We start from the raw sequence: 534,974 nt of genomic DNA, 5'->3' as shown, positions 1-534,974 counted from the left end.
CTATTTGTGTGCAAGCATTAGCCGAGTGCACATGAAAAGCCTTGTGTGTTTGTGTGTTTGTGTACTCACTGCCATCGCTCCCTCTCTGCATAGGGGTGGTCCCCCTGCTCTCTTGTGCTCATGAAATCACTTCTAAGTGCCTGTAATTTCTCACGCTTCATCAGTACTGTAATTTCAAAAGGCTGCCTCTGAAGACCCTCCTTTAGTGGCAACCCGGGGTTGTCAAATGAAAACATCATTTATCCAGTGACCTCGGAGCTTCAGGAAATGGTTTGCTGGCTATTCAGCGACAGCCTTGAAATAGGGAGCTGTGGTGAGGGACTGCGGGGGTTTGTGAAACATGAAACAAAAGGTGGTCTGGCCCCTCAATCTACAGTATCAGGTTTGAGAGATTTGAGAAAAATGCACACATCCATTTGGAAAATCTTGTATGGAACCATTTGTATGTTTGCCAAACTGAGGTTTTCCTCCAGTGAAAATATTTACTTAGAAAAAAAGAAACTCAAAGTATTTATTTCAATGCAATCCTTTCCTTCACCATGTCCTAAATGTGGTTTCTGTAGTTTTTGGCCCTCGGAGATTCAACTGGCAGTCCAGCCACTGAGTGGCTCAGTTCCTTGGCTGGGTACTTTCAGGTCTAAAGTCTTGGTCCTGTGGGATTGATGATTCAAATTTCTTTGTCTAGTTAGAAAAAAACAAATCTTTATCAGGGTAGATCTTCAGGTTCTCAATGCATCTTTGTCTGCGAGGGCTGCTTTGCTCATGCGTAGGCTTTGTCATCACATCATGAGGCCATTCATGGGAAGCTTCTTTCACTCAGACATGTCTGCATTAGTCAGAACTGATGAAAGACATTTGGGAAGAAAGACTTCATGATCTGTGCTCCCACTGCATTGAATAGTCAGACTTTAGAATAATAGAGCTGGTGATGATTTTAAAGATTTTAAGATCTTCATATAGTGTGCTCAAATGCCAAAGGAGATGCTGTCGATTAGTGTTGGTGGATCGGACACAGACCTTTAGCTGTGATGACGTTACTCTCTGAATGGCATGTTAGTCTGTGAGTTGGTCGTCTTTGGTTGAGACTGAAATATCTCAACGAATATCGGATAGATTGCCATGATGTTCGGTAAAGACAGTCGCGATCTGCCTCAGGCTGAATTGTAACATCTTTATCAATTCCTTAACATTTCATTGAGTTGATTTGTCAAATGCTTTGGTTTATGATGCCTGAAAACTGATGACATTCCCAGTAGCTTTAGCTATATTTTGTTTTTAGTGCTAATTAGAAAATATTAGCATGCCATCGTGCTAAACTAATAAGCTAAACATTTTCAATATTATATTATGGAATTATATTAGAACTATATTCTGAATCCATGATGGTGCCTATCCTGGCCAATAAGATAGCACTAGCATAGTTTTAGTGAACATTTTGGAGTGCTAACTTTAGCATTTTGCTCAAAACACCACCAAAACCTCACAGAACTGCTAACATTGGCTGTTGACTCTTAGTCGTAGTTGAATCCCATCCAACTGCAAACTTCTTTGCATCACACAGACTCTCTAAGATTAAAATCACAATAAAGCCTTCATTGATAACAAGCTCAAACTACAAGACTGTGTTGAGATTGTCCCAGATGAAAAATGTGATGCCCCAGTTCGTCTCAATAATGAGTGAAAAGTCTTAATCCCCCACAGCCAACAAAAGGTAGTGAGTCATCTGTGCAGACCAGCACAGACTGTCCATGATCTTAAAATGGCCGTATAGGGATTATCATCTTACTCGCTATCATCTTATTATGGGTCCCCAGCATACGCAGAAGAGCTCCGTGTGTGCGTTTCTTTGTGTCTTTTGTGCAGGTGTTGGAGATCAGAGCTGGTGGGGATAACCCTGGGATCTTAGTGAAAGCTGAGTGAAAGTTAATGGGATGGAGGGTCCTCAGAGGGCAGGCAGGAAAAAAAAAGGGGTCATGACATTTAATCGTCCTGCCCCGACAGGCCAAGGCCCTGACAGAGAGGTCAGGGGCGACAGAAATGGACCAGGGAGGACATGGGTGGGGCGGACGCACACAAAGGCCCTCTCAGTGCAGTGATCAGGCCTGTCACCCAATAAGTCTCTCCTATGGCTTAACTCTCTGAAAGACACCTGGAACATGACCCCAGGCCTCTGTTGACACCATCACAACTACAATACAGATCTAGGGGGGAAAAAATCCCCATTGAACGACATGTTTACCTCAACTGTAAACCCTTTAAAACAGTAAAGTCTGAGAAAACAGTCGAGCACCAGCTCATTGAGTCTGAGGTAAACATGTGCATCATGTATCAGTCACTGCTGTAATTCTCAAACCAACGCCGGTCGCCTGCGCCAATCACGAAGCACACTGACTCAGAGCCGCAACACAACAGGAAGGCATCGGCATAAACACGAGCTATACACACAGTAAACAAAACCAACATAACACTGCGGACTGCTGATTAAAGGGGGAAGACGTTTGCTGAAGAGGTGTTCAAAAACAGAACACACACAAACAGTCAGTGATTAGAGATGATGCTAATCGCCGCGCAGGGTGAAAGTCAACAAATCAAGGTGAGATATAAAAAGAACATAATGTAGGTAATGTGAGGTCTGGTTGCACTTTCACACAAGTGTATCCGACAGTACTGTTTTTTCAGCGCAGTTGAAACCACATCCACTGCTCAGCGAAGAGTAAGTTGTTAGTCAGCGAGGAAAAGAAAGAAGTCATCTGGCTTTACTTTGGGAGCTTTTATTTTGAAATTTCAAGTTTTTTTTTTAGCTTGAATCTATTTTCTCAGCCTTAACAACCAACTCCATGAGTCCATTTGAATAAATAATGTATAAAAATAAGTTATCCAGTTCAGGTACATATCTAAACGTGAGCTCGGAGTACTTTTTCCAACTTGGAGAAAAAGTAGTTGTTAGGGATAACAATATAGGACTAAAGTGGCAATAATCATTATTGTGTAATACCACATAATGTCACTTACATAACAATCGCATTACACACAAGATACGTAATCCTTCAAAGGTCTAAAAAGAAAATTGAAAAACATGAAAATGTATTTTTAAAATGATGTGACCATTTTAAAGCAACATTATGTAGGATTTGGTGCCACCACTTTTCCTAACACAACTGTTGTAAATGCAAATCCTAGCTTTCTGCAACAATCTGTCAGATGAAATGTAACATTACGTGCTATAATATACAAAACTCGGTACGTCATAACAATGTTATGTCTTGAAAACACGTGCCTGGAAGAAAATATGCATGCTCGTGCGTTTTTGCAATACGACAGTGAATATTTGCACAAGCCTTGCACACAACTCAGAACAGTAACGAGCTGACAACACAGCCAATCATCAATCAAGTACAACAACAGACAAGCTTGAACTTGCCAGGTAATGTTACATACTATCAAACAGTCTAGCTCTGCGTCTGTCATGCAGCCTTTTATTTAGTGAAGCTGTAGCAGTGGCTAGAAGCCAGTGGTGTCCATTCCCGCCCTGGACCTCCATCTCCCAGCAGTCCAGTCCGGTGCTTCTCTGAACAGGGTCAGCTAGCAGAGCTAACTTGCAGCTTCAGTAGGCAGCAGTTAGGTTGCTTTCAGGAAACTCCGTAAATCACAGAGAGTTGAGGCACAGCGGAGGGAAAACCACATTTTCTCCATTAAATTTTATTCAGTTTCAAGAGAAGTTCTTCCGAGTTACTAAACAAAAGTTTGGTAACAGACTTGTATAAGTTTAAATACCATAAATGTGAAAGTAGTAATCATATAATCAATATGGTACCAGTCATCATTACCAGAGTTGGTATGATCATACTTGGGATTTTTGTTTCAGCCCGGAGGTTTTGATTGTTTGCGCAGTCGGCTTCGGGCCAGAGGAACCATCCGTCCCAGCAGCCTTTCACTGTTGGTAAATTGTGGTTGCTGGCGCGCTACGCTGACTGTTTTAAGCTGAAAGGGTCAGTCATACCTCTGGTCTGCTGCTCGTTGGTGCAGTGCGGTTTCTGAATTAGAGACAACACAAGTTCAAGCCAAAACACACATCCATCACAATAATTTGTGGTTTGTTAGAGGTTAATGGTGAATGAAGAAAAGAAACGTTAGTGTGTTTTCAGAGCCATGGGAAAAGCATGTGTATCGGCATCGTGTGGATAATGTCGCTCATGCAACCATTTACTGTGTAACAACCTTTAAAGGTGCAAAATGTAAGAGTTTTAGTTGGAAATACAAAAGTGGAGTAAAATGATCAACAGACTGTGAAGAAATTGTGATTTTGATGTTACGTAGATGTATTATGTTAAGGAGATATCGACGTAAGTTAGCATGGTGAAAGCACCTACACTTCCCCCTTCCCCTAGCTCATCGCACGGACAGCTAACTGTACTGCTAACCGAGCTAACTAGCTAACGGCAGCTACAGTTTTGAGTTACTCTGGTAACATGCTGCCCCCTATTTGTTCGTCCCTTTTTTGTCAACTATTTAATCAACAGTATCAAAGTATTTCATAATTAATAATCGGTTTGATGTATTTTTAAGAAGAGAAAGTTAAAATTATTTGATTTCCAGCTTCTTAAATTTGAATATTTTCTGGTTTCTCTTCTTTTCTATGACAGTTCACTGAATAATTTATATAACTTAAAAATTCAAATCAAGGACAAGAAGGTAAAACGTGTCACCAAACAGGAGAAATGCCATATTATCATTATTTTACAAGTATTTCCAATGATAATGGAAACTGTGATGTTAAATCTAATCATCCATAATAATCATGAATTATATCGCAACATCTGTCAAAAATAATCGCAATATCACTTTTTACCATATCATGCAGCCCTATATTATAAGTTTACATAGAAAGTAGAGGCTCACAGATTATATATAAATATTTTACTGCACCATATCAGACATAAAACTATTTCCAGCAGCTCTCAGGTGAAGGCTTTTTTTCTTTATTAGTCACAAAGTCACAATGATGCATTATTAGTTCATGCAGTGGTGAAAAGCAGCAGTTGTCCATGCATCTGCAGTGTGTGCACGGTGTGGGCAGCCTGACTGAAACAGGCTGCAGGACTGAAACAGGCTGCAGTGCTCACACACCACACACAGAAAAGGTAGCTTCTGGTTACAAACTTTGGACCAATCAGAGCGCCGCTTTGCTTTCCTGCAGCAGGAGCGACAGAAGTTCAACCTGGAGCTCTCCACGAAGAAACTATCTGCTCTGAATTCAAACTGACAATGATTATCCACTTCCGCTGACATATCTGGTAGCCAACAAGTTGTCACTGAAGGAAACGTTTCCGAGAAATGACAATGTTGGGCATGTACGTGCCAGACAGATTTTCCCTGAAATCGTCAAAGGTCCAGGATGGAATCGGTCTGTACACGGCGAGGCGAGTGAAAAAGGTTTGTTGTTTTCTGACTGCGCAGCTTTGTCGCCGACTTTACATGGCGGGAAGCGTCTTCTGTTACTTTGTAAACTGTTCAAACGCTTGTGGGGAAGTTTTTCCCGTTCGCCTTTTCTTTCCTTCTAGCCTCTTGTCAAGAGTCTCAGCCTCAACCCAAGGCTGCTCTGACGTGAAGTGCCACGTAGCTGCAGTGACTCTCCACTCGTCTCTCTACACAACAATGTATTCATGTCGGCGAGGAGAGACTCGCGTAACTGTAACTGTACGCGCGCGTGTTGTTCAGCTTTAGTGCACACGTGTCCAACGAGAGTTTATGTTGGATGTTTTCACATTCAGGAGGGATGTAGCTCTCTGTAAATCTGTGCTACTGTAGTGGAGCTGCTGGCTGAGGATGAACATGAATGCATCATGAGGAGCACTTGGGCCACGCCCCCTGGGTTTATTTCTTGGCACTTGTGTGAAGGTCAGAAGGAAAGAAATGTCCAGGATGCGTTCACATGTCACATTAAACACTGTAGCTATCCAACATTTACTCCACAATGCAAGATGTCACAGGTTTTGGACGCTCCACTGTGGTGCATATGTGATTCATCTCGGCTGCCAGTGTGTTGTACGATGACGGTTTGACAAATGATCCTTGTGTTTTTGCTTTTCTAAAGGGAGAAAAGTTTGGCCCCTTCGCAGGTGAGAAGAAGCTGCCCAACGAGCTGGATGAAAGCTCGGACACCAGGCTCATGTGGGAGGTGAATGCACGCACATCCTCATGTTTTTTTCCCACCGCTCTTACACAAGGGCTGCAACTGATGATTACTGTCAGTGTTATACATTATTTTTTATGATTAACTGAGGGAGAAATATGTTAAATGCTCATCGTAATTTCCCCTGACCCATTCAGATTGATTTGTCTGTCCAACCAAATGTTGAAAAACCCAAAGACTCTTTATTTACAATCATTTATGACAAAGAAAAGCAGCAGATTCTTACATTTAAGAAGCTGGAACTAACAAATGTTTAACATTTTTGCTTGAAAAATGGCTTAAACGATCAATTGACTGAAGGTTTCCTCTTAAAGGTGCAATATGTAGGAATTTTAGTTGAAAAAAAATAAACTAAAAACAGTTTTGACGTCTGTGTGTTGTGTTGCAGACATATCTGATGAAGTTAGCATGCTAACAAGCTAGCCCCAGCGTGTGCTGGTCCAAAGCTCCTGTGCCAGCGATGTAAACACTAACCCTCCCTGTTGGTCCCTGAGCTCCCAGTCCCAACCACTAGCTGCACGGCTAACTGAGCTAACTAGCCAAGGGTAGCTACAATTAGCAGCAGTTAGCGGTTACTCTGGTGATTTGCTGACCACTATTTGTTTTGAGCATGAATCTGACCCGTGTCCAACTTTTACATATTTCACCTTTAAAATGTTTCAAGACTTGATGCTGTTTTGAGTAAAGAGGTGCGCGCAGCACGATGACACTAGCCTCACATCTGTAACAGCTGCATTAAATATGTAATGCAGTAATTAACAGAGTGCAGTAAATAATCTCCTTGCAGCCTGCAGTTAAACAAAAAAACACAAGCTTTTATCTCGGGACAGCTGTGAAAGAAAGACATCAGCTGCCTGCAGTTCTGTCTAAATACGCTCTCAGTGTTTCTGTGATAAAGAGAACATTTAATTACACCGCAGATCCATTAACCATACTGGCTGATTTAAACCGTCTCACATCTCACATCGTGAGGAAGCCATTGATGGTAACCATTGAAATAAACGCTGTGATGTAGTTATCTGGAGCCGCCACATTGCGAGGTACGAGCCCGCACGTGATTCTGCGTGTATATGAAAGGCCAACGCGCTTTGATGCGCAGAAGACAAACCGTGAAGAAGAATCAGTCTTTCTCTTCTGTCAACTCATGCGGTTACTGTTTTCTTTCCAGGTCCGTGGCAGTAAAGGAGATGTGCTGTATATTCTGGATGCTAGTAACCCGCGCTATGCCAACTGGCTGCGGTTTGTCCATCAGGCGCCTTCACAGGAGCAGAAGAACTTGGCAGCCATACAGGTACATTTCCTCTCAGTGGACACGAATCCCTCAGACATACCTAAAAAGACAGACTAGAAAGACAATGATACATTTTACAGGCAGTACAGATGCGATGGGACGGGGATAATGATTTAAGAGAGGGATTTTTCGACGAAGACAAGTCGGAGATGTTTGAATTTAGTAACAATCCTTTAAATTTAAAGTCTGAGGAGCGGACAGACTGTTTTCAGCCTGGAAAGTCTTCAAAGAAGGATCTGATCTTTTTTAAGTGCAGGTCAAATATGCCAGCGTTTTATTGTGTTTGTTCCAAGGTTACCACATGAGATATTAGTTTTACAGATGACATAAGTAATAGATATGTTACAATACGATGATCAGTGGAAGGAGTGAACATGATGAATAAAGCATGGAAAAGAAGGCTTCGAACTGAAGCTTAGAAGGAAGCTTTGTTGAGAATCTGGATTTCTTTTGAACAGATTAAAGATGTGAAGTGAAAAATCAACTTGATCAAATTTAGGGCTCAAGCCTAGACTTCAAAGATTATAAGCTTTTACCATCACCATAATATTTGATGCCCAAATCCTTAATCGAAAGTTTCTGGGTTTTTTATTTCTTTTGAGAGGAAGGGGACGTTGCGTAGGCTGCACCGTAAAAAAGACTGATGAAGAAGAAACGGAGCTCCTTTTGTCATAAAAACACACAAAACACAGAACAGTATTCTCTGATTGGAAAACCATCCAACCTGGGAGAAAGCGCAGTCTCTCATTAGGCTCTTAATTTAGCAGAGGTGTTCAGGACAGCCCGAAGTACATGCATGTTTAATATTTACGTTATAAAAACAAATGTCTTTGGCTTAAACGCTCTAAAAAGTAGTGTAACTTGCATGTAAAACTGGACAAGAAGAGATGCATTCTTATTCAGTTTTCTCCGTACATTAAGATCCAACGAGTTTATGCTGGTAAATCCAGATGTAAGACTACATGCGGGTGAAATGTGCTGAGCTGGAAAAGGGTTTAACAATAGCAGCCTCTCTCGTGATTCTGCTGAGGGAATATTTCTCTGATTGCTGTTGAGTTATTGCAGCCGCAGGGAACGATTCTTCGTCAATTTGTTATTTCCAAAAGACTCCAAGAACATTTTTTAAAGTTATTATATTGAAAAATCATGCATCAACAACAGTGGTGCGGCCTACGAACACAAAAACATCTGAAGAATTTGGAAAACACGACCATAGAAGCGCACATTCACACACACGCGCACACTTGTGAACTTAGCGCAGTGCATCTGGGAAACGTCACCTCTCGCACTCCTGTGTAAAAAGATAAAAACGATTGGTCTCTTCTGATGGAAGAAAAATAGAAGTTGAATGAAGAGGAGACTAACATTTCAGGTCTAAGGGCCAAGTTCCTGCCATTAATACACAAATGTCCACAGTGGTTTGGTCGTTTAAAGGTCATCCATGTGTGTTAAAGCTCTGTGTTCCATCAGCGGTGACATTTATTGTGTAGCTTTCCTCTTCTTAATCGTTATTTATGTATATTTAGAATCCCATGGTTAAAACAGAATGACGCTTTGATTTTATTAGCGTGACCTCTGAGGACAAGAAAGTTAATGACGTTTTTAAGGGGTTTGAGGTTCTGACCTGTGGCCTCAATCAGGCCTAACAGACTGTTGTCTTGGTGTAATGAGTGCAGCCGTCAGCCAGGCTCAACAGTTACTCACTGTTCATGACCATAAATGGTTATAAGTTTCGTTCAGCAGGAATGCTTTTCTCATTAGCGTCGTTCTTCTCAAATTCAGGTACGATTCTGTAAGCGCTCCGTGCCGTCGTTACTATCGTGTGAGGTTATAACCGTCTTATTGTCTCCTAGGATGGCGAGAACATCTTCTACCTGGCCGTGGACGACATAGAGACGGACACAGAGCTCCTGATCGGCTACCTGGACAGCGATATGGAGGAGGAGGAGGAAGAAGAGGAGGAGGAGGACGTCAAAGATGAAGACGAAAACAGCAAAGACGCCAAACGTATAGTTGAAATGGGTACAGTGTTACAGAGTTATGTTTGTCATCCCAAACATACATATACATTTCAAAGAAAATCGCACAGAATTGGCCGAACATGTGCCTCTTAGATCATCCTCTCATTGTGTGTGTGCCACATCTTCACAGAACTGGTAATAAAGAAGGAGGACCACCCCTGCTTGCTGTGTGAGAGCAGTTTTCCCAGTGAGGAGATCCTGGCCGCCCACCTCCAGAGTCTGCACCAGAGGCCCTGCACGGAGGAGAAGGACTTCAAATGCAGAAACTGTGGCAAGAAGTTCCCCATCAAACAGGCTCTGCAGCGCCAGTGGGTTTTCTGTTCCATCACTTAACTGGTTATAGTGTAGTTTCATTTAACATTTTACTGTTTTAACAATGACTCTGCAGGTAATTAAAACGTATTAAAGGGCATTAAATCATTTTGAGAGAAATCTTGGTTTTAGATTAAACGTTATGGGAAAGAAACGTTTCGTAACTTCCGATGTGAAAAAGCGTCGATTAATTCAGAATGAGGATGTTGCTGGTTCCACAAGAAAGAATACAGTTTTTTAAAAAAGTTCTGGGAAATCTGCTTAATTGCTTTCTTGCTGAGAGTTAGATGAGAAGATTGGTACCACTCCCATGTCTGCCTGTTCAATGTGAAGCTGGAGCCAGCTGTCATTTAGCTTAGCTTAGCTTAAAGACTGAGAACAAGGGGAAACAGCTGACCCCGAACCCTGACCACAAATTGTTGCTTTTACACTACGAATTAAAAATAGATACGATTTTAATGAGTGAGCTTTAGAGGTGATGCTGGGGTAAAGAGCAAGGCTAGTTGTTTCCCTTTGCTTCCAGTGTTTATGCTGAGCTAAGCTAACTCTCTGCTGCTTGTGGCTTTATACTTAAATAACTTATAACGCACAGACATGCGAGTGTTTTGAAATCTCCTCATCTATCATCCTGTATAGCTGCTCTTGACGATTTAGCCATCTAAGTTTGTTCAGCCATCACCCTGACATGTTTCATTTCTTATTTGGTGCCTAATTAGTTTTTTTTTTCAACTCCTCCGCAGCGTTTTGCATTGTTCGGAGTCACTGGATCCTTCAGGTGACTCTAAAGTGCACCAGTGCTCCCTCTGCCACAACACATTCATCTCAGAGTCCAGGTAACATAAGGGAGAGTATAACCTGTATACAGTACAATGTACACAAGGTCACATGCCATTTATTTCCTAAGATGCACAGTCAGATAGAGCCCTTTCTTCCTCTTCCTCTATATCCTTTTTTTCACAGCTTCGAACAGCATAAGGAAGCCTGCAAAGGAGACGCCAGGTTCATCTGTAAAGCAGAGAGCTGCGGCAAAAGATTCAAAAGCAAGGACGCTCTGAAGAAGCATAAAGGAAATGTTCACACAGGTTGGCATCTCCGTCTCTCCCTGTACTGTGTGTCTCTTTCTCTCTTCAGCACACAAATTCACACGCGTGGCACTTTTCTTTTTTTTTTTTCAAAACGTCATGTAATGAAGTTAATTGTCCATTAGCAGCCTCAGCACTAGAGGAACTGCAGTTACAGTACTTGACCTCGATCAGTAAAAAATCCCTGCAATGTTGAGACACATCTCTAATTACTTGCGCTACATAATTGCTGACCTGTGTGTTCTGGGGCGGCTCACTCCTTCGGATAATTGGACTTCCATAGCTATTTATGATGGGATGTAGGGCAGCGGGGATCTGCGCAGCCCTACACGTGAATCAAGTATCAACCCGAGATTAAGACTTTCATCTTCTCAGGCTGATGGAGTCGAGATCCGGGGTCTTTATGTTTTACCAACGTGGTCAGGACAAGTGGTGTGTGTGTGTGTGTGTGTGTGTGTGTGTGGGCGAGGGGGGAAGTGGATCAGACTCGTCAGATGTGGGGCATGATGTGATTCAGACGGGGATAAGGGGCTGGGTCCCAAAATGGTGGGATCGTCGGGGCCTCTGATGATGTGACTGTGTGATGATTGTCTTGAAATTGTTGTCATGATTGCCCACTTTCGTCGGTTATTTTTCATCCACTTTTTCTTTTTTCTTTACAGGAAGTGCACGTCGGAAACTCACGTGCACCATATGCAACAGAAAATGCTCCTCCTCTCTGAATCTACAAGAACACAGAAAGGTGAGGCTCTACACCATCGACTGCACGGCTCAAAATATCCCAACCAGATACTTTCGCATCGGATCTGAAAGGATTAATTCAGCTTACTCAGTTTTGCATGATCCACTTCTACAGTGATGTCTCTTTTTAGCTGTTCCTCGCTGTACAGTGGGATCCATCACACTCTCCCCGTAACCCAGTCTAACCTCTTAATCGTGCAGTCGTCTCCGCTTCCCCCGAGCTTCTTGAGTTCACTTTGTGCGGTTCCTCCCTCTCCACGTGACGGTGTCTTTATGATCAAGTTGTTACAAATTTATCCTGGTGACAAAGAGCTGAGGGGTGGTTTCTTTTTCACTAGCTCATCCCACAGCTCCTTGTGAAACTTAAGAGGCTCTGTTGGCAGACAACAAGGCTTTAACCTTGGCGTCAGGATTCTCCCTCAAACTGATGGATTACAGATCTGAACTGGCCTGTTTAAATACTAATCTGAAATGTTTTCATACAAAATGGGTGTTTGTTTTGGTTCTGTGTATCGTCAGGACCGGCTTATGTTCAGACGTTTATGAGGTTACGCTAGTCTGTTGCACACAAAGTAGGTTAACATGTCTTCCAGTTAGAGATGTAATGTCAATGTAATTACATACATTGGTTTTAATTAAATACAGATGTATGTATTGGTATCAGCATATATGACAACTATTTTTTTTAAAGAGCATAAAGCAGAAGAAGATGGCTTCGGTAATTTATAGCTTTGTCACATAGTAACCATATTTGAGGGATAATTACAAAAAATGTGTGTTCATGCACATAGTTTGTGTATCTATGTACTGTATATGTAATGTAAATAGGCCAATATATCTATATCAGAATTTTTGTATGGGTATCAGCCTCAAAAATACAGTATTGGTTGTTCTGTAATTAACTAATCAGACATGAGACTGGTGAAGGAAAGTTCACAGATGCTCTTTGCCAGCAAACTGAAGCTGTTTTTGTATTTTCACATGAACAAGTAGCACATGTGTGATAGATATAGATTATTTGCATTGAAATGAGACTACCCATAAATTATCTATAAGTAATAATTAAAAAAAACCAAACAGTTGCTACTGAATGAATTTCCACAAGACTTGGATGGATTATGGGTCTCAGAATCCCAGAATATACCCCATGAAGTTTTGGTGTGAATCCAGATCCAGGAGTTTTTTTCTCACTTTGTTTAACATTGCGAGAACATCATTGTTAAAATCTCAGGGAATAATGCATGGATCTTGATGAAAGAAATAAGGCATATGTAGTCGGCCGGTAGTACGAGAGTTGACTGTTTGGCCTAAGCGGAGGTATACGCTCTACTGAGTGTCATTCTAAGTCCTCATGGCTGAGTCACTTTGCTGAAAGGGTTGTTCCAGGTCAGGACAGCCTTTTTCGATGTTGTTGGGTGCTGGAGTATTAATCAAGTTGCCTCAAACAAATCGTCTTATTGGTTGTCATTCATTAACTAACACTCCTCATTAATTATCCCAGCTGGTAACTGTGACATTTCATTTTCTCTCGTCAACATCTATCATGCAGATTAATCAGCGGGCATTAATACACCGCCGCTGCCTTATTCATCACGGAGCCACTTCCCAACTGTCCAACATCTAAAGTCACCTGGAAGTTGTGACATAGTTCTGCTGCAGTGCATCATTTAACCTACTTCACCTGTCTATGAGTCAGTACTCTCCAGTTTCAGATCTCCGGGGGATTTTAAAATAGGCGTATGTAACGTGTGTGTAATGTGGCCTCCTTATGTGTGTATGTGCCAGTTCTGCCATTAAGTGGCTCATGTTAGCAGAAAGGATTTCCAATCATGCAGCGCCGTCTAAACCCTTTGTCTGTTGCAAAATCAGAGAATGTTTCTATAAATGTAGGTCAGGATTACATTAGTTTTTGACTTTTTCTCACATTTAATAAAGATGTCCTACTTAAACACAAACAATTCTGGCATAACAATATGCATTGTATTCTTATAGCTTCAATCGAATACTTGGGAGGCATTATTCTTGCAGAGGAGCAATCAAACTTTCCATAATGACACGTTAGCTCCAAAGCAGCTTAAAACTACCATTATCATCATTTAGCTGAACAAGCTTTTGCAGTAGCAGCTGTGACAAGAGGAGCCGCCTCGCATTAGCATATGCTATTGTAGCTGTACGCCGGGGAACTATTGAGTGTGCAATTATTGGAGCGATGCTCTGAAGCAGAAAAAGGATTGAAACTTTTCATCACTTTAATTGCTTTTCTGTCGGTAGACATCAGTCTAATGAAAACGGACAAGATTTAGCTTCAGTTGACCATCGCGGGCCGTGATCCTTCAACTTTAAGTTTTTAAGAGTTATCAGCAGGACCGAAAACTTAAACGCTCCCTTTTTAACTCTTCTGTCGCAGGTTCATGAAATATTCGACTGCCACGCGTGTGACAAGAAGTTCATCTCCACGAATCAGCTCAAGCGCCACATGATCACACACTCGGGTAAGAGAACGGTGCATTAAACACACCGCTCCTCAACTTTCTGCATCATCTCTGTTTACCAAAATGCGTCTGTGTCAATATCTCAACGATCAGAGAAGCGACCGTATACCTGCGAGATCTGCAGTCGCTCGTTCAAGCGTCTGGACCAGGTGACGGCTCATAAGATCATCCACAGCGAGGACAAACCGTACAAATGTAAGCTGTGTGGGAAAGAGTTCGCTCACCGCAACGTCTACAAGAATCACAAGAAGGTGAGCAGATGTGGTGTTGCACATGATTATCAATTGTAATCAGGCTTTCACAGGAATGATTATTGTCTTTATACCGTTATATGTAGCTGATTGGTGTTTGCTGAGAGGCGATATTAATTGAAAGGCAGAGTCACTTCAAAGCCGGTGTTATTAGCGAGGCTGTAATCAATCAGGCCCTCGTTGGTGGCTGTTATCTGTGGGGTCTCTGGCCTGCTCCACCCCTGAGCTCCCCCGTGTTTACTTTTGGGATTGAGGTGTCACTCAGACAGATCGGTCGGGCACGGAGAGGAGAGGTGGGGTGGGGGGGGCCAGAAAAACAGAAGCACTTTGAACTTAAAGCCCCTCAAGCTGCTTGTCTTCATCAAGTCAACAAACCGGAGCCTTTTTTGCATGATCCTCTCGCATCGGTTTAGGAAGCTTCATCAACATCCTGACTGAGGCAGCCCTCTGCCCACACATGATAAACATGCTGACGCTGCTCTGCTCTCTCTGCAGACCCACTCGGAGGAAAGACCCTTCCAGTGTGAGGAGTGCAAAGCTCTGTTCCGCACCCCCTTCTCTCTACAGCGCCACTTACTCATACACAACAGTAAGTATGAGTGTTTGACTGTGTGCTCGTGTGACCCTGCCCACAACAGATACATACACCCATGAGAAGAGCTGTAACGATCAGTCGATGTACCCATAAGATAAAGCTGCTACAAGGAACTTTCTTTTGTGTATGTTCAGGCAGCCCATGTGGCCTTCTGTCGCTAACATGTGCATTTCTCTCCGAAGCAAGTGAAAGAAAGACGCAACATATTTTAAACTCAGCTAGGTTACGTTTAATCCTACAGCTGGCAGATTCGGTTACTTGGTAATAGTAGTTTTGCTGTGAAAGCTTTGAAGAAGTTATCAGCATTCCCTAAATGTCATGTCTTCATAATAATAACCCAACAGTGAGAAATAGCTCGATAGGTAAGGATGCATTTAAATGCTTCTGAATTCAACTTTTCACTGTTAGAGGAAGAATCAGAATCCACTTTATTGGCCAAACGTGTGAACACACACAAGAGATTACACTCAGGTACAAACAAATCAAATAGGAAGGAATTCAAATAGACAGAACTTAAAACAAGAACACCAAAGCTGAACAAAGATAAGTCAAATAAACAGAAAACCCTTATGTTCATACAAGTACGTGAAAACATAAAAAGAAACAATGACAAACAGCAGACAATGTCTAAATACAATTGTTCATTCATGTCTATGTTCTGTATATAGTGTGCAGGATTGTGTCTTACAGTTGCAGCCCTAACATGCATTTAAAGAGAGAGACAGTCAAGAAAGCTAATCTTATTTTTTCTCCTCATTGTTTTGTATTGAATTTAGGGTTTTCACTAATTAGATTTCATGTTAGAATTATGAGAACAAATCAAGTTATTGTTATACTTTATAGATTAAGTGCATTTACCAAATGAGCCCTGCGAAATGTGAGGTCGCTTTTTAGGAGAAATGACCTTGGAATAGATTATTTCATCTAGAATTGTAGCCATCTTATTATCTCCTGGAAGAAAAGTTTTTAAGCAAAAACCACTATATTTTCCAATATTTTCTTGGCCTTCAGTTCATCCTTACCCCTGTGGATATTACCATTACGAATGGTAATCATAACACTTTCTATATTTCTCTATAACATCACTAAGGAGATATTAGATTGTGTGTTCTGGGCACACGGTGGTCCCCGGGTGCTGCGGCCCAGCAGACAGTCAGCGCCGCTCCGCCAATTGAGCCAGATAACAAAGAGATTGTAAAGCTCAAGGCATTTCCTGCCGCTGTCTCAGGAGGCAGGCCATATAATACCAGGGCTCGTATTATGTATCAAGTTCTAGACAGTATGTGGGGCGGGAGGATCGAGTGTGTGATTTCACTGCAGGTGAGAGAATAGACGTGCCAGCGAATAAACGTGTCTGTCGTTGTGAGTTAACGTTCGGGCACCACGTCAGCTTCGAAGCGATTGTCTCACAGGGAGAAAATGAAGCACAGCTGTCGTAGCGTTTTCAGGTGAAATCACATTTTTATTCAAACTCGATGGGCTTCGTGCAGGAACATTTTCAGGTTCTTATCCTTAATCTCTTCTGCTTTTTTCTGGGCACAAGTGTTCCAGGTTCACCAAACTCTCTCGATTGGACGAGTCGTAAATCGCTTGTTTCAATTTGATGAATGCCACCTGGTCTTGAGAAGGTGCAGGATTATTAGCTCCGAGTCCTGCTGTCACAAATAAGCAGAAGACAACAAGACACAACGTAACAGTGTCACTAATTGAATCAGAGGACCTTAAACCATTAGCAGCAAAATATGAAGACAGCTGCCGTCATACAGTAGATAATGTTACACTGTCAGGTGTTGTAACTGAGGATGATCCTGGAAAGAGATTCAGACTTACATATAGACCCTCAGGCAGCTGTCAGAGTGAGAGAACAGCTGCTGAACTTAAAAAAAAAACAATGTAATGCCTGTCAGTGAATTTGCAAGCCAAGATGAATTTTGGATTATGTTTATATGAGGTATTTATTTTTATTTTAGTTGATTTCTGGAACATTTTATGCTCCAAATTAATTCAATTTAAGGCTTTTATGATTCTTACATCCAACAATATTTTTTTCCCCATGCAGGCAATTAAAAGAGACATTTGATGCTCTTTTTCAGGTTCATTATTTTAGTTTGGGTTACTACTAGAACAGGTTAACACACTTTAATGCTCAGTGCCCATCCGTCTGAAACGCTCTGTTTTAGCGCCCCTGAATAGTCTGCTCTGATTGGTCAGCTCACACATGCCTGAGCTAGGAACAACAAAGCAGCTGTGCTAAATCTATTCTTATGTGCCAAACTAGCTGCCAACCATAAATTATGCAAATGTCTTACATGATGCTGTCACAAAGTCACAGAATTAAAGGCAGGACAACTGAGGAGGCGTTTCAGGAGCAGTGTTTTCTGTTGGAGAGAGGAGCTTCTTTCGGTGTGGACTTTGACCTTTTTAACTTTTAAGACTTTTAACATGCACAAGAAGATGTGAAACACTGTAAGAAAGGGAAAAAAAGTATAAAAGGTTTTCTTTAAGAACAAATCTGTTAATCTTGAGTTATGCTTTCCACATGGATGGTCACACGGAGCTGAGGTGACATACTCCATGTGGGTTTCTCCTTGCGGCAAACCAATACTTTGGTAAACGACCAGCAGCTCTTCTAAGTTCTCCATTTTCTCCGTCCAATACGCGTCCACGTCCAAATATCAGTTAACTACTATCTGTCCACGTCTGTGTTGGTTCACGCATGGTTTCATACCAGACTGAAGCCGTGCTCCAAGTAGTAATGAAATCTTCATGCGAGGGCGTCGCTGACATTAATTATCATCAAGTGAACGGTTCGATTTGATTAAAAACACAATGGACCTCGGCTTTCACTGGTGTTCCGTTTTATTGAGCTGACCATCATCGGCCTTGGTAATCGGAGAATGAGCACAAGCTTGTAAGTGTTTGCTCGCCAAACACACACACACATACACACACTCACACTCTCTCTCCAAACTGCTCTGTGGAAATTGAATGATCTCCATATAATGGAAACAACTACACTTCAACAATAGAGGCTGTTGTATGGAGGCAGAGAGCAGAAGCGTGAAGGAAAACATCAGGCTGCACTCGGTGAACAGCTGAGATTGTGTCTGAGTACTGTCTGTCTGGAGTGGAGTGATTATTAAAATAAGGCATGTTTTTTTCACAGAGCCATTTGACGTTCAGATGAAACATATGGTGGAGTAGTTTGATTTACTGTTTCCCCTGAGATGACAGCTACGGATGCACAATAAAAGCCGACTTCTGTTAAGAAAAAAACAGAACCAGACCTTTCTAAAGACCATTGTTTGGGTTTGCCTGGTGCAATGAAATGCCGCTCTTTTATTTTTCTGCCCACACAATCGCCCCGGTGAAATTGGTTCCCCTCTTGCTGTGCGTAAAGACCGTGTGTTTACAGGCACAACAATAGATAACTGGAAATGGCTCTCACAAATGTTCCTCTGTCCTTGCTGCAGGTGAGAGGACATTCAAGTGCGACCAGTGCGACAGCACCTTCAAGAGAAAGGACACGCTCAACGTCCATATCCAGGTGGTGCACGACGGCCACAAGAAGTACAAGTGTGACCTGTGTGAGAAGGCCTTTGTCACTCCGTCAGTCCTCAAGAGCCACAAGAAGGTGAATGAAAAGAGCTTGAGCCAGACGAACCCCAATCATAGATGCGGCTTGTCCGTCTGCAAGAGCTGTCACTTTGTCCCTGAATTGAGTTCAAGCTGCATTTTTGTTGTATTTATTTGAACATAACTCATGAAATCATCTGCATTTTGACTTAAAGGTAAAAGTAGTGGGAAAATATGCAGTTTTTAAATCAGATTTTCCATCATCAGTCTTCTGCGCTCACACTGAATTTGAAAGGGAAGCAATGACAGCCGGGGCCGTCTACTTCAACGAAATGTTTCCATTGTTTCAAATCCAGTCCCTCTCCTCGTCTCATGAATGTTACGCAGCTAACTCCACTAATATCTAAGACTGTCAAACCTGGCGGAGACATCCATGTTGACCGTTGCTGCCCATGAAGGCTTGCAAATCAATTCCTATGTTGATTAGAAATGGCAGTTAGTCCATTAGCTCCGCAGGGTTTCAAAGCCCCAAACAGATCTCGCTGCAGATTATGAGCCCTAAATCTGACAACGTCCGGTGTGGTTATGGATCAAGATTGAAACCAAACAGATTCTTGGCACGCGGCAAAAGAAAATGTCTTGGAGATTGTCTCTGAACAGTAGGGCCGAACACTGGCATGTTGAACTGTCTCGCTGCTTTCGGGGTCTGCAGGCTGCACAGCGATCTGGCCTTGATCAAAGCCAGGTTGCCGAGGAGACGACAACTTGCTGGCTGTGTTTACATGCGCAGAGTAACCCTGCTTCTGGCCATGCTATTGTTGAGGTCTTATTTTATGTACACCTTGATACTTTGGCCCCTAAAATAATCACAAATAGTTCTCGCAGCCATGTTTTGTTAGTATCAAACTCTAACTGTAGCTCTGTGCACCGTGTCTGATTCTACACAGATGATGAAAATCAGAAGTAAATTGAGCAAGATAAGAAACTTTTTGAACATCATGAAGGCCAAAAATGCGATACAGGTTTCCATTATTCGAACAAAATGTTGATGCTTACTAACAGTTGCTTTTAATTATAGATCAATCTGCTGTTTACTTTTTGATCAATTAATCGTTAAGTCTTTCAGTTCAATGGCAAAGCAAGGAAATTTATTTATATCGCACAAGAAAGAAACCATAAAAACAGTAAAAGCAAGCTAACAAAATAGTTACAGATGTACTACAGATGATCTACTTTTGAACGACCAGGTTGCTCCTCTGTCAGCACATATACAGTTGCAGATGTAGCCACTGAGCCTGAATGGCTTTACTCCTGACAATGTTAGCGGAGGCTTTGTTGTCAAAACAAAAAGCAAAAGAACCTATTTGACAATATTTTGGATTTAAACCCGATGCTAATAAGGAACCTGATAACGCTAACGAGAGAAAAGGAGTTGGTTACCTTACTGAGAAGTTGAAGGTGTGCAGCGCGTCGCCTACAACTCTTCATCTAAACAGCTCCGTCTTGTTCCTGAATACAGCTACTCATTGACTTATTTAAAACTGATCCGCTGTCAACTAATGTAGAAAATGACATTTCTTTGGTCACTAGATGAATCTTTGATGAACGATAGCGGTGCTAAAGTCAATGAACACATTGCATTTCCTGTGACAAGCCTACTTCAAAGTAAAAGTCATCTTGCGTTGCCTTAATGTGAAGCTGCAGCTGTAGGAAATGTTCAGTTTTCATTAGCATTAAATTAACACAGCGCTCTAAAGATAGTGAGCAGCTTTTCTTGTAAAAAAATGGTGTACTGGGTATTACTGATGTTGTCACAAGCTTATTAGCAGCAACATTTTGTCACCGCAGCAACCTTGAACAACACTGAAGGACTTCCTTCTGGAAGTGATAAAGAGTCAACTTTCTTTCTTCTTCGACAGAATGGATGGACGGCACATGTTCGTGTCTGTCTTTGTTTCCCTGAGCTTCAGTCATATGTGCTGTCGCAGCAGTTGCTTATGTAAATGAACAGTAATGCTCTCCATATCTGGCAGGACAGGCCTGTGTTATTGTGTTACAGTCGATGCCTTTCTCCTCAGTGAGCCTGGATTTGTGTTACATGATAGGGCGTGTGTGTCAGCATGTATGTGCATGTATTGTATGTTTTTGCGCATTGTACAAGATAGTCTCACCTCTGTCGGTGCCATTCGGGAAGAATTCACTCTTGAATGAAAATTACAGGGTTGGCTTTGAGTGGTTATACAGACATGCCGATCATTTATATGTGAAAATGTTGGATAATTACCTACCAATAAATTCCACACTTATGATTCGAAACGTTCCCAAGAGAAATTGCTCACGTTCCCCTGTGGCTGTCTGCTCACGGGGGTAGAAAACAAGCGATGTTTTCTCTGCTATGCAAACAACAATCTAAATAATGCAGCATGTGTCCATCTGGGACACATGTGTTCATATATGTGGATTTGTTTGTGCACAGTTGTGTGTGAGTGAGCGTGTGCATGTGTTTTGTAATGTGCATGTGCGCGCATGTGTGTGTGTGAGTGTGTGTGTGTGTGTGTGTGAGTGTTGATGGAGCCTTTGTAACGAAACACCCGAGGTGTCAGAGGGACACAGTGGGGTGATGGAGGAAAGGATGGGGGCCCAGAGAGGAGGTGTTCCTGTATTGTTGTACTGCTGTTGAAACTGTCGCTCTGAGTTTGAGCCTTTCATACTCACGATTATTCTCGGGGAATTTACAGCAGGCCGGGAGCAGGAACTCAGAGCGATACTTTTCAACAAGGAGAGAGTGAAGGAGAGAGGAGCGAGGGGAGGAGGGGCGGAGAGAAAGGTAGAGGAGGTGGTACGCTCTTCCCACATGCTCCTCTTCCCCCATCTGCATGTGCAGCCCTTATGAGCCCGCAGAGCTCAACGCTGTGGACTGCTGGGAGGTGAAGGGAGAGGAAGAGGAGGGAGGAGAAGGAGATGAATGCATACGTGCACCCTGGCCTTTAGTCCCCCAGGCTTTGGACCCTGGCAAATCTGCATCGTCTGTGTTCTTTGATCCGGCCTTCGGGGCAGCTCAGTGGATCCACTGTCAAGTGAACATGTGCATCTCCATTCTCTGAGTCTACTGCATGTTAGTGGTGCACTTCAGGAGGAAAATGCATTTGGTAACGCTTTATGTTATGGTCCTTGTGCTGTACTTGTACAACTAATAAGCATTATAGGTCCTTCTGAGATGCTTATTATCATTAATAAAACAATGTAAGTGTTAATAATAGCATCATAACCATGTTATATTAGATAATAAGACATCAACACAAGAAGAAAACACATTCTTTAACCTGAGGGGGATTTTAAGTAAACTTTAGTTAATAGTTATTTCACTGTTACAAACAATAGACTGCTTTACAAACCATTAATTAAGAGATTGTTTATTGTAAAGTTACAACTGACGTGAACTGTATAAACCATTACGATTGCTTAATAAATGATTTCCAGAGCATTGCTTTTTTGTTAACAGTGAAATAACTATTAACTAAGTCCAGCTTTCACCGTCGATCACATTTCACTTTGAAATGTAGGACGGATGTGAGGATGAATGCTACAAATGTTTTTCATAACATCAACCACATGTCTGTTTTGTCATGTCTCTGCCAGACACACACGGGGGAGAAAGAGAAGATCTGCCCGTACTGCGGACAGAAGTTCGCCAGCAACGGCACGCTGAGGGTCCACATCCGCAGCCACACAGGTCAGTGGCCCTCCACGCTTCAACACATCAGCCGCCATTAATGTCACAAACTACAGTAAAAGATGTATCGACTGTCAACTGTATGATGTTGCACCAGAAGCAGAAATATGCAGATTTAAGAGTTGTTATTGATGTAAGTCACTTTGTTTTCAGGTAGCTAACTTAAGTGATGTATAAAGATTTTAATCGTACGTGAAAAAGCTCTGATTGGTCGCCTGTTTCTCCAACTGGAGGAGCGAGCTGTCAATCGGATCAACAACCACCCTTTTTGAATTTAAAATCAAAAATGCGTGTGGTGATTAGAGGTTTGGAAGCAGCGCACCAAACACCAGCATATTTTAATAAGAGAAAATTCCAACATGATGGCGCTCTGCTCGCTCCAGCCTTTGCACTGCCACAGAAATAGAGCCCTGGATGTTCATTAAACTGCCTTAAACTGGAAAGCTACACATTCCTGTGCGTCTCCTTACCAACAGACTGGTGCAGAGACCTGGCACGGCCACACACACACTTCTTGGCCTCCAAACTCCTTCACTCACTCTCCCTTTTTCTCTGTCTCTCTGCCCGCTCCTGGCTGTCTCCGCCTGAACTTCATCTCCTCCTCTCTCTCATGTTGTCTTCTCGTTGTCCTCTCGTTTTTTTGAATACGTCACTTTACTCTGCTTGCTTTAGCGCTTCAGACCGGCCTGCTGAAAGCCACTTAAAATCAGTAGATTTCACAAAAATGGCAGTTACAGTCTTCCCCATGTATCTCGCTTCTGATCTTCCTGAATCCAGGTAGAGCCGTGTAGTCATCACCATCAGAGCTCGTGAAACCTAGAGAACTGGAGGCCTGAGTTTTTCTATCTTGACGATTGCTTCTTGAGGTTTAATTGGTATTATGCTAGCTGGTTCGCACGCTTACTTAATTATCTCTGCATCACACTATCTAGAATAATTTCAAGATAGTTTTTGAATGTTTTGAATCAACATTCTTACATATTGCACCTTTATTAAGCAAAATAAATAAGTTAAAGGTGCACTATGTAGTTTAGAGGAAGAGATTTTAATCAGAAGAGAAATATTTTCATTGACTGAATTGAACTGAATAAACAAACTGACCTTAAAGGACAACACAAGTTTATATGTGGCGGACCCTGCCGCCTTTCTAGCTTCAGACAGTGTTCTGGGGACCTTATTTTCCTCTGAGAGAAGCTTTTATTTTATTCATTTTTGGAAGAAATGAATATTTCTTTGTAGAGTTTGTATTATTACCTCATTAATATGTAAATATACATTTTTGGGGGGAATTTCATCTCCAAAACTACACAGTGCCCTTTAATTTAATCAGTGTTTAAATCATGCTTTAGTCTGCTTACTCTCCAGGTTTTCTTTGCTGTTGGATCCCTACCACACGTTAAATCAAAATGTGTTCTGCATAAATCATACGTCTAACTTTTCAAACAATCCCCGCAGATTCTGACAAGATTATAGTGTGTCAAAATGTGTGTGTGTGTGTTTCAATGGTGGCAGGACGACGGTCGTTTGACAGGCCTACCACACTTTGTCAACAGCTCCCTTTGTATCCGTGTGTGCGCGAGCTGTGTATGTGTGTGTTTTCGTACATGTGTATGTGCGAAGGACAAACCAACAGAGAGAAAGAGAATGTATATGTGTGTGTGCGGCGGCCTGGTCTGATTGTATTTATATAGAATAAACAAAAGAGAGGAATGCTGGGGGAGGGGTGGGAGCCGAGGGGACACCTCAAAGAAAGAAAGGAGGGGAGAAAGAAAAGACCACTCCAAGAAAGCATCCAGCCGGATGACCCTTGACCCTGACTGGCTGTAAATCTGTCCCCTCATTCTATAGACTGGGTGTTTTTGGTTTTTTTTGTTTGTTGTGTTTTTGTGTGAGGGGGAAAAAATAAGCTTTGGTGAGAAGTGAGAGTCGTTCCCCGAGCGACAATCCCGACAAGACTCATCTTGTTCTCAGACAGTGAGGAGTAATTTCGTGGGCACACACGGCTCATGTAAACCATCTGTGGATGATGTGTGATGAATGAGGAATGTGTAAATCATAAAACGGCACCGTTAATTTAAGTAAAACTTTAAAGGCGGCTAGTTCTTCTGTCAGTAATGTCTTAAAGAAGAGCTCCAGCTGGGGGTAAAGACCTTTAAATCGACGGTTTCTCTGGATGGCAGACAGGAAAGCCTCATCTTGTTTGTCTTCCTGCTTCACAGGAACAAGTCAGCATTGATTATTTACCTGCTAAACACAGAGGACTTTGTAAGGATTCCTTGGAGATTTCCTTCCCCTATCACTTTACCAACAAACACTGGGGAGCATTATGGGAGAAAGGGCTAAAGTGAGAAGCAGATAAAAGAGAGATTCAAAAAGAGAGTGTTAAGTAGCTGGCAGGACATGTACTGTATATTTGGCTTGGATTTTGTTTCAGTTTGATTTGGTTAAAACATCGTGTCGAGCTCAAAGGAATTAGTTGTAGCACCACAGAGGCAGGCGTCTTCTCCGAGAGCAGACTTTATGAGATCACAGACGACCAATAAAAATGTGAGCTGTCAAAAAAACTTGGACGGGGACGTTGAAGACGTCGTGGAACTCGGTAGTCATGATGGATGTTTCTATCATTTTCAAAAATTATTCTCTTTGGCCCCGTTCTGGTACAAATGTGTCCTTCTCCACATCACAGCTCAGTGAGAGTACATTTTCCCACCATGCGCGCCATGATGTGGTAAATAACCAGAGTGGGGTCATGAAAATTATTCGTGCCAGGGGAAACGTTGACAGAACGCAGTGCCTCGCTGTCACACTGACATCATAGGACGTGTCATGTTGGGCACAGGGATCAGTGTAAGCCCATGAGCTGTGTATCGACTAATTGCTGTGGCATTTTAACCCATTTTAAAAATGCTGATTTAGTGTTTATGTTGGATTATGAATCATGCCTCAATATTTGGTCTTTTTCTCTCATACTCAGTCAGGCTAACTGTGTTTGCACATGATCATTCCTAACAAATTAAAGCCTTTTCTGCTCTAAATTTAAACAAATAATAACACGAGACGGCATGAAAACAAAAAGGCAGCTACCACTACAATGTGACAACTCTATACAGCTGTCTGAGATGGACTATATTAAAGCCAGGGATTCAGCTGAATGGTTTGAAAGGAACACAGAGACCACGCCAGTTTTCAGATACATCTTGATTCTCTCTTGAAAGATTGTGCCTCGATGCAGAAAATTCAATAGTGGGACATTTAAAACCCAGTTCTCAACATTATAATCACCTGTAACAGTTTTGTAAGACTGGGCGGGATGTTGCTTTTGCCTGAAACTATCGGACTGGGAAACATAATGGACGTAAACGTGTGTCGTGTTTACTTTCTAAGCGAGGCTCCTTTGTGAGTTTTGTTGAGGACGGCTGAGATTGAGCAGAGGTAAAGAGAAGTAAATTCATCTGTTTCGTTTCATTTTGGATCATTCATCATAAACACACTGTTTTAAAGTAGCAAGGAGTCACACAGTGAGAAAAAAATCAAACATGTCCAGAAACAGGGCTCCAGGGTCCGACTGTTTTGGTTTGGATGTACCCAAAGATCTGTCAAGTACGACTAAACACACTGCTGCTCCTGAGGTTTAGTTTAACAATTGAGGTTATTGCAGTTCTTTGTTGTTTAATGGGGTGCAACTATATTATGAGCTGGTGCATTTAAATGAAAAAGTTAGGTGCACCAGTGCAACTACTGTGAAACATTAGTCTGGAGGCCTGTTTTTTAATTTAATGTGTCAACATGCATCAGAAATCATTTTCTAATCATATTGTAGTTTCAGACCTCAACGGTCCAAACTCTACATGGTCTCATTCGTCTACCTTCAAAAACAGTTGCGATCAGAATCATTTAAAGATGCTATAACTATGAAAAATATCGTCATAGTGGCATTAAAGGGCCACTTAGCAATTTAGTTTTGCACTGCCATAAAGACTGGGCAAATCTCTATGGCAGTGCAAACAGGTACGGAGAGATATCCTCACTTTTAGGCTTTGTTCAGCTTGAATGGCTGCAGCAAACACACACAAGCTCACATTCCAGATAGCTTACTTTTTAACGAGAACGCTGTATTTGCCGCTGTGCAGCATTTTGGCATCTGATAAGCTTTTAAACTCATGGATCTGCCAGTTAAACTGGGATTCCTGGATCAACATTGATTCATGTCTCATCAGTACAGCCCCCAGTGCATTGTTTTGGTTTGACTGGTCTGAATGCCCACCAACTCAAAAATCCCCCAAAACAAAGGGGGATACAAAACGGTGTCTTTTTGTTCGACTCTCCCTGTTTAAATGCTCACGTCTTTTTAAGTTTATAGTCTCCAGACTGAGATAAGTGTGACGAATCAACAAGCACAAGTTCTCACTAGTCCAAACCACTGGGTATTCATTATTGTCAAACCCTATATTCTGTTATTATCAGGCTATATGCATACATACATACATACAGGCCAAAACCCAGTGTCTGGTTTTCCTCAGAGACTTGGAGTGAGGAGTGGTCGCTCTCACTGTTGGACTACAGATGACAAGTAAAGTAGAGCGGCCTCACTGAACTGTGAGCTTGTGTTACAGTCGTGTAACACGTGAACATATTCTCACAAATGATTTTTTATTTAATTGTTTTATGTTGAATGGCGGTAATATGTGTTTCTCAATCAAAACTTTTGTAGTGAAGTAAAAGAGAGCGAAAAACATGTGAAGCGACTTGTTCTCGTTGAAACGCTCACTGGATACGAACGCTGGCACTGGACAGAGGTTACTAATTGTGTCGATCATTTGTTATGGTAATTATACACAGCTATATTTTGATGTTTTAAAGAGCTGCACATTGCAGCTTTAAGTGATCTCACGACAGAACAACCGGCCTCAGACGGACATCTGGCAGAACTCTGGAATCACTGAGCCTATTTACGTACAGATGATTTTGTTTGTCTTGACGGCGGCCATGGTTACAATCTTGTAAAGTCAAATCACCCCGTACTGAATTATTATCTGTCGCTCTGATTAACAGAGCCTCGCTATCACGGCTTATTGGTTGCCGTGCAGATGCTTGACTTGGATTGAGGATCGTGTTTTGGAGACCCGGCGAGTCGTGTCTGTCTGATACACCTTCACGTTTGGCAAGTTCAAGAGAATTGTTTGAGGAAGTGGAGAAATCTGCGGAGACCTCGGTTATAATGGAAAGGTCAAGTGTAAAAGTTGTCGGGGCGTTCCAGCTGCTCATCAAAGGCAATTTCTTATCATCTCCAACACACTGATATCACATTACCTCCGTGGCCCCTGTCGGCATGTGACACGGGGCAGGGAGAAGGACAGTGCAGGGCCACTGTCTGGCTGAACCGGAGGAAGCCAGGAATTAATTTCTGACGGACAGGGCTAATGTCTTTCAGACCGGAGCCCCGAAGCTACAAAGCGTTCTCCATAACACGAAGGCTGCGCGGCAGGCAAGACGACAAAGCCGACCATCTGCTAACCAGACACGCGGCCGTACGCACACAACACACGAGGGGTGCCAAACGGATCGATTAGCAGACAAGGAGTGTGAGGGCCACAGCAGGGGCCGGGAGAGACACCCAGGGTCAAAGAGATGGTGTACTGTTTCAGCACATGCTAAATCAGTTACCATCTCCACACACGTAAAGCCCCGGCTCAGTGCTGCAGCCACCCCTCATAATCCCCAAACAATCTGGCTCAATCCGGAGAATAAGTGGAGGGTTTCTAGTTACAGTAACACTCAGTAGAACAGACACCGAGCCTCTCGCACGGATAACACGGAGCAGTGTCGCAAGAATGTTACTACTTATGTTTCCAAGTAGCGTTTGTTTATTTCCTGTTTCGCTACGGGATTGAGTTACTCTTGTTTCGCTCTGAGCAGGTCCAACATGTGGAGAAGCTGTGACTGTTGGATGTAACTATGTGATCTATAAGTGACCGTATTTAAAAACGACCTCTTTTAAAATATCGAATACCATCAATTTTCTCCGTGTGCATTTTCCAGATGAGGCCCACATGTCCAGAACCGGAGAGAGTATAGGTTAAGTAGGTGAATTGGTGGCTTATTGCCTCCGTGTTCGCAGGGTGTGGTTGTCTGTGCCATGTATTAACTGACAATAGCCAGCTCCTGGGAGGGATGTGATCCAAGCCGCAGAAGTACACTGGCACACTGTGCTCCAGTGCTATTAGCACACTAATGCCTTCCCCAGGACTCCCCAAGGCTAGCGCCGGGCCTTAACCCGATACCACACATGCTACATAAGCCATAGGATCTGCTCTCCTCTTTCTCAAAACACATCTGGGATTCAGATTTTCCTGTTTGTCAACAAAAGGCCTCCTACAGGCTGACACTGAACCAGAGGGGGAGTTTGGGACCGAGTGGCGTGCTGCCCTGTCGCACATGTTTCAGTATGTATTCACATATGTCACATTAACCCTCTCCACGCCAACGCGAGGTCACATATTTTATTACCGGGTGTCGCGCCGCTCCTCCTTGTGCACCTCTGAAGCCCTCTTGTGGGGGGTTTATGGTTGGTTCGGAGCCCGACTCGTACATCTGCCACATGACAGCTGTCGCAGCTTCTCTGTTGACAGACGCAGGATTTGTGGGATGTGAACGATTTACGTTGAACCATTGTAGTCTTCTGACAACCGACAGTTGGAATAATAAAAACGTGCAAAGACAAAGTACCAGTCGGACCCCACAAACTGATACAAAGGAGTTAAAGGACAAGTTCACCCTAAAGTGACAATTCAGTCATAACTTCTCTCTCCTGTCAGTCCACAAAACATTTCTGGAGCATCGCAGCAAAACAGAGTTGCAGCATTTTCTTAAACAACTGGAGAAGATCGGGACTTTGTTGTTGCTTCTACGGCAGCCCTGAGGTACCAAATTGGTTTGTCAAGACAGTATTTACACCCTGAATGTGCAGTCGAACTCGTACATCCACCTCAAACAGGGTACGCTGATGATTTAAGCTCAGCAGCTACAGTGAAGACTTCAGCTTTAAAAAGGGTAGATATGGTAAATAATGTCTTTTCAAATCAATTTGGGATCATGGGGGCTTCCAGAGACTTTGATTACGCTGGACGAGCTGAATGGAGCCATTGAATTCAGTTGTTCCGGAGAATGCTGCAACTCTGTTTTGCTGTGAAGCTCCAGAAATGTTTTGTGGACTACAACACTGAGTTTCCATCAGCATCTTGTAATCTTTCCAGTCTCTTGAGTCAGGAAAAAAAAGGCATTAAAATCAAATGAAATCATATAGATATACATTTCCTCAAAAAGCATTTGTCTCTTGAAGGCCCTTTAAATATTTCCTGCGCTCCTCAATCAAGCCGTCTTCACTCACTGTAAGGACCAGAGGAGAAACGTTCCTTCAGCACAGTCGTGTTTATAGCGGTGGGATAATATTACTCTTCTGATATATTCCCTAGATGGATTTTCTGATTTAATAAGCATCTTTGCATTTTGAATCCCAAGGAAACACAGCTAATTAACCTTATTACTTAAAGGGGCAAACCATCTCCCCCATCAATAAAATTACTTGCTTGCCTGTCCAACACATAGTCACTAAAGGGAGATTACTACGAAGCCGATAAGAAATGAGATCGTACTGAAGGAGCCGACACACACGTGTAGCTGTAGGTATCTATTTTTAGCCGTGTTTCATTAAGATGTGCTGTGTACACTCGCAGGCATTTGTATTAATTCGGAAAAGAAAATATAGACCTGTTTAAGATTTATTCCTTGCTCTATTTTCAGTTTTCTGAACAGGAGATGTCGTTTTCACTAGCCTCCAGATTAAGGGCACATCTATGAATTAAATTAAGCTAATACTGAACCCAGAGTTCCTTCCCATCAGTTTTATACTGTATTTTCCTGTCGGAGACTTTAATTTCAGTGCGGCTCTATAGGTTACCTCATATCCCTTCTATAGATTAGTAATCAGCTCTGGTGCTCCTATCTGGCCTGTGGATCAGTAGCGGTAAACAGATCCATGTGTCAGCGGACCGTTTGACTGACAGCCTGTCACTTTCTCTTTGTCATCATCGCTGCGTGCCCAGATAGGATCTGCACGAGTTTGGCTGGACTGCTTTTGATCCAACTAGGATAAGCCACACTGCCTCTGATGTGCTCCTAAACTGTTGGCCAGTCGCGGCTCAGATAGCGAGCCGTGAAGTATAGCCAATATAAGCTTTGCAGTGGAAAGTCAACGTGCATCAGGAGTGAATGCGTCTGACTGGAAGATATCTATCTAGTGATAGAGCAGATCATCATCAACCCAAAACTGGACATCATTTCTAAATTGTTGTCCGTCGGGTTGGGTAACCATGCTCTCAATACATACATGTGTTTACATTTAGACTACTTGTTCTTGAAAGGTGTTAGGACCAGGGCCTGTGGGAAACCCCGACTCCCCTCTTCCCATCGCCCAAGCACCACAAGCAGCAGAGTATTTTTAAGGTTTTATTTCAAAACAGATCCAGCACACAAACAGACCTGCTGGCATTCTGGCTGAGAGTGGAGACCAGAGAGAGCGGGAGGAGCCGGCCTGTAAACTTCTGGCTTTGAGGCAGGAGCCAATCAGCTCCCTCGGACAACCTACACCCACACGTCATTCACTCAATTAACCAAACACACCTGCTACCAATCACACACACACTCAGGTAACACAGCAGAGGGGCATTACAGCACATACAATAGAAAGGTTTATACGACCTCTGGTGTCGTAACAAAAGGCTCAACGTCAACTGAAGAATACATTATTCGATAATAACATGTTGTGAATTTTGGAAATCGATTCAGAAAATGAGTTTTTTAAATAGGTTTGACTTTTGAACGTTCTGGAAATGTTTGCATCACACAAGTCGAAATCAGTCCTCTGCAGCCAACACTGGAATTTAATTCTACAAATAGTCGTGTCATGGGTCGTGTTCAAGAATATATCAGCAAATGTGAAATATGTATATGACTGTGCATGTCTTCCTGTTTGGCAGAGTTTGGGATTTAACCTGTATGGTTCAGTATCAGCTTCATATGTGAATGACGTTGTCTGATGCACACTCATGCTTTTTTTTGTTCTCTAGGTGAGCGTCCATACCAGTGTCCCTACTGTGACAAGGCATTCAGCAAGAACGACGGCCTGAAGATGCACATCCGCACACACACACGAGTAAGTGTCCCCTCCTTTGAAAGGACTTGTCAAACTCGTCTGTGTATAAACTGGTTTTTGTTGTCCACTGCTACAATCATAAATGTGTTAGTTGAACTTGATTGGATACATATTGATGGTTCGGATGGCTCTAGTGCCAAACAACGAGTGTGAGAAGAAACAGAAAGAGAGAAAGGGATGCTCACCCAGTGTCAGGTGTCCTGTCCCACCGACTTTATCATCCAATCTGTAGCACGACGCTTCAGGTTCTCTGTTTAACCTTTGTCTGAACCGCAGAGTGCTCATAAAGAACTTCTCCCACATCTCGCCTGGTGAGAAAAGTCCCGTCTCCTCTGTGTCTAACATACGTGACACTCCCTACCCATTTAATCGTGAGGTAATTTGCAGGTTGTTTCATAAATCATGCAGTAATGTCCACAGACAAAAAAAGGTGTGGCTTGGTACTGCAGCAAACTGAAGACGCAGACATGGGAAACATTGTTTTGATGGTCTGAACATGTAAATGTTAAGTGAGCCAAAGGTGGGTTTCTCACTGCACGTCATGAGGTCATTTCCTGGGTTGGGACAGCGCTCGTGTCCTTGCGTCACGTCTCGACACGTTGAAGTTCTTTCCATGAGCTCTTTGTGAGCATCTGGCTGCTGTGCTGGTGCCACTTTTGATAAATGAGACTTAATATGTGTTTCATCATAGATCGCCATCGTCAGTTTACACAGCTATGACTGTGACAGTTGTAGCCTGTCAGCACAGTTAATTTCAAAGATTTGTCCTCGTGTAATGCAGTCCAGAGCACAGCGCTCTGCCGGTACAGCGTGTTGATAATGGAGGTATCCTGCCCAGGTCGACGTCTCTCAGTAGAAACAGGCAGGTATAATTTTCTAGTGATGTGAGCGACTGATTAAACTGACTGATGTTTGGTTACTAACGTTCCCAGATCTGCCTTTGCTCACAGTGCTCTGAAATATGGGCTGAACAGTTACAAATAGCAGAGCCGGATGAAGTCACTGTCGAGCAAAACAAATGTCATTTGGCAGAGAGAGCTGCAGCTCACTGTTAATGTACAGACGAGCTGAGATGGATGTTTGTGTGTTTGTACCACAAACCACATCAGCGGCACGCTAAAAAGAAACACATTTGATGGCGATATGAACTGCTGACATTCTGGATATTAAGAGATTTTTTTATAATATTGTTTTGATGTCTGATGTAAATGGATGTGGCTGCGTGTTGTGCGATTGCAAACACACTTTTTATGTGAAAGGTTCCATGTTGTGTTCGCTGGCATGAAGGAAGGCTGTTTCATTTTTTAATTGGGGCAATTAAAAAACCCAGAAAGGGTATCAAGGTTAAACTTTTCTTTCCATGAGGAAATTAAAGTGGAATATAAGTGGTAGTGCTGTAACTTAAAAAAAAAAACAAAAGCAATAAAAACCCCATCGAAGGAACTAACATGCACTCTGATTTTTTTTAATAAAGGGACGTACTGAATCAACTTTTCCTCTCCTGATGCTGGGCCTGCAACTGACGATTATTTTCCTCATCGATTATTCTGCAGATTATTTTCACACTTTATTGATAAATTGTTTTGTCTATAAAATATCAAAAATTGCAGCAGTTCTCTCACACACACACACACACACACACACACACACACACACACACACACACACACACACACACACACACACCTTTCAAAATAATCTCTTGACCAAAAGAAATGCCGAAACCTTCTGTGTTAGCTTGTTAGCAAACAAAAATGCATTTTTATTGTGAAGGGAGGCAGCTTACTATTAGCTGTGATTTATGTTTCCGCATTAACTCTGCAAAGCAAATGAACAGACACAGAAAACTGTGTTTAATGCGGATCCGTCACGTCTTTTTGACCTCAGTTAATGAGGTCGCAATCAATGCTGATACGATCCAGTGGATCAAATCTGTGCACGATTAATTTGTTGGAATATTTCAAATGCAACCCATTTGTCTCTGTGGCCTCCGTCTGCTGGCGAGCTGACAGGTGACTCAGATTTGTGGCAGTCGTAACCAGCCTTAGTTTTATGCACCATTTTTCCAGCGATGGTTTTGCGTCGCCAGTGTTTCCATTTATTTATTCTCGGATGATCTGGTGTCGTGATTTTTCAGCCACCATAGCTTTCTGGTTCTATTATGAGCCCAAGTGGATTGTAGGAACGTTACCACATTCTGACATTAGCTAAGATTTCCAAACAGAAGGTCCCAGCCGTCGTTAGCGGTGAGTTGGTAGCTCTTTGCATGATTCACACTGTATGTTTCAGACCGTGTTGACATGAGTCGTTTGTTGATTCCTAGCTGCACCCTGACTTCCTGTCGGCGTGCTGCTTTACAAAATACCAACATATTGAACATGACACATGAGACGAGAGGCTCTTTTGGAGTAAATAAACCGAGCTTCATCTCTGCACTCGAGAGTGGTCAGACTCAGAGGAAAGATCGGGGTCAAAGGTCAGTGGGTGAACAGCTGCTGGAGAATGAAGGTCACCAGGTACAGATGTTCGATGTTACCGGGGTCACAGCGATGCATTCTGGGTACACCGCATCACCTAAGTCCATCCATGTGTTTCCTGACCTCTGAGCCTTGACCTCTCATAGATTTTTTTTTTCCTTTGTCATACAAGAATATGCCTTACGGAAAAAGACGTGATCCTCGTTAAAGCCAAAGATTTAAGTGGAAATTTGCATTACACACATCGTCACAGTCACAGAGGGTTTCTCACACACACACACACACACACACACACACACACACACACACACACGCTGCTTTATTTCCATTCTCATTGAGCCACATGCACACAAACAGTTGCATACTTAAACACGCGCACAACATGCAGTGAACCTGATCTTTACCTCCTTTTGTATCCTGTGTCAGTGGGCACTCCTTGCCCCGCCCACATGATAGCGCCTTTCCCAGGACCCTTACTTCCTGCATTCACCCTGTTCCCATGACAACTAAGCTTTAAATGGGTAGAGCCTTTTGCTATCAGGCCGTCTTGTCAAAAGCAGCTTCCCAAAGAGTGACACTGGGAACGGGGCTGCCACTATCTCCACCCTTCTCACTTCTCCTTGAGTCTTTTAGGTGTCACCGCTGTTTCCCCTCAGACTGTACGACACGCCTTCTCTTCAAGGCTGTCCACCCTGCTGTACATGCACACACACACACTTGGAGTTTTTTTTTTTGCACAAACACACCCACAGTGAGATAGCTGCTTTGACTGACACTGAGACAGGCCTCCAAAAGGCACAGAGGAAATGTTCTTTGGTAAACTGATGAGGTGTGGAGACGGAGGAGTGATACTCTACAGCCCCACAGTGCCAGGGCACTGATACATGTTCAAAGGGATTTTCTGTGCCATGTTTTCCTTTCTCTTTTGAGGGATCCATGTGTTTTTGATGGCCCCTACGCCGGTCATTTCCTCCCTTACTGCAGGGGCTGTACAATCTTTCATTTCATATCTTCATAAACTCACAGGGAGAACGCACAGGGGTGTGAGGAGAGAGGGTATCAGGGTGTGAACGTGTGTGTGTGTGTGTGTGTGTGTTACTGGGATATTTCCACATCTTCTTGTGTTTTCCACTCTGCTGTGTCTGTTTGTCTTTCTGTGTGTGTGTGTGTGCGTGCGTGCCCATGTGTGTGTCATTACGCTCGTGTACACCATAATGGACACGAATCCCTCTCCAGGTTTTGGCCATATGTGTCCAAACTGGGGAAGATTTGTTTTATGTATTGTTCTGCCCTCTTTAATTTCAGTGTGTGTGTGTGTGTGTGTGTGTGTGTTGTTGCAGGAGAAGCCGTATAAGTGCAGCGAGTGCAACAAGGCCTTCAGCCAGAAAAGAGGACTGGACGAGCACATGAGGACCCACACAGGAGAGAAACCTTTCCAATGTGACGTGAGTGTCCCCTCTACCTTCTGAACCAGCCGCTGCCGTCTGCTGATGTGTTTGTCTGCGTGTGATGGAACAAGGCCAGATGTGGGGAAGAGTTGGGGGGATGGCGGGGGCCTCAGTAAGAGGCAGATAGCGATCTTGCTTCTCTGGAGGGGCCGAGTGGGCTGATCTCACGTAAACACATTGAGAGGATCAGAGGGAGAAATTACCCTCTGCTTATAATACCGTAGGAATAATAATTATCCTCAGAGATTGGGGAGGGAACACGCTACAGAAGATGTTGTCCGTGTTAGGAAGAAAACTTTTTGGATGCTCTGTTTTATTTCTGAAAGTTGGAAACATATAATGATTTACTCTTTACAGAAAGTATAGCCCTCTCAAGCTGCTTCTTCCTCAAACTATAACTCTGTCAAATCTGATCAAACAAACATGATACACATATTTTTATATCATGAATCAAAGTCCATAAATCAGCTTTGAGATCATAGAAAAAAGACAAATGTTATAAAACAGAATTGGCCTGAAAATTATCACATTTTTAAGTTTTCTTCAGTCTGAAAGCATCTTTTAATCAAAACAATGAAAACATACGACAGCTTGATGACTTTGTAAAGTAGCAAGGGATCATGGGAGTTGTGGTCTTCATTGTCAAACAGCCACCATTGCCGATGAAGATCTATCTATGTGACCCACGCAGAAAAGTTATAAATCACTGTGGACTATCACTTAGTCGCGTTTGCCAGCTCCCTTCCTCACTCTCTATCGTATCATCTGATGTTTTTCCACAAGTTTCAGTGACTTGTGACTAAATGAAAAGCACCGTTACCTTGGGCAAAATTACAGAACATTTAAGATAACATAAGTACACAACTTAGCAAACTATATAACAAAGGTCTCTACATTTTAATGCAGAAATGTTACATATTATATCTTTAACTTCTTTTATGATGCCCTGTGTTGAAAACTCGTGGACAATTTCAAAATGGGGGATGTGCAGTTGATGTTGTCATAGGGGGGTCCACAGCCTCAGACAAAACTCGTAAGATCCAAATATCTCTTAATTCTTTGATGAACATCCAAAATCAATCTTGCCTCTAATCCATCACCCAACTCTGGATTCTCAGATTCTCTTTTGAGCTTTAACACCCTAATAAGCCTCGATCCGTGGCATCGCCTTCACTTCTAAACCCAGAAAATTTACCGCGGCGTAGACGCTATAGCTGTTGTTGAAGAACCGCAGACTCGGTATCCTATTCATCGTCAGCGGAGCATCACCAGAAAGTGTCTCCCACCGACATCCAACATTCATCTGGATTTCTTTTTCCCAGCTGTGGAAGAGCGATTCTCATGTAAATAATTCTATACATAACTATTAAGGATAATAGAAATAACATGTGGATTTTATTTCGGGGTGGATTTTCGAGGCAGACAAAAGGATCGCTCGGTTCCAGGAACATTTTCCAGACAAGCTGGAGGGGCTCTGTAAGCAGCGTCTGTCATAACAGCATTAAAAATGTTGTAGAAGCATCCAGTAACATCTGGGTTACGATGAGACGAGGAGGCCCCTCTCTCATCAACTCCCGTCACCGCTTCACTTTATAAAATTCCTAATGTTATACTGACACTGGATCAGATTGGATATTTAACTCCACTTGGACAGTAAAGCTAGAACATGATCAATACGCTGCCTGACGAACTAATGATAGACTGTGTGATTATGAACATGTAATCACACAATAGCTGGAAAACAGAAATGCTTTGACTGAATACATATTAAAATGACAGGAATCTCCTGACCCAAAATGAATTTTATCATATCTCTCCGCTTTTTTTTTTTTTGCCATTTAGCCACAGATGTAAACTGTCTGTGAGATTTTCTGAATGTAATTCATCGCTCTGAAGTTCTTCACAGATGGATTGAGGAGGACACATGCTGTGATTCTCGAAGCAGTATGTTAAACTGCAGCTGAACGCCAGCCAGTGGCGGATTATCATGATTGATAGAGGACGATGGAGTCATTTGTACAGTGTAAAATGGCTCATTTATGATGGATGTTAAGTTGCATGCATTCCCTCTCGCTACTGGTGGGAAAAAAAAGGATTTCTGTCGCCAATGTCCGCCGCGTGTGATTTGCAAATCACTCTCTGTGTCTCCGGCTGCGTCTGTGTAGAGACTGAACTCTACAGAGAAGAGACAATAATTTAAAGGAGACCTATCGTGCTTCTTGTGCATGTGAAATATCTTGAAAGTTAAAAAGGTCAAAGTCCGCACCGACAGGAGCTCCTCTTTCCCACAGAAAACACTGCTCCTGAAACGCCTCGCCAGTAGTCCCGCCTTAATTTTGTGACTTTGTGACATCACGCCACGTCACAGAGTCACATATTTGTATAGTGTATGCCTAGCGGCTATTTTGGCATGTAAGAATTAATTTAGCACAGCTGCTCTGCTGTTGTTAGCTCAGGCGTGTGTGAGCTGACCAATCAGAGGAGACGGGGTGTTCAGGAGGGGGGGCCTTAAAGAGACGGGAGCTAAAACAGAGCGTCTTCGATTTCATGACAGAATAAACCGAATAAACAAACTGACCTTAAAGGACGACCTTAAGTTTCTTTTCTCTGTGTGTGTCCTAGGTGTGTGACCTGTCATTCAGCTTGAAGAAGATGCTCAGCAGGCACAAGCTCACGCACAACCCGAACCGGCCCATGGCAGAGTGCCAGCTGTGCCATAAGAAGTTCACCAGGAACGACTACCTCAAAGTACATATGGAGAATGTCCACGGGGAGACGGAGAGCTAGAGCCAATTATGGAACCACTGGCTACATGAAAACGATATCTGATTCCTCAGATAAAGTTCGGCCTCATGCTTCATGCAAGCAGCATGGCCTTTACATACTGTACTGTATACACAGATGGATAGATAGCAGGAATGTTGTTATTAAAGATACATACGTGTAGGATATGGGGAACATTTGGCCGAGTGTTTTGAACACAGGATGTACATTTGTATCTTTTCTGTCATACTGTTTAGATATTGTTCTGGATATCTGAACATACAAAATCCTTCCAGAGCCGCCATGTTTGATATTTCAGTTCTAGTTTCTTGGACTTCTAACCAGTGTTACTGTTCATACTGTTACAGCCTGACCTCTGACCAACTGTCTGAACACCTTACTGTACATCTCTGACCAGTCGCCATGACTAAGAGAACACTTGTGACCAAATACCTGTTGGTGCACTTTTTTAAAGGGTAACTCCACCATTTTTCCACGTTATAGTCTTGGGAAGCAATACTGCATATGTGAAAAAAGTAGTATCAAGCCTTTTGTGGCTGCAGAGGAAACTGCATGTAATCTAATAATTTCCTCCAGTGATGTCACTTTGTGGCTAAGTTGCATTGTGGGTAATGTAGGCAAAGAGTTTTGAAAATCAGTCCACTGGTCTGGCATTGCACTGCTACAACACTGTTGGACTCATAGAGAATTTAAAAACATATGACTGAAATCGATACAGCAGAACCAGATATCACCTTTTTTCACACATTCTCGTGGTGCCTACGTTACCCACAATGCAGCTTAGCCACTGAGTGACATCCCTGGAAGAAATTAAATGTAGTTTCCTCTGGAGCCACAAAGACTTTATAGGACTTTTTCCACATGTACAGTCGTACCTGTAAACACACTTTGATGTGTAAAATTGGCGGAGTCACCCTTTAAGTCTTACCTGCACGTTTTTCTACTTGTTTACACCTTTCTCTTACACTTTGCACCTGCTCTTTGATGTCTTAATATTTAGACTCTGTCCGGCCTCAGAGCTGACGTCAAAAACCATGTTGCTTTATTTATTTTTTTCAAAATAAAACGTATTGAAACAGGATGGGTCGGACAGGAGACGGAGAAGCGGAGCTCTGAAAAACAGAAATCCGACCAGCAACAAAATGTGAAACAGCTCGCAAGTGGAGGTTTTTATTTACATGATAGCCAGAGAGTATAAACAAACTGTCGTCGGTCTTTCATGCACCTTCTTCTGATGTACTCGGGCCCGCATTTTTAAGAAAAAAGTTATAAACGGCCCCGAGAGAACTGGCTGGTTGGATCGACGTCGTACAAGACCTCCACTTCATATTTTCTCCTAATTTGAAGATCCTGTTAAACCAGTTTTCTGTTTCTAGGTATAAACTTTAAAACTGTTGGATTGTCATTATTAACTGAAGATGAATGAGCTCCTTCCTTTCCCACGGCCTCTTGGTGCTTCAAGTGTTACTGTTTCTGCGTCCCAAACTGTATTGGGGACAACCAGAAAATCCAAAGTACTGTGTGTGCCTTCACTCCTCGTAATGAATGATTTTCATATGAACGGCCCAGGGTTATTGTGCCTTACAGTATGTTTACGTTGTTCTTTATTAATCATTGTTCAATACAGTATTTGTAGAAGTGCGCTTCTGTCCTGTTTCATTTTCACACTCATTCGCTTCCTCGTTCACCTCGATGAACGCACGTTTCCCTGCTGTTCGCTCTGCATCTGTAGACTGTGAATTGTCACTTCACACGTTTGTATTTTGAAATGTATAAAACCTCATCACCTACTAAACATCCATTTCCTCCGCTCCATCTAATTATGTGTTTGTGAACTGTTGACGTTAGGAGGGGGGGTAGACGGTGGTACGAGGAAACACTTTGAGAGTTGATTAAAAGTGTTCGGTTCTCGTTGTTAATCTAACCCCTATTCTTGGGTTGGCAGTCTGCTGGGAGCGAAGGCTAATTAAGGCTCTTTTTCTTCCCCCCCATGCTTTCTGAGGCCACAGTCACCGCTCGCCTGATCTGTAAAGCCACACACCAAAGAGCGCCTCTGATGGTTTCTCTTTGTGGATGCGGGGACTCTTTCTCACGTCCGTCCCCTGCAGAGGCTCTCTGGTATCTCAGGATTGAGCTGCGAGTCCTTCTCATCATCCTCCGGGTGGCTGTTCAAACTCAATAAATCTTGCCGTGTGTGGTTTTGGCTTAAAAACACATAACTGTTACAGTATGTCTATCTTCACGTCTTTGAGTGTGCGCTGTTTATTTAACAATTAACTAATTACTGGTGTTCACGTTGGACTGCAGCTTGGCCCACAGGAGGGAAATCAGAATGTGTAGGATGTGTCAGGGCACCTATCTGCCTCTGTCAGGCTTCCTGAGGAGCGTGGTTAACCTGCCCTCCCCCTGGAGTTCGGTTCACCGCCTGGCCATGCAGGGCGTAGCTCGAGGTAGCCCGGGCCACGTCGAGGACCACGCTGCCCGCCGAGCTCGCGCTGCCCTCCGCCTGCTTGTTAGTGGTGAGGCCTCCAGGGCCATACTGACGCACTCTCAGATACGCTGGCATTTATGCTGCATCTTGTAAACAGTCGTAGTAGAAGGTGGAGGATTATTGTCTGCCGAGTGTTTTGTCTGGCTGACGGGTCAGGCTGGGTGTTGAGATCTCCCTGCTTCTGATTATCTCGATGCCTCCCGTCTGTCAACGTCCGTGTTTCTGCTTTTCCATTTTCGTCCTACAACCTTTGATTTTTCTCGTGGGATTTTCCCAGTGACCCACTGATCTTGTCCTCCACTTCACTCAAAACTTTTCTTTTTTTTTTCCTCCCGTGCATCCCTGCCTGCATGTGTCTCTCCCTTCCTGCTGGGTGTATCATGCAAGAGCTCCCAGTCAATGTGTTTCTAATTACATGTTTTTACTGGAAGCCCCAGTTTCCTGTGTTGCCTCCCCATTTGTGAGTGCGGCCAGACTGGGCCCCGACCAGCGTCCACAGAGCCGAACGCCAGCCCCGCCCACTGCGCAGGAGTATCATTACCACGCCGGCCCGGGTTTATGGCCAACCGCTGTCACGTTAGGAATGACACGGACACGCTTGTCTGACCTCTGTGTTTTGGCCAGCGTTGCCACAGCAACAGGTAGCCGTCCCCTCCACCTCCCCTGACCGGAGTAAAGTGTGTGTGCCCGGCGGAGAGTGCCATGCCGAGGAATTTTAATACGAGTGGGCAGGGTGTGTTTGGGTATTCTGGGTCGGCCTTTCAGCAGTGATGGATGTTCCTTTACAGCCACATTTCCATGGAAACAGACTGCGGCACTTGGGCACCTAAAGAGCCTTGACACTGAAAACCAGCCAGAGGTCAAATGCTTGACACAAGGCCACAGGGCTCGAGTCAGAAAACTGGCCTGTCTGAGGAAAACACACACACACACACACACACATGCCATTCTCACGATATTTCTGTCCTGCTCGCTGATTCACAAGGTGGTTCTAATTTAATCTTCGGACTCGACCGTGGGCAGGAGAGCGGTGCATCAGGTCGGGTCGACAGGGATTATTTCATTAGGAGGAAATTGGGAGAGGATACCACCGCAAAGGCCCAACAGTCATCTTTATTCGCATCAAATCTCACACAGAGATGCCAAACAACCTGATCCGCCGGCGTGTTTTCATCAGGATCCGTGCATTATTCCCTGAGAAAGGTCCCTATCTCCAAAAAGGAAATGTTAAACTCACGTCTTTTGGACTGTCGTAGAAAATCCGACCCGACTCCTTCACAAAGAAATCCACAGTCCAGCAGCATTAAACAACTTAAACAATCATCATCGTCCACAGGCTTGTATAGACAACCGAGAGAGACGGGGAAGGTCTCACTTATCACGTCACGTTACAATCCGCTCACATACGGCCAATATAAAAAATGATTAGTATGTTAATTGCTACAAATTGTTACACAGAGCCTCTTTAAAGAAAGTGGGAAACAATTCCTGGATCCGTCTCCGGCACCAGAAGTTAACGGAGTATTATTCTGGCCATCCTCCGTCCAGGTTTCGTGGAAATCTGTTCTGTAGTTTTTGTGTAATACTCCTGTGACTTGACATTAGTCATGCATGAAAACATAAAGCTGGTATAATCGCTAAAATGAGAGAGTGGTGGACTTATTTTCACAAGGTGATCAGAAACAGGACTCCAAATTTAATGCTAATGTCGCCACATGTCTGGTAGATGTCTACACAGCCGACTGTTTGCTAACAAATTTTCAAAAATCAACTTCAGAAGTTGTCAATATATGTCAACGTCGTGTTGACAGCTTCTTTCCGCTGCCTGCAATCTGGTTTGAATAACAATAGCATGCCTCAAACCAAAAGTTGTTTCGCTTCTAGCCAAAAAAAAAAAAAAAAAAAAAAATTGGAAGTACATCTTGCCATTTTACATCAAATTTCGTTTCCCTTGTGGAAAGACCCTTCAGAATCAAAATAGACGTATATTGATGGGGAAACAGCGTGCCCCGATTGTTTATGTTTAAAGTGCTTGCAGGAAATGGAGCCACATTTGAAGCACTGGAGCACAATGGTCCCTTGGACACGGACTCGTGAGAAAGACGAGAACACGACGCTATACAGAGGCTAGAAAAGCTGGGCCAGGAAGCGCTCCAGAAGAATGATGGAGGATTGTCTCCTTTTCCCAGTTTTGTCCTCTTTGGGGAGGTTAAACCCTGTAAGAATGGCTCAGCTGATGCCAAGTATAGCTGCTAATTCCAATAAACAAGACTTTTTTTTTTTTTTTTTAACGGTGAAGAAATACAGGAGATGAAAGGCCCCTGGAGTGGAGGGTATTTCTGAGAGGCTGGAGGGTTAAAGACGTCAGTCAGTGTGCCGGTCCGCCTCTGGAGCGTTGGTGTTGGTCAGTTCTGTCAGCACGTTGTTGCTGTGTGCCGTCACTCCTCAGCCTCATTAGGAACTACAGCGCTGTCCTCACTTCACTCGACGTCTCGTGTCTCTTTTTGCGAGCAGATACGAGTCAGACAATGTGGGATCCTAGAAAAATGCGCCACAACAGCAGCTTGTAAAAGAAACAATGCGATGTTGTGCTCAAGTTCATCCCTCGAAACGGAAATTCAACTCGGCAGAAAACATCAACAACACTTTTAACCTTTGCAATGAGACCCACAACAGGGGAAATATCTATGATGAGCTGCCAGGAAACCAAATTCAACCCATCCTTTTTTATTAGTCCGAATATGTTTGCAGATGCTGCGTTCGAGGCTGCCTCTCCTGCAACCAGACTTTCTGGTTCGTTCCTCCTTCTGCTGCTCAGGGATTTATTGTTAGGTGATTAGTGATGACAGAGAAGACTCAACCGGTCTAGCCAAAACATTTGTGCGAGTGTGATGACAGACACGCCATAATTCCTCCTCTTTTCTCTCTTTGGGTGAGTGTTGCTCATCCTCCCCCCTCCCTGTGCTGTTATTGTGTCAGCCCCCATAATCTTGGTGTTGTGGGAGAGCTGCGTTAACGCACACGGCCCAACACAAATAACACCAAAACTCCTGCTGGGGCTGCCGGTGGAGCCAGGGGTAACGACTGCAAACGTTTCCCGGCGAGGACGTACACAGAGACGACACCAAGAGGAGGATTTATTCTGCATCGAGCAAAATTAAATAATTAAAACCGTCCTTAGAAGTAAATACGAAACATCGCTGCGTTTGGATGAAGGCTGATTTCAATATGTGCATAATATCTCAATTTTTTCACTAAATTGATATATTTGGAACAGCAGTGAGCAATCTGTGGAATTAAATTTAACTAGTGACATAACATTGGCCTTATTGTCCCCACTCATGCTACATTTCTGTTTCGAATTTTGTCCCATGTTTGAAATCGAGTCCTGTGTGAGTTTGGAGAAACCAAATACCACAGCCAGGGTCTGTTTCCTGTCAGAGAAGCAGGAGAAGCAACGCTGAGATACACACCTTTCATGTGCTGATTTAGGTTTCGGTCCAACGAACAGTCCAACACACACACACACACACAAACACACAGTGAGACACACACGTATGTGCGCAGCTGAACATGCACAGGGGCGCTAACTTCATGGAGAAAGGCCTCCAGTGTCTGTGGCCCTTCTGAAAAGTGTGAGGTGCGACCGGGTTTTCTGTCTGGGCCCTGTGAATTAGCCACGCTGAACCTGTTAACCCAGACCACACACACGCACAGGCAGACACACACACATATGTACGTGCACTGAATGATAATTCCTCTGCCATACAGGGACATCATGCGAGGGGAGTGACTGTTGTCAGAGCGAACAGCTGCTCGGGCCAAAACACATCTATCTTCCACAGGAAGTTATTGGTCAAACAAATGTAATGAATCTGTTGTTCTTGTCTTGTTGACCGTGACCATATCTGTCTCCTCCTCTCACACACACACACACAGACACACACGATGTACATACACTGGGAAACAAGCGCACATGTTTGCGTGTTCACTTTCCCCACACAGACACAGTAGAGTTGAAAGAGAATCGAGGTCATGGACCTTTTGAATAAAAGGAGGCTGGTTCACTCCCCACCCACCACTGTGGTTTAGTGGTTAAATTAAATGAAAATCCAAGAGCGTCACACAAATGAAATGTTCATGTGTTACTTGAAAAATGTAACTCTTTGTGTATCTGACATTAGAAAAGTGTAGAGAAGAGAGAAAAGGATCCGACTTAACTCTGACTTCAAATGTTTTTTTTCAAGATTAGCTTGATGAGTTTGTTAATGTTGTGATGTTTCTGTTTTATCCTGAGCAGAGTTAAAAATACTGAAATATGTTTTATTTTCTATGTTATTATATGAGCCTAGCAACCTGTCTCACATTAGGGCTAACTCAAATGTTAGCTTCTCCAGCAGGAGGTTTGTTTTTGTTGGGTTTTTTTTCTGGTGATTTAGCAGGTTTACCATAGCATTTCCTTCAAACCTAACAAGACACGCTAAGATACAGAACATTTAGCTAGCTAGCTATAATACGGACACTGAAAAGACACTGTATGAGCCTCACAACGTGTCAAATGGTTTAGCACTAACATAAATGTTAGCTTCTCCTTCTACACAGATAGTAGCCAAATGTCAACCATGTTGTTGTTTATTCTGGTGATTTAGCATAGTAGCTCATTTCTTTCACACCTAGAAAGACACACAAGACAGAATATTAAGCAAAATAACATTTTCATTTCTATATTTTATGTTTGTTTTATTCCAGAGGATATATATTACAATTGTTATGCATAGTTTAGGGGCTAGCATAAATGTTAGTTAAAGTTTCTCAAGCAGGCTAATATCACATGTACTTGTCATTTTTTCCAGTTATGTAGCGTAATATTTCTTGCACACCTTACAAGATAAACTACACGACAGAATACTCACCTAGCGAGAGCTGAAGCTAAAAAAGCCGCTAATCGTAGCACAGCTAATGCTCAGTCGTTTGGTCCTCACACTCTGCAGGTGTAGGCTGCTACACCCACACAGGAGGCACGAGGAGAGCCCGGTCTGTCATGCTACACTTCTTCCAAGAGGAGAAGAAAGATGGCACACATGTACGACATCAGACGATGCTCTGCCTTGCTGCCTCTGGGCTGTCATCAGAAGCAAATGATTTATAGGGGCCCTTGTTCATGTTCACTTGTTGGAGAGCTGATAAAATAAGGAAGTGCAGATACCTGTTCCCCAGAGCGGTGTTCTGTAAGACATCAGCCTTGATCCCATAACTCCAGGAGCCCGGCCCTGTCAGGCTGAAGAATGAGTGAGTCTGACCTGGGTTATGGAGCAGTCAGGGCCTTCAGATTCTCATAAATTACACCCTTGTTATAAATAAAATCCTGTCCGCAGAGGGAATCAGGGGGAAGAAGTGGTGAGATCCAGCTGCTATTCACTACGATGAAAATCAAGGCAGGGTACGCTCCAGAAAATAATGCTTTTGTTTCAGATACAGTACGGTCGTGTTGACTTTTCAAAACAAAAAGAGGGGGGGAAAAAAAGCAGCTTTTCTTTGTTTAAAATGAAAATAACCACATTGTGAATGCAGAAAGACCTCATTCTCAAGTTTCAGCCTGTGTCGGGTCTGAGACAGTTTACCTCCATGTCCTTCAATGAGTCTTTGATGCACTATCCCTCAGTCTTTGTGCCTCAGTAGCAGACAATGATGTTTGTGTAGGACTTTCCGCTTGTTTCTCCTGGCGAATGTGGGCAACCCGTATATTTAACCTCTGCTCCAAACCTTTACAGTCGTCGCTCTCACATCTCCCTTTTTCTTCATGGTTTAAACTGATAGCATCTCAAGGTTATCCATGCACACCAGAGCTGCAGACCGCTCACGCTACGACGCGCTATTGTGCTATAAGTAATTTCAAACCTTCTGTTCATCGCAGTAAATGAGCGAGGCCACTCTTAAGCTCCATTAAGCAGAGAGGCAGTTATGTACCGCACTTATTTTTCCTTTCCTCAGCTGTGGACGTACTGTAGCCGGCCACAGGTGCAGGCTGAGCTCAGAGACCTCAGGGCAGTGGACCACCAAACACCGCGGTCTCTGTGGGGAAAAGTAATGAACCTTCCCCCTGGTCTGACTTCAGATCACCTCTGGGACGTTGATATGGACCATTTGAATGAGATTTGTGTGCTCGGTGTAGTCCTGTGTGCAGAGTTGTTGTCCAAAGGATGAAGCAATTTTCAGAAACGGTTTTAATTCCACAAATAGCAGCATTACACTGTTGGATGGAAGCGTTTTTAGGTTGACGTCAACAGGTTTTGCTCTTTCGGGATGAGCATGTCATTAAATATCTGTAGAAAGAAATCTACAGCCAGTATTCAGCTAGCTTAGCTTAGCACAAAGAGTGGAAACAGCCACGTTATTGTTTATTTCCTACAAAAAACAGAAATGTAACGGTAAACACAACTAATTGCTGTTTTATTGGGCTTCGTGTGTGAGAGTATTTTTCTAGACCTGATTTCAACTTCCCATGAAATGGCTCATGGAGAGCTGTGTAGTTAGGTGTTTCCTGTAAAAACAGGCAGCTCAGGAGGGACGTGTCGAGAATATTAATTGCCGTTTACTGTAGGCTATAGCCAACAGCGCTAAATGTGTGTTACGCCCCTCCACCATGGGGCTAATGGTCCACCGACTCTGGTGAATGGCCAGATAATCTCTGGCTAAGTTAGTCGGACCTTGACGGAACAACGCAACCTCCAAGTCTACCGATCCCAGTTTGATGACGGGATACAGCAACGAGGTGGTTTTCTTGGAGTCAGCAAATAGGACCGCTAGCCTAGCTGCATGGCTAACAGAGCTGGGCGTTAGCTAATGACAGCTACATTTAGCAGCAGTTAGCGGTTACTTTAGAAATAATGCTACCAGTATCTGTCACCAGGAAACTCATTACTGAAGTGCTCATTATTGGGCTGTTAGCAGTAGTTAGCAGTACTTTAGCAACACGTAGCTAAAGCTAACTGTTCATTGTTAAGTCAGAGCAGAGGGAAAGTCAGAAAATATTTTCTCTTGAAGTATGATACAGTTTCACTGAAGTCCGTGATGTTAGCTATTAGCATTTTTTTCCAGTCTTTATGCTAAGCTAAGCTAACTTAGCTAATGTAGCTTGTGTGCAGACTGACGTTAGTTTCCAGGCTTGCTGTAGATGTATATTGACCACACAGACATGAGAGTCGCGTCAATGTTTTTATTTAAATTTTGGCAAGAAAACAAATGTGTATTTCCCAAAATGTCAAACTATTTAGAAATCTTTCACTTCATATCTTACATGTATACAACTGGTTTAACCTTATTTAAAATCTGCTTGAAGAATTTCTTACGAGCAAAGAAAACAATCTTTTATTCGTGATGTGTACTTTTCACGAATGTGCTGCGTGCGGCGACATGTGTTTGAGATTGCTGTTCATTCGACTGATTTCTGAAATGTTTCTCGTCTTCAAAGCTTCCCGAGGTTTCAGTAGCCTCAGCTTTTGGCCTTTACATCTCTGGAAGTCATAAGCAACCTAAATTGTAGTTTATCCATGTGTCACAGAGTTTTCAAAACAAACTGTAATTCTAGATAGCAGCGGTATCGAGCCTGGCTCCGTTTGTCAGGCGGCTTCGCCTTGTTACAGGAACAGGATGCTCAGGAGGGGCCTTGTTTGGAGTTGGCGTTTTTTGCGAGGAGCTGGTGTTTAGAGCTGTGAGCACGCTTTAGCCCAGGTCACCTCTGCAACAGCTTTTGATTCTCGCCCTTTGTTCTCCAATCAGAAACGTGTTTCAGTTTGAGTTTCATTAAAAGCATGTCCTGAAATTGGATCCATCTCTTTGTACGCTCGCCGAACAGGAACAGTGTGCGACCTAACTGGAAGCAGATCATCCTACCCTTCATCAATGGACTGGGCTACATGTGTGTGTGTTTGAGTGCGTGTGTTGTGTGGGTACACCTACGTTGTTGTGTGCAGTGTATGTTACAGTGTGTAACATATCTGTGCTTGTGAAACAATATAGCCCAAAGTGTCACTCTCTCTGCAGACGTCTCATATCACCCGACAGCTACATTTATTCACTGTGTATGACATCATTTACCCTTCAGACGTATTAATGATTATTTCATTTTCTCCTCCTGCCAAGAGAACACCCTCGCCTGTAACAGAGCACAGCAGCACACTTAGCATATATTTTCCACAGGAAACAGTGGCCTGAAGTGGCTCCGTTGCCTCCTGCTGAGCCAACAAGTGTCGAGTGTCCAACAAACACATGTAAAGGAGACCTGCTATGCGTCCTTCTTTTACTTAAGTGTTTTATAAAGGGTCTTCTGCGTGTGAAAGATCTTGAAAGTCAAAAGGGCTGAGGTCCAAACCAACAGGAGCTCCTCTCTCCAACAGAAAAAACTGCTCCTGAAACGTCTTGTCAGTAGTCCCGCCTTTAATTCCGTGACTTTGTGACATCGAACTACGTCACCATGTCACACATTTGTGTAATTTATGCCTCGCAGCTAGTTTGCCACGTAAGAATCGATGTAGCACGGCTGCTCTTGTATTGTAAACGGGGCTGGCTCAGGCATGTTTGAGCTGACCAATCAGTGGAGACTCTTAAAGAGACAGGAGCTAAAACAGAGCGCTTCAGACAGAGGGGGAATACAGAGCTGCAGTGTTGTTTTTAACATTAAAGCATGTAAACCTGTTCTAGTAGGAACCCAAAATAAAATTATAAACCTGAAAATGAGCATAATGTCTCCTTTAACATTTCATGTTTTGTTTACAGATGCTAGTATGCTATCACACAAACCACAAAGCGTCTCATCCCAATTTTAAAATAGGTTTCACTTCTCTGACCTGACGCCACGAGCCCCTCAGAGCAAACAAGGTGTTAAAGACTCCGAAGCAGCAAATTGCTCCCATTTTGATCTCCTTTTATTCTCCACCTATTGAGGAAACCGATCCGGTAACACCGCAGGAAGGAATGTGTCCAGAATGCATTCATTAGCCCAGAGCTGTTGTTGAGGAATCTCAGTCTCCTTTTTCACATCGTTACAGGAGCTTCACAATCAGGCCTCCTGGGAAAGGGAAAGTGAGTAGAGAAATGTCTATGCAGCACATGTAGGGAAGAGCTTCCAGATGTGACATGTCAGCATCAACGACACTCAGCGACGAGGTGGGGATGTATGCAGGGGGAGGGTTTGACTGACTGACAGGCTCTCAGCGTGAATGAGAATATCACTCAAGGAGAGTAGGAGAAAAATAATCATCTCTTCAATGGCGACCTGTGTTTGTATCTCCAGATGCTGCTGGGGAAGGTTATGTTTACACGGCAGTGACTGCACTCAGGTTTGTGTGCGTGTTTCGGTGACAACAAACGCCTTGTAGTCGGTGTGGGAGTGTGAAGAAGACAGACAGAGAAACACACACACGCACAGCGATGCATCCTTAAGACACAGAGGAGCTGCTGTACATGATTTTCAATGTGTATGTAAAATATGGTTTCAACAAAGGAAACGTAGGTAATAATGGTGCAAATCACATGCTTACTGTAAGTAATGCCGAACTAAGACAAAGACGTATGTGATGTATTGTGTTGCAGATATATGTACGAAGGTTAGCATGCTAACCAGCTAGCCCTGGGCCTGAAAACCTCTTTTTTTCCCAGCAGACCAAATCTCCTGTGCTAGCAGTGTGATCCAGCTAGCTGCATGGCTAACAGGCTAACAGTAGCTACATGCATGGATGTTACTCAGGTGAAACGCTGCCCTTTATTTGTTGGAGTATAAATTCATGAGCCGGCCAATTCTTACATATTGCATCTTTAAAGCAACATTATGTAGAAATTGGCCCCCACAGTTTGTGTTAATACAGTTTTTCTAAGTACAAATCCATGTCTGTAACAGTTTGTAGGATGTAATGTAGGTGCTAACTACAAACAAAACCCATGACATCATAACAACGTTAAGTGTCTAAAACTTGTATGTTGCAGTAAACGTGTGTGTAACGCTGTGATCCGACTCACTGAAGTTACATGGTGCAACACAAACAAGTGATAGGAGGGCGGAGTGGTTGAGACAGACACTGTACCATCAACATGCTTTTGAAGCTGTTATTTTAATATGAAAAAAGTTACATAACGTCGCTTTGACTGATGATCTATGAAGTGTGAATTAATTACGTCATGGTTACTTCACAGCATCAGGGATTCATGATACATCCCACATTGATTCATGTGTGTAATCATCATGAGTCATGCACGAGTTAAAGATTACCATTAACCCTAGCGGATCATTGCTGTGTTTGTGCAAAGGAGTAATGTAATAAGACGGAGCAGCCACAGTGAGCTTCGCTCCACACCTTCAGCTTTCATGTTGTTGCATAAAGGGCGCACTTCTTCCTGCACTGGCACTGAACGTCTGGCAGCAGATGTAAGCAGAGAGGTGCAGAATCATCCATAATGAAGGTAATTCTGTGGATTCTGGCCCGTGAGAGCCCGTGTGTATCTTTGTGCGTTCATTACCGCACGGCTAAAGTAAAGTGCAGTATGTGTGTTTGTGCATACCTTCACAGGCCTGTGGGCCATATGGACTGTACAGTGCAACCAGAAGGGGGAAGCCCAGCTGGACAAGAAGAGGCTGCTGAGCTCCTAAAGAGAAGAACATTTGCCAAAGCCGGCGACGGCACACCTTGAGAGCGGTTCAAACATGCACTTAGACACCTCGTCCGGCTCAGTCACGGGGTCGGCTTCATTTACCTCAGAAGCACGGGCTTGGACTCAGGCTCGTTCGGGCTAAATGGACGATAGAGAGCCGATAGCGCCCACGCTTTCCTGCTGGGCACGAAGTCGCTCTCTCAAGCATCGAGCCATATGTCAGCCAGATGCTGCCGGCCTCGGTCCCCTTCAAAGAAACAATTAGGCACAATTATCGCAACATATAAATGAATTTCATCCATGATTAAAATGTTTAGGGTAGGGGGCGAGCAGGACGCACAGCCAGGTGGTTGCAATCTCGACGGCGGTCGCAGTGGGGCTTCGCTCAAAGAGGGCGAAAGAAAGAAAAACCTGCCGAGCTGTTTATTCAGGCACTTGTACGTCTGGTCAAGTGCTCCCACCCCCCTCTCGCTGCATGTTCAACCCCACCAGCGAAAGCATCTGTCCCTTAATACCGCTTTAATGAAGGTCATTCATTTTAATGGAGCCTCATTTCAAACTCCAGTAATTAAAGCTTGCGGTGCACTTGACTGGGAGGTTGTTGAGACAGTGCGAGTGCCAGTTCTGCAAATAAACAGTCCCGCTTGCAAACCGACGGGCATCTGAGCACCATAATCCACTTCACAGTGGGCCGGCTCGCAGTCATGGAGCGGAGTAGAAATCTAAACCATGTTAGAGAGATGAAAACCACATTTAGTTAAGTGGAGAGGAGGATGACAGGTGGCTCGAGCCCGTTCAGAGGATAACAGAACAATCACAGATAATCGGGTTTGAGAGGTTGAGAACACAAGGAGGCAACTGAGGAGTGATACAGCCACATTCTGATGTCAAGTGTTTGTCAGACCGCGACTGAAAACTGCTCTGGATCAAACTCGGTGCAACTGTGAGCTATAATGTGTGTGTTTACGGCGTTCAGGGGGGAGAAATGAAGACACAGAATCTACCGAGGAAGAGAAAAATGGCGTCCTGAGCCGCGGTGAAAGATGAAGACCTTTACTGCAATTCTTCTGCGTCTCCTCCGCGCAGGTCATCAAGGTTTCTTGATAAATCACCGCACAGTCGATCTTGCAGAGATTTTCCCCCCCCGGCAGGGCCGTGCAGAATCCAGGAGAGACACGAGGATGATGTGTTTCCACTCCCAGATGAAGAGTGTGACGATGTAAGCTGCTATAGATGGTACGTGTCAGGCTCTACAGCCCCAGAGGGAGAGTGAGGCAGTGCCATGTCACTGTCAAACACACCAGCATGAATTTCAACAAGGTTAAAAGATGAGCTGACATTTACTTTTTGAAGTTCGGCATAGAATAAAATCAAAATACACTTTTCAAACATGGGATAAAAATCTCTCTCAACTTCCCAGGCACATGCTTAAATATACCCCAGGATAATTTATGTGTTTACTCCACAGATTAGAGAGATCCATCTTTCTAGGTGTGTCATCTACCCGGCATGCTTTGCTGCATCCTGGCGTCAGATGGTATAATGTTGATGTATGATCTGTGAAGAGGAGCCTTGTTTTATCTCTTGCGCGGTGACATGGGACGGTTGTTTTATCTCCCGCGCCGAGGCACGGGATGCTCGCCCCGCTCCTCCGGCCTATCTGCCTGCCTGCCTGCTGAGGGCCTGATGAAAGCGCAGGGACACCTTGTCCAGATGGCAAACATCCATCAGAGGAGCAACATGTCAAACGGCGAGGGCAGAGGAGAGTCATCCGCAGGGCGGAGGAAGGGTATCGGCTCGGTCAGTCTGGGTTCGAGCCTGACAAACACATCAGCGTGGGTCCTGTCGGTAAAGACGTTTGGTTGGCAGCGGTCACTTTTTATGCATTAGTAGGCAGATGTATAATGATGCAAACACAACAGCGATTCAGGGTTTGAGCCAAATGGCGCCACTGACCTCTTTGAAAAAGAAAATGTCCTATCACAACAACTGCCCAGCACCAAGTGTAGGATCAATGTTAGCAGGCTTATCATGTTTAAATGTTATAAGCTTTATCAACATTTATTTTGTGAGTTAGTAAAGTCCAACTTAACACATACTACTTTATCCTGCAGAGGTTTTCTCCCCTTTTCCAGAGAAAAGCTGATCATTCTGTCCTTTTGACCCCCAAAAAACTAACATGACCTTCACCTGCCCGTCCGCAAACCTGATATCTAAGTACAGCAGTCACCTGTCAGCCATGTGGACAGCATGGATTATGAAAGACTGTGAGAATGAAACTGAGAGTAGGCTAGTATAAGCTAGTGTTTCACTGTCAGCCTCCGCTTCCTCTGCTAACATTCATTCCTGCATCGTCATTAGGTGGTCGAAACTGGATGCAAGGCCCCATTCGTCCGTAAAGTAAAGTACAGTTGCCGGCCGAGCTGGCAAACGTCCAGTTTAGCCGTCTGCTAACTCAAATGGGGACAAAATGATTTAACTGTGCAGCCCTTTTAGATTGCGACAAGTTTTAGGAATGAAAGGATCAAATCATGAGAGAATTTGCGACGATTTCACAGCAGCTTCTTTCACAACATTACCTAATGGCTTTTTACGCCTGTGTCCATGTTGGTTGGTTTATAGGCAGGATTACACAAAAACCGGTGAACAGATTTCCTGAAACTTTGACGGAGGATGGGTCTCGGCCCAGAAGAGTTCAAGGAATATTTTCTCACTCTCATCTAATGCCAACAAAAGACACATTTTTTGACATTTTTGTCATATTTAGGTGGATAAGTAAGCAGGAAAGAGGACCATTGGGCCTTGGCGGAGGTATGCGCTCTACTGAGTGCCATTCTAGCTCTAATATTATTTTGTAGCACCGAGCCTGTGCACTACTTTCACAGTACTGTGTATTGTCTTCTCCGATGGAGCACCAACCTGTTAGAGAAGCACAGGCCTATCTGACCCTCCAACCAGGCAATGCTGGCTCAAACACTGGTGATCATGACACAGCACGGAAAGCCTGGCTCCTCTTTCTGTCCCTTGATTCCCAACACAGCTAAAGACACACGACAGTACAACGAAAACATGACTGAACGAGCAACAACACTATTAAAATGTATAAATGCCTGCAGCAAGGCGGGATAATTTCAGGCACATGGTAGTGAGACAACACTTGATAAATGAAACCAAACGGATACAAAGACACGAGAACGATCTGAGCTTTTTCTTGTATTTCTGCGCTCGGCAGCTGACAGGCCGGTCCTTTGAAGTGGCTTTTGAGGGCTAATGATCGGCATGTTGCCTGGTCTCGACCCGAACATGTCTATTTTTACAGTTCGACCCCCTCTTTAGCAAATAAAAACAAAATGCGACATCCATTTGGAGGCAATTGCCCGAGCAGTCCGATCAGAACTCGTCTCAATGGGGTCTTTATACATTTCTGCACTTTATCCTCGAGGCTTAGTGACATTTGAATCTGTGAACATAATTTCTCCCTCTCTCTCTCTCTCGCTCTCGCTCTGTGTGTTTCCTGATTGCTTCCACACACTCGAAGCACGTCCAGCTGGAGACTGTAAAAATAAACTTCATGTTTAAAAATGGGTAGATTAGCCCTTTTAAATTGGTTTCTTTTCATGTTTTTCGCGTCCCTGTGTGTCCAACCTGGCAGGAGCCGGCAGGTTGAGAACAGAGACTGAGAATGTGTGTGTGTGTGTGTGTGTGTGTGTGTGTGCGCTGCATGGGAACCTAGAGGAGTGCAGAGAAACTCTAATTGGCAGGAGAGTGGAGAATAAGACCTGTCGCCCGCCAGATGTTTCTGTAAAAGCCGTTAGCGCGTTGCAGGTCCACAGCGAGGTGTCGGAGGCCTACACATGCATCAGAGGGAGCCGTCAGGATCCTGGACCGCTCCCCTGCTGGACACCTGGCTTCCTGCCTCGGCGCGCAGCTGTGCGCCTCCACATGCTATTTCATGTTCGGCTCGCTCCATCCCGCTCTTCAGGTTTGCATGTTGTCAGATTCTGTTTACTGTTAAACAAAAATACCGTGCAGGATCTCTCTCGTGGTCGAGTCAAACAAAAGAGCAATAAGTCAGAGCGAAACCTTTATCTTGTTCCCAGTTCTGTTACATAACGATTGTGCCTTTGGAGATCCTGTTTGCACGTCGACTTTGTGTGGATAAAGAGATAAACACTCTGGAAGACGGTATTTTCAGTCTTTATGTGCAGACAGAGCTGTAATTAGATTGTGTAACCCGCTGGTTACGTTATATTGTGTTTGGAACTGGATTTTCGACTCGCGGCACTCGAAGGGGGGTAAGTTGAGGACAGCGACTTCTGGTGCTAACCGAGGACTAAACAAGAAGGTTTACTTGGGGTTTTTCGGGCACACGCTCTCACGGCCGCCTCTCGTTTTTCAACAGTCTGTCATTTTTCTACGGCACTACGACTCTTCACTCATCAGTTTTTCGGGGGACAGACGGAGAGAGAGAGAGGCTGGAAGTGAACCTCAAGCAAAACCCATCTGGGAGGCTTAATTACAAGTAAGCTCTGTTTAATAAGCACTGGATCATATATCCCAGCTCAGCGTGTGGAGGAGAGAGGAACCTCCAGAGGCTCAGGAATGTCAGTGTTTGTGTATGAACGTACACGGTCGCATGCCAGCACTGCTGCACCGAGGAGCTGTTTCAGGCTGGCACTGTAATCGACTCTGGCGGGGGAAATTTGGCTGCGGAAAGTGAATGAGTAACTCTCTCCCTGCCCTCGGTGGCTGCTGATGAGGTGCTCATGGGCAAGGCACTTAACCTTTGACTCGCCGACACAGCACACAGGAATGTGTGGAACTGAGAGAATGAGAAGTCTCGCCGCAAAGAAATGCGTTAATACGTTAATGTGACTTGACTGCAGCCATCTTTCCAGCTAATGTTCCTGGGAGATTTCTTTGTGACGGAGGCCTAAATGGCTTTCTTCTACATTTTACCATGACAGCATCACTGCAAAAGATGATATAATTCCCGATATTAAATCCTGTGTCAGAGTATGTGAACTGTTATGAGGAGTTTTGGTGTCTGACTAACCTTTAAAGTCGGGTAGGCACGCTCATATTTTGCTTATTATCACCGAACATGGAGTGCAGCTGAGGCATTCGACCTAATGGCACAAGATGAAAAGTTCAGTTAATCACCAAAGTTATTACAATTCATCACGAGGGGAGACGACTGGGATGAATGTCTGGAACAATTTTCATAGTAATCCATCTGACACGGGAGACGTTACAGTCTGGAGCAGAGCGTTGGTCCGACCCGCACACCAACAGACACTGCCACGACCCTAACCCAAAAGTGGGCAGTGCTTGGGCCAGATGTGGGGCTAACAGGTAATTCCTAATATAAAGGAGAAATACGGTATTTTCTCAACCTGGGCCCTATATTTACATGTTTTGGTTAAACTACAGACATTATTGGAATCCGTCTGATAGATCACCTCAGCTCGCAGCCACGACACGGCTGCAATGTAATCCTTTGGGGCAACTCCGTCTGACAATGTTGCGTCCATTAAAAGTGCTTGTTATTACAACTAACTGGCCGAAGTCGTTATTTTAAGTGTTTCTAGTAACAAAGCGGATCTTATTATCCAACAAACAGGTCTATCTCCACAGGAATTGTTTTGCTAATGTTGTCAGACACTTAGAATAACAACCGTAGCCTGTCGATGGCAAAAACACTTCGACTTTCAGTGGACGTAGCTTTGACGGTTGCAGTTGCCCCAAAGGATTGCATTGCAGCCACTGCAGCCGTGTCGTCGTTGCCAGCTGAGGCGATCTAATGGACCGATTCCAAAACTTTTGGAAAGTATGAATCATTTACACACCCAAACATGGAAATATAGGTCCCAGAATTTTCCTTTCAACCTGAAATTGATATGAGTTAATGAGAAGTTGCTGCATTTCTTGTTTACTGGAAAACTATTTAGACGGCAGAACAACCTCAGATTTGAGCTTCAGTTCAAAGATTTTGATCACAAGAGTAAGAGAACTGTTTACAGAACAAGTTTTTATAATCTTGAATGAATAAACTTCAGTCCGCTTCCCAATGAGGATTTTCCTTCAGTACAGATATTGACACACTTTAGTCCGATCATACTTTGAGCCGTGTACTCGCACAAACACCTGATAGATGTTAAGTACAACAAATATGAGACAACTGTTTTCCTGTTTCCACCTCAGACTCTGTTCCTTAAATCTACTTGGCCACCTTCACACTGTGTTTCCGTCTCAGATGAAGCTGTTAAAAGAGATTTCCAAACCGGTATTGGCTCCTCCAGCAAATCATCAAGTTACACAATAAAATCCTCCTCAGAGAGAAGCTGCATTTACAAGTGTCACCGGAGTGCAACCTATAAATACATAACATAGGTGATGTCACTTTCTTCAAAATTCCCTCCAAGCGTCAGCCAAAGGATCTGCAAAAACTGAGCTCTGCAATCTGACGATGGGAATCACATGTGCACGTTCAGCCTGATCGACACCCCACCTCGCTGTCTTACATAGAGGTTGTTAGTTTATGCTCCAAACCACCTTTGTTTTCAAAGACAATCAAAATAATCCAGTGAAATCTGACTTCCCTTGATTATTTAGTTTGTGTGGACACAGATATGGTTCCTGTGGTCGTGGCTGCTGCGATGACATCATCCACACGGTGGTTTAGCGGCGCACCCAGCGAAACGCGAATGTTTTGAGTCCCTCTTCCTCGCAATCATACCTCCGCTGACAATTACAGAGGCCGCGAGCGTCACATCACTCTGACACGAGCGAGATAAAGCCTTTCTACAACCACCAGCATGAAGTCAGAGCAAAACATTGGAACCATCTAATCTGGCGGTCAGATTAAAATACTGAGGGCTGAAATGCAGCGTAGCAATCACAGAGGGGGAATTACCCAGAAAAACAAAAGCATGGAGGTTTTATAAACTTTAGAGGATGTGATGTGTGACAAGATGAGAGAATCACCTCTTCTGTCAGATGACATCACCCCCGTCCTCCCTTTCTCTGTGTATCTTTCTCACTCGTCTGATTCAGTAGTAAGACAGAGCACCAGTTCGAGGCTGCAGACTTCACCTTCTTTCAGGGCCGGAGACAACCATGACTGCCCTACAAAAGTGCTGAATGGTAATTCATTCATTCAGTCTCTACTCCATGGCTGTCAGTCTCTTAAGAGAGGCAAGTCTTGGCACTTGTATAAAAACACCTGGTGTATGGCAGCGTGGATCCCAGAGAGTCTCAGGAGAATCACCGAAGACAGTCAGACATCAAGAGCCGCACACAGACCAGATGTTTATCACAGCAACCAAACCATCTCATTGTCCTGATTTTAGCCCAGACGAAACACAAAGGGACCCAAATGTCATTGTTTACACATGCAAACCAAATAAAAGATTCAAGTAACTGATTTTTTTTACCGTTGACAATCCTTCCTGCCAAAGCTAGAGCCTGTGTTTAGTGCTAATCAGTAAATGTTTGCAAACGAACACTAAACTGAGATGGTTGACATGACAAACATTTTAGAGCTTGGCGACCAGAATCACTGCGCAGTGCATAATGGGGGTATTATGGGAAAGAACCGCCACATTGTGAGGCCACGGACTTCAACAAACCAACAGGCAATGCTGGCATTACTTTGTGCTCTGCTCGCACTAATTATGCTCCGAAGTGGTTTGAAAGAAAGTTGGTCGTAAAGAGACAAAGTCCTCCCAGACGCAAACAAACACTTTATGGAAAAACTGTGGAAACATCATGATTCAAACAAAGGTATGCCTCCAACTCGTCCTTTTGAGTCGGACATTTTGGGAATTTCTGACAATTTTACTCTATTGGTGAAAATAACTACATGTTTACATCAAAATGAACATGTATATTGTTTGTTTGTTTTTTAAACATGGCTAAACCTGCTAAAAATAAGTCATCGGCCTCTCTCCCAGCTAGTTAGCCTAGTTTTCTAATGTTAGTAGTGTTACTAATGTCTGGTGTGTCACTTTCAAAGTCAATGCACGGGGAAACAAAATAGTAGAAAGCAGCATGGAGGCGATTTACAGTGGTTACTTATTTATCTTATACTTCAGTCTTTCTTTCAATCTCAACACCGACTACAGGACATTTGAGTTCTGCTTGAACGTAGACCGATGGAAAAGTATTTACGCACCAATGTCCATAATTTCAATGCACTGGAAAAGGGGCTAAAATTAGCGCGTCCACCCGGGACTCCCATTTTAATCACAGCCGATTGCGGAGTCATTTGACCTGGGACTGAATGCCGACTGTACTGCACCCTGTCCCAGTCGAGACAAATGCCAGATGTTAGTGGGGTTTTTTTGTCCAGTGAAAAAGCGGTATTAGTGTCAACAATCCTGGGCCGAAATGGCGACCTACACCGACTGTTACATCTTGATAAAATCCAATATTATCACAAATATAATCTTCAGCTAATTTTAAAGGAGCTATTTGCTGCATGTATCCGATTTGACCAAACTGTGACTACCCCTGCATAAATATTCTGTCATCATCCCCTCCGTGCAGCGATGGCTGTGAAAGTAGAGGCTATCTGCTCGGCCTTGGCCTGCTCTCTGCCGAGCGCTTTCTTGTTAAAACTTTTATCTCAAAGTTGTTTCAGCTCGACATCACCAGTGTCTCTGATAATCTGTCATAATTCAGGAGTTATCACTTTGTCGTCCGCGGGTCAATTCAGTCCGCCGACGCTTCAATTAGCGCGCCGAAGTTCTGTTGAAGGAGAGATGAAGGATTTCTGACTTGACTAATAGCCCGAGCTCTAATCTGGGGTGTTGATTGACACTGTCTTCAATGGGCGTGTTTACACAAGGTCCCGCCGTGAGCGTCTGTCATCCAGTCACCTCTCATACATGTCATGAGGTGCCCCGTGTCCCTCGCTTGTCTCGCCCTGAGTCAGAGTCAGTAACACAAACACAGCTTCTGTCGTCGCTAACTAAATTTCCACGTGCTCCTAAAAGTCAAAGGCAATAACATCGTGTACGTACTTCAGATTCCTTCTCCAGTTTGTGTCAGTTGTACCGGTCGCCCCCCTCTGCTTTACATTAGGCTCTTCTAACAGTGTCTGCGCTTTGTCCACATTGTTAAAGACAGGTGGGCTTGTTTTTCCTCTGTAACCTTTCATTCTTGTCAGTATGAAAACTTAAAGAGGCTTAGACGTTGTATTTATGAGCCAAATAAACCTTCACATTTAACACAAAGCCTTGATTTTGTTTCCCCAAAGTTTCTGTTTTATCTTTATTGTGCCCTTTTTGAGTCTCATTATGTCACTCAGCTCTTTTTACACAAACATGCAGACGTAATATTTAAGAATGTAACCAGAAGTTAAAGTGTAACTGTCTTTTATGCCTCATAATTTCCCCCCCTATTTTTTTCCTATGACCTCATTTGTTTTCTCTCAGACTCCTTTGGTCTCGCTCATCTCTGCACAAATCAACACAGACTGACAAAGTGAAACACACACACACTCGTCCAGGCCAACATGTGTAAGTCAACTCATTTCCTAATATCTACCTTAAGCCTTACGTAACGATTGAATAAAGTTGTCACTGCATTCAAGATTTAACTCGTCTTGCACGACAATAGGAGGAGCTGCGTGACTGACAGTGGTCCACCTTTGCATCTCATGAATGTTGATACAATACGTAGTTTTTTACTTCATTTTTAAACAAGCACACATACTGTTAGCCAACAACCATTAGCAATTTAATCAGTTTACAACAGTCAACATCTGGTAGGACCCACTGTGCTGCAAAGATTGTTTTTCACAAGAGAAACAACAACAACAAACAACAATATTTTAACACTTGCCGAGTCTTGCTAGGTCCTGGACACTCAGTGTTGTATTTGTTTTGCATAATCAAAAGGAGGAGGTGTAGCTAGTGCGTGGTACCTGGCCCTAATGGGTCCCGCTGTCAAGACTCACATCAGTGAGTAGTCGTGTAACCTCAACACGCCCCACGTTACCCAAGTTAGACTAAGCAGCAGGTACTCATGACAATGTTGACCCCTCAGCTGGTTCAATGAAAGCTGTTAGTCTGTTGGAAGTGAAGTTTTATAATGAACAATTTTTTCATAAATAAATTAAACTACTGACATTGTCAGTTGGCACCAAAAATGTCTCCTCCTGGAAAAAATCAGTATAAGGAGTATCATCACGACATAAAAATGAATAAAATTCTAGTTTAATTTCTTTTTTGTAGTTACAACCTTTACTGAATAAGTACACAAGTCAAAACAAACACCAATGATATATTCTGTGTACTGATTTCTAGTCAAAACTGGATTTTATTTCCAGTTCAGGTTAATAACTATTTCTCTTGTCCTTCAGCGTAAATGAACTAAAAATGACACTGCTGTACATTTCAAGCCTGATTTACCTCCATGTGTATTTTAGCATGAACGTTGAAAATCAAATGAGTGTACACATGGTTTGTATTACAAACTGACTAAGGAACATGTTCTCTAGAAATCCTGTAACTGCGAATGACACCTGTGTTGCTGTCCAGTAACAAACGTCAAACACACTCATGAATATAACGCACAGTCAGATCCATTCACCTTCACAGTCTGCAGCTATTTTACAAATACTTCCTCCATTTGTCATTCACGATAAACGTCTCACGTTCTCATGTCTGTGGTGACTCTGATACAGTGTGTGGGGTCTGAGCCGTATAATGAACTCTGTATTTCAGTCCAGTAATTACACACCAGGAGGTGCTCCCTGCAACCCTCAGGATACATCGCCAGGCCTTTCTGACGAGATGGGAATTTCCCATTCCTTTACTCTGACTGCTATTTCAGGTGTTCAGACAAGCTTTAATATGGAATATCTCCCAGAAGCCTTTGCCTCAACTTTGCTTGTGTATTGTTCAGGATAGGTTACAGTTCTGCTCGAGGTCTTTGATGAATTATCGGAGCCCCCGAGAGACAATCACTGGCGCGGCTTGCTTCTGGCATCAAAGATGTTGCGCTGCAGAACCAGGAGGTGTACTTTATTACGGCTGTTTATGTGCGATACAGGAAAGCTTTCAAAGAGAAGGACTTTAAACCGAGTTGGCAGGATCAAATAAGAGCGAACCGGAGTGACGATGGGGGAATAGATTGAGTTTCGTGCAGGAATAATTTAACACTTCTGGAACATTTCACGTCGAGCACACGGCCCGGGCGGCGCTCCTCCAGGGGAGAGTTTCATTTCACTGCCCTGTACCTGCGCTCAGGGCTCTGCCATCACTGTTTCCCTACTTCGACACCACGCACGCCACAGGTTCAGTTCACCTTTGGGCACCACAAAATGCCTTTGTGCACTGTATATATTTTAGTCATAAAGTTGGCAGGAGCTTTTTCCATGCTGGGGACCACGGCCGTGTCAAAGCTCACAGACGTGACATCATGCGGCAGGCGGATGCGTGTAACCGGCAACACTTGGTGACAGCATTTCATCTCAGCCATCACGTTAAGTGTCTTTCACATTACCCGAGTTTTGGATTACTTCGACTCGATTTCTCGAATTCAAGCTCTCAGCACGACCGACCGAGCACAGGAGGGCTGTGTTCGAAGCATTTTTCAGGAGCAGAGTGACGAGAAGTGCCGTGCCACTGCGAGGCAGTCGCAGGGAGAGTCAAAGGCTAAACGTTTGCCAAGTTACAGCGAGGCTTTTGGCGAGGGAATGTTGCTTTCAGACGATTATGCCATTGCCATCAGCATTTTCCATGCCGGCGCTCTTATCAGAGCCTGATCAGTGTGATGATTCACAACGTCGAATTGTTTTTACAAGTACATGAAAGACAAATGCCTCCAACCATTCTGAGGGAAAGAGAGAGAAAAAATGTGATGATAGGAAGGAAGAAGTGTGGGTTTTGTTCTCCCGACTGGTGGATGGAAAACTTATTTTGCTGTTGAAGGCCTAATTGATGAGCGTTGCGAGTGCAAGTGACACGGAAATTGTTTTTTATAGACTGATTTGGATGTGAGGAGTTTGATCTCTTCAACAAAGTATACTCAGCTCTTTAATGTGAATTCAGTCGAGCAATGTCGAAAGTGATATACAAGCGTTACCTGGGCTGATCCAATAAGACTGCCATCAAGACATTAGGACATGAGACATACGTACTGGATGAATTAATTTTTTTTCTGCTGGCGGCCCCAGAAGAAAGTCCAGACGATCAACGAAGTCTGTAGGTTTTATTCTTTGTATAATATGAATATTTGTGCAAATTAATACAGTATCTGTTGGGATATTTCAGTCTGGACCAAAGTGGCAGACTGACAACAAACTCACATCACCATCTGGGATCTGAATATAGGTCTAAAAAATGAGATGTTTTTGAAAAGAAAACCTGCAAAGTTGAGATTAAGTGCTACTTTTGAAAAATGGTTGATGGTTAGCTTTGATTCATGCAGATTCTGGAAGATGACGAGATGGAGTACAGTTGGCAGCAGTCCCGCTTGAAAACATTTCAAAGTCACTGCAAAGAGAAAAACAGACGGAAACAGACGGAAACACAGACAGACAGAAGAGATGTACTTTTAATGTACCTTGATGAGTATAATTAATATCCAGAGCTTTATTTAAAAGGAAATTGCATGTTTTTTAACTATACTTGGGAAATAAATAAACTCTTTGTGTGCGTCTTTTCTAACACAACTTTATTTAATACATTTGCTTCAGTTTTAAAGTTTGACACCTGATGACACTGTAAACTTTCTATCTTTTCTAACATCCTCTCTGCTCACTGTGAGCGATAGTTAAACTTCTTCTCCTCTTCCTCCGCCAAAGCTCCTTTGGAGAGTCGCCCTCTCAGCCGTGAAAATCATTCCTATGTTTAGACGCAGCCCCTGTGACATGGGCTTTTAGCACTGTGAGGCCAATGACGCGTTATCGACCGTCCAGCGTGGTCTTGGAGTTCACAGCTATTCAACGCACAGACACCGACGAAGACCACGTTCGAAAGGAAGGAAATCAACAGAGAATCGGTGAAATGAAGCGGTGATTAAACACAAAGCCTTCCTGGCAAAATTCTGGAGAGCACATTACGTCTCCACGAGTCCCTAGAGGACATGGGATGAAGGACGTGCTGTGTAGCAGAGGCCGATCTCTCACGGAGCAGGTCATGATCCAAAATACTTCTTCTTTTGAACACTGATCTCTCGTATAAAACTCCAGAAAGCCTCCAGACGAGAAGTAAAAGTGACTAAGTGTTTCTCTTTGAGTGCATGTGTCTCTGTGTGAGTCAGCAAGCGTCCCCAGGCTTTACAGTAGATAAGAAAAGGGCAGCGAGAGCCACGAGGGTATCCATTACTCACTGGATGCCTATGGAGAGCACAAGAGGCAGCACCTGAATCCGGTTTAATGGTGGAAATGGATGCACAGTCTCCCCGCGGAGTAATCCACTTTATGGCCAGCGCTCACCTGTGATATATGGAAAGAAGACAGATGCCAGCGATGGAGGCAGTGGGACACAAAGGCGATTGGACAGATTCTTCTGGGTGATGCGGAGGCTGTGCACGGCTTTGAACTCGTGCCATAGTCCAGGGTCACGCTGGAGGTGATTGAGTGCTGCGCTGCTCCCACAGGAGAGAAAAAGAACGAGGACTTATTTTCAGAGAGCCGACTGGAAGAAGACGATCTTAATGGCCGTACCTCCAGTTTGTTACAGTGTATTCAGACGCCGACTCGAGCTTATAAAAAACTCCAATGAGTCACACAGAGCCATACAACTTTTGTAAAGTTTAATCAGTCAGTACTGGAATTGGAAAAAATGTACCTTCTTGATATTAGTGTGTGTACCGACAGGAATCAATCAATATTTATTACATTAAGAAATAAAATAAAGAGACCAAAGATGAGACATTTTCAAACATAAGTGTTTGTAGCCACGCTAGCAGCTCTCTGAGGCCGTATAGTGGTGCTTTGAGCTAAATGCTAATGTAAGCAAGCTAACTGCTCATATGAACGTATTGATTTTTAGTCATGTTTACCCTACACACCATGTCAGTTAGTTGTGTTAGCATGCTAATCACCACCTACAACAAAATACTTAGCCTGATGAGAATGACATTAGTTTGACAGTGACAGGTAATCAAAAGTATTACAAATTAAAGGTGCAGTATGTAAGAATTTTAGTTGAAACATTAACAAAAATTACTAAAATTATCAAATGAATGCCAAGAAATAACTTTTTTCTAAGTTATGACGATGTAGTGACGATGGTTGGAAACATCACAGCCTGGTACGGCAGCTGCACTGCCCTCGAATGAAAAGTCCTGCAGACGGTGGTCAAATCAGCTCAGGGCATCACCAGGTCTGAGCTGCCAACCATCCAACACCTCTGCAGTAAACGCTGCAGGAGGAAGGCACAGCGGATCCTCCCTGACCCCCGTCACCCCCTGCCGACCAGCAGGTTCAGAGACAACTTCTAATCACAAGCCATCAGGCTACTGAACTGCTAACCCCCCCGAGAAGAAATAAACCAGAAGCAGAAAAAGCAGTCCAGTCCAGGTAATAAACACATAAACAATGACAGGAGGATAATGAATGTTTTGTTTGTTGAATAAATCCTCAGTGTTTGGCCTCGGTGTCACACCTCTCCGTTACCTTAATAAACGCAGGAATGAATAAAACAGAGCCGCCTCCAGTTGTTTATATCAGTGTGTTTGCCAGCGTTTAAGCATTTCTGATCATATTATCTCATAAAGAATTTATAACAAAGCGATTAGATATCACAAGGCCAAGTGCCTGTAAAGATATTCGCCTCCACACTTATTACACAATGAAAGACAGCAATAAAGACACAAAGGTAATATCGAAAGTGAGCGGCAGAGGTCCTACAGGCCGATTCCAATACTGTGTATAATGAAGGCTGATGTCCACAGTCGGGCATTCACGCCTGTGCTGGCTCGTGTGTGTGTGTGTGTGTGTGCTGATGACACACGAGCCTGTTTAATAATTGATATGTTTATGCCATACCTGCTTTGCATTTGCGTCATGAAAAGCCTAAAAGACTTCAATATTGAAGTTTTCGCTCTGGGGATGTGATAATGTGTGAATTCTCAGCAGCACGGACGTGAATGAAACGCTCCTGCACACACAAACACACACACAGGCCCAGTTGTTGTTTGCGGTTATGATCTGTCACAGGGCCCCTTCTTTCAGGCTGGAGCGTAGGGGGAGTCAGAGCACAGAGGACTCAACTACCAAGGCTTTTTTTTTATTGCTTTATTGCTTCCTCCCAAAGAAAAGGGAGCACAAAGGACTGTAGAGCCCCCTCCCCGACCTCCCCGCAGCCCCCCCACGGACCCCCTCCTGCTGGGAAGAACAGGCCCGCGGTGGGCAGGAGGCCTCCCCCCTTTTGAAGGCCGGCCTCTGAATAGTTGGCTGCGGTCATCGTTATCCTCCCAATTAACACTCGTTTGTCTCCAGTGAATTCAATTAGAGCCATATTCATGAGTGACCAGCAGGGGAGGCGTGCGCGTGGGAGGGAGGGTCACTTCCCGACACCACATCAGAGCGTCGTAGGTCAGCTCTTGTTCAGCCGAGGCGGCCATACATATGCGAGGTAGCTCCTTTTCTCTGGAGAACAGAGCAGAGCAGTGAGGAGCGAAGGATCATGCAGAGTTTATGACCAATATGGATTAAAGAACATGAAAATACGCCTTTTTTACTGCCTTCTTCTTTCTTTTACTAATGGCAATTGTTGTTTTTATAAATGGCAGTGGACGAAAGGGGGATGGGAGGTGTTTTCACCCAGAATCAGACTGACGTTACCATCTCCGTGGAGTCGTGCTGTTAGTGTGACCAAACACTTCACTTTTCAACCAGATTTGGTGAAAACCTAGAGATTTTTTTTGAGTGGAAAATGAGGCCTTGGTCAGTAAACACACTTTTTCAGAGAGGAAACACTCCTGAGGTGTTTTGCCTCTTCACGCTGAGTGATGTTTCTGACTGTGGTGCAGGATGTCAGCGCAGAGGAAAATGTTCCTGGTTGTAGTTCGGGTTTCAGTCTGGTGTCTCGGCTTCTGCCTTTCGGTGCTGCTGTGTAATGCTGTCCTCGCATGCAACGCAGACAGGATGTGTCAACAGATAAAGCCAAATGAAACACATCTGTCCGGTAGTCTGGAGCGACTTCGCTGCGGTCAGCGCCATGTCAGCACGGGGGCACGCCGATCGCGCTAGCAGCTCCGACTCTAGACCTCCGTCTCCACAGGGAGAAGATGAGGACGTCTCGGCAGAATGAGTGAGGGGCTTCTCCCTCTGACACAGAAATCAGATAAGATGTCACTGATGTTGAGCCACTCTGACGGTTTAATTGGGAGGCCTGGGCTGCTGCTGCTGCTCTACATGAACTGTGAGACGGGATTGAGTTATGAGTTTTCACTTTCTGCTAAAATCTGCACTGCAGATGAGATTAAAACATGCAGGCAGTCGTGTTTTTGTGGGTTTGACCACTTCCTCAACTTCAACACCTCTTCTGCAGCACCGTATTTCTTTGCGTATGTGCCTTCTGTAAGATTATGTGTGGATGAACCAACACTTCTTTAATTTAAAGCGGCAACTCCTGATTGTTTGTCCACAAAAAGAGTAATTTCAAAGCTTTACTTCACATTCCCTTCACAGTTAGATGGAAACGAGGCTCCTGACATCGCACACTTCTGCCTATTTACACACCGAGCACACACAGGGGTTCACCTGGAGTCGTGTTTCCGACCACCTGGTGAATTCAACACTAATGTTTACTCTCCTTTTAGCTTGTTTTTGGTCTCCACCAGTTCCTGAGGGAAATATCTGTCTCTGTAGCAGCCGAATGCTTTGCTATGTTCACCAACTTGCTGACCTTCTCTGACTGCTTGGTGCTCAGCAGGGTTTCTAAAGCTTTTTTTGCTGGAAAACAGCTTCCTGCGGCTTAAAGCTACGGGAGGCGATTCTTGAGAAAGATAGTTGATCGTTGAATCTCACCCGTAGATCGTCAAGTACCGATATTTTGGATCAGTATTCGGGCAGAAACTCTAACCCTAAACGTCAGTATTTGACGACCTGGGAATGAGACTCAGCAATCAACTATCTTTCTCAAGAAACACCATAAAAAACACACTGATGAGAGGGTAAAAGTGACCCCGAATAGTAAAACTGCGAGCCAGAAAGTTAAAAAGTGCTAAAAAATCAAATGTGTTTTAAATCTCCATGGAGCCGTGATGAACTGCAGAGTCGGATGGTAATTCTCTGTGGGATATTGATTGTAGCAGCTTCAAACTGGATCCATTCGTCAGAAATCAGGCTGCAGAACAAGGGTGTGGTCACACTGTAAGGGCTGCTGGCTGAAGTGCTCCTCTCTCTCCAGCACCTAACAGCACTTTCCTGTGTAGTGCATGTGTGTGTGTCGAGGAGCAGGACCACGGGAATGATGTGTGGTGGTGTGGTGACTGGATCGAGCCTGGTGGCATTCCCTTTCCCAGCCCTCTCTGGGAGCTGTTATAGTGATCATCATGAATTTTACTCTATATTTCAGTCGCATAATTTTAACCTTGTGACTGATCCGTCGCCAAGTCATATTTTCTCCAGTAACATGGGAAAGATACAAAAAATATTTTTAACTTTTTCGAGGTTGGGTCTTGTTGTGCGTCTGTCACTTTTTCTTTGCGCGATCGCTCTCGAACTCGAACTCGAAGCTGCATCTTCTAATGTAATCTGTAACTTTTAAGTTGCAGGAGTATTAAAATGCAGAGCTGTGTGCATGGTGTGTTTGGGCTACCGCCTAATGCCCTCATTCAGAGTGAAGGATAAGCGAGTTCACTTAATGTGACACTGAACCAAATCATCATGCTTCGCAAATCCTGAAGAGACGATGCACTAGTCTGCGATGTGTGTGCGTGCGGTCATGTCGTGTGTGTATTTAACCGCCTGTACATGTATCCATGCTCGAATGTTAAGCAGCCTTGGTGCACATTCATGTCATTAGCCCTCAGAGTTTCAGTGTGTGTGTGTGTGTGTGTGTGTGTGTGTGTGTGTGTGTGAGGTCCGCCCGCTCGGAGACCCCATCGGCCTGCAGCCAGGGCACACAGGCCCTTGCGTCTCCTGAAATCACCTTCATGTGGAGTGACTTTTTTGCTCCAACAGCGACAGGGCAATCCCACTCTTCATTTAATGGCTCATAATTACTTCAGAATAGTTTAACGGTTGCACTAAATTCAAGCTGAAGTGTTTAGGCCTCTTGTCTCCAGGATACAGGGCAAGCCTGGCGCTGAAGTGTCCCCACCGCGTCCAACACAACAGGCTGACGATCAAGAACGCGTCCTCGCCGGTGGAAATTATCTCAGCGAGGAGAAAAATCTGAAGAAATTATATTGATTTCAATGCTTATTTTGTTTTCCAGCAAAGGCCAAAATAAAGAAGATTGTTTTCCAGAAATGGGATCAGTTTGGCTTCGTTGCACTTGTGGCATTGAAAATCAGGACTTGCATCCAAAAAATGAAATAATTTTGCCCAGTGGAATATAACTGCCCACAGTCAGACAGTTTTAAGAGGCTGGAAAGTTTTATATTACGGCTCTTTTTATGAAAACAAATGTATTTCACTCTCTGAGACGGGCCTCCTGTGATGTGTTTTTTTATCCTATAACCCCTGTATTCTTCTGCTCCTCAGATGTAACAAGGCCAGGAGGTTTTGTAAAAAAAGAAATAAGGAGAGAAACAGAGCAAAAGAATATTCTTGCGATGTTATGCAACCCCTCTTGATGCTGAACATGCTGTTTCAAACTACCAGATGTGATTCTGCGGCAGAGAAAAGCCAGTCACGGTGTAAGGACGAAAGCCTGTCCTCTCGAACAATAGAGTTACACTGAGCTTTAATAAGCTCCGCTGATGAGTTCATTTATGTAAAAGAATGAGCTCACTCCATAGCTGGCGCACATGCAGCCCAGTCAAAACACGAGGAAACGGGGTCCGAAAAACAAAAACAAGCTTGTGCTCTGACTTTTGGGGGTGTTCGTGGGATCACACACCGTTGCCGCTTTCTAAAGGTCACAAGGTTTTGGGAAAAAAAGTCCATCTGGAGGAACCTATGACACCGGGGTGCAGAATATCAGGTAACACTTAGGCTGTATTTTTTCCACAAGTGTCAACTTTGGAAATGTTAAGCTCTTGTACGTGCGTATGTGTCCGACAGGGTTTCATTTCTTTAAAGTTCCCAACAGGGACGTCTTTGACTCTAACAACTCACTTTGTGGCTCCGCCAGCGTCACACTAAAGAAAGTATTAGTATAATCTGCAGCTGACGTTGTTTTTAAAAATGTCTTAAAAGGCGCACTATGTAGTTTTGGAGAAGAAATTCCAACTCAGAATTTTAATATTTACAATATTAATGAGGTAATTACACAAACTCGGAAGTATTTCCATATTTTCCATCACTGAATAAACAAGCTGTTCTCAGAGGAAAATAACACCGTCAGAACACTGTTTGAAGCTAGAAAGGTGGCAGGGTCCGCCACATATAAACAAAGTAAAACAGTATGAATTGTGTTGTCCTTTAAGATCAGTTTGTTTATTCAGTTTATTCAGTCATGAAAACAAAGAGAGTTTGTTTATTTAGTTTGTTTAGGCATAAAAAAAAAGGATCTTCCTTTTCTACAATTTCTTCCCCAAAACTACAGAGTGCACCTTTAACTTGGTGAAACAACACCAGCAGTATCCTCACTGCTCATAAATGTTCCTTTTTATCTCTGTTGTGACAAATAGCTTTGGTAGCTGTGACAGCGAGCAGGGGAACGGGACACTTTGATTGTATGGAATTAAACGCAAGCAGCTGCGGGGCTAATCGAGGGGATATGCCATTTGGCTTTAATTACGGAAATGTCATGAAAGAAACCGTACCAACACGGCGGAGTTGAAAGAAAAGGGGAAAATAAAAGAGAACCTCGCAGAGGTCGTCTTATGGAGATTTGTAGGATGTAGGAAAAGAACAGAAATATATGACTGGAAATGAAAGAAACCATTCCTCTTATCTTTGACCCCAAACACACATGTTTTCCGAGGTTACTGCATTCATTGTTCTCAGATATAAACCCTGCAATGTTTCACTTACAGCTTAGAAACATATAAGTATATTTTCATGAATCACTTCGCTGAGCGATGGCCCTCGCAGGAGAGACAGATCAGTTTTTGAAAAGTGCCGTGGGAAGGAACGCTTGAGGCTGGCCACAAATGAAAAAGCTCGGATATGAAACATTATGAATGTAGCGGCGTTCCTGTTCTGTGTTCCTGCGTTACCCCGAGATCCCCTCTCCATCAGAAGCCGATCAAACCCCTCAATTTCCTCCAATCTCTGCCAAAACACAGGATAGAATGATAGAAAAATTGTATGGGAAAGACAAAAAAAAACAAAAAACGTTTGGCGTGTGAAGTCAAACAAGCGAGGTTGTGGAATTACCCTCAAAAAGATGCAGTGGATCAGGGGTGGAGCGGGCCGCACCCAGCCAGGCACAGACTCATTACACTTGATTGATTAGTGTGTAATTAAATTGGTCGCCGAGCGCCGGTCGACAAAAATACGCATCGCATCCAGAGCGCAGTGCACCAGAGGGGCCACAACAACAAATCCACACAGTAGCCTGCCGAACAGTTCAAGTCATGGCTCTAAACTTTCCCTTTTCCAGACGTGACATTTAAGCATGGGGGGAATTCCATGCGGTTTTCTGTTGACAGCCTTTAAGTGGGCATGGATCACATAATGCCCAACAAAGCTGCTCACTGTTTCACGATGGTGACGCCAAAGGTGAAAAGGGGTGTCAGATAGTAGATAGGGACTTCCACCGAGCCGGTCCGCAGATGGAAAGTCTACGGAGGCTTGAATGTCCAGGTCAGGACGCCACGCCGAAAGTGATGCTGGAGTGTCAAGTGTAGGCAGCTGCGTCACAGCTGGTCACGGTTTCCTCTATAAGAGCTGCGGCTTTGGCAGCCACTTCTCCAGAATGGTTATTGCGAGGGGGGGAAGCAGGAGGAAAGGTTGACCACCCTTCCCAGGCTGAAGCACAGAGCTCTTTTCTTACCAAATCAGCTTCTTTTTTCTTCTGCCGGTACTTACACGCCCAAGTCATCCCTCCTCTCTCGGCATTCACACGAAACCGAGCTGTCGTCACCAGCGCGAGTGTTCTTTCCTTTTTCCGTCCGTAACACATGGCCAGAGGTTAGCCGGTCTGGTCTGAGGGTTCCTGCTGAACCCAGACGGCAGGTGAGGTCCTGGTGGGCGCTGAAACCCAGGAATCCAACGTCATAAATAACAGTGTTTAAATGTGTTGGACTAACAAGACCACGTGACCGACTGGAGTTTTCCACATTCCTCCGCATAAACTGAATCCATATTTGCCATGAACAGGTCTCCTGCTTTTTACTGCTCAACATAAACCACAGTAATGGCAAACCGTTTTACTGTACATTATATCCCCGATTTAAACATCTTCAAAATAAAGCTGTGTGTATGTCTTTCATTGGATCCACCGGGCTAAAGTTACAAAAATGTTTCCACGAGTAGATTAAACTGTCAGCATCCACTCTCAGACTCTGGTGTGTTCGGCGTAGATGTTAGCCTGATGTTCAGAGGAAGACGTTCTTTACCTACTGTGAGCACAGATGTTGAAAAATATCGATTTAAAATATTTTGTCTTCATTTTATATATTAAAGGGGCAACGTGTAAGAAATCCAGTTGAAGACGTTCTCAAAATAATGAGAATAAATAGCAGTTTTGATCTTATGAGGTCTGTGTGTTGTGTTGCTGAGAAGTTAGCATGCTTACCAGCTAGTAGCGGGTCCGAAGCTCCCATGCAACGCTCCACAGGTCCCCAAGCACCCAGTCCAAACCGCTAGCTGCATGGCTAACTGAGCTAACTAGCTACAGTTAGTAGCATGTTGCAGTTTGAGCATGTATTCGACAGGTGGCCAATTCCTACATATTGCACCTTTAAAAAAAAATCTGTTATTAATACTGGTCTTGTAAATGTAATGCACATCCCAGGACTCCCGGGGTACAGAAACCACTTCAAACTGTAGGTGTTCGGCAGCCAATCTGGAAGCTCTTAAGAAGCTCTATTACTGTGAATTTATAAGAATAGTCGCAGATTATTACTTCAACAGAAGTAACGCAAAGAACCAAAAGGTGCAGAGAGGCTCATACATCTTTAATGTGCAGCTCTAGGTGGAGGAGCTTTGCGGCTTAAGTGTAAGAAGATAAAAGGAAAGGGGGCATAAGCCAAGCTCACAGTTCATCACGGGAAACCTCCGTTAATAGTTTCCTCCTTTACGGGCCTCATCGCCCTCCTGCACAACAGCAGCATCCCGTAGTTAACATTATTTTTCTCGTGCATCGTGTGGCCAAAAAGTCCCATCTCAAATACCTTCATTCTCCCCAGCCTGAAGTTTGTAAATCTATCAGTGAACTATTTCGAGTGCATGCTTTTGTTTTATGGCAGACGTATTCGGGAAGGCTCCCCGAGCTAACCTCACGCTCACTTCCTGTCAACCTCTAAAGCCCCCGTCTTTAGGTTTACAGACATTCCTCGTAACCCAAGGGGGTCCTGCTGCTGACACCGGCAGCACCTAACACACACAGGTCTGCACACAATGAGATCGCATCAGTTGTGATGGGCATGTTGCTTAAAGACATAACATGTGGGAATTCTGCATTATGATGTCTAAAACGACGAGTTTTTTTACTTTGTGTACCCGAAATCCACAAGTTTACTCAACGCGTTTTATGTGGTGGCCCGGCGCTGCTTCCGGGGATGGGGAAGTTCGAACGAGACTAAACTTAACGCGGATAAAATATTACTTCATCCGTGACCATGTGCCCGAGTCACATCAGATATATTTTCATCAGCAGCGGTGGTCGTTTAATTATGTATACATCAACAGTGAAGCGAGTTTGATGGCAGGAACTTTTGTGTTTATTTGTGTTACTCGTGCGGTGTTTGTCTGCCCTAAACAGCCATCTGACGTTACTGTACACTAGCCAGAAGCTAATGTTAGCGAGCAACGGCAACAAGGGTGTGTGTGTGTGTGTGTGTGTGTGGTTAAACTCAGGACAACTCTCAGTAAATCCAGTACTCACTAGCTACTCTGGTTCTCTCTCGTCTCTGTAACGTTATTTTCATGAAGTTAAGTGCTTAACTTACGTGTTACTCATTAAAGACATATATACATTACTTTGCTAATTACTCAAAAGCAAAAGTAACTAGGTAAATTACTTGTAACCTTACTTTGGTTACTCTATCCATCTTGTCAAAGCCTTTAAACTCAGAAGACCCTCCAAATTTGAACAAAATAAGGTGATTTCTAAGTGTAGGCTTACCGGTAGCAAGTGTTAGCAAGCCAGCTAAAACCATATACAGTATGTACATATAGAGCATCTCTGGAGCTGCTGGGGGTCGTGTTTCTCCTCCTTTGGTATGCTAGCTGGCTCAAAACCAAACACCAAACAGAAGACGGCGAACAAGCCGACACCAAATTGCTGAAGTGTTACTGGGATTAGGATCCTTCAGACATTGCTGATACAACATATCTCACAGTTGCTTTACATGTGGTCAGGGCAGATACAAAAGCATTATAATACACCCAGTGGACAGTCAGCACATACTGAGTCAGTCAAACACGCAGATACACACATTCTCATGTACACACACACAAACACAACTGTCTGGAGGCTTTTTTTTGGCAGTAATTCAACAAATATGTTCCCTAATTCCAGCCTTAAATTGTTTCTAAGCCGGGAGTCAACGTCTATAATGTCGAACCTCTTTGGTCATGCAGCCTATGGATGTAGATGAAAAAAACAGGGGGGGGGGATAAATCCACTGCATGTACTTCACCCTGCACATGTCCCGCGAGAAATACGATACTCACAAATCTCAGAGAGAAACAATGTGACACACGACTTTAATATCCACTCAGTGACAGCGCATGCGAGCGTGAGCCTCAGCGAGCCCCTCGCAACCCTGCACACTTTGCCACTGAAACCTTTGGCGGCTATTCTTGTCTCCGGCACCATGTAATTAAGTTCCTGTCGTTCTCCACTCTCAAACATTGCTTAACATAAACGGAGGCCTAGCTCGTTAATTAGTTCCAGTGTGCGCTCACGAGCCGCTCGCTCTCAGACGCCGAGATGAACCCACTCCCTCTCCATGTACAGCGCGGCGGTGGAGAAGGGGAGGGCCGTAAATGAAAGTGGAACATCAATCCTGACGATGCGACGGGAGGGAGTCGGTGTCACGTTAATGAAGAGAGCGAGGCGAGATAGTTGTAACGCTGGACTTGACCGTGGACGTGGTTAGTCCCTCCCTTCGGTCTTTTATCTCTTCTTCTAAAGTTTAGTACAGATTTCATTTATTTATTAGTTTTCCAGTGCAAAGGATTTCTATGATCGCTCCTTTGAATTTCTTAAGGAATGCAACATAATGTAATTTATCCAAAAGGGCTCCAAGCTTTAATATATTGTTGTGCTAACTAGTGCTAACGTTATCCCACGTGCTACTGCATGATACCACTAATGAGTAAGTAAGGCTGTAAAGTGTTATCTGTTCTCTCTCTCCATATATGGATGTCAGGAGGAGGATAGACGCCGTGTTGTTTCCGTATTTGACATGAATCATATGTGACAAATCTGCGCCGCGATGTACGGTACAGGTGGAAAGATGAAGTTCCTCGCCTTTCATCTTCAGATGCAATTACGGCGCTATGGATGGGCAGCGCTGATTAATGCAGCCCGGTGATGTACGGCGCCGCAAAATGGAAGGGCATATTTATGAAGTCCTTTAATCTCCCTTGACAACAGCCTCACATGAGCCAACAGGCTCATCTCCGATGGCCACATTAGGCCAACTGTTCTCCTCTCTGCCATGAATTACTGCTGTCACCTGTCGGAGATTTCACAGGACAGCGCCTCATTTGAGGTCAATTTCTGTCTTTTCCCAGCAGATCAGCGGGTCCAGCGGAGAGGCAAGCCGATAAAGTTTTGGATTTTGAGGAGTGCGGATTATAGGATCAAAAGGCAATGGTGCTAATCCCTCCCCGTTATTAAAGATGATAGCGCTATAAATGACAACACATGCAAAACTTCTCCCAACTCCAAAATCTTGCTAGCGTATGTAAGTACTTAACGGAACCAGGCTCAAGGGATGGGGCCGCCTCCGAGCTGGATTAACCAGGAGGGATGGGATGTTGATCCTATAGTTGCTCTCCCAGTTCCCTAAGTTTCTCTGTGAGGAAGTGCATGACTGTGTGTGGAATGGAGACAGGAATGCAGAAGCGGCAGCGGCAGCGAGGTTTTTCGGAAGCTCCTGTCTCTGCACTGTACACTGCAATTATCTCCAGAAGCTCAGGAAGCTAATTGGAAGAGATGTGGGATAAATCCCAGCCTGGGGGAATTGTGCTAATTTTCCACTTTCAGCTGACCTAATAAGAGGGCCATCCACTGCCACTGGAATGATGGTGTAGTGGAGGAGAGGGGAGGAGAAGAGAGAAAGCAATGCCACTCTCATTCTCTGTTAACATGCATACTTAATGACCCTCACGCTGGGATCCGACTACACGGCACAGATTAAATTACATCTTCTTTCCCTTATACATGCATTCTGGTAATATCCATGTGCACGAGTGTGTTATTTCTGGGAATTGAGCCCAGTACCTCTCCAGCTGACACTGCCCTCATATTACTTTGTCCGATTGAACATCCCAAACAGCACGGACACTCGCTTCACGGATTCCTCCCGAGCAGTGAAGTGTGCACAACCACAGCCAGGGCTCCTCTGTGCATATGACAAACCTAATCCTCCTCCTTCCAACTTCTAACAGGGAAGTCTCTATTCAGACACGACCTTAATCACATTAACCCCCTTCTTTCCACTGTGTGCCAGACCTGCAGCTTGAACCGAGTTACAGGGTTCCTGATAGTTTGGATGGCGGTTCGGGCGAAGCCCACGCAGCGCTCGTCCAAGAATTTTCGAGTCCTGCTATACCCGCCAAGTTTATAAACCGCAGTGTGTCACAGGCGACCTTTGTTTGACGGACAGATAAAAGAGAAATAACAGTAAAGAGAAAGACTCGCCTTGTAAACTGACAATCATGCAGTAAATATAGAAAAACGTTTATATTTTGTGGTAACGCACACACAGTCCAAAGCCATATGTATTTGAAATCAATGTACTGCTGTTATTTTACACGCACCAGTTGGTTTGTGGTTGTGTGGCAGACTAATGTTGTCCCTGGTAATGTGACCGGGGCGGAGCAACGGACCCGTTCGAACGCACATGCACAAGAACGACTCTGTCGTGTCACAGCGCTGGTTGCAGTCCTGCATCCACTTCAGGCTTATTAATCTTTTCCATGATTCGATTCCAGCCAGATGTTGGTCGTTGAAACTAAGCCTCGTTAGGACACAAGTAAAGAGTAAGTTCAGGATTACGTTTCATTAGACCGGACAGCACAGCATGTAGAAGTTTTTTCGTCAGCAGCTACCACGCGGCTCGCTCCATCAGCGTTACGAGCGGTGTTGACTCAGGTGTGAGGGGATGTGTGATTATGAATTTAGAAAGTTGAGGACAGATTAATAGTTAATAACGAAGTTTTGAGACTGAAGTTGGTTTTGAATCCCAAATACATTCATTACACTGTCTGATTTTTACATGACGTCATTTTTTTCCTACGAGTAGTTAGGAAAATGAGGTTTGCTAGCAGCAGTAAAGTTATAAAGTATTACCAGCCATCCATCTATATGTCAACTCCATCCACCTGTTTTAATGTACGTGGAGCAGCACTTAGTAGAAATATTGCTTTTGGCTAAACTAGGAAAGTTTATGTATGTAAGTTGCCATACCTGCTTCTGCACTGCACTGATACAGGCCTCTGCTACACCAGGAAGATTTTGGGGCAGGGGTTTCATTTAGCATAATCATCATTGCTGAGAATAAGGCGAGCTAGGCCAGGGCTCGCCAACACGGTGCAGGGAGCATATGAACATTCTCCAGCATAATGCCTGTTCAAAACTAACTAGTTATCTCTGAAAACATTCACTCGTATCTACAAACACATTAAGCTGGAGAAACTCTGTCCGGAGTGCTTGACCCATAAAGGAACAGCACTGTGAGGCCACCAGTCCCCTCCTCACCACTTGAACCTTAATCCCACCAGTGTAACCTGGAAAACATGTGATTATAGTCGGAGGTCTGACATGGCTTTGGATAGCTCAGATCATGGGATGTGGTGCATGTATGCAGACGGGAGCTTCGAAGTTTTTTCTCGTGTGTCACTTTTGATCATTTCTTTCCGGCCTTTGTTGAGTTGACACAGTTATGTTTTTATGAAGAGGCTTAAAACCTACAGATTACTCCTTGTAGCGCCGCTGTGTACCATCGGAGTCCAACAGGAAACTTTTGACGTGTGAAAATACAACTTGAAAGCTTCGCTAATGCCGAGGACGCTTCATGTAGGTTGGACTGACTGATACGTGTCGTCCCCTCTTCACCGTTATCCTCAGCATCTCACACTTTGGAGCAGAATTATTATATTTTGGAATAATCAAAAGCAACAAGAGAGCCCAGAAACACCCTCGAACAGATGCAAGCAATGACACGCAAAAGCCTTTCCAGAGGCCAGCTCATAATGCCTTTTAATGGTCTTGTTTAACAAGCAAGGGAAGTGGTTTCCCTCCATTACCCACAAAACCCAGAAATCTTGCCCAGCCAAAGACAGGGATATCCCAGAGTTCAGTGGGAGCAGCATCAATCTTCTTGTCTCCAAAGACATGTGCTTATTCAATAGAGAAGGATCAACCGAGATCTGGACCGTGTCAGAACGCACTAAACACGCATCACACTGCCTTTGCTTTGCTGGTTTAGCCAAACCACTCGCACTAAACTGAAATGCCAACAGAACAATCTACTGTAATTGATGTTTTCTCGAGAGCAGTCTGAATAAATTCAACGAATCGTCTGCGTGCTGTCTGGATTACCACAAAGAAACTTCAAAACACTCGGATGGCATTGTTCCCATGATGTCGTCTGAATTTTCTCCACAGTCTGACAGCAAAATTTCACACTGTCATAGACCCAAAGCAACAAAAATGTCCGATGGAGTTATAAAAACATTTAGAAGAGCGGCAATCGTATAGTTTTTTACGGGGTAGTGTTTTGAGTAAATCCAAGCTACGACTGTAAAAGCCTCCACAGACAAACTGAATCGCACAAGATGCTGGGAAGGAACGTGAGGTGATGTGATTTATAGTCATCCTGCATTGATACACTGGGTTCGATAGCGTTTCCACAGGTCAAAATACAGGCTGATTCACATATTCTCTCCAGCTACGTTTCAATCCAAGGGCTGGATTTCTACCCAGTACCATAGTGCAATAATTAGGAGGTGGTTCGTCGAGATAAACAGTTGGCGGCACTAATTTTCCAGCCAGGTGCCACTGGACCATCGCAGAAGAGGATGATGTAGATGAGCACCAATCAAACCTAATAAGATTTGTCCAACTCCTTGACCAGCCTCATTTCTTGTTATTATCTCCAGCTTTGTGATAAGTGACCTTTAAATGCATTGTGGCCATATCTGCTGCCAGGGATCCACGTCCTCCATTTCTATGGGGTCCAATGTGTCCAAATTTCAGTACAAGCTTCATAATACTTGTTTGATAAAATAATCCCAACTCACCGGCTACGAAGGCTCTGCAAAAAACATTTTCGTTTCATTTGGTCACACTTCATCAAGGTTTTACAAAACTTTTATTTTTACTGTACATTTTGCCACCTACCCACCCTCACACACATACACACTCACACAGACACACACACAGTGTCAGACCTCGGCACATCAGATAAGGTCTGCCTGTAAGCAGACAGCTTCAGTTTGATCTCAGAGGTTCAGGTAGGGATGGTATTTTACTGTATCTGCACTTCAAAGATGGTTTTATAAAATTCCTCTGCTTCATGCTAATCCTCCCTCAGCAGTGTTCTGACCAGACTGAGAGTTTAAGAAAAGAAGTTGAATAAAAAAACTCAACTGTCTAACCCCAGACTACCTTCACAGACAGGACACAGCAGCTCGGGTTTGAACTGTAACACTAACATTATGATAATACCTTGTTTTTTTCAGGCCAAGCGTGTACTTCACTCTGCAAATACTACAAATACTTGAGCCTACATGTAGTGAGATAATTCAGTGTCACAGGCAGGTGGGGCTGGCACCACACCACAGATACGCTTTGATGCTGACTGGCATTTATGAGTTCATACATTAAATGCTTGTGAGTGCAAATCCCCCTGCTCATGTCCTGCCTGGCCCATCAGCTCCTTGCTCCGGGTCATGGTGCTGAAGTACATAAAGAAAATCCACCTGGAGAATCAGGGTGAAAAGGTCAACTCTGTTTCTTTACAGGTTTGTATTCTCACTCTTAAAGCAACAGTGCACCAAAACGCTTCATGTAAGTTCCCCTCAGCTCTACATTTTAGCATCTTTCAGCTCATTGTTTTGCTTTTGTTTTGATTCACTCTCACCCCCCTCACAGTGTCGTCTATCACCAGCAGGAAGCTGTTTTCCTGGCAACAACCTGTCGAACACTGGAGCGTTATTACAAACAACGGCGTGATCAACTTTGTAGGGTTTTGTCAATGTTGTATCACGGCTCGTTTCTACTGCCCCCAAGTGGTCAAAAATCAATTGTTGCAGATTTAAAGGAATAGTGCGACATTGTGGGAAAAAACACTTACAGTAAATATTTTCTACAGTCATTAGCTAATTAGCTTAGCTTAGCATTAAGACCTACCAGCACCTCAAATCTCACCAATTAAATAATGTTTTGTCTGTTTTTGTTATCTTCGGACAGTGCTAGGCTAACTGTTTCCCCGTTTCCAATCGTAATGCTAAGCTAACTGGCTACTGACTGTAGCTTCAATCTTCTCCTTTAACTCTCAAATCCACCCAGTCGCCAGGATCTAATGTTAGTGGTTAACGTTTCTGTAAACCACAGATATGTCCGAGGTTGACGTCACCTGGTTGTACGTTTTTCTCACAAGAAGTCGGACCGTCTCCGTGCATGATTGTCGCATCCAAAGCAAGTATTTAAAACCAAAACATGATTTTTTTCCTAACCCCAACACGAGTACAAGCACGACATTGTGACGAGAGAGAAATATAAAGTTTAACCTCAAATAATCTTATTTCATTAAAAATGCTACACTATTGCTTTAAAGGCTTTGAGGCCTAATGAGCGACTGGAGATGGGAAAGTTGTTTTTGTATGAATCAGCACCAGAGGCTGCTGCTCTGTTGTTTTGGAGCCGGTGGCAGCAGCAAAGCAGTGAAGCCAAACCCAGCGTTCAATGCTTTGTCCCAAACTTAAACGTCCTGGATCAGCCTCACTGAACAAAATAATTTGAAAGCCAAGGGCTCACACTGCTCATAATCAGTGTGAGATTATATAAACTCGCTATATGCTTCCAATCCGTAATATCCGCTCTGCTCCAAGAACGCAGAGGGAAGGAAACATTAAAGCAACCCCCTGAGGTTTCCTATAGGGCGCAGAGACACTCTGGACATTATTGCACTGTGTAACGTTTTTCTAGAGAAACTACTTAAATATGATCTAAGAGAAGCCGCACACACCCTGTCTTTGAAATTCCCATTTGAATATAAATTAAAAATGTTTTTTTTTTACTATTTGTGTACCGCTGTTTTATTTATGCGTGTCATTTTTATCAGGGTATTTGGTAATTACAGCACCAGTGTGTTATTATTGCCACTATGCATGCTAATGCTAACACATTTTGTGGTTTTGAGTCATTTCCCGCTCGCTTTACTTCCCTCACTTTTTAACGAGTTGTACTCCGACGTTGGAAAAATGGATCCAGAGGATAAAATTCTGCTGAGCACCGAGAATGTTTTCAAGAAAACACTATTCTTCCATTACACCTGTGCGTTTCACATTTCACACGGGTAACAGCTCTCTCCTCTCTCCCCCTCCCGTCCCTCCTCTCCCCCTCTATCTGTCATGTTAACGATCCTCCCATTTGGGGTTCCTGATATCCCAGCTCCTCTCAGAGGATCCTGCTTGGCAGAAATAGAGTTTAGAGCAGCAGAGCTGTTTCCTCATTGATTTTGGATCTGACCTTCCTGTAACCTCGCGTAAAACAATCGCCTGTGTGCCCCCGAGTCCCCCCGCGGCAGGAGGAGACCGACGGGGCCGACTGCAGAGACAGTCAAACATAGAAGCAAGGGGGAAAGAAAAGGCCGACTTTATCACACTTCCCCTCCTGACAGCAGTGAAAACACAAGGGAGACAATAGGGTCACACAACCTGAGAATACTGAGGGCTGCTGCGTCCCAGGGCGGATGGATCACTGTGAGGCATCACTGAAAAACAGTCAGGGACAAGTTGAGTAGTTTTCTTCATTACACGGAGTCAAGATGTCCTGTATCCTCAAAGGAAATAGATAAATTAAGCAGCGGGTAAAGAGGTGAGCCAGGAATACCCAGCTGTGAATTGGCCTGAAAAGCGTGACTGTGCCACAGCAAAGATGACAGACAACCTGAGGGTCATTACTCTGTGATTAAATACTGTAGTGCTAGAAGTCAAATCTGGAGGGGACGAGGGCGGGGTGAATATGACTGTAGTTTAGTTGGAGTGTAGCTCTGCAGTGTGACCAGTGATTGCCCTTCCTCCTAAACTTCAAAAGTCCTCGTCTTCATGAAAACCCCGCGTGATAAATAAAGGTGTTTGTTCACCTTTTCCCATGTGCGGCGTGCACTCGGCTCACCTTTACACACATCTGTTTCTGCGCTGTCTTGTTATCACGGTCCTTGACCACGGTAGGGAGCTCGCTCCGTAATAGAGATCACGGTGATGGATGGGCTGGAGTTTGGAGAGACCTCTGGAAAGAACTCCCGCTCGTGAAGCCTGACAGGACTCCAAAAAGTCCTGGAGAGAGGCGGGAAAGGTGAAAACCTCAGACACAAAGGTTATAATCACAACACTGCTAACTGCTCATTTTCCAAAACTTTTTAGGCATTAAGTGCCGTCTCCTGCTATCCATGACCTATACTGTGATCGTCACTGAGCTTAGAGGAAAAACTACAACTACACGGGCGTGTCTTCATAGAAAGTGCTTCAATTATACGTGATCACAAGGACAAAGCTTCCCTTTAAAAAAAACAACACTCCTAAACTTAACTTTACTATCCTGTTGCTGAGGTGAGACATTTTTTCCTCCTAAACTTCTCCTCTGTGTGTTCACTTTAACCTGGAGTGTGTGAGTGTGTGTGACATTCCTCCGGTTCAGCGCCGCTATTGTTGCAGTTTGTGGTTGTATGAACAGCAGTGAGACAATGAGTGAGGCAGCTGTTCAGACGAGGCCCGCTACTTACTCGTTACCCACAGAGATGCTTTATTACAGTTATTATCGCTGAGTGTCACGTGTTGCCAGATACTGTCTTATTGAAAATGCATTAAGATGCATTAAGGATGCTGATGTACAATCTCTCAGATAAGGTCCAGTGGGGCTCACAGTAAACGGCGGTGCTTCACTTCTCTATAGGTGCAAATTAAAATTAAAGTACTGACGGACAGTTTTGCACAGTCGCTATGTGTTTCTGTCAGGGTCTTTGGTCTGGTGATCAGTTTGACGAGACATTAAAGTTTCAGTGTGACTGACAGAGGTGCAGACTGACGGCTTTGGATAGAAGATCCATCATGTTTTTATGCTTCATGAAGATTGGAGAAATAAATCAAACAGGTCTTTTTTCACAACCTTGTTTGGCTGATTATACAAGTTCACACAGTATGCTAACGTTTCTTTATTAAATGCATGCAAGTGTAAGTTTTGCTAATGCTAATGCTACTTTTTTTAGGCTAACATTCATTTTTTAATGCGTTTTAAGATACTAACATTTCTTTCTAAAATGCTAACGTTAATTTAAAAGTGCTAATGTATGACAGGCTGGACTTCTTGTAACCCGTGCTGGTTGATGTTTTGGGACCCTCACAGTTAATTTCTCACTAAACCTACCTGTCAAGCTAACTATACGACTGAAATGCTAAGGCAGGTGTGCAGTAAAAACTTGACCTATAACAGTATAGTAACAGTATTTTTGACTTGCTTCCAGCAAGTTGTTTTATTTCTAAATACTGAAAATGTCCATAATTATGCGATCATGAATTTGTGGCTTTGTGTTTTCTACCTTTGTGCTGCGTTTAAATGGTAAAGCTTCCTAATGCAAACTAGTGCAGCAAAATCACAACTCACAGCCTCAAAACGACCAGAAATGAACACCTCACTGTCACAGGCTCGACAAAAAAGCCCGCAGTCGTAGTATTTATTGCATGTATATTGTGTTAGACTGCATTATATTTTACAGGTGTGCTTTTTATTGTGTTCGCGCTCCACAGAAAAGTTCATTTACATTGTAGTCGGTCCACAGACGGATCTGAAATAGCTACATCCTATAGCTGAGGTTCACATTTATTGCCTCTCTTCATCCACCCCAGTATAATTTCTCCTTTTGTACGGTGCTAAGGCTGTCAAAGGTCTGTAATGAGAAGTATTAGCCTCCTCACTGCTTGTTAATTGCTTTCCTTTGTCAAAAATAAAGAGACGGGAAATCGCTCACTCTGCACATTTTAGATAGCATCACCTCCTTCTGGTATGCTGTGCGTGCACTATATTGTCACTCTTTCTCTAAAAAGGACAGAAATGTAAAGATCTGCCCGGCCTGTAACCAGCAGACAGTGAACAACAACAACAACAACAACGAGCATTAATAAGGTGGTAAACCAATAACAGCTACACATAACCATGACCTGTCAAGGAGCTGGACAGCTGAGACGTGACGGCTGGGAGTGGATCTAAACAAGACATTCCTGCGCTTTATCAAGGGCGGCTGCTCGGCCGTAATGAGTGTGGAGGGAGGGGTTGGACCTCGACACTGAGATGCCCTTACCCGTGGCATGTCGAATGTGAAAGTATGTCTCCGGCCTTATATAATGACAGCTCCGGGGTTAATGGTGTCATGGGTGTTCATATCTGTCATAACTGAGTCTTGTCTCACACGGGCTGTATCATTAGTGACGGTGGATCCGTCAGCAGTGTGTTGGTAGATGGTAATAAGTAGGTAGATACGTGTTATTAAAGAGAAAAACATACAGTCTGAGTTCAGTGTCTTTACAGTTTGTTTTCCAGCCTCTGCTTCTTTAGAGGTATTAGCATGCTATCCTTGCTACTCGTTTTAAACCAAACTATTGGACAAATTAGTCCTTATAGTGGTGCTGAATGACAAGTTGAGGGATCGGCAATGTTGTTACAATTCCTGAGGCGAACGTGGACGTCTGTACTAAATTTCAACAGAAGTTATGTCACGACAATATTAACAGGTCTAGACCATTCTTTAATTAATTTACAGGGACCCAACGTTCTCCATGAGCAAGCACTTGGCGACAGAAAAAACTGCCTCGTCAATAATCTTATCAATTTATCGATATATGGGCATGACCTTGGACATGACCTAATAAAAAAGGGCAATAACTGGATGGGCAGTACATTTTCTGTGATGGAATTAATAACTAACCCCTTTGCCAAATGTTTAATATTTATCGAAGTGCAATTTTTGTTGACAAAAAATGTTGCAGAAGACATTAAATGGACAAAGTGACTCAGGCCAAGCAACAGGGAGTCAGAGACTGTTGTGCCTGCATATTTGCAGAGACCTCAACCTCAACATCTTGGATCAAGCTGTTGCTTGACTACAACATATATTATCATTGTATCAGTGGCATAAAATGGTCTTAAAATGACAATAATATTCTTTATTGCAACAGACATTGACTAAAGTAAAGTGGATCAACGCTGAGATTCTTCGAGCCACGTCGCTAACACGCCTGAAAAAATATACATTAAAACAAATTGCCCTTCAAAATAAGAGCGATCACAGTCACCTAACATTTTTAAATATACAAAAATCCAAAAATAAAAGAAGATATCAAGGTAATTTTAAGGTAAGTGACATCAGTCAAATATTAAAGTCAATCATTCTTGGAAGCATTTTATTGGGTTTCAAGTCTTTGAGGTTCATTGTTGGCTTCATTTTCCTTTTTATCTTATCTCTCCTGGGACCACGTCGAGCACTCAGGTGTCTCTGGCAAGAAGAAGATAAATACACTATCGGAGCCAACGATAACAGGTGCTGGCTGAAGCCGAGCTCCTGCTCATGCAGCCAAGCCGTGTCATTGGCTGGGAGTCGTTTGCTGTAGATCACTGATTAAAGGAATAAAGTGTAGTTGTATTTATTGCTGTGCTGTAACATCTGCTGTTACGGAGGCCACACACACACACACACACAAGGCATAACCGCAGAAGGCAAAGTTAACCAGGCTTTATTTAGAAAAGGGTGTTCTGTAGGTTTTTAGTCATCGGGCAAACAAACCTCACTTTGCTCATCTGAACTGGACCTCCCTGTCTGATGGATGAATGAATAAAAGCTGCTTTTAAATAGGAGCTCTGTGAGGAGCAGTTGCGCTCATAATCAGGGGCCAGAGGAGAGGATTGTTCAACAGATTAGAGATGATTCAGTAATAGGACTCATATCCGCAAGTCAAGACCCCCGTGTTCTGCTCCAAATCACAACCAACTCTGGAATTACAAACACATCTTTTCTAATACTCGAATTGCAATAATACACCGAACCAAACCCCACTGCAGAAATCCTAACTTTTGTAAGTAAAACCCTCCGATCTTTCTCATCCTCTGCCATCAACATTACATTTTCTAATCCTTCTAATTCATCCATCTTCTCTTTCCCTTCGCTGCTCCACCACACCGACCTCCCCACCCTCCTGCTTCCTGCCACCCATCCTTTTTCCAGCCCTCCCTCCCTCCCTCACCCCAATCTGTTTTTCCCTCTCTTCTTACTCGCCTCCCCCCTCTCTCTCTCTCTCTCTCTCTCTTTCTGTCTCTTACCCAGCCTGCTCCCTGTCTTCTTTTCCATCTTCTCCCTCTCTTTTCAAGACCTTTTCCACTGCAGCCGTATCACCTAACGCTAATGAGGGTTTTAATCATTTATACGGAGGAGGAGAGGGCTCGCGCCCGGCGGCAAGAGATACTGTGTCTGCAGGAGCAGGAAGAGCGAGAGGCGGAGGGAGGGAAACATGCAACATACTCATTTACACTCTAGAAAAATCAGAAATGTACAATCATCTAGCCGCACCCTGTTTATGACTAAATACGCCTTGACACTTCACCTACAAAGAGAGAAAATACAGCCAACCAAATAGCTGACTTTCAAACAGAACCCTTGCATTACGTAAATTCCCTCTGTCTACTTAGCTTAACAGCTTGCCAAATGAGACGACCTGAGGGCGCGATGGCAGATATCAGTTAAACGAACAGATGTCTGAGTGCAAGCGCAGCACCATGCTGCCGCACAATTTGGCTCCAGCTCGACCTGGCCTGCACTATTTACACTGGATCGTGTGTGTGTGTGTGTGTGTGTGTGTGTGTGTGTGTGTGTGTGTGTGTGTGTGTGTGTGAGGCTCGGGTCCATGGAGTGCATCCAGGCTCAGACGCCATAGATCCAGAGCCAGAGCGGCTCTAGTGGCCCCTGGGCTCTTGTAAAATTAAAAGTAGTTGGAATGTCGATGCTTTGCCGAGCGAAAGCGCTGCGTCTATGAGGCGGCTCAGCTGGGACCGAGCTGTCGGGGAACACCTGTCTCTACACTGGACGGGCCCGCAATATCTGAGCCGACATCGTAAACAAGATTTTCCGCGTGCTATTGTGTGTGTGCATGCTCACTCGAACAGAAATAGATAATAAGCAGGAAAAATAACATCTGTTCAGGGTCATAAACTCTTGACTTGTTCCTGATATCTGGCTCGTTTTGGAGCGGAGGATTAAGATAGTCGAATATTTTTCTGTCTCAATGATGATTCATTTTCAGCGCACGGAGCATCTGAGAACTTTACTTGACAAAGATTTGGAAGGACTATTTCTCCACTTGTTTACACCCGTTTCAATATACTTTATATTTCTACTTACTTACTAATACTTGCAAATTAAGATTTTACACACAAAACATGATCGTTTTAAAATCTTTGTTCAAACTAACGAAAATCTTGATCAGCTGCGATTTATTTATTATAACAATGTTCATGTTCACGTGTTACATATGTAATTGACCTTTCTGCTTGAGTACTTTTATTTATATTTTACTTAAAGCTGCACCAGTCAATTAATCTGATGTGCCAGATGGTTTGTCACACAGAAACATCTGCAGAAGCACCGCTAGCAACTGTCAAAAAAATACTGGCAGGAGATTGGAAGATGGTTCCTCATATCACCGTCTATCACGTACTGTCTTCAACCAATCAGATTGACAGTAGGAGAGCGCTACTTAAGTCTCGGCACTTGGCAGCCATCTTAGTAACACACCTGGGCAGTTTTTCGGGCTAACAAGACTCAGCTCCTATATAAATAAATGGGAAGCGACCCAGAAGTTCACTTTGGAAGGTCACCAGGACATAAAAATGGCTTTAAAAGTTCAGTGACTTTGCCCCAAAAATGAAGTGTTTCAAATCAAGTTTTTGAAAAAATGCTATATCAACATCTTCGCTAACCTTTAGAGGAGCTGCCATTGTTGTTGTAGTCTCACCTGCTCAGTGCTAAACGGCAGACATGGTCAGCAACAAGCTGGTGAGCGCAACGGAGCATTTACAGTAGCAGCTAACCAGCCATTTGTATTTATCTCAGGAGTTGGTGGAGACCAAAACAGAGCTAAAAGGAGTGTGAATATTGGACTCGACTTGAATCATGACTCCAAACAACTGCTTATTTAATTGCTAAAGTGATCATATGCCAATCTTTTGTTAAGCACTCTTTTACACTGCCCCCAGGAGGCCGAACAAATCAATTAATACATTCATAAGTACATTTTTTAATGCGAGCCTTTCACATTGTGGTAAAAAAAATGTTTCTTCCATCCCTCTCTGTCACGATGAATGATAGAGTTATAGTCATGGATGAGCAGACTCAGTATATTGATGATCCCGGAAGCTGTGTAGACACAACTTTATGGGCCACAACAGAATTGACACATTTTCCACAGCTGCTGGGAGCTCTCCTGCCCCTCAGCAATTAATATTGATTCCTGCATCACTGTTTTTACTACTAGAGGGCACAACATTACTTATTAATGTCCCACAAATAATGACATGTGCACTCTGCCAAACGTCCCACACGGCAATCCCCCAATAATGATTTAAAGCTGTAACCAGGGCAGCAAATATTTAAACCTGGGTTTACGTCTGTTTTTCATGGAGGGGGGGTGCGGGTTGTGTTTATTATGTCACATTCTTTCACACGAAGTGAAAAGGCGGGAGTTTGGGAGTCCGTGCGTCCATTCAGTGGGGCATTACCATGTTCTTTGATGGACTTCATTGGGCCCAAAGGAGAAGGACGTAACCCTGTTTATTTAAATGCACAGCTTTGTGGGCCCTTAAATGCTGCTCTGTCTTCATTCCTCAGTCACTGTGCCTCCATTCAGTGCAAAAAACAAAAACCTTTGACCCCTTTTGTCTGCTCCATTTGTTGCTCCATTCGATTGCAATCTTTGTCCCTCATAGATTTCTCAATTTAACAATTTTCCAGCAAAACGAGGTTGTCTCTCTTTAGACCTGCCTTTGGCTTTCCTGGCTGGGTCTCTGTGCCTTTCTGTGGGAATCTGCACCTAAAGACCTCTTTCCGCCTTGATGTTTCCGATGGGAATGCTCGCCCAAGTGACATTGGCATAATAGATTTCAGTCTTTTTGCAGCTTGTTACAATTAAAACCGTAAGCAAAGACACAAAACAGATTCCCAGCCAAGCAGTCGCTGGGTCTGGCCAGTTGTTCTTATTTCAGATAATAGCAGGATTAGCTAATTCAGAGCAGGCCATTATTGGAGCTAATATTGAGCCTTTGCTCAATACAGTGTGAGCTTGACAGGTCAATCTCAGCGTAGTCTGGAAGATTATAATATTTCATCTCACAAAAGAGGTTTTAAATGTCTTAATTCAGCCGTCCACTTGCTCCCTTTTTTGCCAATTTGGAGCTCACTCTCGGGTGATTCACGGGTCGCCTCTTAAAGCAGTTACATTGTAAAAAGCAAAACTTTCTTTAAAAAGGCAGTTTAATATAAAGTTTTAACGCAGTCAAGTTCAAACGTTTATCAGCGTAAAGCCTCGTTAATCGCGTGCACTCTGATGGCCCACGTTCAGGTGAGGAGTTGTTGCCGTTAATGTGTTGCTCTGGACGGTCTATGTATCCGGGCAGAGCCGGCTCTGTTAGTGTCGGTTTATGAGCAGCTTTACGAGCTGGTCGCAGCTCTGCTCACACAGAATGATGGAGAGGCCTTGAACAGTGCCATTGACCGGGCTAACTGCAGTCCGTCTACAGCCGGCTAAAATCAACACCAGTATTATACGCTTTAGTGAAAGAGCTGCCAGTAAAACACTTTTCTGAGAAACAGTTGTGGGCAGTCCCCGTGTGACTTCTAACTTCCTTCTTTCTGCATCAGCAAAACACGCATCTAGTCTGAAACAACAATACGCGACGTGCTGAAAAAACGCCTGAAGAATATACGAACAATAACAGCCAACTCCCCGTTTTAATGAGCAATACATCCGACGACTGTGCGTCTCATGCCAGTTTGGAGTTTTGGAAGAAAATATTTCCTCCCGCACGAAAGTGCCTTAAATTCTGACCCACCGCAGAGAGGGTGTAAAAAAAGGCGGCTGCAGGGACAGACAGGGAAGTGTGGTAATATGAGGTGTTTTATGATGCCGCCAGGGATAGCCTGATAATCGTGAAATATTGTAGCAGCGCTGGGGCCAGAAATTCAGCCTTCAAGATCCTGGGCAGTGTTTCTTTTAACTGGATCATAAATTAGTTTGGCAGGTGGGTTCTAAACCGCCGGGCCACACAAGACAAAGACCCGAACTAAAGTTGTGGTTACTTAAAGGAGACATATTATGCTCATTTTCTGGTTCATAATTTCATTTTGGGTTACTGCTAGAACAGGTTTACATGCTTTAATGCTGAAAAAAAACCCACATCAGTTTCTCATACTGTCCAGTGCTGCAGCTCTGTGTTCCCCCTCTGTCTGAAACGCTCTGTTTTTAGCTCCTGTCTCTTTAAGAACACCCAGTCTGCTCTGATTGGTCAGCTCACACACGCCTGACCCAGCACCGCGAACAACTACAGTGTAGCTGTGCTGAATCGATTCTTACGTGCTAATCTAGCCTCTAGGCATAAATTATGCAGATGTGTGACATGGTGACGTAGTGTGATGTCACAGAATTAGAGGCGGGACTACGGACGAGGCGTTTCAGGAGCAGTGTTTTCTGTGGGAGAGAGGAGCTTCTGTTGGTGCAGACGTTGACATTTTAAACTTAAAATCTTAAGACCTTTTACATTCACAAGAACATATAAAACACTGAAGGAAAGGAAAAATAACTAAAAATGGGTCAATTCTTAAATCATGCTGCAGCATTTACTCACCATGTTGGTACCAAAGTCTGCTGGTACGCTTTTCATCCTGAGGATCAACCAGTGTGGTGTGAGTCTCAAGGTCCACTTGAAGAGAAAAATGTGTCCGTGCAGTGAGTCACTTTTGTGTTTTTTTGCACTAAAAGACACATCTGAAGTCTTAAAATAAGGACGAGGTGTGTGACCTTCCCAGTATGGACCTGACTGGGCTGTGTGTGTGTGTATATGTGTGTGTGTTGCGTGAGTGTGAGTGTGAGTGTGAGTGTGAAGGGGACAGCTTTAGTAAACCAGGGGCTCATAAAACGAGCAGGATTTATATGGAGTGAACAGTATGTCCAAGAACCACTTCTGAGTTATGTGTCCAACAGAGACTTGTCCTCAGACACAGAGCAGGGAGGGGCACCGCCGAAATCCAATAATCCAGTCTGTGTTCACGGTTCCCAGTTAGAGCCTCCTAGTGGCAGTCTGCATCCACTCACAGAACGTTTAACACTTAAAAAATGATGAATAGATCGATGCTCATGGGTTTAGGTCAAGTTTTAGATTCACACACACCTTCACACACATTATTCTGCACAAATATGTGTTGTTGTCAGACCAGACGGATTCATTTGAACTAATTCAGGCTTGAGAAAGATCAAGTTGCTTATTTTCTCCAGTACTGATTGAAATTGCATGAAACATATTGAACTTACACCTGAATAGTTTCAGTCAAAAAGCATAAGAATGCCACTAGAATTGTACTCAGTAGAGAGCATACCTCCGCCCAGGCCCAACAGTCCCCTTTAATTCAATTCAATTCAAGCCCACCAAATTTAAACCACCCATAAGTACTTAACCATAATTAAGCATAACGCATAGAAATTAAAATGAAAACTAACAAAAACGGTTTTAGTTAAAATCCTGAATGAATGAATAAATAAATAGATAGGCTACTTAAATTTAAGCTCCAGACATGATGTTTGTAAAACATCCAGATTCATTATAAAGGTCTTATTGTGTATCTTGGACTAAAAGAAAAACATGTTTGTCCGTGTCAGACCTGTCACTTGTCTGCCTGCTGTCTACCCAACATAAGCTGGGATTCATCTTTAATACCAGTAAACAGTTAAAGAAAATGATTTAACTTTAACAATCAATAATTGTGATATTTAACCTGTTGTGTGTTTTTAGTTTCATCAATCTTAAAGTTTCCTTTGCGTTAATGCATCATATTTCTAAAGCATGTAAGTTTTACATGGTCTTCATGTCCGTAAGTGTGTGAGCTGGTTCACATTTACTTTCTAATTATTTTTGTGCATCGATCCATTAATGGATAACATGTTACTGCAGTGATGGCACATGATGTCACATATCTTGACACTTGAGGCAGCGGCTCACCAGTCGGGTTATTTGGGAGAGAGTCATGTTATGCTACAGGACCACTGTGCAGCTGTCAGCTGAAGTCCAGGTGAACTTTGACTTGAGGTCTGAGGCAGTGATGTTGATGCAGATCATGTGTGTGACCATGAATGGAAACACTTCTTACACTACATTATATTATGGAAATTGAGATCTGCTTTTGCATTTCAGTTGGTAAGAAATCAGGGTTCAGAAAGTACAGTTAACAAAAAATCAGGTTTATACCTCTGAACAAATACCATAAGTACAATTAAATCCAAAAAGACATTTAAAAATATATATCAACCACCAAAAACTATTGACATTAAGCAGACTACACTGGTTTCACCAAGTCACACAGTTAAATGGCTTTAAAAGTTTTAGATATACATGTTTTTGAAAGTGATATTTGTATTTATTTTTTGCAGTTGGAGGTTGTGAAACTTTTAAAACATCAATAACAACGTACTAACATGGACAGAACATTAAACTCACGGTACACGGGCCTGCGTTGGACAGATAGGTGGGTGTGTGGTGAGCAGAGTTCATGACAGTGAGGTGGAGCGGGTCACAGGGAGGTCAGGGGGACTAGCTTGGTGGTCTGCAGATGCCGAGAGTGACAGTTAAGGGCCGGCGATCTCTGAGGCCGAGGTTATCGCAGTCACCATCGCACACTTCTCAGGTTCTGGTGACATGTTATGGCTATCACTGACAGCAGCTTAGAAGCCAGTTACATCAAATAAAGAGCTGCAGCCATGCATGTAAGAGCCCTTTGCTGCAACATATGAGCCAAATTAAATCGCTGCCTGAGAGGCGCTGTGATGTTTTTGCACGCATTAGCGAAGGTTAGCAAAAATTATATGGTTTGCATGAGGTAAGTGATATCTGATCAGGAGTTATGGGATGTTTGGAGGTGAGTGGGCTAAATGAAGAGTTTGGTTTTTGGGGTCTATTCTCATTCAAAATCAGTGTACACACATGCAAATGCACACATACACATCAGCTGAAGCAAATCCAAGAGGTTTGTCCCCACTTTGTGAAATCCCTGGGACTTTTTTAAAGGTTGCTCCACGAGTAAGAATGAGTCATTGGCCTCACAATGGAGCCACAGTGACAGCCCGTCCTCCGCTGAGCTCTGATAGCAGGAGAATGCCACTCTGGGAGGGTTTAAGTCGCTTTATATTCTCTCCACGCCGAGGTCCTAACCCCCTGTGTCGGCCCCCTCACCCCTCACCTCCTGTCTCCTCTAATGTGGCTTTATTGACTGTGACACACTGAGCATGGAGACGATGACCAAACAATTAAAAGCGCCCCCAAAGGAAGGGCCATTAGAGTCACAAACCATTCCACCAGGCTTTGTGTCGCTTGAGTGTGTGTGTGTGTCTGTGTGTGCACGGGTGTGTGCGTGTCACCCAAAATGCGACAATACATAAGCAGTAGTGGACAAGTCGGGCGGGTGAAATTCCTCTCGCCGCACCATCCCCTCCCCACGAGCCCATGAATATGAAGCAGAGTTTCTCCCGGCTTCCTAACACCAACCGGAGACCACGCGCACCACAAACGCGTCTCTCATTATGGTTAAATTATCAGCAGAGCGGAAGAGATCAAGCGGATCACATGATCGCACGGCGCTATTGTTAGCTGATAACTGTAACTCAACCCTGAACTCTTTAAACCAGCCATTTCAAAGTGTTCTTTCCTAAGATTACTCCCCGACACATTCTGCTGCACATCTAAGCCTCCGCAAACTGGGTTATCGGCGACATCAAGCTCGCTAAAGCTCGAGCAAACATCTCGGAGATCAACTGGATTATGATGAATTGTATGTATTCAGCTGCCACGTAAAGCTCGCTCTCTGCAGAGATAGATCTCTAATGAAGTGGGGGGGGAAATGATGCCAAGTGGCTAATGCTCTTAAAGAAACACACGCACATGCACACGTATAAATACTGGTGTGTTGCCCCCGACAGCTTCGAGGGCCCTAATCTCGCCTTTGTTTCAGTTCTGGCTCTGTCTGCAGCATGTAAATGTGAAGCGAAACCCCATAACGACGCCGCTAATGGCCTGCGTGACCTCTGACCTCGTGTCTCCGTGAGGGTCTTCACAGGGCCACAGGCCAGCCTAATAATCGCTTCCATGAACTACTCAAAGCCCTTTCAAATCTGACTTTTAGCCCCCGTCGGAGAGTTTAAACGTTAATTTTGTTGAAACGCAGCTCATGCCCCGCCTGTCACTTGTCGTCAGGTTTGATTATGTTCGTGAGCCGTTGTTTGTCCTCCTTTATTAGTTTACGCCGCGATGAAATGAGCTGCGTTTCATTACGACCTCCTGGAAACGATCCTGTCGACAATTTAGACACAGGTTGTACACCCACGGACAGACGCACACACACATACAGACACAGGCAGCGGAGACAGTATTGAAAAGGCTGAAAGTTAAAGAGGAAATGGAATAATGTCAAAATAGTTTTCTTTTTCTGATTCATCCTGAATCCTGCTGTTAAAGGATCATCTGGCAGGAGTATGTTTAATATCTTACCTATTAAAAGGGCTGTTTTTTCATCAGAGGCCATCTGCTCCATAAATTTTTAAACCAGCATCTTTTGTATTCAGTCGGTAAATTTCATCTGTGTTAAACTTTTACCAGATCCCCCCCACTGACACAGTTTCATTAGCTAGAGATGACATCAGGCCCAAACAACTGGCCCTTTTATCTTAGTTAGGAACAGCATCAATTAGATCTGCTGCCTTTAAAGAAAATTGGAAGAACATGAGCCTGAACGGGGTTAAGCTCGGAGAGGCATGTGTGCGCGGTAACAGGTATGAAGAATTCAGTTTTCCTGTGCGCGTGTTTTCGTTCACAGAGGAAATCATTAACTTATGAAAACACGCCGCTCTTTAGGTTCTCCATAGGAACGTTCACAGGTGAGCCGCAGATATAAAGTCTGAGCTTTTGTCTGGCGAACCAAACAATGATTTCTAGTTGTTTTATGTACTTTACGCCAAAATGTTCACATGAAATATAAAGATATTATAAATGCAAGGTCACCCAGTGTGCCCGGATACATCTGTGACCCGAAACAATTGAAAACAGTGCGCCTGTGGTTCTGTCTGTAACTTCAGTGACATGTTTACTTCAAGATATAAGTTTAACACATAACGTTATGATCATATAATGAGTTTTTTTAGTCGTTAGCGCCTACATTACATCTGACAAACTGTTACAGACCCTGGATTTGTATTTTGCAACAGTGGTGTTGCACTCAGAAACCTTGGAGGGCGCCAAATCACACAAAATGCCATTAACTTTATACGGCAGTATAATGTCGGTGTTGTGTTTACAGCTTGTCTGCTGCCCCCTACTGGCCAAAAAATCAGTCGATGCAGGTTTGAAACACTAATAAAAGTTAAATCGTCATCAGATTATAGCAGATGGGTTCTGAGATTGCATTTCTGCCTCCACACGGACTGTTTACCTGCACGCAACCAAAATCTTGTTGTCTTGTCAATGATTGCTCTAATGTAGCACGCTAACTGATGACCCTAACCTCGTGTGACTCATGCCAACTCGCTGTAAGTCAAAATGTTAAGTACCCCACTACAGTTGGTTCACAGTTTGTTTTTACAGACTGTTTCTCCACACAGTCATCCTGTGCAACAATGTTTTGTAATAAGTAAAACAAACACATTGTCGTTTTTTAGATTTGGTGTCTCACACGTTTGAGGAACAAGTTTCACCAGATATGATCATTAACGTGTCACAGTGTGTCCTTCAAAACTGAAGTATTTGAATCACCTTGTTTAATGAATAAACTGACATCCTCTGCAGTGCTGAGACATCACTCAGACTTACCCACTACTACCATCTACTGGAGACAGCTGTAGCATTTCACCAGTCACAGTCAGTCACAACCACCTGCAATGATGATCGAATAAAAGCAGGGTGACCTTCTTGGGTTTCAAGCGTTGGAACCACAATCTTCTCTAAACAAGAAATAGAAACCCTAAAAACGCAGCGCAGACTGCTGAAATTCGGCTGACGTGAAAGAAAACTCCCAATTACATCCTCGACACGCCGCTCAGGAGGATTGTTACTCCGACGTCCAAATATGATCTCAGAACACTTGTGTGAGCGCAGGCGGGTTTAGCCAGAAACCGAGCACAGACGGCCTATTAAACAGCAAATGTGAGCCACACGAACACAGGAGCTGCTAACCGTGATGAGGTCAGGCCTCTTTGGACCTTCGCCTATTGCCAATGTCATTAAAACGAAAAACCAAATACAAAAAAAGTCTTTCCTCAAGAGTCATAAATTAGGAATATGTGATTCAGATCAGATTTCTTCTCAGGCGGCAAAAATTAGGAGCTGCAAGGTCAGTGTTGAGACAGATGTGTTATAAACCAGTTTCTCAATATGGCAAATTTGAGGCCCTCACATGTTGGAGATATACTTCGGTTTTATAAATTAGCTTCAAAATCTTGCAGGAGCACAATCTGTTTGCACCTGCGGTACATTTCAGTTGCTAATTAATTGTAGTCAAGGCTGCCTGTCTTCTCTAAAGTGGGCTTTTATTCTTTAACATGCATTATTTAAGCGATATATTTATTTACACAAAGCCACATTACACAGTATAAGTTGGTGGTGCTGCAAATCCTGATGCCCTTTGAGACAGTGCCCCCCTCTGGATCAACTTAGAGAAAACATCCAAAGACCTTCAAGTCCTCACAGGTCACACAAACACACGACACGCAGTCATGTACATGTGCACATGTATGTGGATGGTGTGTGATGTCATCCGGTTAAACATTAGTGCGTTATGACAGGTGCACGTCTGTGGCTGGTAAATGTCAGTGCTCTGAATATGAGCAGCTATTAGAGAATGAATAGCTCGAGCTATCATAATAAATCCAGTGTTTTAGTGCAAGTTTCTGTTCGCACCTTCTCCCTCTGTGCTTACACAGAAGATTAATACCGCTCAGTCTGATGTGGAACATCTGCTTAGTGCTAAAGAGGATATGGAGCCTGTCATAACATTCCCCAGACCGACAGCGTGTCATTCACTAATCAGATGACTCCGTGCGCATCCACCGGGATTTGAGGAAATTTCCAGGCTCCTCTCTTCACACCCAAAGACTTACATAAGCTCAGAGGAATCCGACTGAAATTCGGATCTGTGTGCAGACAAATGGGCCACAACAGGTCTTCTGTGAATTCTGTCTGGATGAGCCAGACAAACAGCAGAGACGCCTCGAGACAGACGGCAACATCCTGGACTCCAGAGGGCCAAGAGGGAGTCTGCACCTGCTTTCTGTAGCTGTTTAGGAAAACTGACTCATCTGATTGCATGATGATACTTGAATTATACAGACTGAAATACACTGCAGGATAAAGGGGGGGTTAAAAGTATTAAATCTTTAAAGGGGGACTATGTAGTTTTGGAGAAGAGGAGCTCAGGCTCCTGCACCCACTTCTGATGGGCTGTACGCTTTTAGCTCAGCAGCTAAGTTGTTTTTGCTGTGAAGCTCCAGAAAAGATTTTTGGACTAAGAAACGTGGGGGCGTTGATATTTTGGGAAATACTTGGGAAATACTTTTCCCAATAAATATAAAGCTACAGCCAGCAGCTGTGTAGCTTAGCTTAGCATAAAGACTGGGAGTCTCTGGCATAAACCTCAACTGGCTCCGATCGAAGGCCTTAAAATCAACCTACCAGCACACCTATAGCTCACTTATTAACACATTACATGGTGTTTGTGAGTCTGATTGGCTTACACTGATATTCTTACCCCATCCCTGACCAGTCTCACTTCTCATACCTAAACCTAATAAACCCAACCAATGAATGCAACCAATCAGAGGCAAAGTAGGGCGGGTCTTAACAAGAACAGCAATAGGATCAACAATAATGTGTCTTCACTGGTTGAACCTCTTGGTGGTAGCATGAGTTTAGCTTTAGTTAGCTTTAGAGGTACCATTTGACAGAACCAGGCTCCTGTTTCCAGTTTGTAAGCTAAGCTAAGCTAACCAGCTGCTGGTTATGGCCTACATATGACGAACAAACATAAGAGTGTTCTGGATGTTCTTGCTCACAAAGACTTGACAGAGTTGTCCTCAGCGTAACCTTTTCTGAGTCCGGGGAGAGCATGACTCGCTGTTCAATGTATCACCTCTGCAAGGACGGCAGCCAATCAGGAACCAGCACACCTTCTCTTTTTTCCAACTGTTTGGGGTCCCTGTTGACAGTGGTGGTGCCGGCACCGGGCCGCCCGGACCTCAGCTCCTGTCAGCCCGGCGTACACAGAGGAGAGTGGTGAAATCACTTGCACATGGGCCCTAACACTCGCACTCTCAGCTCGTGTTTGGAAAAATGGCATGCTCGGCGTAACACCGCTGACCCCTGACGCACCCACACGATCCTTTAAAAATAATAAAAATAAATCCACCTGGGAAACACGAGATGAACCTGGAGACATTTAAATATTTAGAGGAGAAATCGAAAGTCTGCTATTCAGATTATTGAAACAGCCATATCAGCATATACCAAATGTTAATGGCGGCGAGACTCCAACACAATGTGCATGTGTTTGTGTGTGTTTGAGTGCGAGAGCATGTGCGAATGCTTACGCGCTCCACAGAGGGCTCTTTGTGCATCACCCTAAACTTGCGGAGGCTCCAGGAGTCGGCAGGCTCCAACTTTATGTCAACGACTTTGTGACAATATTTATATAATCTTTGCATAAGATTATAAACATACAGGTGTATTTACCTGTAGGAACGGGGCCTGACTGCTCTTTCCCATGTCGACTGTGAGACCAGGTACTGTGGAGGCGGCGTCGGACACATCGGGGCAGTGATTTGTATGTATTTGTTTAAGCCTCAGGTTTCAGGTTGAGCTGAGTACGTGTCACTTTCATTAACACGTCGGTGCTGCCGGCCATGTGCCTGCAAGGTCATCTAGAGTTACAGTCTTTTACTTTGTGGTCACCAACAGGCTTTAATTTTACGGACAAGAAAATATATAGGTGTATACAGGATGTCTCTGTGCGGAAAAGACATTTTCTAAATCGCGTCGTATATCATGTCACTTCTTAGATTTATTTGCTGTTTTTAATTTGTCGTTCGCCAAACTGTTTGGCTGCACCTTTTTTTAATTAAAAAGTATTTCTGGTATTCTTTCCCTCACTCATCTTGTGTATAAGTCTTATATATTTTCCTCATTAAACTCAGGATACGCGATAAATAAAAATATTATTTTTTTGTGAGTAAAAAAACAACTGTGTGTCTGGAGAGGACTTGTCTCTTCAGTGGCCTCAAAGCTGCTATTAGCCAGTCTGCACGAGATTTATGAAGTCTTCACAGCTCAGTTTATTAAACCACCGACGCCTGCCAATTTGCAGGGGTGTTGCAGGTGTCAGTGGGAGTGTGAGGTGAGCTCAAGCTGGTCAATGGCCCCATTATGAACCCAACACGTCCAGAAAAAAAATATCCTGAACATTAACCTCTTGCCATGATTCAACTATGTGTATTCGAGTGTACAAATATACGGGATAACCACCAGAGATACTGCAGAATGCTTGATCTGAAAACCTGAATCTGAAAAAGCTGTTACTATAATCATTTTGACAGTTCAGACATAAAATTATATTAAAAAAATTGCCATAAACCTGCATGCTTTCTAATGGCCTGCAGGGGGCGACTCCAGTGGTTTCAAAAGAAGTAGGATTGTATGTAAGCTTATGAAAATAATGTTTTAGCCGTCTATAATGCTAACATGTGTTAATTGGCACCAAAAACAAAGCACAGCTGAAGCTCATGGGAATGTCATCAGTTTTAAAGGTGTAATATGTCAGAAAAATAGCTTAAAACATTAAAAAGTATGTTGTGTCAATTGTGTTTGTAGACCTATTGAGCTGCAGAGCTATCTACTAGCTATAGTTAGCATGCTAACCCGCAAACCTCTGCCAAAGCTCTTCAGCTAGTGGTCGAAACAAGACCAGCATTCCCCCACATGAGCTCCAAGCTCCCTGTCCGTACTGCTAGCTGCACTTCTAACTGAGCTAACTAGCAACGACAGCTACAGTTAGCGGCTTCTCTGGTGATATGCTGAGCCCCTATTAGTTTGGAGTGTGAATTAACAAGGCTCTTACATGTTGCACCTTCATAGTGCCGCTGGATGAAAAGTTAAGGAATCACTGAAGTTACTGCAATTCATCCTGAGAGGACCTTAAATGTGTGTACCACATTTTAAGGTGAATAATTCAACATTATGGTGGTGCTTTAGGAAAGGTCAGAGGTCATAAGAGTCGTTAGGGTTCATCATCTTGGAAACATGAATGTCTGTATCGCATTTCAGTAGTTATTGAGATATTTCAGTCTGAACTAAAGTGGTGACATTACCAATCCTGGAGCTCCTCTGTTAGCATGGCTCAAAATAAAACTATTCTTAAAAGAAATCTAGTCATGATGAGGTCTGATATCAGCATCTGAGACTTTACGAGAAGAAAAAGAGCACAATGATGACAACACATAACTATGAAATATGGCGGGTGGTGCGTAGGGAGGGCTTCCTCGTTACTGTCCATCAGTCACAGCCAAGAAACCTTAGCCTCTGTGGGAGACGAGACTAAAGAGGAGGACTGTCTCTCAGCTTTCCTAGTCTGGTGTTTCTCTGTCGCTAGCATCTCCAAATTCCTCCCCGACATCCCTTTGAAAGTAAAAAAATTCAGTAGCATATTCATTTCAGCTCTGGTAGGTTAGTGTTAAGCACCGAGCGGTCTAATCTAACCCGACAGTCAATTTCGGGGTCATTAGCCATCAGAAAGTTAGCGATTACGCCTTATTATGTCGATTTGCTTTTGATGTCGCAGACCCTGAATTATGGATCTGCTCGCTTCAATATAATCTCACAATAACCAGGTGGCACTTTGAGAAACCGCCGAACAGTTAGTGCCAGAAAGTGTTACTCCTAAATCTCACACATGAACGCAACTCATTTCCATCTGTCGCCTCAGTTTTTACTGTTGCATCGTCAAATTATGTTTCGTTGTCTCGCAGCGTCCCCCACGGCGACACTGATCTGTTCGAGATGCTCCTTCAATGTGATCAAATTAAGCTGGTTTCCACAATAAAACACTTGTTTTCACTCTCTTTAATACAACACTGCTATCATATCAAGGCCTGCAGCTGAACCCGCGTTTGATTTGCGAGTTAAAGGAGCAGAGATAATCACAGGGCCCTCCGTCTTACACGACCGAAGCACTCTGTGTTTATGGGCTCGTGATGCAAACCAGTGCAGCGGGCTAAACTGTTTTTAATTTGACCGACAAGGTTTTAGTTAGGCGGCGGTGGGGGGGGGGGGGGGGGGGGAAGAGGAGGTAGTGAGGAAGGGGTCGGCAATGAATCAAACTGAAAAGTATCGCCACAGGAGCCTCGAGGTGCCCAAATGGAGTCGATTACCAGTAAAAAAGTCACAGTTTCTGAACCGGCCGGTGGGGGTCCGAGGTGTTAAAGTAGCCGGATCGTCAGACGAGAGTGTGAAATAAAAAAGATGCTGATGGTTAAAGACGCACGCAGAGAAGGTAGATTCTCCTTGTAGAGGTCCAGCTGCAGCAACGTTTATTTTAGGTCTCCTTCATCTATCAATGCCAATTATGAAAATGGGATGTAATTGTCGTGTTATGGTTCTCCTCTTTCCTTCTGCTTTCTTGTTTGGCTGGCTCGAGGGTCAGACAACAAAGAGTTTAACTTTGTCCTTTCTTCTGACAATGACTTCATCGTTATTCTACAATCAGAACAAGACACTTGAGGGGCAAAACAAGATTCAGCTTTGACTTCAGCCCTGACTTAAACCTTACAACATCAGGCTTGGATATCACTTTCCGTTTGTTAACAGCCCCGGGTGACCCCAACCTGAGAACTGTGGCCGAGTCGGTCCAAATGCAAAGTGACGTCTCAATCTATAACAGACAGATAACAGCGGTAATGTTTAACATTCTTCTAATTCTTCACGTATAACCTAAGAAATGAATTTGAAATTGGACACTCTGCCTCGTAAAGTCCCGTTGAGCAAAGCGCTTAAGCACCGTCGAAGGGAGAAAGACTGTGCAGCAAAGTGTGAAATAGGCCATTGCTGAAAAAAAAGATTCCTCACTCAACTTTTCATGGCTGAGTAAATGTTTTAAAAAGTACTCAGAAGCAACATCTGCCGCAATAATTAGATTAAACCCATCCCATCTATCTTGACTGAGAAGTGGAGCAGCTATAAGCAGAGAGCAGACAGTCTCAGTCGTCAGAGAAACGGCTTTGCATGTTAAAAACCCACCTGAAGGCATCAGTTTGTGCAGAGCAACCAGCAGACATGATCGTCTCTGACTGGAGCCTGAAGGCAGACTTCACTCCGCTTCTCTATCACCAGCAACCATCCTCTGCAAACACAGGGAGAGGGGATGGTATCCAAAATAGCCAAAGGGTGCCAAAGAAAGGCATGGGTTTGATTGATCAGATTGAATCAAGACGTTAAGCATCACTGTAGAATATCTCGAAACATGTACTTCATTTACATTAAAGGATTAAAAGGAGTTGGGGAAACACACATATTGACTCTCTCGACAAGAGTAAGATGAGGAGATTGACACCACTCTCATGTTTGTCTGATAAATATGAGGCCTACTTGCGTAGCTTCACTTAAAATGTGTCATTTATACCTCGTGGTGACTGTTTCCAGGCCTTATGCTAAGCTAACTGGCTGCTGCTATCTGGGCACACACACACATTAAGAAAAAAACAGCATTTGACTGTAAAATTGAATTAAATCACTCAGCATTACTACGACTGATAGGTGTTTATGTGTACTATCTTTGCTTTAAAGGGATAATTCAACATTTTGGGACAGAATTAGATGTTTATTTGCTTGTTGCTGACACACAAAGTTATCTTAGGACAGTTTTCATAAAGAGAAAGTCTAGACTGTACTCTTTAATTTACTGAGACCCAACAATCCTCCATGAGTAAGCACTTGACGACAGCAGAGAGGAAAAACTGCCTTCACAGGCAAAAAACCTTCTCGTCTTACCATCAGCAAGAAAGTGAACGAGCCTCCCCGAAATGTCAAACTATCCAGTTAATACAGTCAAAATCTGCCCTTTTCCCCAAAAAATTATTAAATCACCGGGAGACATATGGTATATTGCGTGCCTTCGACCAAATAATATCATGTTCACGCATCACGTTTTCCCTCTCATGTGGTGAGAGGTGATATCATGCACCAACTCATGAGAAGCTGCATGTGCTATGCATTTATTCAGCCTACTTTCTTTTTTTTTTTTGCCTTCTATTAATGACTGATATTCTTCTTCTCGGTGACTGGAAACAGAATATTGGCCACTTGATGTGACAGAGCAGTAAAGTGTGATTTATGTTTCAAAGGTCTAATTGGCAGCATTTCCTCCGTCTCCAGGCTGCACTAGTCAGATTTTTGACATATCTGAAAACCTTGGGAGATATATACTTGGCCTTAAACGGCGCTGGCTGGTCTCGGATAATTTATCTCTGTCTAGAGCTACCACTGAATAAAGAGCAGACCTGCTTCTGTGGCGAACTGTATTTCTCTCTGGAAATATCAATTTACGTAGTTCAGCAGAACAATGTCTTGATGGAAAACTTTTTTTTGCAGAGTAAAAAAAAAACACAATAAAAAGGTTATAGATGCAGGCAGTTTAGGAAGAGCTCATATAACTTTACACCATACTATATTTTTTCCAGCCGTTTTATCATAAAATCCAAATATATTGTCCCTTAACATTTTATGTACTGTCATGCGATACAGCATTCATTTTCCCAGGACAATTTTGATAAAGTAGACGTTAACTATGGATGGCGTTGCCTTTTTGGTGTCAAGTGTCTCAACAACTGAAATTTGGTCAGGATGAATCGTCACACATGCAAAAACAGGACGCAAATGCAGACACAGGAGCAGATTGAACACAAAAAGTGAGCTTTATCGAAAGCTGATCACCAATCGCCCCCCAGAAAAAGGAAGCCATGGAACGGGCTCAGGTGAACGAAACAGGATGAACTGGACGGACGGACCAACAAAGAGTGAGGGAACAACACAGGCTTAAATACAAGCAAACCTAATGAGGGGATGAGGTGCAGGTGGAGTGAGGGAAATGAACGGAAACACACTAGAAACAGGGAGAAGGGGCTGGAAAAGACACTGGAAGGAGGGGAAGGCTAATGAGGGAGATGCAGTGCAGGTGATGAGGGAAATCAGACTGGGGAAGAACTGGGCTGGGCTAATTAATCAGATTGAGCACAGGTGTGGAGGGAAAATCAGGCCACACGAAAACAGGAGGGAAGACACTGGGAAAGGGCAAAAGTCAACACAAAACCAGAAAACACACATAAAACAAACCCACAATGAATTAAAATGACAGGACTGTGACAAAGAGGAAACCATGTCAGTGTCCCGTCATGTTTTACTTCACTTAGAGGTGAAAAGTTATCATTGCCAGCATGAGTGCAGAATGAGAACGTGTACGCTTCACGTCTTGGTTTCAAGGTTTGGCGTGAGACCACGTTGGATTACTTACTACAAATGTTAGCATACTAACACTTGCTAGCATGGCAAACATTATACCCACTCAATATCAGCATGATAGCCTCACATGGCTATAAAGTCTTGAAAGTAAAAATATAAATACAAATATAAATTACGTTTATGATATAATCAGTATATTTCTATCTTATTCATTTGATTTGATTCATTTAGATTTCACTGTAAAATGAGAAGAGTTGTACAATGTTTGTTGCAAAATGTTAAAAACTAAACGTGTCTCTGTTCCTTCTCCTCCGTGATGACCTTAAACGTCTCTTTGTGATTGACGCTTCTGTAATAAAGTTGCACTGCTGTAAAATCCAATATTTACATTTTAAATAACATTAAAATGATTTAAACTTGATATTGATTCTTTTTCACGCTGTTTAACGTTGCAGGATTTACGATGAATGACGACTCCCAGCTGAGTGACCGCCTGTAAACAGCATCGGTGCTTAATTCATTGTGAGCTGTAGCTTTTGCAGATTATTCACAGTTCTGTCACTGCTATGTTATGCAAACACACAGTCCACGCCTGCTTCATAAATCCTCATATAATGTCTGGTGCAGGGAATTATCTTAACACGGCGAGAGAAACAAGCAAAGCCTTTTAGCTGTTGAGGCAATATTGATTTGATTTGCTCCCTAAAAAGGGGAAATTTATAGATGCACACACTGTCATCTCCAGAGAGCGATATTAGTTTCCCTCCGGAGGAAAGGATGCTGTCTGAGCGAGGCGTGAAGAACTGGGTCCAGACTCAGCGGGAGCGCGGGCCCCTTCGTGAATGTATAACATGTTATTAAAGGAGAGAAAGTTGTTACAGGACTGTTTCTCTTGAAGGTAACCCAAAGCCGTGGTCGCAGGAAGAGAATTTATTTCTCGCAGTACGCCGAGACAGCTGACGACACTAAACCCTCGTCTCAGTTTCCCCGCCGTCCTCTCCTTCCTCCCTGCTTTTTCCTCTTCGCTCGCTCAGAGTTGCTGCCTCAGCTACTCTCACTTTCACGAACCTCACAGCTTCACTTCAGGAACAGTTTGTTCGGTGTGCTCGCGCTCGAGGCTTTCGTCACGGTCAGCTGCATTGTTTGTTTGCTAAAAATTGATTAAGCACCAACTGGGGGAAAAGCCAGCCGGAAGAGAAAACTAAACTGAAACATAAAATGAACACAGACAAGTCCTTCGAATCAGTAGCTGTCGAGTCAAAGTCGAGTCTCAAGTCATTTATTTTCTGTTAAGTCAATCAAAACGGTGACTCGAGTCGACTTAAGTCCAGGTCACAGTGACGAGAGTCCACATCTCTGGTCAAAGACGATTTTGCGTCATTAGTTTTAAACATCTAACTTCCTGAATCTTGATCTAAGATTTAAAGGTGCACTCTGTAGTTTTAGGGAAGACATTTTAATCAGGAGACAAAAAGCTTCATTGGTTCATTTTTTTATGCCGACACAAAGTAAATAAACAAACTGACCTTAAAAGGCCGACCCGTCCTATATCCCAAATTTGTGAAATGAGACTCAGAAATCAACTTTTCTTACAAGTACAGTAGCACCTTTAAAGGACGACGCAATTTCATACTGTTTTACTTTGTTTATATGTGGCGGACCCTGCCACCTCTCTAGCTTCGAACAGTGTTCTGGGGACCTTGTTTTCCTCTGAGAACAGCTTGTTTATTCACTTATGTAAAAAATAAACATTTCTGAGTTTATTACCTCAATAATATTGTAAATATTAAAATTCATAGTGCCCCTTTAAGTTATTTTATTCTTTTCTATTTTATTCTGTTCTGTTCAGGTGTCCTGGGAAATTTTACAGACACATCACATGTATGTGAGCTCATGTACGTTGGCAGTCTTGCAGAAGTTAAGTTTGTCTCGCTCAAGTTTGATCAGTCTCACGTTGTTTTCCATTCGCGGACCGTTGTGTGTCCTGGCAGACCAGCTGATGCATCTGTGGGACAGGAAGATCTTCCCAGCTACAATCTGCAGTAGACGCTGATAGCAAAGTTTCACATGTTCGACATACTCTGTGCTGGCGGTGACAGACAGACAGACCGAGGAGGTATAAGAGTCGTGAAGTGAGCTGAGACAGTGTGTGTGTGTATCTACAGTCTGATCATGATGCAGACACTGGCCCTCCTCCTGCTGCTTCAGGCAGCATATGGTGAGTAATATGCTGAAGACTGAGTGAGGAAAAATGTATTTATGTTCAAAAATACAGATGTTTGGCATTAATATTAAGGAATTTAAAGATATCAGATTCATTATTACGTGTTTGTAGTTTTTGGATGTGGTGCACCTGCTGTCCAGCCTAACACCAACAACAGGGTGGTGAATGGAGAGGATGCTCGTGCCCACAGCTGGCCATGGCAGGTACTGTGACCTTACTGTCTTATATCCACTTCTCATAGAGTAACTCTTCTCTTATTTAAAGTGATATTCTTTCTATGATTGTGTTTTTCTCCTCAGATCTCCCTGCAGGTGAAGCACGGCAGCCGTTGGCATCACACTTGTGGAGGGACTCTGGTTGGACCTCGCTGGGTGCTGACTGCCGGACACTGCATATGGTGACTAAGAGCGAGACATGTTTTGCCACCGTGTGATTGAAGGGTTAACGAGCGGGACCTCAAGGAAAACGTTGTGTCTTCCAGGCCAGGAGATGTGTACCGTGTGGTCCTGGGAGAATATGACATGACCCTGCAGGAGGGCACTGAGCAGATCAGAGATGTTCTGCGCATCATTGTCCACCCCAACTGGGACATTGACTTTGTGGCTGATGGGTGAGTTTATTTTGACTTGACAAAATGATGTGCACATACTAACTCAGTAAATCACATTATTGATAATTCTCTAACAGTAATGATCTTACCCTGCTGAAACTGGACAAGAGCCCCATTATGAATGACAACGTTGGCGTGGCTTGTCTCCCAGCGGCTGGAGAGATCCTCGCCCATGGGACATCCTGTTACATCTCCGGCTGGGGCAACCTCTACAGTAATGTCACCCCGTCCTCGTCTGTCATCCTGCGTTTGCACTGATCGCTGCAGATCACTGCAGGGTTTCACATGTGTACAAAAGGAATGAGTGATTTGTATTAGCATTAGCATTTGGGTCACACAGCTAATGACTTTAAGAATCTCCAAAGACTCTTCTAACCAGATTTTTTAAACCTATTTTTTAAAGTTTCTGTTTCCCATCCAGGTAGCGTTAGCCGGCTAGCTCATCGTTTTCATTCAGAAACAGAGTTCGTATCATCAGTAGACAGAATATTTTTCACCCAGATGGATAGAAACATCTCTTAATGACCCACTGGGTTTTTCAAACGTCACCGGTGAATTAGATTTCAGAGAAACTGATGGTGTCTTGATGCTAATGCATGGGAGGCACAAAGTTAGACAGTGTCGGTCAGTCACTTTTCATTTCTGGCAGCTTTTCCAAAGTTTAAAAAAAGAGCCATAGCCACCTAACGTTAGCATGTGGCTAGTGTTGGATGGTAAATTATTAACATTATATACAAATTGAACTGTGAAAAGTGAAGTATTTTAAGTAAGTTACAGATGAAAAAGCACTGAGATATCTACAGGTGTACACTGTAGGATCTGCACTACATTGTGCAAGTGGAGGATTTAGTTAGTTGAACAGATGCAGATGATTGTGTGGAGTATTTTAAGTGACTATAGTTTTGGAGTAAGTTTCCCCACATTGCTCTCTGCCTTGTATAATTAATGCGCACGTGTGTCACTAAGCAGCTGTGTCCTCTCTGTATGTAGCTCACGGTCCTATGCCTGACAAGCTGCAGCAGGCCTTGCTGCCCGTGGTGGAGCACAATGTGTGCAGTCGCAGCGACTGGTGGGGCACCACCGTCAAGAGCACCATGATCTGTGCAGGAGGAGACGTCGTATCTGGATGCAATGTGCGTGAGGCAACAACAAATTGAAAACTTGTTCCTGTCAGAAATGAAGAAAGGTCAGCTACTTCATACGATGTTCCTGTCTCTCACTCAGGGAGACTCTGGAGGTCCTCTGAACTGTCTGGGTGAGGATGGTAGGTGGTACATCCAGGGTGTAACCAGCTTTGTTTCCTCCCGCGTGTGCAATGAGGTGAAGAAGCCCACGGTCTTCACCCGCTTGTCTGCCTTCACCGACTGGCTCAGTGACGTGAGTTCATCTATAGACTCTATTTGATCACACAGGAATGTGACCCCACCACATGTTACTGGTGAATAAAACATGTCATGTGTCAATAAGTCATGTTGTCTCCTCAGGTCATGCTGCACTACTGAGGATCTGCTGGACACCGGCTGATCAGCTCCTAAAAAATAATGAGGTCCCAAGTCCCAGAACGTTCTCTGGTCATTTCAGATCAGACGCAGAGCAACACGTCTGTCATCACTGGAAAACTCTGACAATAAAAAGATACAAAATATTTAAATCATTTTCATACACTAAAGCTTCGGCGTGTCTTTTATCAATGTGTCTAGTTATACTCTGTTGGATGTTAATGTCTTTTAAAGATCAGAGAAATGTATGAAGTGCAAAGACTCACCGGCTCTGTAAAAATGCAGAGCAGCACTTCATATTTCACCCCCCACCCCTGTTGTGTGATAAGAAGAATGAGGAATGGCTGCCCATCAGTGTACGGGAGGACTTATGAATCAGTATTTCCTATCAATCATCACCAAGGTCGGCCAAGTGTCAGCGCCGCTGAAAGTACTGTCTGATACACCAGGTGGGAGCCGAGCTGCAGAGCAGCACTTCACATGAGATAAACTGCAGCAGTAGGTTACCTTGATGCACGACCTCAGCTCTCTGCTGCAGCAGATAGCACCAGCGTCTTGAGCCACTTTGACAAATATACATCCGGTTTGTGACAACAGACTTTGTTTTTTCTGGCATAATAAAGTATGATGAGCAAAAAGGGAAGATGAAACAACAAGCTCACAACTTTGTTTGAGTCCATCATGTTGAAAGTGTTTAACAGCAAGAGTGATCAACGCAACAAAAGCTTAGAAGTATCACAGTGAACTCATCAGTATTCACTAAAGCAAAACTACAGTGTAGAAATATCCTCTATGGAGGACTGAAACTGCCAAAATCAGAAATATTTTTTCTTTATTAGATAGATTATTTTATACATTTAAACATTTAAAAAATAATAAATAAAAAGTAAAAGTAAATAGGAAAGTCAAAAAATGTGGAATGCAAAGGTAAATAAATACAAAGGCAGAAATATCAACTCATGTCACATTTTATAAATTAAGTTATGCCAACATGTATTTTCAATATTATTTCTGGTGCACTTAAGGCCATTTAATTGTTTGTTTGTTTGTTTGTTTGTTTATGATTTTAGTAGTTTCAGCCCTCCATATACTAAGAGTAAAAGCGCAGAAGTATCAGCATCAAACATACTTAAACAACCTGAAGTAAAACTTCTCATTTTGCAGAAGAGCCCATGTCAGAGTTACAAACATGTTATTGGCTTAAAGTTATTAGTGCGTTAATTTGATTAATGCATCAATTTCTCACACCAATGAATCCTGATGGATTTGGTGATTATATTTTGTATTAAGAAGCTGAATCTGAGCTAATTTCCACTGGAGGGTTTATATTTCTTCTTCTTTTTCTTATTTCTATCCCTGAACAGCTTTCAGTTGAATACTGTTGTCCAGTGAGACGAGCTGCCTCACACACACACACACACACACACACACACACACAGAAGAAGTGCAGCTTAATCACCCGTCTACCTCATACAGACTCATTAATGCTTGATTTATTACCTTAACTACATTTGACACTTGCATTCATTAACAGCGCAGCAGCTCCAAGACATCAGTGTTCACACAAATAAACATTTGAGAGCTTCCGTTCCTCTTCGGCTCTTTATCACCTAAAGGAGCACCGAGGATGGGATTTTAATCAGAAGAGACTGAGTGATTATTTTGTATTATTGCTAAACAAACTAAATAAACAAACTCTCTTTGTGTTGTGTGTTAATATGTGGCGGACCCTGACACCTTTCTGGCATCAAACCTTACTTTCCTCTGAGAACAGCTTGTTTATTCACTTAGAGTTTTTATTATTACCTCATTAATATTGTAAATATTAAAATTCAGAGTCTGAATTTCTTTCACAGCGCTCCTTTAAACACTGTGTGACACCAAACAACAGGCCCACACTGATGTGTGTAGTTCTGCTTCAGGCCGTCACATGAACACAAACCTTTTGACATTTATCTGTCCCCATCTGCTGGTCCGGGTGGGAACCTGCTCGGTGCTGACAGCATCACAGCAGCTCCATCCAGTGGACGGAAAAAAGACGAGAGAAAGACCAAAGTGCAACAGTGGCTGCTTGTGATCTGTAACACAAACATAAGGCTTCACAACTCTTGTGTTACATGTACAGTATAACATTTAACTTAATGAAAAGAAGCTGTTTAATCTTTGATTAGTGTGAAACAGGGCGGTAATTCCCACTGGGGACTTAACTTCCCCTCGGGGACTGAAATCGTATTTTGTCCAGATGAGAGAAGAGGAGCTTTAAAGAAGACTTGAATTGCCTTCAGTTATTACAGCTTGTTCAAAGCAATCAGCTGCACAAGCAGAGCCGTGAGCTGACTCTTCCTCATGCCCAGGATTTGCCTCTCAGGCTACATCCAGTGCCTTCTTGCTAGAGGTTGTTGGAGACTAAAGCAAAGACCTGTAGACTCGACTCCTGGCTTAAAACGTTCTGCATCCCTGAACAGCCACGGCTACAGGTGTTATGTTTTCTGGATGTGTTGTATCTCAGGAACGCTTGAGGAATTTCTTCAAATTTGGCATAAACATCGACTTGAACTCAACATTGAACTGATCCGATTTTGGTGTTCAAAGGTCAAAGGTCAAGAATTCATAAGCTGATTATGACAAAAAAAAATTCAGACAAAAGTCTGACAGGATAAAATGATGACGTGACGACTTTTATATCCAACAGGGTCAAAGGTCAACTTCACTGTGACATTAACTATCTATCTGTCTATCTATCTATCTATCTGTCTATCTTCTCTTCTCTCTGCTCTGCAGTTATTCTGTTATATTGTCTTCCTCCTGCTTTTTGCTTCGTCTGTCAAAGCACTTTGTAAACTCTGTTTTTGAAGGTGCTCTGTAAATGAAGTTATTTTTATTATCCTGTCCCGCACAAGAAAGAAACAGAGCAGAAAACAAACCAAAAAACCTACAAAGGTCATGTTTTATGATAATCTCAAACGAAATGAAATACTGTAAACTTTATTTATTTATAAATAAAATATTTTTTAATTTAAATGTTCAACTTAAAATAAATTAAAAGGATAAATCAAAAATATAGGCAAGAAAACAAAACAATTGCACTCATCTCTCCATGATACCCATCTCAATAAATCAAACAACGACATCAGATTTGGCCAAAAACAACAAAATAATTGCAAATTTGCTCGTTGATTGATTGAATATTCACAATTATTTTGTTTGCTCAGTCAGACTTGAACAAACAAAATCGTCCATCTCATCTCCTTTGCAGTGATATTTTGCAGTAGTCCTCTGTAAGCTAACCAGCTCTTCTGTATATTATCTGCATTCTGCTTCCCATGATTTCAACATAAACAAAAGGGGCTTTCTGTGCTGCTTAGTGTCAAGGTGGATGATGTGATATGACAGTTTGAAACATATCTGAGGAGCAGGAAAAGTAAAAATGCAGTCTTGGTGTTTCTTCTTCTGAAAACAAAGACCAAACCTGCAGAGAGACACGCTCTCCATCACACAGTCCTGCAGTGTTTGTAACCTTGACACTGTTGCTCCTCCGTCTCACCGCCCGCGGAGGATCAACCAGTTTGGGCGAGTTCTAACAGCTGAGTTTTTTATGGTTTTATGGATCACAGCATGGCCTACTCACAGCGTAATACTGCAGGGTGGCCCCCGGCTGTAACAAGGGGCCAAACAGTTTGACCCTGCGTGGACTGTGCCAGCATGGCAGGTAGGTGGCATCAACTCAGTGTCCTTCTAGGCAATCATTGACTCCGTTACCACAACAGATCGCTTCAGGACAAGACAACGTTAAAGATGATTTATAGGAGGCATGGGGAAGATACAGTATACAGTGGGGGTAAGATTGTGAAGGGGGTCTTGTATATAGGTCAAATAAGAAAAACATGTCACAATGTGTTTTCTTAAACATAATAAAGGTCACTCTCTAAAGGGAAGACGAAGAATCGCTGCATAATTACAGGCATACGGTTTGATTAGTGTGTGTGTGGGTGGAGGGACAATGAGAGCAGCGTTCCAAAGGTTAAAGGTAAGTCTCAGCTGATCTGTCCATCGTATGTGGGTCTCCCGGGTTTATTCCCACTGCTTCAAACCTAATGAGCTAGTCAATAAATAACCAGGAGAATTGTTAAAATAAAGCCACTTTCAGATGCATCTCCACACTTCGCCGTGTGCCGCACCCGAGTTTCCCCGTGCCGTGGAGGAGTCAAGGTCAGAGCAAGACACACCGATGAAATACCTTTCACATGTAATTTCACTGGTCATGACTGCACAGGAGCTGCTGCGAGTCTGAGGGCGTGAGCACACAGAGTTATTTATCAGGACTCACGATAAACAGTTATTTAATCAATAATCAATCATGTGCTGCGCCTGCCATTAATCACTTTCATCTGCAATTAATCAGCGGCTTATAATTACTCCTGCTGAAGTGCACTTATGTAATGTTTGAAGAAATGATAACATAGATTAGATTTAGATTATTATTATTATTATTATTATATTTTGGTTATAAACATTTAACACAACAAGTATATCGATACATTTTGATACGAAACTGATATAAAAAAACTCTTTTGATACCACAGCAAAATAAAAAAAGTTGTAGATAATTTTTAACTTATTTTATTTAGATTTTTGTGACTGAAGTGACTTTTTTAATTATAAATAGATCATATCATTTTAAACACATGATAGCATAAAATATTTAAGTATTTATACCTTTGACAACCTTTTTTGTTTTAAAAAGACATTTAAGCTTTCAGATACAGAGTAGAAGAAATATGATGAAATACACTGAGAACAGGTACTTAACATACATTTACATTACATATTTCTGTAAATGATTTATATACACATACACATCTACACTTTGTTCAGGCACTTTGCTTGAACAAAGTGTGGAGAGAAAGAAAGAAAGAAAGAAAGAAAGAAAGAAAGAAAGAATAATTAATAAATCAAAATCTATGAGTTATAAAAGTTAGTAAAATATGAGTTGAATTTGGAATTAATTTAAATTCTGATCCACATTCAGATTTTTGCAGGTTAATATACAGAAATGTTTCACAGAAACAACTTTAAATTTCATTTGTTCTGATGTTGTATTTACACCCTAAACTGTAAAAGTTGAATTTACTTTTAAAAATATCAAGGAATAAAACCTATTACCTCAAAATTACCAAGTAAAATGGACTATTAGTTTTATGTTAGCTAAAACAATTGAACAACTTTTTGCTTTTACTTTTATTATTTGTCTTCTTTATCTGGTAATTTTGAGGTTTTCTCGAATATTTTAAGTAAAGTCAGATTTTCTGGTGTAAAAAGTAAAATTTCTCTAAAAAAATGTGTGAGATTTTCTGAATATTTGACTCTTTTGAGATTCTCAAGTGTTCAAATAATTACATTTTTAAATGTATTTATAAATGTGTTAGTAATTATCACTTACAGTATACATTCACAGATAGATTGTTTCACTATATTATGTTTGCAAATTTTCACACAGTGTTTTTGTGAGTGGGTTTGTTAAATGTGTTTTTGTCGGTGCAGTTGTTTTTGCTGATCGCTGTGTACGTGATCCTGCCTGAGCCGCCTGTGTAGTAAAGTGGTGCAGTGTAATGATTATTGGTTATGACCTGTTGTTTAGAAGCTGGATCAAATACAGCACAGGTACAGAAAATCAGGCAGCTCATCCCTCGGGGAAAATATCTGACTTTAATCGAGATGACTGGGATGAGTTAAAGTGATAAAAGCTGGTCGAAGCAGAGTGTGACGGGCTTTTCAGACGTGAGGCTAAAGTCCTTAAAAATGATTTGAGAACATCCAGAGGGATCAAAATCTGAGGAGCAGATCACACAAAAAACTGACTTTGGTGAGGAAAGTAGATTAAATGCGTGACGAGGGACGCTTTAGAGTTGATTTTCAGAGACAGAAGTCATTGGACTTCAATTTCAGACGACAGATCATCACCGTGTGTGAATGTGTCTTCTGCTGAGACGCCCACACTTACCATAAAAATCAACCAGCCCTCTCAGGCCTCACGTGGCCAATTATATCAAGTATTACATATCAAAGCATCACCATCATCATCACATCAATCACCATACTGTAAATCACTTACTGATCATTTATGTCACAAACAGGTTTAATTTGTCTTTTCTTTAACTTGATCCTCCTCAACGAACCCACCGAACTCCTTTTTATGAGTACAAGATTAAACCTGCAGTGATTCTTTTATTGCAGTTTGGGAGTAACTGAAAGATCATCACCGGCTTAATCATTTACTTATGATTTAATCTATTCACACCATTTATTTTAGATGTAATAAGCTGTGTTGTTACGGTCATATCACAGCCATATATCGCGCTATAAACCTCCACTATTAAGCCATAAAAAAGTGTGCGTGTATGTGTGTGTGTGATATCTGAGGAGCTGTAAATGTGTGTGTGTGTGTGTGTGTGTGTGTGTGTGTGTGTGTGTGTGTGTGATATCTGAGGAGCTGTAAATGTGTGTGTGTGTGCGTGTGTGTGTGTGTGTGTGTGTGATATCTAAGGAGCTGTAAACATGTGTGTGCATGTGTGACATGGCGAGAGGGAATGAGTGTTTGCTTGTGTGCAGAAAGAATATGGAATAAGTGTCTTTTCCATATTTCATATAACAATATGAGCACACAGCACAAAGACCAACAGAGGATCAGTACTGTGTAGACCACTACTACTACTAATAATAATAATAATAATAATAATCAGAAGAAGATGAAAAAGTAGTAGCAGAAGAAAGAAGAAGAGAAAGAAGGAGAAGAAGATGAAGAAGGAGGAGGATGAGGAAGAGAAGAAGAAAAGGAAAAAGAAGAAAAAGTAGTAGAAGAAGAAAAAAGACAAATAATAATAAGAAGAAAACGAAAAAGAAGAAAAAAGTAGTGGAAGAAGAAAAAAGACAAAAAATAAGAAGGAGGAGGAGTACGAGGAGAAGAAAGAAAGAAAGAAAGAAAGAAAGAAAGAAAGAAAGAAAGAAAGAAAGAAAAGGCTTTTTCTCAGTATCTGATAAGAAAATAAATTAAATACAGCAGAATGAGAAAACTTGTGATTTCTAACATTGTGTCACCCCAAAGTGTTCCTCTTGTCTCCACTGGGGGGCAGCTCCATGTTCCCATTACTGTATTAAACACCGGTCCTCCACCTGTGGCTCCGACTAAAGCCTGGACACACAATATGAACTTTATACATACTGAAGGACACTTTTATTTTCCAACCAACACGTCACTGTTCAAAACATAATAATAATAATAATAAGAAGAAGAAGAAGAAGAAGAAGAAGTTGCTTTAAGGTGTGAGTCAGTCAGTATATGATCTGTAGCAGCTGCAGTCAGTCAGTGTATTAAACACTGTGCCACACACACAGGTGAACCTTACGGACACTTGTACTCTGCACATGTGCGACCTTTGAACTGAGAGCAGCAGAGATGTGTGTGGTGTGAGTGTGTGTGTGTGTGTGTGTGTGAGGGTGGTGGTGGTGGTGGAGGAGGAGGAGGAGGAGGAGGAGGGGTGGGGGTGGAGGGGTTGCTGCCGGTGCTGCGCTATAAAAGCCGCTCTCAGCCGGGAAGTGAGCAACAGGTGACCCAGGTGAAGCCTCCTACTCACCGCTGCTGCAGGTGCGTACACCGCCATCACCGCTCTGTCACAGAGAGGCCACATGGACAGATCACTGTAGCTGAGGATAATTAACTCGGATAATCTCGGACAGCCCTTATTTCTTCTTCATCTTCCGCTTTTTACGCCGTTTTTACTTTTCATGACTTTAATTTGGAGATTTACTTTTACTTGATCAACCGTGAAGGTGGTCTGAAAGAGGTTTCTGTCGATGTAGAATTTCTTTGTGTTATAATTAAGTTGTTTACAAAATAAAATCTTTGCATTGAAAGAGTCATTTTATTTTGAAAAGGTAACACAAGGAGATAACTTCCAGCTTGCTCCTTCTAATTGTACACATATTATAATTGCATATATGTACCGTGTAATGATCTCTGCTGTCACCGTTCCTCCCTCAGATCATCATGGCTCCAAGACCACAGGTGGGGACCGATTCCTCCCCAGCTCTCGGTACGTCTCCTCTCCCTCAAACCTCCTCATGCTGTGTGTGTGTCGTTGTCACCTTTCCTAACCGTTCCTTCCTTACCTGCCCTCCGTCAGATGACAAAAACTTGAATAAAGATGTGGAAATCCCGCCGGCCTACTCCACCATGGACCTGGTGAATGAGGAGAACGAGGAGAAAGAGCAGGAGGAGGACCCGTGGGCGCTCCCGGAGCTCGCAGACACTGGGGTCAAGTGGTCAGGTGAGGCAGCAGGCCCTCTTCGCCCTCGCACTGCACAGAGTGGATACCTTTTTCAGAAAACCTGACTCTGATTCAGCGCTTTGTTTCTCTTTGCAGAGCTGGACACAAAAGGAAAGATTATAAGAGTCCTGACTGGTATCGTGAAGTTCTTCCTGCTGCTCGGACTCCTCTATCTGTTCATCTGCTCGCTGGATGTTCTCAGCTCTGCTTTCCAGCTGGTCGGAGGTAAAAGAAAAATCAATCACTGCACATTTACTTTACTGACTTTACAATGCCAGGCCTTATGTAACGTGTGTGGAGTGCTGTGTTTTTGACCTGAGGCTGTTTTTGTGTGTCTGTGTGTGTGTGTCCAGGCAAAGCTGCCGGTGACATCTTCCAGGACAATGCTGTGTTGGGTAACCCTGTGGCTGGGCTGGTGATCGGGGTGTTAGTCACAGTGCTGGTGCAGAGCTCCAGCACCTCCTCCTCTATTGTGGTCAGCATGGTGTCCTCTGGATGTAAGTAGACACACACACGGCAGCAGCGGATGCATTCATTCATTCATACGCTTTATTACACATTCAATTTCACTGCTTTTATTCTTCAGTGCTGGATGTTCAGTCTGCGGTGCCGATCATCATGGGCGCCAACATCGGGACGTCTGTCACCAACACTATCGTGGCTATGATGCAGGCAGGAGACCGAAATGAGTTCCGCAGGTGAGCTTTAAGGTTCATTTATCAGTCATTCTGGTATTAATGGACTTTCTGTCCCGGGCCGTACACGAACCATGCCAGTTTCTGTTGTTTCCAGTCAGAAAACTTTCTACTGCTCCTCGTAAAAACTGAGGAGAACTTACTTAACAGGAATTTAACGTTCTTAAAGGTGCATTATGTAAGAATTGGCCCTCTGTGGACTTCATCAGAGTAACCGCTAACTGCTGCTAACTGTAGTTGCCATTAGCTAGTGAGCTAATTAATCGTGGACCTAGTTATATTGGCTAAATCTGCCCGAACTAGGAGCTTGATGCACTGGGGGGAGTGTTGGTGTCGTTTACTATCAGACTGTCACCTCTTGATGTACAATGTGGCTAGCTTGTTAGCATGCTCGCTTTAATAGATATATCCCTGCAACACAATACATCTTTTAGATAATGTCACAACTATTATTCCTTCACATCATTCACACAAAATAATGCTGCAGTCAAATAATAACTCTGAAAATGTCTGGTACACGTTCAAGACTGTGTTCCTTCCTTTCACAGGGCATTTGCCGGCGCCACGGTCCACGACTTCTTCAACTGGCTGTCTGTGCTGGTTCTTCTGCCCCTGGAAGTCGCCACAGGTGCTCTGTACAAACTCACCCAAATTCTGATCGACTCGTTCAACATCCAGACTGGCGAGGACGCCCCCGACCTGCTCAACGTCATCACGGACCCTCTCACCAACTCCATCGTCGAGGTAGAGTCGGCGACATCGAAAAAATCGAATGCTTGATTAAACATCAAGTCTTTTGTAATTTGCTAAATGTGTTTAAATGTGTGTTTTGTTGTAGTTGGACAAATCTGTCATCACTGGCATCGCCACTGGTGACCCAGCCGCCAGAAACATGAGCCTGATCAAAAGATGGTGCAAGAAAGAGGAAAACACGGTAAGAAATCAACAAGAGCTGCATCACGTGCATAAATTATTAGTTTGCCGCACAGTGAACAGTGAAAACAGATGATAAAGCTATGGTTACCTCTGCTTATTCCTCTTAATGACTGATATTGTCCTTCTATTGTGACCACAGTCATTCTGTTGTTAGCTCATACTTTGAAGGTGTGTTATTTCATAAAAGGTGGAATCTAACATGTGATTATTAAAAGATTATCATGGCTGCATTGAATTCTTAATTATCACACTCGCATTTAAAGTTGTTTTTGCCTTTGGTCTTTTTTTCCTCTCAGACCTTGTGGAACAACACGCTGGCGAACTGCCCTGCTGGTGCCGTCTGCTTTGTGGAAGGAAACCAGACCTGGATAACTTTGACCGATTACCAACAGAAATGTAAGCGTGCCTCCGTCAGTGAATGTCTGTGGTCGAAAAAAAAAAAAAAGAGTACATTTACAAAGCAATTAGGATTACCCGATCCACTGAAGCTCAGTGAAACATGAGACACAACAACCTCCTTCATCCAGACCCTCTGATGTCCGGACAATGACTACCTTTGAGCATTAACGGTGACTCAGCTCATACCCTCCCCTGACCCGTCTACCTGCTCAATAAGTCCATTCACGCTGTCTCGTTGAAGCACCTGAGGGCCATAAAATGGATCACTTCTTCAAAGTATTATGCCCCTAGCTTAACTAAATGCTTTTGTGCTTGGTTTTGAAAGTTAAAAACATTCATTTTTTTACTTTAATCGGATCAGAAACTGGTCTTGAGGGACAGACCTCAGTTTGTTTCCAAATTACAGGGAAAGACACCACAAAATGCTGCTTTATCAGCTCCATTTATCAAAGACAGTTTGCTCTAAAGTGAGTCATCAGCACGAGGCTATTTTTAGCTGTCATATAATGCAAGCGTAGAGCCGACACTTAAATGCCAATCATCTCTTTGACCGTCCGTTGCAGGCAAACACATCTTCGCCAACACTTCTTTGTCGGACCTGGCAGTGGGCCTCATTCTGCTGGCTATGTCTCTGCTCGTCCTCTGCACCTGCCTCATCCTCATCGTCAAGCTGCTCAACTCCATGCTGAAGGGGCAGGTGGCCGTGGTCATCAAGAAGGTGCTCAACACAGGTGAGAGAGTTTTCCTATTAAAACGCTCTCTGCAGCCTGTTTGATAGTCAGCACATCTGCCTCCGTGGTGATGCTTGATGAGCAACACAGGTACAGCCTCCCTGTTGCTTCCGGCTCGCCTCCAGGTCCACAAGTCCTGTTGCGTGACAGCGAAAGCTCAGGAACAATCAAAGCTTTGATAAAACTCCTCGGTGGTCCGGGTATTATGTGTGCAGTCACACTGAGCTCCCTTCGTCAGGTTTATTGCTCACCCCCTGTCTTTCTGTTTGACTACAGACTTTCCCTTCCCCTTCGGTTGGGTGACTGGCTACATTGCGATCTTGGTGGGAGCAGGGATGACCTTCATCGTTCAGAGCAGCTCCGTCTTCACCTCAGCTATAACTCCTCTTGTTGGTAAGTCGTCATTGACATTATAATTTGGCCGTGTTTTCTTTTTTCAATTTGACTTTTGAGTTTCCTTCCAAACTTGTCAAAAGTTGCTGCTTTGAGGTTTTACGTCGGGTCATCCCAAAGCGTCAAAGAGACTCAAAGGTCAACTTTCTGACAAATTGGACCTTTAATCAAACCATGATTTTCATCCTATGAATTGTGTTTCACCAGGTATCGGTGTCATTAGCCTCGAGAGAGCCTATCCTCTGACACTGGGCTCAAATATTGGTACGACAACCACTGCTATACTTGCTGCTATGGCTAGCCCTGGAGAAACACTGGCCAACTCGCTGCAGGTAAGGTTGCATAAAAAGTTTCTCTAGCGCGTTTTATCAGCTACGTTAGTGACGTGTCTCAAATGGATGGCAATGTTGGTCTCGATGTACCACTTTGAGCCAAACTGAAACACCTCAGTAACTATTGGATCGATTGCAATAAAAACATTTAAGCATGGATGGATTGACATGAAACACAATGCAGATATTCGTGGTCCCCAGAGGATCAATCCTGTTGACTTTGATGATCACCATTCGGTTAAAGTTTGGGGTTTTTAGTGAAATATTTCAACCACGAATTGATGCATTGCCATGACATTCATTCATGGTCCCCTTTAGGATAAAGTTTGATCCTCTTTTAGGGCACATGCACAGTCTTCACTGATGTTTAAGCAGTGGTACCAGGTGCCGCAACTTTTTTATATTTAAGGTGTCACATGCCATCAGAGGGGGGATGAAAACTTTAAATACGTGTAAAAAAAAATGTTGGACTGTCGTGCACAAATCAGCATTATCAATGTAACGTTATCTAGCTAGCTACATTATTGCTGATTGATAATGTCTTTGGGATCAAACAGTGATAACCTTGTCTGAATGTCATCTGTGTTTTTTTCTAGATTGCACTCTGCCATTTCTTCTTCAACATCATGGGTATCTTACTGTGGTATCCAATCCCCTTCACGCGAGTGCCCATCAGGTTGGCCAGAGGGCTTGGGAACCATACGGCCAAATACCGTTGGTTCGCCGCCCTCTACCTCTTCCTGTGCTTCTTAGTCTTGCCTCTGTCTGTGTTTGGCCTGTCGCTGGCCGGCTGGAAGGTCCTGGTCGGCGTCGGCGTGCCCATCGTAGTGTTGGTTGTCTTTGTGATCATTGTCAACGTGATGCAGGCTCGCTGTCCCCGCTTCCTGCCCAAGATCCTGCGCACCTGGAACTTTTTGCCCCGGCCCCTGCACTCCATGGCGCCCTGGGACGCCGTGGTGACTTCGGGCATGGGCTTCTGTCGCAAACGCTGCTGCTGCAAGTGCTGCAAGTGCTGCAGAAAGCATGGCGAGGACGAAAAGATCAGGAGGAGCAGCGTGAAGAGTCTGGAGATGTACGATAATCCGGCCATGGCAAAAGATGAGGACACAAAGGGGTCTGATAGGGCTACACACTTTTAAATTATTAAGTTAAATTTGTATCCGTGGGCGATTCTCAATGCAATAATGTATTTGAAACACACTCGTAATTGTTCATCACTTCTCAGGTTGTGGTGTGTTGATCATTTCCCTTTGCAGGATGATGTACTGAGCACTGTCGTAAACACTGTATCACCATAATGCTGAAGAATATGAACAGAAGTGTTGGACATGTTATTATAAACCTGCTGTTTCTGGGCATGTGATGTTTATTTTTATGATGGTTATTGCTCAGACTCACTATCTGCGTGAGTTAACAATGGGTGGTTCCCAATTTATTTTTGTATTTTTTATGTTATATGTAAGAGGCCTTCGGTTCTTCTTTCGACTTTGAACACTTTAAATTTCAAATGTTTAATGTAGCATTTAAACTATATGTTATCCTTCAGTATTTAAGACTCTTGATTATTTGTAAATAAAAACAATTTACTATTTTTAAAGTGCAGTGTTGTCACTTTTTTTTCACAGATTTCCATCTGTATTATGCACTCAGCACAGCCTTGCTATGTAGGGTCATTCGTCAGAGTTATTTATAATTACTGACAAGTCTTTTTAATCAATTCATTTGATATTCAGCTCAGATATTGCTGCTCATGGATATGTTTTGCATGATCGATCAGATGACTCACTGGTTCCATGTGGGTGAACTTCCTGCAGCAAATAGATCCTCGCTTTCATATCTGATCCGCCTTTAAACACTTTCAGATTGATGCGCCAGGCAAAGTCCAGTTCATTGTTAGAGCAATAATATCTGGATTGCTCTTCATTCCATTTGTTGAACACTTTTTGAGAAGTTTGTGTGAAGAAAATGTTTGAATAAAATGTTTTGAAGTGGAAACGAACGACTAGATTCTGAAATACTTTATGCAGTTGGGGGTTGAGGGTCAAAATTACACTAGTGAGGGCATTAATACAGCCTGTAATGGTTCAACTTGTGCTTCTCTGATCTTGTGAGTCCCATCAAAGTATCCTCCCACACACACCACCCACACTGCTGTCCGTGACCACTGCCCTTCCTGCGTTTATGAGGCTCGGGGGCACCGGTGGATTTCATGTACTGAACATTCAGATCAAAGGGAGACATTAAGTTTTACTGTTATATTACTTAATTAATAATCACCATCATCATGGTGGACATGGTGGCTCAGTGGTCAATGCTGATACAGTAATGGAACTGAGTTCAGGGCCATACTTTCAGCCATAGTTGCTAAATAAGAGTTTTTCCTTTTCCATGTCAAATGTCATCTTTTTGATTTGTCACAGTAGTAAAACATAATCCCAGCATTCGAGCTTCCCAGCCTGAGAATGATGTCAGAGGAAAGTGGCCGCTGTGTGCATACGGTCTATTGATCAGCAACTGAAGAGATGATGGATTGTGAAAACCTAGATGCCTGTTCACCCATATTTCAAGGTAAAACAACATATTTGATGACACGTAAGCAGATGTTAGCATTCAACCACTTTCAAGCTAACATTACATTTGCTTGCATCCCGTGCGTTTCACTTCCAACTTTAAACAAATGTCTCCAAGATGTGTGTTGATATTCCTGAATTAATTTACGCCATTTCCTAATTGTATCGCATCAAACAGAAAGAGAAGCTAGAATCTAGCTCAATGCTAACGTTAGCTGTTGTCTAATGGAAGCTAAGTTGTCAAACCTGTTGTTTTTACTTCTTACATTTTCTTTTCAGTTACTAATCAATCAAGAAGCAGTGAAATGATGACAATTCGTCAGATTGCCTAGGTTTAACTATATGACTTGCACCCTGGAGCAGTACGACATTTAAGCTTCCCACCCTGCGTGAGGTCAGAAGAAAATGGCCACCGTGTAAATATCACATCCCATCACAATTAAAGGTGCAATATGTAAGAATTGGCCACCTGTCAAATTCAAACTAACTGCTGCTAAATGTAGCTGCCCTTAGCTAGTTAGCTCCATTAGCCGTGCAGCTAGCGGCTCAGACTTGGACCTCGGGACTAGGGGGGTTCTTGGTGTTTACACCACCAGCACAGGAGGTTTGGACCAGGACCGACCACAGCTAGCTGATTAGCATGCCAACTTAAGTATCTCAGCAACACAATACACGGACACCATGATGTCAAAACTGTTATTTATTCACATTATGTTGAAAATTTCAATTAGATTTTGACTGTTTTAAAGCCCCGTTTAACAGTGTGATAATTTAGTGAGTGCAGTGGATAATAAAACATTAAATTGCAGAGATATTTTATCTACCTGAGTCATCAGCTATGAGCGACATTTGAAAACTGAAACCTGACAAATGAACAGAGACAGTTCTGATCCATGCACCGTACCGACAATGAAAAGAAAATAGTTTTACTCTGTTATCAGACTGTTAGATTCAGGAGTTCATGTAAAGTGTAATCTAGTTTTATCTTCAGTCCTGCTGAGATTTGTCATATTTTACATCAGCCACAGACACGTAGCAGGAAGTTTCACAACTCTAAAGGCAAAAATGGAGAATAGCGGAGCGCTGGAAAGGTAGATTCTGCTGATGATAAAATGCAATTCTGCAAGACTGGGAATATAAATATTGAACCACGCCGTAGAGCAACACCAGTCTTTGGTTTAAGACCTGTGTAGGCATGTTTAATTTCAGTTGTTCATTATGTATATGGAAGAAACTACGCCTCCAGTTTCACCATCAGTCATAATCCTTCACCTACGAACCTTCACCCACAAAAGCGACAAAATGGCTCAGGATAGTTCACAAAGATATCGACAGTGTAAGAAAAGCTGACTGGGCTTCGGCTTCCACTGGCTCACCACGGAGAAACTATTCTGGAGAAACTTTTATACACACAAGCCGAATAAAATGAAAACTAATATCTGTATGGGGAGCACGTCTTAGCTGTTTCAAGACCACTGAGCGTGCATGAGTTATTATTCTATTCCAGCATTTCTGAACAGAGTTCTATGTGAAGATTATTTCCCTCCACAGCAAAGTCCATTATCTGGCAATAACATTAAATTATTTTCACCTGCTCTACTTCAACTCTTTAGGCAAGTGTGCAAGTGCGATTATGGATTTGGTCGTGGTTGAGTAAGAGAGTAAGAAAACTTCACTCCCCATAGAAATAAAGAAAAAAAGAAGAAGAAATAAACTCTCACATTCAAAATGTAAATCTTATTATCTGGAAAACAACAAATATTCATGAGTTTAAAACCTTTTTCTCAGGGCCTGCAAGCAATCTGTTGCTACACTCAACCTGCAATAAAGTGAATTACCCCACATTCAAGGTTTTATCAGTTATTATGCTATCAACTCATCTAAATCCTCACATGGCGACCCGAGGGATTAGCCAAGGATAATAAAAACATTCCAGCTCTAACTGTTGATTGCCGATCACAGTGATTTTACTGTGAAATAAAAGCTTTGGAACAGATCCAAGTTCAGATGCCGAACTGTCTTCTGTGTGTTTGGTGTGTATTATCTATGTGGTGAGTGACATGACATGATAAAACTCAAACTTATCAGATTTCCATGACACAAGATGAAAGTTGCATGGTTGGTCCAAGAAGCAACTCATGACGACAGTAACTACTGTTGATGATCTACTAGATCTAAGATTGGAGTGTCCATGCCAAACAAATGTTTATTTAGTTTCACCACCAAGTCGGCAAGGGGTGCACCTTTAATTTAAACCTGCTGTAGCTGATATTTTGGCCACTTGGGTGAAGGAACAAGGTGTAAACTTAAAGGGTAACATCGCCAATTTCACATATTAATGTGTGTTTACAGGTGTTGGGGAGTGCTTCTGCATATGTGGAAAAAGCAGTACTGCATAAAGCCTTTTGTGGCTCCAGAAGAAGCTGCATGTAATCTGAAATAAATTGCCTCTGGTGATGTCACTCAGTGACCAAGTTGCATTGTGGGTGCAAGGTTTTGGAAAGCAGTCAATTTTTCCAATAACAGTGTTGTACAGTTTAAAAACAAGTGATCTAATTGTTACATCAGAACCACAGATCAGCTTTTTTATTCCACGCATTCTTCTTCTTATTCAAAACATGGAGCCTACATTACCCACAATGCAACTTAGCAACTGAGTGACATCATTGGAGGCAGTTTATCAGATTACATGCAGCTTCCGAAGAAGCCTCAAAAGACTTTATACTACTTTTTTCACATATGCAGTTGTACTCCCCAAGACCTGTAGGCACACTTTAATGTGTAAAATTGGTGGCGTTACCCTTTAACACGGACATATTTCACCTTCTAGCTCAGTGACATTCACTTGATTCATTTGACATGAAAGGGTGTGTTTCTTTTGCCTTGTCTCCAGCTCTGGCAGTTACAAGGTTGCCATGAAAATGGCGCAGTAATATTTTAAGCGATGACTCAGGTGTGCTGTCGTGCTGATTTCAGCGCCTTCTAATTGTCTCGTTAACTAATCAGATTGCTCCGGCAAACTACCTGTTGTATAATTGAGTTTTAAGCACGAGGGAGCTCAGGGGAACAAACAAAAACTGCACAGAGCTGAAGAGCTGGTTTGTCCTCAGCGTGATCTGCAGCATCGAACATTTTGCATCACACAGGGAGTCAATATCAAAAGGGAGCTTTAAAGTGACGGGGCCGCTGCTGGTTTGAATATGTGTGACAGCGGGACACTCAAACTGTCTGTTTAGATGTATTTTCATAAAAATATGGCTCCATATACAACATAGTGGGCTTTTTTTTTTTTGTTTAGTGGTCTGTCACACAAACAAATATAGTTGAAACACGACCCTATTATACTATCTGCAAATGGAAAATATATATAACCGTTTTCTGGCATATTTTGAGAAAAATATGGGTGTTTGTCACATATGCAGCACGTCGACGGAGGGAGGGGAAGTGGATTATTCTGCAGCAGTGGTTCCTATGGACATTCTGATGACTCCAGTCACTGTTCTCTATGAAGAATGAGACTGGACACTTCTTAAGCATACAGGAAGTGAGCATTTTCATACTAAAAACATTAATTTCGGGGTTTTTTTTATACTAAATGTGTTCCTAAAAGTTTATATTACTATGACTATAAATAATCTAATAAATAGCTCATTCAGCAAGGAACAATGAAGAACAATGTACAGTGTCAGCATTGTCCACTGCACTGATAAATATCATCTGGTGACTGTTTAATAATTAAGTACTAAATAAAACAATAAAAGTCAAGGTTGAAGTTTCCCTTTGTACTTTGTTAGTGTGCAGAATGGACCTACCAACTTTTATTGACCACTTTTTCAAGCCGACAGACGCATTTTCACACGTAAAACATTTCCTTATCAGCTTTTCTTGGTCAAGAGTGTCATTTGAGCTTTGTTGCATAATAAATTAAAGTCATTAAGAGTCTTTATCAGACTTTTTTTAACATCAGTGATGGCTCTTTTTCATTAAAGTGTCCCTGTACGTCATATCAATGACCCAACTTGCACAACACCAATACAGTGGAACTGGAAAACGTAAATGGAATGCTATCATTATTAATTCAACATGGAGAAGCACTAAAAACACCAGCGTGTGCTGCAAACTGAGCCACTGCTCAAGCTTAAATACAGACTTCACTCTGGATTCCAGCTGAAAAAATGGGAGAGAGATTGAAGATCTGATTGCGTCCAGCCACACTCGCTCTGCGTCCTCACTTGTCGGTTGGCCGCTGTGGACCTTCACCCGTCAGCAGCCGGTAATTACAGACTACCTGAATCCTGCTGTAAAACCAATAATCAGATAATAATAGACAATGATAATCAGATTAACTGGGCCTTCAAACATGCTGGTGGTGATGTGGCCGTTAGTGTTATACACTGTGTCAGCTGAGAGACACTTGTAGCTGCGCATTCACGTGAAACCAACGCAGAAACGTAACAAATCCATTTATCTTTGAGACATGTCTGCTGAGGTTCCCTCTGACCTGCCTGTCTCAAAAACATTGAAACTGAAAAATAGCCTCAACTGCAAATACTCAGTATGTGTGAAGACGGCAAGAGAATAACAAACAAGGCTGCATCAGCTGACCACCAGTATTTATTAAACTTCTAGGCTCTCGCATATTTTTGTATTGTCTCTGCTATTTCTATCTAATACTTTGTTTTGTATGAATATGAGAAGTTTCCCCTTAATTCTTATATTATTGGTTCTTGAAGTTTGGTGGCCAGATAATTACATCAGAGCTCCACCTGAGCGGCGGTCTAATCAGACCTCTAGGTGGAAAGTTCTGCGTGGGTGTGCAGGACCTTTAATATGTGGTCATATATCTGGTTTATTGTACATCAGTATGCATCGGGTAGCACTGTTAATTATTGGTACAGTAGTTATAAAACAGAGGAGGCTATTTTAACACGCAGGGTAACTGCTAAGGTGCAGCAACACAGAGCTGCTACAAATGGGAGAAGCTACAATGCATAGTGACCATACAGTGAACCTAAACATTTTATATTAAGAGTAACTTAGATAAATAGGTTTAATGTGAAACGGAATAGAGATAATTATCACCTGCAAAGCTCTGTGAAGCTCCACGATGGTCTTTGCATTGTTTTAGTGTCTTTCAGCACATTGTTTTGATTTCAAGCCCCTCTGTTTTTCAGTGTTTTGGATGGTTCACCGGCTAGTTAGCGACCAGCTGGTGAACATAGTGGATCACCATGTGTTAAGTTGCTCCTGGAAGCATTTTTTATTTCTTGAGCACATTTTTTAACAAATCTTTTACGCCCAATCATAAAGTTGACCTGAGTACACTGAATCATCACCGATTCACACCGAATCAGTACTTACTGTGCTTCGTTTAGGGAACAAACTTTTTAAAAAATACAAATCTTTGAACTGAACTGAAACAACTTGAGTCAGTAATTTAATATAATATAATAGTCAATTTCACCACAGTGCCCCAGAGCTTGTTGGTATTGTGGGAACGTTAGATACAATATGTTAATGGTTAAAGTGGCAGTAAGCAACATCAACAGTCTATTGTAAATCCTTTTGCCTCTGTGATTGGCTGGATAGATGCTGGCTAACTAGCTGATTGGTTGGTTGAGGCAGACATGACCTGCAGGCACTTGCAGACGACAGAAAAGCAAACATTTTTTCAAAGGAAGCCTCCAGTTAAATATGTCTGTGACATGCAGGGGGGTCATTTTATTTATAATGAATTACTGCACCTTAAACGAGCTTTATGTAACTTCTGTGTTGTGCTGGAAGCCGGTTGTTTATTTATACGACTCCATAACCATCCACAGCTTAGCAGCATTAAACAAGTTAAAGAAATTGTCCACGGGGAAGGTCTCATTTTTCACATCATGTCACAATCTGCTCACATATGGCCAATAAATAAAAAGTTATTAATACATGTACATTGTTACAAGTTATAACATAACGCCCCTTTAATATGTGATCATGGGTCTGGTTATATCATTATAATGTTTTATTGTGAAATACAACCTTCAGTTGGTGCTTTCTAATGACTCCACTGACAGAAACGACATGAATATCCACACTTTTAATTTTGTGAAATGACAGAAGAGTGAAAATGAATGCAGGCTACAGTATTGTCAACACATTACCCAAAATAAGCAACCTCCTGTATCTACCAACAAAGCTACATAATCCTTTGCTCACCAAAACCTGCAGGTACCATAAATGCAGGCTGTCATGACAAAATTACCAAGAATACTGAATCACAAAACAAAAAGAACAACACCTGAAGACGTACCGGCCCTGCGCTGGCACGTACTGGTTCTAGTTATCAAACACAGCCTCCCACTGTGTCCAGGAATAACCCTCCCTGACTGGTTGCCCAATACTCGTTGGTTTTTATATTTCCATGTAAGCTAATTACTGTGCGCAGTGCAGTGGAGGCATTACAACTTCAGTGTGGACAAAGTCACTCTCAGTGGGTGAGTTACTGTGACAAAGTGTAGCTTACTTTTAGGAATGTGGGTGGTGACACGTTTCCCCCTCGAGGTTTTCCCGGACATACTCAGATGCTCAGATGCACTCAGTCTCAGCACAGTGCATCCTGACTGCGAGCGCTGCGAGAACATTCAGTACTTTTATTAGCTGATGACATTTTTAGGCTAAGTGGTATTCTGACCTTGAGTCAGTCATGGCTCAAGGTTTTTATCTTTTAAACTGTTGATATTGCGTAAAAGCAGCTTGTTCCGCAGGACAACAGAAACCGTGATAACATTCCTGCTTCTTTTTTCGTACACATTTGAGATTCATGATATTCAGCAGCCTCTGACCAGACCTCTGGCTTCGTACCAAGGCAGAGGGCCCTTGGGCGTCTACCCCGTGGGCTGGCAGTGGACAATAATGCAATGTTGTTTATTAACATTGTCAGTGTGTGTGTGTGTGTATGAGTGTTAAGCCCAGTACTGTGATTCCAATTATAAACACAGGAATAATAAAACAGCAGCATATTGGTGCATTACTGCTGACTGCGCCTGTAGCTGGTGTCACGTGAAGTGATCTTCACATTCATCACATTCATTTAAAGAAAAAAACAAATGTTTATGAATATCTGAAACAAAAAAATAATAATAATAACTAAAAATGCCCCTCAGCTATTAGGGTCACTTAGCTCCATGGCTAACTCGCTAATGGCAGTTAATCTCTACAGCCGAAGAGAACCACAGCAAAGAGAAGCTCGTCCAGTAAAGTGAGCAGCAGTTAGCGGTTATGCTGACCCTATAGTTTTGGAGCTACTGTCGAATTCAGTCGATTTCTTACAAATTGCACTCTAGCAGAATCAAATATGGATTATTTCATCAAAGACGGCTGTTTCATCACCTATCTTCTGTGCAACTTTTCCAAAAAACAAAAAAAAGAAGTGATGAATTGTGAAGCAGATAAACCTGAGCTCAAGGGAAAGTTTTTTTACAATGTTACATCAGTAGCTGCTTGTTATATTTATGATTTGTTTTTTATTTTCCTCTTATCACCTTGGCAAGGTACTGTATCATTCCCCAGGTCATTACATACAGATGCTGCCAAAGTCCAGCTGAGATACAAGTAAGGCGTTACTGAATACATGTCGTCCCTTTATCTTGTCTCTTTAATTCTTCAGAGAGTGGACAGCAGGTGGACACTGATCCCATTTATTAACCGAATCACAAAAAAAAATGATATAGCCGTTGTTGTCTCTAGTTTCACTCATCAAGATGCTGCGTGGCGCTAGACGGTCATGTCCCTACAGGACCCCAAAAGCCTTATTGGGATATGTGTGTGTGCATGTGTTTAAAGGTATCTGAAGTTTAAAACAACAAAACTTCAAGTTCAAGTATCAGGCTTCGTGCAGCTATGTGCGCACACTTCGCTCAACTCACATGAAAAAGCCCTAATTAGGTTGCTGCAGTGTTCATTGTGAACAGTGCAGAGTTTTTGAGTGAATTGTCAGCGTGGAGCTGAATTTAATTGCATGTTACAGCAGCCATTAGAAAAGAAGTGAAATTAAATTAGCTGACTGCAGCAGTATCATCAAACCCTTTGATTTACAGTGACTGCAGGGCAACTCAAATCGCACTCTACAGTTGTGGAAAATTAAAAGTGCTAAGTCCGTGATGATTGTGTGTTTTTGTGACATTTGTGCACATGCCATGATCATGTGAGGCAAGACTTTGACACATCCACAGATCAAATATTAGCTGTTTTAATCAGCTGTTCAGTGAGAGTTATTCAACCTGAACAGAAGGAACAGTGTAACACTTGAAAGTCAATTTGGAGCGTGTAGTAACGCTGGTCAAAGTCTGTTCATCATGACCTTAAGTATAGTAGGCTGTAATACAACATTTCAAGGTTGCATAAATCAAAGTGTTATCAACCCATTAAACAGTCCAATTAAAGTCAAGGCTGTTAACAACATAATTTAAAACCACTTGAATAATTTCTACCGACTTCAGACATGTCCAAGCTTGTTGTACAGTTAGAGTGAGAATACTGAAGTCTGTCCTGTAGCAGACTAGTGAGTAGATGAGTCTCTGCAGGATGACGTTCAATGTCCCTGACAACTTGTAGTCTCATTTAGCAACCACCTTTTTTGAGACACATAAATATTTATAATTCAGACGCGTGGTATTTACTGGCATATTTCATGTTGTCGAACAAAAAATCTCTTAAGCTTGTGTTAACCACAGATCTTATTTCAGGCATTTATCTGAAAACCCATTGACTTACAAGATGTGGGAACTGGAAGTGCAAAAATGTACTTATTTCTGGGTTTTATAACTCATTCCTGTGGCACAAAAAACTTGTGTCCAGTCTTTATCCTTTTTTAAGCTAACCAGCTGATGGCTGCAGCTTTGCCGTTAGCATACAAGCAACTCCCAGCAATAAACTATTCCTTTCAAACGAAGCGTACCACATTGGTAATTGTTTTAATACACTTTTAACATATCAGTGATGGAAATGTATCAACTTCTATGTTGGGTAACAATATGGGTAATTCTCAAAGAGGTTCGACGTCAGCCTGGACAAACAACTTTATCAAGTATTGACACAGATTATGGTATCTAAAATGTTCATTCCATTTTCACAATCAGGATTCAGTGTTGAGCAATTTAAAACGGCAATAACAATAAAATGCTGCCGCATAAACTGCAGAAAACATCCAAAAAATGTGCGTAGGAGTAGGCAATGTGTTTTTTGTTCTGGTGAGCTGTCCCTTTAAAGAAAGAGCCAGACGCAGACGACATAAGAGACAGAGATAGAAGAAGGAAGAGGGAGATCATTATTCCATCCCCAAATTATACACCGACATCACTTTAAACTGAAGGAGCTCCACATGGGGCTGTTTACACTGTGAAACTCCTTATTTAACTAATGACAGCTCCATGAATACCAGGCAACAACACTCGCTGCTATAAACTGCACATCATTATAAGTCACCCTGAGCTGTAAATAACTGTTAAGAACTGAGTGACACCACCTATTCCTCATATTTGTTGGCGGCCATAGAAACAAAATCCCTCAAAGTTATTGCCCATTATGTTATCTTGAACACGGTGACAAAAGCAACACAAGAAGCAATATTTTCTAACTAATAGCCCGGCAAAGACTCTAAAGATGTGTTTGAGGTGTCTTCTATTTCTATGGCAACTTATCCCTCCGAGCCAAACTTCTCTTGTTGTCGTTTCCAAAAAAGCGATGGCTAAAGCTGATATGGTCTTATCTGATGTATCGACCGGGAGCAGAGACTGAGTCAATAATTTGTGAGCTTGCATTGCTCTGGCCTTGGACAAAATGTTTAAGTGCCCCTGCATGCTGCCGTTGCATGTCCAGTCTCCTGTGTGACACTTATCATCGACATGTCACTGATAGGGCATGGAACAAGTCTTAATAGTTGACCTATTAGCTTCTGGTATGGCATCTTCCAATACATCCATCACTGAGGCTTTATGGCCTTTAATGGGCAGCCATCGGAGTATGTCTTTTTCAGTTTTACAAGATTTTTTTTGAATGAATGACTGAATTATCAGGAAAACACTCATTGTTGAAATATGCTTTACTGGACTTACGCGTTGCGTAAGAGAAGCTTCACTCCCCCGACTTGGCACCACATCCCCCAGACAATATAAACTGTGGCTCGGACTCAGCATTAATTAAATGAACCATGAATGAACCGCGTGATAATTTTTTTTTATCTCCCACAAACAAAACTATTGAATAATGGTTGCTGAGGAAACATTATCACCTCTCTGATAAAGCAGAACACTCACATTCTCATCAGCACTTCACTTAAAAAATGACTCACATGCCTCGGAAACACAACTGTGTCACATGAATAGCTCCAACTCATCCGCTAAATGTATGCTCTCACAATGTGTAGTGTCTGGGGCTTTTGCTGTGGCTATTGGATCACTGTGCTGGGTATTTTATGTCATAAGAGGTGATAGAGGAGTGTGGTCCAGAAAGCACACAGGCACACGCCCGACAGAGTCACAGCAAAATCTCCCGTCTGCCGGAGCCACTGCTTGCCATTCAGGATGGTAAGCCATTGATTCCCCGCTGCTCTGTAGGTCTCTCCCATGATGCCATCTTGCGCTCTATTCAAGTTGACACCATCTTGGCTGACAGATGATGCCCTCGCCCTCAGTGCAACCGCACGCTGACGGGGAGGCCTTTGTTCTGTGTTAATTTGCAGGTGAAGAGGATGAAAAGGAGTAACTTGTCATGGCAAACAAACATGATTACATAGATTATCTCTTAATGTGCAAGTCAGGGCGCTAGGGATATGTAAGAGAGCTAATATGTGGGGAAATTGCACCATCTTCTGGCAAAAACATGCAAGTAGGTGCAGATGAAAAGAGCACAATTACTCACCGAGACAGCTCTGCAAAGCCACAATGACGGTAACGACAGTGACAGAGAGAAGAGATGCATATGCCTACGGAGAATTAAAAAGAATGGTTTGAATTAATCATCACATTTTCTTTTAAAAATAGCAGCTTATAGTGCCTTTAATGTCTTATTGATGATCAAAACCCAATTATCATTTTCACATATTTCAATTATTAAAGGGCTGGTAGATCAACTAATCAAAGGGGGATAATAAACTGGAAGAGTGCAGCTTGCGTGTTGAAATTTTCTCAGACTACATACAGTAGTATTGTCTTATGCCTACCAAGAGGAGCTGTGCACAGTTCTGAGTCATTCTCCTCAAGGCTTTTCCCATCTGAACTCCGAGCAGAGCCAAAGAGCAAGGCATCGCTGCTCCTTCATCCTTAGTCTCCAGACATCTAAGGATATAATAAAACAACTGTGTTATACAGTCATAGTGTATACTTATATATATATATATATATATATATATATATATATATATATATACTAATACTTAAATAACGGTAGAGGCACATTATTGAAATGATGTGAACATGAGGGTCGAACATATTGTAGATGTTTTTAGCAACAACAACAGCTGACATCAGTTGACTGACTTTGCCATTCCCTTTCTTGCCGAGGGTTAGAAGAGAGGATTGATATATGGAGCAGGCAGCGAGACTGGAAACGGGGGAAAACAGCTGGTCTGGCTCTGTCCAAAATGGGGTTGCAAAGGTCTGAGATTTTCACGTTTGGAAAACCGTGTCAGAAAATGTTGGTGGAACGGTATCATGGTCTACGGATTGCCACAAAACTTGAATGGAGGATGGGTCTGAGCCTAAAGTAGATCACATTAAAGGTGTAATATGTAAGAATTCTACAAATTAACTCAAATTATCAACAGAATGTGTAGAAAGAAAACTGCTTTGACAATCTGAGGTCTGTGTATCGTGTTGCAGAGATATCGACTGAAGATAGCATGCAAACCAACTAGCCCCGACCCATCCTGATCTAAAGCTCCTGTGCTCGTGTAAACACCAACACTGCCCCAGTTTTCCAAACTCCCAGTCCCAACCGCTAGCTGCATGGCTAACTGAGCTAACTTGCTAGTCAGCAGGAGGTATGCGCTCTACCGAGTGCCATTCTAGCTGTTCTGATAGACATGAAACTTGATATACACTTGAGTTTTTTTTAAATAATGCTAGAATACAACCATCAATTTTCAAACACGGTAAACCAGTATAGCCCACTGCTGCAACGGTAACAATTCCACCTTCCAAAAGATTTACCGTGTCAATGAGTGAACTTCAGAGGGAAGTTCACTCATTGACACGATAAATCTTTAAAAAAAACACACACACACAAAGGAACAACCTGTTTCCACCTGTTCCTAGTCTTTTTGCTCAGGTAAGCTAACAGGCTGCTGGAAAAACTTTCGTATTCACACAAAGATCAGTGTTACAAATCTTCTCTTCTACGTCTTGGCAAAAAAGCTAATAGAAAAGAAAACAGCACATTATTTTGAATCACCCAAATAACATTCAGTCATTATTCATGTCATAGGAGTACCTTTTTAAGATCTTCTCCACCACAGCGTCCTGCTCTTCATGATGTGACACATTAAACAAGTCGTAGATGCTCAATGGAAGAACGTGCCCTTGTTGTGCCAAAACGACCAGGTTGTACATTCCCTGCGAGTCCGTGTAAAAATAAAATCATAACAGGGGCTGATGGGTTATTCACTGAGAAAGTCTCCATATAATATCACTGCATAATGCTGTTTGTTGTTTTTATTGCAGTGGGCCTGAGCCCGTGGAAGTTTAATTAAGTTTATCAAAGGATGATGAGATTACAGCCCAAGTAAATCTGTCACCTGAGGGCTGCCTGCTACAGCTGCTCTGCCATACATCGATATGGCCCGAACGACCAAGGATAATGAGTCTTCTCGGGTGCTGGAGGAAAGGTAGTAGTAGTCTCCCATTTTCAGCAGAGCTATAAAAGAAGATAAATACTTCTGTTTATCGACCAGATTGACAGGGAGAGGGAGAGGTTAAAGCAAAATGAAATGAGAGGAACTCACCGGACGGATGGGGATCGTAGTTTAATATAGAGTAGTTGTGATACCTCCACTGACAATCATGACTGAGATTCAGTTCCTTCATTTAGGAGACAGAGTGCAGGGTGAGGAAGAGCAGAACAGTGATGAAGGTTATGTTATCACCTGCTTACAATTTCCCTCCGGCTTGGTTTTCTTATTTTAGAGTGTGACTGGAATTACGCTCAGTTTGTTCATCAGAACTCCAATTATGACACATTGATTTTAGACTGGTGCTGAAAATCAGATTAAAACAATGGTTATTGTCTCGTTGTAAGGGTTAAAACTAGATACACAACATCATTTACCTCACACAGGTGTGCAACGTTGCTCTGGGCAAAACCCAGACCGCTTTCAGCTGCCAAAACATACTTCACAAATGCCTCCTGCCTGTTTGCAACACAATGAAACAAATGTGGAGAAGCAGAGACAAATAGTAAAGAGCAGAGAAAATGATTAAATGAGGACAATTGAAAAGTAATTGAAATTAATGTCCCCACCAAGAGCCCTGGAGGTAGGCCTGGAGCGCCTCTCTGATCATAAATCCAAGGTGTCCGTTCTGTTCACAGACCTTTTTTAGCATTCTGCACAGACAGTAAAGAATGGCTGATGAATTATGGAAGATAATTTTCTCCACATAAACGGAAAATATTTTAACATGATCTAAAAATAGTTACTGATTTGTTGAGGTCATTCTAAAAAAAAAGCCTCTTTGGCTGCAGCAGGAGCTTCTTTAAATTCATAAGATACCAGAGGAACAATGGTAAGCAGAATCTCTGTGTGCCAGACAATAATGCGGTGACAGGGACCCTTATTTTTAGATATGCAAATACTAGGTTCTGACCTTGAATTAGCCACTGTCATTGAAATTAGATGCCACTGAGCTGCAGGCTACAGTGCAACAGCCCATAACAAAGCTTTCTTCACCAAGCTAATGAAAGCCTCTTACATCACAGCCCTTTCCACATCCTGAGACACCCCTTCCAGGCTTCCTGTTGAAAGGTACCAAGCTGCCTCCACGGATGCAGCTATATGACCGAGCCGGGATGCATTCAGAAACTGCTGGAATGCGGCCGTCTGTGGATCATACAGAAAAATATCTCAGCTCATCGATCCTGCCAGATCAGTGAGAAAATTAAATGTTGACAATGTGTGGGACTCAAACCTGATTCCTCCGAGGGCTGCCAGGGATATGCCCATAGAGATGATAAATTCCCAGGTTAAACATGCCATCATAACTCCCATTCAGTGCGGCTTGTTGAAAATATTTCACTGCGTTTTCATGGTCGTTCAGTTTAATCCCATGGTACCATCCCAAACCATTCAAGGCGTTAATTGAGCCCTAAAGCAAGAAATGCACACGGGTATAGTGAAGGCACACACTGTAAACACACGGGCTGATTACTACACATACCATTGCTGCAGCCTTCTTCAGCAGCCGAAAACCTCGAGTGTAGTTTCTCTTCACTCCTTGGCCCTGGAGGAATCAACATCAATCAGTGAATCGATAACTGTCAAAACACAGACACACACGCACACACAACATATCCAGCATTCAATCTGATCATGAAATAGGCTGAGTATATAGAATCTCACAGAACCTTCATCAATAGGATGGAGTAGTCGTACATCGCTGAGGGATCCTTCATCTGCAGAGCACTTCTTTCAAGCCACTTCACCGCGCTCACTGTGTCTTTCACAAGTCCCCGTTGTCCCCAGTAAAGCATTGTTCCCAGAGTTTTCTTAAGATGAGAGAGTTTTTAATTGCCCTGCTCTGAGCACTGAGTACATCTATTGATCATAACGGAGGAATAAAAGTAGGATTTAACTCAAACGTACCTGAGACTCTACGTCTCCTCGCTCTGCAGTGTATTTCAGGTACTGGATGACGTCACTTGTGTCGTGTATGAGGCTATTTAAATCCTCTGGATTGCTTAGATGGACCTCTTCAGGTTGGTATTGCTTTAAGAAAGACAAATAGAAACATTATTATGGTAAACTCTTAGTTCTTCTACTATAGAGAGCCGAAGTCCTGCCCCTTCCAGTTTCCCTCATGGGACATTATTTTGGAAAAAAAATATGTATGGTAGTGAATGGAGAAGGACAAATAGATTTTAGATACCATTTGAATTGAAACACACATTTGATGTTTGTCAATTTAAAAGATAATTTTCAACTTGTGAAAGTTGCAGTTTGTCTTATAACTAATGAAATATAAGACTGTGATATGAAGACTACACCCCAACAGTCAGGTTAGTGACGTCTCACTTAACGGTCACCAAAACCCATAACTTAAACTTTGTAGAACTGGTCCTGTATATTAGCTGGCTCGCAGAAGTGACAAACTCTCCCTTCACATAACTGTAGTTGTCTAATTCTGGATGTCAGTGGATGTCTAGATTATGGCCTGACTGGACGTCTTTTCTCAACGTCATTTATCAACTAATTCTGGCTGTCAATGGACGTCCAGATCATGGCCTGGCCATGTCAATAGTCAGGCCATAATCTAGACATCCACTGACATCCAGAATTAGTTGAGAATAGACGTTCATACTGGCTATGGTCTGGACGTCCACTGACAGCCAGAATTAGTCGATAAACAATATATAAACGTCTATACAACGTCCAGAAAAGACGTATAAAAAACTTTCATTCTGGCTCCCCAGAGGACGTCTTTTAGACGTCTTGGATGTCCATAAATGATGTCTAAAAGACGTGATCTACACCACTCTTTGCTCACTGGGTATGGCCAGTGTAATTGTGATTTCCCTTAGAAACGTTAACTGAACTCCTGTTTCATATGTAACTGTCTGCAAACCATTGCTTCTTTGTGGAACATTTCTGACTCCAACTGAGAAGTTAAAGGGTAATGTTGCAAACACAGCTAGTAAGCTTCAATAATGTCCTTTATTTTGGACTCTGGCTATCAGTAAGCATCACTAATTTGCATTTTAAAGTTCACCAAAGTTGAACTCTACATGCAACATTTGCATGGAGTCATTTCTGAAAATATGAATAAATAAATTCCCTTGGACTCGATCAATTTACAGAACATTTCTGTACAGTCATGTAGGACCCTATCGCTTATAATAATAAGCTGACTGAGGAAATAGGTTTTCAGGGCCTTTAATTAAGATTGGATCCAGATGGATTACTGTGCTGTCATCTACTCAGAAAGTGTCCAAGATGGTAAAAATGCAGCACTGTAGCCAGACTTTTCTCTAATATACTTTCCCACAATTGTTTTGTCACTGCACTGGCTGCCTATTCAGACTGGAACGGACAGTACAGTCTCTCTGTTGTCTTTTTGAACCTCTATTCATTTGATGCAGCTTATTTAAATGTTCAAAGAATAAACAGGAAATCAGTCTGAAGTAGAATTTGGTCAGCGCGTGCTCCTTATCTTTGGATGCTCTTCATCTATTCATCATGACAGCTAACTCATTCACATTTTTAAATTAGGATTTAAGACCCACCTTTTTCTCCATGGGTGGACCAACAAACACACTATTAATCATGTTTTGCCAACAGACTCTTTTGTATCACTGCTGTCATTTGCTGTGTATGAATTTCTGTGTCTATGAGCATGTGGATGTCCGGGTTTAAACTACTTTTGGGTTTACTCATTTTCCTTACATCTGTTTTACTGTACATACTGTACATTTGTATATTTATATGTGATATTGACTGATATACAGTTCCTATTAATTTCATCATGTTATTATGCATCGATTGTTATTGTTTACTTATGGTCCTCATTTTCTGAACTTTTTAAAAAGTTATAGTTTGACAATCATGGAAACTCACTTTCTTGCTGAGAATTAAAGAACAATACCCTTCTTGCATCTGTCTGGTAAAACATTAGCCTGTTTGTGTCTCTAGCAAGTAACAAAATGTGCCTGAACCAACATCTTGTTTCTTTAATCCATATAAAATAAAAACGACAATTTGTTGTTTTCCGTGCCAGACTCATTCTTGGCCAGATGCAGTGGGTAGCAGACAGGGTCAAGCTAACAATTTCCACACAATTCCAGTGTTTTTTGCTAACGAGCTTACCAGCTGTCAGCTCTAGCTTTTTTTTTTCTCTAATAAGCAAGGCAATATGCATATTTTCTTAAATGTAAATGTCAACTATTCCTTTCAATGCAAAGGCATAAACATATATATATATAATGTATGATTGTTATAATGTAGCTTAAATAATACTTGTACCTCACGACCAATGTTACCAGTTCCTCTGTTTTTGTTGTAGCACCAGAACTATTTCTACCACTTCCCCCATTAATACTACCACTAATTCTAGTTTAGTAAAACTAATATTAACAAACAAGTCGGACCATGCTAGTGACACTGTGATGTCCTTTAGATTTAGGTACACTTCAGTCTGCACTGAAAGACTGACTGACACACCGATATTGCCATTCCTAAAAATAATAACATTTTCAAGTGATTTTTAGTTATTTAAACTTACATTATGTTCATTTATCCTTAAACTGTCCACGCTAGTCTGTGCCCCAGCATTGGAGTAGTAGCTGTAAGCCATGTCCAAGTCTTTTGGAAACCCATCAATTCCTTGTGAGTGCTTGTACCCTGCATGCATCAGGGCGAAACGGTTATCACCCGCTGCGCCAATCAAACTATAGACATGACCCTGAAACACAGTAGGAGTCAGTATTATCAGTCATCATTACACAGGTGGTGTTACATGTGATAAAGCAAGAATTAAGAGACAAGGAATGCATTGACTCTACCTGTTGTTTATCCACTGTGTGTCCAAGGCCAGAGAGGTGGATAGTGGCCAACAAGAGAGACGCTTTGTGATTTCCAAAGCAGGAGGATACTTGTAGTAGAGCTGTTGACTCAGAAGTGATATTATTTTCTGCCTGAATCACGGCGAACATTAAACTAACTGCCTGCTCAAACAAAGCACTCCTGAGGTCCTTCAAGCCTAAAGATCCTACAGAAAATGATACAAAAAAATGGTCAAAAACTGTAAATAATGATGCAACCTAAATATCATTTGTACATATGTAGTCGAACAGTGCAACAATCTTTGACACCTGTTCTGATTTCCTCCTCATGTTTTTGCAAGAAATGAAAAAGTGTGCTGTATTTCAGTTGCTTTTCCCAGGTCCATGTCTGTGTGCTGATTTTCTCTCCAAACTGACAACACAGCCTTATGAAATGAGGGGTCGAGACACCTGAAATAAAACAGAACCTGTCAACAGTAATCTTCCCATACTTAGTAGGCATGCAGTTTTTGTACTGACATCCTGTATAAGAGACCATGGACAAGGTCCATGGATGCAACATTTAAAATCTGGATACAGCTTCGGAGGCGGAGCCCCATTCATTCTATGAAAGCTGCTCAGTGGTGCATGAAGACAAAAATGCTCGATATAAAGTCCAGTATAAAATTACCAGGTTTCTGCGCTGTGGTCCCCATAGAGCGTGCGCACTAGAGACTTTAACCGACCAAGCTTGGATGGGAATAAAAGGATTTAATTGTGCGACTCTAACGATTGCAAAACAAGTAATTTCACAGGAGGTGTGGCCCCTAAAAAAATTGATTCACTGTTTCACAGCTGTTTCTTTAACAATCAGGTTACATCAGTGTCTCCGTCTCAGGAGCTACAGGTCTGTGTTTCGGTTTGACCGGGGACGGGGCTACACATGAACACACGGGGCAGAGCGTGCACTTTAGCTGAATTCACTCAAAATCTAAAGGGCTGTGCTTAGGTGTGAGCTGCTGAGAAACAATAGGAAAATAACGCCTTACTTCTCTGATTCACTGCTTTGTTATTGCCAATGCCGCACCCTCTCTAGCTTGCTCTACCAGCTGCTCTCTCTCTCTGTCTAAACAGTTCGGCCAGGGAGGTGGGGCCAGCTTTGAATGGTATGTTTACAAACAGCAACCCAAAAATCCTGCATAGCTTGGCTCTAAGGTGGATCCCAGTAGAATGGTTGCGCTGCTTTAAAGGACTTGTCAAAGTAACATTTCACCTTTGATCGTTGACGGGGGGTGACTCTCAGTTGCTTGTTTGAGGAACGCTCTTGCAAATGCTTTTATTTCCTGACACTCCTGATGAGTCTCATCCAGCTCATGTAATGTTGTCTTGGGGTTTTCTACCTGTGACACGGATAACATCGTATTTCAATACACAGTAGTTAAACAACATGCAACACAATGAAATGAAACGTATGAGTTGAAGTCACTTTACCTTTTCAGTCCCTAAACGATAGTATCTGATTGGCCCAAAATACCCATGGATGCCTGGCATGTACCTGCTTCCTCCGATCTCAAAGTATCCATCAGCATCATCGTAATGGACACTGTTGTGAAATCTATAAAATATTCAATACAACTCAAACCAGCTCTCATGATCATTGTGCATGTATCAGTTATTCCTTTTTTTTTGGTTGGCAGTAACTGGACTGACAGGTGTTTTTTAATGGCAACAGTTGTGTTTTTCTCATTTTACAACATATAACAGAGAAACATTAAGCGTACTCATATACATATCTGCTGGTTTCATCATCCCACGTTGTATCCAGCAGCACCTGAAAGTCACACATAATGATGCATGAGATCATGACACAGAAAAAAAACCCACTCAGCTGTGAACGACTCCAAATTGCAGTACACTGCAAACGCCTGGAGTTTCCCAGCTGGAAAGGAACCATCTTTCAGGATCTTACAGCTGTTCCGAAAGGAAATCAAACAATGCAAAGCAAGGGCACCAAATGAAACTCAGAAGAGAAAGGAGGACTACAAGAGTTTGCCCCAAGCTGTATTTTAATTTCAATTCCTTATCCCACCATCCCAGTGGCACACACTGTGGTTTTTTACCTTTGAGTCCTGTATGTAACAGTCTAATCTAATCCATTTCCGCAGGGGCAACGCGACAGTTGCTTGGAAAGCTTCATCTTCTCCTGTCTTCACACGTGCCTGAATTATGACGCCCCCTACACAGGAGATATGACACTCATATATTTCACCACAAGAGATCCAACGCTCTTTATTAATACATAACACAGTCTGTTCCACAGTCTCACAAACACACATCATCACTCACAATCATCTCATGATACCTCAATCAAATCCCCTAAACTGGTATCAGGTGTATCCACAAGCTGCTGTGACCCACCTGTGTCTGTTAGCTGTATCAGAATGGAGTCGTATGAATTGTTCCGGTTGATGTGATGGATGATCCCACAGTGCTCCTGCTGACACCATTTCAGTAGGTAGATCCACACAGATAAGGTGACGCTGAAAACCAAGCCACGAAAACATGATTTGACAAATCATTTCCTCGGCCGCTGAAGCGTGTAGCTGACTTTAAAATGCAGCGCAATCTGCTAAAAATGACTGACCTCGCTGTCTGTCACTGACCGTAAATGAAAAGCTTATACATGCTCGGGTGAAGAGGCTTCGTGAAGCTTCTAAAGTCATTTGTAATGACAGTGAAGTAAAACTAAAAGTGGAGTGTGCTGTAACCGCTGCCAGCACTGAAAGGGAAACAATCACTGACCTGTGGCCTGTTAATCTGCTGATATCAACACAAGCCACTGGTGTTATATCGCCTCATTTGAGGCAATATGTTGAAGCTTGTCAGGATTATTTGTTTTTATTGTACACCTTTATAGAATGTAACATCTGAAAATGCTGCTATTCTTATGTATTCGATACAACATTTGGAGTCCCTGCTGGAAATACTTTTCATGCTGTGTCGTTGAACTTCACACAGAATGAGCTTCAGCTAAAATGAACTTAATGAGAAGTCAGTGAGTGAAGTTTATGTCCAACCTGGGCTGTGTCACAGCATGAAGACGGGCTCTCTCCAGGGTTCTGTCGATAAAAGGCTGGAACCTGCGGACAGTTCCAAAGTGCTCACCAGTACTTGCCAGTGGGAACTTTAGCATATCGATTCTGTCTATGTACGAGGAAAACAGCAAAAGATCAGACACACAAACCACTAAAAGTTTTGTTCATAGAGCTGAAACATGGACAGTGCGAATAAATGTGATTAAGGTTCTGACCTGACTCATGTGGACAATGATTAATTCTGTCGCTGGTCAGCTGCCACATCAGTTGAGTGGACCATGAAGGACACTCAGCAGGAGGTTTAGTTGGACGCTCAGAGAGTGGCTTTATCTGCAGCACTTTATAAATCCTCAACATGGAGGCATGGTAAGTCCCCGGTTCACTGCCGTTATTAAGATGGTCCAACCAAGCACGAACTGTCACATTCTGGGCATCCAAAATGCGCCTGTTGAGAAAGTCATGTTGATATAAAATGGACGGAGGCCACCTGAGCAGCACCTGGTGGATCCTGTAAACTCCTGTTGTGTTGCCAATCCATTTCCTCCTGAAGACCACAAAATCTGTCTTCTTTAATGTAGACACCACCGCCTCCACTGCGAGCTGACATGGCCTGGAGCAGCGATACCGCACACGGACCAGTGAGCCATCCACCACTTTGTCAGGGGCTGAGTCAAACCCTATGAAATTGTCAGGCAGACTCTCACCAGCCTCGGATGGGGATGGTGAAATGGCTTGTAACACACAGTGTCCCTGGGTGAAGTGAAAGATGTGTAAATAAAATTGAGTGAAAGTAAAGAGAGCATGCAGTCTTTTTCGCTCAGACAAATTAGGCCGGAAACAAGAATATGTAGCCAGGGGTAACATTTTCAAGTGGATATTCATTTGCCTAAACGTGCATGATTTTTTTAGCCGTTAGAAAAATGTTATGAACACAACATTGACATGTCATCAGCTAGTCTCATTGGTAAGATCCCATAGAAAAGTAATTTTTAAATATGCCATCTCCTTCAGCGCATTGTGGTGCACTTCTTCACTGCCCCCTGAAGCTAAAATATTTGTATCAGTGTAATGTTGTGTACTGATTCCAGCATGTTTTATGGACTGCATTTACATCTACTGTACCTAAAATCCCAACATGATCCCAACATATTTACACCTTGCTTTAACATGGATTTTCCTTATCTGGATAACGTGTCCAGATTACAGATTGCAACCAATACAGTTTGCTTAAACTCAGTAGAAAGCTCTGTAAAGTCGAGGGGAAATGTCAGATTCAGGTGGTTATTATCTGCTTCTTAACGTTGAACGACCTCCTCCACATCAATGAATACATATAAAAATATTGAATTAAAGAATGAACAGATTATTAAGAATCAAAGGCCATTCTTCAGCCATTATTACAGTCAAGTACTGTAATGCAGTAACTGCAGCAGTGTAGTAGTTTCTTACCATTATAATAGCAGCAGTGAAGACGTATCCAAAAATGGCTTGCGACACAATCATTTTGAGGTTTTTGACTTATGAAGAATTAAAATGTAAACATATCATCCTTGAATTCCTTATCAATCCATTCGACACATTAAACTAGTAACGTGTTAAGAAGGGTTGACAACTTGAAGCGTACTTCCCACTGGCAGCTGTGGGTATACACCCTGTGTAATGCAGGATTTCCTGATATTCTGGTGTAGCAAGTTCAGCAATTTGCATGAGTGGCCTTTTAACTGCTACTTAAGGGCTTGGCTACAATGACTCTGCTGTGTAACAAAAATATTGTTTGAGTCATTTTTATTTCTTATTCTTTTAGGGAACCTTCGATGGGAGCGATGCATCAAAGCTCAGAGTCTACTGTAACTTAATTTAATGTGCTCGAGCCAAGGCCTTGCCATCACCCAGTGTCCTCTGTGGCTTTCGCCCACACAAGACTTTGAAGAAATCTGATATGAAAAACAAACTGATATCACAGCCAAAACTAATTACCCATGGGCTACTGGCTGTTCATGCTTCAAAGTCAAGGGAAGAGGCATCGGTAACTGTTGCTGATCAGACGTTTTTAGGTGAGTCTTGTTGCTATATAAAGGTGTGTCATGCTCCTGAAATACACAATCTAGAAAATTTTGATAGCATACAAACCTTTGTCAGACAACCAGTGGGAGAAACAAGCTCATCATATTCAATGGCTCTACAGGACCTGTGCAATACCCAGGACTACTTTCTGGACAGCATAACCACTGAATGCCCTTCACTGCCTTTTGGAAAAAAGACTGGTCGCAACAATGTGAGTGGTTTGCCCTTTAGAAATAGTACAAGTCTGTTTAATTTTTATATACCAGTTGTAGAGTACCTGGGTGAAAGTCCGATACAGTTTGGGCAAATCAGCACCGTCCAGAGCTCCAGCACCATCTCATCTGAAGACCCCATCTTATCTTCCCTTGCCTTGCCCACAAATTTTCCTTTGGCCTCCTCTCAGTCTGTCCCTCTGCCTTTCCCCATGTCTCATGGCACCACCACCTTGGCTTTCATTTTTCAGGGAGGTGTGTTGGCTGCAGCGGACACTCGTTCCAGTTGCTCTGGGCTTGTGGCGTGCCCAGCCGCCCAGAAGATCCTGCCCATTCACAGTCACCTGGTGGGGACCACTTCCGGTACTTCAGCCGACTGTGCCCTTTGGAAAAGGATCCTGGCTCGAGAGCTGCGGCTCTACCAGCTCCGTCACGGCCGACGGTTGTCCACATGTGGAGCTGCCAAATTGCTTTCACACATGCTTCACCCTTTTAAGGGGACTGAACTGTGTGTGGCTGCCACGTTGTGTGGGTGGGATGGAGGAGAGGCAGATGGAGGTGCAGAGATTGATCTCGGTGGCCGTAGAGAAACAGCAAAGAGTCAAATGACTGATCTTGGAACGTCTGTGGATGCCACTCTCGAACAGGCATGTCTGGCAAAGAGCTCCTCTTCAACAATTGGTAGTCAACAGTGCTTCACCAGAAAGACACTGAGTGTCTCTGGACCTAGTCTGTGCTATGTGTGCAGTGATGGCACTCGCCTGCAGGGGAAGCTCTTCTCTGTAGGCTCAGGATCGCCGTATGCCTACTCAATCTTGGACCAAGGGGTTCAGTGGGGACTGACTGTGGACGAGGCCACATCAATAGCCAGAGAGGCTGTGTACAGAGCCACACACAGGGATGCATACTCAGGAAACTGTGTAGACGTCTTTCACATCTCTTCTAAAGGTTGGACTCGCAGGAGCAGGGAGGATTTGAAAGAGGAATATTATAGAGAAAAGGAAAGAGAAGAGAGAAGGAAGAGACAGGACAGGACTCTGTCTGAGTAAAAACATGAAACAAACCAGAACTGCACGAGAAAAGGAAAGCAAACATCGGGGAGTATTTTGGATAGACGTGATGGCAATCTTTGCAGCAGATACTAAATTAATGAACAGGACAGGCAGTTGTATCCTCCAGGCTATTTCTCAAATGACTTGGGCATGCATATCGTTCCCTCTAATAAACAGCTGATGTTTTGTTTGCGCTGATGATAAAAATGTATTATAACAGCACAGTGCTGCCTGGCATTTTGATTTAGATGTTAAGACATTATGAATCGTTTCAAGTATGAGAGTTAATTACAAGCCAGCCCTGCATGTATTTGAATCACATAAACACAGAGGGAAGCAGGAAAAAGGGAGCAGGGTGAACAAAACTCTAAACGCCTGGAGTCTGAAGGTCATAATGTACTGCTCAGTATAAGGGAACTAATTTAGCCGTAGTAATAAACAGTAAGGAGTTGAAAACTGATTTGTGTCTGCTGTGGGAATTCGTCTGACATTTCTTTGACACTTCAATAAATTAATGAATGAATGAATTTTTGCTGAACTTGCCTGTTCATTCTGTTTGAGCAGTCTGGTAGTAAATTAAGCATACTGGTAATTATTGAAGTGACAATGGCTACAAAGGATTTTTAGGCAAAAAGGTATAGAAGCTGTTCATCCTCCCCCTCACTGCATTTTTCAAACTTCAGTTAAGGCAGCCGAAGTATTGTGGTGAAAGTTTTCAAGGGTGAGACAATTCACCATATGCGAGGAAACTTTATAGCATATGGACTGTGCTACAACATGTCAAAATGCTGGAGTGCTGCTTCGGGATGTGATCTTACATGCTGATATGATGAGCTTATTTTTTTTAAAGTGGCAGTTTTTCAAGGCTAATGTGTGCATTTGTGTAGCCGCCTGGATAACTATGTGTTATTCACTGTATGAATAAATTACAACAGATTTGCATGATGATGTTCCACACATCCCCAATGCTCCATCAGAGAGCTGCGTTTCTTCTTGAATCCACAATCGTACAACTGTACGACTGACTGTAGCCGTGATACTTAGAGGGGAAAGCCTCCCTTCTTCCCCAGCCTCATCCATAATTCCCATCTTCGGAAATTCATTAATGACAGAATTATTGAGAGGGTGGGAAACCGAAAAGAATGAGAGGAAACCAATTTGGTGGTCCGGATTTGAAAGCTTGCAGGGACAGACTTGTAAGTGCAGTTGTGAGAGTGAGCGAGGACAGAATCGAGATTGTAATCAAAGTTTGGAGCCTGCGAGAGAAGCTGTGACTCAGTGGGCGTTGTGGCTGCCTGTGCTTGCCCTCTTCAAATCTTTTTGTTCAGTTTTGACAGTTACTATTCCTTGCATGCAAACTCCAGCTGAGAGATGAGTGAACTCCACGGGATTTGACCAAGAAATGAAATGTCAGCGACCCTGCTTTCTAAGTTACATCAGTACATCTGTTTTTTTTTTATTTCATTCGTGTCAAAGAACTTTGAAAACATATGACCCCCACAGCTAGAAATTTGAAAAAATTGTCTGACAGCCCCCTCTCACAGTCAGAACTCTGAAGATGTTTCGCACTTGTAAACACTGTGTGTGCTCTCACATCGTAACGAGCATACTGATTACAGCTTGGCTTTGTTTTGTGCTTGCACAGTAGTTTTGGCATTAATAAACCTCCATACTGTAACCCACCCAGTTGGATACAAGGGATCTGAGGAGCGACCTTAGGGTTGCAATTTTTTGCTTTCTAGTCATGTCAGTGAACATTTGTCTCACCACCACTCGTTTAAAGGGCTCTCTTGTTTCTCTGCGAAGCGGCAGATCTCAAGACTGATCAAGAAGCATCAACGCACAAAGCAGGACTGCACTCTGTAGGCTCGATGAATGATCACTTTAGTTTTTACAGCATTGAGATGTTCAAAGCGTGCAAGTCTGCAGCTGTGCTGAAAGTACTGTTTTCATCAAAAAGATCAAATTCTCTTTTTTTTTCAAATTAAAAATATCCAAAACATTTGGTTGAGAAACAAACACATTCTACTCCAGGAGGCAAAGTCAAAATGGAAAAATATCCCATTACTTAAAGGTGCTCTATGTAACAATTTGTTGCAATGTACATGTGTTAATCACTTTTTTGGCCATATGTGACATCTATAGGCCATATGATATGTAACACGAAGTGAGAAATTAGACCTTCCCCATCTCTCTCTGGTTGTCTATACAAGCCTGTGGATGATTTGTTTAAGGTGTTTAATGTTGCTGGACTGTGAAGGACTTTCTGCAAAAGTCCGAAGGATGTAACTTTATGCACGTCCTTGAGTGCCTCGTCTCAGAGCCTCTCTCTGCATCGCTAATAAAGGGCAAGAGTAGTTAACGTTAGTTTAGAAAACAGGTCTGCTACCATAAACTTATGATTTAATGACACAGAGCCCCTTTACAGTAATATGTTTAGGGCAATGTCAGTGGTATACCCCCTTTCCCCAACAGAAAAATGGGCTAAATACATAGGTGCCCCCATGTTTAAAAAACACACAGTGAAAGTGCCCCTCTTGGATGCTTCCATGCCCTCTAGGGTGTCCTTCCAGTGTAGAAAATGTGATAAAGTGCCGTCTTGGATGCCCCTATGGTAGATAAAACATGACAAAGTGCCCTCTAGGGTGTCCTTCCAGTGGAGAAAACATGATAAAGTGCCGTCTTGGATGCCCCTATGGTAAATAAAGATGATAAAATGCCATCTTAGATGCCCCTTTTGTAGATAAAACATGATAAAGTGCCCTCTAGGGTGCCCTTCTAGTGGAGAAAACATGATAAAGTGCCATCTTAGATGCCTCTGTGGTAGATAAAACATGATAAAGTGCCCTCTAAGGTGCTCTTCCAGTGGAGAAAACAAGATAAAGTGCTGTCTTGGATGTCCTTTTGGTAGATAAAACATGATAAAACAAGTGCCATGTGGGGTGTCCTTCCAGTACCTCTCTGCGTGCTGGTGCCCCACCACCTACCGCCCTTTTTATATCTCCCACCCCAGCCCCTCAAAAATCCTGAGTCAGCCACTGGCTAATATTTAGATGTTTGGCATCCAAATGACTTTACAACTATTTACAAACTATGAAACAATGCTGGGTTTGAGCATTCATCCTTGAAATGTGGATTAGCGGGTCCAAATATATATATTTTTTGAAGTCGTGTTTATTTCCTGAGACAAAGAATCGAAAATTACTCATTAAAATCAGCTTAAAGTCAAGACTTAATGAGAGAATGCACTGCATAAACGTCCTGTATATTAAACTGATCATCAATTTCCCAGAAAAACCCATCACGATTCAACTCACTGGAGAAAATATCCTATCAAAGTGGGTGGGAAGAGGAGGAGGAGGAGGAGGGGGGGTAATTATAGTCATACATTGTAGACATGTTTTTATAGCTGGAGAACACTAATGGCAAAATTTCATCTCCTAATGCAGCAATTTTCTGGTCCGGCTTCAATCTGAGTGGAATAACTGGGGAAAACACATTGAGGATGATTATGCAGACTGGCTATGTTTAAGCAGATTACAAAAACACTGCTTCGAGGGAATGATACAGCCTGTAACAAGAAAATATTGAAGGGGCTTAAACGACTCGTGTGTTGTGTGGGACACAAACTGTGGTAACAAATGTGATGATGAGAAGAAGCCACAGCTGTGATTCTGATTCATGTAAAAAAAAAAAAAATGGTGATTATCATTAATATCAATGTGGATATGTAGTATATTGTCACTGTGCATCCTTAAAAATAGTAGGCTTTTAAGGGTGACCCTCGTCTACAAACTAATGGAGAGAGGGGAGGAGAAGGAGGGAGACAGAGAGGGAGGGAGGAGAGAGGAGAGAGAGGAGAGAGAGAGAGAATGGGCTAAGTGGACAGACCTCATGTTGAGCTCAGATGAACCTCGGCATCCTTTCCCACGTTGGATGATTTCAGCTCCGTTAAACCAGAGGACCGGCGGAGCGGAGCGGCAAAACACACGGTAAGCTTTATTTTACTCTACTAAAGCACTTTTTTATTTAATCCTCACGAGTCACTAGTTTACTGAAGTGAAGCCTCTTTACAGTCCCTCTCTCACACACGGACGTGACAAGTTTCCACTCCCCGGCTACCTAGCTTACTTTACCCGTTCAGTTTGTGGACACGGCGCGGCGGTTTTCCAACTGTTTTCACCGTCAGTTTGAAGGGGGAAAAAAAACCTTTCGCCCCCTTTTTTGTCGCCACGGGCAGCCGTCACAGAGAGGGGGGAGACAACATGAAGAGAAGGACGGCTTGGACACCTGACTGAAGCTGAAGCGCCGGGTTTCTCTGACAGATGGTGCGGCGGGTGCTTCGCATTTTTTGGCTATCGGGGTGCCGTTGGTGTATGTGTGCGCGAGCGCTCGCTTTTGCGCGCCATCCTCACCTGCCGCGTGCGGGGTGGGGGTGGTGAGGAGGAGGAGGAGGGGAGGGGGGGACGCTGGCTCGCTGGACCTCGGTCACTAGCCGACAGCCATGTTTTGTTTGTTTTTTGGGACGCTGCATTCATTATAATAGTTAGCCCAAGTGTGTAAATCACATTAATATACGTCAACTAGGTCATTTTTCCTGCTTCCTCCAACAAGGCAAGGTCACGCTCCGGGCTGTTTAGTGTATCTCCACTGGATGGGCTAATAAGCAGTCCAGATGTGTGTGTGTGTGTGTGCGCAGAGCCATCATGTGCTGCTTTGAGAAATGTAATGTCTCTGTGTTTACAATGTTATGTGATGTCTAAGAGGGCATTATCATCTCATACATAAATAGATGGATGAAGGAGCACCTTGTAGCCACAGAGGCATTTTTCTCATGACATGGCCAAACACTTGCTCAGCACAGTGCTTGTGCTGTTGAATCACTTAAGGTTAAGCTGTCTGGGTGTCAAACCTTGGCTACAGTGAGGTGACTGATGTGCTGAGTACAGTTGGCCTCTCCTGGCCAGTCCGATTTGGAGAGACTTAAGAGATTTCTAGTCGCAGGAGAGAATGGATGAGGGGTCTATAAGCATTAAGACGAATGGCAGGAGGAGAGAAAGCCAGAGGAGATCTGTCCACGTCTGTAAAGAGGAGGCTGCCCTCCTCTCAATGCAGTCCCACCACCTCCCCCCCCCCTCAACCCATTCCCTCCCTGCCTCCATCTCCCATTTTTCCCTATGTAAAAGGCCTGACATGCACGGGCTATTTTTAATAAAAACGAAGTAGCCTTGTTGCAGCAGAGCGACTCGATGCAGAGTGAAGTGAGACTGAAACAGCGATTTGCAATTTAGAGCTATGTCACCGCACATCATTCCATTCTGAGCCGGCAACAGCAAATCGTCCTCACGCTTTCATCCTCTATCCCTGCCTTACATTTCACACATATCTCATACGCACTCACACTCTAAAGACTTCAAACAACAGTGAATGACATGTACTGCTGGCAACGTGGTTTCAGAGCAAAGCTAGCAGGGGAGAAATGTAAGCTCAGTGCTCAGTCGGTGCTAATACACAAGGAAGGAAGACAAAAGTGTTTTGGCTGAACCGCTGTCTTGTATTCTGCAAGATTTAAGATGAAGGCAAACAGATGCAAATGTTGAACATGAAGCATTACACACAGAGAGCTGGAATTGGTGTAATTGGGGTGCAAAAGAAAAACATTTCAAGGATGAATTTCTTTTTAAGAAATAATGCCATGACGATTAGTAATTACTTTTACTTTTAACTGTGATCAAATGCTTTAATTTAGTTCTAAAGCCTACTTTTTAGAAAGTAGGTCAGTATCTGAAGTGTAAAAGAACATTGGTTTCATTTTCATGTGTCCTTCTTTCATATGAAGCATATCAATTTGGATGTATCAGAAATTTTATGGTTCACATTATTCAGTGCCATCAAAGGCTCTGTGCATTTCTACAGAGTAGGCCCACTCTGCTTATTTGCATCTAAATTAAACAAAGCATACGTTTCACTTTAGTTAGTCAGATATGAGGCCATGCACATTGTCACGGATGTCATAGCCACACAATATTGATCATCTGCACATGGCAGCTCACGCACGGAAATCCCTTTTAGGTTTTTGAGAATTTTAACGCTGAAATCTCTTCAAAAGAGATTCATGAAAACTTTATTTAAAAATGTGTGAAGAAGACCGCATCCATGCATATCTGTGACTCATGCACTGTGTGCACGTGGGAGATAATGCGTGCCTCCATGCGTGCATAAAGGTGAAAAACAGATGTCAGGGAATCTACTCTCATTGCAGGCAGAGTGATGGATGCAGGTGAAACGTGCATGGAAAAACTGAGATTACACAGTTTGAGTCTTGTTAAGCCGCTGACACTTTTCAGTACATCAAATTTCAAAGATCAATGGCCAGGATCTGACTCAAATACTAACGAAACTCAAGATCATTAAACTTTTGGGAAATGAGGACAAGTCATTGATTGAATTATTTATGAGCCTAATTAATCTCTTAAGGGGAACTTCTTTCACTACTGGGCATTGAGGCATGGGGAGACCATCTTTAGGGGTGACATCAATCACCTGATGTCCAGGCAATTGTGTGTGACGAGGAACAGTAAAGTACCCGAGCTCCACCTCATCGCCAGACCCTCAGGCTCTAAATTAATTGAAAAATTTTAGGACCAGACTTAACTGTCTGAGAATGCCTGAGTGATCAATAATAGGATTCACACATCACAGCGATGACAAAAGCAATGAGGATGATATGAATAACAACATCTGGTATAGAGGGAATTCTAGGTAATTTCTTATCAGACCGTGATGTTCATAATTTCAGAACAAAACTCACAGCTATTTTTACAGCCGCTGGCAGAGAGCTCAGATTAGCAAACAAAGCTGTTCGACAAACAGCAGAGAAAGACTCAATGTATCAAATTTCCTCTTTGTAAGATAATGAGTAAAATGTCAACCTATCTTTGTTTTTCACTTCTGTGTCTTGAAGCGCTGAATTGATAATAAGTGTGTCTTCTCTCAGGTGATCCTGTGCAGCATGTGTGCTGCATGGGGTGACAAAATGAAGACTTGGGAGAAGAAACCTGAAGCAGGAGGAGACACACAGAACAGCAGCACAAGATGGACCATCATGAAAACCTTCTTCTGATCGACCTTTCATCAGTTATTCTTTGAAACAGCCTGATCAGTTATATCCTAGCGATGGCAGCACATGTCGTGCTTCTTTTTCTTTTATTCTGTAAAGGGGGAAGAAGTGGCATTTCAGTGGCTTTTGGCCTTTTAGAGGAAGAGCGGGACTTGCAAGCAGTATCAAGCAAAAAACAAGTTTTACCTCATCCAGAGTCTGCGAAAAACTTTTTTGTGAGTTTCAAAGAGTCGCAGAGCCCGCTTCCGAATGCAAAGGATGGTGTAAGAACCCTGCCAAATGTGGCTTTCAGTCCAAATGACAGAAAAACGAATGATTTTGACTTGAAGGAAAAAATATCGAGGCAAAAAGACATGCTTAGTTATCCTATATCAGCTGCCAAATCCTTAATACCTAAACATAGCCCTGAACTCAGTCTGAACCACACGAAAAGAAGCAATTTGACTAATGGAGAGGTTGAAGGTGTAATTAATGCTCACAGTCTAGAGCCGAGTTCAGAGGAGGAGTACGCTCTCCAGCCTGAGCTCCATTTGGAGACAGGTGTCGCTGACGTTCTGCCTGAGAGGACATGGGGCCAATCTAAATGGGTCACGGAGTCTGAAGACATCCGGCCTGGGCCTTACCTGCTGGGAACGGAGCCTCGTGCCCGCCGCCGGAGGAGCTGGCTCTGGAACCAGTTCTTTGTGATCGAGGAGTACAGAGGGCCAGAGCCTGTGCTCATTGGACGGGTAAGCTGTCGTCAGCCAATCAGCACGTGAATAACCTGTACCTGATTGTGTGGCGTTATATTTGTGCCTCATTGCTGAGAGTAAAATGGGATTTTTTGAACATATGTAAATATTTTTTACAAGCACATGAACATTTTTTGCAGACAGAGTAATTTGATTCTGAGAAAACAAATATGTTTTCTGCACAATATATTTATTTACGTGTTTCGTAAATGAATGTATTCGTGAGCCATTATCCACAGAAGTGCACAGTGATCCTCCTATAACTCAGTCAGGCTCATTTCCTCTCTCTATTTCCTGCACATTCCACAAATGAATTATAAAAACCAGATACCAGACTCAATGATAGCGCCCACTCATTTGAATTAAAATGACATGCTGTGCGCATAAGCCAAAGAAGTTTTATGGATTTCAAGTTTGCATGGCATAGTGCAGCTCACTGCACATTCACACAAGTGTTTCTCTCACTGGCTGCTTGGCCCCACTTGTCCTGTAAGCTTTGCAATGGGACGACCGCATGCAAACAAAAATAGCTTTTCTTGGCTCTTTGAAAGTTTTGCAAACATTCAAACCTCCATGGATTTGAAATCCATAATACAAAGAGTAACAGTTGACCGTGTATGTAGTTGAAGGTGTCCTGTCGTGTTTTGTCTCTCTTATGAAGGGTGCCCTATGGGGCAAATGTGGCACAATTCCAGCCAATCTGAATATTATAGTTGGTACTTTATAAATGGCTGTTTTGTGTCCAACAGTATTGCTAGTAAAATTGTTTGTTACTAGGGGAGTAGCGAGTCACCGGGACAATGCAGAGACAAAGTCTCTCTCCGACCAGTGGACCATCATGGGACCGTATTTCAGAAAAGATATATAGAGTAGTTAATGGCTACAGGAAATTTATTTTTTGATCCTGTTTAAATTACACATATTACAGTATATACGCAGATATAAAGACTATACACCCAACAGTTGCATTAGGGACACTCAACAAAACCCATACCAAAACTTTGCTGAACAGGTCTGAGGCTCAATCATTGTGTTACCTCATTCAGCAATAGATAGTGACTTAACAGATATTTATATACATGAAAATCTTCGAGATTATTACTTTAACAAACCTAGTTTTGTGAAACTTAAATTGTATTTGTCAGTCTGTCTGTTCTTTATTTAGTATATTAGCTTGTGGTCTAACCATACTGGAAGGCTGATAGCTAACTTCTGACATTTGTAGTAGCTAACTAAACTACCTTGATGATTGCCACTGACACAGTCAAGGCATTACAATCACCAATGAAGTTCCCCTTTTAAAAAAATGTTACTATTTCTTTAATTTTCTTAACTGAACCGAACCAGAAGTTAGCTGTCTCAGCCAGCAGAAGTCTCTAGCGCACACGCTCTATGGGCCTCAACGCGGAAGATCTGTGTCACTGTCTCAGAAGCTGAAGCTGAGTTTTTGAAGCTTTCATTGAATGAATGAACCAGGCCCTGCTCCTACACTGTATCCAGATTTCCATTGCTAGATCTATGATTTGAACCCAGGATCTTCTTGCTGGGAGGCAACAGTGCTTACCACTGCTCCACTGTGAGATGTAACATGCTCTGTCCAACAAAATATCCTTGTTTTCAGATTTATTTAGTTATAGGCACAGTTTAAGCAAAATGTAGATTAATGATTGTAATGCCAGCTAGCATAAAGCTGGAATCATCAAGTTTGATAACTATTTCAGACCATTTATTAGTTAGCTTTCGCTCTCAGGCTTATAGTACAGATAAACATAGCATGTGCAAATTTTGACTCAAATTAAAACATTTTAACTTGCCTCAGCCTCTGACTTACTTCAGGACTCAGCTTTACTTCCCGTTATTTTCCTCCAGTTTCTCTCTTTTTTACTTTGGTCTCTACTGTATGTCTATAAGGCAGATTCAAACAGCAAGTAAATTCCCCCTCCATTTTAAACTTTTGCAACTTAAATTCCAGTATTCAATTGTAATATATTATTTACATATCTTTATTGACTTTGAATGCCTCTGAAATTCACTCCATGTTCTGCCTGAACAAGTCCAGTTGAGTGTGCAAACTCGAGAGCGCAGCTGAGATGTAAAGAGCGAGAGATACTGTGAACACGCAGATCAATTTCTTGAAGACCAAATAGATTTATTTTGTTTGCCCGATAACGTTTTCTCTAAAAATCTAATTTATGTGCTTGCGGAAACTCTTCAGTTGTATCATTAATGAGGCACAAATATAACTCTGTGTAATTGCGGTGTTTGTGCAGCAGTCCCCCCGCTTGTCGTGCCACATACTTGAGTCTTTACAGTCGCCACACCAGCAACCTTCAACCGCTGTCGGTGTCGCAACTCGAAATGTGTCTGAGATGATTTAATCCACTGCACACCTGAACCGTTGGGATCCCTGGGGTTTACTTGTAGCATTTCACAGTCAGCCGCGCCACACTAATGCAGCTGCTGGCAGCTACTGTATACTCAGAGTAGGATTATATCAGCTGTAACGCTAACATGGAATGCTGCCAGCCACTTTGTAGCTAGCAGTATACTTTATAGTGACAGTCTAGATTGGATTCTTACCAGTGCAGTATACACCTCATAAATGTTTAATCTTCTTCTCTGGTTGTTATTGGTACAGTCAGGGAGGGGTGTTAAAGCAATCAGGAGAGGCACGAGGCTGCTCATTTCTCGGCAAGCATAGTGTTGATGTTGATATTCATGTAATAAAGCAACCCTGCATTGCGAGGGGGTTGGAAGCGTGTTTTCTCTCAGAGGCAGCCCAGTGTCTTTGCCAAAAATAGAGAGATTATCTTTTCAAACCCTTTGCCGGTACAAGGTTCGAGGTGAGTTATCAACTGCTCGGATCACAGGTGCTTCAACCCTTGCAAAGGAGGAAGATTTTGGCTGCCAAAGAAAGCAGTAAAAACCCCAGAGGTGGATGCGCCGCATGAGCGAGAGGAGGGGAAAATTCAGATTACAGAGTAGGAGAGAAAGTGACAAAGCAATTGGAAGAGACAATTTCCTCTTTTTCCAGCTTTGTTTTGTACGGGGCGGATAAATTTCTTCCCCACCATGAGAGTGTTTTTCCATGCTGACTGAAGCACAGCGGGACTGAGCCAGCAATTAGACAGTGAGGAGAAGAGGACTAGAAGGATAGAAAGAGAGAGGGTGCAGCGGAGGGGGAGAGCAAAGAGCAGGGGAGCGAGATAGGAACAGACTCTGACAAAGATGTCTCTCGTGGTGAAGTGTGGGCTCAAAATCGAAGCACGCTTTAAGGAAGAAAGGAAGGGGAGAGGGATGTGGGTGGAGGGATGAATAAAAAACCCTGAGTCCCTTATCTAGCAATTTGTAGGGTATGCTATCATGAGTTTCTATAATCCCCAACTTTATCCTCCAAGACACACACGCGCAGAATATACACTAATCTTATATGGTCTCCTGGTCTCTGCCTGCATGCCGTGCAGTGTGCACGATCATGCCGTTAACATGCATTATACTGGAATGTATCATAAACAGCTGTCTTAAGCGCACAAATGATTCGACTAATTATACACATATCATTATGCAGGCAATTACATTTCTCTATTTCTCTGCGACAAAATTACTTCAAAAATCGTTTTCTGTAAAATTGTAAACTGTCATTGTTGAAGCTGAATAAAAATTGAGGCTTTAGTTCTCATGAGTATCTGAGGTCCGCAGCAGAGGTTGTGAGTAAGCCTTATGGATTACGAACATGTGCAGATGCGCCTTAAGGGTAGAGAGATGTGAAGGTTCCTGGTCAGAAAGCTCAGTGTGATGAAGGCTGAGTAATCTCTTCAGCTTTCTATTTCTGTGTGTTTGGCCTTTTACCTACCTCGCTCGCACTAATATCCACTCTGCCATTAAATACCAAACGTGTATTCTGCACCAGAGAGCAAAACAGACAGTCAGAGAGAGAGAGAGGGGGGATGTGGTGATGATGGTAGGGCTGGAGAAATGTGAGCAGATGGGCATTCTGTGTAACTGAGGTAACTTGATGAAAAGAGAGACACACAAGGACTGGAGAAAGAGGTGGTTTAAAAGGTACAGGAGAGTCAAGGCAGATGGATTTACGAGACGGGGAAGAAAGGGACAGATGGATGGAAGAGACAGAAGAGATTTGCAGCCTGTCTTAGCAGAATGCATCTGTGAACATACATGTAGGACATGTGCAGGGCCACTGTCCACGTTGGAGTGGTTTTAACCTCAACAATCCCCCAGTGGCATGTTTGGTCCAGTGAGTTAATTAGCTGTATGCATCAGTACTCATCCCGGTCCCATATGTATCTTCCACACCTGGTGCCATTCATTTCAGATTCACTGAGCGCATCCCTTCTTAACATAAATCACCCATTTCCCACAGTCATGTTTGCGCTGCTTGCCAGACAAATAGATGAGTGTTAATGAGCGATACCTGCAAACTGTGTGTGAACTTGATGTTGCCTGGAGGCGTTGCAGTCATTTACTCCGCATGTTTTTTTTTATTTTCCAGCTGCACACAGATATGGACAAAGGAGACGGACGCACTAAGTATCTGTTGGAGGGAGAGGGAGTGGGCTCTGTGTTTGTTATTGACAGCAACACGGGAAACATACACGTCACCAAGTCTTTAGACCGGGAGGAGAAGGACGAGTACCGTCTCATCGCAACAGCTACAGACCGTCAGACCGGCCGAGCCCTGGAGCCCTCCTCCGAGTTCATCATCAGGGTGCAGGACATCAATGACAACCCGCCCATCTTTCCCGATGAACCCTATGTTGCCATGGTGCCGGAAATGGCCAACATAGGTAGAGCATTTTTACAACATGAAAGCATGAAAGTGATTCTCCACCCGAAACCTCTTGAAAGGGGTCGAGATGTGCTGTCCTTAATGCGGAGATGCAGCTGTGGTCTGTTTTGAAATTAGGTTACACAAGAGTCCAATAACGATGAGTTTTCACAGCAGAACTGGCGATTCATGCTGTAGTTGAGATATTTCAGTCTTGACCAAACAGACCAGCAACGCTCTCAGCAGAGCGACGCGGTTCACTAGACTGAAATAATTTAATGAAAAGAAAAAACTTTGAACATAATCTTTTTTTCAGTAAATAGTGCCAGAGGAGAGTTAGTATTTAGATGTTTGTTTGTTTTTTAACAACAGAACAATCCCCCCTTATATATGTTAAAGAAAAGCTTTACATCTTTGCCCGACAGTGACAGACACCAGTAACTGATTATCAAAATAGATCCCATGATCCCCATCCCATGTCAGTTATCAGGCAAATCACTGCAGTTGTAAGCCATCGTCAGCAGCGTAATCGACTTCCCTCTTGTCCAAACACATTCTTGGTATCTTGCAAACAATCATAGTTTTGCCAGAATGAGGCTAAACACGCTGCTTCTGGCACAGCTCCAGAGATTCAAGGGCAATTGCTCAACATGAAAACAGGCTGTTTAGTCATATTTTGTCTAAAAGATGAACGTTTTAAAGATGCGGCACATACAGATAGACAGCGGAGGAGTGCATTATGCTTTTAATCCTTCAGCTGTAAGTACTTGGTATTCAATAGACAGACACTGGGTGGAGTATCACTTAAAGCTTATGAACCAGCCACCAGCTTTAAGTGCTATACTTTCAAAGGGGCTGTTTGACTTACCACCTTTGTCGTCACTTCTCTTTCACAGGGACGTCGATAATCCAAGTCACGGCCAGAGATGCTGATGATCCGACATATGGAAACAGCGCCCGGCTGGTGTATGCGATTACACACGGCCAGGACTATTTCTCTGTGGACCCTCAAACAGGTTTGTGCCATACATCCCCTCACAGCTGTTTACCATAAAACACCTCGCCAGCTCATGATTACACTTTATACATAAATCCCAGTGGTGTGATTAGAAATGATGTTATATCTTTGCTACCATATGTCAAATGTAGATAAGAACATTTAACTTGCGTTTTATATGATCTGCTGAGAGACGGAAAGCAGCCTGGAGTCGTATGTTTTTTCGATGTCCTAATTCCAAAATGTATGCATCTGGCTCACTTTGATGGTGATTTCCAGAGACGTTGTGTCACTGTGAAATCTGTTGCGGTTGTGATTTTTGCTCCGCGTCACGCTCTCCCCCCCTCTACCAGGCGTCCTGCGGACAGCGGTGCCTGACATGGACCGTGAGACTCGGGATGAATATCTGGTCGTCCTCCAGGCCAAAGACATGGGAGGTCATTTGGGTGGATTATCAGGCACTACAACCATCACCGTGCAGCTGACTGATGTCAACGACAACCCCCCTCACTTCAGAAGGAGTAAGCGCTGCTGTTATCAGATCACCACTTTACTGCCGGCTGCTTTCAATCTCTGCAGCAGTAGAATGTGTATGCGCGTGTGTGTGTGTGAGTAAGTAAAGATTAAAGTGATTAAACATCCTGTAACGGCGTTTGTGACAGCAGTCTGATATTTTCTGCCTCCTCTGGGTCCTGGTCGTCTTGACAGGTGAAAGATAAGATATAAGCTGTAAAGTAGCTTGTCAGTCGGGTATCCCACTTTTCATTGGACTCACTCATCCTAATCATTGTTGTTAACGTCAGTCTGAAGAACATAACCTTTGCCAGGATGAGTGGCATTAACATTCACTCCCGTTTGGTCCCTTGGATTCAAATGGACTGTGCCTTGACGAAAAGTGAAAGATCATGTCTGCTTTTTTCTTATCCAAGCTTTTCCCTGTTCCATGCTATTAATATTTCATCTTAAAGTTCAGTGCTTTCTGCTTCAATAGACAGTAAAATCACTGCAGAATGTGTCTAACACTTTGAGACATATACTGCATTTCTCTATATACTACCTCTCTCCCCTGTTCGCTTTTTTCCCCCTCCTCGTCTCTACTTCTTCTTCTCCCTGACAGTCTCTGTTTACTGCCATTCATCTTCATGTTTAAAGCCCCCTTTCCTCCCGTTGATATATTGTGCTGCAATACAGAGCTTTATAGAAGCAATTTAATATTTCCAAATGCCAGCAGTGCGTTATTTATTTACTGATACCTGACCATATCTTCCCACCACCACCACTACCTCTTTTCAAGGTCATTATTTTCTGTTTGACAATAATGCCACAATTTAAGCAAACGGTTCATTTAGTATGCTCTTTGAATGCGAGGGAAGGGGCGGTGTGTTTTCAAATGATCTTCATAATGTGGAGGATTTAAATGATTAATAATCACCGAGGTAGCGCTGCTCTGATTAAATGAAAGCATTTCTCTGAATTTGCAGCATCACAAGTGATCATGTGATGCCAAGTAAGTGACAGGACCCGCCACAGATCACTGACTTAAGAACAGATTAACTCAGCAAAGCTTTAAGTAATAATCTGGAAGATGTTTATTGAAATACATTTCTGATAAGTCACTATCTATTGCTGATGAGTGACTGAGCCTTTGGCCTACTGATTAAAGCCCTTGCATTTGCAGTATTACAGACAACGGGACTCCCTAAAAACCTGGTATTTCACCTGGGGTCGGCGCCTTACGTCCTGCCTCACACAGTGTGTGCCTGATGTGTGTTCTCACCAGCTTGCATTGGGTGTCTCGTCACTTGTATCATCAAACAGAGATGATTTCCATTTTTTGTGATCATTGCTGCTGTGAAACACCGAACCTAACCAAATCTTTTAAATACCAGAAAACAAACTTACTACGTCTAATGATCAAAAACCATGAAACAAAACTCTTGTTACACACAGGACAAGAACCTTGACTGCAGCAATAGAGCATTTTATACTATATCATCAAAAGACAGTTTTCCAAAAGGTTTTCAGGCAGAAAACTTCTCAAAAACCACCCAAACAGTTTTACAACCCAGATTATCAACTCCATGCACATAGATCTGAGGTCAAATACATAAATTATTGAAAAACAAAGTGCACTCAGGGCACGAGCTGAGACTGTCACGGAGCTCGCTGAAGCGTGCACTGCCCTGTCCTACAAAACCACGCCCATCTGGCTGTAATTCAAAGTTTTAGTGAGACCCATTTGGCAACATTCCTGGAAAAAATCACAAGCAGCGCAAAGGTGGCGACGCTTTTGACATTACCCAGCAGTGGTTGGTCCACCAGACAGGGTAGGCTAAGCTAACGCAGTATACTCACTCTTCAGCTCACTTGTGTGTAAAGCAGCTTACTGTTTTTTACCGGTCTCTGTTAGCATTGCGAGTAAATTGATACTAAGGCCGAACAAAAGAAAGATAAGATCGATGACTATAGACGATGAAACTTCGGAAACAAGCGCAAATCTAGAGACGTCACACAGGCAACAGTGTTTGAAGCGAGAACCACCAAAGAAAATGAAACGGAGATCTTCAAGATTGTTACTTTGAATTCACAGTTTAATGGCAGTTCAATTGAACAACTAATTATTGAGAAAATGTATCCTTTAATAATAATAACTACCATTTTTATATTTAGCAATTATAATATTGACCATGTTCACCACCTCTTTTTAGTGTGTAAGCATGCTAACGTATACTAATTAGCGCTAAACACAGAATATAGCTGAGGCTGATGGGAATAAAGTTAGTTTTGTAATATGCAGTCATACACCAAAGTACTGGACAAATTTTGGGCTGATGGAAGATGAAAGATCAGGAGATCAGAAAAGTCAGTAGGCTTTATCTTCTGAATGTCTATATTAAATGTCATTCCATATTTTAGTCTAGACCAAAGTAGTGAAACGGCGGACCAAATGCCATGCCACCAGCAATAAAACTATGACTGTAACTTATGAATACTTTCATTATCAGTTGTTTGGTTGATAAAATGGTAGAAAAATAGTGAGTAAAACCAAACCCAAGTTCCAGGAGACCAAAGTGATATCTTCAAATAGCTTGTTTTGTCTGACCAACACTTCAAAACCCCACAGATATTCAGTTTACAAATGATATATTCCTTTGATTCAGCTCAAAAAAATGAGAAAATGTCTGAAATGGACAGTATGTGGACAAAGTAATTTACAAATGCATTAGATCTGTAAAGAGAGGTGTTAATGAAAGACACTGAAAGGATGTTTTCACATTTTTATCTGTCTTAAAACAAACGTTCCTCGTCTCTCTACTCGCTTACTTCCTGGCACAGTTCCAGTGTAAGGCGCGGGGTACAAACCCACAGTCCATATTATGTGCAAAAGTGCATTTAAAAGTTATCCAAATTTAATGTGAGGCTTCAACAGTCTGAGTTATTTATATTAAGAGGATATCTTCAAAAGTCACAGTTTATTTTAGTAAAAAAATCCCTCTGTGTTTCTGTCTTTACGCTGCAGCTCAACAAGGAAAAAATGTACATTCACGCAAATTTCAGATATGGAAAACACTTGATATTATACTGAACGGTAGATGAAATTTACCAAACGCTGACGTCTGCAGATGTAATCCATCATCTCTTACATTTGAATTGCATTATGAGGGATCTTTTTAAAGCCAGTTTGGACAGGTGGAATGATTACTATGACCAAAAACTGAGAGTTTATTTTTTCACCGAGCTCAGAACCATTATATTCACTGTTTTCTTCTCTGCAGGTGCGTGGTCATTCTCTATATCTGAGCTCGCAGCACCAGGTGTGGAGGTGGGCCGCGTCACTGCCACCGATCCCGATCTGGGAGAAAACGCACTGCTGGAGTTTACGATCCTGGACAGTGAGGAGGCCGAGATATTCAATCTAACAGGGAGAGACCAGGAGGCTGTCATTGTTCTGAACAAGGTGAGCGACAAGAAGTCGTTCATTAAAGGTTTTCATAATAGCCGAGGTTGAAGCTACACGTACTGTAGGTGGTCCGATAATGAGGAAAAAAACATCTGATGTGTGAGATGTTTCCAGAGATTAGATGAATTTGCTTTTGTCGAGTGTTGCAAATTAATTTGAGTAACGTTTCATTACGCCGCTCAAACGCGCTCTGTTGTCGACAGGTTCAGACTCCCAAGGCTCCACACGAGCAATTAACGAGTAACAATGAACTAATAAGCAGCTGGTGTGAAAAATTGTAGCTCGTTTGAAGTGATTTGGTCGCGTTAAAGGCAGCCGGTGTGAACTTTTCTTTTTGCTTTTAAGCATGGGGCATTCAAAAATAATTATTGCTCAGTGAAATCTTAAATTAAGAGGATGTGAAGGGTGAAGCAAGAAGAGGCTGATGATTAATAACCTAAATTTTAAAAGAGGAATAACTTCAAAATTGAATATTGTTCGTGAGTTATATAAAGGGTGAGACAAGTATCTAAAATGAATAATGAAACACTGTATGTGGGAAGATATATACAGCACATATACAGTCTATATGAATCGTATATTGAAGCTTTATTCTTCACCCGGCAGCTGCTGGATTATGAGACCTGCAATTCTTACACTTTCTCTGTGGAAGTCGCCAACCCTTTCGTGGACGCCCGCTACATAAGGAAAGGCCCCTTTAAGGACCAGACGACAGTCCGGGTCATGGTCCTCAATGCTGATGAGCCTCCACAATTCTCTCAGGCTCGGTACCATCTGGACGTGTCCGAGAACTGCCCCCCTGTCTGCTCTGTTGGCCGGGTCTACGCTGTAGACCCAGACACAGGACAGAGCACCAACATCAGGTGGTTATTACACCATCACTCACTCATGTAGTCACCCACTCAGGGCTCTCTTCACTGTCCCTCTCCACATGTTACTTTCTGTGTCCCAGGTACTCCATCGATCCCCAGTCAGACCCCGAGGCTCTGTTCCGCATCGCCTCTGACACGGGCTTTATCAGCACAGTGATGGAGTTGGACCGTGAGGAGGAGCAGTGGCATAATATCACAGTCATCGCCACACAGAGGGGTATGTCAGCCCCTCTGCCCTTGGGTGCAATGAGCAGCAGACCTTACCAGAGTCATATCTCAACGAGAGCACCGCCTTGAGTCGGAAATACAAAACTGGGAGTAAAAAAAATGACTGAAAGTCAGTGGTAATTTCTCCATTAGTGTCGGTTTCCTTTTCTTTCAGACAATCCAAATCTTGTGTCAAGGGTTGTGGTTGCCATAGAGACACTAGACCAGAATGACAATGCACCGGAGTTGGACAGGCAGTACACAACGTCTGTGTGTGACTCCAGTGGCCCCGGTCAGGTCTGTTCTTCTTTTGGTTTTGGGATGTTAAAATTTAAAACAGTAATGTTGGAATAAATGAATTATTGTTAACAGTTAAAACTACTATACAGAGAGCAGTGTTGGGTAGCCTTACCTTTGAAAGTTACTTGTTTCATTACAAGATTACTGCCATTTAAAAGTAACTCGTCACATTACAGCGTTACTGAGAAAAATAACTCATAGTAGTAGTACTTTTGCATTACAAAAAATGAAAATCCCTTTAAGATTCCCAGCACATGTTGCTGCTTATATTTTTATACTTTAAAGGTACAATATGTAAGAATTGTCACCTTTCTAATTCAAACCAATAGGGGGCAGCATATCACCAGGTCAACTGGCCTTAAAGTAGTTTGCTAGCGATATTTATATATTTTTGTTTTGATATTTTCAACAAAAGTTCTTACAAATTGCCCCTTTAAATATATTGACTCTACCGACATATGACAGACGCAATAACCCCTTCACAGCTCTTTAATCATCTTTTATGTTTTATCACAAATCATAAAATCGAGCAGGTAAAGGGGCACATACAGCCTGACAAGTTCATGTAGCATGTAATTTTGTTTTGCAGTTCAGCTGCAATGAAAAAGGTAGAATTATTTGAAGTAGCAGATGTGCAGACTTTTGGCTGCTAATGATCAGACAGCAGACTTAGCAGAGCAGCTGCTTCTATGAAAACAAGAAAAACGCACATATATAGCCACAGTACATCACATTTCTACATGCGACTAATGAACCAGTTAATTAGGTCAGGGATTACAGAATATAACAGTGCATGATGCAGAGGCCGTGTCCTGTCCACTCTGCTCTGCTCTGGCCGTCTTGCCAGCTACAGTCACACTGACACAACACAACCGCACTCAGGGCGATCACACAGAGACGAATTGCTAGAAAAGCATCTCCAGCAAAACTATTGTTTTTCTACGGTACATTGCACCTGGCAGGTGCTCCTCTCCTGCACTGCGAGTCGCTTATTTCTTAGAAGTTTAAATATGTTCAACTTTAAAGTGCAAGGCAGAGGCCTCGCATTTCCCAGTAATTACATATGATGGCAGGGTGTCGTGCAGCCCTGCTCCACAGGCACTCCACGCTATTTTGTCCAAAACAGGCTTTTCTGGGGTGTCTGAGCCGCACCTGTAGCGACGACTCTGTGTGATCAGCCCCCGATACATCCACAGGTGGCTGCAAACTGCGAGCCAAGAAGTAGGAGAGAAACAGAAACAGTGCAGATGCATCTGGAATTTATTTTTTTGGCAACAAGAGAACAGAAAAAGGGAAATACAGCAAAATTCTTACAGTAACTTGTATTACTTGAAAACTTAACTAAATAACGTATTACTGCAAAACTGACCGGTTTACTCACAAAAAAGTAAGTTGAGTACTCTAATGTGTTAGTTTGTAATACGTTACCCCTAACACTGACAGAGAAGTAATAACAGAATGTATGTACATTGCCTGGCTATGGCATAAAATATAGTATCATAAAGGAGGGTTGGATTTAATTAAAACATAAGGGTTATAACTTTAAATCAGTTCCTGCAGTCAAACAGAGCAGTTTTTCCACTTGCAACTCCTCATCACATGATGCATAATTCAGAAGTTCCACCAAAGAGTGCTTTTCAGATGGCAGATTATTAATAGTGTTTAGATTACTGAAGGGGTAAAAATGAGAGAAATGTCAAAATATTTGAATATAATGCCATCCTGATCTGTGTTCTGCAGGTAGTTCAGGTCCTGCGAGCCATCGACAAGGACCAAGGAGGACAAGACACCCCGGTCCACTTCAGCATCCCTCCAGAGTCCAGCTCTGCACTCAACCTCACCGTCCGGGAAACTGGAGGTTAAACCCATTAGCACTGTTTTGCTTTCAATCCAGAAGCACGGCTCCAGCCAAAACTGGTGCAATTCTGTTGTGCACTGACCGTGTTTGATGTGTGTTTTTTTTGCTGCGTTATCAGGTGTGACAGCCAGCCTGGTGCTCCAGTCAGCCTTGGAGCCCCTCCCTGGCTTCTCCTCATCCTTACTCACCCTGTATGTGCCAGTTGTGCTGCGCGACGGAGCCTCCGGTCTGACCAACACTGGCACGGTCACCGTGACCATTTGTCCCTGTCTGCGAGGGGGCATGCAGACAGAGGATAGAGGGAGACAAAGGGACAAGAGATGGGAGAGACACATGGTTTGTCTCCCCGTGCCATCTGCCTCTACGTCACTCATTTTCAGTCTGGTCACTTTACTGGCCATGCTGGCGTGTGTCACCACTCTGCTGGGTAGGTTTGATCGGCTCTCAGAAGTCTCTGAAGCTCTATAAATGCAATGTTTATGACTTTTTGAAAGATGCTGAGCAGTTGTGTCAGGTCGCCTCTGTAACATCTGAAGAGTACGTGGTCATGTGTCTCCTCTTTGCCCTTTAGTGGTGTGTGCACTCTCGCTGTCATTGCGCCATCAGAAGCGAGACTCCCACTCACCCTTCGAGGAGGATGATGTCAGGGAGAACATCATATCCTATGATGACGAGGGGGGAGGGGAAGCGGACACCGCCGCCTTTGACATTACAGCGCTGCAGAGCATGCACAGAATACAGCACATGCACAACAACAGAAACATGTGAGCTGTTCCCCAAAATAAATAATACAATTTATCCTCGCGGTGGTGGCTTATGGGAGCGTGTGCATGTGTGTGTGCAACTGTGTGCGTCTCTGACATTTATCTTTTGGCACAGATGGTACACGCAGCCGAATCCGCCAAGGGCCAGGACGTACAGCTGGAGTCGTAACCCGCGCCCCGGTCTGGACCCTCAGCAGCGACCGGGCTCTGCTCCGCTCTATGGACGCCTCTGCTATGGCATCCACACGCTGCCTGTTCTCAGAGATTATCCAGCTGGGCCACTGGAGGCAGGTCTGCAGCTGACGCAGCTGACCCATGGGCTCACCGGAGGTCATATCGGCAATTCCCTTGTCATCCAGAACCAGAGCACCTTTGAGCCCCTGCTACGCTCTCCTGAGATGAGCCCTGGTTGTTACGAGGCGGAACACATGCTGGCGAAGAGCAAAATCACGGAGAGAAATGAAGGCAGTGAAGCAAACGCTGCTGAGAAAGAAGCGGATCAGGATCAGGCCAAGGTCAGATTAAAACACGCACAGATGAAAACAAGCAGCAGTCAGATGGAAGCAAAGAAAGGCCACTAGAATATGAATCGTATAACCAAGTGAATAATAGTATTTCTCTATAGCCTAAAGCAGTCATGACTAAATATGCAACAGTGTGACTCATCAGAAACTCGTGGGTGTGGTTTGGTCAGATTTGATTGACAGTCGCTGTAGCTGCTTCCTGACTCATGCACGTCAAACCAGTGAGAAGAGCTCAGACATAAACACAAATATAATAACCGGTCATGTGAAATAATCAAAACTGTTCCAACTTTGAAAGATAATAGTTATTTTAGGATCCCGTCACTCAAAGTAAGAAGGTCATCGAGAAACACAGATTGTAGCGCCTTGATTGCTGAAATTTCACTACTGTTAAATTGAACACATAAAAAGAAAAACAGTAATTTCAATAACTTGATTTAAAGATAATGATTTAAAGCGTAAAAATGGCTGATTTCTATGGTATGCGTCCAGCACATTGTACTCCCCAAACGTTAGCTGACTGGTTAAATTTAGACACTAATCTTTTTTTTTGTCTGTATCTGGTGTAAGTGTATTGATCTTCTGACCTAAAGGTTCAAATTCATTTAAAAGAGACAACAAATTTCAAGATGAAATATAAAACTTAACCATCCCGTCTACAGAGGGTATGAACAGGAGTCGGGATGGGATCACTCAGACCTCAGTCCAACCAGGATAAGAGGAGCATGTTTTAATTTTCTTTGGAAATTTTCTACTCCTTCAAAAACACTTTTTGCTCATTCAAACCACATAATTCAATACAAATGAATACAGTGACTTCATTAAATTTCAGCATTAAGTATTCAGAGGTGATTGAACGTCACGATTAGCAATTTTTTCAGTTGATTAAAAATTTAAATCATTACAGCCTGTCTTTGCTTCCATCCGATTATCTCTTCATGCGTCTGAATCATCTAACTTCTCCGTTCTTCATCGTCTCTCTTACAGTTGAACCCAACGGAAACGGAGTCGACACCAGCCAGCAACACTGCTAGACTGACCAACTGTGACCCGACTGAGTCTTCATGCCAAAGTCACTCCAGCTCCTCGTCAAACCAGCAGGAGGGGCGACCGGGGTCATCGCAGACTCAGATCAGCACTGGAGCCACCAGCTGCACATTGGACGACATTGATACTGACTCCTCCATTCCCTCCGTTTCAGAGCAGAATTATTCAAACGGCACACAGATCAGCTCTGTGAACCCTCCTGTTTACCTGACGGGAGACACGTACAGCATTGTTGGCTCGCTGAACAGCAGAGGGACGTGTATGAACGGGACTAGCGGCAGCGGGTTGTACCCAACGGGAGTGCAGCTACTGAACATGTGCAGACTCCAGAGAAAGGATTTGACCCCACAGCCTTTGTCCTTACCTGGGGGGTTGTTTGGTAACAACAGAGGCTGGCTGAGCGGGGCGGAGCCTGCGAGAGCAGAAACCGGCAACCCACAGCCACTCCGCATGGAAGACCTCCTGAATATCCGTCTGGATCAGGTCACCTTTGACCTGTCTCAACCGCCCTATGACTCACTGCAGACTTATGAATTCGAGGGCCGTGATTCAAGGGCTGAGTCACTGAGTTCACTGGAGAGCGATGTAGAGAAGGACGATGGGCAAGTGGTGGGAGGGATGGAGGAGCTAAACCAGAAGTTTCAGCGGCTGGTGGAGATCATCAGAGAGAGGGAGAAGGAGAAGGAGAAGGAGAAGGAAGGAGGAGGAGAGACACAAGTGACCGAGGGATGGGAGACTGCCGAGGCTACTCTCGATAAGACTCATAAACAAGAGGGCAAAGAAAAAGTACAGCAGAAATGGGATTTCTAGATTGCGATGAAAGAACAGTCAGAGAGAGGAGAACTTTCTGTGATGGATTTTAAACACAGCAGGGGTGGAAAAATACACAGCCTCTGACAGAAATCTCCTTGTTTCCCCCCCTGCCAGGAGAAATCCAGGAGGCTGCCAGTATAGCTGAGATTTGTGGAATCAGTGCACAGCATATAGTTTTCACCTCCACTATGTTTATAAGATGCATAGGAATCTGTCACTTTTCACACTTCTCTTGTATCTCATATTAATAATGCACTTGGGCTTTCAAAGTGAAAGTTATGAAAAATTAACTTTTATTGAAATATTGATTCTGAGCCCTGAAAGCTGCATTGTTAGAAAATAGGCCTCATCAAATATTGACCAGAGTTGTGATATTTAATATTGATAGTTTAATAGGGGCACGCTCACTAGAAGTACTTGGAGATCTGAATGAGGGATTTGCATTTGAATTGGAGAGTTTTCAGACCACACAAGCGTACAGTAATGTAGGCCTACACTGCCACGAGCTCACTGAGCCTCTCCGACGAGTCTTAAGTATTTATATTCTGTAGGTCTGTAGAGAGTCCAACTCCAGCGAGTAGTCAGTAGTAAAAACCCGCTCACTATGCAATTTGCACACAGTTAGAAATGATTAGATTGTCACTGTCAAAGATGTTGTGAAAGTACAGTAAATGATGTCCATATGTAGATAAACATCAACTTCTGCTTTATTGCTCCAGAGTGGACAGTCTTTTGGGAGCGGGTGGGGACTACTTAATGGAATCCACACAGGAAATTAAGCATCTGATGTTCGGTTATTAAACTGTTGCAGCCTTACAATATACAGTGCTCCCCGTAATTTCACCCACACAAGATTATTTATAATTCACTATTGTGTTTGCGTCTGCTCGTCTGGAATTATCTCCAAAGGCTTATTTATCTCCCACGTTTTAAAGAGACAAAATTAGGCAAAAGCCATTATGCGATGCAGTACACACAGGCATTGTTCTCGTGACGAGCCCAGAACACAGAGGCAGCCGCAAAAGAAATCAGTATTTTAAGGACGTGTCATTCAGGCAATCTGTCACTCGACAGTGACTCATTTCTTAAGCTATTTCAAAGTTCATTTATTATTCAGAAGATATCAGGATTAGTTTTAACAACATTACTTTCAATAATATGATAAAATGCGTTTGACTTCCTGCAATTATTCTCACTTTTTGTCCGCCTCTTCAGTGGGATTTCAGGTGTTAATCAGCCACCGCTCTAATAAGAGTGCGATGCCTTCGAAACTAAATTTGACAGAAAATCTTTGGCGTCCTGACAAGAAAAATGAGGTGTAAAAAAGAGACGGGACTCCTCAGGCAAGAGAATGAAATGCAGAGGAAAAAGGAGGGGGATATTACACGAAGTGCCAAATGATAACTAGTCATCGCCGCGCTGCATATTGTCGGCACGCAGTGCGTATCCAGCATAATCCAGAAATATCAAGTGATTAAGACATGAGACGCGAGACATGTCCTCACCTAGAGATCTGGAACAGATTTAATTTAACAATGAACTAAATATAGAAGCAAGTTAAGAGTGTGAGAATATTACCACTTCAAAAAAAAAAGTTAGACCGAAATAGAATAACAGAAAATTAAAATATGTTTGAAATTCAAATGTCCTAAAAGGCGTATTGCCATTTACACACTTTAAAGACTGCCAAGAAGAGTGCTGTGAAGTGGAGGACAGCAGCGCCTGTCCAGCCAACAGCGGCTGACAGTACGATGGTGCCACCTACAGCTCAACAGATAAACTGCAGCTTTGCCTCAGCTGTAAATGGTAATAAAAACAACACAGCAGCTGTAAATGTTGGTCCAAAAAGCACAACAGAAATCATCTTAAAAATGTATTTAGATATAGACCATAGTTCATGTTGATTCATAGAGATGAACAGTTTGATTCAGTTTGTTTTTTAAAAAGTTTAGTAGGCTTGCTGCTGTGGGACAACGCTTGAATTGCACATCTATTTTAAGACTTAATATGGAGCTAAGGGACAGTGTGAACATCACAGGTGAAAGAGACGAGTGTCAGAAAAGGGTGAGGAGGCGTTTGCTTGTTGACGAAGGGAGCGGGACTTTTTCTCATCCCAGAGTGATTTCTACTGTTTTTCTACGAAAAAACACAACAATCGGTGTCAGTTTCAAGCAACAGAATAGATGTGGATGTTTGTTGAGTGAGCATTACATCTCTGGAGAGCACAATATTTTTAACTAGCTCCTACTTTTACTCTTTTCAGAAAGCAGAACGACAGCGAATTAATGACAAACATGTCATATTAAGTGACAGTCGCAGCTCTTATAAATACAGAATGGCTGCAGTGTTGTGTTAACAGGATTTCACATTTTGTCATGTTTTCCCTCATTTTTGTGATTACAATGACAAAAAGTAATTTTCCAGTTTCTTATTGTCTGATTTTTATTCTGTGTAAACGTTATTTTTCTTTTAAGGGTTAAAGATACTAAAAGGAGTTTTCACTGGTGATGAAACAGTCTCACTTTAATGTAATTTTACATGGATAACAAGACCATTATCCAAAATAACCATCACCAAGCAACCAAATCTGTTAGCTGTAGGATTACATGTAACCTAGTTTAATTTACATTGTTTCATAATCGTCATATTAGAGTTATAAATCTTAAATATCACCAATAGTGGCGTATTTTTCTGTAACTCCTTTCAAAACAAATGCAAACGCCAGCCAGATGTAGATCTTTATCGTAGGAAGCTCTGGTAGTAATACCACTTTTGTCCACAGGGGTCGCCAGAATCAACAACAATGAAAATCCTTGTAGCTGCTTTAAATTAGAGTGCAGCATCTGAAATCCTGTGTGCACTGTTAGTAATTAATAACAAAGAGAGTTGTACCAATTCAATAGTGTCATATCATTTTAAAATACTGAAAAAAGTCCCACCTCATTAGCTCATCTTGCGGTTACCAGTTTGTTATCGCTGTAGTGGCTCCCAGGACCACCATGAAGGTTGCAGAATTACTGTATATTATGTCAGACTTTCCTCTAAACGTTTATTCTCATGAATAACTTGAAGTGTTTACCTCTTTGGGCATCTAAATATTGTTCACATAAAACAAACAATGGCGCCATGCAAAGACACGGGGTGGCAAGTCGGGATGGCTTTTCTTTTAAGGAATCATGAAACAAAAATGTTTAAAAAAAAACATCAGTGTCACAGTAGAAAACACTTTAATTGGGTTATATGCATAGATAGTGATCCACAACACATCGTCCTCCATGTGTGTACATTATGCAAGCAGAAACTCTTTAAGAGAATTAAACCCCCGGACTCATAATGGCCTGCAGGAGGCAGTATAGTCAAACATCAGATATAAACTGAGCACACTTACACAGCAGTCTGAATATAATCTTGAAACTTTACAGAGTACAGATAAACCCTCATGAGAGCATTTTAACACACGTCACCATGAAACCTCCACCTTCACCAATGGCATATCACCAATGCCATAACTACTCATATAAATGTGTGCAGCCATCCTTATAATGAGCTTAAGCAAAGAAGAAAAAAAGCATTTTGGAGCACTTCATTTTGGGATACTGCCACAACAGCTACTACTGACTGCCGGGGTTTTCCACTGTCTCTCTGTTGTCTCGGAAAAGAAAGAGGATGGCAGCAAACGAGACAGTCGCAGACATGAAGCGACGAGTACAGACATCACCGCTGGGCTTTTGTTTCCATTTGATCACATCAGAATCAATCAAATGTTGGAGGGGGGGAAAAAAATGCAGCTTAAATATAGTAAGCAACTCGTCTGTAGCCTAGAAATCTCTCCCCATCAGAATAATACACCAATACATCTAGATATGTGTACTCTGTATCAAAGGCTTATTGATATCAAGATCCTTTCGCTATAAATCCCAGTTCTGCATAAACATGTTTGGCCGAGTTGAGCTGAGACTGAGCCTTTGTCTCTTTTCTTGTTTCGTCTCATTGTACTTAGTTTAAAAAAAAGTTTACAGTTTAATTTTACAGGTCTGCAAAGTTCATGGTAAGTGAAAATTTGAAATTACAGCTCCACAATAATTACCTCAAAATTGACTGAAAATAACCACATCATTATTTAATAATAATATTCAGCTAATTTCTAATAAGCAGTCAATAACTGGTTACTGCTTTACTTCTGATGATGCCATTTTAATATTTTCTAGTTTCTGTCTAACGTCTACGGAAGCCCTGAGGGGCCAATCGGAAATGTTTTATTATCTTATTACACATGAAAGAGTTTTTTGTCGAAGCATTTTACATCTGTGTGAATCTGTCGTCATCTGAGAACGACATGTTGTAAACGCCGTCGCTTGCAGGTCCATTTTCCACCGTCTTCACCTGCGTCTCTTCGTCGCTGTCCTCATCGTCCATTTTCCGGTTCTTTTTGCTAGAACAGGAAGCCAGAGACAGGACTGACTCAGCTCAGTAATCACACGCACAAGCTGATAAATGTACTCCACCCACAGTCGTCTGCTTACCGTTTCTTTTGGATTATGGGCAACACCAGCAGAACGATGATGCCGGCAAACACGGCGCCCATGACCACCCCGAACACAATGAGCCATGGAGGGGTGTCGGGGGCGACCGGTGCTGCCAGGGTGGGAGTGATGCCGATGAACTCCAGAGTTTTATCACTCAGCAGAAAGGCGCTGTTGATGCGATTCCTGGACTTTCTGTTGGAAAAATAAAAAAAGTTTAGATTATTTTTAGAATAATGACTATTTTCAGTTTAATATTCATCTGTCACAAGTCTGATTTTGCTGCAGTGATTTGCCACAGATGCCCTTATTTTGTGCCAAAACCCCGGGAGATGCAATGACTTCTCAATGTCCCAGGTCTACCCAGCGTCAAAGGTAAGAGACCAGGAATCTTTATAAGTGCTCGAATAGTTGAACGATGTGGCATCTTTAGTGGCATCTAACAATAGCAACCAAATATCCCTCTTTCCAAAAGAAAGTCTCTATTTGACACAAATATTACTAATTTCTTATTAAAACATCCTTTTTTTGCCAAAAGTAGGTGAGGGTTACAATAAAGATGCCATACATCATTTTAATCTTTGCTTTAAAGCTCAGCACACCCTTCATTTAAATCTTTAAAGCAACAATATGTAACTCTATGCGACTGTCTTTCCATCCATCCATCCGTCATCTATAAATCCATTTATCCTTTGCAGGGGTTAGGGTTAGAGTCGATCCAAGATAACACTGGGCGAGTGGTGAGGTGAGCCGGTCTTATGCCCGATCGTCAAATCAAAAATCAAAATCAAAATCAAATCCCAAATCAGGTCTTTTGCGTCGAACCTGACCTGTTAACCCAAAGCACTGGTATTTGACGATCTAGTGAATGATACTCAACAACTTTCTTTCTCCAGAATGACTTTAAAACTTACATGGTGTTGCTTTAAAAACTATTTGATACAAAGTCTGCATTAGAGCAGTAGGTGTTTTTTACCTTCACCTATAAATATGACCCAAATCTGATCTCACATAGAGCTGATCTCTACAATAACCTTATGACTTTATAACATTTGTCCTGTTACGTGTTCCCCGATGAGCGGGGAAGCGCGTTTCAGCTTCAGTGTGTGCATGTGTGTCCACTGATCTCTGACAAATAAACAGCCCTATGTTAAAACACAACCACAAACAGCAATGATGCTATTTCTAATAGATCTTCAGTGCGTTTTCTCACGCCACGCAGAATAAATGCTCTGATTGGTCGGCTCACGCATGCCTGAGCCAGCACCACTTACAGTACAACAACAGTGCAGCCGCTCTAAATCAATTCTTACGTGCCAAACTCGCCACTAGGAATAAATGATGTAACTGTGTGACATGGTGACGTAGTGTGATGTCACAAAGTCACAGAATTCAAGGTGAGACTACTGACGAAGCGTTTCAGGTTCAGTGTTTTCTGCAGGAGAGACGAGCTTCTGTTGGTTGGAGATCTTTTACATGCACAAGAATATAAAACACTGAAGGAAAGGGTGGAAAAACAAAAAAGCATCATATCTATATACACCAATTGCATCAAAACCAGATAAATGAAAAATAAAACATGGACTCTAAACATCAGAGCTGAATGTGACCTCTGACCTCATGAGGAGAAATAAAATACGGGGATTTTAAGAAGGAGCTGCAGTCTCACTGTGTCGTGTGGTTACCTTACAGCCTGCGCCACGTTTCCTTTAGCAACAAGGCGCGAAGGGTCCTCCAGTGACGTCACCACGAACCAGAACGACACTCTGGGAGTCTCATCACAGACGATGATGTTTGACACGCTGGTGAAGTTCCACAAGACAATAAAGACGAGTCAGTTTCACAACCACGTTCATAAACCATGAGTCACTGCTCGCATTACGGTAAAAACAGATCATGTTATAGTTTTATAGCTGTTGGGCCTCTTCTATAAACACACACAGAAGGGTTCTTACTTATATTCCTGGCCGCTGAACTCACTCCTCATGGCGAAGGCCAGAGTCGCTTGGAAAAGGAACATTTCATTATCATTCCAGACGTACTGCAATAACAAGCAGAGATCGTGTGTAGTTTTCAGAAAAAAAAATGGCTTTTAAGGTTAATTGATCACCAGATGGACCTTGTCCTCGTAGCAAGCAGTCGCACAATATTCAGCATATTAAAGATTAGCTCCAGGCAAGAACACTCAGCACACTATATGTAAGTTACAGTATCAGAACATCACACGACGGATAAGACTTCAGTTTATTCATGATCTGATGGTTTGGTGAAGATATACGTACAGCTTCATCTCCCAGAGCAGTTTTGATGCTGAGTCGCACATAGTAGGCCTCTGGAGGAGCATCTACACAGATAAAACATATTTAAATTCACTGCATTAAGGATTTAACAGCGTTTCATGTTGAGTTTCTTCAGTTATTTCCCCCATACGGTTAGAAATCATCGCATTTGGGCCAGCATGTTATTCAGAACGGCTGTTGATGTCAAACGGAGGTCATTGTTACGAGGCAAACATTTGAGTTATGCTTCTAATCCGACTTTGTCAGATTAGAAGCTGCATTCCTCGCTTGAGAGCTCGAACCAGACTCCACAAACACAATGCCTGTGTTTGCTGACAGTATCTCAGTAGAAATAGTATTCAACCACAGGGTTTTCACATTTTAAAGGTATAACATATGGTCACTTACCTTCTGAACAGAGGTCTTCTGCCGAAGCAGATGATAACCAGAGCAGGAAGAAGATCTTTCCCAACATTTCCCCCACAGAGCAGGAAGCAAAATGATGACAAATCCAAGAGGAACCTGCAGTGATCAGTGATTTGAGGAAGTCAGCAGGAACACCACTGGATGCACCTCTGAGTTTAATGGTTAAGCCAGGACACGCCTGACTCCTAGACCATCCTCTTTTGTGAAAAAAAAAAAAAAAAAGATGTCAGGTGGGCCCTCAGCATGGAAACAGTAAAGTGTGTGCTACAGTGAAAGTCCCACTGTTTGTTCAAGCTTCCAGGGAGCAGGATAGGTTTGCTAATGTGAGAGAGGCAGACCACAACGCCTCAGTCTGCTTCTGTTTACTCAGCACAGTACAGCGTGCCTGGCACCTTTATATCAAGTAAGAAACAACAGGGCGAGAACCACGCTCCTGCTTGTTATTACATTTTAAGTAGTCATTACAGCGTTCCTCCAAAACTGTTCTCACTGTTCAGAACGGTCATTTATTATATCCACATTAAAGCAGCACTGTGTGACAACTTTGGTTAAAAACATTAAAAATATTTAATTATCACCAGAATATATAGAAGAAATAGCGAAACAGTTCTGACATTATGACGTCTGTGTGTTGTGTTGCAAAGATATAAACTTCATATCTTTGCAACAGGGAGTTTTCTTTCAATAGCATACTGAATTCAGGGGAAATATAAGTCAGACCTGTCGTTTTCGAGTGATTTAAAGCTGATATATGACATTTTAGAGGGCTCAATTTGTTTAATTTCATGATTTGAGGTACATTATAAAGTTATCAACTGCTTAAACTACTAAACATCAGTGAATATAAAACCAACAGGAACAGATTATTAAAAAAATAATTGGATTAAAACAATAAGATACACTGAGATGGATCTAATTGGCTAAAACATTAATTAATGGTCATGATATTTATGTTATTGCAATCAAGTTAACCCCTGATATAAAGCCTACTTAGGTAACCCAGACCCAACACTCCCCTGGTTCTCTGAACTGAACTCCCAGTCCAGAACCACTAGCTGCACAGTGGTCGGTTCTTACATTTTAGTACAAATGGTCTTTAGAGGGTTAGATATCTACAACCTGGACTGGTCGAAACTAAATTTAAACTATCTGAAAATCCTTAAAAAGAATAAATGACCCTTTTAACATTTAATAGCTAGACTTGATGTATATTCAATACTGCCGTAATTTAGTTTTTCCCAGTCAAAAGGAGCATTTCAGGTTTCCACAGTGATATTCTTCCTATAGGATAAACAATGTCACTTTTGAATGTTGTTGCTTTGACTCATTTTTATTGAATCATGTGTACTAGAAAATAATCAGTAGGTTAACGCACAGAAAATAGTGTCAGTTTTATGTTGAGACAGCAGAATATTTTTTCGTTTTCAGAAACTTTCATTTAACTGAATGAGAAAGTGACAAATAAACAAACAACTGAGTAGATGTTTGTTGTTTTCTTATCACTTTGTAAGGTCAAACGACTAATAAAACGTATACGTAGAGCACAATCTTTAAAGTTTTTATGTCATTTTGACAGTCTCGAACATTTGTGTGGGAAAAACTCCCATCTCGGACGTCTGCAATCAACTTTTACAAGTCAGAATACCAATCCAGGATATCTGTAGCGACATTTTTACTAGTCCCAACGGATTTATGTACATTCAGTATTAAATTATGGATATCTGGAATTGAAAATCTTCTTGTGGATATCTGAAATGTTCCTTTTGACTGGGAAGAATTGAATTACGGATATCTGCAACAGAGCTATTAAATGTTCAAACGGCTTTCACGGATTGAATGAAGCCAAACTGACTGGAAAACAGTGAATCATCCGACCACATCAGCTGATTAGACGAGATAAGATCAGCAGCTGCATTCCTTGAAGGGCAAATGACCAAATTGGTAAACAGACCAAAGGATATTGAAGGTATGCACCAAAATCAGCACATAGGTCAGACTGAATAGCAATTTTCCTTTAATTAGTGGCCCAGGTTTTGATTTTCATGACTGGTTGTACTTTATTTGCTTCCTCTCCTCTCCTGAACATGGTTATCAGCGTTGACCGGGTCTTGAATGACGGGCAGACAATCAAATCCTCCACAGATCCAGGAAGCTGAGAACATTCCTCTGTGGGACAAAGATGAGAGAAGCTTGACGAGACAATAGAAACCTAGCAGAGAGATGTTTAAGGTTAATCATCCATTCTGCCCTGACAATCAGCCAGTGCTGTGGTTAATTGTTCAACCACCGTGTGTGGTGTTTGGATCCTGACAAAGTCGTTTTTTATGAGATGCTACGTCGACACGGGGCCACTTGAGGCAAAGTCTGTTGCCAAGTTGTGCTTTTTGAGTCTCTCCCTCGTGATAACCGAGCGTTTCAAACCCACACCAGGGCTGATCACATTAAACTGGGCGCTCGGCCGACACTAAACGATCTTTTGCTCCCATAAAATGTCATAAGTGTTTTTCCATAAAAACAGACCAACACCCGTGCCGGAACAATATGAAGGTACAGCACAGAAGACTTGAACCACTCCTCTGTCTCGGCATTTTTGATATAATAAAAGCAAAATAGGATAAAAAATACTATGTTGCTCTGTGTTGTGCTGTTCCTTTCTTCTTTTTCCAAATCAAAAGTCTGGTTGTGTATTAAAACATAAAGTTCTCAGAAGACTTTGGAGTTAACACATAATGTGGAGATGAGTTAATCATACACTAGAGGCTTCAGATCTCTATCGCTTTTTTGGATTGATCCCAGTCACTTAAGTCGCTGCGAAACACTGATTTACAGAAATTGCTTTTGCTGCAGCAGCACAGACTGCAGGTACTTTACTGAACACATGGTGGCAGCAGAGGTACGACAGTGGAGGGGCATCAGGGCTCAGAATGAAGAAGTAGTATTTTATAAGTATGCATAAATATATCTTTGACGTAATGGTACATCTACTTGTATAGAAGATCTGCTGCTGACAGATCTCAGGGTTCCCACACCCACTTAAATATCGAATTCAAGGACTGTTCAATGACTTTCCTGGCCCAATTCTCTCAAATTCAAGGACCGAACACTGCATAGTCTGAGACACAGATCAAGGTTAAAGCATCATTATCACCCAAAAATGAAAATTCAGTCATTATCTCCTGTAGAGGGTGAGTAGATAATGACTGAATTTTCCTTTTTGCTCGAACTGTTCCTTTAATTACTGCAAAAATTTGTAAAAAGGACAGCAGTCAGTGCTGTTGTCCCACAGGAAGGTCCTGGGTTGAGGATCTGGTTGGGGCAGGGCCTTTCTGTGTGGAGATTGCATCTTCTCCACAGCTTCCTGCTCCCTCCCACAATCCAAAAACATGCAAAAAGTTAATCGGTTACTAAAATTGTCATTCATGTGAGTGTGAATGGTTGTTTGTCCCTACACGTCATCCCTGTGATGAACTCATCCAGGGTGTGCCCCGCCATCGCCCAGTGTCAGCTGGGATCGGCTCCATCCCCTCTGAAAAGGATAAGCGGTTTCAGATAACGGATGGATGGATGGAGCACTTTCACTGATCCGTGTCTATGAAGGTTTCTTCTCTCAAAGTCACAAACTTTCAAGGATTTCAAGGCCCTGTGGGACCTCTGTGAACTGATACAGTGACTTCCAAGGTGAGTTTCTCAGGTCATTCAAAAGATATTTGAAGGGCATATTTTTTAGTCTGATGAAGCAGATTTTGATTTTTATTCTAGTTCCTTCATCTTGTATTATAAAAGAGATAATATATATATATTTTAATTTTTTATTTTCTCCTTTTATTCAAGAACTTCAAATTCAAACAATCCAAACAAGTTCAAAATTAAATTAAAAGTAAATTTGAAATATCTACATAATCCAATTGGGGTTTTTTTTTTCCAATTTCTGTTTAAACTTTCAGTGGAAGTCAAATATGATTTCTGATGTGTAACTTTAAACAGACGCTCCTTTATTACGGGCCGCTGAGACAAAGCGGCCCCTCATCTCGCAGACAATGCCTCCCTCTTCTTCCTGCGCTCTACCGCCCCCCGCAGGCGCAGCCCGGCGCTGCTACAACCAGCTACAACAGGCGGTAGGAGTGGATGAGCCTGAGCCGGAGCCGAGCAGTCAGTCTGCCCTCACAAGGAGCACTCTTGTCGGAGGTGAACCGCCCCTCCGCCTGCCAAAAAAAAAAAAAAAAATACCCCTCCGCCTCCGACTGGAAACAGGAGCCGGCCCGGTGTCCGGAGCGGGGATGGATCGATCCGTCGGCTTGTAGCGGAGTCCTCCCATGCGTCAGCCCCGGGAATGGATCAGGAATCCGGTGTGGCGTCTGCGGGGAGTTTCATCCCCCTGAATGAACACGAGCAGAGGTATTACTCAGGTCTGCACAGCCTGTGCCAAGCCGACACTTCAGGAAAACTGTCGTCCGGCAAAGTGGCGGAGCTGTTCAAGGCGTCTCAGCTACCTCCTGAATCCCTGCATAAAGTGAGTACAGCCGGGCACATCTGCGCCTGCCTGCTCATCACATGTTACCAAGTGTGAAGGAGCTGAGGGCTGCAGGCTGCTGATCACCAGACCTCAGTGATCTGCAGGACACACACACACACACCATCATCAGGCTGTGGTCATCCTCACTATGTGATCATTACATTGTGTATTGTACATGCATGTGTGTGATGAGAGGTTTTACACACCCCCTGTGCTGTGCTCTGTCTCACAGCAGGGTCTACCCCCCTTTACTCACTGCATTAGCTGTAAAATGTGGCTGTGTGTCTCCTCCCTGCATCTGTAGCCCAGCGTGCTGTGAGTGCTGGATGGTTTCTACAGTGAGGGGCTCAGGCTTCGGCTCTCAGAGATCTGATTTTCCACACATGTGGGCAGATGTTTTTTTCCACATTACAGGCAAAATCACTCTCTGCTCGGTTCAAGTCGTTTGTGTTGACTGTGGTTTTTTCTACTGTGAGGAGGTCAGATTTCTATGTTTAAAGGGGCAGTATGTAGTCATTCAGGAACTCACAAAGGTCATATTTACAATGTTAATAAGGTGGAAAACTCAGAAATGATTATTTTTCCTTAAGCTGTTCTCAGAGGAAAATAAGACACTGTTTGAAGCTAGAAAAGGTGGCAGGGTCCGCCACATATAAACAAAGTAAAACAGCATGAAACTGTGTCGTCCTTTAAGGTCAGTTTGTTTATTTAGTTTGTTCAGACATAAAATAATCAGTCAATGAAGATCTTTCTCTTCTGATTACAGACTGTACCTCTAATGGTTTGTATCAAGGTTGATGTTGTGTCACTTATTCACCTGCCTGTAAGACTGAGGTCTGCAAAATCTCCTCTATTTAAAGCACCGTGATGTGGTGTGGCATACAAATTATACAAACTACATCACAGCTGACGATTATTTTCATTCTGAGCTAAAGGAGCACGAGGTGGTTTTGAGGAGAGAAAAATCTTAATGACTGGATAACCCGATAACCTTATTCCCTTTGACGACGGCTTGAATAGATATTTCTGAGTTTTCATTTTTACCTTATTAATATTGTAATTGTTAGCTTTCTGAGTTTGCTTTTTTTCCCCCGAGACTACACAGTGCACCTTTTAAACAACCTTTAATTAATCTTTGTATCGTTTTGTCTATAAAATGTTGGAAAACATTGAAAAATGTGACTCAGTGACGTTGTTTGTTTTGTTCGACCAACAGTCTGATATCCTTAGAAAGTGAATTTACAGAGATTTAAACTGAGTCCTCTCAGTTTACCTGGAACCTGTTTGTAAAAAAGGATCTAAACGAAACTTTGATCGGTTATCAAAAGCCTAGTGACTAAATAATTGATTCATTCAGCTCTACAGATAACAATTCTGCAAACCATGCTGCTGTATTCTAAGTTTTGTAGTACTTAACGTTATGATACATTAATATTAATAATCTGATCTTATTGCAGACTTTTGAAACTTGCTCGAGTTGTGTGATCCGTAACAGAGAACATTAAAGTGAGACTGTTAAAGGAAGAAACAACACGGTGTGTTGAGTTCATCAGTAATATAACAAACCTTTGCTCAGCCTCACTTGGTCTGTTATGACCAGGGGTTTGTTTTGGCTAACGTTAGCAAACATTAGCAAGATATTGCTGTATAAAGGACATTAAAGGTGCAGTAAGCGATTCTGGAGAAAGATGGCTGATTTTTTAATCTCATTTCCAGGTCGTCAAATACCAACACTGTGAGTTGGTGGGTCGGCCGGCCACCACTCTATCTTACATATTGCACCTTTAATGAGTCAGGTTTTCTTCTCTTCTTACTTTTCTCTCCACTTGTGCTACTTTTACACATTTTTTTTAGCATCTATCATTATTCTGTATTTTCCACTCATGGCCACAGGTACATACCCTGGTGTGAGGTAACGCTGTGCGGTCTTTTTACAAACATTTCAACTGTGTTACCACAAGAAAATAACATGACTATGACAAAAATTAGAGCAGACTTTACACTCAGGGATTGTACCCTTTCACAGACTCATATTATTTATATTTAAGGGATGATACAACACACTCATTTTAGCCGTTGTAGTGCTAAACTGTATTTAATTGGCTCCACGGCTCCGTCGCTCTGCTGACCCACCGCGGGGATATAAACATATTTTTCCAGCTCAGATGAGCACAGCATGTTGCCGCCTCCATTCACGCCACTCACAGTCCCTTGTGGTCAGCTCCCGGCGATCGCAGCCTATTGTGTGTCTGTGTGGGTGTCAGGAAGTTTGGCATTGAGCTCCGCTTCCTTCCTGTCCGGCCTGGATCGCCGCCACCACCAACGCAGGGGTGATTGACACAACAGTCTTGTGAGCTGCGTACGGCCTTGCTGCAGGATGCCTGCAGGATCACTCTTGGACTCAGTGGGTCATTGTGTCAAACGGTATCATGGGATCGTAAATGGTGTATTTCCTCCGTGATAACATAGAAGTTGTGCTGTGATTTGACGTGGTTTTCGCTGTAAATGCGCTCTGTGCTATTTGTCAAAACAAGGGGGGGGTTTTCCACAGGGCGCTGTGTGTAAAGGTGGGTTTTGTCGAGTCACGATTCGCCAGATTGGCCAAAGTCACAGAGGAAGGATCTTTGTGTCGGGCGTGTGTTGACAGCAGATAAGTAGTAAAAGCACGAGCCCTCTTCCTGCTGAGCTGTCAGTGCTGTTGTCTGTCAGAGAAAGGCTCAGCTTCCCACACATTAGTCTGCAATGAAATCAATTATTATGCTGATTTTATGGACTTGGAGTGCAGCAAATCTTCCCCATAACAATTATCACGGGCGCACGATGAATAGAGATTTTCATTTGGAGTGCACGAGTGTTTGATTGGATCCTTCCCCTGTGTGAGCACCGCACATTTAATTAAAACACAGACCGTGCATGGATTATCCATTAATGTCTCTGCCTGAGTCAGCTCTCAGGTTGAAGGTGAGGCCTCTGGTGACAGTGACATGTCGAGTTACATGTGTTGACAGACATTGCTGTGGAACCGGTCTGGTTAAGGTGTGGCCTTGTTCAAGGTAATCTCTCCGGATCTCAGCTCGCTGCTGCTCTCGCATCCGGGACCGGTCCTGCCACATTGAGCTACATCAACAACATGCTTGTGGCGAGGCTTTAGCAAATGCAGTACGAGGCTGTTTGTTGACCGCGTAGGCCCTGAAATATCTGAACAACTATCAGATTGTTTTGTTGTGAACATTTGTACACACGTTCTTGGTCCCCAGAGGATGAATCTTCGTCTTTTTGGTGAAATATCTCTGCAGCTATTGGATGGATTGCTGTGAAATTAGCTACATATGTGCATGATCCACAGAGGATGAATCCTTAAGACTTTCCTGGTACCCTGACTCTACTTCCAGAGCCTCCAGCAAGTTGACATTGTCGCCTTTTGGATTGGATGGACTGCTGTCCACATGTTTACAGACATTCTTGGTCCCCAGAGGAGATCATGTGTGTGCTCTCTTTAGTAACAGAAAAGTTTTAGTAATCTGTGTGTCAGATATCAAGTATACTAACAGGCTGAAATTCAATCTGGACTTTCTCAGTCACGCTGTCAACAGGACATGTGATTTATTTAATATCCAGAAAGTAATACCAGTGATGACATTATCTGTGCTGAGATGTTTTTGGCATTCATACATCCTCCTTAAATAACTTTCCCCCCCTCGGGCCGCAGATCAGACCTGCCTATCTGGTTCCTCAAGGTCCTCACTGGGGCTCCTGAAATGATCACATCATTAATCTTTCTTTGCTGACCTCAGGCACACTCACGAGCACTGCAGACCCGACCTCCACTGTCTGCTCAGCCTCTCGCCGGCCTCCACTTGTTCTGGATCTGCCTGTGAACGCTGCTGAGTGAACACAGTGCAGGTCACGCAGACATAATGGTCTCATAAGGCGATGTGAGCCACATGCACTCCACCCGCCCTTCAACCTCATTAGAAACCTCTTTGTGTTGTTGTGGCCTGAAAAAATATAAAAATATATCTATTGACGTTAGCATGCTAACTAGCCAGCCTTGTCCCATTTTGGTCCTAACCTCCTGCGCTAGCGGTGTAAACATCAACAGTCCTCTGATCACGGCTAACTGAGCTAACTAGCTAATGGCAACTACAGTAAGCAGCAGTTCTTATATATATTTAGGTACATTTGATATCACATAATTTAAGACTTTTGCTTAAGGGACTGGCTGATTTTACCAAAGTAATATTTCTGCATGATATCTTCTTTGAGTATGACGTTTGGGTACTTTTTACAACACTGAGTTTTGTGTGGATGAGAGGCAACATATACATATCGTTTAAATATCTTCAACAGTAAAGTTGATTATTATGTTTACATGCACAGTCTGAAACAAGTGTGCGCATGACCACATTATTTCCAGTCACAGAGGAGCTCGTGTTCACATCAACACACTTCTGAACTCAGTTATAAACGGTCTCGCTTTTCAAGAACCTCTTTCTTTTCCCCAAATATAACTTCTTTCAGTTATATTTTGGAGAATTTTTCCTTGATTGTCGCACATAATCCTAATCTCCTTTGCTCCCCCAAAGCGGTCATTGTACCTCTAATCAAAAGAGTGCTGGATAAACAGATCCCACTGTGCTGCTGATCCCTTACATACTGTTTCTTCAAGTAGAGCCTGTAATTTTGTACTACACATTAACTTGATCACGGTGTAAAACAATCACATGGTTAAGATTACTCTGGTGCTGACTAGATTAGGTTTCTGAGTGGAGCAAAAACAATAACTGAAAGATGAGATGTATCAGTGCAATGTGTTGTTAAAATCTGTCCACAACTCGTCTTTTTTCAGGTGACCGAGGTGTGTGGAGCGAAGCGTCTCGGCTACTTCGGTACGCCTCAGTTCTACGTGGCCCTGAAGCTGCTCGCGGCCGCCCAGTCTGGCCTGCCCATCCACCTGGAGAGCGTTACAGCCAGTAAGTCTGCTGCTGCTCGGAGAGGAGGCGTCTTACGAGAGCAAAAGGGGATCAGGAGATTATCGTAACATGGCAGGATTTGGTCTAATCTGGATGAAAGGGGAGTCGCGTGGAAAGGGCTAAGTGGGTTTGCCCTTATTACAGGAGCACACGATCAGTCACACCCCGACCGCAGAGAAAATCTGTTTTCTACACAGCACATTGTAGCATGATGGATTATTAGAAGAAGTATGTTGAGAGTTTTTATATTCACCGCCGTGTGATTCAGTAGCAGCTCAGAGTAAGACGTGTACAGACGCTCATCCTGATTAATTCCCTCCGTCTGATTCTAGCTTCATCATAGAGGACGAAAAAAGTCTTCTTTCCACACATGAAATACTTTAGTTCATGACTTATTTCCAAGGAAAAGAACAAAAGTGTAGTACTAGAGGAAAAACTAATTCATGTCTCCCTTTAGATCTACCTCTGCCCAGATTTACTGGGCTGAAGAATGAACCAGAGATGCGATACTCAACCGTCCCTGCAGGTGTAGACGGGGCTCAGAGTGGAGCTGCACCTGCTTCGGTCCCCTGGACTCCTGCAGACAGGAGCGCCTTCAGACACCTGGAGGCCAACGCAGAGAAGAAGGTAAGCTCGTGGCAAGTTACTGTCTGACACGTCTCATTTAAATAAATCATTTTGAGTTCAGAAGAGAGTTTATAATCAGGCGTTTATCACTGTTAAGGTGTTCGAAGAAGTCGACAAAGAGTGAAGCACTGAGCAAAAACATTCCAGTCAGCTGTGTTCATCAGAGCAGAAAGGTTATGTTGATGAGAGATTAGAGAGTGGCAGGACTCCTTGAAGGCACCAGACCGGCCACAAATCTGCAGACTCATGCAGAAAGACATCTCAGAACACAAAACTATTTAAAGAATTTAAGAAAATTAACTCGTAGAGCCTCAGTATGAACGGGAGGAATGATAGCAGCAGATAAATACCTTGTTATTGTTTTAAAGGTGCAATATGTCAGAATTTTAGTTGAAAACATAAAAGAAATAACAACAATTATCCACATATTGCACCTTTAAGAAAGACTGTCATCATTGTAGCACGGTGTTAGCTTTGAGGTTAAAGGCAGCAGGCCATTTTTTGGGGATGAGGGGAGACGCCATCCCTCCTGTTAGCAAAATGACCATATGTGTCCCCCTTGTTAACCTGCAATCCCTCTCCATCCCCCCCCCCGAGATCACTAATAGACAATAAATTATTGAGAAATATTAAATTATTACATTTTAGAGCATCTGCCTGCATTGAAAATCATTTACACGACACGACTCAGCCAATCACATCATTGTATTTGTTGTGTATTGCATTAGGCATTGTAATTTGAGTCGGACAGATACTCAGAGGAGAGAACAGTTTGAGAAAATGGACAGCGAAAACAGAGCTTTTAATCAAGGATGGACTAATCCGTGTTCATTTTTCCCACGGGCACTTCAAGGTCATTATGACTCATATCTGACACCATGCCGATTATTAAAAGCTGCAAGGGGGAGCGCCACTCCTCGACAGCACAGAGCATGCTCTGAGCAAACACACCTACTCAAATCTGAGGGCACAGGAAATGAAATATTTTATATGTTACTGCATCGTAATGCAAGTTAGACACGATGATGTTCTGGATGTTTGCTCGACGACTTTGTCTCTAACTGGACCTCTTTAAGTTTAACTGACAGAACAAATCAAATCAAAATAGTGCCTGTCTCTTTAAGGCCCCCCCTCCCCAAAAGCCCGATCTGCTCTGATTGGTCAGCTCTCACAGGCCTGAGCAGGCACCACACACGTCAGCTCTGCCGGTTGCTTTAGCAACCACGGCTGTGCTGGGGGCGTTGACTGTACAGCTTTGACATCACGACCTTGCAGAAGTCGTGTCAGCTCGTTTAAAGACACAGTTCATGAGTATGAGCTGTGTGCATTGAGGATGGATTGATGGATCTGTGGGTTGAGTGTTTTAATCGTTTCACTGTATCTGTTTATCTCCTACACCTGCTTTATAATAAAAGAAGACACGGAAATCCATCTTTTTTTACAATATGGGACCTTTAAGGTGCCCACCATGAATCCCACTGTCCCTGGTTTGAGTTCAGCCAGCGATCAAAATGAAATTCAGGAAGTGCGACCAAAAGTATCCTTCCATAATAATGAAATGAGAGAGTTGTACGAGGTCAGTACCACAAAACAACATCAAAAGAAACATTACAACGACTTATGATGAGGTTGCATTTGCCTCCAACCTCACCAGACCTCAGTGTAACAGAGGAACAGGATGTTCTTAAAACGAATGTGCCCGTGATTATCTGGATGACCCAGCCACACTCTCGTGTTAGTGGGCAACTTTCCAGCAACGTGTAAAAAGCTGTTCAAGGAGTAACTAGAAGTGTAGTCACAGAGGAAACTTATTGATCTGTGTGTGTGTGAAACAAATACTGTGTCCCTGAAGGAGCCCTGGTCTCCGCCACGATCGCCGAGCAGTTCGCCGCCTCGCTCCCCGCTGACCTACCGCAGTTACACGTACAGCAAGCAGAGGAACGGGGCCGACTCGCAGATCGGTAAGCGGGTTTCTAGTCTTACAACAACAATACACTCCGAAACACTGAAACACTGCAGTGGACTGCAAGAAGTACATATGTTGCGCTAGTCATGCATTATGAATTAGTATTGAAATGAGTACGATGAGGTTTTTACTGCATCTCTGACACCTGTTCAGTCCTCCAAGGTGGGAAGCTCTGATTTTCTCCCCTCGTGTTAAATCTTCTGGTCCTCCTGACCTGTGAGTCTCTCATTGTCAGGTCACATTGTACATTACACTTTACATGATGTAATCGGTAGGAACTCGTCACATGTTTGTCTCAGGTTTCTCCTCCGCTGAAGCTCTGTTTTATTTGTTTTCTCCCGTCCTTCAGCGTATGACAGCAAACATTCCTCACGCCCGATGGTTCAGCTGGAGCAGCACTCCTCGCCCGGCAACTACGGGGCTAAACCCACGGTGGAGCATCCTGCCATGGCTCGGGTGAATACAGATCCCTCATATCTTAATGATCATGTAAATAGTTCTGCATTATGATCCCTGTGTATCTCTTTCCCAGGCTTCCTCGTCAGAGAGGCTGGAGCAGCAGGGCGTAGTTGACTATTCTGACGATGACCCCTGGAGGATCACAGAGGAACAGCTGGAGTATTACACCAATCAGTTTAAGACCCTGCAGCCTGACCTGGGGGCTCTGATTCTAGGTATGAATCTCCCTCCCTCCCTCCTGCTGCACCTATACATAAAAATACAAATTCAAGCTATCTCACGACCTCATGACTCTTCTCCTAGGAGCCATTGCAAAGAACTTCTTCACAAAGTCCAAGCTGCCCATACCAGAGCTTTCCCACATTTGGTAAGTGCTGACTCATTGTGTCCTTGTTCTGCTCCAGGGTCAGTTGGATGTTTATCAGCCAAGTACAGAGGCCTCGTTTTAAAGGTGCAGACCTTTTTTTTTTTGTCTTCTCATCCCTGAACAAGAAAAGGCCTCGCTGCAGCCATATTCAGGGCTGATTTATCATCTGTTACAACAAAGGAGGCTGACTGAGTGGAAGACGGTGTCATTAGGAACATATAACATGGTGATCTGTATGAAAATATAAATGATTTGATGAGATGTTACTCACAATTTGGAATAAATTGACACTTTGCTCTCCTGCCAAGAGTTATATGAGGAGATCAATACCACTCAAGTGAAGCTACAGCCTGGAGAGTTAGCTTAGCATGAAGGATGAAAATGGATGGAAACAGCTAGCTGTTCAGATATGATACATACATTTTAAGAGTTTACATTTTTACACTTAAATTTCTGTATTTTGTTTCCTTGGTACAGAGCCAGGCTAGCTGTTACCCAATGTTTACAGTCTCTGTGCTGAACTAATCGGCTTCTGGTGGTTAGCTTAGTTAACAAGGCTCAACTGTCCCTTTAATATTAGTGAGTTAATCAGTGTGCTATATATAGTTTGTTTATTTTTCTCAGAAACTAAGGTGTTAAAGCAACACTGGGGGCTACAGTATATGAGCTGGTGATGCTAAGTGAAGCTAGCTGTTTCCCTCTGTCTTCAGGCAAAGCTAAGCTAACTGAGAATGGTATATGTATATTTTCCAACATGTTGAACTATTCCTTTAATGTTGATAACGTTATAATTAATTATATACCATTTCACAATGTTTCTATGCCATATGATAATGTGGTATCATGTTGGTAAAATAATGGTAAAACTTTATTTTGTAGGTCTGTAATTTCAGAATAATTTGCCGGTTATTTCCTGTAAGGTTTCTGGAAAAGAGCGACGTAATGTGGCATTATTATGAGGGAATTATTTTGAAATGATGGATATCATGGATCTGCAAAAACAAAGTTTATCATTACAGATAACCTGAATGTAATAATCTGGATTTGTAGTTTGAGTCGTAACTCTTTTTACATTGTTTTGTTTCTTCATCTTACTCTTTCAGGGAGTTGAGTGACGTGGACAGAGACGGCGCTCTCACCTTCTCTGAGTTCTGCACAGCCTTTCACTTGATAGTGGCGCGCAAGAACGGCTACCCTCTCCCAGAGAGCCTTCCTCCGACCCTGCGACCCGGGTACATGCAGCAGGAAGAGGACATACCGGATACACCTGAGGTGAGAGGAAACGGCCATGAATCTGTGATCAGAGACATTCATCAGACTGCCTGTCTGTGGTGACTGAAACATCAATTTAATTGTGCTTTTTATATTTTTTTTGCAGAGTGCAGGGCCTCTTATCGTCTTTGAGGATGCTGAACTTAGGCCTGGTCAGATGGTAAATCAATTCCTCATGAACTCTAAAACCAGTTGTAAAGCAAAGTGAGTGTGGAGTCCCTCTTTGGAGCCTGTAGGGGGCACTAACGAGCTAAGCATGACGCTGCTCCGAGTTGCTCCAGCAGTCTCCCCATCATCACGTTGAGCTGAGAGCGTAACCTTGTGCTTTCCTAAAATGCACCAAACATTTGACATTATTTCAGTCTTTCCAGGCAGCGTTGTTGTTGTTGTTGTTGTTGTGAAATAAAGCAGATAATTCTGTGTTTTTGTTGTTGTTTTCTTTTGTAGGACCGGAGCATTATAGAGAGGCTCCAGCCGAGTCTGGCCACAACAAAGCAAGATTTGGAAGAGGAAGCGTGTAAACAAGGTCAGATCAGATATTTATTTTATATATTTAAGCAATTAAAAATACAGAAAAACAGTTTATTCTAAAATTAGATGCAAGGAAAATGTATTTCCTCTTCATGTATCTGATCCTGCTGCTGTGTCTGCAGACGTAGGTGTGATGAGGGTGAAGACATCTCAAGAGAAACCGACTCTGCAGCTCGGTGCTTTTCCCGAGAGGCCAGGTGAGGCTCAAAACTCCTCCTTTTTTTCACGTGGGAAAATGACAGTGAACCTACGCACCGCAGATACCACGATACCCTCAGCACTTTCAGTGTGTCGGGAGTCTTTCCTCTTTTGTCACATTTGCTGAAAATATGCGGTCGAGCTGAGATTTTAGCATTAAAGTAGGTCTAAGATTGAAATCTGCTGTACTCACAGCACACTGCAGCGTTGAGGTGCGTCAGGATATGTTTTGATTCAGAAGATTCGACCACAATGAGACAGAAATGATGTGTAGCGCTGATTGAGCTACTTTACACACATGCAATTACAGCTTGGTGGTTCCACAGGGAAGTAGCTGCTTCTCATTTACAACAACTCAAACTACTCTGATGCACATCTAACATATCCTTCCTCACAGAGCCACCTCATGACCTGGACACACAGATGAGGACTAAAACTAGACCCAGGTGAAAAAAACATACTATTATAACACGTTTTAACTCTCACGTTGCTCATTAATCTGATTCTACTTTTTGTTTTTCCACCTGTGTGACCTCCCCTCCAGGTCCTACTCCAGCACTTCTATCGAAGATGCGATGAAGAAAGCGGAGGAGCCCCCCACGCCTCCGCCTCGACCCCAGAAGACCCACTCCAGAGCCTCCTCGCTGGACCTCAACAAGCTCTTCCAGCAGGGCGCTCCAGGTACGAGTCGCACGGCCACGAACTCTCCCCGTCTTCATTCTCACAATGCGCCCGGAGCGACGGGCAAGCCACAAGCCCGTTATTGTGTTTTGTTTGTGACGGTTCTTCTTTCATGGGAGGACAAAAAAGGGAAATGGAGATCTGTGGGTTTTATTGTGCAGCGTGAAGGTTGAGAGTGTCTGCTTATGGAAATATGGCCGGTTTTATTTCTTTGCTTCTTTCAGGAGTCACATTTCTCTCATTAAACCAAAGTAATACAGCCACGCTGGTTTATAGCTCAGTGATGTTTTGTCTGGGTTTCAGGGGTGAAAAGTGGATGGTTGCCACCTCCTCCAGCCCTCCCGCCGAGACCAACAGCCTCACAGGTGAGCCGGTGAACGAAGCCTCTGAACCCAGACTGTACAATGAATTAATAAAGAAAGTAAGCTTTACTTGATCAGCGCCGATCGCCTCTCTTCACAGGTTCCTCATTTCATCAGCGTCTCAGAGAAAACTCCCCAGACTAAAGTGCTGCAGCCGAACTTTGCTGACTTCAGTCGCTTTAGAGAAGAGGTGAGCATAAAATCTGATTTTCTGCTTCGATTTGTCTCGGTTTGGAGTTTCCTAAAATGTAGCGAAGGAATTCTGTCTGAAAAAAGGGGGAAGAAAACACGAGAACTCAAAATCCCATCTTCAGACTGTCAGCGTTTTCCACTCCCCCGTTTTCTGTCCTCCATCTCAGACATAAATGTGTCACCGAGGTCATGTTTGTCAAATATACGGACCTCTATTTCAAGGCACAAGTGAACTCGAAGGGTTATGACGGCGGCGTACATCAAACTGAGAGCGAGAGGATTTATTTATGGCCGAAGTGACATGTGGCTCAACCTCATTCTCGTCGTCCTTCATTTGTCTTTCCTGACACTTTATGTCATTTCATTTTGGTTTATACTCTTATCCCGTTACACGTGTTTCTCATCCATCATCCTCACATGGAGACTAGTGAGAGAAAGTTGGTAGGAGGGATGTTTTAAAGTGTTCATCTTATATATTCTGATCCAGCATTAAGCGGTTAACTCCCAGTGTCTGCTATCCAGGATCGTATTATTGTCTCAAGAAGTTCTTCATAGTGTTTCACCAGCTTGACTCGGTCACACAGCCGCAGTCCGTCCTCTGATAACAAGCCATGTCGGTCAAAGCGTTTCTGCCTGTAACATGTGCATGTAAGCCTTTCATCACTACGCAAGAAGAGATGGACAAAAAAACACTTTTCCAATGTTGAGCAAGTCAAGTCAGAAGTTATCTCGTGAGACTCTTCGTACAGAGCAGGTCAAGAACATACTCTTTGTATCCTTCTAAATGTCTTTAAAGTTATCCAAGTAATGTGAAAAGTACTTTTTCAAACCCTCGATTTCTGTAATAAGCTGTATGCCAACAGAAATGATTAACAAAATGTGCAGATGCTCAGCTTTTGTATTAACTGGACTCACGTTTAAGAGTTTCCTGGTGATTCATTGTGAAAGATTATCGGCTGTAGTTCTGACGTCAAAGGGACGGTGCAGCGCCTCATTTTATTTGAACAGACTGGCTCAATCCTTCCTCTCTTATCTCGGATCTCTTGTGATCTCTAATCGCTCATGGTTTGTACGTGTCGAACCCGGCGGACTCTCACTACTCGCTCGTTTCCTGTGCAGTATCACCATTACTTTGTCTTCCCACAGGATGTTTTACTTACTCTTAATTAAATCCAAAAAGACCGGACGGTCCCAGAGGTGGCCAATACCCTGCATGTTTATTTTCCACTTATACGTGAAACCGAAACTCACACCGGCCCGAATCCCTCAGAGAGACTAAGTGAACTACAGGCGTAGTTAAAAATAGCTTCCTTAAACATAAAACATGTCAATCTTAAGTTAAGGGTGAATATTTGATAGCAGCCTTTACAGAGAACCCCTAGGAGCAGCTCAGTTAGCAGTTATGGAGAAACAGCCTCACTTTCCTTATCTCAGAGGACTTCACTGATCTTCATGTCACTTAACCTCAGTTAACCTAACTTTACTTCACTTGATTTGACTTTACTGAACTCAAACTGGCAATAGACAAGTTTTTTTTTTTTGCCTTAATGTATCATAAGAAGAACCTGGCTAATGTTGATCCAGTCAGGGGGTTGTCTGTTTCCACTTTAAAGGAGACATATTGTGCTCATTTTCAGGTTCATAATCCTATTTTTTATTACGACTAGAATAGGTTTACATGCTTTAATGCTCCAAAAACACATCAGTTTTCTCATACTGTCCAGTGCTGTGGCTCGTTATTCCCCCTCCATCTGAAACGCTCTGTTTTAGCTCCTGTCTCTTTAAGGCCCGCCTCCCGAATACCTAGTTTGCACTGATTGGTCGGCTCACACACACCTGAGCCAGCACCGCTAGCAACAACAGAGCAGCTGTGCTAAATCAATTCTTATGTGCCAGACTAGCTGCTTAGGCATAAATTATGCAAATATGTGACATGGTGATGTAGTGTGATGTCACAGAGTCACAGAATTAAAGGCGGGACCACTGACGAGGCGTTTCAGGAGTTTTCTGTGGGAGAGAGGAGCTCCTGTCGGTGCGGACTTTGACCTTTTTTTGACTTTCACAATCTTTTACATGCACAAGAAGATTTATATATAATTTTTAAAACGCTGAAGGAAAGGAAATAAAGCAAAAAATCATCATAGGTCTCCTTTAAAACCAACACTTACGCCACATCACGATGAAGATGACATATAGTCTGATATCAGGATAATGATATAATATTGCCCAGTCCTGACCACAGCAGGGCCTGTAAGAAGAAACCACAATTGCAATCTTACTCACATCAGTTAAATGAGGCCAGTTGTAAAGATCCTGTCGTCTAAAGGTCGGTGTGACAGTGATGGTAACTCTTCAGCTCTCTTTGCATTGCTGGAGTGAAACAGCCGTGACCTGTGGCTGATGTTGCCCACACATGCTGCTGATGGAGCTCCTGTGGTTTATTGCCGCTGCAGCGACTACTGCTGTAACCTTTTTTAAATGTTTCCATGCTGCGGTTGTGTTTCACATCAAATGGTGCAGTGAATCTTTGGGTCATTTATTTGTGCCTGCTCGCATGTGAGTTGCGTTGCTCAGCAAAACGGATTTTTAGGTTTCCTGGGCACAATTTACAGCGGTAGCATTAGCCTGTTGAAACGATCAGGAAAGCCCAGGAATTTTCGTGCTGCCACCACAATGGAGACGGCAGCCCGTAGAAATTAGTGGATCAGATTTACTAAATGCAACATTAACAGATGGGGAAACGGTGCAGCGTGGATAAAGCACAGCAGTGAGAAAATGCCTTCAACTTTCACAACGGCTAAACTTAAAGAATTGACCTTCTGCTGTTGGACCTGTCTTCACACTCTTGCACTGTTAACCTCTCTGCTGAATGAAAGCAGGTGGTGCTACTTTATGCATTATGTCTAGAAGAGAATAATGGCTGAAATGCAGCAAGAAGATGCAATAAAAGCAAGTTAATCCATCATGACTGCCCCTGAGCAGGCAGGAAGCTGCGCCGGGAGAGCACTAGATCGTGGTCCCTGCAGGGAGGGTACTGATTTATCCTCGGTCAGCGCAGGGCAGGCACATTTCATCCTGCCTCTTTAGCAGATCCTTCACATTATTTAACCTCATCATGACATCTGCACTCTTATGCTTGGCCGTCTGTAGGAAGAGATCTGTTATTGTATAGCTGATGTGACCGATGTCGTACCCAGTTCTTAGTGTGATTTAATTTTACTCGTGCTTTTGTCCTTGCTGCAGGAGGAGAGCAGTGTGAAACCTGACGAACAGGGTCCACGCTCCAGATTCGGTCGAAGTACTGAAGACTTGACAAATGCTTCAAAACAGGTCTGCACTGACCACGTAGAAATGCCAGACCATGCTGGTTTTATAGTATGAGTGTGTATATCTCTCATTAGGTGAGGAGGAACATTTCTAATTGATTTTTATGTCTGAAACTTTCCTTCAGGATGTGATTGGAGTGTCTCACAGTCAGGCCCCGCAGAAGCCGGTCCGCAGGAAATACCACCCAGACAGCCAGAACCTGGAGGCCGTACCTCCGCCCGCCGTGCCGTTTCCTACCCCCTCCAAACCTGCTCAAAAGTCAGTCAAACATTAGCTTCTTTAATTGAGATTTTAAAAGTGCAATATGTAAGAATTTTGTTTAAAACATTCAAAAATGAGCTAAATTATCAACAGAATGTGAAGTAACGGGCCTGACGTCTATGTATCGTGTTGCAGAGATATGCTAGCCACGTTGTACCTCAAGAGGTAATAATCCAATAGTAAACAACACCAACACTCCTGTGGCGCTCCAAGCTCCAAGCCTGGGCAGAGTCGGCTAATACGACCTCTGGCTGCATGGTTAACTGAGCTCAAAAGCTAATGGCAGCTACAGCTAGCAGCAGTGAATGGTTGCTCTTTTAAAATGCTGCCCCACATTTGTTTTTGGAGTATGAAATTTGACAGTTGGCCAGTTCTTACATATATTATCATTCAGAAGGTGGTAGACAGCAACGCAGACCTAAAAAGAGAGTGAATATTTGACTTGAACAGAAAAAATATTTCAAATGAATGCAAATATTGTGCGGCGTCTGTCTGATATATGAATAAGCCACTGTTTGCTGACATGCTAGCCACGCACGACCTGATATCACCGTGTTGGTGTTGTTCCACAAACATTATAGTGTTGCTCTCTAGGAGCATCATTGCAACTGACCGATCACTTGTTTTGTAATGTCATATCACAGAAAAAGACCAGAAATTAAACAGACATGGGAGAAGTTATCCTTTGGGACACTTGGATGTACCTTAACTTAAACCATGAAGTCATTTTTGTGACCTAAATCTTACCAAACATTGACCGAAAACTGAAATAAACCAAAATAAATAAGTGAGCTTAGTGTAAGAGTAAGTGAACAGTATAATGATGTGTCCCAATCAGAATATGAAGCCTGCTCTCCTGGGTGAACGTTCTGTACTCAGCCCACTCAACCACAACAACTTTCTCGACATGCAGACTCTGGAGCAACATAAATTATGATGTTCTCGGCACAACACCAACACGGAAATTTCAGGCAGACCCGTTAGCCATATCAACTTCATGGGGAGATATTATGCAAGTGTTGTGTTCCATGAAAAACGCGCAGGTTTAAGACGTTTTTGGACCTAAACACTGTAAGGTGATTATTAACCACTGAAAGCTATCCAGTTGGGGGGATTTAACAGACATTAAGACGCACCCTAACCAACCGTAATGAGTCCAGCATGTGTGCTCCTGTCTCCACTTTGAGCAGACAGCTCACTGAGATTGTCTGTCAGTGCTGGGGGAGGTGACCATCAATAACAGTAGTGTCTGCCAGCTTTGGCTGGATGATTGATGAAAACCACTGTGCTTTCATCTGATCACTTCATATTTTCACTTTATCTGAAGGCTTTTTAATCTCCAAACAGTGTTTAGACCCAAATAACACTGAAAGTAATGGAGATAGACAGTATGTAAGAATTGGCCACCTGTCAAATTCATACTCCGAACAAATAGAGGGCAGCAAATCACCAGAGGACCTGCTAACTGCTGCTAAGTGTAGCTGCCATTAGCTTGTTAGCTTGTTAGCTCAGTTGGCTGTGCAGCTAGCGGTCCTACCAGTCAGTGCCCACCACCGGAGGCCTGAGCTGTACTGTCAGACTATCGTATCTTGAAGTACAAATGGGTACTTGGTGGTACGCTAGCTGATTAGCATGCTAACTTGAGTAGATATCTCTGCAGCATAATGACATAATGTCAAAATGGTTATTTCTTCACATTCTGTTGATCATTTTAACTAATTTTAATTCACATATTCCCTTAAGTTGTGCTCTGAACAAGGTTGGTTATGTTTTATAATTGTATGTATCTAGAAAATGAACTTAAAGCCTAGTAAACGTGGATAAAATTCTCTCTCAGGTTGCTGTCCAAACAGAAGAGGGAGATCCAGATGGCGATCCGTAAAAACAAGGAAACCAACGCGGTGTTGACACGTCTCAACAGCGAGCTCCAACAGCAGCTCAAGGTCTGTCCATCTCCCGTTCCAGAAAACACGACTTGCAGATGTAGCAGTCTGTGTACAGTACTCTGCTGGATGAGGGCGTGTTTGTCTATGTGAGCGGGTGTGGACTCCATTAGTGGCTGGCCGCAGTGACTTTTTGACATTCCCTGCCCTCCTCCTCCTCCTGTGGGACACTGAAATGGGGAAATACACAGCTCAATGAAAGGACGGGGACTTTGTGAACTTTGTGTGTCAAAAGTTTAATCGCAGCGTTCTCACATGAGTTTGACAACAAATGCTCCTGCTGCTGGTCCAAGTTGGTGAAAAGCCCCGAGCCTCGACTGTCTGCTCGGCTCCCCGTCAGTCATAGCTGAGCTAATGGCACAGACTCGGCTGTTTGCTTTGGGGATCTGCCTGTGGCACACGTATTCACATTGGGAACACATGCTGCATGCCTGTCATTCTCCTCGTAAACGATCCAGTAGCGAAACCTTCACGCTCACATGCAGCTACTTTTATAGCTTCCAATGCATCCGAGAGTCGAGGATGAAAAAAGAGAAAAAGATCACTCAGCGTTCACGTCGGCAGGATGATTGTAAAGCTACGTTTTCAACTTTGATAATTACATTCTTGCTCATTTAGTGCTTGTAAATTCAGGGTGTTTGCTCTAATTCGGCTAGTTCCTCAAAGCATCTGTGGAATTTTGCAGAGAAAGGCATACGTGTCTTTATATAGGCCAAGGCCTTGTTCAAATACCAGATAGCCACTGGCATTCACAACTGTCTTCTTCAAAATAGAGCCTGGGCCGGTCAGCCGTCCAACTGCAACAGGGTGTGTGAGGGAGGACAGGAGGCTGCAGGGAAAGCGGTAGCTCTTCCTCCATGTGAATTTACCTTATGACCTTTTTTATAGTGCAGTGATAAATTGAAGGGGGTCACAAGATCATTAAATATATAAATGACAGACATAATAGTAACGTTTCTGAATTAAAATGTCTTTAAACAGCTACACCTCTGTTATATATTTGTGTTGAGAAATCCGTAATTGTCAGTTTCATTTGGTCACTATATCGTCCTGGAGGGAGTCAGACAGTGAGGAAGGAAGTGGCGAGCGAGACTAAAGTAGCATAAATAGATTTTAAAACATTACCATCTGTGGTGACATTTTCTGACTCAGGCAACATTTCTTGCCTGAGTCACAGAGATAGATTTTCATTGGCAATAGTGGTTGTTTAACAATGAAGACAACTCCCATGATCCCACGCTGCTTCCATACTTTGTTTTGTTTTGGACTGAGAGAGCCTCAGTGGCAGAAATGACATACTGTGGGTTAAAAGATTAAAGACCCCACCACCCACCTAGGCCCATAAACTCTATCAAATGAAACAATCGCAAATTAAAAAAACACAATAAGACAAAACGTAGTCACAACTGGCTAAATCCTCACTACAACTGATCTTAACCTTCAAATCTCCGATGGATAAACCTTTTTAAATTAAGTCTAAATGAAATGAAATTTAAAGAAAGTACAGACTTGAGGGGTCCCGAGAGGACATTGCTTAGTTTTAAGTGGTTACAACTCAAAAAGTTTGTAATCTTGTATGCTGTTCATTCTGTCCAACTCTTTCATATTTTGGGGTGTAATGAACATTTGGGGGCCACTTTAGGGCATTGGTGTTGTTATAGATCGTAGTAGTTGTCATGGCAAACAAAACAAATAATGGCACAAAGCTTGTGAGCTAGTTAACGTGAGTCTGCCTCAAACCGGTAAACTCTTCTCACTGTGTTCCCCAAGAGATGAAGTCAGTATGGTCACTCCCCACTCCCTGCTGTGCTGAGCTTTCTTGTGGGGGGTGACAGAGTCCCCAAAGAGAAAATAATTACATTCTGGCTTCATTATTGGTAAAACACAGAGATTTGAGGAATCTTCGTGTCCAACATCTTTGTGTCCATCATCTTGTTCTAGACCATTGTTACCATGGCAAATAATTTAATCACTGCTGGAAGTACATGTCGTGTTCAAAGTGCACTGATCTTTTTTTGTATGTTTTTGTTTTTTTGGCTGCAGGTGGTTCACCAGGAGAGGGTCACCTTGGAGTCCCAGGTGGAGCTTCTGCGGCCTCTGGCCTCGACGTGACTGAAGTCTGGTTAGACTCGCCTGCGTCACGTAAATACATCCCCATCAAACATGAATGTTTGAGCCGGGATGCAGAAAGTTGTTTTCCTTTTGTTATGAATACATAATAAATGTAAAAGGGTCGAGGATGGGGACAATCAGGGATGTGACTCTTGGATTTTCTTTGAACGACTCCGGCCCCACATCCAAATGTTACCGTTCTACTTTTAAAGCTGTTTTGCAGGATTAAACCATTCAATTTTTTTAACCACTGTATAATATGCATATGTTAAATATCCTGTTATTCACTGTGACATTCTAACTTATTTTTCTCTTTTGACTTTCCATCAATCTTACCGTGATTACAAGACATAACAGTTTGAACACATCTTGCCATGACTCAGTTTCATGTGTATCCACATGTGGTCTAAAGCAGGCGATGGTGCTACAGATTAGTTTCTGAATCTGATTACTTCTTGCACTTCAGGTTTTAAAAAAAAAAAAAGTTGCACTTAACGCTTGAGAAAGCCACATTAGTTATGAGTTGGATTTAGCAAGATCTTCAGCCTGTATTCAAGATTTGATTGTCTTTTGTCTCAATGTAGCACAGGGACATGAGGCAGTCGGGACACTGAGGAATGTGACACTGGATTTGTATGAAATATGGACATTTTACTTGAAAAATTTGCTCCATCCTTAACGTAAGCACTGTCTGACTGTTGATGTTTTAATCCCCTGATGTTTATTATATGCACCGCGTCCATTGAAACCATTACAAGCAGTCAGGAGAAGAAATGAGCACAATATTCTTCTAATGTTTTGCAAGATAGATTTCAAAACAGCTAATTTCTCTTGACATGGAGATGTGGTTTTGATTTTATCTATGCAAAGATGAAGCTTGCTTTAGACCACCCCCCCCCACACACACACACACATCCTGATTGTACATGAGGGCAAAAGAAGTGTTTGAAATACCTGATGGCATGCTTGATACTGCATGCTGGCTAAAATGATGTGAGCACTGGACTGTAAATTCACCTGGAATAATGCACAACTGAGCTCTGGGCTGAAGACAATAATCAACCTAATCAATAAAGTTGTCTATTTTTATTGATTGTAATTATTTGATCGTAACTATTCACACAAGAGTTGTCCACTTTTTTTCTGTCATACTCACAAAGCATGTTCTTCTCACGTCTAGCACTCAAACGAAGGTGACATTGACATTCGGATACATGCAGATGTATCAGACGTCGTTATCGTATCGTTGGTGCGGGGGGCAAAAGAGATCAAACAGTCTGCAGACTGACCCTCCGGCTCTCACATAGCAGCTGTGCTTTCTCCGACACAGACATAACAACCAAGGGTCAAGCAGATCACCGCTGACGGCTGTATTCCCAGACCCCCCGTCGCTGCCGTCCAAAAATATCCACCGACACGCTTTGCTCCCATTTAGACACCTCACACCTATTTCTTATTCATGTTGTATTCAAAATACACACTTACGTCACGTCTTTCAACAAGCTGCTTGGATCACAATAAAGAACTTTGATATTCATCCAGACATTTTTACAACCTACTGACGTGTTATATCAATCCTTCTGACTTCGCTGATCCCCTGACTCCACCTTTAGGGCGACCAGCAGGTCAAACTTTTCACTTAACCTGTGAAATATTGCAACATCTACTGTATGTATTGGCACAAAAGTTGGTACAGACATGCATGGTCCCGTGAGGATGAATCCTAACGAGGTTGGCGACCCTTTGACTTTTCCTGTAGTGCAACCACGAGGACGACATTTGTGGTTTTGATTGAAATTCCTTGGAAACTTTTGGATAGATCGCCATGGATTGTGACGCAGACATTCACGTTCCCCTCAGGATGAATTGTAATAACTTTATTGATCCTCTGACTCTTCATCACATCACTCTTCACACTCTTCTGCACCACCATTAGAATAAAAGTGTCCATGCAAAAGTACCTGTAATGATATTCCCATCAGCCTCAGCTGCACTTTTAATGCTAATTAGTAAATGTCAACATGCTAGCATGCTATCTGCAAGTTGATAAACATTACACCGAACTAACATCAGCATGTTTGCATTGTCAAAGTGAGAATTTTAGCAGGCAAATATTAGCATTTCGCTCAAACCACCTCTTTGCCGAAGTACATCCTCACAAAGCTGCGAGTCTTGTTACAGACTGCACGGATGATCGGCTCTCGTTGTTCCTGGAAACAGCAGCACATAACTCATTTTTTCAGGATGTGAAGGATTGTGCAAGACTCAATCGAGCCCAGCAGAGAAACACAGAAAAGTATGACCGAAGCAGTCCTATTAGGTGATTGAAATCGCAGGACGTTTTTTAAAGAAAATGAAACAGGTGATTAAATCCAAGGAAAACAGCGGCACACTGTTCGAGCCCGTGTGAAGGCATCCCTGAATAATGCGGCGCTCCCACATCTGAGAAAACTGAATGGAGAAAATGAATGAGCTGGAGAGAGTGAGTTCAGTCTGGGAGACAGACACAGGATGCCAGACGACAACAAGGCGCTCGCAACTGCTCTGTGCCATAACCAATATTTGGCACGGCCCTGCCTGTCAGTACCTGCTGCATCAACTCACAGTATCTCCTCCTCATCTTATGCATCAGGAGAGGGGTGTGCGTATTCATTAAAGCTTAAAGGGGAGCAATTCTCACTGAACTATAAATACTACTTAAAAGTGTTTGGTTTGCATTTCAAGATGACAGCTGCACGTGATGAGGGAACTATAAGTGTCAGCCATGTGTCGTCTCTTGGGTAAATGCCAGTTTGATATAATTGCCAACTAGCTATCTCACACAAAGTCAGCAACTGGCTTATTATTATCTACATGGTTAGGACTATTATTGATTCGTCTAGCTGGAGACAGTGATATTTAATGCTCTCAGACACAAATAGAAAAAAATCTCCGTACCAGAACTGGGCCTCTGTAGACCTCCATATTAAACCGGGTTTCAGAAAGCACTGTGATGATCAAATCTTCATTGGAAAATAGCAGAAACTCGAAGTGAATCTAATGAAATGAACTGACAAAGACATGAAGGGCTGTTTTTCAAGTTCAAACACACTGTAAATGTACAATCGGCTTCTCAATAACTTGTAACGACCCCGGTGGCTTAAAGTTAAAGCTGACCCATCTCACAACAAAGATTACCAGCCTTTGTCCGTTCAAGTTAGCCCTTTGTTTGCAGCACCATTACTCAAAGATGACGCCATACGCCGTTTCTCTCGTCTCCCCTTTGTCCCAGGCCGGGCTTTGCAAAGGTTGCACTTCTGGTGTGGACTTTAGTTAGGCCACAGGAAGGGCTTTTAGGCTGTCACCTCTGCTGATTCTGGCCCCGTCAGCTGGTGGGATTTAGCTAAACACTCATTCAGCAAATGTGAATGAAGCTCGGCCCAGGCTGTCAGGTCTACACACAGAGGTGAGAGCAAAGATTAACCTAGACATGGAGACTGTAAAACGGGAAACCTCACAGTTTCACCACAAATTAAGAATGAATAAAGCTCTAGTTGCAAAAAATGATGGTGTGATGGCTTTGACCAAGCCGGATACTGAGGGGATATCAGGTACAGAATAATCCTGATCTGAGAAGCTGTCAGTGCCCTCCATTTTCACCTATAACTCACCCATAATAGAGCCAAACCACCACAGTGTAAATAATAGAGGCCGTGTGATGCTTGTCCAGGATTTGTTACATAATCTCTGTGTTATACATTATCTACATTTTTCTCTGTTGTCAACTCTAAAAAATAAGATGACAGTTGAAGTAGGGCTGAAATAGTCATTACTTTCAATAGCCGATAATGTTTTGATTTATCAATGAATCGTTTGAGCTACAAAATAGTGAAAACTGTCCATCATAGTTTCCCAGAGCCCACGGAAACATATTTAAATGTCTTGTTTTGTCTGACCAACGATCTAAAACCCAAAGACATTCAGTTTGTTATCATAGCGGACTAAGAAAACCAGCAAATATTCAAACTTCAAACCAGAATGGAGTCTGGAACCCGTTATTTATTTGAATCTTTGGCAGTGAATATTAAAAAGATGACTTAAACGACTAATAATTTGTCACATTTGTACTACATACTGCATTTTCTGCAGTCAATTAATTAACTTGATGATACACTTTGGATCTCCTGTAAGTACATTTACTCAAGTACACTACTCAAGTACAAATTCAAGGTACTTATTTCCATTGAATGCTACTTTACACTTCTCCTCGATTTCATTTCTGAGGCATATATTGCATTTTTTTCCTCCACAACAGTTAATTTCATAGTAAAAAACATTGTTTGTTTCTTTATGTGTTCTCACTGCACAGCCACATGATAATCTTTTAGGATATGATGCATATCTGTAAATCAAAATACCAAACAGAAACACTGTAAAGTTGTTCAAATGTGCTCAAAAATATCATATTTAATAGTAGAGCACTGACCGGGAGCCTTCTACCACTCTGTGAGTGTTTTTACTTTTAAGTCTACTTTAAAGGTGCAATATGCAAGAATTTTAGTTTATAAGATATATGAAGATATAAGAGCTTTGATGCTTTATCAAAGACGTCTTTGTATTTCTAAGTGCCGTATCGTAGGCAACTGGACGTGTTTCAGTTTCTTGGAGACGTCTCACCTCTCATCAGAGGCTTCTTCAGTTCTAACTAACTGGAGGGGAGTTGCAGGCTTTTAAACCCTGTGTGGGAGTGTCCTCACAGAGTCTTTGTATTGTGTTAGCTGCATGGCTAACTGGGATAACAGCAGCTACAATTAGTGGCAGTTAGCGGTTATTCTGGTCATGTGCTGCCCCATATTTGTTTTGCGTATGAATTCAAGAAGTGGCTAATTCTTGCATATGGCAGCTTCAAGTGCATTTTGCTGGTATTAGGGATACCTACATACTTTTACTTAAATAAGGTTTGGAGTGCAGGACTTTTACTTGTAGTGGAGTATTTTTACAGTGTTATATTGGTACTTTTACTGAAGTGAATGATCGAAATACTTCGTCCACCACTGATATCCATTTGGTTAATTATACTCTTATATACAGACCAAGGAAACATGGTTAAAATATTAAAATGTGTAGTATTTAGTGTGTCATTTTCTCCTTTATGAATTAAACAGAATAATACTATAACAGACGCCTGAACTGAACTCACTTCATCATACATTGTATTTTACATCTATTCTCCTAGTATATGATTTTAAATTACCCATAATACCTTTGGTGTGATGTGTATGCAGTGCCCCTCCTGAGAGGACTGTGGGCAGCTCACCAGTCCGGATCCAGTAAAAGCCTGGTAGATCCGCTCCACGTTTTCGCGCCGCCATTTTTTAAAAACCACCTCTACTCGGGAGCGGTGAAAAACACACTAGCGTTAGGGGCAGCAGATGACCCGGCGCGGCGGCCAGGAGCACAACAGTCCCGTCTAACAAATGAAAGGATGGGGGGCATCAGCAGCAGCTGAATTCAGAGAAACTGGATCGGGGGCCGAGGGGAGAGAACCGCTTTCTGCTCACTCTTGGGTGACTTTTGTTGGATTTATCCGCCGGTCCGCACCAACATGCCATTTGCCAAACGACTCGTGGAACCTCAGTTGCTTTGCAGGTATGAAATCCCAAACGAGGAGGCTCTGCTTTTCGAGGATCTGGTCTCCATCAGTAACGTGGCTCTGTCTCGGACCTTGCGGCAGCTGTCGGACCTGGCCAAACATGCCTGCTCCATATTCCAGGAGCTGGAGAGCGAGCTCACGTCCACCAACCAGCGGGTCAGGGGGCTGCAGGGCAAGATCAACCGGCTCCAGCAGGGCTGCTCCGAGCTGGACCCCAAACAGGAGGCAGTGCGTGAGTACCACACTGTCCGTTATTATGGAGGAGGCATCCTGTCCGTTTGTCACCACTGAGTGAAATTACGCTTCAGTAACGACGTAGATGAAAAAAAAAAAAGTTAGCTAAGTTTAACACAAGTTTACAGAAATGACAGAAATGATGCCGTACTAGCTTAAAAGCTACCAGAAAGTGCGATAAAGTCGCCGTGAAGTTGTAAAGTGTTTTCACAAGTTAACTCACAATGTTAAGTGTATTTTTTTGTTGTTGTAACTGTCCCTTCGCTGGTTGTGGCGACGTTATTCGCCCGTTGGGAGACTGAAGGCTGTTTTCATCTTCTTCCCACGCTGAGGGGCGTGTGACAGCCGGGCTGTAGCATAACGGCTCCATGCTAGTAGCCACTTAGCTATTACACCGCTGTTAACCGCCCTGTATGCTAGTTTACTTTAATTACAGTGAAGCTACAGGTAACTTTTTTTTTTATTAATGAGCAGTTCACTGTGTTTCTTCCTCTAATTCAGTCAAAAGTTAGATTTTATTTGACTTTTTAAAAGATGAATGAGTGTCAGTGTGTTTTATTTTGAAACGCTGACAGTTGGTGTAGTTATGAGCTCGAGTCCTGGCTGGGTGTGTCCTCACCTCATGTGTTGAACTTTGCATGGCCATCAGTGAGAATTCATTACCCTGATAACACAGCAGGTGGCCATGCCTGGCTCCTTTTTAGTCTCTGTGCCCCCCCCCCTCCCTCCTCAGTCACTGGGGGGTGATGTGAAATTGGTGTGTGTGTGTGTGTCTGTGTGTCTCTGTGTGTGTGTGTGTTTATGTTTAAACTCTCCAGGAAGCACTTAACAAACCTGTGCACCCCTCTTTCCAATCTCGACAATTGTCCCGGGCCGGAAATGTTTCTCCAGCTCGGACATACCCGAGTGGATTTACCCCGCTTTAGTTTGGGTTCAGCAAGTCCCTGCATGTCCCCCAGACCCTGCTTCCTGTGGTCTGTGAGTGGGTTGGATTGCCTGAGGGTTTTTTTTCTGCAGACCCCTCTTAGCCGTGATGCCTGCAGAGATGTTTTGCCGGTGTTTGTAACTCTCGTAGGTGCACTTTGCTTTGCTATTTTTCCCAGTTCATGTTAAGTGCAGTCACAGTCAGCTGACCACTTGCAGTATGTCTCGCAAACCTCCATGAGTCATCTTGGTCATATCTAGTTTTAGTAAGTCAAAGGAAACCGGATCTGCTGCTTGGTCTTGCAGACAGTTTGAGCCTGATTTAAAGAGGCTCCATCAGTTCATATTTGCAAGTACGCTCCTCTCTGAGCTGGGATGCAACATGCATTCTTAAGGGATGATGATAAGTGACAGTGTATCTTGTTTCTTTTGAGTTTATCTTAGTTTTCCGTGTCTATCCCGACTCCATGTAAGTTAATCTGGGAAGCTACTTTAAAGAAGTATCGGTTATTACAGCAGAATAAGTCATATTTTATGAATAAAGCACTCACAGCTCACTTTAAGCTGCCGTAGTAAGTTGACACCAAACGGCAACATTAAAGTCGAATGATTTACTGTCTGATTCCTCCACGTCTGCACCGCTGAGTTAATATATTGGGATGGAGCTATCAAATCCCTTCCTGCTACATGTTTGTTGCGCGGGAGGTCTCGCGTGCTTGGTAACCAAATAACCCCCTTTTGCCTGGAAAAGCCTAATTACTCTTAATTGTGCTTTTCACATTAATGGTGTCAGGGGCAGCCTTAAACAACAGAGCCCTCCCTCATCTGAATGACAATTAGTGTAAATGGAGCAGTTCAAGGCAGTGAGGGCTCAGCAGGCGGGGGTGGGCTTTTATGATGTGGCTGCGACTTGTCCCCAGATCGTCTGCCGAGGACCACAGCTGTGGAGATGCCGTGTTGCATTATGCAGAATCAGATATTGACTCATCAGCTGCTGTCCCGTGTGAGCCACCTTGCTGTTTGGAAGAAGGTTGTCTTGTGGTGCAGAAAAGTACCATTGGTGTGTAATATTGTAGCTGTTTTCCCTCCCTCTCTGGTGATATTTGTATTTGAGCATATTTTTGAAGTTCTTTGTGTGACACATTTAGGTCAGAGGACTTGGTTTGCTCGTTTCACTTTTGCTCCAGCTCATACCGAGCCTTTCATCCTCTATCAACAGCACCAGCTGTACAAGAGGCATCCATATATAGACACTCAAGCGATGCTTCTACTGTCTGTGATTGATTGACGTGGTTATTTATACAGTGAAATCCAACCAACTCACACCAGAGATCCTTTTAAACAAACATACAAATGTGTCTCTGAAGATGAAAAATAAGAAAATCCATGCGAAAAGCACTCTTTGGACTCACACACAAATACACACCGGGAGCCTGGCATCTATCCCTCAGTCCAGTGTTTTGGACAGCTCTCCTGTGACACCCCATCATTGTCTGCTATTGACTAGCGACAGAGCTCCTCAGCCGGGCCGAGTCTCTGTTGTGCAGTCCCATCATGTAAAAGCACTCTGCTTGGTTTTAAGTTACACCAGCTCAATGTGGAGGGGGAGCCGTAATACTTGTGGTGGCAAGTGGCCCTCCGGCTTTTCTGGTCCGAGAGCACATGGCTGGCAGTTCACCCGCATTCCTTGTGCAGACTGCACCGGAGACTGTGTCACAATAGCAAACAGAGAAAAGCGCATATCCGAGGAGAGGGACTTTAAACACGGCAGCACGCAGGATTTTAATAATGCCTTTAATTCCTGGCGCTGTGTCATGCTCTCTCTGCTCATTATGGACAAAGGAGCAGGGCCTCGTTAAATCCATCATGCATTAGTGTTGATAACTGTGTGCACAGTCTTACATAATCTTGAGACTTGAGCTGAAAGTGATAAGACGTGTTATCGGTTGTAGTACTTGCACATAAACATTCAAAATGCTTGACTCAAAAAGTGGCAAAGAAGTTTTATTTAGCACATGTACACAATTTGGATAATAAGGTGCATAGAAATTAGAAATGAACGTGAAGAAACAGGATCTGTATGTTATCTTTTAGATTAGCACACTGCACTCACAGTTTCTTTATAGGCTATGAGATTTATTCTGAAAGTATCCATTATTTAACCAGCTGATCAAGTTTGCTTTAATATTGAGGTGCAGTCGACTGAAATGATCAAACTCAAAGTAATCAGCTTATATAATACTTTGCCTGACACATACTACATGTGACATAACATTTAAGAAAAGCCACAGGCCTGCAGCAGCTATGATGATTTCTCCACTGTGCTGCTTTCCCTGCTTGCTTAAACAACCCCTTGAGTAAGATTGCACACCATGTATTTATACTCTGCAGCTAGCGTCCTTTCCGTCTCTTGATTTCACTCCGGAGCCAGTCTTCCACTTCAGCTCTGTGAGCCTCGTTGCCTGGAGTGAAAGTTTCAGTGGACGGCAGCAGTAGCACATCATCTACTCCACTAGAGAAGCGTAGAGAAGGAAAACACATTAGCCCGCTGACAGTCCGTGCCTTCTGCATTTCATTGACCCAGTCCGGCCATTACCAGGGCTTTGATTTACTAAGTGAGGCCGCTACAACGAGTCAGTGCACACTCCATCAGAGGTCAATCCATGTTCGGATTGCACGATAGAATTTCAGATAATGTGGGTATGAAAAGATTTTAGCAGTGAGTGAAATCAAATGTAAGCGGTAGTGATTTCACTTTTAGTAATCATGTAGCTGAGTTAAATATATGTGGTGGGAACAGTTGTGGAAAGAAATAAATGCCACCGTCCTCAGTCTCTTTCCACAAAAGCGAATACACACTTTCAGTCATTCACACAAAAGAAAGTCATCAGTGAATCGTGGATCGCATGCTGGAGGTCTCGAGAGCCTCTACTCGTCTTTCATTATCAGAACCGTGAGCATATTTGTGCAGGTCCAGACAACCTGCCGCTGATATAGTACCCCTGCTAATTATAGAGCAGATTTCAAAGACTGGCTCATTTATTCCTGCACCTTCCCCCCTCTTCCCAGACAGGCACCGAGAAGGCCCAGACAGCCATGATGCTGTGCCCTGTTGTTTTCATTCAGCTGTCTTACAACTCATATCTTTCTTCTTCATCGCAGCTTTTTATTCAGCACTCTGACTTTGCAGTTTTGGGACCAGAGAATGAAACAAAGTGGCCGACTATGAACAAAACGACAGCTTTGTTCAGTGTTCTTGCATTGTAACCTGATAATGTGGTATAAACACTTCATTGTCAGCGAATTACTTTTTACACCAGAGTCCTTTTTTGACATTGAAACGAGAAGTGCGGTCTCTGCACCAAGTTGAACTCAAGGCTCCACTCGGCTCCATTAACTATGTGTGTGTCTCAGCACCTCAGCCCCCGGTGGATCGCTCGGCCCGTGTTTGAAGTGGTTTCTGCTGAACCGTTCTGTCAAGTCAAGCATTCCAAAAAGCCAGTGACCAGGAAACCACAGCGCTCGCCTCGCCTGCACTTCTGGGACCTTGCACCCCACACGTGCTCCCTAAATTGGCCCTGGATGGCTGGTGTGATTAGGGGAGATGGAGGTGGGGGGGGGGAGAAGCAGAAGTTAGAGGTTGAGGCTGTGTTTGTTTATGAAAGGAGACGTTTTGTTAAAATGAAGGTGAAGGTTTTTCATTGCTTTGCTTGAGGGAAATGTGTGAGTGATTACACTTTACATTCCTGCGGTGGGACCCTCCGCGAGAGCAAGTGCTTCTGAGTGTGGGCTTCTATACACCTTTAATCCCTCTGCTGGTTTTCTGTATATTTTCAGGTACATAGAGCAACATTTGTGTTAAGTGTGTCGAGGGCTTCGGCGCTGGAATGTATGTGTGTGAAAGATTCCTGTTTTTGTAGCGATAGGCTCCCTGAGAGGAAGTTAAGCTCCAGTTTGTTGTCGGCGAGACTGGATTGTTTCTACTGCTGCAGGAACTGGGGACCGTGATAAGCTATCTCCCTGCCCTGAGGTGTATGTGCGTCTCTTTATTAAATAACATTCCCCAGCAGCAGCCATTACTCTTTATGGAGATCTGAGTGTGGGGCTGAGGGGCTAGCAAGACAATTCAAGCCTGTCCTGAAGAGGAGGAGGAGGTGGTGGGGGGGAGCAGAGTCATCTACCCCCTGACCTCAAAAGCCTGCTGACCTCGAAACCCCCCTCTCCTACACACCCCCTTCAAAACACAAAAGAGCAAACACAGCCGCCCCCATCTTGCTTATCACTCAGCCTCTAAAGACTTGACCGGCCAATTAGAGTGGATTTAATGTTTGACATGATGCTGAATAGCCACAGGTCAGCGGACCGGCGAAAACCTACTGCAGGGCCAGGGATTATTAAACTGTCAAAGTCAACTCAATAACTTCAACAAAGTCTTCCGTCCAGGTCGTCACTCATAGCTGAAGAAGAACTGAGCCGTGAAAAGCTGCACGGCTGCTTCTGAATGTTTTTGCCATTTACTTCCTTCAACTTCAACAAAGAGTTCTCTCAGTTTGAAATCTTATTTTTGATCACTGAACACTTGGACCACATATAAAAAACTTTGTGCCACAGTGCCGATTGTATGTTGTAGTTCTCTCAACAAAATAGTGATCCGACTGTTTACTTCAGGGTTTCTGCAGCAGTAGGTTAAAGGGTTTGTTGTACCTGAGCGCTCCACGTGTCAGAGTAGTGTCCGAAATTAAGTTTTTGATAATATATCAGGTATGATTTGAATGTAATAATTAAATAATGAAAACTTCGTAGCCATTTGAGGACACATTCCAAGTTTATGAGGACCTGAATGCACCTTGAAGTCCGTGTTTATTTGATTGTCATGAAGTCCTGTCACTGTTCCAGTTGCTTATCCTCAAAGTGGACAAAGGGTGGATAAACGTGACACTATACTGTAGGTTGCGACTAACTTTGAAAAGCATAAAGAAAAGCATAAAACCCTCACATTTAAGAAGCTGGAACCAGCAAATGTTTGACATTTTTGCCTGAAGAATTGCTTGAACGATTAATTGTCTATCAAAATAGTTGTCAATTAATTCTTTATTCATCCACTAATGATTGCAGCTCTATCCGACAGAGAATACAGATCTGTGTCACCTCACCTTTATTTATTTAGGACAGACGGTGGATCTCTTCAAAATCTGCTCAGCTCTCCGTCTGAACCCACATGTGGCTATAATTCTTAATACTGCAGCAGAAACGACAAGGTTTTGCCCGAATATCAAATAAATACGCGTCTGACTTCAAGCTAAACTAACTTTACTGTAGCATGCAGTTTTACAACACCTCACCACATTCTTTTTCCTGGCAACCTGGAGAAATATTGACAGCTCACAGGGCTATAAAACTATTGTCGGCTGCTCTTTGTCTCGCCGCCACTAGCCAGAAGCGTTTCAGGCCACCTGCGTGGGTTTCCTCTCCCAACTCAGAATGTCTTTAAATGATATGATCTCCCACTCTGCTTTTGTGCTCCTCCAAGCTCCCCCCTCCCGGGCCACCACCGTCACAAAGACAGACTTAAATGTTATGCAATGGAATTATTCTTACAGATATGTTGGGACACATCTCGGGATCTTTGCAGGAAGAGAAGATAATAAAAGATGACAACGTCTAGTGAAATTCTCATGAACTCTTCATCTCTTACTCCAGTTTAATGAGTTGCTATCTGGTGAGAGAAATTAGTTGGAAATGAGAGATAAAGGATCTGAGACACACAGACTGTGTCCTGCTTGTATAAAAAGAACCTTATATGAACCTCCTCCGCTTTTTAAAAGACAATTGTCATCTCACGTTAAGACAAACGTAAGGTGTGAAAACGCTGGGTGGTGGGGAAAATGATGGTATTTTAACAGGAAGGAAACACATGTGAGGCTGTGGTCTTTGCCGTGCAGGTGTTTAGACTGGGATTTGACTGGAATGTGAACTCCCCTCACCTCTCCTCTGTATACGAGCCAGTGGATCAGCCAGGCCGAGTCTTTAAAGTTGAAAGAGCCTTTTCATCAATCATCCCACCATCACACATGTGATGCAAAAAAAAAAAGCAGAAGCACCTGTGGATATGAGGGCGTGTGCAAACTCATCGTCTCAGGCAGTTGGTCTGTTGGAATATGGACAGTTGGAATAATCTCATCCCCGCTGTGAGATATTCAGCAATATTGTTACAGTTTTTACAACATTATGGCCTTCACCATAACAGAATATTGAAAGAAACCTGGCGGCAGCTACTACTATGAGCTGTCTGTCTGTTGTCTGTTAAGTATACAACTGCAGCCAAACAGTTACATTATCTTTGCATAAAGACCGGAAACAGAGGCAGACAGCTAGCCTGGTTCTGCCAAAAGGAAGACACTGCACCTGAGATACTATATACCATGTTGATAGGTGTATTTTTGTAAAAAGTTTGGAAAGAGCCAGACTAGCCGCCTCCATATGTTTCCAATCTTCCAGGCTGTAGATACATATTCAACAAACAGACATGAGAGTGGTGTCAAAATGTTTTCCCAAAATGTCAAACTGTTACTTTAAAAGGTCCCATATCACGCTAATTTTCAGGTTTATACTTAATGCTGTCTATTATACTATATACTACTATATTATACTGCAGCACCTCTATTCACCCTCTCCAGAAAAGCCCAATCTATTCTGATTGGTCAGCTTTCACAGGCCTTAAACTCAACACAAGAACCAGAAACTCAGCCTCCACATAATCAGACATCACTGTTGAAAGCCTCATCTGCCATTGTGTGTTTTCTGTGCTGTTTGCATTTCTGCAGTAACAGGCCATCCTTTTTTGCCCTCACAGTCCTGCCATGTTAGGACAGACTCCCTCTTCATGTTCTTATCTGCTTCCTGCTGTGTTTTGTACCGTGCTGTGGGCCCTCACTTGTCACACTTATTTACACATTGAGTACAAGTGGTTGAAGGCGCCATGTAGCAGGCTGGTGCAGTGTTTGTGAACGAGCATCGCTGACCTGGATACAGAGATTTCGGGTGCTCTGCTTCTCGTCACTTCAACACCTTTTCCACTAATGAACAGCGTCACTTTTGACACACAAAGTGTCTTTTCTCAAACATTTATCTTACCAAAACAAGTCCTGCATTAAGGTAGATGCCAAATCTCACCTAGAAAATGTTTATTATAGCAGAAAGGGACTTCTACTTAGTCCTTTCTTTCATTTCTTTCATAGTAAAGATTTCATGCCAGATGTGCTTCATTTTAATGCTCCAGATAGCACTAGTTGTGGCACTGAGAATGACCCGAGGCCTCCACACAGGCTTTCCTGGACAGGTCAGTGTGAGAGGACGGCTCTCCTCCGCCTGGCTCATTGTGCTTTGAAGCACACGCAAGTTCGCCCTCCTGCACTGGCTTTTGTTCCTCCGTCCTTTATACCCTTCTCCTCTGGGATATTTCCTCGCCATCCGGATTCATCTTTTATCCTTGCCAGTAATTTCTGTGCCTGCCCGCTCCCTCAGGCGTTTTGTATACTCCGTTTCCTCTCCTCTGACTGCTTTCTCTGAGCTTCTGGGTCTCTCTCTCGCACTCACTCATCTCCGTATCCCAGTTTCTTATTTTGAGATTCAGCCAGACCCGCTCCCAGCAGCCCCACTGGGGAGAGACCATCCTGCTAGGGCAGCAAAAAAGTGCCTTGCCACAAAAATGGATGACCTGCTCTCCATTATGTTCTGCTTTGTAGTTAAAAATTATCTGGATTAAACATTTATTGACCACGATCAACCTAGAATTGACGCTGTGTACTCTGTTCATTTGTATGAGTTAATATTTAATAGAGTTTCTGAATACTAATGTTTAAATCACTGCACTGTGAGTTCTAGTAAATGGCAGTGCTTCATTTATAAAACAAGGACTGGGCTCAATTTTCTGTGGGTTTTCTGAACTTCACTACAGTCAAATGAGTAATCAAATATCCCTTGGCTCAGAATGATAGAGAAACAGGGTTCATTTCCAAGTAACTCCTTTTCAAATCCTTTTTATTGTGGACACTGATACAGACTCTCTACAGATACTTACTTTTGAGAAAACAGGAAATTCCTGCTCACCATCAGTCTTCATAAGAAATGGATTCTCACCCTGAAGAGAGATCCAGTTACCAATCTAAAGGTTGCACCCTCTGAGCTCACTTGGGAGTTTTGACTCGCAGGGAACTTCCACTGACATCCGAGTACTGAAAACATGTATTGAAGGAGACGCTGTATTGTTGCTTTTCCACAAAGAAGACCCAGAAATGGTTAAATCCTCCAACTCCACCTGTTTAGATTCAAACATACCGTGGCATTATGTCGCTGGAGCTCCCTGGTGAAACAATGGTGTAATTCTACCTTAACATGTTGACTGTACACATGAGAGGCCAAAAATAGTACAGCTCATCCAGGAGGGATGTGCTTTAGTGACAGTCGACAGCTTTGGTGTGTGTCCGTGCTCCCACAGCAGTGAACATGTTGGGAGGGAGCGACTTGGAAAAAAAAATAATATTTGGGATAAACCCAGTTTTATATCCCCCATCATAGCTGCTGTTGGGCTTTTGTGATGATTTGCCCAGTCTTTTCTTGGCAACCACTCTCTACATCAGGCAGCACGCCATCACAGAGCAACTTACTCGAAGAGTTTAGGCCTCATTTTCAGTTATACAATGTTAGATAAATCAAATTAGCCTTTTCTGTGGTTTTCCACTCTTTTCCACTCAATAATATCAAGACGATTTGTTTGCTCTGTGTGCCGTGGAGGACAAACCGAATATACAGAAGGGACGACCAGAGAGCTACGGTATGGGATGGGAAGAAAATTGTCTGGAAAGCTTCTCGGCTTCCTCAGTTATTTTGGTGAAGTTATGAATGCTGTGGGCGACAGTAAAAACCAGGAATCGGCAGTGAATACCGAAGTGTAAACGCATCCAAAAAGAACAGAGATGACTTTAAACAGGAGGCAGTACTTGAATAATTCACTGATGCCACCGTACAAGGAGTATAACGTCACTATGTTACATCAGTACAGCTGGCACACGTTTAACTTTTGTTTTCATAAGTGGAGAAATTTGCTAAATTGGCTTAAGCAGGAGTGTTGTAGTGTTGTTAGTCGCACACATATTAATGACAGGATGTTATAGGCTAGTCTTAAACCAGATTTCCAGTTTTAGTGACTACACTTGTGGTTCTGACTTGTTTTCTCTGACAGACCCTGGAGAAATAGTTCCTGGAAATAGCTTTTTACAACGAGTCATTTATGGGAATTGCGAGGGCTTCTGGCCTCTGTTGCATCACAGCGCTGACGGAGGGTCAGCCTGCTGAGCATGTTCACATCAGTTTATCCGAACCGAGTACTTCCTCCTCCAGGCTGTGTATGAAGTGGTAGCTGGACGCGACGCACGGGGGAAAGAACCTGAAGGTGCTGCTGTGTTGTTACCAGCTGATAAGCCCCATCTGTTGGACGTCAGCCCCAGAGCCCACAGCGCTGTGGAGAGAAGGCGTCTTTCATGAGAAAGCACGGACTTTCATTTTCTCCTCCTGCAGGAACACTGCTAAACTGTAACCAGACATCAGGATTTGTTTGTGTGTGTTTGTGTGTGTGTAACTTTTTCCTTTAGTTGGGAAACTGAGACATTTTCATGTCATGAGTTTCCTTTCCAACTCGCTAACACACCCAAATAATTCAATACAGTGTGAGACGTGTTGTTTACAAGACTGGTTTTATACATGTTATAATAAGAAATATGAAAAACTAAAAGCACTAAAACCAGCATGATGAAGTTTGACTAAGGTTTGAACCTGATTTCTTGGACGATGAATGTTACTGGTGCTTGTTTTGCTTGATTTAGCAGTCAAATGGCTCGGTCTCATCCTCAGTCATGATATGCATCAGTCTGTGGGAAACTGCAACTGCTGAATTATAAGGATAATCACATTTCTTCTCAGTCGCAGAAATAGAGAGGTGGATTGTTGTGGTTGTCTGGTACCATGGCTCAGGTGCAAGCTTGTAAACCTTTTCCGTGGTTTTGTCCTTCTGTTCACACGCAACAAATTTGATGAGATAGTCTTTCAAAGCAGCTGGAAAATGCATTCAAACTGGGCTACATATCTGGTCAAATATGTCTCAGACTACCTGCAAATGCAGCTTGACCAGTCCCATACCAGTGTGTCCACAGTGCGGTCACACTTGTGACTCGAACATTTAAGGTTGATTTTAAGTCCAAAGGTATTTATACACCAGGGACGTGAGTATTAAATGACACAGAAATGCAGAATACTCGCTTGCAAATACTTCACATCAACTTGTTTTGACGGCGATGCAAATTTGCACGTTTGAATAGATTCATATCAGCTCATTCATCAGAGAGAATGATTGCACGCTGTGTTCTTATGACAAAAACAACAGTATTGACGTACCATGAGCAAAATGCCTCCAGTGTGTAAGGTCCTAGGCATGAACGGGACCGGCTAGATCAAAGGCCCGATCCAGTTCTCAGAGTCTCCACCGACCATTAAACAAGAGCAAAGTGGAGGTGAGTCAGGCGATCCCTCTAGAAAAGAGAAACACATAGAGAGAGACACATGTCTGCCTGACATCCAGACATAAAAGCACTTGTGCAAATGAAATGGAAAGCAGGGCTTGAATGGCTGCCACGCTGAAACAGACCGGCGTTGGGCCGAAGGCCTACCCTCGCAGATCTCTTTGTGCAGGCGAGCTGCATGCCAGCTGGCCGGCTGCTGGGAAGTTTTGTGTGACTCATTACCTCTCTATTGAGGGACACAAAGCCGGGCCGCACTCGCCCATCAGAACTCGGAGTCTCCCAGCCTCCCGTTTGCACCTTAACGTGAGGTCAAGGTCACGGCTCCATGCTGGGATAACGCTCGGCAGCTTCATCGTTCAGCAGCCAATCAGCGATAGAGACGTCAGCCACGGGACCTGTTTGAATGAGGCTGTCAGTAGGAAATCTCTCCATTCACTCCGTGTCTGGACAGTTACCTCAGCAGCACTGTGCTTAAAGGAAGAAATGTAGCGGTTGAACCCATTTGGCAGGACACGCTGATGGCTATTGATTTGAATTCTTTCACTACATGTGTCCTTTAAGTGTGCCCCTGTTTCATTCCCTGCTTTATTGCCCGTCTGTTTGCTCACTATAACTAAATGCCACGGTGGCACCAGCTTGTGACAGAAATGTCTCATTTATCACCTTGATGATGTCTGTTCAGTCCTGTCATAAAGGCGTTGCGTTTTTGTTCAGCCAATGAACCCTCTTGTTAGTTGGAACAGGGTGGACCCAGAGGTGTGGGAGCTTTACTGAGCAGTGTTTGGTTTTGAACATGTGCTGTTAGAGGTGCTGTTGTAAAGGGAGTGCAAAGAGGTGGATCAAAGCAACTTCATTCTGACATAGGAGAATAACACATTGTAATCAAAAGCATATGCACCGTGTTTTAGGGGATCCAGGTTGTAGCCGCAGAGCGATGATATAGGCGTAGATACGGCGTGAAAAATGGCTGCTGTGTTATTTTGGACTTAAAAACATAATAAACTGCATACCAAGGCTTATGGATGTGATGAGTTATGAAAAGCAGCAAGAGTTTCTCTGTTTTTCTTTGCGCTCACTCTCTGTGAGTGTGGATTTGTAAAGTGTATGGCTGGTATCAGGTTAACCCTCTATCTAAATGTGGGAACCTGTGAGACTTTGGACCATCTGTGACTCTGCAGATGGCCCTGCTTGTTAAAGTGGGCCATGGTAGGACCCTGCCGTCTACCCAGGACGGGACAATGGAGATTACGGGTGTCTGATCTCTTGGTTTAAACACAGTCTGAGGACGGCAGGACACGGGGAGGGGCACACTGCCCTGATCTTTGCATCGCACCACTGTTGTTTCATCCACATCAAGGAATTATAAGACGCAGGATTTGTCAGGCAAGGAAGAAGTCATTTAGTCTGTCACTGAGGGTGACATAGATGTGTTTACAGAACACAAGATATCTTGAGTTGAGTCTCTTCTTGGTAGGCCATTTGTCCTTCAATAGCACGTGTGCTGCCTTTTGTTGTGTCTTTTTATGACCGCTTTAAGAGGAGTATTCAAGGAAATGGTAATCATTGACAGAGGTCAAGAAATGTTGGTTCTTCTACTTCTTTAATTCTTTAAAACCATTGCTCTTGTCCATATGAAGCCCACATTCCCACACCCTATTTGGTGTGCTTTGTGTCATGATTGTTGTTGATGTTGGTGCCTTGCCAAAGAGTGATCTGTGTGCTCAACCTGTAGGGCTGCGAGAGTGAAACCTAGTACTCGGGCAGATGGGGGAGTCTGCAGGAGATACAGTACTCTATAGACAGGAGAAGGAAGGAATTAACATTTCTTTAAGCTTGATTTATGTGGGAGAGCGAGCTCAGAATACACACTGTTTTAAGTGACACATTTAGACAATACAATTTCTTGGCAATGAACAGGTGCGTCATGACAGTAGATATTGAGGGCGTGTTTCTTTTCTGTAAGTAGTTGAGGTAAACCAAATATTTGTTTTTGACGTATATGCATGTGTACATACATACTCACCTCCTGTTCTTGTTCCTGAGGGGGTCTACAAGTTAAAGGAGCGCTGATCCTGATCTTATTAAAGAGGTGTCGGCCAGCTCACGAGTGAAAGTAACGGGCTGAGTCAGACTCACTTCGCGTGTGCTGCTCTTAATCCTTGGTCATTCATCAGGCTGGAAAGAAGACACTTGAAGTCTGAGAGGGATATAATGTGATCACGGAGTAAGGATAATGTTTTGTAAGTGTGTATTTTGGCATTCGGGTTGAATAATGAGTTATTGCGCAACAATCACTTGACTGGTTCGTCTTCCCACAGCTTTTTGTTTTCATGACCTCTGCCATGAGAACGCCTTAGAAACCCGAGACGTTGGGAATGATCCGAGGCAAAGGTATCCAAGAGTGATTTACCTCTCATCCGTGAAACACCTTTAAATTTATGACTTCATGTGAGGGAGTCTAACCGTCTCCGCCAGATTGACTTTTGACTCTAAATGATGGAGGCTGCTCGTATTGTCTCGACTTGAATCAATGATTCATTCCATTGTCATTCCTGATCTATGTTTTTGTCCTTAGAACAGGATATTCACAATAACAACCAATGAGCATTAGGGTTTAACTGTAAAATATAGTCGAAGAAAATATCTTCAAGATGTTGCGAGGTAGCCTGAACGCTTGGCCGAGGCTTTAAAAGCCGTTTGATCGTATAATGTTACATCACGTGCAAAGCCAAGCCAGATTTCATGCCAAGTAGTTGTGACAATGAAAGGCCACATAATTCAGACTATAAGAGAGATAATTCAGGGTTTAGTCCGTCATTCCCTACTCCATCCCTACTCATCCCATCTCAGTGCTTCTATTATGTTATAGACTCGAGGCGTCAGACTCCTCTCAACAGACAACAATGTATTTCTGATAGCAATACACAGGGAAACATGCCTTTCCGATGATGTCATGCGCAGCCAGTCATGCCATAAGTAAGAACTATGCCGAGCTTCTTCTTTGAAAGGCACTGACTGGGCAGCTGCCTCCTCGGTCTCCATCTGTGAAATGTATACGTTCAACACGGGCCTTTGTTGCTCAGCGGCGATGGCACTGACCCAGGGTCAGGGGTTTGAGTCCCACTGTGGCTGCCTATTGTGAAAATATGCACGCTCATTGTATTTTAATTCAGTTTAATTTGGACCAGGTGTCATCCCGACGGCTTCATGAAGGAAGCTGCATTGTGGAAAGGGATTCGAGGGGAAGTGGAGGATGAGATGCAAGTGGAAATGTGGAAAAAGATAAGAAGTGTCGTCAACAAAGCAATCTGTCTGTTTTGAATGTGGGCAGAGGGAGTGTTAAGCATGCAATCTATGTTTTCGTGCTGCCTGTCAGTCTCTTTCACAAGAGTATGCTGGTTGTTTTTTCCCTACTCATCATCAAGCGATGGCTCATAAACATCAGCCTTTCAGTTATTGGTGCAGCCTGTGAAGCAGATTACAGTTATTTGCTTAGTTATAATTACTTTTCACTACTTTTGACTGCAGAAACTCATAGTGTGAGCAATCCAAAGCCTGGTGAGCATGTTCGGAAAATATTTTATCTTGTTGATTAGTAGGTTACAGTTGAAACAACATTTAGGTCATAAGTAACATCAACAAAATGGATATCATTTGTTCCAAGGTTATGAACAAGTGGAAGAAAAACAAACCAAACTAAGCAGTTTTGCAAGTGAGGAAACTCAAGCTGTTGCTCTTTTCAGTTTTTAGAAAAACGCTCTAACTTGCAATGTTAAAGAAAGGGAGAATTCACAGAGTACAGCTTTTGCACACCTTAAGATCGACAGGTGCGTAGGAGAAGACCATAGGCCGACAAAATCAGGAAAAAGACTCCTGCACACTGTCCACTTAACTTGCAATTAAGTTTAATGACAACAACGTTTCGGTACTTAGATCTTCATCAGGTTATCAGGAACGACATTTCGGTACTTAGATCTTCATCAGGTCATCAGGAAGGAAACCTGATGAAGGTTATCAGGTTATCAGGAAGATAACCTGATACGACCCTTAATTCATGTTTTGCAGAAATCCCTTTAGTAGTTTTTGTGTAATCCTGCTGACCAACCAGCCAACCAACAAACAGAAACAGATATTTGACCATATGGCCTCAGTGAGGCCTCAATGTATATATCACACTCAATAGATTGAAACCTACCTTTTTAAAGAAGAATTTGAAAATGTAACCAATGTAATCAACCAGTGACCTTAAAAAGTTAAATTGAATCGGATTGGACTTGGAGAACTCTTGAAGACACAATTTCAAGGTGCTTTCATGTGCAGTATTTCCTCTGCTAGTTTATCACATAGGTTTGAAAGCGTAGGTCAATCTGAGCTGACCCTGAGGTGTCTTGGCTTGGTTGACCGTTACCGTGGCAGCAGTAAACTCAGTAAAACTTGGATGCTTGCATTATGTGGATCCATTGATCATGCTGCGTCATACATGCCCAGATGTATGGAGCCGTTGAAGATAAATTGCTTTCTGGCTGAATGTGTGACGGTAATGGGTTTACAGCAGGTTTTACAGCCTCATTTGCTGTATCCCAATGTGGAGAAATACACCCTTCTTTTAAAGATCGAATAAAAACGGGTACGTTTGGCAGCTGCAGAATGATTCATGCAGTCGAAGTCGAGTTTGATTCCAAAGTTTTCCGTTTATTGACTCACATTAGCTGACGCCTGTTGATGGCCGTGTAAGTGGAGCAAACTGAACACGACTTACAGTTGTTAATATTGAATTAACTGGGGGTGTTTTTAGAGGATTTAATTTAGTGGTGGTGACAGCGTGGATTGTTGGTGGCTAGTGTTGTAATCGTGTTGCCTGTGTTGACATGGAAGGACGCCTATGGGAGGGGTGCTGATCGCTGACACAAAGAGCCGTTTCACCAGATGTTTACGATAACGTGGAATTTCACATATGACTTAGGAAAATGTGAAGATGGTCCAATGTTTGTACAGGGTGAATCCTTATTTAAATATCAGATATTTTTTAGCTAGAGGTAGAGCTCCTGGGTAACAGATGAGTCACTGTGATGAATTTGCATATTCCCCTGATCCCCCGGATTATGATGTTGAATTTAATCTGTTTTTTATGACGCCGTGGGATTCATCCACATAAGTAGCTTGAGGTCTGTTTGTATTTTGGGGGTGTGTCATCCTCATTTTTTTTTTTCTAATCTCTAATCTAAAACTTGTTTTGTTGTCGCTCACAGGCCTGCTCCTGTCGTTGCACATGGCTTTTGTTGGTCACGGTCATCAGTGCGAGTATAGAAAAACCAGAATGAGGAGTAGAGGGGAGAAAAACCTGACAGTCCTGACATTCCCAAAGCCCTCAGGGTGAAGGAGGATACATTCCTCTGAGCACAGATGTGACCCGTCCATCTGGACTTTTACTTTCTGTGAGGTCACAGAGCTGTAGTGTAACAGAGGAAACTGGAGGTGTGATTCTGTCATCCTCCTCATGTTTCTTGTCGGATATCACACCACAAATACACAGTTTTCACACCAAAAAGAGACTTAACCACCATCCATTGAGACCTCATTTCCCACCATAAACAAACTGTAGAGGAGCCTCCAGAGGGGACGTGTCTAGACCTCCATTACTCAATGTTTGTAATTACACTTGAGGTTCAGCGCTCACTCAACACACACACATCAGATCAGGGCTAGTTAGAGGCCTTACGTCAGCAGTTACGCAAGGTAAGCCAAAGAAGTAAACCTCACTATGACCTTAAAACATCTGAGAGTTGTCCCAACAGGCTCCACTACAGATGGAGCAAAGCAGCATGGTGGATTAGACTTCCAACAATGCAATAATCAAAAAGTGAAAACTTTCCTGTGCTGTCACTCATTATTGCCATTTCAGAACAGGTTGCATCCTGCAGTTCAGCTGTTCAGAAGAGACACTATTTTACTTTTTTGAAACCCTTTCGTGGTTGTGGAATAAACACTTGAATGTGACCAATCGCAAAACAGATGAGAGCAGCAGCAGACCGCGTGGTCGCTTGAGGCAGCAACTTGCCAGAACATCTGCAGCTCCACGTTTAACCTCGGCCGTACAGATGTCTGATTCTCTGTATATCACTTCCTCCCATCCTGTTGCTCATCGGGATTTTAGGCTGACGGCCAGAGACATTAAAGGTCGCATGAGTTGTTGACCTGTTATTCATTAGCAGTGCTCACCGCTTTCACTTTCTCTATTAGTTTTCTATATAGGAGATTTCTTCATACTTTACTGCTTAAAACCAGCAATTACAAACCTTGCACAATTCCAGTTTTGCATGATGACAACAATGAGGCTATTTCAAGTAGATTCATAAGTATGATAATTTTTTTAATGTTATATTATCATTGATAATGTCTATCATACATTTTCTTGTGTGTTGATTTAAATGGACTTGAAGGACACTGAACTCTCCTGACCCTCCTGTAGTGAGATACAATGTCCATAACAGTATTGTACGAACACTAAACTGCAGGATCATTTGTCATGCAATATTCCCTTTCTATGAATGACAAAAGATAATTTGGTGTATGTACCTGACCTCAGTCTGATCTCTTTAATCTGTGACAGCGCCCCTAATCTCCTGGTTGAAGGGGATCCCGTGTTAGGTGACACACTTCTGTCCCTGTGAAGTTCAGTGTCACTGCTGCTGACCCTTATTGGAGCAAAGACAAAGCATGTGGAAAAGCCTCCTTTCTTTTCATTAATATTCAATCTCAATCACAGGCTCCTCCCACACAGGCGCAGTGACATCTGGTGCGTTGTGGGCCAATGTCGCTGACCCAAGCTGCCTTTTAATCACATATGTTTTTATTCAAATATCTGCCAACTTGCACTCAGATACAGGCCTGCTCGTGCTTCTGATTCACTTCAAATAGGCGTGGCTCATTTATTTTATCCAAGAGTTCAGCAATATTCAAAGTAAGCACACAGGCGTAAAGGAATAGTTCAAGATTTTGGGAAATATACTTTCTTTCCTTCTTGCTCAGAGACACACTCTCGTGTCTGTACAGTTAAAAGGAAACTACATTAGCTGGAAATTTCAGCTCAGCGGTAAAATTGGAAACAGAGGGAAAAAGCTACGTGGCTCTGTTAAAAGTAACACAATACACCTGCTGACACCTGTAAAGCTCGTTGATTAATATATTATGTCTCACAACTTCCTGGAGGCTCTGCTGGTTCCTTGGAAACTTCACAGTCCAATGACCAAATTACAGGAAATAGTCCCACATAATCCCCCGTAAAGCTGCAGCGTGTTGTTTTTACTTTGTTTTTTTGGTACAGATTTAACAAATGAGATATAATGTGCTAATTTAGTGAGCTTTAGAGGTGCTGGTTGGTGGATTGTGTTAACTTTGGACAGATACAGGCTAGCTGTTTCCAGTCTTTGTACTAAGCTACTCTACCTCTCCGGGCTTCAGCTCTGCATTTAGTGTACAGACATGAGTGCAGTTTTGTCATCTGACGCTGTCTTTGCAAAATGTTGAACTATCCCTTTATTATTAAAGATTAGTTCCTCAGTGTCTGAACATACTGTATGACTTACTGTAGGAATAACTTAAATTTTTAATAACCTGGCTGGCGTCAGAAGTGATGTAATGATCCGTTAGCACTAAGCGGGCCGCTGTTTAACGCCTTCAGCGTATTACTTGATATCTCACAATCCTCTTGTTCGTGATTAGAGGGTCTGCAGAGCTGCAGGGAAGCTTTGGACCCACAGACTGGTTCGTTCCATTCGGGCCTGCCAGTGCGGGATAAACTTGAAGCCTCGCAGTGATGTCACTCTGCCTCAGCTACAAAGTTGATGTGATTACCATCTTAGAAATCACCGTCAAGACTGTGGAGAGGCCAAATTGCCATGCATGTTCTCTCGGCTTCTCTCTCTCTCTCGCTGCGTCTTCCTCGTCTCTCTGCGAGTGTTCCTGTTGAGCCAGGTTCACCCTGCTGTGATATCATGCCCAGTGGAGCCAGACTAATCACAGTCACTTCCCTGGATCATTCCCACACTGTGTAAGCCATTCATTTTCTAGACACGGGGTTGTCTCTACCGCTTAGTCAGAAAAGTGGAAAAAAGTTATTGTACTTCTTGCTGAATGTCTGGTTGCATTTTTTCTTCCTCAGTGCGGTTTGTCTTTTCTTTTTCTATTATTCCCACTCACCGAGGTCCTGACCCAACCCTTCAAAGTGACTCGGGAACCTGTGCCAATTAAAATCCCTTATCTCATTGTGCCTCTTCTTCAAAGGGAGATTATTCTGCACACACAGAGACACAGGAACTACACGAGTGGCTTGCGTACAAGATTTCGGTGGCTCTAAAAGCATTGTTGGCTTTCCTCTCTGCTCGCATTCCTGCAGCTCTCTTGAGCAGCCTCCTGACCACACAAGAAGGCTAACGTTCGTACAGTCGAGGAGCCGAGGACAGACTGAGGAGTTCGCCAGTTATCAAATATTTACTGTTTGCACACGCATTCTTGTGTTTGCTCGTTGGCAGAGTGTGAAGATTCGAGACATCGGGAAGCAGATAAATGAACGTCTGACAATCCGTTGGCTCTAGGAAGCAGAGTAATCAGAGTTTAATTCACAGTCGCTGATTAGTGGAGTTAAGATCGCATAGATATTGTTTGGTGGACTGAAGATGGAACCAGCCACACAAACAACCCGATGAGTCTTTTCACAAGATAAAAAGCTCATTTAATGGGAGGGGTTGGTGGTCACGCATAACTGAGTGGCGGCTGCTGAGTCTGGGGTCTTTCACATGTGGAGAAAGGACATCTTTTAACCCCCCCACCCCACCCCCGCACTCACACACACAGACCAAAACACACACACACATACTCAAACCATATACACTTTTCTCCCTCTACTTAGTATGAAAGAAGCCTAATCCGTGGGTTTGGTAGATCCTTTCTTAAATCAGCCTTCCCCAGAGTCTGCACCAATGCACTGTAGCTGCCACTTCTTCAAAGTGAGACTGGAGTTACAGATTGAATGGAAAATTTGAAGTCACTTGGCCTCATTTTGCCCACACATGTTGTGACAAAAAGAAAAATACCATGAGAATACAGGGAAACAGCTCTCAAAATAGCAAGATGCTGGTAAAATATGGAAGTGGCTGGTGGATTTGCTTTACTCTAGAGCGGCGATGATTAATTGTTTAATTGATTGGTTGTTGATTAATCATTTGAGGTCATTTTTTGGGGGGTGAAGTGAAACTTCACTGACACCTCGTCTTAAATGTGAATATTTTCTTGTTTCTCCTCGATGACATGAACTGAATATCTTTGGGCTGTGGGCAAAGTTTAGTTGCAGTCCTACTTCACTCACTGGCCAAACCGACAATGGTAATCTACTGAGTGTTTGGTAAAATGTTAACATTATCTAGCCAGTTGGCCGGTAGACAAAAAAGTAAATATTGCATCCTGCATGACCGCATGACAATTTTCTCAATGAAGCACACAGTTTGAAAATTAAACTTTATTCACCAATATAAGAGAGTGGTCGACATTCAAAGTGTTTGCAAGATACTGAATCTTTCTTTGTTTCCTTCCAGCAACAGTTCAAACCCAACAGGGTTTAATTTACAATCATATAAAACAAATCCTCACTTTGGAGAAGATGATATTGGGGAAAATTCACTTCCAAATATTTGGAATTTATTTTTCTTTCTTATTTTTCTAATAGTTTAGGTAGACTTATCATTTCAGCTCTAGTCTCAATGTCTTGCATTTGGAGGCCCTCAGACAACTGCAGTCAGTGGGTCATATTTCATGGATAGACAGATATGTTCCTGTTGCATTTATATTGATATACAGAGTCTGATTTTTACAAAAGGGTGTGGAGCACATTGCAAAGAAACTAGGACAAAACTGTAATGCGATACGTCCAGAGGTGAGTTTAAACACTAGATTTTACAGTGGATAAACACTCGATAGGATCCACGCAGCAGACCGTAGCAATCATATCGAGCTGGAAGGTCAGTCAAAATTACAGCTGTCCGTTAAAAAACACTCATTTTGAAATTAAGGTGGGTGTAATTGTACCCAGATTGCCCTAGCTGCTACTTTGGAGAACCTGCCTTGAGTTTAGTCTATAAGGTTGACTCTCTTACACAAGTTGCAGGAGAGTCCATGAGGGGAGAGGAGAGAAGGAAACTCCGGTCAGGATCCACGTGAGATCTGGACCGGAGCGGAGCAGGAAAATCCTCAGAGCTGTGTGTGTGTGTTGCCAGGCAAGTTGAGCTAAAGCTGCCTGCTTGTATTTATACTGGCCAACTATTTGTGCTGAGAGAGGCAGATAATGATTCTGTAGCTGCAGATAGACTGAAACATGAACACTTACGCTGGTCTGTGCACATGAGAGAGAAAAAAGTCTTCTGCTAGGCTGAGAAATATGAGAGAAATGTGCTGATTCACATTGTTTTCATCTTTCATAGTATCTGTTACCGTGTATGTGTGTGTGTCCTTCAGTGTGTGCATGACAGATGGACACAAGGTTTAGGAGTGAGAGTGTTCATGTGATGTGCCACTGTAGAGGCTGTTTGCTTAACAAATTACATCCCTAAATGGGGAAGGGCAATGAAAGGAGAAGACAATGAAATCATCTTGCTTGGTTGGCTTCAGTATTGAGGTCGGCTCCTCGGCACCCCCCTCCCTGCTCCCCCCAACACACACACACACCCCACAGCAGAAGGACGGGGAGCGCTGAACACACACACGGTAACAATGCAGAGCAACGCCATTGGCTAGCAGACCACGCACTTCTGGCCAATAGCAGAGATGATACTGTATTTGTACCCCAGAGAGCATCATTACCTATACAGGCTGTGTTTTATTTGAACTTGTGTGAAGCAGGAGTCATGTTTGAGTGCACACTGTGCACGTGAGGAGCTGCAGTCATGTCTTTGTTCTGCTGGTTTTGAATGTAATCAGTGTGGTCGTGTTGAAATAACAAAACAAACACTATTCTGGGGGGTTTTCTTGTCAGTAAAATGGACTTGCAAGTGCAGGAAACGTAATCTGTTGTAGGCAATCAATCAGCTGATAACGAACCGTCGGCTTGTTATTGATAACCTGCTGACATTTCACAGTGAGATCAAAAGAGCAAAGTGTCATCGGGATGTTTAAACTCCGCCGCACATCCGGGCTGATGTCATGTGAGTTTTACTCCAGCTTTCGGTTACATAACGTGAGCGTGTCAGGCAGGGCAGGGCCCGGAATGACTTCATAGTCTCTTGGCAGAGCGTGTCCACTTCTGAGGGGTTTTTTTTCTGCAAAGTTAAATGTGTGTTTGAAACATGAGAGCCCCTGAGAATGGCCAGCACGGGCTTGTTCGGAAAATATGCCCTAATTGACGAACATAACCCCTAATCCGTTTCTTTAGTAACCTCATAGTGTTGAAGAATTCTCGTAATCCTTCACGACCCAGAAATAGAGCGAGGTGCAGCGCTTAAAGACAGAGCAGGGTTCAGTTTAGCCTGAGGGTAATTCAAACGTGCGTGCCTTTGTCCGTGTGGGGTTCACATGAAAATGATTAAATGCTGGTCAAGCTTATGTTCCGCCTTCCCTGGATGAAGCCAAATATGATTTTTATCGGGTGAAAGATGTTATATCAGATGGGATCAGTCTATAGTCGGGTTCACCGACAGTGGTAATGTGGAAAGTTAAAAGTAAAAGTAAATATAATGTGGTGTTTTTTCTATTTAATTAACTATTTACTAAATGTATGTATAGTATCCATGCACATATATTCACATTGTATTTATTTTAGGATGGAGCTTACAATCCTGCATGTTTACTAAACTGCCTGCATAGTTTTTGTTGACATATTTTGCACTCCTCTATGCTGGCACGAACAAAACAATATTTTACCACCCAGATGGCTTGTTAGCTGGCCTTCTGGCATAGCAAGGTAGGTTTAAGAGCGTGTCTTTCACATGATATTCTTCAGTACCTGAACACACAGGAGCACCCAGACAAATAAAAACTCGCAGAATAAAAATCCCTCTGGTATTAATTCCCAAAACTAGAGCGGGCTTTCCAAAAGTTCCCGGGAAATAACAGGATCTTTAGTTCCCAGCATCTTGCTGCACCACCCCTATATGAAAGTATGGTGGATTGCATCATAACTGTGCATATACAGCTGCCCACAGGCGAGCATATTAAGTTTCCTTCCCGCCCATTATAGAGTCGGGCCATAAGGACCAATTTTCATGGACCTTGTTTGCTGCTTTGTGCAGCTCTCTCAGCCATTCTTATGCTCAGCAGACAAAGGGGTACTAACCATGAGGCAGCTTGTACTTAAGTGAGGGAAATATTAAAGGAAGCAAGCACTTTGGATGTTTCCAGACCTTTAACAACTATTTTCCTATGTGGTTGTCACCAGGCCTTAAACAGCTCTAATCTGTGATTCTTCAGTATTGGATGGAAACATTTCATGTATTGCTGCGAGTTTAAATGATCGGAAAGTCACTGTGTGAATATTTGAATGCTGTTATTTTGGGGATTTTATTGTTGATATAAGTTTAAATGGATTGTGAGACTACGCGGATAAAATGATGCTGGGTTGTGCTGACATGTGGATTTGTTTTGAAAGTACATGATGCAACAGGATACAGTGATTGTGTGACTGTTGTTGTTTCCTGGCCGCAGCACTGTCCCAGTGTTGTCTCTGTTCCAGTAACAACTGGAATAGTCTGTGATCAGAGAGATCAATGGGGAGAGGTCAGAACTTTGTTTCCTTGGCCGGACGTGGACCAGCGTGAATAAAACAGAAACCATCTGGGATAAGGCTAACATCAACACAGCTCAACCTGAACCACAAGCCACTTGGAGGGTAAACTTTGCTCATCCCTACCTCAGAGGGAGACCATTTGCTGCTTTGCGGCCTCTGTTGTTTATAAAACTGCCCATCTCCGAAGGCTTTCAGGGCCGAACATCTTGAACGATGTTGAAAGCGAATAGCTCGGTGTTGTGACATTGCTTCTAGCGGCCTCCTCTCAGTCAGGGTTTGCCCTTTGGCTGGGCGCGTACTGCAGAAACCTGCGGTTAGACTGCTGCTGAGCGGTGCTGGCTCTGCCCAGTTGGCGTTGAATCCCGAGCCAAGGAATTCATTATAACACAGCTTGTGTTTTACGAGAATTCAGCTGTTTGTCAACAAAATGCTGTGTGGTTGAGAAATGCAAATTTACAGTGGTCTAAGTGGCAGTTTACACGTTTGGGTTAATGTGTGAACGGGTACGCAGAGCCGCCACACATAGAGCTGTGAAGAGTCAGAGAGGTCAGACAAGTGTGGGGACTTTCTTTGAGAGCAAAAAGATAATGCAGAGCAGAGCTTAAGAAGTTGGGGAAAGTAATGAAGAAATTCCACTCTCCCTGCTGATCCCTCCAGTCCTCTGCCTTTTGTAGATGCCCTCCTCCCCCTTTTACTGGCCCCCTGTGCCTAGTTTATCCTAATGCCCGTGTTATGGGAAGGGACAGGCGGGACTGCTGGGAGCGTCCTCCAAGCCAGAGCTCATGTGAAGGCGTGCTCTGAGCGGACTCCAGTGCTTTCTATATAAGGTAATAAAGCCTCAGATCACAGATAGAGAGGGAGCAACTGATCGGCAGATGAAAGAAAAAATGAAACATAAACACGAGTTCTGACGCCAATCTTTGATGTGAACATCCACGAATACTCCTCCTGCCCACTGCCTTTGCTGTGCATGAAGGATCATGGATCGGCTGACCTCCGGAGAGGGATTACTATAAAACTCTTTCTCACTGAGAGCAGCGTCTTTTTTTTATTACTCCCTTACAGACAGCTAGTTCACACACAAAGAAACACACTGTCTCTCCTCTTCATTGGTCTCTTTGAAATCTGGCTGTCCAATGAAATCTGGCTGAATGAGTCAACTCTCAGATAACAACAGTCATCTCCATGGTGATGGGTTCACTTGTTAAAACAAGTGTCCTTTTCTTTCCTTTCATGTTCACACTATAATGCTATACAGTAAAATACTTAACAAGTATTTCATCATTTCTCTCTTGTGAGACAGAGACAGAGACAGCGATAGCTCGAAATGATCATATCTCTTGTAAACAACAGAACAGTTAGAGACAAGCAGGTGAAATTATTGGAGCATTTGGCTGCTAAAGTGTTTTGTCAGAAGTTGGTGGAGACCAAAAACGGAGCTAAAAGAGAGGCAGTTTTGGATTTAGATTAGTGGGTGTGGCAAATTCAATGTGTAATATTCAATGCTAAAATTGATGTGTGTCTGCTTGGTGTGTAAATAGGTAACCTTTTGCTAAATTTTTAGGATGATAATATAGCCTCGTTTCCACCACAGGAGCTCGAGTTGTAGTACTTTTCAAAAGTACAGGAACCTGAGTACCTGCAGCATTTTATTTCAATCACCATTTTTAATAACCTGCAGCTGCTAACTAATTTGTTTTCTGTTCATTGTGTGTCGACACATTTACGTGCGGTTACAGAAGAAGCCATATGACAGATGGACTGACAACGTTGTTGTTGTATAGTTGCGTGCGAAAATGCTCAGATATAAACAGCTGTCACTTTTTCATACGTCAGCGGACTAATTTGCCTAATCTTTGCGAGTCTTTAGGCCGCAGTGGAAATGCAGATAACTGTTGGGCTGAAGGAACCTTTCCTTGAAAAGTATTTCTTGAGACTAAACATTTGGGGTACTTTGGGTGGAAAAGTGACTTAAAGGTTGGTCTGCTTCCCTGAACAGGCCAAAAAATCAGTCAATGCTTCTTTAAATCAGCTAATGGCTATACTTGAATACTACTTAAACTACAATCATGGTGTTTATGTGACGGTAATGGTGCATAAAGAGGACTGAGTCCGTTAGTGGAGGACTTTCCACTGCAGCTGATGGATTTAGAAACTGATGCTGCCTGTCATGAAGCTCACATTGGTGTAAAGTGTGATCAGTGCTTGCTAAAGGAAATGTCCTTCTTCTCAGTGGGGAAGGCAGGCGTGTCCATCAGACATACATTTGATTAGATGGAACTTAACAAGTCACAACTGTAAACAAAAGGCGCAAGAACATGTAACTCCAAATGAAACGCGACCCCTATGGGAATACGCACCTCTGGAAACTCTATCTACTCCCTCGAGAAAGTACAATGCAGCTGCTCAGACAGGTTCACTGCTTCTTGACTCTCAGGCTTCCGGGTGACTTCTGATATTTAGTCAGAAGTCACCCGCCAGCATGCCAGGGGGTATGTCACAAGGATACCCAGTTGTTTGTGGGGGGGATTCAGTTTCACTATATGACAGACTGAACTGACAGCGTCGCTCTCAGCCACCAGAGGCCTGAATGGATCCAAAGTCGCTGCCTCAGCAGCTTCATGGAAATGTAGTAGTAGTGTAGGCAGCTCAGTAACTGAGTAAGTGTTTCCTTTCTGATATGATTTGTACATTTGATGGCAGTCAACTTTCTACAGCCTCTATATCAAGGGAGAAGTGTTTGCCACGGCATGAAGCTGGCAGAGTGCCCTTCACATGTTCCCCGAGGGCAGATATCAATTTTAGTTTCCATGTAAATTTACCTTCAGCCATTAATCAATGTAACCCTTGTGGTATCCATGTTATTCGTAAACACACAGTAGTCCAGGTGTTCCTTCTGGTAATATCTTGCCTAATGTTTGGCACATGTTCCCCTGAGTGCCTTGAGAAGCAGAATCAAATGACTCATCAATGTAAATATAGTTTTCATTCACTATAATTGCTGTTTTATTGTTTGTATTCACAGCATCATTAAGTATGAACAATTTGTTTGATTTGATTTGAAGTGTGATTTGTTGTTGTTTGACAGATGAGTCTGCCGATAGCCTTTTATTTTCGCTGCGACCAGCAGCTCTATGGCTCGGTCAGCTGTTCTACCGATTGGTCCACAAGAATTTCACTTGAATTTGGTAATTTGGCACGAGGGGTCAGGTGTGTTTGGGAAGTTGAAGGTGTGTATCTGTTAATGCCAACTGGCAACAAAGGGGGCGTGGCAGTGCGAGGGGCCTGTAACAGAACGGCACAGCTTTTAAACGGATTCACGTAATATGATCAAACCAGCGGTCAGTCAGCTGTTTGTGGGTTGTGTGTGTACTGAATGCGTGGATGCATGTGTGTATAGCTATTGCAAATTTGAGCTTGTTTATTTAATGTCAGTGAATCTCATGAAAACAAAAACCAACAATAAATTATCCTAATAATCCTAATATACACACATTTTTGACACATAACCCTAAACCCCTGAAATACTGACTAAACTCGATATGAAATTAGAATAAAGTGTATTAGATTGGTACAACAATCTGTGTCTGTGTCATATTTGTGTGTTATCAGTGGTGCTGGTATGCTGTAATGCAGAAGGTCAGGTTGAGGCTCACCTCCACACACACACATACACACACACACACACACACACACACACAGTCTGACACACCCTCCCCAAACCTCAATATTGTGCAGGAGCTGTTTGTTCAGCTGCAGAGGGATCCTCCTCTTCTTTCAGCGGAGGAGAAGGGGAAGTTAAATTCCTTAGTTTCACCTAAAAATCTCTCCGGGGTCCAGGGCATCGATAGCTACATCGCACAGCAAACAGATGTTGTATTTTTCGGCCCTGATTTGCTCTTCGGGGGTTGGGACCTCAGGAGCGATGCAGAGCAGATTTAAGGGCTTGTGTGTTTTTATTACTTGGCTGCAGCTCCCACAGGTGCTTTAGGGGAGAGAGCCCAACTTGCTTGTTATGATTATGGCCGCACTCTTCCTGAAAATGAGCCTGTTTTTCTTTTTTTTTCCGCCTCGCTTTTGTTTTGGTTGTGTTTTTGGTCAAGATGAGACCCTGTGTAAAATTACAGGAAATATACTGTGTTTCCACTGCGAGCCCTGAGAGACTCCCGAATCAGTGATAACAGGCTCAGCCTTACTCAGGGTCATTTATTATCTTTGCTACACACCCCTGCTTCACAGCTTGCTTTTAGTTTGAATTTCTGTGTCGTTGCTGGAAAATGTAATTGCAAAGCTCTGCGTTCATGCTGACTTTGCAGCACTGTGAGTGAGGATGTGAGCTGTTTTGAAAGTGAAGTTTGAAATTTGTTCTCAGTGTGATTTGGGGATTTGTGAAGGAGGGTTTAGCCTCAGTCTGACTCGTCCTGTGGTCTGCAGCTCCTGACTGCAATCTGTTGAGAAAAGCCATCTGGTGGAACTGGGACACCATTAGAAACAGCTTGACTGGATGAAGATAACTTTTCCCTTCGCCACTTCTACTGTGTGCCGGTGGTCTCATGTGTGCAACCACCCAAACTGACAGGAGAGCACACACCCAAAACTCTGAGCAGGGAAGGAAAACAGGCTTCAGTCCACTTCTTACATCTAGAAAAGATACATTCATAAATTAAAAACGTGACGGTTTACTGTCAGCTTTTTAAAAGCCTGGTGTAAGATGGTTGTACCAGCAGCACAAGTTAGTAGTACTGTATAGTAAATTACTTCAGAGTGATTTCCCCTTAAGGGCCAGATGACTGATGTGTGTATTCATGCATTTAATTTCCTCTGGTGACGTTTGTCAGGTGAGCGGCAGCTTGTGGGTTTTATAAAGTGCTCTTGAATTATGTTGGCCTGCTACTTAGTGTTTGCTTTGGTAAGCGGTCTGTTGTCTTATGTCACTCACATTGACTTTAACACTGATCCGTTTGTGTTTTCGTTCACATCAATCTCTCATGTTTATCTCCAACACTGCTGTATATTTATATATATATATATTTATATAAAACCTCTGGCATGTGTACAGCAACTGTCCAGCTGTAGTAAGTAGGGCTTGAGCTAAACATTATTTTCACATTTGATTAAAAGAAAATATCAAGAAAATATTGAGAAGTGCTTATCTCAATTTCCCAGAGCACAAAGTGACATCTTAAAAATGTTTCTTTTGTCCGACCAACAGTCTAAAACCCAAAGTCTCATTGTTTACGATTATAAATGACAAAGACAAGCAGCAAATCCTCACATTTAAGAAGCTCCAAGCAGTAATTGTTTAACATTTTTGCTTGAAAAATGGCTTAAACTATTAATTTTATAATAGTTGGCAACTTGACATAGTAGATCTGTCAATATTTGAATAATTCCACATGTTGAAGCGGTAGTTTTGAGCAGGTTTTCTTTGTTTTGGGGTTTTTTACACTTCCTAGATGAGAAACAGAGGTCCTGAGACCAAGCATTACTTCCAAAGCAAGAGGCACATCATTCACAAACTATTAGTTGGTGGGGATACAGCTGGCTATGTTCAAATCCCTGCTCATGAGCAACTAATATCTTCACTGTGTGGAAGCCGTCCTTGATGCTATCAGAGCTTAATATTTCCTGCTCTCAGTTGGATTTGGGGAAGTTTACGCTCCAGCAACCCCACTGCAGCTTTCCTGATGGTGGTAATTTTGTTTGTCGTATTGTTATAGTATTTCTCCGTAACTCTTTTACAGTACATGCTGGAGACGAGATGTCCTCCTGTGTCATCAGAGAGAACATTTGCCTACATTCACGTGGGCTCTGACTTGCGTAAAACTGTCACCGCATACCCGACCGACTGTGTCATACCCAACCGAGGATGCCATGTCGTTGGCTGCACCCACTAATTTTACATCATGACACAACAACAGGACCCATCATTACCAAAATGCTGCTACTGCAATTTAGTGGCGAGTACAGATGAGCCTAGAGTCAGGACGTAACAGACACAGCTCCTCAGAAAAGAGAGAGAAAAAAGAGAGGACAAAATACCAAATCTAGAGGGCAGAGCTGCTCTTTATTCACAGTTTTATAAGCCACTAAGAATATTTGCTCTTTCAGCTTTACAACGTCTGTCCCTCGCAGCATTATAACCAACATCCATTGTGATTTCAATGCTTATTGGCATCCAGTCCTCGGGCCGGTCATTCATGAAGCACTTTACATGAGAGAGCCTTCCAGGAGCCAGGCCTACTTTCTTTCCCTAACCTTTACCCAGAACCATTCCTTTATTTATCTCGGTGTACTCCCTCAGGATAGAGCCGCATTCACAGCGAGGCTGCGGACACGTGAGCTGTGCCCCGTCAGAGTCTGGCATCCGTAAAGTCGTGTCAAAGTGAAACACTCCAGGGAACACGCGTGTAGAGAGATAAGAGTGAGGTGAAGATGTTTGGTTCCTGTTCGGGACAGTCTCACAACATATGGTGGGAGATAAGATTTTTCTCTCAGGAGCAGTAATGTAATGAAAAACAACCCTGCTACTTCCCAGCTAGTGTACTCTCCAGAGATTCAGCTGCTCTAAAAAAAAAAAAAAAAAGCACAGTATTAAATTATAACAAGATGTTTTTCTGATATCCAGCTGCAATTAACTAATAATGTGTTTTTCTTTCTTTTTCATGTCTCCCCGACTTCCTGCTGAATTCTGCTCATGATCAATAGGTAAGTACACTTAAAACTTACATTTGCAGTACATCTGGAACCAATCTGTGTCTGTAAATTTAACAAAATAATATTTTTTTTTACATTTAGTTAGTCTTTCGCAGTGTTGTTCAGACACACACATCTGCAGAGGGCTTACGGTTCTCTGCGGGTCACACTTGAGTTTTCTTTCCACAGCTGGGGTATGATGAGCTGTGAGAGAGCACACCCTCTCCTGAGCACATGTCTCCGTGCATATGTGCCCATTTCCATGGAGACGCCCATTTTAAAATAATACCCACAATGGCGTCCTTTTTGTCATCTGCTGGCATGAGTTGTTACGAGGAGTCAGCGTGACGCTAAACAGCCCAGCTGTGATTGGCTCAGCTTATACGCCCCGGCTTATTGATGCTTTCTACACCGCTGTGCTAACGAGAAAACACACACCTCTCCGTTTCAGTTCACACGCGCACACACACTGGCAGTCTAACAGCAGGTCGCCACTGTAGCAGAATCATCTCCAGCAGTGTGTGTTTGTATAGTCGTATTGCAGCGTTGTGCTGACTCAGAGGGGCTAACAATAGAAAGGTACATGTGGTCCTGGGAGGAAGGAGTTTGATTTTGAGCAGGTCTCCTGGTTTGTTTTTGTCCCCACGGTGACGTATACGCTCCTCATTGACCTTTTCTTTCACCCTCCAACACCGACTGGATAAAATTTTCTTCTGGTGATATATTTCCTGCCGAAACTCAAATACCTCATGGACAGTTTGTGTGTTTGGGGGCTATTTGGGTGTGGTGGAACTGTTACGGCCTGATCCTCTCCATTGTTCCCACTGAAAAGGCTGCTGGGTTAGCTCCCTGCATATCCATCCTTCCTGCCAGCTATCAGTTTGTGTTGAACCAGCCAGGCCTTCAGTTTATTGAATCCCATCAGGCATGTGTGTGAGGGATGGCCAAGGCTCAACTCCCAGCCTGATGCCACTCCCTCCTAATGACTTTCCCACAGACACACACACCGGTTACTGGCCTATGAAGCCGACCTCAGTCTCACCATATAATGTCAGTTAAAGAGGGGTTTCCATTGCAGTTGTCCGACGCACATTTTGCCCTTGTTGTCTCTTTCCAAACCACACCTTCCCCTGTGTCTACGTGCTGGGTTTCCTTTTTCCCCTCGTTGTGTTTCTCTCCCATCACAGTCCGTCTGCTCTGCTTATTGTGCTCCATGTGAGCGCTGAGTGATGCCAGTAAACTGGTGAAACCAGAGTCTGAGTCTCACACAGCCCAGTGTTTACACAGGAAACTGTGTGGAGAAAACCTTGTGTGATTAAGCTGCTCAGACACTTATATAACAGTCTGCGTATTCTCCTGTACCTTGAGCCAGGTTACAAAGCCATTGTCCAAATGTGAGAGGTTTCTCCTGCACATACACCTGCACACCCACACATTTACACACATGTATATGCATGTTCACAGTTTCCATGACCTCTGTGGCTTTGTGTGTGACCCGAGACTGGAGTGCCATGCAGACTTTTACCCTCTGACCCCGCAGCCTGCCACGCGCTGAATAACAAGCTGATGAATGAGCGGCTGCACAAAACCTGCACGTGCTTCTGCTGTTGAGGTTTTGTTTATGAGGTCGATGATGGTATACACTGAGCACTGCTGTAAATGACGTCTGACAATGTGTTTGTACAGACAGGCATTGTAGTGATGCCTTTGTCCTCACCTCACCCCCATGCTGTCAAAGCTGGGACAACTTTACTTCTGTTTCTGTCATTTGCTGTTCTCACTTTACGCTAGCAATCGAGTATTGGATGCAGTTATTGAATTGCAGTCCTGCTCCTTGCCTGAGATGGAGAGCACCTCTACGAATACCTGCATAAATTATTGAATGTTATAAACTTTATTATCATGCTAATTAAGACGAGTAGTTGTGCACACCTCAACGACTGCCTGTTTAAATAATGAGGCAGTTGTTTAACCCGTCATCTACTCCATTAACAGTTGAACAGAGAGGTTTCCAAATTCAGCTCAGCAGGTGATTGATTGGCCTTTTACCCTGAAGACTTTGTGACGTCACAGTAGAAAACGCACAGGTGAATAAAATAATTCAATTACACTGCTTCAGTTTAATGTTCCTGGTGCTATTCACACTGCCCCACTGCCACACAAGCCCTCTATTCATAGACTGTACAATAACGCCACAAGGAGACCATCTTTTACACCACCTTTGTTTATTTACACTGAACAAAACAACAGCCTCAGAGTGTGATTTTGGATAGCATGCCACCGTTCTGCAAGCAAAAGAAGTGACACAACAGTGTCGACATCTAGTGTGACTTTTAACACACACATCTGCAGCACTTTTCTAAACAATTACATAAGATGGACATAACAATTATTTACCATCCCTGTTTTATGGTGGTTGATCTCTGCTCAGAGGATGAGGAGCTCCTAGATTTTGCATTGTCTCCCATATTCGCTGTTCTTCTTCTTTGTGTTTGCTGCTAACTGCTGCTAGCTACTTCTCTGCAGCTAAATCTCACGCTTGTGGGTCGCAAACATAACACATTATCAACGTTGTCACACTCCTGTCCTGTCCTGCTGGCTTGCCAACTCACTATTTTTTACATAGACGTTGATTCGTCACTGTTCCTACCTGTCAGCTGCCGCCCGTTCTGTCGTCATACCTTTTATACTGAACGACGAGGTGGAATAAATAGTTCGGCCTTGAACAGGCTGTGGAAAGAGGGGCTTCTGTTACAGCTTCCTGGGACACTTGGTTACAGCAGAGCCATCATCGATGTCATTAGTCGCACCTGTGCTGATCGTACTTTAGATCATCTGCTGTGAAATTTGCTAATTGATCGGTCACATTTTATGTTCGTTTTTACGTCACAGCGTCAGGTTACAAAGTTGACCTCCTCCTTTACTGTTCAGGCAGCACCATGTGATCTGTGTAGTGTTACTAATGTTTCCCAGTGAGCAAATGTAAACTTTCACGCAAAGTTTTACACTATTCCCCCCACGTCTCCATGTCTTATGCTGCCATGTTGTTGTCACGCACATGGTATTGTTTTGACATTACGTAACAGCTACAGTACAGAGCGTGCATGATGCACGCTTTATTACAGGAGTGACATTCTGGAACAAAAAGCTCAGTGAAGCATGTTGGTTTGGCAGAGAAACACGCTGATGAAAGATTAATCTGCTTTGCTGTTCAATTCTTGTTTTTCTTGGCTTTGATCTCATGGAAAGGTAAATTCAGTCCTGAGCCGCTCATCCTGTCTGGCCACAGAGAAAACACTTTTGTTTCACCTTTTCAAACGCAGCCATATTCCCGTAAGCACTCTGGCTCATGTTGACAGATCTGACCATGCAGACGCTGCTCACATTACTTTTTCCCTTGTTCTGACTCCAACGTTTTTCATTATCCTCCACCTCGTGGTTAACACTACCCTTACTTCCAGTAAAGCCAGATCTCTTTCTCTTTTTTACACTCCTAAAGACGGTTCCCGCCTTTCCCGAGGTGCCTGCGAGACGGGAGCGCAGACTGAACAAAAGCAGGGGGTCAAAGGGCACACATTTTCATTTGTGAGACTAATAGGCCAGGTGTACCTGGAGGGGAAGGAAACCCGGAGAGCTTTTCTTCAGCGGGGACCGGCCCCAGACACACCCCTTCCTCCTGTGCTGAGGCTGGGCCTGAGTGTGTGAGCACTTCAAAGGTCTAGCGAAAGCAGGGACCCGGGCCAAGCTCAGCGGGAGAGCCATTACAGCCCAATAGGAGTCAGCTGTGACCTCAAAGACCGTTAAATGATGTGATATGAGAGGGTGTGCTGCAGCCCCCCAGAGGCATCTATAGTGAAGCAGGAGGGCAGAGCTGTAAAATGAACTCCTTGCTGATTTGAGGGCTGAAGGAATTTTAAGTGTACTTAAGTTAGGCTGTTTCTTTCTCTTTTTATAACAGTTTTTTGTTCTGTTTTTTCTATCTGTGCTGCATTTACAACCCTAAAGAGCTGCTTTCCTGGTCAGTATCAATGTCAAGGAGGAGTTTCCTTACATAGTACATTTTCCCGGGGGAAGTAATTGCCAAAAATAAGCTCTCACTATCAGCAGCTGTTATTGCCAAAAATCAGTGTGAAAAACAAGAGGGTTCCTTTTATCATCGAGCATCTTAAACCCCGATGTCCGTAGCATTTACTGTGATAGAGCGGAGGGAATGAGTGGCCAACGAGCTGCTGATTTACTTCAGTGTTTACGGATGTGAGCCGACCTCCCAGTCTGTGTGCAGACCTAATAACGAGGTGTTTAGAGGTCAAGAGGTAAAAGGTTGTTGAATGCAGACTCTGACCCCCGCTGACCCCGCTGAGTGCACACGCAAAAGGACAGAAAAATGAAATGACCGCCTCTGTTAGCTGGGAGTCGCTCTCATTCACAGTTTTTTTTGTCATGCGGCGGCTTTGCTTTTCATTGCTCAGCTCGTGTGAGTCAAAGAGCAGATGCTGGTGAACAAGAGGTCAGGTCGTATAGAGTGGACAGGGGAGCAAACATTTGGAGTACAGACAGGCAGTTTATACAGGAGTGAACTGGTTACGAAGGCCATAAAAAAAGATTTTAATCAGGGCAGATCTGCTTACAGTAAATTAATGATTTCACCATTGTTTTCACTCTTGCTGATCGGTGTAAACCAAGATTTAATTACAATAAATGGGGATTTACAGTGGAAACTCCCACTTGTCTTGTTTGTTTGGTGTGACTTATGATTAACTGCGTTGCATAACTGCAAGAATGAACTTTTCACTCTGTGCTCGGAGCTGATTCTGACGGCTGCAGTTCAGAAGCTGGGAATCATTTGATTGATAGATTAATATTTTGATCGCAATATATTAATTATTATTGCTTTTATCACTCTTCCATTTTGATAATTTTGTGCATCTTACATCATTGAAATAGTTGTTGGCAAACAGTTTTTGGACATTAAACAAAAAAAGATACTGAAAAATCGTTAATCATTAGTTACAGATTTCAATGGTGGCTCTCAGAGTACTTTGCTAACTCTTGACTTTTTGTGAACAGTTTATAAACATGATTTTCCAAACATTTTCTCAAGATAACTGACTCTGTGCTGGTGCTAATTTATAGTTTTATGTTAGAGCAGCAATAATTGATGTTTGGTCATTTAAGGCACTAAAACAAGCTGTGAACACAACAGTGACATGTTGTGCCCTTATAAAGTTGATGTAGCGAATGTTTTTAGCTTACATGTGTGTATTTAAACATCTGGTAGACAATGGGGAATTAATTTGGAGTCATGTGCAGTGCTTAGTGGGCTGTGTTCACAGGTACAAAGCACAGGCACTTCTATATTTTTCTCTTTGGTGTACCTTAAGTTTTTCCCTCACTCCTCGAGCTGTCAGTACTGCCCTCTCCATATCAGTTTTACCGGGCAATTCACAATAAACTGTATGAGCAGGGGACACTATGTGAAGCTTACCTTTCCGTTTTCGTCTGCCTGCTTTTCTCTGTCAGTGCTTGAAGTGCTTCGTTTGTGTGACACAATAAAAACAGAGAGGAGAGACAGTGTCCAGGGACGCACACGCCAGCATAGGCAGGGAAAGAGAAAGAGAAAGAGAAAATCCTGGTGGGCCTGTTGCTCTGTGGCGCAACCAACCCAACTCCCTTTCCCCCCCGACATGCCAACATGTGAATAAGCAGAGTATCGGCACCAGAGGAGGAGCTCATGCACCAGGAGATTTATGTTCCCAAATCTCCTTTCACTTTTTGTTCCTCCAGATCCCACTCCGTCCCCAATCCTATTTATTATACGTACAAACATGACCAAATTAAATGTTACTGTCACATAAATGTGTTATGGCACTCTAACAAAAAAATTGCCTGCCCATTACTGTGCTATAAAACACAGCACACACTCTTCACACAGCCTCCTTCTTTGCTGAACCTCCAGAATCTGCTCTCTCTCACTCTCTCTCTAGTCAGAGTGAGAGATCTTCTCGTTGGCATCGTGCCTAACCTGCAATGTGTACCACTCTGGAGGGTTCAAAATGGAAAGTATTTCAAAGTCACCGCAGCCTGCTGTTGGACTTTGTAGTGGTAATAAGAAGCAGCTGAGAAAACAGGCCTCAGTCGTACACACAGCTCCTCCGCTGCAGCTTCGGTTGAACTTCAGGAGGATTTCAGTATCAGGAAATGTCCCATGTGCGTGTTTTCAGATATTATTCCAAATGATTCTTAGTCAGAGTTGTTTAAGCACCGAGCGTGTGTTTAGAGAATGGATAAACATTAGAAATCTTATAGCTCTGTTGGAGAGTGTGTGACAGAGGGAAGCTTTGAGGTTCAGCTTCTTAGTGATGTGGTTTTGGGTTTTTTTTTTCCTGCTGTTGAAATGAATTCTTGTCTGTCCACGTCATTTGTGTTGGTACAAGGTTTCAGATACTGTGCTGAATATCCGCGCTGCAACAAGTAGCTTATCTTAATGTTTGCCATCAGCAGAACGTTGTCTTTATTGAGAGGAAATGCATTTTTCAATCTTCTATAATGGAAATTGTGATATCTGATGGGATTTCCCCGCTCGTTCCTCATTTCCACCCGTGCTGTACCTCCCGGCTCACAGACAATTTGGCGGTCCAGGCGCTGATCCAAAATCTGAGGGTAAAGCAACGTCTCCCGAAGCACAAGTATGATTTAATTTCACCACCAGACGAGTTTTCGTGTGTGGGCTTGCGGCAGTGCCAGCGCGTGCTGACATCGTGACCTCACGTCAGGAAACACAACCAGACATTTGGGCACTGCAATTAAACAAAAGCAACTTCTCACACCTGCGTTACTTTTCCTGCTGCGGTGATGTCATCCTCTCACATAGGTTTAATAAATTAAACTGTCACGCAGTTCACTAGACTATAAATAGATTCGGCTGTCATAATGGGGGCTATTCTTCATTTCTCAACCCGGTATTTAAACGACTGGTGTTGAGGGACAGTAAAGCGCTTCAGGAAGTCGACCGGTGGTTTGATTACAGCTTTTCAGCCCCTTTGCTGTGGTACCTGCAGGCAGCTGAGAGCAGCACCCGGCTGCAACAATGGCTCATTTAGCCCCCCTGTAGGCCTCCTGGTTCCCAGCATCACATTCCAAGCAGAGGTCACAGGGCCCACCTGCCGCCCCACATCAAAGCAGCTCCAGGTGAGGCGAGGGAAGGTGTGGTGGCATAAACATGCAGAGATAGAGAAGGAAGGAGTTCTAGTTTCTTGCACTAAAATCATATCTGTGATTGGCCTTCGCATGCCAAAAAAGTGCAGTAATCATCGAGGAAACTAATATTTGGTCCAGTGGTCGATTGAAAATGCGATAAGTAGTTGGTATTTTAATCATCTTGTGCAAATTGAGGTCACTGATTGAGGTCACCGTTTCAGTTGAGTAAGAGCTTTGGACTGAAAATTAATCAGCAACAATGTCGGTAATGGTTTCTTTCTTTAAAGGGGCATGCCACCAACTTTACACACACACATTTCAGTTCACGGTTTTTATGTGATCAGTGTTATAACTTGGACTTGGAGACCAAACATTTATAACAAAGAGCCTGAGTTACAAACTTGTGCGTTGAGTTTGAAAAACGTGGGCGGGGGGGGGTCAAATGAGATGATGCTGCTTATTATTATGGGAAATGTTGTATCCCATCCCTTTTGTAGGCTATGGACTAGAGCGTGGTGGCATCTATTGATGTGGCTGCAACCAACTGAACTCTGTCCCAAATTTCCCCTTGGAGGCATCAATAAAGGATTATATTGTCTTATCTCATCCAGACTGACAGAAATACAACTTTTACATGTATCAGTAAGGCATCATGTTATTTATCCTGTCAGATATAAACAATAATTTGCTTTGTTTATACGCCAAAACAGCTACCACGCTGACACTCATCCCCTCTTATCAATGCTATGATTATAATTTCAACAACCTAGCTCCCAAACAAAGTTGTTGCAGTTGTCCCACTCAGGTTTACCTTCAGCGGAGCGTCTCAGCAGGTCTTCAGGCTTTAGTCTCGTCCCTTCTCCTCAATGTAAACAGTCTTGTGCCCCACCTGCCGCAGTGGGTCACCAGCAGCGACATCAGCATCAGCTGGGAGGATGTGCTGTGTGCTCAGAGCGGATTAACGGGGGAGACGGGTATTATTCTGTGCCTGCTGGCTCCGGGACTCTGCTCTTTGTTTTTTACTAATCAGACCTCGGAGGGGACTTTCTCCAGCAGCTGACGGCCGATGCGCAGGCGAACGGCAGCGTCGGTTTTCTTCACTGACAGCAAACGGATCTCTGTTTTGAGCTCTTTAGATTTGTGGCAACAGGAAAGATGCAGATCATTCTCTCAGCTATTTGATGAGTATCTGTTGACATGTTGTTTCTCGCCCGATTCAGGTGAGCAGCTTTATATGTTCATTTTTTCCATTGCTCAGCAGTGTTTACTGAAATGCATCTGGATTCATGGGAAATTATGCTTTTAGATTTTGTCTGTTTTGTGTTTTCTTCACTCGCTCTGTGATCTACTTTGTTATGCAGCACAATACTGGATTATAATTCAGAGTATGTCAGAGATTTATCCACAAACTAAACAACAGTTAAACACCAGTACTTGAACATAATGATGTTTGACTTATGGAGTCAAGTATCCACCATTATGTGCATCATTTGGCATTCCTCTACACCCTCCACGATTCCTCCATTGTGGGTTGAGTGGTCAGTGTTGTTTCAGCGGTTTGGATTAGCACTCCTCCTGTCCTCCAGCACACCATAAAGAGATTAGTGGTCGCCCAAGTCACGGCCTGGCTGGACCATCTGTACCCAGCACTGGTTGAGTGAGGAAGGGGACATGGGGGGAGGAGTGTGAGCAGATGTTGCGGTGGGGCTGTAGGTCAGTGTGACAGTAGAGTCGAGGGACGTCACTGTAAGGACATGAGGCACACAGGGGTTGTGTTGAGGTGACTGAGGGAGAGACTCTGGCTGATTTAATGTCTCACTGACGCTTCGAGTTCAAGCCACACAGCTGTGTCTGTCATGGCTCTAGGATGCTGTGTTGCACTCACATCCCGAGGTACTGTATAATTTACTGGAGCTTTAATTGAGCTGCATGTCCCGCCTGCTTCTCTTTGCTCTGCATGCACGACTTTGCAACTTCGACCACGGCGGTTAGGCGAACGTGTCCGCGCTTTGTTTGAGCGTTGTCACAAGATGTAAGAGTCGACGACATGAAAGTGTTCTTCTTCTCAGCTTCTGTCGGAGGCGTTGGGGTTGTTTTGCTCGGTTAGCTTAACCTGTGTTTACAGAGTGCGTACATAACTCAACTGCGGGGAAGCTCCACGTGCTGTGACACCCAGTAGTTGCTGCATTGTCTGTTTAGTAGGAAAGTTCTGTGCATGCTCAAAAAAAGCTTTTTTTGCATGTCTTCTTGAATAATACCCCTTTCACACCGGACAACAAAACCTAAAAACTCCCACTAACATCTGGCTTTTGTTTTCAATGAGAAAGGGCACAATCGTCAAATGACTCTGCAGCAGTTGAGGGTAAATATTGACTCCAGCTCCAATCTGCAGTGATAGAAACCTGACACAAGGGTGGACACGCTAATTTTCGCCCCTTGTCGTGCAACGTTTTGACATTGAAGTTGAGGAAGTTGGTGTGTAAATACTTGGCAATGTGAAAGGAGTCTATCGCCTTCTTTCAGCGGGTTTACCCTTGGTAAAAACAAATCTACATATACGCACTAATTTCAATGTAAAAATGCTGGAAGTCTTAAATTTAACACAAACTTACATCAAGTACACACAGCTGACTGAGCTCAGTCCACCCTACCTGTCTGCATGTTCTATAAAGTTCAGAAAAAGTGTTTCTTATCTACGTGTGACCTAATGACGGACATCTGCGGCTGTGTTTTCCCAGGCCGCCGGCAAATTGTAGGTGTGTGAGAGTGTGAGTGTGGGTGTGAGGGGTTTGTCTTGGCTCCTGTCTGGGCCAATGCTGAGTAAATTACAAGGCAGAGGCAGTCTGACGATGGAGGCTTTCATCCCCCCTCTTCTCCTGGCCTGCAGGCCTGCTGGCAGGGCTGATAGCGGTGAGGTTATTGAGGGGATGATCCTCCTGCAGATCAAGAGGAGGAGGAGAGGAGATTGATAGGCTGTGTCAGGGTTTAGAGAATGTAGTGCTTGATTTCAACCCTGCTGAAAAAGTTCACAGGACGACTCTTCAGCGAGGAAGAACGAGAAATGTGCGTGGCGTGGAAATCGAGTGTCAGACTGTCAAAGAATTTTAGCTAAACGTCTTGTTTTTCTTCCCTCCTGCGGCCATGTGGCTCATTTGGCTCATTACTGCCATGTTGACGATCACTCAGCCTGGATGTGAGACAAAAGAGAAAGCTGGCGAGAGGTCAATGAGATGACTGAAGGCTGATGTGTTTTCTTTGGCCTCATTTGGGGTAACAGCTGACCACGGCTCTCCCGTTAAAGGGTTTCCCCATGTGCACCCCTCTCTCCATGAAAACCTCTTAAAAAATGACAATGTGTGGGAAGTGCTGATGTGTTTTTAAGCCTGGTGTAAGACAAAAAAACGGGGAATGTTAAATGGGGAACACAGAGTGTGTCCTAGTTGTTGTTATTGTTGTCAAACGGGTTTGTTGTGAGCCGGAGACATCGAGGGTGTCACAGCGGAGCCAACAGTTCACATCACAGCAGGGGGTTCGGGGGGTGACAGTGTCAGAGGGCTCATATCTGCCAACACATCCCTGGTTAATCACTCATCTCACCACAACTCAAAGCAGCAGTGCGTCACAATTCACTGTGCTGTTTCAAGTTTGAAATATTGCGGCCTTGTGTTGCATAATTAATTGCCACAGACACATTTCATACATGATGAAGAGTGACAAATCAAAAGAAAACACCGGAATTAATGAAGTTGACGACAGATGCTTCCAAGCAGGATATGAATAGTTTGAGGTGTGTCGAAGATGTGAATCATAGCCGACATTTAGCCGGCAACAGATCTCCACCCAAAACAAGAGTTAGACATAAGCAGGCCATCAGCAAATAAGAGCATATCCTCGGGAAAATGGTGCTTATAGACCGAGAGAATCTATGCTAGGAGTTTAGTCAATATCACAATATTAAAGGAATAGTTTTGACATTTTGGGAAATGCACTTATTTGGTTTCTTGAATAAATTTGGATGAGAGGGTTGATACCACTCTCTTATCTTATCATGTACCAGGGAGAAACTGTGAGCCTGGCTCTGTCCAAAGTTTATCAAAAGCACACTGAAAGGTCATTTTTTTAACACATTCGATCCTGCTCTCACGATTTGAGTTTAGGGAGAGTGAAATGCTGTAACAACAAGTTTTTGCAGTGTTGGCAGGCGTATTTCTGAACCTCTGTTTCTCCTGCTCCCAGTCGTTACACTCAATCTCCTGGCTCTAGCTACATACCTACCACCCAGTCATCAGAGTGAGCTTAATCTTTCCATCTCAAATAAAATCAAATAAGCATGTCTCCTATTCCTTTAATAAGAAAGTCATTATCTGATTTTGATGGTTAGCTTAGCTTAGCGTGAAAAGTGGAAGCATGGTAAACAGCTTGTCTGGCTCCGACAACATTAGAGTGGTATCAACCACCTCGCTGAACTGAACTCCCTGAGAGAAAGCCAAAAAGGTTTCCCAACTAGTCCTTCACGTTTTTCCTAACTCAACTAGTTATGATTACAGCCAGACCGATAAATATGTTCACCAATATAATCTGCTGATATTGGACACAGATATATCAGTTTCGGCGTATGTTGTGGCCAATATGTGCCGACGTGAAAACATTTTCTTGCAGAACATAATGCAGAAAAAGATGCTTGTGGTAATTTATAATTATTAATTGTTTATTGTTTTGGTGAACTGATGTTATTTGGGACAATAATGTAATCCTGCCTCTATTATGTATATATTATAAGTATTTAATCAACACATTTGAACGACCGACGAAAACACATTTTCTATAAAAAGCAGCAAGAAAAGCAGCGCAGCTCCACACACGTGGTTCGACTCTCTGATGAGTTCAGCATCCACAGCTGAGCAGGAGACACAACGCAGAGCTTGTTTTCAGGTCAACAGGGTCACGACAGAGGGCTTTCAGATCACTCCGGGGTGTTTTATGGACAACGTCAAGATAAACACTCTCCTCCTGGGCACTGCATGCATGGCACCACGTTTCTTGGACAGGGCTCGTCAGAGTATTCACAGTCGTCACGCTGCTAGAAAATCACTTCACACATGCAACAGTGTGGCGCTGTGCTCAATGTCTCTGACCTTTGGTAGCAGTCGAACTACGTCTTTTTTTTTTGAGTGAAGCAGACTAAAATTAGCTTCTGGCTGATGTACAAGGCAAACTTGGCAGCATGCTTAACCAAAGCTGCCTTCGAACAGACACGGAGGTCAGACAGAGTGTGTTTCAGTAAAGCTGCCAGGTCAAGGACAAGCCCAGAAATGTCCACCAGGTAGGGGAAGACTGACAGAAGTGTTTGTCTGCTAAAGTTAAGGCTTACTGTGATAATCCTCTATATTTTCTTTGGATTCGCCATTAGATGTGTAAGATCTTATCTTGCATGTCTACATGTAATGCTGTTTACTGTCTGACTGCACTGAGTATCAGCACAAAGCGATTGTGTGTTTGTGTGAAAGAGAGACAAAGGAATAGAGGTTTTTCTTTTGTTTCGGGGGGAGGGGGACGTGTTTCTTTTGTCGATTAGGACATGATAATGGATCAATCTACTCCTGTCCTTATCTTAATTGTCGCACATACATACATATTGCCGTATAACACACCTCTTCTTGTAGTTAAAGCAGTCAACATCCAATAAATCCTGAAAACATCCTTTAAAACGTACACTTTTCCCCCTCGCCCAGCCCCTCATGTACTATGTGTAATGTGAGAGCCTAGCGTCTCCCTCCGTAACGTGAGGAGGTGTGAGGGGGAGCAGTGAGATTAGTCCAGGTACTGGTCAGTGTTTAGAGGATGAAAGTCACAGTATCAGGTTGCATTAATACCTATTGTTCAGCTGCAGATAATAGCATTGCATTAGTAAACAGGCTATTGTCCCGCTCACGTTGGCTCTGATTATCCCGCTCTTCTTTCTCAGAGTATGAGACTGGTTATTTCATCTGCACCTTAGATCCCAAAACCTATTTTAAAGCTCAGCCACTGTCAAGGCACCACATTGTCTCTGTAATGGAAAGCTCGTGAGTTGCGTTTGTCTGAGTTCACCTTAATGATCTTAACCAGTGTATCACCGCAAAAATGCCAGAATGGAAATTTAAAGGCCGTCTTACCAGCGCCCAGTGGAGCTCAGCAGGCCGGCCCTCGTGATGAAAGCAAGTTGCTTTTCCATTACATCTGTTGGCGTACACAGTGACATGTGCTCTACCTCATTTATCAAGAATGATAAAGACTGTGACTTTTTCCCCTGCTGAACAGAAGCTGGGTGATTGCATTATATCGTCAGCGAGCTCCAAGCCATCACATACCTACCTGAGGAGAAAAGCACAGGTTAAATAAGACTGTGAAGGGATATTTTACCAGTTAACAGTTGTCACAAAGGGGTTAAAAGACCAGAATCGGTTCCAGTAATTCACTCTGTTTGCTCACAGGCTTTAGTTGCATGTCTGACCTGCTCTGTCTGTCTCTCTCTCTCTGACAGCGGTGTCGAACCTGGATGTGGAGAGTAAGCTGACAGCACATTACCGAGCTCCCTGGCACCAGCAGAGGAACGTTTTCCACCCCTCCACGCGGCCAGCATGTGTGGAAGACCTCCACAGGCAAGCCAACTTCAGCCTGTGGGCCCTGCACCGAGGTGAGGCCCCTGACTGTGACCACGCAGGAGTAAAGCCAAACAGCTGCTGTAAACTGGCTTTCATTCTCTCTGTCCCTCTCTCTCACACACACTCTTTTTTGACATGACATTTAAAAACATTTCCTTATTTTTGTTGCCAACTTTATTGTAAAAAGTCACCTCTGGGTTAAATGCTTCCCACTATACGGGCCTGTGTCTTGTTGTTATTATCCCTTCAATCTGGGGTTGCTCTGCCCTCTAGTGGGCAAAGCTTGTGACTACATCCTGGCTGTCAGAGCGGCAGAGGGTAGTGTGAGCCATTAGATGACATAACCTGAAAAATAAATCTTAACACAATAATATAAACACCTGCGCAACCCAACAAATCATTTTTTGTGAGGCTCATAATGTTATCATATTTGTTTTTGTTTAACACAAGACTTAATTCATCTCTATTAATTATTAGGGCAGCAACTAATGATTATTTTCGGGTCTATAAAATGTCAAAGTTTTAAAAAATGGTTTCCCAGAGCCCAAAGTGACATCTTCAAAAAGCTTCTTATGTTCGACTAGAACAGTCCAAAACCCAAAGACTCTTCATTTTTGTGAGAAATAACAAAGAAAAGCAGCAGATCCTCACATTTAAGAAGCTTGAACCAGCAAAAGTTTGACATGTTTGCCTGAGAAATGACTGAAACGTTTTTTTAATTATCAAAATAGTTGGCTATTTATTTCCTTTAGATCGACTAATTGATTAATCAACTAATCGTTTCAGCTCCAGCTATAATTTAGGTGATAGTCTGGCTTGTGTGGTTGCTGTTCATGACATCGTGTGGAAACAATTTTGTCAATCCCACTGGGTGGACAAATTAGCAGGAACACTTAATGCAATCCAATATAACAGAGCTAAATGCACTGACTATAATGTTAAATCACCACCACTCACCACTTAATGACTGCTCATTATAAGCTTCACAAAGGCAGTATTTATTGCAGGCCTATTGTGTGTCTTGCTTTGTATTTCACCGTGTTCAGCCTCTTAAGGAAAAGCAAATTGAAGTCGATGTTAAAACAACACGTACAGGCCCATGTGTACGTTGAAAGAGTTAGTATGCGTTTGTGAGTATGTTGGGAGGTTGCGCACTGAGTGTCTTCATTGTTTGTACACGATGCTTGTTGCAGATCACCAGAGGAGACAATCTGGCAGCAGGGAGCGGAGAGTGACCATCTCGATCTCGGCGGTGCCCCCGATGCCCATGTACCCCTCCCCACAGATTACCCCAAAGCAAGGACAGCGGGGCATAAATCTGACAACGGTGAGATGACTAACAATATACTGTCTTTAGATTCGTCCAGGTTTTCTTTCAGGAACTCAGGGAACCAGTCAGTCAATACATTAAATGGTCACTTGTTTTGTCACTTACTAAATGGAGTTCATTAGTTGTCTAAATAAACCTTGTAGTTGTGACCATATTAAATCATTTTGCTTGATTAAATTACACAGTTCCTCCTTTGCTCATGTCTCTATTTTTGCCTATATAGCATGTCATATATATGTTTTTACTACTTTTAATAAATCTTTTAAAACGGTATAAGTGCATTTTTGTTTTTTCAAGAATTAATTTCCTTTTTTTTAAAATTTGATTCTATGTAAAACAGATGAAAAACATACTCGCTGTGCACAAACGTTTTATGTACTTTTGAAGTGAAATGCACATTTTTCCCTCCAAGCAGCCGGAAAGGCTTGTTAGAGATGCAACAACTCAGTTAGCACAAACGCAGGTAAAGAGGGAATGTGTCCGTAATGTGTCTGTGCAGAGCATGGTTGTTAAAACTTCATTTAGACTCATGTTTCATCACCTCAGGAAGGGTATTGTTGTCTTTTTTGTCCATGTGTACATTTGTTGTGAATATCTCCATGCTCATTTCTGTCATTTTGTTTTGTCCTTTTTTTATTTTACGCCCTGTAATTCAGTTCGAATCCACCCGCTCCTCCTCCCCTACCGAATGTTGCCGCTTCTCTCCCTGGAGCAGAAAGGTAGTGGTCCCTCCCTCCCTCGCTCCTGGCTCCTGAGTGCTCCTCCTAACACTTTATCTCACATCTCCTCACCTGTTCCCGTTCCTCTGACTCCTTCTGATTTACATCTCTTTTGAAATGCATGCCCACTCACAGCAGCTCCTCTCCGGCATCCTGGCCCGTCGTGTTTGTTGTGAAACTGTAGAAGAGCACTGCTGTAAAGTTTCATCCGCCCTGACACCTCACGCAGTTACAGACAGTCGTTGCTGGAGCTGACGTGAAGGGCCGGGCTCTGAGCGTGCAGTATGTGAGGAATGTGTGTGTGAAGGCCACAGCCTCAGCAGCTCAGGGTTTCTCTAATGATAGGGTTGACTTTTGGAAGCTTGCGCCTGTGATTACCCATGATCCCTCTGTGCTGCGGTTTGCCCGCTGCACCAATCCCTGAGAGAGCCGGCAGCCTCGCGTTTCGCTCTCTGAGCTGTTTTTTCACCAAATATATCGTGCCTGATGCCCGCCGTGAGAAAGAAGTGGACAGGGGCAAACACCAAACACTGCCACTCCTTTTTTTCCCCTCTCATCCTGTCCACTCTTCCTCCCTCTCCTTCACCGTCTCTTTCTTTCACTCTATCGTCTCGCTCATCCTCCTAAAACTGCTTTTTCTGTTCTTGAAACAAATCAGCTGTAAATGTTCTCCTTTTGATTTTTTTCTCCCCAACTAGTCGGAAGAAGTTTCCAAGGAAACCGGTTTCTTTTGTGGCCGGGGTTTTGTCAGGGTCTCATTGGTCTGCTGGGAACAGAGAGCACAAAGGCTTGGAGAGCTGGCTTTAAATGGGGGGTGGGAGGTTGTCTGGGGGTTGTGGAGGTGGGAACCAGTTCAGCCTGAGAATCATTCCCAGTTTCTGTGCTGCTCTGTAGGAATCTCAAGGTAAGAACTTCATAGCTTAAATTAATTTATCATTGAGGCAGATGTAATAAGGGATCTACAGTATTTAGAAAGTCTGAGGAGGCCCGTTCGGGAAAAAGGATGTGGAGTTGTGGAGAAGTCCGAGGGGAGGGCCGTGCGGTGATTGATACCGAAGCTGCCGTTCAGAGGAATGCTGCCGTGAAGTATTTCCTCTCGGATGTTTCCGGAGTCTCGTTATTATGCAGGAGAGTCACTTTGGGTGCCTCAGATTGTCGGAGCATGAGCTAAGAGTTTCCAAACCAGCGTGTTGTGACTGGAAATGACTGTTTACGCTGTTTGTCACATCTCTGTCCTGTGCTGAGTGACGGAGACGGTCTGTTTATCTCCGGGCAGAATTAGTGTTTATTGTGACATGTGCTGCACAGTGTCTGCCAGAAGTTTTATTGGTCTGACGTTTTTGCAAGCCTGGATACAGTCAGGCGGTCATTAGCTCTTTTGGCAGGTATTTTAACAGGTTTTAAATTCTACATTTCTTCTTTTTTGCATGAGTAGAGTCTTTGAATGGTTCTTGTGCTTTCCATTCTCTTTCGCTGAAGCATGCCCTTTATTTCCATTACTTATTGGATTCTTTGCACTCCACATGGAAACTCAGCTCCTGCAGGGGCACGTGTATTGATTTACTTCTGCTCTGACTCTAAGCAGTCTTTGCTGCAGTTTAATAAGACACTAATCTCCACACGTAGCCTTCAGCTCCCTCCCACATAAACACTTAACCTGACTTAAATTACTGCACTCTACACGTTCCCGTTCCAGAAGCTGAGTTCGATCATCCTTAACTCCACCGTGCCATTTTCTCATGTAATGCCGACTAACCTTAACACCCTAACCATGCAAATATCCATCTGTTGCAGGCTGCGCCCTCTGACCCCGACACTGACGGGGTGGCTCTAGGTCACCGGTCTAAGTTTCCCATCCTTAACATCCCCTCCACCCTGGACAAGCAGACTAACTGGTCTAAAGCCCTGCCGCTGCCCACCCCAGAGGAACGAATGAAAAGCAGTTCCCAAGTCATCAACTCCTGTGTCATCCCCATTAATGTGACTGGTAAATTTAAAGCACTCACTGGTTTATGTATTAATCTGTTTATTGCGACAGGGCTGAGCTGTGGTGTAGATTTGTTTAAGGTTTGTCATTCTGTCCCTCAGCAATGTTAGCTTTAGCTCTTCTTTAGCTTTTCTTAAAGGAACAGTTTGGGGAGATGCACTTATTTGTGTTCTTGCTTACAGTCAGACGAGAAGATTGATGCTTCTATGTATGTCTGTTAAGAGTCCAGTTTGCCGGATATAGTGGAAAATTAAGGGCATAACTGGAATATATTATTCATAATGATATTTTATTAGCTTATAATCCCATGAAACTAAGAATCATTGTCCACCATAGGGGAGTGTGAGACGAGGGGTGTTCAGTAGGTTTGGGACGATAATAGGTTTTATTGCGGATCGCAATAAACAACACTCACAATAAGTTGTTAATGATGAATTTTCATTATCAGGATAATCATGAGTAGAGATAATCGTGAATATCCTCACATGAATGACTTGAAAAAGCTGCCTAGCTCGCTGATGTACATTCATACATTGATTTCCTTTTTCATTTTGATTTCCCCAAGCCTGTCACCATGGCTGAAAGCCTTGCTTACACAATATGTCCCCCACAAAAACAACAAACAGATGTGTGTAAATATTACAGATTCCAAACTAAGAACCGACAGGAAGATGAGCTCACTGCTGTTTATTTATCCCTTATTTGTGCAGGAAAAACTCATAATTTATCAGCACTTATTTAGATTCTTTGTTTTTCACTAAAGCAGATGTGTGTCCTCTCTGTGATGCAATACATTTTCTTTGTTGTTTGTTTGAAAATGGTCTGCTCAAGACGTTTTCAAGGAAAGAAATAGTTACAGCGCCCTACTTCCAATAAAACCCTAGCTTGCCAGCTCCCTCTGTTTCCAATCTTTATGTTAAGCTAAGCTGTCAGCTGGCCATAGTTTCATATTTGGTGCACATATTGAGATATCAATGAAATCATCTAATGCAAAAGTATTCTTTTAACATGTATTATTGTTAGAAGGCTGTCAGAAGAAACGAGTCACAATGTGTCTTTAGACTACACACTGTACAGCTCTCTGCTGTGTTGGCTCTCCTCATTAACACTGTACATTTGTCGTGTAGCGTTAACTTTCCCACATCACAAGAAAACATAGTATTTGCAATAAATACTGAAGTACTGCCATTAATTATAAAACCTCATCATTATCAAAGACATTAATGTTGCAATCATTCTCAACGTGCAAGTCATGCTTTGTGCCCCGTTAACTTTCTTTCTCATGCTTTAACGCTCTGTGCATGTGATTGCGAGGCGAGATGCCGTGACACGAATGCTAATTAGCTCTGTCCAAATTGTTGAAAAGGCCTGCCGATGTTATTTACTCTCGCTCACAGTGACTCAAAAGAAGAGTTGTACCACAACAGTGGCTGAGTCACAGACAGTTAAGGGGGAAAAAATGCACATTGTAAGCAAAGTCCAGTGATTGCTATGGAGCTGAAAGGCCTGACCTGCTATCACATGATAGTCATAACGAATGGTGAGGGAGAGGCAGGAAAATAAAGAGGAAACAACAAAACTGAAGCAGAAAACAAGATTATTCCCCTTTTTTAGTTGCATGTTTTGGACAAGGGTTTACCTTTCATCGTCTGGCAGCTCAGACATTCATTTAAGTAGTAAATGGCTCCACATTCTTACTCCAGGCACCCACTTTGGTTCACTGTGGCGTGGAGCTCCATCAGATAACTGTCCTCTACTCCTGAATGCTATTTTTGTGGAGTCTTTGATTTAGTTCATCTTACGAGACAGCGTGAGAGAGGTAAAGAAGGACTCGCTGCCGTTGCCACTAAACAAAGATTCCTCAGATGTCCCGTCTCTGTTGCAGGGGTTGGCTTTGACAGAGATGCTAGTGTGCGCTGCTCGCTCGTTCACTCGCAGTCTGTGCTTCAGAGGAGGAGGAAGCTGAGGAGACGGAGGACCGTCGCTGGTGTTCCCAGACAGGTGCAGCAAGATTTAGGTATGTAGCTGATTGTATTAGATGAATATGTGTGATAATTCAAACTGCTGCAAAGGAAGTCGAATAAAGGTGATGTTTCATTTATGTGCTGTTATGTTTTACACATGCTTACACAAAGGGTTTGGTGTTAAGGGTTTAAATCACATGTATTTTTCCATCACAGAGAAAATGTTGCTACTAGAAGTCCAAAGCAAGTCAGTGCATTATGTGTCACAATGTGTTAAAATCCACGTCAGTATACGACAGAAGAAAAGCTTCATCATATGTCGACATGAATATGAAAAGAGGCGTAGTTTCGTTTGATCTACTTTTTAAGATAATTTTAGGACGTATCGTGCTTTTATTAGCCAGCTGACAGAAGAGAGATGACAGGAAATGAGGTAAGAGAGATGACATGCAACAGAAGTTCTCAGCTGGATTTAAAGCAGGATTGCGATTCATTAATTCATTAAATGTCTTTTATATGTTTGTGTTATTGAGACAGACACTGAAACATAGAAATGAAATGTACTTATTAAGAGCAATAACGTGTGCTTATCTCAGTTTTAATCTATAGTTGTTTCTTCTCACAGATTCTGATGACTCTCCTGGCTCCAGAGAGCGGACAGTGATAGTTCATGCCAGTACCGATATCACTCCCTCCAGTGAGGAGCTGGCCAGTCATCTCGGCACCAGAGACTCAGGTTGCCAGACAGAAGACTTTCTGATCTCAGGTGCGCCGTCTCGGAGGAGGATCAGGGCCCAGAGAGGCCAGGGAGTCTCCCTCTCCCTCTCCCACTCTGCAGGCAACATCTTGTGTCTACAGGACAGCACCGACGCCATGTTCACCACCTCTGTGGGCGCGCGCCTGCGCTCCCGGAGTCTGCCCCGAGACGGGAACCGGATGATAGACAACGGGCACAATGACAGCGATGATGAGGTGGAGCTCCCCCCCTTCGACACTGTGGACTTCCTGCCTGGACCTGGGGAGTTGATTCTGAAGGATGAAGAGAGCACAGATGACCAGGCCATATCTGAGCACCAGCTGAGTTTGAAGTACAAGCAGCTCATGGAGAGTCCAGAGCGCAGCTGGATGGAGAGGACCAGATCACAGCTGCCCAGGAAGACCGACATGGGCAGCTGTGAGATCTCATCCAGCTCAGACACCTTCAGCAGCCCTGTTCACTCCGTCTCAGTGGCGGGGGTGCTGGTAGGACAGATGGACCACAAGGACGACCACCAATCCTCAAGCGGGAACTGGAGCGGGAGCAGCTCCACCTGCCCCTCCCAGACCTCAGAGACAATCCCCCCCGCAGCCTCTCCACCGCTGACGGGCTCCTCACACTGTGACTCTGAGCTCTCCCTGAACACTGCCACTCACACCAATGACGACCAGACCAGCTTCATGCTGGACCACTACCAGGGCCTCCGGACCCAGCGGGCAGGCTCCTTCTCCTCCACAGCTATGGACATATTAGAGGAAGTAGGGGGCGGCACTCCCATCGAGCGGGAGTGGAGTTACCCCCACCCAGACCCGCCGCACTCACAGGACTTCAGCCCCGAGCCGAGCAGAGAGGCTGAGAGCAGCCTGGGCTGCCCCAGCTTCACCAGCATGGCCACCTGTGAGAGCAGCTTCTCTGACAAACCTATGTCAGAGAAAGCCGACACCGTCTCGCACTACTCTGTAGACACTGAAGGCTACTACACCTCCATGCACTTTGACTGCGGTCTGAAAGGTAGCAAAAGCTTCACGTATAACTATGCAGCCCCAGGCTCCGACTGTAGCCTGTCTGAACTGAGTGGTCTCATGACTTTGGGGAGACGCTGCCTCTCTTTAAGGAAACCAAAGGCGAAGCCGTGTCCGCCTAAGAGGAGCTCATCCTTAAGAAAAATATGCAGTGAGGGACACATCCCTGACAAGAAAGAACCAAAGATTTCATGTGGGCAGCAGCTTCCACTGTCTTCCAAGGAGAGGAACCTGCAGCTGGTGTCCTCTGGCTCTCCAGGTCATTTAGAGAACTCTTCACTAGTCAGAGAGCCCCTCGTGGTCTGGGGGGTGGAGGACTCGGCTGATCTACCTGACTTGGGCGTGTTTAGCTCCACAGATGCACATTCGTTTAAGGACGACGGGGTTGTACAGTCAGACTACGCAGATCTGTGGCTCCTGAACGATTTAAAATCCAACGATCCTTACAGGTCTTTGTCGAACTCCAGCACAGCGACAGGTACGACTGTCATCGAATGCATCAAGTCACAGGAAAGCTCTGAGTCTCAGACGTCGCAATCTGGCTCAAGAGCCACCACCCCCTCACTTCCATCAGTGGAGGGAGACTTCAAGCTGACGTCTCCAGAGAAGCTGGCAGCCCTCGCCAGCCCATCCAGCGGCTACTCCAGTCAGTCAGAAACCCCCACCTCCTCATTCCCCTCCGCCTTCTTCCCTGGACCACTGTCACCGTCCAGCGGCAAGAGGAAGCCAAAGGTCCCGGAGAGGAAGTCGTCTCTCTCGTCGCTGTCGCTGCAGTCGCTCTCCTGCAGGGACGGAGCCGCATCAAAGGGAGACCTGGAGCTGCCAATCATCCCTCCCTCTCACCTCGACTTAAGTGCCCTTCACAGTGCGGGAAACAAGTCTTCAGCTTACAGGACGCAGATTCAGATCCTTCACCAAAACAAACAGAAAGCCCCAGTGTCAGCCAAGCCTGTAGCTCCACCCAACTCAGAGGTGTTTAACGCCCATCCCATGTCCATCACGCCCACGGTGCTGCACTCAGTACAGCTCCGGCCCATCAGTAAAGACCATGAAGGAAGTCAGGAGGACAAACCAGCTCCCAAATGTCCCACTGTGAACTTAACTAGCGTACTTTCCAGTTGTAAATCCTTAGAGCTTAAAAGTCCCCAGCTATACAACTCACATCAACATCACACACCCTCCAAGGGGTCGTGTGAATCAATGTTTACCTCAAACGAAGAGCTCGCAGACGGAGAGGCAGCTTGTCGGAGTGAGACGAGGATCAATCAGGACAGGGAGGCTCCTTTAGAGAGTGTGACAGCAATCAGACTGGAGTCAGAGTCGTTGTTAGACATCACTGAGAGTCATGAAGGAGAAACGTGCAGAGAGCTGGTAGAAACACCTGTCTGCTCGCAGTCGGAGCAAAGAACTGAGCCGTATGAAGAAGAAGAGCAGATAAAAGCAGGTCCTCCTCTCTCTGTTCAGCACAGTTCACCCAACAGATCCAACGGTCTTGACAAAGTGCCAGCTGCCAACGGCCAATCAGAGACGCCGCAGGGGAGTCCAATCAGTAACGAAACAGAAGCAGAATATGAGACATCAGTTTCAGCCCAGAGTGCCTCTCAGGATGTAAAGGAGGAGTCCACAGCAGAGACAGAGGATCACTTCAGTAAAGGTAGTGTCACCGTCTTTATCATGTCACATTTGTCATCAGTGTCATGTCATTTTGAATTAAACGTCTTTGTTGGTTGGACAAAACAGGCAATTTGAAGACATACTAACTTTAAACACATTATGAAGCAGTCTCAATTTAATGCAGATGCCTCTACGTGGCCTACATAAGCAAAGGAGACCATCAGCCAGAAGATCGGCTATTTCTAGTTTTCTTGATGCTCGTCACTGGGTCTGATTCCAACCCATCTGGGTCAAATAAGTCATAAAATGAAGACTATTTTTTTATGGGCAGAAAGCTGAGGATGAATTGAGGATTTTAGTGCTGTACTGCAGACCTCAGAGCAACTTCTATGACTTCTCATCATCTCTTGTCCACAGTGGCCGCCAGAATTAAAAAAAATAAAGTGTATGCAGTGAATTCTAATGTCGACTGCTCTCTGTCAGCAGACTCTACGGCCAGTGATATTACAGCGTCCCCTCAGAGTGACGAGTCAAAGCCGGAGGATGACAGCGTGTTTCTGTCACCCACCAAAGCTCGGACCACTGAGGATCTGTTCGCCATGATACACAGGTAAGCACCTCGGATAGCAGCCTCTTTGTCTTCACTCTGAGTTTACAGAGACTTAACTGGATTTCTTCATGTTCAGGTCCAAAAGGAAAGTGTTGGGCCGGAAGGACTCCAGTGAGTTGGGTGGGAGGAACCGCATCACTGCTGCATCGGGGAACACACCGCCCAGCAGCACCGTCAGCTCCCCGGTCCCACTGGTGTCACCCTCCTCCCCCATGACCCCACCCGGCCTGCAGAGAGTCACCGGGCCCATCTACAGGAACGCAAAGAGGTCCAGCACCTCCAACGAGGAGTTCAAACTGCTGCTGCTGAAAAAGGGCAGCCGCTCAGACTCAAGTTACCGCATGTCCGCTACAGAGATCCTCAAGAGCCCCATCGCTCCTAAATCTCCCGGAGACTCCCTGACGGAGTCGCCCAGACAGCCTGAAGAGCCCGCCTCCCCCATGCAGCTTCCACCAGGACCAGATCAGCTCTCCAGCCCATATCCTAAAGCCAACGCTGAGGGCTTCTCCCCGAAATCCTTCCACGCGTCTGCTGCTTCCAGGCAGGGCCGCTCCAGAATCCCGCCGCCCGCCAACAGCAGCCGCTACGGCATGCGCAGCAGACTGTTCTCGGCGCCGATGCAGGCGATCTCTGAGGGCGAGACGGAGAACTCGGACGGAAGTCCTCATGACGACCGCTCGTCACAGGGCTCCACGTAGAAACAGTAGAGGTGTCGAGAGGTATGATATGATTTTGTTAGTTTACAGAAAAAAAAAACAAATGGACCAGAATGAGTTTTAATATATATGAGATGTGCTGAGGAGGTTTTCAGAACATTAGGGATAAATCATTGTGTTAATTATCATGCATTTACTAACTGTGGCTGAGTTTCATAGCTGTTTCCTTTTGGTTATCGTGTGGATACTTTAAATGATTTTATCTGTGTTCAGAAATGTTTTATACATACAGTATGTCAGAATATTATCCTTATGATATGAATACATTAGCAACAGGGAACCAGATTATTATTATTATTATTATAATTATTATTATTATTATTAATAATGAATAGAAGTGATGAGCAAAACATTAATCCAGTTCAGTTCTACAGAAAACTCCCTCCCTTCAACCCGACTACGGTATATAAATGTTAAATCTTAACTTCTCTGCTGTCAGATTTAGCTTCAGACTTTTAAAAAAACACGCTCAGTTCGACATTTCTGTCACTATCTTGTAAAAACAGAGAAATATATTGGATGAACTGTATGTATTCTGTGAATACCTATGCAATTAGACACAATTTTTAACATTTCTTGAAGCCAGTTGTACAGATTATTATGAACCCCCGTCATCAGGATCAACACTGTGAGAAACAGCAGTGGGGGGAAAAAAATGTGAAGCCTGGATGCATTTGTATATTTTATTCAGTCCTTTTAAAAGCATATTAAAAAAATAAATAAAGTGAATCACTAACTATTTGCAACGTTTTAAAATTCTCATGCAATAAGAAGATTTGAGGTGAGACAGGAACCGTCAAAGCCAAGCACTAACTCGACAATCTTAGGAGACGAGAAGAGAGCAGGTGTTAACATGGGAGATGAAAAAGTGAACAAAAAAGTCGGAGGTCGTGAAACAGGCGAGCTGTAAAAGAACAAGGAGGTCGAATGTTTTTTTAAAAACATGTAATAAAAGGTCATTTCTGGTTTGCTGACTTGATGTGTTTACGAATCGTTGAAAGAGGCGAGTGGAAAGTGTTCAGGAGGATCTAATATGCCTTATTTTACTCTGCTCGACAAGAGACGGGAAGTGACGAAGCAGCTTGGGCCTCAGCAAGTTGAGTGTTTTTGTGAGATTTTTTGGGGTTTTGATGGAGGATGGAAATTTGATGATGATGAAAAGAACAAGTTATGGATTTGGAAATACGGCATTTGCTGCTATTTTGTACCAAATGCTCCTCTATTTTATTCCCCGTCAAAAAATCGAATCTGTCACCGTTTCGTGTTTCCTGTGTGGCAACAATCGAAATATATTTATTTTTGTAACTGACACAGAAACTGTACACTCCCTGATTTGGTTTACACCTTTAGATAACCTAAAAAACTGAAGTATGCAATGAATTGCTGGTATTAATAATCACATATTTTATTCAGATACTTATTTTGCTAACGAGAGACACATTATAAATCTTATTTCAGACACTGGTTGCAGAGACAAATGGGAAAGCAACTCATTGATGAACATGAACAGTCATAAGCTACAAGTGAGGTTATAGTTGTAACCCTGGCGCTCTGAGTCCCACGCGCTCACAATAATGTTATAGATATACGGTGTTTATCGCAGTGATGGACGCTCGACCATTATGCAAAAATAATAGTCTGTGTAGCCAAATTACCCGATGGACGACGGTTCTTCTCCACAGGTACACTGTAAAGATCAACTTAATTTTGGCCTTAATGATACTCCATACTAATGCAATGTCATGATATAACAGGGTACACATTGGGGTCATGTGTGTGAACCTTCATTCCAACCTTTTTCTTTTTGATTCTTTCTGTTTTTTTGCACTGATAAAGTGACGTTTGTGAAGTTTCATTTGTCTCTTGCTGTACCTGGAGATATTTATAGACCTTTACATGGAGCTGTTTGACTTTCCTTCAGTAATATTCACACTCTCGAGTACGCTTTAGGAGCAGACTAGATGCTTCTGCCAAAGGCTAGAACGTGCACGTTAGTGGCATCTAACTGTTTTTTTTCCCTCTGCCCGTTTACTTGACTGAAAACATAAAAACCGATACTAAAGAAGAAAATACAGCGTAACTTACTGTATGGTACTAGATGCATTTCACTTCACGTCAGATCAACCTCTGTATACTGTAGGTATCAGCTTTGTAATTTTTTTTTGTACAAACTTGTAAATACAACGACTTTTGGAATCGTCTCAAAGGTTGTTGAATTGTTTCTTATGTAAAAACAACAAAAAAAAAGAAATGTTTTCAAAGTTTACATTAATTTCAAACCTTTGTATATTTTTGAGCTGTGGAACACTTTGTCTTGTATTTATTTTTTAGTAAGCATTGTGGAAATCCCATAGTAAATCCTATCGAAGCCAAGTGCTAGCACCACAGGCTGCTTAGCAAATGTGTATAAAAGACAAATAAATGTGACTGCTTTGAAAATGGCTCTCTGCGTCAGTGGTGACTTTTTTTTAAGGGTTTCATAGTTTTTGTATGAGGACAATATGTTGAGATTTACCGTAACAACATACTGCATTTGTCTTTACTACAAAATGTATGCTACAAATCAGAGGTACTTTAATTATTTCAATTTCATTCCACTTTATACTTAAAAGGTGCAATAGTTGGGAATTTTCAGTTTACTGTTTTATTTCCCTCGGGCCTGTAGAAGCGGCATTTATTTATTATACCCAAAAGAGGCATTTGCTCATTTATGGGTTTATTGTCCTAGTAGTGGACATTGGGAATTCCCCTAGTTATGTTTTTTGTTTATATGTAGGTTGAGCTTGCCTGTAGGCAATTTACAGCCAGCACCGCCACATACCTCATGTATTTTGATGTTTCTTAAACAGAATTAGAGATTTTGAGTAATATTCTGACTCATTAAAAATGTCACAGCAGCTGAACACTAGAGGGCGTTCTTCAGCTGAATGTCCTGTGGGTAATTTAAAGCAAATTGGGGATACATGTAAATTAGGCTTCTTTGTGTCCCAGGCAGAGACAGATTTTTTTTAAATTTTAAATCTTACATCTGAACCGGTTCCCCTCTGGACTCGGGGCTGAGCTGCGGTCATTAGCATGTCACTGCTGCATGTGTTCTGTCACTGTCATGGTCGCGCTGCAGCTCTAAAGACAGTCACGAACTCTCTTTGTTGCTCTGGATAATGTCAAACCGGTTTGTAACGGACAAAAACTCCTTGTTCTCAGTCATTGAATGTCAACTGAGCTCAGATTGTAAGTGAAGAGGGGGGAAAAAAGGTAAACAAAGCCCGGGACTGTTTGTCACCCCGTGTGGGTACCGATCAAAGGGCACGCTGACCGTGACCCCTGACCTCGATTATCATTGCAGACAGGAGGGCCTGGCATGAGCGGTAGGTGGTGCAGAAATCAAGTATTTTCATTCTCAAGGGAAAAACATGGAAATAAAATCAGATGGATATTTGCTGATTGCTGCTCTTCAGTGCCTAACAATAAAGGCCAACTCAATGAGTTGCAAGCCATGGATATTAGACTGACCCTTAGTATACTTAGTAGCTTGAAAGTCTATACAGCCGAGAGTGTAAGTCTGTTTGCTTCTATAGTTAAATGCCTGCGACCAGCACAAAATTTCCGACTGATGTGATTTAAAACATTTTACAACACCAGGCTTGTAAGCTGAGTTTGAGTCATTCAATGCAACAATCACATAAAGACAAAAACCAAAGCAATCAGTAATCTTTGAGCTCTGTGCAGACACCTCACCTCCCTGATGCTCTGTAGATGGATGGATCGTCTGCCGCAGAGCCTTCCTGTACTGCGCCGTGCACGATCCAAACAATTATGTTTCCAGTCAGAGTCAATGTCTCTGAGCAGGTGAAACCGTAGTTCACAAAGGCTTGAAGGAGTTGTCCTCAAAAAATGTCAGTCCACAGAACTTGATTCCAGGAAATCAGGATTCAATCCAGGAAACCGTCGTCCAACAACTAGAGCGGCAGCAGCTGCGACGTCCTCAGCAAGCTTGTTCCTCTTCCCACACCTCCAGCTCCTGGCTCCTCTCATGTGTTGTCCTCACTGCTCATCTGATCGTTCTGGAGAAACAAACATCAGTAAACTGCAGATACATCACTCAGGTTTGATACTCCTTGTAAAGTTCACGTGGTAGATACTCACACTTTTCCTTCAGGCTCCTGTGGAGGCTCGTCTCAAAAGTTTGGCTCGTCTTTCACCTACATGATGAGAAAGAGGAGCAGTGGCAATTTCATGTCTCTTTGTGGTGGTTTTGTGTGTTTTTTGGAGGTTTTGAGTGTATTTGTGGAGGTTCTCCACGCCTCTTTGACAAGCACCCCCCGTCCAGACACTGTTGCAGACCAAGTACACCTCCTCATGGCAGCAGCACTCCTTGATGGCAGTGGCCCCTCAGCAGAACAATGCGCCTGCAACACTGCAAAAACTGCTCAGGAACGTCCCGAGGAACGTGGCAAAGAGCTCAAGGTGTCAACCTGGCCTCCAGATTCCCCAGATCTCAATCCGACTGAGCATCCAATGAATGTACCTTAACAGGTCTGAGCCAAGAACGATCCACGGGGGCCCCAACATGGATGGGACTTGGCTCTGGTGCATCCCACGGGTGCTCAACTGGATTGGGATCTGGAGAATTAGGAGACCAGTGTGACACCTTGAGTTATGTTATGTTAAATAAAATATAATCGTATTATTTATATTATATATAAATGAGATGCATTTAGGTGTTGTTAACTGGCTTACTGTCTATATTTCCTCTCAGTAATCAAAACCCATTCAACATGTCGAACTGAAACAAGTCCAGTTGCCTACGATATAGCACTTACTAAAAATACTACTTCTACTTCCTTCTTTATTTCCCATTTAAGTTACTTGTAAATAGCTTGTTTACCAATTTGTCTGCTTTTTCAACTAGATTTTTAAAAGAGGCACCTCCATTGCAGGCACTGACCTTGTTGGACCGGGTATCTCTCCTCTCCGGGTCTGATCACCATGCAGGCCAGAGCTGTTCCACTTGAAGCTGCTTCTTGGTCGGCCTTCTGCACAGATCTGAATACTAAACTCATCACCCCAGTCGTCACGGGAACACAGCAGAAGAGTCCCACTGTTCACTGAGGGAGAGGAGGAAGCACTTTAATATGACATCATGACTACATGAAGGTCTGAGGAGAGGACTCAGGACACTTTTCTCTCATTTGAGATGAATCTGCACAGTCACACACTTTATAAGCACGCCATCCTGTACAGTATGATCCAAGACATTATTTAAATGTGTTAGCACGGCCTCCTCCTTGTTTGTTTACAACACAAAGCACAAGTATATCTGACTAGCATAGGTTCAGTACTTAAGATGCTGTTTACCTTGTAGTATGAGTGGCAGTGAGACTGTTCGGGACACTGTAGTCCTTTAGTGGTGAAGCTTAGCTCCATCGTGCCCTGGTTAAAGTCCTCAGGTCTCTCAGGGTCCCTCAGCATGTTGTCCAGACTCCTGAAATACAGAAAACATTTATCTAAGATCATATTTAATATATATATATATATATATATATATATATATATATATATATATATATATATATATATATAAACCGTATTTCCTTTGCTTTGATCACATAAAACATGTATATTAAAAGTAAATTCAAAGTTCAGAGAGCATACTTAGGCTTGGATAGCTAACAACTAACATCATAACGACTCACTTACTAGTAAACTGAGCTAACCAGGTTTCATGCCGTTTTAAAGAAAAAATACAATTTAAAAAGATTAATGCCGATTTTACCAAAACGAGCCACTTGTGTTGTGGTAGTGTCCCAAATTCATTTCACTGAGCATTATTCCTGTAATAAACACAGCAGAGAAAAAACCTTCAAAACCACAATGGAGGTTTGGTGCACCGAGCAAAACATAACGTTCATCATGGATTTAATTCAATGTAGTTAGAGGATTATGTTTAAGCCGAATTTACCTCAACACTTAAAAGTTCAATGAGACGTCTCCAGCTTCATGTTCAGAGTTAGTTCAGAAACATTTGAGGCAAAAACAAAACTCACCGATATCAGCACCTGAGTGTTACCTGGATCAAACCAGAGAGTGATAGAACCGAGACAGAACACAGAACACACAGTTATTGATCAGATTAAATGAGGTCATTTTATTGATATTTCATTTCTCTGGTTCATTATTTGTTATTTTTGGTATCGAAGTAATCAAAAAGTAACGGAAAGTAATCAAGTTACATTACTTTAATATTGTAATAGGATGAATTTGGGTAATGTTTTCTGGTGTGTATTTTTACCATAAGTTAATGTTGGATGTCTGTCAATTTAATCACATGACTTCATGAGAGTGATGTCACAGAAAGGGGCGGGGCACTTGTCAATCACGATCCTTGGGAATTGCATGACAAGGTCAATGACATAAGACTCTGATCAATCATGAATAAGAAAATGTTTTTTTAATTCAACATTTTTTTAGTCTCCCACTTCAATCAAATGTGGTTGAGAATGTGGGACAGCCTGTTTCAGGTCATTTAGCCTTCATTCAACCAACATATAACATGAAAGGACTACCTGGGGCCTAAAGAATGGCAGAACGTTATTAGCAGTGTAATTATTGTCATCAAATTAAACAGATAATTATTATTTTGCAATTGGAAGTTGCAGCTGATTTGCTTATCGTGTGAAAGAAAAAATATACTGAGAGTCTAATTGAAAAATCTAATCAGGTCCGATTTGGCGGCGCTGGCTCAGTCATGTGTGAGCTGACCAATCAGAGCAGACTGGATATTCAGGAGGGGTGGGCCTTAAAGAGACAGGAGCTAAAACAGAGTGTTTGAAAAAAAAAAACTGATGTGTTTTTTGTGCATTAAAGCATGTAAAGCTATTGTAGTGTTACCCAAAATAAAATTATGAACCTGAAAATGAGCATAATATGTCTCCTTTAAACAGAGTGGCGATATTTTACCATTTGGTTGTGTCCGTCATAAATGTATTGTTTTCTGATATTGGGAGGAAGGGTGGAGCAGCTTTTTTTCTGAAGATTATTTGATAACCCTGGGGAGGGTCTTGCTTTTTTATACAATCAAATAGGATATTCAGCCCCCCTCCCCAGCCCAGCAAGACTCATTTATATGTAAGTGGTTGATTCAAATTGTACGTGCCTTTGTCCAGCTCATGGGAAAAGAGGGTTGAGGATCACATTGCCTCCGTGTATAGATCTGTAATGTCTTCTCCATCATGTGTAGCCTCACTGTACAGGAAACAGTCGTTAGATGATCCACACAGAATGAATGGGTATTGACGTGTGCCATGTGAGTAATACTGACTGTAGACGGGGTGGGGGGAGGAGCACTGAGGAGGTAACCACACCAAAGTCACCACCAGGCCACCAGGGTGTACTGCGAGGCTCATTATATTGCATTAAACAGACTCCCCCCGGAACAATGAGAGGCCCCGGGGCCCCGCAGCAGAGCCTGGGGCTGGCTGGGACTGATATGGAGACCCAGGGGATCGTGCTCACCCGGGCCTGTCACTACCAGACCTTCATCGGCAGCTGCCAAACTCCATTCTCCTCTGCTGCTGTCATCAGACCCTCGGCAGGCTCATACTGTCGAGAGTACTGTGTTAAATGAAGGAGCAAAAATACTGTCCAGCACTTAAAAATCATACACCGCTCCTGTAGTGTTGACTTTGGGCGTATCCTACTTCATTTCCTTCAGTTGAGGTTTTTGGACTTTTTTGTGCTTATTATCTGGGGTTGCTTTGGTTGAATGATTTGGCTACGTTCATATTCACATCCTGATTTATGACAAATCACAGCCTGGTTAAGTCGACACAGTCCACACAACAGTTTATCATATCTGTCTGTAACTTGGTACTGATTTGAGGGGAAATAAGGAAGAAAATCTATCTCCATTTAAAGGGGCACTGTGCAGTTTTGGAGAAGAAATTCAAACTCAAGGAGTGAATAATAATACAACATTAGAAATATTTATCTTTTTCCATAACTGAATAAACAAGCTGTTCTCAGAGGAAAATAAGGTCCGCAGAAGACTGTTTGAAGCTGTAAAGGTGGCAGGGTCCGCCACATATAAACAAATATAACAGTATGAAACTGTGTTGTCCTTTAAGGTCAGTTTGTTTATTTAGTTTGTTTAAGCATAAAACATGTCTTCCCCAACACTACATAGTGCACCTTTAAATCTGATTAATATTTGATTTATTATTGAAAACTTGATTTTCCATATATTGTTAGTTGATTTCATAGTTTCTGTAGACAAATGTCCCACTTCTAGGTTTCAACTGCACAAAACTATTCACTTATTCTCAAGAAAAAATTAAAAGATTTGAGAAAAGTCTGAGAAAATGAACAGAATTGTCATCGAAATGGTTTGTTCCTGTGTTTTCGTTTTTCCTGTTCCTTATAATCTCACATCATTTGCGACCTCGTTGCCTAGGTTACACTAGCAAATAAATGAACTGAACATATGAGAAGTGTACCAATTAAACACAGTATTGATTTGCTTTGAGTAAGGGCCAGATTACACGCTTTCTTTCAGGAAACGTTTATTTTTTATTACAATTTTTTTTTTTTTTTTAACGCAGACCTGTTAATAAAGCTTTACCAGACAGACGTCACATGAAGAGATGTTTTACACTATATTTATTATATTTAATTTTTACCCTTTTGTATTTATTTTTACCTTTTTAAGATCTGAAATTTATTTAGAGAAAAAAATAAACATGAAATAATGAAATAAATGTCTTTATTTTTTAACCCGTCCCTGTGTAGAGAGGAGGAGGAGGAGGAGGAGGAGGAGGACCTGCTGACGGGGCTGCGTGCGCAGCTTCAGTCTGGAGTCGCTACGACGGGACCGCAATGAGGAGATAAATAGAAGCCTTATCAATTTATTCTGCGAGTCTCCAGGTCTCATTCATTGATAAGCGAGAGCGGCGGCTGCTGCGGGACGCTGCTCACGCGCTCGTCTGCTTGCTAGGTGAGTACATGTCGGCTGCTCGTGCAGAGGTGTTATTTAACAGGAGCGTCGGACCGGAGGAGAGGAGATGAAACAGGGTGAGCCGAGGCTTTTCTGGTCACTACGTCACTCACACGCTCGCACATTAATTCGTTTTAACGTTAGCGCGTGTGCATTAGCCGGCAGTTATTAAGCTAGCAGCGCGGACTCGCTGTTTCAGCCTTTTCCTCACGTTTCAGAGACGTTTTGCGCAGCTAGCTTGTTCCGTGAAACGCTGCCTGTCAACGCCAGCTCGTTTTTTAATTTAAATACACGCCATTTGAGCAGGAACTTTAAAAAAATAACAGGTCTCTTATTTATTCTCTCCTCTCTGTACTGTGTTTATGGCAGCGGAGCGTCACGCGCCCCCAGCCGTTCGTGTTATTGCCGTGAGACGTGCGCAGACACGACGCTCAGCCTCTCCGCTCTTCATGGCGAACCGTCGGCTCTCCGGCGGACCAGACACATCAGTGAACGGCTCACAAAGCTCGTATCTGTCCGCGGGGGACGGTCGCGGTGTCTGTGGGGGAATAAAAACGTCTCCAGTGGAGGAGTAAAGGAGAATATCCTCGGATGAACCCGCTCCGGGCCTGCCCGCCTGGGCTTTAACAGCCCGTGCGTTTGCTTGTGTCGGGGTCCTGTCACATGTGCTAATACAGAACTGCTTTAAGAAAATAGCGAATTTTAGCAACGGTATGAATATGTGTATATCCATACATATGTCTCATAGCAGGAACACATAAGCCCTTTAATTTCTAATGTTTATAATCTAATTTCTAATTTATAAAGGAAATTGTGTGGACCTCTTATTGTTTTCTATAAACATATACATTTGCTAATAAGGGGAATACAGCCTTTGCCTTGGTATAAGTGTATACTGACATATGATTCAAAATGGATAAATATTCTCGCTATTTCACACAATGAAGACTAAACCAATTGTATTAATTAGAAGTGTTCAATTATTCATCAATCGTCAGTATTACTGAGGGATTTAGAGGATCAGCTGTGCCAGCTGAATAAAGGAAAAAATCAGCCCTGATGTGAGAGCAGCCTGCATCAGTCTGAAAGGATGCAAAGCTCATCAATGTGTCTGGCTAATGAGATGTAATTGGCTATTGGAGCGGAGGGGTGTTGAGGGCGATGACCTTTAGATCATCAGCCATGCTCCATCCATCATCCATCCATCAGCCGTCCGTCCCCGGCGCTTTGTTCTGTCTGAACTCTAAAGCAAAACCAGAACACATAATTTGAGCAAAGGCAGAAAGAGAGCCATTGTTTGTAATGTGTTTGGACTCCAGTGCTCTTTAATGCAATTGAAGTCGAGGCGTTGTTGTTTTCTCCCTGGTATTGACTTAGTAAAGCATACATTCCATCAATGAGGCGAGGAGAGAAAAAAAAAAAGGAAATGTGGAAATCATTACAGTAACGGGGACAGGGGAGGGATTTCATTTGGCTCTCTGTTAGGTCTCTTCTTGCCTATTTACTCAATTAGCTGTTGCTGGCTGGTGAACACAAACCTCTTACAGATGATTTTAGACGTGTTGCTGTTCTTATCAGCTTTTAAAAAACACACCGTGAGTTAATTCAACGACGAGATTGGGGGTTTTGTTTGTGTTGCATGTTTCTTCCATTAGCTCATATTAAATGAAAACTGCATTACTCTGGTGCTATTTTTACCAACCTAATCTACAAACCGTCTCATCGTGTGGAAGTAGGAAAGTCTAACTCTGTTAACAAGCTGGATTTAGGGAAGATTAATGAGTTTAACCTACAGCTATTTATGGAAGGAAGGTTGTATTTCATTTTTCTGACAATTGCCAGACCCTATAAGCTTTACACGGGTCTGACTGGGCTGTTTGAGAGGGGTTAGATTTAACCAGAGGAGATGACTTCAGTTCATCATTGACCACGAGGAGGAGGGTTTGTCAAGTCGAATTTAACTTAGCAGGAGCAACTAAAGATATAGATTTAGCTGACTTGTTGACAGTCATGTGACGTCTTTCTTTGACCTTCCCTCTCTGTGATAACACAGAGACAAAGCAAAGTCACAGAGTCAGATAATGTAGCAGGAAAAAAAAACAAAGATGAGTATGGTCTCTATGTACTTTGGCCCACTCTGGACTGTGCTGGCGAAACTTCCTCCTGCAGAGTTTGACATTGTACTCACATGATTCAAGTGAAGACAGGTTGGAGCAGTGAGCTGTGAACCGCAGCATGTCACCCTGCTGGTGATTACTGCTCAGCATCAGGTCACCTGATCTAAAAGGCTCAGAGTAAATGCTCACTAACGCTATTTTTATTTCTCCTCATAAAGCATAGAGCTGAAGCCTAAAAAAGATATTTCACCCTGACAGCTAAATCTAAGAGGGAACCATTAAATTGAGTTTATTGTGCAGGCCATTTTTCTCACTTTGTGCACCATTGGGCCGAACCATTGGAGTCTGTGACAGTAGGGGAGTCTTAACCAAGAAAGACTTCTTTCATATTGGTCAGCGAGGCTTAATCGCGTCATAGACCTCATGACCGCGTTATCAAGCAGGAAATGTCTTGCCACAAACTTCCTGGAATGCAACTGAGACTGTGGCATCAAAAAGGAGGAAAAATAGAAAAGATTTCAATTCAGGCTTTATTTAGAAAATCAGAGCTACATTTTTTTTAATATATTTTTTTTAGAATGAGGAATAAGTGAGGGTTTAAGGATATTAAGAAAATGTTAATATTCCTTTTCTGGGGTATTGTACAGCGGTACCAGCTCTGCTTTCACGCTCTCTCTTCTCTCTGACAGGAGCCTAATATTTCTAAAAACTTGGGCTATTTAAAGGAGACATATTGTGCTCATTTTCAGATTCATACTTTTATTTTTGGGTTACTACTAGAATAGGTTTACATGCTTTAATGCTCAAAAAACACATCAGTTTCCTCATACAGTCCAGTGCTGTTTCCCCCCCTCTGTCTGCAACACTGTTTTTTGCTCCTGTCTCTTTAAGACCCCCCTGAAATGATATGCCATCAATGTTGTGGCATTGAAAATGGTATTGAATATTGATATTTTTCAAGGTTTTATGGGCTTACCAGGAAGTTAACATCGCTAACATAAAGCCCATGGCATTTTTCAATTGGTTTTAATGTCACCACCACTAAGTGTACAAAACTATGTGCACTTTACTATAAATTGATCAATCTACTAGTTTTAAAGCCCGCCTGTAAAGATAGACTGGTGAGTAGATGACTCTCCATGTTCAGCGTGATGAAGTTTAATGTCCCTGATGACCTCTGTAGTCTCATTTAGCCACTTGTTAGCAACCATCCTTTGAAAGACACATAAACACTTTATATTTCAGGCGTTGGGCTTTTTACTGCCGTTTTTTGTGCCGTAGGACAAAACGTGGAAATCTCCTAAGCTTGTGTTAACCACAGACCTTATTTCAGGCCTTTAACCCGTTCAAAAAACCCATCGACTTCGAGGAGAAGAAACCAGAAGTGCAGAAATTGCTAACTTAATTACAGGTTTAAGGACTCATTCCTGCGGCGCTATTGTATCACATTTAGAAACTCCAGTATCATGATGACACTAGTTGGAAGAGTCATGCTCATGCCTTTGCTTGGATTCGCATGTGATTTGTCCTTTTTGTCCGGCCTGTGATCTCTTGACGACAAGCAGCGTGTGTGGTTCATAAGTCAGTCATTACATGCATATAGACAACCATAACCAGTGACCATCACTCAGAGACCTGACCCTAAAACACCCACCAACCCTAGACCGAGTTGGGAAAACACGAGAGAACAGCAGCCTCGAGCTATAAGTGCGCAAGAGCTTTTATTGGGTTCTTATAGTTCATGTTAGAGCATGTTTATGTATTCCCGAGACGCACACACTTCCCAGGCCTTCCCCATGTGTAAAACAGCAACAAGGTTATCTGCCGACCGTCTGGCCGTAGACTCCCCTGTGTAATCCATCAGAGCCTTATTACAATGTCTCATCTATGTTACAGAACAATATAAAGCGAGCCTGGGGGGACGGAGAGCTCCTCCTCGCTGCTCGGTGAGGCAACCCAACACCACATGAAGGCCACTCGGAAATAAAAGTCACGCTTTTTAGAAAATTGGAACTGCATGTGTGCATTTAATTGAGTTTTTCACTTAAAAGGTACAGCGTACTTAGCTGTTACATTTAAGGTTGTTTAAAGCGTTCCCCTTCCAGAGACCTGAACGTATTATCTCCGCTGCTCCATCAGTATGAATAATTGACCGTGCTGACATTGGATGCATTGTATCTCCACGCACCCAGGGGATGTTTTATCACTACAGATGGATGAGGGCTGACAGCCAGTGCAGGCGAGACGTGTCATGTGGAAGTGCCATGTAGCGAGGAGGAAAGCCGACACACAGTGTGATTATAAAAGCATGACTACAGGATGCTGTCCTTGAATGATAGATCGATACATGGATGGATAGTTGGATTATAAACTGTGTAATGTATTCCACTGTAACCTTTTCTGTGTAGTAAGGGTAGCTCGGGGGTCCTTGCTCTTGCATGTAAAACACTTCTGTGCCTTCAGCTGCATGTGGCCCATTACCCCAGGCTTTAATTGAGACCTGAAGCAAGAGAGATGAGTGGAGGAGGGAAAGAATGGAAACAAATGAAAAGTGTAAAGCCTTTAAAAATCCATATATGATAACAGAAAATATATATCGGCCAATACACAAGGTTAAGGTATCAGAAAGGATAAAATGGTATTGGGACATCTCCAGTGATGTGTGTTTGTGGAGCACCTGAACAAAGGCAATCCAAAGAGCTTTACATGGAGGGAGTTCAGCTGGAAAAGCCGGATTAGATATTTTATTACACCTTGTCAGAAATTCCACTACGATGGAAACCCCCTCGTGTGTTGGAGGAACTGTGGTAACCAAAATGCAAACCACTACCACATTCTCTGGGACTGCCCCGTTATCGAGGACTACTGGAGAGGGACACACAATGCCCTGCAGGATATTTTCAAAGGTGTCATGCCCCTCGAGATTAAGATGATATTTTTTGGGTGTATATATATATAAATATTTAATGAATGTTTTGCTGGTCACCGCTAAAAAGGCTTTTACCAGGAAGGAGAGGAGAGCCCAAATTTAAATACATGGATGGACATCGCAATGAACATTTACAATAGATGATGAGCAAACGCTGTGTCTGACATACATACCACAAAAATGTTTGAAACTATAAAAGTCAATAAAAAATAAATTAGAAGAAACAAAGGGCTTTACACGACACATATAACAGCCATGTTGGACTGTGTCTGTTTACCTTTTAATTTTCTATTACAGTAACAGCTGGGGATAATTGGGCTCTGGGACAAACAACAGACAGCCTCAGTCCTGCATCCAGTCTCAATTTCCTGTCTTAGATTACAATGGCTCAGCTCTAACGTGGTTACTGGTGATGATACAAAATGAGCTGTAAAATCCCCTCATTCTCCCTCAGCTTACAGTGATCATTTGTTTGTGAGGAGTTGTAAGGCCCAACAGTGCATTTTAATTGTATATTTTGTTTTTCCTACAGTGGGAGAGATTTTCCAGCTGCAGAGTACATGTGTAGGAACCTGGGGCAGATTGTTGGACATTATTAAAGGGCCATGCAGCAATTTTATAATGCCTACAGCCTGTGTTACAAACTGGAGGTGCAGAGTTTCAGGGAGGGCGGAGCGGGTTGCATTATGGGAAATATCTCAATCTCAATTTTGTGGAATATTTTGCTGTAAACTCATAAAATGCTAAATAGAAATAACAGAGTTGTATTAGACACAACATGTAGCAGGTTGACCCTCAAACAGCTTAAAGGACAAATTCCAGTGAATTCAACACTGTACATTTTAAATTAGATTTATTACATGAGACAGAATAAACAACTTAAAACATATTACTTTATCTAAAATACTTGAATAATAAACGTTTGAAAAACACATTGTGTTTATGTAGAAGTTCCTCTTAAAGTTATATGTAATAAAGGAATAAACACAAATGGTTTGTGTCCCAAGTTTGCATCAATTTAATTTAATTATACAAAGTAATTTAGTTTATTCACATTGACTCAACATGATAGAGAAACCTTACATTAAATGTGACAGTTCACATCGAACTTGTGTTTTTATTAGTGTTCTCTTGTAACTAATCACTAAACGTTGTGTTTCCTGTGTTTCAGGGCTGCCTAGAAGAATAATGGATGAGACCTGTCAGTAGCACTTGATGAAGATTTGGGTTGCTTCTTCAGACTGAACTATGGAGAGTAGTGATGATGTGTCTGTAACCATGACACAGTCTCAGACTGATGAGGTGGGGGGAGGAGAAATCCCCGGTAAAGTGGAGGATGGAGTAAACCCGCCTGTTCCTGCTGATTCCTGCGGCAGCAACGTGACAGAACTGAGCAAAGGAGGGCTCTCCAACCTGGTGGAGCCTCCTGTACCGTCAGTGGTGAGCCCCGCTGCTGAACCACCAGGAGGCGTGGCGCTTAAAGTCGCCACAACTGTCCTACACCCGATGTGCCTGGGAGAGAGCCCGCTGATGCTGCCCATTCACCTCCAGATGGCTGGAGCAGCTGCGCCTCAGCTCGGCCAAATGGGGGCAGCACCATACTTGATAACGAGCCAAAGCCCGGTTTCACTTCCTCTCGTCTTGGATCAGCAGGTCATCCAGCACATGAGCCCCTCTGTGATTCCTCAGACCGCTAACTGCCCCCAGCTCCAGAGCAACGTCTTGTGTCAGAATCCTTTGACGTTTGGTTTACCTCCCGCTGTGGACCAGAAGTCAGCGGGACAAACGCAGGATGCCAACCTGCTCTCTCTCCTGCAGAATCCGGCTTTTGTAGCCCTCATGCAGGATCTCTTCCCCTCCCAGGCAGCAGGTTCGTCAACCTGTCAGTCACCAGGCTCTACCTTCTTCCCTCTTCCTCCCCTCACGCCTCCCTACACCTCCCCTCTGGCCCCGTTGGTCCCTCCTGCCACCCTTCTTGTCCCCTACCCTGTGATCATCCCCTTGCCAGTGCCTCTGCCCATCCCTCTTCCCATCCCCATTCCTGTCCCTCAGACCGAGGACTCGAAGGGGAACATGCCAAAACCAGTTTGTACTGTGAGTAAAAGCACTCAGACTTCTCCAAAAGATACTACCTCTCCAATGTTGTCTTCGAGCAGATGCATGCCATCATTCCAGCCACAAAACGTGAACCCATCATCGCTTCCTGTAGATGAAGGACAGGCTCTGGACCTTTCTGTCAAAGCATGTCCAGTTGAACTAAAACAGGAATATCCCAGTCCGCAGCAAGACAGTGTGCTGGACTTGTCGGTGCCTAGCATGAGGAAAAAGTGTGTTCAGGCCGACAAAGAAGTAGCTTTCCATTCTGGTCAAGATACCAGCGGTACTTCTGTATCTCTGGGGGTTGAATGCACTCAGAGTTTAGATTCAAAACTCCTGGGCAGCCTGGCTTCACTGGAGTTCAGCCGGCAGCACAAGTGGGTGGTTGACAGCAGTGCGGGTGGGTCTAGCTCTCGGAGTCAGGAGGCGTCTCTCAGCACGGCCGGAAACCTTGAGATAGTCAGCACCTCGCAGACGGCCAAAGTCATCGTCGCGGTGAAGGACGCCATCCCCGCCATCCTCTGCGGGAAGATCAAAGGCCTTTCAGGAGTCTCCACCAAGAACTTTTCCATCAAACGGGACGGCAGCCAGGGGGCATCTCTGCAGCAACTCTACGGGGTGTCGACGGCGTCCCAGCTGGAGCAGCACGACCCCAACAACCCGCTGAAAAAGGTCCCGAAGAGCCGAGCGATCAAACTGAAGAAGGTCAGCTCACAAGAGATCCATTTCCTCCCCATGAAGAAGCAGAGACTCGCAGCGCTGCTACCCAGGAAGTGAAAGTGTTCAGCGGAGGGGGATTAATAGTCAGACCGCTCTCTGGTAATCCCTCCAGAGCGTGTAACATAAAACACATGTGGGGACATTCTGTAATCAAACTCATACACTTAAAAAATGTCCAATCAGAGCTCAGACTTTGGCTCCAAATGTTGCGTAAACTGAAGCTCACGAATGTCTGACAGTGTGACACAGTAGTTACAGAAATGGTTTCCATCGGACTTCTCTGCCTCGCTGTGTTTTATTGTACTGCACTACCCTCCAGTGTTATGCTAAACCATAAATGTTTGTGTGTATGGCAGCTTAATGGGCTCTCCATGTGGCTTTTGGAGATTGTCTCTTTGAATGGAAGATGCTGAAGAACATTTTTTGACTTTATAATTACAGCAGAGACACATGGGTTGCATTTCTCCAATTTAGAGACACAGTTTGTTTCCACATGTAATTTTTATTTAAGTGCACTGAAGAAGAAAAAAAAAACCTGGTAGTTGAGGTTCTCACTGTTCAGAGCAGAGTAGTATGTACTGGCAGGACGTGACTGAGACTGTTAAAACATGTCCCATCGTCGGAAATTCCCATAGTCATCAGTGGCTCAGTGGAGCGATTCATTCTCCTCTGATTGGTAAGGGTTTAACATGACAGGCTAATAATCACTTGGCAAGGCCAGAGCCAAAATTTCAATCTAATGAACGTTGGCGACAGCCGTCTGTTGCGACAAAATACATTCTCATTTTGTTTAACAGCAGGAAAAAGGGATGTCGGAATTGTTTTCTCATTTAAACAGAACTTTCTATCAGCCTGACAGAAATAAGGAAAGTATTTCTGGAAAAGAGACGTTTTTGTTGCTGGCTGAATGAGCCCTTTTTAATCCAAGATAGACGAGTAAACACTTGAGAGCAAGTGTATAAAACACCAGAACCCGCTGCTGTTTCCATTAACAGACTAATGAAGTGAAGCTCGGTGGAAGTTTGAATATTGATTTGTTAAACCTGTTGAAAATGTGAATTGGAGTTGAGGTGAAGGGAACAGCCAGATTAAAGAAGAAACAATGATCGTTTTCTTCTTTCTGCTTCAGTGAGAGAAAATAATGTTTGTATATTTAAGTGTGTTATTAGTCTGTTATTAGAACTAGTATTGATTGATGAGACTCCCCCCCCCCCCCTTTCTCTATTTATAAAACTTGTCTATGTAAAACATTAGCTAAGTGGTTTGGTATCATTAGGACTCTTCCTCCTCCTCCTCCTTCTTATTCTTGTGCCCTAAAAGTATCTTGGTCTCAGAAACTGTGACAGCTACAGTTCACAAACTTTGCAGAAAAGGTCAGAAATTTCACCCACTACCAAAACAAAAAAAAATCATACAGACTCAACAACAAACTTTACATTGTAGCCTATAACTTTTTCAACAGTAAGTCTCAGAGACAAAGTCTTTTCCTGGATTGTGTGGATCCAGACAAATCTATCCACATAGGCCACGCCCATTTTAGCCTGGAAAGATTTTCTGCCATTTTCAAATTGTATCTTAATCTGTTTTTACGCTGCTATTCCTTTTTCTAGCAGAAAAAGAAAAATGTGGGGTTTTTTTCCATCTAATTGCAGTGAACATCAAGTTTCTCCTGCAGTGGAATCAACAACATGTTTAACATGCCTACTCTTATTGTGACGGCCCGCTGACGGATACAGACTTTTCTAAATGTACGAATACACGGGGCAAAAAAAGAAAAACTACCTAGCGGTTCAAATCATGTCCGCACAATCAAAGCGTCCTCAGGATGTCATATTGGTTCATTTCAGGCTGATGATATGTCATTTGAAAGCCTTTACGGGCTGATACTCCCTGGTAATGGTCAATTAAAGTGGACATGGCTTATTACAACAGAATGTCTGTTTCTCCACAAGTCTTCAATCAAATGCTACCTAAACTGACACAGACATTGTTTAGATGGTGGATATAAGTTCAGATTAGTCAAACGGTGAGTCTGCGGTTATATTTAATCCCTTGCTGTAATTTGTACTGTATCCACAACATTTTCTTTTTGCTCAGTCTTGGATCAAATGTCAGCAAAATATTTGACAATACACCTGAAACCAGTGTGACTTTTCCTCAGACTTTTGCTGTTTTAACCATTTTAAATTTAAATATTAAAAAAGAGAAAAAAAACGAGTCTGGCACATGTGATGTCCCTGCCTCATGTTGTAAGAAGCTGCTGAACATTTTGTTGACTTATTTCAAAAACAGAATAACATCTCACGAGTCTTGTTCAACTAGGGGATTACATCATTTCTAACTTCACAAAATACTTCTGTCCCTGCCTGAACCCATCGTGTCTTTATCCGTCCCTGGAGTCACAGCTCTTGTTGGGGATACTTTAGTGGTCCTGGTCAGTTCTGTGGGAGGCGGCTGAGTTTGGTTCCCAGTTGCCCAGCTCCAGTTGCTCATTCTGGCACCACTTCCCGTAAGCATCCACTGGTCTGAAAACCTCCTCTAAGCAGTCCAAAGCTCCTGGTTAAATATTAAAACGTGAGTTATCATTTGTTATCGCTGTCACAACAGAGAGTCAGAGGACTTTCTCTAGAACAAATGGGAAGTTAAGGGTGAAGGAGTCGGCCTGTCTGCAGTAAATCTAATCTACCACAAGATGGTGATAAGGAACCATTACTAACTCTGCACACTCTATTCCCACTATGGCTCACTAAAGCTGAACTTAAAGGTGTTCATTATTTTGGAAATCATGGACGGCATGTCCTCCAGGCTGGAGAGGAAAAGGACAATCCAGATTGTTACTTCATTTTGATACCTGTGAGCTCAAAAGCCAGCATCTGTGATGGGATGAGGGTGAGTTAGTTAGACAGCGCTGATCATAGAGGTATTGGAGCAACATATACTGCCACCCAGACAACGTCTTTCTCAGGGACGTCCATGTTTATTTTGAGGGGATTGGGATACTCGAAAAATCTCAAATGAAATACTGGTGTTGGGTGTGGCAACAGAGTTCAATAGCGTCCCTGAAAGAGCAGCCCTCATGGCAAATGTCACTGTTGTTTAAAAACTGGCGAGCAGGTGTATCATATGTAGATCTCCGAAAAAACCCTCTTAGTGCCATCGGACAAAGGAAGGATAAGATTAAAGGATAAGTTCACCCAAAAATGAAAATTTGAAGTGGTGTAATTGGTGTAATCTAAGTCTCTGGGAGCCCCAGGATTTCAAATTGATTTAAAAGATGTTATTTACACCCTTGATGTGTAGTCGAGCTTGTGCACCCACTCTGCTGCTTTTAACTCAGCAGATAGAGTGAAGATTTTGGCTTTAAAAAGGATGTTAATAACCCTCATCTTTTCTAAATAATTTCAGATCTCAGGGCCTCCAGAGAATTGGGTTCCACTGGACACGCTGTATGAAGCCTGTTGGGTTTTTTTTATGTTTTAAATGTTTTCTGCACTACAAAAGTTCACCTGACTTTCCATTCTCATTGGAGGTTGAGTAGACAATTTTCATTTTTGGGTGAACTTATCCTTTAGCAACCCTCTTCACCTCCTCAGTCTAAATAGTTTGTTGTAATCAGTAACAACACATGCGCGTCCGTTTGTTTTTGGTAGGTTTATTTTAACCAAAAAAAAAAGGAAATACACAACATCATAAACACGTATTGTTTATCTTGTGTGACATAATGGACAAGTGACATATTTTTCAAGTACTTAAAAAGAAGATGCAAGACAGGGAAAAATCAACAGTACTTCGATCCTGTGTTGAATATCATATGGCACAAGTCTTTTTTAAATCAAGGAAGGGAATAACAGGAAAATTCTGTTAAGTATATTATAAACAGTATGCTACAAAAGCTTGTACTAACAAAGACCACATAAACCTGAGAAATGTCGTAGGTAAAGCAAGGCAGAGTCTATTACTGGGAGTATTGGAACTAAAAGCGCAGTGTTAAGTATTAAAAAGCAGAATGGAACCCACTGTGAAATATTCACCACGTCCCCATCCCCTTTATCTTCACATTTCTAACTTATGTATATGATTTCCTTAAAATATTAAGTTTCTACAAAATGTACATTCTGTCGCTGATATTCATGGTTAAACCCATAAAACTGTACACATCTGTTTTCATTGCTAACAGTGATCGGAACGGTCGAAAGTGACAACACTGAGGTCACAGGTGGACGAGCTTACATGATTATTATGACCGATAAAAAATATTACATCAAAAACTAAACGTAGAAAGCCCTTAGAAATATCGGATTTGCACTGTCTTCACAATCTGTCCGTTGAAATTGATAAACCAAGAACTTCTCGGTGGAGTCGGCAGCTTGGGATTCAGTTTGACACTGATATGAACTGTGTGTGGACCAGTGGGAGGCAGCGTAGGGCCCGCTAAGACACAATAATACATAATGTCACACAGCAGATGATGATCCTGCAGGACACTCGTGGACAAAGTTCAATCAAAATGTCAGAAAACAACATGATCCCTAACGTGATGTTCAAGCAAAGAAATATGTCGAGCGTTGTGTGAACGAACTGGAATGCGCTGACTTTAGCATTCTCCGGGCAGGCGGATACGCCCATACTTGAGGCATACATGTGAAGAGTAAAACAGCTATACAACAGCACAGACGAGAGGGCATCCAAATCCTCTTGAAGGGCATGGGGAAGAACATTTGATGGGGGTTTTTTTTCGTTTGTTTTCAGTATATCAACCACCCTTCCTTATTAACTGGAAATTCAACAATAATAAAAAACATTATATAAGAAGAAACATTCTCCATCTTTGGGGATCCAAAACCAGGATCAAAAGATTTCATCTCCGTAAAAAAACGTGTCCACGTGTGCACATGTGCTATGCGATGTAAACACTACAGGGATTCTTTTCCTTTGGGATTTCAGAAAGTCAAATAGCGCCTTGTTAGACTCGAACAGCTTCTTCTTCACTGATGAGGGGATGAGGTAATGTGTCAGCAATGCACGGCACACTTTCTCCACTCTAGAAGTCAGGATGAAGTTGTAACATCTTTTCAGTCCCTGGAGGTTGAGTCTAGAGTAACATGTCGCCCTTGCGTGCCCCATGAGTCAGTGTTCGACCGCTGGCTCTCTCAGCGCTTATTGCTCGTGGGTCTGGCAGGGAACAGGGCTGCCCCGGCTCCTCTTACAGTTTGCCTTGTTTCAGCCTCTCTATGTGATGGCATAGCTTCAGTGCAGGCCCCAGTTTCAGACCCATGTACTTCATGATCATGTCGCTCCGTAGCAGCATCAGAGCTTTCCCATCAATCTCCTGTTGAAACAAAAAAAAAAAAAGGGACTCATTATATTAAAATACCATGAAGGGAAACAAATGATTTACGGCAGCCAAAGTTAGTAACAGACAGAGAAAACAACTTGCGGCTTTGGAATAAAACATTTAAGCCATCTGTCCCACATTATGAAATAGTTAAAGTTAGCTTACATGTTTCCTGAACAGTTCAGCATGGGGAGCTAACGCTGTGGGGTCAGCGTCCCTCACAAACTGCATCACCTCTTCAATGGACCAGGAGGAGGGGTTTTTACTGGGCAGCAGCAAACTGTCCCGTTCAGACCCTATCGCCTCAGGACCTGTGGTGGAGCTGGCTGCTACCAAACACAAACACATTGAGCAGGTGAGGCACAAATGAAGAATTTAAAACACATTCAGTTCGGCAGATTCTGGCTGTACCTTCAACTCGTCTGAGAGGCTGTGTGGAGCTGAGCTCTGCGGGGTTTGAAGAGAGGCGGCGCATGGGCGTGCTGTTTCCAGGGTGGTAGAGGCTGCTGGCCGCGGAGTGGTACTCTGAGGAACTGCGCACTGTTTGTGGTCGAGGGTTCATGGAGTTGGAGGCTGAGTCCATGTAGCGCTGCTCCTTTATGAGGCCATTCTCTTCATGGGGCAGGGTCTCTGCTGGAAGGAGAGAAACACAACCGACATTCAGATGTGATTCTTTAAAACAGGTGAGCCCAATTTCCTTCCCATTGGAGGGCCAAAACTGAGACTTAATGATGGGCCACGGGCCGAAAGCAGGCATCTGTTGTGTTGTATTGTTAAGATGCAAAATGGTACTAGGATCCCAAGTTCCCTTGATCAACTGACTTCCTGCTAAAAATGTGTCTCATAATAAAAAAAACAAACTTTTTTCACACTAGAAATGTGTGTTGGGCCAAATTCAACCTTATGGCAGGCCAACTCTGGCTTGCGGGCCTCACTTTGGGCAACCATGGTCTAGAGATTAACAGTTAGGCTGCATCCAATAGGCATAAAGTATAGCTGCTAATGTTGGATCTGCTGTTGGTATAAAGTGTGACAGGATTAATTAACATCCAAAAAGCACACTTGCTGGAAATGGAGGCAGTATAAAGGTTAAGATGCACTAAAGCATTTGACACAGAAGTGAGTGATTGAAGTCTCCAGCACAGACAGATTAGTCTGAAAAATGAAGAGTCCTCAGTCAGATGTGCAGTCATTACTCTGATAGATTACAATAAGCAAAACATTAATTAAGGAGCTTTACCTTCTGATGGATGAGCTTCAGTACGTAAATGTTTAGGTGACAGAGGGGCTGCATATGGCGGGGAGACTCCAGACAGACTCCGTTTACTCCCCCGAGCCAGAGATGGAGCGTCCAACGCCTCTTCTTTCACTGACAAAAGGAAGAAAATGATTTTAAGCACACAGTTATACACACTATACAGAACAACACAAAGAAAAACAGATGCGTAATGAAACCCATAATATTAAAAGTCCCACACTGTAGAAAGTGAGGCTTCCATGTCTTCTTTGATTATAAAGAAGGTCCAGGTGCCATACAAATCAAAACTCTTGAGAAACCGTGCCTTCAAACAAGCAGTCAGGACTTCTGTGAGCACGGCTGTTGTTGCAAAAACCCAATCAGAGCTGATGACAAAACATGATAGACGATGGTTGCACAGGCCTGATAATAATGTTACATTAAAACATGTAAACATTTCCTAGTAGACACCATAAATAAAAAATGAACCTGAAAATATGGGACCTTTAAGATCTTTAGCTCCTACAAGAGGTATAAAACATCGCTTAAAAAAAATAAATGTTTCATCGAGGAAACAAACATGTCATCTGTCACTGAATGCAGTGTTTACCTGACTTGGTCCTGTCATAGGCAGTGTAGTGGCTGAACGGCTGGCTGCTGAACAGGTTGTCACATTGCAGGTGACGACACATGGTCTCTAAGAACCGCAGCACAAAAGAAGCACTGGAGGCTGCTGGTAGTTTGACCACACGAACTCCACCATCTGTTCTCACTGGGATGAAAGACAGCACGTTATATTGGTCATACTTCTGTCTCAGTTAGTATTTCAGAGCTAAGATGCTTCCAATAACTTTTTTTGTCTGTGTGTGTCTACCTCTGACAATCTCCCCTCCTCCTGAATGAGTCTGCAGAGCACTGAGCAGGACTTTAGGCTGGTATGCGCAGTCTATACATGACTGGACCACCTGCTGGAGCACAGCGTTCACTGGCCCCGGTCCAAAGTGGTCTGGCAGATGCTGCATCTGCTTCCTGTCCAGGTGGAGGCCACAGTTTCCGTGCTTGTTCACGTACACACACACTGAAACAACACAGAAGAGAAACAGTGACCAGATTAGATCTTCTATGAGAGCTTTAAGTTGGTGCAAAACGAACAAGCATTAATCGTTACCTGTTGAAACAACAGAGTTGAGGCTGGGAGGACTCTCCTGTGGAACCTGGATGCTGGGTAGCTGTGCCGGGTTCTGGAGAATCTTGGACTTTCTCTGAAAAACACATCCATTTGCAGACACACTTTAACATAAAGAACGTGGCAGTAAAGGGTATTCATCCCATGTTTTAACATCTCAGAGTTTGAGTTTCACCTTGCTTCCAGGTTTGGGGCCTCTCTTCTTGTGGGGCCGGGGCACCAGCTCCGTGTTTTCAGGTACAGTTCCGTTTTGGGCAGCAGCTGCCTCGGCCACAGCTTTGAGCAGAGCAAGGGTCTCGCTTTTGGGTCGACGGCCTCTTACGCCCTTCCTGACGGGCAGAGGGGGCAGCGGGTTGGGGAGTCTGTAGGGGGACTGCATGGAGCGCCTGTTGGGTTTGGAGGGCGACACGGGGAGAATCTGCAGGTTCTTTGGCAGGGTGACTAGAATGAAAAACACAGACATGGATATAAAAAATAAAGAAACATCGTGTTGGCACAGCGCTGAGAGTAGCCTGTCGCTTCCACAGATTGTGCAACAGCTATATGAGCCTGTCCAAAGAAAGCATTATAACAATGAGTAATGGTTTGCAACTTATCCAATCACCACAGAGTCTCTGGTGGCTGATTAGAGACACTAAGTGTGTGTCATTATCTGTTGACCCAGTGACCACCAGTGTGCCGCTGTTGGTGGCTCAGATTAAAGTCAAAGCAAAGAGACACAGAGACAGTCTGCTGCCAATCTGGGTTTGGAAAGGGTCATCTCATTACTGGAAATAGCAGAGAAGTGCTCCAATTTATGTCACACAGCTCCATAAAACTGTTTTCTGAAGTGCTCTGTTCTTAACTGCTCTGGCGTGGCCTTGTATTGAACGGACTCTTAAAGCTACAGCAAAATACTTTCTCTCTCTTTTTTTAAATTCAGGCAGCCCCTTTGGACAATAGATGCCGATGGTCAAACAAAGTAAACTTTATGTGCTGTTATGTACCACCAGACTACAGAGCAGCTTCTTTCCTCAGAAAGTGAGACTCCTCAATTCATCCTCAGCACTCCGTCATAAAAAAATTGACGACTTATCCAACCCAGATAAGGTGTTAAGAATAACTATCATAACTTAATAAAAAAGCAGATATTCTTGCTGATTGTCTTGATTGCTTATGTAGGTCATATAGAGGTATCAGTATGAAACACAGGCTGTTTCATAAACAGTTGAAGGTCATTGTAGTACATTTAATAACTTCAGCAGCACAACTAGTTTGCAGTAAGCTCTTCAGACAAGCTATTATACAGAGTAGTTGCAAAACCCTCAAAAAATAATGGCCCCAATTTGTTTAGTATGACAACAACAACAACAACAACAACAACACTATCTACTATTAAAGAACTACAATGCACTTTGTCTGCTAGCTAATAAACATTCTTAAAAACACAAACACGTGTTCAAACAAAAAAAGGAATGAACATTATTAATTATTTTAATAATGTATGTATTGTGGATGCTGGTTCCTTCTACAAATCACACAAATACTTATAGCCAAGACCTGAAACAGAGTAAAAGTGTAACTCACCGAGCTGGAAGGAAAAACATTTAAACTAACACATACCCACTCAAAGCAACAGCCCATTTACTCAGCTGGTAAATAATATTATTCACTTTCTGTGTGTACTTGAGATTCCCACACAGAGTCAAATAAATCTTCCTCTAAAGCTCAAAACTAAGCACAAAATGACGGAGGAGTCAGAGAGCTGCCTTATCAGTATGAGATGAGGGAGGCAAAGGGAGAGGGTGTGTGTGTGTGTGTGTGTGTGTTATGCCCTCTCAACTTTTTAAGGATGTTTAAGAGCTCACACATTTAAAAAAAGGAACTAAAGTAGGGATGCAGCAAGAGCTGTTTTTCCCTGTGTTTTGTGGTTGATAATCTAATCTTCTCCATCCACAGTCAAACAGAGTTGAGCAAAAGCCAAAGACTAGCGTGAGAATTTGTATGCAAATATATGTCTTTCTACGTAAACAGGTGCGATGTGAACAACATAAATCCTCCTCCATCGCTCCCTTCCTATTTATAATCCTGCCTGTTCCACGCCCCCCAGCCAAACGCAGGGAAACACAACACTTTAAAAAGACACTATATGGTGTATCGGAGGAGCATCACGTGCAACACACAGCATGTCTCCAACGACTGCTGGCCCAGTGCTCATCCTTTGTGAAGAGGAACAACGTAGTGAACTTGGTACTAAGCAATCAAACTTTCTGCAAAGAGCAGCCACAGTCAGGATTCAGGAGCACTGAATAAAATAAATCCTCATCTATCCTGAACGACCATGTTGTGTGTGAAAAGACACAACGTGGAGCATAGGAAAGTTTTACTTCACCAGGGAAATACAAATTTCTGAAAACGGTCACTTTCAGCACAGCTGCAGAATCATCAAAAACCTCTGAAGCCACAGCCATCACACTATTCATGTCCATGTCCCCTCAAATACAAAAACTTCTCAATTCAGACTCTGAATTGTAGATCACAATGGAGAATCCATGCTTTCTTTTACTTGATGACCAGAACCTGTTTAAAATTAGGCTGTGTATATTTTTCTCTGCCAGATGAAGCAACAAGGCCAGATGATTAATGTTCGAACGAAATATTGATTACAAACAACATCATCTGCCTGGAACCTCACTGTGTGTGCAGCGTTGTGCTGCCACCTAGAGGTCAACACTTACCACTGTTGCCTGGTGACTGGAGGCTGTGCTTGGTGAGGGCACACCAGCCCACAGGGAAGATGTCCCGGGAGTCATACTTGCACCAGTAATCGAAGGCACCCCGCCACCCATCGAACATGATAAAGACCTCGTCACCCTTCACCTCTCCTATGGTGGCAGGGCAGATGAGGTATGGGTTCTTCTTGTCCACAGCCTCCAGCTTCATGCCGGGCTTAAAGTTGTTCTGGGTGGGCCTCAGAGGTTCCTGGAACGCATGTATAATCCTCATTACAACATTTGAATAAATGCTAATAAGATGGCATGACACGATTTGAATAACCAAACTTTTCCAAGCTTTCTGAAGCATTACGTACCTTTTTAAAGGCTGTTCCTGGTGCCATCTCCGCTCCATTTAAGGTTCTCAACAGAAACATGGGCCATGAGGAGGCGTTCATCCGAAATCCTGGAGGAGAAAATGTAATGACAGTGGGAAAAGATCAGTCAGAACACAAAAATTCAGTTTTCTTACCACACGGGGTGATTTTTTTATTTCTGGTTTTCTTTCAGTATAATTTTGGCAGATAAATACGGCACTTACTGCACTCAATTTGCATTTTTTAAGATCAATTATTCACTAGAAAATTATGTTTAACAGGACCAACATACAAAACAAGTCTTATTGTGAATTTAAAAAATCATTTCTGATGAATCTCAACTAACGAGTGAAGATTAAGATATTTGCTTTACAGTCTTGTAATGAGTTACAGTGTCAACAACAATGTGCCTTCATGCCACCTCGCCTCACTTCCTCACCCAGTGGTGGCTGCAGCATGTCTCCGTTCTTTTCACAGGTGCCGATCGGCTGGATATCAGAAGAGTCGACCAGCCTCCAGAAGTCATTGCTGTTGTCACTTCCGTCCAGGCGGAGACGCAGGCGGACCCCAGTTAAACCCATCACTGTGGCGATACAAACTGATGTGGAATTACGTGGGTCGTGGGCTTCGAGCTTCATTCCCACCTTGAAGTCGTTGGAGGGTGGGACTCTAGCCTGCAGATGATGGGAAAATGCGGTGATACTGTAAACACCACTCAAATACATCGCAAACAAAGAATTATTCCTGGATAACGTCAACTGTTAATTATGTGTCATAGGATTTGGTAAATGTTTGCTTATTGTAGAGGAAATAAAAGTTTGCTTCTGTGTGGTTGTATACTTTCAGGAGGTCAGTGTTGCATTCAAAGTCATAAATGCAGAACTTTTGAGTGATGGGACAAATCCAGTTTGTACTACTGGCAGCAATTCACAGAACCATAGTTGTCCAAGTAACACTCAGTACTTCTAGGACAAATTTAGCTCAACTTCAACCGTTTTATCCAAGACACAAGCTCTGCAATTCTTATCCAATTACTTAAAATGCATATTTAAGTCTTAGACTCTGTCTTTATGCAACTGGCCACTAGTAAACACTAAGCAACTCCAAAATCCTGAATGACATACCTGACGAAAACAGCTTGCAGGAGCTGGTATGGATGATGTCTCTTTTAGATATTCTTCCCAGCTGAATGCATCTAAAGGGCAAAATCATAAAAAGGAAAAGGTTTTGAAATGTAAAAACTGCTGTTAAATGCAACCTATTAAATCTTTAATAGATTACTTTAGGCTTCTTCTGATAATGAACACACCCAACACAGCTCCTCCTGCATCCAACCAAACTTATTAAAAGGGAATATGACCCACAACTCAAGGCAAATACCATACCAAAAAAATCAAATAAGGTTAGGGTCACCTTTAGGTGTTGCAGGGGTTGTACCTGTTATTGGAACTGTCCGTCCAGGTTTCTCCTTTTTGCCATCTTTCTGATCTAAAAATGAACATCATAAAAGAAAATGTCATAAAAGTATGAAAATACAAAAATGTTCTTACAGATATTAATACAAGTAAAATACAGCTTGAATGAATTCATCTGTGCAATACCTTCTTTTCAAACATTACATCTCATCACGCCCCTTCCTCAAAAACTTTGTCCAAACAACTTTTGAACACTGAACATTTTTCACAGCTATAATTAGCCTGTAATAACTTTTCACATTTGCATACTTTATGTGAGTCAGAAATAAGAGTCTGAAAAACTGGTTATAAATGTCAAACTCTGAATTAACTACTGGAATGTATGACACCAATCTGTGAAATACTGTACTGGAGCCTCGAGCACCATCACAGCAGATGACACTAAAAATATCTAATTAAGAAATCTGGAATGCCTTCAGTAACCTCTCGAGGGCAATTGAATGGCACAAATGAAGCACAGTCCCATTGTACACCCACACAGGTGTTTTCACTTCTTGTGCTTGATTAGATCTCCTCCCAAAGACTGTGTGGGAATATACACATTTTGTCACAAACACACACCGTACATGTTGAGGACGTCATGTTCCCCGAATAACTTTGCACAGCTCAACCTGAGCGGCGCTCTATAATCAGACAGAATAAGTGAAACACCTGTGTTGGTATGCAGGGCCTTTAAATAGAAAGTAATTTGGGATAATGACATAATAATGACTTGATTGCTACTGAGGTTCAAAATTCCCCATTAACAAAGTCTTTAAGAAACCTTCAGAAAAGGTATTTTTACTTTAAGATTCATCAAACAAAGCACGAGCACATCTACTCTGTAATACAGAGCAAATTTCCCAAAAGAAAGAACCTTCAAAGTCACGAACATTATTCAGCACAGTAAAATGACGTCTTCTTGCCTTTTAGCTGAGTTTTTCCCATGGTGGCTGATGACCAGTGGTGACACTGCTACGATGACGACCACTGGTGACCGAGTTACTTCTGTGTCTCTGTAGTTTTGTTCTACAAATACAGAGGGAAAACAATATTTCACTCAAAATAAAACACAAAGAAATGCGCACAGAGGAGTTCCAAGGAGATTCATTAGTTCATTCATACGAGGCACAACTGCAATGTCATTCATTACTATAAGCTTCATATAATAAAATACAAGGGCTTTGGTGTATAATACATATGACTTTTAGGGAAATGTGTTGGCATCAGCAGTGTTTCAATATGAATACAGCTGCTTGCAGCATAATATACTCAGACTCAGTGTGTTATACTACACACTAAGGCTGCAACTAATGACTATTTTCAATTATCTCTCAGTTATTATCACTTAGTGAATTAAATGTTTTACAGAGGCCCGAACCGATACAGCTAATACTATCGGCTGATCCTGGCTAATGAACATACACATGTTTCAGTATTGGCGTATATGTTGTCCCTTATGCACTGATATGAAAACTTTCTTTACTCCCTAATATTGGTATTGGCATCAACCCCATAAATTGAGTACTGGTTGGGTTCTGATGTTGATCTAATCATCAGCTAGGTGTTTTAGCACTAGTGTATATAACTACAGATGTGGACAACATAAAATGACTATGGGAATATAATAATAATAATAATAATATAGGTAGGTGCTCTCACTTGTAACTTCTTACTGTTACGTGTTATTACTTGTACTAAAATATTTTGTCGATTTTATACACATTAACCACAAGTGCTGCTATGCTCGGTCTCCATGGACTTAGTAAAACAGAAGTTCAAGAGTACAGTGATGATGACTCACTATAATTTGATCTAGAAGCAAAAAAAAAGAAGTAAAAGTGAAAACAACCTGCAGTTGGAGCCACATGACACCTCAAGGTAACTGAGCTGCCACTAGCAATGGAAAAACTGACTGTTTTTCATAAAGTAAACTATATCAAAAGCTGAAAGCATCTCTACACATATACAGAAGTGTGGTATTCCAGTAATGGACACTCCCACAGAGACAGGAAGGCTGTAACATGGTGGGTTTTCTCATGTGGTTCAACACTGTAACGACGGGCCTGTGGTGTACAGTCTGGGACAGCCCATGTGACTCTGTATTTATAACTTACTGTACATTTCCAGAATTTCACTTAGTCCAAGTGCCGACATGTCAACTACACAGTTCGTGGCCGAGACACTAGTGAATAAGTGCTGCTGGCTCGGGTGAGAAGATAATAAAAACACCCCTCCTCGCTACATCTCGGGGTGTAAAACGAAGAAATAACAGGACTGCGTGTCTTCAACGTCAAGTGACCGTTTACAGTAACAACACAGGCTTACTCATCAACACTAACGGCAAAATGAGCCATTTTGGATGACTAACGTTATTATGATGAAGCTAGCGTTACCGCTCTCTGGACAAGTAGCGTTCACGTTACACTTCTACAACACTTAACATCGTAACTTAGTGAAGATGTTGCCCTTTTTTTTTTTCTCTCCGGGGGGAGAATTATCTGCACACTTTCAAATGTTTTCCTCACCTGCCCCCTAAGCTAACATAACGTTACCTATCAACGTTAACTGTTAGCTGGCTGGTTATGTCACCTCACATCAGCCTTTAAATGTTAACTTAGCTGATAACAGCTAGCTAAATGCCGAGATGGGAATAACGTCAGTTTACTTCGGATAAAACGTTACATGAAACGTAGTTATTATTCTAAACATTGTATATTTGCTCTCGGACGCTGTATCTGATGTATAACGCTATACGGCTCCAGGTAATAGTCTGGACCCAATGTTGACAACTGGGACGGCTTGATTTGCTAGCCACCACTGCTGGCTAATAACTAGGTTGGCTAACCTTAGCGTTAACGTTAACCCTCTGAGAGCAGTTTCTTCCTTATTATCGCGGATATTCACAAAGAACCGGGGTCGCTTAGCTTTATCTGACACGCTCCCGAAACTCTCTATTATTTAGTGTGAAGGAAAAACTTACAAGTGCCGTTTTTTTTCGAGTGAAGATCTACACACTTTTCTCTAATCGTCAGCTGCCATTTTTTCACGAATGTAGTGTATGCTTACACGCATGTAATTTATGCCGAAGATAGTATTGCAACAGCGAGCACGGACCTACAAAAACAGCGAGACGAGACTGGGTGTTCAGGGCGAGTAAGCCAATCAATGCTCTCGATACTCACACTCGCAGCCAATCGGGGAGAGGTTTTCTTATTTTATCCAATCAGCGTGCGGAGTGCTCGGGCTGTGAATTTTGGACTCGGGAAAGTAACACGCGTCAACCATCTTTACTTTCTCTCTTCTTTACAAGGTCTTTTTCTCATGAGTCTCCTGCTGTGGTTTAAAACGGATCCAAAATGCTCAATGTCAGAATAAAAAAACATAAAATATACCCCCCAAAAAATAAATTGTTGTACATATTTTTTAACTATAATAACTCAGGAACATTTCTGCAATTTAAAAAAGAGATTCAAGGGGCCAGAAAAAAACCTACCACTGAAATACAGCATCACTACAATAAAACAAATACATAAACAAATTGTATTAAACAGAATAGCTGTGTTTACTTGATACAGAAGACGAGATGACACGATTATCCATATTAGAATGATAAACTAGAGTTAAACAAAACAGATAATGAAATATTAAAACGTTAAACCCTCAAACTGATGTAACATTTGGAAAATTCAGGGTAAGATAATAGAAAGAAGTGTAGCTTAATTAGAACAAAGCCCCCAAAAAACACTTACAGTTTCTGTGAAAGTTGGTGTCATTTCCCCTTGTATGCCAGCAGGTACTTCACCACATGATTCACTGTCCCACGTCAGTTTGGAGTTTCCTGTGTTTTTTCCCCCACCCACAATTTCCCTACAATGTGTTGATGTTTCTAATAATATCAAGCAGATTAGTCACTTTTCAAACAGGTCACACCTCCGGATGTGGCCTACCTAAAGCAATATAATATCAATTCAATAAAAGCGATTATGTGACTATGATGGGAGAAAATAAGGCAGGCATTTTATTTTAAAATGACTTCAAACACATTTAAGTTCTTTGTACTATACTTCAGTAGCCCCGCATATTTAAGAAACATTTACATTCACCAGTTTATCCTCATTCAAACTTCTAGTCCAGTACAATTCAGACGGAAATGTTGTTGTTTTTTGATCAGTTATATTTATGTGGCATAGGCTATATACAGTAGTAGTTACCTTTCTAAATAATATTGTGATCATCTTATAAAATATGAGATTTTTTTTCTTCATAGATTTCGTCTAAGTCGTAAGTAAAATTCTACTAACACATAAATGCATCTTTAATTATAATTCAATAATTTGTTACTGAATCCTTTATCCTTAATAATATATTAACATTTACAGGGGCTACTTTCTGCATTTAGTGCTTTTATTTCTAACATTTTCAGTAGTTCTGCTGATTATAATTCTATAATTTTACTTAAGTAACATTTTAATTGCAGTAGCCTCCTTTTACCTGTTGTGGAGTTCTTTTTATTTTTTAAAGTATTTTATTGATATTTAGTCTTAATCATGACAAAATCATCATCAATGCTCAAGTAGGCTTTTAAGCTATGTTTTTGATATATAAAACATGTGTAATTAACAAATAGATAAACACACATATATGATATTGAAACTAGTCTCAAAAAATGTCATGGATAAGGTGCTTGATTATTTGTATTTATTTATTTAATTATTTGCAAAAAGCCTCTATTTTCCTAGTAACATGTAGCAGGAGTGCAGAGGTGTTTGGTGAGATTAATCTCCAGCTTTCAATAGGAAAACATTTTTTCTTTGAGTCCGTGTTGAGACTTTCTCATCCTTATAAGTAAGTATTATAATCCTCCTCAGTGAGTTTGTTCTCTGCCAAATCAGTGTTAAAGCTGACGTTTGATACAAAAGGCATCTAACTTCTCCCACAGCAACATCAGCTCATACTGTACTGATTTAAAGATCTGCATCACAGGCACAAGCAGGACTTTACAGAGAATGAGGCGACTGATATCCAGCAAATCAATAACACATTCCAAAACAAAACTACAGTGTCGTATCCAATACAATAACCCCCAGGCAAACAAGACTGAACACAATTCATAGATTTTTACTCCACATATGTCAACTTTTCATGTAAGGTAAAAGGAAAACTTGACATTTACTCTCAAGTAAAATGTGAAAAACAAGCCAATTAGTTTTCAGTGCGATTTCCTTTTGACAAAGCAGTTTATAATCTCACTGCTCCCCCACATGCTTGCTTGCCGATGGAAGTATGACCTTTTTCAGGTTTTCCTCATCACACTACATCTTCTCAGAGAGTATGTAGCAGATGTTTGAGTGCTCTCGGATAGGTCGTCTCATTATCGCTCTGAAAAAAACAAACATTATAAGGATATATTCATGAGACGATGGCTCTATTATTATTGTGATCACAGTTATTATTGTGTTGTTAACATTTTAATTGATGTTACCTTTACATTCACCAACACATGCTTGCGGCAAGACAATTAAATACACAAATAAACGTTTCCATACGTTACAGCTTTCATCAGATAAACAGATGTTTGAAGAACTCAGCAGAACTTCATAGTTGTTATAAAAGCCAATTTGATGAAGATGGAGCGCATGATGTATACCAATGAAACTGACAATGGATTTCATGTTGATTGATTCATTCACACCTACTTTAACTCCCCCTACATCAAATATGTGCAATCGATGAGGAAACCACTAAACAATACAGTTAATTTATTCAGTATCTGGTTCATCCTGTGGGTGGCAGCATGGTTTCATGTTCATGCTGCACAATCATGGAAAAAGCTGTATAGATCCACAGAGTGTTTTGAATGTCAATAGCTCTTATTTGGTCTGAATGAGGTTGGGGTCATAGATAAAGAAACGCACAAGAGGACCCACATGAGCACTTTTCTTTTCTATTTTCCTTTGTGATCCTTTGAAATTGTTCAAGATTGAGGTGAAGGCTACATTATCTATCCATCCATGATGATAATGTGGGGAAAATATGATCGTTATTGGCCAAAAACATTTATAATCACAGAGTTTTATAGCCTTTACAGGATTTGCACTAGTTCAGTAGACATTTGGTGTAATTGGTGTAAGCCCTACTTAACAGAGAAAAACATTTCATGAGAGTTCATTTTTAGCTGTTAAATCTGGGCTGTACTTTCACGTCATCAAATCAAATCAAACTCACGAGCTGGAGAAAATGATTTTGAGCATCTGCAGGTTTATCATGTGTGAAATCATCTGCACACTGGACAAACATTGTTGTTTTAGCTTCCAGTCTCTTCTTTTATTGCACATTTTATTCAGAGAAAGCAGAAAAATTGCAAGGAAAAAGTAAAATAAATAAATAAACAAATAAAAATAAAATCATGAACTCCTCCCACAGCAACCTGTAGCCAATGGCGAGGTGTAAATTTCAACATGCTACCTCTGAGCAAGGCAGATTTTTTAAAATGTTTCCAGTCCAGTTATTTTGTATTTGCCTTACATCGTCTTAATAATGTGAAGTTTGCTTGTGGAGTGCTTTGACGTGGCCTTGAGGTAAACTATGCTATCACGCTGAAAGCAGGGTGTGAGCTTGTGAATTATGTAATTGAGAAATTAGAACAATAATATCCCACCTCATACGAAACACCCTCAGACCGCAACACAGTTTTCTCCCCCTGATTGCCGTTCCGCTCTCCGATTGGCCGAGGAGAAGGGGGCGTTGGAATAAACAAGCGCTCCGAGCGTTCTCATTGGCTGCCGTCACGTCACTCGAGCTGTTGCCTGGTGATCTGCTTGCAGCTTGTCAACCGCACGATCCAGTTACTGTAGCTGCCTGCTGCAATGAAAATATCTTCGTTGGTGGGTGGATATATCGGCCCGGTTCCATCATTTTTTCCCCAAACAGTGACTGAGTGAGTAGTTTATTTTTCTGATTACAAAGATAAGACTTGTGAGCTTTCACTGTCATGTGAATATCTTCACCGGGCTCCCGTGAAAAAGAGACGTTACCAAGCTTGAGGTTTGTTTTTGTTTTTTTTTGTAAGCTAATTTTCGTGTGTTTTGTGAATCAGAAGGCAACTATGTTAGCTTAATTATACCGTAACCAAGCGGAGTCCGGTCCACGCTAGAAACACTGTCAGTGTGAGACTATTTGTACTAAGTTGTGTTGAGTGTAGCCATATGTCCGACTTGTTGGATTTATTGCTGCTCTGCATTGGAAATGTGGGAGCTACATTCATTCTGTGGGCAGTCGTTGCTGACACACACACACACACACACACACACACTCACACAGTGCAGCCTCGCCAGAGTCTGTGTTAAAAACAAATCATTTTAGAGCAACATCTTCGCCCTCGCATGTGTGTTGGCTGCTGCCATGAGAAGTTACAGGACAATTGCATTGCAGATATTTATGTGAAGGCAATTATTTTTCTCATGTTTTATCACAATGAGTCATTTTTTTTTTTTTTTACATAAATGTAAGTGTTTGCTGGTTGTTGTTGTTGTTTTCATTTTGTGTAGTGCCCAGAAATGTGTACTCCACTTACCTCAAATGGCAGTGACGTTGTAAGCTGGTTCCCATGTTTTTGCAAAAAAAAAAAAAAAAAATTCTTTCCAATGTTCCTAATTTTTTATGATCATAAACCCAAATTCAGGAAATAATGATAGCGCGTTGATCATAAGAGGAGGTTTCAAGGTGCTGTGTTTTAGATTGCACAGACTCCGGTCCATTACCACGCATGAGTCATTCTGTTGATAGAGACAAAATATATGATCCACACAGCAATGCACACTGCATTCCTGATCATATTAGCCTTCTAGGTCTGGGCCTGGAGAGTAGCTGGCTTAAAAAAAAATCTGCCCTCGAAAAACAAAAAGGCTGCATGCCATTGCATGTAGGCTGTGAAATGAGGAGGAGATGGAGGAAGCACATTAACACACTCATCTGACCAGAGGCATTTTTCTCTGTAGCCATCAGCGTTAATGTTTAAGCTCGTATCATACTCCTCAAGTTTACCGACAGTTGCCATCAGTTCACCTGTGCTGACGGCGTTCGGCTGAGTAAGATAAGGGAGTAATAGACCACACAGCGGTGTTTAGTGCTCTGGGAGACAGAGTTTATTTTGGTGCTGAGGTTTTGCATACTGATGAGCAGCTCCTGTGCCCACAGCACCGTAGGAGACTGAGAGTGTGAGTAGGCTACGCAAGTCCTTGGTATCTGGAGTCTTATCTGATTCAATAAGAGTAAGAGAGTGTGTGGATACCAGAGGAGAGGCTTTGATCGCATATCGAGATTATGTGGTACTGTTTCACTCTCCAGAAAAGGTAGGATAACAGCCAGAACTTTGGAGCACTGATCCATCATTTTCATAAGGTAGAGCAAACTCTGTAAGAAACATGACACCTTAGTATTTACTTATTTATGTTAAAGGAGCACTGATTTTGGATCTGTTTACTGATTCAGAGTACTACTCAGAAGGGAATGACCAATATTGTTTTTTGTAATACTGATTATTTATATCATTATAATCGATATTTGGAACTGATACATTTGAAGTGAAAATGAAAATCTTGGTGTCAAAATTTTACATTTCAAATGAACAATTTTGAGAAACATTACTCGAGTATTTCCAATTTCTCCTCCTTATACTTCCACCCCACTACATTTACTTGACAGCTTCAGTTACGAGTTACTTTGCAGATTCACGTTATTCAGTGTTTATCGGCCATTTACACTTGTAATGTGTAACCAATCAGATAGTGGGTGGGACACTGAGTGTGACCACACAGTGGTGACTACAAGCAAAGAGAGGATGCTGCATCAGAGCCAAAGAAGTGCATTTTAAAAATGTTATCAGCGATCGGAGACAAACAACACTGATAATCGAAAAAATGCTGAATATCTGCCAGAATTTAATCGGTCTATTCAGCCTGGAAGGAGAGAGTTGTCAATATCTTTTGATATTGTAAGACTTGAGACTTCAAATACTTGACATGGGATTTGTAGGCTACAGCATTTTTGAAGAAACCCATTATGGGGATTAAAAGTCAGGATATCTCGGCATCAGATGCTCTGATTTTGACTGTTTTTTGTTTAATCAACAAATTGAAGCCCGATATTGAATCTCTGGATTGCCCCTTTAACTCGAGGAGCCAGAGCTGTAGAGGACCAGTTCTTTGTCTTTTCTTGTTTGAATTTGCGCAGCCTCTCGTCTGCCAATCAAATCAGTGCACATTGCTCTGGGCAACCTGAGTCTACCATGCTTGGGACCAGCCGGCCATGTCAAGGCAGACGGCCATGATGTCACACACGATGAACGACTTTCAGTGCTCGAAATTCGACAATATTTTTCCGATGAAATCAGAAAAGAAGTATTTCTGTACAACGTAACAGAGGTGAACATGCTGTCAATATCAAAATGCTTTATTGCCCAGTTTAAAACATCTGTAAGGAAAGAAATTAAAAAGTAATTAAAATAATTGCATTACTTATTACATTTTTAACAGGGTAACTACTTATCTGTAATACGGATGTTAATGATTGTTCATTTATCAATGAATTGCTGTTAAAAAATTTACAGATTATAAATTAATTAACCAACAATCTCAGATGGGCACAAATGCTTTAAAAAAAAGTATCTTCTCACAAATTACAAATACTTGTTCATCAGATATATCAACATAAAATACAAAATACTGGTATGAGATACTCTATTTAATTAAAATACAAGTCATTTGTGATTTAAAAGATACAATGCAATTCTAATCTGTAACCTATTACATTTCAAAAGTAACCGTCCCAACACTGGTGAATCCATTTCTGATTTTGGCATGTGACAGACTCACTTTAAAAGGTAAAGCATATATATATTGTCTATGACTCGGTGTGTTTTTGTGCAGGTAAAAGTGAGCCCCTGGCGAAGGCATGTGTCGGATATTATGGCTCACATCTGGCACACGCCCCTCGGGAGCCAACAGCTGGTCGCCTCTTGCCATCCTGTAGCTGGATCCCCTCCGCCTGAGCTCCATGTGCCTCACGCAACGTACCTTTTGACTTCATGAAGATCCTTGACATCGGTGATGTAATGAATAAATTTGAAGTCCTTGGGATCGTGGGTGAAGGTGAGCGTTGTCATTTTATACCACTGCAGAATGTAATGATGTGAAATATAAAAGTACATTCTGTGCATTTCATTGCAACAGTGGCTATTAGTCTAGTCTAAGTCTTCAGCCACAGCCTTTCATGTGAGGTAGCACACTCACAGGTTCGTTGTAGGGCTTTTCAGTGAGCAATCATTTGATTGTTTGTATCCAATTTGCCTGTGGAACAAGGCTGTTAAAAGCCTGGTCTGTTCATGATGGTACAACTCAATAAGGTCAAGGACATTTTTAAAAATATTTAATCATCGTGAAGAATTCTAACATGAAAAACCTGAAGCTCGGTGCTGTGACTAGAATTCATGCTCTTGTGTTGTTATGGTAAAAAATGAAGAGGTGGTTTGGGGGATTTGGTTTCATTGTAAAACACAGTGGGGAGAGGCTGATTTGACACTTAAATTTCTTCCAAAATGCTTCTCATGGTTTTCCTTTCTCCTTGAACCACTTGGTTGATAGAAAGTGGCAGAGGCCTTGAGGTGAAGCCACCCACCTGTCCCAGATTTTACACTCCTACTCCCACATTGTAGAAGTTTTATAATGTGTGTGTATAATGCATTTCCAGAAGACACAGGGAAACTCTGAGCTGGATTCTGAAGGCTGAACGCCTGTCCAAAGATGAGTCGGTCTGGAAGGATGTCAGCACTTTTAGTTGTAGAAGTTTTTTTTCAGTCCAGCTCAACTTACTGCCTGTGCACTCATGGCTGAGTACGCTCCACTTGATCCAGCATCATAGATTTTTCCTCAGTGATCTTGAAGTCAGTCGATTTTGTTAATCATTTAGTGCAGTGTGTAGGCTTAGCCTCGCAATTAAAAGTACCAGTACACAGAGTGTTATGCAATTACATCCAGATACTTATCTAAAAAAAGAAAATTAATGAGAGGAATCGTTCTTTTTGCTTTACTCTACAAGTAATGTTTTTGTTTAATGGCATGTCATCGTCCCTAATGGATGAAGGACAGTTTGAAAAACACTTTTGATGCCTTCAAGGTTCCTTACCAACATCCCAGAATTGAGAGTCAGCTGACAAATGGCAGATATCTTATTGCAAATTTACATGTCCTTGTCCTTGTCATTGACTTTGCTTTGTTTTTAGGTTTCATTTTCTAATAAGTTAGCTCATGAATCCAGTGCTTTTCAGCAGCCAGTTCTCTATTTTCTGTGCTATAAATTAAATGAATAAGGAAGCCTTTGTAAAACAGTCTATGCTCACAACTGCATCAGCAAGAAATGATAGTAAAATTAGGAAAGATTTGTCTTAATATTCACTGTAATGGATTAGTTACTGAAAACCAATGTACAGATGTGACGGTTGGTCAAATAATCAATGAGTCGTTTGAAGGAAAATTAATCGCCGACTATTTTGATAATCGTTTCAGTCATTTTTCAAGCTGAAACATTTGCCGGTTTCCAGCCTCTTCTGCTGCCCTTCTTTGTAATTTATGACAGTAAACAAATAGTCGTTGGGTTTTGGACTGTTGGTTTGACAAATGAAGCAATTTGAAGACGTAATTTCTGGAAAATTCTTTTCACTTTTTACTCATTAGAAAATTAATCATTTAAAGGTGCACTGTGTAGTTTTGGGGAAGAAATTTTAATCAGAAAAGAGAAAAATCTGATTTTCATGCTTAAATAAACAAAAAAAATAAATAAATAAAAGAATAAACAACACAGTTTCATACTGTTTCACTTTGTTTATATTTGGCGGACCCTGCCACCTTTCTAGCTTCAAACAGTGTTCTGGGGACCTTATTTTCCTCTGAGGAAGGCTTATTTATCAAGTATGGAAATTATGAAACTTTCTCAGTTTGTTTTATTGTTCTAGTTTTTTTACCTTATCATTATTGTAAATATTACCTTTTTGAGTTTCTGAATTTCTACATAGTGCACCTTTAATTGTGAAAATAACCGTGAGGCCCTAAATCAGTGTCCGAAAATCAATCTATCATCGGCAATGACGTAAAGTACATCCAGTTTTTAGTGAATTTGTTAAAACCACCTGTCTGGTCAAAAGGTTGCACAACCTTCTGTAGGTCAGCAATAGACAGAAGTATGTTGACAGACAGTAATGTGTCCCAGTTTTTGGCTCGGAGGTATCTAAACTCTAACAGGATGCAAATGCATTAGAGCAGCCTCTTGAAGATGACTTCTTGCAGCACTGATGTGCTTTATGAAGGAGCACGGAGCAGTTTGTCATATGCCTGCTCAGTCCAAGAATTCCTCTTGAACCCTCGGGGGAAGTGTGTGTGTGACTGCCAGGGTCGATAACATCAGAACTACAGTAGCTTGCCAACACTTGTGTCCTACTTTCTGAGCCACCTGTCCTTTTATAGTGGGGGATGTTTTTCCTTAATTCATGCGAACATATGAGAAGCATTAATAAAAGAGGATTTAAAACCCTGTTCACTATGTAGGAACATGCAGAAATTTAAAGGACTCAGTAGCTTCTGGATTTGTTAGCACTTGTTATAGTTTGCCAACTCGCCTTATGTGGGAGTGACAAACTCTTTGTTCACAAATCAACATTTATCAACTGATTTTATGCTGTATTTTTGTTATTATTTCACATGGGTCTGTTTTTAAGTGCAGTAGCTCTACTTGAAATGCAGAAGGAGAATACTATGAATATTCATGAGAAGATTAGCTGTGGTTAATCTAGGTTAAACATGTGGTTTGCTCTCTGTTTCAGGTGCCTATGGTGTTGTTTTGAAGTGCCGACACAAGGTAAGATTTTCACGTAATCACAAATCCCTATCGTGTCATATCACGTGTTTCATGTTATGTACTGTTTTTTGCACATAAAAAACTGTTATAGCTGAAATCAAAGGTTTTAAAGGATAAGTCCGGTGATATCCTATATTTTTCTTATGTTTTGTGAGTATAAGCAAAGAATGAAATAGCCTGTTTATGTGTCAAATCATGTCCAAAACCTCTCATCAACACATCAATGAGGCACACCATTACCAAATTACTATTAGACAAGTCTTGCCAATCGGCAGCCATCTTGGCAACACCCCTGTGCAGTTATTTCGGGCTAACAAGACCAGGCCCCTGTCTAAGTGAATGGGGACAGAGCGACAACGCGACTGGCTGATATCTTTCCCAGTTTGGTCGCTATAAAGCAGACGATTGACTTTTGGGGGGAAGCGGCGGTATATGCGTCATACAATTGACGGCTTTTCTTTTCTAAGTGCCTGAAGTGGTCTATCTCTCTTATAATGTGTCTGCTTTTACACTTGGGGACATGTTCCTTCATTACCATGTGTGTCTTGATTCAATCCCACATACACCAATCTGATGCTTTAAATGCTCACTAGAGCAACAAATGTGTATTCATCCACAGCTGAAAATAGTCCCTCATGTGCGACTTACTCCTTTTTGAGTCACTTTTGCTGTAAACTACAGTGCCCTACTGTTTTATTATTTAGCCTTTTTAAAAAATATAATTGCTATAGATATATTCATGACACACTTATAAAGATTTACGTCATCAGTAGAAACCAATGAGATTCAGGGTGAGAAAGACTGACAGGCTCGGAAAAAGTGGGAGTCAGACAAACATGTTGTTGGTTTTGGTCTTTTCATTGTTGACAATAAAAAGTATATAGACATACAAGGACAGGGATTTGAGTGTTCTGTGTGTTTATCTTAAAAAAGATAGTTGACATGATGTGTTTTTTAAAGGAGGTTTGTTTTTTTTCATGCACCTGGTCACTCCACTTTAGTTAACTGCAGTGGCCGTGTGCCTTAAAATCACTGTGATGTCTTAAGTGGCTCTCGTGGACTGCTTGGTAATTAGTTAAAGTCCTTTTGTCTCCACTCGGGTTCATTAGTGTGAAAGACCTGCTTTGATTGGCAACAACTTTGTCAGATTTAATTCTACCACTACTCAGCCACTTCGTTTGTTTTCATTCACGTAAAAGTGGCTCTGATAGGTTATCTTATCTTTTTTTTTGCATAGAAGGATAAGAAACCAAAGCAAAATAAAAAAATAGCAGCATGAATAGCAGACGACCCACACTGCAGTAATAGCCCTGTCATCTCAGTCCATTTAAGGAAGAGGCTGCGCCAAGAATTGACGGCAATCCAGCATGAATAAGAGAGACTAACTACCTCCTACTTACAGAGATCTGCAGGAAACAGACAAAACACTTTCTGAGCCTCCCTCGTCAAAATCCTTGATGTTTTTCTTGTTCTGTGATTGCCGTGCATCTGCCTTCATTGCTGTGTTTATTGCAGCAATGACCTTACTCAGTGTATCCATTAGCCAGGTTTCTAATGTGAGCCAGTTAGCTTAAGTGTCAGAATTGTAAAAGACAACAGCACCAGACTTGATGTTGAGCGAGATCTCAGAAGTGAGGGAGAAAAGAAGAAAGGCCTGCTGTAAGCCAGAATCACAGCCTATAATTACTGGGCTTTATTATTCAGACTGATTGATCTCAGGCCTATGCAGCTGCAAATGCCAATGTCTCCATTTTTGTACAACAGAACTCACATCAATAGACCTCAGTTTGTGCCACACAACAGACGGATGCTGTTGCTTTGTCTCTGACACTCTATCACTGTGTTTATTTGTGCGAAAAATCCATCATCGTCACCATAATCTCTAATATTCATCATTTGTGGGGGGAAAAAAAATCACAAACAAAGGCTATAAGGTTTAACAGAACAGTTAACAGATACATCAGCTGGTCCGATATTATTTGAGCACAAAAAAATGTTATCGACCGATATATTATCTGATTTTTTTAAATGTTGAAATCGGCTTCAAGAATCCAGTTTTAGGCCTTTAAATACAGTCTCAGTAGAGAATGAACACCATATTCTTCAAACGCCCACAGTGCATTTGTGATGCTTATGCATAGGACTAAATAAAAAATGAACAGTCCATTTATGTAGTGGCTCCATTTGCAAATCTGTTACTTCAGTTTTCTGCCACATCAGTTGATGTTAGCATCTTAATATGCAATTGAGCATCAATTAAAGGTCCGTTATTGTAGAAAGTGAAATTAAGTGTTGGCGTGTTAGAGGCCATTTGAATACTGTATAATTATCGAAACGCTCTGTCCACAGAGAAATGCTATTCAGAAACTGTGCCTTCAAACGAGCCGTCAGAACTCATGTAAAGCTGTGATGTCACAATCATATAGTCGCCGCCCCCAGCAGTTCATGTCGGGTGGTGACTGCTCAGGCATGTGAGAGCTGACCAATCAGAGCAGACTGGGCTTTTCAGGAGGAGAGCCTTAAAGAGACAGGAGTTAACACAGAGCATTCAGACAGAGGGTGAATAGAGGTGCTGCAGCAACCGACTGTATGAGAAAAATAATGTGTTTATTGAACATTTAAGCATGTAAACATTTGCGAGTACACAACAAAAATAATGCAAAGTATGAACCTGAAAATGATCTTCATATAGGACCTTTAATCCAGATTTAAAGCTAAAGTTATCAATATTTTATATTAACTGGTGTTCACATTACTATGTGTGAGGTGAAAGGAGTCATTCGTAGGGTTGAATCCACAAAAAATAATCACTCAACTTTTCTAATTTGCGTTCAGTCTCACCGGTACTATAACCATAAACTTAGCTACAGCATGAAGCTGTTTTCAGTAAATGCCCCAATAAAACCACTGTGTGCTCTGTCCAGCACCAAACAACAGACAAGGCTTAAAATTTAACAGCTTAAAAGACAGATAATAACATTCATAACATTCATCATATTAATCAGGGTAGAATAAGTGTTGTGTTTTTAAGCTTGGTCTTTTGCCTAAGTGGCCAAAAAAAGCAGCAACATTTGAAGCAGCTTTAAATAATCTACAGTGGAGATGCCAACAAATCAGTTTAAAATGAAATAATTCACTAATTACTCTGTTAGTTGACTTGCAAACTGGAACACAATGATCAGGATTGTGTGGGAAATGCTACTAATGGAGTTTTATTTCTCTTACTTCGATTCTACTGTTAACGAATATGCAGGATTTACTTGAGGGAGGTAGTAGCAGGTGAACAGTAGTCATTCTTGATCTCAGAAGGTTTTACCATCCTAATTGCTATTATGGAGGAATGAGGTTTGTCACTCCTCAACAACAGTGCTAATTGGTTTGTGTCTGCACCGTAGTCACAGTGCTGTACAAACATTTAAAGAGTGTTTGCTAGCTAGTGTTTTTTGATACTAATTTTGAATGTCTTTTTAGTAAGCTCATTACAGTCCCATTATTTCTCCTGCATGTGACAAAGGAATAACAATCCCCCAACAGCCTGACATTTTGCTACTCTTCCGTGGGCCTGTGTGTGCTGGCAAATCCATAATATATGCAGTTCTGATAGAATATCTGTTGGTAACTTTATTGCCTGACGTGTGAAAGCACAGGAGGATGAATTCTCTGGCTGCAGATCAATATGGACCAGTGCCATCTGGAAAATATTGTATTGTTAGTGTGAATGAACCGACATGGTTTTTTTTTTTGTTTTTTTTGTTTTTTCAAGAGCTAACTCACAGATCTATGCTGCATAATTATGTGTGCATAACATAACTGGGCACACAGTCAAGCACAGACACACATACACGCACGCATGTGTTGACACTTGCAGAGCAGAATAACACATAGCTTACCAGGGGTTTGATGGTGCTGTGTGACTATGGGCCGTGGAAGTGCGCTGGCCGGAGAAAATGGCTGTAACAACTGCTGCTTAGTCGCAGCTGCTTGTGCTTACAGAACGTACTTATTTCACCAGTGACACGCCCCTCAAATTTGGTTCATACAGTGCGTGTATTTAACAGGAGTAATTAGATCCCAGAAAGATCTGGGGACAGATATAGAAAGGATGGAAATACATTCTATGCACTGTCAATTTCCCCCCGTTTACGGCCTAATCTGAATCCGTTTAAGAGGCTGCTGGATTACTGTGTGTGTACCCCCACGTATGGTTTACAATATCTGAACAGATTTAAGAGTCAGCTGGGTTTAGTGTGACATAAGGAAGTGACAGAGAGGCGGATAATATCAAAGACATGTTTTGAAGATACTGTTTGGATGTTTCAGGTATAATCTTTTCATTGTCACTGTTGTTGCCTTTATGGTCTAAGAAGATTTGGATGGTTATTGTAATTTTTTACAAGCGCAACTATTATTCAAGAAAGAGTTATTCTATTTATTTTTGATATCCAAATATATATTAAGACCTGAATGAGAATGAGTCTGTGCATTCTCGCCATCATAGTGACATAATGGCATTTATTAGGAATGTTTGTTGAAAAGATGCCTTTTTTTAACTCTTCATGGCAGAACACTGGTCCATAGTTTTCACATTTAAAGGTGCAATCAGTATGTAAGACCTGTATTCCTGCCAAAGTCATACTCAAAACAAAAAATAGGGGAAAAAATTGGAAAAAAGGGGACAGCATATCACCAGCTAGTGTCTTTGTTTACACCACTAGCACAGGACCTTTGGACCGGGATGAGCCCAGGGCTAGCTGATTTCCCTGCTAATTTTACTAGACACACTAGAACACAATAAATAGACGTCATTATGTCAAATCTGGTATTTTTTATTCATTCATTCATATTCATTCATTTTTTAATATTTTTTATTTAGATTCTTTCATATTGCACCTTTAATGATGATTTAGGGCTGGGTGATATAGCTTTGAATTAATATCTCAATATTTTTTAAGCTATACCTTGATTCATAAATGCGACTGGGCGACAACAACAAATATCACAATATTTTGACCAAACACCCCGATTTCAATATTGCGACAAGATTGTAGGGCTGAGTATTGGTGCTTTCAAAAAATATTAACACAATGAGATTTTTGATAAAAATCATCAGTAATGATATTACGACTCAGTAGGTAAAGACAAGTATTAGAGGGGAGATTAAGTAGAACAGTCGGGTAAGTACGTCTCTTTACTGTAATGCAGTCTTTAAAACCAGGAGAAGACAACACAACACTACCATATCGCAATATAACAATATTCAATAGTCTCATATCACAATAGTGATATCAATACATTGCCCACATGATGATTTACATCGAGAAGCCAGACCCATGCATGAGCACCATGTAGGCAGAATTAAAAACAGACAGAATACAGACTAAAGTTGATATAGAAAATGGTGCTTGATGTTGCAGCCGTACACTAAAGTTCAGCTATTGTTGTCACCTGGAGAGACTTCAGTGCCATCTTGATAAAGAGAGCAGCCAGAAGAAAACTGCTAAATGCTGTTATGTCAAAAGGGTTGAGTACACGGAGACACAGAGGAGCTCTTGTCTGGTTGGTCTGGCCCATCTTTTATTAATTTCTTTTCCATCTAAACGAATCATAAAAAAAAAGAACAAAAGAACATGTTTGGGTTCACTAATTTCTTTTTCTAATGGGAATACAGTGTTCCATTGTAGTGTGATGACAGAAAATAAAGTGGAAACTACAGTAGATTCAAGGACAGTGCAGCTGCGTATGCCAACTGAGCCGCAGGGATGCTCCAGTTCCGTTCCTCTCGTCTGTTGATGTTTGATAAAAAAAACATGAATTATGATGATTTATTATAAGTTAATTAAGAGGCTTTTGTCCCTGAACTTCATCATACTAGTGGAGCACCAGTTTGGATATTTGTAAAGTCAATTTGCACCTGTGAAAAAATCAAAATTTTTAAGCTTAATCAGATCTTACAAATCAAAATCCATTGATTTTTAGCCGTACCCAGCAGTAGTGTGCGATCTAGGGATGGTAATGATGATCAGTCGGTTGTTCCGCTACTTTGGACCAGACTGAAGACAGACCAGACTCAACAGCTGCTGGTTGGATTGGCATGAAATTTGGTGCACACATTCTTGCTTATCCTGTAAGTGTCCATATAGCACCATCATCAAGTCAGAATTTCAGTTTGTCCAATACTTTGGTTCATGACCAAATACCTGCATAACTAATGCCATTCCCATCATCCTCAGCTTTGTTGTATTTAGTTTAATAAGCGATGCTAGAATGCCGACATGCTTAGTAGGCAGTAACTATTTTTTCGGGGCTTCATACCTTCCTGGCATTAAGCGGTACAAGTTATACTGTATGATGATATTTGTATAATAAACAAACAAAAAATGCAAAAGCTGAGCTGCTCGTAATAGAAGTCATTGTAGGATGTATGTTGTATGCAATTAGCCGACTAAGATGCTGCGTTAGCCAAACACACCGCAGGACTCAGCTAGCAGCTAACTAGCTCTCCTCCAGCCTGGGGAAAAAAACATTTTCTATCATCTTCTATCATCTCCAATATGGTGCGGGCGTTTCACTTGTTAATTCATTGTGTTGGCGAAACTGAGAGTATCAGTACTGAGAGGGGAAACCACCCTCTTGCTTATTCCAGTTTACCCACGAGGTCATTGACACATAAGACATGTTTGCTCATGTTAGATTACAGAGCAAGCTAACCTATGTTTGGCTCTCCGTTGACCCAGAAAAATGTTTGTAGACTATAACTGGACATTTTTGCACACGTTCTTCACATGTTGTAGTAATACAGCGAATTCAGAACCAGAATCTTCTAATATAAACGAGTACTGTATACACTTTGTGTGGGCTGGGGTTGCTCGTCGTTCAGGAGTTTATCTTATGTTTCATTGTGTGTTTACCAAAAAACCTCACCTTTCCTGCAAATGAAACAGAAATGATATTGTTGGATTCACTGAAAAACAAATAAGAAAGAAACAACGGAAGTGGCAAATTGAGTTGTTGCTGTTTCAGGGTCCTTGGATGTACGTCACATTTTCTGTTTATCAGTAGTTTCACTGCTGTTGTAAGACCTCCCACCCAGCTCTGGGATCTGTTGATTTACAAACCAAACATTGTGTGTCTAAGTTGAAACTTACCTCTGAAGTGAGTCAAACACAAAGGCTTCTCTCTAGCAGCTAATCTAAATCCTGGATAAGGCTTGTGCATGGCTATTGGCAGGTTTTTGGCATACAAGGGTTTGGGAAATGTCGGAGACTATAGGGGAAACATAGCTGTGGTGAGTATTTATTTAAGCGTGGAGCGCCTCGTAGGAATGCACCGAGTGGCTTATCATCTCATGAACTGGTTTCCCCAGCCACTCTGACGACAGAGAGGTAAACCATTGACAGCATCAGGCCCCTGTCCCCTCAGTTGTGCTTAAATGATTCAGTTTGGGAGATCTGAAGCATTGAATTATCTGTCATGTGTTTTCATTAACCGTGGGAGATTTATAGAATTAAGCCTCTTTATGAAAAGCCCTGGCCCTGGCTGCGGAGGTGTTCTGGCTCCATATTATCACTGGATCTCAGCCAGAGTGTAAATGCACTGCTCGAAGTAGTTTGCATCAATGAGAAAGTATCTGCCCATAGAGGAGAAAAGTCATAGATGTCATAATAAACCTCCAGGACAACATGAAAGGACCCTCAAGTCGCTATGAAAATCATTGTTTCATAGTAGTATGTGATGACTGCTACACAAAGACTTCTCGGAGGAGATTTCTGAGCAGGTGTGTGTGAGGACTCATCCACTACTTTAAAAAATTCAGAAAAGATGTCTCTTTTCCATATCAAAAGAAAAAGTACAGGCTGTACACTCACATTGTTTTCGATAAACATACACCTGCTATGTTTGTTTTTGTTGACGGTATTTAGGCTCGTTACCTCCTTACCTAATTGCCTGCTTGACTCTCTGCACGTATAATATGAGATCCCATTACAGTGTTGACAGAAAGCATATAGAAGCAGCAGGTGTCAATGCAGGGCTGTGGACATGTTTATCACTCGGATAGCCACATTCATGTTGCATTTTGCATTTGCTTTCCCTCACTTTTCACAACAGTATTTCAATATGCAAAATGCTCTGGATGAAAGTCTCAGAGCACTCGAGATCCCATGAGGCAGTGCATCATGCATCATGCATGCTGCATTGTATTATATTTAGATTACATTATGAATAGCAACGAGAGAAAGGCTTGTAACCTGCAGCACACCGAAGTCAGCAGCTTACATTTTGGCGTCTGACTACGGCAAAATACGTTCTGAGTATTGTACAAAGCAGCATTATGATTTAATAAACATTATGGGTTTGTATTTTTACACTATGACGACACATATGTATGAGACGTGAATGTATAAAAATGAATTGAAAACCAAAAGTGATCAGTTGAACACATTTACCTTTTAAATACAGTGTAGCTTTTGATATAGAGCTGAAACTCATCACTCAAATATATTTAATTTCAAAATAAAGTATCATTTCATCATTTAAGTTGATATATTTCAATCAGAACTCCTTTCTGTGGAAATGTCAGTTGGGACGAGCTTTTTATTTTAGCGCCTTGCAGTTTCATTTAGGGTCATTTTCATTTACGGCCCATCAGTGAGATCTGGGCTCATGCGGGCACCATTACGTGTATCACGTCCAATAAAACATGGTCACTGTAGCCATGACAACGTGGTGCGTAATCCATGAAATTCACTAGAAGATGTAAAAAAAAAATGCAGAAGTTATCAATAATATTTAACATGACTGGAGAAGACGAAGAAACAAGGACAAGATAATCAAACCCAGATGTCAGCAGAAAGAAGCTCTAATCGTAATACATCAACTTAAATGATTAAATGAAACTTATTTTAAGATTGAATACTTTTAATTAATGAGTTAAAGTTTTGTATAGAAATGACATTGCATTTAATTCCAGTGCATTGATACTCTATTTCATAATTAAATATATTAAATTGATAAGTAACCGTCTTATATTAATAGTTAGACTATATTCCCATGAAATTGTATTTAATGTGATAAGTAAATATATTTAATTGATCCCTATTAGTTCTCAGTTGGTGGCTGTGTTCTGAAAAGTGTGATTTAAGTGTAGGAAGGAAGTCAGTGTACATGTCTAAGCGTAACGTGAACAAAACTTTAAAACCTTAACTCGTCTGTAAACATCTCTGCCCGTGTCAGATAGATTTCCATTGGCATTGCGGCTCCCATGATCCTCCCTACTTCATGACCATCCTTCATTTACTTTTATTTTGTTTCGATTGAGAGCTGCATTCAAGAGTTGTGGAAATTTTAACTTGGTGTGTGTGAAAACTGATGCAGCCTGATCGCATATTTACTGTAATAGCAGGTTGAAGTTAAGCTGATTGGAACAGAAAAGAGCGACCGCTGACCCTGATGTTCCTTCACAGAAGCTAATGTGATGTTGGCCTGAAAAATCTAAGTGAAAGACGTCAGCTTGAGTTGATTGTAGACAGAAATACCTCCTGACAGGGATGTGCGTGCATTAGTTGACATGCTAGTCAAAACAGTCAGCTAAGTTAACAAGCAGAGTGTGTCAGCATTTTCATTAATTACAGAGAACACACACTGTGGACAGCTTGCTTTACGCAATCAATCCCATTCTTAAAGGTAAACAAAAAAAAAACTGTGAGTCGAGAGCAAAGAGCACAGCGAGTGTTCCTCCGAGCTGCAGAAGCCGTCACGTGATCACACCAGTCATCCTATTATTAGCAAGTGAGTGAGAACATATGTGGCACATGCCAAGAGGAGTCTACAGGCACAATGCTAGCCTCTTATGGTGAAGGCTCCTGGCAGCTCTAGTATGGCACGGGCTCGTTTTTTCCTGGCATGGTTCAGGTTCACAGAACCCCTGAGCGCTAAAGACAGATGCCAACACAGAGCCGTTCTTAGTGTGTTCAATGTGCAGCCAATGGAGAAGCAGCATGTACAATCCAGGCTGTGGTATTTTAAATATGATAAGGCCAATATCAAACCGTATATCATGGCCTGTTAACACACCAAACACCATCCTACTAGTGTTAATTTAAGATAGACAGGCACTATAATGTTTATACACCTTCCTCTCATGGTGTATGGCTCTCAGCCTTGAGCACATATCTTATGTGCCAGCTAAAATGGTGCTGTGGGTGCCTCTGCTACCAATTAAAACGATGGATAGCGCACACATAAAATTTTAATCAAATTTGTACTTCAGCAGGGTTACATCCATCTGCTCTCTGTCTTTTATTAAGACTAATTAAATCACCAAAATATCTCCTTCACGTTCACTCTGAACTCTCAGAAAACTGCTAAAATTCCCTAGAATTAATCTTTTAATTGAACATCCACATTTAGTGAGGGCAACAGATAAGAGTCTATTGACCTGTGCCTGTATTTGTTTCTTCCATTTCTGCTTTTGCTTCTTAACCTCCGGCTGCTATTTTGAGACACAAGTCAAACGTCTTGGCCTTAAACGCTTCACACGGCCTACTTCACATTCCTCAAAGTGAGGAACACATGTCCACATTAATGAGAAGATGTGACTTATCACCACCGTATACACTGCAAATGTCTGATTTAAAAGACGATCTTCTTAAGACAATCTGAGCAGTCGGCTTCAGCGTGAACTAGCTCACTTTGTGTTGTAGCGGTAGCTTGATTTTCCACTGGTGAAGGCTAGAATATCCGTATTGCTTTTCTTGCTGTGAGTTAGATAAGAAGGTTGATACCACTTTCGTGTCTGTAAGGTAAATGTGAAGCCACTGTGACCAGCCGGTTAGCTTAGCTTAGCACAACGACTGAAATCAGAGGGAAACAGCTAGCCTGGCTCTGTGTATAAGCACAGAATCCATCTTCCAGCAACTCTAAAGCTCTCCAACTAACATGTCATATGTTGTCTGTACAGTAGTATTCGCCGGACTGTTTCTTGGCAGGGACAAGTCACCCCTTTGAGTCTCCGTCGGTTGCCTGGCAACTGGTCCCATCAGAGCCAGGTTAGATGTTTTTGTAAAGAACCAATCACAATCTTAAAGGTCATATTGATAACATTTTTATGTAGATAAATCATTTAAAAAATAATAGCACATCTACAGAGCTTGTGCAGAGTATCTCTTTTCCTTAAAAACATTCCTACGGCTGTGAATTAATAATTTAAACATGTTTGTCAGGTCCAAAGTGATGTTATGTCAAGAATTATAACGGTTTGTTTCAGCTTCTAAAAAAAGTTTGTCAGCCAAAAGTATAACGCCATTAATATCACGTGGTATCTGAGTTTCGTCAACAATCAAGAGTCTTGGTAGTTGGTAGCGTTTGCAATGTCAGCCAGCGTTAGCAATGTTAGCGGTTAGCAGTGTTGTTGAATTCATGGAAAATTGGATTGCATAGTGTGAAAATGAAATTAAAAGTGAGTCTTTATTGCGAACCTTTGGCTACACTTGTCTAGACAACCTTTGATCTGAATCATTTTGTTATACACACATAAGTACAACACAAATGCTGTCAGGTTCCTGTTTGTGATTCTGTGATTTCCTGTTTTATTTTGAAGTTTTGCCCTCATGTGTCGTGTGTTTTCCTGTGTTCACCTGTGTCTTGTTTGTTAGTCAGCCCTGGTGTGTGTATATTGTCTGTGCCTCATGTTTTTATCAGTTCGTCCTGTGTGATTCACCTGTTTGTTCACCTGTGCCTGACCCGTGTTTTCCAGTGACTCGCCGTGTCTCCTCATGATATGTTTTCTGGTTTTTGTTTCTCACTTTTTCCAAATCAGTTTTTCCTGATTTGTACTTTGCTTTTTGTTGCACTTCGTTTGAGCTTTTGTGTTACTACTTCGTATTTTTGGGATTTACACTTCTTGGTGGTTTTTGTATTTATGGTTTTTGTATTATTCAGCTTTTGTTAAACAAAGCTCGCCTTTTGTTCCTCATCCTGTTTGCATCCCTGTGTGTTCTTGCGTTTGGGTCCTCACTTATTTTTACCACAACATAACAAACACATACACATTCTCATCAGGCACCATGGCTATTAGCTATAATAACGTGTTTCGCTGATCCCTGAGCTGTGCAAGAGAAATCAGCCCCATAAGAGCCGCTACAACTGCTAAAAGCAGTCAGTGGATGATGTCAGAGTTGTGAGAAAGAAAGTCTTTCTCTTTCTACTCTGTATGTACCGTAAAACTAGTCATATCAGGACACCAGGATGAAACATTTTGGTTGCACATGCAGTTAAGAGTTATCACTATTTCTTGTTGCGTGTACTGTGATTGTAATGAAGAAAAGCATGTACTGGCACATTATTAGATCAACAGAGACTGGGATTTTGCATTTCTGACAACATGCTAATCATGAGAGTCAACAAAGAAATAAGCAACACCTGCTGTGACGTCACTAATTACGGTGTGTAAGTGTAGATGTGCTCAAAAATGTTCTGCTCGGTGTGATCCGTGGATAATTGTCTCTTTATGCTGTGTCACTTTGCCCACTGAGAAGAAATCTATTATCTGCTGGAAATGATTCCTTTAATCTTGGCATGGCTTTTGCCTGTGACTTTGAGTTGTTAAATGGAGATGGCACACAGTGATCTCAAATGTGAGTAATTAGTGTATTGACTAGATCTATTAAGCCTATCACTGTTTTAAGAGCTACATGTACCATCAAGTGAGTCAGCGCTGCTCTGCAGTTATCTGTTGTTTGTCCTGTCCTAATCATAAATGTTCCTTTTTTTACATTATCTTTTATTTTGGCATTGCTTCAGCTTCGTTTTTTTAGGGTGTGTAACCAATGGCGCTTTTTCCACAGATAATGGAATTGATGCGGTAGGCTTAAATTTTTATTCCTCCTAAATAAGCTGAGTGGCTGTCAGTAACATCGAGATTTATTAAGTGGTGAGAGAAAAAAAAAAAAAGTCCATCCGCCCCCTTTGAAGGGAACAGTTATTTTTGCACCCAGTGAACGGAAACTGGGACAGGAGTGGAAAAAAAGGACTTTCACATCGAGCCTTAAATGGGTCACCTTGAGTGGAGCACTTGTCTATGTGGTCCTATCAGGAGCCAGAGCGAGAGAGACAGAAGGATGTAGAGGGGACACACGTTTCCTGTCTGAATGTTAAAGTCGACATTGTCCCCTGATAGACAAAGGCTATTTCAAGTCTAATGCTGAAGCATTGTACGATGCAGACTGTCAGGCCCAGCCCACCTGTTGATGTACCCTCTGTGACGGGATTTGGTCTTTTTTTCTTCCAGTTAAATACATTATGATGCAAACAATAGATTTAAAGCACTACATTAGAATACTGTGTACTTGTCCAGCATTCAGGTCTGCTTATTGATTCATACATTCAGAGTTCCTCTTTGGCTTTCACTTTTACCCCAGTCGCTGTCCTGCCTGACTGATTTGTGTCTGCGGTTGGTACTTGTCAAAGCAGCCCACTCTATAATCAATCAGCACATGTGCATGTTACTGTAAATAGCCCAACGAGACTGATGTTGCAGATTGAGATTTTGTTGGTGTAAAAGTCTGCATGGATGGATGAAGACATTGATGAGAAATTAATTCTTAGATGCATCGCAGTTCTCTCTCGAAAGATTTTGTCTCGATGCAGAAAATTCATTAATCATTAATTAATTGCGAGGTGACAGTTTTGTAAGAACGGGGCTCCAGGCTCCTTACCGCTGAACCAGTTTGATGGTAAAACATAACATGTGCGTCCTCTTTACGTTCTAAGCTAGGCTACTTTGTTTGCCTCGGTGTAGGCATGTTTCTTAAAAAGGCAGCCCGTCGATGAAGTGCGTCTTCAAATACACAAATTTGTTCCACTTAGAAATACATAAAAGTGTAATTTAAGATCGTAGCAACATTAAATGCATAGTTCGGAGCTGAATGTCTTGGAGACATCATGACAGATGTGTTACACGCACGCCATCTTGGCTCTCTGTCCCAGTTTTAGTGAGGACGGCTTAGCGTGAGCAAAGATAGCACAAATACACAATGTGAAAAAATAAACCATGAATAGAAATAGGTGTCGTTCTATCTAGTCTAGGACATGATCGTGGCATGCACGTACGAAGCGGCCTTGCTCTTTGATGACCACTGAGGAGTTGCACCGAAATGTAGTTGTACTCTCTGCAGTGACAATAAAGGCTTGAATTGAATTGAACTCATGCTGGGGACAGATCCCTGGAGGTCTTCTAGATTGGCAATGTGCTCTTTTTATTCTCATTCCACCATAATTAAAAATATCAGCTTATATATAGTGCATCTTTGAAAGCATAATCTGTTAAAAAATAATGATCTACTCTGACGTCTAATGATCCTCCTGTTGCGTTACCTAAGATTACATTTGTTGAAGATCATTTAAAAATATATTTTTCATCTGGTCCTATCGTCCATCCAAATTTTCATGCATCAAGAGTCAGCAAACATCACCCCAGTTAGCAACAGCTGGCATACTTGTCCATTCTTATTCTCTTTATGCCCAATATTTTGGCTCCTGACTGGCCAGTTAGTGAGAACATTTTTGTTTACCTATTCAATAAAGGGCACGTTGCACAGTAATAAAAATTCATACACCTTCACAAAATAGAAAACTTTTCACAAATGTGCTTCTTATTACAAATAAAGGTCACTGGCACCAGCTACTCCACACACACAGTGCACAGGGTCTGTCTCCAGTGACTCCCGGGGTCTTTTGTTGCTGCCATGTTGAACATCACCTGCGGTCCTCTGCACAACCTGAAGTGCTGGTTCAGCAACCTGCTGTCGAGAGATGCTCAGTGGGGCAGAAGAGACACAGCTGTCAATACACAGAGCGCTGTGTGCATGTGTCAAGAAATGTACTTGAGTTGCAACAGGAATTAATATGCCGTCCCTTCTCCTGTGTTTTGTTTGAGGTAATTTCCCTGCTAGCGACTTAACTTTCTGATGGCTTTCCACTCTAAGCGTTCATCATCCCAGAGATCCACCAGGCTGTTATTAACGGATGTCACAGCCGAGCCGCTCGTGTTTGATCTCCTTATTTGGACAGCGTAAATAATGGCATACCATGGGATGTTGGCAATTTGATCATGTTACGCTCCGTGCAGAAGCAAGCCTTTGACACACAATTGATGCCCTTAATGCTCGGTTCACTGTAGCAGTTTGGCAGCATGTGCTTCAGACCAAATTAAATATATGACGGCATGATGCACAAAGGAATGTTACACAACCCAGGCATGACTGCATCCTCCACTGACTAATTGTGCCTTGAGATGACTGAAGGTTACGAACAATGAATATCTTGATAATTAATTATATGCCTTTTGTCATTTCCCATGGGTGTTATTAGAGAGTTACAAAACTGGCGTCTCAGTGGTTGGGCGATTTCTTTTGAATGGTCATATGATGATGTCCACGGTGAAACATCCTGATGGACGCTGACATCGTTGTTGGAGTGGTGTTTCTGAAATTGAGGTCGTGTGTCCCCTCAGAGTTGCCTTAAGGCAGGAATTACTGGTTGGCATACCACTGTAGTCACTGCCGTTTCCCACCATCGCTCTGACCGACCGATCTCACCCAGCCGGGGCTACTGTCTATCGTCAGCACCGACATACATCCATTTAAAAGGCTCTTCGTCTCGGCAACACATGCCTGTAATTTAATCAGTACGTTTCGTTTATAATCCTTTGGGACTTTTTGTGTCTGTGGCAATTGGAAAACAGAAACAACATTATAACAATTACAGTCAAAGACAGACATTTAACAACAAAGTGCTTCACATCGTCGCCAACAAAAAAGAATATAGATATACCAAAATGCAACCGAGACACACAAGGGTTTGTTTAACAGAGCTGTACTCGGAGGTGTAAAGGATCTCTGTTCCGCCGGCGTGATAAATCACTGAGGACTGCCCGTTCTTTTCCTGCGACTCGGGTCTCACAAAGCAGTGACATACTGTGTTGTTGCCGACCCGCAATCTTACTAGATTAACAGTGCTACAGAGTTTGTTCTTGTTAATTACAGACAGTTAAAAATACAAGGCGATGAAGCAGAAAGTTAAAATACTCTCCACAAATGAACTATAGAACAGAATCAGTATTGTCTGTCCACTCCAGACTGATGAATCTTCCATGAGAAATAGATTTGTTCCTCTTCTGTACTCAGCTGTGATCAGCCTCTGAAGCTTGAAACAAAGTTAGCCGGTTTGCTATACAATAGAGGTTAAGCTCAAGCAAATGCAAGTAACAATGGGATATGTAGACGCAACGTTACTGCACTGAGCAACAAACTTACTCTGTATACGTAACGCAACTCTGAGAGGACACACTACTTTTTTCATGCTCTCTGGTGGGTTGGCCTTTAAAATCACGATGTTACAACGGTACAGGGCCCAGTAGTCGATGACGGTCAGGCCATTGGCGATGGAGGATGGCATCGTCAGTCGGTCCAACCCTGCGTCTCACTGTCTCCACTTTGAAAAAGAAACGACTTTGAAAAGATTCTTGCAGCATGACAGCAGATGTTAGCTCAGATGTTTTGCAGTGTTACTGATTTAGGTGTGGTCATAAATGAAAGTTTCAACCCTCAGAGGAGTGCAGCAGCAGATTGCTGCTGAATAACTGTTTCAATAAGTTTGAGCAGTTTATAGGATTTTTCAACTAAATAATTATTTCACAGCTTTATACATAGATTTACAAGTTATACATAGCTTTACAAAAATAGATTAGATTGTTTTTTATATGTGCTGCTGCATATTTTTTGTCTCACTTTCACTGAAGAATTCTTTTGTCTGATAAAACGTGCTTAACTCTTTTCCTCTCCTGTTTCGGATATCTGTTTTTGGGTGCCCTACGCTCGCAGGTATCGAAAAGGCGGTCTTGTTTGACCCGAGACCGCAATCTGTGCTGTTCAGGTCGTGGGAGAGGGACAGCACGTTCATAGTAAATAACAGTTTACCCTGCTCGGTTTTCTCTCCCACACAAATAAGCCTCGCAGTCCATCGCCACATGGGAATTCCTAAAGAGCTTAAAATAAAACGTTACACAAAAAGGGTGAGAGCAGCTGGCGTGCTGCACTGATCCCTCCAACGTGAACATAATATACTGTAAAACTTACTTAAACAAATAAGAGATCAGTGTGTGAATAAGTGTGATATCATTGGTTTTGTCGTGTTGGTTTCCAGGAGCTCTGCGGTGCTTTCTGTGGTTTGTACTTGAAGCAGAAATAACATGAAATGACTGATGTTATGTGTTGTGAACTGGAGCAAATAATCTAACAGGTTAACTTGGGTCTCTGGAGTGGAGTGACCCTGGGTGGTTGTGTTGGTGTTTAGTGAAGGTGGGGATGATGGGAGTGCTCCATGTGAGGAGGACTCTCTCGTACGCCCTTCACAACTCCAATCACTGCTGTTGGCGCTGGCGAAGTCCGAAGTTGTGCCGCACCTCATTTGTTCATCTGACAAATCACTGCTTTCTTCACCCTCTGAAGGAGTGTGTTTACTTCAGGCTGCTGCGCCCACTTCATAGAGCTGGAGTGTAGAAAAATGTTTTCTAGTGTCTGTCATGTCAACAATTGGTGTCCAGAGGGATGTGTTGAAGCCTGGATGTAGGTATGCTGCTTTTTGGCGAATGGGTGGTGGAAACTGGATGGGACTGAAGTGAGACAAGCGAGCACCAAGTAAACCCGTCAATCAAGTAGACAAGACTTCATTGATACTCAAAGTTCATACTGGTGACATTTTTATGTTGATGATTCATTAACGAAAGATAATACATCTACAAAGCTTGAAGAAAGGTGCAGAATAGATTTAATGATAAAAGATAGAATGATAGACATTATTATGGTCGTTAATCAATCACTTTAAAATGTGTCGGGTCCAAAACTATTGTTTTATTTATCTCTGTGTGAGAGTTCTGACAGTTGGTTCTGGTTTAACAAGGTTTGTGAGCTAATAGTGTAATGTGTCACATGGTGTCTGTTTTTTGTCGGCATCAACACTCTTGGTAGATGCGAGTTTGTGGAGAAAAAAAACTTTAAAATGTCTGGTGCATTCTGTACTGCCCTAACATTAGCTAGCTAGCGTTAGCAACATTAGGTAGCTAACGGTAACTTGAGGGGGCAGATGATTTGAACAGCGATGTTGTGTTGTTAATCCAATGGAAGGAGGAGCTGGAAAGCCACAGTTAGTGGCTGAATGTGATCAATAACACCTTTAATTCCTTTTAGAATAAATCTTCACCATCAAGAACCCCGTTGGGAATCAGCCATTGAGACTATGATGTCTTGACTCTGTAGGACCACTTCAACTCCACTCTTATGTCTGTAAATATTTAGCTACAGGCAGCAGGTGGTTAGCTTAGCTTAGCACAAAGACTGGAAACATAGGAAACAGTGTTATTGATTCATTGTCTATTATTTTCTCAATTCATTGGTTAGTTGTTTGGTGTATGAAATGTCAGAAGCCTAAGATGATGCCATCAAATGTCTTGTTTTGTCCACAACCCAAAGATAGTCAGCTAATCGACATATCGCTGCAACTCTAATTAACATATTATATCTAATTTGTTTAATCTGTGCAGAGATATAAAAATGACAAATTGTAATTTTATGGGGAATGGCAGAACAATTTTTTGGCCAGGCCCTAGAGTGTTGTTATCGCTGTGAGGGTGCCAGGCGCTAGTGTGCAGATTTATGGGGTTTTTCCACTTGCACATTTGACCACGCCAAGTCAAACCGCGCCGCACCGACTTGCATTTCTCATTACCAGTTTTACAGCACGGAGTTGAGCCAAGCCGCACCCAGAATTTACCTTTCCTGGAGACTTCTGCGGTACAAAAGTAAAGAGCTAGATGTGAAGTAGAGCTGCAACAATTACTTAATAAGTTGTCAACTATTGATTAATCGGTCGAGTCATTTTTTAAAGAAAAAAAAGTCATAATTCTCCGACTGCAGCTTCTTAAATGTGAACATTATCTGGTTGCTTTACTCCTTTGTGACACTAAATTTAATGTGTTTGAGTTGTGGTCAAAAAAAGACGTCATCCTGGACGTCAACCATTTAAAAAAATATATTTCATAGACTGAACAACTAAATAATTGACTGAGAAAATAATTCATCAAGATAAATCAACAATATAATCATTTTCAAAAATTCTGATCCTGGTTATTTGAAATCACTGTAGCCACTGATCATGCTTTATTTCCTCTATTACTGAACAGCATTCAGACACGTGACAGACGATTGTACCCTACAGCACATCGTCTCCCTTCACTCAGGCTACCTGTGCATGTGCACAGTACAGTGATGCTCGTGAAGCTGACCCTGCTGTGAGTCATCTTGCATTACTCCGAGCTGGGAGGAGGGCTCACTGTTCACTGTGATCCATGTTGGAGTGGCGCGATGCTGCCTTTGGCTTTCTGAGGGGGGGAAACTGGAGCACGGCTCTGAGCCATAGGCAGAAAATATCAGGCCTAACTAGGACATGTCGCGAAACGGGGCTAGCAGTGGGGCGTCTCTCGCAGAGAACTATCTTCATGGAGGGATGATGAGAAGTGTCTGAGAAAAACAGTGACTCAGTGCTGATAAGTTCAGCTCAAGTTCTTTGTTCCATGCATAGTTGCCTGTAGACAATTTTCTTATGCATGTGAAGCAAAGTCTACTTTTGACCGTTCTCATTGGGTGCATATCCATATACTGTATGTGACTGGATATACCCCTCAGTCCAGGGCTGTAACTAACCATAACTTTTATTATACATACATTACTTTTTCTTACTTAATTGGTCTTTAAAACATCAGAAAACAGTGTAAAAGGTCCATCCCAGTCCCCTGGACTACATGGTGACCCTTAAAATGCCTTGTTTTGTCCAACCAACAGTCAAAAACCCAAAGATATTCAATGAAGGTTTAATGAGAGAGAAAGAAAGACAGGAAATTCTCACATTTAGAACCTGTGACCATCAAATGTTTGGCATTTTTGCTTGAAAAATGATAAACCGTAAATGGATTAATACTTGCACAATATTTTTTCTATCAGAGACGGAAGGCAGACCAAAATGGGGTAACACAACAGGCACCTTGACAAAGACTGAACTAATGACCAGACTTAAATACACTAACGGGGATGAGGTGCAGGTGGAGAGAGGCAGAGAAACACATTGGAGGGGAATCAGTTGAGGAAAGAAGAGAGCAGGGAAGGAGCTGATAAACTGGGACAAACACTGGAAACAGGGCAGGGCAGATAAGGCTGATGCAGGGCAGGTGTGGAGGGAAAGTGGTCTGGGGAAGAACACAGGTGAGCAGGAAACAGGGCAGGAAAACAGAAGGAGACATGCTAATTTAGATGCAAATTGTTTTTTGATAATGTGTGTGCTATTTTTTGGGCCTTATTTGATAGGACATCTTGAGATATGACAGGAAATGGGATGAGAGAGGGGGGTGATGACATGCAGCAAAGGGCCACAGGTCGGACTTGTACCCTGGGCCGCTGCAGCGAGGACGCAGCCTCTGCACATGGGGCACACGCTCTAACTGAGCTACTGTGGCGTCCCTTGTGTGTGCAAATTTGAACTCAAACGTGTTTCTACAGATTAAACCAATTATATCTTTTGAGCTAAAGCCCACACACCTGAATGTACAACTGTGTTGTACCCGTTTGTCACACTGGCAGTAGTAAAAGCAGCAATCCTGTCATCGTGTTTTCATCTCCGCCGCCGTGTGTTTTGTGATGATGTATTAACAGCAGCAATGAACAGATAAGATAAGATTGATTTCTCACTTGCTGCTCTGTGTTTTTTATCACAGGAGACAAATGAAATTGTGGCTATTAAGAAATTCAAGGACAGTGAAGGTAAGAGGGGAACACATCAGTGTTTTTTTTATTGTCGAACCGTTCCATGTCTTTCTTTCTGTTGGGGTGCATCCCATTCCAACATGATCCTGATTTCTTCTTTGTCTCACCTCCATGCAGAAAATGAAGAGGTTAAAGAAACGACGCTACGGGAGCTCAAGATGCTCCGCACCCTCAAGCAGGAGAATATTGTGGAGTTGAAGGAGGCCTTCCGCAGAAGAGGAAAGCTGTATCTTGTCTTTGAGTATGTGGAGAAGGTAAGGCTCTTCTACAGACTGGTCCAATATGAGGTTGAGAGGTTGCGTGTGGTCACCTTCATTTTCTTGTGGTGTTTGTTTCTCTTTCAGAACATGCTCGAGCTGCTTGAGGAGTTACCCAACGGCGTGCCGACTGACAAAGCGCGCAGCTACATCTACCAGTTAATCCGAGCAATTCACTGGTGCCACAAGCATGACATAGTGCACCGGGGTAAAATCTCCCTTTTCTTACTTATTCTTCTTTTCTCCAATAAAACTGGGCGCCATCCGTGCTTTGATGTTGAGAATATAAATGTATGAATGGATGCTCACTACTCTCACGAAACAGTGGCTAAATAGGTTGTCTGACATGTTTTAACCAACCGTTCCATTGTCACAAGATGTGAGCTTTTGGGCAATTCACTAGCAGCAGAGCAGGAAAGCAGATGGCCCATGTGAGCTTTTGGCACACTGAATGCACCAGAGCAGGCATCCAAATGGCCCGTGGTATACATATGACAGTGGTATCCAGGGATTTGATGTATAAGTTATGGTATGTCTTTACAATCTGTGGACTTTGACTGCTCGAATTCAATTTCTTGGCCTCTTCGTTCGCTGCTTTTTACAAAGACGGTGTCAGATGAAAAGAATCTAATGGTTTCGGTAAGACAGATAAATATGTGGTGGCAGGAATGATGGTAATGATGATGTAAGTGTGAAGCGTGATTATGTGTGTTCTTCCTCCTCAGACATAAAGCCAGAAAACCTTCTCATCAGCTCTGATGACGTCCTCAAGTTATGTGACTTTGGTGAGCGCATCCATCAAATACTCGCACTGCAAGAGCTGTAAGGAAGGTGGCCAAACATACAAAGCTGTGATGTAAAAGGAGTATTTTCAACAGAGACTATATTTGGCTGAAACCAGTGCTTCAGAGGGGCAGCAGGCAGGCTTCATCCGGTTATCTAAAGCTTTGCGCGCAGCCCTCTCTCCTGGTTCTCAGGCTGCCGCTGTGCATTCTTCCCTCATCTCAATTGATGAAACGTGTTGGAAAACAAGAGGGTGATCACGCCTTGATTCAATCTGGTAGCGCCACAACAAAACGGGGGGGGAAACGGAAAACATGGCATAGCCAACATCATGTAGGCAATCTGGAGTGAGAGACTGAAGACCTGCTGTTTGATCTGTGTCAGCCAAAGGCATTGAGAGAGGAGACATAGGCCAAACAAACGCCGCTCTCAAGGTTTACATTTGGGACTGTGTCTTACTGCACATTTATCTTTATTGTTTTGATTTTGGATGTCGCGGCAAGCCATTTTGAGAAATGTTGAAAATGAAAAGCGTAAATAACTGCATCAGTGTATTTCAGATTGGCAATTTTTCCTTTCCAGTAAGCATTTTATTTAAAATACATATTTTCTATTTTTAAGGACACAGCAGGAAAACAAACAAAGAAACAGAAAAAAAAGACACAAACGGACATAGCACATCCTGATAATAATAAAACAGTAACCACAGTTGTGATTGAATTAAATACAGTGCAGTTTTTTCTTTAAAAAGTACAAATGTACCGTCCCAAACCGAAGACATTTTTTTTCAAACTTACTGGCAAAAGATAAGGAGCTAGTTAATCCAAGAATAGCTGTAAGCGTCCCAAAAGCTTCTGAGATATATTGAAAAATACTTTTCCAGTATTTCTAAAGTTCACCACATGACCAGAAATATGTGTTAAAGGTCCCATATTGTACAAAGTGAGAATTCTCTCTCTTTGGTTATAAAGCAGGTCTAGGTGCTTTGTAGATACTGTGAAAAAATCAAAACGCTCAATCATCGGAGAACTGCATGCATACTATATTCAAAAAAACTGTGCCTTTAAATGAGCTGCAGCAAATTACGTAAAGTTATGATGTCACAACCATTCAGTCCCTGCACGCTTGCAAAAACACCGTCAGAGCTGATGTAAAACTCAGGCCTGCGAGAGCTGGCCAATCAGAGCAGGCTGGGCTTTAAGAGACAGGAGCATGAGAAAAATAATGTGTGTTTTGAACATTAAAGCATGTAAACAAACCTGAAAATGAGCATAATATGGGACATTTGTGATCATACACTTACAGCGATTACAAACATGAAACATTTTGACAAAGCATTTGTTAATGCAGAAATCGTAAAGTGACAGAAAATGTTCCTGAGCAGCCAGTTAGTTTAGCTTAGCACAAAGACTGGAAACAAGGGGAAACAGCTAGCTCTGAAAAAAGTAGAAAAACCTAAAGCGCAATAAATAACACATTATATCTTGTTTGTTTAATACATACAAACCCCAAAGTGTTAATTGGTGAGCTTCAGATCAAAGTGCTGGTTGACTGTTTCTTAGCTTTAGACCATTGCCTTTTGTATTTATGCTTGCTAACTTGACAGACTTTCTGTATCCATTTCACTTCACTTCACTTCACTTCAACTGCAGAAATACATCCATCAGACTAGGATTATGAAAATGTATTCAGAGTTTTACGCATCATTTAATATATAAAATCTATATGACTGGATATGTGTTAAACTGCCTTAATATGGCCCCTTTTACAAGTACAATGTTTCACACAAGGTCTCCTCGTCTCTCCTATACGAGTGCAGCTTCTCCCTTCCTCAACTACTGCATAACTTCCACCTCTGAATCATAATGAGCGTCCACAGAGGTGCCTGGCTGAAGTCATTTTTAGGTGTCTCAGCATGTAGAGCATATCAAAAAGCTCCTCATTATACTCTATTGCTTCCTGTCTTCTCTTGCCAGGCTTTGCACGTAATCTCTCTGAGGGGACTGATGCCAATTACACCGAGTATGTGGCCACTAGATGGTACCGCTCTCCAGAGCTCCTGCTCGGGTACGTCCGGTGTTTTTTAACCTCTTCCAGGTTCCAGTCACCACACTGACATGTACCTACAAAAGCTATTTTTATGCCTGGCCTCAATCACCAACCCCATAAATGTGTGGTCCCAGGGCTCCTTACGGGAAGGCGGTGGACATGTGGTCAGTGGGCTGCATCTTAGGAGAGCTTAGCGATGGGCAGCCTCTGTTCCCGGGAGAGAGTGAGATCGACCAGCTCTTCACCATCCAGAAAGTGTTGGGACCCCTGCCACCAGAACAGATGAAGCTCTTCTATAACAACCCCCGCTTCCACGGGCTGCGGGTAACACTCTTTACCCCAATCCTGACTGCACTTCACACTGCTGACCCATGCTGCTCCTTTCTTCTTCTCCTCCATCGCTCTCGACTGTCTCTTTCTGCCTCCTCCTCTTCTTCTTCCCTTATTTATTTTCTCCCCGTTATGTCTCTGCACTCTCTGCTTGTTTTTTTTTTTTTCTCCTGGCTGAGTTTGCTGTGCCGTGACTGATTGGATCACAATGACTCATCGTGTATCATGTATCCTGTATGCTCTGTGAAGGAAGGCTGTGATAAGTCTTCTGTGGCAGGCTGGTGGTTCAACAGACCCGGGTCGTCATTCCCTTCCCCTGTGCCCACGCTTCAGGTTATAATTATTGGTTTGCAGACTGCCCCTCTGTGAATACCTGACAGTGAATAGGACCCTGCTTGAGAATGCTGCATTTAAAAAAAAAATTGTGGCGAATGGGTGTATGGAAAGCCTAATTTCTTCTCTGGATTCCTGCTCAGAAATATATGCCAGTTGTTTTTCTACAGTGAAGACAGGCACATGTTGGACAGGGATGCCTCTTGAATAACCATCTAGTGCCTGCTATTGTTGGTATTTGCTCAAGAAAAAAAAAAGATCCTCTTTTCTCCACAACATTTTTATGCTTGTTATCATTTAAATGAGTAGAGAATGTCACCCTTCCAACAAACCTCACCGATGGACATTCGCATTTAAGACCCTCTCTCACCATCAAATTATCTTAATGAGATCATAGAAGACCATGAAAAAAGAGAATTGTGTTTGACGCAACCACGCAAACTGTTTTTATTAAAATACTAATGCATCAGAAAACAAGAAACCACACAACACTTGTGAGTGAACACAGGATGTTTGATCGTTGTTTTATCACGTTGGCCACCTACGGTGTGCTTTCAGCAACACTTGGAAATGTGTGATGTAAAAAGAACAGCTTCTGGACGTTTTTTGGCAAACAGCAGATCCACAATAGTCAGATGATGAAAAATGCTGTCAAAATGAAAGGTTGACATAGGAAGATTGAATGTGGAAGAAAGCACATGCAACAGTGCTCTTGTGAATCAGAACAGCGTTTGCAAAAATGTAATTTCAGCAGTAGCGGCGTCCGTCTAGATCAGGATAAAATGGTCATAGTCTTGGCCTGATACATGCAATATATTTTATGAGAGCATCATCGCACTTACATGATAGGCCATGCTAATTTAGATTGGATTATTAGATATTTATTCAGAGTGATGACACAAAATAAGAGATACAAGTCAGACAGGTCACTGCATACAACACATGAAAGACAAGTATGACCCTCCAAAGACTAGCAACCACTTTTTGCAAGCCAATGCCTTTTATTAGGATTTAGATATTTTAATGCCAGGATTTACCTCCCCATTTGCAAATGTTACACCACAAAAGGTTGCCCTAACGCTATCGTCACAGAGGCACTGTCGCTACATGACGGGCTTTTGTGCTGAAAAACACCATTGTCACTGGTTTAAAGAAATACAAACAAACCGGAGTGTTTTTTTCCCCCCCGTGCACCAGAATGATAATGGGTGCAGCCGGACCAGTTCTCCAGTGCTGACATAGCACTGTGGAGATAGGTATGACTATACCAGACAATTAGGATCAGGAAATAGGAAATCCCACTGATACTGCCAAAAATGCTGGCTCATGGAGTCTATGTACCAGTCCAATAGCACATACCCTGCTATTTCCCAGCAGTGTCCCAGACACCTTTATACAACTTAACAGCATAACTGTTAACTGTTACTGCACAATTATCCACCATTGGATTTGTACATGGTATAGGCCCATACACAAAGTGCAGGTATCAGAATCTGAAAAAATGGTATCCAGTTCAGTTTCATACACGTTTCTATGAAAAACAATTATAATTTGCTGATTTTTAATGAGAATTGGCCATGCTCCATTGTCCCCTTTCCTTCTGAAGGTCAATTACAAGCCCTTTTTCTTTAAAACATGATTTATGAAAGCCTGTTGATTATACATGCCTCTCTACTCCACATTCACACTGATACTGCTGGTCTTTCTACAAATTTGTGATTATTCCTTCATTTATCACTTGGACATTTGTTGTGGCTACATTTTTGGCTCTACTATTATCCACTGTTTCTTGTTATAGTTCCCTGCTGTGAACCACCCCCAGACCTTGGAGCGGAGATACCTGGGAATCATCGGTGGAGCCCTGCTGGACCTGTTAAAGGTAGGGATCACAGGTCTGGCAAAGCTGCTGAGATGTTTCTATTTCTACCTTTTATCCTGTTTCAGTCTACTCCCTACACGCCATGAGAAAGAGAACCATAAAAATTCCCATTTTCCTAAACACGACATGTGATAATTGCATCATTAACACAGTGTTTACGTCGTGACTGCATGATGCCTATTCACTGCTTCAGCATCTCTCAGCTCATATCCCGGTTCCAGCACTGCTGTTATTGCTGTGTCTGCACTGTAAACAGGAGCTCCATGTCAAGAATGTGGGCTGTGCTTGTGCACTTGCGCTTTTCCCAGTAGATAATGACTCACTGCTAACATAATGTCATCTCAGGACTGACTTCAGCAAGGACAGACTTCTCCCTTATTACTAATCAGGCTTTCTTGAGTTGAGTTTGGAAGTTAATTTAACAAAGTACGTTTGCTAATTGATAATGCAAAAGTAGTCGTCTGTCTTATTTGTTCTATTGTTGTCCTGACGAAGCAAGAGAAGCTGCCACTACATTTTAGTTATATAACCTCACAGTTCACAAACTGTCTTCAGTTCACAGGTTTTATTTCGGGTCTATCGAGACAGGTTATTGATCCTATTTATTTGAACAAGCAAGAAGCAAATGTCACAAATCATATTTGACATCGTTGTTTGGCTTGTTTGGTGACTGTAAGACACAATTAAAAGCAGTAGCAGCCTGACTTTTATGATAATGGCGATGACTCATCAAAGCATGACTGTTTCAGTTTGCTTGCGAGGTCTGGATGTTCGGGCTGTCTCGAGGACTCAATGGCTCCCTCTGTGTGTTTCTCGCGTTAGAACCTGCTGCTGCTCAACCCGACAGAACGCTTTCTCACGGAGCAGAGCCTGAACCACCACGCCTTCCAGACCCTGCGGCTGGTGGAGCGGCCCGGCCCACCCACACCTACACCTGTACGCTCTTCCAAGAGAAAACCGCACCATGGAGACAACACCACCCCCAGCAGGTCAGCAGTGAGCACTATTGCTAGTCTAAGCTTGTCAGTGTCTCCCTGTTGTTTGGATTATTAAGTCAATGTGTTTTTCTTATGCAAATGTGACCGGTTATTTTTCAGTCAACAGGACAATTACCTGCACTGTCTGCGCCGGCCACTGTGTAGTGACAGTTATGCAGATTGTGCTGCCCTTTGTGAGAGGTGGTTGGTTTGGTTTTTATTCTGTCATGAAACATAAAATTACTCACATTTATTCATCAATCCAACGTGAAGCATGAACATAGAAACACTAAATGACACAAAATATAAAACAAAAAAGGTGTTTATGCATTAAAGCACCAGAAGCATGACACCGGAATAAAAGTTTAAATATATATTATTTCTATGTGGTCCTAGTCCTCCCCCAAAATCATGGTAACAACCAAGACAGCTTTGCCCCTGCTACATTGCCACTAACTACAGTAGATACAACAGTACTCATTATGCAAATTGTATTTTTTTTACTATAATATTAAATAACTGCACATTCAGCCGTCCTTACTCTGCTTTTGACACCTGTTTTTAAAAATTGTATTGCATTCCAACAATCTCGGCTCATCTGGGAAGTCCGTTCCAGATTTTAGCTCCCACACATTGACATTGACAATTTAGATCCAAAATAGCCTTGAAGCTGCTGTGAGTGATATATTTTTATTAAAATAAGTGTTAAACAGTGTTTGATCAGTAACACATGTCTCTCCTCCTCCTGCTCATGCAGTAAAAGAGAAAATACATTTTCTGGTATCCCTGCCCACTTCATCCAATCAGGATAGAGTTGGATGCGCAGAGAGACGGATCTTCCTGTTTGCTATTATGTCCGGCAACTACTGCTCTGCATTCATGTGGTGACGTAGAGAGGAGGGAGGGGATTGCTAACTGCAAAATGGACAGAAAGTTGGCAAAAACAACAGCAACACTTTGAGCTTTAACTCGGACTTTTGGCAGAAGTTGGATGTGGTTTGTTGGTGTTGTGATTTGGAATAGGCTTAAGCTCCCGTGCAGCTTCACTGTGTGGCTAGTGAACGAGAGAAACGTCCTGGACCCAGGGATGTAAAAGTCAGCCACATTTGGGGCTGCTGAGACAAAGTCGGGGAAATTGATGTTGTGAAAAGTTTTGGAAAATGTGCAGTCAGGAGTGGAGCAGCTCTCCTTGTTAGATGTTAGATCTATCCTGCAAAATCCTTTGAATTAACCTAATCTTGCTGCTTGTTTAGAATGTATTTATTTATAACTTAACATTAGCTTACCTTTGTGATTTGAAAAGGTCAGCTGCTTGAAATACAACAAGGCGTGTGTACTGTGTGTTAAGCACAACAGCATCTAAATGAATTAACTATGTGGGCAGTAAGTTGAGATCACGATGTCTCAACTTGCTGTTGGAGAGGAGAGCAAAAAAATACAGCTGGTACTGGAGTATCGATACTGTGGAAAATGAGTATTGAAAAAATTTCAAATATTCAGTATTGATATGTATTGATATTCTAATACTAATTCCAACACAAATTGCAGGTAACTTATAGAAATTTGGGTTGAGCAAGTTTAATATTTGTGGCACAAAATGTGACGTGAGTCTAGTTTCCACTAGCCATTGACTTGATTTTGACACTTTTGGGTCAACGACACATTTTGAACTCACTAACAAAGCTGAGTCATCAGCATAGAGAAAAGGCCCACAATCAAGGAAGAGTAGGTGTCCAAGAATTGATCCCTGTGGAACACCACATATTGCTTAATATGAATGTTTGGTCTATAGTATGTTGATGTTTCATTTCTTTCTGCACTTGCTCAGGAGCCATGGGGGTAAGAGCTCAGGAAGCCACCGCTCCAGCAGCAGAGAGTGCTCCAGCTTACCCCGGCATGAAGACCTCCACCCCAACAACGATGGCTTTCTCAACGGCAACATGCCTGCAGCGATCAACCTCAGTCCCACTCTGCATCCCAAGAACTACCAGCCGCAGATCTACAACCACTCCACCTCGTGCAACATGGACCTGGCCAGCAGCAACCTCCCTCATCTGCTCAGCCCTGGTGAAGCCAAGAGCAAGGGCGACTTCGAGATGAACCTGGGGTCCAAGGTGTCCGACGGCCCTGGAGCCAAGTACCTCAAATCCAACTTCCGCTCGCAGCAGAACCGCCATTCTTTTGTTGAGGGGAAGACCAACACGCTTCAATCTGGGGAGAAACACAGTCGACACAGCTACATGGAGGCCCACAGCTCCACGCCCTCCTCCTCCAAGTTCGCCTACCTGAACTTGTCCAAGAGCTATGGCACGCTTAGCGATGCCAAGTCGGTGGGGAACTTAAATGATGTGCATCTTTATGCGGATGAGCCTACATCTCGATATTTTCCCTCAAGCTGCCTGGACCTCACAGCCCCAAGCAGCCCAGCACCCCGCCGGGTGGACAGGCTGGGACCTGGCGCAGCTGGCAGAGGAAGCATGCGGGAGAGAGAGAGCAACACCCTGGACTCATCCTATAGGCGCTCCTCCACCCGCCACAAGGCCTCAGAGGAGGCCAAGTCACCAGATTCCCTAGACCCTGGGGACAGTGGCGTTGAGAGGAGCCACGCTCACTCTCTTTCCGCCCCACATGACCCTCTAGCTTACGGTCAGGGATACACCAGCCCCTTCTCCTCCCAGCAGCGACCGCACCGCCACTCCATGTACGTACGGAGGGACCACCAGAGGACACACGGGGCGGATGAGGGGCTGGTGGTAGGGCAGGGCGTCCCCACCAGAGCCAGCAGCCTCCAGCTCCTGTCTCCACAGCTGCAGCACCGCACACTGCCTCGCCACTCTGGGGGCTCCTCCAGAGAGGAAGACATGAGTAGGGTCAGTCATCAGCCCACATCAAACCTCACCAACTTTAAGGAAAGCCTAGGCCTACATGATCTAATCATATCATAAATGCCTACACCAGGTTGTGTTGGATAACTGTGCCTCAGTCTCAGTTTCTACAACAATGCAGCCAGGATTTATTCTGGTGGCATCTGAAAATATCATGATCTGTGTTTAGGTTTCCAGCCAGATCTTGTTAGTCAGTTTCCCATGTTTGATGGACTGGCAGGATTAACATAACTGCAGCTTTGTGGCTTTCTTGTTAGTATATACAGTAAACCATGTTGCCTGTATATTTATATATACTGTATATACACATATAGTATATATAGTGTGTGCGTGTGTGTATTTGTATGTGCGCGCTGCAATGCTGAGCTCACATCATGCTTCATCATGTCTCCATTAACAGAGCGAACAGGCACCCACTGAGGTCACCCACAGCAGACCCCCAATAAGGGACTCCACAAGGGACAACACCGCATCTTTTCACACACAGCGGCAAAAAAGCGAGGTCCGACATTCTGCCTGCACCCACCATTCCCCACCCACATCCGCACTCTCGGTAGACTGGATGTGGGTGGATACTGCTGTCATGAACTGCTCTTTCTCTCTCTCTCTTTCTCTGTCTCTGCGCATCAGATGCCTCTTCATTTTCTCTGTGTGCTTTGCTTCCCTTTAATGTGACTACTTATGATAGCGCAGTCAGGCTTGTCATCGGAGCACATTTCAGTTTGATTCTGGAAAACATTTATAGCCTCTACAGATGTTGTTTTATTGTAATGACCACTTGTAAATCAATACGCCTTCTCCTTCTTTCTGTTCTTTCAGGTAAATAAAAATAGATCACATGGTGAGGTATGCAAAGCAGTGTAGCCCTTAGTTTTTGTGTGACTAGGTCTTCTGTTGTGACTCAGGTTGGCTTATATCATGACCAGCAAACAGAAGACGGGGGCTCTTCCAAAGAGAACCGCAACATCTACAGTGAATCCATGCCAAGGAGGGTGGGCAGCTTCTACCGAGGTTGGTTTAGTCACACTGATTTCACTGGCCATGTTTTTCTTTCTTTCTTTCTTTCACTGCACTGTGGAGATCGAGATGTCAGTTCAGTTTTAAGGTTCAGATACTTGACTGCTTTTTACTGCAGTTGACAAAATCATTTCTTCAAATCAGTGTCCATTGATCAGGTCCTCAGACACATACAATTTTCTAAATCTTTCAAAATCTGAACACAAAACAAACAGTTTTGACAAAGATTTATTGTATTTGGTTATGGAACAAGACTGAAGGTCTGCAGCCATGCTAGTGATTCTGTGAGGCTGTACTTAAAGGAACAGTTCACCCTAAAATTACTCATTATCTACTCAGCCCCATGTCAGTGGAAAATCAGGTGATGTTTTGTGGTCCACAAAACATTTGTGGAGCTTCACAACAAAACAGCTTTGCAGCATTCTCCTAAACAAGTGAACTAGCTAGGGTCTTGTTTTAAAACATAAAATAAATAAATAAATAAATAAAACATAAAATGGCTCTATACAGCTCATCTGGCATAATCCAAGTCTCTGGAAGCCCCAAGATACCAAATTAACTTGAAAAGACGTCATTTAAAACTGAAATCTTTACGCATTTGTCCCTGAGCGAAAGTGCTGAGCTTAATCGCACATTGAAATAACAAGTTTTTTAAATCAGATTGGGATCTCAGGGCTTCCAGAGACTTGGATTAAGTTAGATGGAGCCTTTTATTTGGTTGTAGTTTTTTACTTTTTAAAACTGTCCTCATCTACTTGCAGAATGCTGCAACAACAGTTTTTGGTCATAAACCAAAATATTAGATAAACTATATGTTTGACTCGACGATGATGATGATGATGATGATGGTGCTAAAAAGTTGAGGGATATCCAAAGGTATTATAATTTATGTGTCTTTTATTGTTGGCTGTATGAATCTTAGTGACATATTTCAAAGCAATCCATTGGAAAAGAGAAGGAGGACCGACCAACTGAGATTGCCAACCTTAATGCTACATGGCTAAAAATGTACATTTGTTTCTGATTAGGATCAAACTTGGCCAGAATTTAAACAATAGAAAAATACTGTATATCGACTTTTTTTTTAGTGTGCTACTAATGTACCCGTAGCTGTTTTTTTTTAATTATTCTGCTGGCATGAGGACAATTCAGGTGAAAATTGGAACTTGCCTCTGTTGCTTTGAGTCCATTCATGTCGGTGCCCTAGATACACAGGGGTACTTTAGTACACTGGCTGTCTGCCACATTCCCTTTGATATTATCATAAAACACACGATAGAGCTTCCATAGTCTACACAGCGGCTTTAATGAACTGGAGTTAATTGTTGACTGTTGCTGTTGCAGAGATATCTGCTGAAGTTAGCATGCTAACCAGTTAGCCCCTTCCTGTTCCGGTCCAAAGCTCCAGCTCCAGCTCCAGCTGCGTAAACACAAAACAGTCCAGGCTAACTGAGCTAATTAGCTAAGGGCAGCTACAGCTAGCAGCAGTTAGCAGTAACTCTGCTGCCCCCCATTTGTTTTCTAGTATGAAATTGACAGATGGCCAGTTCTTAAATAATGCAGCTTAAGTAAATACAATACATTAAATGCCAGAGCATATACCTCTGTACATCAACAATTGAATGGAAATATTTGTTGTGTGTGTGTTGAACAGTCCCTTCTCCCCGGCCAGACAACTCCTTCCACGACAGCAGAGGTCAGAGCCGGGCCGGGGATGGAACGAACCACTCCAAACGTCAGCCGGCATTTGACCCCTGGTAATTATCCCCACTTCTCAAACAGATCATAGGTTTTTCTGTTGTTGTTTTGTTTTTTTTTACCAAAGAATAGCATCTCCAAATGAGGTTACCTTGACAACAACACATATTTGTTCATTGTACATTGGTGTGTGAAACAATTATCTAGTGGATTAAATTTACACTGGTCACATAACATGGTCAGTGGCCAGTTCTCTTTGGGACATCACGCTCAGCATCCTTTGTTTTATTTTCAGGACTGGCCCAGATACCGTCGTGTTGAACTCCTCTGAGCCATCCAAAGAAAAGGAGAAGCAGGGTTTCTTCAGAGCAATAAAGAAGAAGAAGAAAAAATCTCAACTGGTAACTTGCATGTTAAGTACTTGTGAGGATGTACAGCCATGTCTGGATGCACTATTTTCATGCATATGTCCTTTGACATCTGTCTACGTACTGTATCTCCTCCTCTGCTTTTCAAATGTTTCTAGCACCTTTACACAGATGTAAAGTCATTTCTCCTTGTTGTCGTGTGCATCATGTTTCCCTGTGCCACCGTTCATGTGCCTCTATATTCCAGATGCAAGTCCCTGAGGGAAGGCCTCCTGTCATCAAGAAATGTCTTTTCCCTCTGTTTAGCCCAAAGAATAACAAAAAGCATAGTTCCTCTGTGAGAGTCCTCCCTGTAGTGTCCTCTTCCATGGTACATGCTGTTTTACACTATCCTACTCACCTCCTAACTCCACCCATCTGACACTTGCATGAACGCACAACAATAATCAAGACTACTACATTCACGTTAAGCTTGTTTTCTGTGGATTTCTTGATCATTATGTAAAAATCATTCATGTGATAATAAGTTGTCAACATGGACCAGTCAGATCCATCGATGTAGGTTAGGGGCGTCAGGATTTTGAAATTGAAATCAATCGAAATTAGCTTTCGATTTCAGTGATTGTTATAAAAAGCTAATTTCGATTGATTTCAATCAGTGATTCTCCCCGTTTCTTTTCTCCACCCATGTTTATTTTCGCTCGTCAGCTCACACACGCCTGAGCCAGCACCACTAACAACAGCAGAGCAGCTGTGCTAAATCAAACAAATGTGTGACATGGTGATGTAGTGTGATGTCACAAAGTCACTGAATCAAAGGCGGGACTACTGACGAGGCTTTCAGGAGCAGTGTTTTCTGTGGGAGAGAGGAGCTTCTGCTGGTGTGGACTTTGACCTTTTTAACTTTCAAGATCTTTTACAAGCACAAGAACAAATATAGAATAATGTAGGAAAGGAAACAAATAGAAAGGCACAGTAGGTCTCCTTTAAATGATGCAAATGCAAAATGATGCATGAATGTTTACATTATTGATAACTTTTCATTATATTGATTAGAAAAAAATGGATCTTACTTCCGGAAATTTCACTTAAATGAAGCACCAGGCTATTCACAAGTCTTTGTCCAGTTAAGCGAATGGATCTGGCTGGTCGTCTCTGTGTTCGTTGCATTTGATTCTGATCAGTCGACGCTGATTTCAGCCGCAGCCCTAACAGCATGTCTCTGGCTATGAGCTGAGGATGAACGAGAGCACTCGACTTTTGGTTAAGCACATGAGATTTTTGTGTGCCTGGTTACCCTCACGTGAAGCTTTACTGTTTACCCACATCACACAGCACCATTTGATCTACTCCTCTGCCACTCCAAGTGTATCTGAACCTGCCTGCGGCTTGATTATAGAGCATAGATCAGTAAGGAGGAGGGAGGAAATTAGTTGCTAAATATAAAGGCAACAACATTTTGACATGTTAAACTGACTGCTGTCTCAGTGGTAGTAATGGTTCAGCAGACACAGGTGTTTGGACTCTTTCTTCCCCTCACATTTCTATTTATATGTGACAGACTGTTCAGATGCTGAGAGGGGGTTAAAGCTGATGACAGAGCACAAATAAACGCAATCTGGCCAGGAGGAAGCAGGCAGTCAGACTCAGAGTTGTTGGAAAATAGTGTTTGCTGCATAAACAGGAGATAATTTGGAAATACTGAGGCATTGTATATGTCATGGATTGTAAAAAAAATCACCCAAAATCTTCTTTTTTCAATCATAAACAAGAGGAGTCGTCTCTTTTCTTCCTCAGATCAGTGAATGTTTAGGGTTTCTGGCAACAGATGCATGTCATGTTTTTTTAATTTGTATGACTTAACTGCACAACGGCCTATTAGCAAACACAACTTCAGACTTATGACCAGAGTAAATTAACACATGTGAAGGACAACATGAAACACATGATGTCTAAAGGACATTTTTGAGGTCTTTCTAATAAACCGTGTTTCTGTGAATAGGTGAAAATTTTCAGCATGTGGTGGAAATTAGTAAAAAATTGAATTAGCACATTTATGTTTCTTGTCCTTTACATTGTGTTGACCCACCTTGGTCATATAGTTAAAGTGATAAAGTTTTAAAGTGTTAGTTTGGACAGGTTACATGATATTTTCTAAATGATGTGTGAAAGGTTCCTAATGAAGGGGTGGACACGGTCATCCAGAAGTCCTCCAGGTCCTCCAGCCACCAGAGCAGCCGCCACAGGAGCCGTGACAAGAGCAGAGACCGGGACCAAGAGCGAGACCGAGACAGGGACAAGGACTGGCCTCCTGAGAAACTGTCCGATTCACACTCGCCGGTACGTCCCTAATGAAAAATTAAAGTATTTTCTTGATGCGGGTTGTTTTAAAACGTTTGATTTAAAATGTGATGTGTCATGTCCCCTCTCAGAGTCAGCCACTCAAGTCTCTGCGCAAGCTCCTGCACCTTTCGTCCTCGTCCTCCAACCAGACCGCACAGTCTGACATGCGCTACCAGCCGCTGCCTAATTCAGCCTCCGCTCAAGCTGGATTCACAGAAAGCCGGGGTCACTCAGGGGTCAGCACGCCCCAGCTGAAGAGCCGACAGGCAGCCTACCCGATGCCCGGACAGCTCGAGTCCGGCTGGCACACGTCTGCCCTCGGCCGCCCGGAGGGAAACCCTTACCCGGAGCAAATGAGCATCAAGGGCGGCCAGAACGGGCACGGCTTCGGACGCCCCTCCAGGTCTCGTATGCCAAACCTCAACGACCTGAAAGAGACGGCTCTGTGATCTCGGTCACCCTGCAGCTCTCAGATCCACTTCAGACTCCTCCGTTTCCCCCTCTGTTGCTCCTACATGTCCCTTGCGTAACAGTACACCTGCTGAAAACACACACACACACACACACACATACACACACACACACAAAAAAAACCACAGATACCAAACGTTCAGTTTTAAACATTGCTTGCAAACAGGCCAAAAGCCTTTTTATGTCTTCATTTTTTTAAAGCTTCCATGTTTGATAGACTTTATATTATTACTTCTGTAATTCTGACTATAATTTGTATTATAAAGTAAATATATTACAAATTAAATATATATAAATGGATAGATAAAGTGTAGATTTTAAGTGTAAGTATTTTTGTTTCTATTCGATATAGAAATCTAGTACATTTTACTGCGTAGTATTTCCTTAAGACTATCTAAGGCATTCTAAACAAATAAAGTTTTATCAGTTGTTACAATAGAGATTGGTAACGTCAGTAACTTTGCATTGTGTTCATCTCACCCAGGATTGTAAACTCTTCGTCCGAGCTGTCTTCGCCTCTGGATGTGCTCTGTCACTTTGGTTACAGATGCTCAAACGTGCAACTGCGAGTCCAGGCAGTCTTGTTCTTGAGAGTTATAGCTGTAGTGCAATTTCTTCTGAGTTGGCACTGACAATCTATGAAGCTTAAATCGATTTGTTCCTTTTTTTTTTTTTTTTAGGATATTTAGGTTTTTATGTCCTTTTGTATTGCAGCCATTTTAGACACTATGGTGCCATAAAACAGACAGAAATCTTAACTTACGCCGCCCTCTGTAGGAGATAACGAAGCACTGCATCTGCTGAGATTAACATGCACTAATAACTAACATTTAGGCACTGACTCGTCATGCATAATACGTATGAATCATCATTTTCATATATATTATTAACAGATGTTATACAAGTGAAGCTATGGTTAAACCTCAATCATTTCAAAGACCACACATATAATAACTGCTCCTTACACAGACTATACCCACGATCCTTTTGGTAGTAATATGATCGGAAACTACATTTACTGACATGTTAATAGATGTGAACGTGTTATCACACACCCTTGTGGATGAATTAAACAGTAATAAAACCTTGATATAGATCCAGTTAAGGGAAAGCTTATACTGAAGGATGCTTCACTCTGACGACTTCTACCAGGACTCAAAGAGGTCTGTTTGTTGCGTATTTCTTACTTAAAAGATTTCACAAACAACTTCCAAATGGTTGTACTTGTCGAATCAGTTAAAGAAATGTACAAAATGCATCCAAAATATTGTACAAAGTTTAACTGCTGTAAAAATTGGATTTTTTTATAACATTATTTGCTTTTTGTTTTGTGAGAAAGTAATTCTTACAGCAGCTAGAGGAACACAAAAGCCATTCTGGGTGTACGAGTGCAGTGATTCTCAACCTTTTTGTGTGTGACGTACGCTCACAGTCCCCTTTATCAACACCACCCATCATGTCCCGATGTGTTCGTTTGAATTTATCATAAACTACATCATATTTAACACTATTGACGAAGTGTGTATTATTAGTGTTTTTTATACAGTTGAACTGTCAGTGTTGGTCGGTGTGGTCAAGTTTACATTTGTATCGCTCCCACTTGGAGGGGCAGAAGTTTTAACCATCCAGTACTTTTAGCTGGTTAGCTAGCTTTAGCTGTCTGATCCATTTCTCAAATTATTATTAGCTATTTCAACCATTTTCCTTTTAACTAGCAATTTCCATCGTTCATCCATTCCTTTCAGCTCTTTTACCATTTGCAAATTACATTTATGGTAGCTAACATTTTAACCTTTGTCCATTACTTTTAGCTAACGCTTTTAACTGTTGAACCATTTGAACTATTTATTTATTACTCTTGGCTATTCTAACCATTTATCGATTATTTTTTTAGCTGTTTCATTCATGTACCTTTTACTTTTAAGCTAATTGAATAATCTCCCCGCTTGCCTATTTTTTAGCTTTTCACCATTTGTCCATTACTTTTATGCTAGCTAACTATTTCCAGTTACTTTTAGCTATTAATTTCAGCTTTTCATCCATTTCTTTAAGCTTCTTCATCATATCTCCATTTCTTTTAAGCTAGCTAACAGACTACTTGTCCGTTGCTTTTAGCTGGATATTTAAACCATTTGCTTTTGACCAGCTGTTTCAACTGTTTAACTGTTTATTCATTACTGTTAGCTATTTCAACCATTCGTCTAATACTTTAGGTAACTTTCAAGACTTGTCTGCCTGCTTGCTGACTTTTCACGCACTCTTAATAACAACGAGTAACAAATATTCAGGTATTACAGCTTACTCAATATGTTCAGCTACTCTGCAGCTTTCCCATGTAACCCCATGCAGCTGTACCCCCCTGGGCTTCACGTACCCCTGGTTGGGAATCACTGTGCTAGTGTATTTTTAACTGATTGAACACACTGAGTCACTTGGGACAAGCTTTGAGAAATCTTAAACCACAGTGGGGGCCGAAGCTCTGTACTGTAACATTGTTTTCTGTCTGGGATAAAGTGCCATGAAAGTAGCTTGGCAGGAACACTGTAAGCTTTTTAAATGTTGCACTTTGAAGAGACGTTGTGGCTCAGCAATATTGCTCTGACTCTGTAAATTCTTCCTCACTTCATGTTCATCATGTGCGCAGTGTGTGAAGACTGAAAAGACCCGCAGTAACACACTGAGTCCAAACATGACCGTATCGTATTGTGTACTGTGCATCTGTAGGGACTCTGCACACTCTGTATTTGACACAATACATTTCTCTCTTTGGATTATTGTTTTGCTGAAGGAGCACTGTGTATTATATTAATACTGACGTGTGACTACTTGTTTGGTAATATTTATAACAGAAGATGTTTATCAACTGTTTAAATTAAATCAAGTATTACGTTTCTGCTTTTATTACAGACACAAATTGGTAGCATAGTCAGTGTTTATCTGCTTTTTTTTTCAACAGAGCATTTACATGAGAACATAAACCCACAAATGAATGCTTAACAATTTTAGAATATTCATGTTTACATATGTAATAGTAAATCTCAAATAAAACAAACTCATTTGATTTGACTCTTAACCTGTCGAATATTTTCTTTTATCATAGCTTGTGACTTCGATTCAAAGACGATCAAATCTTGACTTTACTCCTGTAACTTTATTGAAGGTAACATTGCCTCGAAATTGGATTTTTGAACTGTAAATCCCCTGTATGCTTCAAGAAAGGTGTCCAATTTTTGTTCTTACACAGTAAAACAATTACTTTATACAGACTTTAAGACAAATAAATAGTGCATCAAAGGACACCAAAAATGTCCTCCTGCCCAGGCTTAGTTTGCCTCCAGCATCACCAAATAAGACAGACATGATTGATCTTTCGGTGTTGGACCAAATGTCCCCCGTTTGGCAAGCGGCAGGTTGGCAGGGGAAGGATGGAAAGTGAGGGAAAGAGTCGGCCGAGTGCACTTCAGGAGCACTTGTTCATGCACATCAGCAGCTCCATCCGCATGGCGATGCGGGTGTGCCAGCCCAGCGGCAGCAGGCGGATGTAACGAGCTACGATGGGCGGGCGCAGCAGGTTCTGTACGGTGGAGGAGCGGTCCGAGTTCCCATAGAAGACCTGAAGAGTAGAAAGTAAACCACATGTAAAGATACGTGAGATCACTCTATCATCATGTCTGTAGGGATCAATTCCCTCAGTCATGTGTGCTGTTGTATTGAGTTTCCTTTCTGGTTTATACTTAAAACACTCTTGTCCTTTTTTCCTTTTTTTTTGTCTTTTCATTAATGTCCAAACTTAAAGATATTCACTTTACAATTATAAAACAGAAAACAAGCAAGTCTTCACATTGGACAAGCTGTAACCGAGGACTGTTTATCCTATCCGGCTATCAATGGGTTTTCTCTTGTTCCTTGTTAAACTCTGAAAACTGTAAAACCAAACCTATGTTAAACTCTGTCATGTCGTGTTGCCTTTTCCCTCAAGTGCAGTAAAACAAAAGTGCCCGGCCAACCCTTCAGCCTGACATGTTCATCCGTTTATTTCATTTTCTCATACAAGCTGGGACCACTGAGTCAGCGTGAAGCAAGTAAGCATGATTAACAGAAGCTGACAAGTCTAAAATATTACTACCAAGCGGAAAACTTTATCCGATCTGAAGGTCAGTGACGGTGATAAGTTGCACTGAATCTGTTCGGATCAGAGAATATGAAAGACAACTTATTCTTTTGACAAAGGAAACAATTCATTTGGAAATTGAACTCCAGTACTGAGGCGGGATTATTTAATTTAAAGAGAAATATAACTGAGGAAACAGGGAGTGATATACAGTATGGTGAGGTTTTGTTCTGGATCATTAGTTTCAATAGAGGACACCAACAGAAGAGTTATGTGTCAGTGTTAGGGTGCCCCTTTAGACTGACAACAGGGCTGAACGTTGCTATAACACCTTCATTAACATTAATTGCGTCCGACTCTGTGTGGTGTATGTTCATGTATTCAAACTCTCCCACACAGAAGCCCACTGTAATGCAGGTAAAAGCTTGGTGTGAGGCGAGTTGTGACCTTGACCTCGATCTGCTAAACAAAAGAAGGCATTGTGAGGTTTCCATTGCTGTGTTTCCTTAATAAAGTAGTGTGGGTAAATGATCCATGCGTGCTGCTGTGGTGGTGAAACAAGACAGATCAGGGAGGATGAAGCAAACCCTGAACACAAGGTCAGTGTTTCAGTTTCTCGTGATAGTCACGATGTACAGTAGGATGAGTGAACGCCCTCAAGGTCGTCTTAGGAAGTCTGTGCGGCAGCATCAATGACTCCGCAATTATGTAACATCAACGACTTTTGAAAGAGTCAAACTGACTCAGCAGTCATGAATGTGCTGCAAAGCTATTCATATTAATAAAGTGTATCAAGAGTCACAAAGTTTTACTGCACAAGAGCCCAACACTGATGCTACTCTGTGTGCTTACCCTGTTGTTTCCTGTCTGGTCTTTATAATAGATCCAGTTGAGGGCTTCCACAGTGCGATACTGGATGCTGTATTTGGTGATCCACTCATCGGCGTCACAGCGACCCTGGGTCAGGATGCCAGACACCACACCCACCTCCTTCAGGTCAATCTGGATCCACTGATACTGGTCGTTAAACTTGGAGAGCCACGCACACCTAACAGAAACAACACATATATAGTATAAGCTTTTAGTTATATTCGCCGATGATAACAAGAAGAAGTAGGTTTTCAGGACCTACCCAAAGCCTTGGTTGTTAAGGCGAGCCTTGGTGGGCATCCAGGAGGAGTACCAGCCAGCGTACTGTTCCTCATTGGAGCAGCTGATCTGGTCTGATGTCACGGATCCAGATTCAAAGCCCAGAGCTTTATGGTAAGGGCATTCTGTGGAGGACAGACGTGCAGTTTACTGTGGCAGTCAAACCTTTTAATGGGGAAGATTCAGCCAAGATTTGATCTGACATTTGTTTGCGTTCCCCTTTTGCATTAAATAATTTCAAATAAATGTTGAAACCGATCGGTTGTTGCAAGACTCTTGACTGACTTGCAAACCGAGCAATGTCCACTTCCTCTGTTACCATTTATGAGCCACTCAGAGTCACCACAGTATGTGAATACTGACATTATGCCATGGCTATGTTCACGTCTAATTCATTAAAGGATAAGTTCACCCCAAAATGACAATTCAGTCATATCCACTCTCTACCCTACTCGTTTCGCAGTCCACAAAACATTTCTGGAGCTTCATAGCACTGCGACATTCTCCTAAACAGCTGAAGTAGATGGGGACATGTTTTAAAACATAAAAAAACAACTGATAATAAAACATAAAATGTCTCCAAACAGTTAGTATGGCGTAATCCAAGTATCAGGAAGCCCCAGATCCCAAAATTGATTTAAAAAGACGTTATTTTCACTGTTTTTAAGGCTGAAATCTTCATTGTAGCTGCTAGGCTAAAAGTGTTAGCATGCACCCGTCTGAACTGAATGCAAGCGCTCAACCTTGCACCGAGGATGTAAATAACGTCTCTTCAAATCGATGTGGGCAGACTTGGATTAAGTCTGACGAGCTGTATGGAGCCATTTTATGTTTTTTCTGTTGTTGTTTTTTTGTTTTAAAAAAAGTCCCCATCTACTTCGGTAGTTTGTGAAAATGCTGCATCACGGTTTTACAGTGGAGCTCCAAAAATGTTACATAGACTACCATCAGCACGAGGGTGAGTACATGATGACTGAATTTCAATTTTGAAGGAACTTATCCTTTAAAAAGTTTGACGCATGTTTAGAGTGGAAATACAAAAGAAATCCAGTTCACAGAGCCTCAACTGAGCAACAACAACATGCTGTATACTCTCCCATGAAATGTTCTGACCGGCCTTCCTGCTCGTGGTGTTCTTGCTCAAACTAAAATCCGATACTACGAAGGATTGCGTGATAAGGCGGAAGATGACGATGGGGACATCATCTGATGTGTGCTGCTTTGCCCAGTATCATGCAATTAGGTGAAGGGCACGCCCTATTTTTGGCTCCCTAATCTGCTCATCACATTCTTTGCACAGGTAATAAGATTATCCAGCAGCGTTTGCCCTTCCAGGCGTCTTTCTCACAGTTGTTCATTTCTGCAAACCAAACTGTCACTATCTCCGTAACAGATCCGAGCCCCCTTTAACACTCAGGTTGAAAAATGTCAGGATCATAGAAGGTGAATCGTGCAACCACTGCAAAGACTGAGCCAAGATTAGACAGAGTGCATATGAGGACAGAGCCAACAGCACCAGCTGTGTGATCCATCACACCAGCTGGAGCTCTCTTTGTCCACGAGACACCTCAAAAATCCACAGGAAACAGCTCCGCCTGTCATTTATCTTTACATGTGTCATGTTCCCTACCATGTCATTGTCCTTTGCATACTGTTCACTCCCATTTATCACTTTTTAAAAAAAAAAAAAAGCTTACTGGCCCCTCATTAATAACCTTTAACATGTGACCTCACCTGGCATGCAGTTCAGCAGGTGAGCCTGAGGTGGCGGCGGAGGTGGCAGCGGTGTTGACAGGATAGTCGGGATGATGGAGGGGAGTCGTGTGGGTGAATCAGCAGATTCACAGTCACAGGTGCAGGCTTTCATGTTCCGCGTCAGCGTCTCCATCACCTGCTGGTCTTCCTCCTGCAGCTCCTCATCCTGGACAACCTCCTGGGCAGCCTCCTCCTCCTCCTCAAGGACACGCAGGGAAGAGTAAATACTGAGTTTGCTCACCAATCAAGATCACATTTTAAACTTCACTCAGGGGGTTTATTATTGTTGCTCTTACCTCCTGGGAGTGGACAGTGATCAGGGCTGTGCCACATCAATAGATGCATGAAATGTAGAAGTAGATGGGTAAATTAAATGTGAAAGCTAAAGTTTGCAGAAGAAACTAGAAGAAATAAACACAAATTAAGATGATTGACAATTTAATTTATGAATCGTTTGCAGGTATTTTAATGCGATTAACATGACGAACAAATATCTCAGATCATTCTGCATGATTTGTATGTAGATAACCAGAATATAGTTGCAAAAAAGACACAATAAACAAGGCAGAACAGTGAGTATATTCCTGATTTGGCATCATGATGTAATAATATCCCCCCTTACAGGTGCACAGTGACTTACCCTGAGTTAGAAGCAGGAGGAACAGCACAGCAGCACATCGAACAGTGGCCTCCATCTTCCTCGTCAACTGTGCTGGAATGAGTGTGTGATACCCAACGCCTGTGGATAGGATTAGAGTAATCCACGTGCCCGTGATGGCCTTATCTAATACTCTTTATTGGCCCAGACACCTCCCTCAGGCTTGTCTTATTGTACCGCACCTGTGTTGAACACTATCACTTGATAAATCAAGAATGAGCTATCAACATTACAACCTACTGGTGTGTTTGAATACGTGGATGACATGTTAGACGTCTCAGTTGACACCATTGACGATGGCCTGGTTCTCCCATTTGTGCCGTCATCTGTACATAGGCTGTCACCATCATCTGTTACTCATCTGTTACAATATAATATACTTATTCTAAAAAGTATAGTTTGGGTAATACATTATTTTTTCTCCAAATGCCCATGTCATGGTCTTCAGCACCACAGGTGTTCAATTCTCTTAAATGGGAATGAATCCATCTTATGATCGATGGATCAACAATGTGCATGTAAAGCTGGAAATACTGAAGTTTTGCCTTAAAGGTTCTTTAAAGAACTATGAATATATGAGCCAGAAGCTCATCTTAGTTTAGCTCATCTTAGCTTAGCATAGCACCATCACTTTAACGTTTACTAATGACACATTATACCTAATTTGTTTAATCCCTATAAAAAAGTAAACACAACACATTGGGTCTTTATGGGGTGTTATGTGTTAGTGGGCAGCGGTGGACAGGGAACCAGTTTTTTACACTTTGATATTTTCACAAATTAGTCGCAACATGTGGATTTGTGATTAGTAACTTTGGAAATGCTGGTTGGAAAATTTTTGAATTTTTTTGAAAGCGTTTATAGCTTTTCCAACATTTCCAGTCATTATGCTACGCTAAGCTAACAGGCTCGTTGAAACTTCATACTCATCGTACAGACAGGGATGGTACAAAAAGGATATCAAGGTATGAATCCCCTCATCCAGCTCTGGGCAAGGAAAAGAATGAGCTTGTGTTTAGTCAAACTATCCCTTTAAGCAACAGGTGCTTGATAACTCGACTGAGAAATCACTTGGTTCTCCATTTGCTGTGATGTACACTAATGATTAGTTAGTGAGTGCAGTAATTTTACTGTGAAGAAACAATAACATGGTTCATAAAACATTTATCAAGTAATTGTAAAGGTTAAAAACATCAGTTGCAACTCACCCAAATAATGTTTATAAATGAACCACACAGGATTTATTATTATGAACATCAATTGCAACTTTCCAATAAACAATTGCCAATGAGTCGTTTATAAAGCATCTCACCGCTTGTCAACTGTTAAATAATGTTTAATTAACTATAAGTTTGCCTTTTTAATTAAATATAATTGTTTATTTCAATGATATGATAGATATTATAAAGTCTTACCAAACATATATATGTATTAAGATATGAAAGACCCAGAAGAAAATACTGAGGACATGACCTCAGTGGCCTCACAGCTCTGCATCTAGCTATAATAAACCTACAAATAACTCTTGGTTGTTACACCTATAATTAAACTGTGTAACTGACAGAAGGATAACATACAAAAACACAGTTAAACACATATAAATCAAATATAAATCTCACTAAACACATGAAGAACACAGCCTCTACTTCAATATTCAGCTGGACATGTTTTAATGGGCGTAACCACCCAGCCGCCTGTGGTTTGATTGATGTAAAGGTAAGCCAATCACATCCGCGATATCCAGTTAAAGGGTTGGATGGGCGGGGACTAGCATAACATGTCAGCCAACCAACAGCGTCGCGAGTGCTTGATTGACCAATCAGCGGCTTAATGCCAAGTGGCCGTGTGTGCTTCAGGGGTGGCGTTGTGAGGCTCATTTCTTCAGAGGGGAATACACTGTTGTTTTCAAGGTAAGTAGTTGAGAGTGTGTATTATTTCGTGTTTTATGTCACAATGTGCGGATATTCTCGGTCGCATGTCGTGTTTTTAAAAACAGGCTCGTCGGCGGCTCGACAAGCTAATGCTAAGCGCTAAATAACGGTTGTTGAGGGTACTTCCGTTAGGCTGTTGATAACGGTGGAGAGGTGGTCATTTAATCATGCTGTGGGTTCAACCGGCTTTTGAATTGGTTATTAAAATGGCAGTCGTGTTTTTTTGTTTTGTTTTTGTTGTTTTTTTGTGTTTCAAAGTGTCTTGAATTTAAGACGTGGGATATGTTGTCTCTGGTAAACAGGCTGAATGTGAACATGAAGTGAAAATAGTGCGCTGTTTATCTTGGACACATGGCTGCAGACCACACTGAGCCTCACAACCAACTGACTGCTCCAGATCCACCTGACATTCAGTGATTAAACAGAGTGTTATCATTTTATTAATGAAACCTGATGACATTTAAATGATCCTCAGCCCCTCCCACACTAATAATTGCCTCAATTTGGCTCAAGTTGTCAGAATCAAGTCAAACTCTTGATATCTCCAGTGAAAGTGATGAGATGTCTTCTTTTAAATGCTTTTTTTGCCTCTTTCTGCGGATGCCTTTAACCACCCACTCCTTCCTCAGCTCATCATCTGTTTCCTCTCATCTCCTAATTCCAGATGCAGTTCATGCTCCTGTTCAGTCGACAAGGCAAGCTCAGGCTCCAGAAGTGGTACGTGCCTTTGTCTGATAAGGAGAAAAAGAAGATCACCAGAGAGTTGGTGCAGACGGTCCTGGCTCGAAAGCCCAAAATGTGCAGCTTTCTGGAGTGGAGAGACCTCAAGATTGTATATAAGAGGTGGGTAGGAATGGGACCTGGTTATGAATAAAATGTTTTCTGGTTGAACGCTCGCAGAAAATAATTTTTCACTCTTCCCTGGGCAATTCATAGACCCGTCATTCAGAGACACGGCCCAGTTAGTGGATCCAGAGAGAGGGTGTTGTCAAAGAGACAACGACATCATGACTATGACAAGAAAGAGCATTAATTTTGCCTCATTATATCCTGTTGCTGTGCCAACGGACCGGCAGGCAGACTAAGGGTGAACCCGTGTGACCCAACAGGGACAGACAAACACTGCAAGCACTCGAAGTGCGGACAAGTCAGCGACTTTGCACTATTGCCTAACTACACTAATGTTTCTTTACCTCTAAAATTTAAGTAATTTAAAGTAATTATTCTGCCATTTTCACAAATATGTATATGTTTTTGTGTGTGTTTTCTTGCTTGCAACAATTCAGAGCACTGATTGCATCCTATTAAGGTATTACAGTGTAATTAAATAAGCAATTAGCGTTGCTGCCTCAGGATCTTGTTGTGCTGCAGTAGTCAGAATATATCTCTTTGCACCGTAGCTTTGTGTAGCTTCCAGCTTTCTAACTGTCACTCACATGCCAAGCAAGCAAGAGCTCTTGGATACAGCTGTGTGAGAGTTGATACAAATAAGTCTTTGCTAAAAATTAACAAAACCTTTGCTGAAGGTGAAAAGAAAGAGGTCCAAGAGTCGTAACTCATTTGAGAACATGATTCATAATTGGTTGACGCATTATGATTTTAAGTAGGCAAGAAGGGCCACAAATCCTGTTTCTTTATTGTTTTATTTTTTGGACACGTTAACTCTAGTGAGAAGAAATGAAAATGATAAGCTGTCAGGTCAGATCCACGGGAACAAGCTCTGACCCGGAGCCAGCTGAGTCATATGACACCCAGTGGAAATAGCTTTTAATACAACAAAGACAATAACTGTTGCTGCTGTTTGATGTTAAGACTGAAATGGGATCTGGAAATATGAGATCTGGAGCACATAGTTACAGTAAGGTGTAACGTAACTTGCGTTTGTTGAAAGGAAACACACAGTTACGGTAGGAGCTTTTAATTATGTGCAGCCGTCTCATGTTTCAACATACAGCCTGTCTTCTTGAATGCACACAGCACGTCTAGAGCTGCAACTAATAGTAGTTTTCATTACCAGTTAATTTGTGGCAAATTTGAGTTAATTGATGAATCATTTAGTCAAGATAATGTCAGGAAAAAAGCACTGCACAATTGCCTCTTGTATTTTCCCACATTTCAAGGTGATGTATCCGATTGGCTTGATTTATTTGACAGTAAGTCCCAAATATATTCATTATACTTTCAAATATGACAAAGAAAAGCAGGAAATCCTCACATTTGAGAAGCTGGAAGCAGTGAATGTTTGGCATATTTAATCATTCGACTAATCAATGAATCATCTTATTGTTTCAGCTCAAACATGTCCTCATGAAGACAGGTTGTAGCAATCCAAGTCCTCATAATGTGTACTGTATCTTATCTGGCTGTGTGTCAGAATCCATCTGGGATCAGAGATAAGGCTGAATCCAGTCCCAGTCCCAGACATTTTTGCCAAATCAGACTGCTCTAGTATTTGGAAACAGGGAATTTCCCTCCCATTAAGGCTCTGAGCTCCCTGCCATTAAAACAAATGATATAACCCCTAAAAAGTCATAAACAACATTATGAAAAAAGCCTTCTTTTTTTTTAACAGGCTGCTGAATGCATCATGGAGAAGTGAATTATATCAGGGACTTTCTCCACATGCATTTGCTTTGAAAGGTTTGATCCTGAACACCCTCTTGCTGTATGATTCAGCTCCAGTAAAAGTGCTGTATCATGTCTCTGTGCCACAACAACTAAACAACTGAACTGAACCCTTTGTTTTTCCTGAGCTTGGCTGTGCCTTGCATTGGCTCGCACACAGCAGACAATGATGGAGTGGATCAGGAAAAGATTCAAGAGTATAAAAGAAACATCACTATCGAATGCCGGGAATCGATAACGCCAACAAATTCCAGTCCTGTCTGGTTTGAGACTTTGTTACTTGTCTGTTTGAAATCTCCAACCTTGTCCATTGTGCCCTCCTGCCCTGCTGGCTCTGGGGGATCAACTGACCAGCTCCTTTATTAGCCAATCATCACATGCTTAAAGAGTGCCTTAGGGATTATCAGGGATAAGGAACCGTGGCAGAATGAGGCTTAACTCATACAGCCTTCTGCATCCGGCTTCTGGCTTTTAAATGAATACCCTGTGCACAGTAAACAGCGATTTTTAATAATAACACAGAAGTGCCAACTCAGCACTATTGCAGCCAGCTTGGAGACACTATATATTACTTGGAGATCCTGTCTAAGTGATAAAAATGCACAAAGTCAGCTCTTCTTCTACGTACAACCCCGATTCCTAAAAGAGCTGTGACACTGTGTAAAACATAAATAAAAATAGAATACAATGCTTTGCAAACCCTTTTCGAAGCTATATTTATCTGAATAAAATACAAAGACAAGATATTTAATGTCCAGACTCATGAACTTTATTGGTTTTTATAAATATGCACTCATTGTGGATTTGATATCTTCAACAGATTCCTAAAGAGTTGGGACAGGGACATGTTTACCACCCTTGTCTTTTAGCAACACTCAGTAAGCATTTGGAAACTGAGGACACTAATAGTTGATTTCTCATTCTTGGTTGATATTTGACTTTTGTCGTCGTGTTGCAGATATGCCAGCCTTTACTTCTGCTGTGCCATAGAGGACCAGGACAACGAGCTCATCACACTGGAGATCATCCACAGATATGTGGAGCTGCTGGACAAATACTTTGGCAGCGTAGGTTTCTGCTTGTTCTTTCAAATGTTGTGTATCCATGATGCCATAGTTAATCATATGTTTTGCCAAATGTTGAAACTAGATGTAAGATACTAGTCATTCTTAATGAGTGTTTGTTCATTTTCATTTCAACAGGTTTGTGAGCTGGACATTATTTTCAACTTTGAGAAGGCTTACTTCATCCTGGACGAGTTCCTGCTGGGTGGGGAAGCTCAGGAGACGTCCAAAAAGAACGTACTGAAGGCCATCGAGCAGGCTGACCTGCTACAGGAGGTAAGTCCCCTTATGAACTCAATTTGGAGACTAAAAGTGATTTTATATTACTGCTACTGTTCACTTTCCGTTGTAACTATGTCAACATTTGTGATTTTTCAGATCAAAGTCAGGTGGAATAGAATAAGTTAGAGGAGTGAATCAGAGCATTTTGCACCAGTAATCCTTTGCTACCTGAAGTTGGAAAGATTTCGGTCGGAGTTGTTTCAGTCACTGGTGGTAACATCAAGTACAGTTTAATACTTGTATTGCACTTTGTTTTTATCCATTCAAACAACAACTCGGCCAAACAAAAACTTTTTTTTTGTACATTTGTTGGGTTTTTGGACTTTTTCCTTTTTTAAAAACTCTTATTTTTCCATGATTTAATTAGCAAATTGAAAACTCACAAATTAAAGGTTGGTGGGAACACATTTACTGAGGCTGCTCCCTCATCTTCCAATACTTGCTGCAATATTTAGACTTAATGGACTGTTGTCTTGTTTGACATATTTTTGATGTACGGTCTCGGTCAGCACTAATCTTAGTGTCAATTACGTTGTGTTTCGCTAGTTGAATGTTTTTAATGTGAAGTAACAGCAGTATGAAATGTTGGGTTAGCGTTAGCAGTTCACCTGTAAAGGAGTGAACAGTAAACAGTGAGGTGGACATCACGTAGATAAAACAGTGGAAAACTGAAAAACATGCTGAATCATTTGTGAATCCACCACTAACAATGAAAACTAATATATAGAGAGGTTATCAATTAATTCCAATGCATTGAGTGGCTATTGCAGAAAAAAAGCAGACCACAATACATAGGTTAAAGGTGCAATATGTAAGAATTGACCACCTGTTGAATTCATATCAACTGCTGCTAACTGTAGCTGCCTGTAGCTAGTAAGCTCAGTTCACTCAGCTAGCGGTCATATTAGCTGTTTCTACCTGGGGAGAGTTGGTGTTGTTTACTATATGACTATCACCTCTTGAGATATAAACTTGCTGGAGGCTAGAAAAAAACAGACATCTTTAACGTAATGTTTGTTGATGATTTTACGTCATTTTTCAATGTTTTGGACTAAAATTCTTACATGTTGCACCTTTAAGTCAGACCAAAGTCACTCGGAGAAATGTGGACCTTGTTACTACAAATTAACTTCACCACCTTAACTAGAGTAGCTATAACTACTTTACCCTCTGCTTATAGGGCGTCTTGGCTGTTGAATTTGTCTTTCTTACTCGCCTCACGGCTCTATTGAGTGGAGGGAGGTCACCACGGTGTTCCTCTCTTGCAATTATTTATCTCCCTGGTCAGTGTTGTCCTAAATGTATCTTTAATTTCATTTTCTCCGATGCATGAATACTCTTGATTTATGCAGCCTTTTTTCACCAATGTTTGACATTTTATTTCTTGAGATCCTCTTTTCATTGGCTTCACGATGCTTCACTGTTTTCCATTCTGTTTGCTCAATCCGATCTTGATTTCAGCTGACATATTTTCTCTCTTTGCCTGTGTGTTCTTTGCTATTGTAATTTGCAGAATATAGACTTTCAGATGCGCCTGTTTGCAGGTACAGTTTGTAAAAACCCAGATAACCCTTGCTGTAGTGTTAGATTAGTAGCGTTAGATGTACCTTAGACTCACGAACACACTAAAACCAGCAGAAACAACATACCTGCAACATGTCAAGTGTCAGGAATACATTTTAAAGTTGCGGGTGTGTTTTTTCTGCTTTCCTATTGACTTCAATCATGATTCCTCTGATTCCTTTTCAGTGTCACTAAAACATTGATTTTAATTCTCCACTCTGAAATTTCCAACATATTTTACAGTCTTTTCCGACTGGATTGATGGTTGGAGTGAGGGGAGCTCAAGTTTCTGCCCACAAACAAAGCCTCATTGTCTGCACAGCTGAGACCACACAAACACTTCTGGCCTACATTAGCATTTCATATAGAGGGAGCATAATTACAGTAGCAAAAAAAAAAAAACACAGTGTCACTGCAATTATGATGCTGACCGAAAGCATACTTGGGAGTGCACCAATAAACGCAAGTCACAGCACTGCAGCTGTGTTACAGCTTCAGTACACAAGGAGCTCTGTCACTTAAATTTCTTAAAGACATATATAACTAAAAGCTTAAACATATCATAATTCAGATATTTCTACTTTGTGTTCCTAGAATAACGGGAAATCTTGAATCTGTTCCAGTAGGCATATTTAAGTGAATAACTACTTTATTCTTAAAACCAACACACTGAAAAAGATCTGGTAAAGACAGTTTTTAATCTTGAATACACATAAAATAGGCAGAAACACATATGGTATTTGTCATTGCACAGTAGTCTTGTATACACAGATCTGATCTGTTTCACCAGGCTGATTGGTTTGTTGGACTTGTTTTGCTCAACATTTAGTGTTTATTGAGCCAAAAGGCCACTGCTAATGAGTTCTGGGAAGCAAAATCAGGCCACTGATGACAAACCATTAACATCCATTGAAGAAAGATGCTGTGAACTGTGGAGAACGACCGATACTGGATATCTGAAGAATTATTATTTTCAATTTTTTTACATTTAACACAAAAGAATTTGGCAGAGATTCCTCAAACGTTGTGGTAAAGATGCAAACAAATGCAGGATATTTAGCAGTTTAGCAACTATGGATATAATTTTGCACATTTCCTAATGTGGTCACTGATACAGATATCCTGGCATAAGCCAATCCACCTTATTCTTCCCCCCCACGATACCTTGCACGTAATAACGTAACGAAACCTGCATTTGCCTTGTTAACAGGACACGAGTCCACGTTCCTAGAGCAACTGGTAAGGTTTATCATTTATTCATGAAGATTAAGGTTAGCAACTTTATCCAGCGAATATTACAAACACTATTATAACTGCTTAGCCCACTTAGCTCTATTGCTTCTAAAGCCTTGAAAGTGCAGCTGGTGCATCAGTTATTATCATATTTTGTTACTTACGCTAGTTCTGCTGAGTGCTGGTATCACCCATTATTGTTTCTCCCCAGAAAACTCATGGATATCGCCAATAATAATCTGTTGTTTTGTTCAGTGAACTCTGTATAAATCTAAAGATAAATTCAACCTTTAAAAAAAAGCTACCTCGCTTCACACGGTCGTGCATTTCTCTTTTTCCTGCTGCATCATAGACAGTATGACGTCGGATTAATATTCCCACTGCAGCTATCAGATAGTTTAATTTTGCAGAAGTCCACCTTTAGTCCCATCAGTTTGCTTCTTTTTTATGTTCAATCATAAAACTATTACTTTGCCTTTCTCATTTCTTGATGTGTGATAAATCTGTCTTTATTAATTCTTTCGATAGCCTATGCAGTACTTATGGAAAAGGAGTCATATGTGAGTTTAATAACCCTCATGACTTTGAAATCTTACTCATGTTACCAAACTTGGAACACAAGCAACCCGAAAGTAAGTAATGAAATGAGCAATAAAGTCGCAGAGCAGAAGGATATCCAAGTGTGGCCCATTAACTGTGAGGCAGCTGCTGCCCGGCCAAGTCCATAATCTCTGAGGACAAACTGTGAAGCTTTTCGTTGATTTACAGTCAACAGGACCATCAGGTAGCTGTACTTTACAGAACATACTGTACTGTGATCCTAAAAGGCTTATGGTAAGTTCCTAATGTAGCTTTTTAGTCTTCAAATGTGTGCAGTTACGAAGTGAGGAGCCGTTTTAGTTCATATTTTCACTTTGAAGAAATGGGGTCAAAACCCTCAAGAGTGCCAATCCACGTTTACTCCGAGAGGGAGAGAGAAAGAGGTCTCTGATTGGCTCAATTCTGTATTTGTAGAGCCAGAATGAAGACTGGGGAAGTTTGCCAAATGAGGAGATCTTGTAATGGGCCTAGAGTCCATCCGTGCCTCCGTCCAGGCAATTGGTAACTACTAGACTGGTGCAGTCAGTCAGTCGGCATGGGTTGCCAGTTCTGCGTGCCGTGGACTTCTACCTGCATGTATTACTGTCAGTGTTACTCTCTCTTAACTCTGAGTGAAAAATACATGACACCGTGTAAAGGGTCATCACAGGCATGAACTCAAACTTGAATGTTTAGAACATGTCTGAATATGCTCGCTTTCACTAACAGGCGGTATAATCCAACACTTTATATTTACATCATATTACATTGAAAGATATATTTGAATTTCCTTTGCAACTTATCATTTTTTAATCACAAAGGTCCAGTGTGTAGGATTTAGGGGGATCTACTGGCAGAAACATATTTTGATATTCATAATTGTGATTTCACTAGTGTGTAATCACCTGAAATTCAGAATCGTTGCTGTTTTCGTCACCTTGGAATAAACTGTATCTACAGAGGAGACGCCATGATGCACCGCCATGTTTCTACAGTAGCCCAGAACAGACAAACTTAACACTGGTTTGAGAGAGGGACTTCGTAGGTTCTCTTGCACGCTTGTAAAGGGAGGGATGAGATGAGGGGTATTTAGTTGGTTGCAGCCTGCAACCTCACCACAAGATGCTGCTAAATTCTACACATTGGTCCTTTAATTGGAATTTCACTTGAATTTTCAAGTAAAAAATGTCAAATTTGGATTGTAACTGTTTTCGTGTATAAGTGAAAGAGCTATGCTGCCTGTGTGAAGACGAGCCTGTCGTTTTACTAACAGCACTGAATGAAAACGATTCATTATTCTGTATGTTGGATTGAAATGGTGGAAACTTTTTAATGAATGTTGAATCAGTATTTTGCATTTATTAATATTTATTTTGCAGGTTTTTGTACACGGTACATTGTTTGACCCAAAACGACAATTTTACACAACTATCATCTATCTATTAAGATGTTGAACAAGAAGGATGTGTTAATCTGCCTCAGTACTCTCCCACTCCACTATCACGTTACCCAGACAAGAGTAAATAGTGCTTTTGTTTTGGACTATTTACGGTCATTTTATAATCAACAATCACATCAAATTCAAAAATGCCTACATGTGACTCAGGGAGAAACAATGTAGTAAAGTATTTGAACTTTTAAACGCAACAAAACAATGGTGAGATGCTGAATTTCCACGTTTAGTCAATTTTTCAACATGTGTGAAAGACACAAACACACATATTACCTGAGTCAAAAGATGTCATCATTTAAAAGATCTAAACATAACGTACATAGAGAAAGAAATGCTGTAGGTTGAGTTGGGGGCACATTTGGAAAGAGTGCCTCTGACTTGAAGGCATTAGTAGGTGCATAGTGCTGTGATTACATGGAAAACATGCCACAGGGGATTTGGTCCAAGTTATTTTAATAAGCCTTTAATGAAACACTTCTCAGGAGCTGGCCATTACTTTGGAGCCAGTAAGCAAATCTTCTTTTAGAATAATGATGCCTCTGAAGACCTCCTGCTCCGCTCATCTCAGCAGAGATAAACTGAACATAGACGTCCCAATGAAGAGGGCTTTGTGTTATTGTGTTGGTGCACAGTTAACCTCCTGCTCCCCGAGCACATACTGTAGATGTGTAGATGCTGTAGGTTCCTGAGAGATTTCCCCTTCATCCAAGTTGACCACTGGTGCTTTGCTCTTTTTTTTTTTATTGTTGTCCTTATAAAAGTGTTTACCTCACAGGTGTCATGGTCCCAAATATGGTCTCTGAGTCCTCTGGTCTTTTCCAGAACTAGGCCGGCTGAGGTGATTACTCTGTGTCTGTGGATTTAGGCCGTTCATACCACTAGAGCCCTTTAGTCAGAACTAGTCTCAGTCCTCTAACTGTAAATAACAGTCTGTCTGGTTCTCAGTTCCTGCTGGTTACGCCAGTTTTCCTGGTGTCGTGTCACTAGTTAGTCTCTCCACAGCTGACAATACATGTTTGTGTTGGAAACAAAGCCTGTCGTAGTGTGTTTGTCTTCGTTTTCCATTTATGTGTCACATTTCATCGACCCTGTCCGTTACAAGATGTTTATATGTTTGGATAGTTGACACTTTGACTGTGTGCCCGCAGATAGACTGAATTAGCAGCGAACATTAAACTGTATCCATGTCTGTTAATTGTTCATACGCGGTTAATTAAAATGAAATATTTTACTTTTTTAGTGGAATTTTATATTTTTTCCCTTTACTTATGTAAAACAGACATATGGAAGTCATCTTGAGACATTTAAGATATGAGCTTTATTAAGCTAATCTAATTTTTTCAGCTAAATGTCAAACTGAACAGGTAAAAATAACCACTGTGAGTTTGTTTGACTTTGGCTAAGTAGGGAGAAAAGGCACCTTAAAGACATAGTTTGACATTTTGCAATATATGTTTATTTTTCCTTCTTGTTGAGCGGCAGGGGAGAAGAGTGATACCACTCTCATGTCTGAATGCTAAATATGAACCTACAGCCAGGAGACAGTTAACTTAGCTTAGCATAAAGACTATAAACAGGGGGAAGCAGCTAGCCTGGCTCTGTCCAGATGTGAAGAAGCTCAAATTGACATATAGATCATATTCAAATGGCGGCCGTTTTCACACTCTGGATGGGAAGCTCAAATGCTGGTAAATTGTTATGCAACAAAATGTTAACATGGTAATTAGTGAGCTTTAGAGGTGCTGATAGGTCTTTTTAATCTTTAGACAGAGCCAGACCAGCGGTGTCCCCCTATTTCCAGTCTGTATGCTAAGCTAAGCTAAGCTAAGCTAAGCAACTCCTGTCACTAGGTTCATATTTCTGATACAGACATGAGAATGATATGCATCTTCTGGTCTAACTCTTGGCAAGAAAGTGAATAAGTGTATCCAAACCTAAAATGATTCCTCTTATAGATAAAGGTGGAACAGTGGTGAAAATAGTTAGTCTGAAGTGATCCCTCCAGTTTGTTGCACTGTCTCCTGCATGTCCTGTGAACGTCTGTATGAGGCTCAATGTTGCCTTGTTTTCTAAGCTGTATGCGTTTCTCTCCCCCAGCCCCGTCATGAGTACTTTACTGTGCCTGTGTACTGATTGGCTGCCATCGCTGCTGCTGCTGCTGCTGCTGCTGCTGCTGCTATCCACCCTGCATGCTGAGCTCCTCAGTGCTGCCTGGCACCTTTCTTTCTGCCCTCTGAGCACCTGTCATTGTCATTGGTCACGGGGTGTAACAGTACTCTCAGCTCACTATTCAGTTCGATAAATGACAGTCATGATAAGATATTGTCACAATATTAAAAATAAACCAAAAACTGCGGCAAACAATGATAACATTTATGCTTGATTAGGCATTCTCTTGATTAGGCAACTGAATTTGGTCATCAATATGTTTATTTATAATATATAATTTATTTAACGGTGAAATATTGTTACATGCCTGTCATTCATCCATTTATTATTGGTTTCAATGCACCCGTTGAACACCTCTTTATTATTACCACTGTAAGGTTGCATCAGTGCCATTATGAGCCAAAAGTATGCAGAAAATCTTTAACTCAAAGTCCACCTATTAGATTTTCTCCAGACCTTTCAACAACATGGCCTTCATCAGAGAAGGGACATGATGTTGGTACAAACTCTCATACTATGTGTGGATAGTCTTCCCCATGTCGTGCACAAATGTGTCTGACTGTCTGAGTATTTAAGTGTAAACACTAAAAATTCTTGTATTACTCAACGCAGATATCAAGCTCATTACCTCCACATTTTTTAAAAGTTATTATTATGTCCAAGAGGTGTTCATCCAGTCATTTATATTTTTTATCTTTATTGTTTCCCTCACTGGTCTTGTTTTTGTGACTGAATTCCCGTTACGTCAGCCATGGGTGGGACGTGAATGCATTTGAAGTCATGTGTTTCCTGTTCTGGTGGATTTGTTTTTTTATCTTTTCACTTCAAATAACAATAACAAACAACAATATATGTATTTGAATCTTAGGTGTTGCTGTGATTTCTAGGAGTTGTTGTTATACTTATTAAAACTAGAACTAACCCGTGTTCAGACCATAGCACCGTAGACCATTTTTAATTTTTTTTAATTATTTATAGATTCTGGTTATTTCCTATTAGAAATAAATAAATAAATAAATATATTCCAAAAAGCCTGTTCTCAAGGTAAGTGGTGTTCGTGGGATTAATGCTGAATAAATATTAGTTTTTGCATTGATTAACTAAGGGCTCTGATTATAGACATTTAAACTCACTTTAAATAATTAGCCATACAAATTCTTCATGTATTTTAAATGCACACTGAGCACTTAAAATGTTTTATATGATCTGTTGCTGTTTATTTGTGTCCTACTAAGAAATATAGACCGTTCTGATAAATAGAGGATATTTTTTATCAATGTATATAATAGATACAATGAATAAACTGTTTGTGATTCTTTGTGAATCGAGCACACTGGTGTTTCTTCTTTACTATAACTGATGGATTATTGTGTTTTTCCCACGTGACACCTTCAAGGTTCAGACAGACATGTACTAATTTAGTTTTTACTGCAGCTGTTTTCTTCCATGTTGCAATCAACCCCTCACTACCGAATGGTGCTAAGCTCCATTTGCTTTGCAGATGAAGATGTTTAGACCACATAATAGGCGACAAGGGATTCAGCAAAATGTACCCCGGGAGCGAAAAGTCTATAATTGGTGAATAATACATAGTTTATATTTTAAGATTGGGGCAGAACATCTTGTACTGGAAATGAAATGACACTTCTGGAGTTACTGTGTGGATGTGGGTTGTTTTTCTCCTCTTACATAAAAAAAAGATTTCTGTCTCACTGCTCTGATGCAACTCCTCTCTTTACTTTGTGCTGAACCTTGTTTTAGGATGCCAAAGTAAGTGCTTCTCTTTCTTTCTGCCACATGCCACCCGCCCTGATGTTTGCTTGTATAATGTCTTTTTTATGATTTGTGACACATTAGCTAAGTGCACCATGAACCAAAAAATGATATATCAGACAATAGGTTAAAGTATGCAGCAAAAAGAGACTCTTCTCACAGCTGACATTGTGACATTAATGATGGCTGCATTCCATTCTGGTGACCCAGTTCCAGGCCTCTGGTATTGTACATGCTCGATCACTGATAATGGGTAGCTAGGACTAAATTGCATGAAGCCGTCATTAATGTTATTACGCTGTTCAAAAAAATGAAGGGAACACTTAATCGTCGCAGTATAACACCAAGTCAGTTAAACTTAAGGGATATCAAGTGATTGTGAATCAGTTCCAGCTGCTTTGGTGCAATGAAAGTGACAACAGGCGCAATGGAGAGGCAAAAGCAAGACAACCCCCCAAAAGGGAATGGTTCTGCATGTAGTGTTTGTGTTCTGTTATTGTTCTCGTCAATACTGGTAGCATGGGGCGGTACCTGCAGCACAATCAGGCTGCACAGGTAGGCTAGCTCCTCCAGGATGGCACATCCATACGTGCGGTCGCAAGAAGGTTTGCTGTGTCTCCCAGCACAGTCTCAAGAGCACATAAGAGATAACAGGAGACGGGCCGTTACAGGAGGAGAGCTGGACGGGGCCAGAGAAGGGCATCAACCCAGCAGCAGGACCAGTATCTGGTCCTTTGTGCAAAGAGGAGCACTGCTAGAGCCCTACAAAATGACCTCCAGCAGGCTACTGGTGTGCATGTTTCTGACCAAACTGTCAGAAACAGACTCCATGAAGTTGGCATGAGGGCCCGACGTCCTCTTGTGGGACCTGTGCTCACAGCCCAGCACCGTGCAGCTCGATTGGCATTAGCACACCAGAATTGGCAAGTCCACCATTGGCGTCTCGTTCTCTTCACAGATGAGAGAAGATCCACACTGAGCACATGTGACTGGCGTAAAAGAGTCTGGAGACGCCGTGGTGGACATTATGATGCCTGTAACATCATCTAGCATGACCAGCTGGGTCAGTGATGGTCTGGGGAGGCATATCCTTGGGGGGTCGCACAAACCTCCATGTCATAACCAACGGTACCCTGACTACTGTTAGGTACCAGTATGAAATCCTCAGAGCGACCGTCAGACTTTATGCTGGTGCAGTGGCACCTGGGTTCCTCCTTGTGCAGGACAATGCCCGGCCTTATGTGGCCAGAGTGTGCAGGCAGTTCCTGGATGACGAAGGCATTGATGCCATTGACTGGCCCTCTCATTCCCCTGACCAAAATCCAATTGAGCACCTATGGGATGTTATATATGTATGCCACCAAGTACCGCCACAGACTTTCCAGGATCTCACTGATGCAGGTCTGGGAGGAGTTATAAAATTCACTCAAGTCGGATCAACCTGTGATTTCAACTTTTTACTGTGATTTTTGCTGTTATTTTGAATCCAGCCCTCAGTGGGTTGATGACTTTGGTTTCCATTGACCATTGTTATGTAATTGTTCTCAACAATGTGCATCAGTAAAGATTTTCAACTTGAATAATTAGTTCATCAAAGATCTGGTGTGATTAGTGTTCCCTTCATTTTTTGAGCAGTGTATTTACACCTGCACTTTTTTTTTTTACTTTGACAAGACAAAACGTCTGCTGTGAATATTGTCAGTTGATGCACTTCAGGTCATCTGTCTTTCATTTGGTTTTAATCTGTTTGCACATATACGAAATTATAATAAATATTGATTAATACAGCTTTAACAACTAATTTCATTATCATATCACAAAATATTCATGCAGAATTTGGAGGGGGACCTGAACTACAGAGTTGTAGTTTCTCACTAACAAGCACCCCTTTCATTTTACTTCCATTAAGATTTAATTTGAACATAAATTTCTTCAAAGGTACCCTGTGGAGCTTTTAACCACCGGTAGCACCATAGAGCAATGTAATTACTAGGAGAGTCCCTGTTTTGTTTTTACAATACACAAGAGCATTTGGCAGGTGTATTATACTCTGGCATCCACTGATCAACACCTTTCCAAAAGTTTTAAAGGGAGAAAATGCATTCAACACAAAGGCCTCAAAGACACACACAATTGTGTTTTGGTGACAAATGTAAACACATTTTGTTGACAAGAAAGCAACACAGGGCACCTTTATATTTAACATCTCATTGCATATAAAACATTTCACATAATGTAGTTTTATATTTGCAAAAAAATTAAAGTATCTGATATTAAATGTACTGCATTTTTCTAATGATCAAATTTACAAATGCACTGCTTTGGCTCTAAAGCAGCGTGCAATCTGCAAGTAACTAGTAACTTAAGTTATCAGATAAATGTAGGGGAGTAAAAGTACAATATTTGCCTCCAAAATGTAGTGGAGTGGAAGCATTAAGTACCAGAAACTGGATATACTCAAAGTACAAGTACCTCAAAATTGTACCGAAGCACAGCACTTGAGTAAATGTACTCAATATGTTATCATATAAATGTAATTTAATGTATTAATTTTATTCAGTGTTAGTATAAAAATATTGATTTACACAACTTTAACAACTTTTTACAGTATTGAACAAATACTGATTCAGAACTTGGAAGGTGGACTTTTGGACTGAATGGTTAAACATGTCTGTGAACTACAACTACAACTACAACTACAACTACTGTTCTGACATTACATCAGTTCAAACGTGACCTCCCTCTGTGTGTGTGTGTGTGTGTGTGTGTGTGTGTGTGTGTGTGTGTGTGCATATTTGAGTAATGCTGTCATTGTTAAAATCTGCTGTAATCAGTGTAGCTGGTGTGTAGCTCGATGAGCTCTTCACTGGAGCTGTGGTTCCTCTCTCTCCAGGATGCAGAGACCCCGCGCAGCGTGCTGGAGGAAATTGGACTGACATAAACATACACCTCCTCTTCATCATCATCATCATCATCATCCACTTGCCACAAACTCCTTCATCTGCCAGCTACTCTGCTGTATGTAGCTGCTAACAACTCCAGTTTACCTTTGAGCACACTCAATCTCACAATCACACACACACACACTGTGTTACACAACTCTGCCTTTGTTTTCTACTTTCTTTCTGAGACAAACAATGTAGCACTGTTTTGGTATTTCCTACCGAGTTATTTATTTATTCATGTGTGTGATAACGTTAACTGTTACCAAGGAAAACAGGAACACAGCATCACAATTAAGGTTGTTTTTAAATGTTTTTGCTGCTTATCAGTCCACACAAAGATGCTGTACTGAGTGAACTGCTTGTTTTTCGATTTGACCAAAGCTGATGAGATCACTCTATTCTGTAAAGTATATTTAGTGAACTTTAATGACCTGTACTACAAATGTGCTATACAAGAGTTATAGAATAGAATATATTGTAAAGGGAAGTCAAAAGTATTACATTAACAACACCAAAGAGTCTATTAGTTTCTAATGGCAGGATCCCACTTAATGTTGAATGCCTTAAATGCTGACGGATGTTGAATCATTTTAAATGCGTTGAACGCCACTGCAATGTAGTGGGTAAATACACTGGATTTATTTTATTTATGTAGTGTGTGGAAGAACTAAATATCTTCCTTTTCTCCGTGTGTACTACTGTGCTTCTCTATTAATTTATTTGGGATTAAAGTATTTTACTAGAACAAAGATAATCCAGTCTCTTAAAACATGAAATCAGTGCTGTCTAGGCTAAATTAAAAGGTGTTAATTATAACATTCAGCCATTAAATGTAGCATCCCATCTCCCCCCTTCAGTTGCATTCATGCCACAACACTGTTGTTCCAATCATCCGCCCCCTCAGGTGGTTGCCAGTTTGTTGCACTACTTAACGTCGCTAACCCTAGCTAGCTAACGTTAACATGGCTAACGCTAGCTAGCTAATGTTAAGGCTGTTTCACTTAAAGCTGTGTCAATTATTTTTTGTCCACAAGATGGCAGAAAACGCCAAAGCAGGCTGATAAACACACTGCCGTTAAAATGTGTCGCCTTACAAGGTTATTATCAACACCATGTTAGCCAACAGTCAGCTACTAGCGCATCATCATCATCCCATCTCCACCTGCAGAAGTGCACTATTCCCTCTCCTGTAGCTCTGGTTGTGATCTCCATCGACATCTGAGAAACATCTGGATCTTTACCTGCTAAATGTGTGAAGTCACCCCTTTCACTTAATCTGCCATGATAATTATAGGTGCAATATGTAAGAATTGGCCCTGTGCTCAATTCCAACTCAAAACAAACAGAGGGCAACATATCACTGTAGTTACTGCTAACTGCTGCTGACAACTGTAGCCGTCGTTAGCTATTTAGCTCAGTTAGCAATGCGGCTAGCGGTCTGGAATGTAAGCTCAGAGCACCAGGACAACACAATACATAGACATCATTTAACAAAACTATTATTCCTACACATTGTGTTGGTAATTACATTTTTTTAATGTTTTCAGCTAAAATTCTTAAATGTTGCACCTTTAAAAACTACTGATAAATGCAGCTTTAACTGTAGATCAGAGATTCATTGAAATATGTGTGATTGACTTAAGAATATGGGAGATGTGAGACAGATAAAACAGGAACATAGTGCTGGAAAAAAAACAGTTTTTCTTTGTATATAGTGTTGATATCTAGTAACAAACCAGTGCTAATCATACAGATCTCTGACCATTGTGACAATTTAAAGCTGAGGCACTTCCACCAGAGTATTTACAACAACACAGTCTACTCTTTTAAAGCCGTTTCACTGTCTAACCCACACTGATTGTGTTTTAATATTCAAAAGACAAAAACAAGGAAGATTTGGCCTTTGACAGCCACTCGTGACAAAATGTACAGCATGTAAACTTCCTATTTACTACTGTGACTCTGGAAAAAAAGACTAAATAGCAATAGTGTCATAAACAGTAGCAGAGTATTAACATTTTTTTTCTTATTTATTTTTAGACTACAAGAAGTTTCCAGACACGTAAAATGCCTTTGACACAGAACTGTACAAACACGATAAAATGGCAATCTTTTGTGTATTTTTACTTTCATGTTAAATATTTTTTCTTCTTTTTGTGGATTTTCCTTTTTGCAACTACTTCTATATATATCACTGTTGTTTGACATGTTGAAATCTGTTCCTATTAACACTTTTATATAACTTAAAACAAGCATTTTCATGTATTATTCATTCTGTATGATGTACTGTGACTCAGAGGTGTGACTGATGGCATTCTCTGCTGTGTATTGGTGGGTACAGTACTGCTGCAGTATCTAAAGAATTAAAGGAGGATGGTTATGTTTTCCTGTTAAGTTAAGCAATAAAGAGTACTCTAGTGGCAGAGAAGCTGTACTGTCACAAACAACTTGTTTCCTCTCCTTCTGTTCTCCGCTGGTCACACAAAGCACATGAGGAGGGATCTGCCCAGTTTTAGTGACATGAAGAGTAAATGTGTCTCAAAGTGTTGTTATACATTTACTGGGACATGTAAAACTAAGCTCGGTGTGCATGACAGGTTGACAGAAACCTGTATCCAAACTTAACAGCATCACAAGAAGAAGGAAAAGACAACACGTTTCAGATAATAAATGTTAAGGTTTAATATAAATGTAGAAACACCACACTGAAGTGCTGCGGCAAGTATAAACGCAAAGACAAAGACAGATGATTTTTGGGTCGATTTTCCTGAATCATTTGTGGTGTAAACAGGAAGAGCACAAAGTTGGTTCAGACTGGCACGTCTCCACAAACTAGTAAACAGGAGCTAAACAGCATCTACATTATATGTGTGCATGTGGAGACAATGCATTTGAATATATACATATATATGTTCAGTCATCCATTTTATCATCTAACTAACAATTAAGTAATCTCTGTTGAGTTCTCAAGAAAGCTGCAGGCAGCATTACTGGAGGTATTTATGTCTATTACATGTATGACATAGACTTTGTATTACAGATTTAGATTCTATTCCATAATGCACTGTTAACAGATTTTTCAAAGTTGTATTAAAACAGGCAGCCACATTATCTGCAGGCAGCACAGCATCATTTCCACGTATAAAAAAAGATTTGGCTCAGTCGTAGGAAACATTTTCTTCAAAAATATACTTTTCTGTCATGAAATCCTCCCCCGAAGGAAAACATCACCCGACTCGGTTCAGACAACTGACATCAGTGAGGCGATTACAATTATGTAACATTTCTGCATTAAAGTGTCTAAAAATGACTTGACCTTTAATATATATTTTATAGAGTTGTGTATTTACATTATTCCAGATGTTTCCAATAATGTTTAAACCACGAGAAAAATCTGTGATTTTAGTCGAGCTAACAGAGTTTCAGTTGAACGTCGGTTGTTGTAATTTTCGGGGAAAACACCACATGATACGTCAGAGAATGAGAAAGTAATTCACCAACGTGACTACACATAACATGAATAAAACTTTAACACATCGCCTCTTCTATGAACATGTCTGCACATATATTTTTATTGGCATGGGTGGTTGTTTATCAATGAGGACAACACTTCACACGATCCCACACTACGTTACGACGTTATCAAACTACAGATTTTGTTTTTATTTTAATTTACAAATGAACAGTTTTAAAGAAATACAGTAAACATTGGTTTTCCTACTATAGTCCATTTCAGTCTGGTATGCTGAGAGGTTTTTGGTGGCTGATGTTAGCTAACTATAGCAAAATTAAGGTCTTTAGTGATGTGTAGCAGACAAAGCTGAGTCAGTTTGATAAACTTGTGACTCTTGTCTATTTATGCTACCACTGTGCTTTTGCTTGACTGTGTTTTAGGCATTTACTATCGGTGTGTAATTTCCACTTTTGGCAACAGAGGCAGTCATTCAGCAAAAAACAGTCTCGCTTTAATTCTTGAGGCCTGAGTCTGACGCTACTTTTCTGTGTTCACATTATCACAATCTGAACTCGAGATGCAGGACGACATCACCTTTTCCTTTACCCGCTGGAGACATTACTAAATATTTACTCATAAACCTTTAAACAGAAACAGCTCACTGAAATGTAAATGATTATCAGCGGTATTTCTCTGTCTTGAGAGTTATTCGAGGACACGTACTGTAATGAATTACTTCCGTGGGAGCATCTTAATCTGTAGTCATGTGCTGTTTCTGACCTTCAAACAGTTAAGCCTGGAGGAGCTGATGTAGGTGCGTCCTAACTGTCCTCCTTTAGCATATCTTCAATCTCCTTGTCCCAGTTGTCATCGCGGTTCTCATTATCATCCAACACGTCGTACTCCTGAAGTTCCTCCTGCAGCTCCCTCTCCCAGTCAGGAGTCTCCTCTGAAAAACACAATGTTGAGTCACTCATTGAACTCCAGTCATTACATAACAACCCAGTGAAATCAAAAGACTTACCCTGGTGTGCGTTGGGATCTTCCCTCTTCTTGTCCAGCACCAGCTGTTCCATTTCTTTGCGTAGGTCGTCCTCATTTATCTTGCATGAGTCAAAAGCATCACTCACAAATTCAGACACAGGCGGGCTGGTGGAGATCTCCTCCTCATCCTTTCATAACAGGAACAGAAGGAGGTCAGACTCTAACTACACCCATTTTAGTACGATTACTGCTTTATGATGAATTTATTATGGTTTTTTATTTATTTATGGATTTTATTCTTTAAGTGCAGAGTCTTACCTCGCTTGTCTTTGGTTTGGTGCTGCGGATGGCTGGGGGAGTTTTCTGTTTCACTACATCTGCAGAAATAATTTTATTTGATATATATTCAAAGAACATTGGTCAATTATATATTGGTGGTATTTTTGGAAGCTCCAGGGAGATATCTGACAAATATAAAATCCCTCAATCTCATTTGTTCCGTTATTTCCCGGGGAGACATTTCCTGGTGCTATTTTGCAAAATATCCCGACAAAATCAAAAGGGTTAATATCTCAAATAAACCTAATTATAATCATAATAGCTGAAACTACCATTACCAAAATCAAAGCTGGTTGGGAAAAAGAACTTAATTTAAACATACCGGATTTACTTTGGAGTCAGGCCTTAATTAGGATGAATAAAAGTTAATCATGCACCAGATTAAGTCTATTACAATTCAAGGTATTACATGGCTTACACTATTCTAACTCTAAAATGTATCCAAATGTATTGGATATCTGGAAGAGATGTCACAACACTCCAGCAGTCATCTGTATGTCACATGATTGTGCTTTCCTCGCTTTTTTTGAGAATAAACATAATATACCAGAAGTATATTGAAAAAAAGATCAAAAATTGTGATATTCACACTTTCTTAATAACATTAATAGTGCAGAGTAATCATATTTTTCTGACTCTTGGTCTTCACTCTGCTATCAATATGGATGAACTGATACACATATTTTAATTAACAATTTGACTGATAGCCGCTATAATTGGAATTTTTTGTTGCCGTTTATTTTGTTTTGGTTGTTATTCAGTCGCCTTTTTGTACCAGAGAAACAAAGAAATCTGATTTCTAAACACAAATAACTGAACCGTCTTAAAGTCTTTGAGGAGCACGATCATACAAAGGTATGACACGGCCCACTATCTATGAATGCTTTTGTGTGTGACATTGAAATAAAAAAACACAGAAATCATAGTCGTACCCTTTTGGTGAACACCCTCAGGACCGGTGCCAGTTTTCTCCACGTCTCTCCGCTCAGCAGCCTGCTGTGCCGCCAGAGCTGTGAGCTGAGCCGACTGTTTTATTAAGGACACGCGGTAGAAGTAATTCTTCCAGAAAACTTCTTCTTTCACCCTAAAAATTAATGACACGGAGGAACAGGCAGTCATCTCTGCAGTGGAATAAAATATTTCTGTTTTTTAATAAACCCACTCTCGTGCGGGGATGCTCGTGATGAAAACACAGGACAAAGTATTATGCGAGTGTCAAAAACAGTCTCACTGTTTGGGGACCAGATGGAAGCGCATCTTCCGAAGGAGCTCATCTTCCTCCAACATCACCATGGCGACTGGATACATTTGCTCGCAGTCGAATTGAAATTGCACCCCAGCAGGAGGATCTCGCAAAAAATTTCTCTTGTCCTGTCGCCAAATAAAGCAAAACAATAAAGCCACATTTGTCATGAAAAAAGATTATTGATGCACACTATCTTTCTATATAAAAAGAAACATTTGATAAAAAAAAACGGAGCCAAACTCACAGCTGAGAGAGCTAAAATCTGTTGCTGTATGGTCTCCTCTCCGTTATAACCAACCCATGGTGGCACAGCAGCACCTACAAACAATGCAAACTAGCCTGTAGTCACTGTATTGTACTTACATACCATGCATACATACTAAATATATAAAAACATACTGCTCAGTACTTACCGGGCTTTCTCGCTTTGTTCTCCTGAACAAACCTTTCTTGTTCTTTCTGGAAATCACCCAAAATGGTCTGAAGGAAGAAAACATATCAACAAAGTTTTGTAGAAATAAGAAGAAGGTGAAAGCAAGTAAATTAAGACAGACATCATCATATATCTACCTTATCAATAATCCCATTTATCTTGCCCTCCTCCACAGTTTTCTTTAGGGTTTGTGCTGTTTCAACGACGGACTCGGACAGTTTCTTCGAGGCGCTGCTGGCGAAATTATAAATGTAACCTGAAAAGAAGTATAACAGAGATTACTGACGTTACACGGATCATATAGCTGCAGTAAAGCGACCAAACAAAGTCTCCCATTACAGCTACACTACTTCATCAACTTTTACCAGACTTACCACTGAAGCCCTTAGCTTTCTGAAGAAGCTGAGTCGGTTGAGCATCTCCCTCAGCAGCACAGGCCTGCTCGCTCTCACCACCAGCAGTCTGTTTGTTTATGTCTTGATTCTGGTCTTCACCAACAACAACAGACTCGCCTTCCTGTTTAACTTGGCCATTTTCGTTTTCTCTTCCAAGCCAGCTGCCCCAGTTCTTAAACATACTTCAGATGTAACTCACAGGAACTTATTTAACATGCTCTAATCGCGACGTACTCCGCTTTGTTTGTCACTTTTCTGAGAGCTTGAAACTAAAAACTACACTGGTGGCTGGTGACGTTTTCAACATTAAACCACTTCCGCGAATCGCTGAAGTTTGGCCCTCTCGGACACCCCGTCTAACCCTGAGGGGTTGTCATGGAAACGCACGCGCTCCCCCTCGAAACTTCAGTTAGCTAAATTAATAGTTAGCTTACTAAATAGCGAATAACTGTGGTTAAGCTATGTCCACCGCTACACGTAATATTGTTAAAGTGTCATCCATGAGGTTAGGATACACAACTCTCAGCAGGTAGTTAAAAGTTTGTTTTTTTAGGGGGAAATATGACCTTTCTTGCTAGCTAACGGTAGGTGGCACGCTTGCGCTGCGTTTCCCTCCACTTGTTATCCCTGTTGTCCATGGATGGAGCTAGGTTAGCTTAGCTAATTTAAACTCTCCTGAGTGTGTCAGTGTGTCGTTCTCGGCTTGTGTCATGAAGTAGGATACGGACTGAAGTGCTGCGTTGAAAACAGTGGAAACTCTCAGTTGTTTTCCCCGCCGAAGCCGCTCGCACAACTAGCGAATTATTAAAAAAAAAGTGATTTCATTGGAAGAAAAAAAGGTTTCAAAAAGATGAAGTATGTGTAACGTAAACCTGGGATATAGCTGCGTGCCACCCGGACGAAGCTCTCTTGTTCACCGGTTTATCCAGAAGTTGGATTCCCAGGTAAGGTCAGCCTTTTAAGATGAGTTTGTGATCATTTTTTGAGAAAGCTAAGGCCCGCGCTGAGTTAAGCAGTTAATTTCAAGTTAAAGTGCTGGTTTTACACGATGATTCGGTCACAGAGTTAAACCAGCAAGTCTGTTGAACTGAGCTCAGTTTTGCTTATTTGTCGGTTCAGGCGAAGATGGTTTCCATTGTGCTGCTCGACATTGTTGTTGTGTTTAATTCTCTCTCACACATAAGAGCATTAAGTTTAAGTCAGCTTGTCTGGAGTATGACAACAGGTGCTTACGCATCGTTACAGATTTTCTAAATTAGTGACACAAGGAGGCAAAACAGCTTTGACCAGCGAAGTTACTGTTGTCTTACTACTCATTTTGTGTTCCTTTCAAATTAAGAGCACATGTGTAATTTAAAACTCAGTCAGCTTTAATAATAAATTATAACCACGAAAAATAATCAGAAATCTATGGAAAGGCTACATCTTAAATGTAAGCCCTGGTAATGTTAATTTACAGATTTGCCTCGAGCTGTGAAACGTTAAATTAATGTAGAAATCTTAAGATGACAGGCATTTGTCTTTAAATAGTATTTAATAAATGCTGGTGAAATGTTAGTATAAAGTGTAAAAGCATATTTTTTTAGAGGAATGCAAATTCATTTGATCAGATTCTCCACATAATATACACTTTACATATCTGATCCTAAAGGATAACTGTCAAGAAGCTTATTTGAATACTGCTGGGATCCCATGCAATGACATCATACAATGGTATTTAGGTTATTGCCAAAATAAATGTACAGTCAGGGATATAGTTATAGTGTTCAAAATTGGCGCAATCTTTTAGCTTTTTTAGCCATTTTTTTGTTAGCTTTTGTTTATTATAATGGTGGTGCCATGTTTGAATGTGAACTTAGTGTATTACTCAGCACATACATGCTCTAATCGCTTTCCTTTTGTCCTGCCTTTACAAACATTATTGTCAGTGATGCCAGTTAAATCCCACACAGTGTAAAAGACAAAAGGCTACTAATAAACCAGCAACAAGTATAGTACACATCGTAATCAAAGTCAATTTTTATGTATTTTTATTTTTGTAATCGTGTTTAACTCTAATGATGAAGGTTTTTTATTTCATGCATCAAGCAATGACACAATAATCTGTCGCAGTACTGTTTAATAATGAAACGGTTTGGTCTAAAGCAGACATTACAAAACCTAAAAAATGTAGGGAATTTAAATAAGTACATAGAAACACATGGTACAAAACAAGGTCAGCTGTGAAAACATATATTTAAAAAAAAAAACCAACATAAATTGTACAAAGAGAAAACAATTAACAGTTTAAAAGAGAATATTTGAAATTGAATATTTTCTGAGTCATGAAATATCTTTTTAGCCTCTCCAGCCACCGGCAAATGCTTAGTTAGCTTTGTTCATTTGTTCATGAATCATGATTGTAGAACATTCAGTCTTTTCCGGTCACGCTCAGGTTCAGGAAGGCTTAAAAGATCAGCAGTATAGCAGCAGCATATATGTGGCCAGACAATGCTGAGCTGTGAAAGTGATCAGTAAAATCTTGATCATATCTAGAATGCTCTGACAACCAGAGTACAGATGGTGGAATTGGGATAATGTTATTTCATTATTCACCAGTACCAATAAAGATCTAGTTAAAACTTTCTGCTCTTGCAAGGCTATTTGGACACAGTTCATCATCAGCATAGCACTGGGACAAAACATGCTCGCAGATGATGTGCATGATAGTTTTATGAATAGTAGATTAGGACCAAAATTGAGCCTTTTTAAATACTTTTTAAATGTATTTTAGAAAAAGATCTTCTATTTTGTTTGGATGTTCTTTCATGCTGTCTTTACTTTATAACAGTACCATGGATACTGAGGGATATAAAAATGATCCACACTACACAGAAGCGGAGAGCCTTTGGCATGTGATGCAGAAATCAGGAGATCTGGATCCAAGGAGCAGAGATGGTGAGGGCTGGAAGCTGGTGGAGGTATATCTATCAGGAGGAGCACCATGGGGATTTACACTCAGAGGGGGACTGGAGCATCGAGAACCTCTGCTCATAACCAAGGTAAAGGCTCCGATAAAATAACTCTTTTGATGTCAAAGACAGCTGTCCACTGAAAGACAAAGTCATACATGTACAAGATTCATTTCTCTGCAGTGGCAGTAAACACAACCCACGTGCCCCCTGATAACTGTGCTATATTCAGAGCTTATCAACATGTTTAGCGTGACGAACAATAGAGCTAACCGTGATAACCAGCAGGGCTGTGACTATGCAGTGACACTCCCTCAAGGACACACACACTGAAGAGCCTCTTGTAGCAGAGATGCTAAATTGGCTAAATCACAGGTACCCACACAGTAACTTTGTCAGAGGCCATAAATGAGCTTCTAGTGACTGTCGAAGCTCCACCAGGCTCTCGTTCCTACAGAAAATCTGATATTAGCTTTTCATGGCTGGCTAGCTCAAAACTACCAGCTCTGTGTTGCTCTCCATGCTAAACTGTGTGGAGGTCAGTTACTGTCGCCATTTTCCCCAGATCCTCCATGTCACACACTCCATAGCCATGAGGCTACACCTCTTACAGTGTGTGTGTCCTGTGTTGCATTTTTTCTTAATTTATCTTGTCTGATACTAGAGCATGAAATGAAATGTAGAGGACAGAGGATGATATGAGACAAATTTTAATATTGTGAACACAAAGTACTGTCTTTTCTTGTTTGTAACTATGCTAGTTGCGTACTGTGTTGGTTTGTTGGATAGATTGCCATGACATCCAGAGGATGAATCCTCCCTACTGTGGTGATTATCTACCTTTTCCATCAGTGTCACCAGCAGGTCTAAGTTTTCACTTATTCAGTGAAATATGCTAAGTCATGGGAACATGCTAACATTTACGTGCTAAGATTGTAAACTTGGCAAATATTACACCTACTTAACATTCATGTGTTAGCATTGTCCCTTTGAGCTTATTAGCATGCTGATGTTAGTATTTAGCTCAAAGCACTGCTATGCCTGAGTATAGCCTCATGAGCTACTGGCATGGCTGTAGACTGTTATTCTTGTGTTAGTGCAGTCACTCATCTTTTAAATTCATACATGCATTTTGGACATTTAGCTACTCTATGGAGAGACAGTTAAATGTGCAATATTTTTGTAATTGTTGTTTAAAACATTCAAAAAATGATACATTTTCAGTTGAATGACAGTTTTGACGACATTGAAGACTTTTACGGATTGTGTTGCAGATATATCCACTGAAGTAAGCGCGCTAACCGTCTAGCCCTGGCCTGTCCTGTCTGATAATATCAGTTTGTACAAGAGCCTGAATCCATCTTGTCTTGGTACAAAATCACCCTGGTACTGTCCCTATCATAAAACTCACCAGTCATAGAGGCTGTGTTATGTCCTGATTCAGCTGTGTTTGCTGAGAGGCTGCTGAGCACAGATGTTGTCGCCTGCTCGGCTCTCTCCGAGTCAGTTAATGGGAGCCCTACCTGCACAGCTAACTGAGCTAACTAGCTCATGGCAGCTACAGTTAACGATTACTCTTGTGACAAGCTGCCTCCTATTTGTTTGGAGGTTAAATTTAACAGGGGGCCACTTCTTACATATTGCACTTTTAACGCCATTCAAGTGGGATCTGTGCAGTCTTGTGTCTTGTGGCTAGATGAAGCCATGATGTAGAGCTTTGTTTATTTGACACATTTTTGCTGAATGTGTTGTAAAACCATAGTTCTCTAAAGTCAGTATTTTATATCAAGCTTCTCCAGAAAATAAACATTCAAAACGCGTACTGTAGCTGCCATGACTTTGTCAAATGGGATGTAGGAGAGGGAGAGTATCTAAACATAGTGCAGCCCAAGCAGCTCTGAAATCACACCGTTACCTCACTTCTCTGTTGACTGTGTAATGATTTACTACAAAAGACCTTGCTTGCTAATTTGACGTGGTACAATACCAGCACCTGTTTGTCGGGAGCCATGTCCCTGCCTGATTTTCATCTGTTGTTTCAGTATTTACCCAAACGGGGTCCAAAGTCCAACTCAGACGGATGAAACTCAGGATCTCAGGCACCACATGGGCTTAGAGCGATACAGTTGGGATCATCTCCACCCTATTAACGCAGGTTTTACAAGAATGTAATTCAGATGACTAGAATTCAGAGCATTTTAAGTCTTTAAGCTGTAAGAATAAATGGCGTGGTCACATTGCTGAAGTGTGGCTGAACCATTACCCAGTTGGATCACCATTCTTTGGTTTGATATTGACAGCATTTCATCGTTAATGTTTTGTCACTCAACGCCACATCCTCACTGCAAGGACCAACGAAAATTGGACCTGTTTGCCACTAATGGTGAGATTGCTCAGAACTTTTTAAAAGCCTTTACTTTTAACCTTTTGCCTATATAATCACAACCCAGCGTGTACCTGGCTGACACAAAGAAATGTTTCAGTAACCTCATAAAGTAAATTCGCCACGGAGTAGACTTAACACATGTTTGTCAAGCTGTCTTGAAGTGCGTCAGAGTTTAGCTTGCTGTCACTTAGGCCCTGGTGTGTGTTATTAGATCCCACCTGGACCTTTGCTTTCTCATATTTTTGCGCTGGGTTGAATTTCAGTTCGGAGGGTAGCCATGTGGTACCAGGAGCAGGGGAGGAATGTTGGAGCTTTGTTTGATTTTCTAAATACTGTGAATTATCTGTGACAGCCTGAAGCCCGTTGGAATGGCACGATGGGATAAGTGAAGTCAGGATTAGTGATTTGTTCTCTTTTGGAGTGGCTCTCAGATTATAGCCATTGCTTTACAAAGGTATTTTGGTGAATTATGTCTGTTCACTAGATAAAGGTGCAAGTAAACCCTTACAAAATAACAACATTACATTGTAGCCTCTAGAAAGGTCTTCATTGTGTCTACAAACCACTATCTGCTTAAATGAAAAAAATGTTTGAGGCCTCTTTTACCCAACATTCATCTGTCTAATGACATAAATGTGTGGAGATACTGCAGACATAGTATGCACATAAGCCTATATGCACTACCTGAAGCACTTTGCTCTCTTTCTGGCACATTTTTTTTTACATGATGATTTCAGTTGAACAATATTGTTGGCTGTTCTTTCACCCATATGTTCATGTATTTTTTTCTGAGTGCAGTTTTAAAATAACAAATCTTGCCTGAACAGGTACGGATTGCAGAGATGCAGGAGCTAAGCCCTGGTCATAATGGTTGTCAGACTTGATGTAATCTTATCAAAATACAACCATTTTGTATTATGCAATTAAACATTGTACCACAACCACCAACATCTACCTACATATACTTCAGCCACAATCCACTTTGTCAGACTACATCTTTTCAGTAATCATCAGAGATGGAATGTTACTAATAGTAGTAGTAGTAGTAGTAGTAGTAGTACCATTTTCTGCTACTTCACATTTCTACCCCACAACATTTTGGAGGCAAATATTGTGCTTTTACTCCACTACATTTATTTCAAAACTTTAGTTACTAGTTACTTCGTAGATTAGATTACATTCTTCATCAGAGCCAAAGTAGGACATTTCTCATATATATAAGTTTTTATCTGTATTCAGGATATAAAAAAACCCAATGAATCCATTTATTAGAAAAATGCTGAATATCAGATCCAGTAAACGGCCCATTATACACAGTGTATACATACACGTAAATATGTGTGCAGTTTTCTTTTTGTTTGTACTTTCGTTAGCTACTCTTGCCCTCTGATCGCGGAGCAGAGAGAGGCACTGAGACAAGGCACTCGAGGACGTGCATAAAGTCCCATCCTTTGGACTGTCTTGGAAAATCTCACCCGAGTCCTTCACAAAGAAATGCACAGTTCGGCAACATTAAACAACAAATCATCCACAGGCTTGTACAGACAACCGAGAGAGAAGGAGAAGGTCTTATTTTTCACGTCACGTTACAATCTGCTCACATACTGCCAATAAAAGTGATTAACACATGTAAATTACTACAAAGTGTTACATACAGCTTTTTGCTTACTTTTTACAACACTCACTAGTAATCATAAAAGTCCACTTGGCATTGCCCTTTTTTTTTTTTTGTTACATCTTATTATTAGTTTCACGTCTTTGTGTTTGATTTTGGTAGGCACGTCTGCATTTTATTTATTAGCCTGAAATACGCAGTGTTAAAAAGGGCCTAGATTAATGGATTTTGTTGGCAGTTTTCTCATCTAAGTGCATTCTCACTAATTGCTAAAATAAAACATAGACTTTTAAAAGGGCCCACAGTTTGATGAGAGGTCCAAAGTATCAAAGTAAGTAAGTAAAAAAAAAAAAAAGGTCCTGGATCTAATTAAAATTCTTAACATTCCACTCATAACTCAGGTTATGCTCGAGGTCTTCATGGACTTAAAGTCCTTAGTCTCAATAAACTTATATAATCCTGTTTTACACAACACAGCTGGGCATGCATCTCATACATATGTTTCCTCTGCCAGGATCACATTTTATATGGATGAAAATATTGTTTGCTCTTAAAGAACCGGTGCCAGACACAGTGCAAAAATGTTCTGTTCTTACATGCTGTGATAAATCGCCTTCAGGTAAACAGGTTTTACCAATTATTGAATCCTTTTGTGTGACAAAACTGTGGGCTTGATTTGACTATTTTAGGATTGCCCAACCACTGGAGCCAAGATGATTTATAACAGAGTAGGGCTATGGCTCTTGTATGGAAAAAAGTTTCAAGGTCCAGATAGTTTTCTATTTGTAGAAGTCAGGATTTTGGAGGCTGGAATGTGGAATGCTAGAATGATTATTGATCAGGCAGAGGAGAAGAAATGGGTCACTGCATGCTCTGTACTGTAATTCCCTTATATTTACAGAAGATATTACATGTAGTTTTGTAGTATTGTAAATGTTCTGTATCCTTATCTTAAAGAATTAGGGCTCAAAGTTATTTCCATATATATCCCATCTGGTATTTAGGAAACAGAGGGTCACTGTCTTCTGTAAAAAAAAAACAAATAACACCCTTTTCTGCTACCTTACAAAGGTGTTTTTAACTATTTTTGACAGTTTGCACAATCTCTACAACATGTTTTTCTGTTATGAAACGGGCCAGTAGTTTTTGCACTTCCTATCTTTGTGACTGAACAGGCTGTACTGGGGACAGCTGTGCTTTGGGCTTAATGCTAAGTTGCTCACAATGATGTGCTGAAGTTTAGCAGGTAGGTGTTTATTGTTGCACTTGGTGCTCAGCATCTTAATATAGCATGTTGGCAGGCTTATATTTGCTAACTAGACATAACACGAAGCATAGCTGAGGCAGATAGGGGATGTTGTCCATTTTGCATCTATTTGGTTATAAATCAAAGTATTGGAAAAATTGAAATTCACCTGTCCATTGTGCTACATGACAAGTTGAGGGAATGCAGCAGTGGTTACAGATTGCCCTGGTAATAGAGAAAAAGTCAGAAGATCAGCACAATTCATCCTCTGGGCTTTATGGATATCTGGACAAAGTCTCATGCAAATCTTTCAAATAGTTGTTGAAATATTTGAATCTTAACCACAAATGGAATAGTTGTTATATTTCAGTCTGGACCAAAGTGATGGACAGACCAACATTGTTGAGCCAAAATACTAGCATGGCTCAAAAATTTCACCTCTTGGGAACGATGCTTAAACTTCAACCCCACGGATTTGGCAAGCACAGTTATTGCTTGCCACAACCAATTTAGTGAGCAGCAAGAAGTTCTCCAAAGGGCACAGATGCTTAAAACATCTGTCTCACTTAGAGAGACACATTAAACTAAGAGCAAAAACAACTGTGCAGAGGTCAGATTTGGGTTAGTTTGTTTATGTGGTTGCTGGGGCCTTGTCAAACAGCAATGAACATCGTCAGTGATGTGTGCAGGCAGTGCGTAAAACCATACAAGAGGTCTGAGTTCAGTGCCCTGTCAGCTCGCTGCACAGGACATCTGTCAGCAGAAAAGACACATTCCTTACCCTCATCGCCACCACATCCTTCCCTCCGTGTCCCACAGAGAGACATGAGGCTATTTTTGAGGATACTCAGGCATCCAGGATGGCTGCAGTTTGACTGATTATAGCCTGGAGGAAGATGGTAAACAAAGGACATGGTATGGTTCATGCTGATTGGGTTGACAAGGTGAAAAAAGTTTGAAAAATGTTGATGTTGTGTGAACTCTGTCTTTATTTGCCCTCTGTTTTCTTTTATGCAGCTGCTTGACATTGTTTATTGTTTTTATTTACATTCTTAAGATATTTTCTTATTGTGGAGCAATGTTTCATTTTAGGTTGTATTGAATAAAAGCCACACTGTCACCACCTATGATGTGGGATGCATACAAAGTGGTACTGAGGGGGAAAATCATTTCCTATTCCTCATTTCTAAGGAAGTGCAAACAGGAGAATATATATATTTATATATATATATATATATATATATATTTATACAGCCTACTTAAAGTATTACAATGAGATCATAAGGACAGAGCAGAACCAAATAAAGGAGTAGCAATTAAAAAGTGCAAAATGAGATAGATGAGATCTATTCAGAGGAAGTTAAAAAGAAATTGGTATTTCTAAAACAGGGATATTATGGGGCAGGAAGTTAGGCAGTGAAATTAATGGCCTATAAATTGAGGAAGCAGCAGGCAGATCATAAAAATAAGATGCTCTCAAACAAAGAAAAGACAATATAACTAGAAGAGAACCAACATAGTTTTGAAGAATATTATAAAGAACTATACTTGCAACCAAAACTACATAATGAAAATGAAATAGAAAGGTTTCTTAAGCCTTTGAATTTGCCTATTATCACAAGAACAAAAAAAACCCTGGTTACTGACGTCACTGGTAACGAAGTGAAGGCAGCAATATCCAGACTCGAGCCATATAAGAGCCGAGGCTCGGACAGCTTCACGGCCGAATGGTATAAATCTTTTAGTGAACAGATAACTCCAAGACTGCGTCAGATATGTAATTGGGCACTTAAAAAGGGAGAGATCCCCCCCTCATGGAGTGAAGCCATAATTTCAGTAATACCAAAAGAAGGTAAAGACAAACTAGATTGTAAACGATACTGACCCATTTCAGTGTTAAATGTGGATTACAAAATTTTCATGACAATATTAGCTAGAAGGATAACAAAAGTCTTACCATCTCTTATTCTCTTATTGACTTTCTCAGGCCAAGATAAATGTGATTAAAACAAGTTTTGGTTTTTGCTTTCCCTATATGATTAAGTTTTTTTCTCCCCTGTTGACTCGAACTGTTGTTGACCTTCTCTGATTCTTTGGAGCCACAGTTTACCATTCCTATCTGCTTAGTCTGAACTACTGACATGCTCTCCTGCCTGGTCTGGTCCCAAATACTGTCTAATCAAATATATTCTAGAGTTTGCAACTGCCTAAAAAGGTTGTTCATGTATGCTACAGCTCTGCAAAATATAGTTGAGAAGAATCTTTCAAACAGAGCAGCCAGGTGAAACTTAGTCCATCTATGAGTGTTTTAGAGCTGTATATCTGAAATATATGTCACACAGTTTGTAGTTGCAAAGTTTAATTTTCCCCACAATGCCTTAAAGGATCATTTCACTAAAAAAAAAACAAAAAAAACTTTATGGCACCAAATAGCTTGTTCACCGTAATCCAAGTCTCCAGAAGCTCAAAGAGTCCAAACTGATATGAAAAGACGTTATCAACACCCTCGATGTGCAGTCAAGCTTGTGCACCCGGTTCAGACAGGGTGCACGCTGAAATTTTAGCTCCGCAGCTACAGCGCAGATTTTGGCTTTTAAAGAGTGTAAATAACGTCTTTTAAAATCAATTTGGGCTCTCAAGGCTTCCGGAGACTTGAATTATGCCAGACGAACTGAATGGAGCCATTTTATGTTGTTTTTGTTGTTGTTGTTGTTGTTGTTGTTGTTGTTGTTTGGTGCTGTTTTCAGTTGTTTTTGGACATCTTAAAACAAAATAAATCTCTTTCCTCTGTGCCTCTGAGCTCCATTGTTCTCCAAAACCAATAAAGACGCATCAATTAGCCACAACATTGCACTGTGTGACGCATTCTTCGTTCCCATGAACATTAGTCAAGAAGTCATTTTAGGTCGGCCTCACATACGTCGTCCTGTTACCTCAAATATTCACTAAAGCAAGATCCACAACTGAAAATAGTCCCCAGTAAATGCACTGTTTTAAGTAGCGTGAACCAATGGCTCTTGGGCTGATTGCCCCACTGCCATTGGTCAGAATGTCAAAAAAGCTGTTGTATGTGTTATTGTCGTTTTAGCAAACTTCTGTCCGTTGATTGCAGTTAGCAATCCCCTCCCTCCTCTCTACGTCACCACACTTGCACAACTCCTTTCTTTTCTTCAAGCATTTTTCATCGTTTGGACTGTTTGGTAGTACAAGCTGTCACCGGTAGCACTGGAATGGGAAACTTTCCCTGTTACGCCAGTGCCGGTGAACAGGAAGATCCTGCTCTCTGCATGTTCACAAGCAGAATCCTGATTGGATAAAGTGGGCAGGGATACCAGGAAATGTCTATTCTCTTTTACCACATAAACAGGGGGAGGAGAGACATAGGTTTCTGAACAAACACTCTGTAACAGTGATTTTGAACATACAGTACTGCCAGATTAATCCTGTAATACAGTTTATGACCTGGCCTCCAACACCCCAAGACCATACTTTAATCTTGCATAACCCATAACCACAAATTTTCCCTTGTGAAAGAAAACCAGTTTGCCTATGTGATGTCCATTTGGTGCTTGTGGACCTCAGTAAATACATTCAACTTGTGTTACCTCATGAGAATGATCTTCCAGTTTCAGTGGAACGGGGGTGTTCTGTGTCCATTTTAAACATTGTAACTTACTGTAAATGCATCAGCCAGTGATTCATTTTCTCTAGAAAACATGACCATATCAGGAGCAGCGCAGGAATCCAGCCAGCCATCATAAAAATCCTCAGTCCACCCTGCCTTAACCCTGCCTTCAAATTGGTATTATAGAAAAATGAACAAGGGCTTTGATCGGAGCCCTCTGGGCTCTGGTTTTCTGTTTTAAGGATAAATGCCATATAACACGTAATGGTCTGTAAATGTACACATACCTCTGTAGTTGAGTCATATAACCCCCTCTCACAGGTTGAGGGGAGAACTGATAATCAGCTGCAGAGCTTGACTTTTGCGTGTTAATGTGCCAACTGCCAAGCACGTTCTCCCTGCTTTTCTTTGCACACTGAGCCGTGCTGTCTCGCTGACTTTTATCAGACTTCATGCGTCAGTGTGAGGACAGCACTGACCTTAACACTGCGTACATCTGACACTTCAGAGACCTTGGCTATAGCTGTGGTTCTGTCAAACTAATGTCTTATATTTGGTAGTTCTTCCCTGGAGGTATCAGTAGACTGTACTCTGTTCACTATACTTCCCTTTGACATATAGTTTGTGTTATTGCAGGTGTCTGCCCTCAAACAAACACAGAACCGTTTGTTTTTACATCATCTGCTTCAGCTGCTTTTTGAAGTATTTTTATAGCCTTTCATCCTTTTCTTCAGAGACCGGCCTACCTGCTGTTAACTTTGATAAACACTGTGTTTCTTCTTTCACTGTTACCCTATAACATACCTCAACAATGTAAACAAAAGACTGGTGGCTTTTGGTGCATTGGTGCAAGTCCCCAAAGCGTTTTCTTCTTTGTAGTTATGCAGCCCTCGGTTGTGATAACTCGACTGCCATAAAGATTTGCTCAGATCATAATTGCAAGTCATAGTTTCTCTTAATAGCCCACACATTAGAGAATATTTAGCTGTCAGATCCAAATTTAGCATTTGTGTCTGACAAAAAGAAAGTACTGTAGTTGACAAGACAAGAAGTGTGAAAAGATGTTCTTGTTTACCTCGGTACCTTACCATGCAGACAGTTTAGGCTTTATTTCTCCACCTGTGAAGTTTCTTCACAGTATCTTGCAATGTTGTGACGCTATTGTGCTGACAAAAATCTGTCCACAGGCAGACAAATAAAAAATCAAATATCAAAATGCTCAAAATCGCCTCTGTGTTAGTTTCAGCTACAAAAGGTGTCTCCAGGAGCACATTTTTCCATGGTGACACACAAGCATAGACTCCCAAACTAAAAAAACACTTTACCGGCCGCCGCTGTCGTGTCTGGTAAACACAGTATGGAAGCTACTACATAGGGTCTAATTACAAGAATCTGCACCACTGTAAGGTTTAAACATCAGGGTTTTGCTTATCACACGATTTAAAGTGCTGAGAAACAATAAATAGCACCAAGGTTAGGTCATTTGAGGTTACTTCATCTCTTTGACAACACTGTAGTAGGAAGCCACTGGACATATGAGGTCTTTTAGCTATGCAGATGCGGATATTCAAAATTTGGCCGATAGTTGATAATTGAAGCAGATATATTTTTTTTGTTGTTTGTTTTGTCTTTGTGTTATGTATTGCCCCACTTGTACCAAGAAAACAAATAAAAATTCAATATCAAAAAAGTTACTGAACTGTTTTTCAGACCTTTGTTACACATCTTTGAAATAGCACAAATTCATTAAATGGCCTATAATTTGACCTTCTTACAACTCCCTCCTCAAAAAGAACAATTTTCAGTAATTACATAGTCTGATAAACTGAGGGAATGGATGTCACAAGCCTGTACCTCATGAAAGCGCCAGTGCAAAATGTATGCCATAAAACAGATAAACATTGGTCACTGCCATCCATAAAAGTCTTTTTATTTGCAGATCAATATACTATGGCAGTCAAACAGGAGAATATCAGCTAATAAAATGTTCAGCCTGTGGGTCGTGTACTGTCTTTGCAGTGGTGGCTTTCCTGATAAATGCAAATGTTTTGCACACGGTACATTGAAAGGCGCAATTGACAATTGCTGTGCAGCACCTGCTCTGCCCCCAGTTCACATCGTGGTCACGTCCACCTTCCAATTGCATTCATAAAGATGGTTTAATGTCTAGAGTCATTTTTGTCTCATATTAATTAAAACAGAAACAGAAGAGTATGTAATGTGTGCAGCAAACAAATTAGTAAGCTAACATTAGCTAATGCTGCTACTTCAACTCAGTCAGCTAACATTTATCTCTTGCCTGATTTTTGTAGCATGTTATATCCTTAGTAAACTCTTTGTAGAGCTTCCTAAGTTCGATTCAGAGGCCCGGTATATTCTTGTCATAGAAACAGATTGGCTGGTGGAAGCTTCATTGCCACAGCCTCCTGTATCATGCCTACTCTAATTAGCAAACTTGGCGGCAGGAGTTGGCTTCCTAAAATATTTTTGGTGTCTCTGCAAAAGATTGTGTTTAATTCTCAATTTTCCATCTGTTGTGTTTATGTTCCAGGTGGAGGAGGGCAGCAAGGCAGCAGCTGTGAGTCTCCAGGTGGGAGACGAGCTTGTCAACATCAACGAGATTCCCCTGAGTGGCTACAGACAGGAGGCGATCTGCCTAGTGAAAGGCTCCCACAAGACCCTCAGTCTGGTGGTGAAAAGGTAGGTAACCAATCCCCAGTCCCCCCCTCTGCCCTCTCCTCCTACATCTGCCACTGTCACAAGTGCACCACCCCCTCAGTGTAACAGGTCACCATGGTAACATTTCCAACAAACCAAGGTGACAAGAGGAGTGGAGGCCGAGGATTGTGGCCCTCGCAGCTGTTTGTCTACGTAATGTGTCTCTAGCCCAGCCTGTGCTTTTTGGGACTGTTGGTAGCTGGATGGTCCTGTTTAGCCAGGTTGTTCTGGGTTGCAGTCAGTAGGAGTTCATGGTTTACGACACAGTTTCTCATGATCAAGGTGAAAGAAGGAAGTGCCGTCGAAGGTGACGTCATTTAGATCCCACACAGGCAGTTGTAGGAAGGACAAACGAGGGGAAGTTTTGATGCAAATGATACTATTTGTCACTGAGATTCTTTTTCTATCAGTCAGGTTTCACACCCTCTGTGATAAGTCATTACTAGTTTGCATTGTTTTATGTGGAGCACTCTTTCCTACTGACAAGAGAACAGACTTGATGAACAGCACAACCACAAAAGATGGATACATTGACTCTTTTTGTCATAAACCAGTCTTTGTGACCTATTGACTCCAAGGTATTGTTTAGGCTTCATATCTTGTTTAACTGAGGAATCATTTGTCAACATAGTGCTGGAGGCCGTCTTAAAAATGGCCTTGTTGTGTATGAAACACTGCTCCCATTGTCTCTCTTAGCCATCCGCATTTCTTTCTGTATTGTATCATATCATAACGTAATCCCTGAACAAATCCCGCCGTACAAGGAAGTTCACTCACCATTTATCCTTCCACAAGGAAGGATAAATGGTGAGTCTCACTCATTGTTTTGTATTCTCAATAGACGTGTCTATTATAGGATCTGGGAACAAGGATGCATACTGTCTATAACAATCTGTGTCTATTTGATTACTTGTGCTATTGTTGGACAACTTAAAGGCCTTGAAAACATATCTGCTCAATCAGCCTCTTACTAAGAGTAATACAGTCCTACATAAACAGCAATTTACTGCCAAAGTTGGAACAGTTTTGGTCACTACACGTGTAAGATTTCTAGATTTCTGTATTTCTGATTGTGTCATTGCTTTTCACACTGGTCTGTAGTGAGCTAGGCTCAGTTGGAAAAATATGACGGGACATTCTTCTGTGCACCATTCATGATCTAGCAAGCGTTTGAATAACAATCTGATGACTGTTTGGTGTACCTATCCTTTAAGATATGAAAAAGACTGTGGGATTGTTTGCTCATATTGCCACAGTCACCGTCAATCAAATTCAATCACACCATACTCATACAGAATTGATACAGAGTCCGAACCCACTCATACAGAACCAGACAATCGTTTTTTATTTTGATATTTAAGGATGTTTTTTTCCTTTACTTATAATGCAAGCAATAATGAGTTGTAGAGAATGAGAACTATTTGCCACACCTCCCTTTAAAGTTGTCCATTTAACCTTCATGAACATAAGATTTACTGCAGGTTGTTGTTGTCTTAGACTGCGTTAGTGCTAACTAGATGTACCTAATATACTGGCAGCTGAACTTACTTTAAGTTAAATTACTCCTGGCTGATTCCATCATGGATGTCGAGATAGAAATTACCTAATATATTAATAAATATTTCCAAAGTCTCATGCGACATGGCTAATTACTTGCTAGCTTACTTGCACAGCCACTACAACAGAGAAACATACAGATGTAGACAGTACACAAATTAAATCCCAGCTCACAGCAGTGTCAGTGAGGCAGTTTATTCAGGACTGCTATATATAAGGGACAAATCTCCATTTTATAGTCCTGTGTCTCTAGCCAGAGGCTTTAAAATGGAGAAACAGAGTGAGAAAGGAAGTAAATACTGGGTAGATGAAACCACAGGAGGATAACTAAAGGATCTGGCCATTGTCATTTCAGTATGTTTGTAATCGTAAATGGAGAAAGACATTTCCTTACAAGGACAGGTCCTATTGTTCATATTGCATTTTACGCAGACTTCCAGTCCCATAGGACGCTCTTTTCCTTCTGCTTGTCTATGTTGAAGAATTTAGTGTGTTCTGACTGTCTCAAATAGCATCTCCAGTCAGTCATTTTGCAGGGCTACAATAACAAGTCTGTGTCTGATTTAGAGCACAGCATAGTGATAGTGGTTCATTACAGAACCCCAGAGCTTTAACTGCAGTCTTGTTCTTTTTCTGTGTGCTGTGTGCAGAAAGCTCTGGTGTCTGGGTTTTGAAGCGTTTCACACTGTAGCATCACACGTCACTACCTGTACCCGCGCTGAGCCCTTGTGTTTGACTGTAGCTTAATCTGTGCCCGAGCATGTGAGGTGTCAACTGTAAAACACCTTTCTTTTTATCTCAGGGATAATGTTGGATAGTTAAACGAGGATCAGGAAGCTGTCAGAACCTGCTCCACTCTACAGGTGTGGTCTCTTTACAGACAGCACAAGGGAGGAGCTTGATTTTTTTTGCATGCAGTGACTAATGTGAGATCGTAGGTGTAATGTCATTTGGGAGAGGGGAAGGGGAGAGGCTTGTCACACTGCACACAGAGAGAACAGAAAGGTGTGGTTATCTGTGGGAAAGCATCTCGGCCTCTTTGCACAAGCCTCGACAAAACTACTACACACTCTGTGTCTCCACTTCAGTCTGTCAGATGAGGGAATCTTAAAAGTTGTACAGATATTTTTACACTTTAAATATCACTTTGTCAAACTGATTGAAAATATCTCAGTACCAAACAAAACCAGGGTGTAGGCTAAAGTAAAATTGCACGTTTTATACAAAATTTGTTTAACACTTGCCAACACAAACTACTGCATACAGTCAAACACTACAATTGTCCCACATCTACACATTGTATTTTCATGCATTCCAGCTTGCTATTGTTACGCTTTGCTCACTATAAAATCCAAAAGCTGTAATTTGGCTAAATGCGGCAAATCTTCAATTTAATTCTAGTTAGCAATATGTCATTTTGAAAGCACATTTACTGAAATCAAAGAAACAAACAGCACAATCGACACATATTTTCACCCCTGTAACTATAAATATCAAAAACACAGATAACAGAAACACCAACAAGAGCTATATCCGTCTATATCAAGTCTACCTCTTGATTTTAGTGCAGGTTGAATTTTATTTAGCATCAGGACACCCGTAGTCTGGTTTACCTTCCTTTCCCTTTCCTTGAGTCACCAACAGCACAGTGAATGATTAAATTTTACAACATAAAGATTGAATTGTGTTGTAGCGTTTGGTTTCCCCCTTCTGGCATTGTTACAGAAGTACCACACTTACTAAGATACTTCATTACTTAGCATTGGAAGAGAAGTCTACTGCAGCAGATGGCTGTGTGTTTATGTTTTACTTGTTACAGCATCAAAAACACTGTTGCCATTACCATAACACATTCATGTAGATGAGTTAGGCCTGCACAGAGGTTTGCTGCAAAATCCAATTATACCTGGAAAAGCTTATTGGCCTAACTTACAGAGTAAGCATTCAGCAGGGGTTGCAGAGCAGCGGCTTACATTTACCGGCCTTTGTTTTTCTAAATAAGCCTACGTAGTATGTTTGGAATGCAGAGCGCTGAATTCTTGTCGTAAGTAGATTTCTTAAAATTGTTTTGGACTCAGCTGAGGAAATCATTGTTTAGAGATTTCATTGTAGCCCTGTCCTAACTGCACCCCCCCCATCTGTTTCTTTTTGGTTTGTTCCATTGCCAAGGTAAGTTGACAAAGAGTCACTGAAGTAGCTGTCACTACAGGAAGAAGATATCATTCAAATCTTTTTGTTTTTTTGGAAACTGTGCAGTCTAATCAAAGAAAAAGCACACTTGCTTTGAGCTGTGATGGTTTTTTTTCGCAACGTGACATGAAAAATGTTTGTTCTTAATCTTAACCAACATTTCATGAGGTACGTGTGTGAGTCTGGGGGAATGAATGATTGTTGGACGTTATTTTTTTTTTGGCAGTATTATTTTACCTCATAGGCCAGGCTTTACAGTACATATATGTATATATATACTGTTTATGTCAGTGCAAACTACAACGTAATATCTATCTTTTATAGTACTTGCCTATTATTTTCTGAGACAAACCTCTCATCTTGTTAACATGAGAAATGTTTTGTCTTGCCATTGTAGGAATGTACAATCAGATTAGGGCTGCACAATTAATCAATATATTATGGAAATTGCAATATAGCCAAGTGCAATATCCAAATCCCAGAAACTGCAAAAAAAATAATAAAAAAAATAAACTGCTACAGGGTTGCCCCAGCATACAAATCTTATTCTCCAGATGTAAGAAAACACATTTGTTTGGTAAAGACGTGATGTCATGATGTGACATGTTGACATGTTCACATGATGTCACGTTTTTTTTTTTTTTTTAAATCAGCACATCATGGCTGACATTACATAAGCTTTTAATCAACTCACAACAGGTTTGACTGTCCTGTGCAGGTTTGCTTGTGCAATTATATTGCAATTATTGCAGTATGTCATTGTGAGGGACTACAGCCAATCGCCTAATTATTTGCCGTTGTTGCTTGGCTTGTATTCTGGCGTCTTTCACACTTAAGCTGTGATAGTGTTACAACAGGTAACATGCAGGCCTAACAGACAGGTTGTTGATTGCTCATGAACTGTCATGAACGACTGTGTTTAAGACACAGAACGTGGAGGACTTGGTTATGGTGATGTTATTCAGACGTTCACCCTCAGACAAAAGCTTTCCAGGTGTTTTGGGCTGTGGGTCAGTGCAGACAGCCGGTGACTTGACAGCTGGTATGCCACTCAGCCCAGGAATGTGCTGGTCATTACATGCTGCTCACGGTTCACCTCTCTCACCCGAAACATGACTGGTTTGATTGTAGGGTCTGCTGAAGAGGGCCTTTGTCAGACCCTCAGGGACCAAATGGAATCCACCGGCTCACCTGCAAAGTGCAGGTTGGGTGCATACAACCTCAGCATCTTTCTGCCCTGTACTGTACATGATGCAGCACTGCATTTAGCCAGATGTCATACAGTAGTAAATGCATCTACCTGTTGAAGTCACACATTGGATAACCTGTTGTCACATGTCTTTTCATTAGAAAAAACTCACACTTTGGTCAGATATGGTTAACATTCCATACTATATGGGACGGAGTTGTTAATCTAGTAAATATTGCTCAAGTTGAAAACAATGAAAACCTTGTTTGGGCTGTATGCTTGATTGCTTCTCTCACAATAGATCACTGTGAATTTTATTGCCTTCCTATCAGCTTTAGGTTGCAACCATTCGTTGCTAATCTTCTTGCCTGTCACCAGACCTCTTGCTGGTGTGCCAGAGCACGTTTCAAGAACAGAACACTTGTTTGTCACTCAAATAGGAGTGTTTTCTCTCATTTATGCCACTTAGCATGGTCATTATCAAAAGCAAATGTTGATACAACTATAGTCTGTACAGCTGTAACTATCTGTACAATTAAATTGGCAAACAATTGGACATATTGATTTGGATTACTTGGATTTCCATATTGCAAAGATGTAGTTTTTGCATAAGAAATGTGTTGCAGACAACTTTACTTAACATTGTATTCTGGTGTATTAAGTTCATGAAAATTTAGAAATTAAAGTGTTTCTTGGGCCATTCAATTCAAACTGCCCAGCACCTGGCACACCTCTATCTTCAATTATTTCCTAAACGAAACCAGATATGTGATAGATTTTTATTATAGAAGTCGTTGGAGATTTGGAGCATGAGTATCCAGCCTGTACTGTAAAATCCCAGGCACCGGGCGTCAGCTTTGTTGACAAGAAATGCAATTTCAAAACAAGTTAAAAAAATGTGTACACATTTATCTATTAGGCTAGCAAATATAAGGCACTTATCTGCAAGACGGGGCACGGTCTGTTAATGTTGTCACTTTATATCTTCATTTTTCACTTTATTAGTTTTCCAAATGTCTCACTAAAGAACAGAAGTTGAAACTTAGCCCCCTGGCAAACATTGGTACATTTACGCAAATGCTGATAAATGTTCTTATGCTTAGCTAAAGGGTATAGTTTAGGCCCTTTCTAAAGGGAAAGAGGAAACTCACACTGCTAATTGAGCTGAAATTGTTCTTCATTTAAAGGTGCAGTATATCAGAACATTTATTGAAAAGATTCGAAAGTATGCATATGAAACAACTTTAAAGCACCTTTAAAATAAGCAAAGTCCACTTAGTCTTAACACTGAGTCACAATGCATTTTGTTGTCTCAATGTCCTCTGTGCAATCACAGTAAAGTTGAAGTTAACCTTTTAATCTTTTCAATCTAATCACTTAATACAATGTAAATATTATATTTGAGTAACAGCTATTTAAATAGAAAGAATGCTATTGAGGCAATCTAAGCCCAATGAGCATGTGGCTTAATTATTAGGTATTAATGTATGTTCTCATTCATTGGACCACAGCTAAGACGCCTAACTAACCATAACCTGAAATAATGAGTACAGCCAAAATGTTTGAATGCTAAGTTGTATCCGCCATGTGTTGCTGACACCCCTGCTTGGGCAGTTCCAATTCTCATTACCCAGGGCTCTCAGGAAACGGGGTGCCCTTCCACCCTAGAGAGCAACCTGTTGCCATAGTAATGGTGGAAATGCATGTCTGCCGCACAAGAGGGGAGATGGGAAGAGAAGAGTCCGGCATTTCATCCCGTGATTAGCATATTAGCCCCTTAGAGCCAATGAGACAAGGCAGGTTACGGGAATACTCCAAAGGGACTGGCTGTGGCGATGGCCCTCCTCCTTCTCTTACACTCTTCCACCCCCCTCTCACGGGTAAAACCCCCGTAATCCTGAAGGAAATCTCCCCTCCGGTCAAACTAATTCTACCCACAGAAGTTTTTAGCCAGGCCCTCTCTGTGTTGAATGTTGTGTTTTTGGGTTGTGGGCTTGGAGGTGGTTGATCAGTGTTGTGCGATGATGTTGAGCGGCCTGCATGTCTCTTTATTTTGGCTTGTCTTTGAAGTGTCTGTGGAATGTGGTGCCTGACCAGCATGCGGGTACAACTGGTCTCACCTCCAGTCTAATATCGTTGTATGGTCTTTGGGATTACACATTTCTTCTTTGTGTCCATTTTGAGTCCCTTCATCCAGATGTTTGGTGAGTCAATATGAACATTTTTTTATTTTTTAATCACTTTTTGGATTTTAAACCTGCGACTTCTGTGTTTGAAGGCCGTCATACCTGCTGCCTTTTGTCAGTGACTCACTGGGGGACATATTGGGGCCTTCTTTGGTTGGTTTTATGACCCTAATACTCTGTTATTGTTCCGATTGTTTTTGTCTTATCATTCAGTATGAGGTCATCCATCATTTAGGTTAAGCCATGATCAGTGAGACTTAGCATTGCAAAACCAAATGCAAATTAATCTTTGAGGGAAAAGGCTTATAGGTAAAACAAAATCATCGGTGAATATCATGACCTAAAGTATTATTAATTAATTACCTGTGAGTTTGTCCTTAAGTTTAGCGGGTCTAGTATACATGCGAGCTGTTTATTTTTGAACGTGGACTGGTTGGTACCGGATACATTTGAAGTGAAATGGGGCTCCGAAGTGATCACTCAGAAAACAGTCTCTCCCCCTGCCCCCATTCCAGCCAACTGATTCACTTTCCTAGCATATCTGTGCCGGCCCAGCTGTAGCCCTGACGATAGGCCTAATAAAACCAGCTTCATTTGCATACCAATAGCAGGCGCCATGTGTGGCTAGCTCCCAGTGCCCTAGAAACACGGACTGTGAGGAGACAAGGAAGACTGAGCTCCATGTTGGCTTTTCTTTGTCCTCTAAATAGGCCTTAACTTTAATCCACAATTAATTTTGTGGAATCGTCCCACTTTATCGAGCTTAACCAAATCTCTGTCTCAATCTGAAAATTCTCAATCTATTAAATTAGTGTCGGGTGCGAAAAAACAGAAAAGCTCATGTTATTCGTTTCACCCAGTAGTTTGTTTTCAGGTCTCCATCTGAAGGAAGCTGTTGTTTGGACCTCATGTCATCAGATCATTGAAGGCCTTTAGACAAGGTGACTGAAGGGGCAGGACCTCCTGACCTCATGGCTTTGTAGGGCAAGTCCTCAGCCCAATGAGAACGTAAGCAAGCAAAGCTTTGTCTCAAATTCTTGACCAGTATAAAGCCAAAACTATGATAAATGATTAATTGTTCAAGTCATTTTCAAGCATTAATATAAGAATTTGCTGCTTTTCTTTGCCATTTATGATAGCAAATGAAGAGTCTTTCAGTTTTGGACTATTGGTTTGACAAAGGAAGCTATTTAAAGATTTCAGACATTTTGTGACTAAATGATTAATTGTTTACTCGTAACAATAATCTGCAGATTGATCAATAATGAAAATAATCATAAGTTGCAGTTCTAGACCAGTAAAACAGCATTGTTTTTCAGTTATGTATCAGTAAACCAGTTACTAATGTCTGCCATAACTAAAAAAAACAAGTTCTGAGAGGAAAATAAGGTCCCCAGAACACTGTTTGAAGCTAGAAAAATGGCAGGGTCCGCCAAACATAAACAAAGTAAAACAGTATAAAATTGTGTTGTCCTTTAAGGTCAGTTTGTTTGTTCAGTTTATTCAGTCATGAAAACAAAGAGTTTGTTTATTTAGCGATCTTTTACTGATTAAAATATCTTCCCCAAAACCACATAGTGTACCTTTAAAACACAGGCCTTAAACAATTCAAGTTGACCCATTTAATACAAGGAGGAACTCTATAATTATACCCCTCCCCACTGAAAAATCCTACATATGGAATGATATTAATATCAGTACAGGTTGATGATGTAAGTTTTGCGCCCCGTAGAGGATAGAAAGGTTGTCTGGGAGGCAGACGACAGCTTGGATCGAGGGGTGATGTGGCTGATCTGATTGTGTAAGAGATTCTCTGTTCTGTTAAGCCCTCTGCCCCATGCTGGGCTTCTGTTCCCCCTGGGACCATATGGCAAAGTCTGAGCACGGGCAGTTCACCTCATCTATGTACTGTTTAGATAATGAGCCTAATGACAGATGAGTCAAACTGTGTCTGTTTCCCTCTGGTATTGTCTTCGGTGTTGCAGGTCTTTCATACAGGGGTTTTCTCATATTTCTTAACCTCTTTGACACTCAAAACTGTATGACATCATGATCATATGTCAGTTTGACCAGAAGAGGGGGCTATAACACCATGTATCCACAGAGAGTTACACTTCAGTAGACTGCATATTTGTGTCCTGTGAATTAAACCTCTGTGATAATTAATTTGGATCAGAGGAGATTTAGAGAGCCTTTGTCCTAGTGAGTTCTTGAGTTTCCTCTAGCTCTATAGTGTGCACAAACTAAATGTCAGGTGGTCATTGTCCTGTCTTCTACTGTGAGTCCGATCAATTGTTGGTGAGCTCTTAGTGTGTGTGTTCCTCCCCCTGCTGCCCAGGAATATGAAAATGGATATTGTAACTCAGAAAATGCCCTCAGAGAATGACGTGCATGTGGCAAGAAGCTTTCTTACGAAGATTTTGCGAAGTTCCATGAGGTACGCTCCCGTCTGTGGCTTCATCGTAATGAGTAGTACCTCTCCCCTTTGTTCCACTCCCTGTGCCCATAATCATGTTAATCATTCGTCTAGTAATGATATCATCTTCATTCCTCTCAAAGCAACTGTCCCTCTTCCGTGGTTTATCACCTGTGCTCATTGGCATGTCTCTTTTTGGATTGTCTTGTGGTTTATGTCATTAGATGAATGATATGCATCCCATTGTACTGCATGCAATACACTGTCTGTTCATGACATGCATACACATGTTTTTTGTGGCTCCATTGATAAGGAAATGAATTATGTGTGCAGTATGCATAACTGACAACTGCACAAAGTTTTTGATTAATCACAGGCGTAGATACAAACCATCAAAAACGGTTTCCATCTGTGAATGCATGAGTAAAACAAAATTGTGGCAAATCACGGCCTAGAAGTAGCAAAACAAGTAAATGTCCTGGGTGAGTTGTAGTACTAGCTGTAGCAGAAAACAGTATGTGCAATAGCATACTGTTTTCCATAAGGGGCTGGTCTCTAACCCAGTCTGTGCTTTTTGCCCTCTCTGCAGGCGGAATGAACCCATAAGCAGGCCTCACTCCTGGCACTCCACCAAGTTCAACGAAAGCCAATCAGAGACTGCCAAAACGCAGTCTCCACCCATGCCAGTCTGGCACACCAGATATGATGCAAGGTAACTCTCGGATCTTGAAGTTTGCCTCTTGAGTCTCAGTGTTGGATATCAAGAACTTTAAATTAAAAGTACTGTTTAGGATTATGCTTTATGCTCATGAAAGGGGTGATGAAGTATATTAAAAACACTCAACATAGCTATCGACCTTAACCCTCAAACAGCCTTGATCTGAGTTGTTCTACTACAGATACTGTACATCTTTGTTGGGTCTAACTATTCTGTCGGTGAGAAAGAAAAGTTTTCCTTGTAATATGACTTATGTTGTAAGTCTACAAAAAAGGTTTTGTAGATTTGAATTTGAAAGTCTTTGCAAATGTTGCTGTATTCTCCGGTGACCAAAAAGCTGATAATGAATTGCATCTAAATGCAATAAATCAGCCATGAGACTGTACAGAATTAGATACCACAATTCATAACTTCAGCAAGAGCAATGCTCATCACAATTTCCCAGAGCCCAAAGTGATGTTTTCAAATTGCTTCTTTTGTCCAACCAACAGTCCAAAACCAAAGACTCTTCATATACTGTCATAAATGAAAATCCTTACATTTATAAAGCTGGAACCAGCCTATGTATAACATTTTGTTTTGAAAAAATGACTTCAGCGATTCACTGAAGTTTGTATTTTCACACTTGGTCCTTTGCTTTACCCTCCAGCTCATCCTCGACTGACCTTTCCTCTGGCTGGGAGCAGACAAACCTGCGCAGAGTGTCCGACCAGTTCAGCTCTCACGGCAGCATGGACAGTCTAGAACATGTCTCACACCCGTACTCTGCCGGTCAGCTGTCACCTGCCAAGTCCAACAACAGCATGGAGCATCTCGGAGGAGGGAAACGTGACTCGGCCTACAGCTCCTTCTCCACCAGCTCTGGCACCCCAGACTATACCCTCTCAAAGAGCAATGCTGCCTCAACAGAAAACATGCTCTATAAATTCAGTCAGTGGGATGCCGGAGGAAAGCACAACAATGGCAGAAACAGCCAGGGTGTGAATGAGGGAGTCAAACAGGATGACAGGGTGGCGTACTTCCAGATGCCAGGAGTTGGCACAGGCTGTGAGGGTCCACAGACTGAGGACTTGGCTGGCTCCCGCCACTCCACTTCAAGCAGAATCAGCTATGGACCTGTTTGGCATGTTCCTGAAAAGAAGAAGACAGCTTCCCCCTCTCCTCCTCCACCCCCTCCACCTGCACGCAGTGACAGTTTTGCTGCAACTAAGGTACATGAAAGGGGGCTCGTTATAGCTCAGCCTGAAGGACCTGAAGCACATGTTTCCAGCAAGGCTTCCACTGAAAGTCGCCGCAGCCACAACTTATCCCCGAAAAATGACAGTGATGGTTTTTATGCTTCATCCGATAAATCAAATCATAACCAGTTCAACTCAAACAAGCAGTACTCCCTGTCCAGCAGTGATGTTCGGCAAGGCCAGCCCTCCCATCAGCGACACCATAGTGACAAAAGCACTTTTTATTCTCAGCCCTGGGCTACATCCGTACCAAAGCCTCAGAATGTAGGTGGCTACTATTGTAGCATGCAGGAACTGCCTACTAACGGTTCTGGACAACACTTTGGTCAGAACCAGAGAAAGAACTTAAGCACCTCCCTGTCTACGGCTGCCAGTGACCAAAACACTGACAGCAGCGGACATAGCCGATACTACTGTGTCACAACATGTCAGCCTAACCCACAGCCTATGTCAGGAAAATCAGAGGACAGGAGGAGTGTCACAGGTGTAGACCTGGCACAGACTGGGAATGAGCAGAACTCTCTGAGCCCACAGACGGTCAACAAAGTGAAGTATCATCTGCCCCAACAGCAGCAACACTCCTCACACATTAAAGACAGCAATGGATACAGCAAGCACCAAGTTACTACTGTACTAGAAACCCATGTACCTAAGCCCAGCTCTGATGATAGGGGAAACCAGAGAGGACACAACACACAAAATCCAGAAGCTCACTTCACGAGTTATCCTTCTAACAGACAGGCTGAACAGCGGAGGTCACTGCCACTCCAACATAGAGAATTACCCCAAGACGTCAGACATTACAGCCAAGTGAGCAACAAGATCTGCCCCCAGGCGACCCCCATGCTTCACTCTCTATCTATGGACGCCGCAGGCCAGGAGGCAAGAGGCCCAAACTCTGAGGAGTCCATTGAGAGCAAGCAGGCGAGACGCAGTGACCGCTTCGCCACCACGTTAAGGAATGAAATCCAGATGAGAAAAGCCAAGCTGCAGAAAAGTAAGAGTGCGGCAGCCCTTCCTGGTAGCGAGGGTGAGACTGAGGACGATCAGGATATCTGGAAGTCCACTGAACACACCACCCCCACCTCTGCGGATGGCTCCTTCACCAACACCTACAAGGTTAATCTGAAGGAAGCACAAGCAAGGGTGCTCAAGGCGACGTCTTTCAGGAGAAAAGACCTCGAGCCGGTCTTACTTGAGCATCCTGCGGCTGAGGCCTTGCCTAACTACCCATCCTCAGCGCTGACCCGTAAAGACGTCACCCCTCTGCCAACTGTCTCGGAGTCTGTAATGAGTAAGCCAGGGCCTGCCGGAGGTCAAGTGACTCGCATTGGTGGTCGAAAGCGTTTTCCTGCAGAAAAGAAGGGAAGGTCTTTCTCCGAACCAGACAAAATCCATGAAGTTGGGGTGAAGGAAGATCTCCCTCACAATGAAAATGCAAGTTCCTCACTAGACAAACCGAGGCGGGTAAAACAAAGGGGGAAGCCCTCTTTTCCCAATCAGATTCCCCCTCTGAGCTATACTGAGATCCCCACAGAGACCAGGGCCAGAGGTCTTTCCACAACCAGTGAAACAGAGGACACAATGAAAGGCAGAGAATACACTGAAGAGGTCCAGGGAGGTCCTTACTCGGCACACAAGCTGTCCATCCTGGACCAGCAAAGACTGGGCACCTTCGCCGAGTATGAGGCAAAGTGGAATATACAGAAGAAAAACCCAGAAACAAGAGCCTCCGGGCGGTACCGGTCAGCTGATAACATCCTGGATCCAGGACCAGAGGAGAGGACCAAAACCACCTGTTTCCACGAGAGATCTCGATCGTCTCCTTCAGCTGACATCTATGGACAGGTGAGGCGCAAAGTTTGTTAGTGATCTCAAAAGGATCACAGAAAGTAGGACGGCTTGTCTCCACTTCCTCCCGCTGTAAAAAAATTAAGCCAAAATCTTCTAATATGGGTCTGCCATCTTGTGCTGGTGATATCTTTATGATTTTGTGGTCCTACACTTATATATGTCTGACTTAATCGTGAACAGGACTTCTGTCAATCATTCAATCATGATGTCATAACCCTTTTATAGCATCAAGTAACTAATTAAAACCAAACTTATCAGGAAAAATGAACAACCTACAATGACAGTAGCAATCTTTGGGAAAGATTTACTTGATGTGTACTGGGATTTTTTAGTTTATACTTTAGTTTATTCAAGTCATTGGCTGTATACTTTATATACAGCCAATGACTTGAATAAACATTTTATTTGAATAACCAAAAAAAAAGGAGAGATCTCTTGGTTGTAACTTTGCTTCAGTTACTTAAATGTCGCAACTCTACCAAGCCCTCGAGGCGGCTTCATGTCTCATTAAGACAAACACACTGGCTGAAGTGAAAGGAACAAAGGAAAGAGCCAAGTCAAATATTAATCCATGTTTGTTCATATGACACACCCTCAGCGTAAGGAAAAGAGAGGGGCATCAACCCGCTGATTTCTTTTTTCTCTATTGTAAAACCAGGAAGCTGCAACATGAGTTGGTTGAGATAATTAACAGAAGACAAGAACTGTCGCTTTGGATAACCTGGAAGCCTCTTTTCTGTGGATTGTTTGGATGCTTTTGCATAAAAGACATTGTGTTTGTTTAACTTCATTTACAGAAGATTCAAGTTCCTGCAAGAAAGTCTGAGACAGAATATTCCCAGACGGAGAAACCTGCTGAACCACTCAACGCTGCCACAGGGTGAGTAAATTTCGTTTGATGTGACCTGCTAGTACACCAGTGTCGGGATTGCCTTTTAGGAAGTATTAAATGATCTTTGAGGGAGTAATCAAGTATTATTATTTGTCAGCAATAGTAATATTGTAACAGAATGCCAACAAAACAATGACTCTATTTGACCTTTTTATTTATTGTTCTTGCACCAGTGTCTGTGTGTCGGTATCATACTATCAGCATGTTCAGGGTGATATGTTATTGTGTTTCTGCTTCTGAGCCTTATCAGTGAAAGAGGGCAGTAATCTTGTAGAGGAACAGTGAAGTCTTTATAATCTGTCGAGGCATACCAGTCGTACTGCCTTGGCGCAGCTGTGACAACATAAGTCGTCTGTCTGGCTGGGCTTTGTGTCATTTAGTGGAGGCTTGCTGGTGTAGGCGAGGCATCTGACCATGTGTGACAGTGAGGAAGTGTTTCTTCAGCCCTCTATCAGAGTGTAATGGGGACCCGAGTTCAGGGGGCCAGCCCCAAGGCATGAATTTATCATCAGTAAGATCTGTTACTTTGCATAATTGGATTTTGTATCCACGCTAGCACTGTGGCTTTATGGATGGCAACGTCAGGCTGCTGATGGGTACAGACTAAAATATCTCAACAGCTATTTGAAATTTTGTACAGATATTCATGGTTCCCAGAGGATGAAGGCTTTTTTTTTTTATCATTCGACTTTTCTTCGAATGCCACCATGTGGTTAACACACTACGGAATCGTTTGCCATAAAATTTAGTGCAGACGTTCATCCCATAACTTTTTTCTAGTGCCATCATCAGATCAATATTTTAATATGTCCAAGATTTTGGTTCATGATCAAATCACCTGCCAGAATGACATTCCTAACAAGCCTCAGCTCTGCAGCTAATTAGTAAATATTAGCATACCAACACGCTAAACTAAGATGGTCAACATGGTGAACACATCTGCTAAACATCTGCATTTCTGCCGTGTCATTGTGAGCATGTTATAATGCCGACGTAAAGGGTAGCTCCATCAATTTGACCCATTAAAATGTGTTTACAGGTCTTGGGGAGTATTATGGGTAATTTAAGTGCCAAGAATTGAAAAGGAAGAAGAATGTATGGAATAAAAAAGGTGATATATCCCACATTAGGGTTTTCCCACAGTAGGTGGAACTAACTAAACACAGGCTGACCTATAATCATATCTTGTAAAAGAAACGTATCCTTAATTACTTTTAATTTGCTGGGAAAAAGTGTGGAAATATTCACTCCATCTTTGTCAGGAATTGTCTATAAGCCTGGAAACCCTCATTATAATATGAAGCTGTCTGTGTATATGAGTTGGTTTGAACCTCCCTCCTCAGTGACTGTTTGTTTTATGGGCAGGGTAGAAGTGTTTACAGGTAATGTTGATGATTTCATGTGATCCTTTGATGATCCCGTATGAGCTCCTGTTTTATGATAACAGTGCGATATTGTTTGGACACCTGTTGTTCCTGTTCGCCTCTCTTATGTTTCCGTCCTTTATTTAAAAATGCTGTCACTTAATTTATTCTGATTAATTTCACCGTTGCCAGCTGTGTCCGGCCTTCTGTTTAAGGGGCAATCCACCGCTTTTACACGTGAAGTTCGGTTTACTCCTCATGGAGAGTACGACTCCAGACTGAGAAAATGGTTGTATAATGTCATCTGTGGCTGTGGAGGAGCTTTCCAAATTTGAAAAAGTAACTCTGATGATGTCATCGGGGTTATCATGGCTTGGGTTTAAGATTCTTGAGATTTAATTTTCGAACAGAACACTTGAGTCACAAGTTTGAGTAGAGCAGTTTTAAAGAAGTGGGTATCTACAGTACCAGACAGGGAGGGTTTTAATGAAAGATGCTACAGCTTTACATTGTGGGAAGTGTAGCATCCAGAATTTTTGGGGCTTGACCTATAGCCAGAGACCAAAGCCAGGATATCTTGCCCTCTTTAACTTGGCATTTGGAGCGTCATCTTTTATTCTGTCTCTTTTAGGAACTTTAAGGAAGTACAAATTGCTGGAGTATCCATTTAATGCTTCAGTTTCATGCTTTGTAATGCAGGATTACACAGTAATATACAGTATGTACTTGATCGATGTGTTGTGAGCATGTTTTTCCTGATTCCAGTTTTAAAAGAACAATAACATTATTGTCTGATTACTCAGAATCATCCTTAAACTATGTACAGTGACGTGGTCAAGATGACTTCATGGTCTGTAACCAGTTATTCAGGAGTCCTTGTGCTTTATCTAAACTTCCCAAAGGTGAAACTCTTTTAAGGGTGTAGAGTATCTGATCTTGAGCAATCTCATTGTAGGAGCCACACCATCTGACACTCACGTTTGCATTACAACAACAACAGTGCAGAGGATGTTATTGTCTGAAAAGCCGGGGAGATGAGCTAAGTGAGGCGTGCTCCACCCAGATAGGGTTATATTGATACAAGTGTAAAGAGATACCGACAGGTGGCTTCTGTCACAGACAACCAGCAGACACACAGCAGCAGGCGCACTCGCTTTTACACTCTCTTCTATGGAAATGACACTAGTGAAACATCTCATAGGGTGAGTTCATACATTGATTTCTTTTTCATTATTATTGAAATATATACTGTATTTGATCAAAGTCTACCCATATTAAAGCTATTTTGGGGAAAAAAAACAATTCTCAGAGACAAAAGCTATTGAATGCCCAAAAAAGCTGTATCATAACGCACACAGATAACTGTGTTACTTTTGTGTTGTGTATTCTTGCTGATAACTAAATAGTCTCTTCTTACATTAATAAATGTCATTGGTTAAATGCCTACATCATGTTAACACGACTCATATTCCGCCTATCGGACACTGAAGTCACATCCCTGGCATCATATTTCACGTCTCCATGAGGTAACTTTCTCACACTCTATGTAGAGTTGAGGCTGAGACACGAGGGAGGGTCGCAAGCTGCGGCAACAGTTGTTCATTGGGTGACTTGTCACAGCTTGTAAGAATTCCTATTGGGAGTTTTGAGTTATGGCATCCGTCTGTCACAGCGCTGTATCTTGTGACTGCAGAGTCGATACAGTTTCGTCCTGTGTGATTTATCTGTTAATGTTCTCTGAGCGCTCTTGATTGAATTTGTATCTGAGGATGCCTGGAAATGTAATCTGTGTGTGTGTGTGTGTGTGTGTGTGTGTGTGTGTGTGTGAGACCGCAGTTTGGCAGATTGTCATTAGATCCAGACAGAAGAATGCAAGTCAGCATTCCACTGTGTTGTTTTGTAATGGTTAAATTATGCCAAGACACAGCACACATACTGCCGCAAGTCTTTGTACTGGAGAAAATGCAACTTCAAAACTAAGTTAAAATAAAAACAACAAAAACGATGAATACAAGGTGTTTCTCACTTGTAATACGTAAAGCTGCTGTAAGTGATTTATTTTTATTTTATTATAGTGTTAAATAGCTCTATATTCTAATAGTAATCACTGTTATAGCGTATTCGGTATTTCTCTCCTCCCCCTGCTCATGCAGTCAAGGAGAAAATAGATTTTCTGGTGTCCCGGCCCACTTTATCTAGTCAAGAAGGAGACCTCAACAAAGAGGCGGTCCTGTCTGTTTGTTAAGACGTAGAGAGCAGGATTCTCCGGTTTGCTGCTGATTTGGTGATTACGGATGCACATTCACGATCATGTACGTCATGTTCATGCAGAGAAGAGGAACAGGATTCCTAACCGCAAAATGAAAGTTGGCACTTACAGCAGCTTTAAAATATCTGCCAATGAAACCAGTGAAACGTTCCCATATCTCACTGAAATGTTTCTTTCTGTGAGCTCCAAATATTAAAGCAACATTATGTAGAAATTGGTATTTTGTACAATTTGGCGCCCCCCTGAGTGCAACACCACTGTCATAAATTCAGATCCCAGGTCTGTAACAATTTGTGAGGCATAATGTAGGTGCTAACTACGAACAAAACTCATTACATAACAGTGTAATGTGTTGAAAACTTGTACCTTGAAGTAAACATGTATGTAACACTGCGATCCTGCCCTCTCACTGAAGTTACATGCAGAAACAAGTGATGGGGGGGCAGAGTGGCTGAGACAGAAGACCCTGTACCATCACAATGATTTTGAAGCAGTTATTTTAACATAAAAGTTACATAATGTTGCTCTAAACTCTTGTTCCCCTTCAGTGTCAAACTTGCCTACAAACAGTTAAAAGCTTAGATGTGAATCAGGCAGGAAAAAGTGATCCAGTCTTGATGCTTTGCACTGGAGGATTATTTATTCCTCTTTGCTGACTTGTGGGAACTGAAATATTCCTCCTCAGGCTGCCAGCTGAACAGTTACCAGGGAGGAGGCCTGCAGCAGCAGCAGAGAGGGAGACGTGTGTCTTGTCATGGTGGCATAATCATAGTGGCTGCTGGAGAGACGAGCAGGGCCTCTGCCACAGTGTGTTATTTGATTGAGCTGCAGATGATAGTCCGTGCTGCCTGGCTGTTGCTCAGTGTGTAATTAAAAGCTTTCTATTGTGTTCCTCAGGTTCTCTGACAGAGGGCCCGCTGACTGTAAAGTGAGAGAAAAGCCTGTGGAGTTCGAACATTACTCAGCGCCACCCCCACCGCCCATGACAGGAACCAACCCTGACAGCAGAGACAGAGCTGCCCCGGCTACCGTGAACCACAGACCCACATCTATCTCCCACAGTGTCACAGAGTCTGTCGGACCTCAGCCTGAGGGCCACACTGAGACTCCGTCTGGGCTGAGGAGGAAGCCCCCTGTGCCGGAGAACCCACCCAGATGCCCAGAGGTCGACACTGGTTCCCAGAGCGAAATCTTCACCCACAGCTCTCTTAACTCCGCCTCTGCCCCCACCCACGCTGCAAAGGGAGATTCAGAGCAGGGCAAAGGACTTGTGGACAAAGGACAAGGGGCAGTACATCATCTGTCAACATCCAATCCTCAGCCTGCCTCCTCTCCCCCAGCTTCCTCCCACAGACCCTCAGGGCCGGCCACTATGGAGAGACAGCGCTCTCCATCTCCACAGTTTTCCCCTCAGAGACTCAGTGACAAGCCGCCGGTCTCTCTTCAGGATGAAGACTCAAACAGGTAAACTTTTTTTATTTACTCAAACTGTGCTTAGTATTGCACTGAGTTAAGTCAGAGTACAGTGACTGAACCTCCTCCACTCATCGTGTCTTTATGCTGCCTTTACAAAGGAGCTTATTGAGAGTCCGTGTATTTGTAGAATAAGCATGTGAGTGCTATCAAGCCGCAGTAAATTAGAGGGATTCTCTACATTTTTATAAAAGCCACTGGTGGTTTGGGGATAATTGAGCTAACTGCTGAAAATGTAAAATGTAGTCTAAATGCCCCTGTTGTGAAGCTGCTTATTCATCCTCTTGATCCAGAAACTAATTGATATCATCTGTAGTGAACTTATGACTGTGCAGAAGGATTATTACAGCTAGCAGAAACCAAAGTGGTGGGAGGAGTCCACATGTCTGGGATATTCCAGCGTGCTGGCCATGGAAAAAATCCCAGTTGCCATCATGCAGTGAAACTTTAAATCAGCGTTTTTCTCCTTTTTAGAGAGAAATTCTTGGTGCTTCTTTTTGTAAGTTTCTCTCTCTTTCTCTGATGTTTCAGGATGGAGCATGTGATAGAAAACCAAACTTCTGCAGTGAAGAAAGTGCCCATCAGGATTGTCCACTCAGAGGGAGTCACAGAGAAGGAGAAGAGCCCGTTTTTGCAGCACACCGACCCTCCTGCTGTTGAGGCTGAGGGTCCTGGTGGAACCAGGCTGGGCAGTCTGGGAGCTGCAGGGCAGGACTCGGTCTTCTGCGCCTTTACTCGCCAGAAGGAGCCCGACAGTACGCCGGCCGCTCAGACGGACCCAAAGCACCAGACAGAGGCATACATGAGCACCGTTGGAGATCGCATCAACTCTACCAGTCAGCAGCCTGCAGACGAGCCCAGCAGGGTGACAGTTACCACAGGATTGTCTGAGGATCAGAAGAGAGAGGAGCTGGCCCGGGACATCATGGGGAAGGATAAATCACTGGCTGATATTCTGGACCAGAGCAAGATGAAGACCACCATGGACTTGATGGAGGGGATCTTCCCTCAGGAGGAGCAGCTGTTGGAAGGAGCTCACCAGCGCAGGAAGGTGTCCCCGAAACAGACAGCCCCCCGGCCTACTGAGGAAAGGTCAGCCTCGCACTTGAGCTTTTATATCTGTATATCTGTTTATAACTTAATTTGTACATATAGCAGCTCACCTGCTCACCTTAGCTTGTTTTACCTGTAGTGTGTGTATTTACTCTCAGCATGTGCAGTTAGTTTGATATGTGCAAAGCTGACACGTAAAGTGACTCCTGGAAAATCAAATCGTAAAGCTCTTTTAGTCATCTGTGTGTGTGTTTGAGGTAGGGCTGCACAATGTTGGAAAAAAAAATGACATTACAATAACAGATGAGTTGAATTGCTCTATTTGGAAGGAATGAATCATTTTAGGAGGATTTTTTAGGCGAGTGTATTTTTGCCAAACATCCAAATTAGGGCCTATTTTGTTGAAAGAGTTCATACAGTGTGCATGGCACCAGTCATAGACTGCTAATTTAGTCTAATTGACTAAATTAGCAAACTTCTTTTGTAAATTAGTGATTAAAAAATGAGAACCTTGCAAGTTTTACGTTTATATCAAGCAGCAAAAAAGTAGTTGCATGACGCCTTTGAGTTGAATTGCCTCACTTGACATTGCACGTCCTGCGATCTGACTGTTGCGCAGGCGCACATTGCAATGACGATGCTGAAACAACATATTGTGCAGCCCTAGTATGAGGTGAAACTCATTCATAGACATTTATACAGACTCTTGCAATATTTTATGGGCACTCCTGAAAAAGCCTTCAGACCTCATGCAAGAACTTTTTATATTCTTCCTAAATCTCTTTTTACAGACTTCTTAGCTTTCAAGTCAGATTCACCAAAGTCTTTAAATGCACAAACATCATTAAATCACTTGTATTAACCAGATGAATACCAACTCCTCATGAGTATGGACATGATCATGAAATTTTGTATGCCGTCTTAAGTCACCATACAAGTGTAACAGTGTCAGTAGTTGTATTAGTTGATGCGAAAAAACACTTAATAATATTGGTACAGCTGCCATTCACGTTATCAAAGCAGCAGCACTATGCACTAATCATTACTTTCATTGCCGGTTAATCTTTCAGTTATTATCTCAATTAATTGACAAGTTGTTTGGTCTATAAAATGTCAGAAAATGGTGAAAAATATCGACTGAGTTTACTTTCACAGAGGAGTGAAGACACCAGAAAATACTCACATTTAAGACTCTGGAATCAGAGACTTTCGACTTTCTTGTTTTTCCTTAAAAAAATACTCAAACTTATGAATTAATTATTAAAATAATTGCACTTGGTTAATCATTGCAGCTCTACCTGTGTGTTCTTATTTGGTTTGCTAATGTAAAAAACATTAATTGTTTCTTGTATTTCAGGGAAAAGGAGGACAGTATGGCGGCAGCTGTCACCATGGTGACCAGCTCTACATATTACAGCACATCTGCTCCCAAAGCTGAGCTCCTTCTTCAGATGAAGGACATGCAGGAGCAGGAGGAGGAAGACTCTGAAGAGGAACTGGACATTGACCTGGCCAACAAGAAGGTACCACACACTCACAGAAGGAACCCATTCATATTTAGTGTTGCTCAGAACAGACGAGAAAGATGAGATTACAGTCCTGTTTCATGTGAGTTTTGGTTTTGTGTTCTGTTTTCTCAGCAAGAGCTGATCGACAGCCTTAGCAAGAAGCTTCAGGTGTTGCGGGATGCGCGGGAGAGTCTTCAGGAGGACATCCTCGACAACAACGCTCTGGGAGACGAGGTGGAGGCCCGAGTCCAGGAGGTCTGCAAACCCAACGAGCTGGACAAGTTCAGGATGTTTGTCGGGGACTTGGACAAGGTGGTGAGCCTGCTGCTGTCCCTGTCGGGCCGCCTGGCCAGAGTGGAGAACGCCCTCAACAGTCTGGAGGAGGACGCTACTGCTGAGGAGAGGGTGAGTAAATAGAGTAGATAGCTAAAAATTCCCTATGTGGGCTTTTTTTCATCCCACAAAAATCCTAATGTTTCTTTCATCCACAGCGTACATTGGTTGAGAAGCGGAAGCTGCTGATTCGACAGCACGAGGACGCAAAGGAGCTGAAGGAGAACCTGGACCGTCGAGAACGCGCGGTTTACGAGATCCTGGGCAACTACCTGCAGGAGGACAGCCTTACGGACTACGAGCACTTTGTCAAGATGAAGTCTGCGCTCATCATCGAGCAGCGCAAGCTTGAGGATAAAATCAAACTGGGCGAGGAGCAGCTCAAGTGTCTGATGGACAGTCTGCCCATAGAGCAGAGGCTGGCCTTTTGAAGCAGTGGACACTGATGAACTCTGATTAATAAGACTCGTCATGGTGCTCCGAGTTGTCCAGCAGAGGGAGACAGAGATGAGGAGTCTGCGGAGACGACCTGTTGGGACTTTTTTTCTTTACTTAGTTCTGTGAAGCCTCATCTGAGCACATCTTACTACTTCATGGACTTCTATAACATCACCTGGACTGACAGCATCCTTAGGTGCTGCTTTTCCTGGCATCAACCAACCACTGTATCTAAAGTCTTTCACGCCATTTTTGCTTTGTTTTTATTTTTACGATTTTGTTTTTTGTTTTTTTTTAGTAATTTATTGTAGCCTTTTGAATCCGCGCAGGAGGGGACAGTATTTTATCTTCAACTGATTCGCAGCAATGCTACCTGATGTGTGTTACACGCTGAGCAACTAGGAGTATTTATCATGGTTTATGTTTAATTTCAAAAAAAAAAAAAATGTTTTCACATAATCCACAAAATCTGGCCGAATATTTCAATAAACACGAAGGTTTTTGTTAACATTTATATATAAACTAGTGGCCTTTTTACTAAGAGTTTCGTGCCCGCTGAAGAACCTTTTTTCCTCTGTGGGATGTTAGTGAATGTACCTGAAGGAAAGGTGTGCAGATAAATTTTAAAGAGCACTTGTTCAACTTCACTAAACAGAAGAACGGTAGCACTTCACATCCAGACTTTAACTCAAGTGAAATCCACATTTGAAGTGCCTGGAGAGTCACTGCCAACACTGTCCGGTCTTTTTCACCCACTTCTGCACGTTTCATCCGTTAGTGCTGCTCTGAAAATAAAACTTGTTTAGATGATGATATCGCCACGTATAAGTTGACCAAGTGTTTCTGTATTTTGTTTTATTATTTCACTGTGTTTTTGTTATTCACGGTGCAGATGGTGAATGCATAGTTACCACAGTTGTTACTAAAAAAATTGCTCTGGTTGATGAATCATTGCATTTTGACCAGCTTGAACTTCAGTTATCAAATGTCTAAATTTCAGACTGTAAGGATTAAATAAGTCTCCCTATTGGAGGATGTTTGTTCTGCACATTTGAGAATATGACTTTCACACGCTTCGTGCACTGCTACAGCCCGACTCTTAACACTTTATCAGCTGTGCTCCTTTATATCAAATAAAGAGTCTGCTGGAATCACGCAGTGGTCGTGTTTGATTGATTTTTCTCTTCAGCGATCAGCTCATTCGTCCTCGTCATTCATTAACTCCACCACACCCTCCTCTCTCCTGATTGTGTGGAGGCTGAAGACTTTGACATGAAAAGGATTATCTTTAACAGTCAGGTGTGACAGCCTTCCTCTCACATAACCAAAGCAACATGTGGACCGTCAATTAGAATTGTTCTCCTGTGGTAAATCCGGCATCTGTGGAAACAATCAGTGGATACTGACAACAAGGAATCTGAGCTTGAGACGCATCAAAGTGAGTGAGAAGACTTTACAGAGGGTTGTTTTATTTTACTGCGTGAGCTGCAGACATTTAAATGGACAATCATTAACGACAGTATGCTACAGTAAAGCTTGAGTGCGGGTGTAGCTACAGTTACAATAAAACAAGCTTTCTCGTCACTTCCACTGCAAGAGTTTTATTCTCTACATGACTGATCAACATTTGAATTTTCATCTAAAACTCGCTAAGGTAATTTCTTCTTTGAGGGATTGTATTTGTTGATTTTATATTGTCATACTGTTTGTTTGTATCCTTGATAATGTAGGAGAAACTTGGAATATAAAAGCTGGGATTTTCAGATGACTCTCAGTGCTGTTTTATGTTTGTAGCAGGTAGAAAATGAGTGCAGATATTGTCTGAAGAAATTGAAGGATTAAGTGTTACGAGGCCAAGTTCTTCCTCCATGGAATAAATAGGGTTGAGTTTATTAATGTATACTTATAAAAACAATCACAACAAACAACTAGTGTACGTATAGCATATCCTGGAAAATAAGTAGAATAACTGCAGGTACAGATTAGTATGAGGGTTCTTGTCACGATACTGGATTTTCAAACTTCAACACAAAACCTTGAAAAATATTTATATTCAATACCATTTTTTGATACCACAGAAAAATATTGGCTCAACTTTGACAGCTTAAATTTTAAATTATTGGTCAAAGGTAAATATAACAAGGCTATAATATGACAACAAGATAGGACTGTGCTTGGCTGGTAGCAGAGGACAGCTGAAAGACTGTGGTTAACATTTAATATCACACTTTTTCTTTTTAGATTAGGCCTTCAAAAATAATGTGTGTGTGTGTGAGAGAGAGTGAGAAAGGAGCTAGTGCAGGTTTATCAATGCTGCAGAAAATGAGTATTAAACGTTTCAAACATTCAGAATCGATACGTAGCGATATATATTGATATCATATATTATTATTATCACAGTCTATGGTAATGTTTATACTGAGAAGCAAACATCCTTACATCCTTCTCGCCACCGTGGGCTCTGTAACACGTGTATATACAGGGACTTAATAGTAAACCTGATTTATTGACCTTTACTTACATGTTGATTAGCAGTGCAATATTTTTATATTGCGGTTTCAAACACTTATTTGTACATGAGTAAATATGATATAGCCTACTTAACATTTCCAACTCAGCAAAGAAGGTCCAAGAGCCCCAAAACCCAAAACCCTAGTGAGTGCCATTGAGGGTCACTAATTGTATCAATTGCAAATTTGTTATCAACTTTACTTGACTAAAGTTTACTTAATTCATCTTTTTAGGGGTCTTTGTGTGGGGGTCAGTTGGGCACGTAAATATTGTTTTGCTGCCTGGTAAATTAACAGTTTTTCATAACTAATTTTTTTTATTGGTATTGGTCTGGAGGCGAAATGTCTGAGGTACTTATCTCAAAACCTCAGCTGATAAAATTATCTACATTGCTAGATATCACAAGCGTAAGCGTCTAAGTGAGGAAATCTGTATTATTATTTTTTTTACCCTTTCAAGGTTCCTCCTGATGTGCATCAGAGTACCTTTGTACCGTTATACACTAAGGAAAAGATAATTTGAAAGTTATATTCCATTTCTGCCCCTTAATGCCTTTAAAGCCTTCACTACACACTGTACCTGGAGTCAACAAACCTCTGAGAAGCTCTGAGTTTCAGACATTTTAACACAGTTGTGTTTTTTCAGCAGGTGTGATGGGGGTCAGGCACAATGTCTGAGCTCAACAATGACTGAGTCATCGATCAGTCTCTGAGCATTAGCGGTCACACTGGGCAGGATGATCTACTTGGCTCACACAGCTCACCAGCAGTTCCTGGGCCTGATAGCCGGGTTTGTGGCATGGATCCTCATCATGGCCACGGCTGGCCTCAACGAGTGGCGGCTGTGGCAGGTGGAAGACGCGTCAGTCATCACCTCGGGCGTGGCCTGGGTGGGTATCTGGAGGGCCTGTTTCTACAGTCAAGTCCTGCCCCAGTTCGAGAACTGTCAGAGCCTCAGCATCTCGGACGACTTCCTCCCTACAGAGATCCCCGTGGCTCAGGTGCTGATCATGCTGGCGGTGATCTGCGGCCTGGCAGGGAACATCATCGCTGCACTGGCCATGAGGATGGCCTACTTCTCTGTGGAGAATCGTGGGAACATACGTCTGATGTTTTTGCTGGCGGGGACCCTGTATGTGCTGACGGGGACGTTCTCCTTGGTGCCGTTGGTGTGGAACATGAGCTCTGTGCTGAACAACAGCACCATAGACTTTCCTCCTGAGTACCACCTCCCCGCTGCTCCTGTCAAGCAGCATATCGGCTCAGCCATCGCATTGGGCATCTTAGCCTCCATATTGATGCTCATCAGCGGGTTTCTTTTCCTTTGCTACCGCTACGCTTGGCAGGCCCTAGGCTCAGAGGCCCCCAGAGACACCAGGGACCCTCTCCACGGTCCCTGGACAGAAACGACACTGGCACAGAACAATGCTTTGCCAAACGGAGACAGCCATGGCATGGATAATCCTGCATTTCACAGCGAAGAAGCCTCATGATGGCAAGAACAGAATACTAATTTATAATCTGGGATCTTCATCTTTTTCATCCATGGGAAAGAGACTCGGACCATTACAGAGAATAAAATGACATTTAAAGAACACTGCTGCTGAATCACAAACGTTGAAATGGACTACAGTAAAACACAGCATCATCCAGAGTAACAGTCAAGAATTCATTGTCACCGAATCACAATCTGAAAAATAAAATCTGATTCAACTATTACTGCTAGAAACATTAATGTATTAAATTGAGTTGTGTTCTCCTTTTTACCTGACGATGCGTCTTTCAAATGTCGCCATCTTGTCAACACTGAACAACATCCCTGATTCATTGTTGGCACTGAAGTTAGCTGTTGAGCTGCTAAATGCTCCACTATATTAACAAGCTTGTTGTCGCTAACGTCTTCAGTCTGCCATTTGTGATGGGAAGTCTAGTGGTGGTGTTTAGCAGAAATACAGCAACATTAGCATTTATTTGGAGTTGTGTTTACGTCCACTTGATGAATGTAAGTTAAATTTTAACTCTCATTTCAGCTCCATTTTGGTTTTTACTAACTCCTGAAGGAAGTTTTTTTAGATTAAGTTAGCTCTTTAGCTGCTAAATGCTCCACTATGTTGACAAGCTTGTTGTCACTAATGTTTCTGCCTACCACTTTTTCTGGGAAGCTAACGTACAGTGGGGCGGTTTAGCAGCTATGGAGCAACTTAACATTTATTCTGAGCTGTTTTTGTGTCCACCTGATGAAAAAATACTTATTTTAGCTCTGTTTTGGTTTTCACTAACTCCTGAAGGAAAGCATTTAGCTTATGTTAGCTCTTTGGCTAGTATGTGCTCCACTCTTCACGGGCGTCTCTGTCATTTTTCAATTGGAAATAGTTGCCTGGCCTCAAACAATGCTGTGACTGCGGTGAAAGTGAACAAGAAATCAGTAAGGTTGTTGGCCAGAAAACCAAAACAAGGAGCTGAAAGAAGCTAAAACAGTCCGCTGACAGAGTTGGTGATAATATTTGGGGTTTTCACTTTAAGCGACATGTCATCCAAATATCTGATCCAAATGATAATGTGAAATATTGATTATAGCTGCTTTAACTTTGTACTGTAACACAACATGTTGTATAATGATATGATATGGGTTCCTGCTGTCGTTCTGTTAATAAAACCTACACAGCTAAACTCTATTTTAACTTCATGTGGCTGCGGTGAAGTGATTACAGCTATAATACATTTATGTTGCCAGAGTTCAGGGACAGGTGTTATAAATAATAGTTTAGATAAAAGTTTATCTCTCCAGTGTTATCCAATAGTGTTGTCTAGAGTAAGCGATCCTAGGATTTCCTGTAATGACTGATCAGCATTATCACCGCACAGGCCGGGGGAGGAGACATGACATGCCAAGGTGTGGGCTTCTAACGGGCCCCATGTGAGGAGGGATCTCAGCAGGTCAGGTTGACTGGGGGCCCTGCTCATGTGACCTGGGTAGGAGGCTGACGAGAGCAGGCATGTGAGTATGGAGAGGGGGCCGCCTCACAGTAGTGATTGTTGCCAGGGAGCTGGACACACACATGCACACGCACACACACACACACACACACACACGCTGTGGCCCGCTGCACCTCTCTGGAGGCGGAACAAAAGGCCCTCTTCAGCCGAGCACAGCTCTCTGTCAAAAACACAAGTCCCAGAAGTGGATGAAAGGTAGATCTGCTCTGACCACTCCTGCAAGACTGTTTATCACACGCAGACATAAACTGCACACTCGGTGCCAGTAATCTGTAGCAGGGGGAACCACTGATATTAATTAGCTGAGTATAACTGGATATTATTAAACGACATTCCTCTAGATAAGACTTTTGGGGAAGGTATTTAATTTTACAATAATTCTCGGTCCCGTCCTTCATGTCTGTCTTCACCCTCCTCCCACTCGTTTGCACATTCCCCTCCACAGATAAGCCTGACATAATCGCCTGTGATGGTTATTTTTTTTTATCTAATCTGTTGTGCTAAGTCACTGATCTACTCTATCAGCTATAATGTCAAATGTAGCAACACTGATAAGACTGCTCTGAGAAAGTGATCATCATAGTTTAAGAAAGGTGACATATTTAGCTCAGCTGAAGACATTTTTATTTTCACTTGACTAGATTTAAGAGAGCTGATCGATGGTGAAGTCCCAAACACATTAGCTTTATCACCTCATTTACGTTCTTTTATCTTCTTTGGAGGTTCCTGCAATCAATCGCAGACATGGAGATCAGATACAGATTGACACTACACTTGCTCAGGTACTGTCCTTAAAGGGTAACGCCACCAATTATACACATTAAAGTGTGTGTACAGGTCCTGGGGAGTACTACTGCATATGTGAAAAATGCAATTTAAAGCCTTTTGTGGCTCCAGTGACGTCACTCAGTTGCATTGTGGGTAATGAAGGTGCCAGGCATTGAAAAGCAGTCCACTAATCCAGAAATGCACTTCTGTTGGACTCATTATGGACAGTCACCTACATTACCCACAATGCAATTTAGCAACTGAGTGACAATACTGGAGGCAGTTTATCAGATTACATGCAGCTTCCTCTGGAGCCACAAAAGGCTTAATACTACTTTTTAGTGCTCACTCAAGACCTGTAAACACACGTTATGTGTAAAACTGGTGGAGTTACCCTTTAAATACAATTTACTTACTTAGGTACTAAAAAAAAGGGTGTCTAGTTGGCAACTCTGTTTTATTTGCGTATGAGTTATTATAAGTTTCCTCAAACATTAATTTGATATAAAACAGAAGTATAAAGCCTTTTGTGGCTCCAAATGGAGCCCCAGCATATCTGATAAACTGCCTCAAGTGATGTCACTCACTTACCGGACCTCTGCAGCCCTCTCCTCACCTCTGCTTGAGGCTAGACCCTCAAGGCTACATTAGCTGCTACTAGCACAACACGCCTGAATCGCCAGCTGAACTGTTGCCAGTTAGAGTTGCACTGTGGGTAATGTAGGCGCAAAAGAAGAAGAAATCATAGAATAAAAAGGCAATATTTCTGGTACTGCTGCATCAATTTTGATACCTTTTTTTAAAAATGTCTTACATAAATCTGACACTTTTAACTTCTTATATTTAAATAAATTACATTTGATTTAAATAACTGTTGGAAGCCCCAAAAGTTACAATTATCCTCAAAAAGTAAGGATTAAAGAAAAGTAGAGAGAAAACACCTGAACCCTAAGTTGGACACCACTGGACTAAACTATCTAGTTGGATATAGAGTAGTTCAAACACAGTGCAGTATGAGCTCTTTGACTTTTTGATACTTTTGGAGCATTTTGCTGATAACAGTTTAATTGCAGTGCAGTATTTTGACATTGTTGTATTGGTTCTTGTACTCTCAGTCTGTTCTCGTCCTTGCCTGTCAGATAAGACAGATAAGGGGATGTGGTCAACATATGGCATTTGTTAGCGTGCTGCATTATCATGATGGTTTATCAGTTATGAGGGTGATGAGCAGTGGAAGATGTATTGCACAAAACTATAATCCCCATAATGTTGCATATCTTATCGAAAAATCTGAACTCAGGATTGGTTCATGTCCATCAGTGCGGAGGGTCATATTACAGTCAGTCATTTCTCAAAGACGGTAAATCATTCGACAATATTCGCTGCCTCTTGAGCAGTTAACTTATCAACCCCCTCAGAGGGAGTACGTTTGTTTGTTTTCAGTCGGATGCATTTAAAACATAATTTCTCATAAGCAGACAACGTCCCATTTCCCTTGTGCTGCCACATTTCCTGTAGTCACGGCGCTCGGCGTCTTACAGTGATCAGAAAGAGCATCTCTGCAGTTGTTTTCGCTGCCTCCCCTGCTGAGAGACGCCCTCACACTGATAGACACCAGGCAGCCCCTGGCAGCCTGCGTGGCATCAGAGGGTAGGAGGCTGTGTTCCTCTAAATCCGCTCTGTGAGGCCTGACAGAACCACTTTTTATATCCTCAAAGGCAAAGTCTGTCATGTCTCGGGCCTCTTAGGCAACATATGCTTCTGTGGTAACATCATTATCTCTCATTAACTTCATTCTATAAGCGCTGCACAAAGTATTATCGTTAGGATGTGGAGGTTTAGAAGTCATCCTCCTCCCATGCAATAACACGTTCATGTCACTGTACCTGTGTCTATGTAAATGATACAGACAGTTTTGGAGTGCAGAGAGCGGCGGCGCCCTCTGACCTTGGCAAATTTGTGTAATTATGTCAAAGCGAGAGCCGCAAGGGCAACCTGTTCTACATTCTTCACAGTACACGCTGCCCATTAGAGCATTCATTAAACACAGCTTAGCTCAGCAAGTGACCAGGAAATCTGATGGAATTAGTCTCAAGCTGTGTTTCCACCGCCGCAGACACACCTGATGGACCAAGACGGCTGTTTTCAGTCCAGCCCTCCACCCCTGCTCAGCTTGACGTTTGGTTACAGAGCGACCGGGGACCACTTCGGACCAAAATAGGCTCCAGGTTTATGTGGGGAAAGAGCAAAAGAGCGGACATGTTTCCACCTCTGACATAACCGAGTAAAAATATGCTCATTGTTTCATACAGATTCATGTCACGGCTCCTCATTTTATCAACATAGATGATCATATTCAGGATATTCTGACACAGAAACAAAGAGACAACTTTTGAATAGAATTTCAATATAATTCTTTATGTGAATCATCTGGAGGTGCTGCACAATACAGCACACAAGTAAACATAATCAGGCACACAATAGCTTGTGCTTTCTATGCTTTAGTCTCAAGAATAACTTACAATCACAGCATTGTAAAAGCTAAGGTGTCCCGTAAAAACAGACTTCAAATAGTGTTTTCGTCTCTGTTGGCACTGATAAAAGAAATATTCTGAAGTCACCCCAGAATACAGAATATAAAGCATTTTATAAAACATCTCTTTAAAAAAAATATTCATTTATACTGGTCACAGCTGGTTCCTTAAAATGTGCACTATGTAGTTTCGGGGGATATATTTTAATCAGAGGAGAAAGGTCTTCACTGACTGATTATTTTTTATGTCTAAACAGACTAAATGAACTGAATAAACAAACTGACCTTAAAGGACAACACAGTGTGGCGGACCCTGCCACCTTTCTAGCTTCAAACAGTGTTCTGGGGACCTTATTTTCCTCCGAGAGCAGCTTGTTTACTCAGTTATGTGGGGGAAAAAAAAACTACATAGTGCTCTTTTAAATTGAAATGTTGGATTGTGCAGGTGAATCATTTAAAAACAGTTGCATGAATGATAAAGCAACCTAGACACAGGATGTTGTCTTTGATATAAAACCGCATATTTACATCATTATTTCAAAGCAGTTCGCAGTGCAATTCTACATGTGATTGTGTTGTGCTGTCAGTCTACATGCAGGTAATTATTTTATGATTGGTCCCTTAAACGTACTCTGAGCGCTTCCTGAAGGAAACATCTGTACTCATGACCTGGTATCTCCGCTGCAGCACAGGCTGAGGCTCCACCTGTGAACACAAGCAGGAGGTGACCAGCAGGAGCCCGGCCACTATGAGAAGAAATCCTCCGGCCCAGCCGCAGAACAGGGCATCGCCAAACTCCCACCGTGGCACAACATCAGGCACTTTATCATCAAAGAAATGAATCACGGCTAAATGGGCCATGTAGGACACGGGGATCAGACACAGCACTCCAGAAATCATCCCCAGCACCCCTCCTGTGATGGTCAAAGTCCTCTTGGTGCGAAAACCTCCGTGACAGCTGTTCACCAGGTAAAGTCCAGGTATGGCCACCAGCATTCCCAGCATCCCCACAGCAAGGGAGGCGCACATGAGGATGCGGGCCAGCTTGAGGTCGCTGGAAAGACCCAGCAGGCTGTCATAAGCTCTGCACTCCATGCCCCCGACATCCTGGACCACGCACGTCTCCCACAGGCCCAGCTCGTAGCTCTCCACCGGCAGCAGGGCGGTGGACATGGTCAGCCACTGTGGTGAGATGGTGGTGGCTAAAGCGCACAGCCACGCTCCGAGAAACACCAGCATCCCCAGCAGCTCCAAAGCGCAGGCGCACGTGTCCATCTCTCTCCCTCTCTCTCTCTTTCTGGCCTCCACGCTTGACAGAGCCACAAGAGTTCTTCTTCAGACGGAGAGGGCCGGCGGACGTCCAGAGCTGCTCACAACACCTGATAATTAGACTTGACCGCTCAGGCTTTGGACTCTGAGCTCTTTCACAAACAGTTGCCACTCAGAGGAGCACACATCTTCAGCTGTAGGGAGGAGAGGGGGGCCCGCTCGGCCCTCCCCCTTTGCGGCCCTCCTGCTCCGGCTGCTGTGCCAATGGGCAGCAGGGGCAGAGGCAGAGATGATCGGCCACATGGGATGACATTACATGTAGAAAGGATATTATATGGTGCATTTTTATGTAAGATATTAACTCCCTCGTGCCCATTTGTGTGCATCCTGTGTGGCATCAGAGAGACAGCACTGTCACTGAATAAATAAGCAAACGAATGACTAGGGGCCAACCCAAAAGAGCACAGTCGAGATATTATTCAGAAGAGCCAAACAAAGATAAGTTAAGCATAAACTGAGCTGCCTTTGTAGATAAAATCTCCAGTTTTAAACCTGTGGGATTAAGACCAGAACTCCTTTCTACAGCACTCAAAGCCGTCCACTGTGTTCATCTTGTTAACTTATGAGTTTACAGCCATTAAAACACAATTATTAATGTATCATGGAGGCTATCTCCCTTCATTTATTGTCCTTATAATAAAATCACCCAAGGGAAATAAATTCTGCTCCCTGGATAGTGGGATGCATTCATGAGGGTTCATATTTCTAGATGATAAAGTGCATCACATTTTTTAGAATTTATGATAATCATAAGTGTGTGACAGCTGGTGTCACAGTCAGGCTCTTTAAACTGCATGTGACTGAAACAGAAACAACAGTGCCGCTTATTGTGCGCTCCCGTATGAACACTACACAGCCTGTGGGAAATGATCGTAGGAGGCAGCAGATCAAAGCTGTGATGTGAGTAAAATGTTTCCCAGCCGTAAACACGCACAGCGCAGAAACAAACACGCAAACAAAAATGCACAGATAAGATCCCCAGGCTGCTAAACTCCTCCTCCTCTGGAGAACAAAACGCTCAGCTGACTGCACTGACGTCTGCAGCAGAGTGCGAGTTTGCTCGGCTGCACACACACACACACACACACACACACACAGAGAGAGAGAGAGAGTCAGGTGTACTGCACCAGGGGCTTCAATCACTGGCAATACCAAACCCCAACTGTAAAAGACAATATTTTTTTTCACTGTCTCAGAAACACAACTTTACCTGACTTTCTCCTCAGTGACAAAGATTAAACTGTGTTGCCCTGGCAACAGAAATTCCCTCTTACGGGAAAATCCCTTGAATTTCATGTCATGCTGAATTTGCACGAATGTCACTGAACTAAAAACCTGAAGAAATAAGTTTTTATTAGTGTTGTTGTAGTTCCTGCTGGTCACAGATAGAGGTCAGCAAAGCCCCCAGATGACCTAAAGAAACAAAAAACTGAATCCAACTCAAACTCACACACATAAACACCATAATCCATTTATCCAACTCCATTATCTATAACTGCTTGTCCTTGAGAGGGTAGCAGGGAGCCGGGAGCCAATCCAGGACAAGTGAATTATCTTTTTATATAATTGTGTTATATGGTATATTCTACTCTCACTTAATGCTTTTCTTCTCATTGATTAGTGAGCATGATGATAAAGATCACTGTGGCACTACCAGGTCAACACTGCTAAATCAAATTGTATTTATTCAGTTTAAACTGGAAGAATAAGAAAAAATACACAGCATCAATAACCATCAACACACACAACTTAGCGCCACAACTTGAGTTACTTGAGTTGTAGGCACAGTAAACAATGTTAGCAATTCATTTTATCATTCAATGAACCTGGAGCCTTCAGGCAGCTCAGGATCTGGGGTCCTGGGACAGTTGCCAGGTTTGATAATAAGACTTTTCCACGGCAGACAGGTTGACTTGTCAAAGCAGGAAAAGCACAGGTGAAACCAATTTTGTTCACGATGACTCAGTGCGGTTAAGTGTCCTAGAGGGATATGACAGAGGGTGGTTTTACTGTAATGTTATATATTAGTGATTATCCTGCTCTGACAAGCCAAAATGTCTGCTGTCAAAAAGGTCTTGCTGATCCACAGTGCAGGTATATGATGAGGGGAGAAGGGCCTCTGTCTTGCAGTGTTGTAGCACACACAGTACACACAAGACATGCTTTAGTAAAAGTCAAGATATCATGCATTAAATATAACTTAAGTAAAGTGAAATTGGCCGCAGGTGTGTTTGGTTAATTGAGTACTTTTCCCCCCGTTTTATTTGTATTCTGTCATATTGCTTCTTATCTGTTTACTCGCTCTGTGATTACGTTCGTTGTTTCTGTTTGTTATCACATTTTTGCACCTATTCTATTTTTTTTATATTATTATTATTATTATTATTTGTGTTCTCTCTTTCAATGATTTTTCGAGATTTAAATAAAGGTTGAATGAATGAAATTGTACTTTAATACAGTACTTGAGTAAATGAGTTACACTCCCTCTCACTGCTCTCTACTAACAGGCTGCAGTGGCAGTAACCTACCACTCAGCCTCCAGACACCAGGGGGCGCTGCTGCACCACTTAAATAACCCCGCAGTCAACAACAAACTTCTGTCCGTGCTCAGGGGGGAGTCGTCCACGGCTTTAAATTACAGTTAAACTCCTGTTAAACTATTCACCTATTTCTGTAACGACACCTTTTTTCTTTTACTTAATATAATATAATAATTCTTGATAATAATGTGTTTTATTGAATTAAATCACAGTTATGTCACGCGAATCCACAGGTTGTTGTTCGGAGGCTGAACGTTAACGTAAGCTAACTTTCTTTAGCTAACTTTAACTTGTCCACCAACGGCTGCTGACTTTAGCCGAATCGTCGTGGCGCTTAAAATATTAAATTAATTTTATAAACGTTGTTGTCACAGCAGTTGACTTTAATGAACGTGTTGAAGTTTCCCTATTGGACGGAGGAGTCGCTCAGTCGTACGTCCGACCGTTTATGCAAATCCGCTCAGCCCGAATATGGACACGGAGGAATGAAATATGGTGGAGGAGGCGAACATGGAGGACCGAGGACCGTGAGAGCGCTGCGGTAGTGTTTTTTTTTTTAGGGGGGGTAGCAAGAAGAAACGTGGATGTACCTCCAGCGGGACGTTTTCTGCGGACAACCTCGGTGGAAAGTTTTGTATTTGCGTCTCCATTCTTTGCGCCGACAAGTGCGTCGAGGTCGAGTTTGTTGTAATGCAGTGAAGAGCGACTTTTTCGGGGGGATAAAAAGCAGGGCAGAGGGCTTCAGCCCTCTCACCATCCCGACGCTATGCCGTGGGTCAGCGGCGGTAAGCGGAGAGAGAGCTCGGAGCTGCCGCTGCCCGCGGGCTGGGAGGAAGCCCGGGATTACGATGGCAGAGTGTTTTTTATCGACCACAACACCCGGCAAACTTCATGGATTGACCCCAGAGATAGGTATGCTAAAGGCCTGGGAGCACACACACTCACACAAAAGTAGTTTTAATTCAACAAGTCGTCCCAACAAACTAGCAGAAGTTACTGGAGGAGATGCCAGGGCGGCCGGGCGGAGGAGGAGGAGGAGGAGAAGAGACTAGAAGTGAAGGCAGTTTGTGTTTTTGTTTTTGGCTGTAAATTCCCTCCATTCCCTTTAATGTGACATAAGGCTGCGGTGGATATTGTCGCCACGACCGATGAATCGGATGAGATTTGGCAGCAGTTGTGGCCTCCCCTCCTCTTAAACAAGTTCCCATGCAAACACGGGATGTAAACGCCCATGGTCACCCACTGTGCAGCTGCTCACATTAATACTTCTCCAGTAATATGTATGTTTAAAAGTCTGACAGGTCTTTGACATGGAGGTAGACAGCAGCTCAGTCTTTCCGGTTGGTTGTGTTTCACAGGAGTTGGGTCTCGGCAGACAGCAGCAGAGGCTGTGACTTGCAGCACAGAAAGCCTGTCAGTCTGACTGTTTACTAATCTGTCTCTTCTTCACGGAGGAGGATGTCTGTCTCAAACTTCAATCATTCAGAGTCAGCTCAGTAGATTTATGACTTCCAGTGACCTGAAACATTCCTGCTTCACACACCTAACACAGTGAGCTATTGTTATCCAGACCCCCTTTTCCCTTTTCATGCAAAGACACCTCAAGTCCTGCACAGTCTAAACTATAATGCTGTAGTTCAGCATCAAAATGACCCTTAATGTTGTGTGTTTCACTGTTGAGAATGGAGCGTAGTACAGCAGGGGCTTTAAACTCCAACTCCCAGAAATCTTTGTGAAAATATGTGAGGAATGCTAGCTGGGCCACTGGGAAAGCTGCAAGGATGTGCTTTTGTGGGGACTGGGATTTCACCAGCCCAGAAACAGGCTCAATCAGGCATTCAAAGCAGACTTTGTGAGATTACTGGGAATTATAGCAAGTATTTTAACTCTGCTGCATTATGAGGGGAAAGGCAGAAATTCACAGTGCCTGACAAAAACAACACTCAAAGCACGGCCGCAGAGACACTTCGAGAGTTTTGATTTTTCCGTCTTTCTTTGTAACATTTCAAAGCAGATTTCTTGCAGCTGATTTGAACAGTGGGAATGCAGTAGCTGCATGTAATCTAGATAAGAGAAACCTGATTTCCTCCAAGCCCCCCTCCCCTCCTCCTCCCTGCCAGTTGATTAACCATTGTTGTGTGAAGCTGATAGCAGCCTCACAAGATCTTCTAGTCGTCAGCGTTTGAAGGAGGAGATCTGGGGTTTTACGTTTGCATGACTAAAGAATGTTTTCTGCATTTGTTCTGGTGCTGCTCAGTGATTTATGGGTTATCTTGGCCAGTGGAATGTCTTCTGTCACCACCTGATACAGACTTTCCAATAAATCACATCACTATGTAGCCCTAAAGCTGACTTTCTGCTAACATGCAACAGATACAAAAAGGTGTCAGCTATTCTGCCGGTGTTGCCGCTCTTTAAAAAATGTAGCTCTTGCTTTCCCTTAGCTGCAGATAAAAAGGGCTGTTTGCATGCCGCTCACACATGATGTGGACGGCAGCAGCAGAAGGAAGAATGCAGCAATGATAAGCGTTTCATACTTTTCCTTGTGTTTGACAGCTGCTCTGTTTTAAGTACAACTCAAATCAAAGGCTCATAGTTTGAGTACTGTTGTCAGGTATCTACCACATGTTGTTATAGGCCTTCATCAGCATGACTTACTGGCTTAAAGTGAGTTTGACAAACTGATATGTGAGCTGTTGTACAAGCCAGACTTGAAAGACATAGTGATTGTGATCAGATTGTTCAGCAAAGAGTGATGGTATTTGAGCAGTGAACAATGGTATTGTTGTTTGACAACAGTTTTGGGATGGTCATATTATTGACTGGTATTTTTAAATGATATGAAGTGAGTAAGTCAATTAAATATTCCTCTGTTTACTTTTTTTTAAAATAACAGTTTTTAAATAACAGTTCAGACATTATGTCAAAGACTTGTATTTGTTTTGTCGCAGAGATATTTATTGAAGGTAGCGTGCTAACAAGCTAGCCCCAGCCTGTCCTATCTCATACAGTAATACCACCCCAAGCTTCCAGTCTGGACTGGTAGCTGCATGGCTAGCTGAGCTTACTACCAAACTGCAGCCACAGCTAGCAGTAGTTAGCAATTACTCTGGTGATATGCTGCACCGATTTGTTCGGAGTGACCTTGCTCCAACAGGTGGCCAGTTCTGACCAAATAATACTCAGAAAACCATTAAAATATGAAATGAATTGTTTGCGTTTTTGCTTAAAAACTGAAAATGTATCAATAATCAAACTTGGTGGCATTCATTTTTTGTCAGTTAACAAACAATTAATGGTAAATTAATTGTCAACTTATAAATAAATCACCAACTATTTGAATAAGGGATTAATCAGTTTGAGAGAACTTGTCAAAATTCTCTGATTACAGCCTCTTAAATGTGAATATTTTTCTTTCCTCCTCAATGACGGTGAACTGAATATCTTTGAATTGTGGACAAAACAAGAATTTTGGGTTTGGGCTGACTGACTTTCATCACCATTTTCTGACATTTTATAGACCAAACAATTTATTGATTCATCGAGAAAATAGTCAACACTCCTGGAATCTTTTGCTGTGGACTGATTAAAACATGGTTCCTGGTCTGAGGGGTCAGTATTTGTTGGAGCGTGGTAGGTTGTGTCAGACACTGACAGAACAGAGGTGACGTTTAGGGGACTGAAAGCCTCCTTATTCGACAAGGATCAAACTTTTTACATATTTTGGGCATAATATGATCTGTGTTCAAAGTGTAACAAAGGCCTCAGGAGCTTCTCCTGAACTCCTGATGCTCCAACCAACAAAAAGCTCAGTATAACTGTTTACCAACTCCAAGTTCAGGTTCTGTGATCTGGCAAATGGTGCAGCCTGCAGCGAGGGTCGTACGATGTGTGCCAGCCTTGAGTCTGCTGACCCGCAGAGAGAGTGTGTCGACATCGAATTATCGCCTAATCACTAAAACACAAGAGCCATTGAGCTCAAACATAATTGTCAATGATGATCATGATGTGCTGTGACGGAACTGCGTATCAGCCAGAGTTCATGTTTGTTCCTGCTGGTACATTGGGCGTCTGGATTGGAGCTGTGTTGGTTAGCTGACGGCGTGTAGTGAAAAATAAGATGGATGTGTGAACGCAGTGCACAGATACCTGGGAAACTGACAGAGCATCTGTCAACACAAGAGCAAACTCTGGTGTTGGGCCAAATGAAAACCTGTGAACTACATCTCCATCCCTGGGTAGTCACTGCGTTCACTCCTGATGATTATTAAGAGGACGGTGGATACCTCGAGCAACTCGGGGCGGCCGTGCCAGCTCCTGCAGATAAGCCGAGCAGTTCTGTGGGGCTTTTTTGTTACTTTGGTATGAGCGTTATGTCAGGCATGCCTACACTAATGCCCAGGGGCTCTGCTTGCTCGCGGCCCCAGACAAAGCAGCAGAACAGAGGCAGTTCCCACGTGTCTGCCTCCTCCTCTCCATCCTGGGCCCTGTAGGCCCCCTTTATTAGCTCTGTTATGCAACAGCCATGGCCGGCCTGCCGCTCAGCAAAGGGAGGCCTTTATACTTGGTCACAAAGCACACCAAATTCAATTATTCTGGAAAGGGTGAGCTGTGTTTCCAGCACCGAAAGGTTATTCACATGCGCTGAACCCCGCTGTTATTTTGCTTCCCCCAGTGTTTTCATTATGATGGCTCTTTTTTGTCTTTCGGTGGGGGGAGGTTACGAACATGCCATTGCTTGATCCAGTGTCATTTTGCCCTATGTGTTATCTGTGTACTTTTTCATCAGCACACAATATGTCTGTCTTGAGCTTTCACCTCACTCCTTGTCCTGGAAGTTCAGACTCATTTTCTTCCAGTTAGTGTGACAGGCGTTTATCCCTTTGATGCTTTGCTCTCCCAACTCATTACCTACATTTTGGATGATTTACAACTCGTACAAATTACGTAGCTATTGCTCTGCATCAGCTCTGAGGCTGTGTGTTGATGCCTACATTCAGCAGTTGGGCTGTAGGTTGCGTGTGTTTTTTATGTGTATATTGTGAAGAATGCTACCTAAACAGGACATGCCAAACTCAGTGGACCAACCTCGAGCTCTGGGCCACCATTGTTTTTTTTTCCTTCCACACATCTGCACAATTCTTATTCAGAAAAAAAGAAAAATGTTGTTGACAACAGTGGCTCTGCCTGTTTGGTGTGCACTCACAACTCGTCGTAGCTTTTTAAAGTCCCAACATTAAAATGCTCTTTTTTTTTTTGCTATAATTCAGCAGCTCTTTATGTGCCAGTAGTTGAGTGCACTTACTCTAAATTAAGTGGCAACACCTCTTTACAAGCATTTATTAAGTTTATAGCTTACTATAATGCAATTGAGAGCAGAGATAAGGACATTTTAGTGTGCAGTATTTGTCAACAATAATAACTACTGTGTTACATGATATGTTCATTATCTGTTTATACTCAAGCAGTCAGTAATCAGGGATTACAGTTGTTGACAAATGCATTAATAAAAATGTCATCTGCTCACAACTACATCATAGTGCGTTTATATGGTGACTTTAAAGGAATAGTTCAGCATTTCCAGGGAATTGGCTTATTTCGCCTCCTGGCTGACAGATGAGATTTGATACGTCTCTCATGTCTACATAACAGATATGAAGCTATGAGAGGGCTTTGTTTGGTTACACAGGACTACTGTCCGTCTGAACGTTTCTTTAGTGGTGCTGGTTGGACAGAGCCAGGCTTCCCTCTGTTTTCAGTATTGTTTATGCTAAGCTAAGCTAACTGTCTGCTGGTAGTAGCTTTATATTTACCCTGCAGACACAAGAGTGTATCTCCAAAATCTCAAACTGTTATTTTAAACTAAAGTGTTCCCACTTTGTGTTGCGGTTTTGTGATCAACTTTTCTCAACAAAGTCTAACATTCTGCAACTTTCTATTTATTATGGAGCTTATAACACTCATTGTAGAAATGTCAATATTACACAAACAAAGGTGAATGTATTGCCTGTCAACATTTAATCCTGGCGACTGGGCTGCTCTTCTTCCAGTGTTTTAGTGTTTCGTCGTAGATACTTTGAACCCTTATTTAAGCAGCAATAAAACTCTGAGAAAGCTTCCTTATAAAGAAAGGATGCTCATTACATTGAAGAGCACGACTTGATTAAATGCAACTTGGATGCATGTCGAAATGATTATGGTCAGGATGTTACAGTGGTCCTTTAACAGTGACCATATGTTCTTTACTCAAAGTGGTCTTCAGAAGAGCTGCTTCTACAGTTTAAATTAAGCAGTCCTCCTGTCTCTGGGTGATAATATGTTTCAGAAACAGCACTTCTACTAGAATAGTCCTTCTAGCTCTGATAGTTTTAAGGCTGAAGACTAATTATTATATTCATTATTGATTAATCTGGGACTTGGTTTTCACTATTAATTCATGAAGTATTTAGTCTGTAAAGTGTCAAAACATTGTGAGAAAAGCTCATCACAATTTCCCAGAGCCCAAAGTGACATCTTGACATTAATTCTGTTGTCCAACAAAAACTCCAAAACCCAAAGACTCATTTACTATCAAAAATGACAAAGAAAAGCAGCAAATCTTTAAATGTAAGAAAATGCAACCAGCCAGTTTGACGTATTTGCTTGAAAATTGACTGAATTAATCGATTATTAAAATAGATGACTTTTAATCTTCTTGATTGACTAACTGATTAATCGACTTATCTTTGCAGCCCTAGACTGTTTTACTTCTGTCACAGTCGATCTGACTCCTCTCACAATAAGACAAGCTCCTCCATGTGTCCAGACGCCGTCTAAATGTGTACAGAGACAGAGATGTCAGTCTACTTATAGGAGACCTATTTCTATAAGATTCAACACATAATGGGAGAAGCGGGTGTCTGTCTGTCAGCTGCTTCAGGCCGTGCTCTGAAATGCTGCCGCAGGCCCTCACAGAGGCTGGACATAAATGACATTCCTCCCAAAGTTGTTTTCACATTTCTTTTTTAACACAGAAAGGAATTTGTGAACCCAACAAACACTTGTGGCTTTTTTTTTTCTCACGGACGGTGTCTATCACCCCCTCCAGAGAGGAGCTAACAATATGAGAATGAAAGCAGGTGGTATTTGCGCTGCACATCGCAGTTAAAATGGGAACATGCAGAATTCTCTGTAATCGCCTCAGGCCCATCTACGACGCTGTGTCAGTGTCATCACATTGTTGTTTTTCTGGTCACATATGCAATGCTTGTCATCCAGAGGTCAAGCCTCAATTCGTATTTGTAGACTTCAGCAGCTGGCTCACTGGGACAATTAAAGACTTTCAGTTGGTGGACAAGTTTGTCATCGTGATTTCTTTAAGAGGCGTGCAGCTCGCTAACAGTTAACTCTGGATGTTTTATCACCCCAGTGTTTGGTTTATTTATGTGGTGAACCATCACACAATTAAACATCAGTGTCAAAAATCCACTCCTACACTGGGGAGACTACGCTGGGCTATGGCGGCAACTTGTCTAAATTAACACATTTGGTGGAGTAATCAACTACATGTTTTTTAATTTAATTTGAACTGAGTAAACTGTTCGAGAGACGATGGCTGTATGAAAACAAGGCTGTATGTTGTCAAGCTAATATATCAAAAGTGTCGAATAAGAGGCTTTTTGCTCCCTAATAAAATCTTACAAGGAACTTTATGTTTTGTCCACCGTTTGGCATGTCTTAATTTGCGCATTGTTGTAGCAGAGAAACAAAAGGTTGAGGAGCAGCTTGGGATGACCAGACGAGGTCCAGTGGCCCAGACTCCAGTTTCACATGCCTTTCCCATGCAGCAGCCCGTCGCCAGGCAAAGGCGAGCTGCTACAGATAGAAATATCCTCTGGGATGACCCAGGATGGCACAGATTATTCTAGAATTAGCAAATGTCTTTGACAACTAAATATATTTTGCTGTTGTGAGAGGCGAGCAGCATTTCATCCCACCACAGCTGAACATGCTTGTCATTCTGTCAGTCGTTCTTTTTTCTATTTCAGATATCTGTCTCATTTTCTGTTTCCGCTCGGATTGAAAGAGGATCCTCGAGAATGTGTACAATTTTGCAACAAAGTTTGGCAATTATTAATAATCATGTGTATTTATTACAAATTATATATACTTGACATTGTGGATCATTTTCACTATGATGTTGTCATGTTCTTGGTTTCTCTATTCATAAACAGAGTGGCAGCTGCTTGAGACACTTATCAATAAGTCCATAAATGCAGTGAACATTATCTCTGGTGTTCATTTTTGGGTAAGGTTGTAAAGTGAAATGCTAATGGTGACAATGGTACCATGCTGTTGCTAGCAGGTAACATGTTTTCCAATGATCATCAATGTCATTAGTTCTGCAGTCATTAAAACCAAAGTCACAGACACGATTACTTGATGATGGCGCAGATGAAACATCACACGATCAAAGTTATTACAATTCATCCTGACTGGAACATGAATACCAAATTTCATCCAATTTTGTGCCAGTCCATCCAAAAGTTCAGGGCTCAACAGTGAGGATTGTCCGGGGCAAGTAAAATGCTGTATTGAGCAAGTAGATATTAAACAAATAGATTTTTTTGCGGGAGTTTATGATGGTAATGGCTAAATAGTCTTGCTTCCTTCTCATCCCTGAGAGTTGCACATTCGCAACAACGATCAAGCGCCGTGCAAGTGAACATTTAAGTTTTCCTGGACACAGGAGTTTGGTTTGGTGGTGTCGTTGCTTCGCATGTATGACACAGTATTAATGTTCAGATTTGTTTACTGAAAGATTAAACATGACAGTTAGATTTGTTGTTGATCGATAACAGCTAATAAATAAAATGATTTGTAGAGGGGCAAGTAGAAATTTAGCCAAAACTTTAGCCAAGTAGATTTCTGGCCCACTGACCTAATTAGCATTTAACACTGTAACTGTTGAGATATTTGACTAAAAACTAGAAATATTAACCCGCTGATGGTACGAGAGGAAAAGTCAGAGGATCGCCAAAGTCTGTAGGATTCATCTTCTGGGGACCATGAATGTCTGCGAAAAATTACATGACAACCCATCCAATAGTTGTTGAAGCATTTCAGTCTTGACCAAAGACGGACAATAATAGCCACTACCAGAACCTGCTGTTAAGTTACAATTATCCTATAAGAGCTCTGTGATCATCTATAGTAATATACCTATTATATAAATCAGTGTTTTGCCTGACGTACCTGAGCAGAGCAGTGCCAGACCTGCATTAAACTCTGTTGGGTAATCCATGTTGTTGACTGACTGACAGTGTCAGCAAACAGGGGTTTACCCAGGGTCACTGTGTCAGCCTGACAGCAGAATAATGACACAGTTATTTCTCTCTCACAGCCAGCCTGTCTGGGGGAAAAGCTGATTGATGCAAATGACCGTAAAGATGTGTCATAGTTTGCTATAGAGTGCAGATTTCATGCAGTTCAAAGTATTCTCATAGACCAGGCACAGCTAGTTTTACGACTTTTTTGGCTGAGTCCTCCTCTAAACGCCTGTCATCGCGCCGCTCCTCTCCTCTGCGAGTGTGCTGTGTTGCGGTGGTTAGAGGCTCCCAAGACCCAAGACATGACTTGGAAAAACAGAGGCTGCTGTCACAAGACTGCGTAACAAACCAAACATTCAGATATTCAGATTCAGATCTGTGAGAGGACATGTTTTCCTTTCAGTCTCTCTGTGAGGAGGTCAGAGGGTAGTTCAGGACTTGACTCTCTCTTACGTCACGTAGCTTCCCATCCGTCCCCTGTTTTTACAACCCCTTTAATAATCAAAACATATCAAGAATATTGATCTGATACACTTTGTATTATTTTGATGCTTCTCATCCTTCTCTTCATGGTTCCTCCTTCATTCTTTCTTTCTGCCCGGTTTGAGTGTTTTTTAAGTATTTACAAGTGCAGTTAGTGTCTCGGCATTTGTTTACCTTTAACAAACACTTGAAGCAGGAGCAGGTGGGGAGTGTGCTTGTGTTTGCTTTGTCCTTGTGTCTGGCTGCATGCACAAGGCTCATGAGAATCCTTTTTACACGCCGTCACCAAGCTACCCACTGCAGTGTATGTGTAGTTATTGAAGACATGGCTGCTTGTCTAGACAGTAATTATTGGGATCTCGTGTGACTCTTTTGTGGCACTTATAAGTGCTTGTCTGAGCCCAAGGGGGTCAGAAGGATAAATCTGAGGTGTCGGGAGAAGAGTAAGAAGTTAAGAAAGAAGCATAAAACCAGTCTGTTCCAGGAAGTTCTCTGAGCTTTTTAGGGAATTTATAAGGACAAGGTTTTTTTTGTAAAATAGTGAATAGGTTCAGGCCTCTTGGTTGGACACAACAAGGTATTTGAAGGAGGGAGTGACTTATTTGTTTGTTTCAGAGCCAATACTGATATTGATAGTACAAGAGGACCTATTATGCTTTTTCCCTTTCCTTTGCTGTTTTATATACTGTATGTTCTTCTGCATTTAAAAGGTCTTTAAAGTTAAAAAGGTCAAAGTCCGCACCAGCCGAAGCTCCTCTCTCCCACAGAAATCACTGCTCTTGAAACGCCTCGTCAGTAGTCCCGCCTTTAATTCAGTTTCATTGTGACATCACACTATGTCACCATGTCACACATTTGCATGGTTAATACGTAGTGACTAGTTTGGCACACAAGAATGGATTTAGCACACTGCTACTGGTATTGGTGAAGTGATAGCTGAGAACATGAAGCCAATTTGTTTTATTTATTTCTGGTTTGCCACATAATAAATGCTTTATTAAACGTTTTGAGAAAGTGGGAGCACCTCTGTTTTTCCTACTAATACAAATCATCAGCCTGTATTTCATTCAGCGTTGGTGGTGTTTTGCCTGAAAACCAAGTCACTGCTGCAACCAAAGTGAAGTTAAGATCTAGTGCAGTGAGTTAGTCCTGCGTGCCTGTGTGCACAGAGGAGAACTGCTGCCTCTGTCTCCTGAGGAATGTGGTGCAGAATGCCTCAGCTACCGTCCCTTCGCCGTGTGCATACCTCGCCGCAAAATCAGGCCTCATGCACTGTCTGCATTGTGAGCATACTGTGGTGGAAGGAGGTCAGTGCCACTGGACCCCCTTTTGTCCTCGCTGATTGATGGTAATCAGACAGTTACTGTATGTGCTGCTGTCATCAGACCCACTGGTTCACAACTCGCTGATATGTGTAGATTAGTGGAGTTAGTGTGTATCAGCCTGATGTCATTAGCTTTGCCCTGTTAGAGCCTGACACAATGTTTATGTGTGTGTGTGCTGATGGGGCGCATATCCACACACATAGCTTAATAAATCATCAGTTTTCAAGAAATGTTTCATGAACATAACCTGAATAGCACAGCAAATTTCTTTTCAAATAAAGAAATAGATCAACAATAAAAACTTGCTTACCCAACTGGGCAAGTAGTAAAAGAAATAAAGTATTAGTAGTAGTATTAGTAGTAGTAGTAGTAGTAGTAGTAGTAGTAGTAGTAGTAGTAGTTTTTAACCGCTGACCACCTGGACTGATCTGCTCCCTGCCCAAGAAGCACTGAACTGAACACCTCTGTAACCTCATAAAACTCACCAGCTTGTCACCAACATAAGAACAAATAGTTTCAAGCCAAATAAAGGTCTGCCATGATAATATTGATGCGCTTTCTCTGATAAATCAGTGCATTCAAGATTTAAAGAAATAATTTGCTCCAATGAGGGAAACCTAAGAATCACATTATAACATTTCTACCCAGTGAACCAGAGTTTTTGGGATTGGCAAACACAAATAATTGAAGTCCGTTGTAGAAATACATAAACATTATTTACATGCATTACACACTTTAAAACTTTCTTCATTATTTGTATTTGTGCTGTGAAACAAAAGCTGTTTACTACTCTGGTCAACTGATCTGGTGCAAGTCAAGATTCAGTTTTAATGCTGAGGGTCAGGCTGCGGAAAGAGGGAATATTCCTTTGAACAAATGTTGACTTTCTGCTTCTTTCCCCTCGATTAACGCCGAAACACCTTTCATAAACATGATAAATGGAGCGCAGCACCCTGTGGGCCACTTAATGCAAACAGGGAAAATTACTTAATGTCCGAGATCGGATTTCTGTAAGGCAATGTGAAATCCAGTTAACATAGATATTGGCGAGGTCATTATTTCATGGGCTGATATTAAATTGCACAAGTGCATTCCTTGGGGTCACTGTTGCACTAAATAGATTTTAAATCATTTCAGGATCACCAAACCGCTGACGTTTGCCGACTGTGTTGGAGATGAACTGCCTCTCGGGTGGGAGGAAGTTTATGACCAGCAAGTGGGAGTTTACTACATCGACCACATCAACAGTGAGTACTGCCCCACTTTCTTCCAAGCACTTAAAATAACAAAACAAAACAAAAAAAGGTGTGAATGAAAATAAAAACATGAACACAGAGCTCGCTTCCTGCTTCTCTGATTTATAATATCTCTCATCTTTATCGGATTATTTGCTTACGTGACACCTGTGTTGTGTCCTGGTTTCAGAGACCACCCAGATTGAGAACCCGCGGACTCAATGGCGGCAGGAGCAGGAACGCATGCTGAAGGAGTACCTTGTGGTGGCCCAGGAGGCCCTCAAAGCCAAGAAGGAGATGTACCTGGTCAAGCAGCAGCGTCTGGAGCTGGCTCAGCAGGAAATGTTGCTCTTCCATGAGCTCTCTGAGGACAACCGCTCCATAACCAGCAGTAAGACACACACTAATGTCCAGCTGTGTTTCGTAATCAAAAGAATATCAGGAAAGAGAGAAGTAATGGATGAGAGATGTGTGAACTGGAAGGCTCCATGACAACCAAAAACCCGACCTTAGCTGACCTAATTATCTGGCCAGGTGTTGCTTTACGGTTGATGTCCCTTCAGGAGCTGGTGGGGGGCAGATCTATAGAATATCTTCCTAAATCCCCATTCCTGGTTCACCCCACCCTCCCTTTTATCCACCTCTACCCAGTTTACCCTCAGACTCCAGCCAGCTGTCAGACACAAAGCGTCCAGGGGGCGACCACAGAGAGCAAAGGCTGGGAGACGACACTTGATCCCCCTTCAGCTCTTACTAGTGAACTTAAAAATCATCGCTATCAACTAACTGCTGACCCCTCCCTCTCTCTGTCCTTTGTTTTTGTGTCTTCACAGCGCTCTCCGGCTCATCCTCAAACACGAAATACGACCCCGACCAAATCAAAGTGGAAATAGCTTGTAGAAGAGAGCGGGTAAGTCATTATCGGAGGAGAACAATGGGCTGCAGCGAGGGGCCCTTTTGGGTAGAAAAGGGGGCTGGGGTGTGGCCCCTACAGGATACTGTGGCTCTGGCCCGGGGCCTCAAAAGGATGAGGATGAGATCATCATCAAAGGGTCAGGCAGAGGCTAGGTCACTGACTCACACTGCCAAGTCGGACATTTCTCTGGGATCAGTCACATGAGTTAGGGTGTTTCTTGGTTCAGGGTGATTTTATACTGAAAAGATGAGTAGGACTTTATTCTGATGTTACTATAGAAACCACAATTACAGATAACAATCTAATTATTTTGTTAGATGAAAAGCTTCAAAGACAGATGTGTTTTTGAGGATTGTAGGAGATGTATGTTACAGTTGTCCCTCATTATCTGATGATGACAAGTTGTTCAGTACATGTTTCATTATTGACTTGTTCACCAACAAATTACACATTTATAATGTGAAGTAACCAGTGAAGCCCAGTGCTTCGTCGAGGTGGTTTATAGCCAGTCACGTGTTCAATAAAAATCACTGCTCATCATTTTTATTCCTGTAAATGTCAGTATGGACATAGTAAATATTATTGCTGGTTGAAATCAATATGACGTTCATGGTCCCCAGAGGATGAATTGTAATAACTTTGATCCTCTTGGCATGATAATTTCACTAAATGAAATTAAAAATAAAGTTTCTGCTGGTATGCATGAGATGAGAGAAAACTCAAAGACCATAGTTTCAGAGCAGCAGATGCTGAGATACCCTAACTTTTTGTCTGTAGTTTGGATCAGAACCCACAAACACTTGGTCCTACATTTCCCAAAATGCAATTCAGCAGCATCTTTCATCAGACACTCCCTGGTAATTGTTCATATCTCTCAAACTCGACATCCCCAGTTTGTAAAGCAGGCTTCAAATGTTATCACCCAGGCTGAGACAACATCAGGATTATTTTTTCAAACTGATGAGTAAACAGAATGTGGCATGTTAAACCGTTGGAGCGCCCTTTTAAAGTCGATATACAACAACATTGAATTAATACAAAATAAAGTACCAGATTTTTCTTATTTTTCCAAAACGAAACCCTAATTGGACGCCCTCACTACATGAACCACTGTGTGTGTGTAGATGTCTCTCTATAAACATAGCAGAGCGTTCGTGTATGTGAACAGTCATGACTAAGCAGTTTTGGCGGGTGGTGGTGAGAGATGCCCATTGTTGAGCCATGTTAACCCTTGTGTCCGCAGCTCTCCAGACTGAAGCAGGAGCTGGCCCAGGTGAAGCAGGAGCTGCAGTATAAGGAAATGGGAGTGGAGACCCTGCAGGAGTGAGTGTTCCTCTGCCTCTATGTCCCAGGCCCACCCTTCCTCCCACGGCCACCCTTCTCCTTCCTACAACACTCGGCCCCTGCTGCTCCCCACCCAGCAGCCTTTTTCCTTTTTTATTCCCTCCTCTATCTTCTATTAACACAAACTCTCCTTTTCAGTTCCCTCTCTCTTTTCCTTTCCACATGTCTCCTTGTGGTCATACAAACTATTTGATGTGGTTTAGAAACATGTTTCACATGTAGAGGTACAGTTTAACTAGATTATTTGACATTATTTAATTCATCTACATGGTAAATGGTGAGATTTCAAAGATGTGGAGCAAAAAAACCCTTTGACCCATATAGAAAATTTGATTTTAAAGGAATAATGAGGAGATACTTTCCTCTAGCTTGTGTTTTAGAGGTAGTTTCCTATTTTCTTTCAGTTTATTTTGGTATTTAAACACATACACATAGTGTCTTTTGTGCTGGAAACATTTCTGAGCAGCTCCAAATTTCATGTTAGAATTAGAAGCTCCACCTCTCACAGGGAAAAAAAAGAAGAGAGAGCGTTTGAGAAAAGGCAAATGGAGGGAGTTTTTGATGGAAAAGGGGACTCCACCTCAGGAAGAGGATGCACCAGTGGAGTGCAGGGAGCCAAGGCTCAGCCTGGAGAGGAAGTTGCTCCATGGAGAGGGGAGGGGAGGGGAGGTGTGGGCCCGAGAGCAAGTTTCAAAAACACAGAGATATCTGGCAGCAAATTCCTTTGCACTTCCTGAGTCCTGGCAAAGAGTCCCTTATCTCTTAGATAATACACAACTCGAGTGATTCCCAGAATAGCCAGGAGAATACACAGCTTGCAGAAAACATGGACGCATCCTCCCCTTGAGTGTTTTTCTCTTACTTGCGTGTATACGTACTCGCATGTCTGTTTGTGCCTTTGTTTGTCAGTGTGTGCGCGCGTCCTATTGTTTCTTCTGGGATGCTTTTTGCCCAGTAGGGGTTGAGGCCAGGAGGGACCCTACGGCTGTTGTTTTTCCAATCTCAGCTGTTGTCAGCAATAAAGCTAATTGTTCTCCGTGCTCATGTCGCATCAGATAAAGCAAACTAACGTAGAGCTGCCCCCCTCCTTAATCATCACTGCTCCCCTGAAAGAATTCAGGAGTTGGAGTTCGGTGTTTATCTCTTTGGACAAGAATCTTTCTGCTCATCTGTAGTCCACCTTATCTTGATAATCTTCTCAAATTTTCAAACATTATACTTGTTTATTTAACTCCGTATCAGTAACCAACATCTGAACTGGTGTTTTTATTTGCTTTAATCAACCTAAACCTGTTGCTTGCAAAGAAAATGTGTGCATATTTGCTTCTTTACAGTATATACACAGGGTGGGGGGTTCAATACAGGCAGGCACTGAGGGGTGGGTAGTGTTTTTTTTTTTTTTTTGCTAAGCATATAAACTCCCAGGCAGTGCCAATGGGGTGGGGGGAACAAAGCAGAGCTTGTTTTGGGAGGAAGAGGCAGGGTCGGGTGGATGAACAGTACCTGCTGTTGAAGGAGAGTGAAGGAAGCGGGCTGCGGTGAGAGCGGGGGCCACGTGCCAGGCCCAGTGATGGAGGAGGCACCGTGCCGCACTCCCTCCTGCTCCCCGACCAACAGAACCAACCAATCCCCCCTCCTCATACCCACACTCAAGAGTACAAGACCAGTCACTTCAAAGCAGGAGAGCAGATTGGTCATGTTCATCATAGGATCTGTTTTTGTTAATCTACAGAATGATTAATGAAATAGTCTCTCGATATATCTTAGTTTTCTGATGGGTCTTGACTCTTGTAGGGGAGACTTCTCCTCCAAAGCAGCACTTGAAAGACTAAAACATTATCTTAGCATGTGGAAACAGCAATTAGTATTTTCACTGGCCTGTCACATGTAGTGTTAGTATTTCATAACTGACCACACGCCCACCCTGTTGCTAGATAAATAAATGAGTAAATAGTGATGTATATTGTGTAATGATGCCCATCAGGCACATTTGAGCTTTCAGATGTCGTGTCTAAGTAGACTTTTTTGTTTTGTTTTTTATGCAACAGCATCTGTTTTTGTCTTATCCTTTGCTGAGAAAATTAAGAAGGATTTGGATTATGTAAAAAAACATTTCAACAAAGCAGATTTTGACAGATACTACAAATACTTGTGTAAAAAAACTAACTTAACCTCATGTCATATTAATATAATTCAAAGACTATTCATCTTAAAGGTAGAATCATAAAGATCTGTCCGAACTGTTCCTAAACAAACCAGAGAGATAGTAATGTGCTAAAATACTTTTTAGCACATTGCTGTTGTAGTCAAGTTTAACACAAATGAATTGAATCCCTAATTAAAGCCAAATTATTCAGTTCTAATACTGAGGCCAAAAATGATAAATGTAATAATGCAATAATAATAATAAACTTTATTTATATAGCACTTTTCTAAACAAGGTGCTTCACAGAAAAGGAAAATAAAAAAGAAGAAAAACAGCAGTTAAAAACGACACATATGTAGAGCAACAGTTTTAAAAGGAACAGGTACAGAAAATCAGTTCCATAATATCGCTTGATTAAACTCATGTATGAGTTGTCTTAGGATGACGAGACAACTCAGGGAAGACATCTTAACGTGTGCGTTTGTGTCACAGGATCGACAGGAAGATGTCCTGCAGTCAGACGAATTACAAGCTGGACGAGGCTCAAGCCATCTTCAACGAGCTGCGGAGCATCAAGAAGGCCATCAGCACAGGCGAGAAGGAGAGGCAGGACCTCATCCAGGTAAAGATTCCCTCCACATCCTGCAATCTGCGCTTCACTTCTGAAATGATTGTTGTTGGGATATTCTTTGCTGACCTCTAGTGTCTGTTAACCTCTACTGTCTGATCTGCTGCTTCTCATCATTGTCTCTTAATAAAACACATTTCCAGACATGTGAATCACAGACCACATCACTGATTTTGTCAGCATAGCAAAAAAAAATGTAACGGGGTAAGGAGTGTGTTATGAATAATAGACGGTGATTCAGTCAGATTGTCGGGCCACATTTGCAGAGGCATTTCCTGACCATGTCATAGTTTATTTATGAACACATACCGAAGCCAAATGACACACTTTAAATGTTATAATGGTTTCAAAATGAGGAACAGAAGCATTTTTTTATTTTTTTTTACAAGAACTTCAGATTACATTGTTGTTATTATTATTATTATTATTATTATTATTATTATTATACAGATGATTCCTTTGTCAGTAATCACTATTTCATCCCACAGAGCCTGGCTAAGCTGACGGTGAACTTCCAAAGCAGCTTGTCTATCGGCGACTCGGCCAGCGAGGTGGTGAACAGCACTGGAACCGCGGGTGACTCCTGCAATCTGCAGCAGTACTGTGACACTGGCTGTCAGACTGACATCATGGGAGAGGTAGGTGACGCTGCTACTCCTCCCTGTCTCCCCCGAAAACAAAGGTTTCCGCTCTGTGAGGGGGAGACGTGAGGCGTGATGTGCTCATTCTCCGAGTCATATAAGTTCAGTTTAGGGCTGCAACTCACAATTATTGCCATTGTTGTTTTACCTGTCAATTATTTTCTTGATTAATCGATTAGTTGTTTGGTGCGGGAAATGTCACCATTGTCGTCAACAATGATGATCAGTGTTTCCCAAAGCCCAACACGACGTCCTCAAATGTCTTGTTTTGTCCACAATGCAAAAACATTCAGTTCACTGTCATAGAGGAGTGAAGACACCAGAACATATTCATGCTTAAAGAAGAATTTTGACTTTTTTTCTTAGAAAATTACGCCAGTTAATTTAATAGTTGGAAACTAATCGATTGATTGTTGCAGCTCTAATGCAGTGTGACCCACATTTCTTCATGTAAACATCCATAATTCCTCTTCCAGGACGCTCCTTATAACTACAGAACTTGCCTGAGAATCATCATATTTTTAAGTTTCCTTCAGCATCAGATTAATCCAATGCTAGTTGTCTGAACATCTATGGGGACATTGCAAACAGGACATATATACAATAGCTAATTTGGTATACTTGTAATGGCTATTTTTCCAAAAGTAAGTACATAAAACTAGGCTAAAAATACAGGCCTCAAGTTGTGGCATATAGGGTAGATGCCCTGCCCTGAAAGTGTTATCAGCTGCCACAATGATGACTACATCAGCTGCAGGAAGCTCCCTACACTCCCCTCATACGTCTGAAATGACTATCCTGTAAGCCATGTCGCAACTGCTATTTGTGATGTAAACTGCTGTGGTTTAAAGGCACTTTAAATCTTTCTATGTTTCCTCTTTTTTTCAGTATGGTTCCCAAGATTCCTCGCATTTAGTGGACAAAGTGAAAGTCAACTGGCAATATGAGGAGGCCAAGAAAAAGTAAGTGCGTCTGTCTGTTTTGTTGTTTATCAGCCATAGTACTATGACACACCAGCATGCAGCACTGACTCACAGGCCCTGTCAGCCCCCTCTCGTTCCTCGGGGCCTGCTCGTAGTCCAGTGGGAGGGCGTGTTATGAATAGTATTTGCGCCCGGTGGCCGTGGCTGCTGAGCGATGTCTGGCCAGCGGAATGAGCTGGGTGGTCACATTCTTCCCTGGCCACGCTGCTGCTGACTGTGTGCTGCCTTTGTGTGCACAGCCAGATAGAGCGCTGCCCACCGCCTGCCTCGGTGTCCACCCTGCTCCTCCACAAGGTGGTTTAATATACACACTGTTTGGTTAAATATATCCCAGCTGACCCTATAGCGCACGCGAAATTACACGCTGTCAAAATCAACATTGAAAGAAGCCTGAGCTTCTGGTAATTTTGATGAGGAGAGTTTATGAATTCAGCACTGGTATGACATGAAGTTTGAATGATTGACACTCTCCTGGTTGGACAGTGTATGTTCCAGCTGGGATGATAGCTGCAGCAGCAAGAGTGGCAGTGTTATTACGCTGGCTCCATGCACGCTTTTTTTTTTTACAAGATTCAAGGGCCCTGACATCAGGGAGGGAGGGAGAGAGAGTAAGTGAGAGGAGAGACCTGTGGAAACTTGCATGCTCTGTCACTGAGTCACCCTGTCTGAAATCCAGCATACATAAACACAGTCATTTCATCAGAGGAGAGCGAGGACTCGCTCTCTCAGATCCCACTTAACTCTGTCTGAATAGATGTGTGGCTGACACACACCTGTAAGACCACTGGCTGATGCAGCAGTAATGGCTCAGCAAAAAAAATGACTACGCTGAATGCTGTCATTATAGTCGCAGCATCAAATGTCTGCTTGGCTCAGATTATGTGGTCTTACATTGAGCTGATTCTGCCATATTGCTGTAAACACTTGTGCAGAGTGCACAGAGGCTGCACTTAACACTGCAGCTCACATTAACTCAGCAAACACTCATGCAAATATTGTTTATATTAAGTAGTCATCACATTTTATTATATTAAGTGTTGCAACATAATTCCAACGAAAAATAGTATGTCCTGTGCACAATCTTTGTCTTGAGAAAGGTCTTGGTGACAGAAACATTTTTTTTTTTTTTTTTGAGTAATCAATGCAGTGGAAAGTGTGCGCAGGAAAATACTAATTTCATTGGAATTGAGTTTTTTGGGATTTGATTCTTTGCACCATTAAAAAAGAAAGTGGTGTGCGTTTTGCCTTTGACTCATCTAGTGTTGCAACATAAACCCAAAATGATGTACAGCTTTATCGAAAATCCTAATTTCTTTTGAGAAAGAAAGTTATCATTTGACATTTCTGGAAAAATGCTAACACACTGACATACAGCATGTCAGTGTATTTTTTATGTATCAATCTTCAGTATGTACTTATTAGAGGTTGGACACAAAGACATGACATGACTTTGTGAGTCTTTGGCTTGTGAAACATACCGTGGATCTGATATCACTGTGTTGCTGTTGTTGCCAGAACATCATAATTCATGTTGGCCCCAGACCCTCATTTCAACTGAGCAAAACGTCCGTCTGTCCAGTCTGCATCTGGAGCAAGCTGTTCTGATTGAATGCGATAAGTGCCAGAATCAGGAGACCAGGATTATATCCCGTATCCCATTTCACATATATTGCTCTACTATTTACTGATTATCAAACCCAAATGGAATCTGCAGATTTTATTTTATTTTATTGACCTTTTACACTTTACTTATAAAGTGGTAGACAATATTCATTTAAGATAACAAAGAATCTTTTTGACCGACGATAAGCAAACATACTACATTAAAACAACCAAAAATGATCTTGGGCAGGTTGGAATCTATATTTTGTTCCTCAGCAGTAAATATAAAACTTAAAACTAATTGAAAATGACACACGACTGTTGCACACATGCAGAAGGGGGTGGAGATGTGTTAATGTTCTGAGTTATACAACACCAACACAGTGATATCAGATTGTGCATGTAACCTATAGCAATGCATTGTTGGATTTATAATGAGGGAAATGTGTATTTCCATTATCCAGATTTTTTAACAAATCTTGTGCTTCAGACTTAAGATTTAGTTGTTTTTCTTTAGCCTCTGAATGACAGCTTACATATTGTTGTACATACAAAACTGCATAATTCATTCCATACAGTTTTATAAGAGAGAAAATATGTTGTAGTGGAATTATTAAATACAGTAAATGAAGAGTTCCTACTTATAATATTAATTTTACCTTGTCAGAGATGTTTGTTCGTAATCAGTTACGCTGATTTTTGATAGCTGAATGTCCGACTGACTAAATACTGGCAATTATATTGTGATAATATCCTATCATATTATTCTGAGTATATAACGGTTCATTGAGCCTTTGTGAAAATGAAAAAGCAAGACATTGTGCATATGTTGAAAATGATGGATGATATTGTGAAGTGTGTGATCTGAGCTGAGAGAGAGGGCTGTGAGGAGAATGAGGGTGATGATTTTTAATTTTTGATGTGCCCTTCACTCAGAGTGCCAGGCACATTTTGCTCCAACAGTTAATGTAAACATATGTTTTCAGTTAGCGCTTGTGCCGCCGCTGATGTGTCTGCTGTACCCGTGGTTTACCCAGTGCCAGAGAGAGAGAGAGAAAATTCAAAATATGCATTTTGAACTACGTTGTTCTTCTTCCTCGCTGTCCTCTCAGGGTGCAGAGTATACAGCACCAGCTAGCACAGCTGGACAGTGAGAGCTGGTCGGGGCGGGCCGAGGCGGACCGTGACCGGGACTTCATGCAGCTCCTGCGCGAGAAGGAGGCCCTCCTGCAGGAGATCATCCTGGTCAGCAAGCAGCAGCACTCTTCAGAGACGCTGCTGCAGCTGGAGGAGGAGCGCTCCAGGCTGGAGGAGGAGGTGCAGAGGGCCCACAGCTCCCAGAGCCAGGGAGCCAATCAGAGGTGAGAGAGATGTCAGGGTTTAGGATTTTAGCACCTGCACACTGGACTTCTAGATAACACCTTTTTTACTGTTTTGTTTTGTTTTTTATATGAGTATAAATGTCATGAGGGTCATGTTTAACAATGTGAATCCATTTTAGAAATAAAATGCATGAAAAAATTGGTAAAAAAATAATTAGCCACGTGACACACACAAACACAGTGCTTTCATTTATCTGTATGCGCAAGTTTAAACTTGGCAATAACATAGTAAGAGTCATGAGATAGATATCACTCACAATCAAATGCCCGTTAAATGAATTGCTGATTTTTTAGCCTTTGATTAATGAGCTGTACAGAACAATCAATCACCTGTGAACAAGATTGCAGGCTAACAACATCAGCATCACATCAGGTATCATAAAGGCATTTTACTGCATGTTAGTGCACTGACAGACAGCCAAATGAAGACTTCATGACATATGACAAGGGTTTGTTGCTACTGACATGGTCTTCTTGGTTGGTCCTGTCAGTCAGACAGAGATCTCCTCTCTCCATCATCTCCACCACCACAAACACAGCTTCATAATGTTTCTGACGTGTGCAGCTTGAATATAGAAACCAGTTGGTTTCTCTTTTTATAACATGGATTAATCATTGCATGCACATGTTCTATGTATTCAGTCACCGTGCTATATTGATACGATGAAACCACTCTGAGGTGACTCTAAGCAGATTTCTTCTTCTTCTTTTTTCTTTTTTTCTTCTTTCATTTTTTTCTTTCTTCTGCTCCTTTTTCTTCTTTTTGTCTTCTCTTTCTTTTTCTTCTTTTTTACTTTTTCTTCAATTTTTCAAAAAAATTCTTCTGCTCCTTTTTTTCTTGTTTTTAATTTTTTTCTTTTTTTGTTCTTTTTGTTCTTTTTTACTTTTTCTTCAAAATTTAAAAAAAATTCTTCTGCTCTTTTTCTTCTTTTTCTTATTCCTTTTCTTCTATTTATTTTTTCTTCTTTTCTTCTTCTGTTTCTTCTTTTTATTTAAATCAATCACATTTATTCTCCATTTTATGTAAAATGTGTCATTGTGTGTTCACTGTGAGGTTATCTATTAGTCTTAGTGTCATGCTCCTGTGATTGGAGGGGTAATAAAGCTGCCGTCATAGCCCAGTTAACCCTTTAAGATGGTGTGCTTTCTGATGTGGACCTGCTGTCTGCTGGATTTTACAGTAGGATAAAGACATAAGACGGACATGATTATTTTTAGGGTAGACCAGACAAGTTTCTCTGCAGTATAACCCTTCTTAGACTCAGACCTCATTTAACTGGCTAAACTTAACTGAACTTCTTCTGCATTTAATGTCAGGATCCTGCAGCAGGAGAAGAGGAACGTTCTGCTGAGGCAGCTGGAGGAGGCGACACGTATCACCACCTACCTTCACTCCCAGCTGAAGAGGTGCAGCACACACTCACTTTAAAAGCTTTCTGTTTAGGGATTGACCAATATGGTTTCCTCAGGGCTGTTACGCATACAGATGATTAGTAATGAAAGAGACTGATAAGTAATATTTGGAAGTGATTCACATTTGCAGGAAAAAAATACATTTTGATGTCAAACTTTAGATTAACTAGTGTTTGAAATACGCTTTTGAGGAACTTAACTTGAGTTTGGTTAGTAATTACTTTCTAGATTCATATTATTCAGTATTAAGTGGCTATTGCTGAATTTGGCCCCAATGATTGTTCAATGATTGTTCAGGTCTATCACTATTGCAGTTGTTCCTCAGTGCACCTCTGTGTCTTCTCTCACGCGTCTCTGTCCTCTGTGTCTCCAGCCTGTCGGCCAGTTCTCTGACGGTGTCGTCCAGCAGCAGCCGTGGCTCTCTCGCCTCTAGTCGGGGTTCGCTGGCGTCCAGCCGAGGCTCCCTCAGCTCCATCAGTTTCAGTGACATTTACGGCGTCCCCCAGTATGAGCGCCACGACGGGGCTGGGGAGCCGCTCGACCCCCACCTACGCTACCTGCTGCAACCTGAGACTGTGTCCAGAGACTGCTCCATGTATACTCCTGATCCCCTGACCCAGAGCAAAACCAAACGCTCCCACGACACCCCGCAGTCCCTGGCCTCCCTCTCCTCCCGATCCTCGCTCTCCTCCCTGTCGCCCCCCAGCTCTCCCATGGACACACCCTATCACTCCGCCCCTCAGGACTGCCCTCTCACCCAGATGACGGAGGAGTACATGGAGCAGGCGGGTCGTGGCCTGTTGGAGGGGCTGCGGGCGCAGTCTCAAACCCTGTCACACAGCGCCATGTTGAGTGGTGAGGACGCGGTGGGCCCAGCAGCTGTGCATCAACTGGACGGCAAGAGTCACAGAGAGAGCGGGGCTCCGGGGGCTTTCACCTCCACAGGCAAGTGTAAAATCTGAGCCTTGTCCCAAAGAATGAAGAGTACCTGATATCTAACTGGGTGTGTTTTTCTCCATAGGAGTGACTCTGAGGGGAAACAGCGGCAACAGGAGCGGCAGGAGGGCCAGGAGAGTGTCTGCAGGCGTGTCTGAGGATGCTCTGGCCACTGACAGTGGCGTGTTCGAGGCCTGGGGCAGAAGGTGAGAAGAGGTCCACCGTCACATGAACATCCAGCTGTCTGGAGCAACTGCGCCTCCTAGTGACAGAGGAGGCAACTGCAACACCCAAAATACATGGCACTTAAAGTAGGACTGTTGTGGGAATGATATCGTCTTGTTCAAGTGGCATTAAGTGCCATGCAAGCAATGAAGATCAGTCTTTTAAATCTTAGAAATTAATAAAAGTCATCTTGTCTTATCAATTACTTAAAATAGCCAAAAGCTATTAGCAAGTCCACGAATATGTCATGTGACATCGCAGGACTATCTTCATTTTGTCTCCAATAAAAGAGGAACCACATTTGTTATTCCTTGTTTTGTCGTTCCTCCAACAGGGCAGAGGAGTCCGACGAGATGTCCTACATGAAAGAGCTGACCTCTGTGAGCGAGCCCACCCAGATCCAGCTGGGACTGCTGTGAGTAAACTGTTAGTGTAGGCTGTATGTGGGTGGCCTGGTTATTAGTTAGTGTCCAGCTCCATATTCTACTTTATTCTTTACAGGTGGGAGTCCAGTTCTCAGTCTCTCCGGCTACATCTGCTGCAGCTCAAGAATTTGAACAGGTCCACTGTGAGAGACGGCTATAAAGTGTGAGTACGATTAAAGCAACAGTTTGACATTTTTGGCAATATGCTTATTTGACTTCTTGTTGAGAGTTAGATGAGAAAATTGGTACCACTCTCATGTCTGTATGGTCAGGATGAAGTGGGGAGATGGTTAGCTTAGCTTAGCACAAAGACTGGAAACAAAGGGAAGCAGTTATTCTGTTTGTCTGTCGAAAGGTGAAACAACTTCTGAACACTTGTCAGATTTGGGAGTTTCCCATCAAACTGAGCTATTTTTATTTGATGGGGTGGGTAATAATAGTTTTTGGTGACTGTTGAGGATTTTGAAAAATGTGTGAACCACTTTTAAACTCTGATCGAGCTTATTATTTAGACATATGTTTGTGATAAAGCCTGATGAAGAAATTACACATGTTCATTTGAGTAAAGATTTTGACAGTTTTTCCCAAAAAGTTTTTCATTATTGTAAAAGGCAAAATATTTTGGTTGTCCAGATGCAGACACATGTGGTCCAGCCTGCGTGTCTGTAAACATAAAAACCATACATTTATAAATTCGTAAATAGAAATAAAAAATCGAGGGTGTGCCCCATGTGCAGAGACTGTGTCCTCAACACAGCAGCCCAGGGTTCAGGTTCAACCTGTTGTCATCCCCCCTCTGTTGTTCGGTCTCCTGAAAAAAATAAAAATAAATTAACATTTTTAAAAATAATAATGAGTCCCTATATTTGTATGACAAAGGGGGTGAGTTTGTGGGTGTGATTTCACTATTTGGTGCAGTCGAATCTGACCACACTGTCTCTGCAGCTCACTAGTTATCACTTTATATTTTTATACTTCTGTTACTTCATTAAGGGCGGACAACATTTTAACACCTCACTGTTTAATCAGATAAATACATACAAGATAAAGCTGTCCCTTCTAAGGAACCCTGTGCTCGTACGAAAGAATGAAGACCACAGTTGCTTATTTTTAGCACAGGGCAGCTACATGGACAGTATGTTTATAGCATCAGTATCTGATGCTTGACATGAAGTTTAAATTGATGATGATCATTTTACTAAATCTCCAAAATCATAGCTAAATAGTTGTTGTTTTTAATTAATATAAATCTCATGCTGTTGCGTTCATTTCCAGGTACGTGAAGGTGCACTTGATTCCACTGGACGCCGGCAGGGCCTGTGTGTTTTACTGTTGTACAGCGTTGGAGCCACAGTCCCAAATGAGTTTCAACGAAGGCTTCTGCATTCCTGTCCCTGCAAACGCCCTGGCGGTGTGTGCTCTGCAGCTGTCCGTCTGCTCGCTGGGACCGCAGGCTCAGGAGGAGTTACTGGTGGGTCTGAAACGCTGAGAAGCTCCATAGAGATTGTAATAATCGCACTGATGATGATAATGAGTGATACAGCAGCACTGATTTTGTTCATTTTTAAATAATACTTTATTCTTAATGTTGGACATCACTGATCTGCCATTATCTGAATTAAAATACTGACATTGTCTGTGTGTTCCTGCAGGGTACAGCCCAGGTGAGCCTTGCAGACTGTGAGGGAAGTGCAGAGATGGTTTACCACTGGCTGCGAGTGCAGATGTTGAGCGGGACTGAGTTGCCCAGGCCTGAACACAAGAGCCTTAGCCACCGCAGACACCACGACAGCCAGGAGGACGAGCACAGGCCCAGAGCCACGGTAAACACGCATACATATTTTTGTTCTGTGAATAACACCAGTGTCAGTTAACAGAAAATGATGGGATCCGCCTCAGGGACATGGAGAGAAGCATTACAGGAGGTGGAAACGTGTTGACTAAAGTGCTTTACAGATACATTTAAAAATACATTAAGATCATTTACATGAAATAGGAAAGGTAAATATGTTAACTACCAAAAATAAAATTAATGTTAAAGTGACATTCATATATATTATTGATAATTGGAAAAATGTCCTGTGTCATGCTCCTTTTGTAAGGAAAAACAATGTCTGCATGTTATCAGTGTTAATCAGCAAAGTCAGCAGCAAGATAAAGAATATTGTGTTTTCTGAGAACAGACCCCAATGGGAGCAAATATAATGCAAATATAGTAGGACCTAAAATAGAGCCATGGTAAAATGTTTGTTTAAAAATTTCAATCATGTTGTCTTTCTTTGAAATTGTAAAAACAACAGCGACAACGCTGTGCTACACTTTGTCTCCTTTCCTTCTTCTCCTTTAGTGGCAGATCGCAAACCAGTTTAGCTACAAACCACCACCTGCTGTATCAGAGTGCCTACATGCTGCGTTTCCACTGATACAATCAATACCCAATAATATACATTTCCCAGTATGGGGCAGATTTTATATCATGCATCCTTAGTTAACTGAATAATTAAGTTATTAGTGAAGTTATAAACAGTATCAGATTGGAATCAGATTTATAGATGTGAATTAAAACACAATGCAACCTTAGATTTTTACCTGTACTGTAATTTACAGTATGATTTATATTTTATGGATACAGTTATTTGGAATAATTAACACAGTAATAACTTAACACATGATAAACACAAGCACCAACAAATAGACCAGTCTCTGTTGATTGTAGCAGTAAGCTGACCAGCTGATCCCTGCACTGTGGAGGAGAACTGATCTTACCAGTGTCATTGTGTGAATAGCAGTCGATGTTTGTCAGACTGTTGTGGTAGAAAATCTCTCGTTGTCTTCGAGGTCTCAGTCCTTCCTGCTGTAAGTTATATGATAGAACTGGTCAGATATTTGCACAAGCAGCAGATCTACACCTTCACAATAAAACAAGTTAAATGACAAAACAACAGAGTCAGAGCTAAAACACAAAGAGTGACAGTTTCATTTGAAGGATTTTTCTTTACTGTTGCTTTTATCATCTTGTGACTGCTCGGAGAAGATTGACATGCGCGGGGCTTGGCTGTGTGCCTGCTCGTAGAGAGTTGGGAGATATTATGCACCTGAGTCAGGGCTTGGGAAAACTTCATGTCGTGCCCTCTTGCTGGCACGGTACTAAAGAAATGAGCAATCCTGAGGCATTACTAGGGAGAAATAAGTAGATTGCCCCATTAAATGTATTGAAGTGTAAATCCTGCCTGCCTTGCCTTTGGGAGAAATCTTCGTGATACTGTTGTTGAGTACCTTGTAGCCTACAGTGTGCAGGTGTGCAGCTCATAAAAGTGAATAATTGACAAGAATGTTTCTCGCGAGCCAAATGAGCCTTCACACTGTCAGAGCAGGGAGGAGGAATGTTGACAGTGTGTCCGATAGTTTTCTCTGTGACATTACAGGACACTGTGTGCACTCTGCTGTCACGCACCACCAACACCACCACCACCTCCCATCTGGAGGAACGGGAGGGAGAGCTGGAGCTGCAGAGGCTGGAGAAGAAGGATGAGCCGGGGGAGGCGGCGTCTGAGAGGTGTGGTTTTTTTTCTCTTCTCTTTCAGCTCGACCCAAGTTCTGTCATGTCGTGTACAAAATCACTTGTTTTTCCTTCAGCACGTGCGTTAAACTGACAAGGGTATACTTTGCAGGAGTTGGCAGGCGGAGTCCGTGGACAGCGGCTGCAGCAACAGCACAGCGTTCACCGCTGCCTGCTCAGAGGGGCTGTGTCCAGAGGGCATTTGCATCACCACCGGAGGGCGCTGTGAACAGACGACCAGCAAACTCTCTACTATGAAGGTGAAGTCTGCAGCAGTGATGGTGTGGAGCTGCGTATTCACTGACACGTAAACGCTGCATTCCAACATTCAAACTGCTATACTGTTTAATATGCCAGAAAAACATTTAGTTCGTCCAATGCAGTATGCCAAACATACAAGAACGTATTCTGCATCTGGTCCCATTGTAGTCTGCATGCTTTTAGCTCAATTCTGACCCCGATCCTCTGCGAAGCTAAAGATACGTCACATCACCTGATAGATGACAGCTAATTGGCTGCAATTCAAGTCGCATACTTTTTCTTATTACGCTTTTCTCCACAAATCCTGGAACTATGCACACTGTTCTGTGAACTCGAAGCTCATGTATCAAAAAACAAAACTCAAGACTGCCAAACTGGACACACTGCCAGCGTGACTAGTGCGATTCTCAGTGGTGCTTTATGTAGAGTTTCAGCGTCTCGTCTGTTTTTACCGAGACATGTGCGCTGAAAAAACAGACCTGAAAACGACCTGTAGACAGTCATATCAACATTATACCAGCACTTCACTACAGTTTTAATGTCTGTATCTGTAGAATATGTCACAGACATGAAGAGAATACACACCGTGCAGACGTCTCACTTCACTGATGTCGCTGATGCTCTGTAGATCGGTACCAGTGATGTTCTGGGCGGTTTTAATCACCCACTGAAGAGCCTTCCTGTCCTAGGCCGTGCACAAAACATACAGTACCAGTTTGTGGTGTTTCCAGTCAGGATGCTTTCTGTTGCTCCTCTGTAAAAGTTGACCAGAATTTGGCCGACTTTGTTCACCTGGACAACGCTGGCCTTTCAAAATGCCGCAACTTAATTACCAATTGGTTTTACCCGCTGGCAAAACACTTAAATCACCTGTCAGAGCATGAAAAAGGCCTCAGGTGACCTCTGATTTGTTGAGAAAAAATATAACACCATGGAGAACTGATAGTAAAAACTCTAAAACTTTTCATGTTTTCAACTAAAAGTTTACAGTCTGGGTATCTGATGTTGAGTTTAGCCTGATTACAGCTCATCGGACAGTCAAATGTGTATTGGAACCTATTCTAATAGAATGATTGTGTCAATGCAATATTTATACGACATATTCACAATATTTTATTACAAGCACGCAGACAAACCCCCCGAAATGTTAAAAAAGGAAACAATTTATAGAGTTGAATATGTAACCAACTCATGAAGCCAAAACATACACACATATTGTCACATAAACTTGGAAATAATCAGAAAATCGAAGGATTCAGAAAGTGAATTAAAAGTGTGTGTGTGTGACTTGTTGTTGCAGGTGGAGAAGGCCACCATGACGGAGGGCGTGTTCCCGGAGCTGGTGCGAGTCCGGCCCAAAGAGAGGGGAGGTCGCTGGGGTCACGCCTCGCCATTCATGCGCGGCAGCACCATCGTTCGCTCTCAGACCTTCTCTCCTGGCGCTCGGAGTCAATATGTGTGCAGGGTGAGTTTGTGCAAATGTTTGAAAAGAGGTAATCCTGTGTGGACAGTCGGCTGTTGACTCACATTTACGACTCAGTTTGAACTCCTATCTGCATTTGATCTTTCAGTTATATCGCAGCGACAGTGACAGCTCAACTCTACCAAAGAAATCGCCCTTCGTCAGGAACACGTTGGAAAGAAGAACGTTGCGATATAAGCAGGTACAGTCACATTATAATGTCTCAAGTGTCCACATGTAAAAGTGTTAAGTATCTAGTTTCTGAGGGGTGTGTGTGTGTGTGTAAGCAGCAGTCGTACCGCTCCTCCCTGGCCGAGCAGCCGACACGTACCTCCCTGGACCTGGAGCTGGATCTCCAGGCCTGCAGGACGCGTCAGAGGCAGCTGATGGAGGAGCTGACCGCACTGAGGGAGCTGAAGCTGCGACTGGAAGAACCGCAGGCCAGGGAGGACCCGGAGCTCCCCCACTGGGCCCTGAGGGACGAGCGCTTCCGCTGCCTGCTCAGAGAGGCCCAGAGACAGGTTGGACTGGACGCACAGCATTACAGTAACTTTACAAACAACGTGAGCGTGGGCCGAGCAGCTGACTCTTGTTTTGTTGTGCTACAGGCCAACCAAAGCAAGCAGGAGCAGCGTCAGGAGGAGGCGGCAGAGAGGAGACTGAGGAAGGCTTCCAAAGAGGTTCTGCAGATGAGGGGGCAGAGCCAGAAGGAGCCCCTGCCGGTGCAGACGTTCAGGTTGGGATTATGCTGACTCCTGGTCAGCAGCACTGTTACTCTTCTGGGAATTTTAACCTCTCACTGAAACAGTCTTTAGCTTCAGTAACATAATGTGAGATACTTTGGTCAAGGGGTGGTTTTACCATGTTTGGCCTCCATGTAACATATTTCATAACACACTTTTGCTCCTTTTGAGCTCCTCACTGGTAATTCTTGCAGTTCTACATTTTTTCTATAGTAAGGACATCACAAGAGACTTGACTCATTTTCACGGGTGAGGAAGTTACTTCCTCAGTTGCAGCAAAGCACGTTACGTAAGCTGCCAGAAAGTCCCGTACGTTAAACAGCACGGCAGACTTGAAGAAACTGCTGGCAGCGTTTTTTTGTTCACAAGGGCAATCAAATGGTAAAACAATGCATCATAATTTTCATTTTCACTTTATGTAATTGTATTGGCCTCACAATCCGATTCTTCTGGATGCTTCTCAGCGTATGGCATCGCCAGTGATCTATATCCTCATTTAAGTTCCCCTTTTGTTCTGAAAGTCCGTCCGATAATCAGACCAGAGCAGTTGTCAAAAAAAAAGCTGCATCTTTTCAAAAACAAAACATCTGCAGCGCCGTACACGTTTGTTGTAATCTGCAATTATACTGTTTTCAAATGTCAGCTCTAAGATAAGGCGTTCATTGATTCGGCTGCACACACCTCTCTCAGAGTTGGACGGCAAGGTTGACCGCGCCTCTCCAGATCTTGGCTCATTAGCTGGGCTTGCTGTAACTCTTATTTTTTATTATTTATGGCTGCAGATGTTAGCGTCAGGTGAAAATGGCTAACGTGATTAGTAAGTGCTGTGAGGCAGAAGTCTCGTCCAGTTCGTGCTTCCAGCAAGTTCATAAAATCAGACATGTGCCCTGAGATGTTCGGGTGAGTTTTTTTATCACTCTCATCTGATCCCTGCCTCCCTCCAACATATCTCCTCCATAAGTAACGTTATCCTGTCTGCTTACAATTCAAAGCATGGGAACAATGTTGTAATGTAACGTTATCGTTTCCATTCCTCAACAGTTCATTTGATCTCACATCAAAATCTCACATAGGATCTAATAGGATGTGATGGCATTTTATATCCAGAAGGTCAAAGGTCAAACTTTACTGTGACATCAGAATGTTTTGTCCATTATTCAACGCCATGGTTCAGACTGCTGCTTCTTTCCTTAAGTATAATCGGCCCTCATTTTTTAAACCTTGTTTCATGATTATTTTTTTGTCTTACGTGGAGTCGATACTCTAAATAATGGGCAGGAAATGAGGTTATTTTATATAAAAACCTACCACCAAATCTACCACTATACGGTAGAAAAATCAACAGAAATTGTGTTCATGAAGTCATTACAGTCAGCAGCAGGTGGAGATCTACAGTATGTTTTCATCCAAAACATTTTTTGTTTACCAGTGCAGGCTTTTATTTTGCAGTAAACCAGAATGTGTGTGTAAATATGTTTTCTTTTCTCTTCCTGCAGAGAGAAGATGGCTTTTTTTACTAGACCAAGGTTCAACATACCTCCTTTGCCAGCTGACGATGTATGAGAACTTGCCTCTGTATTATTATTATTATTATTATTATTATTATTATTATGTGACTAAACATGAAGTATTTGTCAAATTTTCTGAGCTCATGAAGTACAAAGTTCTTTCAACCAAGGATGTGGGCAGGATGACACGCAGATCATGTTGAAGATTAGAAGGTTTCACATTTTCAGAAGTGTTTGTGCGGCTATTATAAACATGAACACAGTAGACACACACACAGTTATCGACAACAGCACGGCCGTTCATCTCCTCTCGGGGGAAGACGTCTCTCATGAGGAAACAGTATCTCTCTATTCCTGTATGAGTTACAGATCCTGTTGTTTGTGCTTACAAAAGGCTGGAAGACGGGAACAAAAGTCGGTTTGGACAAATTCACTGTACTGTAACTTATTTTATAGTACTTTTCCTTGAAGGAAATTAAAAAACGCTTCCTGCTTTTTAAGTGTATTTTGTAGCTTTGAACAAATAGCACTTCGATGTTTTTACATACGGTTAAATGGAACTGTCTGATTTTGTTTTCTGTTACCTAATTCTTAAGAGTTATTTACATAAAATGTCACTTTGTAATCCACTTTTATTACAGATGTCATTGTCCTTTTGTTGTTATGTTATTAAAATTAATATTATTTCATGTACTTTTCAATATATGGATGAATATATGACACATTATTCAGATTTTTTTTATGATGTCTGTATGAACATCTGCAGTGTTACCTCTTGTGAAGATAAAACCATTAAACCACATCGCGACGCTCGGCTTTTTAATCGGTTACCTTCCAGATGCAGCTAATAAACAGGACTTATTGAATCTCTGCGGGGATGAAGAGCACACCGTATTCTGCACGCACAAACATTTTCTTCAAGTGTGTCGCGGTGTTGCATGTGATTTTTCTCTCAAACCGCGAACAGGCTGCAATGACCCATTTGAGACTGAAGTCGCCGATTCTTAAGAAGCCGTACCACACAGCAGGCAGGCAGGCAGGCAGCTGTGTCAGCTACTCATCTTGATATGACATCCTGTTTGAGCCACACAAGCTTCTAGAAGCCAGAAAGTCACTCAAACGCAGCAGTGAGGGCAGAACTGTAATTAATACAAAAGTACTAAGACCTTCACATTCTCATGCCTCATTCCCAAACAGAAAAATGCAGCTCGCTGTTTGAAAGTATGCCCGCAGCCCTGCAGGCAAACAAGTCCCAGGTCTCTGCTTGTCTTCATTAACTGCCATGTCAGTGTAGGGACAGGTCTTATGCAACCTGCAAACACACCGTGCACTTCTACACTTCTATTATTACAACAACCCAGATTATAAGAAAGTAGGCCAGTGTGTGAAATGCAAATAAAAACAGAATGCAGTTATTTGCATGCAGACTGTGTTTACTGACAACAGGTATTGTAGTATTATCTTTTATACCATCATGTGTTTCATAAAGTGGTGAAACTCACCCCATCTTTGCTCGCGAACGACCTTGGAGGACGTCCCTTTCGTATCCAATCACGATACTACGACCGTGTTACCAAAGAACCAGTTAACCTCTGAAATGTTCAACACTGGTGTTTTTTGAAGCTCCTGTCCAAACTTAAGTGTTGCTGGCATCAAATTCAGAATGACGAGTGTATACTTACAGAAATCAATGATGATGGTGACCCGCGGAGCGAAAACATCTCCAAAAGACATCAATTCAACGTTAAAAAGGAAAGGTGAAAGGTTTTTAGACGTCTTTTCAACGTACACTAGTGATGACCAAGTGACATCTCTACAATTTTAAGTTTTTATAATGTACTTTTAGATATCCAAGTTTTTATGACGGCCAAATTTTACTCCATGCAGCAAAATCTACCGGGTGACTTTGAACCCTTGGCCTCAACCTCAGCAGCTTGCGTTACCAGGTGAGCCACTCGTCTGATTTATTAAATGCCATGTTTTGGTCATCCGACCTTAGGAACATTAGCCGACCCGATGAAGGACGGATCACCAAAAAGACATTGCAAAAACTTAAACATTTTAACTCTGTAAGGATGTCACGTGGACGACATTAGTGAACATTGAAATGACCTCAAAAGAAATTTGATTCTGGCTCAATTCAAGACATTGAATTGACGTCTTTTGGATGTTTTTGCTCAGTAGGGAGGTAAAACATTAAATATATTGTCTTTTTGAAATTTTTATTTTTTACTGTTTTTAATTAATCTTTTTAATCCACCGAGAATGATTTCAGCCCAGAAACAAACTGGAAAATGTCTTTAAAATCGACTTGCATCTCTGAGTTGGACTATCCCATCATGGAACGTAGCAATTGATTAACTAAAATGCTTAGTAACATGTTATTCACATAGCTGCATTGTTCTCGGTTGGTTTCAGTGGTTGTATTTGTTTCAGTTCGATGTGTAAACCAACTTGGAGACACCGTAAACCTAAATCAGGTCATCTTTTGGTTAACATCACAGCTGCTCCATTGGTAATCCGTTGGTTTGTAGTAAAAGCTCAAATGTGCAAAAACAATGTGTAAGTATTCAGAAAGTCAACGCTTTAAAAACACATTTTTTTAATGAGAAAAATACATTTCAAATAATGCTGATAATATCTGTCACGTTCCGTAAAGAAAGCAGAGTTTATTCTGTTGTAGTCGCTCGTCAAAATACAACAGTGACTCACTCCAGTTGGCCGGCTGTTTGCATCAGAATGACGCCACAATGGGAAAACTAACATGGCTGCCAGGTAAGACGTGTCTGTGTTTGCTTCTCATAAATTAAATCTCTCCTGGTTCATTCTGCAAATATACAGTCATCAGACTAGTCAATATAACTGTGGTATATTTAATTACACAACACGTGCGCATGTGGGTCCAAGTACAAATATGATAACTCTCTCTTTTTACGACCAAATTCGGGGAACCGCAGATTTTAAATTGTGTTGTCAGAGAACTAAATGTACTCGTCAGGCTGTAAAAGTCACAGATGTAGAGTAGCAGCAGTAAACACCAGGTGGAATACAGAGAGGTTAAAGCGTGCAGTGTGATGCACATTGACAAGCTGCTCATCCTCCTTTTCACATCAACACTGGCACTTTTTCTGTGCAATTAGAGGAACTCATTACACTCATGCAACACTGTTTATCCCAGGAGAAACGTTCATGCAGCACCCTTAAAATGTAAATTGATGTACAGTAAAACATCCGGCTCACATACTGTATGTCCGTGTGACCAGTAGTTCTCCAGTTTTTTTTCAAACATTTCAGTCCAGTGTGTGTCTTCAGGTCAGAGGTCTCTATATGGGGATAGAAACGATGGTCGGTAGCGGGCCAATAGGAGGTGGATTGTACTTCTCCACCCTCATCAGTCGCCGCAGGATGTCGTCCCGGTCGCGCGGCCAGCTGTACACGTGTGTGTTTTGAAGCCAGTTGGGGACGTGACACTGTGAACGCATCAACAGAGCAGAGAAAAGAGTAATCAGACTATTGTGGTTAGAGGTTCATTAGAGGTTAGAGGAAGGTGTCACTTGGTGTGGTATCATACAGGATGTAGAGAAGCAGCAAAAGAAGCGAGCTAACATGCCCTCTCATAAAACTTACCTTTCTAGCCCCGGGGAACACGATGGGAATGAACCTGAAATTCTTGCTTCCATTCTGGATGAACTCATTCTGGAGCTACATGGCACGCAGACAAAAAAAACAACACATTGAAATAATAAAAAAAGTTCAACTTTAGGTGGATATTGGAGTCATCAGTTGGAGAAGCTATGAACCTGTTTGTGTATGTAGACGGTGTTGAAGGTCCTCTCGTCGTTCTCCAGACCAACAGGGGAGGCTGTAACTGTCTCATAGTACTTGGGACTGATGATGATGATGATCAGGTACTCTTTCTGGATGAGGGGACAACATAAACATGACAGCTTAGCAATCCTGTTTATGCTATGTTATTGAACATCTTGATACAATATATTCAGTGTTGCAGATAGAAAAAAGCTCTGCATGGGGCACATCTTTATATCAAAAGTATTTTGAGGCTACTTCCTCTTTTTATCCATTTTTATTAACTTAGAAAGATCAGATTTTCACCTCGCTGAGGTACCGCTCCATGAAGTCTATCTTGCTTATACTCCTGAACTGCTGCTCAAAGATATCGATCTGAAACAAAGAAAGACATCAGTTAGAAAGTTTCCCCGAACAAGTTACACCCCAACTGCCCTACAAAGCAAAAACACATTAATACACATTTACTACAAATGTATTTAAGACCAAAATCTGATTTCTTTGGACATATAAAATGTCTATGCCATGGAAATGTATAAATCCAAAGAAAACAGCATGTTTAACATGCAGTTACGGCTAAAAACATAAAAGCTGAACTAAAACTAACAACAGAATATTTAGGCATCACAGTTTTGAAGTTAAGGCCTTCATGTATACTATTGCAAAGCATGTTTAGCATGCTAACCAGCTAGCCCAGCCCGGCCCTGTCTAAAGCACCTGTGCTAGTGTAAACACCAACACTTCCTGGTGTAAGACTGCTAACTGCACAGCAACTGAGACACAACTAGCTAATGGCAGCTACAGTCGGTGGTTACTCTGGTGATATGCTGCCACCTGTTTGTTCTGAGTTTGAATTTAACAAGTGGCCAATTCTTACATATTGCACCTTTAAAGCTAGCTGGAGGTAACCACAGCTAGCCCTAACTTAAGACTGTTATGACAATTCGTTAATCAAAATAACATCTTGGGATTGAGGTTGGTTGTTGGGGCAGTGATGCAGAAGCTAAACCTAGTCATGAAAATTAAAAACAGATACTTAGATTAACGTTAGCTTAGCAGAGTAGCAATGACTGCCAGATCTGTTTTTGACTGGAATTTACAATTTGATTTTATATTTTGGTATTTTTAACTTCTCCAAAGTCCAAAAAGACAACAATTAAAATAATCACTCCGTCCTCTGTCTGTTACAGTTTCACCCTTTTTCCTCAACTTGTGCCAAAACATAACAAAAACCAGTACATACATGCGTATCAAAGCCGTTGTGTCGCAGCAGAGCAACGAAGTTGATGATCTCATTGACGTGCTTATCGTTGTCCGCTTCATACGTGACAAACACCCTCCCTGTTTTCAAGAGCAATAAATCAACAATGAAAGCAGCTCGGTGATTAAATACTCTGATAATCTGCAGACCTGCTGGGTCAACACTTACTCTGCTCCAGAGAGAGCGGCGTGCTACAAGGAGGGTTCTTCTCTTTCACAGGAGTGTTGAGGCCGCTGCATGAAGAAAAAAGTTAATTTTTAATCACAGTTAGAAACATGCATCAGTGTTAAGGAGATAAGAGGCTGAAATGTGTCCAGTAACTCACATTTGTGTGTATCCAGCTCCAGGAAGTCTGCAGTCAAGTGGAACTAAAGCAGTAAAGACATAATAAAGAAAAAAATCCATTACAGCCTTACTGCTTTCTACTGTAAGAGCAATAATTCACTGCTCCTGTCACACAGTATGTGCCTGCGTCGGGGTGATAAACACTTTTAGACTTACAGTATGGACCGTAAGCTGGGTGGTACTGAGGCCAGGGCGGGTTGTTGGGCACAGGCCCCCTGTTGAAGGCGTCCGCGGGACACTGAGCACAGCAGGCAGCGCCCTTCGGCGAGCACGAGTACGGAGGCAACGTATGGTGATACAAGTTGGCTGAAGGCGGGTTGGAGCACAGAGAAAACGGCTGCTCTAAACTGCTCATACTGGTGCTGTGTCCAGCGGGCAGGGACAGGGACTTGCACCCTGACAGGCAGCTGTCTCCAGTACAGCTGGAGAAATCTTTGTGACTCAGAGAGGACGGCAGGCTGTTAGGATACCCCGACCAGCTGCTGGCGAAGCTCGGGTGGAGCCAGGCTCCGTTCGCCTGGCTTGGGAACGGCGTGGGCTGGCTGTACCCGGCAGGCAAGCTGCGGGGAGGATGATACGAGAAGTAGCTCAGGCCCGGATGAGGGAGAGTATGGCTGTGTTTGTATTCCTGCTCTCTGTCCAGCCTCTGTCGGCTGAACAGGGGGTCATCGGGGAAGGTGGCGTGCTCTGGAGGAGGGCAGTGGCCATCGGGGTTAGTTGTGGAGTCCGGTTTGTGGACGACGCTGGCTTCTCGCTCTTGTGTACTCATGGTCTCATCGTCCTCTTCAGGCGTGTTGTGGTGGCTGTTGTGGTATCTGCTCAGCTGGCTGACGTGACTGCGGGCGAGAAAAAAAAATTACCTAGATGAATTAAGATGAATATTTGTCCGTCTTCCTGTGTTTTTGTAACATCTGTAGTAACAGCGTATTTGTTGTCATGGTTACCTATTTAGAGCTGAGACGATTGAAGTTGGCATCATCATTGGGCCTCGTCCTGACATCCATGTGTGACTGGTTTAACTGCAGCAGAAATTCTGTAAGAGGACATGAGTCAAAACAAAACTAGCCAGGCGAAATATCAGATTGAAAGTACAGAAGCTTCCTTTTTTTTTTTTTTTGCATATTAACACATAACTAAGTTAACATTTAATAGATTCATAATGCAAATTTTTGTGTATACCAGCCCACACTTCTGCTGGTGTCTTTTTGATTCTCATGAGAACACATTTCAGTGTGTGTGTGTGACACAGCGTCTCCCACACAGGGGACTTTTCTCTAAATGTCTGGTGGTTCCAACTCAGGAGAGCGATGAACTCACATGTGGGAATAAGGAAATGATGCCTCGCACCGACAGAAAAAACAGACTCACGATGGAAAAGTCACAAACCACAAAACTTCCAGAAGATAAATATTTGCTTCTGGATTTCTGAGTAATGACACGCTTGCTTCACAGCTGTTTGCCCACTGTACTTTTACAGTGTCATTCTCAAAATCCTGTGGCCGCTCACACTGTTTTTTATTTATTTTTTTAAAGTGATGGGAAATAAAAAAGGTGAATGAGCTAACAGATGCCAATTTAGACTTCACAGAAATGTATCAGCTCAGCTCAACAAACATCTACCTCACATCAGTTTAGGTGGGTTAACCCTCCAACACGCACCTGATGGTTCCTGTAAATGTAAATACACACTCATTTAAAGCCTCTGTGGTCACACACACATTGTTGTGTGCACTTTCCACTGAAGCTGACCCAGATACGTCTCCGACTACCTTTTTACTTCGAGCTGACAGGTTGAAAAAAAAACCCAACAACCTTCCAGTCATTATCTGTACACATTTTTGAGACTAGCATCGATGTTTTAATTAGCAATATTAAGCTAGTAGCATCTTTCCTACGTCAGTTACCACGAAGTTTGACGTTATAACCTTAAAACAAAGCCTCTGAAATAAATCTCCCTGTAAACTAGTTGTGTTAAAAGCGTCACACATCGTCCACACGAGCTTTAAACTGAAGGTGTTTTTAAGTCAAAGTTACATGAGAATAAACATGTTGTGCAAGTCAAGTGTAATTACGTGACGCAACTTACCGTTGGTGGTTGAGGTTCACGAGCCCCCGGCAGGTAACTCCTCCGCGGTCACTACTTCACCTTCAACGGTTTAAAAACAAACATGCGAGCGGACACTTAAACACATCGTCCACCCGGGACAGAGGACAAACATTGACGCTCTTGATGGATTTGGTCTTAACTTTGCCGCTGAGCCGCACCGCCCCGCACCGCCCCGCGGACAGACAGACTCCACCTTCACCCACCGTGTGTGGAGGAGGTGGAGCACGCGCGCACACACACTCACACACACACACGTACTTGTATTTCTGTAGTTGTGAGGACCCTAAGTGACGTAATGATTATTCAAGCCCGACTTTTTACAAAGTCATCCGTTTTACCTTTTTTTGTTGTTGTAACGAGTGACATAACGTGTTACTTCTGCAGTTAAAGTAATCCAAAAGTAATCAGTAACCGAAAAAAAATTGCTGTATTTGTAGTTGTTGACAGCTGTGCCTCGTACTGTACGCCTCTGCCCAGGTCGCTGTCAGATTGTAAGCAAAATAAAGATCTGTAAATGTAATATTGCACCTGTCGTTCCTATTATCAGGCTGCGGAGTTACTGATTGTGGGCTGTAAAGAAGGCTACAAAGTGACAGTATAGTTAATAAATTCAAAGGTACAGTTGGCTACACGCCATCTGGACTATGGAGCTATTACTACTGGACACAGGAGCCCCATTCATTCCTATTAAAAAGCCCAAAACACTCAACTTCTAGCAATTGTGTGGCTTTTCTAGACTTTCCAAACTTTATTGGAACGAATGGCTCAAATTATGATAGTGAGAAAAGTCATTTCATTTTCAAAAAATGTATACGCCGTTTTACAAACCCCTCTTTCACAATGTTAGCTTATGGGGAAGTGTTTTTAGGCTCCAGTGCATCACGTGATGTTGTAATTACACGGTTAGCCACTACAAAAACTGGCTTCAAAGCCTGGCACTTGGCGCTCCCTGGGGCTTGGTCTGGACAATGTAACCGACATGCCAGACGAGTCGCACAGGGGTTTCACCGTAATATTTGGTAACTCTAAAGTACTCTAGCGCGCTACTTTTCTCAGTAGATAACAAGTTACTTTTTAATGGCAATAATCTTGTAACATAATGATGGTGTTTTTAGTGTAAATAATGGCTGTCAAATATTATCATGATATCTACCATAGTTTCAAAGAAAAATGCTAGCAATCAAATCTATCTTTAACTTAGTTTAATATGCATTTTTTCCTCTTTTTCAGGCAATAAGTTACCCTCAAAATACAAGTGCAGGTGGAGCGAGTCTGTAACCATAGTTGTAAAAAAAAAAAAAAAAAATTGCAAAAAGAACAATTACTGTCAGCTACTTAATTCATAAACAAAATATGCACAAGGCTAAAGATCTTTGCTGGTTTATTCAAATGTCATTATGTGTTTTATAAACACATCAATTTTTCAATTTTCATATTTCAGTAACCGCCAACTGCTGCCAACGTAAGATGCAATCTACTAGTTAGCTCAGTTAGCTGAGCAGCTGGCAGTCCGGATTGAGAGCGCCAAGCAGCGGGAAAGTGTTGGTGTTGCTGCTAGCACAGGAGTTGTGGACGGGGATGTGGCTAGCTGGTTAGCATACTAAATATTCTTTGACACACAAAATATAGACATCGTTCCTTCGCATTTATTGATAATTTTAGATAAGGTGTGAATGTTTTCAACAATAATTCTTACATATTGCACCTTTTACCTTCAAACAGCCATTTGAAGTTGAGAGAATCAGCCAAAAACGTCCTTACTTTCCTAAATGTCCTCAGTATGCGGTTAAAAACATAAGGTCCTCACTATGTAGCAAATACAAGTACTCACACACTCGGTTTATGGTTTTTGATTTATCATAGATAAACCTGTTTTTTCTACAGAAGCAAAACTTCAACACAGCGGTAGATACAAGTGTTTTTTTTATTAACTCTTCATGTCAGTTATAAATCAATGTAAGCAAAGTGTTTTCAAATGACTTGACATTTAGTGCATTTGCAAGCAGCCACCCAAGCTCATTCAAGCTTAATATAAAGGATTTTTAAAAAAAAATAAGATTAAAAAACAATTACACATGGTGTTATCTGAGTTGATGTGAGAACACTGCAGTGTTGACTTTTCGTTGTTTGGAGAAGCAGGACTCTAGCCAGTCTGTCCGGACGGGGACAGCCTGACTGAACCGATCCACCAGATCCTGGAGCTCCTATTCACACAGATCACAACGTTAAATACAGTTGTTGGGTTGTTTCTCCGTGCTTTGCTTTCTCCTCAGCCTCTGCTCTTTGATAAAGATCTTGCCCCTTCTAAATTTATCATGGTTTAAATTTTCCCCTCACCACAAAAAAAGGTCCTCGCTTTGAAATGTGTATATTAATGGAAACATAGAAGTCAGAAGTCAGATTACTATCAGTGATGTTCAGCGAGACACTAACCTGTGTGTGGATGCTGTTCTCCACCTCTGCAACTATGTGGGTGACCTCCGGACTCATGATCTCCTCCTCTTCTCCATCATAAGTGCACTGCAGCTAAGGAGCCGTGACATTTCGACACTTACTGTAATCATAACACATCTGTGTTTCGCTAGAGGGTTTTTTTTTTCTTTATCCTTTTCACACATCCACACAAACTGCTGCAGGTGTTCACACGCTAAAATCAGGTGCTAATAACATGCCAACTGTTGCTCTTCACACTAAACATGCTCATTAGTGGATGATTTCCATGCCTCATGGAAGATGTCTAAACGTTAGAAATACATGTTTTGACATAAACTCAAAGCCATTCATTATATCACAAGTGATAATAAATAGTTTCGCAATACTGTATGAAAGGATATGTGATAAGGTAGCGGGCCAGCCTCTTCCTCTCTGATGCAGGCAGGTTGTAGAAAAACACACGGACTCCTCTCATGAAACTTGGGAGCTCTGCAGGGCCGGTGCTCTGGGGAGGAGCTGAGGGGCCGGGGGTTTCTGCTTCTGTGTCGTCACTTGACCTGTCTGAGTTATGTAACTGTGGTTCAGAGGAGGATGTTGATGTCGCAGAGGTGGATGTTTGAGCTAGAGCAGTTTTCTTTGCTGTTCTGCTGTGATAGTATCTGTGTCAGGCAAGTTAAGGGAAAATGACTCCGACCTTTCTTTGAAAAAGATCGCTTTTCAGATTTAATCTGCTGACAATTTTCAAAGATACATGAAAGTGGGGATGCCTCTGGAAGCCAGGTGTTTCCTGATAAGCCTCTCTGTGCCGTACCAGTTGAAGCCTTTGGTGGAGTGTCCGATGCGTGGAAGGTGTACACTTGCTATGTGGGGAAAAACACAAAGATAATTCAGAGAAACTCAGTGAGGGGTTTGCATGACTACACCATTTTGCATGTTAAAGATCTGCTCGAGCTGAACTTAAGGAGGAGCGGCTCTCACTACTGTTGTAGTTTGAGGTTCATGAACCAGAAATATTGCAAGGTGAACAAAGATAGAAACAAGCTCGTAATTAGAGCTTGAATCAGTTCCTCCATTGTATGGAAATAACCCAAATGAAATCAAATTCTTCTCATGTTTAGTTTTCAAATACCTTGTCAACAAGAATTTGTCTGTGAACATGCGGTGACGGCAGCAAGATAACCAACAGCATGTCAAGAATATCCCGTCAGTCAGGTCTAACAATAAGCTCAAACATCATGCCCCTCCTGTCTTTGTCCTCACAGAGGTTTAATTATCAACGCGTTATTGGCACAGATAACCTAGATCTAAAAATGTCCTGAATCACTAAAAACAGACTACGTGAAAACAACAGTGCACTTAGTTTTTTGTTTAAAGGGACCGTTCATACCCAAAACAAAAATGCATAGTTTTGGAGATAGCAGCCGTAGAGATGTCTGAGTTCACTCAAATAAAATGGAGCTAGGTGGAATTTGGCTTGTAGTGATCAAAGCATAAAAAAAAAATACATTTGAAAAACTTAACAGCATTGTCTCTTTTCAGAAATCATGACCCGGTTACTCCAAGATAATCCACAGACCTTGTTGTGAGCAGTGTGATGTAGGAATTATTTTCTTGTACCGTATCACCACTTAGATGCAAGCGTGCATCTACTCATGGATGAGAGGCTCATGCTAATGAAAGCACAGAATGTAAACACTGATGGCATCCTCCGTGGCTGAGTTTTAGCTATCTTAGTTAGCTGTCTTCCGTGCGGATGCGGAAAGAAACTAGTTTTTACCTGAAACTGCTCAGTAACTGGGTCATCATTTCTGGAAAAAAGAGGGTTGTGGTAGAGTTTTATTTAAAAGTATTACTTGCTCCGACCACCTTCCATCACTGAATAAACAAGCTGTTCTCAGTGGAAAATAAGGTCCCCTGAACACTGTTTGAAGCTAGAAAGGTGGCAGGGTCCGCCACGTATAAACAAAGTACAACAGTATGAAACTGTGTTGATCTTCAAAATCAGTTTGAGGAGGTTGTATATTTAGTTTATTTAGGCATAAAATAATCAATGAAGATCTTTCTCTTCTGATTTAAATCTGTTCCAGAAACAACATAGTGCACCTTTAAGGACTTTGATATTCAGTGCTTGGCTGTACCCTTGTTTCTTTTGGCTGCAGTGTAAATCTTCTTCAGACCGTCATCCAGAGCTGTCAGAAAGATCCCTGACAAGTTGTTGGCTCTGTCTCGTTGCTGTGCCACTATCAGGGCCAACTGAGTTCACAGAAAAGAGATGGAAACAGGTTAAAGCTTCTTATCTTATATTAGTTGTCACAGTCATATCAGCTGTCACTCAGTCACACCTTCACTATTCTGTCACCAATCATAAACCCACACCCAGTATCACACTGCTGATCATTACTACTGCAAAGAAGCGACACATACCACGGAAGAAGGGTGCATTTCCAGGCAGCAGTTTCGTTTCAACAGAACTTACTTGATCCCGGCCGTCTAATCTTGACTGTTTGTCATCTATGGGGAAGAGCAGCACACTTCCAAGGTCCAAATCTGAAAGAAATTATAGGTTTACACTTGATGGGGCTTCATTTTAAAGCAAACTTTACAGAAAAAGGTGTTTAAAAGGCATGAGTAATGATTTTCTTTGTAATCATGGCTAATCGTACCTTTCATCTTGCCGGCCAGCTCATACTGTTTTCGTGGTTCATCAGATCTCATCTCCAGAGCTGTAAACAAGCCTCCCCTTCCCCACCGGCCTGAGTCATCTACACACAAACAGTTGTAGAAGAAGTGCTGAAGAGTCACTATCCCTCCCTTTATCAGCCTATCAGACTAAGTGACATGTCACTATGGTAATGACAAGGCACCACATGTTTCTTACCAACACAGTGGACAATGATAGCATCTCCCTGAGCGGTGTGAGGATGAGTAACATCACCCAGAACATAGTGGATAGCGGTACTGTCAGAGTCTGTGGAACACACACTGCTGTCATCCTCCTCCTCTTCCTCTTCTTCTTCTTCTTCTTCTTCACTGTCAAGAGAGGGCAGGCACCGAGATCTGTACCCGCATGACTCCCACCACGCCATCCTGCATGAAGGAAACACATCGAATTAAAGGAAAACTGTTAGTGAGCTCAGTGGGTGAAGACAAAAAAGGAAGGACTGATTGAGAGATCTTTACTTTTTCTTGTATTTCTGCTCTTGTTGCTTCTTCTTCAGGTCCTCCTGCATCTTGGCTCTCTTGGCTGCAGCCTCCTCCCTCTTCTGGCGCCTCAGCTCCAGCTCAGCCTCAGTAACAAGTTTCCTCTTCCTGGTTGGAATCTGAAGGGCTGCTGACAGTGAAACCTGGGAGCACACGGAGGAAACCACACTGTTAGTCACATAGTTAAATATGTAGAGTATACAGAGTACCCTAATATTCAACTAATCATCATTACATAAAGACGGCTGGTGTCAACCTCTGATAATCTGTTCAACAGAAAAATATTAGCGCATAATAACCATGTTAACGATTAATCTGATCATCTCTCTCTGGTTGGAATGAAACATTTGTTTCTGCATGTTTGTCTCATGTGGCGGTAAAACGCAACAACACAACAAACAGACATGACATGATCTACATAAAGAATATAATGTGCACATACATCAGTATTGTGCACAAATGTTTTCAATGATTTAATGACCCATCCAGAACTCGCCCTCCAGCCCAAAGTACACCCTAGCTTTTACAAATAAATTCAATGTTTGAGCACAATTTAAAAACATGTTCCTGTCAGTCTGGGGTGAAGGAGACAGTCTTACTCCAGCTTTGTGTCGTAGAGCTCGTCCCTCTCCTACAGCTCTCTGGAACTCATCCAGCTGCTCCTCCAGCAAATGGTCGAAGCTCTTCTGGTCTTCAGTGGTGGGATCCTTACTGTAGTCTTTCCCCTCAAAGTAGTACATGTGGTCTGAGGGATGGGACAACATGAGGGTTAGTGCGCAGAGCGAGTTCTACTGATGTTTGGAAAGATGATGAGGAAATCTGTGGTGTATTTTCATGTGTGGTTAAGTTTCTCACAGGGTGAGAACCAAAAGTAAAAGTGAGATTTTTCCAGTACATGCCAGAATAACCTGTTTGAAATATTGACATACTTTGTCCATCAGATTCAGAGATGCTTTCTTCCTCCTCCACTTCCTCTTTGAGTGAGGTGAAGTCTTCATCATCCACCCACTGACCGTCACATGATGGACCGAGGATCTGCTCCAGTTTCACGTCCTGTACAGAGCTCTCCTCTGATGATAAAAGCTTATCCACCCCAAACTTTAAGATCTCACTCAGCTGTGGGGCAGGAAACATGAGAGGTGACTGATAACAGTGAGAGCAATGACAGCTGGAAGAGTTTTTTGTATTGAAAGTAGAGCGAGACACTGGGGACTGCAGGAATCAGAGAAGATAGATAATGGCTTGGTGTTTCAAGAGTGAGTTGACAAACCTGCAGTCCTGCAGCAGCTGACTGAGCCTGGTCCAGCAAAGAGAAGCGTCCCTCTTCAATAACAGTGTTGGTGAGGTGCAACTTGGACACAGCTCGGGAGTACATTATCTCCTCCACAGTGTCTCTAGCCAGAAGGCGGACTACTTTCACAGGCCTGTAATGAGTCCCAGTCAATCAGAGATCAAAGGTCTTCTTCACCTTTTTAATATTGTTAAACAGATTTGAATAAGTCGGGTCGATGTCAGTGCAGCAGAGGCTGAGATTTAGTCCCTGACACAGCGTCTGAGTCAAGCTTTAAAGCCTTTAATGCAGCTAAATAGCATCTTTCATTACACCACCCCAGCCTTTTGAATGCCTTATCTTACAAACAATGAGAATCAGCAGGCTTTACAGAAGCTCATGAACAACACTTAAAAAGAGAGCGAGGCTTGAATGTGGGATCATTCTCAATTGTGCTGCTGTGTTACAGTGATGAAAGAAAACTAGCTAACAGATTGTCTATTTAATCATTTAAATACCAAAAAACATCATAAGAACTTTTTTCTATTCTATCCTTACACCCAACACAGGAAATCGAACACTTTTAATGACCTATTTATTATATATTTGTTTCAAACATTCAATGCTTTGATTTTCCTCCTTCAAATGAACAAACCTTCAGGGACCGTGAGAACCCTGAGGATAATAGCTCAAGGCTACATTAGCTGTTATTAGTTGAACACACCCAATCCCCAACTGAACCGTCTGCAGTTGAATATCACTGGGTAATGTAGGCGCCAAGTTTTGACAAAGAGGAGTGTGTGGAATAAAACAATGATGTGACAGTTACAGGAGTGAAATGCTACATTAGTGGAGTACTCTTAGTGGTATCATCAGGGTGTTCTCCATGCTGTTTAAACTGACATTTATAAGTAAAGTTGTGGAACACCCCTTTAATTATGGTGCAGAAACCGGCTGGGAATGATTTTTCACACACCTGTTCTGACCAATCCGGTGGCAGCGTGCAGCAGCCTGCAGGTCATTTTGAGGGTTGAAGTCACTGTCCATGAAAATGACCGTGTCAGCAGCTGTGAGGTTCAAGCCCACTCCCCCTGCAAAGACAGCTCGTCAGGAAGCCGAAGCACAATGTCTGAAAACCTTGCACTCTGAACTTGCAGTCTTTTTATTTAAATGCTAATTTACTTACACAGCTTCAAGCTTTACACACAAAAAGTGACAATCTGTGACAGGAAATTAGGTTTCTCTCATCTTAGTTTCACACTGCGTATGAAACATACTAAGACAAGACGCTGGCCTTATTTACACCAGTGTCATCCTGCCGCAGCTCTTATCTCTGTGCCATCACTCCCCTTTCCTCTCTCAGCTACTTCTATGAAGCCACCTATAGATTTAGATATGCGGGAACGCTTGCAAGTGCAGCTCAGTCACTGTTGACTTACCAAATTACTCTGTGATCTGCAAACTTGGCACAATTATTTATTGTTATTTAGACGGTTGCAATCAATCACTTACAGCATCTTAAACGATAACTCTTACCACACAAACACGTTTAATGAGCCATGTGACAAAAGAGGCTCCAAAATTAAATGTCTCAACGTGTTTCTGATGTATAGGAGAAAATAATAGTACAAATTCTGCATCTCTGATACGTTAAAAAGGACAATATGAACATTACTGAAACCTGATAATGTTCAGTTTGATCCTACACATGACACACTTGTCCTTCCTGTTCATGGTTTGGGTTAAAGGTTTCAGTCACCTGCTTTAGTGCTGAGTAGAAACACAAAGACGTCTTTGCTGCTGAAGTTCTTCACCGCTAGATTCCTCTCCTCTCCTCGGACGGACCCATCCAGACGTTCGTAGCTATAACCTGAATAGAAAAGCTCTATTTAGCACTTATATTTGTGGAGAAAAACAAAAAAAATATACGGTTAAAATGGGTTGAAACAAACAGTTAAGTCAGTCAGAGTGAGGTTCTCCCCCCGTTTACCTCTGTACTCCATGTAATCCTGAAGTATGTCCAGCATCCTTGTCATCTGAGAGAACAGCAGGACCCGATGACCCCTTCACCACAAACATAAAGAGAGAAATAAAGTTAAACACTGTTTATGGAAGAGTGAGTGACTTCAAAAACATTTGCAGGAAAAATGAGCCTAAGCTGCCACCAGGTGGAGCCCAATGACAAGTAGATCGACTGACCCTTTGTGAAGGTAAGTCAGCATGCTGTCCAAAAGGCACAGTTTCCCACTGGCTTCAATGAGATGCTCCCCCATCTCAAAAGGCTCCGGTTCCACCCCTACACAACAAACAGGGAACCACTGATGAGTATAACATACTGTATGCTTCTACTGTACGTACACCTCATTAATCTCATCTACTATTACTGACGTCAGTCTTGTTCAGCCTTCATTTATCAGTGAGCACATCTCACCATCAAACAGGTACGGGTGGTCAACACACTTTCTGAGGTTCATCAAGATGTTCAGCAGCCGCGTCTTCTGCTGGTTTCCAAAAGCCTCTGAAAGCAGAGCGTCATGAGAAGTGAGTTTATGATGATTTAGGCATCACAAAAGTGCATTCTGCAAAGGTTTAGCACCATAGAGCTAGAGTGATTTAACTATTTGAATCACTATTCAGATACAAATGTAACTGAACCACCAGTAAGCTACTGCAAAATGTAGTTTAAAACTTTAACTGGTTTAAATTATGTGTAGTTCACTTGACCGAACCCTGAAGTCAGACTAATGTAATTATAATGGATATTAGAAGTTTCTTTTAAAAAAAACTGCTGGGCCGGGGTCATCAGTTGCAGATCAGTACCAGTTCGGGCCAGACTGATGAGGACTTGATGGAAAAGTTCAGGGAGGAGTGGAAGGACAGTGTTTTAAGAAGATTTTACTCGGTCCAAAAACTCTGACTACCGCTGTACTAATGGTGCAGACGTAGACTTATGGCACCTGACTGCCTTATCGAACCACACAAGTAAATGTGAGTTTGTTACTTTTCATATTTTAGACACTGCATAGCCAACTATAAACTGTCACATTTCACAAATGCACTCTTTTGTAATAGACTGAAACACTGCTGCTGTGGCTGCTGTCAGCTGTGTGTGCATTATGCACGCAAGAGTGTCACCAAAACAGTTTTTCAACTACAGTGCGAGACTTTAAAATATACGATTCTTTGTGTTTTTTAGTTACAACTCTTAAAATATATAGAAGTTTATTATGTTAAGTGTTTCTATTTACAAAACAAATGAGTATTGGCTTATATATATCATCATTTTAAACTTTTCATATATCAATACTTTTATCGGCCTAAAAAAACAAAACAGAAAAAACAGTATGGACTGGACTTCAGACCACAGTGCACACGTCTCACCCAGATCCTTCATCAGAAGAGCTTTGTAGTATTTTTTCTGCAGAGCCGACATGCCGTGGTACATCACCAGCTCTGTCTTCTTCGGCAGATCTACGGCCACTTCCGACTTGACTCTACGAAGCAGGAAGGGCTCGAGGACACTCTGCAGCTCAGCAGCTGGAAACAGAAGAACAGTATGAGGGGCTCAGTGTGCCAGTGTTCATTTAATGAGCAGTTACCACGACTACTTGCTTAAAGGGCTTTTCCACAACAAGTGCAATACCTTGAATAAATCACAAATTGTATATTCATATTTTACGGGACCTTATCTTTCAAAATTGCCTTGAATGGGATGCACGTTTGGATACAAATCACCGGAATCCTAAATAATTGTTAAATGTAATCAATATTTCATTATTACGACATCATTCTAGTAAGATAGAGACTTGTCATACCAAGAGCTGGTTGACTCTGCACATTGGAGTAAGTGTTGAGGAAGTCGTCCACGCCATCAGGTGTGAAGATGCTGGGCTGAATGAAGCTCAGCAGGGAGTAGAGCTCCTGCAGGTTGTTCTGGATGGGGGTTCCTGTCAGCAGGACTCTGAAGCCAACTGAGAACTACACAAAGATGATACGGGGGGAAGTTAAAAAACAATCCTAATAGTGTGAAAAATGAAGAAACAAATATGTCACAACTCAAACCAGGTGCAGCTCCGTACCTGTGTCAAGGTTTTGTGCAATAGTGAATTCTGATTCTTCAGTCGGTGAGCTTCGTCCACCACAAGCACCTTCCACTTCCACCTGAGGAGCAGAGTGACTCTCTGATTACATGGAAACATTATTAACAACATTATGACGTTACTCCCTATGATGTCAATCTGAGAACACACTCACCGTTTCAAGAATGAAACATCTTTGAGACACAGCTGTAATAATAATAAGCGTGTCAATTTCAACCAAGATAAAACTTCAGATCATGTTGTTGTCACAGAGTATCCACAGACCTCGTATGTAGTGAGCAGAACATGAAAATCCTGTGTTTCCTTCTGAAGCTCAGCCCGTCTCTCTTTGTCTCCCTTGTAACACAGCACAGTCAGAGAGGGAGCAAAGCTGTAACCACGTAAAACACAAGTGTAGGATTTTATACATGGATGGTTTTATGGGTAAACAATCAATTTACATATACAGTATGTAAGTTTATGGGTGATGTGATCATACCCTTCCAGCTCCTTTCTCCAGTTCTCCATGACGGACAGCGGGCTCAGCACCAAGAACGGGCCTTTCTTCCCGAGAGCTCCTGACATGTACACGAGCAGCGAGATCGTCTGAAGGGACAAATTATCATTATGAATTCTTGACATACAATTAGATGATATAAACAGCCCTGACACATTTAGTATAATACAGACATGTCTGTACTTCAAAAACTAGGAGTATTGTTGTGATTAAAAAAAAAAAAGTAAATCAAATTGGCCTTCCTAACATATGATAAATATGTGAAGTCAAAATTTTTATTATATCATGTGAAGTCACATGTCTTGACAGTTTCCACAGCAAATTTTGTCTTTCCATCTCTTACAGAAAAAAATCTGCAAGTCCTTTTCTTAACATGTTGAATATATATATATATATAATGGGTTAAGCGTCCCTTCGTCTTATTTGAGGCATGCATTAAAAAACACCAGTCAAGCTGATGAATTTGGTATAACTACTGTGACGTGTCCTGAGTTGTGGAAACAAGTTATTGGTGCATGATAAATCCATCTGTATTAGGCCGTATTTGCTTAAAATATGTTGCTGGTACACAGTTCAAATAAATATCAAAGTTATGGCCGAAGTTTCTTGTTAGATTTGCTTATTCTGAGTGGGAGTTTTCAACTGTGCCAGTGAGCCGTTCCAGTGAGCCAGCGTAAACAATGCTCCAAAACGCAGCCATTATTGCTCGCCCTGTTCATTTCCTGCTATATAATGTAATAAAAGTTTACATCATCACAAGAGACATGAACCAGGTTTCTCGCTTGATTTCAGTGGCAGTAACATTGTGACAGGTATCAAGGATCAAATGCCAGAAACTAAAATGTTTGAAAATGTTTAAAGGATTTAATATTTTATGCTCATTAGCTGCCACTAGAGATGCAAATTTTAAACAGTTTCTTTAATTGATAGTCAGCTGCCTTAACAATCGATAACCGGTTAATGATTAATAAGATATGAAATACGTTGGACATTTTAAACCATGTTTTAACCACTGACGTGATTTATGTTCGATGCAAAATAGGGGAAGGATACATTAGTTTTAAAAGAACAGAAAAAGTAAACACCGAGTCACTTGAATATAATCAGAATCCAAATCAGAAATAGTTTATTAATCCCCCAGGGGAAATTGCTTACGTTACAGCTGCTCCCATTCAAATAATTCAATGGCGTAGCTTCTGTCAATTACTATTCAACAACTGGCCCAACAAAATCAAACTCACATTAAGGCTACTAAATGGCTAAATGTAATAATTTAAGTAAGTTCAGTATCAGTATTAAACAAATTTGATGCATTTGTGCCCATCTCTGATTGTCAGTTAATACATTTTTTAATCATTTAAATTCATCACGGTGATCAACCGACTGATGATTAATCATTAACATCCCCAGCTGCCATAAAGCCAAAGGTGATATTGCTTTCTCTGTCCAAATTACACTCCTAAACCTAAAGATTAGATTACATAAGACAAAAAAAGCAGCATATGAATTACTCTACGCAGACAGTAACAATGTAACAGATTACTTTAAAATGAAGGTAACTAATAATATGTAATATATTGCATTTTCTTTAAAGTAACTTGCCCAACCCTGGTTATAAGGGAGTCTGGTGGATCTCATACCTGGCAGGTTTTGCCCAAACCCATCTCATCTCCCAGGATGCATCCCTGCTGGTTCTTCAGGCACTGGGTCAACCACTGCACCCCATCCAGCTGGTACTGTCTCAGCTGGATCCCTGCGGGCAGAGGCAACGTCACAGTGGATCACTGCCGCCTGGCTCATCAATACCAGGAAGGACGAATATAGACGGTGAATCATTTGATAACAGGAGGTCGAAAAACTCGCTTCAAAATTCAGTCAAAAGTTAAACACTGTCTAAAGTAGCAGGTAGCTAGTTCATGTTAGCTTAACTGTGAGTGAAGGCAACTTTAAGCGAGTTGGAGACTTTCTGTAACTTCAGGTGAAACGCCTCCGTTACCTCTCAAACCCCACGTCTGTACGTCGCTCTGAGCCACGGACGTCTTCTTCTTCTCCGCCACGCTGCTTTTTATCTTCAGTAAAATGTCCGACATGTTTCCACAGCAGCGGGGTTAACATGTACACTGGACTCCTCTCAGCACAGACATGTACGGACGAGTGACCGCTCAGTGTTGTCATACAGTCCCGCTTCACTTCCGGGATGGGGTCACGTGGGGCTCGGGGGAAAAAAGGCGCGTCACGGAATCGCGCGCTAATTTAATATGAATATATATATATATATATATATACATTTTTTTTTTTTTAAATCTGTTTATTGGCATAATTAAACACATACAAATCACAGATTCAGTAAATGTACACATTAAAATGTAATATGAATATTTAAACATGAATGAAAACACGCAGGATAACTTCACATACATTTGTGATATTTTATTTTTTCAAGAATCAAAATACTGCAGATTTTTGCCCCATAACTCAAAAAGTAAAAAAAAATGTTTTTAAATAAAATAAAAATAAAGTATTTGTGTCTTATAATAAGTAACACAGCCTAAAAAGTCTAAATAAGCATATGAAGATTATTAATAGACCTAAATGAGCATTCATTAATATTTTCATTGTGCTTATTTGGTGCTTGAACTTTGCATTTCCATTTCAATTATGCATTCATGATATATATCTACTAACTAGCCTACAGTAAATAGAAATAGAGTAGCGATACTGAACTATATATGCAGGCCTACTTAAGTCCTCCCTGTGTTTGTGAAATGTACAAAATAAAAAGTAGCCTCCTTCGATAATAAATAAAATACACAGCGGCAGCCCAGGTTTAAATACAGTAAAAGTAAATTAAAAACAACAAACACAGGACAGTTTCAATTTGACGTTGACTAAAGTCCATTTCGGTGTGACATAATCCTTCTTCTTCTATCATCAGCCACGTGCAGCAATCAACCCTCAGGCTTGAGCATAAAACAATGATATTAGCTCAGGATCGCTCAATTTATTGACGCATTTTTACTGTCGGAGAATGTAACAATCACTGTCGGCCTAAAAAAACCCAAACATTATTCATTTCCATGTAAAATGTCAAAGCCACAGGGAGCCAATGTCGAGGGTATCAGACGTCCAGATGGGTTACGAATGACATTTTGACTCTGAACATTCTCGCAGCCAATTTTTATGAATTGTGCTCAAAGGACAAACTTCACAAACATGATGTAAGAGAGACTGTCAGTCTACCTGCAAACAAAACACATTTTGTGTCACAATGTAATATATTTACTGTATTTCAGACTAAAATCCATGTGGACAAATTGTGACTCACCAGATAAACAACATGACTGTCAGGATGTAAAATAAAAGAGCAAGTCCAACCCTCCTCCACTGCAAGAAAAGGGATGGATCTTAATCACTACTGAATCATCTTCTTAGTCAATAGAGTGATTACGTATTTTAGTTAGCATCGCCCTGGTTCCCCTCGATAAAAAGAGATTTTTGAATGTGATGTATTTTATATCATAGAACAAGACGTGTAAATATCTTAAGCCTGTGGTAACCACAGACCTTATTTCAGACATTTATCTGAAAACCCATTAAAAAAAACAATAGACTTTGAGACGAGGGAACCAGAAGTGCAAAGATGCTAACTGATTTCTGGGTTTAGGACTCATTACTGCAGCACTGTGTTAGAAGTGATGATAAGTCTCTTTAAGCTCACTCACCCAGAAGACTGCGAGGAGGGTCAACAGAAGACATATCTAGTGATGAAGGGACAAATGTGAATAACACATGGATTTTTTTTTTATAGACATGAAACAGTGAAAGGAAAAATCAGCAGTTTGTTTTGTGCACTCACAATGACGGCCAGCTCTCTGGCTTTGTCCCACATCCATGTCAACTGCTTCAGTAGTCCCACCAGATAATTGTTGTTGTTAGACAAGAACCTAGAATAAAAAACATAACAAAATGTAAATTCTGTTTGTATACGCTGCCCACATCGATGCTAACTACTGGCTGTTTAATATATAAACTACTCCTTCGGAGAAAATTGCCACAGTTCCATCGTCAGCAGCTTCAATCTGATTAGTCCTGACTTTTGTGAGCACTGACCTGCAGAGCACGTTTCCCAAAGCCTTTGTGGGCTGATATCAGCCAAATAATCAGTTATCAGCTTTTTTTCTACTACAAACTGTCGTTATTATAACAACCTTTAAAATCCACTATCGGTTGACCTCTGATCGTTATCTACCTTTACTTGACAAACCTCACAAATCTGATGAATGACGGACGGCACCAGCAGACAAAACACATTTTATGTGATAAAGTTGTTGTTTTTTTAAAATAAAATCCATAAAGACGAATTATGACTCACCAGTAAAACAACAAGCCTCCAAGGACGCCAATTAACAAAGCAAGTCCAAAGCCTGACCCCTATAAGAAAAGAAACAACTGCTGTCAAAGAGAGATGAGACTTCATCACAAATGTATTAGTCAGTTATTATTGATTGATTGATTAAGTTCACTCACCAAGAAGGCTGCACAGAGAATTGACACACCGCCCACCTAGAGCAATGAATGAGACAAATGTAAATAACAACATTATTTACATGAATTTCTTTGAACATGTCGGTTAATGTTTGGTCCTCAGGCTTTATCGGTGATGACAGAAAGGTAAGATGAATTGAATTGAATCTGAATTGACCCTTCAGAAGTCTGTAGACTGAGGGTTAATGAGGCTGTATAGACATGAAACAGTGAAAGGAGAACTCAGCAGTTCATTTTGTTCACTCACAACGATGGCCAGCGCTGTCAATTCGTCACACATGCTTTTCAACTGCTTCAGTAGTCCGATCAGAAAATTGTTGTTGTTAGAAAAGAACCTAGAATAAAAAACGTGTTAAAATGTAAAAGGCCACGAGGAGGCTGTTTCAATAACTTCAATGAGAGACCTGCCCCTTCATGAAAAAACCCTTCATTCAGCCAGAACCCTCAGCACAAAGACAAGACCTTACTTTGAGCAGGTCGCCACCATCTTCATTATGTCCTCCCTGGAAAGAAATTCACATAGATCAGACATCATTCATGTAATTGTGCCATCGTCTGTTCATTTACAAATCCATTAACACATTCATTTTTTGCATATATTTACACATACTCTATGTTGTATTACAAACCAAGCCTGTACTCATCAAAGTTTGTATGAGTAACACATACTGTACCAAACCCAAATCAACTCACTGAATGAACCATAAAGAAGAAACATAAGCATCTTTGAATATTAAACATGTGCAGCAACCTTCAGCACAAAGACAAGGCCTTACTTTGAGCAGATCTCCACCATCTTCATTACGGCCTCCCTGGAAAGTAATTCACATAGATCAGACGTCCAGACAGGATACAAACGACATCTTGATTCTGAACATTTCAGCTGATTTGAATAAATGGTGTATGAATGACAAACCCCCCAGATGGAATGGGTGCCTGACTGATCCTGCAGACAAAACACATTTATATATAAATATATATATATATATATCATAAGATTTTTATTTATTTATTTTTCATTAAAATCCATTAAAACAAATTGTGACTCACCCGGTAAGCAACAAGCCTCCAAGGACGCCAAATAACAGAAGTCCAAGTCCAAAGTTCAACCACTATAAGAAAAAAATACAACTGCTGTCAAAGAGAGATGGGACTTCATCACAAATGTATGAGTTAGTTATAAATGATCATAAATCTCTGTCTGCTGAGCTCACTCACCAAGAAGGCTGCACAGAGAGTCGACACAAGGCCCCCCTAGAGCAATGAATGAGACAAATGTAAATAACAACAATTTTTATGATGACAGAAAAGGTAAGATTCTGAATCTACCCTTTAGACTAAGGGTTAATCAGGCTGTATAGACATGAAACAGTGAAAGCAAATATCAGCAGTTCATTTTGTGCACTCACACTGACGGCCAGCGCTGGCGATTTCTCATACATCCCTTTCATCTGGTTCACTAGCCCCGTCAGAAACTGAATTCTGTCTGACAGGATCCTAAAACAAAAAATATGTTAAAATGTAAATTATTTTACGAGTCTGTATTCAGTGTTTCTCTGTCATCAGAAGTCGCTGAGATAGTCAGCTTCTCAGCAGCAAGGCAACATGGGGCCAGAGATTCGCCCTGAGATGCTGTCTTGGTTGATATGTTGAGAGCGGCAGACGAGGGTTGTGGTTCACGTTTTCAAAAATGGGGACCAGAGGGTGCGCTTTAATTATTGAAGTATCACGCTACTTAGCCTCTTTAGGAAAGTTTATTCCAGTGTGCTGGAAAGGAGGCTCCAACTTTTAATTCAGGAGGAACGATGTGGATTCTATCCTGATTCACTCTTTTGCGACGACAAAGAAGAAAAATAAGCAACTTTGGATATTAAACATGTGCAGCAACCTTCAGCACAAAGACAAGGCCTTACTTTGAGCAGATCTCAACCATCTTCATTACGGCCTCCCTTGAAAGTAATTCACATAGATCAGACGTCCAGACAGGATACAAACGACATCTTGATTCTGAACATTTTCACATCTGATTTGAATAAAATGGTGTATGAACAACAAACCTCCTATTCGGGATGTATGACAGACAGTACCTACGAACAAAACACATGTTATGTCACAATTTAATATTTATTTCAGATTAAATTCCATTAAGACAAATTGTGACTCACCAGAAAAACGACAAGACTTGTAAGATGCCAAAAAACAAAGCAAGTCCAACGCTCCTCCACTGTAAAAACAGAGAGATGAGAGATGGGACTTAATTACAACTGTATTAGTTATTTGTAAATGATCATAAATCTCTTTTTCTGCTTAAATCACTCACCCAGAAGGCTGCGCAGAAAGTCAACACAACGCACGTCTAGAGCAATAAATGGAACAAATGTAAATAACAACATGGATGTTTTTTTAACATGCTGGTTTATGTTTGACCCTCATCATTTATTAATGATGTAGGATTCGAATTGCAGGTTGTGAATTCAGACACAGGTCACTTAATCCCATTTAAAGAGTTTCATGCACTCACAAACATTACTGTCGTGGCATACACTCTCGTTTCATCAAACATCATCGTCTGCTGCTTCTGTGGCTCCATCAGAAACATGGTGCTGTAAGACAGGATCATAACAAAAGTCTGGATTCACTACGTACACACTGCTCACAATGATTCTAAGTAATGGTCATATTGATATAACACCATCATATTTTCCTCATCAGCTGCTTGAATCTGATTGGTTGTCATTGTTGTGGACACTGACCTGCAGACGGCACATATGTTTCCAAAAGTGTAAAACACAGTGAAGAGAGTGAGTCCAATCAGGGGGACACAGAGCATGTACACTCCCTGCAACACAGACATGGAGACAGGTGATGTGTGGCTTTCTGACACAAACTTCAGGTTTAAAGCAGAACTGGTTGTTGCTGTGTAGTCTGTATTTATACTCAGAGGCACAGGAACCACTTCAACTGACACAATGCGTTTATATATTTATTATTTATTTGATATTCTGATTATGAAATCACCATTTAATAACCCAGAATGTGATTATGGTGTTTTCTAGACACTGGAAGCTATTTTAAGGTTAAATGTTTCAGGGTAAACTGAAATGATGTAACATATCAAAGCTGTGTCATCCCATAACTATGTCACACAGGAAGAGGCCAAACACAATAGGTGAGGGGAAGTTTCTTTCTTGTGCTCCCTGTTTCTTTCACTTTCTGTCCCCCACGTACCTCCTCCGGTTCTCTCGATGTTTCAGCGTGGTGAAAAGAAAGATCATGTATAATAAATAATAAACATATTTATCAGGTAATTATCAAAGTCAAACTCCATGTAAATAGATGCAACAGCAGCCTATGTGAACACCAACTCGTGGATGAGCCTCAGCATCTCAGTGACGCAGCACACAGGCATCCTGTGTTGGCCTGTTATAGTCTGCAGCGCACATTTATAGATTTACATCCAGATGACCACTGACATTTTTATCAATCCTCACCAAGACTAAGCACACAGCTGCCACCACGGAGCAGGCGATGAATCCCATCATACGTTTGCCCCATCCTAAAGTAGAGGCTTCACTGGCAGTCTGCAAAATACACAGTTTAAACACAGATTAATTACTATTTATTATTAATACTTAAGATAGTTTTCACAGTTTTGGCCAAAGTTGGTGTTTAGTTTTTTTTTTACCTGTGCAACCGATTTTAATTTGTCCATAGCTGAAGATCCTGTATGAGTCGACTGGGTTGGTGAAGGAATCTGTTTCTGTTTCGAGGCTGAGTCAGAACATTTCCTCAGATCTGAGAAGATTGATAACTACGTCACACGGCTGCTGGCACGCCCACTAAATAACTGTACCGAGTGTATTTGCTGCTGCAATGTGAAGATATGAGCCCCCAAAATTAAGAGCCAAAAACTCAGTGGTGTGGTCTATGATTGACATTTTGGGTGGAAGTAACAAAAAATGCTTGCTACTTTCATACCAGCTGTGACAGTCCTGGACTCATCAATTAAAGCAGGAACTACCAGAGAAGTTGTTTAAGGTTGTTAGTAACTTTTATTGTAGGTCAAGCAGGAGGAAGATGGCACTTAAGACGCCTTACTGCAGGGCCGAATTTCCAGAAAGTGGACAGGCAGTGACCCGTGGCCTCCCCAGTAACGACGACACTTTGTGGGGAACCAGCCTCCCTTCACTCCTTGTGTTTCTCCCGTGGACTAACAAGTGATGTAGTATTAAGAGTGAAAAAGTCATTCATGTGTGCAGACTGTGCACACTTGCATTTACTCCTCTCAGTAATGGGAAAAAAATGACAGTCTTGTGTTCATTTACAGAAGAAACACTTTTATTAATTACAAATATTTAGACATATTAAAAAAGTCCACACTGATTAAAATTGGTATAAGAAGTAATCAATACATAAAAATCTATCAGCTCAATGAATGAAGCATGAAGGAGAAAAGGGAGGTGAAAGCAGATAAAACATGTGAGTGTGTGCAGCAGAAGAGTCACAGACTGAAGTAAAATCACGAGTAGGCTGTTTCAGTAACTTCAGTAACAGATCTGCTTCTCTCTGAAAACCCTTCGTCCAGCTTCAACCCTCCACACAGACAAGCCTCAAGCAGATCTCCACCATCTTCATTACGGCCTCCCTGGAAAGTAATTCACATAGATCAGACGTCCAGACAGGATACAAACGACATCTTGATTCTGAATATTTCAGCTGATTTGAATAAATGGTGTATAAATAACAAACCTCACAAATGGGATGAATGATGGATTGCACCTGCAGACAAAACACATTTTAACTCATAATTTAATATTTATTTCAGATTAAAATTCAATTCAAGACAAATTATGACTCACCAGGAACACAACAAGACTCCAAGTGCGGCGAACAACAAAGCAAGTCCGAGGTTCGGCCACTATAAGAAAAAGATACAACTGCTGTCAAAGAGAGATGAGACTTCATCACAAATGTATTAGTTAGTTATAAATGATCATAAATCTCTGTCTGCTGAGCTCACTCACCAAGAGGGCTGCACAGAGAGGCAACACAAGGCCCACCTAGAGCAATGAATGAGACAAATGTAAATAACAACATTCATTTTTTGAACATGTTGGTTGATGTTTGGTCCTCATGCTTTATCAGTGGTAGCAGAAAAGTAGGATTCTGAATTTCCGGCTGTGAACTCAGAAATGATTTCCTTTGAATTTACACTGACAACTTTCATCACATTTTCTTTCCGTACATGTGATTGTGCTCAGTTTTCTATGCAGGATAATTTCATCATGTTTCCCTTCAGAAGTTTGTAGACTGAGGGTTAATCAGGCTGTATAGACATCAAACACAGTAAAAGGAAAAATAAGCATTTAGTTTTGTGCACTCACAATGACGGCCAGCGCTGTTGTTTTGTCACACATACTGTTCACCTGCTTCACTAGCCCCGTCAGAAACTTGGTGCGGTCTGACTGGATCCTAGAATAAGAAATATGTTCAAATGTAAATTCTTTTAAGAGTCTGTATTCAGTGTTTCAGGTCTCTGTCATCAGAAGTTGCTGAGGTAGTCAGCTCCTCAGCAGCAAGGCGACATGGGGCCAGAGATTCGCCCTGATATGCTGAAGGCTCTGGACACTGTTGGGTTGTCTTGGTTGACACGCTTCCTCAGTGTCGCTTGGAGGTCGGGACAGTACTTTCAGAGTGGCAGACGAGGGTTGTGGTTTTCAAAAAGGGGGGAGAGGAAGAGGGAGTTCTGGAGTACCCTGCTTAACCTGCTGCCACCGCAACCCAGCCCTGGATAAGAGGATCGATGGATGGATGGGTGGATGGATGGATGGATGGATGGATGGATGGACATCCTACATTATGTCTTGAATGTACACACCAAATTTCATTCAGATCTGGATGTGTGAACAGGGTGTGGTGGTCAAGTGGTGAACTTTTACTGCACAATTATTATTATAATTACGCTGTAGGCATCATGATGATGAAACAAGTGTTTGATTGGTTTCACTCCTCTAAACTGAAGTAAACTAGCTTGAGCCTGAAACCTGCTTGTTAAGTTTTATTATCTTTAATGAGTGTAATGCTACCGTCCTGTGTTCATTTACAAAACCTTTGACACATTCATCTTTTTGCAAATATTTACACATATTTCATGTTGTTTTACAAACCAAGCCCCTCCTCATTAAAACTGATATAAGTAGGCCCAATCAATACGTACAGAACCGAATCAGCTCAGTGAATGAAGCATAAAGAAGAAAAAGACACATCTTTGGAGATGAAACGTGTAGCATGTGTGTGTGTGCAGCGGGAAGAGTCTGAAGCAGAGCCATGAGGAGGCTGTTTCAATAACTTCAATGAGAGACCTGCCCCTTCCTGAAAAACCCTTCATTCAGCCAGAACCCACAGCACAAAGACAAGGCCTTACTCTGAGCAGATCTCCACCATCTTCATTACGGCCTCCCTGGAAAGTAATTCACATAGATCAGACGTCCAGACAGGATACAAACGACACCTTGATTCTGAATATTTCAACTGATTTGAATAAATGGTGTATAAATAACAAACCTCACAAATGGGATGAATGACGGATTGCACCTGCAGACAAAACACATTTTAACTCATAATTTAATATTTATTTCAGATTAAAATTCATAAAGACAAATTATGACTCACCAGGAACACAACAAGACTCCAAGTGCGCCGAACAACAAAGCAAGTCCGAGGTTCGGCCACTATAAGAAAAAGATACAACTGCTGTCAAAGAGACTCACCAAGAAGGCTGCACAGAGAGGCAACACAAGGCCCACCTAGAGCAATGAATGAGACAAATGTAAATAACAACATTAATTACATCAATTTCTTTGAACATGTCGGTTAATGTTTGGCCCTCATGCTGTATCGATGATGACAGAAAGGTACGATTCTTAATCAGGCTGTATAGACATCAAACAGAGTAAAAGGAAAAATAAGCATTTAGTTTTGTGCACTCACAATGACGGCCAGTGCTGGTGATTTCTCATACATCCCATTCAGCAGATTCACTAGCTCCGTCAGAAACTGAATGCTATCTGACAGGATCCTAGAATAAGAAATATGTTCAAATGTAAATTCTTTTAAGAGTCTGTATTCAGTGTTTCAGGTCTCTGTCATCCCTAGCAGAAGTTGCTGAGGTAGTCAGCTCCTCAGCAGCAAGGCGACATGGGGCCAGAGATTCGCCCTGATATGCTGAAGGCTCTGGACATTGTTGGGCTGTCTTGGTTTACACACCTCCTCAGTGTTGCTTGAAGGTCGGGGACAGTATTTCTAGTGTGGCAGAGCAGGGTGTGCTCCAATTATTGGAGGTAACGCTACTTAGCCTCTTTAGGAAAGTTTATTCCAGAGTGATGGAAAGGAGGCTCCAACTTTTAATTCAGGAGGAACGATGTGGATCCCATCCTGATTCACTCTCAGAAAAATAAGCAACTTTGGATATTTAACATGTGCAGCAACCTTCTGCATACAGACAAGGCCTTACTTTGAGCAGATCTCCACCATCTTCATTATGGTCTCCCTGGAAAGTAATTGACATAGATCAGACGTCCAGACAGGATACAAACGACATCTTGATTCTGAACATTTTCACATCTGATTTGAATAAAATGGTGTATAAACAACAAACCTCAAATTCGGGATGTATGACAGACAGTACCTACGAACAAAACACATGTTATGTCACAATTTAATATTTATTTCAGATTAAATTCCATTAAGACAAATTGTGACTCACCAGAAAAACGACAAGACTTGCAAGATGCAAAAAAACAAAGCAAGTCCAAAGCTCTTCCACTGTAAAAACAGAGAGATGGGACTTAATTACATATGTATTAGTTATTTGTAAATGATCATAAATCTCTTTTTCTGTTAAGATCACTCACCCAGAAGGCTGCGCAGAGAGTCAACACAAGAGACGTCTAGAGCAATGAATGGAACAGATGTAAATAACAACATGGATGTTTTTTTAACATGTTGGTTTATGTTTGACCCTCATCCTTTATTAATGATGTAGGATTCGAATTTCAGGTTGTGGATCCAGACACAGGTCACTCAAATATGGATTTTCATTTTCATTAACAACGTCTTCTTTCCAAACTTGTGACTGGGCTTGAGTTAATTTTAAAGGAACAAGGAATAAGGAAGATGAAGTCCTCTGTTTTACCTCCTCATATTTTCTTTCCCTTAATTTCCCTTTAACAGCCTGAGGTCACATAGACAGGAAAGAGAGCAACAGGAAAAGTAAGCGATTAGTTTCGTGAACTCACAATCATTATTGTCGTTGCCAGCGCTCTTGTTTTGTCAAACATCATCGTCAGCTGCTTTTGTGGCTCCATCAGAAACATGGTGCTGTAAGACAGGATCATAACAAATGTGTACACGTGTACATTTTTTAAAGTAGTGATCATATACAAATTCCTCCTTGATATAAAACCATCATATTTTCCTCATCAGCTGCATGAATCTGATCTGGTTGTCATTGTTGTGGACACTGACCTGTAGACGGCACATATGTTTCCAAAGGTGTGAAACACAGTGAAGAGAGCGAGTCCAATCAGGGGGACAAAGAGCATGTACACTCCCTGCAACACAGACATGGAGACAGGTGATGTGTTGGACACATAAGCTCTCCCTGTATTATTCCTTATAGTTTGAAGCACAAACAAAGATTACTATTGAATTATTTGTAGATCCTTACCAAAATTAAGCACACAACCCCCACCACGGAGCAGGCGATGAATCCCACCATACATTTACCCCATCCTAAAGTAGAGGCTTCACTGGCAGTCTGCAAAAACAGTTGGATCATCATTATTATTATTATTATTATTATTATTATTATTACTTCAGTTAAGGTTAGTTTAGACAGTGTAGGCTAAAGTTTGCGTTTAGTTTTTACCTGTGTAGCCGATTTTAATTCGCCCATAGCTGAAGATCCCGTAAGAGTCGACTGGGTTGGTGAAGGAATCTGTTTCTGTTTCTGAAAAGTTTCCTCATTCATACATACATACATACATAGCCACTGTCCCATAGCTGCTGGCACGCCCACTAAATAACTGACTGAGATTTTGATTTGCTGCTGCCATGTCAAGACACAAGCTCACAAATTAAGAGCCAAAAACTCATTCAGTTACTCGGTGGGTGTGGTCTATGACTGACACTTTGGTAACAAAAAATGCTTGCTATAAAAGATACATGTCAGTTAGGTGTTGTTGATGATTAATGGTCGAGTATCACAGCCAAGTTGATTGTCAGAGCAACATTGTTTTAAATAAAATGTCAATAAAGCCGCTCGGGAGCAAACAGCAGTCTCAAAGTGACCCCCAACTGTAACGCTAATTTCTGACTGCAAGTGAATTTGACTTAATATACCTTATTCATCAGCCTGTAGCCCTTCAACACTGTATCGAGCTGGTGCGCCTAAACCTCACATACCCAACAAGGCCTTCATTCTTTTATGTATTTATTCTTTTTTACAGCACTCTTATGACTCCAAAGTAAACTGTTTAAACTCCTACCTAATTAGAGAAGATTTTTAAAAATTAAAAATAACTTGCAACTATAGTTGTGTTTAACAAATATTATTCACATTACAGAACAATTTAAGTGGAAGACTTTTCTTTGGGAGCTGTACAGAAACACAGATTTAGTCAGGACACGTGCATCTTTTCCACATCCCCACAAATTAAACTTCCTCTGGATCAAAAACAACTTTTAGGCATCAAATCTTCTATGAAGAAAAAAATAATGCAGGAAAACTGCTGTTTTACATTATGAATTTTAAGTCACTCTATATTTCCATTCACACTTTTAAGTGTGGCCCTCTCACTCAAATCTGTTTTATGATTTTCATGAATACCCCTTTTATATATCAGACTGCATGGGAGCGAATTGGTGAGAGGTACTAAAATTTATAATTTGGGATGTTTTACAATAATTAACACACATTGAAAATGACTGGCTAAATTGCAGATAGGCCTGGTTAGTTCATTGATTGCACTATACTGTTATTAAGCATTCATTTCCCCATGCAGTTGACTTTAACCGTAACTATAGCTCTTATTCAGTATAAACATCATCAGCATGAAAAACACCTTCAAACAAGGATTTAGCAATAATAAACAGTTTTAATGTCTAAACCTCGTGGCTCACATCTTTGTCCTTTGTTTTCAATCAACTCATAACCAAGAAATACACTCACATTAGAAACCTTCAAAATAGTAATACCCCAGGGTTTCTCTAGTGTTTCAGTTGGTACCAGTGATGGCGGCATGCTGGAGCTCATATAGAAGTCCACGTTGAAACCGCAGGTCAGGATACTCACACCTGAACCAACCTAGGTCCTGTCCAGAAGCTCGGTCCTCTCCCGACTCCTCCATCCTGCAGCAGCAACGTCCAACCCAACCTCTCCACAGCATCTCCTGATTAGCAGCTAGCAATGCTAACCGCTAGGAACAGTCCCATCGTGGTCTTCAGCTTGCGCCAGTAACGAGCCCTCACTTCTAAAACACGCTCGGTTACACTCTTAACAAAATAAGTAAACACTCAGATAAACTCCCGGTTTAATAATACTTTTTTCATAAAGTTATTTGAAAGTTTGCTCAGACTTAACGTCTCCCTGCAGCGCTTTCTCTCCTCATTTCCCGCACTTTCCCTCTAGTCCCGCCCCTCTAACATTCCGACAGGTTAACCCAATAACAGAAAATGATTGACACCTGCCCAAACAAATGAGGACCCAAATTAGAGAAACCTGAGGCGTTCAAAGGCCTTTCAAAACATAGGATATTTTGATATCATTCCCACATTAACCATACAAATATTAACAGCAGCAATACATTTATAGGCCTACAACAGAACACTTTACCGACTGAAATAAATTGAATAAACCCATATAAACAAATTAGCAGGGTGCTACATAAGTAATCTGAAGCTTTCATACCAGCTCAAATTCAGACTGTGCCACTTGCATTTACTCCTCTGAGTAATGGGAAAAAATGACAACATCTTGTGTTCATTTACAGAAGCAACACAATTATTTATTACAAATATTTACACATATCAACAAAGTCCACGCTGATTAAAATCGGTATAAGAAGTAATCCATACATAAAAATCAATCAGCTCAATGAATGAAGCATGAAGGAGAAGAGGGAGATAAAAGCAGATAAAACATGTGAGTGTGTGCAGCAGAAGAGTCACAGACTCTGAAGTAAAATCACGAGGAGGCTGTTTCAGTAACTTCAGTACGAGATCTGCTTTCTTTCTGAAAACCCTTCGTCCAGCTTCAACTCCTCCACACGGACGGGCCTCACTTCAAGCAGACCGCCACCAGCTTCATTATGGCCTCCCTGAAAAGAAATCAGACATCCAGACAGGTTAGAAAGTACATTTTGAATCTGAACATTTCTGCAGCTGATGTGAATAAAATGGTGTATAAGTGACAAACCTCACAAACGGGATGTATGACAGACTGTACCTGCAAACAAAGCACATTTTGTGTCACAATTCAATATTCATTGCAGACCAAAATCCATGAAGAGAAGTCGTGACTCACCAGCTAAACGACAAGATTTGCAGGATAACAAATAGCAAAGCGAGGCCGAAGTTCTTCCACTGTAAGAGAAAATATACAACTGACGTCTGAGAGAGATTTAATCACAGCTGCATTATGTTCTCAGTTAAAAGTTATCATGAATCTCTGTCATCTGTTAAGCTCACTCACCCAGAAGGCTGCGCAGAGAGTCAACACAAGGCACGTCTAGAACAGTGAATGGGACAAATGTGAACAATGTTTGTGTTTATGTTTGGTCCTCATACTTTATCAATGATGACAGAAAACGTAGAATTCTGAATTTCAGCTTGTGAACTCAGACAAAGTTCACTTAATTGCATTTAAAAATGAATTTATCTTCTCTGAATTTTTCATTTACATCGACGACTTTCGTCACATCTTCTTTCCACACATGTGATTGTGCTCGAGTAGAAATCTAAATAAGGAACAAGGAACACAAAGTCCTCAGTTTCTATACATGCTACTGTCATCACATCTTCCAAAATAATTTCCCTTTAAATGTCTGAGACTGACAGAAAACGCAACACTGTGTAAAGAAAAACACAAAAATGTTTTGTAAAATGTAACAATGTTTCAGAAAACGCAACAATGTTTCAAAACATACAACAATAATTCAGAAAATGCAACACTTTGTGTTTTTCCAAGTCCCTGACAACAGTCCGGTGTCATTTTCTTGTTTTATATTGTGTACAACTCTGATTCTTTCAAGTTTTCAGGGTTGCACATAACATTTTAATTTTATGATATGTTGAAAGCATATTGAGAGAATAAGCTCATGTCCTTTGCCAAGTATTCCCTTACGATTTCAATCTCCTCCCTTAAGACTGAGTTTAACATTTGTGCATGGACACTGCTGAGAACAGTACACAGCACAAACAGGAAATTACATTGAGCCGTCTCCAGGGAAACAAGAAGCTCTCATATTTACCCTGCCTTGTGTTGTGACCCTCGGGGGCCACCACAGTACAGGCATTAAACTGAGTAAAAGGGGAAAAAAATCTACTATTAATCTCGTGCACTCACAATCATTATTGTCGTCGCCAGCGCTCTTGTTTTGTCACACATCCTCTTCAGCTGCTTCAGTGGCCCCATCAGAAACATGGTGCTGTTCAGACAGGATCACACAATAAAACACACATAAAACATAAATATCTCATATTACACAATCCCTCCTTGATATACAACCATCACAATTTCATCATCGGCTGCTTGAATCTCATTGGTTGTCTTTGTTGTGTGGACACTGACCTGCACAGGGCACATATGTTTCCAAAAGTGTAAAACACAATGAAGAGAGTGAGTCCAATCTTGGGGAGAAAGAGCATGCACACTCCCTGCAACACAGACATGAAGACAGCTGATGTGTGGCTGTTGTTTCCACTCTTTAAACTTCAGATTTCATCTCCGAGCTGCAGCTGACAGCTGACAGCAGGGCTGGTTCCTGCTGCCAAATGAATGAACATCACATCTACAACATTCCTCAGGGCGAGAAGAACCAGTAAGACCACATCTGCTCTCCCTGCGCTCTTCCTTATTGTGTCTCACACCGCACAACACAACACAACACAACACAACACAACGAGATTATTATAGAAAATCATTACAGATCCTCACCAAAACTGTGCACGCGGCCCCCACCACGAAGCACGCGATGAATCCCTTCACACGTGTGCCCCAGCCCAGAGTGGAGGCTTCATTGACAGTCTGCGTTAACGAGAGGTGTATCAATTAACAACTTCAGGTGAGGTGAGTTCAAGCAGTGAAGGCTGAAGCTGCTGTTTAGTTTTACCTCTAGCACGGTCCTGTCATCTCTGCGCGCCTCCTCACCGCTCAGCACTGATTTTAACTTATCCATGGCCCGAAGATCCTTCAGGGTCAGCTGCTGGGCTGGAGAAGAGATCCGGTCGTTTCCTGGAGCGACGGAGAAAGTTGGCCGGTTTCCTCAAATCTGGGAGGATGGACAACTTCCGTCACGTGTCTGCTGCCAGTCTGAGGAGCTGTCAGGTAACTTACCTGGCCAGCTGGATGACTACAGGTGAGTCACGTCTGAGCGGAGGAGCAGCAGGGAGGTCTCACTCTGAGCTTTATTTTGCCAACCACGTCAATCAAGCTTAGAGCACAACAAGGAGATGTTGACCAACTTCTGCCAGATTAAAAGGTTATAATATGGATTTATAACTCATATAATATAATATAATATAATATAATATAATATAATATTATTTTAATATGGCATATTGAAACCATAGAGCTGGACTATTTTGATTATGGATGAAGCCAATCATTCAAGTAATTTTTTATGCCATGATACAAAACCTTCCTAAAATTTCTGTGTTGTGATAATTATCTGAATGTCTTGAATATTTCTGGACTATTGGTCAGATAAAACAAATGTCATTTACATTTTTTTTCCTTTGCTATTTACTGTCATTTTATATCTCATTTGTTTGTCAAGTGATCAAAAAATACCTGTCAGATTGACCAATAATGAAAATAATTAGTTAGTTGCAGGTCATATTACTACGGACCTGAAGTTGTTTCAAGTTTGTAGCATACCCCAGTTTCTGCAAAGGAAATTTGCAGGAAAGTAAACCCTGTCAGACATGGGTCATGTTTTTAAGAACCGAGTGATTGGTCGTTTTCAGCGCAGACAATCTTTGTTGAGGCCTGTTGCTATACAGTATCTGCTGGGATCATTAAGTGATGCCTTCATTATCATTTAGTGTTAATGCGATAAACTGTGATTTAACTGATATAATGAGAAATGGGGAATAACATTTATAGTGAGACATATTCGATTTTTGGTCATTGTGCCTCACAAAAGCTTAAATTGTGCAAATGTCCTGTTATAACTTTAAAATTCTTATAAACTCTGTGTGACAAAATAATTTCCGACACTCTCTTGAGCCACCCAAAAAAGAAGACATGCATAAACAGCCACATCTAAACATTTAACCTTTTAATAAAAGTCTTATGTTTTGTTTGGAGCTGTTTTTGATTCAAATGTGTGACCAAACTTCAAAACATCATGAAACAAAAAATACATAAAGTACTTAAAGACATGCTTTCCTATATGCTGTACTGATGATGATGATGATGATGATGATGATGACGACGATGACGATGATAATGATAGTTTTCACCACGAGATGGCACTACTGAACACCAAATTGTCTGACGAGAGAAGTTTGGCGAGTCAAATGAAAAGCATGCGATCCATAAAAAAGCGTTTCCCTGTGACTTTATGTTCACTCAAACTGTGTGTGCAAATGACCGTGTAAAAAAATGAAAACATGATATGAGAGAGCATATGAAAAGTGTTAGCAACCGTAAAATAAATAGCAATTAACAATAAGAGTAAGGCTTAAAGGGTTTACAGTTGATTAAATAAGGCAGAGGTAGAGACATATTTCTAAAGTAAAGCATCCAGAAACCACGTCCGTCTCCCTTTTCTGTCCGCACGCCTTGCCTCTAGTCGTCCTGCTGCTGGAACGTCATATCCCTGATTTAATTGTGATATACATGAGTCACAATGTCGGCATTCATCAGTCCTTTCTCATAAAATCTCATCTTCTGACTCTGGATCCCTCTCTCTGGGCTTCAGAAGTCCCATTTCCATCGGCGGGGTCCTCTTCAATCTGGAGCGAACCACACTGCAGAGAAAGCAAAATAAACAGGGTCACACATAACGTAAACTGTTTTTGAGAGAGTTACTCCCAGTGTGGAGGACTCTGCGAGACGTCCGGGACATGTAAACAAGCAGCAGCTTACGGGATGTCTGGTTCTTACCAGCTGACGGTGCAGTAGAGCACGCTCACGACGAGCATGGCGAAGGCGAGGTGCCAGGAGTAACACATGGTGATGAACATCATGTTGCTGTGATCAGTAAGGTCCCACTCGGGGCCGTGGGGAGGGTACAGTACAAAACCAATCTGCGGCCAAACAGGAAGCAATCTCAGGAATTATTAAGCACCAACACAAACTTTGTTTCCTTGTTTCACACGTTCAGATTTACCTGCCAGAACCAGCTGCCCTGCAGGATAGTGAGGGTGCAGCGCAGCAGCTCCAGAAGGATGTTGCCTCGGTGGAAGACCTCCAGGAAGGCGACAAGAGCGTCACCAAAGATGGCAAAGAGAAGGAGCTGATGTACATGGACGTCCAGCATACTCCTGCCATGGAGGTGATAGAGGAAAAGAAACCCTGCCAAAGAGATAAACAGTCATAAATGGAAAAACTGATGAGATAATACAATATTAATAAGGCTATAATACAAACTCAGACATGTTTATCTTTTCCATAACTGAATAAACAAGCTGTTCTCAGAGGAAAATAAGGTCCCCAGAACACTAAATATATATAAAAATAAGTAACGTAAAAGTAAAGGCTGGACAAACATTTTTCTCCTACCTTCATTAAAGAAAGCAATCGCCAGCATTAACCTATCCAGTGCCAGCGGAGCCGCCTCGGTGGTGTGGATGATCAGACACACGGTCCCAGCCAGGCCGAAGAACAGATACATGGTGGCGTGCTGCCAGTTCATCAGATCTTCCCAGTGCTTCTCTGCTAAGTTGTACAACTGCAGTTTCGGCCCATTTGCCGCAAACTGCTCTAAAAGCATCCCTGGAGGGCACAGCAGAGCAAACACTCAGCAAACACTCAGAGTGAACGCCTATTTGTGGCCTTAAACTGCTCCTCAAGTTTCTGTCTTCTCCCAGCAATGTTTCGTAAGTCAACAGACAGACATACGTACCCATAAAAGAGAAGAAGACTACGACGGAGCTCTCGATGATCTCCAGGCGCCGCTGTGAGGCTCTGCTGGCCAGCCGAGTGGAGCCTATGTTCTTGTTCCTGCGGGTGGCGTACCAGAGGGAGTGCTTTCCCGTCCACCAGATCCCGGCGACCAGGAAGAAGCTTCCGGGGAGCGCATGGCCCTTGAAGCTTCCCATGACTCACGACACCTGAATCGCAGAAGGAAACAAATCCGTTAGCGGTTGTCGGATAACTCTCCTTCGCACGAGTCAGGCTTTTATTAATATTCAATATTACATCAGCAGGTGAAATATCCTGGTTTCAACACAAAAAAACTATAATTTGGCATTTATTTCAGACCAAGTGTTCTTCCAGTGGCACAGGGATATATTTTTAGCTCGGCTGCCATAAGTGAGGCAATAAGAAATGAGAGGGGGATAAGTGTAGGAGTGCCTGCAATTTCGCTCAACAGCATAATCAGACATAATTAGCGTGTGTGCTGGCAGCAGCCCTTCAGCTGACCTCAGTAGAAGTGTGTCTCGGAGGGAACGAAACCTGTTAGCACCTTTACCTTTCAACATTACAGCATTATTTCTGATGAGGTTATACAAATGCTCATCCCCATTAACTGACAGTGATCCCATGTTGTCCTCGGTAATGATAAGCCATCATTTCCTTCTCAATTAAATCTACGCCTGATTGATGTGTGCTGGTGTGTGTGTGGGTGCAGACCAGGCTGTCGCCACCTGCTATTCACTGAGACGTGTTTATTCTCTCGAGGGAACAAAAAACACGCATCCAATAAAAGAAAAATGATCAAAAACAAACAGTCATCTCTTTCTATCCATTGTGTGCCTCGTCATGGCTTCGCTGTAAATATTAAAAAACTTTTAAAGGGTATAAAGACGCTCCCTAAACCTTGTGTGACTCTGCAATAAATAATGCTGAGAGCAAAACAAGAGCGACATCAATACCGAGAACACGAAAGAGGTGCACGGCTGCTGCTCTCTTTTGTGATGGAGATGACAATATTCTTCCCCCCGGCAACAGGAGGGCTCTAAATAAAACACCGCCTGTTTGAGATGTTAAACCGAGCTCATCTGTGTCCGACGGCCCTTCGCCCGGCGTGACCTCTCCAGACTGAGGTAAACACTTCAGTCGCCATGGCAATCACTCCCTCACGTCGCTCGAGTGTTTTTGGCTGATTTAGTCACGGTATCACCGACAACATCTGTGAAGCCTCGTGCCCAGATTCAGTCTTCATGTCGAGGACTTCAGAGAATAAATACACTGTGTATATTATACTGAGTGAGAGTAAACAAGCTGGAGGCTACTTAAGTGCGAGTTTGAGGTACTTGCGCTTTACTTGCATGTTTTCATAACATGCCACTTTATTTCTTTAACTTCAGAGGACGACACTTATTCCTCCATTACATTCATTTAGCAGCAAGTTACATACAGTATCAAGGTGTTGGCCTCAGGACACTTTGACATGTGAGGGGCTCACAATTAAAAGCCAATAAACGATTAATAATATGAATCTGCAAAGTAACAAATCAAATAAATGTAGTGGAGAGGAAGTGTAGAGTAGCAGAAAATGGAAATAGTCAAGTTAAGTACCTCAAAATTGTATTTAAAGACAGTACTTCAGTAAAAAGTTGTACTGGTCGACCCCAAGTTTTTAACCTCTACTATATAAAACCGCTCCTTCAGCCCCACCTTGACCGTGTCCTAGGGGCATCATGCCCGATCAAAGTGATGGGGCACGTGCTCATTGGTAAAATCTGTGGTTTGACTGTTGGTTTGTGAGCAGGATTACGCAAATATTACTGAACAGACTTCGACAAGACTTGGCTGAAGGGTGAGTCTCTGCCCAGAATAGAGCCCATAAATTTTTGGTGCAGATCCAGATTACATTTACAGTACCACAGTAACTCAGTGGGAGACTACCACATCAAAAAAACTGGGTGAGGTTTTAAAAGTCTTTGAATATAAGTCATTCCCCCTCTGCCAATTATTTTATTCAAGTACTACTGTACTACACAAAATACTTAGGTCACTCTAAATGATGAGTACTTTACAGCTACTGATACTTTTATTTGAGTATTTTGGATGCAGGACTTTTGCTTGTAATAGTAGTGTGTGATTCCTACTTTACTTAATCAAATCTGAATCCCTAACCCTCCACCAATGATTTTACTTTGTTTTTACAGTCCTGCATTTGATTTTCATGTTTAGATAAACTGAATTTAGAGGAATTATTGTTAATGCAAGTGTATTTTTCTGTTTATTGGTGGCACCGTGGAGATCCTTCATGGAGGGATGAAGGATCTGGGAGCTTTTCTAGGATTTAAGACATCGAGACTATAGAAGTAAAAGACCTCAGTTGTTTCTGATAGTAACTGAGCTTTAAAACCAGGAGTACATGTACAATAAAAAACATTTTAATGTGACTTTCCTCACCTGCCACAAAATCCTAACTTTGCTATTTGTACTTTGACACAGCAGACAGCAGCTGTTAAGCCTATGAATATCGATTATAAAGCCCACTAAACAGATAAAAAAAAACATGAGATGACTGAGCAAATAATGAGATCATTGAGGGCAAAGACATAAAGATGTGTGCAGTGTTCAGGATCCAGAAGTACTTTACCAGAAGAAGGAAAAAGGAGGGGGTCTTACCCAAGTGTTTGTTCCTGGAGATGAAAAGTTGCCAAGTATAATCAACCAAAGAAAATCACAACATCCTCATTTTCTCCTCACAAAAATCATTTCCTCAGTGGTAAATCAGAGAAGATGTCCCCTCTGTCCCTCGATGAGACACGAAGTAAACATCGGCTGTCTCCTCCAGTCCAGACTCGTTTCACAACCTCTTTTTTTTTTTTTTTTTTTTCCTAAATTTTCCGACTCTTAAACAGTTTATGCTGTAAACTCTCCCATTGGATGACTGCGAGGAGCTGTCGTCATCAGCCCGTGCTGCCATTGGCTGGAGTTCACGTCGGTCTGAGGTGTCCACGTGTGCACTTTCACTCCGCCCGCTCGTGCTCGGCTCGGTCCCTCCCTGCTCGGAGGAAACCGCTACTTTCCATCCAGGGAGAAGAGGCCGGGTCCGGGACGAGAGCCCCGGCACGTAGACTGCAGCTGGAAGACCTCCTTATCTCCAGACGGGAGGTTTGGTCTCTCGCTTCAGCACAGTCACTGTGTGATCAATCCTACAGCTGCAACTTACTGTGAAAGTTACTGCAATGTGATTTAATGTACCCATCATTGCGTAAAGTACAAGTCAGGGGCGGACTCAGGATGTTTGAGGGGCAGGGGGCGTAAATAAAAAGGGGCACCGGGTGTATGTGGTGGGGCACCAGCGCACTAATGCCGGTTTTCCATTACATCTGCCGGTTTGACGCTGGCAGTGGCTCCGCTAATTCAGTTACAAACGCATTAAATTTACTGTAACTTCTTTACAAGCATTGGCACTGAGGACGGTAAGCTACTGCTGCTTTTATCATCTTTTGAAGTGTAATTATTTTGCTGGCTAGAATTAATTTTCATAGTCATTAAGTCAACAGTTAGTTCATATAAGACACGTCGTTGGGTTAGCCAAAATCGAGCATTAACACTTAACCAATACAGCACAAACAGGCTAACAGTTAACTAATATTAACTTTTGAATCGCTTTTGATTAATTCATTTGTTTTCAGTGTTTTAATTGAACTAAATACTATGCTGGTCGTCCATTTAGACAGGCTAGGTGGCGCAGTCGTGAAAAACTAGGGTGCAAGAACTACGTTCCTGAAATTGCTGCCTCCTCGACTGCAGGAACATGCTCCTCCATTATTACCCAAAGCTTAAAGTTATTTTTTGGTAGCCGAGAGCTCGTGAAGTTTTGTAATGCTTGTGTGATGGAGTAATGCTTTTTATGAGTGGGACCTGGTTTTATATGTTGATATGCACATCTACATACAGCACATGAGCGTCCGAACACTGGTCATTACAATCGACACGGTAGCTACATTTATACTTTTTAAAAACAGGTGTAACTGATGACATTGATGATGACTTGCATTCCAGTTACGTGTGTCAAATGCTTTTGATGCTGCTGACTCACTGAGCACACCCAGATGGAATGAAGCCATCAATAATATTATTAAGTTACACCTGTGTTTGAGCTGCTAAATCAAAATTTCTGCCTTGAAAATGATCTGTGTTGCCATTGTGATTATGGGATTCGAACACCTTTGAATGCTTGTTATTACCGGCCTTGTCGCAGGCTGCAGTGTTATAATCTGAACAATGAAAGCATGATGAAGTAACTACTGTAAATTACATATCAAGACACGGAAAAGTGTATGCTTGTTGACAGAAAACCACATTAAGCGAGGGTGTGTCGTGTTAGGGTGTTTTTATTTGAGAGAGCAGGACCACAACAATGGGAAAACAGCTTTGTGTCACCAGAAACAGTGAACGTAGAAGCTGAAGGATTGTTGTGTGTCGATCGCAGCGTCACTTCAGGCCTTCAAAGTCTTGGCAGTGCAAAGTTAGCTTTACGCAGCTGTTTTATATTTCTGGTTCTCCGTAAAAATCGTTTAAATGAAGGACAGCAACACATAAATTTGTTTTTCGGATTGATTTCTCATACGTGACACGAAATAATAACTCTCAGAGAGGACAGTAAATACAGCTTAGAGTTTAATTCCCCCTTTAAAGAGATCAGGAAATTACTTTGTTGCCTTCCAGATATAATTATACTGATGCTAACAAACATTATCTGTGCTGCGGAGGACAAACAGGTTCATTTTGGTTGGACATCATCCAGGAAAGCAGCACGTTTGCACACATAGGATAGAAGTAGTAGTGATATACATCCTCTACGTTAAAGGGCCAGCATTTTAATATTTACTAATGAGGTAATAATACAAATTCAGAAATACAAATGTTTTCCATAAATGTAAACAAGCTGCTCTCAGAGGAAAATAAGGTCCCAGAACACTGTTTGAAGCTAGAAGGGTGGCAGGGTCCGCCACATATAAACAAAGTAAAACAGCATGAAACTGTATTGTCCTTTAAGGTCAGTTTGTTTATTCAGTTTATTCAGTCATGAAAACAAAGACAGTTTGTTTATTTAGTTTGTTCAGTCAATCTGGTTAAAATGTCTTCCTCCAAAACTACAGACTGCACCTTTAAAACAGAACTATTTGTCAGTAACTAGAAATTAAAGTCACATTTACATGGATACATTTATATACAGGCAGTCCGATTTCGTTGGCTGTCCAAGATACACAGTGTAGAGACGACAGCAGACCTCACATGCAAAGTGTTTAACAGCATGCAAAGTGAGGCAGGAAGTCTGAGACGATGGAAGATGAGGTGCCGTGTGACAGAGAAGCTCGCTGACTTGTAGGAGGAGTTCACTTTCACAACTTCAGAGTAAATATTAGCACAAGTGTGTAACAGGTGGCTGCGCTCACTAACTCTCAGATTAGCAAAGCTAGTCATCACGAAGCTGTCGTGACATCGTGATTATTTCTGTCCGTGCCGTAATCAAATACTTCCACAAGTCATCAACATTGACCGAGTCGACATCAAAACAATACTGATCACAATGAGTTTGACTATGCAAATACTTGTGTGTGTCTGTGTGTGTGTGTAACATTTACTGTGTCCTTGTCAGACAACAGAGAGTTGTAAAAAATAATTGCTCTGTTGTTGGTTCGAGATGTTTATTTTTCAATGTTGAGGGAAACCTCACTAACTGAACTGTCAGTCAAATGTGTCAGAAGTTAAGTGGTTCATCTAATCAGGATTTGATTTAAAGGAATAGCTTTGATATTTTGGGAAATACTCTTATTTGCCCTCTAGCTAAGAATTAGATGAGAAGAAGGATCCTACTCATACATCTGTACGCAAAATAAGAAGGTAAAGCCAGTAGATGTTTAGCTCAGCTTAGCATAACGATAAGAAATGCAGGAAAACAACGATCATGGCTCCGTCCAGGGGGAACAAGATCCTCATCACTGATTCAGGGGCTGTTTACAAAACAATGTTTTTGATTTGGTTGGTTGTATCATGTTTTCAGTCTAATAGCCACGCACGATTAGTGGGACATGAACAATCGATCAATTTGAGTGCTGCTGACTTGATTGTGTTTATTAATGCTCCTCCAGCTAAGTGTACATTTGCTGCACCATTACTGTGCCGTGATGGCTCACAACTCTGTAGAATAAAGCTTTTGTGTGCAGATTTGTGGTGTTTAATCGCAAAGTTACACCGCCACCTACTGGCCTGGCATGCATACTTCAGTGTTTGCAATCATTTTTACGGATCTGGCTGCTAGCTTTAGCTTCATATTTAAAGGTATAAATTGCAGGATTTTTGTCAAACATAAGTGTAGACTCACAAAAAGGTAATCCCTCTTAATCAGCATTTATAGCCGACGTGCAAAGGTGCAAAAGAAAAAGTAGCAAAAATCGTTTGTAGAGAAATTGATCATTAGAAAAATATAATAATAATATATAATAATAATAATGTTCTTCATAAAACTGCAGGCTCAGTATTTTTTTTGCGTGTCTTTGGAAAAATGACAGACAAAACCTCTCATATTTGGGCAGTAATTAGAGAACATGTCATGTATAATAATAAATAAACAGTGAGACCTCCATCTTTCTCTTATTGAGGGAGTCTCAAACAGTGTCCATGGTCCTCCCACAGCAGAAGACGATCTTCTGTTTTTAGTAAACCCTCACATGTTGATCAAGGAACAGCAGGTGATCATGCAGAAGGACTGAGGTGTGGTGGAGGTCTGGGGGGGTCTGTGGGTCACATGGGCATGCAGACATGGCAGGTGCAGGTACAGGACCTTTATGGGACTTTGGTGCGGGATGAAGGACAGTAGAGGGGCTTCAGCATAGACACGTGGTCACGGCATGTGGGACACATCTGTTTGCTCCACAGCCACTGCTCCATGCACTGAAACACAGTTTAAAATGCATTATTACATCTGTTGTTGTCCGTTAGGCTGGATGTTTATGATCTCTGCAGGTATTGATTTAGCTCATTGATGCCAGGAGGTAATTTCCAACATGTTGACCTACAGTAAGCATACACACGATACATATGACCCCGAGCTGTGAGGACACATTACTGTCACACTGTTTACTGTACTGTATATTCACTGTGTTGTTAAAGCAGTTTTAAAAGAGTTTGAACAGGGAACTCGGTTTAAAAAGTTGTAAAGCAGGTAGATACTGTAACTTGAGAATTTATTCCATTGGTTATTTATTGACACGAAACACAAACACTGAAAAAAAACACAACATTTTGGACTTTATTTAAGCAACTTTCATGCAAGTGGTCCTACAAGTCCTCAATCTCTACAGTATATAAGGTAACTGGAAACAGGAAATGGAAAGACGGAGCTAAACCACAGCAGCTGAGACAAATTGATTACATCGGTTGTATGTGCCATATAAAAGGAGACCTATTATGCTTTTTCATTTTTTTCCCTCCCTCCAGTGTTTTATATACACGTGTTCTTGTACATGTTAAAGGTCCACACCAACGGAAGCTCCTCTCTCCCACAGAAAACACTGCTCCTTAAACGCCTCATCAGTAGTCCAGCTTTTAAATCAATGACTTTGTGACATCACACTACTTCACCATGTCACACATTTATATAATTTATGCCCTAGCGACTGGTTTGGCACGTGTTAATTGATTTAGCACAGCTGCTCTGTTGTTGTTAGCGTTGCTGGGTCAGGCGTGTTTTCACGAGGGTGGGGCTTTAAAGAGACAGGCGCTAAAACAGAGCGTTTCAAACAGAGGATGAAGAAAGAGCTGCAGCACTGGACAGTACGAGAAAACTGATGTGTTTTTTGAGCATTAAAGCATGTAAACCTGTTCTAGTAGTGACCCAAAATAAAAATTATGAACCTGAAAACGAGCATAATATGTCTCCTTTAAATATTTATGTTGCGTGTTTTACTTTGTCAACCTGTAACGAGTGCTGTGAGTCATAAAGTTACATAAAGTACCGTTACGTGACATCAGAACATGTCCATGTGCTTTATATACGACTATGAAGACAATATCTTCTACATCTCATTTATAAAAGTGGTATTATATGGAGGCACATGTCCTTTGCCAGTGGTAAGGTAGCATAATATTTCAATATGGCAGCTGTAATTCAAGAAGGAAACCGCAAATTCTGCTAATTTCTTTAACAAATAGTTATACTCTAAGAATATTCACAGCTCCACAAATCCAAGCTTTCCTTTTGGAAAATTCGGACTCTAAAATTATTTTTACAACTTTTAATGATGAGTTATGGATCCTCCTAAATTGGCCTTTAACTCTGAGGAGTAAGTATTGCAAAACCTCCAAATGGGCCCACAGGGCAGGTTTTCAGGCACAGTCAAGCTCCTGAGATTTAATCACTTGAACGTCACGCCATGTAGTAATAAAAGTTCAGGACTCCTGATGCCCAGCCCATGAGTGCATATCTTCCATTTATTCCACCGATGAGTGACCTCCTTTCAAAGGATTTTATCAACGATGTCTCCGCAGGGAAAGTTTACGGTGGGGCGTGTGCTGCTCCTTCTCCATGGAGATGGGCTCGTCTGCAGACTTCCTCCTCTCATCCGAGAGCCTCCTCGCCTGACAAGCCGCCGCTTCGCTGCCGTTGCGGGGCCGACACTGCTCTAACCTCCTGGCCGCCTTCAGCACCCACCAAACGGGAGACATCATGATCAGTAAGCATCAAGTCCTCAGACTGGGCGGGAAAGCTGTGTGAGGGCTCCATGCTTCCACAGAGATTAGTTTCAGGTGTAGGCAGATTGCTTTCATCCCAGCGCACATCATGCATATCCAGGAATGAGCTGCCTTCATGCACAGTGTGATGATATCTGGCATGCTGGGTTTGGAGTAAACAAGCGGGAACTCCTTTGCAATAGGAAGGTCAGGGACGTGTAAACACAGAGGAGACATGCAAAGCATCTGACTTGTATAAGGTGTTTTACCTCTTTGTGGAAGCGGTGCATACAGTGCAGCTCTTGAACGCCCCCTCCGTTCTGCCGCATGTCCTCATGACAGATCAGGCACAACTTGTCGTCTTCATTCTGAAAATATAATCAATGTTAGGCCTTAGATAAGGTGAACTCTGACTGTCAACAAGCTTTTATTTGTTTACAAGAAAACTCCACAGGGTACCTTTAAAAAAATTAATTGAAATTGCGACAACACACAAACATACAACATCTGACTTTTGTTTTGAAAGCTTTGTTGAACACAAACACATTTAGACACAGATGATAGATAAACTTTGTGTTATTAACAGTGAATATATACAATATTCATTATATTAATGTTGCAATGAAGCCCTCTGCTTCTTTGTTGACCTGTCAAGACTGCAGTTCTTTTAGTTTTTAATTAATCTTTGCTGTCATATCGAATAGAGAAAGCTTCAAAAACTAAAACCAAATATGACCTTGTTTATTCACTTCACAAGATTAAAGGGATAGTTCACAAAAAGTTGCTTGTGAAAGTGCTACTCATCCCTCTCGATTGCTTCAGTGTGAGCTGCAGAGTTTTGGAGAGATCTCTCTCATATAATGGACTCGGCTCGGCACTCGGCTTGTGGTGCTCGAAACGCCGGAAAAACACATTTGAAAACCTCAACAATATTGTCTCTTTCCAGAAATCATGACTCATGGCTTGTGCATTAATGGCATCCTTCTCAATTGAGCTGTAGCTTTAGATAGCTTAGTCATCGTAGCCTCTCATCTATGAGTGGATGGACGCTCCCCTCTGTGATAAGGTTAGAAGATACAGTTTTGTAGAATGACAGAAAGTTATGCAGTTACGACATGAAGCCGCTCACAACAAGGTCCGTGGATTATCTTGAGTAACTGGGTCATGATTTCAGACGCTGCTGTTGAGTTTTTCAGGTGTATTTTTGGCAGACATCTCTCTGGCCGATATCTCTTTGTGCTGTCTAGATGAATGATTAGCACTACAGGTAAGAGTAAAAATATGTGTTTGATTTTGAGTTGAAAATGTTAAATTTTGAAAAAAACAAATACAAAATATAGAAGTGGTCTAGCCCTTTCCAGCCCATTTTACAAACACGAGATGTAATATGAGCTTTGTCACATGCCAGGTGGTTCAAACCAGTCCGTGTTCCTGTCAGCACATTAGATAATACACCTCTTAACGTTATCTAAGAACTCTTTAATCCTTAAGGATCACTATGATGAACATAGTGAAAGACAGAGTGCCCCAAACCTCATTGACCCTGCAGTTAATCTGGTAATCTACAACACGCCGAGCAACTAGAATAAACTGTAAGAACTGCTTGAATTTTCATTTACTTTACATCACTCGTGCTCACCAGAGACATGATCTTCTTATCACTGAAGCAAAGTCTCCTCTCGAATGACTCTGTGAGCTCTGGGATGGGGGTGATGCGGTTCTCCATGGCGCTCTTGGGACGGCTGTTGTCGTCTGAGGAGGCGCGACGAGCTCTCTGGTGGGGCCTGACCTCCCCCTTCTCCTCTCGGGTTTTGATGTGGCTCGGGGTGGGTGCCATTGTCGCCACGTGGAGCTTGTTTAACTTCATGGCATCTAATTGTGACTGTGGACCACACAGAGAAGGACAGTTACACAATGTTAAAAACAGATTTTTGTGTTTTGTATTTTGTGTTTCCTATAATAGCTGTAATGAAGTGAGGAACATTAAACCAGACAGACGATCGTGCTGTTAATCACTCCTAATATTCTTAAGTAACATGTTCAAGCACCTGATTATAGTTTGTGACTCAACTCAGGACACCAGGTTCATGGATTATATACCCAATGGCAGTAATCAGATTATTGCACTGATGTGTTGTACAACAGGAAACAAATAAGATAAAGTGAATTTAAAGTTTGTTTTTTTGGTTTGAGGTGAGTATTCAGATGGTGATGAGGTCCACCAGCTCAAAAATAAAACTATTTCTTATGATGGAGTGCAGAGACTGATTTCAGGAGTGTCACAGCCTGAGTAAAGAAGCTGCTCTGTAGTCTGGAGGTACGGCAGCGGATACTTCTGTATCTTATGCCAGACGGCAGCAGGGTGTACAGACATATCACCGCTGCTGGGTAGATGGCAATGATGTTCTGGGGGGTTTTAATCTCTCCTAAACTTCAGTGCTACTGAAGACAAAATCAACAATTCAGAGTAGTCACCTTTATGCCAGGAGCCCAGTGTGGACTGTGTCATTAAACTCCAACGATTTCTTTTGTCAAACCGGAGGCAGCAGAGCCATAAATATCCCGACTTTAAGTACTGAATTTTGGCCACGCTCCAAAATACTGGATCTTGCACGCAACTCAATAGTGTCTTTTACTTAGATCCACACTTCCTGGTATGGTCACCGCTTTACCCTATTTGTGACAAAGGTTTTGACCCATTTAAGAACCCAAGAACAAGACAAAGCTTAGTGGGTTGAAGCATATTGTGTAATGTCTAAAAAAGGCCACATTACAGCATATATATATATATCTACTAATGGATTAGTGAGTACTTTGGCTATTTCCTCATCTGGTTCTAATGCTCAACTCAATCTTTGTTGGCAAGCGATGACAGGCTTTCACACTTTTAAAAAAAATCTATTTTTCAGCTGAGCTGCAGCCGTCAGTGCTCCATTTGACACCACTGAGAGGCCGGTCTTCATGAGCGCGTGTTGCCTTGTCTCTCATCAGCTGCTTTTGTTTCACCTGCGAATTAACTCAGAGGATTTTTCTTTGGTTCCCAGTAAATAAAATAAAAGACCTCCAAATGTAAACACAATATCAGTGAAAATCTAATCAGATGATGAATCACCGCTTTAATGGAAAAATGCCCTCTTATGCAAAGTATATGTCTACGGTTTAATAAAACATCCACCTCACTAAACTGACTAAAACTTGACCGTACTGTATCGACTGTATGAGCCGAACATGAGCTGCTGTGTAGCTGCCATTGACCTCTGACCTCCCTGTGACAGGAGGCAATGAATAGAGCACTACGCTGTTCAATAGGTCACATGTTCTCTGTTTGTGTAAGAGCTCTTACATGACTTAAATGTCCTGTATTTTTTATAAAATAATTTTATTTCCTTGTTTGTTTTAGTTGGACATAAATGCTGAGTGATATTTAAAACGTGCAATTACACACCTACGTATTAGCAGGAAACAGATTAGACTAACAACCAAGTTTGCACACGGAACAGGAAATTAAATAAACTCATGTTTCCAGGAAGGCGTCAGTATATAATCAGGTCTAAACAACATATCTGTGCACATTTGAGTGTAAGTGTGTGGGGGTGAACTAAATGAAACTTAAACTTTTGTGCATCAGCAAACACTACTGATCTGAGACTTACAGGTCAGGACATCTTTTTTAAACACTTCTGCAGTTGCCAAAGGATAATTGGAAAGATTTAAGTGAAGCTCAACTAATTTGTGTGAATATATTCACTAACTGAGAAAGCTGTAACACCTGAACACTTCAAATGGTTGAAAAAGTTAGCTTACAGATAAGTTAAGTGATGCATAAACAGCTCAAATAGTCAGCTAAAATTAAACTATAAAAGACTGATAACATCCACATGATGGGTGGCATCGATGGAGGGGTACTTTAGTTCAGCTGACATAGCTGTGAGAGTACATGAGAGAAAATGCATTTATATATTGTCATTTTCTGCAAAAATATTAATGAGCTCGTACTTCAATTTTCAAACCTGTAACTACTTCATTTCTATAGTTTCTACACTGACATCTTGGATTTTGACTGATACGATAACTTATCTCTAACAATAGTATGAACAGCAAGTTTACATCAGTTTAAAAACATAGTTCATGCTGTGGTCAGTCAGATATAAAAGTGTGTTGCTGCTGTTTTAATGTCAATGCAAGTACATACACTGAACACAGTCACATGCATGCATCCATCAATGCTGGCGGTCCTCACCACAGTTGGGAGCGATGCTCTTCGGTCAGCTTGTGTTCTCGCAGGTCTTCTGAAACTGCGTTTTCTTTCTCTGGAGTGTCCAGATTCTGAGCCGTGTCCCCAGTAACTGCTCATCCATTTTGTAAAGTTACCATCATCGTCGTCGTCATTGTCCACAACGAAAGCAGGCAGGAGCCTCAGAGACATGATGGAGCTGTGCAGGGAGCCTCTTGATGCAGCAAGTCCCGGTGCAGCAGATGAAAGTGAGATCCCGGCCGAGTGGCACAGAGGGGAAGGCTGACCTACTGAGCCTTTAACTGACTGGCTGCTCTACTACACAGCTCTGTCCCACAAGGCAAAGGTAGCTTACTTCAATTAGATCCCTGTGGAGCCTATGGCACGGCTGCTGCAGTGGTATTCTTGGATGATCCAGAAATAAACTGCAGAGCTCTCACTCAAGTCTTTAAATAAGTGAATCTTCTATAATCTAGTTATCGCTGCTGGGAGAAAGTAAAAATGGAGGTGATGGGAATAAACAGGGCGGCGGGAGTCAGAGAGGAGCTGTTTCCATTACAGCCAGGGGCCTGGGGGTACACAAGTGAAACTCCAATTTGCCCATACTTTCCACTCGCTGAGTACATCAAACCTGTCAATAATTATGGAGTGCAGGCTACCCTGTCTGCTGCTGTGTGTGCTGAGAGCCTGCGGCTTATTAAATACAGGACAGAGGGACCATTTGTTTTCATATTAGCACTGAATCATATTTCTTGTGCCTTTTATTTGTGTCAAATACAATTCTGGTATGAGAGAAAACTGGAAAGCAACATTTACAAGTCTTCCACTTCACCAAAGCACATACGTTTAGTCCACTCTTGATTTAATGCCATCAGCTGTATCATATGGGTTACAGGTTATAACCTGAATATGGCTTGTGCAGAGAAATAAAACATACATTATAAGACATCATTGAATCAAGAGAGAGCATATTATGACCGACATTAAACATGCAGGCTGTTATACGGTATAGTCACGGTGGAGTCTTATGGTACCTGGGATGACTGTTGCAGGCTGTATTTAATGTGCTATTCAGTTTTAATATTTACATAATAATAATACAAACTCAGAAATATTTATTTTTCCCATAACCAAATAAACAAGCTGTTCTCAGAGGAAAATAAGGTCCCAAGAACACTGTTTGAAGCTAGAAAGGTGGCAGGGTCCGCCAAATAGTTAACAAAGTAAAACAATATGAAACTGTGTTGTCCTTTAAGGTCAGTTTGTTTATTCAGTTTATTCAGTCATGAAAACAAAGAGAGTTTGTTTATGTAGTTTGTTTAGGCATTTAAATAAAAACAGTTGATGAAGATCTTTCTCTTCTGATTAAAATGTCTTCCCCAAAACTACACAGGGCACCTTTAATGTTAAGTGAAGCTTTATAACACTTTTCATTTAAACTTGAGCATGAACAAGATCTCCTTTGCCTGGCAGGATCAAAAGGCTGCTAATCACCTCCGAGACTCGAGTCCCAAAGAGGAGGACTAATCTGGGAGAGCGCTGTTATGAGACATTCATGCTGCTTTGTCATGTAACTGGAGATCGTAGCTAAGAACAAGATTACAGTAATCTGCTGTTTTTCCAAAGATGGGAGCCAATTAAGGTTGCACCTGAACACAAATGACCAAAAAACAACATGCACTCTCTATAAATGCCAACATGATCTTCCATGCAGCCCAACATTTTTCAATTAATAGAAATATCATTTTGTTATCAGATTACACGTCGAGAGAACAAAGCCAAACTAACATCTTTTTGGTTATTTTTAAAGTCGTTGTAGTGGTTGTAACATGAACATATTGCAGCCTGAAATTTAATGAATTGCAAAAAAACAGAAAACAGAACCCATACTATGTTTCAAATCTAGTTGAAGGACAGGGGATCAGACTTATGAATACAGCCGCTTCAACTTACTTTTTCTTGTTGTGTGTGTGTCAAAAATCTGCAGGAAAGCGTTGCAAAATACTTCTTGGAACGCAGCACAATTAGCCAACAAACAAAGAGATCAACAACAAACCGTAAACAAAATGTACCTGCATGAGCACCTGCAGCTAATCTGATTAAATGATCTAACTGGAATATGTTGGTGTGTTTACATGGTGGACTTGTAAAGATTTAGACTTTCATAATACCTTCATCTGAACACTTTTCCAGCGTTATAGGTGTGTTGGCACGTCTCAGTGTCCAAACATCTATTGGCAGCGACAAAAACTAAGCCAGGCCGTGCTAACTATAGCAGGCACATTTTACAGGAATAACAAACAAGAGTCAGGAATAGCCAGAAGATCAGTTATTCTTATTGTTTCACCTGTCTAAAGCAGCAGTATCTGCCGGGTCACTGGAGAGAGACGCACCACACATGCAGTACAGAAAGTTATTGTGTCATCACGTGTTGGATTTTAGTAGCAGAATTGATAGTTATCCCATGAAAAGTCTATGCTGCTGCAAGGACAGAGCTCTTCATCACAAAGGCGTGTAAACACAGTTGACTTTGAAAAGTGTTCAGTGCTGGTTGCTGTTGAGGACAGATGGCCTTGGGCACAAATTGACCAGTCAAGCTCCAGCAGTGTCCAGACAGAGCGGCACAAAGCTCTGAAATGGGACAGAGTGGAGAATGAACTTGGCAAAGACACAAAAACAAACACATGTGAACCATTAATAAATCCACATTGATCAGAATTTTTAAAAACGTAGTGAATTGATGCTAAAAATCAATAAGAACATTCTCTTAACTATGAGGAAAAAGTTGACTACATGGCAGTACTGTCTTCTGATGACAGCAATAAGCATTTGTCCACAATGTCTTCCTACAAAAATAATGTGTACATGTAAGACAGCACTTTTAACTCAAGTGGTTATTCCTGCACAGCACAAGTGAAGGCAGTAGGAAGGCTTTATAAATAAAGTCAGCAGCACTGCCACCTGGTGGCTGCAGCCAACCTGCATACACAGAGAGTTTTTGTACATTTTAAAAGATTCAAAAGCATCACACATTTGGTACATTTTATTTTAATTTAATTTAAAAACAATGATAAAATAAAACAATTCAATCAGCTTGCTGCAAATTAAATGGTAAATTTGTTGGTGACAGGCCTGCTAGTTTCTTTCTAGGCCTTTCTTTATAACTTCAGATACTGTGCGAACAGTTCGTCACAGTAAATACATGATAACGTAGGCTAATGCTGTAATTACACCTGTTAACATGTTTCTTGTGTGCTATAGTGACAGATTACATGATGCACATTTCAAACTAATTTTACACAGCTGTTGGGTGCATGGCCTACCACAACCCAGACTCAGATGCACCACTGGCACAGTCCTAGAGAACCTACTGCTCTGAGGTTGCTTCGATTCAACTCAATCCTTTAAATTAATTTAAATTGAAAATGATTGTTACTTTGAGCCTCTTAATCTGGTAACCAATGAGAAATGCATTTCAGTAATTTATATTTACTCTGAGGAAAGTCATTTTTTATTGAGTTATTTACTTTTTTTTTTTACCATTTTACTTTTATCTTTTTTTTCTCTGTTCCTTATACATTGAACTGGTATGACTGATGTATACTGAATAATAATATTAACAATAATAATAATAATAATATGTTAATATTAATAATTTTCATAATGATTGTCATAATAATAATAATAATAATAATAATAATAATAATACATTTGAGAAATTAAAAAAACTGCTCTCGTGTTGTTTGGACTACAAAATGGCACTTTCGAACTACAAGTACCCGCAGCCCCCGCCACTCGGCCGCCAGTATCCCATGATTCCTCGGTGTGCCAGTGACCTCGCGGAACACGGGAAGAAGAAGCAGCGGCCGTCGCTCACGCTGTTTGCTGCTGCTGGCTGGCTAACTATCGCTCGGTTGTAGATCATGGCTGCTTCAAAGCCAGTCGAGCCGCAGTCCGGGACTGGACTACCCCGCTGGCAGCTGGCCCTGTTAGTCGGGACTCCCATAGTGCTGGGAGTCGGGGCGGTGTACCTGTGGAACCGCAGCCGGACGAAGGAAAGGAAAGGGACCGGGGAGCGGAAAACACCAGAAGGCAGCGCCAGTCCCGTGCAGGGCCAAGACGGCGCAGCACGAGCCAGCCGGGAGCAGGAGAACATGGTAACGTCCCCCCGCTGCCTAACGGCTCCGCTCTGCTCTGGTGCTAATGTGTTGCAACACTGCCTACATTAGCGCGAGTTGCCTTGATATGGCGCGTACACCTTTCTGGGCACGCATGTCATTGCCGACACAGCCCAGTCAAGGACACCTAACACTCCTGGCACCGTCACTGACAGCTACCTTCACCAGAGCGAGGCCGATAGCAACCGGTTCACCGCTGCTGGATTAGCCAGTGGTAATTGCTAAGCTAGCCTGTCGCGTAAGCTAACGTTATCAGGGTAGCTAGCGTTAGCTAGGTTAGCTAGCCAGGTTGTAAATGTGTTAACATGACAGGGCCAGTAAAGAAAGCATGGTGGGCATGAATATGTGAGTGCTGCTGGTAAATTACGCGGTTATGAGAACAATATGAGAGCATGACGTTTTAACAGTTGGTAGCCAAGCTGTTCGTTTCGCTTTTGGTCATGCTAGCTAACGTGATCTTCTCAGAAAGACGAGTGGGGCGGGGGACGGCTGTCATTTGAATCAGGCTGTTTGAGGCGTGTGTAGTTTTATTAGATAGTGTAACAGACTGTCACTTCACTCACTGTGTTGTTTCACGCAGGGTAATGTGCAGTCTGACTTATGCAACTAGTGTGAGTCGTTGATAGTCCATTCACGATGTAGAAACCAATAAAGTGTCTTCTTTAGCTGCAGTATTTAGTGAGTTTGAGGTCAATAGATCCTTTTTGTGAGAATATTGAAATGTAAGTTAACAGACATTTGATAAATCAGACAGGATTCATACGAAGTTTTATGTTGTATTAATGTGTAGTCATGTAAAAGGAGTCAGCAATTAGGTAAGCATCTTTCTCCTGGGCAACAGCATAATTATAGGTGGTTTAGTATTACAGTTGTTTTCTGACTGTAGACATAGTTGTTGAAAATGGTCTTTAGTGATGGTTGGCTGTCAGTTTGATGGCATTCAGTCCCAACAGCGTGCAGTTCACTTGCACAGCCTCTCTGAAGATACTGAGCGATTCTTAATTATGTAGACAAAAAATCGTCTTCAGGGTCGTCAATCCTTAGAGCCGTCCACTGAGTCGCAGGGAGGACCGTTTAATCAATATTTGTTTCCTTTTCTCTCCCTTTCATTTAGAGCCCTTTGGATCGGGCCCAAGCAGCAAAGAACAAGGGCAACAAGTACTTCAAGGCTGGCAAGTATGAGAACGCCATCCAGTGCTACACGGAGGCCATCGGACTGTGTCCCACAGAGCAGAAGACTGATTTATCAACGTTTTACCAGAACAGAGCCGCAGCCTACGAGCAGCAGGTTAGCAACGCCGCCTTTTATTCTGTGCAGAGATTGCAGCTTAAGGCCAGAAGAGATTGCATACCTTTGTAGGAAAGTTGTTGCTCCTGTTCGGTCAATGTGTTGCAGATTCTTTGCAAATCATTACAATCAAAAAGTCAAAAGTTTCCACCCTCATGTGTGACCGAAGGTTTACCTCACAGAGGTTAGCGTAACCTCTTCTGCTCACAAAAGATCTCCAAATCGCTGTAATGTTGAAACTTTGATTAATCAGTAAAGAAAATTTCATTCCAGTCTTCAGCAGTGAAATGTTGGTGGCTTATTCAGACTTGTTTTCTCATTGAAAAAATGCTTTTAAAAGAGTTTCTCCTCCTTTTTGGCTGATATTTGCCGGCCATGTTTTTACTGTGTTATTGTGTTTTATGTCTTGGTTACAGATTTTCTGTTTAAAAGGTCCAGTTTGTAGGATTTAGGAAGATCTGTTGGCAGAAATGGGATATAATATTCAGAGTCACATGTTCATTAGTGCATGATCACCTGAAACTGAGAAATTGTCATTTTTATTTTACCTTAGAATGATTTTCTATCTACAGAGGGAACAGGTCCTCTTCCACTGAGTCCACCATGTTGGACGCAATGTTGAATGGACAAACTAAACACCTTTCACATTTGTGTGTTTATAGTGGCCACTATGATAGATGTTGAGGCAAAGGGTGTTTAGTCTGTAGCACTCTACAGTCTCACTGCCTGATGCCACTAAATCCTGCACACCGGACCTTTTCAAAGATTAGTTTCGCTATTGGTTTTCAGATATCGTATATGCTGTTGGTCTCTCCATTCACACTGTATATTCAGATGCAGATATGTTTTAGAAGATTATCATCTTATAACTCATATTTCAGAGTAAATGGACAGAAGTGGTACAGGACTGCAGTCAGGCCGTGGAGATGAATCCACGCTATGTCAAGGCTCTGTTCAGGAGGGCCAAAGCTCTGGAAAAACTAGACAACAAGAAGGAGTGTCTAGAGGGTGAGACTCTCTCCTTTCTTCTAAAAAAATATTTTCCAATTTCATTTGAATTGTGCGACTTATTTACTGTTGGTTTTGTTCCCCGTGTGTCCTGCAGACGTCACAGCGGTGTGTATTCTTGAGGCTTTCCAGAACCAACAGAGCATGTTGCTAGCAGACAAGGTGCTGAAACAACTGGGAAAGGAGAAGGCCAAAGACAAATACAAGGTATTTGTCCAATTTCGAGACACATGTTTTAATTTAATTTCTCTGAATTATCACAGTAATCTTATTTTTTAACCCCTCTTTTGTAGAACCGTGAACCGATGATGCCCTCTCCTCAGTTCATCAAATCCTACTTCAGCTCCTTCACTGACGACATCATCTCGCAGCCCCTGCAGAAAGGGGAGAAGAAAGATGAAGACAAGGACAAGGAGGGCGAGGCAGCTGAGGTCACTGGAAGGTCAGACGATGTTTACTTAGTAACACCTTAGCAGGTAGCACTCAGGTCGTCACTGGTGGGCAGGTGGGGAAGTGTAAGATTGCTGGGAATCTTTCACATGGATCTTTGACCCTTGGTTGACTTAACAAAATGGGAAAAAAGCCTTGTGACTGTAAGCTCAGAGAAATGTATAACAAGCAAGATAATGGGTGTAAAACTGCCAAACTTAAGTTTAGAGTTTAAGAATTAAAGATATCATGCAGAGAATGTTTGACCTGAAGTTGGTGCTCGAGAACAGGGCACTGATTAATCAAATCCCAAACGTTGCATCCGCTAGAGATCATGAGTTGTTCACTGAATGAAGGTTTTCCAGCTCTGAGTTTGGTGTGCATCTGGAAATTTTGTTTTTGTTAGGAATTTCTACAGAACAGTTTATTGGACAAATAGAAATATTGACCAACTGTTGATGCACGAACAAAGTGATTCAGCTACATCCATCAAATTCAGTGTTTCACCAATAGACAGATGAAGGAACTGACCAGAATCAGAAACGGCTTTACTTACTGTCACTTACTGTGATAACGTACTCTGTGAGCCTAACATGAATGCTGGCAGGTTTTATTTTTTGTATAACATAGTGGCAGGTGGACAACCAGTCCCCCTGCACTGAAACATTTACTGTTCATTACCCTAGTTATCACTGTTTAGATCAAATAAATCTGTGTGGAGCTTTAAAAACACAACACACTCATCAGTGAACAAACATTTGTCGTGTTGTTACATTGCTACCATGGTGAGCATGTCATGTTGGAGATCATCCGAATGTTTCGCGTGACGACGAAGGTTGTGCCAACCAAAGACAAGATTCCCAAACATTAGTAAATGTAGTTTAAAAGAGTTTGAATATAGGTTGGGTATATGTGGTTTATTAACACGTGTATATTCATTAAATGCTGTTCAGCAAGATTTTTTAATGAGGAATAGACAACTCAAAATTTAGTCAGTCTGAACCTAGTCACATTTTCAACTATCACTTATTGCTGGGTCGAACTCAGACTTTACAATCAATGGTCCAAATTAAACCCTATCTTATGTTTGATCCATATTTTCATCTTCACTTGCTGCCACCTGCATTTTGTTGCTGTCAGGTTACAGCTGAATCTAATGTAGGCTAACATACAGCAGCATACCAATACTTTAATCCATTAAGGAAATTGAAGTCTGCTAAATTATGAATGTGGTTAGCTAATATTTGACTTTGGCTTATTGACTCTTTTCTCTGTTCCAGTTTTTGAGCTCAGATATTAAAAACGGTTGCCACTGTTGATTATGAGTAAGTGTGTACGTGCCATAACTTGATTGTAATACTTCTAATCAGCGGCTCCGGAGCCAGAAAGTCTTGCGTTTTCCCTCTCAGGCCCCAGGTAGATTAAAACGTTACCTCATTTCTTTTTTCACCTCTTCAGCTCTGGCTACCTGAAGGCAAAGCAGTACATGGAGGAGGAGAACTACGACAAAATCATCAGTGAATGCACCAAGGAGATCGAGTCAGGTGGTCGATACACTGCCGAGGCCCTCCTGCTGCGTGCCACATTCTACCTGCTGATCGGTAACGCGACTGCTGCTCAGCCCGACCTGGACCGGGTAATCAACATGCACGACGCTAATGTGAAGGTACGGACTGTTTATTCGACAGCTTAGTCTCACGGCAATTCAACTACTGGGATCATGGATTAGTAGGACTGTAAGCGACTACAAACTCACGCTCTCTATTGTTGTTTTACATGTTGGCAGCTACGAGCCAACGCTTTGATCAAGCGTGGCAGCATGTACATGCAGCAGCAGCAGCCTATGCTGTCTACACAAGATTTCAACATGGCAGCCGAGATCGACACACGCAACCCTGATGTTTATCACCACAGGGGACAGGTGGGAGTGTGGCTCAACTGATTTCCTCAAGTTTATTAATTGATTGGCTGTCTATTGACAACTGCTATCTTTTAAAGTTTTTTCGCTCTATGCATTAGCACTCACTAATGTCTCTATTTCCACGCAGCTGAAAATCCTACTGGACCAGGTGGACGAGGCGGTGGGAGACTTTGATGAGTGCATCCTGCTCAGGCCTGACTCTGCTCTCGCACAGGCACAGAAGTGCTTTGCTCTTGTAAGTACTCAACTTACGATTTGAAAAGCAAGTGTGCCATTATCGAACATATCTAATAGATAAACTGAATTTTCTGTACCAGCAATGAGTGCTACAGCTTCAAGATTAGCTGCTGAGTTTCGTGTGTTTTTTTCCTCTTGTGCTCTTCAGTACAGACAAGCATATACTGGAAACAATCCGTCACAAGTACAGACAGCCATGGACGGCTTTGAGGACGTCATCAGAAGGTTCCCCAAGTGTGCCGAGGGCTACGCTCTTTACGCTCAGGTACAGAACCAAAAACATGATTTTCTTTTTACACGTCAGTTGATGCTTTAGTACTAATTTGTTCTGCTTATTTACAATATGTTAAAAAATTAGCTATAGGCCTTGTTGATGTGCTCGGTGTGTTCAACATGTACAACACAACTGTGTATTTTTTCAGGCTCTGACTGATCAGCAGCAGTTTGGAAAAGCAGACGAGATGTATGACAAGTGTATTGAACTGGAACCAGACAACGCTACCACATATGTCCACAAGGGGTAGGCATTTTCTGTTTGTATAGGCATTTATTAAGATAACATATGTGTAAACCATGCATCTGTTGTTAAATGTTCAATCTTTGTCCAGTTTGTTACAGCTCCAGTGGAAACAAGACCTCGACTTGGGTCTAGAGCTCATCAGTAAGGCAATTGAAATCGACAACAAATGTGACTTCGCCTACGAAACTATGGGAACCATCGAAGTTCAGAGGTGAGATTAACAGCTTGTCTCAGTCCACACATGAGAAGACTTCTTGAAGTGCTTGAAATAACCGGAGAACTTTCCTTTCAGGGGCAATCTGGACAAGGCAATAGAAATGTTCAACAAGGCGATTAACCTAGCCAAGTCAGAGATGGAGATGGCCCATTTGTACTCGTTATGTGATGCAGCGTACGCCCAGACAGAAGTGGCGAGGAAGTATGGGCTGAAACCTCCGACACTGTAACTCACATCCGCCAACCGATCGCCAATCTGTTCATCGCTCAACATAACTGTGTTTAAAAGTGCAACTGTCTGATTTAACTTTGATTTGTAAAAAGTGAGTACTGGATTATGTAAGTAAGAGCCCTGGATATATATACACACCGTGTTTACATCACATTCGAGGGGTTTGCTGTCACAGAGAGAAGGATTTCTATTCACTGTCAAAGCAGAGGCTGTAATCTGGGTCTGACTTGGTGGGATGTTGGGTGGGGGGGTCTTAATCAACGCTGACACTTCAGTCGTCAAACCCGTTTATTGCTCAGTAAGGAGAAGGATTGTGTTCAGAGAGAAAAAACATACATGAAGGGCCATGTATACCTGTCTAATTAACAGTCGCTATGTAAAAGAAAACGGGAGTTGAAGTGTGCGCAGTCTGTCGAACGGATAACTGACTTTAAGGCTTTTTGTGACAATTTTAAATCTACAGAAAATACTGTGAGAGCTTTATATAGTTCTAATGGACTGTTCACTTGTTAATTTATGCTGATCTAAAGTGGTTTTGTCCAGCTCCTTTTCCTATTGTAACATACATTATCAGTTCTGAATGCAAGATTAAAATTATAGTCAAATGTGTAATGTCTGTGTTTGTAATGCTGGAATTGATCCCATGGACACGGAGCAGCAGAGAACTTAGCTTAGCAGCCTGAAGTGTTTTTTTTTTTTAAATTATGGGATCGCCTGTTTTCTTTTTTTTTTTTATATACTTTGTGCAGCATGTTCACTTTATAAATAAATGTAAATGCAATGCTCGTGCTGTCTTGAACACTAGGAAAACTCTAACTATAAGAGATTTTGGGCAAAACACTTTTGATTAGATAAACTTAAAACAGCTTTGTGTCTTTAGTTTTTTGAAAAATGTTATTTTTTTTGAATTGCCTCGAGTGTCAGAAGATGTCACAAGGGATTGGATATTCAGTGTTTTTTCCTAGCTCACTTCAATTGATAAACATGATTTATTTTCTATTTTCTTGTAAAATGTTTATTTTTCATGCGATACTTGGTTTCAACTGAAGACAGTCGTATTTTTTTTTCCTCACATTTTCAAATTATATTCTCACAAACCCGAGCCTTATTGCTTCCCACCCACATGCAGCCCCGAGAATCTCTTGGCACTGTGTATGATCTGGTTCTCGAGTAGCATCTGTACTTTGTAAAATAAAAATTAGCCATCGCCGCTGAATGTTTGTATGTTTGGAACATTTTTTAATTTTTAGAAAACTAAATTTAAATACGTCTTGTTCTGTGACATTCATTCACGTCGCAGCAGTAATGGCTAAATTTTATTGAATGTTGTAATACGAAGGAACCAAATCATTCCAGGCTGCAGCTGGTGAGGACGACTTCTCAACAAAGACCGTCTTTCTTAAACTTACACAATCAAACAAGAAGTAAACCTTTGAGAAATTGAATTAATTTGTGGGTATCCAATTAACTTTGGCTGTTTGATAAATATTACACGGACATTCTTCATCAGCGACATGTATGGTGACCAAAACAAAAGAGAATATGAATCCTAATAAAGTTATAATTCCTGGAATGAATTTCACAGTTTTACGTTGCTTTATTGTCTCTTTCTTTCTTGTCTGTGTTTCGTCCTGGTAGTCTGTAACGTTTATGCTACTGCTGCCCAATACTGACTTCTACAGATAATTCATGACACTCTTCATTAAATGTTCAGCAGCTAATGAAACCAATGTGTAATTAAAATCTCATCTGAAAGGAAACGTTCACCCCAAAATGAAAATGCAGTCATTATCTACTCACCCTCATACTGGTGGAAAGTGTTGGAGTAGATGGGGACTTCACAGTTGAGAGAAAAAGCATAAAATGGCTCCATACAGCTCGTTTAGTGTAATCCCAGTCTCCAGAATTGATTTGAAAAGACATTTACACCTTTGACGCGAGGGCGAGCTCCTGCAACCCGTTCAGACTGGGTGCATGCTAAGGCTTTTAGCTACGCAGCTACAGTGAAGATTGTGAAGTAATGTCTCTCCAAATCAATGTGGGATCTCTGAGCTTCTGGACACTTTGATAACACCTGACGAGCTGTATGGAGCCATTTCAGTGTTCAGTGTGAGTAGACACAAACAATTTTCCTTTTTGTCTGAACTTTTCAATTCATTTTAAATTGGATTAAAAAAAAACTTTTCCTTTAATGTCAAGTAGTCCGCAAACAAGATGCTAACCTGATACATGCTAACCTGCACCACCCTTAGTAAAGCAGAATTTCTAAGCAGTTTATAATTTGCATTTTGTGTGATTTGGCGCCCCCCACAGTTTCTGAGTGCAACACAGCTGTCATAACGATATCTTGAAGTAAACGTGTTACACTGTGATCCTCCCCTCTCACTGAAGTTACATAGTGCAGAAACAAGTGACGGGGGCAGGGTGGCTGAGGCAGAGACATCATTCATCCTATTACAAGACACTGTACCACCAACACTAAGTTACATAATGTTGCTTTAAAGATGACGACATGTTGATGCTGCCACCTGCAGGCAAAGAATGTAACACCTGTGTGAGAGCGTTACTACTTCATTTTTTTATATCTTTGTTATATCTGTGCTTCTGTCATCATTTCATAAAATAGGAACAACACATTAACCCTCAACAAGTAAACCTACGTGTGATTAATTAAGCAGTTTTGTCAAGTCAGCATAAAAACCACAGGTGTGACTAATAAATTAACGATGGCTGAACTCCATTCAGGGGCCTCAGAGCCATTTTTAATGTTACTAGTGGTAACAGGGATTATGAAGGGCTTTGAAATTCACTAGGGGATTGTGATGTTTTTTGTATTCGTTGTTAATTTATTTATTAATTTTATTTTCCTGTTTATTTATTTTTTTGTTTACAGGAAGCAAAGTGAGTATGTATGTATATATATGTGTGTAAATATGTAGATATCATTAATTATGGGAATAGTACATGTTTATAGAAGACAAAAGTAATCAATATATAAACTATAATAAATAAGATAATGGTTGATAAGCTAAATTTTATTTTGCAGGACAAAACATGGTTATAGATTATTTATATTTTTATGTTTGTATGTATGTATTTATTCATGTATTCATAAGTAATGATTAAATAAGAGAGCCTATGCTGAATTATCAGATAAAGGATTAATGAGAGGGGGTGGGATTAGATAAATGTACACTTCTTCCCAGTCCCTTTTGAACATGTCATCAGAAATGCCTGTTTTCATATGCACTACTCTTTAGTTGTTTCATTTGTTTATATAAAAAACAGCTTTTTCTCAATCAATTTGCAAATTTAAAATACATTTATAAAATCCCCAAAACACACATTATGAAGATAAGTTAATTAAAACACATTGCCTGCACGGGGGCTGCTTTGAAGTGACAACACAGTGTTGTTGATGAGGAACAGTCTTAATCCTGTCAACACCTACAGGCTCATTAAGGCCTTTTATACTGTAATATCAGGAAATACGTTTCTTTCATCATAAATGCTGCATTTAAAAACTACAAAGTTTCAACAAATATGACCCTCAGCTTTGTTAAATCTCTGAGCAGAACAATTACTTGACTCATCACCAGACTGTCTTTAAATGGCTCATTAATCACCTGACAGCGTTGTGCGACACCTCGGCCGTGTTGACGGCATTTGACGTGTCTCCGTCAACACAACAATGGCGGACGCCGTGGAGGAAGCTCTTCAGGGCAGCTGGTGAGACCATTTCTCTACGGACTAACGTTATATGAGACGTGTTTGCGGTTGTCAAACACTTGTGTCGGTTTCATCTGACAGAGTATCGATTCATAGTCACGAAATATGAGTTTGCGTACTCGGTCTGTCCTGCTGACGGTGAACGCTAGTGCGAAACCAGCTCGGTACCGTTACTGCTCGGCAGCTAGCCAGCTAATGTTAACTAGCCAAGTTGGCTCTCATAAATGACCAGCTCAGCAATTAAGACGGACATGTATTACTAAAAAAGCTTCCTTCAATTAGTTTATATTTTTGTCTCTTTGTGTCTCGCGTTGACAAGTTTCACAGGCGAAGCTTGTTAGCCAGCATGCTAACAATAACTAGCTAGAGGTACCGGTGTTTGTCGAGTTCTGCTTCCCTTCAGTCACAAACATTAGCTTGTAACTTAGCTCCACTTTGTTCCTCTTATGTGATATTTTAAACTCGAATATAACCAGAACCATCGTAGACACATTAACGAACATTATTAAAGTAGTCTTGAAGTTGACAGTGAAGTACTGGGCTTGGCAAAGCACCAGTTGAAGAGCTAACACTGGAGATTAATGTCCTCATAAAACAGATTAGCCATATCTTTATAAGTCGTGATATCTGCCTGCAAAGGGAAATCTCCTGATGAATGGCCAAGCTGAGTAGTAATGAAAAGGCAAACTGAAAATCTTTCAACCTAAGTAATGTTTGTGTAGTTGTAATTTGTATAACAACTAATGATCATTTTGTAATTAAATGATCTGTCAATAAGATGGGACTATTTGAAACATGTCACACACAATAATTCTTCTTTCTTTCATGGTTCACTAAGATTAATTAAATGTATCATGTATTATTCACTTTTCTGACTCTGTGCCGTTTGTGCTTCCTCAGGGACCAGGATCTAGCCGAAGCTCTGGACTCTGGCGGCTCTGACATGGAGATGGACCGAGGCGTCGTCCAGGTCCAGGAGCAGTCGGCTCAACACAGGGCCAAGATGTGGAAGGTGAGAAGAGGCTTGATGGTAATCTGTCCATGCATGCTGAAAATGAAAGCAGTTTCCCTTGTAATGTGACTGAAAGTTATTTTTTTACAGTGTATGTGTATCACTTGAAGCCAGTACTTCTTCTATAATTAGAGTCCACATTCTTAATGGGTGGGAATTTATCGTCAGACAAAAGTCAACAGACAGGACGGACCTGCAGCTCAGTCTCAGCTGACATAAAGGCTGTCCCCTCTTTATGACACAGACACACCCACAATTAAGGCGTCAGCTTTGTTTGAAACCACATTCCTGCAGCATATTTTATATCTATGAAGCATTTCAGACAATCTGTTAACACCTGTGCTCATCTTGTTATCTAGTAAACACTACCAAAGGCATCACAGTGTTGTTGGACATGCGTGTTAAATGCCATTCTATGAAAAGTGGCATTATCTACTGCACCTTTCTGTTTAGCTTCTGTACTTTGAATAAGATGTTCGTGTAATATCTATTATCACATTTGAAAGGGAAATACAAGACCGTTCACTTGGTGTAGCATTGTGTGAAATCATTCTTATCTGATAAATAACTAAAGCTGGTTGATTTTGTTACTGGATTGCACAGATTGTTGGTGTTTGTCTCTGAGTAGTTAACACGTATCACAAGCTAATGGATCATTTCACACAGCTGCAGCGCTGCAAATGAGTTGGTCATAAATGGAGATTATAGATCAGTCTCAGTCTGTGACATGTGATCATCAAGTGTCTCTTAGTCACTCAGTAGCTGCATGTGTTGCAGTGATTCCTTGCTTTGTGTTGGCAGATCGCTTTAAATGTCTCTGGAAAAGGGGACAGCCTGTCTCCGTGGGATGGCGTCCTCGATTTACCAGAACAAACCCTCATTCACAACCGCAGTCAGCAGCTGATTGGTGAGTAAATTCCCCAACACAATTCTTCATTTTGGATTTGCTGCAATAAAAAGTATCTAGTCAGCACTTCAACATTAACAGGATGAATTTAGCCGCTAGCTGTTTGTGCAGCTCCAGGATCTGAATCCCCCTCAGAATGAAAAGTACTGGTCTTATTTTTAGAGTCGGCGTCTGTAAAGGCTGAAGTTTTTTAAGTTTGAAAATGGAAAAAATAAAAATGTTATGACATGGAAACACGTGGGCTTCGCAAGGAAAACCAACAGAAACAGGAAGTTCAGTGGTTTGCAGCCCTGATTCTGGGTTATTACACTAACACAAGTGTTTCCAAGGAACAACTCGCAGCATAAACACATAATTCATACATATTAACTTGATAAGGACGGGAATGTATGGAACATAGGGGAGGAGCCAAATCTTGTGTGAACATTAACCTATATTACCTCATTATTGTCAGATTAGTGGCAGCTAGTTTGGCATGTAAAAATTGGATTCATTACCCTTTGTACCTTATTACTCTGTATTTATATTAGGAGTATTCATTTAATGCTGAATTAAAATGATTAACATAATCTGTTCAGCCATCAAACAGATTTCTGAGCAGAAAATGTGAAACACTCAGCTACAGAAAGTGACGTTTCTAGCACCTTCTGGTGAGTGTGTGTTTCAAGTTGAGGCAGGAGATGGGACACACTCACCAGGAAGCAGCAAGAGAGAAGAAGGACGGGTCATGTTAATTTTGGGTCTGCCAGTCTGTAAAGAAGATCATCAGGTTTTCAGAGGAACAAATTACTTTTATTAGTCTGCTTTTCTGACAAGTCGACAACAAGATCTGATACAGCTCGAAATAGAAAGCCTCACATGAGAATGATGTCCAGAAAAACTCAGCTTACAGAAAAGGTGCTGTTTTCATGCTGATAAGCTCTTTGTCTTATTGTTATTTTTCTCCTTGTGGGCTGCAACTAACAATTGTTTCTATTATTGATTGTTTAGTCTATAAAATGTTAAAAAAAGAAAAAAAACTTGTCATCACGATTTCTCAGAGCCAAAAGTGATGTCTTCAAATAGCTTCCTTTGTCCAGCCTACAGTCCGAAACCCAAAGACTCTTTGTTTACTGTCATAAATGACAAAGCAGCAAATCCTTCCATTCAAGAAACTGCAATCAGCAAATGAACATTTTGCTTGAAAATGACTGAAAGTATGAACTGATTGTCAAAATAGTTGGCGATTAACTTTATTTTTATCAGCTAGTTGCTGTAATTCTACTCTGCTTCCTGTTTTTGAGTGTCAACTGTAGATGTTTCCAGAAGAACACTACTAACGCTTCATGCTTTTGTTCCTGTGTGTTTAGACCAGCTGGGAGTATCCGAGGAGGAGAGGAGTGACATGGTGTCCGATGTTGAGTCGGTCATCACTTTCTACTGCAAGTCCCGCAACATCTCTTTCACCCCGGAGCTGAGCTGGCCCCACCTGCTCAAACCTCTACTAGGGCTTCAGCTTCCTCGCAGTGACCTCTACAACTGCTTCTATGCTTTCATGAACAAATACATCCCCAGGTCTGAATGTTTATTTAATCATCCCTCACGTTCAGCTAACAAAAAGACATGAAATAGACTTGAATTGTAACCGGTGTCACATATGTTCATTTCAGGGACTGTGTGCCAAACGGCCGACCCTTCCACCTGTACAGACTACTGCTGCAGTACCACGAGCCGGAGCTCTGCTCCTTCTTGGACACCAAAAAGATCCTACCCGACTCCTACGCCATCAACTGGGTGTGTGTTTCTTCTTTTAAGCGGTCACTGTTTGTCGGAGTCATTCTGACATGTTATTGTTGTTAGTATATATGTGACTGTGTTTATGTTTTCTCCATAGATGGGCAGTCTGTTCTCAAGCCACTGCCTTCCTGATGTTACCCAGGCCTTGTGGGACTTCTACCTTCAACAGGCTGACCCCTTCCTCATCTTCTTCCTCATGCTCATCATCCTCGTCAACGCCAAGTAAGCAGCCGCTAGTGGATACAGTACAGACACATGATCACGCTGAAGAGCCTTAAATGCAAATGTGGTTTGTCTTTGTTTGTTTTTGTTCTTAGAGAGGGCATCCTTTCACAAGAGGGAGAAAGCAAAGAGGACATCATTAGTAAGTCTGACTCATTTTACTTGCGGTTTGTTCAAAATCATGTTAAACCTTTGACTTAAACGAGGCTTTCTCTGTCACAGAAACGCTGGAATCGTCTCCTTCTCTCCTGGAAGCTGAAGACATAGAGGATTTGATTTCTCTGGCCCAGTATTACCAGAGCAAGACCCCTTTGTCACTCAGAAAGGTAAGGTGCTCTGAATGGATGAATAATCCATTTGATACTGAGCAGAAACAAGAATGCTACCAAAGAGCTAAAGGCAACTGCACAAGAGAACTCATTGTTTCCTGTTTTTTCTGCCCCGTTAGATGAACCAGAATCTGTTTGGTAGCAGCCTGGTGGCTCTTAAAGAAGAGGACACTGACCTGAGTCAGGCCCTGTGTCTCCCCGTGTCGGTCCCTGAGATCCTGCAGGCCAACCAGCTGCAGCAGGTCACTGAGGTTATTCTCAACTAAATATTAAAGTATTAACCTTTTGAAGTTAACCCTGTGGGTAGAAAGAGAGAGAAGAATTTGCAACCTGATAATACTCGGTTTTACTTTCAGGATGGGGTCCGTTTCTTTGTGGTGGACTGTCGGCCTGCCGAGCAGTACAACTCTGGGCACCTGTCTACAGCTTTCCACCTGGACTCCGACCTGGTAAGAGTGATATTGTTTCTGTGTTAAGGTTAGTCCATGAAATTTATGGAATATACGGAGTAATAAATATATTTTCCTTTCTTCTCACAGATGCTCCAGAACCCCTCTGAATTTGCTCTCTCTGTGAAGTCCCTCTTGGAGGCTCAGAAGCAGTCTTTGGAGTCCGGCTCCATCGCCAGTGGAGAGCACCTATGCTTCATGGGCAGTGGGAGGGAGGAGGAGGACATGTACATGAACATGGTGCTGGCACATTTCCTGCAGGTGAGGGATGAGAACGTAGCTAGAGGGAACACACATTGCAACATGAAATGCTAACATCCTTGCTAATTAAAGCTTTTCTGTTACAGAAAAACAAAGAATATGTCAGCATCGCTAAAGGAGGTTTTATGGGTGAGTAGATTATCTGACTCTAGAAAACATTCATGGATAACGTATATGTTAAGTGTACACTTTCTCACCATACTTTTCTTCTGTCACAAATAACCAGTGTATGTGTTTATGTTTGGATATTTGTGAAAACTCACTGAGATTTGTGTGATTCCAGCTCTCCAAAAACATCTGGTCGACATGAATGTGGAGGGTCTCGACTCTTCGTACGTCCACTGGATCGTCAGCACGTCAGGATCTCACAGCAGCCTCAGCTCTGCTGATGTAAGTGGCCAAAACATTCGCGAACACACACATTAGCAGTTTGACTTCAAGAAAATCACAGAGGCAAAATGTTGTCAGTTTGTTTCAGCTCTATGTTGGAAACATTTTTACTTCTTCAAATGTATTATCCTCTTTCCTTTTGATACAGGGAGAATCACTCAGTAGCCCAGGAGACAGCAAAGGTGTCAAGTCTTTGGTCAACAAAATGACGTTCGCTCTCAAGTCGAAGTCGGTAAACGTGAAGGAGAAGATGATCAGCTTCATTGAGAATACCTCCACCCCTGTAGAAAGGTGAGGACCGAGTTCCTCCTCTAAACCCTTCACTAAGAAACCATAACCCTTTAAACTGACAGGACTAAATACTCTGGCTTCTTGGTTTTAGGTGAAAATTTGCTAGAAATTTCAACTGTATGATTCCTCTCACAAACACAAAACAATTAAGTCACTTCATCTAGAAAACAAATATTACATTATTTTTTTCAATCTGCAATAAACTCCAACAAAAAATAGCAAACATTTATCAGGTGCTCCTGCTACTTTGTCATTTCTGTTTACTACAAATTTACACCTGTCTGATCACATCTTCAAGTGTGAGCCATGTAGGTTGTAATAATGTTCAAAGACTGTAGTGACGTGCACAGCAGTGGACTTTTTTTGTATCTTAAGTTCACCAAACCTTGTGCCTTATCCCACGCTAGAATGTCTTTCAATCTGCCCTGGCCAGAGAAGGTGACTCCAGATCGGTAAGAGCTCCCTGACATCGAGCTGTTTGTCACCAGCATGCCCCACTGGCTGTTGACCCGCAGCAGTCCGCTGGGTTGTAGGAGAGTTAGTCTGTCACATTAACGCATGCTTAGTATGCCCACACCGCTCACTCATGTTACAACACCACACGTTCCCCATACGGTGTGGGCAGGCTGAGATGTGTAGGGTCTGTCCTCATGCTTTCACTAACAACGTTCAGCACCACTGAAGCTGATGCGGCTTTTCAGGAAGCATTGAGTCATGTTTACATCCACAACTCACTCCTGAATCAGTGAGGGAGAACTTCCGCTTCACTGCTGTCTGCTTGGAGATGCTCCTAACAGTCTGTCTTTCCATTTCATTATAGTTGTTAGATGATAGCCAGGGCTATGCAGAAACATGCACAATAAAAGATAAAAACAAACAATGATTAGCTGCAAATAGCCCTGAATATCATACACTGACTAATCTGTAGTTCTCCTGTAGCTCTAAATGTCTCATTTAACCTCTTTCTTTGTATTTAACAGCATAACCTGGCAGTTTTGGGCTAACACTGTTTCACTGCAGCCTGGAGTTCGTCATGCCATTTCTATTTGTGTGAAACCTTGCTGTTTGTGTATTTAATGTGACTTTTCATCACATCCTTCACTGACGCTGATGCTGCCCTGTTCCATCTGTAGGCACGTGAGCAGCAGCGACCGCGTCGGCAAACCTTACCGCGGGGTGAAGCCTGTGTTCAGTATTGGTGATGAAGAGGAGTACGATACAGGTAAACTCCGCCTGAATGTAGCTGCAGTAGAAATGAAGATTGAAAATATTTTGATAATGTGAGAACTTTTATTTGGATGAGATTGACTTTTATTTTGAAAAATGAAATAGTAACCTGTATCTAATGCTCCTCAGATGAGATCGACAGCTCCTCCATGTCAGACGACGACAGGAAGGAGATTGTCAACATTCAAACCTGGATAAACAAACCAGATGTGAAGCATCACATTCCCTGTAATGAGGTGAAAGAAACCGGTCACATGTTCCCCAGGTGAGTAAAAATATTCATCACCTGACATCCTGACCACATCCTCCCTACATCCTCCCGAGCTGTCATGGGTGTGGAGGGTGGGATTGGGAAATAAGACGCATTTCAGCATGACTAATCTCCACTTCCTTAAACATGAATCAACAAGAGGTGTTGTAATGATTCAGCAATCCATGAATCGTGATACTGACTTTGTTAATCTTTTGACTTTTCCAGCCACTTGTTGATCACAGCGACTCACATGTACTGCCTGCGGGAGATCGCCTCGAGGAAAGGCTTCGCCTACATCCAGTCCAGACAAGCTCTGAACTCTGTGGTGAAGATCACATCCAAAAAAAAGCACCCAGAACTGATCACGTTCAAGTTTGGCACTAACAACTCAGCTGGAGTGGAGATATCGGCAGTTGAGAGGTGATTGATTAAAGATTTAAGATTTAACATCCTGATTCTTTTCATTTTAGGGGCCCTCAGAGCCATTTGGTTAGTTATCCAGTAACATTACAGCATGTTATTGAGGTAGGGGTTGTTTTTTTGTTGAAAAGAAAAAATGCAAATTTGTCACTGACAAGCGATGGATGAGAAGCTAAACTCCAATTATCTTATTATTAATGTTTATGAAACTCTAAACAGAAGTTTGAGGTTAAGTTTTTACATTATTGTCTGTCTTGGGAGAAACTTGTCTTGGATGAGGGAACTGCTGCGTCAGTCCAGACATTACTGTGAAAAAACATGAGAAGAATAATAATATCACAGAGAATATTTTGTGTTTGTTGGCGGTCATTTGTTAATTCACTACTGGTTCCTCCGTTCTCTTCTCAGATATTTGATACCCAACGCAGGCGACGCCACTAAGGTCATTAAGCAGCAGATCATGAAAGTCCTCGATGCTCTGGAGAGCTCGTAAAGGGAGACGGCAGGGTCACGACGGCAAGCCGTGACACGAACTGTAAGAAGTATCTCTGTCTGCCAAGAGTGAAACCTCCTCCCGCTCTCCCTCCTGGACAGATCCAGTGCAGTGTTGACTGTGAAGCCCTGTGTTGTCTGTGTTTGGGACATGGGGGGATACACTGCTGACTGCAGGCCTGTGGGACAGGCTGTGTGTGATGAAATACTTAGGTGCTCCGCAGTCGTCCAACCACTCTCTTACAGTAATTTAAACAATATTGGTTAAACTGTATGTTTTTCTTTTTTATTGATAAAACAGATCTCATTACAGTGCAATTCCACTTTGGCAACCTCCCTCTGGCCTTAACGTAGCGTACTGACCGACCTGTCGAATCACTACATGACTGACCGTTTCCTTTGACTCGATTCTGACCCATCTGTGTTGTGGTGAACATTACTGCAGCTCAGTCATTTAATTTTCAGATGCTTTGGGAGTTTGATTTAATCCTTGTTCATCGTTCTGGTGTGGAAGTGAGCACGAGTCAGCCAGCTCAAACATTAAGACGCACGCGAGGCAGGTTTCCTACCGCAACAACTGTTTTTGATAACTTTTATTTTCCAGCAGGCAGCCTTAAATAGGAATTATTTGAGGACGTTTATAAACGTGTGATGTGTATATATTGTGTAAACTGCTCTATATCAGCACAGACCTTTGCAATGTCATTTTGAAAGCATATCCTGATAGTTAGAATATGCAGTGAAACTTCAACTGGCTCCTTGAACCAGCTTTCCCTTTCTTTATAGAGTAAGAAATAAGCCTTTTACAGAGTTTCTGGGGGATGATTTGTTCTCTGCTTTTACATATATTAATGAAGTAAACCTCATCTCATAGCAGTGTGATGTAGCTCTGAGAAAACAGCGCTCACAGCCCCTCTGGACTACATTAGTATTACAACAGAAGGTCCTGTGATTGTAGTTGTTAAGAGCCTGAGCACCTCAGTATTTTTCCATCCTCTTCAGATTCAGTATGTGAGTTATCTTCCCCAGTTAATCAAACAAAAATGTCCAGTTGATTATTTTAGCATCTGGAAGGCTAATACTGTAATTGAATGCTAACTTCTACATATTTAGAAAGAAAAGATGGCTGTAACCAGGACTGTGCTTGCACTTTTAGGCACAGCTTTGAAAGGAATGGAAAGTTGAATTGTAATAAGAAAAGTCATTATTATATCTGTGTTTTCAAATCAGTCTGTCTTCTCCATCGTATTAGTGGAAACGAATCTGTTTCAGTTTGCTTGCCACTGTTGCCTTCGGCCTCATGCCTGTGATGTGTGATATTGGCACCAGCAGTGGCAACATATCACAGTATATTGCTGCTTCTCCTCTAATCTTAAACTCTGTTTCGGACTTTTTTCCTCGCTTTGTTCCTCACTTACTCATTCGTTCGTGTCGGAGTCTAGCTGTGTAGGCAGCCTCGAAGCCTCTGAAGTCATGCAACACCTTCCTGACCGTTCAAACTGACTGAGTCCAGAGAGGGTTTTATTCTGTTCATCTTTTAAAAACGAGGGGAGAGGACAACTTAAAACACATGGCACATTTAAATTATGGGCGACAAAAACCAAAACTTGAATTAAAGACTCATAAATCTGGTCTTTCTTCACTCCGGTCTTTCCTAGCATTCCTGTGTGATCCATGCATTGTGTTGTAATTTTGTGATATTCTTCAGTATTGACTGGAACATCATTGATCTGGAGTCTTGACATCATCTGTAACATCACTGGCGAAGGATGTCACCACTAGTTGAAATGCAACATGTCTCAACTGTAATTTGCACCTTACTGTACTGCTATTATTTTCTAAGCATTTCTGTTTTTAATAAATGGAGATTATTTGACTGCACCTGTGTAAGTATAGTCATTCTTACAGTGTTATTTGACATGTGTACATTAAAATGGTGGGTATATTTGCTGAGCTGTCACAGAATGAGCACATTTGTACCCTTAAGTTGTAAAGCTGCTGTCGTGTTCAAATACTAGAACAAAGAAAACCTTTACGCTGGTGTCTTATTTCAGACTATTGTAAACAAGTTATAGTGGAGCAGGGATGTCATGTGGTCTACCTGCTTTACCACATCGTATTTCTTCCTACATGGTGACCATGTTGAACGACCGACAAGTAAACAAGCAAAATTCAGCCAGTAGCAATAAGAGGAGTCTGCTCTGTGGTCCCCTCTGGCTTTACCTTCAGTTTAATGAATAAGAATTAAATATAGACCATCGATTTAAAATTCAACATCCAAAATGTTCATTCAGAGGCAATTGTATTTAATATAAACATAAATTATAATTACAATTAACACCTGTTATGA

At 42.1% G+C, this 534,974-nt stretch overlaps 29 protein-coding genes and 1 long non-coding RNA gene across 55 annotated transcripts; 15 read left to right on the top strand and 15 right to left on the bottom strand.

Annotated features, from left to right (window-relative positions):
- Positions 1-5,049: 5,049 nt before the first annotated feature.
- prdm5 (PR domain containing 5) lies at positions 5,050-38,673 on the top strand. The gene is made up of 16 exons (XM_084355110.1): positions 5,050-5,433; positions 6,095-6,178; positions 7,362-7,484; positions 9,338-9,506; positions 9,636-9,813; positions 10,558-10,650; positions 10,778-10,899; positions 11,562-11,641; positions 14,048-14,132; positions 14,226-14,383; positions 14,879-14,972; positions 18,452-18,612; positions 22,194-22,287; positions 31,413-31,498; positions 35,316-35,420; positions 38,046-38,673. The coding sequence occupies exons 1-16, from the start codon at positions 5,335-5,337 to the stop codon at positions 38,208-38,210; spliced, it is 1,896 nt and encodes a 631-aa protein (XP_084211236.1). The 5' UTR covers positions 5,050-5,334; the 3' UTR covers positions 38,211-38,673.
- A 68,984-nt stretch (positions 38,674-107,657) lies between these two features.
- On the top strand, positions 107,658-110,278 carry LOC311258403 (proproteinase E-like). The gene is made up of 9 exons (XM_084354653.1): positions 107,658-107,717; positions 107,828-108,054; positions 108,172-108,263; positions 108,360-108,457; positions 108,542-108,670; positions 108,748-108,884; positions 109,661-109,803; positions 109,895-110,047; positions 110,155-110,278. The coding sequence occupies exons 2-9, from the start codon at positions 108,009-108,011 to the stop codon at positions 110,170-110,172; spliced, it is 816 nt and encodes a 271-aa protein (XP_084210779.1). The 5' UTR covers positions 107,658-107,717; positions 107,828-108,008; the 3' UTR covers positions 110,173-110,278.
- A 7,479-nt stretch (positions 110,279-117,757) lies between these two features.
- Positions 117,758-123,600, top strand: slc34a2b (solute carrier family 34 member 2b). The gene is made up of 13 exons (XM_084354317.1): positions 117,758-117,811; positions 118,208-118,259; positions 118,350-118,493; positions 118,590-118,718; positions 118,847-118,990; positions 119,080-119,191; positions 119,737-119,932; positions 120,027-120,122; positions 120,421-120,520; positions 121,087-121,254; positions 121,531-121,647; positions 121,855-121,979; positions 122,576-123,600. The coding sequence occupies exons 2-13, from the start codon at positions 118,214-118,216 to the stop codon at positions 123,116-123,118; spliced, it is 1,920 nt and encodes a 639-aa protein (XP_084210443.1). The 5' UTR covers positions 117,758-117,811; positions 118,208-118,213; the 3' UTR covers positions 123,119-123,600.
- A 7,016-nt stretch (positions 123,601-130,616) lies between these two features.
- Positions 130,617-152,680, bottom strand: LOC311258937 (protein sel-1 homolog 3). The gene is made up of 24 exons (XM_084355652.1): positions 152,591-152,680; positions 145,587-146,121; positions 145,354-145,480; positions 144,695-144,816; positions 144,397-144,512; positions 144,058-144,107; positions 143,768-143,891; positions 143,550-143,676; positions 142,607-142,747; positions 142,298-142,503; positions 142,018-142,197; positions 139,386-139,508; positions 139,148-139,288; positions 138,961-139,023; positions 138,712-138,888; positions 138,496-138,623; positions 138,047-138,130; positions 137,855-137,936; positions 137,532-137,607; positions 137,325-137,443; positions 137,021-137,142; positions 135,753-135,867; positions 135,452-135,515; positions 130,617-135,256 (listed from the first exon to the last, which is right to left on the bottom strand). The coding sequence occupies exons 2-24, from the start codon at positions 145,726-145,728 to the stop codon at positions 135,009-135,011; spliced, it is 2,877 nt and encodes a 958-aa protein (XP_084211778.1). The 5' UTR covers positions 145,729-146,121; positions 152,591-152,680; the 3' UTR covers positions 130,617-135,008.
- Positions 147,545-151,687, top strand: psmb11b (proteasome 20S subunit beta 11b; the record flags this gene model as incomplete). Its single annotated transcript, XM_084354109.1, has 1 exon — positions 147,545-151,687. The coding sequence occupies one exon, from the start codon at positions 147,545-147,547 to the stop codon at positions 148,694-148,696; it is 1,152 nt and encodes a 383-aa protein (XP_084210235.1). The 3' UTR covers positions 148,697-151,687.
- On the top strand, positions 152,602-173,387 carry cdh24a (cadherin 24, type 2a). 3 transcript variants are annotated; one of them, XM_084355647.1, is made up of 14 exons: positions 152,602-152,691; positions 155,697-156,547; positions 161,061-161,355; positions 162,233-162,352; positions 162,687-162,854; positions 166,110-166,291; positions 166,901-167,157; positions 167,247-167,383; positions 167,549-167,670; positions 169,414-169,531; positions 169,650-169,958; positions 170,103-170,295; positions 170,411-170,810; positions 171,807-173,387. In XM_084355647.1, the coding sequence occupies exons 2-14, from the start codon at positions 155,876-155,878 to the stop codon at positions 172,674-172,676; spliced, it is 3,843 nt and encodes a 1,280-aa protein (XP_084211773.1). In that variant the 5' UTR covers positions 152,602-152,691; positions 155,697-155,875; the 3' UTR covers positions 172,677-173,387. The 3 variants fall into 3 exon arrangements, with proteins under 3 accessions (XP_084211773.1, XP_084211774.1, XP_084211775.1); XM_084355648.1 differs by lacking the exon at positions 152,602-152,691 and adding an exon at positions 152,950-153,027; XM_084355649.1 differs by lacking the exon at positions 152,602-152,691 and adding an exon at positions 153,230-153,376.
- Positions 173,388-175,889: 2,502 nt separating this feature from the next.
- Positions 175,890-180,037, bottom strand: cltrn (collectrin, amino acid transport regulator). The gene is made up of 6 exons (XM_084355653.1): positions 179,890-180,037; positions 179,485-179,546; positions 179,158-179,243; positions 178,888-179,004; positions 177,203-177,397; positions 175,890-177,111 (listed from the first exon to the last, which is right to left on the bottom strand). Exons 1-6 carry the CDS (start codon positions 179,954-179,956, stop codon positions 176,979-176,981), a joined length of 660 nt encoding a protein of 219 aa, XP_084211779.1. The 5' UTR covers positions 179,957-180,037; the 3' UTR covers positions 175,890-176,978.
- Positions 180,038-183,794: 3,757 nt separating this feature from the next.
- On the top strand, positions 183,795-204,780 carry reps2 (RALBP1 associated Eps domain containing 2). Its single transcript, XM_084355305.1, has 19 exons — positions 183,795-184,417; positions 189,270-189,393; positions 189,851-190,020; positions 191,873-191,981; positions 192,336-192,442; positions 192,519-192,660; positions 192,749-192,812; positions 193,916-194,084; positions 194,191-194,244; positions 194,532-194,610; positions 194,738-194,812; positions 195,211-195,259; positions 195,358-195,494; positions 195,798-195,859; positions 195,957-196,046; positions 199,292-199,378; positions 199,500-199,633; positions 201,474-201,579; positions 203,623-204,780. Exons 1-19 carry the CDS (start codon positions 184,238-184,240, stop codon positions 203,689-203,691), a joined length of 2,007 nt encoding a protein of 668 aa, XP_084211431.1. The 5' UTR covers positions 183,795-184,237; the 3' UTR covers positions 203,692-204,780.
- Positions 204,781-208,981: 4,201 nt separating this feature from the next.
- Positions 208,982-267,523, top strand: nhsa (Nance-Horan syndrome a (congenital cataracts and dental anomalies)). Of its 4 annotated transcripts, none has more exons than XM_084355153.1 (9): positions 208,982-209,555; positions 254,241-254,393; positions 255,555-255,688; positions 256,348-256,410; positions 258,205-258,397; positions 260,283-260,414; positions 260,987-263,794; positions 264,238-264,364; positions 264,441-267,523. In XM_084355153.1, the coding sequence occupies exons 1-9, from the start codon at positions 209,276-209,278 to the stop codon at positions 265,060-265,062; spliced, it is 4,512 nt and encodes a 1,503-aa protein (XP_084211279.1). In that variant the 5' UTR covers positions 208,982-209,275; the 3' UTR covers positions 265,063-267,523. The 4 variants fall into 4 exon arrangements, with proteins under 4 accessions (XP_084211279.1, XP_084211281.1, XP_084211280.1 ...); XM_084355154.1 differs by having other exon boundaries at positions 208,983-209,555; positions 264,241-264,364; XM_084355155.1 differs by lacking the exon at positions 256,348-256,410.
- A 1,209-nt stretch (positions 267,524-268,732) lies between these two features.
- On the bottom strand, positions 268,733-270,561 carry LOC311258665. Of its 2 annotated transcripts, none has more exons than XR_014622767.1 (4): positions 270,439-270,561; positions 270,029-270,188; positions 269,227-269,703; positions 268,733-269,144 (listed from the first exon to the last, which is right to left on the bottom strand). It is a non-coding gene; the product is annotated as an uncharacterized lncRNA (long non-coding RNA). The 2 variants fall into 2 exon arrangements; XR_014622768.1 differs by having other exon boundaries at positions 269,227-269,282.
- A 3,367-nt stretch (positions 270,562-273,928) lies between these two features.
- Positions 273,929-282,296, top strand: rai2 (retinoic acid induced 2). Its single transcript, XM_084355693.1, has 2 exons — positions 273,929-274,072; positions 280,290-282,296. The coding sequence occupies exon 2, from the start codon at positions 280,367-280,369 to the stop codon at positions 281,990-281,992; it is 1,626 nt and encodes a 541-aa protein (XP_084211819.1). The 5' UTR covers positions 273,929-274,072; positions 280,290-280,366; the 3' UTR covers positions 281,993-282,296.
- A 3,275-nt stretch (positions 282,297-285,571) lies between these two features.
- Positions 285,572-297,296, bottom strand: LOC311258366 (sex comb on midleg-like protein 2). 4 transcript variants are annotated; one of them, XM_084354591.1, is made up of 15 exons: positions 297,201-297,296; positions 295,144-295,246; positions 294,177-294,251; positions 293,888-293,958; positions 293,203-293,437; positions 292,764-292,852; positions 292,411-292,654; positions 289,869-290,134; positions 289,676-289,769; positions 289,382-289,585; positions 289,118-289,279; positions 288,511-288,639; positions 287,682-287,903; positions 287,436-287,599; positions 285,572-287,264 (listed from the first exon to the last, which is right to left on the bottom strand). In XM_084354591.1, the coding sequence occupies exons 2-15, from the start codon at positions 295,163-295,165 to the stop codon at positions 287,139-287,141; spliced, it is 2,103 nt and encodes a 700-aa protein (XP_084210717.1). In that variant the 5' UTR covers positions 295,166-295,246; positions 297,201-297,296; the 3' UTR covers positions 285,572-287,138. The 4 variants fall into 4 exon arrangements, with proteins under 4 accessions (XP_084210717.1, XP_084210718.1, XP_084210719.1 ...); XM_084354592.1 differs by having other exon boundaries at positions 287,436-287,596; XM_084354593.1 differs by having other exon boundaries at positions 294,201-294,251.
- Positions 297,297-301,049: 3,753 nt separating this feature from the next.
- On the top strand, positions 301,050-346,449 carry LOC311258480 (cyclin-dependent kinase-like 5). Of its 7 annotated transcripts, none has more exons than XM_084354781.1 (19): positions 301,051-301,157; positions 304,147-304,368; positions 307,092-307,126; positions 327,945-327,990; positions 328,111-328,247; positions 328,338-328,458; positions 328,976-329,035; positions 331,010-331,100; positions 331,217-331,406; positions 333,544-333,624; positions 334,447-334,613; positions 336,430-337,471; positions 337,887-337,988; positions 338,392-338,497; positions 340,176-340,260; positions 340,497-340,602; positions 340,817-340,939; positions 342,742-342,909; positions 343,002-346,449. In XM_084354781.1, exons 2-19 carry the CDS (start codon positions 304,305-304,307, stop codon positions 343,359-343,361), a joined length of 3,084 nt encoding a protein of 1,027 aa, XP_084210907.1. In that variant the 5' UTR covers positions 301,051-301,157; positions 304,147-304,304; the 3' UTR covers positions 343,362-346,449. The 7 variants fall into 7 exon arrangements, with proteins under 7 accessions (XP_084210910.1, XP_084210907.1, XP_084210908.1 ...); XM_084354779.1 differs by having other exon boundaries at positions 301,052-301,157; positions 340,158-340,260; XM_084354780.1 differs by lacking the exon at positions 301,051-301,157 and adding an exon at positions 301,175-301,264 and having other exon boundaries at positions 340,158-340,260.
- A 73-nt stretch (positions 346,450-346,522) lies between these two features.
- LOC311258481 (retinoschisin-like) lies at positions 346,523-351,120 on the bottom strand. Its single transcript, XM_084354786.1, has 6 exons — positions 351,039-351,120; positions 350,695-350,720; positions 350,378-350,594; positions 348,627-348,768; positions 348,347-348,542; positions 346,523-346,996 (listed from the first exon to the last, which is right to left on the bottom strand). The coding sequence occupies exons 1-6, from the start codon at positions 351,091-351,093 to the stop codon at positions 346,844-346,846; spliced, it is 789 nt and encodes a 262-aa protein (XP_084210912.1). The 5' UTR covers positions 351,094-351,120; the 3' UTR covers positions 346,523-346,843.
- Positions 351,121-352,859: 1,739 nt separating this feature from the next.
- On the top strand, positions 352,860-371,111 carry LOC311258799 (AP-1 complex subunit sigma-2). Of its 5 annotated transcripts, XM_084355391.1 has the most exons (7): positions 352,860-352,966; positions 353,652-353,830; positions 356,571-356,679; positions 356,815-356,952; positions 358,472-358,502; positions 362,562-362,624; positions 363,884-365,288. In XM_084355391.1, the coding sequence occupies exons 2-6, from the start codon at positions 353,652-353,654 to the stop codon at positions 362,612-362,614; spliced, it is 510 nt and encodes a 169-aa protein (XP_084211517.1). In that variant the 5' UTR covers positions 352,860-352,966; the 3' UTR covers positions 362,615-362,624; positions 363,884-365,288. The 5 variants fall into 5 exon arrangements, with proteins under 5 accessions (XP_084211517.1, XP_084211515.1, XP_084211518.1 ...); XM_084355389.1 differs by lacking the exon at positions 358,472-358,502; XM_084355392.1 differs by lacking the exons at positions 358,472-358,502; positions 362,562-362,624; positions 363,884-365,288 and adding an exon at positions 368,622-371,111.
- A 1,739-nt stretch (positions 371,112-372,850) lies between these two features.
- Positions 372,851-375,855, bottom strand: LOC311258581 (synapse-associated protein 1-like). Its single transcript, XM_084354993.1, has 9 exons — positions 375,504-375,855; positions 375,267-375,385; positions 375,110-375,176; positions 374,941-375,014; positions 374,682-374,821; positions 374,383-374,534; positions 373,430-373,488; positions 373,152-373,299; positions 372,851-373,076 (listed from the first exon to the last, which is right to left on the bottom strand). Exons 1-9 carry the CDS (start codon positions 375,703-375,705, stop codon positions 372,949-372,951), a joined length of 1,089 nt encoding a protein of 362 aa, XP_084211119.1. The 5' UTR covers positions 375,706-375,855; the 3' UTR covers positions 372,851-372,948.
- A 43-nt stretch (positions 375,856-375,898) lies between these two features.
- On the top strand, positions 375,899-413,897 carry shroom2a (shroom family member 2a). 4 transcript variants are annotated; one of them, XM_084354990.1, is made up of 11 exons: positions 375,899-376,468; positions 378,399-378,565; positions 389,899-390,047; positions 400,193-400,315; positions 400,971-403,407; positions 404,211-404,293; positions 408,836-409,402; positions 409,943-410,503; positions 411,822-411,987; positions 412,105-412,377; positions 412,464-413,897. In XM_084354990.1, exons 2-11 carry the CDS (start codon positions 378,422-378,424, stop codon positions 412,734-412,736), a joined length of 4,776 nt encoding a protein of 1,591 aa, XP_084211116.1. In that variant the 5' UTR covers positions 375,899-376,468; positions 378,399-378,421; the 3' UTR covers positions 412,737-413,897. The 4 variants fall into 4 exon arrangements, with proteins under 4 accessions (XP_084211116.1, XP_084211115.1, XP_084211117.1 ...); XM_084354989.1 differs by having other exon boundaries at positions 378,355-378,565; XM_084354991.1 differs by lacking the exons at positions 375,899-376,468; positions 378,399-378,565; positions 389,899-390,047 and adding exons at positions 397,114-397,205; positions 399,526-399,624.
- An 89-nt stretch (positions 413,898-413,986) lies between these two features.
- On the top strand, positions 413,987-417,026 carry cldn34a (claudin 34a). The gene is made up of 2 exons (XM_084354994.1): positions 413,987-414,181; positions 415,903-417,026. The coding sequence occupies exon 2, from the start codon at positions 415,991-415,993 to the stop codon at positions 416,744-416,746; it is 756 nt and encodes a 251-aa protein (XP_084211120.1). The 5' UTR covers positions 413,987-414,181; positions 415,903-415,990; the 3' UTR covers positions 416,747-417,026.
- A 4,389-nt stretch (positions 417,027-421,415) lies between these two features.
- Positions 421,416-422,969, bottom strand: cldn33b (claudin 33b). The gene has a single exon (XM_084354340.1). The coding sequence runs from the start codon at positions 422,824-422,826 to the stop codon at positions 422,173-422,175; it is 654 nt and encodes a 217-aa protein (XP_084210466.1). The 5' UTR covers positions 422,827-422,969; the 3' UTR covers positions 421,416-422,172.
- A 2,528-nt stretch (positions 422,970-425,497) lies between these two features.
- On the top strand, positions 425,498-458,747 carry wwc3 (WWC family member 3). The gene is made up of 23 exons (XM_084355264.1): positions 425,498-426,332; positions 437,674-437,783; positions 437,962-438,162; positions 438,605-438,681; positions 439,931-440,010; positions 442,670-442,799; positions 443,294-443,443; positions 444,335-444,408; positions 447,144-447,392; positions 448,731-448,820; positions 449,200-449,771; positions 449,848-449,968; positions 450,322-450,402; positions 450,489-450,575; positions 451,688-451,883; positions 452,065-452,235; positions 453,838-453,968; positions 454,084-454,231; positions 455,533-455,697; positions 455,804-455,896; positions 455,985-456,215; positions 456,303-456,430; positions 457,934-458,747. Exons 1-23 carry the CDS (start codon positions 426,187-426,189, stop codon positions 457,998-458,000), a joined length of 3,498 nt encoding a protein of 1,165 aa, XP_084211390.1. The 5' UTR covers positions 425,498-426,186; the 3' UTR covers positions 458,001-458,747.
- A 1,783-nt stretch (positions 458,748-460,530) lies between these two features.
- Positions 460,531-465,680, bottom strand: traf3ip2l (TRAF3 interacting protein 2-like). Its single transcript, XM_084354880.1, has 10 exons — positions 465,445-465,680; positions 464,303-464,391; positions 463,515-464,194; positions 463,339-463,381; positions 463,182-463,246; positions 462,996-463,093; positions 462,059-462,127; positions 461,746-461,862; positions 461,573-461,647; positions 460,531-461,415 (listed from the first exon to the last, which is right to left on the bottom strand). Exons 2-10 carry the CDS (start codon positions 464,356-464,358, stop codon positions 461,269-461,271), a joined length of 1,350 nt encoding a protein of 449 aa, XP_084211006.1. The 5' UTR covers positions 464,359-464,391; positions 465,445-465,680; the 3' UTR covers positions 460,531-461,268.
- A 1,695-nt stretch (positions 465,681-467,375) lies between these two features.
- Positions 467,376-479,143, bottom strand: chd1l (chromodomain helicase DNA binding protein 1-like). The gene is made up of 25 exons (XM_084355957.1): positions 478,962-479,143; positions 478,606-478,718; positions 476,948-477,054; positions 476,734-476,839; positions 476,624-476,655; positions 476,449-476,530; positions 476,185-476,347; positions 475,751-475,906; positions 474,801-474,887; positions 474,569-474,665; positions 474,360-474,433; positions 474,129-474,239; positions 473,346-473,460; positions 472,370-472,523; positions 472,029-472,215; positions 471,699-471,844; positions 471,079-471,242; positions 470,777-470,985; positions 470,562-470,660; positions 470,375-470,445; positions 470,037-470,151; positions 468,650-468,758; positions 468,303-468,557; positions 467,899-467,983; positions 467,376-467,669 (listed from the first exon to the last, which is right to left on the bottom strand). The coding sequence occupies exons 1-25, from the start codon at positions 479,053-479,055 to the stop codon at positions 467,547-467,549; spliced, it is 3,054 nt and encodes a 1,017-aa protein (XP_084212083.1). The 5' UTR covers positions 479,056-479,143; the 3' UTR covers positions 467,376-467,546.
- A 297-nt stretch (positions 479,144-479,440) lies between these two features.
- Positions 479,441-482,163, bottom strand: LOC311258408 (uncharacterized protein). The gene is made up of 8 exons (XM_084354662.1): positions 481,978-482,163; positions 481,758-481,845; positions 481,493-481,528; positions 481,338-481,396; positions 480,822-480,909; positions 480,688-480,723; positions 480,291-480,349; positions 479,441-480,205 (listed from the first exon to the last, which is right to left on the bottom strand). The coding sequence occupies exons 1-8, from the start codon at positions 482,043-482,045 to the stop codon at positions 480,202-480,204; spliced, it is 438 nt and encodes a 145-aa protein (XP_084210788.1). The 5' UTR covers positions 482,046-482,163; the 3' UTR covers positions 479,441-480,201.
- A 1,175-nt stretch (positions 482,164-483,338) lies between these two features.
- On the bottom strand, positions 483,339-485,254 carry LOC311258410 (vesicle transport protein SFT2B-like). The gene is made up of 8 exons (XM_084354664.1): positions 485,196-485,254; positions 485,002-485,091; positions 484,264-484,349; positions 484,032-484,113; positions 483,831-483,866; positions 483,676-483,734; positions 483,568-483,597; positions 483,339-483,459 (listed from the first exon to the last, which is right to left on the bottom strand). The coding sequence occupies exons 1-8, from the start codon at positions 485,220-485,222 to the stop codon at positions 483,420-483,422; spliced, it is 450 nt and encodes a 149-aa protein (XP_084210790.1). The 5' UTR covers positions 485,223-485,254; the 3' UTR covers positions 483,339-483,419.
- Positions 485,255-486,097: 843 nt separating this feature from the next.
- LOC311258060 (uncharacterized protein) lies at positions 486,098-490,521 on the bottom strand (the record flags this gene model as incomplete). The annotated part of the gene is made up of 18 exons (XM_084354108.1): positions 490,440-490,521; positions 490,239-490,328; positions 490,037-490,122; positions 489,808-489,889; positions 489,424-489,459; positions 489,276-489,334; positions 489,168-489,197; positions 489,024-489,059; positions 488,501-488,588; positions 488,281-488,316; positions 488,183-488,241; positions 488,075-488,104; positions 487,935-487,970; positions 486,895-486,982; positions 486,535-486,570; positions 486,370-486,428; positions 486,260-486,289; positions 486,098-486,155 (listed from the first exon to the last, which is right to left on the bottom strand). Exons 1-18 carry the CDS (start codon positions 490,464-490,466, stop codon positions 486,098-486,100), a joined length of 966 nt encoding a protein of 321 aa, XP_084210234.1. The 5' UTR covers positions 490,467-490,521.
- Positions 490,522-492,554: 2,033 nt separating this feature from the next.
- Positions 492,555-495,104, bottom strand: LOC311258416 (vesicle transport protein SFT2B-like). The gene is made up of 8 exons (XM_084354669.1): positions 494,902-495,104; positions 494,727-494,816; positions 494,361-494,446; positions 494,136-494,217; positions 493,263-493,298; positions 493,095-493,153; positions 492,987-493,016; positions 492,555-492,888 (listed from the first exon to the last, which is right to left on the bottom strand). The coding sequence occupies exons 1-8, from the start codon at positions 494,965-494,967 to the stop codon at positions 492,849-492,851; spliced, it is 489 nt and encodes a 162-aa protein (XP_084210795.1). The 5' UTR covers positions 494,968-495,104; the 3' UTR covers positions 492,555-492,848.
- Positions 495,105-496,058: 954 nt separating this feature from the next.
- tmem45a (transmembrane protein 45a) lies at positions 496,059-500,716 on the bottom strand. Its single transcript, XM_084354649.1, has 6 exons — positions 500,544-500,716; positions 497,863-498,070; positions 497,520-497,732; positions 497,128-497,312; positions 496,902-497,044; positions 496,059-496,765 (listed from the first exon to the last, which is right to left on the bottom strand). Exons 2-6 carry the CDS (start codon positions 498,056-498,058, stop codon positions 496,669-496,671), a joined length of 834 nt encoding a protein of 277 aa, XP_084210775.1. The 5' UTR covers positions 498,059-498,070; positions 500,544-500,716; the 3' UTR covers positions 496,059-496,668.
- Positions 500,717-504,716: 4,000 nt separating this feature from the next.
- On the bottom strand, positions 504,717-511,029 carry lnp1 (leukemia NUP98 fusion partner 1; the record flags this gene model as incomplete). Its single annotated transcript, XM_084354107.1, has 4 exons — positions 504,717-504,824; positions 506,873-506,971; positions 508,243-508,485; positions 510,844-511,029. The coding sequence occupies 4 exons, from the start codon at positions 511,027-511,029 to the stop codon at positions 504,717-504,719; spliced, it is 636 nt and encodes a 211-aa protein (XP_084210233.1).
- A 3,645-nt stretch (positions 511,030-514,674) lies between these two features.
- Positions 514,675-522,443, top strand: tomm70a (translocase of outer mitochondrial membrane 70 homolog A). Its single transcript, XM_084355609.1, has 12 exons — positions 514,675-514,994; positions 516,130-516,303; positions 517,185-517,311; positions 517,409-517,518; positions 517,605-517,753; positions 519,199-519,406; positions 519,527-519,661; positions 519,789-519,896; positions 520,047-520,163; positions 520,321-520,418; positions 520,507-520,629; positions 520,711-522,443. The coding sequence occupies exons 1-12, from the start codon at positions 514,761-514,763 to the stop codon at positions 520,862-520,864; spliced, it is 1,737 nt and encodes a 578-aa protein (XP_084211735.1). The 5' UTR covers positions 514,675-514,760; the 3' UTR covers positions 520,865-522,443.
- A 2,056-nt stretch (positions 522,444-524,499) lies between these two features.
- On the top strand, positions 524,500-534,505 carry tbc1d23 (TBC1 domain family, member 23). Of its 4 annotated transcripts, none has more exons than XM_084355409.1 (19): positions 524,500-524,595; positions 525,496-525,607; positions 526,409-526,514; positions 527,864-528,068; positions 528,164-528,287; positions 528,388-528,512; positions 528,608-528,654; positions 528,735-528,838; positions 528,961-529,083; positions 529,198-529,290; positions 529,381-529,551; positions 529,638-529,680; positions 529,835-529,941; positions 530,090-530,232; positions 530,640-530,684; positions 531,366-531,454; positions 531,589-531,724; positions 531,938-532,132; positions 532,541-534,505. In XM_084355409.1, exons 1-19 carry the CDS (start codon positions 524,558-524,560, stop codon positions 532,623-532,625), a joined length of 2,091 nt encoding a protein of 696 aa, XP_084211535.1. In that variant the 5' UTR covers positions 524,500-524,557; the 3' UTR covers positions 532,626-534,505. The 4 variants fall into 4 exon arrangements, with proteins under 4 accessions (XP_084211535.1, XP_084211534.1, XP_084211537.1 ...); XM_084355408.1 differs by having other exon boundaries at positions 528,961-529,092; XM_084355411.1 differs by lacking the exon at positions 530,640-530,684.
- The last annotated feature ends 469 nt before the right edge of the window (positions 534,506-534,974 follow it).

This window comes from Pagrus pagrus, assembly GCF_965226575.1.
Source record: "Pagrus pagrus genome assembly, chromosome: 6".
Taxonomy (NCBI): Eukaryota; Metazoa; Chordata; class Actinopteri; order Spariformes; family Sparidae; genus Pagrus; species Pagrus pagrus.
The sequence above is the reverse complement of the archived record's forward strand: the minus strand, read 5'-3'. Positions and strand labels throughout refer to the sequence as shown.

What these genes read in the sequence shown, in the direction of transcription:
- prdm5 (XM_084355110.1), top strand. Translation starts at nt 5,335, where the DNA reads ATGACAATGTTGGGCATGTACGTGCCAGACAGATTTTCCCTGAAATCG. An exon ending in CGGCGAGGCGAGTGAAAAAG is followed by an intron (nt 5,434 to 6,094) that starts GTTTGTTGTTTT and finishes GCTTTTCTAAAG; the next exon opens with GGAGAAAAGTTTGGCCCCTT. An exon ending in AGAACTTGGCAGCCATACAG is followed by an intron (nt 7,485 to 9,337) that starts GTACATTTCCTC and finishes ATTGTCTCCTAG; the next exon opens with GATGGCGAGAACATCTTCTA.
- LOC311258403 (XM_084354653.1), top strand. Translation starts at nt 108,009, where the DNA reads ATGATGCAGACACTGGCCCTCCTCCTGCTGCTTCAGGCAGCATATG. An exon ending in CCCACAGCTGGCCATGGCAG is followed by an intron (nt 108,264 to 108,359) that starts GTACTGTGACCT and finishes TTTTCTCCTCAG; the next exon opens with ATCTCCCTGCAGGTGAAGCA. An exon ending in CGGCTGGGGCAACCTCTACA is followed by an intron (nt 108,885 to 109,660) that starts GTAATGTCACCC and finishes CTCTGTATGTAG; the next exon opens with CTCACGGTCCTATGCCTGAC.
- slc34a2b (XM_084354317.1), top strand. Translation starts at nt 118,214, where the DNA reads ATGGCTCCAAGACCACAGGTGGGGACCGATTCCTCCCCAGCTCTCG. An exon ending in TCACCAACTCCATCGTCGAG is followed by an intron (nt 119,933 to 120,026) that starts GTAGAGTCGGCG and finishes GTTTTGTTGTAG; the next exon opens with TTGGACAAATCTGTCATCAC. An exon ending in GCAAGAAAGAGGAAAACACG is followed by an intron (nt 120,123 to 120,420) that starts GTAAGAAATCAA and finishes TTTTCCTCTCAG; the next exon opens with ACCTTGTGGAACAACACGCT.
- LOC311258937 (XM_084355652.1), bottom strand. Translation starts at nt 145,728, where the DNA reads ATGTTGAGGATTTATAAAGTGCTGCAGATAAAGCCACTCTCTGAGCGT. An exon ending in TGAGGAGGAAATCAGAACAG is followed by an intron (nt 142,504 to 142,606) that starts GTGTCAAAGATT and finishes CATTTTCTGTAG; the next exon opens with GATCTTTAGGCTTGAAGGAC. An exon ending in GCCTACCTCCAGGGCTCTTG is followed by an intron (nt 137,937 to 138,046) that starts GTGGGGACATTA and finishes TGTTGCAAACAG; the next exon opens with GCAGGAGGCATTTGTGAAGT.
- cdh24a (XM_084355647.1), top strand. Translation starts at nt 155,876, where the DNA reads ATGGCAGCACATGTCGTGCTTCTTTTTCTTTTATTCTGTAAAGGGGGA. An exon ending in AGCCTGTGCTCATTGGACGG is followed by an intron (nt 156,548 to 161,060) that starts GTAAGCTGTCGT and finishes TTTATTTTCCAG; the next exon opens with CTGCACACAGATATGGACAA. An exon ending in GGACAGAGCACCAACATCAG is followed by an intron (nt 167,158 to 167,246) that starts GTGGTTATTACA and finishes TCTGTGTCCCAG; the next exon opens with GTACTCCATCGATCCCCAGT.
- cltrn (XM_084355653.1), bottom strand. Translation starts at nt 179,956, where the DNA reads ATGTTGGGAAAGATCTTCTTCCTGCTCTGGTTATCATCTGCTTCGGCA. An exon ending in AGAAGACCTCTGTTCAGAAG is followed by an intron (nt 179,547 to 179,889) that starts GTAAGTGACCAT and finishes TTATCTGTGTAG; the next exon opens with ATGCTCCTCCAGAGGCCTAC. An exon ending in CCCATAATCCAAAAGAAACG is followed by an intron (nt 177,112 to 177,202) that starts GTAAGCAGACGA and finishes TTCCTGTTCTAG; the next exon opens with CAAAAAGAACCGGAAAATGG.
- reps2 (XM_084355305.1), top strand. Translation starts at nt 184,238, where the DNA reads ATGGATCAGGAATCCGGTGTGGCGTCTGCGGGGAGTTTCATCCCCCTG. An exon ending in CGGGGCCGACTCGCAGATCG is followed by an intron (nt 191,982 to 192,335) that starts GTAAGCGGGTTT and finishes CCCGTCCTTCAG; the next exon opens with CGTATGACAGCAAACATTCC. An exon ending in AACTTAGGCCTGGTCAGATG is followed by an intron (nt 194,245 to 194,531) that starts GTAAATCAATTC and finishes TTTCTTTTGTAG; the next exon opens with GACCGGAGCATTATAGAGAG.
- nhsa (XM_084355153.1), top strand. Translation starts at nt 209,276, where the DNA reads ATGCCATTTGCCAAACGACTCGTGGAACCTCAGTTGCTTTGCAGGTAT. An exon ending in CCTGTGGGCCCTGCACCGAG is followed by an intron (nt 254,394 to 255,554) that starts GTGAGGCCCCTG and finishes TGCTTGTTGCAG; the next exon opens with ATCACCAGAGGAGACAATCT. An exon ending in ACAGGTGCAGCAAGATTTAG is followed by an intron (nt 260,415 to 260,986) that starts GTATGTAGCTGA and finishes TTCTTCTCACAG; the next exon opens with ATTCTGATGACTCTCCTGGC.
- rai2 (XM_084355693.1), top strand. Translation starts at nt 280,367, where the DNA reads ATGGAGAGTAGTGATGATGTGTCTGTAACCATGACACAGTCTCAGACT.
- LOC311258366 (XM_084354591.1), bottom strand. Translation starts at nt 295,165, where the DNA reads ATGGGAAAAACTCAGCTAAAAG. An exon ending in CTATGACAGGACCAAGTCAG is followed by an intron (nt 288,640 to 289,117) that starts GTAAACACTGCA and finishes TCCTTTTGTCAG; the next exon opens with TGAAAGAAGAGGCGTTGGAC. An exon ending in CTGAACTGTTCAGGAAACAT is followed by an intron (nt 287,265 to 287,435) that starts GTAAGCTAACTT and finishes TTGTTTCAACAG; the next exon opens with GAGATTGATGGGAAAGCTCT.
- LOC311258480 (XM_084354779.1), top strand. Translation starts at nt 304,305, where the DNA reads ATGAAGATCCTTGACATCGGTGATGTAATGAATAAATTTGAAGTCCTT. An exon ending in TTTTGAAGTGCCGACACAAG is followed by an intron (nt 307,127 to 327,944) that starts GTAAGATTTTCA and finishes TTTTTATCACAG; the next exon opens with GAGACAAATGAAATTGTGGC. An exon ending in GGTGGGCAGCTTCTACCGAG is followed by an intron (nt 338,498 to 340,157) that starts GTTGGTTTAGTC and finishes TGTGTTGAACAG; the next exon opens with TCCCTTCTCCCCGGCCAGAC.
- LOC311258481 (XM_084354786.1), bottom strand. Translation starts at nt 351,093, where the DNA reads ATGGAGGCCACTGTTCGATGTGCTGCTGTGCTGTTCCTCCTGCTTCTA. An exon ending in CCTCCTGCTTCTAACTCAGG is followed by an intron (nt 350,721 to 351,038) that starts GTAAGTCACTGT and finishes GATGTGGCACAG; the next exon opens with CCCTGATCACTGTCCACTCC. An exon ending in CTTAACAACCAAGGCTTTGG is followed by an intron (nt 348,543 to 348,626) that starts GTAGGTCCTGAA and finishes TGTTTCTGTTAG; the next exon opens with GTGTGCGTGGCTCTCCAAGT.
- LOC311258799 (XM_084355389.1), top strand. Translation starts at nt 353,652, where the DNA reads ATGCAGTTCATGCTCCTGTTCAGTCGACAAGGCAAGCTCAGGCTCCAG. An exon ending in CTCAAGATTGTATATAAGAG is followed by an intron (nt 353,831 to 356,570) that starts GTGGGTAGGAAT and finishes GTCGTGTTGCAG; the next exon opens with ATATGCCAGCCTTTACTTCT. An exon ending in TGGACAAATACTTTGGCAGC is followed by an intron (nt 356,680 to 356,814) that starts GTAGGTTTCTGC and finishes TCATTTCAACAG; the next exon opens with GTTTGTGAGCTGGACATTAT.
- LOC311258581 (XM_084354993.1), bottom strand. Translation starts at nt 375,705, where the DNA reads ATGTTTAAGAACTGGGGCAGCTGGCTTGGAAGAGAAAACGAAAATGGC. An exon ending in GAAAGCTAAGGGCTTCAGTG is followed by an intron (nt 375,386 to 375,503) that starts GTAAGTCTGGTA and finishes ACTTCTTTTCAG; the next exon opens with GTTACATTTATAATTTCGCC. An exon ending in TAAATGGGATTATTGATAAG is followed by an intron (nt 375,177 to 375,266) that starts GTAGATATATGA and finishes TTCTTCCTTCAG; the next exon opens with ACCATTTTGGGTGATTTCCA.
- shroom2a (XM_084354989.1), top strand. Translation starts at nt 378,359, where the DNA reads ATGGATACTGAGGGATATAAAAATGATCCACACTACACAGAAGCGGAG. An exon ending in CACACCAGATATGATGCAAG is followed by an intron (nt 400,316 to 400,970) that starts GTAACTCTCGGA and finishes TTTACCCTCCAG; the next exon opens with CTCATCCTCGACTGACCTTT. An exon ending in CAGCTGACATCTATGGACAG is followed by an intron (nt 403,408 to 404,210) that starts GTGAGGCGCAAA and finishes CTTCATTTACAG; the next exon opens with AAGATTCAAGTTCCTGCAAG.
- cldn34a (XM_084354994.1), top strand. Translation starts at nt 415,991, where the DNA reads ATGATCTACTTGGCTCACACAGCTCACCAGCAGTTCCTGGGCCTGATA.
- cldn33b (XM_084354340.1), bottom strand. Translation starts at nt 422,826, where the DNA reads ATGGACACGTGCGCCTGCGCTTTGGAGCTGCTGGGGATGCTGGTGTTT.
- wwc3 (XM_084355264.1), top strand. Translation starts at nt 426,187, where the DNA reads ATGCCGTGGGTCAGCGGCGGTAAGCGGAGAGAGAGCTCGGAGCTGCCG. An exon ending in GGAGTGGAGACCCTGCAGGA is followed by an intron (nt 440,011 to 442,669) that starts GTGAGTGTTCCT and finishes TTTGTGTCACAG; the next exon opens with GATCGACAGGAAGATGTCCT. An exon ending in GAACGTTGCGATATAAGCAG is followed by an intron (nt 455,897 to 455,984) that starts GTACAGTCACAT and finishes GTGTGTAAGCAG; the next exon opens with CAGTCGTACCGCTCCTCCCT.
- traf3ip2l (XM_084354880.1), bottom strand. Translation starts at nt 464,358, where the DNA reads ATGTCAGGACGAGGCCCAATGATGATGCCAACTTCAATCGTCTCAGCT. An exon ending in ATCGTCTCAGCTCTAAATAG is followed by an intron (nt 464,195 to 464,302) that starts GTAACCATGACA and finishes TCTCGCCCGCAG; the next exon opens with TCACGTCAGCCAGCTGAGCA. An exon ending in TGTTCCCCGGGGCTAGAAAG is followed by an intron (nt 461,416 to 461,572) that starts GTAAGTTTTATG and finishes ATGCGTTCACAG; the next exon opens with TGTCACGTCCCCAACTGGCT.
- chd1l (XM_084355957.1), bottom strand. Translation starts at nt 479,055, where the DNA reads ATGTCGGACATTTTACTGAAGATAAAAAGCAGCGTGGCGGAGAAGAAG. An exon ending in CCACCCGTACCTGTTTGATG is followed by an intron (nt 474,666 to 474,800) that starts GTGAGATGTGCT and finishes TTTGTTGTGTAG; the next exon opens with GGGTGGAACCGGAGCCTTTT. An exon ending in GATTAGACGGCCGGGATCAA is followed by an intron (nt 470,152 to 470,374) that starts GTAAGTTCTGTT and finishes CTGTGAACTCAG; the next exon opens with TTGGCCCTGATAGTGGCACA.
- LOC311258408 (XM_084354662.1), bottom strand. Translation starts at nt 482,045, where the DNA reads ATGATGTCTGATCTATGTGAATTTCTTTCCAGGGAGGACATAATGAAG. An exon ending in ATGGTGGCGACCTGCTCAAA is followed by an intron (nt 481,846 to 481,977) that starts GTAAGGTCTTGT and finishes TTTTTATTCTAG; the next exon opens with GTTCTTTTCTAACAACAACA. An exon ending in TTCTCTGTGCAGCCTTCTTG is followed by an intron (nt 481,397 to 481,492) that starts GTGAGTGAACTT and finishes CTTTTCTTATAG; the next exon opens with GGGTCAGGCTTTGGACTTGC.
- LOC311258410 (XM_084354664.1), bottom strand. Translation starts at nt 485,222, where the DNA reads ATGGACAAATTAAAATCGGTTGCACAG. An exon ending in AACATATGTGCCGTCTGCAG is followed by an intron (nt 484,114 to 484,263) that starts GTCAGTGTCCAC and finishes CCTGTCTTACAG; the next exon opens with CACCATGTTTCTGATGGAGC. An exon ending in TCATACATCCCGAATAGGAG is followed by an intron (nt 483,460 to 483,567) that starts GTTTGTTGTTCA and finishes ATTACTTTCAAG; the next exon opens with GGAGGCCGTAATGAAGATGG.
- LOC311258416 (XM_084354669.1), bottom strand. Translation starts at nt 494,967, where the DNA reads ATGGATAAGTTAAAATCAGTGCTGAGCGGTGAGGAGGCGCGCAGAGAT. An exon ending in TGGCGACGACAATAATGATT is followed by an intron (nt 493,299 to 494,135) that starts GTGAGTGCACGA and finishes TCACTGTTCTAG; the next exon opens with ACGTGCCTTGTGTTGACTCT. An exon ending in TCATACATCCCGTTTGTGAG is followed by an intron (nt 492,889 to 492,986) that starts GTTTGTCACTTA and finishes ATTTCTTTTCAG; the next exon opens with GGAGGCCATAATGAAGCTGG.
- tmem45a (XM_084354649.1), bottom strand. Translation starts at nt 498,058, where the DNA reads ATGGGAAGCTTCAAGGGCCATGCGCTCCCCGGAAGCTTCTTCCTGGTC. An exon ending in AGTCTTCTTCTCTTTTATGG is followed by an intron (nt 497,733 to 497,862) that starts GTACGTATGTCT and finishes TGTGCCCTCCAG; the next exon opens with GGATGCTTTTAGAGCAGTTT. An exon ending in GATTGCTTTCTTTAATGAAG is followed by an intron (nt 497,313 to 497,519) that starts GTAGGAGAAAAA and finishes TCTCTTTGGCAG; the next exon opens with GGTTTCTTTTCCTCTATCAC.
- tomm70a (XM_084355609.1), top strand. Translation starts at nt 514,761, where the DNA reads ATGGCTGCTTCAAAGCCAGTCGAGCCGCAGTCCGGGACTGGACTACCC. An exon ending in ACCACATATGTCCACAAGGG is followed by an intron (nt 520,419 to 520,506) that starts GTAGGCATTTTC and finishes ATCTTTGTCCAG; the next exon opens with TTTGTTACAGCTCCAGTGGA. An exon ending in GGAACCATCGAAGTTCAGAG is followed by an intron (nt 520,630 to 520,710) that starts GTGAGATTAACA and finishes CTTTCCTTTCAG; the next exon opens with GGGCAATCTGGACAAGGCAA.
- tbc1d23 (XM_084355408.1), top strand. Translation starts at nt 524,558, where the DNA reads ATGGCGGACGCCGTGGAGGAAGCTCTTCAGGGCAGCTG. An exon ending in GAAGCTCTTCAGGGCAGCTG is followed by an intron (nt 524,596 to 525,495) that starts GTGAGACCATTT and finishes GTGCTTCCTCAG; the next exon opens with GGACCAGGATCTAGCCGAAG. An exon ending in ACTCCTACGCCATCAACTGG is followed by an intron (nt 528,288 to 528,387) that starts GTGTGTGTTTCT and finishes TTTTCTCCATAG; the next exon opens with ATGGGCAGTCTGTTCTCAAG.